At 38.6% G+C, this 576,716-nt stretch overlaps 1 protein-coding gene across 1 annotated transcript; it reads right to left on the bottom strand.

Annotated features, from left to right (window-relative positions):
* Nucleotides 1-286,476: 286,476 nt before the first annotated feature.
* On the bottom strand, nt 286,477-571,995 carry KCTD16 (potassium channel tetramerization domain containing 16). The gene is made up of 3 exons (XM_059060602.2): nt 571,799-571,995; nt 570,290-571,429; nt 286,477-296,058 (listed from the first exon to the last, which is right to left on the bottom strand). Exons 2-3 carry the CDS (start codon nt 571,119-571,121, stop codon nt 295,604-295,606), a joined length of 1,287 nt encoding a protein of 428 aa, XP_058916585.1. The 5' UTR covers nt 571,122-571,429; nt 571,799-571,995; the 3' UTR covers nt 286,477-295,603.
* Between the last annotated feature and the right edge of the window lie 4,721 nt (nt 571,996-576,716).

Genomic DNA, 576,716 nt, shown 5'->3' with positions numbered 1-576,716 from the left:
TATATTTCCAGGAATGGAGACTTCCTCCTCGAGATTACCTATTCCATTCTCAAACAGTTATAATCATGAGATCATTATTCATCATGATGGAGGTGAAATCTTTCTCCCTCTAACTGGCTATAGTTTTTCGTTTTAAAATGACAAGAAATGAGTCTTATTTTTCTTAAATTAATATGATACTCTAGTTTTAGATTGTGAATAAAGGAAGAAGCATTAAAAAAAAGTAGAAATCAATTTTTAAGTCAAATATTCAACATCCTTGAGTATATTCTATGATATGTCTATATTTCCTCCCAAATCCTCACTCTTGTATGCCCACAGCAGTAACAATAAACATAAACTTATTCATGTCACTCTTCTCCATAAAATCCTTCAAAGGACTTTACCTTATCTTAGGATAATGTCTAAACTTTTTACATGGTTTATAAAGGTACACACACTCTGGCCTCATGTTACCTTTCTATCCTTCTTGATTCTTACACTCACCTGAAAATCAATGATCCATTTATACTAAATGTATTTCAATACTTGGAAATATGACACTTTCTCTCTTTTCCTTTTACCTCCTGAGATGCTCATTATTCTCTGTCAAAAACATTCTTTCACATCTCTTGCTCTGCATAACGAATTCTAATCCCATATCAAACACCTCTCACAAAGCCTTCCCTGACCATCCAAATTTGATTTGATGCCTCTCCCACAAGGTCTCATGGTATCCTGTAGTCCCATTAACATACCCCTTCATATACCATATCAATACATTACTCACAAGAACTGTAAACTACATGAAAGCAGCAGCTGTAGTAACTCATTCATTATTTCAGCCCTTGACTCTGTTATAATGCCTGAAAAACAGTTGACACTTGGTAAATACTTGTTGGATATGGAAATAAATAAATGATCAAATATGAATAATAAATATAAGTCAGCACAAGGCCACTTATCCAAGAACAACAGAATTATTTTTAGTATATTCCATCTAATAAAGCTGAGAATAACCTAGTGTATTTTGGAAAGTTTCCAACAACCAAAAATGATAACAGAAAAAAACATGTCTACCTAATTAAACTATGAGGTTATTGTGGTTAAGCTCTGTATTTTTTTGGTTAATTTTAACAGTTCTTGGCACAGGGGTAGTTGTTCGGTTATATCTTTGCTGGTGGACTTCTTTAAGTCTTGTTTTCTTATTAAATTGTGGGACATGTTTTTATAAAATGATACATTTTCATGACAATTTTTTTTCTTTAACAATAATTGTTAAAAGGTCTATACAGAAACAATTATTATTCTCAACACTAGACGATGTAATGACTCCAAATCAACGTTTTTCTTCCTTTGAAATGGGGTGATGAAAAAGAAGATTGTTTCTAACTCTCATATCTAGGGTGGACCATTAAGTCACTATATGTTACCTCTTATAGGATAGGATCATGAAAAGGAATTGACAAGGGGAGTAAATAAATGACTAAGAGATGGACAATTTGCCTTGTAAATCATAAGCACATGTCCGGCTTTCCTTACTACCTACCCAGTGTGTACCTACAAAACAGTGAGCCAGGAGAAAAGACTGGAGCTGGATTTTATGTAATCAATGGCATAAGTTACTGCCTGGCCCCATTACACAAGAGCTGTTTCAACCTTGAATGTGGCCTTTTGTTTGAATCTATCGCCATATGTTCCCAAATTGCTGTGCAAAGACTGACTGTTCCACAGTCTCCTATTAATATTTTGCCTGGGCATAATGTTCACTTTTAATTGTCTAAAATGTTCCAAATTCCCAAGCAATTTTTAAAGTAATTGTTAAATTTTGCAAGTAGAATCTGCTATTCTATGACTGAATTGCACAGTCGAAATATATGAACACATAGTGATCTGATTTAGGATGCCATAGTAAGACAGAGATGACAATTGTCACTTTACAGTTGAAGGAGTTGAGACTGAAATCCAGAAAGAAAACTTCAAAAGATTATTTTCTTTCCACTGCCATACTATTCATATTAAGCTCATTAGTCTTGAAATAACACAGCAGATGATGTTTTAGGGAATTTAAATCACTTGAACAATTCTAATTCCAGAGTTTCTAGAAAGGATAGCATATGTCCCTAGTAAAAATTTTAATATTAATGGCTTCAATTCTTCCTTTGTTTTCTTCAAGGACACAACCAGTGTGATTCCAGAACTCAAAGGGTAGGGAGGAACCAAACTGGAGAGTAGGTCTTCATCCCCCTCCTCCCCACACCAGCCTGCCTGTCCCCCTTCATGCTATTCTTCTCCAAAAAGTAGCACCCAGTACACCCAGTAGTCTATGACAAAGGTGATCTATGTGATCTAGGACAATCATACCGCAGCATGCTATGAGAAGCAACAGCAGATAACAAAAAGCATTCTCTATCTCTTGCACACGCACACACACACACACGAGTGCACACACACACATTAGTCATTTTCACAATATCCTTTTGGCAAAACATGAGATCAGAGGACATATGAGACCTCAAATTGACATCATCTTAATCTTGCATTGTCCAATTACAGTGTTGAAAATATTGTTTCCATGTTAGTCTCCCTCTGTAGACTTTCCTCATGGAATACAAACTTTGGTTATTACTTATGTTTCTACTGTCTCCTGGGGACAGAAAGGCACAGTGATTAAAAACATGAACTTTGGAATCAGACACACTTGGATATGAACCCTGGCTATACTACTTAATAGTCGTGTGATTGCAATTTTCCACAGTTGCAAAAGGGACTGAATACACTTGTGAATGCTACAGGATATGTTTATATTTTCTCTATCCTAAATAAGAAGGTACAAATTCAGCCTATGTATAAGCTAAGACTTAGAGATTTGTACTGTATTACCCAAGATCAGACATCTTATAAGTAAAAGATCTTAGGTTTATACCCAGAGTTCAGAGATTTATACCCAGAGTATAGATTTATACTCTGACTTTCTAGCCCATGTTCTTGATTGATCTGCCATACTTACACCATGGTCCTACTTGTACTGGGAAAGTGAGTGAATCTCTTACAATAAATGAAAAGCCCTACCTATGTATTTGCTTCATAACGTGGCATATTTGCTTAAGGTAAGCACATTCTATTGTCAAATGCTAACCATGTGACCTTGGGCATACTTAAATTCTGTTTCCTCAAATGTGAAATGGGCATCATGATAACACTAATAACTGTTCTATAAGGTTAAAAGGATTAAATAAGTTATTAAACCTAAAGTATTCAATACTTAGAACCTAACTATCATATCGTAAGCTAGCATTATATGCATAAATTTATTCTTATTAATGTTTTGTTATTATTAGTATTATTGTTACTTAAAGCATATAATGAGTGACAGAGATCCAACTTTAAGTGACTTCAGCAAATAGTGATACAGTTCTTCCTCATGTAATTAGAGGCCTTGATATGGGCAGCTCTGGGCTGTGGTTCTGTGGCCCAATGATACCCACAGAGGACAGAGTTCTTTCTTTTTCCTCCCCTATGCTTAGCATATTGCTCTTTTATCCTCATAGTCTCGGAAGAGCTGCCAGAGATCCAAGATGCATGCTTACATTCAATTCAGAAAGAAAAGAGAAAGGGACCAAAGAAGTAGTGAGAGCAATGACTATCCCTTTCATCAGAAAAGTGAACTTTTTTGAGTGACTCGAAATAGTGGTGATGGGCTGGGGGCTGGGAGGGGGTGAGTTTATATAACAGGATTATCATCACAACAGCATAAATAATAGTGAGATAAACTTTTTTAACATTTAAATGGTTAAATAATCCATGACAATAATCCTAGCATGGAACATTATGGATTTGTAAAATGCAATGTTCACAAAGTCTGTATAATATGGAAAATGCTTGTGATATAATAGTCACTGAAAAAAAAAGATAAAAATTGCATACAAAGAATGGATATAATTATGTAAAAATATGCATTTTTTTAAAGCCCTGAAGAAAAGACATTAAAATGTAAACAGTGAAAAAAACTTGGGTGTGATTACACAACGTAATTTTGTGCCTAAATCATTCATTGACTCTTTTTTTTAAGGATATATTCTTTTAAAAACAATTGGTTTAACTCTAAAATTCTGAGTCTGTTCCTTTGAGAACATTCAATTTAACAATGAAATTGTCAAATATAGTCTGACATTGCTTTTAGAAAATTATAAGGTACTTTTAACTTAAAAAAAAAAAAAGTGAACTTTTTCTCAAAGGCCATCCCTGCACTCCAAAAAGGCATGTTATGTTTCCTTATGTTTCCTTAATGAAACTACAGCGTATGGCCTCCAAGGCAGGCCGGGAGGGTGCTTTTTTAACTCTCTGAGCTTTTATGTTAGAGATGGCTAAAAGAATGGGTTTGGGAATGGATGTCAGGTTGCTGAATCACAACTGCCCACTGTGTTCACACAGAGGAGTTAAGAAGCCCTGAAATATGAATTAAGCTGATGGTGAAAGTATCATCAATATTCATTCAATATTAAGTTTTTATTTCAAAAGCACTGAATGTAATTCATGGCAATTCTATTTAACTAAAGTAAAGACAACGTTCTGATTTGTAGCAGCACATTCAAGCAATAGTGAACATTTCAACTGTCCTGTATCCTGGGAATTTATTTACAGAGATGAGCTCCAAAGTCAGCGTTGGAAGTTGGAATTACAATATGTAGAGTCCTGCAAACGGGTTCCCATTGATACATGGACACTGACTCTGAGAAACTTATCAAGAAACCCTGAAAGGTCATAAAGACAAAACTCAATCCAGTAATAATCTCGCCTAACTTGTTTACACAATAATATAACTTGCTACACCAACAGTAATGTAATAAATAAAAACACACATTAAAATAATTTTTGGTAGACTTAGATTGAGTGTTTATATGACCATTTCCAGTGGAAATACTCTTTGATTTGTGGATTTAAGAATTTCATTTGTCTTGAGGATGTGGGGAGGGGGGAAGGGTAGGCTGTGACAAAGTGAGACAGTGGCATGGACATATATACACTACCAAATGTAGAATAGATAGCTAGTGGGAAGAAGCTGCATAGCATAGGGAGATCAGCTCGCTGCTTTGTGACCACCTAGAGGGGTGGGATAGGGAGGGTGGGAGGGAAGGAGACGCAAGAGGGAAGAGATATGGGAACATGTGTATATGTATAACTGATTCACTTTGTTATAAAGCAGAAACTAACACACCATTGTAAAGCAATTATATTCCAATAAAGATGTTGAAAGAAAGAAAGAAAAGAAGGAAGGAAGGGAGGGAGGGAGGGAGGGAGGGAAGGAGGGAGGGAGGGAGGGAGGGAGGGAGGGAGGGAGGGAGGAAGGGAGGAAGGAAGGAAGGAAGGAAGGAAGGAAGGAAGGAAGGAAGGAAGGAAGGAAGGAAGGAAGGAAGGAAGGAAGGAAGGAAGGAAAAAGAACGTCATTGTTTTGGTGGCTCTGACATAGCCTGCCCCCAAGACATCCCCCTGGCCCAGCCTGTTCACACTCCAGGTCCAGCTGGCTTGCCAAAGCCAGTCAACACAAGCAATCTACACAGGTGATGTTCCTACATAAGGCCACACATTTAAGACTGGGAGAGGTAAATCTTTTGAATAATCCACAGAAATAAACACAGAATTTCAAACAAATGAGAAGGCAGTATATTTTGTTCTAAATGAAAGAATAAGATAAAACCCCAGAGGAATAAAACCTAATGAAACAGACAAGTACATTACTTTATCAAGTAATGTACTTGATAAAATGTTCAAAACAACGGTCATTAATATGTTCAACAAACTCTAGAGAAGAATGGAAAAACACAGTGAGAACTTCAACAAAGAGTTAGAAAATATAAGAAAGAACCAGTAAGAGCTGAAGAATACAATAACTGAAAGGAAAAATACACTAGAAGGAATCAAGAGCAAATTAGATAATAGAGAAGAACAGGTCAATGTTCTGGAAGAAAGAATGATAGAATTCACCCAATAAGAACAGCAATAAGAAAAAAGAATTTTAAAAAATTAGGATAGTCTAAGGGACCTCTGAGACAACATCAAGCATACTAACATCTGCATTATAGGGGTACCAGAAAGAAAAAAGATAAAGCAGGCAATAACTTATTTGAACAAATAATGGTTGTCCCTAACCTAGGGAAAGAAACAGACATTCAGGTCCAGAAAGCATAGAAGTGTCCCAAACAGGATGAACCTAATGAGATCCACAAGAAGATAAATCAAAATTAAAATGGCAAAAGATAGAGATAATTTTAAAGATATCAAGAGAAAAACAAAGAGTTACATACAACGAACCCCATAAGACTATCAGCAGAAACTATGCAGGCAAGAAGGGAGTAGCATGATATATTCACAGTGCTGGAAAAAAAACAATTACAACCAAGAATACTCTAGCTTAACAAGGTTATCAATAAGAATTGAAGGAGAGAGAAAGAGTTTCCCAGACAAGCAAAAACTAAATGAGTTCTCACCACTAAATAAATCATCCTTAAAAGAAATGTTAAAGGGTCTTCTTTAAGCAGAAATAAAAAGGTGATAACTAGAAATAAGAAAACATATATATATATATATATATATATATATATGAAAAATATCTCACTAGTAAAAGTAAATATATACTAAAGGCAGTGGGGCAGTCATTTAAAAACTTAGTATAAAGATTAAAATACAAAAGTAGTAAAATCAACTGTAACTACAATAAATAGTTAAGGGATACACAAAATAAAATGACAAAAATATGATGTCAAAAACTTAAACTGTTGGGAGAGGGGGTGTAAAAATGTAATGATTTAGAGTGTCTTTGAACTTAAGTGACTATCAGCTTAAAATAACTGATACACACACACACAAACACACCTACCTCACAGTAACTACAAATTTAAAACTAAAATTTAAAATAAGTGTACAAAAAAATAAAGAAAAAGTAACCCAAATATAACATCAAAGAAAATCATCAAACCACAAGGCAAAAGAACAAGAAAAGAAGGATGAAAGAACTACAAAAGAAACTAGTAAACCATTTTTTTAAAAGTCAGTAAATGCATACTTATCAATAATCATTTCAAATGTCAATGAACTAAGTGCTTCAATCAAAAGACAATCAAAAGGTTGGCTGCAGCTTCCCTGGTGGTGCAGTGGTTGAGAGTCCGCCTGCCGATTCAGGGGACACGGGTTCGTGCCCCGGTCCGGGAAGATCCCACATGCCGCGGAGCGGGTGGGCCTGTGAGCCATGGCCGCTGAGCCTGTGCGTCCGGAGCCTGTGCTCCACAGTGGGAGAGGCCACAATAGTGAGAGGCCTGAGTACCAAAAAAAAAAAAAAAAAAATCTACAAACAATAAATGCTGGAGAGGGTGTGAAGGAAAGGGAACCCTCTTGCACTGTTGGTGGAAATGTAAATTGATACAGCCACTATGGAAAACAGTATGGAGGTTCCTTCAAAAACTAAAAAGAGACCTACCATATGACCCAGCAATCCCATTACTGGGTATATACCCTGAGAAAACCATAATTGAAAAAGAGTCATGTACCACAATGTTCACTGCAGCTCTATTTACAATAGCTAGGACATGGAAGCAACCTAACTGTCTATCGATAGATTAATGGGTAAAGAAGATGTGGCACATATATACAATGGAATAATACTCAGCCATAAAAAGAAATGGAAGTGAGTTATTTGTAGTGAGGTGTGTGGACTTAGAGTCTGTCATACAGAGTGAAGTAAGTCAGAAAGAGAAAAACAAATACTCTATACTAACACATATATGTGGAATCTAAAAGGAAAAAAAAAGGTTCTGAAGAACCTAGGAGCAGGACAGAAATAAAGATGCAGATGTAGAGAATGGACTTGAGGACACAGGAAGGGTGAAGGGTAAGCTGGGCCAACATGAGATAGTGGCATGTACATACATACACTACCAAATGTAAAATAGATAGCTACCGGGAAGCAGTACAGGAAGATTTGTTCAGGGCTTTGTGACCACCTAGAGGGGTGGGATAGGGAGAATTGGAGGGAGGTGCAAGAGGGAAGAGTTATGGGAATATATGTATATGTATAGCTGATTCACTTTATTATAAACACACCATTGTAAAGCTATTATACTACAATAAAGATGTTAAAAAGAAGATACACTGAATCTTTACAATAAATTTGTGTTCAGTAAAAACTACAGAACAAAACAATTTTCTTATGTAGTGACTTCCTTTCTGTTGCTTATAATCAAAGAACTCTGGCTTATTAGAAGTAGTATTGGAGAAGTCTTCAGAGTTTAATGTCAAGCATCCCACCATTATGAGTTGTCAGTACTCATTTCTCAGGAATTAAGGGTACCCAACCCCCATCTGTCTAGTTCCAAGTTTATGTGTGAACTATTTGATATGTGATAGCATTTGGACTTATTCCCAATGACCCAAGAGTCTCTTAGCAACTAATTCTATACCTTTCATTTAATTTGCCTTTGGATGAGTGGTTTAAGCTCCTCAGTCTGGTCCAGATTTTGCATGTACATAATGTAACTCTGGCAGTGGGTGTAGGCATTGCTTTCACATATCTTCAAGGATAAATGGACAGGTTTAGTGTGTCACATAGGCATTTTTCAATCATAGTCTATAAGTAAACCCAGGTATAATTTCCCTGTCTTCAAAGTCTCCAGATAAAACACTCTTACAAGCAGTGATTAAATGTGGACCAAGTAATAACAAGCTCTCAGAATCACTCTTAGCTGTCTACCTGAAGGATGGAATTTTAAATTATATGAGCTGTTCTGGGCTCTAGACATGGCGAGTGGGGATGGCCAATTAAGGGGTAATTAGCACAGGCACTAGCCAAACTCCATGTATGTACTGAGAGAGTGTTCAAGGAAAATGGAGAAAAGTTCTTATCCTTTGTCTTACTTTCCCCAGCAGAGTTTGTTGATACTTAATTACATCTATTTACTGCTTTTTAAAAACCTTTTTTCAGTATATAAATGTTCCATTTTTCCATATACACATATGGCTGCCTACAAAGTAGAAAGTGTAAGAAAGAAAATACAATTTCTCATCAAAAAGTCTTTCGGCAACTCCATATAGTGTATGTTCTCCATTGTGCAGGAAAACAGTTCATCTTTTAGATGAGGCACAAAGACCTGTTATATTTGGCTTTGAACAACAGGCACAATCTGTTAGTACCATCTCTTCCTGTGAGGGAGAAAAATCATCCCAGCAAAGTCTCAGATTCTATTTAGGGACCTGTCCTATATGTCTTCCAAATATTATGTCTGCCCATGGCGACTGTGGCTTTTAAAAAATATTTGCTCACCTTTCTCTTTTACATCATATGTGGGAAAGGAGAACATTCTCTATTGTCTTTGGATCTTATTACTTTCAATCCAGGTTAGAATAATAGCACATGATCCATTTGAAATATCTGATGCAGGTCAGTATAGTTGTTGGTACTCATTATAATCCAATTAATAGGGTTAGTGGGACCTGGCTGTATCTATGCCAGTCCATTTAATGTAATTCATATAGACTAGGTAAACACAAAGGGATCCAAACATTGAAGGCAGTAGTTTTAATAATTCACAGACAAAGCTTCCAGTTAAAGAAAACCTGATTTTATTTGACATCTACATTTCTCAAACATAAGAAAACTTGCCTAGTCCTACCTACACTTCATATTCCCTCTGTATATAACTGATTTACAGAGAAAACATGAGTTTTTAGTGACTCAACTGTAGTATTTTAACACAAAAACCCTATTGAGACTTCCTCCTTAAAAGTCTACTATATTCGGCATGTTCTAAGACGATGTGTAAAGCTAACAAATTTTAAAAATTTGGACAAATGACTAAATCTACAGTTTTTGTAAATAAACTTATAATAATATTGCTAAAGCGATGTGCCTATAGAACAGATGTTGATATCTTCATGTTCCAAATATGTTAAGTTAATCCACCTACCTAGTACTAAATGTCTAATCAATGCTTTTTTAGGGGTTATATTTTTAGAGAAGTTTTCTACCTTCAACAGAGAGAAACTTTTGACTTGCTGTAATTAGAGTTTATATCATTCCACAAGCTTAAAGTGACTCACTGAAAATATTACTTTGATTAGTTACTGTTATCAAGGTCATATTTTATTATCAAGGTACTGTTTGTTTATTTTGGACAAGAGTAATATTCTTCAGATAGACTGTCTAGATGGCTACCTTTATTACTTTATTTCTGTTCCTTTGCTTGAAAATAACCCCAAAATTTTTATACACAATTGGGAAAAGGTCTAAAATATTTGAACATTTTGGTAATCTGAGCATTGTTTTCTGGTTAATTTTGATACAACAAAAGCCTAATATAACTGATATATCAAATTGACTAACCCAGTTACAAGCAAATCCATCAAATAGGACAAATGAATGGCAAAGTCAATGACAGTATATTTACTTATTAGAACACTATGTATTGATGGATATGAATGTATAAAACACACAGACTATGTATCATTTACTACTCTAAGTGTTTTTAAACTCATTTAATCCTTAATATAAACCAAAAAAAAAAAGTTTCTGAAGAACCTAGGGGCAAGACAGGAATAAAGATGTAGATGTAGAGAATGGACTTGAGGACACGAGGAGGAGGAAGGGTAAGCTGGGACGAACTGAGAGAGTGGCATGGACATATATATACTACCAAATGTAAAATAGATAGCTAGTGGGAAGCAGCTGCACAGCACAGGGAGATCAGCTCAGTGCTTTGTGACCACCTAGAGGGGTGGGATAGGGAGGGTGGGAGGGAGACACAAGAGGGAGGAGATATGGGGATATATGTATATGTATAGCTGATTCACTTTGTTATACAGCAGAAACTAACACACCATTGTAAAGCAATTATATTCCAATAAAGGTGTTAAAAACAAAGAAAATCATATTGTTTTAATATATACCCATTTTTAAGAAGTCCTATATTTCATTAAATAAATTTTAAAATTATCTTCTAAGTAGAAGGTATTATACTAAAATGAAGATAAAAGGGTGTGTAAGGGTGTATAAGTCTATGTCCCCAAGAGATTTGTAATCTATTAAAAATAGTAACAAATAAAAATAAGTAAATAAAATAAACCTATGAAGCACTCTCTTATCCCAATTTTATAGATTAGGATACTGAAAGAGAGGTTAATAAACTCGTCCAAATCTCACAACAGGTAAATGTGTGGAGACAGGTGCTGAACCCAGAAAATGTGACTCCCAAGTTTGCACTCTTATATTCTCATTGTTCATGTTTTATCACAGAAAATGTCTGTGTAATACAAACCAGAGCATTGCATTTGCTCATAACATGCATCATGGTCGCAGAAGGACTATTTCTAGGAGTCTCTAGAAGCAAATGAACAGGATTAAGTCTTTTGCTTTGCTGTAAACATGATTTTCTATAGAATAGGGAATGCCTTTAAATTAAGAAAAAAACAACAACAACTAAATAGCCTAGAAGGTAGAATCCAAACATGTTGGAGATATTCTAATATCTCTTCCGTATCAGTAAGAACTGAAGGCATGCTTAGCTTCTGGAGTGTTATCTACATATAAAAAATGAGTAGATTAGGGGCTTCCCTGGTGGCGCAGTGGTTGAGAGTCCACCAGCTGATGCGGGGGATACGGGTTCGTGCCCCGGTCCGGGAAGATCCCACATGCCACGGAGCGGCTGGTCCCGTGAGCCATGGCCACTGAGCCTGCGCGTCCAGAGCCTGTGCTCCGGGCAACGGGAGAGGCTACAACAGTGAGAGGCCCAAGTACCGCAAAAAAAAAAAAAAAAACCAGTAGATTAAGTATCTCTACTACTCATTCCTAAGGCACACACCTGCTATAAAATACCTGTAACTATAGAACGCTTACTATTTTAGCACAATGATGTCAGAAACTTCTTTGGTGAATTAATTCAGTCTGAGAAGGAGTGAGTGGGGAAGATACCTCTGTTCAACAGCAAGACAAATGTTTGGTTCCTTAAAAACAAAACAAAACAAAAAAACCTCTGGCTTCTAAATCTTTCCAACTACCTTTCCTTCGTTGAATGTACAATAGTCTGCAGAGAAGGTGAGCTGTTTTCTTTGTTGGAACTGTCCTTATCCTTTCAGAAAATCACTATAACCAGTCAATTCACAGTACAGCTACGAAATAGTCTAATGGAAAATGTGTGAAACTATACTTTTCATTTAATTAGAAGTAGTGTTTTCTTTAAAATGACAGTTGAAAGAGATTAAAGTAGTAATATCATGTAATAAATTAGATCTTAAATGGAAATATTTGTCTCTTTTCCTCCCTATTCCCACGTTATCAATAAATGTCCCTGACCCGAAATCCCAATGGTTCTAAATGGTTCCATGGATTTCTAAAAGTATTCTTTGCCTCCCTAAAACCTCCAGAGTGAAGGAAGCCCATCTCTTGAGAAGTTCTGCCACACTGTTGAAATACTTTTCTTCCCTGTTATTTCTGAGTTGTTCTTACACCAAAAATTTCAGTAATATTAGGAAAACCCCCTTTATTTCAGTGGAAAAACCTGACATTTTGGTGTCATTTTAAAAAAAAATTAACACGAATTGTTCTTTTCCTTAACTTTTTACATCTACTGATTTTTTGTATCCTTTTATATTATTCAATTTAGTTTAATTGCAATATAAATCCCAGTGAACATATATGAAATATATATGATCCAGCAAAATGCATTTCCCAGAATGATTCTTTTCAACCAGATGGGAATATGTGAAATCTTCTTAAGCATATTTAATGCATATTTATGAAGGTATTTAACAAAGATTCAGTTCACACTTTTTCTTATCTACAGAAAACATTAATAAATTTTTGTCAACACATTCATTCCTCAGTAAGTATCTATCAGCAATTATATAAACATCTATATAAAATGATGCTGAGTATTTTACCTTAATTTATTAGAGTATTCATATACTCTAGAAAACTGTTTCCAATTTATTTCTATTTTCTCTGTGTTAAAATTGACTTTTCAAAAAATAAATAACATTCAAATTCTTTCTCTGTAGTCACAACGATCTCTCTAGATTATAAGCTTTATGAAAACAGGGGCCAACCACTTCTTACTAAAAATTTTGTTCCAAATTTCCAAATTTTTATATTCAAGGATCTAGCAGTTTTTCAATCTAACACGCTATATTTGGTAATTTGTGAAGTAGTCTCTATAGCTAATAGAATAGAGAAACTATCACTGGGACTGCTAGTGAGATGATGCTGCTAGTCATAAGATGATCAGAGGCAATGTAAGTGGTAATTAAGTGAGAATGACTTGGATTCCGACAGATTTGGGCTTAAATCTCACCTCTCATCACTTACTAGCTGTGTTTCTGGGAAAGTTGGTAAATCTCTGTGATCTTCAGTTTCCTCATCTATAAAATGTAAATGATAACAGCACCTACTTCATAGGGTTTTAATGAGAATCAACTGACATGATGCTTGTACAAAACTTATCACAGCACCTGGTACACTTAGTCAATGCTAATTAACATAGTTTTTAACTGCTACTGTTATTACTACATTAGCCTTTTGCATTATCAACTACAATGTAATTTGTGGTGCTGAATGCCTTAAATATTTACTTATCTATTTATTTATATGTAAAATCATCCTTTTTATTAACATAATAAGAACTTGTACACTATAGAAGTGTTGAAAATAAACACAAGAAAAATTGTTAAAAATAATAACAATCATAATACAAACTTATATTGATACCATGCCAAGATCTCTGTTGATAACATCTTCAGCTCATATCTTTCTGGGTTTCTTACATGAGCATGCTCACATACACATGTAACGTTTATAATCTGAAGTAACATCATACTGTACATACTGTTCTACAACCTCCTTTTTTATTAATTAATTTCAACCTTTCCATTTTAGTAAATTTTTACAGCTTTGATATCTAGATCACATTCTATATTTCCCAACTGATCCCAAATAATCTTTATAGCTTATCTACACCAGTATCTAATCCAAGACAATACCTTGCATCTAGTTGTTTTGTCCCCAACCATTCTTCCAATGAAGTACAAATCTTTTTTTCCTTTTTAAAATGACATGGACTCATTGCAGAGAACAAATAACAATACGATTTTTCCCCATCATTTTCTCATTATTAAAGGAGCCCGACTTAGTTAGTAGTCATGGTCTCAAAATTTTAGGTAATAGAGAGAGAAGACAGCCCTGCCTTCATCTACCATTTTTAAACAACATAGTTTAACTGCTTTCCATCTCTTTTTAAAATGTTATCACAGATAAAATTTATTCAGTAAATCTTAGATGATTCTATTGGGTATAGAGTATGTCCAGAATACTGCAATGAGATAGGGTTTTTTTTTTTCCCCCAGCCCTGACTCAGCTAGAAAAATTCTCCCTATTTTATAAATGCTAGTACCTCAGTATTTTATTTCAATCTTTCTCATATTAATGTGTGGAGCAAAGGAATAAACTTATTGTTGTGCAAGTGTCTTGTTTCATCTTAGATTTCCAAATAAGCCAAGACCAGACATTTGATAACCCTTGGTGTGCCTTAAAAATCCTAAATTATCTAGATGTTTAGGTACAAAATGCTAATGATAATTCTCTATCCCAGTCTATAGGCATATCCATGGAGGCTTAAGACTAATCTTCAGCTAAGATTGTACCAGTCCTTAAGAAAAGTATTCTAATACCTAAGACAATTGAGAACACAGAAATGCAAAGTAACTATGAAAATATATATCCACACAGAGGACGAGATAATGTCCCTTAAAGGGGGAAGGGCAAACAATTTTTTTCCTGTTTCCCTGAGGGTTTTTTTCCCCCTTTTTGTTTTACTAATATAAAGGGGAGAAAACTCAGTGATTAGTATCAAGATGCTGGATGGTTGATTACATGATTCCTCATGAGATGCTGTAATTCTCTAGAGCAAGAACCTTCAACAGTTCAACAGCAACAACAGAGGCTGACTGATGTGCAGAAGACCAGAGGAGAATGAAAGAGGTGTTCAGGAGGAAAATATACCACTGTTCTGGGGATCTAGTAATAAGTAAGTATTAAATGGGACATCACGACCACCTCTTAGAGTATCTGACAGTTAACAAGCCCAAGATCCCACCCCCCACAAATGTGTTTACATCATTCCTAATTCTACTGAACATAATCAAGCCTAAATTAATGAATAAGAATATAGAAAAATAATAAATGGAACAAAGAGGTAGCTGCATAAATCTCTGTAGCAAAATCATATCTTTTTGACCCAGAAATTCTATTGCCAATTATACACTTAACAGAAATGCATAAGTATGTTCACCAAAAGACACTGGGCAAAAATCTTCATAACAGCATTATTTGGAATCAAATACTTTTCAAATTTCAAACTGGAAACTACCCAAATGACATTCAACAGTGGAATAGATGTTTTTAAACAATGATGATATATTTAAATAGTGAAATACGCTAAAGCCATGAGGATAAACAAATGATAACTACACAAAATATTACTGAAAGTTTTGAACATAATATTGAGTAAAAGTACTCAGACACAAAAGACTACATACTACTATTTGTTTCCATTATATAAACTACAAAACAAGAAAAGGTCCATCTATCTTATTAAAAGACAGAATATTTTACCCTACAGGGAGAGATTATAAAGAATATATACACACTCATGTACATAATTCAAAAACTTATTTTGCATCCCTTACAGCTCCAAGTTTTTGTCATCTACATAAAAAGCAGGGTTCACTTTAATTTAAATTTAAATTTTTATTTATTTCTAGTTACTTTTTTTCACATCTTTATTGGAGTATAAAAGCTCTACAATGTTGTGCTAGTTTCTGCTGTACAACAAAGTGAATCAGCTATATGTATACATATATCCCCATATGCCCTCCCTCTTGAGCCTCCCTCCCACCCTCCCTATCCCACCCCTCTAGGCCATCACAAAGCATGGAGCTGATCTCCCTGTGCTATGCAGCAGCTTCCCATTGGCTATCTATTTTACATTTGGTAGTGTATATATGTCTCTGCTACTCTCTCACTTCATCCCAGTTTCCCCTTCCCCCCGTGCCCTCAAGTCTGTTTTCTATGTCTGCATCTTTATTCCTCTTCTGCCCCTAATTTCATCAGTACCGCTTTTTAAAATTCCATATATATGCGTTAGCATACGGTATTTGTTTTTCTCTTTCTGAGTTACTTCACCCTGTATGACAGGCTCTAGGTCCATCCACCTCACTACAAATAGCTCAATTTTGTTTCCTTTTATGGCTGAGTAATATTCCTTTGTATATATGTGCCACATCTTCTTTATCCATTCATCTGTTGATGGACGTTTAGGTTGCTTCCATGTCCTGGCTATCATAAATAGAGCTGCAATGAACACTGTGGTACATGACTCTTTCTGAATTATGGTTTTCTCTGGGTATATGCCCCGTAGTGGGATTGCTGGATCGTATGGTAGTTCTATTTGTAGTTTTTTTTAAGGAACTCCATACTGTTCTCCATAGTGTGTATCAATTTACATTCCCACCAACAGTGCAAGAGGGTTCCCTTTTCTGCACACCCATTCCAGCATTTATTGTTTGTAGACTTTTTGATGATGGCCACTCTGACCAGTGTGAGGTGATACCTCAAAGTAGTTTTTTTTTTTTTTTTTTTTTTTTTTTTGCGGTATGCGGGCCTCTCACTGTTGTGGCCTCTCCTGTTGCGGAGCACAGGCTCCGGACGCGCAGGCCTAGAGGCCATGGCTCACGGGCTCAGTTGCTCCGCGGCATGTGGGATCTTCCCGGACCAGGGCACGAACCCGTGTCTCCCGCATCGGCAGGCGGATTCTCAACCACTGCGCCACCAGGGAAGCCCTCAAAGTAGTTTTGATTTGCATTTCCCTAATGATTAGTGATGTTGAGAATCCTTTCATGTGTTTGTTGGCAATCTGTATATCTTCTTTGGAGAAATGTCTATTTAGGTCTTCTGCCTATTTTTGGATTGGGTTGTTTGATTTTTTGATATTGAGCTTCATGAGCTGCTTGCAAATTTTGGAGATTAATCCTTTGTCAGTTGCTTCAGTTGCAAATATTTTCTCCCATTCTGAGGGTTGTCTTTTCATCTTGCTTATCTTTTCCTTTGTCCACTCTAACCACTGTTATTCGACATAGTTTTGGAAGTTTTACCACAGCAATCAGAGAAGAAAAAGAAATAAAAGGAATCCAAATCGGAAAAGAAGTAAAACTATCACTCTTTGCAGATGAATGATACTATACATAGAGAATCCTAAAGATGCCACCAGAAAACTACTAGAGCTAATCAATGAATTTGGTAAAGTAGCAGGATACTAAATTAATGCACAGAAATCTCTTGCATTCCTATACATTAATGATGAAAAATCTGAAAGAGAAATTAAGGAAACACTCCCATTTACCATTGTAACAAAAATAAAATACCTAGGAATAAACCTACCTAGGGAGACAAAAGCCCTGTATGCAGAAAACTACAAGACACTGATGAAAGAAATTAGAGATGATACAAATAGATGGAGAGATATACCATGTTCTTGGATTGGAAGAATCAACATTGTGAAAAGTACTCTACTACCCAAAGCAATCTACAGATTTAATGCAACCCCTATCAAACTACCAATGGCATTTTTCCAAGAACTAGAACAAAAAGTTTCACAATTTGTGTGGAAGCACAAAAGACCCCGAATACCAAAGCAATGTTGAGAAAGAAAAACAGACCTGGAGGAATCAGGCTCCCTGACTTCTGACTATACTACAAAGCTACAGTAATCAAGACAATATACTGGCACAAAAACAGGAATATAGATCAATGGAACAGGATAGAAAGCCCAGAGATAAACCCACACACATATGGTCACCTTATTTTTGATAAAGGAGACAAGAATATACAATGGAGAAAAGACAGCCTCTTCAATAAGTGGTGCTTCGAAAACTGTACAGCTACATGTAAAAGAATGAAATTAGAACACCTCCTAACACCATGCAGGAAAATAAACTTCAAATGGATTAAAGACTTAAATGTAAGGCCAGACACTATAAAACTCTTAGAGGAAAACATAGGCAGAACAGTCTGACGTAAATCACAGCAAGATCCTTTTTGACCCACCTCCTAGAGAAATGGAAATAAAAACAAAAATAAACAAATGGGACCTAATGAAACTTAAAAGCTTTTGCACTAGTATGTCTTTACTGAGGCAGTCCTACCTACCCAATACATCCTTCTCTTCCTTCTTCCGGCCCCATACCTACTAACTCAAAGGGGTTAGTCTTTCTCTTCAGGGAAAAAAAACAAAAAACTTCACCAGCCTACTTTGCTCAACTTTAGTCCTTCTACTTTCCCTTTCCTACGTTTTTGTATAATAAAATCACATTCAAAACTCCAGTATATACAATGGGCAGGGGTAGAATCCAGAGTTTTCTTCTTGGCTTTTCTATCATTTCCCAGGGGATTTAGAACCTCTGATGAAGGGGAGTAGACTCTTTCTGTAAAAGTCTCTGCTGCTACCATGCATCCCCTCTCCTGTAGGGCAGAAACAGCCATAGACAATATGTTATCTATTGGGTGTGACTGTGCTCAGGTAAAATTTTATTTACAGATTTGACCTGCTGCTTATAGTTTGATGTAGATGATGGTAACAAGGATGATTATGATGATACTGAAGCAGTTAACTAAAACTTCTGGGCATTTACCATATGCCAGGTATTGTACTGAATATTATTTAATTTTAAAATGTTATAAGACAGCAATATTTATTGACATTTTATAGATAGGAAAACTAAGCCTCAGAAAGTCAAATACCTTCCCCAATGTCTTCCAGCTAGAATGTATCTGATTGAAGTATTTTTCTCTTCTTCTTCCTTCCTTACTGAATAAAGAAGGGTCCTAAGACCCTTTCCAGATTCAATCTATGTCATTCTTTGACAATTACTGTAGAAATGAGTTTATAGGAAATAACCTCTTGATCCTTACTTTAGTAAGTACTTACCCTATTATCTCACTCCGTCATCATTATTGAGGCTGTGAGAGCCTTTACAAATGTACAGAGCCCCACATGGGGAATACATCTAAAATTCCAGAAACTTCATTTGCTGATGCTGATTTTAGTAAATGGTAAGCTGAACTTTTTTATGATCTCTGAAGCAGAATGAACCAGTTAATGGATTTACTTGCATGGAGAAAGCCACTGAATCTCTAAGGAGATAGGACCTGGTACATCATTGTCCAGGTCTGAAGGCCATGTGACTTGAAAAGTGCTTTTAAAAATCACTCTTTTCAAATATGCCAGATGTGAAGAGACAAAGCCTCCCTGAGTTTTGGGGGAGTTTTTGTTTGTTTGTTTGTTTGTTTGCAATGAGACTAGTAATAAAAGGAATGTTTAGTGATTGTAACACTTCTTGACACTGACTGATTAAGAGACAGTGTCTGACTTGGCTTTCTTCAGGTAATGTCGAGAGAGAGTAAACATAATGATTCCCAGTGCTCAGGGCTCACTCAGAGTGATGAATCCAGCCAATCAAAGCCACATCTGAGGCTGGCTGCATCTCTGTAACACCCCAACTCAAGCCTACTTTATTATCTACCTCTATTTCTCTCCTGAAGTAGTGGGCTTTGCCAAAAGTCAGCTTTCAGATTTACTGAAGTATATGAAAATGATTCAGAGGAAGAAATTGTGAAGGAATAGAAAAGAGAGGAAATTATGTACATAGAATGTTAGCCAATAACTGATTGAGCACAAGCATAATTAAGTCCATTCCTAAACTGAAAGTTCAGATTCTCCAGAAAAAAATAGTAGTTTTCTAGATTCATGAGAAGGATGCCAGAAACAGTGTTAATTAATTCCTCTTCCTTAATCTCATTATGATTATTAAAAGTTCCCTGAACAAGTGCTATCTTTCCCTCCTATAGCTATGATACACACAATATACTACTTTGGATTATTGTTATTTGTGGACTTGTCTATTTCTCAGTAATAAAGTGAGCCAGCAAGTCTTGGTGATTAAGTATATGGGCTTTGAGGTCAGAGTTGGTTTAAGTACTGGTTTAGTCTCTTACTAACTATACGATTTTGGGAAAAGTCACTTGCCCTCCCTGATCTCCAGTCTCCTTCCTATAAAGTGGGGATGACAACAGCACCTACACTGTAGGATTTGTAGGGAGATTAAATGAAATCTGCATGTCAAATGTTTTAGCACAGTACCTGGGATATACAGGGTAAGCAATCGGTAAATATTAGTTATTATTGGCATTACTGTGAAATCGGGACTTTATGTAAAAATAATCATCCTAGCATATGCTCAGCAAATTATTTATCTGTGTATATTCTGCATTTCATGGGGCACATACACCACATAGCCACATAGGGCAGGAGCTATAGGAATATTTCCAATATGGTAGGTTTCCCAACTCTTCTTTAAAATTGATGCTCTATCACTGTGTGAACCCTTTTTCCTAACTTCTCTGTAATCCTCTTGAAAATCAAGCCCATCTACTCATCTACATAATAGATAGGTAGGTATGGATGTGATAACTGTCCAAGATAAACAAAGCCAGATATTAGTTAAAGCCTTGAAAACAGATTTTATTCAATAACTACTGGCAGTAGAGGAAAGAGCTGATCATAATTTGATTTGATTTGCACTGAGGTGACTGGGTATTTTAAAGGGAGAATGAAGATGTAGGGAGGGGAAGTGAGTGGGGACTTAAGTGAAAAATTGCAAAGGGTTAGTAAGTATACATGTGATTAGGCCAGTGGGTCTGCTTGCTGGCATTTATGGAGGGTAGGATGCTATCCTTCCACAGAGATTGGGAGACAGAGGTCATATCCTTCCTGATGATTAATTTCAAAGGAATGGATTTCAGGTCTTCTAGAAAGACACTTCTGAGTGGTAGAGGATATATACATGTCTCAAAGGGAGAGAAAAAGAATTCCCAATTATAAGCCCTTTTCAGTAAATGCTGTAAGAAACGGAGGTCAGGGGCCTACCATAAGACGTTGGCTAGAACGAACAGTAAATTCTTTTTCCAGCCGTGAGCTTTTCCAGACAGAAACTCACGAGGAGGCTGGTTGTCCCAGGGACATGGTCTTAGACTGCTGGAAGCCATATTAAGCCTGGGAAAGTCTCTTAGTGCAGGAGGTGAATAGAATGTTCATGCCAAGAGATTTCTCAGTTCTCACAACTACCCTGGTATATAGGGCTCCTCACTCCATTCCAGTGGATGTCATTTCGAATGAGAAGACATTATTTTGGACCCAAATAAAAACAGGAACCAGAGACCAAGGCTATGACTACAAGTTGAATTAGTCCATCCAATTCAAAATAGGCACTTTGTTTTTCTAATTTATATAGTGATCTTATATTAAGCTGGGCTAAAAGACTTGAATGGTTTCTGCTTAGCTGATTGATTGATTTACTTATCCATCAGTTATTTATTAAGAGCTTACCACAAGTAGTGAAAATAAAGGTATAGTTTCTGCCTTCACAGAGCTTAAAATATGGTAAAGAATATAGTCAGCATGTTATGTAAAATAAAGCATGAAACCTGTGACAGGGCAGGTGCAGGCTGCTCTGGAATCTAATACTAGAGAAACACAATTCAATGGAGGATAATATCTTGGATGCGGTAGAGTTCCCTTTCCATATTACTTTTCCTCACATGCAGGCAGCTAGGCAGATCTGTTCTCATTTCCTTAAGGACAGGATGATGCTACAGAAAGCAGAGGAAGAGTTAAATTTTCCTGCCTTTTGTGTCAAATATTCATACCCTGAGGAAAGAGAAAGGACTCATTGTCCATTAAAAAAAAAAAAGATTCAAAAGAAATCTTCATGGGAGAGAGCAAAGGCCTCCTCCTGCCAGATGAGAAAATGATTCCTTAGATGTAGGAATCTGAGTCCCAGAGAAAGATACCCCATAAACTAATTCATAGGACAAAATCCCTGGTGGATGTGTTGGATCTGAGAGCAGTTTCTTGCTTCCTAAGTAGAGCCCAACTAGATCCAAGAGAGAGGACATGACTCTTCATTGGTTCTAGACAGCCATAATGTTAGAAAGAGTCACAGTGACTCCCTGAATTTCACTGTGATGCTGACAAACAGATTCTTGTGCCCAAGAATAGCATGCACATAAAGAAAAGAGTAGCTGAACCAAAAGGGAACAGTCAGATGATAATGAGAGACATCTCCTTGGTTACCTATAAAGATGATTGGTCCAGGGCCAGATGGCATGATGGATTACTCAATGAATATCTGTGTAGACAGATAACATTAACATATCAGTTGAATACTGCCCTGCTACACTGATGCCTTGGCAATATACAGTGTAACAAAGTGATTTAATGCACAAGCTCTAAATTCAGAGTGTTTGGGTTTGCAACCTAACCAAATGAAAACTATTTAACTCTCTGTAATTTATATTTCAATACTAATATTTACTCCCAAGGTTGTTATGAGACTTAAATATGTGTTCAGTGACGATGATGATGATGATGATGATGAAAAAGAAGAAGAAAACCCCTTCAAATAAAGGGGGAAGGTCCACATTGACTGAAACTAATTTTTTACTTCCATTTCAGACTGCAGACTACAAATAGAAAATAAACTGAATTATGTGAAGAAATGCATATTTCTAATATACTTATTTGTGGACTAAGATTTACTATTGGTCCACCAGCCTAGAGGTATAGGGAGGTGGTGTCAGGGAAAAAAAAAAAATCTCTCTAATTTCTTTCATAGTGCTGGTCTTAGTACACCAATGGCTTTCTGAGTATCACAGATGATGCACTGTCTTTCTGAGGGATCCCACACAGCACTTAGCAGCCAATGAAATCAATAAAGACTTCTGGGTTAATTGATTTTAGTATTAAAGGTATCTGTCAGTTCTGTACTCCACTTGGGGTTTTCATAGTACTAAAAGGAGCATGAATTTCAGTAATCCTTCTGCTGGGTTTCTGTATAAAATGAAACAATTGAAACTGTACCAAAAAGAGAAAGAAGGATGGTGACGTTTTCTTGAGTTATTAATTAGGCAAGACTTTGGACTAAAGAAACCCAAGGGGGAGGAAAGACAAGTCTTTCTAGATGCATTCAAAAATTGGGTTTCACGGCAGTAAAGAAGGGAAATATGAATTGTACTGGTGTGTGTGTGTATGTCATTCTATAAATCAAAGCTACCTAAAATAAGTATTTATGTCATATGTTATATGTCAAACAAATAAGAGTGGGTTTGGACGATTTATCATCAGTTAGTGGCCAGAGACATAGAAGACAGTATTGACATGCTGTCTATTATTATGTATTATTTATATGTCTTCTTTCAATAACAGACACAATCCCTTAGCAGATGGGGCTGCAGCTTTTCTGAATATTCAGAGTTCAAATGATAAAACCATGAGGAATCAAATAAGAAAGTTAAGGTAGATTATGGCAGCCTGACATATTCTATCAGGAATACATAATATCATATTCACATACAGGGAAAGGAAATATCACTTATTAAAAACATTTTTAATGTTAACTAATCTAAAACACTTGAGCATTTATTTTTGAATAATAAAATGTTTGAGTATCTATCATTTTTAATAAGATTTTATAACCAAAAGACTAATTTTGATTATACAATAAGTTAAGCTTTTTTTGAAAAACTAATACAGCATTCTTCTAATTTGCATAAATGGCTATAGGTGATAGAGATAGAAAAGATAATAAACTAGTTCTATAAGAGGAGACTCTGAACCTCACACAAATAATACATCACATGTTAATTAATAAGATATTGTATTTGACCATCATAGTCAAGGTTATACCTGATAATCAGAGGTAAGGGTAAGATGAAAATTACTTTGGAAGAAGACAGAAAAAATGAAAGAAATTTAAAATGCTTTTGAAAAAAATAGCAATTTATTAATAGTAGAATCCTAATAACTACATATGAAGTAGGTACCATAGTAAAATATAAAATGCCAGAAATATTTATGTAAATGTCCTTAAGAATAAAGGATCCATTGGGAAAAATTGAATATGAGTATTTCTGTTTAAAATAAAAGCTAAAATTTGTAGAACTCTCCTCAGGTGCCAAACCCCATACAATTGTCTGACAGGATTAAAACATGGAGAAAGTTTCTTTAGATTATCAACTAAATATGTTTTGAAGAATATACTATAAAGTTTATTACACTGAAAATTACATTTTAGATAATATTATTTTAGTAAGTGATTTTGAATAAATCCATGTCATTAATTGAGAATTAATAAATGGTTCTCAAATAAATAAATAAATGAATAGGAGAATGAATGCAATCAGAGAAATAAGTACATAAATAACAGGGTAAATAGGTATCCCTAACAGGAAGATTTCTACAATAAATAAATGACAAAAATCACCTTTTACATTTGTGTGGTTGACAGGACAGAAATGTTAACCTCCATCTTCCTAACAAAAAATTGAGATCCAGATAGATAAGGAGGCCTCCTCAAAGTCACACTGTTAACAGCCAGGACTGGATCTTAAACCTGTATCTTCTAATTTTAGATTTAACTTTCTCTCTACATTTGTATAGCACTTTATAGTTTACAAAGCATGCCCACATAAGTCCCTCACTTGCACTTCATGGCAATGCTGTGAAGAAAACAAATGAGAAATAACAGGCAAAATTCTGAAAACACGGTCTAGTTTGAGGACTGACCTCCTGAGTAGACAGAGCCAGTAGTGCCAGTGAGGTTATCTGTGGGAATAGTGGGGATCCAGACCATTTAAAGAATGGGGCTAGACTGTGATGGGCCCTGAAATCCAAGAAGAAGGGCTTACATTACTCTTGTTTCTATATCAAAAAAAATATTTCTTTTTTTACTCTAGATTTATGCATTAGTTAGACCTAAATGCTGCAGACTATTCCAACCCTAATATTTTCAAAGATTTGATGGCTTTGTAAAAGAAGAGGTGAGCAAAGACCATCTTACAAGTGGTCAAGACATAAGTTGACAATCAAATCCAAAGCTCATTGAATTTCCCAGGTATTTTTTGTTTTTTTTGTTTGTTTGTTTCCTGTTGTGCCGTTGCAGCTTGTGGGATTTTAGTGCCAGAACGAGGGATTGAACCTGGGCCCTTGGCAGTGAGAGCTCAGAGTCCTAGCCAGTGGACCTCCAGGAAATTTCCTGAATTTCTCAGGTATTTTGAGAAGACAGCCAAGCAAAAGAAGGAATGATGTGCTAATGTCTAAATATAAGTTATAATTCAACCTGCATTTAATTACAATATTTCAAAAGATAAAACTGGAGATTTGAATAGAATTTAATCATATACTTATGTTGTTCAATTTGATTTTCATAAACCACCTGAGAGGGGTACAGAATAAGCATTAAAAATTCTAATTAATAGATGGCATACACAGACATTAACTGCCTTTCCGGGTGTCATATAATCCTAGTCTACTAACTAACTCTAAATTTACTAAGTCTTTCAATCACTCTTCAGCTTCCCATTGTGAGCTCTCAGAGTCAGAAAAGTCGTTTGCTTTCACCACCCCTCCAAATTAGATCACTGGCTGCAAGTGGTCCCTGGGTTACCCCCAGGTCCAGCCTGGAAATACTGCCAAATCCTTTTGTATTTGACGGCTTCTGGTCAGAGGCAATTTTCCAGATGTCATGACAATGATCCATTTATAATCTTTGCATTTAGATCTTTATGGTTTGCCCCTGGTCCACTTATATTTTGACTAACAGTTTCAAATTTGGGGGTCATCCAAAAAATTGCTACTTGATTCTTCAGCCTTTGAATTTATCTGCCTCCAATGAAATATCTTTATGAATTCTCTATTTTCTATAGTCCCTAGACTCTGTCTTTGGGCCATACGCCTCTAGTCAGTAAGAGACACCACCAATTTCCTAATGGACATAAAGTGGCCTACCTAGTCTTCAACTACTGACTCTTAGTTCAAAAGGGGCTTTTTAGAGCAGGGCCACCATCTGGAGGAAATGAACTGCAACTACTCTACTACAAACTTGCACCCCTCCAGAGACCTCGTTCTCCTGGCTTATTTCTCACAGTCTTCTATTCTTACATCTATAATTAAAGATCTCATTAGCTAGAAAAAACATACTGGGTAGCCTGATTTTGCACTTTCCTCAACTGAGCCTCAAACCCTGGGCTAGACTGGGAGAGACCATCCATCACAGAGGCTGCTCTTAACAGAGCTGTACTAAGCATTTCCTGCTTGAAATACATCCTTCTTTATTATGTTTAGTTTTTCTGTCCTTTGGAAAATGTGATCATGGTATTTCTCAGTAATTCAACTTTATTGCTAACCTGAAACAACAATGTTAACATGAGAGAAAAAGAAGTAGGGTGGTTGGAGGGAAGGCAATTCAAGTTTTAATCAACTAAACAAACCCTTTTCGACAACCTGGAGAGAATGATCAAATCCCATTCACCATGTTATACAGTAAGACACAATTTAATCACGTATATAAACATATGCATGTAATTACCATAACATTGCCAGCTACAAGTCAATAGGCATGCAAGGTGCCACACGTGGATGAATGGCACAATCTCCTCCCTGGAGCTAAAAAATACAACATTAAAATCTAGTCAAGGGTGAAATATCTTCTACATTGGTATAATATTTCTCTGGCTTTCCCCAAGCAACAAAATTGGTATTTCAAAATCAGACACACTCTCAAGTCTGAGTTACCCAAAGTGTTAAAATGTATGTTAGAAAGATAATAAGAGGTCAAAAGGGCCTGAGACAACGTCAGGTATTCTAGACTCTGAGGCTTCTGTTGTCAGGCAAGGGAGCAGATAATACTACAAGTCAGCAAGGCCCATTTGCTTTTTTTTTTTTGAGGTCTCTGATCCAATACGTCCTCAATCTTGAGTCTAGCTTGAATCTCTCAGTCTCAGGTGAAGCTGCCTTACACATTTACTCCTTCTTTCTCCCTGCAGTCAGTTGGCAATTCTGTCATCACTTTGTGATTGTTTTAAAAAACAGGTCTCTAGGGCTTCCCTGGTGGCACAGTGGTTAAGAGTCCGCCTGCCAATGCAGAGGACATGGGTTCATACCCCGGCCCGGGAAGATCCCACATGCCGCGGAGCGGCTGGGCCCGTGAGCCATGGCCGCTGAGCCTGCGCTCCACAACGGGAGAGGCCACGACAGTGAGAGGCCCACATACCGCAAAAAAAAAAAAAAAAAAAAAAAAAAAACAGGTCTCTAGCAGGGACCTCTACCTCAGCTATCCTTCCGCAAACTGCCATGCTGTTCAGTGATGTTCAACTAACCATTGAACAATTCTAACTTCTCTAGCTTGTAAATATTTACTGCTTAACAAGCACTCTCAACCATATATTCGCTAAGAAATAGAGAAATAAAGAACTATGGCTTTCTCCAAGGAGATGTGAGATTGTAGAATTTGTTGGGTTGCCATTAAGAATTAAATGGAAGACATCAATTCAACTATACACAGATTATTCAGCATCAATGCCTAGAATGTATCTGGGTGCCACTGCAATTTACAATATGTACACTCGAGAGGTAGAAGGGGAACATTAAAGAAAATCTTCTTGATATAGTTTACAAATACAAAAATAAGACTATCTTAGGAAAAGAGAACATATGTCATGAGTGCGTCCACGTTCATCTGTATTTCCAGGTCAGACATCACTAATTGATTACTGCACACTTCTGAGCCTAGGTTGAGCCTAAGTCAGTCTGTCAACAGAGTGCTCCAGGCAACCACTGCCAATTAAAGAGTGTTAGTGTATGAGATAAAGCCTATTTCCCATCCTTACAGTGAGACTGTATTTTTTCCAAATACCATGTAACAGAGATATTCTAAACCCTTTACTAGTCAGTCTGATTAAACACTAAATGTATGTTTGTTTGATAAATACATGAATTCAAAATTCCACCCCCTCCAAATATTTACACACTATAATGTTTACATCAGTGTAAACATTACTTATCGAAATTTCAGTGAATAATTCTCACTCTTACTTTACCTCTTTCTTCACTGGACACACCATTATTACTATTGGAGTCATCCTTCTCCTCACACTGGGTTTTTTTTTTTTATTTTTCACTTCCAAACTGTTTTGTTGCAGATGAATTTTAAGTATCTGAAAGGATGATACACCTTCAAACAAAGTCTTCCAAATAACAGTCCATAAACCACTTGCGTTAGACTTACTTCGGCAGTGTTTTAAAAAGAGAGATCCCACTACAGACCCTAGCAGACCAAAATCTTGGGGTGGGGGAAGGGAGGAAAGGGACTGTGGAAGTATGTGTGAATATGGGGGAAGGTAGGAGTATGTAGTTGTAAAATGTGATTCTGACATGCAGTAGGATTTGCCCATTCTATGCCACTGATGCGTGGTACAATATTTTTTTAAAAAAACAGATTGATTTTAATGCTTTTCAAAAAGGTGTGTGCCTGTTCACCACATTTTTAATTCAACTCAAACTATTTTCCTACCCTCACAGCCTCACACACATATTCATTGGTCTACTCTTTGTAGACATCTGATTTTATGATCTCTAGCTTAAATCATATACCTCATTGTCCTTTTGGCAATCATCTGAGAGTCTTGCTTGACTTAAGTTGAGAAATGGCAATTTTAAGGGTCAAAATTGAAGTCACTAGATAATATTATGTTTCCTTATTTCACTTTGGCTATTTCAAACTTATGCTATATTCAAAGTTGGGACAAACCTAATCTTCCACACTAAAAAAACCAAGGTTCATATATAAGCTGTTGACTGAGCCATCAGCCCTTTAAAGACATACTCATGATTTTAGGTGTGTCTTGGACATATTTTATCTTCTTCACATTTACCCTCTGCAGAATTTAATCAGTCAAAAAAAGAGGGAAGCGATTCCTGAATTATAATTTCAAGAGGGAGAAAGACATTTGTTGTACAGAGTCTGGGCCATTTATTGTAACTTCAGGGTATTCGTTGGAGATAGGTTTGAAAAAAATTCTAATCTAAGGGGTTGTAATTTTCCCATGATTCTTAATAAACAGTTCTTAATGATAGGCTTAATTTCACCAGAGAACTATCAATTAACATTAGTTAACCAAACAGACACTTGTTGGGTACTCAGTATATATTAGGAATTATTCTGGGTGACTGAAAAAGAACCACTGAACAATGTATACTCCCTAACTCTCATAGTGTTGACTTCATAGGCTCAAAACTAAGAAAAATGTTCTTTTCATAACACACCACAGACCCTCAAGCTATAGTTTCAATGGTGTCTCCTCTAGTATCATGGGTACCCGATGTGTGATGGTAAATATCTGCAGTGGATAAACATTGTAGCCTTCCTGGTATTAGTTATGTCTATACTAGATCCCTGTATTATTCCCACTTAAAAAAATACCTAAAGAGGAAAGTGAGTAAGGAAGGATAAGAGGAAGGGATTTGCCTGGTGAAAATCTCAGGCACCAGAGAAGTTTTGCATAATCGCTTTTAGTAAGAGTCTATGTTAATTTTAGAGTGGTTGATTTCCAGCATAATAAGATCTGTCAAATGCAAGCCATCTCATTGTCCCCACAATGTGAAGAGACATTCATATTATCTGGTATATAGCAGATAGATATTGCTATTACAGGGAAAAGAGAAAAGGTGACAGGGATGCCTCATTTCTTGGTATGCTCTGGTCACATTTCATTTTAATGTGATTAGAGGCCATTTGACACTTTAATCAGGGTGATATCTCACACGCCTGGAACATTTAGCCTGGGACAGGAGACTGAACATTGATATTTGCTTTCTCCCCATGTTCAGTGCATCACTGTCACTCCAAGCTGGTAGGTACCAATAGGTGTGTGGAGAAGAAATATGGCTAAAACGTTTTAGTGAGTTCAGCTTGGTCAGAGACCAGATGACAGACGTAGTGAGTCTTTTATAAATGTACTTCTTAATAATTAAGCCAATTCCACTTCATTTCATGCTCTTGTTAGCTATTGGCTGCTTCCCTGTATTGAAGCAAGTCCCCCTAACTGAAATCTAGGTGACATATGCTATTTAAGATGCTAATTCTTTTTTGCTCATACTGAGGTCAAGTTTGGCCAAAACTTGACCTCAGTATATTACCAGCCTGATCCCCAGGCTGGTAATTTTTCTATAATGTCACATTTAATAATTATTACTGTACTTAGAGATGAATATTTTTATCCCCATGAATATTTTTATTCCCATTTCACAGATGAGAAAACTGAGATTCAGACACATTGAATTACTTGCTTGAAATTATATAGCTATAATATATAGCTATATAAATAAATATGTAAATATATAAATATATATATATAAATATATAAATTATATAGCTATAAGCAGTATGGGAACTGAATATTTCCTCATGTGTTCTACATCACTGGAAAAATTTAAGCAGCAATAAGAAAACTTCTGCAGATGCCCTTGACGAGAGCACCAAGCATCTGAATCTACATACACTGTCTTCCTGCCTATAGACATAATATTCATAGTCCTCTCCAAAGCTAATCCTCCACTTGCACACTATATTCTAGTTCCTCTCACCTACTACAGAACAACTCTCTTGAAACTGACCATCCTTACATCATCAATGTTTTGCTCACTATTGCAACATTCTCAACAGTGTGCACACATGCTATTATTCCCCCCCACTTAGCAACCCTCCTTTTTATCATGTTTCTCTTACCAGCTTCCAGCCCATTTCTTTGCTGTCTTCTTTTGCAAAACTCTTCTGAAAACATGTCTATATGCATTATTCTTGATTATTCTCTTCCCATTCTCTCTTAAAACAATTCCAATCAGGCTTTACTGAAACTGTTCATATCAAGGTCACAGGTGATCTCCATGTTGCTAAATTTTATAATCTATTCTCAGTCTTCACCTTACTTGACTTAGTAGCAGCATTTCACACAGTTAGTTATTCTATGTCCTTGATACATTTTCTTCCTTTGGATTCCAGAGCAACACAGTTCCTTGGTTTTCCTCTTATTCTACCGATCCTTCCTTCATAGATTCATCTGACGGTTCCCTCTCTTCATAATATTAAAGTGTCCCGAGTTTGGTCATTGACCCTTTTCTTTACACTCACTCCCTTGGTGAACCCAAATGATATTATGACTTCACATAGAATCTCACTGCTGATGAATCTCAAATTTGGATTTCTTGGCCATGCCTCTGTCACAAATTCTGCATTGGCAAATCCAACTACCTATTCACCACCTGCACTTGGGTGTCTAATAAACATTTCCATTTAACACAATCAAAACCGTATCACTGGCCACTATCAGTCATGACCTTTCTTTGGTTCACTGATTGTCACAAACACTTAGGATAGAGCACCTAGTAGACATTCAAAAAATGTATTGTGTGAATGAAATAAATACTGCCTAGCACAGTTACTGGTACAAAAGGTGTATTTCAATACATGCTTTTTGGGTGAATGAAAGATTGAATCAAAGAATGAAATAATGGCAGGGCATGATTTGAATCCTAGCTTGTTGCTTCTCCCTCAGACCTAATTTTAATCTACTTAAGGAGAAAAAAATACTTATGAAATAAAAATTATTCAGGTGTGTCCTGTTCAGAGAGGGATTTCTGACCATGACATCTAAATGAGCCAAACTTCTCCCACTCCTAATGCCCAGTCACTCTCTATGGCAACTGCAGAATTTCCTCACAGCGGTTATTACTCTCTGTAGTCATCTTGTTCACTTAGTTATTTACTTGATTATCTTTGTCTGTCTGTTCACCACTGCCTAGACGAAATGCCTAGCCCACGGCATATACTCAATATTTGTCAAATGAATGAATCAATGTGCTAAAAAATGTTATCTTTAAGAGTCAAGTTGGATAATTTTGAGAAGAAAAGAGAAACAAGAGCTGCAGTTGATAAAGTCTTCAGAGAATAGGCATAGTCTGACCCAGAGATGAAACTGTCTGTATTTGTACAGAAAACAGTTTTTAACACCATGTACAATGGCTAGTGATTATTTTGTCACCTCACACACCCCCAAGCCCTTCCCTATTTAGCTCCTACAGAGATCTACTAAGGGCTTTGGATTCCATCCTTGTGACCAAAATTACCCCTAATCATCATGCAGGAGCTCATGTATATAATAATTGGAGATCCCACCAAAACATTAAAAGGATGGCGCCATCCCCCCTACCCCCACCAAAAAACCAATCACACTCATTGATGTCTTTCAGAGAATGGAGTCTTTTCTTTTTAACATCTTTATTTGAGTATAAATGCTTTACAATGGTGTGTTAGTTTCTGCTGTATAACAAAGTGAATCAGCTCTATGTATACATATATCCCCATATCCCCTCCTTCTTGCGTCTCCCTCCCACCCTTCCTATCCCACCCCTCTAGGTGGTCACAAAGCACCGAGCTGATCTCCCTGTGCTATGTGGCTGCTTCCCACTAGCTATCTATTTTACGTTTGGTAGCGTATATATGTCAGTGTTACTCTCTCACTTCGTCCCAGCCTTACACTTACCTGCCCCTGTGTCCTCAAGTCCATTCTCTACGGCTGCATCTTTTTTTCTGTCCTGCCCCTAGGTTCATCAGAACCATTTTTATTTTTTTAGATTCCATATATACGTGTTAGCATATGGTATTTGTTTTTCTCTTTCTGACTTACTTCAGTCTGTATGACAGACTCTAGGTCCATCCACCTCACTACAAATAACTCAATTTCATTTCTTTTTATGGCTGAGTAATATTCCTGTCCAAGTGTGGAGTCTTTATCTTCATCTTTCCTTTCCCTTCATGCATTTCTTTTCAGACCTTTAGTCATTGATTTGGTTTGGACAGATACATCTCTCACTTTCTTCTTAATGTCTGGCTTCAAGTGAGTGATAAGAGGAGTGTGTGATTTTTGTTGTTGTTCTTTACTTTTGTTTTGATAAGTTAGCTTACAATTTGTTTACTTTTTCTTTTTTTCCCTTTTTGTGTCTCTAAATTTTCTTTGAGAGCTGTATTCTTTCTCTCATCCTGCTTAACATCTAGTGATAGTTCTTGCTTGAGAACTGAGTCTGGTGCCTCCTGTAGGAATAGCCTGCCCATTAGAACCATTGGCAAAGAAATACTCTTTCAAAATGTTTGGCAAGAAGTATCCAATAAATGCTGACACATTCTTAAGAGCCAAGTTAAAGAGAGTTTTGGAGAACACTGGCATGTAGCTGAAAGTAATTTCTACAGTGCAAAATAGGCCCATTCTACCTATAGGTGTTATAGGTGATACCATCTATGGTATCAAGGTAGTTACAGTGCAGTGAATAAGAGCAAGGTCTCAAAACCAGAACCTGAGCCATTTCTGTTACCAGCTTTATGGCCTTGGGAAAATTATTTGCCTTCTCTGAGGCTTGGTTTCTCTGTAGGTTCTTATTTGTACAGTAAGAACAACTGTACCTACTTCATAGGGTTGTGGTACAGATTTATGGAGCAAAATAGCACTCCAAAAATAGAATCTATTGTTGTATACATTAATAAATATATGTATATATTTGTGTGTATTCATATAGTATATATATAATTATATATGAAGTTTGTTTTATTGTCCTCTTAGCATTCATTCTGTCTTTCCTTTCTATGTAAGACATGTTTTTTGCTTGGGGATTACTTAAGAAATAATATGATCTTGGGTACCCTCTCACAATTTTTCACTTCAGTAGTGAACAAATAATCTAAAATAATCCAGTGGCTATGGTTATCAACTCAGGTCTGTACTGTCCCAATATGTATAAATCTCACAGCGTTTTCTAGGATTATTGGTAAAGTATTCCCAATATACCCAAGGTCCAGGCATAATGCCATAGGAGATAGTGGAGATTGGGAAACACTTGATGAAGATTGTATGTCCAAACTAAGAGCACCTAAATTAAAAAGTTCTCAACACAGGATGGCCAACTCAAAGAAAATTCAGGTCAGATTCTGGGCTACCCTGGTATATACCATGCCTTTTGTGAATTGGAGTGTGAATTTGTACATTTGTGTGATTATAAACGTGTACCCATTTGGATCAATGAACTCTCCCTGGGATTAGATTGTTATTTGGAAAGCCCCAGAAGAGGATAAATGGCTACCTGATGTGGTCTCATATCCCAGGACCTTGGAAGGTGTGTAAGTGTTGTGATTGTTCTGTAAATCAGAGAGGAAAACCACCGTAAGAACCACATCCTGGTCCTCTTCTGCCCTCCTCACTTAGCTTTTCCTACGACAAAGGCATTCTCTGGCTCCTGAGCCCAGGTACTTAGCAATCTGAAAAGTGCTCTTCATGGGCCTCATAACCCAGGGTAGGGTAGCTGATTGCAATATGTATCAAGAGCTTAAGTGTAAGATGGCTTTGAGATATATTTAAAATTTATTGAATATCCTAACTGGCCTACAATTTAATTTCCTTTTTAGAAGTTCCTTTATTTCAATTAATTCCTTATCTCATCCATTCATACATTCATATTTTCAGCAAACCTTGTTGGCTGTACCTTGTGAACACATCCAGAATTTGACTCCTTTTCATCACCTTCATTCATCATCTTCTATCACCTACAAGTCTTCTAACTGTGGCAGACTATATAGTAGCCACTAGCCACATGTGGTTACTGAATACTTGAAATAAAGCTACTCCCAAGTGAGATATTCTGCAAGTATAAAATACACACTGGACTTCAAAGACCTAATGTGAAAATAATGTAACATAGCTCATCAGGTTAAGTAAAGTATGTTATTAATATTAAATTCACATAGTTCTTTTGACCTTTTATGTGGATACTAGAAAACTTAGAATTACACATGTGGCTCGATTTTGTGGTTTGCCTTACATTTCTATTGGAATTTCTCCTGCTTCCACCCTTGCTTCCTTTTATTCTGTTTTCAAACAGGAAACCTGGGCTTCCCTGGTGGCGCAGTGGTTGAGAATCCGCCTGCCGATGCAGGAGACACGGGTTCGTGCCCTGGTCCGGGAAGATCCCACATGCCGCGGAGCAACTGAGCCCGTGAGCCATGGCCGCTGAGCCTGCGCGTCCGGAGCCTGTGCTCCGCAACGGGAGAGGCCACAACAGTGAGAGGCCCGCATACCGCAAAAAAAAAAAAAAAAAAAAAAAAAAAACAGGAAACCTACTGAAATGTTATTTAAACTGTCGCACTCCTATTCTCAGAGATGGATTTACCTCTTACTAAGAATAAAAGACAAAGCCTTTACCATTAGCTACAGGGCTCTGTATAGTCTGACTCCTGTTTCCTCTCTGACCTCATCTCCCACTTCTCTCCTCCTGCTTCCCAACATTCCAGCAACACTGGTCTTTTGGCTTGTCGCTGAATTTCATGGCTATTGCCTCTGTCTGAAATGTTCTTTCCCCAGAGAATTACATGGCTCGTTGTCTCACTTCCTTCACTATCTATCTTTTCAAAGCCTCCTTCACTCTATTCCCAAATTATTTAGAATATATCAATCATTCATTCCTGCCTACTTTTTCTCTTTACCACTTATAACTAATTAACATTATGTGTGTGTGTGTGTGTGTGTGTGTGTGTGTGTGTGTGTGTGTGTGTATTTCATCTGACTTCTTGTATGTCTCTACCCCCAACAATGTAAGCTCTTCCAAGGCTGGCAAATGCATCTAATTTGTTTATAACTGTACTTTCACAGTCCAGAAGAGTCTGAACAGTGCCTGCTGCAGAGTTAATATTCAATAAATACTTGCTGAGGAAGGATTTGTTCCAACTTCTTACTATAGCCTCAAGGCCCTCTATGAACTCAGTTATGCTTACCTCACCACTGTGAATTCTCACCTATCATTTTCTTTTTGAATATCCCATTGCGCTAGCTTTATATTCCTTAAATGGGTCAAGTCCTCCTTGTCTCAAGACTTTATTTGCTTCTTCTACTACCTGGAATATTCTTACCCTTAGATCTGACTGTAATTTTTATATTTCTGGAAACTACTTCTGGAGCATGTTATCGCAAGAGAATATCTGACCTCTTTCCTGGTTTTATTTCTCTTTTTACACTTCGTCACTGCGTGAAACTGCTTCATACCTACATCTTTGCCTGGCTCTCTGTTTATTCACTGTCTTTTCACTTGAATGTGAGCTCATGCTGGGAGAAATTTGTCTAGTTCACCATCTCATTTTCAACACCTATATCAGTGCCTGACACATAGTAGTACTCATTAAGTATTTGTTGAATAAATACAAAAAAATTGGGGTCCAGGAGACATTAGTGCTGATGATTCAAAGTAAACAACACACGAGGCTAGTTTTGTGGGGAAGACTGAACAGTTAGCAATTAAATTAGCATATGTTAAGTTCAAAGACAGAGGTAAGCACAAGAAAGTTCTGCTTTTTGAAATGGTAACTTGAAAGTAATGCTGCAAAATTGGGAGAAAATGTGACCTTATGATTTTCTTCCCCACACACTTGTACCTTCCACCCTACTGTGCCTCCTTAAAGAGTCCTCTCTCACCCTGCACTGCACACTCATAGTCTTAAGGATGTTACAGGTAGAAAAAGTGATGCTCTCACCATACCTCCTAACAATCTCCAGTACTGCTCTCCAGTGAATGAATTAGGGAATTAAAAGCTGTGATTAAGATACTGGCAACCAAAGACTCCATGGCTGCTCTTGATGAGAGCCAGGCTTCAGGGTTGTCAGAAGGGAAACATTTCATGGCATCACCCTCGGGGGAAAGCCACAGTACAAAGACAACATTCTCTCATTCACAAAGGACACAGAGAACTTCCTCATCTCCAGCACAGACTCGTTCCCACCAAACATTCACCCATTCTTTGATCAATCCTGGTATGATGCAGGGTCTTGATAGCTAGTCATGGAACAAATGAACCAATAAAATGACCAGAGAAGTAGAGTAAGGTGGAACCCATGTCTGTACCTTGCTCAGCTCCCTAAAAGTCCAGTGACAATGGCCATGTTGCTTATTTTTGTTAGACTCATTCTCAGCATCTATAAAATGGAGTCAGTGATGCTGTTCTCATAGGGTTGCTATAAATGCAATAAACGCAAACACTTGTTATAGTTAGGGGTACATTCTAGGCACTAAATGAGGCTATTATTTCCAGGTTCCTTTACAGAGGTCACATTGTCAAACCTCTCCTGAGGTCTCTGGATATAAGGGCCCTCTCTTTCCCACATAGAGTCCAGTACCATATTCCACCAGTGTCAGTGAGTAGAATGAGTCTAGCAGAATTAGTCCAGTCATTACTTTTTATTATTCCTCAGGGAGGAAAGGCATTTCCCCTGAAACACATGGTCACAGACCTAAATGAGACATTAAAGATCCCTTAGTCCAATTCCATTATTTTATGGATGAAAAATGAGTCTCTTGGGTGGAAAAGGAATATGGAAGTACATATTTTTTCAAGGGTCTTAGCAGACCAATATAGAAAAGAAAAGAAGGTGGGCCAGGAGAAAAGGGCTTTATGATTAAAACTACTCTGAGTTCAACGTCGGGATTTTCAGCATTTCTAAATATGCCTATAGTTAAGCAATAAAATATTTTAATTTGTAAAGGAACTATCAAGTGAGTCAGCTCAACTTCCCTAATGAAATATTATGAGAAGCATCTATAAACAGATAGTATAGCTGGCAGAGGCAAAATACCACCTGAATATACAGAATGCTAGACCCATGGTGTGATCCACTGGGTAATAAACACACACATAACAAACTTCTTGTTTAGAGCAAGGGATTGAGATGGAAAGAAGATGTGTTGTGGGAAAGTATCGTATGTTACAAGCATTCATAGAAACATGCACATTTATCCTCTGAATGACGGTGGCTTTTTCCGTGTACTCAATTCCACCACTAAAACAGACATTCGTGATTGACTAATAGTGTAGCTATATGGTTTCCTGAAATGCAGAGTCAATGGTAGTAGTTTCAATATCTTTGATACTTATGAGTATTACTCTGCAGTAAATTCTCAATGAACTGTGAACATAGTTTGGTGACTGGCTTATCTGGAACAACAGGAGGTACCCACTTTTGCTTCCACTTGGCTTTGAAAGTCTAAAAGGAAAATTCAGCACTGCTGTCTGTGCCATACCATACCTCCAAAAAACTTGTAAGCTGACAGTGGAAATCAGTCTTTTCCCCAACAGCCGACAAATAGGTGATCAGAATTTCACAGGTATAAGGGTATTTTGGAACAAGAAGAGAGTTATATGTTTCCCTACATTTTTTTATGTCTTCCAAACCTCCAACTTTAAGGAAAAACAATTAAATATTGCTTTGCACTAGGGGGATAGCAGCCAAAGATGCACACTCAGATTGCTCTTCAAGAAAGGACTTGCTACCCAGCTCTGGGGACTCTAGTTAGCTGCTGGCTTCCAGTTGTTAAGTCCTCTGGGTCTGCTTCAGCTTTTCAGCCATGTATGACCTAAGCTGGTGACTGGCAAAGCCATGGTTCAAGCGCCAAGCCATTTCTGTCCAACATAGGAATCCTCTAATGGGTAACCTTCCTCTGAAGCATCCCCTTCCACTGTCAGGTCTCCCTCCCCAATCCCATCTTCTCCCCTTTCCTTTCTCAGGTTTTTCTCCTGAACACATTTTTTGCGCCCCTAACTCAGTCTCAAGAGTTTATTTCCCAGGAGTCTCAAAGACATATCTGGAAACAACTTGCGTCCAGGAAAGAAAAACCTGGGACAGATAGAACAGATATCTAAGCCAAAGTTCTTAAAAAAAATTAGTTACAAGGAAAATCTACCACCAATAAAAACAATAGAAAATAATTTAAATACTTCTAAGCCCTGCCAAAAGTTTATAGGATTTATGGAATAGTGGAAATAAACAGAAAATGCATAGAATGAGATAGATTGTAAATAATGAATGGTCCTCTAACGTCCTTTTAGGCAGCACAGAGCACCTAGCTGCTTCTCTCCAGCCAGAGCCAAAGGCCACACTAAGGACTCTCACTGCTCACAGCCACATTTAACTTGTACACCGACTCTCCTCTGCATAGGTGTGTCAGCCTCCAATAATAGCAATAAGGGGAATAGATGGAAAACTTTATGCATCATAGAAAGATGGTTTTTTAAGCATTATGTAAATTGGTGTGTATTTGAAATATGCTAATGCACACAACGTCACATTGATAAAATAACAGATAGCATTTTCATTTTGGGGAGAGATACAATGTGATTCTGTCCTATCCTTGATGGAATCCTCTGGGAACCAGTTGGGTTGTCAGAGGTCTCCATATTAAAATAAAAATATATATAATTTGGAATGTAATGGACCATGAGACATCTTTTAAAATACTATGACTTAGCAGTATTCCAACTATGGCTGTTCGCTACTGCTAACTTTGCCCTGAGATAAAGAAATCCATGGGCACTTTAGCTCCACCAAGAGTTCCTGATAATTCCTAACTCTGTGATAGGAGATCTCAGTTAAATGTGTTGCTCTTTTTGGAACTGTAATGAAAACTGAAGGCCCCAGTGTCTTCAAACTAAAATTAATTTTTTCCTGTATAGAGTTATATTAATTCAACTCATTGCTGATTTTGATGAAACCAAAGTAGACTAAAATTTTTCATCCAAATGCATCACCTTCAAACTTGAATACAGAAATCTGCCCTAATAATTGTTATAAGATGGATCATTTGGTAGGTGCTCACTATGTTCTAGGTAGTCTGGAAAGTTTTATATGAAGTATCTCAATTAATTCTCATACCACTGCTATCAAATAGTTTTTATTGTCCCCGTTTGATAAGGAGGAAACTTGCACAAAATTATACAGTTAGCAAGTAGTGAAGCGAGGATGTGAACCTAATAATGTTAAATTTCATAGCCCTGAGTTTAGAAGGGTTAATAATGCAACTGCAAACAGTGATCCATGCAAGGTGTACCTAACAGTAAAGCAGCATGTGCTACGAGCTGAGAAAAAAGAAACAATTTGCTCTTATGGACAGAAACCCTGCTTAATCTCTCTCTGTTTTGTTTTTTTGCGGTACGCGGGCCTCTCACTGTTGTGGCCTCTCCCGTTGCGGAGCACAGGCTCCGGACGCGCAGGCTCGGCGGCCATGGCTCACGGGCCCAGCCGCTCCGCGGCATGTGGGATCTTCCCGGACCGGGGCACGAACCCGTGTCCCCTGAATCGGCAGGCGGACTCTCAACCACTGCGCCACCAGGGAAGCCCCTAATCTCATTTTTTAAACTCCGCAACATCAAGCATAATGCTTGGCACTCACTGGCTTCTGAAAGATTTAACATCCAGTATTGAACTGAGGTTGGGGCACCAATATATATGTAAAGTAGAGAAAATAAAAGAAAAATGTTGTGTATATTATCCTGATATTATTCCAGTATTTCTAAAAAAATTCAAAGTGACTACCTGACTATAACATAAGAGGTAAAAGAATGAGCAGCAAGAGCATGTGAATTTGGCCTGAACTCACATTTTGGTTCTGTTCTTTATTAGCTGAGCAAGTTACTTAATCTCTGGGAGCCCCAGTTACCAAAAAACAAGTTGTATAGTAATAGCCTTTTAGGGTCTTTGTAATGGTTGAATGAGATAATGCTTAAAAAGTATTTAAAATATCATCTATCTAGGGCTTCCCTGGTGGCGCAGTGGTTGAGTCCGCCTGCTGATGCAGGGGACGCGGGTTCGTGTCCCAGTCTGGGAGGATCCCACATGCCGCGTATCGGCTGGGCCCATGAGACATGGCCGCTGAGCCTGCGCGTCCAGAGCCTGTGCTCCGCAACGGGAGAGGCCACAACAGTGAGAGGCCCGCATACGGCAAACAAACAAACAAAATATATACCATCTATCTAGAATTGGCTCTTTTTTTGTTTATACCTTTACTGGAGTATAATTGCTTTACCATGTTGTCTTAGTTTCTGCTGTACAACAAAGTGAATCAGCCATATGTACACATATATCCCCATATCCCCTCCCTCTTGAGCCTCCCTCCCACCCTCTCTATCCCACCCCTCCAGATCCTCACAAAGCATCAAGCTGATCTCCCTGTGCTATGCAGCAGCTTCCAACTAGCCATCCGTTTTACATTTGGTAGTGTATATATGTCCATGCCACTCTCTCACTTGGTTCTTGATAGTAGTAATTATTTTCCTCCCTAACCTTGGCCATGAGTACGTTATAGCAATATATCAATAACTTTCACATTAAACTTACTGCTTTAGTTGTAGTTCAATTATTTTGGTTATGGAATCCATTGACCCAAATGGAGTATGGTATTGTGATCAATAACTTAGCAATCAAAAGTTGCAAATGAATTTTCTGAATCACAGGGACTTTTTTGTTATTAATCTTCTTCCACAGGCAAAATGACAGAGGTAAGACAACCACATGAGTAAATTTAGAGGCCACTTCCTAAAACTAATTCTTCATATTCATAAAATATTTTACATGATCTTTCTTCATTTTGATTTTATAAAAATGCTGTGAAGCAGATAACATTATCCCTGTTTTAACCAATAAGAAGGCTGCAAAGTAGAAAAGTAAGATCCATTGCTCAAAGTCCCCAAACTAGCCAGAGTAGAGCTGAATATTTGGAGATATACATATATATACAATTATATATATAGTTTCTTCTTCTGTGAATTACCTATTTCTTTTCCATGCCTACTTTTTATTGGTATTCAACTTTCAATTACTAATTTGAGAAAGCTGTTCATATATTAATAGCATTAATTATTTATCCAATTTACTGTTTCATGTATTTTTTTTCCAGTTTGTCATGTCTTTTAACTTTACTATTTTTCTACATATAAAAGCTTTAAACTTTTATGAGGTGAGATTGATCTTTTTCATTATAGTTTCCAGCCCTGGTAAAATACTTTAAAAGTCCTCCTTTATCTCAAGAGTACAGAAGTAATTATCTAACTTTTTCTCTAATCCATCTGGAAAAATCCAAAAGAGCTTAACATCTCATCAATATTGGAATGATTGATATGTCTGGGTGAGTGGGGTATGGGTCATTTTTCACTTTCTTCTTCAGATTGTTGTGGTTTATCTATATCAGTACTCTTCCTACCTCTTTAAATCTGTCTAAACCACCTACATAAAGAAAGGAAATTTACTGGCTCTGGATCTGGTTAGTTCAGGGGTAGTTCCTCTTCAGGAGAAAATGATTCAGGACTCATTGTGATCAGAACCAAGTTGATATTTTTGGCTTTTTCCCCCTTGGACTTGGCGTTTAGTCACTCTGCTTCTTCTGCTTCATTCACAGATACAATCATACCTTACGGTGAAAAGATATTGTCTGGATCCAGCAAGTGGAGTGCTGTCATAGTTCCTTCTAAAGTAAACTTTCATTTTCCTGGAACCCTCAGCTTCTTATTAGCTTGCTGGCACCAATTAGGTCATGTGTCCATCCCTGATATAATCACAATGGCCTTAGATTGTGGAGTGCCTCAAGCAAGTCAAGACCCAATCCCAAAGCTTAGAGTGAGGTCAATATCACAAAAACTATTCTAAGAGTGGGGTAAATTTCTTAAGAGAGAAACACATACTATTTGGCGGGAGAAATTAATAGATGCCAGTGTTGCAACAAACAAATGCCCTCTATAAAGCTATCTTCTATTTCTTTCTTTTCCTTTTTTTTTTTTTTTTTTGGTAGAAAAGGAGTAAATGCTAAAAGAAAATAAAAACATTAATGAAGTAGTTTTTGTTTTTGTTTTTTTTCTCTCACCCAATCAGTGTCTTCCCAAAGTAAAGAGAGTAGTTATTTCTGGAAGTGCAAATTCTAACTCATTGAAACTGCCATCCCTGGCTTTGCTGTAAGACTGAACATTTTAACTATGTGGTCCTCAGAAATGTCTTTCATCAGCTTAATTAGCCCTAAAGGAAGCACTTGTTTCAAATTAGGAGAAACAACGTTTCTGAAAAGGAGATAACAACATCAACTTGTTTAAGGCCTAGGGCTTTTAAAGCTGATTTTTAAATGAGACTGACTAGACCAGAACTATTTTTTGCTCACTTGGCTTTCCAGATCTCACAAACATGTGGATCTTCATCACCTCAAACCATAGCTACCACCCTCATCATCCAGGAGGAAATTAGTTCTGCGGTAATTGGTTGGCTACTATTAGAAGAGCAAAGTTGTGATAATACTGCAATCATAACTGTGATCCTAATGAATAACTATTTGGGTTTTGTGCTTCCTTATGGTTTACAGGAGACCTAAACTAGTTTCTATAATCAGTATTTCCATGCAAATATTCATGTATGTTCGAAAAAAAATAATTGAGACAGAGTGGAAAAAGGGAGAGGTAAAGTAACAAAGTCAGCGGGCTAAAAAGAGAAAGTGTGACTTTTTACTATTTGATCGATTCAAATTATTTTGATAATACTTCTTCCTGAAGAGTTAACAGTATCCATCCAATTGAATCAACAAGTGAAATTGTGAATAGCTTTGTTTCACCTTTCCAGCTTCCATTGCTATTACCCTAGTTTTCTGAAAATAAGCCTATTCTTTTTTATATTTGTGCTTTGATTTATGCTTATCTCTTTACCACAGTTTACTTATTTTCACCATGACTTCCAGGTTCTTCAAACACTTTGGGAAAATATGTAAATTATTCATAAATAACTGCATATGTGTAGTGGACATATGCTGTTTGTCTGGCCAATCAACTTTTATTTGAGAACTCTCAGTAATGCTGTCAACCCCAGATATTGGATCAACTTCCAGCCACAGGAAGGAACATGTGACTGTGGTAGTTAATCAGTGCCCCATACTTATGGCAAAGAGATTAGCCCAAGGGTGAGTTGACATAGGCAAAAGCACTGGAGGAAAGTGTCTCTCTTTAAGATCATGAGTTGTAATGGTGATCCCTTCCCCACAATATAGAAGGACACTACCAGAGAATGAAGCTTAATAAAGCCAGTACTCATGAAGGGAAGCAGAGCTGAGTGATAGAAAAAAGAGAAAGAACCAAGACCAAAGTTTTGGCACTCAAAGATTCATAAGGGCCTAAAACTATTTTCCTGGATCTTCTAAGTGTACGAGCCAGTTATTCCCTTTTTTTGCTTCAGCCAGTAAGAGTTGGGTTTCTGTCGCTAATTGGTTACGATCAATACCACATCTCCGTGAAACTTATCTTTTTCTTATCTTTTACAGCTTCATATTAAGCTGCCCTTAATTGCTGCTTAATAGCCATCTGTTGAATTTAAGCTAATGGCAGTTCTAAATCAAGAGAAGTATATGAAAAAGAATGTGGCAAGAGCCAACAATGAGGATGAGGATAATGGTGGTGATGAGGACCAGGATGGTGACATCAAAGTTTTGAGGATGTAGAATTCATTAGCAATGTTGGAAGAGCCTGTCTTCAGGTGCTAAGCTCTTCCTCTAAGTCCTTATCCATAATTTTCTTGTGTTGCTAGTGTAATTGAAAAAAAAAAAAAAAAAAATTGTTGGGTTCATGTATGCAGAGAGATTTTCTAGTGGAGATATTTTCTTTTAATATACTTGTTTAGAGGAGAGGTTTTCTTTTAATACTCTTGTTTAGAGGCATGTCCAGTGTATCCAGATAGAGTCAGTTGCTTGTGATGTGGCTTAATGATTGAAAATCAATCCTCCCTGATCATTAAAGACCTTCCCTACCCCAAATCTTACCACAACAGAATGGCAAGACCATTATTTTCTGACTCTCCCTGTTAATTAAGAGATTCAAAACAGCAGTACAGAATATGTATGTTATCTGTCTCACCATAGCTACACAGGCCCAGTCTATACTCAATTATATATGTACCTCGAGGCAGTGCAAAAAACATTTTAGAGGCGTGGGCCATTGTAAGAATAATCATCTTTATAGCAGCATAAAATACTGCAGGGGCAGAAATATGTGGTGATTAGAAGCACTGCTCATATGTTAGGAACTTGGGTTTAAGATTTGTCTACACTCCCCAGTAACAGATTAACCACGAGTAAGGAAACATAGCCCACCCAAGCTTTGTTCCTAACCTGTAGAATGAGGATGATAATAGCATCTCACCCAAAGGATGGTTGTGAGAATTACATGAGAAAATGCTAGAAAGGCCCAGGATACTAATGTCTCCTTAAGTGCCTGAGTATATAAATACGTACAGGCACATGTTTTTGAATTAGGGCCTAGTGAGAGCTAGAGAAGGATAGCAAAAACCATAAGTTCTCAGTTCACTAACAGTGAAGCTGAGGCTTAGAGTAAAAAAGGTCATGGCCCAAGATAGTACCACCTGATGATGTCAGAAAAGTAGGGCAGGGTTCAGTCTTTTAATTCCCAATATAATGAGCTCTCCACTGAACTGGAGGCCTTTCCTCCAGAGCCTAGAACATAAACCTAACATCCTCCTAAGTACCAGATGTAGGTTGGAAATCCACATACTCACTTATGCATACACACTCACATTCTCATACACATGTAAGCTAGTCTTAAAACTAACTTTTCAGGCTTCCCTAGTGGCACAGTGGTTGAGAGTCCACCTGCCAATGCAGGGGATATGGGTTCGTGCCCTGGTCCAGGAAGACCCCACATGCAGCCATGGCCACTGAGCCTGAGCGTCCGGAGCCTGTGCTCCGCAACGGGAGAGGCCACAACCGTGAGAGGCCTGCGTACCGCAAAAAAAAAAAAAAAAAAAAAAAAACCACTAATTTTTCTGCTTTGCCATCATAGACTTCCTGTTTTTCAGATTTCTCTTAAATGTAACCATTACTCCTCTGTTTTGTGTTCTGCCTATAGAATCCTCCCCCTCCCTCCCTCTCTCCCTTTCAACCCGCATGTGTATTTGTGTATTATTTTAGTTCAATTCATATTCTAGTTATGCATACACTGAACACAGGAGTACCACAACTGCCACGGAGATATGATTAAGTTTCCAGTGGCCTTGCCATGTAGGCTTGATACAAGTGGAATTGTGCAGGCTCTCCCAAAATGCTTTTCAAAGCACTGCTCTCCACCACAACTCAGCTCCTACAAAGCATGACTTCTGAGTTTGTTGCCACATAGAGAGGCCACGTGGAACATTAAAAACATAGACCATAAGCATCTACTTTCAGAATACCATTGTTCAACTTTCAGGAAGCAGCACAACAGCTTCAATAGAGACTTGGTTGCCCTCCACAAATTTGATGTTCAGTTAATGAAATTTGCTTTTTGGTGGTAAACATTTTTATTCTCTTGAACCAAATGCCTTATCTGAGCCTAGAAAAAGCTTTTACAATTCCTTCAAAATGTTCTGCAAGTATGAGGCAACTCTATTTTTTTTCCTTTCCAAAGAAATTGGCTTTGATTTCCTTCTGATTTTTTATGTCTTCCTTAAAAAGCCCAAGCTGCTAAATCAATAATATAGGCCTACATTTTCTGTCCTAAACAATTACTTACAGAATGTAGGAACACTTGTAATTTAACATGCCACTTAGGCAGTACAGGAATTGAGCTGCTTGCCTTTTAACTCAATAGAATGGGGATGAAAGAAGTCACTGTGGACAAGAGAAAAATCAGCTCATAAGGTACCAGTAGTCTCAACATCATTGCTTTAGGAACCAGAAGAAGCTTCTAGGTTTGAAGCATATGTATAGAAAGCACAATATTATAAGTTCAGGTATATTAATAGACAGAATATCAAACCATGCAGCACTGAACCATGTGAAAATGTGTCAACACAAATAAATAGAACTGTAATTGTGAAATTGTTGGTTATCATTAAAAACCCATGATATAGATCATTTGATATGGGTATCCTTCATCACATTATGTAGGCAACCACTCACTACATTTATGTACAAGGTTCTAATTTGCACTGAACAAAAATATCTCATCTACCATTGCTTTGGTGGGTGGTTGATAGGACAGGATTTTGGAAATAAAACAGAAATAAATATTAAGGAAAGAAGGATAAAAATGAATGCCAGAAGGTTCTTGATAGCAGATCTGTCCTAAATGTGAATGAAGTCTTGCAAGATCATAGCACTGAGCTTGAAAACAGACCTCATCCCATCAACTATGATAGGCTGATTTAGCTCTCTGAAGCAATATATTGAAAGAGATTCTGGGGCTGTTATAGGTTTGATATAATCTAGTATTTAAAATTTTTGTTACAGCTGTGGAAAGGGGAAGAAGATAGAGTGTCCTATAAGCCACAATATCAAATTTTGTCCTGAATACTTCTCTTTCATTAAAACTTTCTCTATTAGCTGATACTCAGTAACCACTCAGGGTTTAACAAACTTATAAACCAAGAACTGTTCCCTGTTATTCTCTCCCACCTGAAATGTCTTTTCCCTATTCGCCTCTGAGTCTTCACTTACTTGAGTCTTTCCAGGGTCCACAGTAAGCAGACTGTGTGTTCCACCAAACAATGAGCCTCTGATTCTATGATGGCCGGACTACTTCACTAAACTCAAGTGTTTCTCAAACACCATCTTCCCACAGAGGCCTACCTGACTTCCCTATTTCAAGTTGCATCATTCAATCTACTCTTTTTAAAACCTAATTCCTTCATACTCTACAACTAACTTCTTTATTAAGACTATTGGTAACTGCCAGTATCCCAAAGCTGAAATGTAAACTCTACTAGAATAGGAATCTTTGTATCACCATAGAGGACAAATACTCCATAAGTATTTGTTAAATGAACAACTTTTCACAGGTAACATTTTCCACCCAACTGCTATATTAGCATCATGAAATTGAAGGCTCTTTTGTATTTCTTTTGTATTTTCCTGGGACACAAGGCCAAGCACTGGGAAGAGGCACTTCACCAAACATTAATAATTGATTTGACTTAACTTTAATAAGCCATTTATCATGCTGTGCACTGCTACTGCAGTAAGAGGAAATATGTTTCAGCACTTAATGTGTACTAGGCACCATGCCAAATGATTTACAGACATCATCTCATTTAATCCTCACAAAAACTCTATGAGACGGTAATGCTTATTATCCCCATTCCCACAAATGAGGAGAGTAAGGATAAAGGGGCTACATCATTTCTCCTAAGTCAATTTAGCTAGTAAGGGCTTCCCTGGTGGCGCAGTGGTTGAGAGTCCACCTGCCGATGCAGGGGACACATGTTCATGCCCCAGTCCGGGAGGATCCCACATGCCGCAGAGTGGCTGGGCCCGTGAGCCATGGCCGCTGGGCCTGCGCGTCCAGAGCCTGTGCTCCGCAATGGGAGAAGCCACAACAGTGAGAGGCCCGCGAACCAAAAAATATACATATATATATATAGCTAGTAAGTGACAAAATGTGGGTTGCTTTGAGACCATCTGACCTCATAGGCCCAGGATTTAAGCAGTATATGGATAAAGTATGGATTTGGGAAGGTAGTTTAAGACTACCAAGTTGGAAGAAAGTTTCTAATTCTGGTTTGACTTGAAGTTGAGTGATTCACTTTCTTTCTCTCTTGCCTAGGTTTTCCTACCTAATACTGGGTAAGACTACCTCATACTAATCATTGCTGCCCATGCTAAGAAAGCTGATGATCTATCAATCAATAACTAACATTTGCCTGCAAAACTTTTGGGATGGCTACAAAAAGCCTCCTCTACGTTTCTAAGGGAAATATTACTTTGGGCTATGAATAAACTGGTGCTGCAGGAAGACTGGACAGCAGTTAGCAGAAAAACAGCTCATAAAAAGTCACAAACTATTAACTCAGTGGGAAACAGAGTTCAAAGTGGAGGGATCCAGAGCAGGAGGGTGGTGCAGCCAGTGCCTTCTGAGAGATGACAACCATGGTACCAAAGTGGAGGAAGGTAGCTATATTCAACTCAGCTGGATGAGCTGCGAGCTCACAAAAGCCAGTAATATATCTGAACCCAGTTGCTTCAGTGGTATGGTATTGAAATAGCAAAGATATCCTTAGATGTCCTCTACAAATATTAAAGAGAAAACAAACGTCAGCTACTAAACATTAACTTCCAAAGCAGGGAATTAATTAGCACATTGATGAATTCAAGTCCTATTTCTCTTTCTATCACCCAGAACCACTTGAACACACCAAATCTTTCGTTTGGCTAAAGCCTGATTCACTGCAAAGAACAGAGGCTTACTCAGATACTCAATGAAAAGAGGTGTATTATAAGGAATAAGACCTCATACAAAGACCACCAGACAGGAACCACCATCCAACAAAACATTACTGGAAGTAGAAAGCTGACAAGAAGAAAAGGAAATTAGGGCTGGATCTCATACTCTCAAATGTTCTGCCTCTCTACATACATTAGATACATTTACTTCTGCTAACCAACATCTCCTTAATCTTAATATTTCCTATTATTTTCATTGTTTTCTTCCAAAACTTCTACTAGATAGAATATTGTATCTCCTCATTCCATCACATATGTGTCTAAATGAAAATCAAAATGAAATATCACTTCACATCTGTTAGGGTGACTATTATTAAAAAACTAAAGACAAGCGTTGGCAAGGTTGTGGAGAAATTGGAACCCGTGTGCGCTATTGGCGGGAATGTAAAACAGTGCCGCAAACAGTCAGGAGGTTCCTCAAAAAATTAAAAGTTGACTTACATTATGATTCAGCATTCCACCTTCTCAGTGTAAATCCAAAAGAATTGAAATTAAGATCTCAAAGAGACATCTGCTCATTGCAGTAGTAGTTACAATAGCCATGATATGGGAACAACCCAAGTGTCTATCAATAGAAGAATTTTTTAAATGTGTGTCTGTGTGTGTGTATGTAATGCAATACTATTCAGCCTTAAAAGATAAGGAAATTCTGACAACATGGATGAACCTGGAGGACATTAGACTAAGTGAAATAAGCCAGTTACAGAAGGACATATGCTGCATGATTGGACTTAGAGGAGCTATTTAAAATACTCAAAGAGGCAGAAAATACAACAGTGGTTTCCAGGGCCTCAGATGTGTGGGGAATGGGGAGCTATTATTCAATGGATGCAAAGTTTCAGTTATGATGGATAAATAAATTCTAGTGATCTGCTGTACATAATAGTTGACCCTATGGTATTGTACACTTCAAAATTAAGAAAGTAGATCTCATGTTAAGTGCCCTTACAAAACAACATCCAAAAACAACAATACAACAACAAATAAGAACAACAAAAAAGGAACACACAAGGCAACACTGGGAGGTGTCTGTTACCTTGATTGTGGTGATAGTATCACAGATGTTTGCATATGTCCAAACTTGTCAAGTCGTACACATAAATATGTGTAGTTCTTTGTATATCAATTAACTACACCTTAATAAAGCTATTAAAGTTATAGTTGTGGTTTATTATATCAAAAGATAGATAAACACAGATATAGTATTTTAGGAACATACTGAATTATTTTTTTGGTCCAGGAAATCAAGGAAGTCTTCCCCCAGGATGTGAAGTGTAAGCGGTAGGTTTCATTAACTACTTAACAAATATTTTTTCAGTACCTATTACATGCCTGAAATTAAGGAATGATACTGAACAAGACAGATAAGTCCTCTCAGAAAGCTTACAATTTAGTTGGAGAGAAAAGCAATAAACAGTAAGAAAATAAAATAAAGTAATTTCAGATAGTGATCAACACTTTTAAGCCAATGAAGAGACTGACTAGTGGTGGAGGGGTAATTTCAACTTGAACTGAGTAAAGAATGATGCACAGGAGCCAATCAAGTAAAGATCCTGGATAAGAATATTTCTGTAAAGGTAAGAACTTTTGCAACCCTGAGGACATAGAACTAAGCTGGGAACAGATCATGCAGATTTTTACAGCAGTATGGATTTTATCCTATAAAATAAAGGAGTATATATTTTATTCTAATTGCAATGGGAAGCCATTGGAGGGTTTAAAATGGATATAATTCACCTAATTTTAAAGTTAAGTTGTAGTAAGCCCACACAAAAAAAGAACTTGTTGGAAAGGATGAGCCAAAATAGCCATGATATTCAAACAATATCATGATATTCAAAACCAAAAGAATAGCCATGATATACAAAGCCACAGATAAAAGAGAGGGGTGGATGAATCACAGGAGCAAAGAAGAAAGTGGCAAAACAAAAAGCTTAATCAGTACAGGGACCAAGTTGTGGTGCCTTGAAGGACATGTATAATATTTGGGTCCTTGGCAGAGTGAGAAGCAACATCATTGGTTTCACCTTTCAAAGAGATTGCTCTGGAGGCAGTGAAGAGAAAGGAATGTAGGAGAGCCGTAAACAGAGGGCAGCGAGAGCAGTCAAATGGCTCTTAGACGTCCAGCTCAGAGAAGATAATGCCGCAGCCTAACGTTACGGCATGGAGATGGGAACTATGGGAGGTCTAGAGAGACATTTGGGAGCTGTAATCTATAAGACTGGGTGACAGATTAACCACGGGTTATAATGACCAGATATTCTGACTTGAATGACTGTGTGGTTGTTGGTACTATTGACTCAAAGAGGGAGCTCAAAAGGAATGAATGCAATGGGGAAGATGAAGAGTTCAGCTTTACTTAAGCAGCAGCTTAGGCACTTGCAACACATCTTAGTTGAAACGTCCAGTTAATTGTTGGATAAAAAGGCTGAATGTCAAGAGAGAATTAGAGATACAGATTTGGGGCCATCAGCATAGAATTGTTAAAAGAAACAGTGGGAGCGTCTGAGGTCACCTTCTTCCTAAGGAATGCCATTGCCCCAAACTAACATTTTTATAAATATAAGAGATCTTAGAAGTCTTTTAGGTCAACTCTATTTCTCAAATGGTCTATCCAGAGAGAGAAAGTGATTTGTAAGGACCATGTAGTGCGAAGTTGGGGGTGGGTGGAGAGTGAGAGAGAGATGGAAAAGAAAAGGGGTGGAGTGTCAAAATTCATTTCTCCCAAATACAGTCAAACATCTTTATACACATCTAATTATATTGCAACATTAGCGCCCCATAAAATAAAATAGCATATTAGCTTACTTTACTTATATGTAAAAATTATCTGATTTCCAAAAGATCACATTACACCTATGGATTGGTAAAGGAATACTATGTGATTATGACTAATTACAATCTCTAAACGTTCTAGTTATTGTTATGCTATTAATTAGATTAATGAAGCATTAATTTAGATAGAAAATATTATATTAGTAAGATTTTAATTTTAGAAATCAATATCTCATTAACAAGTTATTGCTGTATCTATAGGCATCACTAGATTAATCTCCTCCTATAAAAGAAGCAAGACATATTATGAGGTGTTTTTACTTTTAACTTATTTGAAAGGAATATATTTTCATTCTGTAGGAAGTATAGAATTACTCTGGTTCTGTGCTTCCCTTTGGCTCTAACAAGTCTACGACACAATCCTTTTCTTTGTCTTTATGATAATAGAAATATGTGAGCCTTTTAATAATTAAAATTTAGCATAATACAAAAAAAAAAAAAAAGTTTCCAAAACAGTGCACATTTTCCCGTCTCTGTTATTCATGGAACATGAAGGAATTAAAAAATATTTTCTGTGAATAAGTCCAGGATGCAAACCTATGACTGAATATGCCATCTCATTTCCTTCTAAGCTATGAAAAAATCAGGATTACGGTCCAGTCTTAGAAACTTCAAAAATTACATCAGGAAAAGAGCCTAGGGATCACTGAAAGAACCTTATGTTCCTAACTGCATCCTTGACTCTCTCTTCTGCCCTAACTATATTCCAGTTACATTGATCTCTATTGTTTCTTGAGCAGGGCAAGTTTTTTCCTAAATCACAGTTCCCTCTGCCTGGCATGCTCTTTCCCTAGAGCTTACCATGGCTAGACTATTTTCACCTTGAAGGAACTGATTTGAACATCACCTTCTCAAAGACGTTCCCTGCCCACCATGTCTAATGTAGATCCTTTCTCCCCTTATTTGCTCTCTAACCCATTTTCTTATTTTACAGTAGCTATCACCTTGTAGTATAAAATTATTTATGTATTTTTAAACATATTGTCCCCTGTCTCTCCCACCACAATGGAAGCTCCATGGGAGCAAAGACTTTGTCTTGCTCACAACTGTATCTCAGTGCCTTGTACAGAGTAGGGCTCCACAAATATTTTTGAATAAGTAGATCTAGCATATCTCCTCCAATTTATAGTTTGGGAGCATGTGTCCCACTAACCAATGATAATGCTGAGGCAAGAACCCCAATGTTTTCATTTGAAGTCAAGAATCCTTTGTATCTCACACATTACTTTTTTCTATCTCATCTGAAAGAGTCCTCTTCAAGGCATTTAAAGATTTTTGAAATTGTATAAATGTTAACAGTATGATAGTTAACATGGATTGAACACCATTTAGGTGTTAAACACTAAGTGATTTATATGCTTAAGCACATTTAACATTTGTAATAACTTTAGGCTAGTAAGTCTTATTCTCAGATTTAGAGAGAGAGAGAGAGAAATGGAAATAGAAAGAGACTCAGACGGATCTAAGTTATATGCCCGTGTTCACACAGCTGGGTTTTTTTTTTTTAATGATTTCAAACACAATATCATAATTTTTTACTATGTTATGTGTGTACATTTTAATAATTTATTGGGCATTCTGGGAAAAAGAAATCCCCTAAGAAAAGCAAACACGAGGACAAATAAATATCACAGCAAATCAGACCAGCTAGATTTGTATTCTTTGCAAGCTACAATGTGATGACAACATCGGCAAGAGATTTCACTAGGTCATATCATATTGATCACTGGACCACTAGGCTGTTGGAAAGGTCTATGGCCTGAGGCTTACTGATAGATTGTCCGTCACTGTAACTTCTCAAGCGCCTAATGGAGAAGTATCAGCATTTGGGCCCCAAGGATAAAAAGATTAATAAAACTCACAACCCATATTTCAAGTATATTTTCACCCTAAAATAAAATGAATCCAAACCCTGCATTAATCAAATCGATTTTTCTGTGTGTTAACATCAGAATTTACAGATTTTCTTTCAAGGTGCTCACAAGTTCCTAAATGTCACAATAAAGAATAGACTTAAATAGATTATTTAATTGAGAGAAAAAGAGAGAGAATTTCTCTTTAAGCTCCTTTTTGAACAATGGATTTGTTGATTATTTTCAGGGTTGCACAATGTTTAAAAAATAGAAATATTCTTCTTCTCCAAGACTGAAGTGGGAAAAGTGGGAATCCATTGAGTCCAGTGTTATTTGTAATTGAACTACAGCAGCAAGGATTATTATAAATATTTATATTGCCATTGATTTAAAACTTTGTTGGGTTCTTTATAGTGTTTAAAAACAAATAAGAGGATGGTGGGATGAACTGGGAGATTGGGATTGACATATATACACTAATATGTATAAAATAAATAATAATAAAAAAATAAGAGGAATACATGAATGTCAAATGTTTTTAATATCTTAGCTTCCGGTTTCAAAGAGCCTAAACATCTTAGATGGCATCCCTAAACACAGTCCATTTCCTTAGTCCTTAAAGAGAACTGAACAGTTTTTATTTTCCCATAATACCTTTTCATTCTTATTCCAAAATCATTCATTTGTGACTTCCTGTTGATGGTATATTTGCCTGAATCCATTTAAACTTGTCCTAATCTCTCTGTTCTAATCTATTAGGAAGAGAGTTTCCTGTTGAATTAGGTGTAGGAAGGATGGCCGTGTAGTAGAGAGGAGGGCAGTAGTTACAGTCTTCCCAGGTGACCCTGGAAGAGACGTTAACGTTTGTGGTTCCTCAATTTCCTCATGTATAAGAACACAGACATTGAAATAATGATCTCAGAAATGACTTTCTCCCTCAGGCAGCCTTAACCTTGAACCTAAGGTTCTCATTCCATGCAAGGTCTGTGAATGCTATTCAAAAGGTCATGAAAACACTGAAATATATTCCAAATCCATGTGTATGTGCATTATAATTTTTTTCCCTTGGTTAAGAGGCAAAGGTTTTATTTCATTGGATTCCAAAAACAACTTCCCTGTTCCAATTTTAAGAGCCACAGTCTGCTCTGTAGCTCTCCCTATGAGAGTCTATATTTTATAGTGGTTAAGAAAACATATTTTGGATTGAAACTCCTAGATTTCATTCCTACTCTCAAAATACTAATTTTCTGACCGTGCACAAGTTACTTAATTTATTCATCGGTTTCTCATCAATAACAATGGCTAATAATAGAACATTCCTTATAAGATTCCTTTTAAGACTTAAGTGAGATGATGTAAGCAAAATACTTGATGCTATTTTTTTTTATGTTTTAAAATACAATGTCCATACAGATCAGATCATGTGTTTACCTTTCTAATATGTAAGTAGAAAATAATAGAGTTCAATAAATATTTTTGGAATGAATGAATGAATGAAGGCTTTTGAGTAGGCCAGTAAATTAACCTTGGTCAAAACCAGTGATGAACTACTTTGTGTCAAACTGTGCTGAACAGTTAAAGGGAAAAACTGAAAATGCTCAGTCATTTAATCTTTATGTCATTTCTCCCCCTAGTACCAGGGCTCTCATCTAACCTTATAATGTAAACAAGCAGCCTACTCAGATCATTTTTGTTTTATTTTTTTGCACTCAGAATATGTTTTCCCCCAAATCACTAACCCAAATGTACTATCTAGGTAATGATTTTTAAACAGTTTAAATTATTATCTCCAACACATACTCTATCTTGAAGGTTTTTTCCTTAATTTCCTCAATCAGAATGTTCACTCAAGGTGCTACACAGATGCATTAATACCTATTTAAAAAAGCACGTATAAAAACAGTGGGGGTTTTCTGTCATTGTTCTTGTAGACTAATTGTAATACTGTCTTTACTATTTCATTTATTAGTAGTAAGTGTCAGCAGACATCTGTTGATGTTGGAGTTTTAGGCAGCTTGTTCTGTAACAGCTGGAGATCTGAAAGAATGATCTCTGAATACTAAATTCACCTTTGAAGTGCATATTGTACTCAACCAATCTAAGGCATTTCTGACACGTCTTAATTATTCCAGAATTGAGACATGGTTTTGGTACATTAGAAATAGCCACACTCAAGGTGGCCTTAGTCCTAGTAACTGCTCCCTCTCCAATTAGCAGGGAGATTTCTGAACAACCTTTAAAATCCCCAGGACTTGGTCTGCTCATTTGTAAAATTAAGCGTGGGAGGAGTTGGCAGGATGATCCCTATGTTGCTGGCCAAATAATCCTGTGACCCTAGCTCTGTAAAGGGAGTTAATAATGTGAGTATTTTTTTTAAAAGAAACCTCATTGAGTTGTTCTTAAACCAACCTGGAAAGTTGAACACATTTTTTTTTTCATTTATGGATGAACTTGGAAAAAATAGCATAACAATGGCAAATGTCACCTTAAATACTTATCCAAACAAAGCCTCATGTTATCCAAATAAGAAAAGGATGCCAAGGGTTTGTACTCAACCATTTTATATCTAGCTTGATTCACATTTATATCCCTTCATTGAACATTTGATGAACGCTCACTATGCAGCATTCATAGGACGCAGAAATAAGTCTCACATAGTCCAAGCCCTTATGAATCCACAATGCCATGGATTTAAGATAAGACTGACAGGCTGACAAACGCAAGATGGTGAAACAGGAAGCCCCAGACCCACCTTCCCCCTACAGAGACATCAATTCACTTAACCATTCAGAGAACAATTTCTTTTGTGAGAAGTGCAGAGAATAGCTAAGAGGCTCCTGTACCCCAGGTGAGTATGAAACCAGCATTACTGTAGCCAGAAGGAAAATCTGTGGTACCCACTCACCATAGACACCCCACCCAGATCTGCAAGCATAATTGAAAACAAACAAACAAACAAACACCCAGATCTTTGGTTCTCTCCAGGGAGGGGAAGAGAAGACTGAAACGTATGTGCGATGGTCTGGCTTCTCAGGGGGGTTCTGAAGGACTAGTCTGTATCTTACCTAAATCTAAACACTGACAGGAAAAGATGCCAGATTGGGGGCTGCAGAAGACAGAGGAGAAACTTTTGAGTAGAACACCCTCACTTACCACACTTCATATCCATGGCTAAATGTGGAATAAGATGGGAAAAACCTCAAACTCCCAGCTTCTCCCTTGGGAGGGAAAGAGTTGAAACATACACCCAACATTCCAGCTTTTCAGAGGAGTGCCCAAAGGACTGGCTTTTACCTCACCTGTTTTGGAGTGCTGACTAGACCGGGTATACTCTGGTTGCCTGGAGGCTTCTGAGAACAAAACAGAGCAGGACACCTTATGGCTACTCCAAAAGACCCCTGCTGCTGCTCCAAATAACCCATGGAATATCAGAGGATGATACAGATAGAGACCAGTGGACTCTCCCTGAGGTTTAAAAAAAAAAAAAAAAAAAGCATGGAGGCTGAATCCAGTGTTCTGGGTTTTCAGGAGGCTACATGACAGACAGGTTTCTTTCTCACCTGTTAGAACACTGATGGGGCCTGGCATAATCATGAATCATGGGGGCCACTGAGAAAAAAGAGAGCTGGGGAAAAAAGAGAGCTCCAGAGAAAATGCAATACCACAGAAGACACCACAGAGAACCAGAAATCATGAGCTCCTCAAAAAAGAAACTGGCAAATCTCTCTGAGAATTAACATACACAAATCTAGAGAAAATATATCAACAGAAAAGGTTTGCAGGTCCCCAAAATCTCTAGCCAGGCTAAATAGTGAAGGTCTTTCCCTATAAAAAGCCAGTCGGTAATGACTTTGATAGGTGGCTGTTTTTTCAAAAGTGTGGACCCCAACAAAATGTTAAGAAGCATGTGAAGAAATAGGAAAACATGACACAGTCAAAGGAATGAAATAAATCTCCAGAAAGCAACCCTAAAGAAATGGCAGTATATGAATTTTCTGACAAATAATTCAAAAAAACTAGAGAGATGCTCAGTGAGCTCAGAAAAACAATACATGAACAAAATGAGAATATCAACAAAGAGAAATGTATTTAAAAATACAGAAATATTGGGGCTGAGAATACAAGAACTGAGTTGAAAAATTCACTAAAGGGGTTCAACAACAGAACTGATCAACCAAAAGAAAGAATCAACAAACTCAGACAGGTCATTTATATTATCCATTAGAGGAACAAAAAGAAAGAAAAAAAAGAAAAAGGAATGAGAAACCCTAAGGGACTTATGGGACACCATTAAAAAGACTAATATATGCATTATGAGAATTACATGTGGAGAACAGAGCAACAGGAAAAAAATTATTTGAAGAAATAGCCGAAAACTTCCCAAATCTGGGGAAGGAAATGAAGTCAGATTCAAGAAACCCAAAAACATACAACTAGAATGTCCCCAAAGAAGTCTACTTAGAGACATATTATAATCAAATTGTCAAAAGTCAAAGAGAGAATTATGAAAGCAGCATCATAAAGGATGCATCATACATCATAAAGGATGTATGTATCATAAAGGATGCATCATATATCATAAAGGAGCCCCATAAGACTATCAATAGATGTTTCAGCAGAAACCTTGCAGGCCAGAAGGGAATGGGATGATATATTAAAAGTGCTGAAAGAAAAGGACTGTCAACCAAGGATACTGTATCTGGCAAAATTGTCTTTCAAAAAAAATGAAAGACTTTCCCAGATAAACAAAAGCTGAGTGAATTTATCACTATTAGATTTGCCTTATAAAAAATGCTACAGGAATTCCTTCAAGGATGCTAGAGAGAGCAACACAGAAGCATATGAAAGAATAAAGCTCAAATATAAATGTAAATATATAGACAAACACAAAATAATGTACTACAGTAATGGAGGTGAAAACCACTTTTAATTCTAGCATCTAAGATAGAAGTTGAAAAAAAAGTATAAAAAACTATAATTATAAAAATTGTTAAAAGAATACAAAATATAAATGTTATTTGTCATATCAATAACATAAATTAGGGAGGAGAAGGAAAAACAGCAGAGTTTCTGTATGCCACTGAAGTTATTAGCTGAAAATAAATTGCTATAACTGTAAGATGTTTTAGGTGAGCCTCACAGTAACCACAAATACCTGTAGAAGATACATAAAAGGTCATGAGAAAGAATTAAAACATGACACTAATAATAAATCAATAAAACACAAAGAAAGACAGCAAGAATGGAAAAAAGGGCAAAAAGGTTATTAGAAAACAATAAACAAAATGGCAATAGTAATTCCTTGTCTATCAGTAATTACTTTACATGTGAATGGTTTTAATTTCCCAATCAGAAAACACAGACTGGCTGCATCAGTAAAACAAACAAAAACAAAAAAAGGTTCCAACTGTATGCTGTTTAAAAAAGTCTCACTTTAGACCTAAGGGCACACAAAGAATGCAAAAACGTATTCAATGCCAAGGGTAACCTTAAGAGAGCAGGGGTGGCCATGATTATCCTAGCCAAAACAGACTTTTTAAACAAATGAGGAAGGATAGTATATAATGACAAAAGGGTCAATTCATAGGGAAGATATAACATATAACATATATCTATATATAACACTGGGCTTGCATGTGTGTGTGGAAGAGGGACACAATAATGCTGTGTAAATTAATAGTTGTGGTCTCAGGTGAGTAAGACGATCACAACTTGAAAGCCTATGAAATGGAAGAGGGATATTATGAAAACCTCCTTGGAATCCTGCCTTGCGTTCTCGTTTTCAGCACAAACTCCCACTCCCCTCTGCCTCCGCAGATGCCCTCCAGTGACCCCTGAATCTCTGGGGTCCTGAACCCCTCAGTCCTCAGAATATCTGTAGCACTTAATGTTCTAATATCTCATAAACACTATCTGTTACCATCTGTTATCTTGAGTTATTAACTCTCTCTTATATGCCTGTTGTGCTTATTAAACTAGTCTAAGTTCTTTGAGGATAGGTATTCATGTCTGGCATGAGATTTACTCAGTTGCTGAGAGATTTTCAATAATATTCATTCTACTCATACAATACTTATTTTAATTCACATCGGATTATTCTCTGTTCTTTAATTAATTGCTGGCTTGCACACCTCCGTGGCTATGTTCATGGTGTTCCCTCATCATAGAAACTGCCCTCCTCTCTCCGTGTCTGCCTGAAAGATTTTTAATGAGCCTTCAAACTCAGCTCAAACGTTGCATCTTCTCTGTAACTCTCCGTGACTTCCCTACCTTGCACTCTCGTCTCTGCTCTGAAGTTCTGTGTAACTTCATCACAGTGCCTTTTAGTTATTTCTTTGCGTGCATGTGTCCTTCACTAGACAGTCAGCGCTGTGAGAGCAAGGTGTGACCCTTTACATTCCATGCCTCATATACAGTAAGTGCTCAATGAATGTTTATTGAATTGAAAGGGAGTAGAAAGGTACAGAGGCTCTGATAGAGATAATAAGCTAGTCATGCTTTAGACCAGCACTTTGCCTCTCTGTGACGAGATTCTCTATATTCTCAGCAATGAATTTAAAGCTTGAAAGCATTCTGATTTGGGAAACTTTCAGGGGCAAGAGTAAGCGTCCTACTTTTCACAGTTTCTTTTTGGTGTGGTAAGTCTTGATCTGAACTGATAGAGTATCAGGCAGATATTTGTTAAAATCGCCATCAAAATTTGCACCAATGCCAAGATGATTCTTGAAAACCCTGCCGTTTTAAATTAACCACTTCCTTCCATTATTAGAGATCATGGAAAACTAAAGGCAAACAAAGCAATACTTAAAATACACCCAGAAGATCTGGATACCCAAAAACACACGAACTGAGCTGCCAGCAGTTGTCCTAATAACTGTCATTTCACCAAGATGTATTTATGAGACATCTGCGAATTGCTAAGTGCTGCCAAAAGTCTTTCAGAAAGAAACACTGTGTAGTCAGGTGTCTCCTGGGAGGGACTACGCCAGGAGCAATACTGCTCAAGCCGTTAGTGTGCGGTGATCAGATGCTGTGAACCCTCTTTGAGAGGTTCGTGGGGCAGTCGCTCAGCAACTAGCACAGAGTCCTCATTGTCATTACTGGAAATGCCAGGCAGGGAAGGAAGTGGGTCAGGGTGTACCTCATACTCCTTGAGATGACATCATGGCAGTTTCCGGCCTTTGTCAGTCAACGACCATTTTAATTTCCCTTATTCTGTGATGAGCCGTATGTTATATGACTGTAAGTGGCACCTTTACAAAGCAGAAAGCTTTCTCTACTTCACTCTCATTAACCTGCTATGAGAAATAATGACTGTTACTTTGGTCTGCATCTTGGCACTGTCCCCCAACTGAGTGTTCTGAACAAGAATCGGGTCAGCAGCCATTTCAGCCACTTCGCCTCTTTGTCTTTACCCCCAAACAAAATGCAGCAAGATGACACTGAATTCCATTACTGCAGAGAAAACAGATTCTGAAAGACGCGTCGACTCCTGGACCTGGGGCGGTCCTCTTATGATGTTTAATTCTTTGAAATATAATAAAATTTTCCCCCACAAACTTTTCCTAAAGAGTTTATCTTAAAAGTAAGTATTTTATCCAGAGGCTTTTCCAAAACTAATTGGTAGCCAAAAGATAATATGATCCCTTTTCAGGAAGGTGCAGCATCTCAGAATTTTAGGGCTGAAGGCAACTCAGAAATAACCTTAATCAATTATTTCATTTCGAACATGAGGAAGGCCAATTTGACAGGCTAAAGGGCTTTCCCACTACCATACCATTAGTTAGTGGCAGGACTCAGTCTAGAACTTGAGCCTCCCCTGCTCCTAACTCTGAGCAGAGAGTACATGTTTAATTAGGTTTTTGTGCCAAAGGGGAGAAAACTGTTTTACTGAACTACTAAATCAGTAGAATCATAATGTGCATCTGATTTTAATCTGCAATGCAAACAAAATAAACACATACAACCAAGAATGAATAAACCCTCTAATTTCCAAAGGAAAGCAGTTAATGTCAGAATAAATCCCTTGGCCTAACGGCAAGGGTCGGGTTCAGAATATTGGTATGGTGCACATGTTTTGATCAATTAAATGATTCATTAGATTCAGTCAGTTTGTTATCTACATGATGCCAAAAACAACCACTCAACTCGGTAAAACTGAACAAATCAGTGAGAAAACAATTCCAAATTGCTCTATTCAAAAGAACTGAATATAACATGTAACTTAATGTGCATATTGCCAGAAATTAAAAGAGCAAAGAAGAAATGGGAACATAACATCAGAGTCCTACCCTAGGAAACCATAGATACAGAAAGGAAAGCAAACCATCTGGAGATGTGTTTAGACACTTTTTAGAGTGCATGCCTTTGCCCACACCCCCTTAATTGTCCCTATCCAAAAATGTGGGCTCTTGGCATGGATGCTTATATAACTTGACCCACTCCCCTAATGATAGTTGACTGTATCAGAGCAGGTCACCTGAACCAAGCTGGGACAACCAGTACCATCCACTAGGAGTTTGGAATTGGGGCAAGAAGAGTCAGTCTCTCTGTGTGAATGAAACCCTAAAAGGTAACAAAAGAAGACATGGACTCCATGTAGCCTGAGCAGCAGAGACAGCTGGTTGACTGAGAAGCTGGCAAGGTACAGACAGAGTTGATGACTGCAATCGGTGTTGCAAGAAAAATACACAGTATCATGTGATAGAACATAATGGAGTGAGGATTGTCACAAGAGTGGATGATCAGAGACCGCATCTCTGAGGTGGTGATTTGTAACCTGAGACCTAATGGATGCGGAGCCAGCCATGCAAGGAGCTGCGTGAAAAGTATTTTACATAAAGTGAATAGCATCTGCAAAGGCCACAAGGGGGGAAGCTTAGCACTTTTAAGGACAAGCAAGACACCAGTGTGACTGGAGCAGAGTGACTGAGGGGGATGGAGGGTGAGTTTGCAAACAGCTTTAGGTTAGGGTAACTATCTGCTCCTATTTGTCCAGAATAGTCTGAGTGCACCTGTTGCCCAAACATAATTATTCAGAGCATTCCTTTTACTCTCAAGATGTCCCATCTAGGACAAGGAATTATATAGTCACCCTATTATTTCCTACCAAGAGGTAAGAATTCATATTTTCTTCCTAACACAAGGAGAAACCACTGAAGGCTGTGCGCTGAGAAGTGTCAAGGTAAGATCTATATTTCTGAGAGATAACTGTAGTAAAGAATACAAATTATATATCAGGAAGCAGAAACTATGGATAACTGGGCTTTTTTGGTCTGGCATGGTATTGGTTTCTGTTTTTTCTGGTGTCCTTCGTGCACTTGAGCAGGAGTTCCTGGATAGGTTTGTGAAAAGACATACTGAGGAGTCTGAAATAGTATATGAGTGTAGCTGCTACCAGGGACAGAGGAGAACACCAAACATTCAGGCCACACCAATACAAAATTGAAAGTGTTCGGGTGCCTGGATGACCTAAGCAGTTGTCTCCACTCTCCTCTTTGTAGGCACTTCCTCAGAACAATCATGTAAGAACATTCACTCACTTCTATTCAATGATGTCACTTAAAAATAATTCCTCTGAAGAAAATGCAAGCACAATCCCGAAGCCAAACCAGAGATGAAAGAAAAGATTGGGTGAGCAGCCAGGAAAGAATTCCACATGTTGCTGCTGAGTTCTGAATAAGATCAAAGATAATTTTTTTTTTTTTTTTTTTTTTTTTTTTTTTTGGTGGTATGCGGGCCTCTCACTGCCGCGGCCTCTCCCATTGCGGAGCGCAGGCTCAGCGGCCATGGCTCACGGGCCCAGCCGCTCCGCGGCACGTGGGATCCTCCAGGACCGGGGCACGAACCCGTGTCCCCCGCATCGGCAGGCGGACTCCCAACCACTGCGCCACCAGGGAAGCCCCAAAGATAATTTTGAAACACCTGAAATAGGGGTGCCTTAAACAGGAACCTTGCCTGGGAATCATCAGTCCCCAGAAATAAACATAGTCATGAGGCAAGAAAGATTAACAATTTAAAAAATATTGCTGACTTTCAATAGTACCAGAAAGCACGAATTAAGACAAAGTTGGCTACCTCTTTAAAATGAAAGACTCCTCTCTATGCCACCCAGTGGTCTTGGATGCTTATGAAGAGTGATGAAGAGTTGCTTGGGCAAATGAGAATTACTCAGAGCTCTGTAGGGTTATCTTTAAAGAAGCAAGAAGGTCAAATCAAGTTTGATGGCTATTTACACAGGAAGTAAATGTCTATTATTGTGGTGGTTTGTAAAGGTCTCCTCATATTATGGTGTCCCAAATCATGGTCTATTTTCCTAAATCCAATTTATAGATTTGAGCTATTTTAAAGACACATTCTTTCCCTAGTCCAATCTCTCCACTTTTATATTCCTTACACCCTGCCCTTCAACAAAAGAGACAATATATAATTTCCTCAAACATAGCTAAAAGCCTATTTACTTCATCAGGAACACTTTTCCTTTAAAAAGTAGCATATTCCTAAGGGATGACGGGAAAGCAAGGGAAATAGTAGAATTTCCATGGTTTAAGCATCATTAAAAGTGCATACTAATATATATATATTTATTATATATATATATATATTTATATATATGTTTTTTCAACCTAAAAAATGGTGACCTAGAATTGTGATAGTATATAAATATCATTCAATTCAATTCAATAAGTGTATACTAAGATTCCTTTTGCATGCATTGCATAAGGCTAGGCTCCCTGAGGAACATGGCAGGAACCTAAAAAATGTCCTGTGGTCTTGAGATTATGGTATATTTGGGGAAAGTGTCTGCAAGAAAGAGGGGAGCGAGCAGATGTACATGAGCCAGAGAAAGAGCCCCCAAAAGAAACACAGAAATTGAAGCAGTGTTTGTCAGAGTGATCCAAAGACCACCTGCATGAGAATCAGTAGGGGTGCCTGAACACATGTAGATCCTCAGGTAGCGTCAGGAACCTCATAAATCAGATTCTCTGGGGATGGGGCCAAGAATGCAAATAACATTCTATCAGTCTCCTGATAAAATCCCTCCAAACAAAATGAGAATAAAATCCAAACACTTTATCAAGACCCACAACGTCCTACACGATCTGTCACCTGCTTGCTTCTCCTCCCTCACCTCCTACCCTGTCCTCTGGGCCCCCTCCACTTTCCTAAAGGCACACATCTCACTCTCTCATTAGTCACCAGTTATACTATATTCTTTCCAGTCCTCAAATAACAAACTTTCCCTACACTGTCCTCTGACTTACTCATCTTGTTTCCTCTTTGGAAAGTTTTCTATCATCACCTTAGCTAGTGCAGTCACCTCAGCACTTTGTATACTCTGTATTCCATAGACTTATATTATTTTCTTTATAGTACTGTGTTAGTTTTCTATTGCTGTGGTAACAAGTTACCACACACCTAGTGGCTTCAAACATCACAAAGGGATTATTTTACAATTCTGTAGGTCAGAAGTCCAATACATGTCTTTCTGGGCTAAGATCAGTGTGCAAGCTAGGTTGCCTTTCTTTCTGAAGGCATTAGGAGAGAATCCATTTTCTTCCTTTTTCCAGTTCCCAGACATCATCCACAATCCTTGGCTCATGGCCCCTTTCCTTCATCTTCAAAGCCAGCAATGGTATAGCTCTCTAATCCTTCTTCTGTGCTCAGAGCTCCCTCCGATTGTAGCCAGGACAGGTTCTCAGCTTTAAAATACTCATTTTATTATATTGGGGCCACCAGATTAATGCAGGATAATCTCTCCATTTTAAGGTCCTTAGCTTAATGACATCAGCAAAGTCCACTTTGCCATGTAGGGTAACATATTGACAGATCCTAGGCTTTAGGACATGGATGTTGTTGGTGGCTGTTATTCTGCCTCCCACAAATACTTAAACACTATCTGAAATTACCTTATTTGTTTCCTTATGAACTTACTGTATTATCCTGCTGAAACTAAAACTCATCCCAAATACTGAGTGCCTGGAAACTAGGCTAGCATATAGTAGCTATGCAATAAATATTGAGTGAATAAAGATTGAAAGAATGATGGACTTTCATACCAAATTCCTGAATGATTATCATTTTATTTTATGTATGCTCTTTTATTACTTAATCACTGTGCCAGAAGTTGAAGTTATACTTATCAAGGCTACCCAGTTAGTCTAATTTTCAATAATTCCAAACCTCTGACATAGTCTCATCTATACTAAATGGATGGCGCTTATAGTCTATTTGTATTGTATTCTAGAAGTGCCTCGCCTTTCTTGGAAAGTGCCTATAATGGAGAAATGCTTCATGTCTAACAAAAATCTCTTTTATTGCCACTGAAACTGCTTTCTTCTACTGTGGCTTTGAAGAACAGAGAACATACTGTTCTCTCAATACACTTCAAGAGATGCAAAATCAAATGGTTATAGAGGGATGTACAGGTGAAAGAAATGAGTGAGGGTAGAAGGGTGAAAGACAATATAGAGTGGTGAAGTCTGTGTGCTCTATAAAATGCATGCTGAGTTGAAAGGAGAAGGATTCTGTGTTACTGTAACTTGTTACTTTTCAAGTGAAAAAAATCTGAATGTTCATGTGAGACATACTGATGCCTAAAATAATGTGCAGGTAAGAATTCTTCTGCTTCAAGCTATTAAGGAATAGCACATCTCATTAACAACAACTAAAAATCCAAACACACAAACAAACATGCACACAAATGCATGCATAGACACAACAATCTGTTTGAAGGTACAGTAAAAAATGCCAAGACAACCAGGAATTGTGAGATCAATATTTCAGAAAACGGAAGTTCATTGAGGTGAGGTGTAAATCCTGAAAATCACTTTTCTGCTCGGAGAATTTACCATTTTTGCAGAAAGTGAGAGTCTGAGAAGCCAAAAAGCAGGAGGCAGCAAATGCACACAGGTGGACAAGTCATCAGTGTTTGGGCAGGACTGGGAAAACAAAAATTAAAGTTTAAGGCTGTCAAGGCTATAAGTATGAGAGGAAATAAGATTCCTGAGAGGAGGAAGGGTAGAGACATAAGCCTAAAACTCATATGTTTTTCCTTTGAAACGTTTGCCAGTCCTTAAGCTGTGTCTTACTTTATGTCTAACACAAAATCATTTTACTGCCACTGAAGCTTCTTTCCTCTACTAAGTCTGAAGAACAGAGAATATCCTATGCTCCTACTTGATTTCAGGAGAAAGAAATCAAATGTTTACAGACAGAGACCATGCAGCTGATAAAAATGAATGAAGCTAATTGTGTGCAAGACAATAGGGAGTGGTGGGGTCTGCAGTGAGATGGAAAGCGCATGCTGCATCTAAAGAAGGCAGTCACTGAGCACCAAACAATTTTTGCTTTTTAGGAACAAGAATTCTGTATGTTCAAAATAGTACACAGTTTTTAGCAGTTCTGAGTAAACAAAATTGGAGTTGAGGATCCCAAGGAGGAGGGGTCATGATAAGAACTCCAGGCTTTCAGTTGGAACCCCTGGAGAATACCCTTTAAAAGAACATTTATCTTTACACTGATATTTTTAAAAGAACATTTATCTTTACACTAATATTTAAAGAAACTCTCTCCCTGATTGTATTGACTGTATAAGCCCTATTCTAGCTAACTGCCAATGAAGAGGGTAAATAAATTTCTTGAAGAGTATAATATCATCCAAAACCTCTAGAATTTTGCCTATGAATATTTAATCAAAAATTACCAAGTGTCTCAAGAAAAGTGACTAAGACAAAAAAGGCAATAAAACAAGCCTAAATGTAACCCAGATATTTGAGATATCAAGCAGACACTTTAAAATAACTATGATTACTCTGTACAAGAAAATAGGTAACAAGATGGAGAATTTCACCAGAGAACTAACTGTACTCTTAAAAAAAATCAAATGAATATTCCAAAACTGAAAAATATAATAGACATTATTAGTGAACCAGAAAGTATTCAGGAAAAAATTAGTAGATGCACAGACATACACACACACACACACACACACACACACACATATATATATAAGGGCTTAAGACATATATGGAAAAGGTCTAACATAGGTGTAACTGGAGTCTCAGAGAGGAAAAAGAATGAGATACCACATATTTGAAATCAAATGGATGAGAATTTTCTAAAATGATTAAAAACAAAAATCAACCCACAGCTTTAAGAAGCTCAGCAAATTCTAGGCAGGGTAAATACACTAAAGCCTTATCTAAGCTCATGATAGTCCAACTGTAAAAAACAAAACAAAAAGGAAATTTTAAGCACAGAGAGGAAAAAGAACATTAGCTTCAAAGTGTCAACAATAAAACTAACTGCTTGTTATTTAACAGAAATAATGCAAAAATAAGACAATGGAATGGCATTTTTAACCTGCTAAAGGGAAATAAATGAACAACAACAACAACAAAATCACTGACTTGGAATTCTGTGCCCGGTAAAACGTGCTTCAAAAACAAGCGCTGAATAAAGACATTTCCAGAAAAACCTATAACTGAGGAAATCTGTCACTAGCAGACCCAGATGCACACACAATGACGTCATGCTGTGCTTCCATCATCCTTTTTGTTGACTTCTTCTTTTGGTGGTTCATTGCTGATAGTGACCCCAGGTATATTCAAGCTTATATTTTTATAATTATCAGTTGAGTGAATAAAAAAGGATCTCTTCCAGAAGTTCAAACTAGAATTGGGTCAGTTTTTAACAAATCACTAAGTCCCAGGAGTCCCAGTTATGATTATGTAGGCCTTGTTCACACAGAACATCTAGCTAGGAGTGAGTCAAGTTGGCCCACCCAAATCACACAGAAGATATGATGCTCCAAATGAAACAGAAGTTCTGTTATTCACAGACTGGGGAATGATAGAAAAGCAAAGAAAGTAGGGGACCATGCTCCTGACTTGTGACACATTTACAGATTCCTCTAGGGCTCCATACTTTCTCTTGTGTAAATCAGCAGCTCTAGAAAGGTTTGATGGGTTTGTTAAACCTGGGAGCTTCAAATCATGTCTCAGATGCAAATTCAAGGGAGACAGCACAACTTACTCTTTGTTAGTTCTGGAAGGTCTGCATTTGGCCATCTCCTGATATATAGTGACCTGTGACTTTTGGAAACCCACATTCAGCTGGCTCCTTCCTTCCTTTCTTTCCCTCTCTCCTTCTCTGCCTAATCCCCTTCTTTTCTCTTGCTTTTGTTTATGTTTTCCAGCTTTCTATCCTGCATTTATTTGTCCAAGGTGGCTCCTCTTGAACCCAAGGTTTCCTCCTAAAAAACTTATAAGAAAAATTCATCTTTTTTTCCTTTACTATCTTTTGGTATTTTGTCCTGAATGTACAACCTTCTTGGATTTTTAAATGACTATAAAAACTTCCATTAATCTCCCCCACAAAGGCACATGCCTGATTCATTATCAAGATTATCCTAGCAACCTCCTCTTCACCTTCAACACCCAGATCAAACTTCTGTTCTAAAGAACAGAAGACAAGGCTTTTCTGAATGACGTAAGCAATAAGGTATACATGTACAACTTTCATTTCACTTATCGTATGGCATTGCAATTATGGGATAATATTTCCCTCCCTAACACCTTTTGATCACCTCAATGGTAAGGAGCATCATATTATTTAGCACAGCCTCAGTACCTGCCCAGCCTGGATACTTGCTCAACACATGTTTGCTGAGATGAATGGAAAGAAGAATGAATAGAAGATTCTGAACTAACTCTGTGAAGCAAGTTCTTATTTCTCTAAATCATTTTGACACTTCTTTCTTTCCCTTCAACTCCCCCTCTCCCTTAAGAATTGCTTTATGTGTTTTCTGGGATGTAAAAATTTATGCAATAGCATAATATGATAGCAAAGTCTTTATTTTCCTATCAGATTTTTAGACCATTTAAAAAGTAATTATATGAACTCACAGTGTTATTAGTTATGTTCATTGAATTGGCACTTCCATTATGAATCCATTTTTAATTACATTCGACACATTTCATCAATATTTCTTCTGAGAGCGGCAGAATGTATAATGGCACTTGCAGAGACACATAACAGCCTACATGGAAAACTCTATACCTGTACAGTTACGCCAGCCAGGATTGGAGATTCGATAAGGCCTCTGAAGAACCTCATCACCTTAAATGTGGTCAACACTAGAAAATAAAATAGAGGAAAGCAAGGGCACATTGCCTTGGTCATGCAGGTTGTTTGTATCATTCAAGACCCGTTCGGTTACAAGCATTAGAACTCTAACTCAAGAGGCTTTGGAAGAATGAAGGGGATTTGTTGATTCATGCACATGAAAAGGCAAGGGGGACATCTTGCCATAATAGAAGCTTAACTAAAACATATCTTGACTTATACCAGTACTCTAGTCTAGGAGTTAGCAAACTGTTTTCCATAAAGATTCAGATAATAAACATTTTAGGCATTGAGAGCCTCATCAGGTCTCCCTTGCATATTTTGGGGGGTTTTTGGTTTGTTTGTTTTTAACAACACTTTAAAATGTAAAAACCATTTTGAGCTCGTAAGTCATACAGAAACAGACCCTGGGATGAATCTGGCTCACATCCTGTAGTTTGTCTATCCCTAATAATCCATAGTCCATATTCAAAATTTTGTTAATTATTACAACAGTATCCTTTATAACCTTTTTTTCCCCATGCATAGAGCCCAATTCAGGATAATTTGTTGTATTTAGTTGTCATAAATAATTCAGGATAATGTATTGCATGCATTTAGTTGTCATGTTTCTTTTAAAATAAACAGCACCACAGGTTTCTTTCTTTTTTTACCTTCATATTTTTTAAAAGTACATGTCAGTTTCTTTGTTGAGTATCTCTCAATTTGGATTTCTCTAATGCTTCTTCACAATTAGATTAAAGATACGAATTTTTTTTATAGGAATGCCACTTAGGAAGCATTCCCAGTGCCTTATGACAGAAGGCACTTGATGTCAATTTGTCTCAACATTAGGAATATTAAATGTTATCTTTGCCATTTAAGGTGGTGTCTGCCAGATGTCTTCACTGTCAGGTGATACCTTTTCCCTCTGTAATCAAAAAAGTAATTTGTGGGAGCTATTTTGACACTATGCAAATATCCTGTTCCTGATCAAACTTACACCTACAAATTTTAGTTTCCATTGATGATTTTTCAACTTGCATACATAGTAGTTGTAATTCCACTATAAGAAAGAGCTTTATTTATTTATTTATTTATTTATTTGAGCATAAAATCAGGGAATTCCTACTTTAATTAATGGGTTATAATTCATTGCTATCATTATTTATTTTGACATTTAAAGTATTCAAGATTTGATCACTGGGAGCCCATTCAAGCTGGTTCCTGTGTCCTTCTAACATATGATTTCCTTACTTTTTGATAAAATAAGACATTCCTGACTCTTCTTGTCCCAGTCCTGGAATCAGCCATTTCTCCAAGAAAATTTCTTGGTTCTTTACAGTGCAGAGTGGCATATAACATACATGACAAGGACACCCTTTGTGGTATCAGTGAAGGTGATATGGGAATAGTAACAAGCCATCTTTAACCCTCCCAGCATTGGTGGTATCAGAAAAGAAGCCTGATGAGGAGTGTGAACTCCCACCCACCAGCCAGCAGTACTGAGACATGACCCTACTCAGGGTGTCTAGGACCTTGAGTGTGGAACTTGGGCTTCCAACCCTACCTGGTGGTTGGATAACCACCAATCCAACCAGGCCATTATCTACTTGGCCCACTGCATAGTGTCAGTGTTAAAGCAGAAGGTTTAAACTAAATTAATAGTCTCATAACATAATACCCAAATGTTTGAAATTCAATGAAAAATCACATATACTACAAAGAACTAGAAAAATCCCAAAGACCATAAAACATATGCCAACAGTGATGACAAGAATGTTAGAATTGAGTGACATGGATTTTAAAGTAGCCAACTGAAAAATGCCCCAGAGGGCAATTATGAACATGCTTGAAAGTAATGGAGAATCAGAAAGTCTCAGAAAAGATGCAGAACATACTAAAAAGAATGAAATAAAAATTTTAGAGCTTAAAAATAAAATAACCAAAATATAAAACTTATACATGAGTTCAACAGCAGAAGACAGAGAGGACAGAAGGAAAAATCAGTAAACTTCAGGATGAAACAATAGATATTATCCAATTAAAACAATAACAGGCTGAAAATCTATGAAAAGAACCTCAGAGACCTACAGACCTATAACGAAAGATCTAATGTTTGTGTCACTGGAGACCTCAGAAGGAGAGGAGAGAGAGGGTGGGGCTGAAAAACTATTCAAAGAAATAATGGCTGAAAATTCTCAAATGGGGCAAATCAGATACAGAAATAAAAAGGTGAGCAAATCCACAGTGCATACTCAATAAGGGACCATTTGATGAGTAAACATCTACTCATATTCAAAGGGATTTAACAAAATCTGAGTACATCTGTTAGTACCCATCTAATATAGTGGACCCATGTTAGGTCAGTAGCTTCACTGGTTGCCTAGATCAGATGTCAACAGTCTGTGGCCAGGAGGGGGGGGGTGTCTCATGATTCAAAGTGTACAGATTTAGGTATAAGGGATCCCCTGAGGCTTTGTTGGTCAGGGACTATATGCTATAATAGCTCTCAGGACACCATGTCTATTTCACATGTTTAATACTCAACTGTCATAAATTAGAAATCAGAGTTTTCTGACAGTCCCTGTCCTAAAGCTGAACAAAGTTTAACATGTTACTCATAATATCCCTTCTGACTGAGAAGCCCTGGATGACATTGTGCAACTCTTGGATGACTCTCCTTGTAGTTTTAATTAACAGATTGATACCCAATGTGATAGGCCTCACATTAATGAAAAGACTGATGTCCAAGGAGATAAGGGCAATGATGCATACAAGCTATTCAGTGAGAATGGAAAGAATGTAGGTAAAAAAAAAAAAAAAAAACGATGGCAGAAATTGCAAAATAAGTAACATTTATAATGCTAGTTAAGAACATCAGTCATTTCTTAGTTTCAAAATTTTTCACTCTCTGTGTATATTCTTGTACCATTTCCAAGATGGGTGGTTATCAATGTAGAAAGAATAACTGAGATATTATTAATGGCATTCTGTTCCAGCGCCTCCTTGGGAGCAGGAAGAGGGCAGGGAGGCATTGCATTAATAATGTGGGAGAAGAAATGGGAAAGAGGAAGGAGGTAAAGCCTGTTCCCTGGGGTAGCCTTCCATCTCCTGTACCTGCTGTCTGCATCTAGGACACGGGAAATCCATAGGAATCTCCTGATAATGCCATTACTCTCAGGCACTCTATGGACATTATTATTATGGGGAAAAATTACTCTCCTTGGGGGAGTTATTTTTGTCCATTCATTGAGCGTGACTAACAGAAAAGTTACAGAAAGAATATCATCAGCTAAACTGAAGCCGCTCAATTCTCCTTGGCCATTAGACAGACATCTTTTTTTTTTTTGGCACAAAATAATCTGCTAATAGATGGAAAGTACATTACTCTTTGAAGGGAGGATATGCCTTTCAGGTATGTCTTTCAGATTTTCCCATTATAAAAACATAATGTAGCACTCTGTACAAAGTAGCTGCTAAAAATTAATACTAAAAAAAAATGAACATGTCAAGAGCTAAGACCCACATTAGAAATTCTAAGAAATTTGCTTCAGTCACAACATAGGATTATAGCTTCTATTTCATCATATTTGTGATCTTGACCATCATTATGTAACCAAAGGAGGTAGTTAATATTATTTTCCCCATTTTACATATGAGTACACTAGGCCATACAGGTCATAAGCTGTGGAGCCAGGATCTGAATTTGATTCCACTGTCCAAGTTCTTAAACACTATGCAGGAACATAGGCTTCATGATCAAACAAAGTTTTTTAAAGTCACTACTTGGGACCAAGATGGCTTTGAATACCAAAATAAGGAGTGGGTGCTTTATTCTCCAAGCGTTTGGGAATCACTGATGGTATTCAGCAAAGATGTGACAGCATTAGACTGATGCTCTAAAAGGATTAATGTGAGTGCAGTATACAGAATACACTGAAGGGAGAAAGAAGAGATATTCAAAAAACAGTACGAAATCTACCATTTAATGAGCACCTTTTAAGTTCCAGGCACATGCTATCTAATTTAATGAAAGATATAAGGGTCTGGCATAGAGCAAAGGCAGTGGGATTCAGGCTAAGTGGATAAGCATACAGAATATACAGTAAGTAAAATCAGCAGGATTAGCAATTGATTAGCAATGAGAATCAGCATCTGACACCCAGAAACTTCTCAAATAGATTTGCAACAGTTCATTTCTCCTACCTATAACATGAAGAAAGGGTGATAGTGGCAAGATTCAAAGGCACTGGGGAAAGAGGACACCGTGCTGTGAACTAATCAGCCCTATTTGCTGACAAAAGCTGTCATGAAATGAAACTAGTGTTGTGGGTCAGCCTTGGCCAGGTTCGATCTGCTTTAATCACAGTCTAGGATTATAGCTTCTATTTCATCAATCAGTAAACAGCATTTATTGGGAATTCACAATGTGTATAGCCCTAAACCTCCTGTATATCTCTTCTAATAAAATACTCAGAAAGTGGTAAGTAGCACATATTTATTGTGAAATATATATATATATTTAATAATTTATACAGCTCCACAAGAATATCTATAGAAAACTTCAGAGCTCACCTCAAATTCCCTCAAAGAGATTCTTTTTTCTTGGCTCTGCACATGAATTTTGCAGCATGGGGGCTTTGAACAAAAATGTTCAAAATTCCAAAACTTCATGAATAACTTTGATGTAAAAGATTTTTGAAGCTCACTGAGCTGAACATATTAGAAGATGTCATTTACTATTTCCATTTTAGGGTTGATCCTAATTTACTAGAAATGCTGGCACAATGTCAGTCAGTCTCTAGAAGTTAAGCTAAATTCTCCTCTGATGGTTTCTGTTGCCCACAAGATCCCCAGTACCAGCTCTTTCCAGCGTAGTACAACTTCTCCCTTCCACAATTTTTTCTAAGGGCTGAAAATGTAGAAAGCAAGATGTATTTCAAGTGGAAAATTCAAATGTGAACTAAGTTCTAAAAGAAGAGGTGTCTTAGATGAAAGATAAGGGATTGGACTGGGAATGGGAAGAAGTGAGTCACTGGGTTTGATAGAGAGGAGAATGACAGAAAAATGGCACAAAAAAGGAAATTTTCTATTTAGTAACTATGAATTATTATTTATTAACTATTCTCCAGAGGTGAACACTTAACGCTTATATATTACTTCCAGGGCCTCCATGACCTGTTATTTGGAAGACCTCAAAAAGCTGGTTCTACAACACAATGGCCTTTCCAAGGTTATAGGAGCTAGTTTTACGTGGGCCAAAGATCAGGTGAGAAAATGCACAATATGTACAGAATATAAAAATGCTTAATAAATGAGTCTGACACTTAACAGAATTTAAATGTCCTATGTATCGTCTATCACCTTTCATGAGGGAAAGTTGCAGGTGTGCTAAGTACTGGATATACAAACTCAAATAAGAAAAGTCATTTCTTTCAAGGGGCTTATGGTTTTATGTATGGATAGTAAGTTGTAGAATGGACAAATAAATAAATCTCTTTAACTTAGTATTATATAGAGGTATGTGCTAGAGGAGCACACAGAAAGGATATAATATAACATTCAGGAGATCAGGGATGCTTCCCAGAAAAGATGAAATTCAGTCTGAGTCCAACCAAAGTGCTCAAAGAACTGGGGAGAGTCATGCAAGATAGAAGGAGCTTCCCAATTTTGATAACTATTGATATCCTGGAACAAAATAAACCCAGCTATGCAAAGGCTTTCTAAACTCTAAAAATGACGCTCATTTTGATGGCTTTCAGATCCCCCAAGCTTCAAGAGAATTCAAGCATGCTCCTAAAAATACTTGTGTCACACAAAGAGGATCTCCTTACTACCCAATTTAAAGGAAACATACCTCCATCACAGTCACTTTCTATTAACCTTTCCCATTTAATTTTCTTTACAGCTCATATCACTTTCTGTAGGTCTTTTAGTTATTTACTGTCTAACTACACCCACTTGAACGCAAGTCCAAGGGAGCAAGGACCTTGCATAACTTGTTCACCCCTCTAATCCTAGTGTCTGGAACAGTTCTGGTCATACAGAAGTTGCTCAATAGATGCTGGTCAGATGAATGAATGGTTGCCTTCTGCACCAACTGGAACAAAGGTTAAGAGCATCTGGTGTACTTGTGCCCTGGCATTTCTAGCAGTATATAAATAGACCACATTTCTTGATTTTAGGGAAAACTGAGTCTTAACATCAAATTATCTATTCTGTCACATTAGAACTTTATTGCAGTGTGAGTATTTGACAAAATAGAATCACTGTCACTGTGTTAAACAGTTTTATGATAGCAATGAATGAGTCCTGTGCAAATATCATTAAGTCCCAATTGATGAGTTTTATAGAGACACATCTTATATGCTTACCTATCTTATATTAGAACAGATAATATAAAGAAAAATAATTCAGTTTTGTTGAGGAGTTATTATGTGTCAAACTTTTAGGTAAAAGAATAATTACAACATGATTTAAGGGCTTTTGTAAAGCAAACCTACATCTTTTTGGAAGACCCAATAAAATTAAAAAGGTTTTCCATTTGTAGACCTGCCTCATGGTACAAGAATGGATTTGAAACCCAGTGAAATAATATTCAATTTTCAATTGCCCAAAGGTGTTACCATCTTCCTACATACTATTTCAGTGGTAATCATAGTGATAAACCATAGTTGATGATTAAAATGTATCAAGGCTCACAGCACGTCAGGCCCTGTGTATAGGGAGCATTCCTATTATCCTCATCACTACTTCATTGGTGCGTAGGTGCTACCATTATCTCCATTTTGTTGTGAGAAGACTGAGGCATAGAGAATTTTGTCCTGAAAAGTCATGGAGCTATCAAGTGTCAGGACCTGTAAATATTCCATCATAAAGCTAAAGTTTCTGGATACTAACACCTAATATACTTGCATTTTTCTTTTCAAATGAAAAATCTACTCATCTAATTCTTACCGAGTTGCTTTATAATTCATATTAATTTTTGTTATTATTAGCAGCTTGTCTGTTTATCTACTTTATTATAGATTTAAGTGTATGAAGAATCAATTCTAAATTCATTTGCTATTGAGCTGGAATCTCACTCTCATTTTTGAGGTTCCTGCGGGGAGCTCTGAAGACACAGTGAACATGAAAATGATAGACACCAAAGAGCCCTGATTGTATCTCAAAGCAATTAAAGATCAGAAGTCCTACTCACAACTCTTCTCTTGATGACTTTTCTTAATCAGCAGTTGCTATCCTACTCATATTATGTCATGAGTGAGTTATCAGATAGTGTGATGTTTTCTTCTAGCTGTGAACGCATCCTCACAGATAAGGTGAAAATGTTTTGTTAACCCACTTAACACTTTCTCTCATTTGCCCTCCTCCCAGGCTCCAGTGATACTTCATACAAATAATGACTTAAAGTGATAGTGAGATCAATTATCTCCAACTGATCTAGCTTTGAGCTCAAACCTGTTTGTTAAAGAGACCATTTGTATGCAGTACAAAGCTCAAAAACATCAGCCTTACACAGACCTTGGTTCAATGGTGGCCCTGCCTTGTACCATCTGTATGTCCTAGAGCATGTTGGTTATTCATTTTGGCCCTCAGTTTCTTCTTCTATTTTAAATACATACATACAATTTATACCTATTTCTGAAGGGTTTTTTTTAATTTTTAATGAAAAAATTTTTTAAATTAAAGATCATGAAAGTACAGTGTTGGCAGACACAGCCAAGAATAACCTCAGAATGAATCATTACAGTAAAATTTCCATCATCTCTGACCCTGGAGTTAGTCCACATGAACCATTTAGGGTAGGAGGAAAGAAAGTTGAGGGCCCAATAAATTTAGGTCTTTTCCTGGCAGACTCTAATCCCTCCTTTATTCACCATAGTGGCTTCCGCTATAAGATTTAGTCTCCTTGCTCCTATCTCCTGTGGTTGAGGCACAAATCTGACTAGAGGACAAAATCAGAGACCAAGACCAAAGAGAGCTCTTTTCCTTGGGCTGTGAACAATTCACTAATTAATTCATCCATTCTTGGCATTAAGGAGCGAGGAAACTCACACGTACCCAATGTTGATGAGGGATAAATGGCCAAATCTAAGATCTACGTACTGTTGCCAGCAGCTCCTTGACTAGTGAGTCATTAATAAGGAATGGAGCCAAATTTGAGCATCAAGATTCCTAGAATCTCCAGTGTTTTTCCATGGGTATAGCTTATTCATAAACCACCCAGTAAGAATTTGTATATTGTTTCCTTAGGGGATAAGAACTTGATAATATTTTTTTCTTTCAGTGGTATTAGAAGATAAACTATTCACTTGTATGCATTTCTTTATTTTAAAAAATAACTTAGAACAAATCTTAATAAGATCTTATTTGGGGAAAAGGAAAATAAAAAATCTCCCTATGGGCATAGCCCATGGAAAAACAAACTGGAAAAAAATTAGTAAAACATTTTAAATCAGCTTTCCTTAAATGTCTCAAATAATTCAATTCAAAAAATACATGTTCATTTCTTTTAATCATCACTTTTCTTTCAAAAAATATTAGCCAACAGTGTTATCTCCACTGAAACAGGGAGCATTATCTGGTTTTGCAGCCTATATTGAATTTAGTAGAGCCAATGAACTAGAAAGAGGTTAGTGACTGGGCCATATTTACATATGTAAATATGAGAACATCTTTGGGTTCTCTAACAGTGTAGCCACAAAATCTCCATCTCTGCTTCCAGAACCAAAATACTACATGGAAATGTGATTGAAATTCAAAGGCACGAGTGACAGATAGGGAGACCAGATGACCGTGATGAGGGCAAGGGGATAAGGGTCTTGCTTGCAAATCAACACCAAGTTTTGAGTAGTGACAATTCTTTCTCTTCAAAGCCAGATTAATTCTGTTAGCTGCTTACACTCCAGTGGCTGCTTTTTAATGGGCCAAATAACTCATTTTAAAATTTATGGTTTATCCATTTTTAGTCCAAGTAATCATCTAGGATATAAACGTGCTTCCATAAAATATATGCATACAACCATACACAAACACCCTTGAATTAATACAAACCATGGAGAACATGCAATCCATACACATTAATTATTCTAAGTTCACTAACTCGTGTTACTGAAGCCTTTACCTGCTCTTGAAAGCCTTCTTTGTCTCGCTCAAGCCGTACCCACCCCCTCTGCATTCTCATAGCAATTTCACTTGGAATTTCAATGTCTGAAGAATTATTAAAAACATGATGATGCAAAGACTTAACCTTACTCATCCTAACCTGGTGCCTGTCTGTCAAAATGCCTCATTCTGTCCCATGTCACACACAACTTCAGTCAGAAATTCCACTAAAACATTAAGTTCCACTAAAACACTTAATTTTAATAGGTTGATCTATTACACAATTTGACTCAATCTTCTTTGTACCCCTAATTTTTTTTTTTTTTTTTTTTTTTGGCGTTACGCGGGCCTCTCACTGTTGTGGCCTCTCCCTTTGCGGAGCACAGGCTCCAGACATGCAGGCCCAGTGGCCATGGCTCACAGGCCCAGCCGCTCTGCGGCATGTGGGATCCTCCTGGACTGGGGCACAAACCCGCATCCCCTGCATCAGCAGGTGGGCTCGCAACCACTGCGCCACCAGGGAAGCCCTGTACCCCTAATTTTTAGCACACTGTGTGACATATACCAGAAGTTTAAGCTCTGTTGGTTGAACGGAAAAACAAATGTTAGCCTTAGGAATTTTGAATAATTTAGATACGTCACATATAGATTTATTCAAAATTAAGCTACAGACACATTAAATCACCAATTTAATATATAGATATAGCAATTTAGTATGTTAAGTACAAAGCCAAAATGATAAATAAAATTCTACTAGAAAGTCACCTCACTACCTCTACACTCCTAGCCCCAGGACCTTGCCACATACTCTTGCTTTGTCTTAAAGGAGTTTCCTCCTCCTCCAGTCATCTATGATCTGACTCAAAGCCCACCTCTTCCACAACATTTTCTCTGCTTGGTCTAGCTTTTGTTGTGCCTTTTCTTTACAGGAATCTTTTTTCATAAAAGCAGGGAGGGTCATCATATACTTATGGATCTTTTCTGTTCAAAACATGCTAGGGTTTGTCTACTTCTTTATTCTCCAACCTAGGAGAAGAAGTTTAAATAACCACATCAGAAAACAAAAGGGGTGGAAGCAAGGAAGGATGAGAAGGAGGACGAACACAGGTAATATAACCTTTCTTTTGTTTTTTATGAAGGCACCTTGCAGCTATTTAATAAAAGCATCCCCTTGCAGTGATAAACTACTTGCAAATTATATCAACCCTAAATTGCTTCTCAAAGTTTCTAGCTGCTGATGGCAGCAATATTTTATGGAGATTTAAACAAGGTGATTTAGCAAAGGAGCAACAACTCACACTTGTACAGCCCTGAAATGATTGTTGTGGTGGCAGAAAGAGACCGAGAAATGAGGTGAACGTCCCAAATACATGATTTGTCACTTTGTGTACTTGTGTTACCTGAGTTAGCTATGACACAAACATTAGATACTCAAAGATATTAACCTTCATTAGATATTAACCTGTTTGGGGGAAACCTGCTTAGGGAAACATTTGCCTGTATTATTTTAGGCTAAAGAAAAAAAAATACTTCTATGCAGATAGCTTCTGACCATAGTCTTCAGGGGGCTTTTGCTGTTTTGTTAGTTTATTTAACGCCATGTAAAAATACTCCAGAGACAAAGGAGAGGTAAATACTCTCCTTTATTACAAAAGAGAGAAGTGAATACTTGAGTCTCAATTTGTCTCCATCTGTCTCCTCCCTCTCTCTCTCTCTCTCTCTCTCTCTCTCTCTCTCTCTCTCTCTCACACACACACACACACACACACACACACACACACACACACACACACACAGAGCTTCTTTTTCCAGAGTGACAGCCTAAAATAATTTTAAATGTTTGGTTCTACTGAACCAAAGTTGAATTGCAATCACGTGACATTTTTGTTTTAAAATGAGATGAGGTCACTGTGTCAGTAAAATATAAGAAGTATTAGACTTAGGAATCGGCTAACACAGATACTTTTCTGGACTCTTGTCTTTTGGGCACAGTTCTTCCCATTTAAATAAGTAGTCAGCTATGTCTCAAGTGCAGGGATTGAGCTGCAGTGGCTTGATTCAGACCATTGCAAGAATATATGCCCATCTCTTTAAAAGTCTTTATCAACAAAACATTCCCAACACTTTGGATTTCCTGGAAGCCCTTCAAGAGTAAGTGGCTGCTTTCATCAGAAGCTGCCTAACTCATGTATGGAAGAGGTGGCTTTTCCTGCTTGGGCATCTGGTGTGAAGACACATAATTCCCTAGGGAATGCACCTGTCTGATACAGTACAGATCCCCACAGAGCAGTTTTATAATCTAAAGCAACAATTCAGTTTGTGAAGAGGGCTGTTCTGACTAATAGAGCTTTGCAGAAATGAAGTAGAAACCTCAGAGATGTCCAAAATTCACAGATGTAGGTACTAAGTTGCTTAGTTTCACTGACCACTTGCACTTCATTCATTCATTCATTCATTCAATTAATAAATATTTTAGAGTGCCCATCACTAGTGCTATTCATTTTGTCAGACACTCTAGCAATGCAGTGGGTATCAAAAGGACAAAATCTCTGCTCATAAGCTTATATTCTGGGAAAGGAAGGAAATGTGCAAATCCGATTCTTTTACATTATTATAAGTGCTATAAAGAATACACATAGGGTATGAGGTACTATGAAACATGGGGTGAAGAGAGGCTATGTTAGGTTGACTGATCCAAGATGTTCTTTAGGGGATCTGAAGTGGCTACATTTCAGCAGGGACCTCAAGAATGACAAAGTACCAGATATCCAGATATGCAAATAAAGCAGGAAGGGGTTTAGGACTCAGCCAGGTTGAGGCAAGAACATGTGCACAAATTTGAGGATCTTGTAATATACTGCTGCACTTGATTTGCTACTATTTTGCTAAGGACTTTGGGCCCTTTTTCATGAGGGTTATTAGACTTGGACTGTGGTGTGGTTTTTTTTGGGGGGGTGTCAGAATTATGCTGAACTCATAAAACATATACAGAAATGTTTCTTCTCCTGTTTTCTCAAAAAAAATGAGTAAGACTGGTATTACTTTTTCTTAAAAGTTTGAAAGAATTCACTAGTGAAGTCCTCTGGGCCTCAAATTTACTTGGTAGGAAGGTTTGATTTTTGTTTTTGTTATTTATGAATTCAATATCTTTAATAGATAAAGGTCTACTGGTGTTTTTTGGTATGTCCTGGCATCTATTTTTTAAAATTATGTTTTTCAAAGAATTTTTCCATGTCATCTAAATTTTCAGTTACTTTCATGAATTTCTTCATAATATCCCCCATCCTTTCATTATCTGTATAATAAAGCAATAAATTTCCCTCTAACTGCATAGGATATATTTTGATTGTGTTTTCTTCGATTTATTTTGTGATTAATGAGTTATTTTAAGGATCTTGTCAAATTGCTAAATAATTGAGTTTTCTATATAACTTATTATTATTGATTTCTAATTTATTATTGTTGTGACCAAAGACATATTCTGTACAACTTCAATTATTTACAATTTGTTGAGACCTGACTTGTGGCCCACCATATAATCTTTCTTGGTGACTCTTCCATATACACTTGAAAAAAATTTGTATTCTGCAGTTTGGGGGCCATGTTTGTAAGTATCAAATAGGTGTAATTATTGATAGTGTTGGACTGATTCATGCTGCTCTACTGGCCTCAACTGCTCTGGTTCATTTTTTTCACTCTTTTTTTCTCCAAATAATTCCACTTGGATAATCTTCGAGCTTCTTTATCCTTTTCAGTTATGTCCGGTCTTCTGTTAAGATCTTCACATTCATTTTTCATTTTTTCTAACAATTACTTTCTTTCTACTATTTCCATTTGGTACTTTTTAATAGATTATTCCTCTGCTGAAATTCTCAATCTGTTCACACAATTCGTCCACATTTTCCACTCTACTTTTTAACACAGTTACCCTAGTTATTTTAAAGTCCTCATCTGTCTCTAATTCCAATTATCTGAATCATTTTTCCATCTATTGACACTTTCCTTTCTTGACCATGTTTCATATTTTCTTGCTTCTTTATGTGTGTTATGCTTTTAAAAAAAAAACTAATGCTGGATACCATGTGTAGAAGAACAATAGAAAGTGAAGTAAGCAATATTACTCCTAGACAAAAAGGCATGGTTCTTCTTTGGAGGTTGCTAATCTATGATTGACCTGAATGTGATTTTTATTGCAGATTTACTAAGATTCAGTTCACCCTTGGCTTCAAATGTTTATTCAGGAAGAATCAGGATTTTCCCTTTAGCAGGGCTTGAGATGCTAAGTGGTAATGAGTCTTCAGAAATTTTCACACATAACAGCCTATCTGCCATCTCACCCCACCCCCAGATTTAGGAACCTCAAAAAACCTGTCTCCACATTCTTGTTCTGTCCTTGGCCTTTAGCAACAACTACATTGCACATGATGAAGGAGTAGAGTGCCTTGAAGGGTCATCTTTAAACCCCCTCAAAAGAAAGAGGAAAGAATTCAGCAGAGAACATTTTAGTGAGTCTAGGCAGTTGACTAGAGATTTTTTTTTTCAGTGTCTATGTCTTCCCATTATGGACAAATGGAAATAAGAAAGACATTTCACACTTTCCAAAGTCATGCCCAAAGATTTTTTAACATCTAACATACTAGGTGCTTTGTGATCAGTAGACATTCTGCATTTCTTTGTTTATTTCCGTTGAGTGCTAATGTAATTTGAACTAAAAAAAGTTAGTAGATAAAAAGTTAACTGTTGTCAGAGCTCATCAATTTACACTATAGCCAATTTAGAGGGGTATGAACAAAGAGTGCATCCAGCAATTACAGCACAGGTGAACACACACATCCTGCATGCTTCCCTGTATAAGGGCCTTTCTCATATTTTAAAATAAGTATAAACAAAGTATCAAGAGTTCCCTAGGGGCAGAAGCTGGGCAACACCCATTAGCAGTGTATTCCACTACAAGCATTCTTCATTTTGATATTGAGATCCAGGTGAGTAGGTTAATTGAAACGAGTATGCTTATGTGAACGTCAGTGAAGTCTGACAATTTTGTAACTAACTCTTTTATCTTTTGCATTTGGGGAACACATAATTCGCTATTCTTCCTCTGTCAGTTCTTGAGAGATACATGAAACCCACCTTGAATTCTCTAATAATACTGTAACAAAAATGTACCACTGTCATTTCCCTTTGAAGAGTAGCTATTACAATTTAAAGTGCATAAGAATCATAAGGTGATGATGCTAAAATGCAGAGACCTCAGTTTCTATCCCAAGAGATTCTGATCTGGAAGGTTACAGGTGAGGCTCACGATCTGAATGTAAAGATTGAGCCCGGCTCTATTTGAAGCACTGCCTTATGTTTAAGTCCCGAATTTACATTTGTACATAGTCCCAGTGACTTATTACATCCTGATAAGGGCACGCCCAGTCCCTTATCTCTCTAGTTTCCACATACATTACTCTCCCCTCATTGCTTCACCTTCAGCTACACTGTCACTCACTTTCTATAAAACTACACATTCATTTCTGTCTTAATATATGCTGTTTCCTCTGTCTGGAACCCCCATATTTTTGTCCAATCAACTCCTTAACCTTGGGTCTCAGCTTAAACACTCCCCTAGTGCATAAATTAGGTAGGTCTCATTTCTATGAACCACCTTTCCATCCCAGTTAGACATTTCTTTTAAAATGTTTATATCTTTACAGCTATTTACACAGTTGTATGTGTTTATTTATATATATATATATATATATTTTTTTTTTTTTTTTTTTTTTTTTTTTTTTCAGTACGCGGGCCTCTCACTGTTGTGGCCTCTCCCGTTGTGGGGCACAGGCTCCGGACGCGCAGGCTCAGCAGCCATGGCTCACGGGCCCAGCCGCTCTGCGGCATGTGGGATCTTCCCGGACCGAGGCACGAACCCGTGTCCCCTGCACCGGCAGGCGGATTCTCAACCACTGCGCCACTAGGGAAGCCCTGTGTTAATTTTTTAAAAACATTAAATCACTGCCTTTCCCACTAAACATATAAGCTTAGCGTGGACACTGGTCTTGCTAGTTATATTCACCAAGGTTACACAGTGACTATCCCAGTGAGAGGCACAAAATAAGCCCTCCATAAATACTCATATACTGTCTGAATTCTAATGGATGGAAAAAGAAGCAATGTCAACCTTTACACCTATGTCCTTCTACCTTGCTTGTTCTTTTGTCTAGGCATCATCCCTTCTCTTTTTGGGGGGACAGATCTTCCCAATTTCATTCCACCCACCTGGTTACTTTAGGTGTCATCCTGTTAATTAATGCTAATAATCTCTACTGACCATAATTGGTTGATCCAAGCACAGACAATTACAATTCTTGTACAAAAGTTTTGGAAATAAAGTCAAGAAAGAGAAGCAGTCTCTCTGGGTGATGAAACTATTATATAAAACATTCAGGAGCTCTCAGGAGCCATTGTATAGACATAGCCATTGGAGAAGTAGAGAAAGCCAGTCTCTAGAGAGAGAAGGATGAAGTAGACATGCAGAGAGATATGCGGGCAGATAATCCTGTTTATGCTCTAGTTTCTGATTATTCCTGAGGCCCAACCACTTTCCTGTCTTTGGGCCTTCTGAGATAGTTATGTAGAGCCAAAGTCTGACACAGGCCTCAACAGGCAAAAATCAAAGTGTCTGCAGGGCTGCATTTCTTTCTGCTGGCCCTATGAGAGAATCCAATTCTTGCTCTTTCTAGCTTCTAGGGGCTGTCCACATTCCTTGACTCATGGCTACCTCCTCCATCTTCAAAGGCAGAATGTCACATCTCTCTCTAAACTCAGCTAAGAAAGTATCTCTGCTCTTGAGTATTCAAGGGATTAAGCAGGGTTCATCTGGATAATCCAAAATGGTCCCATTTCAAAGTCCTTAATCTTAATCACATCTGCAAAGTTCCTTGTGCCAGGAAAGGGAACATATTCACAGTTTCTGTGGGTAAGGACATAGACATCATTGAGGGACAATTATTTTTCCTACCACACTCAACGTCCTTGAAACAAATTTCCTTGTGTGTATAAACTAGGTCAGCCTGAATTTCTATAATAAAAGGAGTCCCCTCCATGAACTCTCTTGTATTTTTTTTCAAAATTAGTGGCAATGAAATTCCTAGGTTATAAACCCAGAACTTTCTTTAATGTCTTCTCTTCGTAGCATACATATCCAGTTATCCTGCACAATGTATCCCTAAAACTGACTCACTAAACCTTTTTTTCTTTTTTTTTTTTTTTTTTTTTGCCAATGTCCTAGTTTAGAGTTTTAATTCCTTTTTACCTGCACTACGATAGCCTCCAACTTGGATTCCCTGCCTGTATCTTCTTTCTTTTCCCAGCAACTCTTCCCACTGCTAATAGTGTTTGTCTTTTACTAATAATCATGTAATCACATAATGCTACAAATTCCCTAACAAAAAGCATTTGATGACTCTTAAAGTCTTTAAATTAAGTCCAGACTTTCATAAAATGACCTAATTTAAACCATGGTGTATTAACTTTTGTTTCACTTTTTTCTTCTCCCACCCATCCTATATTCTGAGTGACCTTAAATATTTAATGAATATCCGTGGCATGAAATGCTTGCTTTATCCATTTTTCATTTATGCCTGCACTATATCAGGTACTACAAATGGCAGAAAGATATGAAAATACAGACTACGGAAATATAATAAAAAGTTATTTGGAAGGAATTTGAAAAGTGGGAGAGAGATACACCAACAAGGAGATTGGCAGGGCTTTCTATATTAGAGGAAGTCTTGATGATGGGACACATTAAAATACCTTTTATTAAAATGCATTCATTCATTAATTCAAATATTTTAGAATATTTACTATCATTCCATGTTTCTAGAAAACAGCAGTGTAAAAACCAGACAAAATTCTTAACTCAATGCATCTACAGTCTAGTGGACAAATAGACAATTAACAAATAAAAATGTTTTTTAAATATACAATTTTAGATAGACTTATTGCAATGAAGAAAATAAAGCAGGGTAAGGGATTAGACAGCAGGGATTGGGGCAGGAAGCTCTTAAGATTGGGTCATAGGAACAGTCTCTGAAGAAGTGACATTTAAGATCAGATCTGGATGATAAGAAACACCCCACTACATGAAAACCTTAGGGGAGAAAATTCAAAGGCAGAGCTGTGTAAGTCATGTTTTGGAAAGAAACAGTGTATTTGAGAAAGAGAAAACAGGACAATGTGGCTGGAACAGAGAAAACAAAGAGAAAGTAGTAAAAAATGAAATAAGAGAAGGAAGGAAGCACAAATCTAAAATGGCCTTGTTCATCGTGAAATGGAATTTGAATTGTATCCTAAGTGCAAAAGGAAAACACTGCAGGATTTTAATCAGGAAATTTGCAATCCAATTTGTGTTTTAATAAACTCACCTTGTCTGCATGAAGGGAATGGATTTTAGGGATGCAAGAAAGGACAAAGAGACCAGAGTAGAGGCTATAGCAAGAGTCCAGGCAAGAGAGAAGGGTGGCTGAGACAAGGAAAGGGGAAAGAATTGTGGTTAGAAATAACTGGATTTGAGACTGCTGAAGAGGCAAAAAAAATTTCTTCTGCCATTCTAGATTTTTATGACTGGCCTAAGAATTAAATTGACATAAGATGGTTAACAGGAGAAAATCACGCAAACGTTTAATAACTTGTACATGGGAGGAACCCAGGAAAACTGAGTTAACTTGCCAAAATGCTCACCTTAAATACCATCTTCGGCTAAAGACATAAAAGGATGTTGGGGATAGTGGTCTGGGATTTCAAAGGAAAGGAAGACAATTCACATAGAAAAGCAAAATTTGGTAAACAAATGTTTGCTGGACCATACAGAGACAATAGGACACAGAGTGGACTCTCATCTCCAGGCCCTGCCTGTGTTTTCCCTCACCACACCTAGTCCATATTCTTGGCAGGTCTCTCTGGTGGTAGCTCTATTCCGGGAGCACTCTGTGTAAATTCTTTAGGCAGTTGGGAGAAGGTCAAAGGTTCTTCCTGAGTCTTTTGGGCCTTGATTGTTTTCAGCTTGAAATAATCGGCATGCCAAAGACACACGTTTTGGTGTGGCAAATTTCGCTCCCCTATACATGTTGAGGATTGAAGTGACAGGTCTTAAGGAATGGAGTATAAAGACATAAGATAAGAGGCCTGAGGATGGAGCCTAGGGTGGCACTCCAGGGTGGCTTAAAACTTTGGACCTAAGAAAAAAGTCTGCAGAGGAGATTAGTAAGAAAGACAGTAAGGTAACCAAAAGAGTAAGAGAGTGTGGTGTCCCAGAAGCCAGGTGAAGAAAGTGTTTAAAGCCAAAGGGATCTGTCCTGTCAAAGGAGGCTGATACAACAAGGAAGAGGAGCTTAGAGGTCATTGTTCACCTTCATAGGAGCCACTGTCTTATCAGGACAAAAGCCCTATTGGAGAAGGTTTAGGAGAAAAGAGGAGGAGAAGATATGGAGCCAACAGGAATAGCCTACTCTTTCAAGGAGTCTTCCTGTGAAAGGCAATAAAAAATTAAGTAGTGGGTGATAGTGGACATAGGTTCAAGTGTGTCTATTTTTAACTAATATTAAGATGTTTGCATGCCTGTGGGGTTTCTGATAAGCTGTATTACAATGGGGTTGACTCTACTACAAATGTTGGTAATGTCTTAGATAACACTTTTCTGCAAAGTCTATTATTAGAGTAGGCAGCACACATTGTAATTAATATGTTGAGCCTAAATAGGAATTATGACCCTGCTATTGGTAAATGAATGAACTTAGACTAGTTAGTGAAGGTCTCTGAGGCATTATTTCCTCATCCACATCATAAGGATGATAATAATTTTTTTTGAGGAGGAGAAAATATAATTTTATATATATATATGGCATCTATTACAGTTCCTGAGACATAGTAAGCACTCAGTCATTGAGAAGAGTTGTCATTATTTCTACTTAGTGCTTGACCATTAATCCCTTCTACAATCAGAAATAGGGCCTATTAGGATTTCAGTGGCCTGAAAAGAAACACTTTCTGTCTTGACTTCCTTCCCCATTATGCATATCTTGCTCCCAGGCAGACCCTAATGCCTTTTCCCATTTCAAAGCACCAAAGGGGTTATATAGCCAAAGGGATAGAACAACTGTGTGCCAAGCTCCACATAGAAACCAAGTGAGTTAATGTCATTTTAAACATGGTTTTCTTATGTGTAAATTAGCTTGCAAATCTGCAAGCTCCCTACCACTAATTACTAGATTAGCTAGAGTTAACCTGCAGGGGAACAGCAGTGAGGAAGACAAACATGCACTCTTATGTGAATGTGCATTTGCATAGTTCATGCCACTCTAGGCTTGCAGAAGACAGCCCTCTGCTTCTCCTAGTTGAATCTAGTATGACATCTACAGTTTTGCACAATATTAGATAACAAATTAGCCCTAAGCTGCAGTTAATCACAATCTAGAGTCAACCCAAGGGAACAGAGAACTAAACAAATAAATTTCTTACTATTTACCTCTCCTCTTAACCCAGGCAAGTTGGGCAAGATAATTTCCTAACTCAAGAAATGCTCGTTGAAATTGCAGCAAAGCAGCTTCAGGAAGAAAGTTGGGACATTCACGGTTTCAAATATATAGTCATCTGAAACAGATATCTGACTTCAAACCTCAATTCCCCCTAACTTCTTGCACTGAATAAATTTAGCCATAATAATCGTGTATGCAAGGAAGGGAGAGACACCTGATCCAAACAGGTTAAGCAAATATATTGGCACACTTAAAGAAAAAGTTGAGGGATCGAAGGACTGCAGGCCTGACTGGGATCCAAGAGCCCAAAGCATGTAATCAGCAACTGGTCTCTCTCTCTCTCAGTTCTGCTTTCCTTTCTGTACATCATCTTTAGTGCTGGCAGTTCCAGAAGAAAAAGAGATTCTTTCTTTCTTAACAGCTTGAAAGCATCCTTAGAATTGAATCACATGCCCAATATGAACCAATCACAGTGGGTCATGTTGTTATAAAGCTGATTGGCCAGGCCTGGGTCACGTGTGCAACACTGAGTACAGGATGGAGTCATTTTCACCTAAACTACACCAACAGAGAATGCTGGTGATTTCATTCCCCCAGGGAAAATCAGCGTGTTGTTATTACCCAAAGGAAATAAGAATGAGTTGAAGCTAGAAAGGAAAATATAACAGATGCTCACTATTGTAAATGCTTCAATCAATCAATGGTTCAGTTTTTATTTTGTAAAAATATAAATAACTATTATTAAAATACTATCTACCTAATGAGATTACGAACATATGCATAAAGGATAAAGAACTGTGTTTTATTATCAAAGCTTTCTCAAAGCTATTATTCATATGTGCTGGTATTGGCCCTAACAACTGATTTACCATTCCATTACTGTAATTACAAATACATTATGTGTTATAAATTAATTATGTTTTCCTGTTTAGCAAGAAGTTCTTCACTCATAGGAAGAGAAGACATTTCCAAAGCCACACATTATATTACAAGCATGGTTAAAGTTAGCTTTCCAGTCACCCAAGCTCAGATATGCTCATCTCTAGTCAAATGAGCAAAGAGAATTTGGTTAAATTTAAGGAGGTCAAACACCAGGACCCATCACCTATAAAACCTCTGATGAGATACCCCACATAAGGGTCAAGTACAGATACAGTTTATTTGTGAGGTATTATTTGCAATCTGTGCCCAGATCATCACTTGAGAAAAGTTTCCTAATTCCTTGCTGTTTGTGTGTGCTTAAAACAATTCCACCATTTATAATACCCGACAGAGGTAAAGAGTAATATTTCCACAAAACTTTCCTTGAAAATAATATACAAATTTCAATTACAGTTAGATAGTTTAAAAATCACAAGAGACTTTCATCCTCACTATAACAATCCAAACAAACCCAATAATTAATAAAATCACAGTTAGCACACAACAAAAAAATCCATCAGAGAGTTCAGGATGCAAAGAATTCTAAAAAAAAAACTTATTCCATCCACAGAGCTAAAACTCCCAGCTCCGGGTCTCTTCCCTCCACCGTCACGGAACTGCCCCAGAGCCCGAGGGGAGGGCGACCTCACTGAGGCTGCCGGCTCTGGAGGGGCCCCGGAGGCCGAAGCCGCGACAGTCGTGGGGACGGCGGGGTTGTGTAACTTACCTCTCGGAGGGAGGAGAGATGGCTGAAGAGTAAAATGCGGAGATCACCTTCCTCTCCACAGATACATCAGAAATACATCTACACGTGGAACTGCTCCTATAGAACAGCCACTGAACGCTGGCAGAAGACCTCAGACCTCCCAAAAGGCAAGAAGTTCCCGACGTACCTGGGTAGAGCAAAAGAAAAAAGAATAAACACAGACAAAAGAATAGGGACGGAACTGCACCTGTGGGAGGGAGCTGTGAAGGAGGAAAGGTTCCCAAACACTAGAAGCCCCTTCGTGGGTGGAGACTGCGGGTGGCGGAGGGGGAAACTTCGGAGCCACGGAGGAGAGTGCAGCAACAGGGTGCGGAGGGCAAAGCGGAGAGATTCCGCACAGGATCGGTGCCGACCAGCACTCACCAGCCCTAGAGGCTTGTATGCTCACCAGCCGGGTCGGATGGGGGCTGGGAGCTGAGGCTCGGGCTTCAGTCGGATCCCAGGGAGAGGACTGGGGTTGGCGGCGTGAACACAGCCTGAAGGGGGCTAGTGTGCCACAGATAGGTGGGAGGGAGTACGGGAAAAAGTGACCTGCCGAAGACTCAAGAGACTTTTTCTTCCCTCTTTGTTTCCTGGTACGCGAGGAGAGGCGATTAAGAGCACCGCTTACAGGAGCTCCAGAGATGGTCACGAGCTGCGGCTAACAGCGCGGAACCCAGAGACGGGCATGAGACGCTAAGGCTGCTGCTGCCGCCACCAAGAAGCCTGTGTGCGACCACAGATCACTCTCCACACCTCCCCTCCCAGGAGCCTGTGCAGCCCTCCACTGACAGGGTCCCGGGATCCAGGGACAACTTCCCAGGGAGAGCGCACGGCACGCCTCAGGCTAGTACAATGTCACATTGGCCTCTGCCGCCGCAGGCTCACCCCGCATCCGTACCACTCCCTGCCCCCGGCATGAGCCAGAGCCCCCGAATCAGCTGCTCCTTTAACCCCATCCTGTCTGAGCGAAGAGCAGACGCCCTCCAGCGACCTATTGCAGGGGCAGGGCCAAATCCAAAGCTTAACCCCAGGAGCTGTGCGAACAAAGAAGAGGAAAGGAAATCTCTCCCAGCAGCCTCGGCAGCAGCGGATTAAAGCTCCACAATCAACTTGATGTACCCTGCATCTGTGGAATACCTGAATTGACAACGAATCATCCCAAATTGAGGAGGTGGACTTTGGAAGCAAGATATATTATTTTTTTCCCCATTTTCTCTTTTTGTGAGTGTGTGTGCTGATACTTCTGTGTGACATTTTGTCTGTATACCTTTGTTTTCACCATTGGTCCTAGGGTTCTGACCATTCCGGTTTTTTTTTTTAAGTTTTTAAATTTTTTCTTCTTAATAATTATTTTTTATTTTAATAACTTTATTTTATTTTATCCTACTTTATTTTATCCCCTTTCTTTCCTTCCTTCCTTCCTTCCATCTTTCTTTTTCTTTCTTTCTTTCCCTCCCTCCCTCCCTACCTTCTTTTCTTTCTTTCTTTTTTTTCTCCCTTTTATTTTGAGCCATTAAGATTAAAGGCTCTTGGTGCTCCAGCCAGGCATCAGGGCTGCACCTCTGAGGTGGAAGAACCAACGTAAGGACACTGGTCCACAAGAGACCTCCCAGCTCCACGTAATATCAAACAGCAAAAATCTCCCAGAGATCTCCATCTCAACACCAAGACACAGCTTCACTCAACGACCAGCAAGCTACAGTGCTGGACACCCTATGCCACAAAACTAGCAAGACAGGAACACAACCCCACCAATTAGCAGAGAGGCTGCCTAAAATCATAATATGGCTACAGACACCCCAAAACACACCAAAAGACGTGTACCTCCCCACCAGAAAGACAAGATCCAGCCTCATCCACCAGAACACAAGCACTAGTCCCCTCAACCAGGAAACATACTCAACCCACTGAACCAACCTTAGTTACTGGGGACAGACAACAAAAACGACAGGAACTACGAACATGCAGCCTGCAAAAAAGAGACCCCAAACACAATAAGATAAGCAAACTGTAAAGACAAAGAAACACACAGCAGATGAAGGAGCAAGATAAAAACCCACCAGACCTAACAAGCAAAGAGGAAATAGGTTGTGTACCTGAAAAAAAATTCTGAATAATGATAGGAAAGATGATCCAAAATCTTGGAAATAGAATAGAGAAAATGCAAGAAACATTTAACAACGACCTAGAAGATCTAAAGAGGAAGCAAGCAACGATGAACAACACAATAAATAAAATTTAAAATACTCTAGATGGGATCAATAGCAGAATAACTGAGGCAGAAGATTGGATAAGTGACCTGGAAGATAAAATAGTGGAAATAACTACTGCAGAGCAGAACAAAGAAAAAAGAATGAAAAGTATTCAGCACAGTCTCAGACACCTCTGGGACAACATTAAACAAACCAACACTCAAATTATAGGGGTCCCAGAAGAAGAAGAGAAAAAGAAAGGGACTGAGAAAATATTTGAAGAGATTAGAGTTGAAAACTTCCCTGATATGGTAAAGGAAATAGTTAATCAAGTCCAGGAATCACAGAGAGTCCCAAACAGGATAAATCCAAGGAGAAACATGCCACAACACATATGAATCAAACTATGAAAAAATAAACACAAAGAAAACATATTAAAACCAGCAAGGGAAAAACAACAAATAACACAAAAGGGAATCCTCATAAGGTTAACAGCTGATCTTTCAGCAGAAACTCTGCAAGCCAGAAGGGAATGCCAGGACATATTTCAAGTGATGAAGGAGAAAACCTACAACAAAGATTACTCTACCCAGCAAGGATCTCATTTAGATTTGATGGAGGAATTAAAACCTTTACAGACAAGCAAAAGCTGAGAGAGTTCAGCACCACCAAACCAGCTTTACCACAAATGCTAAAGGAACTTCTCTAGGCAAGAAACACAAGAGAAGGAAAACACCTACAAAAACAAACACGAAACAATTAAGTAAATGGTAATAGGAACATACATATCGATAATTACCTTAAATGTAAATGGATTAAATGCTCCCACCAAAAGACAAACACTGGCTGAATGGATACAAAAACAAGACCCATATATAAGCTGTCTACAAGATATCCACTTCAGACCTAGGGACACATACAGACTAAAAGTGAGGAGATGGAAAAATATATTAAATCCAAATGGAAATCACAAGAAAGCTGGAGTAGAAATTCTCATATCAGACAAAATAGACTTTAAAATAAAGACTATTACAAGAGAAAAAGAAGGACACTACATAATGATCAAGGGATAGATCCATGAAGAAGATATAATAATTGTAAACATTTATGCATCCAATATAGGAGCACCACAATACATAAGGCAAATACTAACAGCCATAAAAGGGGAAATTGACAGTAACACAATCATAGTAGGGGACTTTAACACCCCACTTTCACCAATGGACAGATCATCCAAAATGAAAATAAATAAGGAAACACAAGTTTTAAATGATACATTAAACAAGATGAACTTAATTGATATTTATAGGACATTCCATCCAAAACAACAGAACACACTTTTTTCTCAAGTGCTCATGGAACATTCTCCAGGATAGATCATATCTTGGGTCACAACTCTAGCCTTGGTAAATTTAAGAAAATTGAAACTGTATCAAGTATCTTTTCTGAGCACAATGCTATGAGACCAGGTATCAATTGTAGGAAAAGATCTGTAAAAAATACAAACACTTGGAGGCTAAACAATACACTACTGAATAACAAAGTGATCACTGAAGAAATCAAAGAGCAAATCAAAAAATACCTAGAAACAAATGAAAATGGAGACACGATGACCCAAAACCTATGGGATGCAGCAAACACAGTTCTAAGAGGGAAGTTTATAGCAATACAATCCTACCTTAAGAAACAGGAAATATCTCGAAGAAACAACCTAACCTTGCACCTAAAGCAATTAGAGAAAGAAGAACAAAAAAACCCCCAAATTTAGGAGAAGGAAAGAAATCATAAAGATCAGATCAGAAATAAAGGAAAAAGAAATGAAGGAAACGATAGCAAAGATCAATAAAACTAAAACCTGGTTCTTTGAGAAGATAAACAAAATTGATAAACCATTGACCAGACTCATCAAGAATAAAAGGGAGAAGACTCAAATCAAGAGAATCAGAAATAAAAAAGGAGAAGTAACAACTGACACTGCAGAAATACAAAAGATTATGAGAGATTACTACAAGCAACTGTATGCCAATAAAATGGACAACCTGGAAGAAATGGACAAATTCTTAGAAATGCACAACCTGCCGAGACTGAACCAGGAAGAAATAGAAAATATGAACAGACCTATCACAAGCACAGAAATTGAAAGTGTGATTAAAACTCTTCCAACAAACAAAAGCCCAGGACCAGATGGCTTCACAGGCAAACTCTATCAAACATTTAGAGAACAGCTAACACCTATCCTTCTCAAACTCTTCCAAATATAGCACAGGGAGGAATACTCCCAAACTCATTCTACGAGGCCACCATTACCCTGATACCAAAACCAGACAAAGATGTCACAAAGAAAGAAAACTACAGGCAAATATCACTGATGAACATAGATGCAAAAATCCTCAACAAAAATACTAGCAAACAGAATCCAACAGCACATTAAAAGGATCATACACCATGATCAAGTGGGGTTTATTCCAGGAATGCAAGGATTCTTCAATATACACAAATCATTCAACGTGATACACCACATCAATAAACTGAAGGAGGAAAACCATATGATCATCTCAATAGATGCAGAGAAAGCTTTTGACAAAATTCAACACCCATTTACGATAAAAACCCTCCAGAAAGTAGGCATACAGGGAACTTTCCTCAACATAATAAAGGCCGTATATGATAAACCCACAGCCAACATCGTCCTCAATGATGAAAAACTAAACCATTTCCACTAAGATCAGGAACAAGACAAGGTTGCCCACTCTCACCACTACTATTCAACATAGTTTTGGAAGTTCTAGCCACAGCAACCAGAGAAGAAAAAGAAATAAAAGGAATTCTAATTGGAAAAGAAGTAAAGCTGTCAGTGTTTGCAGATGACATGATACTATACATAGAGAATCCTAAAGATGCTACCAGAAAAGTACTACAGCTAATCAATGAATTTGGTAAAGTAGCAGGATACAAAATTAATGCACAGAAATCTCTGGCATTCTTATACACTAATGATGAAAAATCTGAGAGTGAAATTAAAAAACACTCCCATTTACTATGGCAACAAAAAGAATAAAATATCTAGGAATAAAACTACCTAAGGAGACAAAAGACTTGTATGCAAAAAACTATAAGACACTGATGAAAGAAATTAAAGATGATACAAATAGATGGAGAGATATACCATGTTCTTGGATTGGAAGAATCAACTTTGTGAAAATGACTCTACTACCCAAAGCAATCTACAGATTCAATGCAATCCCTATCAAACTACCACTGGCATTTTTCACAGAACTAGAACAAAAAATTTCACAATTTGTATGGAAACACAAAAGACCTCGCATAGCCAAAGCAACATTGAGAACAAAAAAATGGAGCTGGAGTAATCAGACTCCCTGACTTCAGACTATACTACAAAGCTATAGTAATCAAGACAATATGGCACTGGCACAAAAACAGAAATATAGATCAATGGAACAGGATAGAAAGCCCAGAGATAAACTCACACACATATGGTCACCTTATCTTTGATAAAGGAGGCAAGAATATACAATGGAGAAAAGACCGCCTGTTCAAAAAGTGGTGCTGGGAAAACTGGACAGGTACATGAAAAGTATGAAATTAGAACACTCTCTAACACCATACACAAAAATAAACTCAAAATGGGTTAAAGACCTAAATGTAAGGCCAGACACTATCAAACTCTTAGAGGAAAACATAGGCAGAACACTCTATGACATAAATCACAGCAAGATCCTTTTTGACCCATCTCCTAGAGAAATGGAAATAAAAACAAAAACAAATGTAACCAAATGAAAGTTAAAACCTTTTACACAGCAAAGGATACCATAGACAAGACCAAAAGACAACCCTCAGAATGGGAGAAAATATTTGCAAATGAAGCAACTAACAAAGGATTAATATCCAAAATTTATAAGAAACTCAGGCAGCTCAATAACAAAAAAAAACAAACAACTCAATCCAAAAATGGGCATAAGACCTAAATAGACATTTCTCCAAAGAAGATATACAGATTGCCAACAAACACATGAAAGAATGCTCAATGTCACTAATAATTAGAGAAATGCAAATCAAAACTGCAATGATGTATGACCTCACACCAGTCAGAATGGCCATCATCAAATAATCTACAAACAATAAATGCTGGAGAGGGTGTGGAGAAAAGGGAACACTCTTGTACTGTTGGTGGGAATGTAAATTGATACAGCCACTATGGAGAACAGTATGGAGGTTCCTTAAAAAACTACAAATATAACTACCATCCAACCCAGTAATCCCACTACTGGGCATATACCCTGAGAAAACCATAATTCCAAGAGAGTCATGTACCACAATGTTCATTGCAGCTCTATTTACGATAGCCAGGACATGGAAGCAACCTAAGTGTCCATCAACAGATGAATGGATAAAGAAGATGTGGCACATATATACAATGGAATATTACTCAGCCATAAAAAGAAATGAAATTGAGTTATTTGTAGTGAGGTGGATGCACCTGGTGTCAGTCATGCAGAGTGAAGTAAGTCAAAAGGAGAAAAACAAATACCGTATGCTAACACATATATATGAAATCTAAGGAAAAAAAATGTCATGAAGAGCCTAGGGGTAGGATGGGAATAAAACACAGACCTACTAGAGCATGGACCTGAGATTATGTGGAGGGGGAAGGGTAAGCTGTGACGAAGTGAGAGAGTGGTATGGACATATATACACTAACAAACATAGGGTGGATAGCTAGTGGGAAGCAGCTGCATGGCACAGGGAGATCAGCTAGGTGGTTTGTGACCACCTAGAGGGGTGGGATAGGGAGGGTGGGAGGGAGTGAGAGTCAAGAGGGAAGAACAAATGTATATGTATAACTGATTCACTTTGTTGTAAAGCAGAAACTAACACACCACTGTAAAGCAATTATACTCCAATAAAGATGTTTTAAAAAAAAAGAACTGCTTCCCAAATTGCCCACAAAAGGCAATATAACTTCAGTGTTAGAAAACTGTTTAACAAGAGGCAATCTTACCTGTTTTGAAAATGTTTCCTGGTTCTAAACACTTAAATGTAAAGTCAGTCATCTCAAACCATGTTGGAACTGGGTAAAATATAAAAAAATAATTGAAAATAAAATTTAAAAAAACAAGTCATGTACCAAAATGTTCATTGCAGCTCCATTTACAATAGCCAGGACATGGAAGCAACCTAAATGTCCATCAAGAGATGAAAGGATAAAGAAGATGTGGCACATATATACAATGGAATATTACTCAGCCATAAAAAGAAACGAAATTGAGTTATTTGTAGTGAGGTGGATGGACCTAGAGTCTGTCATACAGAGTGAAGTAAGTCAGAAGCAGAAAAATAAATACCGTATGCTAACACATATATATGTAATCTAAGAAAAAAATAATGTCATGAAGAGCCTAGGGGTAGGACGGAAATAAAACACAGACCTACTAGAGCATGGACTTGAGGATATGGGGAAGGGGAAGGGGAAGCTGTGACAAAGTGAGAGAGTGGCATGGACATATACACACTAACAAATGTAGGGTGGAGAGCTAGTGGGAAGCAGCCGCATGGCACAGGGAGATCAGCTAGGTGGTTTGTGACCACCTGGAGGGGTGGTATAGGGAGGGTGGGAGGGAGGGAGATGCAAGAGGGAAGAGATATGGGAACATATGTATATGTATAACTGATTCACTTTGTTGTAAAGCAGAAACTAACACAGCATTGTAAAGCAATTATACTCCAATAAAGATGTTAAGAAAAAAACTAATTCCAGAATGTAACAATTCTTTCAGAGAGAAGAGATAGATAGAAACTATTAAAAAATATGAAAAAATAAACATTAGAAGTGAAAAATTTGACATTAGAAATGGATAATTCATTTGGCAGGCCTAAGAGCAGGCTGAACACAGCAGAAAAAAAGGCAGAACTTGAAGACTGGTCAACAGAAATATCCAAATGGAAATACCAAAAAATGGGGAAGAGGGGTTAAAAATCAGATGTTTATGGGACAATATCAGTTGGTCTAATACCTATATATTTAAACAATATATATATTTTTGGTATATATAGACCATATATATATATAGTCATATATATATATAGTCATATATATATAGGTCTATATAATTAGAGTTCCAGAAGAAGAGAGAGAAAGGGGTAAACTGTTTGTACAGATAATGACCAAGGACTTTCTAAAATGGACAAAAGACATCAACTTACAGACACAAGAAGCTCAGTGAGAATGAAGCAGAATAAATGCAATGAATCTCACATCTCAAATTACCATGGCCAACTGATAGAAACCATAGACAATGAGCAAATCATAAAAGCAGAAAGAGGAAAAAAAAACGTAAAAAATTTTAAAGGTCAGCAAATCAAATCCAAAATAATTAAATGATGTTTATCCCACGAATTCAAGTTTAGTTCAACATTTGAAAATTACTCAATGTATTTTACTACAATAAAGAATAAAGGATACGAATCATGCAAAAATTTTTTGATAAAATTCAGCAGACACACAAAAATTCTCAGTAAGTTAAAAGTCAATGGAAACTTGCTCACCTGAAAGAGGGCATCTAAAAAAATCCTGAAACTTAACATCATATATAACAGTAAAATGCTGAACACTTTTCTTGTAAAATAGGAACAAGGCTAGAATGACTGTTCTAATGATTTCTAGGCATATTTTACAGTGCATTTCTAGGCATTTCTAGGCATCTTGCACAGTGCAATAATAAGTCCACAGGTTAAAAAGAAACAAATCTTTGTTTGTAGATAACATGATTGAATATGTAGAAAGACTGAATGGAATTTCTAAGAAATAAAACTAATAAATTAGTTTAGCAAAAACAGAATATACATAGTCAATATACAAAAATCACATGTATTTCTATGTATTAGCAAAAAATAATTCAAAATTTTTAAAAAGTACCATTTACCATAGCACCTAAAACATAAAATACCTAGGAACAAACATAACAACAAATGTATAAGACTGGTAAAAGTTATTCAAAATTCTGCAAAAAATTAAATAAGACCTAAATAAATGATGACAAATAGAATATTCCTGAATCGGAAGACTCAGTATTATTAAGATACCTATTCTTTCTAAATTGATCTACATACAATTAGTATCTAAATTCCAACAGCCCTTTGAGGAAGAAATTGACAGGTTGATTCTAAAATGTATACGGAAATGCAAAGGATCTAGATGAGCTAAAACACTTAAAAACACACACACACTCACTCAAAACGAGAAAGACAGATGGAGAAATTAACATTATTTTATTTAATGACTTACTACAAAGCTTTAGTAATAAACAGTGTTGACTGGCCTAAAGACAGACAAATCCATGAATGGAATATTTTATAAGTAGAGAGACACTGAATGGTCAAAATAATCTCTAAAAAGGTGCCAAGTCAAAATTTTTTTGCTTTTGCTCTGAATAATTTTAAATTTACAGAAAAGTTACAAAGACAGTGTGAAGAATTCATATATATTCCTTACTTGGTTGCCCCTATTGTTAACATCTTACATAACCATGGCATATCTGTCAAAATTTTAAAATAAAAGTTAAAAAAAAATATTTGCAATTATTATTAACTAAACTCAAATCTTTCTTCAGATTTCATTTGTTTTTACACTACTGTCCTTTATTTTGTAGTTTCAGGATCCAGGTCAGGAAGCCAAATTGTGTTTAGTAATTATGTCTCCTTATATTCCTCTGGTTTGTGACAGTTTCTCCCTTTTGTTATTGATGACCTTGATATTTTGGAAGAGTACTGATCAAATATGCTGTACAATGTCCCTCAATGTGGGTTTGTCTGTTGTTTTGAAAGTATATCACATGTAAAGTACTTTTCTCATGTCATCACATCTGGGGTACATGCTATCAACATAACTTATCACCAGTAATATTAACTTTGATTACCTGGCCAAGACAGTATTGCCAGGCTTTTCCAGTGTTGTTTCTCCATTCTACACTATTCATTGGAAGCAAATCACCAAGTCCAGCCCATTGTTTAAGGGCAGGAAGGAGATTAAGCTCTACCAACTGGAGGGGGAGGTATCTACATAAATTATTTGGAATTCTTCTGTATGAAAAACCTTATTTATTTTTTATTTTGTGTAGTGGTTTTGTTATTAAATTGTTCCAGCTTTGGCCATTAGGATCTTTTTCTCTTGATTCTTTTTCTCAAGATTTGCTCTTGTGTATCTTCAACAAGCTCCCATCCTTTTGACTTTTGAGCACGTTCTTACATTGAAGCACTACGAGAAGCACCAGGTTCATTGTGTACTTTCTTTTCTTCAGCACTAGAATCAACAATTTCTCCAAGAGACCCAGGTACCTATTATTGGAGAATGGTGCTAGAATCAAAGATCTGGGCACTGAATATCTTCATTGCTACTTGGAATGTCACTACTTTTAGGCTTTCTTGGTCGACAGGACTAAGCCATTTATGTATGTATACTAATGCATGTATATATATGTATCTATCATTGTTTCTGGTTCTCTCCATCTGTATTAAGATAAATTAACTATATGTTAACAATAATATCTCCTACTCTAAATCCAGAACCATATAACTCACTCACCTTCCCTCTTGCTCATCTGTAACTTTGCTCTCCAACAATGAGAAGTCTATCTTTTACCACCATCCATATTCATTTAATTATTTTTTGACCTCAGTATACAAATAAGGCATTTTCAGAATTGTTTAACCTGTATTTCCCATGATAAACAACTTCACTGACTAGAGTACAGTGTTCATGTTCAGTAAGTTTATTCTTTAGCCTTACGGTTCCTAGTTAAAAATCTATTTTCCAAAGTTACCTAAGTCAACCCCTATTTCCTCATCCCTTTCCATGAAGTCACGTCATACATATGCAATATAGACTATTCTTTTGTCACAGCCAACATTTCATCCTGGGATTTTCTCTAACTTCCTGGCTGATTTTTAATTTAATTTGCATACATTAAAGTCTACTCTGTGGGATGTAAATTTCAGTGGGTTTTGACAAATTCATAGTCATGTATTCACCTTACCATACAGAATAGATCCATCACCCTAAAAATTCTTCTTTGTTTTCCTTTTGTTGTCAACCACTCTCCCCTCCACCAACTCTTGGCAACCACAGATTTATTTTCTGTTCTCGTAGTTTTCCTTTTCTAGAATATCTTATGAAGGCACTCATTTGATATGTATCCTTTGGGTCTTTCACTTAGCAAAATGTACTTAAGATTCATCTATGTTTGTGTATGAATCAGTAGTTCATTCCTTTTTAATGCTAAATAGAATTCCCATTGTATGATACGTATCCATTCACCTACTGAAGGACATTTTGGTTGCCTCCAGTTTGGAGCAATTATGAATAAATCTCCTATAAACATACACACCTCGTATCTGCATGAACAAAATTTACAGTTCAAATGGGTAAATATCTAGGCATGTGGTTTCTGAGTCATCTAGTAAGAACATTTTCTTTATAAGAAAATTGCAAAATATCTTTCAAAGTGACTGTACCATTTTGCATTCCAACCAGCAATATATTAGAATTCCTATATTTTCACCAGTGTTTGGTATTGTTTTTTAAACAAATATAATTCCATGACTCTGATTTAAGTAAGCTGTATTGACTAAGATAAGTTAGGAAAAATGCCAGTCTAAATTAGTGTCAGGGGCTTCCCTGGTGGCGCAGTGGTTGAGAGTCCGCCTGCCAATGCAGGGGACGCGGGTTCGAGCCCTGGTCTGGGAAGATCCCACATGCCGCGGAGCGGCTGGGCCCGTGAGCCATGGCCGCTGAGCCTGCGCATCTGGAGCCTGTGCTCCGCAACGAGAGGCCGCGATAGTGAGAGGCCCGTGCACCGTGATGAAGAGTGGCCCCCACTCGCCGCAGCTGGAGAAAGCCCTCGCACAGAAACGAACACCCAACACAGCCAAAAAAATAAATTTTAAAAAATATATATTTAAATGAGTGTCAGGAAACGTGCCTTACAAATGTTTTAAGAAATTAGATCTCATTAAGAGGAAGTAAAACGATATAGGACAGAAATGTCAAAAATGTTTCACCTCATGTGATGACTTTGATCAATTGCTAGAGGAATGCTTGGAGCTTCCCATTACGAAGGATTCTGAGACTATATTGGGTCTCAGTGAAAAAGTACACTGTGAGCAATTGGCAATGCCTATGTTATAAGCAGACAACAAGGCACTGGAGTACAAAAAAAACATTTTGTTTCTAAGGTCTGGACTAACTCTCTGCTATCTAATGAAGGTCCTCCAGCACAACCTACTGTGGTAAGTAGAATAATAGCCTCTAAAGATGTCCATATCTTTACCCCAGGGTCTGTGAACATGTTATGTTATATAGCAAGGGGAATAAAAATTGAGGATGGAATTAAGATTGCTAATCTGAACTTGAAAGAGGGAGATTATTCTGGATTACTGATATAGCCCACCAGGGTCCTTAAATGTGGAAGAGGAAAGCAAAAGGGTCAGTGTCAGTTTGGTGGCATGTGGGAAAAACTTGACTGGATATTGCTGACTTTGAAGATGTAGGAGGTCATGGGCTAAGGAATGTGGCAGCCTCTAGGAGCTGGAAAAGGCTAGAAAATGGGTTCCCTAGAGCCTCCAGAAAGGAATTCATCCCCCATAAATACCTTGTTTTCATCCCATTGGGATGCACATCAGAATTCTGACTTACAGAACTGTGAGATTATAGATTCTTGCTGTTTTAGTCCACTAAGTTTGTATCAACTTGTTACAGTGGCCATAAAACACAGATTCACCTACCTTAATGATTAGAAAGCAGAGGTTGAACATTACAGTGTTAACTTTTTATCATAAAAACAAAAAAAATTAAAGAGTTTAAAGTCTTTCAAATATTTAGGCAGATGAGAGAGTTTCTCAGCAATTAATTCACTTCTTAGACAATTGTGGAAAAGTAAATTTAAGACTTATTCTGATTCTTTTGACACTATTTCAGAACTGGTGTGGTAGAAGAAAATGAGATTTTCTTATACTATCAAATCAAGTCATCTAGGGCAACTGAAAACTTCTAGAGGCATTCTGTCAGAGTGGGCTGCAAGAACAAGGACCAAAGATCATTTGAGGGACGCTGGGAAGATGAAAACATCATCATCTTTATCATGTCATAACTGCTCCTCTGTTGATGGAAGAAATCTATGTTTGGGGACTCAGTCTCTGCTTCTGTATCCAGCTATCAGAATGAGAACAGCGTGTGGTTATGATTCAGCCAACCCTGCCATTCTTTTGATAACCTCTGCATTTTATTTACAACTCTGGACTGTGCCAACACATTATGAGTGCTGCTATTATTTTCTGATGGGCTCTGTGTGTTCATGGGTTCTACTGGCCTCATATTCATGATAAATTCTCCCTCCCTCACCTCTCAATCCACACCTCCTCATGTTTCCCCTCCGGATGGCATTGGAGGTGATGGTAGAAGGAGGATCATGCTGTGAGCACATCTTTCTTTTCTCATAGCTATGAGCTGGATCCTTTTTATTAAATTCAAAATTGTACCTAGGGGAACAAAGGCAGCATCATGGATGGATGAAGGAGGTGCTGCTTTCTTCACATGTAATAGAAAATAAAGTCCACGAAGCATGCACACTAGTAAAATGGCATCTTTACAGAAACATTAAAAAAAAAAAAACGGAATAGCCTCAAAATCATAACTGGAGACTATGTCCAAAAAAAAAGTTATTAAATAGATTCCTAAAAGTTAAAAGAAATGGATAGAAAAGAATGAGATTATTTTTTCCTCCAACATGGCTAAAAGAGTCCTTTTAACCACCAACAGAGCCAATCAAGAATAACAGAAACATTAATGTACCCCTAAACCAGAACTCAGGGCAGCACAGGGGAAAGCATCAGGGAAGCTGCATTCCCTTCTGGGAGGCAGGAAAGAGTAAGAGGGCCTGAGGGCCAGAGAAGCATCCCACAGAGCTGTTAAAAGATACTTTCGGAAGAAAAATCATCTTCTTTTGATCTTACAGTTCATATCCAAAGAGATACACTTCCAGCTATTGAAACTTTTTGATGTTTTGTTTGTTTCTTTGATTTTGCCAAAAGTATTCAAGGAAAATCTTTTTTTTTAACGTCTTTATTGGAGTACAATTGCTTTACAATGCTGTGTTAGTTTCTGCTGTATAACAAAGTGAATCAGCTATACGTATACATATATTCCCATATCCCCTCCCTCTTGCGTCTTCCTCTCATCCTCCCTATCCCACCCCTCTAGGTGGTCACAAAGCACCGAGCTGATCTCCCTGTGCTATGTGGCTGCTTCCCACTAGCTATCTATTTTACATTTGGTAGTGTATATAAGTCCATGCCACTCTCTCACTTCATCCCAGCTTACCCTTCCCCCTCCCCATGTCCTCAAGTCCATTCTCTACATCAGCGCCTTTATTCCTGTCCGGCCCCTAGTTTCTTCAGAACCAGTTTTTTTTAGATTCCATATATATGTGTTAGCATACAGTATTTGTTTTTCTCTTTCTGACTTACTTCACTCTGTATGATAGTCTCTAGGTCCATCCACCTCACTGCAAATAACTCAATTTCGTTTCTTTTTATGGCTGAGTAATATTCCATTGTATATATGTGCCACACCTTCTTTACCCATTCATCTGTCAATGGACACTTAGGTTACTTCCATGTCCTGGCTATTGTAAATAGAGCTGCAATGAACATTGATTCATGGAAAATCTTTACCCTAATTATTTACGTGGCTTTCTTACTGCTGTTTTACATCCCTGATAAAGAAATGACAGGCATTATAACGACACCATGAAATTTACATTACTGCCAAAATATCTAGATATAGCACTTGTTACACAGTAAGTGCTCAATATTTAGAAGCTTCGACTATATCTTTGTTACATCTTCCAAAAATCAGAACACCTAGTCATTTTTGGTTGAAGTTATGAATGGGATATTATAAGGGCCTTAAAATGTAATGGGAAGGGGGAGACTTCCTTGTGTCTCACAGAAAGATAAAATAGGACATATCAGACAAGAAATATTTGCTTGCAAAAAAGTATTATCTGATGTTTAACAACATATAAGTAAAACCGTATCAATCTCATCTTTCTCTGGTTCTGTCAGTTTAGTCAAGTCACATGGAATAGGCTTGCAAGAGAAAATTACAATGATTCCAACTGGACTTACTGGTTACTGTTTACTGGCAGAACGAACTTTGGCCAATGGCTTAAGCTGTCTGAGCCTATGTTTCCTCATCTGTAATATTTCTTCTGAAAATTAGTAAGAGGCACTTAATAGTTATTGAATGACTCAATGAATGAATGAATGAATGAATGAATAAAAGAATGCATTTAGATATCAAGGTCTTCCTCCCAAAATTACTCCACCCATAACCTTCCCCATCTCAGTTGATAACCATTCTGTACATCATACTTCAAAACAGATCTGTCAGTAAACATGAGGATCTACCAGAACTTGACCTCTTTCATCATCTTCATTGCTGTCATCTAGTCTGAGCCATCTCTTGGATTTTGGTAATAATCTACTAATAGATTTTCCTGTTAACACCTTTGTAATCCTATAGTCTAATCTCAGAGTGATTTGTTTAAAATAAAAGATAAACTAAGGCCCTCCTCTGTTTAAAACCCTATTTCAATCAAAATAAAAGAACTAAATTCTTACAAACCCTACATACTCTGGCTCCCTGTTACGTCTTTTATCTCCTCCTGATCTGACCCCCTCCTCACTTGGCTTCTGGAACAGAGGCCACTTTGCTGATGCAAGAACTTGCTGGGCATGCTTCTGCCTCAGGGTCTTTGCACTGGCTGTCCCTCTACATGGAATGTTCTTCCCTATCTTTATGTTTACAGCTCCTTCATCACCACTCTTTCAAGTCTTTGTTAATATCTCACCTTTTCAGTGAGCTTGCACTGACCATACTGCCAATATTGCAGCCAACTTCTACCCCATATTTTCCTGCTTAACTTGTTTTTACCCTTTTTAATAGCCTTATCACCAAGCAATATACTATCTTGCTTATTTATATTATGTTTATTGTTTGTTGTCCATTTCCCCCTGCTAGAATGCAAGCTCTCAGAGGGTTTGTTTATTTGATGCATTCCAAGAGCCTAGAATATAAGGAGTGCTCAATAAATAATTGTTGAATGAATACTAATTATTATTATTATTATTAATACTATCACATAGTACTCATACACAATGGTCTCCTGCTCTCTATCTTGCTAAAGGACAACAATGACAGAAAGAAAGTGCTTAGGGTACGGGAAAATTTTTGGCACCTGTAGGAAATGGAGATTGATTTTCTCCTTCCTGGCATGTGAGAATAAAGCAGTTGTCTTCTGACCCATATCTGTGGGGATTTAAAAACACAGCACCAAACAATAAGCCAGGAAGAATCCAGCTAATGGAATCAAATCACATATCAGTATCAAAATCATCTCCAGGAAAAGAAAAAACAAGGAGGAAAACATCAAACTTTTGGCATCAGGGGAGAAATCTAATAAAGAAAAACCAGTGAAAACTTCAGGGCAAAACAAGAACCAGAACAACTCTAATTTTTTTTCTCCAAGTTAAAAAATATTTTATAGTATTTCTTTCTATAGACCCTGATATCTGATAACATGCATGCTTGATGGAGAAAGACCATTGTACAAAGATCTTGGGGGCAAAGATAAATTCGAGCCCTGAAATTTCACTGAGATGAGAATTATCCAAAAGTTTTGTTTCTAATGATCTTGTGATCAAAAGAGTGATGACCAGCATAGTTCTTGGATCAGATTCCCTGGATTCCCTGTGTAACTTTAGGAAATCACACTTTTAAGTTTCCTTATTGGTCGTATGGGGATAGAGTTCTCGCAAAGATAAAATTAAGTAATGTTCATGAAGCTCTTAGTACAGTGTTTACACAGCAAATTTTCAGTTCTAGCATGTGCAATACTCTCTCACGTTTTGTAAAGGCAAGGCTCAGAGTCTTAAGCAACATGCTGTCAGAACAGTGCATTCTTTGGTCTCAAGGAGCCATTCTGCAAAGCAAGTGGCAAGGGGAATGCGCTTAGTAATCGGACACTGTGGCCGGGGGCAAGTTATAAAAACATAATGAGATCGATCTCTTCCAAATTAAATGGTGATAAGAACATCCACATCATAGGAGTTTACAGTGCAGATAATACACACGGGGGTAGTGCTTAGTATACAAGAGATGCTTAATAAACGGTGTTTATTTTTATTATTACAATTATGTCCACTGAAGGACTATATCCTGTGACTCCCTTCCTCTCTGTTTCTAAATATAGATCTCCCATATTCATTGCTTTCATTTTTGTGAGTTGTTGCTGAGCCTCTACTAGTTCTGATTTGCTGTCAGCACTTCTCTCTTTGCTGGTCAGGTCAAGAGTTTTAGCCAGAACACTTTGCCTTTCTTCTTGCTTCTTTCACCAATGCCAACACTGCTGGCAGATCCCACAGCTTTTGCCCTAACTCCAGTTTTCACCTCATGGTCCACTCAGAGGGCATTTCTGCTCCTACTTACAAGTATTCCTAATCAGAGAAATCCTAAATATCAGGAAGCATAGGTAGAACTGGATCTACTTTATTTTATGATTGATCATTAGTATTCCCAACTAACATTTGTTATGTTTACCCTCCCAGCATCCATTTCCTTTTATTTTGGTAATGAGATGCTAGCATACCAGTTTTCTTTCAAGGATCCACATTTCTTCCACTCTTAAACTTGTGATGTGGGTGGACATTTCCATACCACCTGTGTCAAGACAGAATATGTGACTGCTTGAATATCCACATGAAAAAGCTTGAGAAGAGTACAAAGCAGATGGAGACAGAGCTGAGAGATTGTGTCCAAGACATTGTTTGAGTCCCTAGATGAAGCCATACCTGAAGCTGAACCACCCCTGTTTGTTAGTTATATCCACCAATATGTTCCTTGATAAATTAATCCATGATTTCTGTCATTTTCAAGTGTACCCTAATTCTCCAACTCTGTATAATTCCTCTTTCTCTGTTTGCTGTGATATTTATGCTTTTATGAGGTCCTAATAGGCCTCTTTGAGAATCTGATGGAAGCTATGAACCCCTCCTTCACTGAAAAGGTATATAATAGAGAAACACAAATGTTGCAAATATTTTTATTTTGTTCAGGACTGCCTGGAAACCCAGATGCAGAACCTTACTGCCATTAAGTATGAGGAGAAAAGAAAAGAGCATAATATAGCTTTTGAGAGTGAGATAATTATTCCTTAATTATTTGGTGTTAGATGGGTTAAGAAGAGATGAATTGTTTGGAGGGTGGGTGTGGTTAATGCCTTTTACAAAACCTATCAGAGCTGTATACTTGAGTCAAAGGTAGAAAAACAGAGGGAAAGCTCTGAGATTGCAATCTGTTCTGCAATGGGCCAATTAAAATATGTAAAACATATATCAGGTGCAGTATTAATTTTTGTTATTCTTGCTTTCATTTAATTTTTATGGATAACAACTTACACATACAAAATACACAATAGTATATGAACCCTCATATACCTAGTATTTAAATCATGGCCAATATTATTTCCCCTATATCACCACCCACTTCCTTCCTCCTGTTTTTTATTCTTTATTTCCTAATTGAGGTGAAATTCAAATAGCACAAAATTGACCATTTGAAAGTGAACAATTCAGTGGCATTTAGTGCATTCATAACATTGTTCAACCACCACCTCTATCTAGTTCTGAAACATTTTCATCACCCCAAAAGGAATTATGTGCCCACTGAGCAGCTGATCCTGTTTCCCACTCCTCCCAACCACTGGCAACCACCAATTTGTGTTCTGTCTCTTTGGATTTACCTATTCTAGATATTTCATTAAAATGGAATCACACAATACGTGTTCTTTTATGTCTGACTTTTTTCATGTAGCATAATTTTTTAAAGTTCACCATATTGTACCATGTATCAGTACTTCATTCATTTTTATGCCTGAATAATATTCTGTTCTGTGGATTTACCACAATTTGTCTATTCATTCATCATTTATGGACATATGAACTGTTTCTACCTTTTGACTATTGTGAATATTGCTACTGTGAACATGTGTGTACATGTACTTTTTTGAACACCTGTTTTTAATTATTTTGGGTATAAAGCCAGGAGTGGGATTCCTGAGTTGCATGGTAATTCTGTTTAACTTTTTGAAGAACTACCAAACTGTTTTCCATAGTGGATGAACCATTTTACAATTCCATTAGCAATGTATTAAGGATCCAATTTCTTTACATCCTCAACCAACACTTGTTATTTTCTGTGTGTGTGTGTGTGTGTGTGTGTGTGTGTGTGTGTGTGTGTTTATTATAGCTGTCCTAGTGGGTGAAAAGTGGTACCTCATTGTGATTTTGATTTGTACTTCCCTAATGATTAATGATGTTGAACATCTTTTCATGTGTTAGTTTGCCATTTCTACATATTCTTTGAAGAAATATCTATTCAAGTTCTTTGTCTACTTTTAATTGGATTGTTTGTCTTTCTGTTATTGAATTTTAAGTGTTCTTTACATAGTCTGGATCCTAAAAACTTATCAGACAGATGATTTGCAAATACTTTCTCCCATTCTGTAGGTTGTCTTTTCACTTTGTTGATAATGTCCTTTACTGCAAATGTTTTTAAATTTTTATATTTTTATAAAGTCCAATCTCACTATTTTAATTATATTTTATACAATATTTTATGTAATATTCTCACATTTATGATGTTATGATCCAAGTACCCCAAAATTCTTTTGTTCCTCATGCTTTTCATGACATATATAAGAATCTGTTGCCAAGTCCAAGTTGACAATGATTTATCCCTATGTTTTCTTATTCTAATAGTCTTATGGTTTTATCTCTTACATTTAGGTCATTGATGTATTTTGTAGTTACTATTTTGAGCACTTAGGTAGCAGGAACGTCACATGAATTATCTCATTTAATCCTCACAAGAATCCTCAAAGTACCTTCAAGTTCTTTTATTATCTCTATTTTATAGACAAAGCAACTATGGCTTAGAGAGTTTAAGAATTGTAGCATTATTTACAATAACCAAGACATGGAAGTAACCTAAATGTCCATCGACAGAGGAATGGATAAATAAGATGTGGTACATATACACAATGGAATATTACTTAGCCAAAAAAAAAAAAAAAAAAACAATGAAATAAGGCCATTTGCAGCAACATGCATAGACCTAGACATTATCATATCAAGTGAAGTAAGTCAGAGAAAGACAAATACCATATGATATCACTTATATGTGGAATCTAACAAAAAAATGACACAAATGAACTTGTTTACAAAACAGAAAAACTTATTTACAAAACAGAAACAGACTCAAAGACTCAAAATCAAACTTATGGTTACCAAAGGGGAATCATGAGGGGAAGTGATAAATTAGGAGATTAGAATTAACATACACACACTACTAAACATAAAATAGATAACTAATAAGGACCTACTGTATAGCACAGGGAACTCTGCTAAATATTCTGTAATAACCTGTATGGTAAAGGAATCTGAAAAAGAATGAATACATGTATATGTATAACTGAATCATTTTGCTGTACACCTGAAACACAACATTGTAAGTCAACTATACTCCAATAAAAATTTTTTTAAAAAAAGAAAAGAAAGAAAGAAATGTACCCAAGCTCACACAGCTAGTAAGTAGGGGCCAGTAGTTGAACATAAAGCTGTTTAACTCCACAGCCTTTCCAAAACAGTTGGAAAGGGGAAACACTGGAGAGGAAAGTTTTTAGTCAGTTATTGCTCACTCTTCAATGTGTTCTGTGCTCCCTTCATGTTTTAAATACTGAACTAAGCAATAAGGATACACAGATGGCCTGGAGAACTTCCTAGTCTAGAAGTAAAGGTCAGGGAAAGAAGAAGAAATGCAAGATATATTCTAGCATTTATAATGATGTAGATCCTGGTACTCTGAAATTCACACCCTGGACCTGTTCCCTGCAGTCTCTAATTGTATGGGAATTCTCTGTTTGGACCCTTTAATCATTATCCATCCTTCTTTCTCTTCTTTATGCCCTGAGAGATGACCTTTATGAACCAAATCACCTGGGATCTTTTGCCCTTTCGATTACACTTGGGTTTGACAGAATATCAGAGGTTGGGACTGGGATATTTCTTCCCCTGTGTTCTTTTCTTGCTCCAGCACTATGTTAAGGCAGTTGCCACACCTCTTTATGACCTCAGCACCTTTGGGTGGCCTGTGGTCCACACTCCAGCTCTCATAGGCACTGATAATGTTATTTCCTGCCCCTGCCCCTTCAGGTCTAGAGATGGTAAAAGGAAAGGGTAATAACGAACACAGTGTGGTTTATCCTATGATGCAGGTAAAACGAAGTTGGTGAGATGAGAGAAAACCAAACCGTCATTTCTGTCATTGTTTCTATGGGTACTGATGTTCTGAATCTTAAATAACAAACATTGCAAGTGAGCTTTTGGAAGTAAATCTGTTTGTTGGATCAAGGTTCCTCTATTATCTGCCTTTCTGCCTTTCCTTCTCTCTGCAACCTGCAGAAAAGTGTACACTGCACCTTCTCCAACAAGAAGTTGCCTTCAGAGAATGAGCTTAAAATATGTCACTATTTTATGGAGTTAGAAAAAATTCAAGCACAGTTGTTAACTTTGGGACATTAGCTGGTTCTAAAATTAATAGACCTAGAAGGAAACATGATAAACACCACTAAAATATGGGAATAGAGAAAACCTTTATAACTATGAATCAAACATCCAGAAGACATAAAGGAAAAAAATGATAAGCCAAATAAATATAGCAAAGAAAATAAAATATCACAAATAAAGGAGAAAAATATATGACAAACCAGGGAGGGGAAAACTGAAATTTATAGTATAGATAAATGATCAATCTCTAATATATTAAAAATCCTAGCTGAAAATCAAGGAAGAATAACAACATGATTTTTTTAGAAAGGGCAAGAGACATGTAAAGACTTCATAGAAAAAGATGTTCCACCTATTTATAACAATAGAAATGCAAATTAAAATCCACTAAATGGTGAATTAGTGAAGATGGTGGAAGAATAAGACATGGAGATCACCTTCCTCCCCACAAATACATCAGAAATACATCTACATGTGGAACAACTCCTACAGAACACCTACTGAACGCTGGCAGAAGACCAAAGACCTTCCAAAAGGCAAGAAACTCCCCCACGTACCTGGATAGGGCAAAAGAAAAAAGAAAAAACAGACACAAAAGAATAGGGATGGAACTGGCACCAGTGGGAGGGAGCTGTGAAGGAGGAAAGGTTTCCACACACTAGGAAGCTCCTTTGTGGGTGAAGACTGCAGGTGGCAGAGAGGGGAAGCTTCGGAGCCATGGAGGACTGCGCAGTAACAGGGCGCGGAGGGCAAAGCAGAGAGATTCCTGCACAGAAGAACAGTGCCGACCAGCACTCACCAACCAGAGAGGCTTGTCTGCTCACCCGCTGGGACGGGTGGGGGCTGGGAGCTGAGGCTCGGGCTTTGGTTGGATCCCAGGGAGAGGACTGGGGTTGGCTGCATGAACACAGCCTGAAGGGGGCTACTGCACCACAGATAGGTGGGAGGGAGTCTGGGAAAAAGTATGGACCTGCCGAAGATGCAAGACACTTTTTCTTCCCTCTTTGTTTCCTGGTACGTAAGGAGAGGCGATTAAGAGCGCCGCTTAAAGGAGCTCCAGAGATGGTCACGAGCCGCGGCTAACAGAGCGGACCCCAAAGACGGGCATGAGACGCTAAGGCTGCTGCTGCCACTACCAAGAAGCCTGTGTGCGAACACAGGTCACTCTCCACACCTCCCCTCCCGGGAGCCTGTGCAGCCCGCCACTGCCAAGGTCCCGTGATCCAGGGACAACTTTCCCAGGAGAACACACAGCACGCCTCAGCATGGTGCAAAGTCACACCAGCCTCTGCCACTGCAGGCTCGCCCCGCATTTGTACCCCTCCCTCCCCCCGGCCTAAGTGAGCCCAAGGTACTGAATCAGCTGCTCCTTTAACCCCCTCCAGTCTGAGCAATGAACAGACACACTCAGACGACCTACACACAGAGGCGGGGCCAAATCCAAAACTGAACCCCATGAGCTGTGCGAACAAAGAAGAGATGGGAAATTTCTCCCAGCAGCCTCAGGAGCAGCGGATTAAATCTCCACAATCATCTTATGAACCCTGCATCTGTGGAATACCTGAATAGACAATGAATCATCCCAAACTGAGGAGGTGGACTTTGGGAGCAATGATATGTATTTTTTCCCTTTTTCTCTTTTTGTGAGTGTGTTTGTGCATGCTTCTGTGTGTGATTTTGTCTGTATAGCTTTACTTTTACCATTTGTCCTAGAGTTCTGTCTCTCCTTTTTTTTTTTTTAGTATAGTTTTTAGCACTTCTTATCATAGGGGAATTTTTTGATTTCGTTGCTCTCTTCTTTCTTTCTTTAATATTTTTATTACTTTTTATAAATTTATTAATAATTTTGTTCAGTTTAATAACATTATTTAATTTTATTTAATCTTCTTCCTTCTTTCTTCCTTTTTTTTTTCTCTCTTTTATTCTGAGCCGTGTGGATGACAGGCTCTTGGTGCTCCAGCCAGGCGTCAGAGCTGTGCCTCTGAGGTGGGAGAGCCCCGTTCAAGACACTGGTCCACAAGACACCTCCCAGCTCAATGTAATATCAAAGGGCAAAAATCTCCCAGAGATCTCCATCTCAACACCAAGACACAGCTCCACTCGATGACCAGCAAGCTACAGTGCTGGACACCCTATGCCACAAAACTAGCAAGACAGGAACACAACATCATCCTTTAGTAGAGAGACTGACTAAAATCATACTAAGGCCACAGACACCCAAAAACACAACACCAGATGTGGACCTACCCGCCAGAAAGACAAGATCCAGCCTCATCCACCATAACACAGGCACTATTCCCCTCCACCAGGAAGCCTACACAACCCACCGCACCAACCTTAGCCACTGGGGACAGACGCCAAAAACAATGGGAACTACGAACCTGCAGCCTGTGAAAAGGAGACCCCCAAACACAGTAAGTTAAGCAAAATGAGAAGACAAAGAAACACACAGCAGATGAAGGAGCAAGGCAAAAACCCACCAGACCTAACAAATGAAGAGGAAATAGGCAGTCTACCTGAAAAACAATTCAGAATAATCATAGTAAACAGGATACAAAATCTTGGAAATAGAATGGAGGAAATACAAGAAACATTTAACAAGGACCTAGAAGAACTACAAGGCAACAAACTGTGATGAACAACATAATTGATGAAATTAAAAATTCCCTAGAAGTGATCAACAGCAGAATAACTGAGGCAGAAAAACAGATAAGTGATGTGGAAGATAAAACACTGGAAATAACTACGGCTGAGCACAAGAAAGAAAAAAGAATGAAAACAATTGAGGACAGTCTCAGAGACCTCTTGGACAACATTAAACACACCAACATTTGAATTATAGGGGTCCCAGAAGAAGAAGAGAAAAAGAAAGGGACTGAGAAAATATTTGAAGAGATTATAGTTGAAAACTTCCCTAATATGGGAAAGGAAATAGTTAATCAAGTCCAGGAAGCACAGAGAGTCCCAAACAGGATAAATCCAAGGAGAAACATGCCAAGACACATATTAATAAAACTATGAAAAATTAAATAAAAAGAAAAAATATTAAAAGCAGAAAGGGAAATGCAACAAATAACACACAAGGGAATCCCCATAAGGTTAACAGATGATCTTTCATCAGAAACTCTGCAAGCCAGAGGGAGTGGCAGGACATATTTAAAGTGATAAAGGAGAAAAACCTACAACAAAGATTACTCTACCCAGCAAGGATCTCATTCAGATTTGACGGAGAAATTAAAACCTTTACAAACAAGCAAAAGCTAACAAAATTCAGCAACACCAAACAAGCTTAACAACAAATGCTAAAGAAACTTCTCTAGGCAGGAAACACAACAGAAGGAAAAGACCTACAATAACAAACCCAAAATAATTGAGAAAATGTTAATAGGAACATACATATTGATAATTACCTTAAATCTAAATGGATTAAATGCTTCAACCAAAAGACATAGACTTGCTGAATGGAAACAAAAACAAGACCTGTATATATACCGTCTACAGGAGACCCACTTCAGACCTAGGGACACATACAGACTGAAAGTGAGGGGATGGAAAAAGATATTCCATGCAAATGGAAATCAAAAGTAAGCTGGAGTAGCAATTCTCATATCAGACAAAATAGACATTAAAACAAAGACTATTATAAGAGACAAAGAAGGACACTACATAATGATCAATAGATCAATCCAAGAAGAAGATATAAAAATTGTAAAAATTTATGCACCCAATATAGGAACACCTCAAAACATAAGGCAAATACTAACAGACATAAAGCGGGAAATTGACAGTAACACAATCATAGTAGGGGACTTTAACACCCCACTTTCACCAATGGACAGATCATCCAGAATGAAAATAAATAAGGAAACACAAGCTCTAAATGATACATTAAACAAGATGGAGTTAACAGTTATTTATAGGACACTCCATCCAAAATCAACACAATACACATTCTTCTCAAGTGCTCATGGAACATTCTCCAGGAGAGACCATATCTTGGGTCACAAATCAAGCCTTGGTGAATGTAAGAAAATTGAAATTGTATCAAGTATCTTTTCCGACTGCAACATTATGAGACTAGATATCAATTACAGGAAAAAATCAATTAAAAAATACACATGGAGGCTAAACAATACACTACTTAATAACTAAGAGATCACTGAAGAAATCAAAGAGGAAATCAAAAACCACTTAGAAACAAATGACAAAGAAAACACAACAGCCCAAAATCTATGGGATGCAGCGAAAGCAGTTCTAAGAGGAAAGTTTATACCAATACAACTTTACCTTAAAAAACAAGAAACATCTCAGATAAACAACCTAACCTTACACCTAAAGCAATTAGAGAAAGAAGAACCAAAAAAAGAACCCAAAGTTAGCAGAAGGAAAGAAATCATAAAGATCAGATCAGAAATAAAGGAAAAAGAAATGAAGGAAATGATAGCAAAGATCAATAAAACTAAACGCTGATTCTTTCAGAAGATAAAAAAATTGATAAACCATTAGCCAGACTCATCAAGAAAAAAAGGGAGAAGACTCAAATCAATGGAATGAGAAATGAAAAAGGAGAAGTAACAAATGACACTGCAGAAATACAAAGGATCATGAGAGATTACTACAAGCAGCTATATGCCAATAAAATGGACAACCTGGGGCTTCCCGGATGGTGCAGTGGTTGATAGTCTGCCTGCTGATGCAGGGGACCCGGGTTCGCACCCCGGTCTGGGAAGATCCCACATGCCGCGGAACAGCTAGGCCCGTGAGCCATGGCTGCTGAGCCTGCACGTCTGGAGACTGTGCTCCACAACATGAGAGGCCACAGCAGTGAGAGGCCCGCGTACTGCAAAAATTTTTTTTTTAATTTTTAAATAAAATAAAATAAGGACAACCTGGAAGAAATGGACAAATTCTTAGAAATGCACAACCTTCCAAGACTGAACTGGGAAGAAATAGAAAAAATGAAGAGACCAATCACAAGCACTCAAATTGAAACTGTGATTAAAAATCCTCCAACAAACAAACGCCCTGGAACAGATGGCTTCACAGGCAAATTCTACCAAACATTTAGAGAAGAGCTAACACCTATCCTCAAACTCTTCCAAAATATAGCAGAGGAAGAAACACTCCCCAACTCATACTACGAGGCCACCATCACCCAGATACCAAAACCAGACAAAGATGTCACAAAGAAAGAAAACTACAGGCCAATAACACTGATGAACATAGATGCAAAAACCCTCAATAAAAGACTAGCAAACAGGGCTTCCCTGGTGGTGCACTGGTTGAGAATCTGCCTGCCAATGCAGAGGACACGGGTTTGAGCCCTGGTCTGGGAAGGTCCCACATGTCGCGGAGTAACTGGGCTCGTGAGCCACGACTGCTGAGCCTGTGCATCTTGAGCCTGTGCTCCGCAACAAGAGAGGCCATGACAGTGAGAGGCCCGCGCACTGCAATGAAGAGTGTTCCTCGCTCACCACACCTAGACAAAGCCCTCGCACAGAAATGAGGACCCAACACAGCCAAAAATGAATAAATAAATAAATAAATTTATATTAAAAAATAATACTAGCAAACAGTATCCAATGACACATTAAAAGGATCATACACCATGATCAAGTAGGGTTTATTCCAGGAACGCAAGGATTCTTCAATACACACAAATCAATCAATGTGATACACCATATTAACAAACAGAGGAGAAAAACCATATGATCATCTCAACAGATGCAGAGAAAGCTTTCGACAAAATTCAATACCCATTTATGATAAAAAACCCTGCAGAAAGCAGGCATAGAGGGAACTTTCCTCAACATAATAAAGGCCATATATGACAACCCACAGCCAACATCATCCTCAATGGTGAAAAACTGAAACCATTTCCACTAAGATCAGGAACAAGACAAGGTTGCCCACTCTCATCACTATTATTCAACATAGTTTTAGAAGTTTTAGCCACAGCAATCAGAGAAGAAAAAGAAATAAAAGGAATCCAAATCGGAAAAGAAGAAGTAAAGCTGTCACTGTTTGCAGATGATATAATACTAAACATAGAGAATCCTAAAGATGCTACCAGAAAATTACTAGAGCTAATCAATGAATCTGGTAAAGTAGCAGGATACGAAAATAATGCACAGAAATCACTGGCACTCCTATACAATAATGATGAGAAATCTGAAAGAGAAATTAAGGAAACACTCTCATTTATCACTGCAACAAAAAGAACAAAATACCTAGGAATAAACCTATCTAAGGAGCCAAAAGACCTGTATGCAGAAAACTATAAGACACTGATGAAAGAAATGAAAGGAGATACAAAAGATGGAGAGATATACCATGTTCTTGGATTGGAAGAATCAACACTGGGAAAATGACTATATTACCCAAAGCAATCTACAGATTCAATGCAATCCCTATCAAACTACCTCTGGCATTTTTCACCGAACTAGAACAAAAAATTTCACAAATTTGTATGGAAACACAAAAGACCCTGTATAGCTAAAGCAATCTTGAGAATGAAAAATGGAGCTGGAGGAATCAGGCTCCCTGACTTCAGACTATACTACAAAGCTACAGTAATCAAGACAGTATGGTATTGGCACTAAAACAGAAATATAGATCAATGAAAGAGGGTAGAAAGCCCAAAGATAAACCCATGAACATGTGGACACCTTATCTTTGATAAAGGAGGCAAGGATATACAGTGGAGTAAAGACAGCCTCTTCAATAAGTGGTGCTGGGAAAACTGGACAGCTACATGTAAAAGAATGAAATTGGAACACTCCATAACACCATACACATAAATAAACTCAAAATGGAATACAGACCTAAATGTAAGGCCAGACACTATCAAAGTCTTAGAGGAAAACATAGGCAGAACACTCTAGGACATAAATCACAGCAAGATCCTTTTTGACCCACCTCCTAGAGAAATGGAAATAAAAACAAAAATTAACGAATGGGACCTAATGAAACTTAAAAGCTTTTGCAAAGCAATGGAAACCATAAACAAGACCAAAAGACAACCCTCAGAATGGGAGAAAATATTTGCAAATGAAGCAACTGACAAAGGATTAATATCCAAAATTCACATGCAGCTCATGCAGCTCAATATCAAAAAAACAACCCAATCCAAAAGTGGGCAGAAGACCTAAATAGACATTTCTCCAAAGAAGATATACAGATAGCCAACAAACACATGAAAGTATGCTCAACATCATTAATCATTAGAGAAATGAAAATAAAAACTACAATGCGAAAAAAATCGAAAAAAAATCAAAACTACATCTCACACTGGTCAGAATGGCCATCATCAAAAAATCTACAAACAATAAATGCCTGAGAGGGTGTAGAGAAAAGGGAACCCTCTGGCACTGTTGGTGGGAATGTAAATTGATACAGCCACTATGGAGAACAGTATGGAGGTTCCTTAAAAAACTAAAAATAGAACTACCATCCAACCCAGCAATCCCACTACTGGGCATATACCCTGAGAAAACCATCATTCAAAAAGAGTCATGTACCACAGTGTTCATTGCAGCTCTATTTACAATAGCCAGGATGGAAGCAATCAAAGTGTCCTTCAACAGATGAATGGATAAAGAAGATGTGGCACATATATACAATAGAATATTACTCAGCCATAAAAAGAAACGAAATTGTGTTATTTGTAGTGAGGTGGATGGACCTAGAGACTGTCATACAGAGTGAAATAAGTCAGAAAGAGAAAAACTAATACTGTATGCTAAGACATATATATGGAAGCTAAGAAAAAAAAAATGGTCATAAAGAACCTAGGGGCAGGACAGGAATAAAACACAGACCTACTAGAGAATGGACTTGAGGATACCTGGTGGGGGAAGGGTAAGCTGGGACGAAGTGAGAGAGTGGCATGGACTTATATATACTACCAAACGTAAAATAGGTAGCTAGTGGGTAGAAGCCACATAGCACAGGGAGATCAGCTCGGTGCTTTGTGAGCACCTAGAGGGGTGGGAGTCAGGGAGATGCAAGAGTGAAGAGATATGGGGACATATGTATGTGTATAACGGATTCACTTTGTTATAAAGCAGAAACAAACATACCTTTGTAAAACAATTATATTCCAATAAAGATGTTCAAAAAAATAAAATAAAATAAAATTCACTAAAATACTTTTTTTTACCAAAAAGTGTGGCAGAAATCCATAATCATAACAATATACTGTTATTGGCAAGTGAATGAAAGATGTTTAGACCGTTTGTAAAAATGACCACAATGATTCCCCTCCCTATAACTACACCTCTTTGCTATGTGACTCTGCAACTCCTCCCATCAAGATGTCGTTTCATTTGTGGGCTGCCCTTGTGACAGTGACTGAGTTTGACAAATAGAATACAGGAGAAGGAACATCAAGTCAGGTCTCTCCTAGGCATCAAGCAGTTTTCACTTGCTCTCTTTGTCCACTGCCCTGTAACCACATGAACATGCCTGGGTTAACTTTCTGCATGAGAGACACTTGGTTTCGTCATCTCCCTTCAACCCAAACAAGAGCCTACCAATCTCAAAAGCTGACCTGCAGTTGATCTCAGAAACATGACAGAGCCCAGTCTAGAGAACAGAAGGTCTATTTAGTTATGCCTAGCCTAAATTACCCACCTGCATAATTACAAACTAATTAAATTAAATGGTGGTTGTCTTAAGCTAGTGGCTTTGGGGTAGTATTTTATGCAGCACAAACTGATACAAGGAAATAGGCATGCTCAGACATAGCTGGTAAGAGTATAAAGCTTCCCTAGGAAAGGAAATCTGGCACTATCTAACAAAATTACACATGCATTTACCCTTTAACCAGCAATACCACTTCTACAAATCTATCCTAAAGGTATACTTGCAAAAATATAATATGAATTATGCCTATAAAGAAGGTTATTTATTAGGCTGCATTTTGTTTAGGTAAAGAGAGGAAATAATATGTATGTATATAGGCTTCTGCTGGAAAAAAGAATCAGTGAAAAGATAAATCAAAAACTATTAAAAATGTTACCTATAGGGGGTGGGAGAGCTGGCATGATAGCAACAGAGAAGGAAGTGAGTGCCTGAGAGTACCATTTCATATAGAGTTTACTCTTGAACTGTGAAAATATTTTATATATTAATAAAGGAACCAAAATAGTCAATAACAAAAATAGCCTAGTAACACAATAGAGAAATCATTTGGGTCCCTTCAAAATCCAATTCTTGACCTGAATGTACAAAGTGAGATATACACTAAGGACCAAAAAAATCTGCAAAAAGATAAAATTCATTTAGTACTTTTAAGTGTAATCTGGAAATGTTTTACAGACGTAGTTGGAAAATATGAATCAATGATTATGTTAATATAGTTAGAAATCATGGATTTTCAAAATAAGAAAAATGAGACAGAGATAGAAGAGTAAAATCAAAGAAATTGAGTAAAAACTTAAAATCAATATGATTTTATGATTTTTTCACAAATTCATGTTTTTATGTTAAATATATTTATTTGTACATATTTAACTTGGTTCATTAAAAGAGCCTACAGGCAAAGTCATTCTAGGACCGGATTTTGTTTTCTAAGCACCATTCCTATTAGAATTTGAGTTCCTTGGATAAATAGTTATTTCCAGGTCTAAAGAAGGGAAGGACCTAGATATACCTGGGACATCTTTTGCCTGAAAGCAAGAAAATTTTCAGAGACTAATTGGGTTGTATTAAAAGGATAAAGTTGATACCTGGCAGGCAGTAACTCAACTGAGACAATTTGGGTATTAAAAATAAAACTCTAACTTATTGGAACACATTAATATGTTAAAATTCTTGATTCTATAATTATAACTAAAAAGAGGAGCCAAAACCAAAACAAACAAACAAAACTCCTTATTTTCCACCAACCATTACTCTAAAAAATTATATTTAAAGGGAAACAATTGTTTATCCTGCCTTTACAAAGGATACATGAATTCAGGGTAACAAAAACAGTCCTAGTGTTTTGAGACAGAGATTTTTTTCACAGATGAATTATAGTGAATAAATGTAGAAAGAATTACAGAATTAGAAAAACAATGCCTAATAAAATAATCAAATTAAGAAGAAAGCATTGATGAATATTGAAAGAATTAAATAAAATGTTACTGGAAAATTGCATACTCACAAGATGTAAAGTATCAACCATAATATTTCCACACACAAAGTGTGGGGAATGGGAGTTTACAATGGAGGAATCTAGCCTTCTCTACCTGAACCCAGTGATCAATCATATAATCACTATTAATTAGTAGGAAAACCATGTGTTACATGCCTCCTAACATGATGCATTATAAAATAAATAGTGTAGCCTATAGTATTCTTGCCAAAAATTTTTTTATCTGAATTTAGTCAAACCTTTAGATCTAACATTTACAGGAAAAATAAAAACAAGATAATGAGACAACAAGGAAATAATCAGGCAAATCCAGAAAGTGGGACATTTCTAAAGGATAACAGGCTCAAATTCTTCAAGAAGTCAATGTGGCTGGTGGGGCAGGGTGAGAGGGCTGTCAGGAGTTGGGGGGGAGGAAAAGGCTTGGAGAGAGTGTTCTAGATCACAATTTTAAGAGGTATATTATCAACCAAATAAAATGTGTCATCAATGATTACATCCTGGTTGGAACAATTCAGCTGAAGAAGTCATTTTTGAGATAATTTTGAAAATATGAGTTTATTAAGAATCATGTATTTAGACTGCATAGGAAAAATCTTTATTTTTCAAGATGCATATGGTGAATTTAGACATCAAATGTTGTAAATTCTATAAATTATCTTTAAAAAACTTCAGTAAGTATATATTTATATACATATATACATGTAAACGCATATCCATATGCATATATGAAAAAATTGTTAAATCTAGTAGACAAATATATGGTAATAAATTTGTTCTTCTATTTCCCTAACATTTAACAATGTTTATAATAAAGATATATATATATATATATATATATATATATAACAATGAGGTAATAATGAGTGGGGAAAAAATAAGAGGGTTGTCATCTAGCACTAATCCCATGATGTCCTGTGCTAGTAATAAAATTTTACTTCTAAGGAGGTCCTACTATAGTTTAATGGTATGGAATAAGATTTAGTTTAACCCTAGCTCTATGAGCTTAGATGAATTAAGTAAAATTTCTGATATATAGTTTCTCAGTTTTGAAATCTCTTCATATAATTCATTAGGATTAAATGAGATAATACTATGTGCTTAGCAGATGGCAAGCATTCAATTAATTTTAGCTATAATCATTATCATCATCATGATTCTGCCAACTGTACCTTATTCCACTAGATATACTATTTTAAATATCAAATATATAAATTAATCCTGCTGACATTTGCAAAGGTGGATGAACTTGCCAAATAGCTAAATTTAGCTCTAATTCTCTAGGCCAGTGTTTCTCAATGTTTATATTCTGCATAAACCTAATTTTAGGAGATATTACTGTTGATAGATGCATCACAAATCAAAACAATTCTACTGCAAACAAACAGAGATCACAAACAAAAAATTATATGTTCAAATAATATGAGAAAATATTATCTCTAGCCCTTCTCTGAGATTCATATTTCATGTTAGTATATTAGAAGCTCTTAGAAGTCTGTAATAAAGAAACCTGTACATTTGTGTTTATCTGCATTTTAATCAGTGTTTTTAAACTTAGGAAGCATTGAATTGTTTGCATGCTGCTCGCTTATTAATATCATGGAGGAAAGTATTCTGTGAACACCAGTTTGGGAAATGGATCCATGTTAGCATCTGCATGAGGAATGTAGAGTCAGCTGTGAATGAGAGTTTCTGAGGGTTTCATTTTCTGGGTGTTCATACCTACAGAGCTCTGGTATCTTTAGCTCCTAGCATTCACTAACTGTTTTCCAAGATCAGCTATGAACTTGGATCCACAGAAGTGTCTATATTGCTGCTCTCATTGCTTTTGTTTTGTTTTTTTAAATTGTGTTTAAAATACATATCATGAGGTCTACCCTCTTAACAAATTCTGACGTGCACAACACTGTAATGTTAACTACAGACACAATGTTGTAGGGCAGATCTCTAGAACTTATTCATCTAGCTTAACTGAAACTTTATACCCACTAAACAAAAACTTCCCATTTTCCTTTTCCTCTAGCCCCAGGAAACAACCATTCCACTCTCTACTTCTATGTGTTTGTCTATTTTAGATAACTCCTATAAGTGGAACCATGTAGTATTTGCACTTCTGTAATTGGCTTATTTCACTTACATAATATCCTCCAGGTTCAGCTATGTGGCTGCAAATGGCAGAATTTCCTTCTCTTTCATGGCTGAATAATATTCCATTGTGTGCATAAACCACATGTTCTTTACCCATTCTCCCACTGATGGGCATTTAGATTGTTTCCATACTCTTATTTTTAAGCAATTCAATATCCAAACCAGCTTCATTTCCTTCATTAATGCTTATTTTATACATACGTGTATTTATTCATTCGTTTATCACTCTTTATCTGAATATCCATCATGAGAAAGACACTAAGCTAACAGTTCTGACAGAGGTTTAAAAGATGCACTATTCACCCTCCTTGCCCTGAAGAAGTTTGCAATCAAGTTATTTTTGTCCAATTGATGCCCTATAAGTGTAATTTTAATTTAAATGTCATTTTTCCTCTCCCACTATACATGAATGCATACAAAGAAAAAAAGAAAATCTAAACTCATTCCAAGAAATGACTTTAATATTGAAGTATAATCAATAGTTAATTATCCTGGCAGAATGATTCATTCTAGTTTTGTTATTGTTGTTGTTTTTTAATGAGCAGGTACTTTGTTTAATGTCTGTGTAACTGGGTCTGGGAATTTTTCCACCCAAATTTATGAGCATTTTCACAACATGTGATAACATCCTAAATGTACTGTTTAACAAAACAAAAGGAAAATGTATCTCCTCGCTGAATTCCAAGCTCAAAAAATAAATCCTTGAATCCATTTGCTTTCAACCAACAAGCCATAATACCTCACAGCTCAAAAGAGAAGAGGGAAAATAGTTATTTTTAAGTCTTCCCTAACATTAAATAGCATTTTTCCACTGATATATGACATAGCCTATGGGGAAGATTGAGAAAGAAATTTAGGGATTCAAAAACTTAGGCAATTTTTTAGATTTCACACATAAGCAATATCATACAGTATTTGTCTTTCTCTGTCTGACTTATTTCACTTAGCATAAAAACCTTCAAGTCCATCCATGTTGCTGCAAATGGCAAAATTTCATTCTTTTTTATGGCAGAGTAGTATTCTATTGATTGTGTGTGTGTGTGTGTGTGTGTGTGTGTGTATATATATATATATATATATATATATATATACACACCACATCATCTTTATCCATTCATCATGAATATAACAAAAAAGCAGATGGGTATATAGAGAACAAACTAGTGGTTACCAGTGGGGAGAGGGAATGGGGGAGGGGCAATGTAGAGGCAGGGAATTAAGAGGTACAAACTAATAGGTATAAAATAACTATAAGGATATATTATATAACATGGGGAATATAGCCAATATTTTATAATAACTATGTATAGTTATACTCCATTTGTGGAGTATAACATTTAAGAATTGTGAATTGTACATCAACTATATCTCAATAATTTTTTTAAAAAACCTTAGGTAAACCCTTATATGTCACTTCAGAGAAGTCACTTCCTCTCTCTGTATTTTTCAGTCTGTCATAAAATTGATAAAAATCTAAAATTATATTGATAAAAATTGCAGTTCAACTGCATTTTCTGTGGAGACATTTGCTACAATAGTCTAAATCTTCCATTGGTCTCACAATAAAGATATTAAGATAAGAGAGTTATTCTGCATTCAGTCTAATTCTATTGGTGCAGAATTCTACTTACAGTAGCTACTTAATGAATTCTCTCTGAATGAAGCATTTCACTGAAGAGAGAGGATTCTTGATTTTTAATTGAAATTTAAAAGCTTCATCCTGGAGTTAAAAGATGATAGTAAAAGCTGGTTGTAAAACAAAATCATAATTGATTTCAAGATAAATAGCTTCTCATCAGCCAAATGTTTCTTGTAATGTTGGAATGTAGAAACTCATCATCAAACAATTTAATTTTCATTAGAATACAGTGTACATCAGGTAGTCAAGCCCTAAGCATTTGAATAATATGCATCTAGCCTGCATGAATTTTTATGAATATTATACCTGTAGAAAATGTTTGGAATAAATTGGAGATTTTTTATTTTCCAATTAAGAGAGAGAATGTTCAAGGTGTGGGGAGACTTGGGCGGAGGAAAATTGGTATACAAATATGAAAAAGCTCTTCCTCAAGTAAAAAAAAAATATTTCTGAGTTTTCTGTGTCTAGGAATCCTCAGTTCCCTTCTGTAATAATCGCACAGTATAAAACCAGAGTGAAACACCTGTTCTGGCAAATACAAGCTTTGCATGCAAACTGGGTCATAAATGCCTTAGCCTTCATCAGAGGAGAGGAACATGCATCCATTGAAATCGTACTACATGCCACACAGTTGACTCTGTTTTACCCCTGTCCGGTTTACAGAACAGTTCTGTGCATATCTTATATATGGAATTATAAGGATAAATAACATTGCATTTTCCTTTCTTCCCTCAGGGTCTTATTCTTAGCAAAAAATACACATTTTTAAAAAATATTAGTAATACTTATGCTTCCTTTTAAAGTTGGTAGAATTTCCTGAATAGAGTTGAAGGAACTACCAAGATACTGTGGGAAACGGACTAGGATATGTGTTTGAGAAATGGTGAAGTCCAATATCATACCATCAAAAAATGAATTTAGAATAAACCTTTTAAAGGTTCATTATAGTCTAAATATCTTTGGAATAAATCTAACAATCATCATATACTATGAAAAAATACATGTAAGTAAATTTCACATACTATGAAAAATACTTTCCACCTCCCATGAAGTGGACACAAATTGGGATGGCTGACTGACAAAATTTCCAAAACTGTCACAACCTTATCCCTCACAGCTATTTCCATGAATACACTCAAACTGGTTATAGGGGAAGGTGCTAACCCAAACTGATAGACTCATAGTACACTCTTCCTTCCTTCATCACAGTTATTGGTACAATGTGTGGGCATGTGATCTAAACAAAGCCAATTGGACACTGCCCAGAATTTTTCAAAATCTAGCTGGGATTAAGGAAATTCTCCCTAAAGAGGTGGGAACATGAAGTGATGGACATTGCTGGGTGAAAACCCATCTACAGTAGAAGAGATTAAAAAGCTAAAGTTCAGAGATCAGCAAAGAAAGGAGAGGTCGGGAGTGGGGAGATGTTGATCAATTCCTCTTATCCTTGATGTCAGTTCTCTCCTCTACAAACCTACACGAATTCACATTTGACTTCTATCACTTCCAAATGATAGCATCCTATCTAATATGCTCAGCAGTTTAGAACTGTCTGTCAACACTGGCTAAATCAAGTATAGGTTTGAAGCGTTTAAAAAGATTTTTTTTTTCATAAAAACCTGGAATTTGATTCATTGTCAATAGCAATTAAAGTCACAGGGAAATCTACCATCACAGTTAATTTTTAAAATTCAAACTATAACTCCCATTATTATCTATGTATTTTTGATTTTTTGGTACACTAATCATCTCAATCCTCCATGCAATCAAGGTTTTTTTACTTTTGTTCCCTCTGATCTATATACTTACGTGATTAGACAATTAATAATAATATGACAAATTAATTATATTATACCATTATTAGCAGCTAGTTTAACAAGTATTAACTAAAAGCCAGATACTATGCTCTGTTTTGATTGCCTCAATACTCTTATAAGTCAGTTATTATTAAAATCCCATATTATAAATAAATTGAGGCATAGAAAATGTACTCAAAGTTGCACAGCTAGTAAATGTAAAAGAGCTGGGGTTAAAACCCAGGAAATTTACCTCCTTTAAAGAGGGTATATTCAAACCTAAAGCAGTGTTTGCAAGACTGATGAGTTCTGAAGTCACAAAATAGTGGAAAATTCTATTTGTATCAAATGAGGTAGGGAGAAGAATAAAGGCAGTTCACTATCATCATGTCCAGGCTGTGTCCCCATCCCCACCGGCATTGTCAAAGTGATGTTGTGGGCTTTTGTTTATAATTTCTCTCATCCCCTACACAGCTTCTTAGTTTTCATAGTATCCCTAGTGCCTGGCATAGAGTTTAGGACACAATCCTCACTTAATAAAAACTACATGTATGAAAGAGTAGAGTCATTAGGTGAATGAATCGATCATCTGGGGGAAAACGAGAGTGGAGAACAAGAAGTGTGCAATGAAAAATGAATTAAAGGATCTGTGAAATCTGTGAAGGGCATTGCAGAAAATTAAATCCCTCCAAAAGAACTCAGAATCATATTGTACTCCATCCCCCCCACCACAAGGCCACTATCCTATTTTCCCTCCTCTTTGGAATGTTGAAGAGCTTCAAGGATATCTTATTCCTACCTCCCCCTCCTTTTTTGCCCCCAGCACTTCCTTAGCTAGGAATGACTATATAGACGTAGTGTGCCTATTTTAGACATTGCTCTCCAGCTTCCCAGCTACAGGCTTCTGAAGACCTGCTTGTTTCTTGCACATTTAATAAAGCCCACAGGCAAGTGGGAAAACAGCATAGAAAAGAGGTCAGACCACGATCCATCTTTTTTTCCCATTTAGCAGTGTGCTTTAACTGTGATAGCTAAGCGATGAGTAAAACCTTAAAGTGCAGGGTTCTTTTCTATGTCCCTTCTTTAGCTACTTTGCCAAGAAGACATGAGTGTTACACTGAGGATCTGTTCATTGCTGGACTTCTCTCCTGTTCTTCACTTGTCATTGTTGGAACTGGGGACAGAGTATTTGGGATTGGAAGGGGGTGGGAAAAGCAGAGAAACTATCTAGTCCATCACTAATTTCTCAAGTGCTTACTTATTCTGAATTTTAACACAGAAGGGAATTATGTGTAAGCTGAATTAACCACTGACTTCTCTGCTTTCTGAAGATTGTTCTAATTAAAACAAGTGATTTTAACCTCCTAGGTCATATGACACATTGGTTCTCTATGCTCTCAATCTAGTCTGCATATGTGTTTTGTTTTCCTAGTATTGTCTTTAAAAATATTGTCAACATTTTTAAACAGAGTTTTTTTCCCCACTAAGATCAGATACACAGTAAAAATGTCCCCTTACCACTCTTTTTAAACATCATACTCAACGTTCCAGCTATTGCAATAAGAAAATAAAAGGAAATAAAAGGCATACAGATTGAGAAGGAAGAAATAAATCTGTCTTTGCAGACGATGTCTATGTAGAAAATTTGAAGGAATCAACAACAACAAAAACTCCTGTAACTAATAAGCAGTTATAGCAAGGTTGCAGGATACATGGTTAACATACAAAAGTTAATCATTTTTCAATACACCAGTACTGAACAAGTGGAATTTGAAACACACAATTGCATTTACCTTAGCATCCAAAAAAAATGAAATGCTTAGGTATAGATGTAACAAAATATGTACAAGATCTATATGAGAAAAACTATAAAAATGGACGAATTAAATCAAAGAATAACTAAATAAATGGAGAGATATTCCATGTTAATGGATAGGAAGACTCAATATTGCCAAGATGTTAGTCTTCCCAACTTGATCTGAAGATTCAATGAAATTCCAACCAAAATCCCAGGAAATTACTTGGTGGACATTGACAAACTAATTCTAAACTTTATATGGAGAGGCAAAAGGCCCAGAATAGTCAACAAAACATTGAAGGAGAAGAAGGAAGTTGGAAAACTAACACTACCTAACTTCAAGACTTACTATAAGCTATAGTAATCAAGACAATGTGGAAATAAGAGACAAATAGATCAGTGAAACAGAATAGAGTCCAGAAATAGACCTTCATAAATACAGTCAACTAATCTTTGACAAAAATGTAAAGGCAATAAAATGTAGCAAAGATATTCTTTTTATCAAATGGTGCTGAAACAACTAGATATCTACATGCAAAATAAAAACAATCTAGACACAGACCTTATATCCTTTATAAAAATTAATTCAAAATTGACTGCAGACCTAAAACTACATAACAACAAAAAAACAAACAAAAAACCCTAGACAATAACATAGGAGAAAACTTAAATGACTGTGAATATGGCAATGGTTTTTTAGATATAACGTGAAAGACACCATCCATGAGAGAAGTGATTAATAAGATGGATGTCATTAAAATAAAAAACTCTTACTCTGAAAAAGACAATGTCAAGAGAATGAGAAGACATGTCAGACTTGAAAAAAATGTTTGCAAAAGATACATCTGATAAAGGACTATTATCCAAGATATACGAAGTACTCATAAAACTTAGTAAACAACTCAATTAAAAAATGAGCCAAAGACCTTAACAGACACACCTCACCAAAGAAGAAATATAGATGGCAGATAAGTGTATAAGAAGATGCTCCACATACATGTCATCAGGAAAATGCAAATTAAAACAATGAGATACCACTGTACACCTATTAGGATGTCCAAAAACCAAAGCACAACACCGAATGCTAGGGAGGGTACGGAGCAAAAGGAATTTTCATTCATTGCTGATGGAAATGCATAATGATACAGCCACTTTGGAAGACAATTTGGTAGTTTCTCACAAAAGTAAACATACCATTCCCATACAACTCAACATCATTGCACTCCTTGGTATTTACCCAAAGACTTTGAAAACTTATATCCATATAAAAACCTGTACACGATTTTACAGAAACTGTATTCACAAGTGCCAAAATTTGGAAGCAATAAAGATGTCCTTCAGGAGGTTAATCAACTGCAGTACATCCAAACAATGGAATATTATTCAGTACTAAATATTTTGAGTTATCAAGCCATGAAAAGACATGGAAGAAACTTAACTGCATATTACTAAGCGAAAGAACCAATCTCAAAAGGCTACATACTAAATGATTTCAATTATATAACGTTCTGGAAAAGGCAAAATCATGCAGTCAGTAAAAAGATTAGTGGTTGCCAGGGGTTAGGGAGAGTGGAGTAATGAATAGGCAGAGCATGGAGTATTTTTAGGGCAGTGAAAATACTCTGTAGGATACCATAATGATGGATAAAGGCCATTATACATTTGTCCAAAATAGAATGTACAACACCAAGAGTGAACTATGATGTAAACTGTGGACTTTGGGTGATTTTGATGTATCTATGTATATTCATCAGTTGTAACAAATATACCAATCTGGTAGGTGATGTCAATAATGGGAGAGCTATGGGTACAGGGACAGGAGGTATACGAGAAATCACTGCAACTTCCCCTCAATTTTTTGTGAACTAAAACTCCTCTGAAAAATTATCTTAATAAAAAAAAACTGGGAAGTTTCACATACAACATTCTAATTCTTTTCAAAAATCAATCATTTTTCTCTTGATAAAGCCTACCAGTCCTTGGGAAACTAGGCTCAGAGTCACCTGCCATTTGTCATCGAGCTTATAAGGATTTTTTTTTTCACATAGTAGAGAAATCTCTCTGTCTCGCTCCCTCTCTCATCTTCTCTGTGTCTCTTAAAAGTAGGACTACAAAGGAAAGATTAAGACGGCAAAATGACTTCTTATGCCTACCTTACTTCCCTCACACATTATCTGTTGGTCCCTATGGATTATAGAGTTTATGAGCCTTAGTTATGGCTTAGTTATGGATGGTAAAATGATGCCTATTCATGGAAAAAATATTATAGGAGTCACAATGATACTGATAATAGAAAACATTTAATAGAGCACTTACTCTTTACTAAGTGCTTTATATACAACGTGTAATAAATATTATTATAACCTTCCTTTTACAAGTGAGGAAAATAGAGGTTAGAAATGTTATGTAATTTCTCAAGGATGCTTACAACTAGTTCGTAGTTGATTTAGGAATCTAAACCCGGATTTTTTGATATCCAAGGCCATACTCTGAACAAATATGTATATAGTACTAGCTCCATAAAATATAAAGTGTTCGACTTAAGCTGGAGACTAGTTCTCTTTATAATTTTATATTAATGATTCCTAGGACTCCTCTCAGTAAGATTTCTACATGAGCATTGAGAGTGATAGTTATCCAAGATCAGCATACATGAAAAACATAAAACATAAGAAATAAATGCTCAAGAAGTTTCCAATGTTAACTCTTTTGCATGATTATTTACTGGTTTGGTTAATTCGTGTGTGTTTGAGTGGGTTGTCAACAACATCAACCTGAATTCTAAATGGCTTTTTCCAGGGCTATTGGTTCTGGGATATAACTTGATAACTTGATATGTGGTAGGATTTCTTGGGCCAGATTCCAACGGCTGAGTCTTTGAACACTAAAGGTTTAGACAACTAGGCAGAGAGTGTGAAAATACATTTCTCTGTATCACTTGGGGCCTTAGGAAGAAGCAGATAGTACACACAAATGGGTAATCTAAGGAGAGTCTTACATGTAGGCAGAATACTAGGAAACCATGAGGCATCATTATCATTCCTAAGATAAAACAGCAAAGTAAGGAAGCAGTTACCAGAACCTGGAGATCGAGAGAGCTCTGTGGAGAGGGTCACCCAAAGCACTATAGCTTTGGTTAAAGGAAGCAGTCAGCATTGGTGATGTTATAAGAATGGACCCAGGTAAATAAATACCATCACCGCACTCTTCTTCAGGCCTCCATTCTCCTACCAGTTCTTGGCACAGGCCAGAGAACCCACTGATGTAATCTAACAAGTCAACTCTCCTAAGGCACACACAAGGTGGAAAAGGGCAGAGAGTATATCTGGAGTGGAGGAAGAAATTCAACACACAAATCCTGGCTGAAATGACTAGGTTTTTCAGGCTGACAGACATCTTTTCAAACATAAATCAGGGCAAACCATTAAGCAACTTACATTTTACTGGGTAAGACTCTGAAATAATGAAAAACACTGTATAGAATTTTAATATAGGAATATGCTTAGAGGTCTAGTTTTACACCTTTTCTGAAGCATGAGTCACTGCTAACAATACCCCAAACAGTGGTCTCATCCATCCTCGGTTTGAGCATCTGAAATGATAAAGAACTCACTTATCCCTGAATCAGATAAGACTCCTTAAGTTGGAAGAGATTGAAATCCAAGTCTGACCATTGACATAACCGGAATTTCAAGTTTGGCGTTCATGCAGATCTGGATCCGGGGGCTCAGATAATATCATCAGGTACTGTTATTATTGCTACCTTATGAGGCACAGAGAGGTTAACTTGCCCTAGGTTATTCAGTTAATATAATAGAATATGTACAAGCAATTTTGCTTCCCATTTTTGTACTATGATCCACTAAAAAATCAGAAGGCACTGTAATGGTATATAAACCTTCAAGGGAAATTTTTTCAACCATACTAGTAAGCAAAGAAATAAAAATTCTTCCAATATAAGACCACTTTCAGCGTCAAATTGGCATGTTTCAATCAAAAGAATATCCAAAATTAGTCAGCAAGAAATGTAAACTCTCTTCTGCTGCTGGTGGAAGTTGTGTAAGAATTCTGCAAAACAATTTGGCATTATGTAACCAGAGTCTCAGAAACATATTCTTTGGAAACACACAGCCTATGGATGTATTCAAATCTATAACTGCAATAACATAAAATGCTATGAAAAATAACAAATATCAGAAAAAATCTAAACACTGAGCACTTAGAAACTGATTAAATTTTGAGACATCCACCCTGTGGAATACAAAGCAACCATTAAAAATGTTGACACACTTTGCTGTATACCTGAAACTAACACAACATCGTAAATCTAGTACACTTCAATAAAATTTTAAAAAATAGACAAAGGACCTGAATAGACATTTTTCCAGAGAAAACATCCAAATGGCCAACAGATACATAAAGGATGCTCAACATCATTAATCATCAGGGAAATGCAAATCAAAACCACAATGAGCAATTACCCCACACCTGTTAGAGTGGCCTTTATCAAAAAGACAAGAGATACCAACTGATGGCAAGGATGTGGAGAAAAGGGAACCCTCCATGCACTGTTAGTGGGAATGTAAACTGGTGTAGCCACTATGGAAAATGGTATGGAAGTTCCTTAAAAATTTTAAATACAACTACATTCCTCTTCTTGGTATATATCTGAAGGAGACAAAATCACTATCTTGAAGAGATATCTGCACTCCCATGTTCACTGCAGCATTATTTACAATAGCCAAGACAACATGGAAACAACCTAAGTGTCTGTCAACAGAAGAACAGATAAAGAAAATGTGATACACATCTATATCTATATACAATGGAATGTTATTCAGCCATAAAAAGAAGAAAACCTGTTATTTGCAACAACATGGATAAATCTTGAGGGCATTACGCTAAGTGAAATAAGTCAGACGAAGAAAGACAAATAACGTATGGTCTCATTTATATATGGAATCTAAAAAAGCCAAACTCATAGAAACAGAGTAGAATTGTGGTTGCCAAGGACTGAGGGATGTGGGAAATGGGGACATGTTGGTCAAAAAATATAAACTTCCACTTATAAGATGAGTAAGTTCTGGGGATATAAGGTACAGCGTGGTGACTATAGTTAACAATACCATATTGTTAAAAGTTGCCAAGAGAGTAGATCTTAAAGGATTTCAACACACATGCAGAAAAAGGTAGTTATGTGAGGTCTTGGAAGTGTTAAACTAACCTAATTGCAGTAATCATTTTCCAATATATACATGTATCAAATCATCACACTGTATAACTTAAACTTCCACAATGTTACAGTCAATTAGGTCACAACAAAAGCTGGAAAAAATGTTAATGCCCTTAAAAAATAAATAAAATTAAAATGCTGATATACAATAATTAATAATACACAAATATGCTTATTTTATTTCACTGAATGAGCTAAAAATAAATAAATAAAAAGTAAGTTGAGAGAAATTGGAATTTCTCTCCAGAGAATTTCCAAGGGGCTCACTAACCCTCGTACAGATTCTCAGCAGAATTAATTTACACAGCAGACTCCCTTAAGAATTCAATTCACAGAAATTTGATGCCTACAAATCTTTCTAGGAACATATCTAGGACAGAGGGTGAGTATACCTGAACTAAGTGAGAGCTCTCAGTGCCTGCACCCCACCTTGACAATGGCCATGATTTATCAGCTTGTGTTATGCTCTGGTGGAAAGAGCATCAGTGATAAAGGAATATCCATTCTCTACCTTGATTCAGCAGGTGTGTGTGAGAGAAAATCTCCATTAGGTCTTCACAGCTTCCTCATTTCGTGTCCTTTCAGAAAAAGACATGTGGAGGCCTAAAGTAAATGACTTCTGTCTTCACTCCCATGAGATATTCCTCAATTTCTCTCTGAATTTAGTTGAAAAATAAAGTCTCAACCATATTCAAGGAGACTTTCCCTCTGCTTTGTACTAGTCAAGCCATACAACTTGAAGCACTGTATTTTTGGATACAAAGTAACACCATGTTCATCTTAGAATATGTAAAAAGTAAGACAAACTTTTAAAAAATGGAAGAAGAGAAAATAATCCATAATCCTACCACTAGTAGTATCAATATCACTTTTAACATTTTGTGTATATATTTCTAGAATTTTCCTATGGAAATATACACCCTTTTTATATCCATGAAATCACACTCTGCATCTTGTGCTATAAGGCTTTTACACTTACTGAAACAACATAAATATCTTTGCCTATCACTGTATACCCTAAAGCAGGATATTTACCATCCAGATGTGAATTTATTGGTAAAAAAGAAAAGCTAAGCGTTCTCAAGTGAAGAGAGCAAGAAAGCAAGAACCTTTAATGCTGCTAGTGTGTGCTGATGTTCTGATTGCCAGTAAAAACAATTAGGGATGAGGAGGGAACAAGAAGGAATCTGATGTTTATTATTAACAAGACCTCTTACTAAGTATTTTACATTCATGAACTCATCCCAGTCGTCACCCCTGGAGGCAGGAATGTTTATTCTCCATTTGCCATGTGAAGAAATTGAAACTCTGAAAGATTATGTGCCTTACCCAAGGTTGCGTTGCTATAACATAGGAGCCAGGACAAAACCTGCTGTGTCTGACGACCATCACCTTCCTACAGAATAGGAGAACCAGGACGCAAACTCAATTATGTTGATTCCAAAACTGTCATGCTATTTCCACTTTACCACTGCCTCCCGGAATTTCTTTACAAAGTTCATTTCTTTTTTTTGGACAAATACCTACTGAATGCTTACTATCTTTCAGTCACTGGGTTAAGAACTGTGCATGCAAAGCTAAACTAGCCAGAAAAAGTCCCTCTCTGATGAAGCTGATGTGCCAGAGAGGAAGACAAGAAATGGACAAGTAAACAAACAAATAACTAACACTAACAAACAGGCCCTTCCACCCAAATACTCCCACAGAAAATGAGGTTCACAGTTTGGGCTTTTCTAGACAGGGTCTGTGAGTCAAACAGCTGTGCCCTAGAAACACTAGGCATTAGGTCAGTTCAGATTTGGGGGCTTTCTTCCAGAAAGATCCTTAACTCTTTCACCTAGGGCATGATAGTGACTAATAATATTCACCCCCAACAGAGCACCTATCATGAAAGGCTTTCTTCCAAATCAATGGTCATGAGACTTTTGGATCAAAAGACAGGAGAACACAATAGCCTGTATTGTCATGGTATATTACACACCACCTCAGAGCATGAATTATGGAGTCAGAGAACCTGGGTTCAAAACTTCCACCAGTTACTGTATGAGAGGGATTGGGCAAGCTCTTCAAGTATTCTCAGCCTTGATTTTTTCCTATTTATGAAATGGGAAGAACAACAAGAACAAAAATATTGTAATAATACTTATCTCACAGGTCACTGTGAGCATTGAATGAGTTCAAACGTGGAGAACTTTGAACAGGGCCAGGTACGTAGTAAGTGCTTTGTAAGTGCTATTGCTATAGCATCATGATATGATGCCCCAGGACCCAGGGCACTGGACATACACCTTGATGAGATGAGCACATCTTGGCATCATATGGGCCTTATCACTCACTGCCTGGGTGATACTGAACATTCCCCTAAATTTATTTTTCTCCTACCTTAAAAATGTGGACTTTAACAGTACCTACTTTTGGATACTGTTTTGAAAATAATATGAAAAAAGGACTGAGCACTGAGCTTAGCATATGGTATGAGCCAACAAAATGTAACTATGATTAAAGTTATAGTCACAGAACATATTAGAAAGTCACTTTCCCACCCACTTCTCCAAGCTGGTCCTCTTAAGGGAACATCCGGGCCTCTAGCCTTTAATTCACTGAAACCTCCTGTGGTCAGGAGAAAAATCTCATTTTCTGTCAGGTGAGACACTTACTATAAGTAAGGCTAAAATAAGAAGTTAAGGCATGAGAATAGTGTGTGTGTGTGTGTGTGTGTGTGCGTGCACACACACACACGTTAAAGAAATGGATTAGCCTTGTAGTCTGAGAATGTATTTTTCTGCTTGCAGACTTTCCTTACACTGTGCTTTCTATTGTCATGCCATTTAAAAATGTCTCTGAGTATATTACAGTATCAGAATTTTTTTCCTCTTTTGATTATCTGGAACTATTACGCAAAATAAGAAAAACAAATGAGTTTTGCCAGGAGATTTAATGTGTTGCTTTTCAGAAGTCCCCTTAACACCATGTTACAGTAAACCTGTGAGCCATTTTGCCAGTGATTCTCAGCCTGGACTGTTGCTTTCTTTGCTGTCCTTTAATGCCAGGAATGCATTTTCCCTTAGAGTGTCAGAGAGTCTCTGATAATTGAGCAAAGTCTATCTCTTGTTTTGCCTTTTTCATAAACCCCACATTCAGGCACTGATGTGCTAGAGAACTGAATTTTACATGGAGGAATTAGACACACTGGCTCCCATGATATTTTCTTCTCACTACAATATTCATCTGCACTTTTAACAAGGTTTCCTAAGTGCCTACTTACGTACACTGCATTAGGAATTCAGCATTGACCAAGACAGGTGAGTCCTTACCTGAATGACTGCACATTTCAGTGGGGGATACTGACAATTCACAAATACACAAATAAATGTGAAAATGCTATCCTGAAAATTAAAAACTATAGGGAGTGAACAGAGTTGAAGTTTGCAGGAGAGAAATATCAGGAAAGACCTCTCGGCAGAGGTAACACCTGAGCTCTACTAAGATTTGGAGGCTAGAAAGACACAGTAAAGTCCAGAGGAAAATGAGCCAAGAGAAAGTAGGAAGTGAAACATCCTTGAGGTGGAAATAAATCTGGCACATTAAGGCACAAAAAGAACTGTGCAGCTGGAGCATAGGGATGGGGAGCAATGGGCAGGATAGGAAATCAGAGAAGCAGGCCAGTAGCCCTGCTCGCTTAAAGCTTGGAAGGAACTCTGGTTCGTGGTGTCTTGTTTTTGTTAATAGTAAAGTAGTTGGAGGCGAGAGGGAGGACAACTACTATGGTGAGGGTACATGTTTGTCCTAGACAATGCAGTACCACCTTCTGTGACTATATGACACAAGCATACATCAATCTCGATTGGAGTCCTCGCTCACAGTCTCACACTGTAATCCTCAAAGGCAGGATACAGGAAACTTACACTAAAATGGGGTTCTTATAAGCCTTGGGTTCCTCATCTGCAAAACGGAGCTAATAATAAGAGCAAATCAATACAAGCATATGATATCCAGGACCAAGCTGCAACATTAAAACACATTAAACCCAAAGAGATATCTGCACTCCCGTATTCATTTCAGCCTCATTCACTACAGACAAGATATGGGAGAAGCCAAGTGTCCAATGATAGATGGATGAATGAATAAAGAAAAAATGCGGTATATACATACAATGGAATATTATTCAGCCTCAAAAAAGAAGGAAATTCTGCCATATGCAACAACATGGATGAACCTGGAGGACACTATGCTGAGTGAAATAAGCCAGTCCCAGAAGGACAAACACTGCATGGTTCCACTTATATGAGAAACCTAATGTAGTCAAATTCATAGAAGCAGAGAATACAACAGTGGTTGCCAGAAGGTGGGAGGTGGGTGATGTGGGGAGTTGTTCAATGGCTATAAAGTTTCAGCTATGCTAGATGAGTATGTTCTGGAGAGATGTGCCATACAACATAGTGCCTATCTATACTTACCAATATAGTATCGAGCATGTCAGTATTTGTTAAGCAGGTAGTTCTCATGTAAAGTGCTTTTACCACACACAAAAAAAAAGGGACACAAGGAAACTCTGAGAATTGATGGATATCTTTATTACCTTGATTATGGTGATGGTATCATGACTGTTTGCATATGTCCAAACTCATCAAATTGTGTACATTAAATATTTGGAGTTCTTTGTATATCAGTTATACCTCAATAAAGCTGTTAAAAAGGCAGCTAGACTCTTTTAAAAAAGGTGCATTTCTGGGATAATGTGGTGTTAATCTATATTTTAGTTTCTGCATTTACACAGCAGCTGGGGAACTGCCTTCCTAGAAATCCAACCTTGTGTTCATGGCCATGCATGACTCCACAAAACATTTTCAAGGCATAAATCATTTTCTCTTTACCTTTGTTACGCTTCATAATGATGCTAGTGGCTGAAAGGTTACCAATTTCCTAGCTGTTTGTAGTCAGCAGGGTTAATTTTTTCAACTGGCCAGAAAATGTCAAGCCCATCAGTAGCGTTATTCACTTCATTAGCTGATGTAGTGTAATGTTGGGGGGTGAAGAAAAGGCACTTTTGAAGAATACCTTGGAATAAGATCAAGGTTATTATTCAAAAGGGAACATCTCTACTTAAATTACCATCATCACTACAGCTGATTATCTTTTCTTGGAAAATGACCCCATATGTCTGTATGTCAAATGACTGTATATGTTATTTCCCAGAGAGCCCGAAACCATGCTTAAAATAATCCTTTATAACCATTATTATATAATCATTCTAACAGCAAATATTTATTAAGCTCTTAATATGTGCAAGGCTCTGAGATGAGCATTTTAAATCAATTGCCTCAGAGAATACTCATGACATTCTCATGAGGAAGGAACTATTGCTCTCATTTTGCAAATGCGGAAATGGATGTCTCCAAACCTCTAACTGGGGGAGAGCCACCACGCCTCTGAGGCCTCACCAGTTGAGATGTTAGGTGTGAGTACAGACACCAGCCTCGGCTGGCTCTCGGTCATGGCTTGAAGTCAAGGGTAGTGCTATTTCAAGGTTTCAACAACAGTGAGAACATATGCTAACATTTTCAGCTTCATTCCCAGCTCTGCACCAGCTTTGCATCCAGCCTTTCTTGTTTCACGCAAATCTACTTTACTGGAAAGTTAACCATCGAGAGAAGAAATACAGCATTGTCCTGGGTGCTCCCTACCCAGATCCCACATCATCTAGTCCATGGCTACCTCTTGGAACACATTTCCTGAAACCTTCCTCTCCATGCAGCTAGCTCCAGCCACCATGGACTCTGTCTCCAGCATGTGTTACAGTGCTAGCACATAGTGGGTACTCAGTAAAATCATGTTAAATGCATTATTCTATCCTAGAGTGGGAAACATTAACCTGGGATGTCGTTCTCTAATTAAAAGTGTGTATTTTTTAAAATTTTTTGTGCTGTTTACTGTCCTCTTTTTAACATCTTTATTGGAGTGTAATTGCTTTACAATGTTGTGTCAGTTTCTGCTGTATAACAAAGTGAATCAGCTATATACATAGGTATATCCCCAAAACCCTCTCCCTCTTGCGTCTCCCTCCCACACTCCCTATCCCACCCCTCTAGGTGTTCACAAAGCACCGAGCTGATCTCCCTGTGCTATGTGGCTGCTTCCCACTAGCTATCTATTTTACATTTGGTAGTGGATATATGTCCATGCCACTCTCTCACTTCGTCCCAGCTTACCCTTCCCCCCTCCTGTGTCCTCAAGTCCATTCTCTACATCTGTGTCTTTATTCCTGTCCTGGCCCTAGGTTCATCAGAACCTTTTTTTTTTTAGATTCCATATATATGAAAACACAGTTTTTAGATCTTTATTTTCATTCCTACTTGAACACCACATCTAGGGCATAGAAATTAATTGAAAGACAAAGCCAGGTGCAAAATTTGCTCACTGACTAAAGTAGAGATTGTCACCGGACACGCTAAATGAGAACTCATTTTTTGCATAATGTGACAGCAAAGAAAGTGATAATACTGACCTAAAATCAATAAGAAATAGACCTGCAAGTAAGAAATCCTCTAATTCAACATGATGCAAACTTACAACTGCCTCAAAAAAAGTCAAATAGTGTCGTTACTATTTTAAATAAGATTGCCAGTATACTATCACAGGGGTAAATCATTCTTTTAGCATAATTCCCAGGAGAAAAGTAACCAAAAATAAAATAATAATAATGTTAGAGAATAGTATCATTTTCACAGTTCTTTAAATGGGTTAGAGGAATACTCCAGCAACATTTGTCCCATTTTTTTGCTAATTATTTCTTCCCTGCTGATGTAATGGTAAGCCCTAAGCCGTTAAAAAAAAATGTTGTTGTGTTTTTCAATCAGTGTTATTTATAGCCCAGTAAATCTAATAACCCAGAGCTGATACTGAAATGTTCGTCCCAACAGAGCAAAAGTGAATTCCCTGCTTTCATATTCCTGTGCTGTGATCAGGGGCAGGTCACTCCTAAGTGCCTAGAGATGGCAAAGCTCACAGGATGGGATGAACGCCAAAGGTTGAGTGCTCAAGGGAATGCGGGAAGAGAAACTGTCCATTTTACAATCTTCTCAAAAGTTAGCTTTTGGAAAACAGATGGGGGAAAAGTGCTTCTGGCTAGATCTATGAATGATCCACATTAAAAATGAAAGGGGGTGGCCAGAAAAAAACTGCAAGAAAAAAAGCAAACCCTCGTCCACTGACATGGTGCCTTGTGTTTGGTATTAGGAGTCCAGCAGACCTGCCGTCTGGATGCTCTCTGCCACTTACGAAGTGTGAGGCTTAGGAACATAGATTAAACTCTCTTGGTCCCAGCTTTCACCCCTGTAAAGTGAAATAATAACAATTCCTATCTCAGAAGCATTTCTAGTGATGATCAAAACAGACTATTTAGGAAGAAAGTTCTTTGTAGAATAAAATGTCAAACAACTGCTCTTTGAAGCAGTTTCCAAGGCACTGAAGAGTGACTGGAATTGATCCATTTTCATTGAAACCCCAGCTTGTGAGCTGAAAGACTTCAGGCAAGTGACTCTTGCTCTCGGAACCTTAGTTTTCTAATCTGTCAAATGGGAGTATAACAGTACCCCTGTGAGCCAGCTGCTTTCTATTGCTACCTCACAGTCACCCTCCGTACTTGCCCAGGCTGCTCTCAGCCCTGGGAGATGATCTCTGTGAAAGCAGATCAGCAGGCTGCCTTGCTTCTAATTTCCAGCTGGATGTGGCTAATAGGAAGCACAGATGAGCAGAAGATTCAGGGAGAGTGAGATACTGGTATTTATAACTCTGGATTCCTTCCTATTATGTCTCAATGGCTTGCCTGCTGCTCTATCCAAGCCATCAAGTCTGTTAAGTGGTCCTCTCCTGTAACCACAGCTACTGTCTGAACTCTGCTAAATACTCCTTTCCCTTGTCCCCTCTCTCCAGACCTAGAGGTGGCAACACACAACAGTGTCCGCAATAGCTAGGGTGCTTCACCATCCCCTGTTATCTTCTCTTAATTATGATCACAACTTTATAGTCACTTTATTAAAATTTCTTTAGCCCACATAAATGTCTTATTTGTTTCCTTCCAAGACCAAAACCACAGCTGATACAATAGGAAGAGCCTGTGGAAACCAGCACTGCTGACGCAATTCTAAGATGAGGTTGCCCATATATTTGAGGAGGGCACAGATACCTTCCTTCTAAGAGGTAAATGAAACAGCAGTATTCCATGTGATGCAGTGGCATTATAATTAAATGAGTAATCACTGAAGATGGCTTGGCATGAAGTGCCAATGGAAGACAAGGGATGAAGAGATTATATAAATTTGGCATTTAGTTTCTATGGTAACAATATTGATCAGGATGTTTGGGGAGCTAGTTAGTTGCTTCTGACAGCCTAAAGAGCTAACGGACCCCCAGAGAAAGAGTAAATTGGAGTCTTTAACTCCCCAGCTCATAACTCAAGTGGAAAATCAGAAAGCCTTTATGATAACTTTGCAGTAGCGCTTTTTCTCCTGTAGCCATAGGGCTAATATGTCTGTGATGGAAACCAGAGTCTGATAGTAAGTAATGCTGCATTGAGATACCAATTAGATGCTCAGCTCCACCAGATCTTTTATGTAATGGGTCTGATGGAGAAGGGTGAGACCCTGATAACGAGAAGGCTAAATGTGGACAGAACACAGATGAGGCTGAGGACTCTGTCCCTAAATCTCCCTGACAGAGAGAGGTACCTCTCTGTACAAAACAATAAAAGGTAAACCTTAGCATATCCAAGGCAGAGAATTCAAGGCCCCATCTAGGAGGAAATAGCTTATATGTCAAAAGAGCTGTAAAAACATTGCCAATTTATATCCAGAGGAGTAAGTTGGGGTAGGATGCATGAGAGTAGACACTAATGGTATTTGACCAAAGATGCCAAGATATACAACTGCATTTAAGTCACATTTTTTGATACATTCACCTCACTGGGAATAGAATGAAACGTTTTCTTGGTTGTCTAATTAAACTTGGATTCAGGAATGGCCTAAGGCCAATGAAGTTGTTATGTCACAATTTTCCTGGCAAACGTATAGGGGAAGGAGTCAGAAGGCTCAGGAAGATGGGAACGGTAGACCAGGCCTCATATATATATAACCTCTTCAGCCATGTCCTAACCATCACTACTCCAGGAGACCCATAGGACACTCCTTTCACCAAAATCTTTAAAATGCATCCATAAAGGGGCATTGGCTTTCTTTTAAAACAGTATGTTGGCCGTTCTTTCATGCTAGAGATGACTAGAAGAGTTACAAAGAAAATTGCTTTCCTGACCTCAGTGGAAATAATGGGATTCTGGAGTAGTAGAGGGTAGGGGGAATACTAACTATTATAAGCTACACAGAGAACAGAGTGGTGCAGTGTTTTGATGTACAGGGATAAAATGACAGTGGTTAGTGGGCTACTTGTCATCAGGCATTAAATAGCTTTGAGTTCCACTTGACATATATGAGTAAGCAAATCCCAGGTATTGGTGGTGTGGTGAGAAATCTAATTCAAATTTTGGGGCTGATTATGACCTCTTACACAGTGTTTAGACCCAGGCTAATTTATAAATCCAAACCCCCTTCCATCTGAGGACAATCTCAACAAGTGGCCTTCGGTGTATATTATAAATATTCATCCAAGCATTCCTTGAGGGAATCTGTAGACATTTACAAACTTTATGAGAGTTATTAGGTAATGACTTCATACTGAAGTTAGCTTCCTGAGACCCAAAACACTACTGTGATCTACCAGTCATAACATCAGTCAGGTGATGGATGAATTCTTGACCCAAGACCATCTCCCAGTAGGTCCAGTGGGACAACTGACCCATGTTGTTTCTTCCTCTAATCTTAGAACATATAGTGGAAAGAGATGGAACAGAACTCCCAGTTTTGTTCTTTGACCCACTGAGTGAGAGCTATCATGTTAAGAAGGACTCAGTGGAAGCCCCTGGAAATGTTCCCCACTCCAATGTATGCTGATATACTTTTACCCATGGCCAGGGGTGGGGATTGCAGACAGGAGATTTGGTTCACCATCAAAGATGGTGAATGCAGAAGTGGGTATCACTACCTCATCTGCATTTAATCCACATATTTGGCCAGAGCTAATTCTAATAAGATAATATTTAAAGTTACAAGCATGTGCAGATATCACACCATTAAAATCATAGCAAAAGTAACAATTATGTAATTGATGTGACATTTTCACCTATCACCTAGGAGCCATAACTTGGGTCAATATAGAAAGGAAATAAAATCATCCAATTGAATAGAAGCTTATATTGTGGAAGGAAAGGAGGGAGGCTTATAAACATCTATTTCTAATCTGTGTTCAAAGAATATGAACTCATACTCCCCTTGCAATGCTTAGCCCAGCAAACATTACAGAAAGACCTTCCCTAAATGGATCATCCTTCCCATGATCCGATTAAGTTTTTAATATTAAATATAAAACCTAAGGAGGAGAGCAATAATTTTAGACAGATTAACTGACACAATCTAATTCTACAGAATTTTTTCATTCCACCCAATGAGAGACCTAGGAACTCTGATATTTGAGATCTATCAATATTACATAGGTGACCCACCCAAATTTGTAGAGTTTCATCCATAATCTAGAGCTAATCACTATTTCCTCCTTTTGCCCATGGACATTTCTTAGCACATTTCCTCTGATACAAAATAGCAATTAGATACTATTTTATTCTCCTCTTGGTTTCCAAATCAACAGAGTGGATTAATGACTTCTTCAAATAATATTTGGGATCAGTGAAGACTTTTCCCTTCCTGACCTCCATTTTCCTAGAGGACTCTGTCTCAGCGTATTGCTGCCTCAGTCTTCACACATGAGTCTAAGGGACTCAGAACAGATGACTTATTTTCTGGTGAAGTCTTGATTTCCAGTAAGTTCACTAGGAATGGAGCCTGGAATCATTTGGAATGTCTCTGAAAGCACATGTCCTGTTAGATAATCCATGACAAGTCTCAGATGTGCCAAGAGTGAAAAAAGGATGGCCTCTTAGCTAGAAGGGAAATACAAAATAAACAAACAAAACACTCAGAGTCCCCAAACTAAATCTTGTAAGGTTAAAAATGAATATAAGTTTGAGGTATCAGGGAATTCTTCCCAGTAGCTAAAGAGCACAAGCTTTTGAAATCATAGGTAACTGTTAAAAAGAGGTTTGGACAAAATCCTTAAGGTAAGCATAACATCAAATGCTTCATTTATGACTTTCTGTAGTATCCAAACAGTTTTTAAAACCTATGACCTGAGTCCCATTAGAAATTAGGAGAGGGGAGAAAGAAGTCATTTATATAAGGAGAAAAGTAGGACCCTACTGGGGTAGAAACAATGCTGTTCTTCTTGACTAATGTATCTATCACCATTGCCAGGCATGGTGCTCGACAAAGAGTAGGTATTTAATACATGTTGCTTGAATGAATGAATGCAGAGAAGAAAAATATGGTAGGCTGAAGATTTTTGGAAGAAAATTCCTATGTACATGATTCATCATTTCCCCATAAGCTGAGCTTCAAGCCATCATGAGGTACTTCCCCTGGAAAAATACAGCTCATCCAGAACACTTTCTTTTTTTCCTTATAACTCAAAAGGAAATAAAAAGCAGGTGTGCAAGATTAATTATTTTTTTTCATTATCTGTCTTAAAACAACTGTGCTCCATAGCATCTTCCCCAGGATTTCATCCAGGAGGTGGTTTGTTTAATATATCATTATACTGTCCAGAAGATAATCTTAGGGAAATAAATATATCTTACTGAGTGTTCCAATTATATTCCTTGGTATCTTCAAATAAGTTTCTCCATCCTCTTTCCTGTCTTCTTTCCCTTAATTTTTTTGCCCCTTCTTTCTTCTCCAATCCCAGTTATATTGACCCATTTTGTTCCCTTCTCTGCTTCTGTATTTGTGATAAAACATTTCCTGTCTCTTCTGCTTCTTTAAGTATTATTCACGTCTCCTTGATGTAACAATTTAATTACTTTCTAGAAAAAAACTGTGTCTAATCTTAATTTTCCCTCCTTCCTCATAATTGGATAACTGCACATTTGGTAGCTTAATCAGTTAATTATGCATGTGCAAAAAATGCCTTAATATGTTAAAGACACTGCTTTATTTCATTGTTAGCAAAAGGGATTAATTTTGGGGTTTAGAGGATTTGTGAGTAGATTACTTTATAGTTTCCACATCCTATTAATGGCACCTGAGGCCAAAGGGACTTCTGTTCTTAATGAAAGAATGGCTTCTAATAGACAGACTTTGGAACCTAAGGAGAATTGAATGGAGCATATTTCTTAGAACTAAAAAACCTGTGCTTTTACTGGCATGGGGGCATTGTGGTTGTTGTTGAATTGATTTTCCAAAGCAGCCACAGCTTTTTTTTTTTTTTTTGCGGTACGCGGGCCTCTCACTGTTGTGGCCTCTCCCGTTGCGGAGCACAGGCTCCGGAAGCACAGGCTCAGCGGCCATGGCTCACGGGCCCAGCCGCTCCACGGCATGTGGGATCCTCCCGGACCGGGAGACAAACCCATGTCCCCTGCATCGGCAGGCGGACTCTCAACCACTGCGCCACCAGGGAAGCCCAGCCACAGCTTTTGTGAAAATGGTAGACAGTGTATAGAAAGTGACATATCTAAAGAAGGTCAAAACACTTGCTCAGGTCCTAATTTTTAAGGATTCCTTATTAAAGTTTCATGATTAACCACCCTGGGCTCTAGAAGTTAATTGATTTTTTTTTTCCTATCCACCATGAGTAAAACACATTATCAGAAATTTTTAAAGAGATCCTCCCAACACTAATCCCAGGCCTAAGGAAAAGTTCCCGTAGGGAATGGGCTTGAAGGGAACCACTGGCTACTTCACCCTTCCTTGCAGTAAGTGCATGTAAAAGTGAATTCAGATTTTGAGTACCAGGCAGCTCTGAGGAATAGCTGATGCCCCACTATGGTTATAAAAAATATCTGCCCTGACTCTATTCCACTCCTTGCTTCTTGAAGATGCTGAAGAGGATAATGGGTCAGTTGCCAACTCTGCAACTCCTCCAAATGACAAGAAGCGAAATTTTTCTTTTTTTTTTTTAAGCATAGTGAAGTTTACTAAACCTTAAACACTCTTGAGCTAGTGCCTGTGTCATATTTGTCTTTGTGTCTCCAACACTGACTGAAGATAACCAATGATCAATATCAATTGATCAATTGATATTGACCGATGACCAATGATCAATAAATGACAAAAGAAGAGAAGATTGAAAAACAGGCAGGAAGAAATAAAAAAATGTAGCAGACAGGATGGACCCAGGGTCCAATGAAGTGATAACGTAATTACAGAAGAACACTTAAACACAACAAGAATAACTTTTACTGTCTTCTTCAAAGGCAGATGGACCCCTACCCAAAAACATGGTTACCATATCAAGACACGATGCCACACAGAAACACACACACACACACACACACACACACACACACAAGAGGGTAAGCAAATGTTTGTTGTTTAACATAAATTAAGTCTCTGGAGTGAGCAGGGAAGGCCTCTCAAGCAGATTCAAATTGGCTTCAGAGAACAAGAGCAGGAGATGTCTCAGAGTGTGGGCCCCAGTAACAAGTCAGAAATTAAGATGGCAAATTTACAACTACCAAGCAAACTTGACATTCACACCAAACCCTGGGTGGAGTCCATCTGCCTCTGCAGGTGACCATGAAGACAATCACTATAGATTAATACACAGGAGTGCCAAAGAAGAAATTACAAGGCACTGTTTAGATAATAACTCTTGCAAGAATTCAAAGAAGTTAATACTCGACATGACCTGAAATCATTAGGACAGGCACCGGAGAAAATAACATAAGTCAGATGCATTTATTCCAAAAACATCTATTGAGTCAAGCCCTGTGCCAAGCATGATGGAGAGAAAGTTAATATTTGGTACAGGTTTCCTTCTGAAGTCCAGTGGTAGACTAAAAAATACACAAATAACTGTAATAGAATAATATATACTTTGTATGATGATAATAATAAGGACCTGTATAATAAGTACCGGGGAAGTAGTATGAAGGTGGTGTATGGAAGCCTGGTTGAGTTACTGATTAAAGAAAGGAAACAACTGAGGAGAGAATCTAGCAGAGACTCCATATTCATGACACAGGCTGGCTTTTGTAGGGAAAAATAAGTCTACTGAGCCCAGTGGTCACTCTGTTCATTTGGGCCACCCCTCACCAAAAACCCCCTTTGAGCTCCTGGGAAAGAGCTACATCTAAGAATACACAAAAGGAAAGTTTAATCTTTCACTCTCTGTAACCAAAATGTTATGTAAGGGCACATTAGAACCCTGACAACTGCCAGATCCTCTGCTTATGGAATAACTACTACCTTATTGGAAATATCCTTCAATTTAACAAGTATTTTAAATGCTCTCTCTTAGAACCTCTAAAACTGAAACTCTAACATGTGTATGTGTGTATGTCCCTGTCCTCCAACTCACTCAAGTGTTCTTTTACTCTAAAGGTGATCAAAAGAAAACCAGTTCTGAAATACTCTAAAAATTTCGCACTACTGTGATCTAAACTGTTTCAGGTTCAGAGATGGTTGCTGATCATAATTTCAGGATTCTGCTCACTAACCACTCGATAATCTTACCAAATAATCATGTATTACTAAAAAATACAAAGTCTTGGCTGAATGGATACAAAAAAGAGACCTGTATATATGCTGTCTACAAGAGACCCACTTCAGACCTAGGGACACATACAGACTGAAAGTAAGCAGATGAAAAAAGATATTCCATACGAATGGAAATCAAAAGAAAGCTGGAGTAGCAATTCTTATATCAGACAAAATAGACTTCAAAACAAAGACTATTACAAGACACAAAGAAGGACACTACATAATGATCAAGGGATCAATCCAAGAACATATAACAATTGTAAACATTTATGCACCCAACATAGGAGCACCTCAATACATAAGGCAAATACTAACAGATATAAAATGGGAAATTGACAGTAATACAATCATAGTAGGGACTTTAAAACTCCATTTTCACTAATGGACAGATCATCCAAAATGAAAATAAATAAGGAAACACAAGCTCTAAATGATACATTAAACAGGATGGACTTAACTGATATTTATAGGCCATTCCATCAAGAAACAACAACATACACTTTCTTTTCAAGTGCTCATGATCTATCCTGGAGAATGCCCCATATCTTGGGTCCCAAATCAAGCCTTGGTAAAGTTTAAAAAATTGAAATTGTATCAAGTATCTTTTCTGACAAAAACGCTATGAGACTAGATATCAATTACTGGAAAAAATCTGTAAAAAAATACAAACACATGGAGGCTAAACAATACACTACTTAATAACCAAGAGATCACTGAAGAAATCAAAAACAAAATCAAAAAATACCTGGAAACAAATGACAATGAAAACACGACGACCCAAAACCTATGGGATGGGGCTTCCCTGGTGGCGCAGTGGTTGAGAGTCCGCCTGCCGATGCAGGGTACTTGGGTTCGTGCCCTGGTCCGGGAGGATCCCACGTGCTGCGGAGCGGCTGGGCCCGTGGGCCATGGCCGCTGGGCCTGCGCATCCGGAGCCTGTGCTCCACAACGGGAGAGGCCACAGCAGTGAGAGGCCCGCGTACCACAAAAAAAAAAAAAAAAAAACCTATGGGATGCAGCAAAAGCAGTTCTAAGAGGAACGTTTATAGCAATACAATCTGACCTTAAGAAACATCTCAAATAAACAACCTAACCGTACACCTAAAGCAATTAGAGAAAGAAAAACAAAAAAACCGCCTGAGTTAGCAGAAGGAAAGAAATCATAAAGATCAGATCAGAAATAAATGAAAAAGAAATGAAGGAAATGATAGCAAAGATCAATAAAACTAAAAGCTGATTCTTTGAGAAGATAAACAAAATTGATAAACCGTTAGCCAGACTCATCACGAAAAAAAAGGGAGAAGACTCAAATCAACAGAATTAGAAATGAAAAAGGAGAAGTAACAACAAGACACTGCAGAAATACAAAGGATCATGAGAGATTACTACAAGCAACTATATGCCAATAAAATGGACAACCTGGAAGAAATGGACAAATTCTTAGAAATGCACAACCTACTGAGACTGAACCAGGAAGAAATAAAAAATATGAACAGACCAATCACAACCACTGAAATTTAAACTGTGATTTAAAATCGTCCAACAAACATAAGCACAAGCCCAGATGGCTTCACAGGCAAATTTTATCAAACATTTAGAGAAGAGCTAACACCTATCCTTCTCAAACTCTTCCAAAATACAACAGAGGAAGGAACACTCCCAAACTCATTCTACGAGGCCACCATCGCCCTGATACCAAAAGCAGACAAAGTTGTCACAAGAAAGAAAACTACAGGTCAATATCACTGATGAACATACTATATGATTATGACATTATACATAGAGAATCCTAAAGATGCTACCAGAAAACTACGAGAGCTAATCAATGAATTTGGTAAAGTAGCAGAATACAAAATTAATGCACAGAAATCTCTGGCATTCCTACACACTAATGATGAATAATCTGAAAGTCAAATTAAGAAAACACTCCCATTTACCCCTGTAACAAAAAGAATAGAATATCTTGGAATAAACCTACCTAAGGAGACAAAAGACATGCATGCAGAAAACTATAAGACACTGATGAAAGAAATGAAAGATGATACAAATAGATGGAGAGATATACCATGTTCTTGGATTGGAAGAATCAACATTGTGAAAATGACTATATTACCCAAAGCAATCTACAGATTCAATGCAATCCCTATCAAACTACCACTGGCATTTTTCACAGAACTAGAACAAAAAATTTCACAAATTTTTGGAGACACAAAAGACACTGAATAGCCAAAGCAATCTTGAGAAAGAAAAACGGAGTCGGTGGAATCAGGCTCCCTAATTTCAGACTATACTACAAAGCTACAGTAGTCAAGACAATATGGTAGTGGCACAAAAACAGAAATATAGATCAATGGAACAGGATAGAAAGCCCAGAGATAAGCCCACACACATATGGTCACCTTACCTTTGATAAAGCAGGCAAGAATATACAATGGAGAAAAGACAGCCTCTTCAATAAGTGGTGCTGGGAAACTGGACAGCTACATGTAAAAGGATGAAATTAGAACACTCCCTAACACCATACACAAAAATAAACTCAAAATGGATTAAAGACCTAGATGTAAAGCCAGACACTATCAAACTCTTAAAGGAAAACACAGGCAGAACACTCTAGGACATAAATCACAGCAAGATCCTTTTTGACCCACCTCCTAGAGAAATGGAAATAAAAACAAAAATAAACAAATGGGACCTAATGAAACAAAAGATTTTGCACAGCAGAGTAAACCATAAACAAGTTGAACAGACAACCCTTGAGTGGGAGAAAATATTTTCAAACAAAGCAATTGACAAAGGATTAACCTCTAAAATAAACAAGCAGTTCAAGAAGCTCAATATCAAAAAAACAAACAACCTAATCCCAAAATGGGCAGAAGACCTAAATAGACATTTCTCCCAGGAAGATATACAGATTGCCAACAGACACATGAAAGGATGCTCAACATCACTAATCATAAGAGAAATGCAAATTAAAACTACAATGAGGTATCACTTCACACCGGTTAGAATGGCCAACATCAAAAAATCTACAAACAATAAATGCTGGAGAGGGTGTAGAGAAAAGAGAACCCTCTTACACTGTTGGTGGGAATGTAAATTGATACAGCCACTATGGAGAAGAGTATGGAGGTTCCTTGAAAACCTAAGAATAGAACTACCATACGCACCCAGCAATCTCACTACTAGGCATAAACCCTGAGAAAACCATAATTCAAAAAGAGTCATGTACCAAAATGTTCATTGAAGCTCTATTTACAATAGCCAGGACAGGGAAGCAACCTAAGTGTCCATCAACAGATGAATGGATAAAGAAGATGTGGCACATATATACAATGGAATATTACTCAGCCATAAAAAGAAATGAAACTGAGTTATTTGTAGTGAGGTGCATGGACCTAGAGACTGTCATACAAAGTGAAGTAAGTCAGAAGGAGAAAAACAAATACCGTATGCTAACACATATATATGGAATCTAAGAAAAAAAATGTCATGAAGAGAATAGGGGTAGGACAGGAATAAAACACAGACCTACTAGAGCATGGACTTGATATAGGGAGGGGTAAAGGTAAGCTGTGACGAAATGAGGGAGTGGCATGGACATATATACACTACCAAATGTAGGGTGGAGAGCTAGTGGGAAGCAGCCGCATGGCACAGGGAGATCAGCTAGGTGGTTTGTGACCACCTGGAGGGGTGGGATAGGGAGGGTGGGAGGGAGGGAGACGCAAGAGGGAAGAGATATGGGAACATATGTATATGTATAACTGACTCACTTTGTTGTAAAGCAGAAACTAACACAGCATTGTAAAGCAATTATACTCCATTAAAGATGTTAAAAAAAAATACAGGAAGAGATGTTTAACTAAAGAGGATATACAGATGGCAAATAAACAAACACATGAAAAAATGATCAACTATTATTAGCCATTAGAGAAATGCAAATTAAAACTAAAGTGGTATGTTAATGCACACCTGTCAGAAAAACTAAAATAAAAAATAGTGATAATACCAAATGCTAGCAAGTATGCAGAGAAACTGAATCACTCATACGTTACTGGTGAGAGAATGAAATGGTAAAGCCACTCTGGAAAATTGTTTAAGTTCCTTTTAAAACTAAAAATGAATGTATCATACAACCTAACTTTTGGATGTATATCCCCAAGGAATGAAAATATATTTTCACACAGACACTTGTACACAAATATTTGTACCAGGTTTATTTGTGATGAAAACCTAGAAACTACCTAAATGAACCTCAAGAAATTATAGTGAGTGAAAAAAGCCAACTTGAAAAGGATATGTATGTAATGATTCCATTTATATAACATTTGTGAAATAACACAATTATAGAGATAGACAACAGATTAGTTATTGCCAAGAGTTAATGGGGGAGGAGGGGTGATTTTGTCCAAAAAGGGGTAGAATGAGAGTCTCATGTTGATGGTAAAGTTAAGTATCTTAAGTACCTATTATAGTGGTGGTTACATAAAACTACTCATGAAGTAAAATTGCATAGAGCTATATGTACACATACCACACTGGAGTGCAAATGTAACTGATAAAAATCTGAATAAGCTCTATGACTTGTACCAAGGTCACACTCCTGGCTTTGATACTGTACTACGGTCATACATGATGCTAACATTGAGGGAGACTCGGTGAAGAGTCACAGAAACTCCCTGTATATTTCTTTGAAACTTCCTATGAATCCATAATTATTTCAAAATAAAGAGTTCTTTGTTTAAAATTGGAACTTTCAGTCCAGACATGATGGTATAGACCCATTTTTACCCTGCTCCTCCCCACTAAGTACAACTAGAAACCCTGAAACTGGATTAAGAGACAAAGGAGGAAGAAATCTCAACAGTGTTAAGAAGGTGAGCTGGTTTGTGACCTCAGGACTGGAGAAACAGCACAGTGGCAGGGCTTCCTGGCTCCCCCACCCAGCTGAAAGCCACATAGACCTGGTGTTTCTCAGTCCCTGACTTAGCAACCAAAGGCAGCTCATGTAAGCTCATTCCTCCCCTGGGTGGAAGAGAGTCCCTTGATAACATCAGGCAAGCCTAACACAAATGGCATGAAGAATCCATTAGAAGTCTCACCAAAAATAAGCATGCACGGAAAGCAGTCTCTTTATCTGTCTGGTGCAAGACTCCCTCTTTTGCCAAAAGATGCCCAAGTGGCAAGAGGAATGAGCAAGAGAGATACAGCTCAGGCTGAGGAGCCAACTTGCCCCTGTGGTCCCAAAATGCTCCTCCACTTCCCAGAGACAGCCGAGTAGGCAGATGGGACAGGAAACAAGGACCAGTCACAGCAAGTAGCCTGGTCTAGGAAGCTGCTTTGTTCTGTGGCCAAGGCTTTCATACCCCACCAGAGATGCGGGGGCAATGGCCAGAGCTGAAAGCAGGATCCAGGTACATCAAGTCTCCAAATCTGGGAATCCTCAATAGTAAAACAAAAACAAAAACAAAAACAGACAAAGCAAAACAGAAAAAACAGACAAACAAAAGAAACACCCCACCCAAAACAACAAAAGTAACAGTAACAAAAACAATACAATAGGGCTTCCCTGGTGGCGCAGTGGTTGAGAGTCCACCTGCTGATGCAGGGGACACAGGTTCGTGTCCCGGTCTGGGAAGATCCCACATGCCGTAGAGCAGCTAGGCCCATGAGCCATGGCCGCTGAGCTTGTGCATCTGGAGCCTGTGCTCCGCAATGGGAGAGGCCACAACACTGAGAGGCCTGTGTACCTTAAAAATAATAATAATAATAATACAATTAGAAAATGGGGAAAAGAAATGAACAGCTATTTAACTGTAGAGGACATAGAGATGGCAAATAAACACATGAAAAGATGCTCAGCAACATTAGCCATCAGGGGCATGCATATCAAACCCTAATGAGATATAAATGTACGGCTACCAGAATGGCTAAATTTTTTTTTAAAAAGTGACAATACCGGGCTTCCCTGGTGGCGCAGTGGTTGAGAATCCGCCTGCTGATGCAGGAGACACGGGTTCGTGCCCTGGTCCGGGAAGATCCCACATGCCGCGGAGCAACTAAGCCCGTGAGCCATGGCCGCTAGGCCTGCGTGTCCGGAGCCTGTGCTCCGCAACGGGAGAGGCCACAACAGTGAGAGGCCCGCATACCGCAAAAAAAAAAAAAAAAAAAAAGTGACAATACCAAAAGCTGACAAGGCTATAGGGAAACAGTCACTTATACACTGCTGGTAGAAGGTAAAATGTGCAACCACTCTGGAAAACAGTTTGTTTTGTTCTTATAAAACAGAGCATACAGCTACCATAGGATCTAGCAATTGCATGCATGCCAGAAGAAATAACACCTATATTTTCAGAAAAGGTAAACCTATATTTACCTTTTAGGTTTATCCAAGAGAAATAAAACTTATATTTTCAGAAAAGGTAAACATGAATGCAGCTTTATTCATAATAGCCACAAACTGTAATCAGTCCATATATCCTTCAACAGATCAACAGTTAAATTATGGTATACCCAAGCCACAGCAATCATATTAGAAAAAGAAATAAAAGGGATACAATTGGACAGGAAGAGGTAAAATTGTCAATATATGTAGATGACATGATTCTATATACAGAAAACCCTAAAGATTCCACACAAAATCTACTAGAACTGATAAATTCAGCAAGGTAGCAGGATACAAGATTCAGAAATCTGTTGCATTTCTTTACACTATCAATGAAATACCAGAAAGGGAAAGTAAAAAAAAACAAATCACATCCAGGACTTCCGTGGTGGCGCATTGGTTAAGAATCCTCCTGCCAATGCAGGGGACATGGGTTCAAGCCCTGGTCCAGGAAGATCCCACATGCCACCGAGCAACTAAGCCCATGTACCACAACTACTGAGCCTGTGCTCTAGAGCCCGCGAGCCACAACTACTAAGCCCACGTGCCACAACTACTGAAGCCCACATGCCTAGAGCCCATGCTCCGCAACGAGAAGCCACCACAATGAGAAACACACGCACCACAACAAACAGTAGCCCCTGCTTGCCACAACTAGAGAAAGCCCATGCACAGCAACGAAGACCCAATGTAGCCAAAATTAAATAAATAAATAAATTTATAAAATCACATCCAAAAAAAAAAAAATACTTACAAATAAAACTGACCAAGACGTGAAAGACTTAAACGCTGAGAACTATAAAACATTGATAAAGGAAACTGAAGATGATGCAAAGAAATGGAAAGATACCCCATGATCTTGGACTGGAAGAATTAATATTATTAAAATGGCCATACTATCCAAAGCAATCTACAGATTTACTGTGATCCCTATCAAATTACCCATGACATTTTTCACAGAACTAGAACAAAGAATCCTAAAATTTATATGAAAGCATAAAAGACCAAGACCTGCCAAATCAATCCTGAGGAAAAAGAGCAAAGCTGGAGGCATAACCCTTACAGACTTCAGACAATACTACAAAGCTACAGTCATCAAAACACAGTGGTATTCACACAAAAACAGACATATGGATCAATGGAACAGAATAGAGGGCCTGGGAATAAATAAAAACACCTATAGTCAATTATTCTATGACAAAGGAGGCAAAAATATACAATGGAGAAAAGAGAGTCTCTTCAGCAAGTGGTGTTGGGAAAGCTGGACAGTCACATGTAAATCAATAAAGTTAGAACACTCCCTCACACCATACACAAAGATAAACTCAAAATGTTTTAAAGACTTAAATATAAAACAGACACCATAAAACTCTTAGAAGAGAACATAGGTAAAACATCCTCTGACATAAATCATAGCATGTTTTCTCCCAAGGTGATAGAAATAAAAGCAAAAATAAACAAATGGGACCTGATCAAACTTATAAGCTTTTGCACAGCAAAGGAAACCATCAACAAAAGAAAAAGACAACCTATGGGATGGGAGAAAATATTTGCAAATGATGCAAACAACAAGGGCTTAATTTCTAAAAGATACAAACAACTCATACAACTCAACATCAAAAAAGAAAAAAAAACAAACAACCCAATCAAAAAATGGCAGAAGACCTAAAGAGACATTTCTCCAAGGAAGACAGACAGATGGCCAACAGACCCATGAAAAGATGCTCAACATTGTTAATTATTAGAGAAATGCAAATCAAAACTACGATGAGATATCACCTCACTCCAGTCAGAATGGCCATCATCAAAAAGTCTACAAATAATGCTGGAGAGGGTGTGAAGAAAAAGAAACCCTCCTACACTGTTGGTTTGAATGTAAATTAGTATAGCCACTACAGAGAACAGTATGGAGGTTCCTTTAAAAACTAAAAACAGAGTTACCATATGATCCTGCAATCCCACTCGTGGGCATATATCCAGAGAAAACCATAATTCAAAAAACTACACGCACCGCTATGGTCACAGGAGCACTATTTACAATGGCCAAGACACGGAAGCAACTTAAATGTCCATTGACAGACGAATGGATAAAGAAGATGTAGTGTGTATACACACACACACACACACACACACACACACACACACACACACACAATGGAATATTACTCAGTCATAAGAAAGGATGAAATAATGCCATTTGCAGCAATGTGGATGGAGTAGAGAATATCATACTAAGTAAGCCAAATAATATATGATACCACGTATATGTGGAATCTGAGAAAAAAGATACAAAAAAGACTTTAAAAAGGCAACATTATGAAATCAGGAATGTGGAATCCCCCCCCAAAATTTCCCTTTACTGTCATTTTAGTGGTGTTTCAGGAGGGAATTAAATACACTCATTTGTTAAATTCATTAGAGTAATCAAAATAACCATCAATTTATTTTCATAAAATAAAATTTATTGTGTTATTTTTAAAAACTACAGTCAATCTACAAGTATCTAAATAAAAATGTCCATTTAAAAAGTTGATGCAAGGCCCATCATTAAAGTAAAATTGAAATGAACTCATACGGGAATTTTCAAATATGCTGCTTTTGTCCCAATCTCTCGTAAGCTCTGCAAAGCAATATGATCCTGAATGGCAGGATGGATTGTGAGTGGCTTTCTTTTCATTTTTCTACTCCCAGCTATTTGAGTAATAATACATCTGTGCAACAAACAGACCCACAGACACTAGATGCAGTTACAGTCCTCTCTAAACAGGATGGAAAGGTCATAAAGGTGAAGAATGTTTTTTTCCTCTATTTGATATATAAATTTTAGAAGTAAGATTTTTGAAGTTTAGTATGGTCTGGCAAGAAAGCTGATTGTTATTTGGTCTATTTGAAATAGTAAGATGAGAGAAAATCTAAACATGACATCTGTATCAGAAGGCTGCTTTTATCCTGCTCAGAAGTCCTTATATCATGATCCTGCCTCTCTCATCTCTTTCTTCTTCCCTCTCTTACCTTCTCTCCCACCCTTTTCTTTCTGTGTCTCTCTGGCTTCACCTTACCCCAGTCTCCTTGCTTATTCTCTTCTAACCACCGTGCCCATTCTATAAATCCCTGAAGATGCTGCTGCATTCTCACCTCAGGGTATTTGCATTTGCCGTTTCCTCAACCTGGTTACCTCTTCCATCAGTCATCAGTAGTCTGTTCCCTTCCTACAAATCTCCAAGCAAAGTCATCTGATCAGACAGACTTCCCCTAAGGACACTCAATAAAGGAGCACTAGTTCTCCCCAGGCAACATCATCTCCCTGACTCTGTTTTTTCTTCACAACAGCTGTTAATATCAGGCAGCCTATACATTTGTTTGTTTCCCCACTAGAATATATGCTCCTTGAGGTCAGGGACTGTGTTCACTGCTATTTCCCAGCACATGGAACAGTGCCAGGCACAGAGTTGGCATTAGTAAGTTTGTGTTTAATAAACTTTGTGTAAATAACATTCCCTTCTCCTTGCCGGAACTGTTATGGATGCAAGTGGTTTTATCATTAGGTTGTATGCAGGGCATGGAATTAGTGGGAAAGGGCTTGGGATTTTAGCATCATCTTGTAACTTGCAAGATGTTTGTACAAACCTGTCTGTCTGAATCAGGGGTGGCTTCTGTCACTGATTCACCCGCTTGTGTGGTATGGAGGACATCAGACATGAGTAAACTTTGCAAAGACTCTTGGTTTCTACATTACAAATTTTAAATTTACAAAGTGGTGTTATTTTAATTTGCATTATCCTAGACCCATGGACACAACTGGAGGGGATATGCTGAGGGCTGCGTAGGTGGCTACATCCATAACAAAACCAAGGTTTGGGCAATATTCCTTTGTACTGTTTGATGATCATTTTGGATTTTTCTCTCTTGCACTTTATCACAAAGTAAAAAGTGTCCTGTTTATGATTCTTAACTCCTCATACCACCTATATTCAATCTGCATCACCCTTTAGACTTTTGTGATTCACATAATTTTCTCCTCCTTTCTCTCCCCTTCTAGAAAACTAAAAAAGAAGAGAAAACTCTTTTCCCTGGCACCATTTGCCTTCACTCACTACTTAACATTTTTTCTCCCTTTCAAGGCCTACCAGCTCAGGAAAGATAGAGCTGCAGCTGTTATATCGGCTTTCTCATCTCTGCTCCCTGATATTTACTATATTCCAGTTTCTTCTTCCTGCTAATGTTACTACTCTGTTCTCTGCTTTTTTTCTGCAGGAAACTTCATTTTGTCTTCTGCAGCCTCCTACTCCAGGAGATTTTTGTGAATATCATTGAGATTATCAGATGTACAAGATGTGAAAGATGAAGACATTCCATTGATGTTCTCTTGGCTAATATACATGTGTCCCCTGGGGAAGATTTTTCTTATCAAATTTCTTAACTTGTGCCTTCAAAGGACAAATGGAATGAGTTGAAACAATTATTCAGAAACTCCAGACCTTAGGAGCAACAGCTGCTTCCGATAATGAAGTAGGATTTTGTTCCAAACGATGTCACCACTAATCATATTCCTAGATAAGTTCCTGACTCTCTACTTGACCTCAGTGGAAAAAGACAGTACATAGGACACTAGAGTTGGGAACAAAGAAGAGTTAACCTAGGGACTTAACAAATCAATCGAAGTTGCTTTTGGATTTCAGCCTCTGAATAGAACAGTGGTGATCTATCACATGGAGCAATTCATTTCTCTAATAACTGTAAAGCCAAATGACAGCCATGTGTCTAGCCTGCCTTATCTTGGGTATTTTCTTAAGCTCCAGGTATACAGGTAAGTCCAAAAAAAGTAAAGTAACAAGAGAAAACGTGGAGCAATTCTAACCTGGGTTATTTAGATATTCCAGAAAAAGTGTTTTGGGGGCCTGGAATGGTTTGCTTTCTCTACTTCCTGGGACTAGAAACAACCAGTGCTTAAGGCTAGATCTCAGCCAGCATTCTGCTGCAGCAAAGAGCAGACCTGTGCAGATGACTGTACACAATGCTTTCTTAATCGTTAGACCCGAGGTCCTCAGCAAGAAAGCTTCAGCCTGGAATCACGTGCTCACTCATCAGCCACTTGCTAATATAATTCATGCATCTGCATTCAAAGAAACGGTCACCAACTGCCAAATTAATACCATCTACGCTGGTTTGCTGAAGCTCAGCCTTCAACATCCACGAGAAAGACAATCCTGGGTTGCCAAGTGGGCAACAGGCTTTTAAAAAGATGTACATGTCAGAGGATCAGAGAAAGAATTTTAAAATGACAAGTTTCCTAAAGACAATCCTCTAAGAAAAAGGAGGTCAGGCCCACCCAAGAGTCAAGAAAAAGCCTGTGAAAAGTTTAGTCAAGCTGAGGGGCATTTAAGGCCGTCTTGCTCAATAGAGAGCAAGGAGAAGAGAGGGATGGGATGAGGTTATGCAGACAGGTAGGGGCACTGCTGAGTACCACCGTGGTGGGAGAGAGATAAACTACTCCGAGCATGGCCGGAAGCCACTGAAGGTATTGAGCGGGACAGAGTTATCCATTTATACAGATACAATATTTGTTATAAAGGAAATTTACATTTATCACCAAATTACAATGTATAGCACATGTGTTTTTCTAATTTAAGCCTCATAATCTTGATGTTACGTTGAAAAGAAAAGCCTAGGTAACTTTAATTCTATGTTGATTATTTAGCTATATGGCCATTTAAATAGCATCTTCATTTTAAAGTTGAAAGAATGGAGGCTCGGCAAGATTAAGCGACTAGCCCCAAGTTACTAAGTGGCACCTCATTTCCCCGAATTCTTAATATTGAAGAACTCTGATGATTTGCATTTTCAGTCAACATCCAGTTCCTTGGGGATCTCCTCCAATCTCCTGACTTTAAATGCCATCTGTATAGGGACGACTTCAAACTTTTATCTCTAGCTCAGACCCTTCCATCATAGCTGGGTGATGGCATTTAATGTAGGTGTAGCCACTGAGATACAGAGCAAAATCTTTCAGTGGGGTTTCTGAAAAATAATTTCCACTCTGATAAAAAGAGAGAGATATATGAAGACAACTTTCTAGCCCACCACATTCTTTCTTTAACATTGCTGGATAAGGATGTGATGATCACTGTTAATGTGATCCTTACCAGAACAGAGGATGATGGAGGAGAAAGATCAGGACATGCTGGGTCTTTGATGATTACTGAGCCATAAAGCACTCCAGGATCATTGTTCTGCAGAATGTTTATCATGTAAGAAAATATTAAATACCAATTGTTTGTCTCTTTTTTCTTGGTTAGTCCATCACTTTGTAGCTGAAAGCAACCTAGACACTAGCCAACATAGTGATTAATCAGAGCCTGTGATCTGGCCAATACAACTTTCTCACTATTCAGCATGATTATTGTATAATTTATTTACTGAGGCACATCCCAGAAAGTCCAAGTGCCTACAATACCCAAAGCCCTCTGTGGAGAAAATAACCTCCAGGTGATTTTTTTTCTGCATTCATTCAATGAACATTGAGCATGTGTTACATGCCAGGAACTATTCTAGACTTTGAGGATACAGCAGCAGTGAACTAAACAGGAAAACATCCTTGCCTTATGGATTTTACATTCTAGTACGGGAAGACGATCATGCATGGTTTGGGTTTCTAGAGCTCGTCCATACACCATTCTCTTTCTGGCAATTTACTGCTACTCTTAGCAGGAAGGGCCGTGTGACAGGTTCTGATCAAGGTCTGGCTAATGTCTGGTGAGCAGAACTGACACTCCTTTCGAATGAAAACATTTCACTTTCAGTGCAAGAGACACTCTGTTCCCATGTCTTCCATGCTTGAAGAAATATGTATGGAGATGGAGGCAACACAAGTGGTCTGGATTTCAAAGTCACCTCATAGAGGACAGTTGTCCTAGAGTCAGACCCTCAGTGCACTTTGCACAAGAAAGAAACAAGTTTTATTATGTTTGGCCGCTGAGATTTTGTGGTTGATTTTCATTGTCTACCTTAATACACTGTAGATAATGCATTTGACTATAAATCTTTTTAAATACTATAATTTCCCCATATAAACACAGCTTATATGAGCATTTAAAAGTTTTTTCAGCTATGTTTAGAATTTATTCCCTCTCAACAGCATGCACCATTTTAATTTCAGTGTGTGATACACAGACACACATATATAGAACCAAAGTAAGCAAAGTCAGATTCTTATTCCTATCAGTCACTGGTCACAATTTCCCTCTAAATACATTCTCTCCTGTCCTGAATATCACAAGGTAAGAATGATAAGAATTCTTACATTTTTTTCAAAACAGTTCAGGGGACTGGGAGAGAGATACAAAAAAAAAAAAAAAAAAAAAAAGCTAGACTAAATTGGTTGTTATTTAGATTAGAAATTGGAATCAGATGAAAGAGTGAATTTTGTCCATTTGCTGTAGAATGGTGATTGACTCTCCACAATGTTGTTGTTTTCTGTGCTTTTTAATATGACTCTGAATGTCCCAGGAAACTAACTGCCCATCTGCCATCCCAGGAGATTACTCTGTTGTGAACAGTGTTCTTTTTCAGCTGTTTTCTGAGGTATTTGCTCTATAATTTTTTCACTCCTAATCATTTACCACTGTAGTCTTTCTGCAAGATTTCAAGTACAAAATTCATCATATCATAACATGTTTTTAAAAGGATTAGATTAACTCTTATAATACACATTTATATCACTATAACCAGGATTTCCTCCTATTTCCATGAAGTCTCTAGGGAAAGGCCCCTTCATTGTAAAAACTGGATAAATTTTTCATAAATGCTCTTCTGGAGTTTCTTGCATAAGATGTCTCTTTGGGAGACTATGGGCTGTGGCTTCATGAACACAGAGAACATGCCTGCATCACCCACTGCTGTATCTCCAGGACTGAGCTTAGTGTTGTACACAGTAGGTATTCAACAAAACATTATATACTAGCCCATCTTAACTCCCATTAATTGATTATTTGCATAAAACCACTATAAACACACATAGCAGTGCTCATTTTAAATGAATTTAAAAGATGAATTAACATATCAATTCAGTTATCTCTCTGAGTTGGAGGTCTATTGCCATTAGCTTGATTTTATGGCATCCTGGCCCCACTTTCCAAACGTAGTACCATTTTTTTTTTTTTTTTTTTTTTTTTTTGCGGTACGCGGGCCTCTCACTGTTGTGGCCTCTCCCGTTGCGGAGCACAGGCTCCGGACGCGCAGGCTCAGCAGCCATGGCTCACGGGCCCAGCCGCTCCACGGCATGTGGGATCCTCCCCCCTGCATCGGCAGGCGGACTCTCAACCACTGCGCCACCAGGGAAGACCCCATTTTTTAAAAAATAATAAAAATTTGAATAAGAATCATGTTACACACCCCCGGAAAGATTATGATATAAACTAAAAGCCATCATAAATGATAACAGAAAACCCAGATTTATCTATATAGCTTGAGTTATTTATGCCTTCACGCCTTTTTAAAAATTATTTCTTCCTTATTGCTGAAGTTGCAATGAGAGAAAAGTGAGAGCGAGAGAGACAGAGGGAGAGGGAGAAGGAGAGACAGGGAGAGAAAGAGTGACAAAGATTGCTGACAATCAATGAATCTGGGTGAAGAGCGGGTGTTTTAGGTGTTCGGTGTACCACTATAGTAGTCAGAATAATGGACCCTAAAGATGTCCATGCCCTGATCCCCAGGACCTGTGAGTAAAGAGCAAAAGGACTTTATAGATGTGATTAAGTTAAGCATCTTGAAGTGAGGAAATGATCGTGGTTTATCCACATCAGTCCAATGTAATCACAAGCATCCTTATGAAGTAACAAGTGAGGCAAAAGAATCAGAGAAGGAGATATGACAACAGAATCAAGAGTCAGTGCCAGAGACAGAAGCCACACTGTGTTGGAAGATGGAGGAGGCCATGAGCCAAAGAATGAAGGTGACCTTTAAAAGTTGAAAAAAGGCAAGAAAACAGATTATCTCCTAGAGTATCTCAGTGGAACGCAGCTCTGTTGACTTATGTTTGATTTCTATATTCCAGAACTTTAAGATAATAAACCTGTCAAACCAGTAACAAATTTCATTAATTTGTTATAGCTGCAGTAGTGGTTACATTACTATTTCAGATTGCTAGAGATTTAAAAATTGTCAGATTGTAAAGTTGGAAAAAATTATTGAACTTAACATTAGCCAATGTAACATAATCATTTTAGGACAAATTTTCCAATACTTTTTCCTTAATGATACATAATTTACATGATATCACAAGATTATAAGAATAAAATTTGATGAGTTGTAATAAAAGTATAGAATTGTGTAATATTTCTATAAAGATATACATTTCCATCACCCCAGAAATCTTCCTTGTGATTCTTTACAGTTAATCTCCCCAGCTACTTAAGATTTTTTTTTTTGTCATTTTAGATTTTCCCTATTTTATATATGTTTTTATATAAATGAAACATACTCTTTTCTGTCTGATATTTTTCATTCAACAAAATTATTTTGAGATCCACCCACATAAGCAGTTTGGATTTTTTTTTTCTTACCAGTTCTGTATTATATAAATATATCAATTTGTTTTCTCCAATCACCTTTTGGTAAGCAATTTGGTTGTTTGGGGTATTTAGCTATTATGAATAAAGCTGCTAAAAAAGCAGTCTCACAGAAGATTTGTGTGTGTGTGTGGGCAGAGGCTTACATTGCTCTTAGATACATAACTAGCCTAGAAGTTAAATTGTTGGGCATAACATAGGAGAGTATTTAACTTCATAAGAAACTACTAAACTGATTCCAATTGGATGTTCCATTTTTACATTCCCATCAGCAGACACTTCAAGAAAATTCTTTAAAATTGTATTTACTAGATAAATTTGACATGTAACATTGTGTAACCTTAAGGCATACAGCATGTTACCTGACACATTTATAAGCTGTAATATAATTTCCATTATTTATGTTACATAACTTTTAGTACAATATTACCTATATTCATGATACTGTACAGTAGATCTCTATGGCTTATTTATTACTCATTACAAATTTGTAACCTTAAACATGATCAGTCTTATCCTGTTCCCTTATCCCCTGGTAACCATTTTACTCTCTGGTTTTGTTTGGTTTTTAACAAATTTGATTTTTTTATATTTCACATATAAGTGGTACTATATAGTACTTGTCTCTCTCACTTTCATAATGTGCTCAAGCACCATCCACGTTGTTGAAAATGGCAGGATATCCTCCTTTTTCATAGCTGAATAATGTTCCATTTTGAATATATGCCACATCTTTTTTTTAATCTGTCATCCACTGATAGGCATTTGGGTTGAATCCGTATCTTGGCTATTTTAAAAATGCTGTGATAAACACAGCAGTGTATATAGTTTGTCAAAAATCTGTTTTAGGGCTTCCCTGGTGGCGCAGTGGTTGAGAATCCGCCTGCCGATGCAGGAGACACGGGTTCGTGCCCTGGTCCGGGAAGATCCCACATGCCGCGGAGCAACTAAGCCCGTGAGCCATGGCCGCTGGGCCTGTGCGTCCGGAGCCTGTGCTCCGCAACGGGAGAGGCCACAACAGTGAGAGACCCGCATACCGCAAAAAAAAAAAAAAAAAAAAAAAAAAAAAAAAAAAAAAAAAAAAAATCTGTTTTAAGACAGCCCATGCAGCTCAATATCATAAAAACAAACAACCCAATCAAAATATAGGCAGAAGACCTAAAAAGATATTTCTCCAAAGAAGACATACAGATGGCCAAGAGGCATGTGAAAAGATGCTCAACATCACTAATTATTAGAGAAATGCAAATCAAAACTACAATGAGGTACCACCTCACACTGGTTAGAATGGCCATCATTAAAAAGTCTACAAATAACAAATGCTGGAGAGGGTGTGGAGAAAAGGGAACCTTCTGACACTGTTGGTGGGAATGTAAGTTGGTGCAGCCACTGTGGAAAATAGTATGGAAGCTCCTCAGAAAACTGAAAATAGAATTAGCATATGATCCAGCAATCCTACTCCTGGGCATATATCCAGACAAAACTATAATTCAAAAAGATACATGCACCCCTATGTTCATAGCAGCACTATTCACAATAGCCCAGACATGGAAACAGCCTAAATGTCCATCAACAGATGACTGGATAAAGAAGATGTGGTACATATATACAATGGAATATTACCCAGCCATAGAAATGAATGAAATAATGCCATTTGCAGCAACGTGGATGGACCTAGAGATTATCATACTGAGTGAAGTAAGTCAGACAGATAAAGACAAGTATCACATGATATTGCTCATATGAGGAAGATTTTTAAAAGGTACAAATGAACTTACCTACAGAACAGGAATAGAGTTACAGATGTAGAAAACAAACTTATGGTTACCAAGGGGTAAGGGGAGGGGGAGGGTTAAATTGGGAGACTGGGACTGACATATACACACTACTGTATATAAAATAGGTAAGTAATAAGGACCTACTATATAGCACAGGGAACTCTACTCAATACTCTGTAATGGCCTATATGGGAAAATAATCTTAAAAAGAGTGGATATATGTATATCTTATATGCATAACTGATTAACTTTGCTGTACACCTGAAACTACCACAACATTGTAAATCAACCATACTCTAATAAAAATTAATTTTAAAAAAAGAAAGGATACATTCACCCCAATGATCATTGCAGCACTGTTTACAGTAGCCAAGACATGGAAGCAACCTAAATGTCCATCGACAGATGAATGGATAAAGAAGATGTGATACATATATACAATGGAATATTACCCAGCCATTAAAAAGAATTAAATAATGCCATTTGCAGCAATGTGGCTGGACTTGGAGATTATCATACTAAGTGAAGTAAGTCAGACAGAGAAAGCCAAATATCATATGATATAGCTTATATGCAGAATCTTTAAAAAAAAAATGATACATTTGTAAAATGAACTTATTTACAAAACAGATACAGACTCACAGACTTAGAGAACGAACTTATGGTTACCAGGGATAAAGGGTGGGGTATAGGAATAGACTGGGAGTTTGGGACTGACATGTACACACTGCTATATTTAAAATAGACAACCAACAAGGACCTACTGCGTAGCACACGGAACTCTGCTCAATATTCTGTAATAACCTAAATGAGAAAATAATTTGAAAAAGAATAGATACATGTATATGTATAACTGAATCACTTTGCTGTACACCCAGGACTAACAGAACATTGTTAATCAACTATACTGCAATATGATAAAATAATTTTTTTAATTCTGTTTTTATTTCCTTTGGGTATATACATAGAAGTGGAATTGCTAGATTCTACAGTAGATCTATTTTTAATTTTTTTTTCCATAGTGGTTGGACTAATTTCTATTCCCACCAACAGTGTATAAAGTTTCCCTTTTTATTGTATCCTAACCAGCACCTGTACTCTCTTGTCTTCTTGATGATAGCCACTCTAACAGGTATGAGGTGATATCTTATTGTAGTTTTTGTTTGCATTTCCCTGATGATTAGTAAAGTTGAGCATCTTCTCATATGCCTACTAGCTATTTTGATGTCCTCTTTGGGAATATGTCTATTTAGTTCTTCTGCCTATTTTTTAATAGGGTTATTTGTTTTTTCTTGGTTATTAAGTTGTATAAGATCCTTATATATTTTAATAATTTCTATTGACCTACCTTCAAGTTCACTGACCCTTCCTTCTGTATTTTATCATATAATCTATATTTAAACCCAGTCACTGTATTCTTTAATTTCATGTTTAGTTTTTTTACTTCTAGGATTCTTGCTTGGTTCACTTTTAGAATGTTCATATCTTTGGAAATTTATGTGTCTTACTTTCACAGTGATTCCTTTTACATATTTTAATTGTAATTTTAATGTCTTAGCCCATATATTGGAATTAGTAGGCAATCTGTGGGTTTGCTTCTGTTGACTATTTCTCCTTATAATTATATTTTGTTGACGTGTCTGGTAGTAGTTGATACTGAACATTATAAATGATACACTGTAGATACTCTGGATTATTTGTGCTCCTCTGAAGAGTGTGGAGTTTTGTTCCCACAGATACATAGTTAAAAGATGCATCACCTTTATCCATGGCAGATTGGTCACTGAAGGTCTATTTTGGATTTTCCCTTAATCCTAGGGCATAGACCTTAGTTCTGTTATGTGGTTGTTACACCTAAGGCATGATGCTATTGGGATTTTACTCAAAAGCCCCAACTGTTCACTAAGCTATTAAAGCTTGATAAGGAGTGAACCCCCAACTCTTCCCAACACCAGAAAACTGTTAAATTCTAATTTTTTTTAGCCTTCCAGCTTTTAATTTTCTGGGAGCCTCACCCCATGCATGTACACTTTAGGAGTATATTAATATTGGGGAGAAAATATATATGCAGATTTTTGAAGCTTCCACCCCTGTGACTTTCCTCTTTTACTGGATTCCTGTTTCAATTTCCAGCCATTCTCGCAACTAGGGAAAAAAATAATTTAAATGTGGATTGAAACTGTCATATTTTCTTTTTTTCAAACATTTTATTCCCTAAAATTTCTGCCAATGTTTTATCATTCTTCTGTGCTTTCAAATAACTATCATATATATCTTGTTTAACATTTATAATTGTTAATAGCAGAAATATTAGTTTAATGAAGTCTACACGATGATTATTCAAAGTAAGAAGTCCTTAGGGAAACTTTGAAAAGAAATGCCTGAAATATAAAACTGAAGCAAAAATAAGTAAAAATAAAAGAGACACATCACAAATGAATAGATTCTGAATCTAATAAAGTCTTTCTATCCACCTACAAGCTTACAGGAAAAAGAAAAATGAGATAAGCCAAACCATGAGGGAACTGGTAAATTCATAATGTACAACACACTGTACAGTACAAGTGATCTGATTTCTCCAACAGATCAATGGCATAAAAATGAAATGGGGGGGACCTTCAAGATGGCAAAGGAGTAAGACATGGAGATCACCTTCCTCCCCACAAATACATCAAAAATACATCTACATATGGAACAACTCCTACAGAACAGCTACTGAACGAATGCTGGCAGAAGACCTCAGACTTCCCAAAAGGCAAGAAACTCCCCCACGTACGTGGGTGGGGCAAAAGAAAAAAGAATAAACAGACAAAAGAATAGGGACGGGACCTGCACATCTGGGAAGGAGCAGTGAAGCAGGAAAAGTTTCCACACACTAGGAAGCCCCTTCACTGGTGAAGACAGGGGTGGTGAGGGGGAATCTTTGGAGACATGGAGGGGAGTGCGGCAACAGGGGTGCAGAAGGCAAAGTGGAGAGATTCCTGCACAGAGGATCGGTGCCGACCAGCACTCACCAGCCTGACAGGCTTGTCTGCTCACCCAGCAGGGCGGGTGGGGGCTGGGAGCTGAGGCTCTGGCTTCGGAGGTGAGATTCCAGGGAGAGGACTGGGGTTGGCTGCAAGAACACAGCCTGAAGGGGCTAGTGCACCACAGCTAGCTGGGAGGGAGTCCAGGAAAAACTCTGGACCTGCCTAAGAGGCAAGAGAAAATTGTTTCAGGGTGTGTGAGAAGAGTGGATTCCTTCCCTGTCTGCCCACAGAAGGCAGAGAACTGCCTAAACGAGCTCCAAAGATGGGCGCTAGCTGTGGATGCTTGGACACCAGAGACAGACATGAACTGCTAATGCTGCTGCTGAAGCCACCAAGAAGCCTGTGTGCAAGCACAGGTCACTATCCACACACCCCCAGGAGCTTGCGCAGGCCGCCACTGCCAGGGTCCCGTGACATAGGGACAACATCCCTGGGAGAACACACAGTGTGCCTCACGCTGTTGCAACATCATGCTGGCCTCTGCAGTCACAGGGTCACCCCGCATTCCAATTAAAACTACCGTACCCCTTCCTCCCCCAGGCCTGAGTGAGCCAGAGCCCCCTCATCAGCCGCTGCTTTAACCCCATCCTGTCTCGGTGGGAACAGAAGCCTGAGGGCGACCTACACGCAGAGGTGGGGCCAAAACCATAGCTAAACCCCAGGAGCTGTGGGAACAAAGAAGAGAAAGGGAAATTTCTTGCAGCAGCCTCAGCAGCAGCAGATTAAATGCCCACAGTAAGCCTAAGGTACCCTGCATCTGTGGAATACCTGAACAGACAACAAATCAACCCAAAATTGAGGTGGTGGAATTTGGAAGCAACTGTAGACTTGGGGTTTGCTGTCTGCAACTGACTTGTTTCTGATTTTTATGTTTATCTTACTAGAGTTTTTAGCACTTGTTATCATTGGTGGATTTGTTTATTGGTTTCATTGCTTTTTTTAAATTACTTTTTTTTATCATAATACTATTTTTTTATTTCAATTACTTTATTTTATTAAAAAATTTTTATTTCTTCTGTATTTCTCCCTTTTCTTCTGAGCTATGTGGCTGACAGGGTCTTGGTAATCCAGTCAGGTGTCAGGCCAGAGCCTCTGAGGTGGGAGAGATGAGTTCAGGAAATTGGACCACCAGAGACCTCCCAGCCCCACATAATATCACTGGTGAGAGCTCTCCCAGAGATCTCTATCTCAACACTAACACCCAGCTCCACCCAATGGCCAGCAAGCTCCAAGGCTGAAAGCCCCATGCCAAACAACTAGCAAAACAGGAACACAAACCCACCCATTAGCAGACAGGCTGCCTAAAATCATACTAAGTTCACAGACACCCCAAAACACACCACCAGACGCAGCCGTGCCCACCAGAAAGACGAGATCCTGTCCCACCTACCAGAACACAGGCACCAGTACCCAGTCCCCTCCATCAGAGAGCCTACAGAAGCCACTGAAGCAATTTAACCCACTGGGGGCAGACATGCAAAACAATGGGAAAGACAAACCTGCAGCCTGCAGAAAGGAGACCCCAAACACAGTAAGTTAAGCAAAATGAGAAGACAGAGCAATATGCAGCAGATGAAGGAGCAAGGTAAAAACCCACCAGACCAAACAAATGAAGAGGAAATAGGCAGTCTACCTGAAAAAGAATTCAGAGTAATGATAGTAAATATGATCCAAAATCTTGAAATAGAATGGAGAAAATACAAGAAACATTTAACAAGGACCTACAGTAACTAAAGATCAAACAAATAATGATGAACAACACAATAAATGAAATTTAAAATTCTCTAGAAGCAATCAAAAGCAGAATAATTGAGGCAGAACAATGGATAAGTGACCTGGAAGATAAAACAGTGGAAATAACTACCACAGAGCAGAATAAAGAAAAAAGAATGAAAAGAATTGAGGACAGTCTCAGAGACCTCGGGGACAAAATTAAATGCACCAAACATTTAAATTATAGAGGTCACAGAAGAAGAATGGAAGAAGAAAGGGTCTGAGAAAATACTTGAAGAGATTAAAGTTGAAAACTTCCCCAATATGGGAAAGGAAATAGTCAATCAAGTCCAGGAAGCACAGAGAGTCCCATACAGGATAAATCCAAGGAGAAACATGACAAGAGACATATTAATCAAACTATCAAAAATTAAATGCAAAGAAAAAGTATTAAAAGCAGCAAGGGAAAAGCAACAAATAACAAACAAGGGAATCCCCATAAGGTTAACAGCGTGTCTTTCAGCAGAAACTCTGCAAGAAGAAGGGTGTGGCAGGACATATTTAAAGTAATGAACGGAAAAAAACCTACGAACATGATTACCCTACCAAGCAAGGATCTCATTTAGATTCAACAGAGAAATTAAAACCTTTACAGACAAGCAAAAGTTAAAAGAATTCACCACGACCAAACCAGCTTTACAACAAATGCTAAAGGAATTTTTCTAGGCAGGAAACACAAGAGAAGGAAAAGATCTACAATAACTAACCCGGAACAATTAAGAAAATGGTAATAGGAACATACATATTATTAACTGTAAATGGATTAAATGCTCCAACCAAAAGTCAGAGACTGGCTGAATGGATACAAAAACAAGAGCTGTATATGTGCTGTCTACAAGAGACCCACTTCAGACACAGGGACACATACAGACTGAAAGTGAGGGGATGGAAAAAGATATTCCATGCAAATGGAAATCAAAAGAAAGCCGGAGTAGTAATTCTCATATCAGACAAAATAAACTTTAAAATACAGACTACTACAAGAGACAAAGAAGGACACTACATAATGATCAAGGGATCAATCCAAGAAAAAGATATAACAATTGTAAATATTTATGCACCTAACATAGAAGCACCCCAATACATAAGGTAAATACTAACAGCCATAAAAGGAGAAATCAACAGTAACACAATGATAGTAGGGGACTTTAACACCTAATTTGCACCAACAGACAGATCATCGAAAATGAAAATAAATAAGGAAACACAAGCTTTAAGTGACACAATATACCAGATAGATTTAATTGATATTTATAGGACATTCCATCAAGAAACAACAATATACACTTTCTTTTCAAGTGTTCATGATCTATCCTGGAGAATGCCCCATATCTTGGGTCACAAATCAAGCCTCGGTAAATTTAAGAAAACTGAAATCGTATCAAGTATCTTTTCTGACCCCAACGCTATGAGACTAGATATCAATTACAGGAAAAAAAAAAACTGTAAAAAATGCAAACACATGGAAGCTAAACAGTACACTACTAAATAACCAAGAGATCACTGAAGAAATCAAAAAGGGAATCAAAAAATACCTAGAAAAAATGACAATGAAAACACAAAGACCCAAAACGTATGGAATGCAGCAAAAGCAGTTCTAAGACGGAAGTTTATAGCAATACAATCTTACCTCAAGAAACAAGAAACATCTCGAATAAACAACCTAACTTTACACCTACATAAATTAGAGAAAGAAGAACAAAAAAAAACCCCAAATAGCAGAAGGAAAGAAATCATACAGATCAGATCAGAAATAAATGAAAAAGAAATGAAGGAAATGATAGCAAAGGTCAATAAAACTAAAAGCTGGTTCTTTGAGAAGATAAACAAAATTGATAAACCACTAGCCAGATTATCATGAGAAAAAGCGAGAAGACTCAAATCAATAGAATTAGAAATGAAAAAGGAGAAGTAACAACTGACCCTGCACAAATACAAAGGATGATGAGGGATTATTACAAGCAACTATATGCAAATAAAATGGGCAATCTGGAAGAAATGGACAAATTCTTAGAAAAGTACAACTTTCTGAGACTGAACCAGGAAGAAACAGAAAACATGAACATACCAATCACAAGTACTCAGATTGAAATTGTGATTAAAAATCTTCCATCAAACAAAAGAACAGGACCAGACGGCTTCACAGGCAATTTCTATCAAACATTCAGAGTAGAGCTAACACCTATCCTTCTCAAACTCTTCCAAAATATAGCAGAAGGATGAACACTCCCAAACTCATTCAATGAGGCCACCAACACCCTGATACCAAAACCAGAGAAAGATATCACAAAAAGAAAACTACAGACCAATATCAATGATGAACACAGATGCAAAAATCCTCAACAAAATACTAGCAAACAGAATACAACAGCACATTAAAGGACCATAAAACATGATCAAGTGGGGTTTATCGCAGGAATGCAAGGATTCTTCAATATACACAAATCAAACAATGTGATACAAAATATTAACAAATTGAAGGATAAAAACCATACGATCATCTCAATAGATGCAGAAAAAGCTTTGACAAAATTCAACACCCATTTACGATAAAAACTCTCCAGACAGTAGGCACAGAGGGAACTCACCTCAACATAATAAAGGCCATATATGACAAACCCACAACCAACATTGTTCTCAATGGTGAAAAACTGAAACAGTTTCCACTAAAATAAGGAACAAGACAAGGTTGCCCACTCTCACCACTATTATTCAACATAGTTTTGGAAGTTTTAGCCACAGGAATCAGAGAAGAAAAAGAAATAAAAGGAATCCAAATCGGAAAAGAAGAAGTAAAGCTATCACTGTTTGCAGATGACATGATACTATACATAGAGAATCCTAAAGATGCTGTGAGAAAACTACTAGAAGTAATCAATGAATCTGGTAAAGTAGCAAGATAAAAAATTACTGCACAGAACTCTCTTGCATTCCTATACACTAATGATGAGAAATCTGAAAGAGAAATTAAGGAAACACTCTCATTTATCACTGCAACAAAAAGAACAAACTACCTAGGAATAAACCTATCTAAGGAGCCAAAAGACCTGTATGCAGAAAACTATAAGACACTGATAAAGAAATGAAAGAAGATACAAATAGATGGAGAGATATACCATGTTCTTGGATTGGAAGAATCAACACTGGGAAAATGACTATATTATCCAAAGCAATCTACAGATTCAATGCAATCCCTATCAAACTACCTCTGGCATTTTTCACAGAACTAGAACAAAAAATTTCATAAATTTTTGGAAACACAAAAGACACTGAATAGCCAAAGCAATCTTGAGAAAGAAAAACGGAGTCGGTGGAATCAGGCTCCTTAATTTCAGACTATACTACAAAGCTACAGTAGTCAAGACAATATGGTAGTGGCACAAACACAGAAATATAGATCAATGGAACAGGATAGAAAGCCCAGAGATAAGCCCACACACATATGGTCACCTTACCTTTGATAAAGGAGGCAAGAATATACAATGGAGAAAAGACAGCCTCTTCAATAAGTGGTGCTGGGAAACTGGACAGCTACATGTAAAAGGATGAAATTGGAACACTCCCTAACACCATACACAAAAATAAACTCAAAATGGATTAAAGACCTAGATGTAAGACCAGACACTATCAAACTCTTAGAGGAAAACATAGGCAGAACACTCTAGGACATAAATCACAGCAAGATCCTTTTTGACCCACCTCCTAGAGAAATGGAAATAAAAACAAAAATAAACAAATGGGACCTAATGAAACATAAAAGATTTTGCACAGCAGAGTAAACCATAAACAAGTTGAACAGACAACCCTTGAGTGGGAGAAAATATTTTCAAACAAAGCAATTGACAAAGGATTAACCTCTAAAATATACAAGCAGTTCAAGAAGCTCAATATCAAAAAAACAAACAACCTAATCCCAAAATGGGCAGAAGACCTAAATAGACATTTCTCCCAGGAAGATATACAGATTGCCAACAGACACTTGAAAGGATGCTCAACATCACTAATCATAAGAGAAATGCAAATTAAAACTACAATGAGGTATCACTTCACACCGGTTAGAATAGCCAACATCAAAAAATCTACAAACAATAAATGCTGGAGAGGGTGTGGAGAAAAGGGAACCCTCTTGCACTGTTGGTGGGAATGTAAATTGATACAGCCACTATGGAGAAGAGTATGGAGGTTCCTTGAAAACCTAAGAATAGAACTACCATAGGCACCCAGCAATCTCACTAGTGGGTATATACCCTGAGAAAACCATCATTCAAAAAGAGTCATGTACCACAATGTTCACTGCAACTCTATTTACCATAGCCAGGACATGGAAGCAACCTAGGTGTCCATCGACAGATGAATGGATAAAGAAGATGTGGCACACATATACAATGGAATATTACTCAGCCATAAAAAGAAATGAAATTATTTGTAGTGAGGTGGATGGATCTAGAGGCTGTCATACAGAGTGAAGTAAGTCAGAAAGAGAAAAACAAATACCATATGCTAACACATATATATAGAATCTAAAAAAAGAAAATGGTTCTGACAAACCTAGGGGCAGGACAGGAATAAAGATGCAGATGTAGAGAATGGACTTGAAGACACAGGGAGGGGGAAGGGTAAGCTGGGACAAAGTGAGAGAGTGGCATGGACATATACACACTACCAAATGTAAAATAGATAGCTAGTGGGAAGCAGCCACATAGCACAGGGAGATCAGCTCAGTGCTTTGTGAACACCTAGAGGAGTGGGATAGGGAGGGTGGGAGAGAGAATCAAGAGGGAGGGGTTATGGGGATATATGTATACATATAGCTCATTGACTTTGTTATTCAGCAGAAACTGACACAACATTGTGAACCAATTATACTCCAATAAAGATGTTAAATAAATAAAATAAAATGACCAATAACAACAAGAAAAAATTGTTCCTAATAACAAAAAAAAAAAAAAAAAGGAATGAGGGCTTATAGCATAAAAGAGACCAAGTACCCATAACAACCAAATATTATAACTGGTCCTGGTTTATAGTCTGATTTTTTAAAGTAACTATAAAAGAACATTTTTGAGATAATTAGAGAAATTTGAACATTGACTAGGAATTAGATGATATTAGTAAATTATAGTTACCTTTCTATGTAACAATAGCATAGTGGTGATGTTAGCATAACTTTCTCAGAAATGTGTCCTGAAATATTTAGTAGTAAAATGATATCACATCTGAAACATGTTTTAAAATTTAACAGGGAGTAGAAACATGAAACAGCATTGAAAAAAGGTTGATGTTTTGTGATATACAGTTTTGTTATTTTTTTGTTTATTGCATTACTGTTTTAGGTATCCTTGACATTATTTATTAAACATAGTTCAAAATAATATCTGCATAAGAGTGGATTCAAGATGTTTACTTAAGCCAGGAAGGGAAAAGGTGTAGTATGTATGTCACTACTCCTGTGTTCTGTGCCTATGGAAGACACTGTGAAATGATGAAGACACTTTTCCTAATAAACAATGTTAGTTTTCTCAGCCAAGCCCTCTGGACAGCTAGAAAACAGTGAATTGATGCTAGCATGAACAATAAAACATCCCTGCAAATGTCCCTTCATTCCATTTTATTTTTTCTCTTTCTCTAAGAACCAACATTTTCTCTGATTTTTCCATGAAGTGTTTAATATGAACACCTAAGAGTCTACTGGATTGGAGAAGGATGTGGAAGATGGTACTAGAGTTCCCTGATACTCATTTCACACTCTGGACCCACAGATACCTCTTGTATTGAGCTGGTGGAGAAATGAATTGCAACTTGTATTTCTGAGTGACTGTACAGAGGACAGCTGACCCGAGGAGTTCTTTGGAACCACAGAAGACTTTGGATCAACAAGAGACAGTATTTTGTTGTATTAAATCTCTGATATTTGAAGGATTTGTTGTTATTATTGACCTGCCTTTAAGCCCAGACTAACTCAATAAGGGGGTAGAAATGTCAATTTTATATATGAGATGATCAAAAACGGGGTGTTTTAAAATTGTACACTATATTTTTACTGATAATAATAATAGCCATTTATTGGTACTTTTATGTGTTAGGAATTCTTAGTGTTATAGAAGAATTATGTTATATTCACTACATGAATTACATTCATAAAAAACTTAAAAGGAGGGTTTTGCATTTTACATGCAAGAAAATTGAGGTTCAAAGTTAATAAATAATTTTCCCATGATCATGTAGCTAAGAGACAAGGAAGCCAGAATTTCAAACGAAGTCTGTATAATTTGAAGCCTGTGCTCTAAACCACTATACTGTAGGCTCTTTGAGGGTAGATATGGGACCTTATATTTTTACTGAATCCTCTAGTGAACTCGGTAAAAAATAGTAAGTCCACATTTTATTCAGCATGAGTTGAATACAATGAATAAATACATTCCGATGCAGGAAGTGAAGAGGACAATTTGAGGAAATAGATTGGGTGAGGGAACTCCACTAATAACAAGTTTGCTCTCTTCCATATTTTAAAATCATTCATAACATGTTGGAAGTTGCTGGTGTACTAGTACATTGCCAAGTATACCTTGCTTTTAAAGGGCTTATAGTTTAAACAAGCAATAGGTGTGTGAAGGTGAGAAGGGAATTGGGAATCTTATTACTTATGCTGCTTACAAATATTTGTTGAGTATTACAGGTATTATAGTAAGAGAGTCATGGCTAATATTTATGGAGTACTTTATAATGAACCAGGCAAGGTTTTCACATACTACCTCATTTAAAAGCCAAGTAGAGCTACGATAACAGTACTACTGTCATCCACATTTTACAGATGAGGAACGTGAGACTCAGGGAGGTTAAATGACTTGCCCAAGTTTACAGATGATGTAAGTGGTCTCAACACTGACCTAAGTCCAGATTTCAATTTCTTAACTACTATACACTCTGTCTTCACTGGTGTCCTTCCTGCTTCTCTCTGCCATCTAAATCAATGGCAAAATGTTCTGTTAAAAAGACAAAGATTTCTGGTAGAAGTTGGATTCTGGTAAAAACCATGAAAGTTCTTGATTTTTTCATTTTTAGAAAGTTATCTTTTTCTGAAAAAGTCAGTCCTTGGCATTTCCTCTTTGGCCAAATCCATGGCTTCTTCTAAAAATTCTGAAAACTATGTCTGGGTTTCCAGAAACATCTCCATGGAGATGAGCAAATTTTAATAATTAAGGTTCCCATAAGATGTAGAGAATTTGGGGCTCCTCTTACAATTAGCTCAGCAAGACCAAGACCTATATAAACACTGACAGTACCTTTCCAATCAACTTGAGCTTTGGCCAAAACCTTTCTTCAGCATCTGTTGTCCAATTCTGACCTTTAAAAAGATCAGTTGGAGGCAGGAATAAAAGACTTAAATATAATACCTATGAATCATAGCATCTTAAACTTAGAAAACACTGTACATTATCATCTAGTCCAACTCTTTAATTTCACAAATGACAAACCTGAGAGGATGGATTTTGTGACCAAAATCTCAATGGCAAATTAACATTTTTTTTTCTGAAACAGTCCAGTGCTCTTTCTACCTTATCATCAGGGAGGGATGGGGAGATGGGCTGTTTAAAGAAGGCAAGGTAAGAAGGTGATTATCTATATGAGGTCATTCTTATCAGAGGACTGAACAACAGGTAGTAAGCTTCAGTTTAAGCATCGGAGGAGTTCAATTAGGAAAAAAAACTCCAGTTATTCAGGGTAAAAATATTCTGCAGATGTCATGTATAGCATGGTGAATATATTTAATAATACTGTATTGTATACTTGAAATTTGCTAAGAGAGTTGATCTTAAGTGTTCTCATCACACACACAAAATCGTAACTATGTGAGGTGATGGACATGTTAATTAGCTTGACTGTGGTAATAATTTCATAATGTACGCATATATCAAAACATCATGTTACTAGAGATTATCATACTAAGTAAGTCAGAAAGAGAAAGACAAATACCATACGTTATCACTTACATGTAGAATCTAAAATATGACACAAATGAACCTATCTATGAAACAGAAACAGAATCACGGACATAGAGAATAGACTGGTGGTTGCCAAGGGGGAGGGGGGTGAGGGAGGGAGGAACTGGGAGTTTGGGATTAGCAGGTGCAGACTATTACACAAAGAATGGACAGACAACAAGGTCCTACTGTATAGCATAGGGAACTATATTCAATATCTGATAAACCATAATGGAAAGGAATATGAAAAAGAATATACATATAATATATATATGACTGAGTCACTTTGCTGTACAGCAGTAATTAGCAAAACTCTGTATATCAACTATACTTCAGTTAAAAAATAATAAAACTATACAACTTCATCAATTCTAAAAACAAAACAAAAAAATCATGTTATATATGTTAAATATATACAGTTTTTATATATTAGGTATATCTCAACAAAGCCCATAGGAAAAAAGAAAATAGAGGTACAATGAGGCACACACATACACAAAAACCCTTCTATTAGAAGTAGTTAAATAGAGGAATAGATAAGGAAAAAAGTTAGTTTCCTTCTCTATAAGCCTAAAAAATTCAAGTGGTTTTCACCAACGTAAAATGACATCTTTATAATCTCCTCCATAGTCAATCAACATTCATTCCTTTCTTCATAAATATTTATGTAATGCTCTTGACCTCCCTAATTGCTTTTCAGTTTAAAGAAGCAAACAACACAGAACAGATACCTGTCCTCATGAAACATTTTAACAGGGGAGAAAGGTTCTTTAAAAGTACACAAATCAACAAGATAAATGCACATTGTGATGTTATGAAGGACAAAATAAGGCAATGGGAAAGTATATGGGGAGGGTCCAACATATAAAGGGTCTTCAAGGAAAGTCTCTTGGGTTGGGATCTAAAAGACATAAACATGGTAACTAGGGAAAGAGAGCAAAGGATTCCAGCTAGAAGGAACAGCAACTGCCAGCAGAGGCAACTTGTATCCATAAACAATATGGTTTCAGGGGCAGCTAAGCAAGAAAATAATTTTCCCCTGGACTGACCAAATCTTGGCATCCTCACCCCAGTCTTTCGATTTCCCTAACGTTATCTGCTTAAGTTTCTAAATTTTCTTTCTTCCCCCTGAATTTCTTTAGTGCTTTTATATAGATGACCATCTGGCCCAACTTAAAACCTCTAAGCAGACTCTAATCTTTTAATAATCACCAGAGATATCCTCTGTAAACATTTAATTTCAGTACTACACTGATCAATCTGATTTCTGACAGAGGCAAACAGCCAATCTCTCTGTGTGCATAGACAGATGGAAAATAAATGTCTAATATCCTACCCAACAGAGAGTCTCCTCAGTAATTCCCTGACCACCATACCCATGTGACAACAAGAATAAGGACTTCGTGATTTCTGTGCTGTGTTGACAGAACACACTGATTATCATAGTTAGTATGTATTGTCAGTATGTCAGCTTTGCTTTTTCAATCTGACAGGCATTTACTACTATGTATGGGCCTGTTCTAGGTACCACACAGATTAACAGATCAAAACTAAACATATGGTTCCTTTTTTCCTTCAAGATTATATTTTTCTTCTCTGAGGCTGGAGAATGGGCTTCATATTCACGGCTATTCACGGCAACCTCTATTTTTCTTCTTTACCATATATATTAATTGTAATATAATATCCTTGTGCATAATTATTTAATATTCTGCACTAAATGTTAAGTTCTTCAGGGAATAGGGGGCAGGTTTGTCCTGTTCATCATTGTATTAAGCATCTTTCACAGTGGGTAACCCATAATAAGTGTCAATCAAACCTTCTTGTATATATAAATAAAGAAATTAATTTAAGTGCATTCACAAGCTAGAAGGGTACTAGTCTGTTTGGATTTGGGAGAGGCAAGACATAAACTCATGAAATGCTTAGGAGGTGAGGCAGTATTCACTCATTCAGCAAATATTTGAATAACCATTATGTGCTTGGCATTATGCTGGGGATAGATTATTGAGTAAAATCAGGAAAAGTCTTCAGTTTTACTGAGCTGAATTTCTGGTTGTGGGTCCAGATGCTAGTCAAAGAATCACACAAAATGGAAAAGTAGAACTCAGACAAATGCCATGAAGTTGCTGTATAGTGATTCATTTAGATTTTAGGAGCTCTAAGCAAGGGATTGCCAAGAGAAAAGTAAGGACAATTGACCACAGTCAGGTAAGTATAGCTTTGATTTGCCCCATTACTGTTAATATCTTCCTCTCTGTCCATGGCCACAGGCAACATAGAACCTGTAAGCACATTTCAGCCAATGTGACACTCTTTTCAGGCCCTACAGCCCACCCTCCTTTGGAATCTTTCTTCCTGACTGGTATCACGCTCCCTCACTCCTGTAATCTACCTCTTCATTTGGTCCCTTTGCATAGGTGTCACATTTGGACAGTTAGCTTGGTTTGCTTGCACCCTACATCTAGGTACCTCCTCCAGTATTAATCCATCCCAGCAACCAATTTGTAGCTTAAAATCCCAATCCCCTGGTTTTTGTTTGTGCTGTAGGGGAATTATGCCTTGTACCTGTATATGCTCTCTATATGTATATGCTCTTCCACCCACTTTCCCCCCATTCTTCCCAGCTTCTCCAAATCCAACCCAAATGCTTCAGAGCTCTATTTCAAGTCTGATGTCCTTGAGGAGGTTTCTGATACTCCATTACCTCTGTACTTTGCAGTTTTCTGTTACTTTACTCAGAAGTAAAAGTAAATCACTTCATGCCACTTCCTGCTCAAAACTCTAGTAAGTTTCCTTTTCTACTGAAACTAAAACTCAAACACCTCACTATGCCCTGCAAGGCCCTGCTTGAACTGCCTGTACAGTCCTCTCTGATGACACTCAGTATTTGTTCATTACCCCCACTTACTGATCATCTGCACACTGGCTTTCTTCGAGTTCCTAAAACATGTCAACCTCATTCCCACCCAACAGCCCTGGAACTTGCTATTCCCTTTTCCTGCAGAACCTTCTTGATATTCAAGAACATTACCTGCCTGGCTACTTCCTGCCAGACTACAATTACCTGCTCTGAGAGATCGTCCCTGGGCATCCACTTTCAAGTTACTTCTGCCTCACCCTTGTCAATCTCTATTAAATTATCCTAATTTATCTTCTCCATGGCTCTTACCACTCTCTCAAGATATCTTGTTTACTTATGTAAGTATAAATGGATACTCTAATAAGTACCTAACCAGCTGATCCTGATTACTTGAGGAGTATGAATGCATTTCTATTGCCCCTGGCCACTTACTCCTTCTTTGAACATAAGCATCCATTGGTACTTCAACTTCTTTCTTCTGAGGTCTCTTCAATATTCCCTGAAGCCCTTCTAGACAGAATTTAAATCATCAGCCCCTCCCCCGTGTTTTCATGCACAATTTTTCCATGGAGCATATTTATATACTATGTTCCTCAACAAATTCAAGGACTACAGGCCACTCAATGCCCCTTCAATCTACTATCAAAGCAGCTAGCCAACTTTTCATTTGTTGGATTTTTTAGAAGGAATCAGACTCAAGGATACTGTGTTTCCCAAACTGAAGAAATACCATGTTAAACCCTGACTGTTCTCCTTAAAGTATCTCTCTCTTAAGATGAAGAAGGAAGTAAGCCTACCCTTTCCATCCTTAGGGAAGCAGTTACACTCAGATAATCCCAAATGCTCTCAACAAAAATCCTCTTCTTTTATCTTCAACTGTTGACTTTTAGTTATGTTCATTGCAGGTGAGGATTTTAATAGATATGGAAGTAGATTTCAATACCACTTTTGAAATGCATATATGTATAATGACTTGCATTTCACTTTGGAGTATGGTATTTATTGTCATGGTGCTTCATCCAAAATTTCCATTTCAACATCTTTATGAAGTATCTGTATCCAGAACTGCATTCACAATCTTAAAAATGACTATGGCACAGGAACCTACAAATCGGAATGGAAACTAGCTGAAAACAACTGGTACAGCTGTACTATTTTATAACAGATTAACATCAGCCCTCTCTGTCTATTCCCACTAGAATCGACACCCTACGGAAACAAGGCACTTGTCTATCTTGTTCATCACTGTGGATCCTTAGAGCCAAAAACAATATCTGTCACAGAGTACCTGCTCAGTAAATTCAGCTGAATGAATTAAATGACTAAACATTTACTATATGCCAGACAACACTGATACAAGCTTTGTATTAAAATACACACCTCAAAGATAGTTATTGTTCTTCGTTAGATAAAAGAACTGAGGTTCAAAATGTCTAAGCTGGGATTCATATCTAGGCAGTCTTACTCAGAACACTCAACTTTCTCTATTAGACTATATTAGGTGCAAAGCTAATAGGTGCAGTATACTGCCAGCCCTTGAGGGATGGAACTGAGACTGACATTTCTTATATTCCAATGAAAAGAATAACACAGGGTACAGACAACTATGGTACAATGGAGAATACATGTGCAACGAGAAATACATGTGCTGTAGAATTTCAGGATAAGGCACTATCAAATTTACTGGGCAAGATGCACTTTCAGAAAAGATTCTTAAAGTTGAAGCTTTCTCAGATTTCTCTGAAAAGATGTCTTTATTTTCAATAGCTATAGATGGGGAGCAAAAACATTCTAAGAGAATGAAAGGGTAGGGATGGAGTAAGAACAAAAAGCAGAGAATCAAGAGAAAATATAAAGCAAAATCCATCAAACTTGGTAGCTGATCAGACATTGTAGATAAAGAGAAAGAGGAATTGACTATTGATATAATGATTTAAGAGCTCCAAATTGACATCAGGAAGACAAAGGAAATGTTACCACCATTAAGAGAAATAGGAGCTTGGTGATGCTTTGGAACAGAAGCTAAAGGGAATATGACAAGAGTCTGGAGGATCAGATGCATAAATAAAAGGACTAGCTAGAATCTGGGGAGCCCACACCAGAGAGTGAGTTTCACAAATGTGTAATGGTCCCAAATAGCATCTTTCAAGAGATGGATCTCTGTTCCAGAGAATGAAGGAATCAGTTAATTATGCTCTTTCCCCAGAAGGATAATAGGTGGTAATAGAGCCAAAATAATCTTTGTGGTACCCAATAGGTCTTTACCATTTCTGGGCCCTTCACTATAATGTTTGGCAGATATACGCAGACCATGTTTGACTTCTTGGTATCTGGTTGCCTCAAGGTTATACATAATTTTGGCCTTTTATATGTGGCTACAGGAGATGCTCCCTATAAGATGGGTTGAGAATTGCCATCCTGCCTGTGGACAATGTGAAATAGACATAGGCAATTCTCAAGCTATATTTATATCTATAGCTATAGGTATGTTTATACCTATACCTATTATTCTTTACCCAAAATACTTAACAGGAATTTATTCCCCAGAATGTTTGACTCATTTAAATATGTCAAAACATAGAATAGTTTCTGCATCACCAAGGACAAAATAAAAGAAATATTTCTAGATTGCATTTTAGGATTCACCTCAGGATTTCTAGTTCCAAAAATAAAATGATACTTGTGCTGGGTTCTCAGCTCAAAGCTTAACTGTTCAAATGGGAGCGGCTACCTTTCACCAAGTTAAGAAGAGATTTCAGCATACTTACAGTTTATTTGAAGGATATAAGTAGAAACTTTGGAAATTTTCCTGTCATTCTTGGCCTGTTCTTTGGCAATCTGCAACATTTGTCTAGTGTCTCAACTTATGTGTATAAAAACAAGAACAGGGTTTCCCTGGTGGTGCAGTAGTTAAGAATCCATCTGCCAATGCAGGGGACATGGGTTCAAGCCCTGGTCCAAGAAGATCCCACATGCTGCGGAGCAACTAAGCCTGTGCACCACAGGTACTGAGCCTGCACTCAAGAGACCATGAGCCACAACTACTTAGCCCACGTGCCACAACTACTGAAGCCACATGCCTAGAGCCCATGCTCCGGAACAAGAGAAGCCAGTGCAATGAGAAGCTCGCGCACCGCAACGAAGAGTAGCCCCCACTTACCGCAACTAGAGGAAAGCCTGGATGCAGCAACGAAGACCCAATGCAGCCAAAAATAAATAAATAAATAAAATAATAAAATAAATAAATTTAAAAACAAGAACATAAGGAGTAATAGTGGAAACTAATGTTGACAGACCCCTACCTTACTTTGCCATATCAGAAAAATGAAGTGGAGCCACCAGAAAATGCAAGTTCCAGCTCCATGTCTGTAAGGTGAGAACGAGAGTTTTCTCATTTTCTGCCTACTTCCTGAGAATAGAAAGGTTATAGTGAATGCAGAACTTCTCAATCAGCAAAATAATTTCATCCACTCATTTTCCTTTTTATTTGTTCCTTCAAATATTTACTGAGTATACATTTGTGTTAGATATCGCACTACTCTTTGGTATACATTGCTGGGAAAAACAGAAATCTTCCCTGCTCTTACAGAGTTTTCTTACTTTATATGTACAATGAGGATAATAATAGTTGCTCCATCTTACGGTTGCTAGAATTTAATGATTTTTTAAAGCACTCCATGCAGCAGCTGGCACACCTAGAATCCTCTATAAATTATGGCTTAAATGTTTCACTTGGAGATGCTCTTTTTGCCATGCAGCTGCTAGAAGATAGACTATCACTTCTCCTTGCTTTCTAGATGAAGCTTGTCACTGAGGGCTACTCAGCAATTTCTAAATAATTCAGATGGCTAGAGGCAGGCCCAGACACAGGTACAGGTACTTACTGCAACCTTCTTGATTTCAGTTCATTCCTATGCAGGATTCTCAGGCCCTGGTGCCCCCATGAATGACTCAATGTATGGGGAAGGTATATCCCCCTCAAATGTTCCTGCCAGCTTCATGGGGGTGCGTGGTACCTGCAGCAGCTGGGAGTGGTGGCAAACGAGTCAAATTCCACCTCAGGGAAACTTGCTAAGGAAACATGGCTGCTCCACTTCCAGAAGAAGCAGCTAACTTTCCACCAGCAAATCTCCAGGAACTTGGATGGAAAAGGGAAATGTGGTCAGCAGCACCCTTCCCGACCAGCCTACTGAAGAGGCAGTGGATGGAACCCCTGTGCTGCCAGCCCTCTGGTTGTCTAGGGCCCTTGTGCTGGTGTGTGACAGGCCACCTCAGAGGGCCAATTAGCAAAGCCACCAGGTCTGGTTTGGGAAGGATCACTGCGGTAAGCCTGCAGGAGTGTCAGGGGCTGCTTCCACAGGGTCTCACTGCGTGCACCACACTCTGTCAGCTCCTGCTAGTTGAAAGGAATTGGAGCAGGTGCTACATTAATATTTATCATTCCTCCTTTAAACAGCATTTGATCCAAGAGTGTGAAATACCAGGCACAGAAACTTTCCCATGAGCCAGGTCTCTGGCGTCCTACTTCTCTCCATGACTCCTGCTGCCTGAAATCTGGAGGCTAGAATTTCCAGTTAATTAGTTCAGGACTTGCCCATTCTGAACCATCACAGTGATATTGATGAAATGCCCATTTTCTTATAGGTCTATTTGGAGTTATTTTCTGCTGGTTCTTATCAAGGATACTACCTTAAACTTTAAAGGGTGTGTATTAGTTTCCTAGGACTGCTATAACAAAGTACCACAAACTGGGAGGCTTAAAACAGGGGAAATGTATTCCTTCACAGGCCTGGAAGCTAGAAGTCCAAAATCAAGGTGTCCACAGGGTCGGTTTCTTCCGGGGGCTATGGGGAGAATGTGTTTCATGCCTCTGCCCTGGCTTCTGGTAGTTCCCAGAAATCCTTTGTTTTACTTGGCTTGTGGCATCATAAGTCCAATCTCTGCCTCCATCTTTACAGGGACTTCTTTGTGTGTCTCCTCTGTCTCCAAATCTCTCTCTCTCCTTATAAGGACACCCGTTATTGGATTTAGGGCCCACCCTAATCAAGTATGACCTCACCTTACATCTGCAAAGACCCTATTTCGAAATAAAGTCATATTCACAGGTACCAGGGTTAGGACTTCAACAGTTTGTTTTGGGGGAAACCATTCAACCCACAACAGGGTAGGATGAAGGACTAGCCACAGTTCTCTTCCATATTTAGACAAGTTTCTTTGAAATGTTTCCTGGTCTTCCATACAATAAGTATGTGGTGGAGCTAGAGCCAAAATTCAGTCATGCTATCTACTCTGTGACCAGAGAAAGTCATAGGAAAATGGTACAGTCAATTTTCATTATTCATGGCAGTTAAGTTCTATAAAGTAGTCAAACACAGAATTTGCAAATATTAAAACCACTGCTCCTAGATGAAATATAGGGTTAGGTTCCTGTGAGCTTCTGGTCACAACATTTTTGTCAACTGATCAATACATAGCCTTGTTTTTTTAAAAAAAAAAAAAAAAAATTATTATTTATTTATTTTTGGCTGGGTTGGGTCTTCGTTTCTGTGTGAGGGCTTTCTCCAGTTGCGGCAAGCGGGGCCACTCTTCATCGCAGTGCACGGGCCTCTCACTATCATGGCCTCTCTTGTTGCGGAGCACAGGCTCCAGACGCGCAGGCTCAGTAGTTGTGGCCCACGGGCCTAGTTGCTCTGCGGCATGTGGGATCTTCCCAGACCAGGGCTCAAACCCATGTCCCCTGCAACGGCAGGCATATTCTCAACCACTGCGCCACGAGGGAAGCCCCATAGCCTTGTTTTTTGTGTTTAAAGACACTTTATTTCATGTGTAATGTTAATTCATTAGCCTTGAACTCACAGCCAGCAGCACTATATCTCATGTCTGAACAAAGCTTTTCTAACACGCGCATTTTCTCCATAAGTCACATCACAGCCTACTTGTACTTAGGGACACTAGACAGCACTATGCTTGGAGTCCATTTTAAACAGCAAAGTCACCAGTGGAAAGCTCAAAAAAGTGAAAAACACAGAACTCAATAGACTCAAAAGGAGATTGACTTACAGTATGAGAGTAAAACAAAAAGGCAGAGAATAACTGAGTTCAGCCTCAATTGGGAATGTGTGTCAAGCAATTTAAAACCTTTGCTGCTCTTCGTGTGTCTGTGTATGACTGTGAAAGCACCATGGCTATTGATTTTAGCTTGTAAGTAAATTATAGAAAATAGGAAAATTTACAAATATGGAAACTGCAAATAATGAGGATTGTTTATTGCAGCCAGTCCCAGTAGGTTTCATAGAGGAGGGTACACAAATCAGCTGCAGATGCCAAAATAAATGAATTGATTTCAGGATTTCAAACAAATTAAGTAGCCAAATTCATAAATATGGAATCTATGGATAATGAGGATAGACTGTATATTGCAGCCATTTCTAGCAGGTTTTGTGCTGGAAGTGCACCCTCTCATCTGCAGATGCCAAAATGGATGGAGGCTCACTATCAGAGAGCACCACAGTATTACTGCATGTCTTGGTGGGCGCCAGGGTAGATGGATCCAGACCAAGCCTTGGAAGACCCATCCCCATCAATAACAATGTTGAATAAACCCTAGATGATACAATCTACATCAGGAAAAAGGACAGGGGAAAGAGACCTTGAATTTGACTGACTTTACCAATAAATATAAAAGTAATGGAATTACCTAGATTAATCAGAATTATCTTTTTATGCTGACAGGTAATAACAATGGATACCCAATATGTACAAATGTGTGCCTAATACCTAGTCTATGCCCTGCCATATAATAGGTGTCTAGAAGAAATATCTTTGACTGTAGGTGTCAGTGAGCATGTCCTTGAGAAAATGATATTTAAGCTCATACCTGAGGATGAGCTAGCCTCACAGTTTAGAAGGAAGTGGTATTCCCAGCGGATTGACCAATGTTTGTGAAGTCTAGGAACTAGGGAGAACAAAGTGAGATAAAAGAACAGAAAGTTTAGAGCGACTGCAGTGTAGTATGCAAGGAGGAGAACAGTTCAAAATGGGTCATAGCAGCAAATATCAAAAATGTCGGTGTCAGCAACATTAAGCAGTTTGGCATCAGAAGTGTTTCCTGTATAATGGAGTGAAATATCAACTTCTTCAAAATCCAGCTACTTAAAAGAAGGGCAGCTTGATGTAAGGTAGCAATTCTTCCATGAACACCAAAGTCCCCAAGACCCTGCTAAGACACCCATGAGCTCAAAACAGTGTTCCTGATAATACTAAGATATTATTTGCCTTTTTCACTGGATTGACATTTGTACTGAAGGTACAAAAACAATGGTGAGAAAATTACTCATGCCTTTGTACAAATCAAGTCACTGGCACCAGACTGTCCTAGTAGTTAACTGTTATATGCTTCACCATCACACACTCAAAAAAAAAAGGCCAATTTCCCACAAAGAATATTCTTGTGGAAGCAGTATAAATTATTAAATTTTTATATTTTTATCTTGAGTACACGTCTTGTCAATATTGTATGTGATTAAATGATGAAATGGGAAGTATGCATGAGACATTACTGCCGCATAACAACGTATGATGATTGTCTTGAGGAATAATGTTTGTGTGAGTGTTTAACTGTAAGTTGAACTAGTTGGACTTTTTTCCATGAAATGTAAACTCTGGTTGTTCAGACTTGGAAATCTGACATAAGAATATTTTCTTGAGAATTTCTTGAGAAAAATGAAGTAAGCCTGGAACTTTAAGGAAAACAACTAATATTTGTTGTTAAAGATAAGACCTGAATGGAAAATGAGAGTTCTGAAAACCTTGTGTCTGCAACCATAAACCTGACAGCTTCCCAATACATAAGAACTCTTCCTATAACATTATGGTGCCATTAACAGATGTGATTTTTTTGGTACTATATAATAAAATGTGACACTATTTGAAAAATCCTCATAACTCAGTGAATCAATATTTTTCAAGTAACCATGGCATGAAGTCATAAAATATTACATTTGTAAAATATTCATTCAGAATGCAGGAAGGCCATTGTATCACAATGTAACAGAGTACAAAATTTCATTGAAAAGTGTTCAGGTTGCATATCACAACAGATCTCTGAGGAACTATCACTTGTTGAGTGTTGGTATAGTACCAAAGAAAAATATCCACAATTATCTACAAAGGTGATTAAAATATGCCTTCTTTTCCAACCATGTATCTCTGGTGGTCAAATTTTTTTCACACTCTTCAACCAAAACGTCATCTTGCAAAAAATTAAATGCAAAAGAAAATATGAGAATCCAGTTCTCTTCTATTAATCCAAACATTAAAGAGATGTTTTAAAGTGTTTAAGAATGTAACTGTTCTCATTAATTTTTTTGTTTTGAAAAATGATTTTTTTAATTAAAATATATATTGGTATTATGATATAATTGGTTTATTAATGTTATTTTAAATGTAGTAAATAGTATATTAAAATCTCCTCAGTTTTAATAAAGATGTTTAAAAAAAATTTCCTCAGTTTTAAATTCTAATATGGTAAACCACAGATATAAACCCCATGGACAAAAGATCTTTGGGGTCCTCAATAATTGGGATCCTAAGGCAAAACATTTTAGAACCACTGATATAAGGGAAAGAAAATGGGCTTGATAAAGTCAATGGCGTGGACTTCCCTTCTCCTGCATCAGTAATTAACAGTGTGCTCCTAGGTAAGTAACTGAGCTCTCCAATGCCAGGTGCTTCTTGCATAAAATAAGAGTAATAATAATCATAAGTGCTGATAGGGTCACTATAAGGATAAAGTGTACTCATATATGAGGAGGCACTTCGTACCCTCCAAAGCACTATGCAAATGTTATTTCCTTACTATTACTCATGACATTAACACTTTGTATTAAGATGTGACAAATCATGTTAATAACAATTACCTTTCTGTGATAAAAAATGAAAACATGGATCAGCTAAATCATAATGCAAAACATTTTTATCTCATCCCTAGCACAGGTCCATTTGATTGGTTTTCATTATTTTTTAAAGTCTTTAGAAATCTCAGAAATTCTGATTACAGGTAAGACCAATCTGGAAAATGGTTCGTAAATAATTATTTTGGAGTGCATGTGGATATTGCAGCAAAACTCAGGAAAAGACTCACAATGATCTGAAAGTCACGTACTAGTGTGGCTGCATGAACCATCTATGAGATCCAAACTAAAACACAAAGATAAGATACTCTGATCACTTACTTCCTGCTGATATGGTAAAAAAAAAACATTAGTGTCTGAAGAAACTTTAGCAGTGCTTTTATCCAACATCTCATCTAAAGCAAGAATCTCTTCCAAAAACCTCTGACAATTTATCCAGTGTCTACTTAAATACTTCTAGCAGTTGGAGATACAACACCTGATAAGGCAGTTCATTTTACACATTACAATTTTTTCAATGTGCATATGTAATTAAAGAAAAAGCTAATGATCCTCCTGAATTTCTAACAAGTTCCCAAGTGATACTGGTGTTGCTACTCAGGGACCACACTTTGAGAACAAAAGTCCTAGGTAGGGGTCTCACCACAATTCCTCACTCAGCTTACATGATAACATGTTGTGAGTTACATGCAACTGAATTGCAACATAGCCCATTCATAGTTTTGAGACTGTTTGGATGGTGAACTCTGAATAACTGTTTGTTAATAGGAGAGCAGTAGTGTGAATAATCCACTACCATGGATAATCCAAAAGCCATTTCAGCTTGGTTTTGGAAGGTGTTCAAGTCAGATTTTAATTTTGCAAGAGCACTGGATTTGCCCTCATAAATAGTTTTTTTTTGCTGAGGCCAATGTTAAAACTGAGTGACTGTTTCCTCGGTAAACACATGCTTTCTGCAGTGGGGCAGGCAAGCCAGCCAGCCTGGCATGCTGGCCATGGAGACAAACCTGACACTCATAATTCACAAAGCAGACAAAGGATAACTGAGAGCTGAGTCCATATAAGACATTTTAAAAATCATAGTTCATAAAAATATTCATGAAGTTTGGGAAGATTTGGGGAAAACTCATCAATTCTTCTTTCTATACAGATTAAACTCATGTAGCTTATGGAATTCAAACTATTTCCCTTGTACCCTGTGTTCAACCCGTACACACACGCGCGTGCACACACACACACTTGTGTGAGTGTATATGTTTATGATTTTGCCTTTAGGGGGTCATAAAAGAAAAATACTTCTCAAAAGCTCACAAATCACATTGCTACAACTGATAGGCATGTCAACGTTTATGGTTAGAGGTAGTCATAATCTATAAAAGTGATTTCTGAACTTTAGCTTGTGGATAGGCTGAAACAGAACAACCTGAGAACCTAAACAAAATACAGATTCCTTCCCCTCCACCCCACAGCTGAAACTCTGTGTTCCTAGGTGTCTTTATATAGACCTAACTCCCTGCACACACAGCCCACCACGTCACACCTCAGGTGTGCTCTGTGCACTGCTCACCTCTTTCCTCAGGTGTGTCCCTTGGATGCTGGGGTGGTGGATGCTGCTGGGAATCATGAGGGATTTAATGCCCCATGGGGAGAACCATGGACCAATGGGAGCCTGTGGGGAGCAGATCAATGTCTTCCTTCTTGCCTTGCATGAACTGTCCTGAGAAGCAACCTGTGAACTTCTCTGAAGACAGCCCTCCAAGATGGAGCTCAGTCCCACTTCAAACCAAGTGGTTGCTAACTTGGTCACATGGCTTATATTGGCTCATTGGTTCCCACACCTTCCCTGCCTCACACCCCTTCTCCTTCAGTCAGGCTCCCTGGAGTTGCATCCCCTTCATAAAGTGGTACCACAAAAGCCTTTTCTCAGGCTCTGCCTTCTGAAAACTCAGGCTAAGACAATATGGAACTTCCTAGCTCCGAGGTACATACAAAGGGCAGTGCTGCTTTTAGCTCCTGTAGGGGGTGGAGGAAAAGGGGAAGAAAAAAGCTAAGAAATGGAATAACTAGAGGATTTTGTTTTGACTTCTTTACAACTATTTCCAGAAAAAGCACGCCTGTGCTCTGAGCCATTCAACACAAACACTGCCACAGCTTTGTAAACAAGGATGGGCACAGGTGGAAACAGGCAAATACTGAATGGCCTGTTTTTTCTTATAGGGAAGTTCTCCCTCTTGGTCTGCCTCCAGGCCTGAACAGAACTCACTGTCTTGAGAATCCAGTCTATTGAGGCTATCCCTTGTAAATGCCCTGCCAATGAAAAGAGGGACATGAGCCTCTTGAAACCAACCTCAGAACTAAAATGACCCTTTCAGGCCTCACTCCAGGTGGAATTTAAAAACCATGGCTATTTCCCCAGAAATGAAGCAGTCTGGGGAAGGTGTGGCTCAGGTCCAGAGCTAGAAATGAGCAGGTGTGCTGCAAGAGACAGGTTCCCAGAACCTTCTCCAGGCAAACAAAATTAACATGTGTTTCCTTTCTTCTCTATCCTAGGAAAATCTGTCCAACAGACCCAGAAAAACAGAACAGATAAAGGAAAGGAGAATAGCTATTTCAGAAATCCTTAGAAAGCTTGCATCTATATATGCTGAGTGAAATGTAGAGCTGAAACATGTCTAAATAATACAAGCTCCAAAAATATTGACCTGGAATAAGTATTTAGATATGAAAGCACTAGGTAAGCGCAGTTTCGATTGCATGTTCCTACACTTACCGCATTTGCATGTGTAAATTCACCAGAGTTCTCCATAGTCATAATGATCTTATGTGAGCTATAGATCAGATAAATGGAGAAATTCTAATATGGCCATGCCAGGGATAGAATAATAATGGAGACCCTTTGTGTGTCTGGGTGTGTGTGTACCCAAAGTCCATACTTATTTTTCCAAATGAACGTTTACTGGGTTTAAAAATGGATGGTGGGCTATTACGATATTACATTTCAGAAAACACATATTAAGTTTGGATAACATGGCAAGTACTATGCTGGGATTAGTTTACAATAATAAAAAACATACATAAAACATAATCCCAACATAATACATAAAACATACATAAAATATAATCCCTCCCATTTTACAATGAAGAAATAAAGGCTCTGAGAGGGTAAGTGATACAGTCTTGTTCACAAGGTTAATGGGATAACTACTTAAACTTTTGTTCCTTTTGATTCTAAGTTTACAGCTCTTTCCTCCACCAACATGCTCCCACTGAATCCCAGACTCTGGATTCTATGTTCAGTGCCTCCAAAAGTGCATAACCCTGCAACCCTGCTCTGCCTTCCGCTCAGGATTGCCCTGAGGCTTTAAAATGGAAACCCACAGAGGTGATGACCAAGTACCCATCCTTCTCCTTAGGAAGTGTCATATTTGAGCCTGCCCGTCCATGCCCTTCTGGTTATAGTTGATTCATCTGTAGGTTAGCAACTAACTCAAGTCAAACTAACCAGTTCCATTTCCTACAATGTCTGTACCTTGAACCAGACAGAGTCAGACTCTTTTCTTTCTGGAGATTGAAGACATACAGATAGAAAACTCAAAAGCTACAGACACTATTCTTTGCTCCTTGAGGAGACAGCTAGGCTTCAGTAAGAGAGAATGAAACTGACTTTGGAAAGAAGCAGTGCTGAGAGTCAGGGGGAAAGACTTGGCAGCATTTGAGTTCCGGGATCCATTTGTTCTGGTAGTCCAGTTGTCTTATCTGCCTTTTCTCGTGTATTTATTCAACCCTTTCTCAAATTCTGTGAATTAATAAATTTCCTTCTTGGACTGAATTTAATTCAAGTTTCATTCCCCTCACACATAACCAAAAATAACTTAACCTAATACAATATCCAGTGAGAAAATAGACCAAAAAGCACCAAGTCATTTATGAATGTACATACTTATTTTATTGGGACTCGTTTTTGTGACCACATTGGACCCTCACTTGCTATCTGACTCATCCGGTCTCCACCTCGTCTATCCAGTGGAGGCCACACGCCTTGCCTGTGTCTGTTCACACCATCTGACAGCCACAGGACAGCTGTTCCTGCTCCCTCAACAACCTACTCAAGCTGCATTTTCAGGGCCATCGTGTTGGGTTGAGGAAAGATGTCTGTTTTGGCTCTGATGACAGGATACATACCAACTGCTGCTATTCCTGCCTGGCAACTTCCTAGGAGGTCCAGATATAAACTTTGGAACAAGAAGGTTTCTCTCCTATCCTTTCAAAACTGCTAAAGCCTAGAAAAGGACAGCTCTGTGGATGGGGGCTGGGGAAGGGGTCATCTTGTGTTAGATCCCTTAGATTCAAGCTTGAAATAAGGATTTGGAAGGTCATGAGTTATGGAGAGAGGGCTTTATGAGAGGTCTCATTGATTCCCATAGTCAGGACCCTTAGATGCCATTCCAACCTTGCCGCCCTTTAGAATAATTAAGCCCACCTTGTTCCTGATGACTAAGTGTTAGCCTCTGATACTCTGGAATCCTATTATCGCCACTGCTACCAGGAATCTCGGTTCTGTACCAGAATCTTGTATTGTCAGTCCCCCCCCCCGATACAGATAGCCCCCACTGAGCTTCTCAAGGACCACATGCTGCAGGCACTGTCTTCCCCAATGTGTCCTGCAACACTCTGGTAAATGGAGTGTTCTCAGGGTCCTCCCCAGGATATCACTGGTGGGTTTTCTGTTCTCATACAGAAGACTCATTCTAGCATGCCATTCTCTCATCTCTTCCGACATGTTTCTCCACTGTCTGCCATGGCAGTTCTGCATCTCTATGCCATTTACTGTGGGATGCCACTTTAACCAAGCTTCTAAGGCTTATCCTGGAAATGTGTTAGGACCAGCTCTGAGAGTCCTAAGAGGGTGTAAAAATCCTGTGAGGTGGGAGAGTGCTCCTGCATCAACAAGCTCTCCATAATCCAGTTCAATATTCTCCCCACCTTAACACTGCACCCTCAGAATCCAACTAGGCCTCTTCTGTACCTTCAGTTAATATACGACAGCCAAATCGTGTGGCCCCTTTGGCATATAATTCCTTCCACACCTTAGCAGATTCAGCATTTCTTACCATTTGCCTCTAGTAATTGGCCTGGTAACCAGGAGAGGAGGAAGACAAGGCAGATCCTAAAGACAAGCATTATCTTGTAAGGCACTTGTCTCATTTGAGATTTCTCTATAGCCTCAAGCTAAAGGCAGGGGTTGGCAGGCAGGGTGAGTTCTATTTTCCAACAAGGGGAAGTGCAACACTTCTGCAGGCACAGAGGGATCAAGGGCACCTGGAAGTGCAAGTTGCTCAAGAACGTCTACCGAGGTATCTTTAGTCCAATCTCAGGACTACACTCCGCTATGGGCCCTGACTTGTCATAGGAGACTTGCCCAAGCTGAGAACTTCATCTTTCTACAAAGTTCTTTTGATCTCCCAGTCAGTCCTCAGCTCTGCTGCCCTCCAGCTGCAGGTGATAAAGGTCTCTTCAAATGCTGCCAAGGAGGACTTCCGACCCTCATGCTTTACTTGTAAATGGGTACTGATTCTCCTGGGCTTACCCTTTTCCCTCTTGAGGTATCAGCGGTGGTCCGCACAATATGATCATTATAATTAGTATCTTCCTGCATCTTTCAAATGCTTGAGATACTGCATGAGATGGTGTGCTCCTCCCTCTTATATATTGTCTAGTCCACGAAGAGTCAAAGTCTTAGCATAACAAGTGCACTGTAGCTTCATGTAGGTGTTGCTGCTACTCCACCTGCCATCAGTGACAGTGTCCTCATCTCTAACTGGTGGTGAGTGATCCAACTCCAAACTCACACCCAGCAAGCTGCTTCCTAGGACCACTCCTGCTATCAACTCTCATAGGCAGGTTCCCCAGAAGCAGAAACTGAAATAGGAATTCAGGGGCCATATTAAGAGAGTACCCACTGGGTTTCCTTCTTTTTGAGATCACACAACTTTGTGTTGTTGCTTCTCTGTATTTATCTACTTAATTGCCCCCTTCTCTACCATTCTCTTCTTATTCTCTCTCTCAATCTCAAAGCAAACTTTCTCTATTCCTATGTGCAAATAGCCAAGAATGAACCAAAAAAAAAAAGTTTAAACCTCTTCTCTTCAAATAACAAGTGGTCTTTTAAGTATCTCTAATTTCTAATTTTAAATTCTAGATTGAGAAAAAGTCTGATTTACCTAGCCATGGTTATGAGCCAATCAGCTATGGCCATGGGAGATTGAGAAGGTAATGTGACACCTCAACCTATTCTTGCAAGTGCCAGGAACTTAACAAGAGAAGAGAATGATAGGTTAAGCAGGCACTCCAAACTTTTCTATTACAGCCTCTTTCTCTAGAAATAAACAAGCCAGTTAATTGACATAAGGGTTAGCAAAACTTAGGATGAAATATCCCAATATTTTCTGGCAAAATGTTCCTCTGGTTTCAACAAGACATGTGAGAGATAGCTCAGCATTGTAAAGACCAGTAGAATGGAAGCTTCCTGAGAGAAAGAATTTTTTATTTTCCCAGCACATATAAAATTACCTAGGTCATAGTAAGTTGTCGGTTAATTTCTTAAGTGAACAAGAAAAGCCTGATGTTAGAAAGACCTGTTTTACTGTCCTAGGTCTGTGCATTGAATTCTGGTTCAGTTTTCTTGTCTATGAAATAAGGATAATAATACCACCTATCTTACAGGGTTATTTTGAGGGTGAAGCAAATATTGACGTTATTGCATTGACCACAGCTCCAAGCACATAGCAATTGTTCAGTAAATGAGAGCTATTATTAACAGAAAGTCACGCCAGGACACAATAATGGCTACCGAAAAAAAAGAAAGCTTACTTGGCAATGGCTTCTGCAATGAAAATGAACCATAAAATGCAGAGCAATAATACATTCCGAGGGAAAAACACATTTTCCTTTTTTGGTGAATTGAGACAATAATACAGATAAGTAACCAGAGCAGAACCAAAGGTAGTCATCCCTGCAAAAGCAGATCCTTCCAATTGGTCACAAAAAAAAAAAAAAAAAAAAAAAAAAATTAACTACAAGGAACAGCAGCAAGAGCAGCAATATCAATAAAACCATTATCATAAAACTCTCTTCTGGGCTTCCCTGGTGGCGCAGTGGTTGAGAATCCACCTGCCGATGTAGGGGACGCGGGTTTGTGCCCCGGTCTGGGACGATCCCACATGCCGCGGAGCGGCTAGGCCCGTGAGCCATGGCCGCTGAGCCTGCACGTCCGGAGCCCTCGCTCCGCAAAGGGAGAGGCCACAACAGTGAGAGGCCTGCGTACCGCAAAAAAAAAAAAAACTCTCTTCTGACAGTGCCACCTCTAGAGAACCAGTGGTCTCTGCCTTACCTTCTCCACAAAAACGGTTACATGTTCACGGAGGAGTGATTGGATGAAAGGAAATGTACTCTGGATGCTACATCTATACTGTGCAAGTAAAAGGCCTTTAGGATACAGGAAAGAGAGTCTACATTTGAGCTAATCACTGCTGTAATGAAGGCTGTGTCTAACTCTTTCACCTGCTTCTTTTTCCCTCTTCTCCCCGCCCCTTGCAAACAGCACAGATGGGGAGGAGAGAAGCAGATGATTCAAACTGGTACATTATGTGGGCACAAACAAGTTAGGGAAAAACATCTCTTTGCATGGTGAGAAAAATTCCACTCCTTTCTTGGGAAGTATTGGAAACCATGGTAACCAATATAAATGTAGCCAGTGCATTGTGCATTCTCAGTCTGAAACAATAAAAAACAAACTTAATCTGTTTTTTTTTAAAAGTTAAAAATAAATGTAACTTTGACAACAGACTTCAACAAGCTTCTTATTTCCTCTGATGAAAATGTTTGCAAAACGGGCATTTCGAAAGAGAAAGAGCTATTTAGATTTAGTTTGTCTAAATATATACATACATATATATGTATACACACGTGTATATATAGCACACATATATTATATAGTATATAGTAATGCATATAATTATTGTTGTGCTATATATTATACATTTTATATTATACATTATTATATAATATAAAATAGTATTCTATTACACATCACATAGTATATGTGCATGTATATGCATAGTATATATGTACATCCCCAGGACTGTGTTCATGAAACAAAGTATTATTAAATAATAATCACATAATTATATATTAATAAATATGAATGGGTTAATAAGTATATTTAATGTAAAATCCATATCATTCAATAATACCATGTTTCTGGAAAAAACTTGGCACTGAGAATATGGTAATTAATGGACAAATATAATCCTTGTCCTCTTGGGACATATAGTCTGGTGGGGAATCAAAGATATTAGTCACATAACCAAAGAAATGAACATAACTACAAACAGCTCTAAGTTCAATGAAGTGAAAACATACGGTAAAATGAATAAGTATGACAAGGGATCTAATTTAGGTGGGGGGATAGGAAAGTTGTCTAGAAAAATAAGGAACTAGCTTTGACAGCATGAAAAACAATTGTGTGCATTGTTTTGAAAACAGTTGTAAAATATGTCAAGGTGCAGAAAAAGATATTCAATTAGTAGAAGAGTGAGAAGAGAGACTGCTCCCTGACTGGCCCTCATTAGAGAAAGCAAGCTGAGGGATCAATTATTTCTATTAGAGGAAGGAGAAAAGTTATACCAGGTCTCTGCTGCAGCATGGAAAACTCTACTTAAGTACTTGGAAAATATCATCAGAATCATTTGACAATGGAACAAGTTGTTGATGGAAGCAACTTCTCTGGGGGAAGCCAGAGGTGGTGAAAGGAGGAAAAGTTACTTGAAGAAATACTTTTTTCTCACAACATAAAAAATCTATTTTTTTCCTCAGGAAAAAAATACTGAAAATACTGAAATACTGCCCCCAAATGCCAGGTAGAGCCATGAGCCAATTAATTAAATTGCTCTGCCACCTTGCTTTTTTCCATATCTTGGTTTTAGATCTCAAAGCCCCAAATAAACTTTAACCAAAATTCCTCTCTTACGAGGAGGTATTATTAATTGCATTTTTTGAACCATAAATGAAACAAATGATTTGTGTGGGTCATTCAATATAGTTGTTGGCTGGTCCAGAAACTGAGCTTATATATTTGAACTCTGATTTGTAGGTATTAGCAAAGATTGAATTCCATGCCCTATACTGGGAACTAAAAACTTAGTGCTGGAGTGAGAAATAAAATAAAGCAAAAACAGCAACTAAACCATACACTTGAGAAATTATCTTCACATTATGTGGAGATTTTCACATCCTGAAACAGCCTGTTTCCTACCTTTAATAAGTTTGAGTTTGCTGTGCTCAGCATAATTGGACACAGCTGCCTGCATTTTCTGCCAGGGTTTGAGAAAAAATGGAGTTATTATTAGAGCCTGTTATAGCAACCTGCCTGCCCAATGTAAATCTTAAGATTCAAATGTTTATTGGTTGTGAATTTTCCATTGTAAGGGCACCTAGGAAGTGTTTTCTCTAAGGGTCTGGAAAAATGGGCTGGAAAGCTCCCAGTATCCAAGAAGAAAATTAATTGTTTGACCCATCCATAATGTCAGAGTCAAAAATAGAGACATCAGACCACACAAAATTGGGTGGTCCTCTAAATGAATAACTGCAGGCAGCAAATTCCAGAACTTGCAATTGAAGGTCATGATGCTTTAAGCCAGAGGTCTTTGTAAAAGCATGACTTCTATAAAGGAGTGGATATGAAATCAGTCTTGGTTTGAGTTTCCCCAGAAGCACATGGTGAAATAAGAATTTGAGTATAAGTAGTTTATTTGGAAGACAGAGAACACCAGCAGCAAAGACAATGGTGTCAAAGGGAAGACATGACAGAGAATAAAGGTGCATCATTTAGCCAGTTACCACGATGAGCAAATGGAGCTTAACCTCATGGGAAAACTCTGGAAGATTTCATTAAAGATGCTTCATAACTATCCTACCCAAAAGGCAAGGGAGCTGGGCTATTTATACAGCGACTCCTGAGGCTGCTCCCAGGCATATTAATTCATTGGCATTCCTGTCCTGCCATGTGTAGAAGTGGTGCCAGCTTCAGTGACTTTGGAGAAAGCCCATGAGCAAAAGACACACAGATATTGGCAATGGAAGTCAGCTAAAATGTACTAGAAGCTTAGAAAGGGGATTGGAGGCACTAACAGAGAACACCTCAACATTATTTTAAGTATGGCTATTCCATACAATGAAAACTTGGAGGCTAAAATGCCAACGCCACTAAATTGGTAATAACGTCCAGGAGTACTAAGTGGAGGGGGATCCTAAGGCAGATGGATAAGGATACTATAACCCACTAAAGATGCCTGCCATAGGCAAGGTAGGAGAATCAGCACATAAGCCATGCATGTTCCATCCTTGATCGACATTAGGAGTCAGTGAACTTTTTTTGTAAGGGACCAAAGTAATACTTCGGTAAATATTTTAGGCATTGCAGGTCACATATACAGTCTCTGTCACACACTATCTTTGTTAGTTGTGTGTGTGCGTTTCTTTAACAATTCTTTTAAAATGTAAAAGCCTTTCTTGGCTTGTGTGCTATACAAACACAAGCAGCTGGCTGGATTTGTCCTGGAGGTCATAGTTTGCCAACCTTCTACCTACAGATTAATAATTTCTAAACTTCTCCTGTATGAGGACCCTTTTTTATTTTTTAAAAAATATTTTTAACAGCCAGGCTACTACAAAATAATCTGTGTGTTTTACATTACGTTTCTTGAAATTTATATTTTAAATATGATTGTGAAGGTCTTAGAAACTTTAGCTGCTCTCCCATCCTGCCTGGGAGGTTCTTGGCACACAGACTAAAATCCACTTATGTAGTTCAAATGCCTAAGTTTAGAAAAGAGGAAACTGAGGCCTAGAGAGAAAAAAAGACTTGTCCAATATCAAATGCTTAGTGGTTCATCAACCAAATATCGTTTAGTGGGTGCTAAGGTCCTTATTAACTCAGAACACATAAAACTATAGCAGAAAATCCAAACTCCATTATTACATAAAGTACAAATTGGGTCCTTCTAGGAGCCTAGAGGAAAGAGGGATTAAATGCAGGATGAAAGAATAAGGAAAGGCTTCATGAATAAAGACTCTCCCAGGAAAGGAAAAATCACTTTTGTTTTATATTAATTCAACAAATATGAATTGAGCCCCTAAATTGTGTCAGGTACCATGTGGATGGAGGACATAGCATTCCAGGGTACAGGTACCATAAAAGAAATGGAAATGAATGCAGTGTGTTTCTGCTTTAGGTGCAGATTCATTAACATCCAGCAAAATGCTTTGCACATAGTCCTCAATTAATTTTTCAATGAATGAATGGTTCAAATAGCAGTTTTGGCTCAGAGAATGTACCACAACTGCAGTAACTCATATGCATGAGGAATAGCATCCTTTGCATCTTTTATGTGTCCAAGCTTTGTAAATCTGTTAAGTTTTTAGTGATGCCTAGGACCTGGAGGAGCAAACTCGTATTCTTAGTTCGTAATATGATACACAAAGAACACAACCAAGTAAATCTATCCTGACTCAGGAGGAAAGTCTGAGCTATCATTAATCATCCTTCACTTTCTGAAGGTCTGGCCACTCCTCAGCAAATCTAAGGGTAAACTTACATAGTTGAGAAAGCTAGCCAATGCACACAGTTATGCGGAGAAAACCTCAGTACATCGGCAGCAGCAATTCATAACCAGTTGCAAAATAATCAGGGAAGGAGTGACAAGATTGCCAAGACTTGTTGGGCAAGTAGCCAAGAACAAACACGCAACCCACTGAGCTCAGCAGAATATAAACAAGAGACCCATATTCCTGTGGCCTTCCTGGAAACAAGGAGCTGTCCAACAGGCCAATCTCTTTCAATACTTCTATCAGCTTAACACGCAGCACCCTCCAGTGTGGGGTATGTAACACATGACACATTTAATTGCTTCAACTGAATAGTTCTGGAGCATTATTATCAGAAAGCAAGTGGCCTCGGGATATGGGAGTGTTTAATAATGATTAAATCTCATTATTATGGTTATTTTAGTGACATACGTACAACAACAATCATTTGTTATGCTCACAGGCTCTGGAATCAAGGATATAGGCAAGGCACAATGGGGTTGCCTAATCTCTGCTCCACAGTGTGCAGGCCCTTAGTTGGGGACACTAGAATGGCTGGGAGTGACACAAACACTCAGGACAGGAATCCTCTGAAGGATTCATCATTTACATGTCTGACAGCACAGCTGGGACATCCTGGTTACCAGAGGATAAGCAGGGGAGGGATAAATTGGGGGATTGGGATTGACATATACACACTACTATATGTAAAATAGATAACTAATAAGGACCTACTGTATAGCACAGGGAACTCTACTCAATACTCTGTAATGACCTATATGGGAAAAGAATCTAAAAAAGAGTGGATATATGTATATGTATAACGGATTCACTTTGCCGTACACCTGAAACTAACACAAGATTGTAAAGCAACTACACTCCAATTAAAAAATTTAAAACTATATTATACAGCAACTATACTTCAGTTTAAAAAAAGAAAACAAAGGAAAGTTGTGTTTGTATGTGTGTGTTAAAAAATATATAATATATGGCATAAGTGGATGCCCAGTAAACGGTAGCTGAAAATCTAGACACTTAAAGAAGTGAACAATGGTAATAAAGAGAAAAGTGTTCAATTTCAAAAAAACAAAAAAAAACTAGCATCAGCTGGGACAGTTAACTAGAGGCACCTCCACATGGCTTCTGTAGATGGCTTGGGTTTCCTCACAGTTTGACAGCATCAAGTTAGTTAGATAACTTTCCTCTCAGTTCAGTGGTCTGTTAACAGACGTTCCAGGTAACAGGGTAGAAGCCGCATGGCCATTTATGGCTCAGTCTTGGAAGCCACATAATATCACTTTCACCAAATTCCCCAGATTCAATGGGAGAAGATATAAACCCACACCTTTCCATGAGAGGACTGTCAAAGAACTTGTAGTCATGTTTTAAAACAACTACATCCATTATTATTATCTGATTTTTATAAAATGGACTCAAATACTAAAAGACAGCAGAACATAGTGGCTAAATGAGTTCTGGGTTCAAATACCGACTCTTCTCACTTCTTGGTTGTGGGTGCATTATTTTACCTTTATCTGCCTCAGTTTTCTTCCTCTATAAAGTAGAGGTAATAATTACTATACCTAATTCATGAGGTGGTTGCAAGGATTAAACGAGTCAATAAAGTTATTAGCGTCTGAAACAAAGAAACTCTCAGTAAATGTTAGCCATTATTATGCATGGATTCATTTATGGAATATCAGCATAGTGGACAACTCTTCCCACTGTGGCTGTGACAGTATCTACGGATACAAAGATGAATAATAGATCCCCAATACTCATGAGCTCCTACTCAAATTAGAGAGGGGACTCATTAAAAACAATACAGAAACATCTAATATACATAAATCCAAAATAATATTGTGTAAGGGGGAAACATTGATTGTGGAGTCAGAGACTAGAATTCTTGACCAGAATCTGACACTTTCTAGCTGTGTCACCTTCTTAATCCACTCAACTTTTCCAACCCTTATCTTTTCTTATCTATTAAGTGAGATGAGTACAGCATTTTCAACCCATCTCATAGGGTATCATACAGATTAGTGAAATAGAATTATAAAATTGCTTCACAGACTCTAATATAAGTCACCATCATTGACCAGGCAATGGATGCTGAACACTACATGTTGGGATTTAATCACCAAGGAACAGTTCTGCAGAGGGGCTCCCATATCCTGTCCACAAACTAATTTCACATAAGAGGATCTATAGCATGGCAACATTTAAAATCCCATAGTTCAGTATGTCTATTAGTTAAAAATATTTTTTAGCTAAATATTTACAAACTATGTCTCTCTTCTGTCACAGACCAGAGATTTAAACTAAGTTCCAAGTTGGATAATTTGCTATGTAGAAGGGGTTGTTACAAGAAACATCGCTGAGTAACATCAAGTGAGTCACGTGAGAGACGGCAAGTCTAGTTTTTTATTTGTGATCAGTCATAAGAGATAAGTAAATCCCAGAATGTGGTTCCCTGAGAGTGATGAAAAATAAAAATATTTTAAGTTTACATCTTTGTACTATAAAGATGTAAACTTGCAACATTGCTGTCCTGGAATGGAAAAGAATGGGACTTGAAAGGAATATACTGTTATTTTGCAAGCAGGTATTTTTGCATCATGAAACGTTTACATGACATGTGACTATGAATAGAGCTTTCAGAATGTTTGCTCAAAGTAGGAATTGGTCTTGGATGGGCCTGTGCATGTTTCTACTTATGAGAAGGCAATGGCAGCAAGTTCAAGTCCTTACTGTATATGATACAAGAGTACTATATGGGATGGCTTTTAGCAGGGAGGGAAGAGACTCAAGGTGGAGATGACAAGATGAGTAAAAGGATTAAAAAAAAACACACACACACAAAACCAATTTCAAAAAAATAAAAAATGATGACAGTATTTGTTTGCTGATGGATATAGGAAGAAAAAGGGAGGAGAGTCCCAGATTCTGAGCATCTAGACTAAGAGTCTTGGAGGCAGTGTCTACCAGGTGGTTGAGGAAAACATTGGGATCTCAGGAAGAAGTGCTAGAAAAAGTTATAAATTAAATTGTCATCAGCCTAGTGATGAGGACTGAAGTGTCAAGACTGGATGAATTCACCAAGGAGGACACTATGGGAGGAAAGAGTTCATGGAAGTACAAGAGATCTTTAAGAGAAGGAAAGATCAAAACAGCTACTAAAGCTGCAGAAGAATTAATCACAGAGTACGGAAGAGAAGCAGGGAAAACCTAGGATACCAAGGGTGGAAAAGATTTCTAAGATATTGAAGGGATGACTAATAATATCCTAGGTGATAAAGAGAAGAAACAGAGTAAGGAAATAGTTAAAGACCCCTAGATGTATTATTTTCAAAAGAATTATTTTAGTAGGAAAAGCTGGAAGTTGAGGCATATGTGTGTGAAAATAAAGAGGATGCATCATATGTAGACTACATTCTCAAAGGAGGGATTTAGATAAATTTTCCATCTGAGGAAAAGGAGTGAGTAGAGATTACTGAAGTTTCAAGTGAAAGAAAACATAACTGATGAATCAAACACTGAGAGAACCAGAAATGGTAATTGATGGTGATCTCTTAATTAGAAACAAAAAAGAAAGAAAAGAGGAAAGATAGTATAATCTGGGATATAGAGAAAGGGATGTTGGGGAAATTCATACTGAATTATCTTGGTCTTCTCAGTAACGTGTTCTGAGGTCCTAAAGTGATTAGGAATGGTCTAGAACACATGCTATGTATACTATCACAGCTACAGATTAACAAAGGATTACAGATTTTTGTAAAAACATGTTGTGTATGTAGCATGTGTGGTGTGTATAGTATATAAAATATAATGTAATATAACAAATATGTATATTACAACATATTATAAAATATCTTAAAATACATCACAGACAAGCACTAGTACCTTGTTCCCCACTTTTATGAATATTTCATATGAAATTTTTAATAGAGAAAATTTCCCATTAGGAATGAAATATGAAAAATAGAAGGAATCAAAGAATGTTTGCTAAGAAATCTTCAGGAAGGAATGGAATGAAGGTAGAAAGAAAAACTATTGATTACTTCGTTCATGATAGAGAAGGCTTTCTGGAGAAGAACTGAAGGACTTCTACACTAAATTCCACTTCCACTTTCTAAATGAGAAATGAGGAAAGGTAGGATTGCACAACAATGATGGGCTGGTTAAGATGCCAGATTTCCTCCCAGAGAACAGGACTTCAACAGGACAAAAAAAAAAAAAAAAAAAAAATCAGCTGAGTTTCTCCCAGTGAAGCAAACAGAGGAAAAACTCCTAAATATAAATTGCAGGTTAGAAAAAGAGAATCACCTTGAAAACAGAAATCACAGGGATTCCTCTCCGACATAGCAAACAAACAGAAGAGCATTTTAACTGTGAAAGTAGAGCTAAGCATTTACTTTTAAAAAAAATCTTCTAAAATCAGTAAAGATTATATAAAGTTTTTAAAAATATTGAGATAAAAACAGCAGATTAGATACGTCCCATAAATTAATGATTTACATGATAAATTTGAGATGATGATAGATGATGCCACAAAATATTAATATGATGGGAGAGATCAGAGAAAAGGTAAATGTAAAACAAAAATCTCAAGAAGGAGATGGAGAATAGAAGGATAAGATAAAGCTAATAATAAAAAATAATAAAAGAAAACTTTGCTGAGTTGAGGAAGGACACAAATTTGCAAAAGGAACGGGCTCTTTATGTACCATAAAGTACTATAAGTATAAAGTATCATGAGTATTAGATAAAATGCATATAAATCAAAAAATCTTTTGTGATCACTTAATTTCAAGGACAAAAAAAAAAAAAAAACTCACATATAAGTAGCCAAGAAAAAAAAGCAGCTACTCATACAGCCCCAAAACACTCTTCTTGAAAAATAAATTACTTAAAAATGTATAGCAGCCTTCCAGAGATAAATCAAAATGAATATCTCCAAAAGGAATGGTTATTATATGAGACTGCACTGTGTGTAATAAAACTAAATTAAACAAGATAACATTGAAATAATTTTTGTCAAGCTAAAGTAATTTTAGGCCCTGGCACATCATTTAACAGCTTATAACTAACCAATAATAATTTGGGGTTAAAATCCAAACAAGGGCTTCCCTGGTGGTGCAGTGCTTGAGAATCCACCTGCCAATGCAGGGGACATGGCTTCGTGTCCCGGTCCGGGAAGATCCCACATGCCGCAGAGCGGCTGGGCCCGTGAGCCATGGCCGCTGAGCCTGCGCCTCCAGAGCCTGTGCTCCGCAACGGGAGAGGCCACAACAGTGAGAGGCCCGCATACCACACACACACACAAAATCCAAACAAACATTGCAGTTATATGAACAAACACTGAGAAGACAGCAGGTGGAAGGGAGAAGTAAAAATTGGACTAAAGTTCCTATCTCACACAGTCAACAATTTTTTATTTCAGTACAGATTTTGATAAATTTAAAAATTCAAATGTATTTTTTAATTTAGAAGTAACCACAATTAGAATAAAATATGATATAACCTATTCCACAAATTTGGGGTTTAAATATAGTCACATGCCTTGTTTTTCTAGTTAATTGCTCTAGCCAACAAATGCCCCATTGTCAGGAGGTTTGGTAGCTCCCTTTTGAGACTCTTCTCTCTCCAGTAATCTACAGACCCTAGGGACTTACTCACAGCCAAGAGGACTAGTCTGAAGGACATAACTAATAAAGAACGCCCTGGGGTGAGATGTGTTGGCCACAGCTATTCCTATTCCTCCTCACTTCCACAAGGCGTTGCTATTGAGGAGCCGTTGTTCACAATCGGAAGAGTACTCTGGCCCACCACTGGGAGAACTATTCATGGATTCTGATCACTGCACCAGCTGTCCTGATTCTTCAATGAGTATGATCAAGGCAGGACTGGGCAGGAGTACTCCTGGCTTGGGCTCCTAGGATTACAGCTCTTAGCACTCAGCTCTCTGGGTTTTTATAACCACCTCCCAGAAAACCATCCCCACCCTGCTTGGGAGTGACGATAGAGAAGTTTCCAGGCCACCTTCTCCTGGACTCAAAAACACATCCCTCTTCCTGGAGAAAATTATTTTAACTGTTTTAAAGGTCCTTTTAACATCTAGTTTCCTTGGACAAATGAGCTTCTCAAGTAACCTCCTATGGAAGATCCCCTCAGCAACTCCAGAGAGCCTTAAAAATCTGAGGGAGCCACCTTGAAAGACTTAATGTTGGTGTACTTCTAAGGGTAACTCTCCAAGTGACATGAGAAGATGCTTTGTTCCACCCTTCAAAGAAAGAAACACATATATGTACATTTGATATATGTCCTACTTTAGATGTATATGCCTCTCAAATTAATATAATAAAAGAAAAAAGTGTGCGTGTGTGCATTTGAGTGTCACATAACAAAAGATACAGGAGAAAAGGCATCATCAAAAAATAAAAATCTTCAAGTAAGATGATTGTAATAAGGCTATACTTATCTGCTATCTGAATGAATGTAAATGAATTAAATCCCCTACTAAAAGTAAAGGGCTTACAGGTAGGGCAACTAGGATCCAAATAAAAGAACTTACAAAGACATATCAAGGGGAAAAATGTGGGCTGGCAAAATAATCAAAGGATGATTTAAATCAAGGTAAAATTTTTAAAAGAAGTCATTTATATTGACAAAAGTTAAATATAGGGTAAAGAAATTAAAGATGTGAGTCATGAACCTTCGAGTAGGGAATATAGAATTGAAATACAGTAATCAAAACTGTCAAAATTATAGAAAAAATTGTCAGAAACACAAATAAAGTGGGAAATTTTAACATACCATCATCAGCTTTTGACAGAAGAAAAAATAATATGTGTAAACAATATATAGAAGTTTCAAACATAATACATGATTATGTATAGAACAGCTTTTTACAGACCAAGAATCCACCTTATTTTCCAAAGATTATGGAACATTTACCAAAATTGGTTACATTCTGTGGCATAATAAGAACTACATAAATTCTCAAAGGTAGAAATTGTATACCACTTTCTCTAATAACAACCCAATAAAGGTAGAATTAAACAATATAGTTTTGAAATGTATAAAAGAAAACTTTTTTAAAAAGAAAAATCAAAACTATAATTATGAGCTACTTATAAAATAATGACAGTAAGATTACTATAATATAGGAAATGGCTAAAAGAAAAATTCATAACTTTGAAACAAATCAATATTTTAAAAGAAATGAAAGGAAATAAACTAAACTTTTAACCTCAAGATTTAGAAAAGGAACACTAAAACTCATTTGAGGAAAACTATACAAAAATTGTTAATTAAAAATTAACTAATCATAAAAATACATTCAAACAAAAAAAAAGCATAGAATTGATACATGAGTCTAAGATGTGGTTTTTGGGTGGGTGCAAGATCTCAGGTCTGGTGAAATCAATAAAAGAGCATGAAGAAAACAGAGGAAAATGTGGCAACACATATTGAGTATTTGGATCTTTAGGATTAAAAAAAAACATGAAAAATTTAAAGAAAATAGGACAAGTCCTAAACAAAACTAGCAAAACCTGCCTAAAAAGAAAAAAAAAATAGATGAACTGAAAAGAATGACAACATTGGGAATAACAGAAAAAGATGTTGAATAATTGCTTGTAAAATTAGTAACTTGCTTAAATGGCTTTATAAGTGACAACAATTGAATATTTAAGACAGGGATAACTCCACTTCCATCAGCTCTCCAATACACCATGGGGGCAAATATAAAACTTCTCATTTCACTTTTTTATTTCATTCATAAAAGACATTACAACAAAATCTTACTGATATATTGAACTAGATTTAAAATATTTAATAAAATGTTTGTAAACTAAAACTACTACTACATTAAAATAATAAAACAATAAGATACAAGGTCAGTCAGCCTGGTTAAAACTTGAGTTCATCATTAATATTAGCTTTGTGAACTTATGACTTAACCTTAAGGAGGCTCCATTTCCTCAAATGTAAAATATTAACAGTACTGACTTAATAGAATTGTGGTGAGGATTTCAAAAGCTAATACATATGTGCAAAGAATTTAGTAAAATTTATTGAATCTATGTGAGTAAACACTCAATAGATATAATCTTTTCTTATTGTTAGCTTTCAAACATATTTACCTGAAGAATGCAAAAAAGATTTAGTACTAAATGTGTACTAATACATTTCATCACATTAATAAGTCAAAGAATAAAAATTATATGACCATCTTGATATATTCTAAAACAGCATTGATAAAATTTAAAGTGTTCTTCATAAAACACTGGGTCCCCAAAATGAGAGATTTACAAGAGGCATTTTATAAACTGAAAATTTATTCATGAAATAGAAAAAGGAAAAATGCTTCTTAACTACCTTTTGCTTGAAAACAAGTCATTAAGTGAGCATTCCAATACTTCTAAGAAATCATCTAAAAGCAACAAAGAGAATGTGCACATTCGATTCTCAGCTAAATAAAGTGACAGCTAAGTCTCAAATCTCAAGATGTGTCAAAGAACAGCTACAACCATGGAGAGAAAGCAGGAAATCATGCACGGAATATGTGGAACAAGTTACTGGCCTCCAATAGCCAAAGTTTTGAAGAACACTCCTGAAGGTAAGAGGAGACACATTGTACAGTGCCTGAATCCTTGGTCTACACCTGTCCAAAGGGGCACATGGTATGGTATCAGAGGTTTCCCCACTTGAGGCTCCAATCAACCAGCCAGAGGAAGCAGCACATACACAGAAACTCATCACATGAACAAATGACATGTTCAGAAACCAGTCTACATCTTTGGAAGCAGAGAAGGTAGATGTTTCATTTTGAGCCACCTCCCCTCTCCTTGGTCGAAATTAAACTACTCTCAATTGTGAATCATTGCTAGAGAGAGATAGAGAGCAAACTGACCAAACACTATTGGCTCCCAAAGCACCAGACCCAAATTTTAGAGGGAAGTTCTACCAAATATTTGCTGTTTGTTTGTTTGCAGTACGAGGGCCTCTCAATGTTGTGGCCTCTCCCGTTGCGGAGCACAGGCTCCGGACACGCAGGCTCAGCGGCCATGGCTCATGGGCCCAGCCACTCCACGGCATGTGGGATCTTCTCGGACCGGGGCACGAACCCGTGTCCCCTGCATTGGCAGGCGGACTCTCAGCCCCTGCGCCACCAGGGAAGCCCCTACCAAATATTTGGAAAAAAATAATTTAAATGGTATTTAAAATTTTCCAGGACATAGAAAAATAAGACAAGTCTCTAAATAATTTTAATTAAATGAACATAACCTTGATACCAAAAGTTCAAAAATAGACAATCATTAGAGAAATGCAAATGAAAACTACAATGAGGTATCACCTCACACCAGTCAGAATGGCCATTGACAAAAAATCTACAAACAATAAATGCTGGAGAGGGTATGGAGAAAAGGGAACCCTCTTGCACTGTTGGTGGGAATGTAAATTGATACAGCCACTATAGAGAACAGTATGGAGGTTCCTTAAAAAACTAAAAATAGAACTACCATATGACCCAGCAATCCCACTACTAAGCATATACTCTGAGAAAACCATAATTCAAAAAGAGTCATGTACCACAATGTTCATTGCAGCACTATTTACAATAGCTAGGACATGGAAGCAACCTAAGTGTCCATCAACAGAAGAATGGATAAAGAACATGTGGCACATATATACAATGGACTATTATTACTCAGCCCTAAAAATAAACGAAATTGAGTTATTTCTAGTGAGGTGGGTGGACCTAGAGACTGTCATACAGAGTGAAGTAAGTCAGAAAGAGAAAAACAAATACCGTATGCTAACACATATATATGCGAAATCTAAAAAAAAAACGGTTCTGAAGAACCTAGAGGCAGGACAGGAATAAAGATGCAGACATCGGGAATGGACTTGAGGACACAAGGAGGGGGAAGGGTAAGATGGGACGAAGTGATAGAGTAGCACTGACATCTATACACTAACAGATGTAAGATAGATAGTTAGTGGGAAGCAGCCGCACAGCACAGGGAGATCAGCTCGGTGCTTGTGTCCACCTAGTGTCCACCTAGAGGGTGGAAGGGAGATGTAAGAGGGAGGGGATATGGAGATATATGTATACATATAGCTGATTCACTTTGTTATACAGCAGAAACTAACAGAACTTTGTAAAGTAATTATACTCCAATAAAGATGTTAAAAAAAAAAAATCCCCAGAAAAAAAAAAAAAAAATAGACAGGGTCAGTCTATAAACCAATCTATTTATAAATGTCATCTTAAAACCTTAATATATTAGCTGACAGAATTCTGCAATATATTAAAATAATTATGCACCATCAGTAAGTGGACTTTACTCCAGGAATGCAGGTGTAGTTAAACCTCAAGGCATTTATTAAAATATGCAACATATCTAAAAAGAAAATTTATGTTTATCTTCATAGAGGCTGAAATATTCATTTATAAAATTCAAAATAGAGGTTTTTTTTAAAGATAGGAACAAATTGCTACTTCCTAACATCATAAAATATGTGCCTCTCAACCCCAAAATCAGCATCTCACATGATGAAAAATTACTTGAGGCATTCTCAGTTAAAATCAGGAAAAAGACAAAGGTGTCCATAGCCACCATTATTATTTAACATTGTTCTGGAGGATTAAAACTGCAATTAGGAAACACACACACACAAAAAAAAAAAAAAAACAGAAAGGAGTTAAAATTACCATTATGTGTAGAGGATACTATTGCAAACAATGAGACTATAAGAAAATTAACTGGAAAACAACTACAAGGTAAGAGAATTGAATAAAGAGACAGTATATACAAGTAATACAAGGAATCGATAGTCTTCATATACTATACAAACAACAAGTTAGAAGTTATAATGGAGAAATAAATCCAATGTGAGATTGCAACTCTTCCCTCCCTTTAAAAACAACAACAACAACAAAATACTTAGGAATGAACTACATAAAAGTGTGCAGGACCTATATGAAGCAAATTTAAAGAGTCTTAAAAGATATGAAAGAGGACTTAAACTAGTTTAAAGGGATGTCATGTTCTTGGATACAAAGTTTCAACCCATCAAGATTCAATTCTTTCTAAAGTAAACTATAAATTTAACCAAACCCTAAAACAGAGCAAAATTCACTGAATTTGGTGAGAGGAAACTAGAAAAAAATAATTCTAACATTCAAATGGAACAATAAAGAGCCAAGAATACACAGGAAAATTTTGAAAAAGAAAAGTAATAAGGGAGACCAGCTCTACAGTATATAAAATCAAATCTTTTTTTTGTTTCTTTTTTTATATTCCCATATCTCTTCCCTCTTGCGTCTCCCTCCCTCCCACCCACCCTATCCCACCCCTCTAGAGGGTCACAAAGTACCGAGCTGATCTCCCTGTGCTATGCGGCTGCTTCCCACTAGCTATCTATTTTACATTTGGTAGTGTATATATGTCCATGCCACTCTCTCACTTTGTCACAGCTTACCCTTCCCCCTCCCCATATCCTCAGGTCCATGCTCTAGTCAGTCTGTGTTTTATTCCCATCCTACCACTAATCTCTTCATGACTTTTTTTTCTTAGATTCCATATAGATGTGTTAGCATACAGTATCTGTTTTTCTCCTTCTGATTTACTTCACTCTGTATGACAGACTCCAGGTCTATCACCTCATTACAAATAACTCAGTTTCATTTCTTTTTATGGCTCAGTAATATTCCATTGTATATATGTACCACATCTTCCTTATTCATTCATCTGTTGATGGACACTTAGCTTGCTTCCATGTCCTGGCTATTGTAAATAGAGCTGCAATGAACATTTTGGTACATGACTCTTTTTGAATTATGGTTTTCTCAGGGTATATGCCCAGTAGTGGGATTGCAGGGTCGTATGGTAGTTCTATTTGTAGTTTTTTTAAGGAACCTCCATACTGTTCTCCATAGTGGCTGTATCAATTTACATTCCCACCAGCAGTGCAAGAGTGTTCCCTTTTCTCCACACCCTCTCCAGCATTTATTGTTTCTAGAGTTTTTGATGATGGCCACTCTGACTGGTGTGAGATGATATCTCATTGTAGTTTTGATTTGCATTTCTCTAATGATTAATGATGCTGAGCATTCTTTCATGTGTTTGTTGGCAATCTGTATATCTTCTTTGGAGAAATGTCTATTTAGGTCTTCTGCCCATTTTTGGATTGGGTTGTTTGGTTTTTTTTGTTATTGAGCTGCCTGAGTTGCTTATAAAATTTGGATATTAATCCTTTGTCAGTTGCTTCATTTGCAAATATTTTCTCCCATTCTTAGGGTTGTCTTTTGGTCTTGTTTATGGTTTCCTTAGCTGTGCAAAAGCTTTTAAGTTTCATTAGGTCCCATTTGTTTATTTTTTTTTTATTTCCATTTCTCTAGGAGGTGGGTCAAAAAGGATCTTGCTGTGATTTATGTCATAGAGTGTTCTGCCTATGTTTTCCTCTAAGAGTTTGATAGTGTCTGGCCTTACACTTAGGTCTTTAATCCATTTTGAGTTTATTTTTGTGTATGGTGTTAGGGAGTGTTCTAATTTCGTATTTTTAAATGTACCTGTCCAGTTTTCCCAGCACTACTTATTGAAGAGGCTGTCTTTTCTCCATTGTATATTCTTGCCTCCTTTATCAAAGATAAGGTGACCATAGGTGCGTGAGCTTATCTCTGGGCTTTATATCCTGTTCCATTGATCTACATTTCTGTTTTTGTGCCAGTACCATACTGTCTTGATTACTGTAGCTTTGTAGTATAGTCTGAAGTCAGGGAGCCTGATTCCTCCAGCTCCATTTTTCATTCTCAAGATTGCTTTGGCTATTCGGGGTCTTTTGTGTTTCCATACAAATTGTGAACTTTTTTGTTCTAGTTCTGTGAAAAATGCCAGTGGTAGTCTGATAGGGATTGCATTGCATCTGTAGATTGCTTTGGGTAGTAGAGTCATTTTCACAATGTTGATTCTTCCAATCCAAGAATGAGGTATATTTCTCCACCTATTTGTATCATCTTTAATTTCTTTCATCAGTGTCTTATAGTTTTCTGCATACAGGTCTTTTGTCTCCTTAGATAGGTTTATTCTTTTTGTTGCCATGGTAAATGGGAGTGTTTTCTTAATTTCACTCGCAGATTTTTCATCATTAGTGTATAAGAATGCCAGAGATTTCTGTGCATTAATTTTGTATCCTGCTACTTTACCAAATTCATTGATTAGCTCTAGTAGTTTTCTGGTAGCATCCTTAGGATTCTCTATGTATAGTATCATGTCATCTGCAAACAGTGACACCTTTACTTCTTTTCCGATTTGGATTCCTTTTATTTTTTTTTCTTCTCTGGTTGCTGTGGCTAGAACTTCCAAAACTATGTTGAATACAAGTGGTGAGAGTGGGCAACCTTGTCTTGTTCCTGATCTTAGTGGAAATGGTTTCAGTTTTTCACCATTGAGAACGATGCTGGCTGTGGGTTTGTCATATACGGCCTTTATTATATTGAGGAAAGTTCCCTCTATGCCTACTTTCTGCAGGGTTTTTATCATAAACCGGTGTTGAATTTTGTCGAAAGCTTTCTCTGCATCTATTGAGATGATCGTATGGTTTTTCTTCTTCAGTTTGTTGATATGGTGTATCACGTTGATTGATTTGCATATATTGAAGAATCCTTGCATTCCTGGAATAAACCCCACTTGATCATGGTGTATGATCCTTTTAATGTGCTGTTGGATTCTGTTTGCTAGTATTTAAAATCAACTCTTAAAAGTAAAATAATCAAAGCACTATAGTACTGATAAATGACTAGAGAGAGAAAGTTTTATAGCACTCTATGTTCAAGGTATTAGTTACTGAAGAAATGTTCACTGAAATTCCCAGATACTAGTTGAACAATTAATAATTATTCAGATAAAGTTAATGTGCAAGGTTGGCAAGGGTTTAGAGAAACAAGAAATCTCATATGCTATGTAAAATTGATACAAACTAATTTCTTACTACCTAACAGTTTAAATAAATTTATACAGTTGAATCTCTTGTACTTCTATTTGTACAAACAAAACCAAAAAAAAAAAAAAAAAACCCACAGTGTTTAAGAACTAAATAGATATGTACTCAAATGTACTAGAATACTCATCACACCATTATTTAAAATGGTGACAGGCTGATCCAATCAAAATAATCAACATTAGGAAATAGGTAAAATAAATTCTAATACTTACATAAAATAGATTATTTTGTAGTCACATTTGTGTAAGCTACTGAATATGAAAAATAAAAAGAAATTCAGTTGAAAATGTGCAAAGAAATGAACAAGCAATCTGTATGTAGGAAACTGCATATGGATAACCAAAACATAAAGACTTTCTCAAATTTACTGGCTTTAGAATAATATGTCAGATTACATCCATCAGATTTCAAAAAGTTTCAAAATTTGTATTACATCTAGATTTAACATGGGGAAATGATATCCTCAAGCACTACTTATGGGAGGCTTAACTGATACAGGTGTTCAAAAAAATTATCTGATATCACTTGTACAAATTCAATCTGCATATGCCTTTTTGACTGAGAAATGACACTCCTGGAACAGAGCCAAGAGATATTTTTACTAAATTCCATAAGGGAACATGTTTAAGGATACTCCTCACAGCATTGTTTATAACTATAAAAGGTCTACCAACAGAGGAATGGAAAAATAAAGTGTGACGGATGATCACTATGGATAATATAAAGCAGTTAAAGGCAGTTAGAAATAACATATATAGAGATAGATAAATCTTAAAGTATAGTGAATGAAAAAAACTAGAAAGGAGTCTGGTCTTAAGTAAATTATATTTCAAAAATTTGGAAAACATACAAAATTTTTATTTTATTTTACAACATTTGTTTTATAGGACTATTCACATGTCTAGGGCCATATATCAGACATATAAAGAGAGAGTGTCTATATGAATTGAGGGAGGAGTGGGATAGAATGTGAATGCAGGGCTTCCCTGGTGGCACAGTGGTTAAGAATCAGCCTGCCAGTGCAGGGGACACGGGTTTGAGCCCTGGTCCAGGAAGATCCCACAACCCACGGAGCAACTAAGCCCACGAGCCACAACTACTGATCCTGCACCCTAGAGCCCACAAGCCACAACTACCGAAGCCCATGCACCTAGAGCCTGTGCTCCGCAACAAGAGAAGCCACTGCAATCAGAAGCCCTCGCACTGCAACGAAGAGCAGCACCCCACTCGCCACAACTAGAGAAAGCCCACATGCAGCAATGAAGACCCAACACAGCCAAAAATAATAAAAATATTTTTTGAAGAAAGAATGAATGCAGATCAGTAATGACAGGCCCTGCTAATTCTGAAAATGATGATGTGCCCTGAATTCTCTGCACCAGAGGCTTAAACAAAATTGGAGAAGTCATGATGCAGAAGATGATTTAATCCCCTTAGAACATGTGTATAATTTAAATAATTTTAAAAATCAAAATACAAAACACTATATATGCATTATCTCAATTTTGTTTAAAATATATTAAGAATGAACAGAACAAAAGGGTAACAGCATGTTTACAATGATAACTGAGTTGTGAGTACTTTTCATTCCTTTTTTCTTTCTACTTTTCAGATTTTTTGCTGTCTACTTAAAACCCTTGATTACTTTTATAATGAAAATAAACAGTAACTGTTAAGGAAAAGAAAAACAAAACAAAAAACATGAATGAGCAAAAAGTGAACAGAAAAGAATGCCTCATTTCAAATCCTAGCTCTCTAGTCTATTAGTTCTGTGATCAGGGACTTACATTTTTAAACCTCAGTCTTTGCATCTGAAAAATGGGTGCAGCAATGTACTCATTACACCTCAGGATTGTTTTAAGGATTATACAAGGTAGCACAAGTGCAACTATTTATAACCCCAAAATCTAAGGGTGTACAGGTCCACAATTCTTTATCTGAAACAGCTGGGACTGGACATGCTTCAGAACTCAGAATTTTTCTGTTTTAAAGACACAATAGTGTAGAAATATATGTTACATGCCATCCTAAGTAGGGTCAAGGGAATCATCTTGTAATTATATTTTTCTTCAGTAAAATATTAATCTCACTGAGACAAAGTACGTAAATAGTCCCAGGTCAATTCAGGTTAAGGTGTTGTTGACAAATTAGTTCAAGCTACATCAGGTTTTGCCACCAAGTAAATTACAAAACCATTTGATTTCACAACATTTTTTGGTATTAGATAAGCATATGAGACATAATCTTATTGTCTTGTCTCTGTGAAATTAGAACAGACTCAGTATTTTTACATAAATTTATCTAGCTAGAAACCTAGATGTTTCAACAAAATTGAAAATAGAGTTTATTTCAAAATTGGAAGTTGGCAAGTAGATTGGGCAAAACTTGGAGGTGAAAAATATAGCAGGTGATAAAGGGAACATTGCTGAGAGGGAGGAATTAGACCCTTGATAAGAAAGACTTGATGGCCTTAAGGTTGAGACCAAGTTAATTGGGGGTGAAGAGAAATAAGATTGTGCTGAGGGGGGATTTTCAGAGTTCCAAGCCTTGGCTGGGTGTAAAAATCAAGGAAGTTGATTCTAGGCTTGCCACTCTAACCACTGTTCCCCAGCTCTCCCAGCCATGCTTAATTGTGCATTTATCCTCCCAGAAGTGAATCCTGGCTTCTCCGTTGAGCAATGTTGTCAACTGTTGCAGCTGCCAAGGCAACAGATGGTGTGAGCGTGTGTCACCAGCAGTTTCCAAGTGTAAAAATATAGTCATTTAGATGTTTTCTGTGTACACCCATTTCCTCATTAATCTTCTAAGTGCAGCTGCAACTGGATAATTTCCATGTGAAACATAGTGGCACTCTGGCCACCTTCATTCACATACTTTTGGACCACCTGCCATCTCCCCAGTATTATGCTACAACAGGAGGTGAGCGAACAAGACAGGACAAAGTCCCTTTCGTATTTTTCTCTTATTATTTAGTGATTCTAAAGCAAGTGTTTTATCTCACCAACTATACTTAAAGCTTTTTAAGAAAGGGCGCTATACTTATGTTTTTTTATCCCAGAGAACACAGGGCATCGCTTATCACAAAAGAGTTAAGGAATGTTTCTAGGGTGATGGTGGAAAAAAGGAAATGTTGGTAAAAAAGTACAAACTTTCAGCTCCAAGTTGAAAAAAGTGCAAGAATCTAATGTATAATATGGTGACTATAGTTGATAACACCGTATTGTGTAACTGAAAACTGATAAGAAAGTAAAGCTTAAATGTTCTCACATTTTATATATATATATATATATATATATATATATATATATATATATATGTATAGTGATGGATGTGTTAATTAACTAGATAGGAGAGGAATGCTTTCACAATGTAGACATATATCAAATCATCACAATGTATATTTTAAATATCTTACAATTTTATTTGTCAATTATACCTCAATAAAGCTGAAAAAAATAATTCTTAAGTTGATTTAAAGTCAAAACTAATTTGTAAGAAATGCCTACATTCCCTCCAAAAATAGAAATAGGCACACACACAAACAAGACAGAAACAAAAACAAAAGCTGAAAGAATGACTCTACAAACTGTAAAGCCAAATATAAATGGTTACTGAATTGTTTACTACTTTTGTTTTGTAATCACTATTAGGAAGAACAAGTGAAAGCTGTAAATCTATTCATTACTTCTTACCTTAAGGCTAACAAGAGTCTCAAATTAGAATCTATGCCACAAATGCCTCCCTTCTCCAATTTACCTGAGAAGTTCTGACCAAATTAATCTCCCTCAAGTACATACCCAATTTCTCCAGGTTAAAACAATAAAGAGTTTCTACTACCTATATAAAAATATTTTTTAAATCACTGTCCTAGCAATTTTTCATTATCTCAAGCCATACTGCCCTCTGATTACAGGAGAGATAGCCATCTCTCATTACTCTTCTGGTTGATCCCTAGGCACCATTTACCAGGCAGTTGTTCACTCCTCTACTGACAGCTGCCATTCCTTTCTGTGCACATAGCCTTGGAACATGCTATTGCTTCTGCCTATGACAGTTCCTGACGTCTTGGAGGTCTCTACTCCACCAGCTCCGTGAGTAAGCAAGTGACCCAGGCCTGGCCAATCATACAACACCTTCTGCCTAGCAATAAGCATTGGTTCAGTGACCCATGAAGGACCTTCCCAGGGACTTTTTGTTTTGAGGTACACTTGATTTACAATATTATATTAGTTACAGGTGTACAGCATAGTAATTCAATATTTTTATACATTATATTCCATTTATACTTATTATAAAATAATGACTATACTTCCCTGTGCTGTACTATATATCCTTATTGTATCCTTAAGAGATACATAGTATCTCTTAATCCCCTACCCCTCTCTTGCCCCTCCCCTCCTTTCCTCTCCCCACTGGTAATCACTAGTTTGTTCTTTATATCTGTGAGTCTGTTTCTGTTTTGTTAAATACATTCATTTGTTTCATTTTTTAGATTCCACATAAGTGATACCACAGAGGATTTGTCCTTCTTTGTCTGACTTATTGCATTATGCATAATACTCTCTAGGCCCATTCATGTTGTTGCAAATGGTAGAATTTCATTATTTTTTATGTCTGAGTAATATTTCATTATATACATATATATGTATACATATATGTATACATATATATATACCAAATCTTCTTTATCCATTCATCTGTTAATGAACACAGTTTACTTCTATACCTTGGCTCTTTTAAATAGTGCTATGAACATCAGGGTACATTTATCTTATCAAATTAGTGTTCTGGGTTTTTTTTTAATATATACCCAGGAATGAAACTGCTAGATCATTTAGCAGTTCTATTTTTAGTTTTCTGAGGAAACTTCATATTGTTTTCCATAGTGGCTGCACCAATTTACATTCCCACCAGCAGTGTACTAAGGTTCCCTTTTCTCCATATTCTCATCAACATTTGTTATTTGTGTCCTTTTTGATGATGGCCATACTGACAGGTGTGAGGTGATAACTCATAATGGTTTTGATTTGGCTTTCCCTGATGATTAGTGATGTTGAACATCTTTTCATGGGCCTGTTGGCCAACTGTGTATCTTTTTTGGAGAAATGTCTATTTAGGTCTTCTGCCCATTTTTATTTAGGTTTTTTTTTTTTTTTTTTTAATTGGGTTGTGTGAGCTGTTTATATATTTTGGATATTAACGCCTTACTGGTCATGTCATTTGCAAATAGTTTCCTCCCATTCAGCAGGTTGTCTTATTGTTTTGTTGATGGTTTCCTTTGTTGTGCAAAGGCTTTTAAGTTTAATTAGGTCACATTTGTTTATTTTTGCTTTTGTTTCTTTTGTCTTAGGAGACTGATCCTAAGAAGCAATGCTACAATTTATGTCAAAGAGTGTTCTGCCTATGTTCTCTTCTGGTTTCAGGTCTTATATTTAGGTGCCTTGTCCATTTTGAGATTATTTTTATGCTAGGTGTGAGAAAAAAATGTTCTAATCTCATTCTTTTATATGTAGCTGTCCAGTTTTCCCAGCACCGCTTATTGAAGAGACTGTCTTTTCTCCATTGGATGTTTTTGCTCCTTTGTCACAGGCAAATTGACCATAGGTATCCGGTTTTATTTCTGTTCCATTGATCCATGAGTCTGTTTTTGTGCCAGTATCATGTTGTTTTGATTACTATAGCTTGGTAGTACAGTCTGAAGTCAGGGGATGTGGTACTTCCAGCTTTGTTCTTTTTTCACAACATTGCTTTGACAATTGGGGTCTTTTGTGGTTCCATACAAATTTTAAGATTATTTGTTCTAATTCTGTTAAAAATGTCATGGGTATTCTGATAGGAATTGCATTAGATCTATACATTGCTCTGAGTAGTATGGACATTTTAACACTATCAATTCTTCCAATCCATAAGCATGGGGTATCTTTCCATTTCTTTGTATCATCTTCAACTTCCTTCAACAACATTTTATAGTTTTCAGAGTATAGGTCTTTTACCTCCTTGGTCAACTTTATTCCTAAGTATTTTACTCTTTTTGATGTAATTTTTTTCAATGTAAAAAAAATTTTTGGCCATGCCATGTGGCATGTGGGATTTAAGTTCCCTGACCAGGGATCAAACCCATGCCCCTTGCATTGGGAGCATGGAGTCTTAACCCGTGGACCTCCAGGGAAGTTCCTGATGTAATTTTTAAATGGGATGTTTTTTCTTGCTTTCTCTGATAGTTTGTTATTAGTGTGTAGAAAAGCAACAGATTTGTGTATTAATCTTATATCCTGCAAATTTACTGAATTCATTTATTAGTTCTAATATTTTTTTGGGTGGGGACTTCAGGGTTTTCTATATATAGTATCATACCATCTGCAAATAGTGACAGTTCTACCTCTTCCCTTCCAATTTGGATGCCTTTTCTTCCCCAGAGTCTTCTGTTGGAAACTTTGGGGAAAAAAGACACACACTTCTCACAGAAGTACTATCTGTAAGGCCCATGTAAGCCTGGAGCTGTCATTCGCCTTTTTTTTTTTTTTTTTTTTTTACAAAGTCACCCTGAAATTAAGGATTTTTTTCTTAAATATTCCTTACCCGCTTGAGAAGGAAGTTTTTATGGGAAAGTAAAGAGATGAAGCAAAGCAGTGTCATGACCATACTACCTAGACCCTAGATTGTCTGATGCTAGATCCTTGATCTACCCAGTTAAGTGAGCCAAACAACTTTTTTAATGGTTTATTAATTAATTCTAATTAGATTTATTTCATGAGTACCAAAAGATTCCCACTAATACAGTGATCTTTATTGACTTGAATTTGAACCTTGAGATGAAAACAATTTGGAAAGCACAGGCTTTCCAAAGCATGAAAACCCAAACCCTAGCCTATTTGCAATAAAAATAACAGTAATAAAAATAACTAATACTTCTTGGACTTCCCTGGTGGTCCAGTGGTTAAGACTCTGTGCTCCCAATGCAGGGGGCCCGGGCTCTATCCCTGGCCAGGGAACTAGATTCTGCATGCCACAATGAAGACCTGGCGCAGCCAAATAAATAAATATTTTTTAAATGACTAATACTTCTTGATCTCATATTATATGCCAGGCATCAAGCTAGCCCCATTACATCACTGTCATGTAACCCTACACAGTATTAGGGATGTCCCCACTTGGAAAGTGGGGAATCTGAGGCTCAGAAGTTGAAAAATTTCCAAAACTTACAGAGAAAGGAAGTGCTGGAGCCTGACTATGAACTCAAGCAATATAATTTTCTCTATATTGTTTTGTGGCCACTGCAGAAGAGAAATATCCACTGCCTCTTAATCTTTCTCTTTCTGAGCAATTAGATGACACTGAGAGCCCCTTTATTAAAAAATAATAATAACTACAGCATTCCCTCCATTCCCTCTTGCCTTTAATTTTAAATATTTTAATCAATCCATTATGAGTGATTATGACTGCTTAAAAAAAAAAAACTCCATTTGAAGAAATAAGGGAATATGAAAAGGAAAAAGAGAAAAGGCAACATGGGTATCTTCGAGTCCAATCATCCAGTTTAGCCTGACTACTAACAGCTTAATGAATTGTGTTTTGTTGGTGGTGCTAGAAAAATTAGACCATTAGACACACAAATCTAAGATTAGAATTCTCACAATTGCTGAGTCATCCTATATCATGAATCTAAAAGAACCACCTAAAACTATTTGCCTAGTTCAGCAACTCGTATAATTTGTTTACTGTTTTTTATCCCCTACTTCAGTTACAATAGATTAGGAGATAAAATAAGTGTGCTATGTAAATGTGACAAGAAAATATCCCAAATAGTATTTGACAATTAAGAACTCTGATATCATTTTTTTCCACTACTAATTGTTCTTTCTTTTCAATATAGGCACTATATTGCTAGATACTGTTATCCCTGACAGCATGGATCATATTCACCACTGTAACAGTGGTTATGACAGTAGCTGGCACAGAGGAGTCATTCACTATATATACGAAGAAAAAAAAGACTAAGTGATATCACACTAATGATAGCCATGAGCTGTCCAGCCAAATCATCCTTCCTCTGATATGGCCATTAAGAGACAGTTTGTGCCATTTGTTTTCTTTGTCAATTTCAGAGATTAAAAACACACTGAAATATCCATTAATTGCCATTTTTAGCTTTTTATTTAAAGATCATTTTTTCTTGAAGTATAGCTGATGTACAATATTATGAGTTACAAGTGTACAATATAGTGATTCACAATTTTTAAAGATTATATTCCATTTATAGTTATTATAAAATACTGGCTATGTTCCCTCTGCTGTACAATATATCCTTGGAGCTTATTTTATACATAATAGTTTGCACCTCTTAATACCCTATCTTTATATTGCCTCTCCTCCCTTTCCTCTCCCCACGGTAACCACTAGTTTGTTCTCTGTATCTGTGAGTCTGCTTCTTTATTATATTTACTACTTTGTTGTATTTTCTTAGATTTCACATATAAGTGATATCATACAGTATGTGTCTTCCTCTGTCTGACTTATTTCACTTAGCGTAACACACTCCAAGTCCATCCATGTTATTGCAAATGACAAAATTTACTGTTTTGTGGCTCAGTAGTACTCCATTGTGTGTGTGTATACACACGTATATATACACATACACACATACATCTTCTTTATCCATTCATCTATTAATGGACAGATTACTTCTATTATCTTGGCTATTGTAAATAATGCTACTATAAATATTGGGGTGCATGTATCTTTTCAAATTAGCATTATGGGTTTTTTTCAGACATATACCCAGGAGTGAAATTGATAGGTCATACAGTAGTTCTATTTTTAGTTTTTTGAGGAAACTCCATACTGTTTTCCATAGCAGCTGCACCGATTTACATTCCCACCAACAGTGTAGGAGGGTTCCCTTTTCTCCACATCCTCACCACATTCATTATTTGTGTTCTTTTTGATGATAGTCATTCTGCTAGGTGTGAGATGGTACCTCATTGTGGTTTTGATTTGCATTTCTCTGATGATTAGCAATGTTGAGCATCTTTTTATGTGACTGTTGGCCATCTGCATTTCCTCTTTGGAAAAATATTTATTCAGGTTTTCTGACCATTTTTAAATTGGGCTGTTGGGTTTTTTTGATGTTGAATTGTATGAGCTGTTTATATATTTTGGATATTAACCCCTTATTGGTCATATCATTTTTGCTGTGTAAAAGCTTTTAATTAGATCCCATCTTTTTGCTTTATGGGACAGACCTAAAAAACTATTGTTATGATTTATGTCAGAGTGTTCTGCCTATGCTTTCCTCTAGGAGTTTTTGGTTCCTGGTCTTACATTTAGGTCTTTCATTCAAATGGTCTAATCTCATTCTTTCAGTTTTCCCAGCTGTCCAGTTTCCTCAGCACCACTTATTGAAGAAATTGTCTTTTCCTCACTCTATATTCTTGCTTCCTTTGTCATAGATTAATTTACCATAAGTGTGTGGGTTTATTTATGGGCTCCCTATTCTGTTCCATTAATCCCTGTGTCTGTTTTTTGTGCCAGTACTATACTGTCTTGATTACTGTAGCTTTATAGTACAGTCTGAAGTCAGAGAGTGTGATTGCTCCAGCTCTGTTCTTCTTTCTTAAGATTGTTTTGGTTATTTGGGGTCTTTTGTGTTTCCATACAAATTTTAAAATGTTTTGTTCTAGTTCTGTGAAAAATGCCCATGGTATTTTGATAAGGATTGCATTGAATCTGTATATACTATGGTCATTTGGGGTAGTATGGTCATTTTAACAATATTCTTTCAATTCAAGAACACGGCGTATCTTTCCATCTGTTTGTGTCATCTTCAATTTCTTTTATCAGAGTCTTACAGTTTTCCGAATATAGGTCTTTTACCTTCTTGGGTAGGTTTATTTCTAGGTATTTTATTCTTTTTGATGGGGTGGTAAATGGGATTGTTTCCTTAATTTCTCTTTCTAATGGTTCACTGTTAGTGTATAGAAATGCAACAAGGATATGGGGAGGGGGAAGGGTAAGCTGTGACGATGTGAGAGAGTGGCAGGGACATATACACACTACCAAATGTAAATTAGATAGCTAGTGGGAAGCTGCAGCATAGCACAGGGAGTTCACCTCTGTGCTTTGTGACCACCTAGAGGGGTGGGATAGGGAGGGTGGGAGGGAGGGTGACACAAGAGGGAAGAGTTATGGGAACATACGTATATGTATAACTGATTCACTTTGTTGTAAAGGAGAAACTAACACACTATTGTAAAACAGTTATACTCAAATAAAGATGTTTAAAAAATTTTTTTAAAAAAGAAATGCAACAGATTTCAGAATATTAATTCTGTATCCTGCAACTTTACTGAATCTACTGGTGAGCTCTAGTAGTTTTCTGGTGGTATCTTTAGAATTTTCTATGTATAATATCATGTCACCTGCAACAGTGTCAGTTTTACTTCTTCCTTCCCAATTCTAATTCCTTTTAGATTCATATACCGTTGGAAGAAAGAATACGAAAAGATGTCGTATAACTTTCACTCAGTTTCCCTCCCAATGGTAACATCTTACATAACTATTGTATAATACTGCAAGCAGGAAATTGATGTTTACAAAATCCATCAAGTTTATTCAGATTTTTCCAGCTTCACATCTCATTGTGTGTATGTGTGTGTATTTAGTTCAATGTAACTTTATCTTACATATAGATTCATGTGGTCATTACTTCACTCAAGAGACAGACCATCCTATCAAACGGATCCTTGGTCCTACCTTTTTACAGATACTTTCTCCTCCCCCATTCTCCTCCCCCGTTCTATCATTGTGCCCAATTCCTGGCTGCCCCTACTATGTTCTTCATTTCTACAATTTTATTATTTAAAGTATGCTATACAAATGGTGGACCATGCAGTAGGTAATTTTTTGAGACTGACTTTTCTCTCAGCATAACTCCCTTGAGATTAATCCAAGTTGTTATATAGTAGTTTTTTGGTTTTTGTTTTTTTGCTGTGTTCCATGATGTAGATATACCACCGTTTAACTATTCATCCACTGAAAAACATGAGTTGTTTTCAGTTTTTGGCTATTACAAATAAAGCTGCTATGAAGATTCATGTACAGGTTTCTGCAGGAACTAAGTTTTCATTTCTCTGAAATAAATGCCTAAGAAAGTACTTGCTGGGTCATATGACAAGCAAATGTTTAGTTTTGTAAGAAACTACCATATTCTTTCAGAGTGGCTATACCACTGTACATTTCAAGTAGCAGTGTACATGTGTTAAAATTTATCCATACCTTCATCAGCATTTAGTGTTCCCAATATATATTTTTAAATTTTATCCATTCTGATAGATATGTAGTATCATCTCATTGTGGTTTTTATTTGTATTTCCCTAATGACTAATGATGTTAAATGTCTTTTAATTGCTTATTTGCAAGCTGCGTATCTTCTTCAGTGAAATGTCCATTAGTGTCCTTTGCCTGTTTTCAAATTGGATTTTTTTAATTGTTTAGTTTGAGAGTTCTTTACCTAATCTAGATATGTCCTCTGTTAGATAGGTGATTCGTAAGTATTTTCTCCCAGTCTATAAATGTTCTTTTAAGTCTCTTAACAGGGCTTTTTGTGGAGCAAATTATTAATTTTGATGGAGACCAATTTAATCAGTGTTTCTTTTTTATTGAATTTTTGTATGTCTAAGAACTAGACCTAAATCCTGAAGATTTTCTCTATGCTTCTAAAAGTTTTAGGTTCACATTTATGTCCATGGTCCATTTTCAGTCTTTGTATGAGTTTTGAGGTTTAGTCAGAGGTTCTTTTTTTTTTTTTTTTCCTTCCCTTTCTCTAGGTATCCAATTGCTCCAACACCATTTGTTGAAAAGACTATCCTTTCTCCATTGAACTGTTTCTGCACATTTGTCAAAACTCAGTTTGGCATATTTGTGCAGGCCTATTTCCGGGTCACTCCGTTGACCTGTGTCTATCTCTCTGCCAATGCCACACTGTCTTGATTACTCTAGATGTGTAGCAAGACCTACCATAGGGTAGAGTGGTTCTCCCACTTTATTCTTTATCATAATTACTTTAGCTATTATTCTAGGTCCTATTTCTTTCCATATACATTTTTGAATAAGTTGGTCTATTTCTACAGAAAATTTTGCTGAGATTTTGATAGGAATTAGATTAAACCAATAGATAAATTTGGGGAGAACTGACAACCTCACTATCTTGAGGCTTTAATTACTTTTAAATAATGTACTGTGTATCTGTTATCTATAATAAGAGGCTTTTTGATTTCCCCAAACTCTAGAAGAATGAAACTGTCATTACTACATCAAGATTAATATCTCCAAAACAGAGCAGTATGAAGAAAATCAACTTTGTTACAGCCAGCCAATCAAAAACTTGCTGAACTCAGGTCATGGGAATGTTTGACCAAACCATTCCTATTATGAAAAAGCACACTAATTAAATACCTCACCTTTTAAAAAGCAGCATAAGAGGTTTCTCTTGAAGGCAGAAAGAGCTAAGGGTCAACATATCATTTATATTTCTAAAACCCTGTATCTTAAGGTGGTTAAAAGAAGGAGAAAGCTACTAATATGGAAACATTTATATTTTAGCAGGAAAAATATTAATTTTTCCTGCCTCTTGTTTTTCCCAATAAAAGGCAAAAGATTTTTAAGTAACTTTTTTTTTCAATAACCTAGGGAGAAAATGCTTTAAAATATCTCTATTAGCATGTATACACACTGATATTTTTCACACATTTGTCAATGAAACACCACATAATGCATTCAACTGTTTTCTCTCATTTTGGAATCAAGGAAAAAACTGAAATTGAGTCAGATAACTAGGGGATAAAATAATACGAGTATATTAATATAAACGAAATATTATACTGTTAAGTAAACCACTGAAAGTATTAAGTAGTTGTTGAAACAATCAATGTAAGTGGCGACATAAGGAAATTAGGTTTGATATGGTTTGGATAGATGCTACAAGCAAAATATTGAAGGGCCACAATCACAGTTACCACATACAATTTTCCCAGATCTTGTCCTTTGACAAGAGTTCAGGGATCCATATTTCAATATCTTCTGGAATAGAAAGGTTTGTTTACTCATACTAGCACTTTAAATCCTCAGATTCAACAACCCAGAGTATTATTATATGCACATGAATCTACTTCTGACTCCTAATTTCCTATTTCAGTTACTGAAATCACTATCCAAATGCTTGCCCCAGCCAGAAAACTTTGCATCATCTTTCACCACCCGCATTCAAAGATTGACTAAGCCACACAGATTCAAATTCAGGGTCATGATCTATTAGCCCATGACCCACCTTTTCCTGGAAATGTGTTTTTGGTTTTTGTGTGTGTGGTTTTTTTTTGACCCACAGGGTGTTAGCCCACACAGTCTTCCGCAGTTTAAAATCCAAGAGGTTTTGCATAGAAATCTGGGTGTCTGACTTCTCTTGAAGAAAAATCAGATTTGACAGCACTGGGTCTGCACTTCCATGGGAGAATATTTAGCTGCAGGTGAGCATGGCAGCCCTCTTTAGATAAGACAAGAATGTGCCATTTTTCACAGCTCCCTCTCTTCTCCCTATAATCTCATATCTAAACTGCTTCATACATTTATATTGTCTACCTGGACAGTGTAGGCATTTGAGCTTGAGGCCCCTGTCAAAATGTACTGATTTTCTTCTGTTTCTTCCTCATTGCCACAATCTCTAAATAATCTCCCATCTGCGGTAGTTCCCCCATTCTGCACATCCTTCACACACCACCAGAATTCTGCTACTATATACTTCCATCAAGACTCACCTCTTCTGTAAAGTCTTTCCCAGGCAAATGTGATTGTTTCTTTGTGTTCCTAAAACACTTTTAATATGCTTTTTGACCTGTTAAAATGGCACCAAAAAAATAAAATACCTAGGAATAAACCTGACTAAGGAGGTCTATGCTGAGAACTATAAAACATTAATAAAGGAAATTAAAGAGAATTCAAAGGAATGAAAAGCTATCCCATACTCTTGTGTTGGTAGAATTAATGTTGTTAAAATGGCAATACTACCCAAATCAATCTACAGATTTAATGTGATCCCTATCAAAAAACCCATGACATTTTTCACAGAACTAGAACAAATAATCCAAAAATTTATATGGAACCATAAAAGAATGAGAATTGCCAAAGCAATCCTGTGTGGGGTGGGGGGGAGCGGTTAAAAGAAGCAGGAGGCATAACTCTCACAGACTCAGAAAATACTACAAAGCTACAGTAATCCAAACAGTGTGGTATGGGTAAAAAAACAGACATACAGATCAATGGCACAAAATAGAGAAGCCAGAAATAAACCCACACACCTATGGTCAATTAATCTTCAACAAAGGAGGCAAGAATATAAAATGGGAAAAAGACAGTCTCTTCAGCAAGTGGTGCTAGGAAAGCTGGATAGCTGCATGTAAAATAAATGAAGTTAGAACACACCCTCACACCATGCACAAAAATAAACTCAAAATGGCTTAAAGACTTAAACGTAAGACATGACACCATGAAACTCCTAGAAGAGAGCATAGGCAAAACATTCTCTGACATAAATCGTACCAATTTTTTCTTAGGTCAGTCTTCCAGGGCAATAGAAATAAAAACAAAAATAAACAAATGGGACTTAAACTTACAAGTTTTTGCAAAACAAAGTAAACCATTAAAAAAAAAAAAAGACAACCTATGGAATGGGAGAAAATATTTGCAAATGCTGCAGTAGACAAGGGCTTAATCTCCAAAATATACGAACAGCTCATACAACTCAACAACAAAAAAACCCAATTGAAAAATGGGCAAAAGACATTAACATACATTTCTCCAAAGAAGACATACAGATGGCCATTAGGCACACTTTATGCTCAACATCACTAATTATTAGAGAAATGCAAATCAAAACTGCAATGAAGTACCACCTCACACTGGTCAGAATGGCCAACATTAAAAAGTCTATAAATAAATACTGGAGAGGGTGTGGAAAAAGGGAACCCACCTACACTGTTGGTGGGAATGTAAGTTGGTGCAGCCACTATGTAAAAAGTGTGGAGGTTCCTCAGAAAACCAAAAGTGGAATTACCCTATGATCTAGCAATCCCATTCCTGGGCATATACCAGGACAAAACTGTAATTTAAAAAGATACATGGGGACTTCCCTGGTGGTCCAATGGTTAAGACTCCACGCTCCCACTTCCAGGGGCAGGGGTTCGACCCCTGGTCAGGGAAGTTCCACCTGCCATGAGGTACAGCCGAAAAGAAAAAAAAATACATGCACCCTTATGTTCATAGCGGCACTATTCACAATATTCCATACATGGAAACAACCTAAATGTCCATCGACAGATGAATGAAGAAGATGTGCTACATATATACAACAATACTACTCAGCCATAAAAGAACAAAATAATGCCATTTGCAGCAACATGGATGCAACTAGAGATTATCATACTAAGTGAAATAAATGAGAAAGAGAAATAACATATGATATCACTTATATGTGGAATCTAAAATATGGCACAACTGAACCTATCTACAAAAGAGAAATAGACACACAGACATAAAGAACAGACCTGTGGCTGCCAAGTGGGAGGGGTGTGGGGGAGGGATGGATCGGGAGTTTGGGATTAGCAGATGCACACTATTATATATAGGATGGATAAACAACAAGCACAGGGAACTATATTCAATATCCTGTGATAAACCATAATGGAAAATAATATAAAAAAGAATGTCAGTATGTGTATAACTGAGTCACTTTTCTGTACAGCAGAGACTGGCACAACATTGTAAATCAACTATACTTCAATTTTTAAAAAAGGGAAAAAAATGCTTTTTGTTTCCTTATGAAAAAAGCTTTTCCCATTCAAGTTTACAAAAATATTTTGTTTTCTCCTAGAAATTTTAAAGTTTTAACTTTGACATTTAGGTCTCTGATCCACCTCAGTTTTATTTTTTAATTGTATATTTTTCAATTATGGAGTAAAAGTTTGGTTTCACTTATTTTGATCAGTATATGAGGTAAAATTTATAACCAAAAAGATACCCATTTTAAGGATACAGACTGATGAGTTCTGATTATTTTGTGCTGATGTAAACACCATTATAACCAAGTAAAGAACATTTCCATTATCCCTAAAATTTCCTTTGCAGGCAATCCTGCCCATCAGCTATTTAATATATTTGATCCTGTGTGCCAGCTATTCATAGTGAAAATGGAAATATACCACTTACTGAATCATTGTCAGAAGCAGGACACTCCTAAAATATTATATTCCTATCTTTATTACAGTATTTATCACACTGTTTAACAATTATTGTTTTACTTTCCGCCTATTTCATTACCAATGGACCTCCTGAGGGGATGAACAGTACACTAGAACCCCTAATATAATTTTTGATGCATTACTGGTGCTGAATAAGTGTCTAAATGTCTACGATTACATAAAGGATGAAAAGATCTACTCTTCCAAAACTGTCCTCAGTTGTCCATGGCTAGATTTGATTAATATTCTCATCATTTCTCATTAAAATAGAATAATTTATCAATAGTCCATTAAAGAGGGGGCAACCTTTACTAAGCAAAATGTGTAAATTCCCACAGTACAAATTCACCCAGTCTCTCACACCAGTCCAAAGGGCAGGTTAGAAACAGAAACAGACTCATAGACATAGAGAACAGACTTGTGGTTGCCAAGGGGAAGGGGCGAAGGGAGAGGGATGGACTGGGAGTTTGAGGGTGGTAGATGTAAACTATTTAGAATGGATAAACAATTAGGTCCTTATGTATAGCACAGGGAACTATATTCAACATCTTGTGATAAAACAAAGGCACTAAATTACTGACTCCTGAAGTAGTTTTTTTGTGTATATTCCAAAAGCTCTTCAAAAATATCTCCCCACCAGACATAAAAAAAAATACTCCCCAAACATTCCCGCCTAACTTCAGTAATCTACCCTAACTTTCCAGCTGTCATGTCCTTGGGCCTGATTTTAGGACTTTGGATTTCCTGCTCCCTAATCAATACTTTGGGTTTGGGTAGTGTATTCTGTCACATATACTGGTCTATATAACCCTAAGATTTAGTTACCGGTCAAAGAGGTTGCTTACTAAAGAGATCTATACAAAAATGAGGACTATGTCCTGGCAAAATTTACACATCTTTTCAATATATTCTCCTCTGGTTCACCTCTGGCACCCCAAACTTTCACTGTACTGCCTAGGTTAACTCCTTGTCTTCCTCTTGCTACATCCATAGACCCAAATCCTGGAGATTTCCAAATCACCAAATGCAAACCTCGGACTTCATCAGAGACACCTTATTGTGGATTCCACTGCAGATCAAATATCCCCTTTCCACTCCCTCCTACCTCACTGAACCACCACGTATTTACATGACATAGACACACCTGGATAATTCATTGAGAAAATCAGCCAAAATATTTTTCTTTTGTTGGCTTAATGTAGGTTATCAACAAACAGCTGACTGACTCTTCACTTTCTATTCAGCTGGTTTCTCCCTGAGTACGTAGACCCAGCCTTTGATCATTTATTTGCTATGCAATGATTTTGAAAAATGCCTTGCTATTTAATTCTGACCTGCATGTTCCTCTCAGGTGTGCCAAGAGAAGGGCTTAACTGGAACTGGGCCTGGGATTTAGAAAGAGCTACTTTGGCAGAAGAAGATAAATGTAGGCAGGTGGTTGGCAGAGAGTGATGCTACCCAGCTGGCTGTGTTTGAATGGAAAGGTGGGTAGGTCTGGCTGTCATCGCCAGGGCTTGTTGGCTCTTGGCCGAAAAAAATGGGTAGAATTTTTAATACCAGAAAATGCCAATCCAAGATGTGAAATAAAGACATAGATACTTGTGTGGGAGCCAGACATGGACTCCACCAAATTCAGTAGGCTGTGGAGCAGGTCCAGGTGGTCTGGAAGGAAAGAAACGCAGGCAGAGCTCTACCCATGAAGAGCATTTAGGGGGTATTATCTTGATGAGTGGGGAAGTGGGTAGATTACATCATGGCACACTGCAAAGCACACAGGACTTTAACAAACCTCAGTTCAAGCATCACCTTGACCAGCTTCAGCTTGGTCAGGGTATTTTATTTCTTTTAATAGCATTTTCTTCAACTATTGAATGACAGGGTAAAGAACACTAGTTCTTAAGGTTGTGGAAAAAATTCACTGATACACTGTATACAAATGTTTTGTGAATGATATGATGTTTGCAAACAAATGTTAGGTGTTATTTGGCATGAGCATAAGTAATTGCCTTTTAAAATAGAAGTTCTAGAAGAAATAGACAATTTAACAATGATTGCTAGAGATTTCAATATCTCATTTTCTGTAATAGATAGAACTACTAGACAGAAGATCAGCAAGGAAACAGAAGTCTTGAATAACACTACAAACTAGACAGCTATAGAGCACACCACCCAACAAAAATGAAATACACATTCTTAAGTGCACATGGAACAGTCTACAGTATAGACCACATGTTAGGCCATAAACTAAGTTAAAAAGTCTCAGTAAGTTTGAAATCATAGAAAGTATGCTCTCCAACCACAATGGAATAAAACTGGCCATCAATAACAGAAGAATATTTGGAAAATTCACAACCAAATGATATGTAAATAATATATTCCTAAATAACCAGTGTACCAAAAAAATTAAAATGGAAATTAGAAAGTACTTTCATATGAATGCCAATCAAAACTTAAATGATTCTAATGAAGCAATGCTCAAAGAGAAATTTATAGCTGTAAAAAAAACACATTAAAAAATGGGACATCTCCACATGACACTTTATAGAAAACCCTAGTCTCCAAAAAAAAAAAAAAATTAGAATAAATGAATTCAGTAAAATTGAAGGATACAAGATTAATATACAGAAATCTGTTGCTTTTCTATATATTAATAATGAACTATCAGGAAGAGAAAGCAAGAAAACAATCCTGTTTAAAATCACATTAAAAAGAATAAAATACCTAGGAATAAAGTTAACCAAGGATGTAAAAGACCTATGCTCTGAAAACTATAAAATATTAATGAAGGAAACTGAAGATGATATGGTATATATATATATATATATATATATATATATATATATACACACACACAATGGAATGTTACTCAGCCATTAAAAAAAGAAAGAAAAAAAAAGAATGAAATTTTGCCATTTGCTACAATGTGGATGGACCTAGAGAGTATTAGGCTTAGTGAAGTAAGTCAGAGAAATATAAATACTCTACATTATCACTTATATGTGGAATCTAAAAATTAAACAAATGAATGTATTTAAGACAACAGAAACAGACTCACAGATATAGAGAACAAACTAGAGGTTATCAGTGGGGAGAGGGAAGGGGTAAAATGGGGTAGGAGATTAAGAGATTACAAATTACTATGTATAAAAAGATAAACAACAGGGATATATTGTTATATTGTACAGCACAGGGAAATATAGCCAATATTTTGTAATAACTATGAATGGAGAACAATCTATAAAAATATGGAATTACTATGTTTTACATCTGAAATATATTGTAAATCAACTATACTTCAATAAAAGAGAAAAATAGGGAGGGAGGCTGGGAGGGAGGGAGGGGAAGAAAGGAAGGAAGAAAGAGACATCTTGGCTACTGTGAATAATGTTACAATGAACATGGTAGTGCATGCGTATATCTCTTCAAAATAGCCAAGATGTGGAAGCCAACTAAATGTTTGCTACATTGACTGATGGATGGATAAAGTTTATTTTAATGCAGAATCAAACAGATTCTATATTTGTAAGAAAGAAAATATATTCTGAAAAAAGGGATGGAAAATTGTTAAAGATGCATAGTGAAAAAGTGCTCTCTTAGTATACCGAAGATTTAATAAAGGAAGACTAAAAATATTCATTGTCCTAAGAAAAACCTGTTTTCAGCTAAACTGGAGTTGGTCAAAATCACATGCTCTTAAGACATATTAATCTTTTGAAAAATAATGACACTATGGATTAAAAAGGATTTATTGCAAAGTTACAAAGGAAAACATGTTTTTACAACATCAAAATATTTAGCCAATTCATTAAACTATTTTGTCAGTGAGGTTGTTGGATACTATTCATAGAAAATGGCCAGGTGAGCAAGGGCAACGCTGAACCCTATTCCAGCACCAAAGCAATGTTGATTGTACAATATTTTAATAAAATTGCAGAGTACAGAACCATGCCTGGGTGCTTATGCTATCATTAGTAAAACCAGGTGCTAATTAATCAATATTTATGCCACAATGACTGTAAAAGGTGTGGTAATTGGAAGTAGAGTTAGAAATAAACAGCAAACACATACAAAATATCCAGTACACAGTTGGCAGTCACCAAATGTCTAATGAATGGAATTAAATCCAGTCAATAAGACATAATATATACACATTTATATATGTCTTCAGACATAAATGTATATATGTCAATGATAAAAGATATAAAAATAAATATATATTTTTTTTAATACAGGAATTTGAGTTAGACCAGAAAAGCTTATCCAGTACAAGTGGGATTCACGCTGATCTTGAAGAACTCAGGCTCTTTAAACAGGTAAATAGAAATAAAGAAGACAGAGGAATAATGTGAACCAATACCCACTGGGGAATTAGCATTGCATGGTGAGGGTGCAACAGCGACTTAAAACTCTTTTCACTCTACAACAAGAGAGGCCTCAAGTTGGCCTTGAGTAGAAGAACATATGAGCCTTCAGGACTCAACCCTTCTAAGATGCAACTAGAGGCAGGCTAGGAAGCCACTCCTGGTCCTTTCCCCTTAGCCATCCCCTCTATTCTGGAACCCTGGGTATTAGAGTCATCCTCAGAATTCTCACTCAGAGAGGAGGAGGCCCCCACAAAAGTGAGCCTTATAAAAAAAAAAAGTCCAAGAACCCTAGAACCTTATCCACTGCAGTCTTAGCATTTTACAAGTCCTGGAGATTACCTAGAATAAACAGATAAAGCTGATCTACAATAACTTGGGAAATGTCACTCTCCTAATAAAGTCCAAAGACTGCAGGGGGAAATGCTATGTGTCATCTCAAGCTCCTTACAAAGGGTTGTATATTAACAGCAAATCACCAACTACCTCACCCTCCCATGCACATCAAGAACAATGGCTTTTGGTGTCAGTCTTTTCCAGAATTCTATATTCCGTATGATATTCATGGAAAACATCTCTAATCATTTCCCGACACTCAGATTTTTATTGAGAGAATAGTGAAATTCCTGCCTTTGAAGACAGCTTGAAGACTCCAAGCTGTCTAATTTCCAGAGAAAATTAGAGTCCAGGTTCCCTCCAGGGCCATGAAAAGCTTTAGGCAGCAAAGATAAGGAGGATTAGCCAGACGTCTTAAAACAATTAGCAGCAGTAATGAAATGAACAAAAGGAAGGTTTATAAGCGTATGTCTGGGCATTCACATTATTAGTCCAAAGTAATTTTCAAACTCCTCAAGATGACAGGTAAGTTGGGAGAGAATCCTCCAAGGCATTACCTTACCTATGTGGTTTACTTCATTCTGTGTTATCATCAAAGCCTCTACTACCTCAACACAGGTTAACTCATGTATCCTGAAGGAGCACCTCCTAAGCCCTTCCTAAACAGTAAGAACCCTGCTGGGGATTTCAGATATGAAGGCTGATAGGACTCAGTGTCTATGTTCCAACAGCTCACCGTGTATCATGGGAGTCAAATAAGTCAGTGCTGGGCTAGGAAGCAGAGTGGTAAGGGCCTCCATTTCAGTGGGTGACTTGAGAGCACAGACAAGCCGGACCAGGACGAAAGCGTGACACAATGAAGACGTGGAGAAGGAAGGGATATCCAAGCTGAGACTTACAGATTGCAGGTAAGGTAGCCAAAGAAAAGATGGAGAGAAAAGGGAGGAAGAACTAAATCAGGCAGAAGAGATAGCATGTGAAAGTGCAGGTGTTGACGGTGAACCTCCTGCATTTTGGAAGATGTGCGAGTTCTGAAAGGCTACATTGTAACTGCAAAGAGAGGGGTGGGAGACAAAAAGCCTGGAGGGTAATGGAGCCATTTATGGAGGAAGGGAATATGAGAGAAGGAGAAAGTTGGGAGGAAGATCTGCGTTGTAGTGATTATGAAGTGTTCGGTATCGACAGACATCATTTAACAAAACGATTTGAATATAAAACATCTTTCCTGAGGCCAAACTTAATATTCAATTTGTTCTATAAACAACGTTTTAATTTCCTTGGGGCTATTAGTTTCGACTTCATAAAAGTATTAAATTCACTGAAAAGTGTAAGTACAGCATGGACTTGTTATTGTAAATCTCCTGTTTTGCTTATATTGGCAAGCTGTTTTACAACCATGTTGACTTTTAAGAAATAATTATGAACTGTTCCTCATGGGGTTTGTTAATTGAATTATTGAGTGGTGCTGTACACAAAGGTCAAAAGCAGGATTTTCTACGCACAATACACACTAATTTCCATTGCTTAGACAGAATTATTTAGGTGTCTATTACGGCAACGGGGATCTACCAAGGAACTACAACTTTTAAATGAAAAATAGTCATTCAGGCCAATAGATCCACAAGGGAAATTGATATTCTTCTCTACATTTCCCAAAGGCACAAAAGCACAGAGGAAAGGTAATTGTTTTGAAACCATGCGACATGTTGAGAATGTGGGACAAAACCCACATTCTCAGAGTTTATACGGTGTTGTTATTATTGTAGTTTTGGTGCATTGATTTCAATAAGAAATGAAAAAGTTACACAACCCATATGATAAAGCTTTGTTTGGAGTTCAGTGAAGACACAACTGCCTCCTAGCTACAGAGACCACATGTTCCACTGTGTCAAGAACAGCTATGCATCATGTATAAAACCAAGGTCAAATGTGCAGGTTTCATGCTAATCATTACCTCCCAAGAGATCATTCTGTACAGTTTTTAGAGGGAAATTCATCTGTTTTGGTTTTTTTTTTTTTTTTAACAAAAATGTCAAGCTGCACGTTTTTGAGTTTATCTTAAATTTGTCTGAATAAAGCAATCCCTCCAACATATTTCCAGCATTTTGCAACATCAGATGTTGCTTCCAGCTGCAAGAAAATGTATCCTTTATGCTCCTTTATGCTCTAAGCAATTTAGAATGTTTACATCTATAGCAACAGTAGCTCCAGGTGGAGTCCAACACCCAAGAGGTGGTTGTTTCTATGCCCTACTGGACTATATCAAAGACAGCATTGTCACATAGGTAATGACTAGCTTTGCATGTGGGGCCCAACATTTCAACAGAGACTTTATTATTCATACCAATCTGGCTTTAGTTCACCTTCCATACACACTCCAGATTAAACTTTCTTCTTTATCATTATAGAACTAGATGAATAAGTGGCACAACTGCTCTTCAAGTGGTTTATTATCAGTTCTGATAAGGTTTGGGATGAACAGAAAAATAACTATGGAGTAGACAAATGCACCCAGGTTTACACCCATCGTGAAATTCAAGACTAGCTATGCTTTCTCTGAAAATCCATGGGTCTCCCCACTCCACTGAATGGGGAATTATTACATAATGAGCTGATACAATTTATCATGGCAGAAAAATGCAAAACAGACAGGAATCAAACCAAAGCAAATGCATAGAAACCTGGCATGTGACAAGAGCCTAATGAAGACCTTATATTGTTCAATTCAATTTCCAGCCCATCCTCCCAGAAGATAATATGAAGATCTGTAAATGTTTTCCCAACAATCCCATATCAGACATTTCTGATGCAAAACAAGCCTGTATAAGTAAATCTGTTGATGATGATGAAGACATCAACACGTTACTGCTGTGCCATTCACGTGGGGTTTACAATCAACCTTTTCTATTACTATAAGGCCCATGGTATCCATCTCAGGACTAGCACCAGGCCTACACAGTGTGAAGAGACTCTGCCACTTCTGAATGAGCTCTGCCCAGGCCTATGTTCATGAAGTTGTTGGCATGAATAACAACTGACTGTACCTCCCATTTGCCATAGCCCAGCTGTATAGCTTAGTGAAGCTGAGGGCATAGGCATGAACATTTTTCCTCCTATACAATCTGCTGTAGACATTTTTTAATGCGAACACATTTAAATCGATATAATCATTTTTGCCAGCTGCAAATATTCAATTGTATGTATATATCATAATTCAGAACCTTCCAATCTGTATGTCATGAATGGGCTTCAGATATGCCTCCAGATATTGATCTACTTGGTTTGAGGTAGAACCAGGGGCTGCTCAAAATACAGCTGTATTGGGCTTCCCTGATGGCGCAGTGGTTGCGAGTCCGCCTGCCGATGCAGCGGACGCGGGTTCGTGCCCCGGTCCGGGAAGATCCCACATGCCGCGGAGCAACTAAGCCCGTGAGCCATGGCCACTGAGCCTGCGCATCCGGAGCCTGTGTTCCACAACGGTAAGAAGCCCAAGTACCACCAAAAAAAAAAAAAAAAAGAAAAATACAGTTGTATTAGAGTAATTTTCTGATGGCACTCCTCAGGCTTAAGTTTTGTGAAGACAGCCATTAACTTCCACTCTTTTTAGATAGTTATGTTCTTTCCAAACGTTATTAGAAGCAAATCATTGTAAACATTGTTAGGCACATATATCTTCTCAGTTGAGGGATCTGATAACAGAAATTTAGACCCTTGTATTTTCAGGTTTTTAAAGGCTGCAAGAAAAAGACATGCATTGAGTTTTATTGCAGAGATATGTGGAAACGTAGAGAAATAGTGGTTGTATCTCCATCAGCTGCATTGTCTTCCTTCCTAGGCCTATGAAATTCTCAGTGCAGCAAGCATCACAAAGAACAGTCAAGTTCATTTGACACCACTTGGGATAACAATTAGAATGGAAGTGACCTGTTTCACTAGGCTTACTGGTATTTATACATCCGAAAATAGTAAAAGCTATTCTGTCAAACTAAGACAAAGGAAGCTGGCTTCCCTAATGTTCAGCTCGAATATGGTTGCTTTGAGCCAGTATTTGATCCAAGGTACTAGAGGGGGTTTCATTTAAATTTCCCATTGCTCTGTGTGTGTTCTGCATGTAGATGTGCAAGAGGAAGAGAAAAACAGACAGGTAAGCAAACAAAGAAGACAGATAATCAACATTTTCTAATGAATTTGGCTGAAGTTTAAAAAGATTAAGTTAGAAACATTCTTCCAAAAGTAGGTATTACTAGCCCCATTTTACAACAAAAGATAAATGAGTCTCAGAATAACAAAACCAGAAAGATTTCAAAGCAATCATTGTCTCAAAATCTCATGTTCCTTTTTTTAAGCCAGTACTACCCTCCAGAAATACACTATTAGCATAGTCTGCTTACATGCCAATTTAGGAATGTATGATAAAAAAAAATGCATTTTGATGTAGATGAATCTTGATCTTTATAAACCAGAACAATTTGTTAAGTTCTCCATATTCAGTGTGATGAAGGTGCAATATCCACATTAGTAGGGGACAATCACAACTGATTGCCAAGACAGACCTCTATGAAAAATGATTACCTTAATGATTACCCACTGACCAGTCTAAGTTCTGGGAAGATATTTGCCAAGAATGTCCCCAAGACGCATATATAGCTCAGCACCATGTACTATACAGCCTGGTTCTTTTGTAGGGCTTATCATTCTTACACAATCAGACTACAGGAAGATTGCCAATATACAGACATAGAATCAACTGGGTCAATGACATCTTGATGTTAAATTCTGTGGAAACTGATTAATAAACTATGAAGTTGTAGTAAGTTATTGGGAATGATTAAAATATAATTTTATGTATCATTGGTTTGAATAAAATAGATGCTACTTCTGAAAGGAATCCATCATATACATTCCACCTGAAAAAATCAGAGCTTTGCCTCCAATGTTAAATACATTCATTTGAAAAATAGATCTTAGATGAGCAAAACATGCAGAATAGACATGCATCGATACTCATTTTATCCTGTATATAGTTAGCCATTTGTTTTCTGAATCAACAAAATAGTCCAGATCTGAACTTGTTCTATTATTAAATTCTTAAGGTCATTTTCTTCCACAGATATTGCTTTAGGTCATACCCTGGGCATACAACAAGGATGCAACAGTGAGCAAGATGTATATGGCCTCTGCCTTCAAAGAGCATGAAGTCTAGAGAGAGAGAGAAACAGGTAAAAAGGCAATTACTACACATTGTAATAGGAAGGCTGGTTGGAGAACAGCAAGCATGGTGGTCCCTAACCTAGACTTAGGAGGAGTAACATCTAATCTGATCTGACAAAAGACTTAGGTGACTGATGATCTGTAGGGAGAACAGTATGTGAAAAGATCAGGTGGTTAGAGAAGGTATATGTTCAGGGAACTGCAAATATCCAGACGTAGCTAAAACACAGTCTACATGGGAAATAGTATAAGAGGTTGGAGAATTAAGGTGTAAACAGATTGCAAACCCTAAACAAATTAAAGAATTTGAACTTTATTCTGAGTGCATTGGAGGGTGGAGTAGCTGTCATGGTCCGAACATGGGTTGGAAAAGAATTTCCGGACACAAGGCAAAATGGAAAGAAGATAGAATTTATTAGAGGCAAGGGTCACTGCCAGAATAGCAGGCCAACTTCCTAGTAGTCTGGGAGAGTTGAGCCCAAACATGTGCTACTGATCAGTTTTTATAGCCAGAAGACAAAAGGAATGGTCCAAGGTGAAAATTTCATTTACTGATTGGTCGAGGCACATATACCTTCCTTCTATAGGGAGGGAATGGGACAGGCCAGATGCCTTTCCTTATTTGGGACAGGTCCCCTTGGCCAGGTGGGCATCGCCAGGTGGGCTCAGAAATTTCGTAACCATCGCAACAGGGTGGGGAGGGCGATTAAGAGTCCAGTAGGCGGTGTAACGCTGACACTTCTTCAGGCAGGGTCACCCTTTTTTCCTTGAGGCACCCTTGTCCTTGGAGAACCAAGGTAGCCAGATAAAAAATGAGGCCCAGTTAAATTTGAATTTAAAATAAACAATGAATAGTTATAGCATGTCTCAAATATTGCCTAGAATATGTCACACTAAAAAAAAAAAAAAAATGGTTTATCTGAAATCCAAATTTAATTGGGTGTCCTGTATTTTTATTTGCTTACTCCAGCAAACTTAATAGGAAGTCACTAAAAAAGTTTAACCAGAGGAGTGACGTGATATAATCTGAGCCTTAGGAAGATACCACAGAGTGTGATACAGAAAACAAATTTCTTTTTTTTTTAAATCTATGACAGTATTTTTGAGCAGCCACCTTATATACTAAACAAAACTTTAGATAAAACAACAGTTTCATGATACCAGGTGAAACTGAGAGCAATGTCTCTTGAGCACCAAGCTCCCTGTTTTTGCCAAGTAATTCCACCTATATTGATACTGAAGAGGTAACCGAGTGACTATGGAGGAGAGTAACGCTGACTGTGGAGCCAGAACACCTGGATTCAGCCTTTGGCTTTCTCCAGGCATAACTATGCAACACTGACCATGATATTCAACCTCTATGTCCCAGGGTGTGTGAAGTGGGAATATAATAGCACTTCATGCAAATTATGACCAAATGACAATCAAATACAAGTAAAGCCTGACACAGGAAGAAATGCCATGAAAGCATCAACTCTTGCTGTATTCATTGACATTTTTTTCTACAAGCAGAAACATTTTAGCTTAGATAAACTTACCTAAAATAAATGGAAAAGCGATTTTGCTTACCATGAATATAAGGTAATTTAAAAACTAAATACAGCTGCAACAACAACAACCAGTCATACTGGACTTACTCTTTTATAAAACAGCAATGAAACATTTTAAAAATCTAACTGCTGCATTTTACAGAAGGGAAAGAGATTTGTCCCAAGGTCTCGGGGTGGCTTAAACACACAGCTGGGAATTTATGCTCTAACAAATACAGAGATTTCTCTAATATACTTATGGTTGCCCTATCATATGCCTCTAGCATACACCCTCATCGAGTTGTGTAGCCTTGAACCTCCAATGATTCTAAAAATCTTGTAGCTCCAGTCTCACCACTTGGTTTCCCATCTCTGAACCTTTCTTAATTGTTGCCCATCTTTCTTTCCTCTCACCTTTCCAAAGTCCTTTTTCCCTCTGCTCTTAAGGGTGGGTGAACTGGATGAGAAGCAGAGTTCTCGAACTTTCTACGGTCATGGAAGATAGGCGCCCAATGGAGAAGTTTCAGAAGAAGCTTCTACCACACACACACACACACACACACTCTACTACATCTATAAATCCTTATATCTCTCGCAGGACCCCAGGGTCCAATACCTCTCTTAGCATTGGGTCCCTTCTCTTTTCACTTCCTTTAGCTCCTCTCTTCTTTACTCCCTCTTTTGTTCCTCTTTAGTTGTTTCTATTTGTGAACCTCTGGAGGTAAGGAAAGTAGGAAGTAGACTCCATCAGCAGGCTTAATGCAAAAACAGACAAATATTTCAATTGCTAAAAATCAAAATATTTGCTCATGTGCCACCTAAAATTATCCTGCCTGACACATTTCGGAAACCTCTGCCATAAAGAATTCTGTTCTGAAATACAGGGAAAAAAAGAATCAAACACAAACAAGGAGCAAACAGCTGAAGCCCCAATCATCTGACACTGAGAAAACAACACCTGTCCCAGAAGCCAACACTGATAACCAAGGACAAAGCTTTTATTTTTCCCTGGCAAGTCTTTACACATGGAGTGATGATTTATGAGCTTGCAGAATAAACAATGCCCTAATAATGCAAACCGCACATGCCCAGCACCATTTGCCTTCCCACGTCTATTTGTCAGATTTTACAAGTCAAGGCGGCCCTCATAACGATTTTGATAAAACAATGTGATTCATACCTGGATGGCTGCGGAGAACATTTAAAAGACAAAATCCATTTAGTACCGATTAGCCTTAGAACATTATGCAATCTGTCACAGTGCCAGATATTAGCGAGAACATTTTTCTCTTTCCTTTGCAACACTTTATCAATCACCCTTGCTCCTGACAAACCTTTAGGAGGAGAACATTTATCAGGGTGTATTAGAAGACTCTAAAAATAAAAGCTGAAACTCGTGTTTTACAAGGAGAATACCGGCTGATTGTAAAAACTTGAGAAAAGCCTCTTTATGGGCCATGTCACTCCAGGCAACAGGAGAAGGTGAGCTTGCAGAGATGCACTGGGAGTGCTCTCGAGTAGAGGGAAGGACCCTTCTGGAGGCTTGTTAAAACTTGTAAAGTGCAGAGTTGAAGGAGTTACACAATACAGTGATTAACACCTGGCTTCCAACAAGACAAGGGAAATGCATCGATAATTCGGGGCTTTTCAAACTTTCAAACGTCCCAGAATTCAGATTACCCAGGAGTCAAACAAGTAACAAAAGCCTTATATGAGGAATGATAATATTTAGTGCTTACACAATATTGTGCTATTCATCTTGAAAACGGGGCGGGAAGCGCATTTCACAGTGACGAGCAGCAATCTGCAAGTCCTACAGCTCAGTCCGTGTTTCTACCTGGCAAGTCCTTTAATTCCACCAAGGCCTTTATTCCACTTTTGGAAAAACCGTCTTCCGGCGTGGCCTCCAGGAGCGTAAAACAAAGTTTCTCAGTGCTAACAGCATATTAAAATTACTTGGGAAGCTTTAAAAAGGAAGCACTAAAACGCACCCCCAAAGCTAGCTAAATACCTTCTGGTGGTGTTGGTTCCCAAACCGGCCCCCCCAATACACAAAGGACAAGGACAGACCTAAGAGAGAAGCAGGCCACTCCAGACTCTGATAGGTGGCAGTTTTAAGAAGCAAAGCAACTTACATACGAGGCTTGCTGTGGACGCCGCGAGACGAGTCGATCTCCACACCTACCCACCAGCGTCTTCAAAGTTTATAAAGATTGCTTAAGTGGTTTCAGGCCTGGATAACCTCCAGGTGGTTTCAGTACCTCAGTGCTCTCTCTAGGCTGCCTCCTTGAAAAAGGCTTCAGCTGTGGGAACGGTGGGCGGGGCTTACATTCCAAGGACGGGGGGTGAGTAGCCTCTGATTGCTGGGGTCAGCCTCAAGGGGCAATCAGCAGTCCCAACCTCTCTAGGGCCTCCCCCAACATTTTACCCCTTGAGACCAGCTCTTACCGTTTTACACGCCCCCCGGAACGGTCAGCAAGGGGTTTCATTAGCACAGTGGTGTCTCCTTTGGTGCCTGTTTGGCTGCATCGGAGGCAGATGCCACAGCAAGAGTATAGGCACATGTAAGAGAAAATACAGATTATAATAATAATTCCCAAAATAAGTAACTTTTTTTTTTTTCCACCAAGAGGCCCGTGATCCCAACCATTGACTTACTAAGTCCCCTAAGCTGGAAGTCTGATCACTTAGGGTATTCACTTGTGTCCTCATGTAATTTAATAAAGATGATACATTAGCAGCCTTATCAAGTATAAACACACAACACTCTGGATAATGGATAATGGCACGGGTGAATCCCTGCAAGGAAGTAATAATGTCTAAGGCCAACTATGGTATTGTATTTATAGTAAGAATACAAATTTGTCTTCATCCCAGTTTCCAGCACAGATCTCCTAAAATTCTTGGAATTTCCTAATTGATGGGGGGGGGGGGAAGGAAGGTGTCTTTCATTATGTTAATGAGATGACTATTGAATCCTGCCTAAGGGTGAGGTGCTGGTTGCCAGGGAAACCGACCACTGGATGAGAGGTCTGGAAGCTTCAGTTCCACCCTCTTGACCTCCAGGGAGGGAAAGAGGGGCTTGAGGTTGATTTAATCACTAATGGGCAAGGATTTCGTCAATCATGCCTATGTAATGAAGCTTTTATAACAGCCAAAAAGAATGGGGTTTGGAGAGGTTAGTGAACACATGGAGATTTGGGGAGAGTGACAGACCTGGAGAGAGCATGGAAGCCCTGGACTCTTCCCACATACCTTGCCCTAGACATCTCTTCCATCTGGCTGTTTTTGAGTTGTAACCTTTTATAATAAACCGGTAAATCTCGTCAGTGAAGTGTTTTCCTGAGCTCTGTGAGCTGCTCTAGCAAATTAATTGAACTTAAAGAGGGGGTCTTGGGAACCTCTCATCTACAGCCAGTGGTCAGAAGTACAGGTAACAACGTGTACTTGCAACTGGCATCTGAAGTCCAAGGAGGAGGCTGGGAATCTCCCATCTATAGCTGGCCTGTCAGAAGCACAAGCACAGGTTACAACGTGGACTTGTGACTGGCATCTGAAGTCTGAGGTTGGGAGGATTAGGGGTGGCAGTCTTGTAAGACTGAACCCTCAACCTGTGGAATCTGATGCTGTCTCTGGGTAGATAGTAACAGAATTGAGTTGAATTGGAGGAGAGCCAGCTGGTGTCTGAAAACTGTTTATTAGTGTTGGATATCCCTTACTCTTATTGGATCATCCTATTTTGGAAGACAGCTTTTCTTATTAGAGACATTTCGGTGCTCAGTAAAGACAGGATTGCCAGCTATCATTTAAGGCTTGTTGGGTGAATTTAGTAAGGGCTTCTATAGGTGTTGTAATGTCCTGCAGGCCAATGTAGAGGACAAAGCAGCCAAATGATCATACCAGTGGAAAATAGAAGGTGCCCACCTAGGCTTGAGGAGAGGAAGGCTGGTCATTTTAGTTATGGTGGGGTGGATTCTCCCCTGTGGCCAGGGAAACCCAGAGTGCAAGCTGTTCAACCGCTCAGGTAGAAGCCAGGACCAAAGATCTGTGCCACACAACCATTGGGTCCCATGTAGGACTACCCAGTAAATACCTGGGCGACACAACCAGCCAGTGCCAAACCAGTCACTAGCCTTTAGTGTGACACAATGACTACACAGTTCCAGTGATATCCATCATTCCATATCCCTAGTGCAATTGGGTTTGTTCTGTTTAGAGTAATTTTTTTTCTTCCCGATTTAGGTGTGCCAGATACTAAAATGTCCATAACATGGAGTGAGCCACATGAACCGACCTCAAATCTGAGTGTAACTACCCGTGGCTCTGAAGGTGATATTTTTAGGACCCGTCCAGTCAGCAGTTTGATGGGCTGCCCATGTAGTTTCACTGACAGAAAAAGAATACCCATGCCCAGTGTTATAGACATTGTGTGCCACAGGCCAGGTTTTTGGATCAATATTAGTAATATCAGATGAATTAACAGTACTAGTCTTAAGTTTTTCTTCCTTAGTGTATTGTTTTATGGCCTTCTAATCTTCTGCCTGGAATGGTGATATTCACCATGGCAATCCTGAAGCACTGGGAAGTTTTAAAATCCAAATCCTCAGGTCACATTCAACACCGATTACATCACAATCTGTGGGGATAAACCCAAGCACAGTGTTTTGTAAAGCTCCCCAAACGATTCTCATGTACAGCCAAATCAGTGGACCAGTGGTCGAGACCACTGAATCTCAACCTTTATTGTGCATATGGATGATTCAGGGATCTTATTTTTATATAGATTCTTATACAGTACATGGAAGCCGCACTTCCAGCAAACTCCCAAGTGATGTTTCTGTTACTCCTCTGCGGACTGCATTTTGGGTAGCAAGAGAGATCCTAGAGGAACAAATGCAAACTACTTACGTATCCATTTAAAGCCCCCTGTATTCATCACACACAAAAAATTTACATGCTTGGCCTAGAGAGCTACAAATTTGTATCTCATGAAGAGCTATCTAAGACCTATAAGCTCTTACTTAGCACATTCTCACGTACTTTTCTACATCCTTCCTCTTAGAAATACAGAAAATGGGAAAATGAAGGATGACTATTACAAGTGCAATTTGAAACCATCATTTGGTGTCCAGTCATACATCCTGCCTGGATCCATCCACCATTTCCCTAGAGGGAAATAGCAAAATGTTCTATGTCACTCAAATTGGAAGCTAGGAGCAACCCAGTCTAGAGAGTTGAGCCCCAAGAGCTGTAGACTATACGAACCACGCTGTGAATCTCCCCTTATAAATGGCCTGAGCGTCTGACTGAGCTTAGAAGCTGTCCCAACTCATATATTGACTGTAGTAACAGCAGAATTCGGTGTCAGAAAATCCTTAAAGTATACAACCATGGTGGGAAGTAGCTGAGAACAGCCAGATCTTCAATATTCTTAGTAGATATTTCTTGTAATTATCTCCCTCTTTTGATTTTCACAGTAATCATCCTTGTCCAGACTTCTTTTTGTTTTAAATCCTAAGACTACTCTATCAATTTCCTAACTGGCCTCCCTATTCCATTCTCTTCTCTACTCCATCTCATACCCCAAATTTCTATGCAAGTAATGTTACTAGAAGACAGCTTTCATTATCATGCCATATTTAGAAATCATTAATGGTCCCCACTGCAAGTAAAGTAATCATTGTTGGATGACTCCAGTGGATGAACCTCTGAGAAACCCACAAGCATGTTCTAAGAGTGTAACCAGGTACTAAGCTTCCAATGCACAGAGGACTCAATGTTGGATTAAAACTATACCGGTGGACTTCCCTGGTGGCGCAGTGGTTGAGAGTCCGCCTGCCGATGCAGGGTACACGGGTTCGTGCCCCAGTCCGGGAAGATCCCACATGCCGCGGAGCGGCTAGTCCCATGAGCCACGGCCGCTGAGCCTGTGCTCCTCAACAGGAGAAGCCACAACAGTGAGAGGCCCGTGTACTGCATAAAAAAAAACTATACCGGCTACTGAGAGGCCTAGAATCTGTGAAACCCCAGTAGGAACAAGCACAGTGAGCACCCAGATCCTGGTTTCTAATACTATTCCCAGTGAAATAAATTAGGTCTCCTAAGAAATGGCTAATTCTCAGGCCAGGGCAGGGAAAATGCAAGATGAGCCTAGAGCATCTCTTAGCACCTCTTAGTGTGTAAAAGTAAAGAAGTACTCAAAAATCAAAGGATGGGAGCTTCTCAAAGGGCCACAAGAGCCAATCTAAAAGCTGCCAATGGCCAGAGATGGAACAATTGAGCAACAAAATAAATCATGAACACAGTATCATATTTACAACACAAAATATAAAATAAATACACATGAATTCATGCTGATATAAATGAATGAATGGATGGATAGATAGATAGGAAGATACAATTGGAGAAGAAGCAAATCTTCCTTACAGAAGAGTTCCAAATAATTTATGTATAAATACAAGGTAGTGAAGCTTATTGCCTCTTTCCTACTTCTTTGAGTGTGGCTGGCCTTAGTGACTTGCTTCTGAAGAATAGACTATAAGATGGGAAAAAGCAACTTTACAGTGCAGAACCTGGAGAACATCACCTTGGCCAGAGAATCAAGATTAACACCACCAGTAATAATGTAACCAAGCAGGATCCTATGAGGCCTTCCCAGGACATACCCCTGCCTCCCCATGTCCTCCGCCTGCCTTTTGTCTGTAGAAGAAATTTAGTCAAAGAATAAATTTAATCAGAGAAGTGAGAAAATGCAGAAAGAAAGGAAAACAGTCAAGCAAAACAAAATAATAACAGTTTAGCCATTAAACAAATTCAAGAACCTTGAGTTCCTCCTCAAGGGCTATAGAGAATATTCTGAGACATGTCCTTTGAGCTGTTTTGCAGATACTGAGACCCCCTCCAGGTGGAAGAAGTTAACTGTATGCTGCCCACAAGCATGTAGGCCCCAGATGGGTTGGAACTAGAAAGTTGATGATGTTGACTCCCAATTACCTCACCACCAACCAATCAGAAAAATGTCCATGAACTGATCACGCACCCCACAACCCCCTCCCTCAACCTGTTTTTAAAAACCTTTCCCTGAAAGCCTTCAGGGAGTTTGGGCCTTTTAAGCACTAGCTGCCTGGACTCCTTGCTTGGTGGCCTGCAATAAATGCTGCACTTTCCTTCACCACACCTGGTGTCAGTAGATTAGCTTTACTACATGCAGGTGAGGAGACACAATTTTGGTTCAGTAAAAATAAGTCTTGTTCACAGCACTTACCCTGAGATGATGTAATGAGAAAAGCGCTTCATCTCTGTGGTCTTCTCAAAAACTCACAACTTCAGTCTAACCAGGAGAAAAATATCTGACAAACCCAAACAGAGGGACACTGTACAAAATACCTGACCAGTAGTCCTTAAAACTGTGAAGGTCATTAATAACAAGCAAAGACTGAGAAACCTTCACAGACCAGAGGAGATTAAGTGGTGTCTTGGATGGAAACCAAAACCAGAAAATGGACATTAGAGGGAAAACATGTGAAATCTGAATAAAGTGTGAGTTTGGTCAATAGCAATGTAACCATGTTGCTGTCTTAGCTGTGACAAATGTCCTGTATGATGATGTAAGGTGTTAACATTAGGGAAAACTGGGTGAGGGGTATACGGGATCTATCTGTACCATCTTTGCAACTTTTCTTTAAATTTAAAACTATTTTAAAATCGAGAGTTTACTTCTTTAAGAAAATACCAGCCATGTCAGAGACAACACTCTTCACCTTAATTAACCTCCTCCCCACCTGGACTCTGACCCTGAAGCAGCTAATAAATATGGAAGGAGATGGACCCAAAAGGAGAACAAGTTTTATAGTTACAGAGCCTGGCACATAAAAGTTACCCAAATTTTTATTAAAGAAAAAAAAAAACAGAATTAAAGATGGTGCAAAGAGTTGTGGAAATAAGATGTAGAGTTGGAATAGACAGCCTTAAACTGATGTCACTGAGAAGATAAGATGGAAGGATAAAAAACTATACCACAGAGAGAAAGTGACTTGTGCCATCAGTTCTCTGTGAAAATTGAGAGACATTTATTCTAACTGGAGGGTCCAGACCCATTATCTTAATACAGTCTCACAAGAGTATCTGGACAGATGTGAGTATTTCTATTTCATAGTTGAGGAGACTCAGACACAGGAAGGTTAAAAGCCTTACTGGATGTCTTCTTGTGTCCTTGAAGAAAGATGTTAGCAGACAGCAATGAAGGTAAATTTGTTCTAGGCCCACAACTTACTGATGAAACGTAAATGACATACAATCTCCCATCTCTAACACCTAAGGATTTATTAATTAGCAAGTGTAGAAGCTGCCAGATTGTGTTGCTCTAAATGACAATGGGCAGGATCTATGAGTTAACTTAGCAGAGTGTTAAACCAATCTGGCTTTTGAAGTTTGGAAATTCTTTAACAAATTGAATAAATGTGAATAGGATTACCTAACAAAACAATCTGAATGCCCAGACTTACAACCATCTGCTGAGCCAAAATTCCCAAACCTTCTCTAGATCACAACTCAAACTCAAGCGTTAATTTTACTGTCTTCTTTCGTACTGAGCATCTCACTAGTAGGCTGTTGGGATTTCTCACAAGTGTGATACACCTCTTTGGGAGGAGGGAGAAGGGCAGTGCACAGGTGGCAGGAAAGCTCCCTCTAACGTGGTGAGTATCAATTCTACTGCTCCACAAACCAGTGGAGGATCTCCACATTGTCCCTATACCTCTCCAGAAGCCATCTCCTTGGCAAGGACTTGTAGAGATGATGCCAAGCAAAAGGTCTCATGCAATTGTGGTCACCAGCTTTGAAAACTCTTCAGGTTCGCTGGCACTCCAGTTCAATCTATTTTTAAAAATCTCTTTTGAGACCAGGTACACTTCCCAAATGGAAGAGCCCTGAGTTCTAAAATTAAACACTGTCTGTACTGGCTTGGGTCTTCTCCTCTATGGGTTAAAATGTTGCCCTCTTTTTTGTTGTAATTTTTGTCTAGAATCCCATCATCATCATCATCTTCTTCATCATCACCACCACCACTGCAATCAATCACAGCAATATTTTACCAAGCTTTTGCTCTGTGTGAGATGTTATACTAGTCAGTCTATGTGCATTATCTCCTTCAGTCTTAAAAAAATCTCCCTATGGGGCAAGTACTCCTATTATTAACCCCATTTTTTTTTTTTTTTTTTTTTTTTTGGTATGCGGGCCTCTCACTGTTGTGGCCTCTCCCGTTGCGGAGCGCAGGCTCAGCGGCCACGGCTCACGGGCCCAGCTGCTCCGCGGCATGTGGGATCTTCCCGGAGCGGGGCACGAACCCGTGTCCCCTGCATCGGCAGGCGGACTCTCAACCACTGCACCACCAGGGAAGCCCATATTAACCCCAGTTTTTGCAGAGGGAGAAAATAAGGATGCCACTGGGAAATAACAGGACCCTGATTCAAACCCAGCTTCAGAGGCTTTGCTCTAACCATTTGGTTAATGTGCCTTCAGAGTTTAGGAGAAAACTTGTATGTTCTGTTCCTCATCTACATTAGGTTAGGTTAGATTAGATTCCCTCTCAGGGTCTTTCTAACTTTGACATCAGAATGTAAACTCCACAAGGGCAGATTTTGTCTTCTTTTTTCTTTTCATTTTCACTGTTGTGTCCCCAGAGCTGGACAAATGCCTGGCACAGAATGGGCACTCAATAACTTTTTACTGAGCAAACAATTAATAACACTCTGTGGAAGGAGTAAAATATATTGGAAAATCTTGAAACTTGGAGTCACACGAACTTTATACTTACCAAGTAAATTAATTTTAGGCCGATTACAAGATGTCTCTGACCTAAGAAAACAAACATAGCAATTCTTCCTCTTGAGGACTAATGAGAAAACCTACACAAAACCCCAGAGTTGGCACATTATGAGACTTCAGTATTGCCACCTGCCAACAGAATTTTCATTTCATTGCCTGTTTCTGTCTTCTGATCAGTTTTCTCATTAGAAATCATGTAAATGAATTCAAATTAGCCCCCCAATAAATCTGGTTCCATCATTCATTGGTCAAACCCCTTCTGTGAATACTCAGCAGATACATTTGGATTCTAGTTTTATAAACAAAAGTAGCCTCGCCAGAATCATCAGTAGAATCTGCCTGAATGCAGATGATAAGCCAGAGTGATGACTGCTCAGTGGAGAGCAAATATGAGTCGGCTTTCATTTTAGGCAAGTAGGGACAAGGGCATTCATGAGAAACTGAAGTTATTGGTTTGGAGGAAAGAGACATTACAACAAAAGTGATCATTATGGTTGACATGCTTCTACTGTAAAGTACTGCAGAGAGTAGGCTCTTTTATTCCTCAAAAACGAAGCACCATGTGCTAGTTGGAATTGTCTGTAGACATCTGAGTGTGTGTGTACGTTCCAGTCCAAGCTTTTGGCAAACGAAGAAAAAGTTTCGGCACAGATCACAAGACCAATGTTCTCCAAGGAGGGAAAAGAAAGCTAGAGTTTCCACAAAGCTCTTTTGTATTGCCAAGTACATCCAAAACTATTTGCCTTCTCCTGCTCCAAGAATTTTCTGTGTTCTTCTCAGCACCGGCACAGTAGACCTGGAAACCAATTTCCCTGGGGCCAGGAGCTGGCACTGAAGTTGATCAGTGTAATCCAGGTTGCATATCACCAGGCAGTTTGTTGACTCCCAACAGATGTTGCAAAAGGCAGTCCAGATTTGCCATCCTTTCCCTGGCAGCTTTCCTGTTTGGTCTTCTGAGGTCTGATGCTTCCTTGCGGTACATGATATCTGCAGAGCGGATGTGTTAGAGAGGGCTATTTTTCTAAGCTAACTCTACTCTACTGTTTGCCGATTAAATCCCAGAATGTTCTCTGTATAGGCTTCTCACCAAGAGGAGGGAACAGAACTTATTCAAAGCTGCCTATCATCTGACAATTTGAAATTATGCATTTGCCTTTCCTGGAAAGAAATAATAAAAGTATTTTATTTCACACTGAAAGTTGTTCAACTATGATATACAAGAAGGGGCACAAAATATGATTTATCTATGGCTGAAAATACTGAAGTTGGTCTGAACTACATTTAAAGGTGACTTCGAGTGCCTATAAAACACACTAGCTATGCTATGTACAAAAAAAAAAAAAAATGGTAAATGTCACTGCTTTATCCAAATACTAGTTGGATGTTCTTTTTCTGTGTTGCCTTCTGATCTTTTTGCTGATATACTAGCTCCAGAAATGCCAATATATAATTTCTCTGGAAGGCATACAGTGGAGAATATTTCCCATAGATGTTCTCTCGCTTCCCACCCAAAGCATTTTCATGGATACAAGGCAAACTTCAGAAGAATTCAAGAAGCAGTATCTTTACCATTTCACTGACTAGCCTGGACAATTTCAGTTGTAATGAACAAAGGTTTTTATAGGTTATGTTGAGGAAGGGGGGTTACTGTAAGGATAAGCACAGACTGGAGCAGAAGAGTGGACTGGTCCAAATCCAAGCCAGCTTGCAGGGCTGCCTCCTGCCCTGTCTCCTCCTCTACGGCTCCATAGCCTCTACCTCATGATAACCCACCTAATCCCTGTATGATGCCTCCATCTTCTCCCTCTACTGGATCTCTCCTCTGTTCTCTACCTGGAGCCAAATTATAAGTAGATTTACCTTATGCATATTCATCTTTCAGTTCTTCCCACATACACACAAAAGTGAGCATAAGGTGGGTGTCCTAAAACTGCTGTTCTCTCCATCACTTTCAGTCTCCAGGTGCCTCCTGTACCACGATCATCTCATGGCACCAAGTGTAATTCTAGTATTTAGAGATACATATTTTCAGTAAAACATGGCCTCTAAATGCAAGCCAACTGCTTCATCTGGTACTCTATTGAAGAAGCAATAGTCTATTCCAAAATGACAGAAAAATCATATTATATTGAACTTACCAAGAAATAGTATACTGGTCCCAAAGTGGCACCTCTGTAAGGGATTTCAAGGGTAAATTTGACTGCCTGTAACACCAACTGCCTTTAGGTACGAGGCTCCAATCCACGACTGCACTGTACATCTTTTATGCATTCTTGTAACGCTGAGCCCTAATGCACTCCCACACATTTTTGCCTTCCAAATAACATCTCAGTCTCACGGTTCTCATTTCCAAATTCTGAAGGAGAATCTGATTGTCTTACCTCACTTTTTATTTCAGAAAATCATTCAAATTTTACTGACCAGCATCAAGATTGCTTGTCCATAGATTACATGTTTATCTCCAGTCCATTTTCCTGGAGCACAGAAAGAGCCTCGTGGATATGGCTGCCTAATATCAGGAATTATAGACAGGACAATTTTCTATAAAAACCTGTATGAAAAGGCACATATGATATCATCAGCCAAAATATTTTAGTTTTTAGAAGTTTTTAATAAGCCTCCCCAGTAAAGTAGCAATAAGATTACCTTTAAAGGTAAGTGAGGGCTTCCCTGGTGGCGCAGTGGTTGAGAGTCCGCCTGCCAATGCAGGGGACAGGGGTTCGTGCCCTGGTCCTGGAAGATCCCACATGCCGCGGAGCGGCTGGGCCCGTGAGCCATGGCTGCTGAGCCTGTGCGTCCGGAGCCTGTGCTCCGCAACGGGAGAGGCCACAATAGTGAGAGGCCCGCGTACCGAAAAAGAAAGGTAAGTGAATGTTTATTTCATAGAAAGACAAGCAGCTCAAATCATCATGTTCAGTGGTTCCATGGCATTAGCATCTACAAAGAAAAAGCAGCTCAGGGAAATAGTGAAATGGTCTTCACACTTATAAACAAAGTAATTTATGCAATAACTACTTAATTAGCAAGCCAACACTAGATGCCACAGGGGATATAGGATATATTAGACAAGGAACATGCCTACAAGGATTTTCTTTTCTTTTATCTTCTTTCCTTTTCATTTTCATAATTTTCAGAGAATGATAAAATGTGTATTAGAGATCAACACTAAAACAAAATAGGACCTGAGAGCTGTGAAAACAGAGAGAGATATGGATCAGTTGCTTTGGGACACTGGAACTAGGGAGCTATGATTTCCAGCTAGGGAGAACCATACTAGCTAAAGAAAAGGAGAAGGAAGAGATTCCAGGCTAAGGCAGTAATAGAACAGTTAATACTGGGGCACTGAGTGAGTAAAAGAGAACTGGTAAAATGAGTTTGGATTGAAAGTATTTGAAATTTTGAAAGGCAGAAGAGGCAAGGTTTTATACCTTATCCAAAAGTCCAGGGGAGGCCAGAACCTGGAAGTGGTGGGATCAGCTGCACGGTAATAAATCTGGAAGGAATGAGAAAGACAGATTTGAGAGGGCAGAAAGTGGAGGTGGGCAAAGAAGTTAAGAACTTACTGCAAATTTACTTCTAAGGAACTAATCCAACAGAAACAAACTCAAGTGTACAAAATATTTATTGTATTTCTATAATAGAGAGAAAAAAATGAGTTATTTTGACATAAGTACAGGTGTCTTTAATATGTTAAGTAAAAAGAAGGAAGTTGCAAAACAACATGTATAAAGTCATCATAATTTTATTTTTAAAAAGCAACAAAGAATACAGTAAAGTGTGAGGTTCTGGAGTTAGCAAGGCAAGGTTAGAATTGTAGTGTAATCAGTTATCAGATAGTATAACAGGGGCTGCTGAGAAAATGTATGTGAAGCGCATAACACACCACTGGCTCATAATAATTCCTCAGTAAATATTAGCTAATTTGTGTTTGTGATGCATATGTTGATATGGATGTATTATATTGATAGATAAAGGTATATATAAATATATTTTATGGGCATAATAAAATCAGGAAATTGGGCTTCCCTAGTGGCGCAATGGTTGAGAGTCTGCCTGCCGATGCAGGGGACACGGGTTCGTGCCCCGGTCCGGGAAGATGCCACATGCTGTGAAGCGGCTGGGCCCCTGAGCCATGGCCGCTGAGCCTGCGCGTCCGGAGCCTGTGCTCCGCAACGGGGGAGGCCACAACAGTGAGAGGCCTGTGTACGGCAAAAAAATAAAAATAAAATAAAAATAAAATCAGGAAATAACCATTGTTAACAGTTGGGCAGTAAGGTTAGAGAAAAAGAAACTTTCAATTTTTACTTTATTCACTTTTATTTTATTTGATTTGTTACCTAAAAAGCATGCATTATTCTTATAATTAAAAAGAAGTTGCACACTTACTTTGAAGAAAAAAGATTATATGATCTGAACTTGAACTTCAGTGGAAGACAAAAGGATACATAAAAATATCTCTAAATTGACTCAAGAGAAAGCACTTACCTATTGAATGGAAACTAAAGGCAAAGAAGAGGAAGAAATTAAAGATGACACAGATGCTTGGAAGCTTGATTCCTGAAAGAACAGCACTGCTTCCTAACAGCAGAGCGGAGGAAGAGTTGGGAAGCAAAGGCACATCCGATCTGTTCTCTATTAACTGATAATTTTGTAACGATTACACAACCATCCATTCTCTTTGTGAAAACTTCTCCCAGCAAGATTTTCACTCCTGCTGCTGATGAACCTGGATTAGAGGGGGGAAAGGTTTCTAAGGTTAGTTTCTCTTTTCTTTTTTAATCTTCAGCAGCTTTCAGTGTTGTCAGCATTCCAGATTTTGGCCATTGGAATAGGTGTGTAGTCGTACCTCATTGTTTTGATTTGTAGTTCTGTAATGACATACGATGTTGAAGAACATTTCATATGTTTATTTGCCATCTATATATCGTCTTCGGTGAGGTGATTATTCAGGTCTTTTGCTCTTGTTTAAGCAGGTTGTTTATTTTCTTATTGTGGAATTTTAAGAGTTCATCATATATTTTGGATGATAGTCCTTTATAAGTTGTTACACTGGAATAAACAATAATACAGATACAGAATGAGGATCTAATTCTCCTACTGCAGTAGATTACGATACAGCTGACCTATGAAGCTATAGACCTTACAATGTGATAGATTAGAATACAGTTGATATAGAGAGCAGTAATCCTTATACTAGAGTAGTCTACAAAATAGTCAATCTATAGAGCTATAATCTTTGCACTGGACATTACAACAAATATGAAAGAGTTAGACATTATGTGAAAAAATATAAGCAGGCCTTGTAAAGATAGTAGGATCCATATACAAGAACTGAAAAAGTTAAAAGTGTATTACTCAGGGTTCTCTGGAGAAACAGAACCCATAGGATATATATATAAGAGAAGATTTATTATGGGGACTGGCTCATGCAATTATAGAGGCCAAGAAGTCCCATGATCTGCTATCTGCCAGCTGGAGAACCAGGAAAGCCAGAGGTGTAATTCAGTCTGAGTCCAATGGCCTGAGAATCAGGGGAATAATGGTTAAAACCCTGATCTCAGTCCAGAATCCTGTGAACCAGGAGCACCCATGCCCAAGGGCAGAAGACGCATGTCTCAGCTCAAGCTGAGAGAGGTAATTAACCCTTTCTCCACCTTTTTGTTCTATTTGAGCTCTCATTGGATTGGATGAAGCCCACTCACTTTGGAGAGCGTCATCTGATTCACTCAGCTCAGAGATTCAAATGCTAAACTCTTCCAGAAACACCCTCACGGGTACATACACCCAGCCCGGTCAAGCTGACACATAATATTAACTATTACACAAAATAAATTAGAATTCTATCAACTCAGACTGGGGACGTGGGGGAAGGAACGGAGATTGGAAATATGGCAAGGTGTGATGGTCAAGAAGATTTCTAATAGAAGGTGAATTACTACTTAAATCTTAAGAGAGGTCTTCATGTGTCTCTTCTGGCTGTGGTGTGTGAATGAAAACTAAGAATGGAATTAATGTAAGAAGGGTCAAATCTAGGCTGCCCTGGCTCGTGGTCCACTGCATCTTTCCTGGCAAATTAGACAACATTGGGCCCAAGCAGTAACCCTTGACCCCTTCATACTTTTATTCCACTGCTGCTCCTTGGTCCCTAGATTCCAGTTTCTTGGTTTCTATAGTTTGAAGCTAATTTTGACCAATAAAATTCTGCTGCCTTTTCAGAGTCTACTGCTGTAACTGCCTGAGACAGTCTAGCCTGGATAGGCAAATTGCAAGAACCATTGCATTGGGAGGTCCAAATAATTGAGGTTACCACCTGCCCCAGTGTTCTGACCTGTGGGAAGGTTAGTGCTAGCATTAGATTTATCCCTGTTAGGGTAATCCCTGCAGTGACAGTAAAGTCCACCTATAGAAGCAGGAGCATCTGAAATAAACTTAGGTTAGTCCATCCCTGGTGAGCTAGGCCTCCTGTTCTAGCCAAACCAGCAAAAGGAAGAGCAGCTGCAAAGAGTAGTGAGCTAACACCCCTCCTCCACACCAGACTGAGCACATTAGGAAAGACAGATTATTAGCAGCATGAACATATACTCCAGAAAAGCAAGAAAGCAGTTATCTTGTTTGGTGTGACCATGACTTTGTGATGCCTTGAGCAGATCAAACCATTCAAACAATCACACTTTTGTGCAAGGCACAGCTATAGTTCATTCAAAGATCAGAATATGGGTCTTCCCAAATGCCAGTTGGCAAACAGGTCTCATCCTCTAAGAACCACTAGAGTGGAGAATAGACAATTATCTTTTGATGTGAATAATCCCCTTTTGAACCCAAGGGCACCCCTCTCTAGAACAGCTCTAGAGAACAGAACATCCTATCCCCCTGAATGCTGGTTTAATAAACGCTAACACAAGCTCAAGTAAAACCAAGATACTCAAGGGCAAAGGTAAGCATAGATTGATAGAGCAGTCATGAGAGGGCAAATGCAACAACTGACAAAAAAATAGAGATGTGAAAATAAAATAACTAATTTTTTGAGCTCTTAGTATATGCTAGGCACTGTGCAAAATGCTTTACATAAAGCACATCATTTAATTCGAAAATAATTGTGCAGAGCAAGTGATAATATTATGTTCCTTGTACAGAGGCAGAAAAGAGAGCTCAGAGAGTTTAAGTAATTTAACTGAAGTCACACAGAATCTTGGTTTTGTACTCTGTCGAATTAGTTACCCTGGACCTACATTTCCCAGAATTCCTTTCCATATATGACTTCAGCTTAGGGTTGTCCTCGAGAAACAGTAGCTGTAATTTTGGTAACTGAGTGAATCAAGCAGCTATTTTACTTTGGTTAGAGAGAGATGCAGAGGGTTCCTGTTTGTCCACTCTGAGTTCAGGTCTTCCTCCTAACTGGTGCCCAACAGCAACTCCAGGCCTATCATCAGATGCTTCACTGAAATCTCACAGAAGCAATACCCACAAAAAGCCAAGGATCTTTCATAGTCTTCTATGAAAGATCAGTCCTCTCCAGCATCTGGACATGCCTAGCTTCCTGTGGGCCCCAATTTACCCACCTGACCCCCACTGGTTCACCTGTACCAGTTACTTTTCTCTGATCCTTTTTGGACCTTTTGTTCCCCAGATCCATGCACCACTGGGTAAAGTATACTTCCTATTCCCTAATACAGTGGTTCCATGTCTATAATTAAGCAGTAATTACACAAAGTTAGCAAGTGGTGGAGCCAGGATTCTAATATGGAGTTATATGGTTGGGCTTCAGAATCACCCACTGTTAGGTACCCTGAAGCTCTCTAAGGCAATATTAGAACTTACTTGTTAGAATTCTTCTTTACTGAGAAGGAAAAAATTAGTATTTGTAGCAATTTTCTCCCAGGGATATCTAGTTACACACAAAGCTTCCTGATGTTTCCTATAAACCAAAGGGTAAGAACAATATGTTGGTAAGTAAAGATATAAAATGTATATCCATTGGTGAACTGCATCTTACAATTAAAACTTCCTGAATGGAAATGCTGTGCCCAGAGAAGAGCTAAAATATATGATTCTACTCATATAAATCAAGTTTCATTTACCCCAAAGGATTCATGAAGGTCTCATGCCTCTATTTATAATGTCTAATGCTCTTATGCACAAAGAATTCTACTGTGCATTTTGAACTCCTAAGAGTACTGGAGCCTGGTAGGTACTGGTAGGCAGAAGTGATGCAAGATTTGCTCATCATTTGCAGAAGGCCTACATTCTCTCCCATTCACAACCATTTTTATGACTGTCGAAGCCAATTTTTCTGAAGATACTGTACTTCTTATATCCATCGCCCTCTTTCCTGGGTCTGGATCATAAAGAGCTATCCTTAAGTCAAGTCTTTCTGTGTTCCAGGAATATACCCTGCCTGGCAATTGTGTTCTTAAGCACACATTTTTGGTAATTTTTTTCATCCCTAAAAATATCAAAGCCATAAACATTATTTTTTTTAAAAGACAGAAATAGCAAACTGTACTACCTCTTCACTCAAGCATAGGTGTTATTAGAGTAAATATATAATAAAAAACAAGAAAAAGCACTGGGGATATGACGCAATATAGCATTCAGTCACACACTTGTTTAAATCTGGAAATATTTTGATTTGAGAAGTTTTTGGACCCTCACTCATCTTCCTAGGGTCTGAGTTCTTTTGTTGAGGATGTCTGGCCAGCTATATATAGTCAGAATCATCCAAATGAACAACTGATGGAGATAGAATTTTTGCATCCATAACATAAAGCCAATCTGGGGGACCTGGACAAGAGTAATTAGTGTAAAGCTTGCTGTTCTAGGCGTTAAGAGAAACCTTTAAGGTCCATCACTGGAAATTTCATGTTTTTAATTATAACAACAACTATCACTTATGGAGTTCCCAGTCATTTGCTAGACACTAAGCTGGGTGCTGTAAATTAGAATTGTATACGGCTTGAATATTGAAAAACTTGAAAAATGGATATGTGCTCAGCTTAACAAAATAGCCATAAGAATATTTTCCCATCGCCTCCTTCCAACAAGGATGTGACTATCCCAGAAGATAGACATTGCCATGGTTATTTTCTCCACTTTACAGATGAGGAAACTGATACTGATGCTCAGAGACATTTACCTGGCTATCTCTCAGGGCACCAAAGCTCAGGAACAGACATTTGTCTGAGGGCCTGCTTCTCTGACTACATATTCTACACTCTTTCCGTACTTCTCTCCTGTGTATTTAGAAATGCTCTTATTAATTTGGGTTCTCAAATACTTAGGCATCAGACAAGACACATTATTTGAAAACTAAAATTTGCAAATTGTTGTCAGCTTCAATTAATACCTTATGTCCTGTTGATGATGCTAACATTCAAAGCCAAGAGAAAAGGATAGCTCTTAAGCTTAAGAAATCCCTAAAAGAAAATAGTTAGACACAAGTTTAAACACACAAACTCTACAACAATAATAAACATATTAAGGAATTATCTATGCAAACAATATCAGGTTTTCTTTGCTTTTCAAAAGTCCCTTCCTTAATTGCCTGGTATGGTCCACTATGGTTAACCATCCCATTTAGATTAGCTGCTCCAGTGAAAATCATGAAAGCCACTGCACTAGATTATATGTTAATAACTATGTAAATATTCCCTCAGACAAACAATAAAATTCTCATGGAGATATAAGATAGAAATTTTATAAAACAAAATATGGAGAAAATGAAGATCATTTAACTTCAATGTGGTGAAGCAATATTTTCTATCATTTAAATATCTGATCAGGGACTTGTAAAGGTATACCATAGAAGAAGTTATTAGTCATATATCAACAATAAAATAAAAAGCACAGACTAAACATTACAGCATTCTGTAAAAAAATATAATGACGAAGAGCTTTGAAATAGAGAAGTTGTAACAGATCAGTGAACTATGATATTTTTGACTGCAAATATGTCTGTATCCCCAGACATATGGTTAATATTTTATAAATATTTGAAAAATAAAATAAATGGGATTTATAAAGATAAAGAAGTTGTGACATTTGGGAGATGGGGAGACATTTAAGGTTCAAAAGCTACATTTCACCATATAAATTAAGTAGAGCATTAGAAATATCTCAGTTCCTTATTTGGGTCATCAGAAAGCAGGATACCATGTTGGGTAAAAAATAGATTTAAACTTTGGCGTCTTAAAGACCTGGATTCGAATCCTAGCACCACCACTTACTATATGTAAGATTTTAAACAAGTTACTATGTCTTTACTTCATCATGTGTAAAATGAGAAAATATGACCACCCAGCACTGGCATCCTCAATATCTAAGAATCGTGTTTCCTGCCCTAGGAAACCCATGGGCTTAATTTTTTGGAAAAGCAATTACACAGGACTACTTCATTATTCCTGGAAATTAAGTTTGATTAAAAGTAGGCAAAGCATATTATATCACTTTGTGGCTGTCATACCAATAACCAACCAGAAGCCACTTGGCTTTGAAAGTATAAATGACATAAGTGATAAAAAAAACACTTTTTCTAGCTGCACTGAGTAGTAGTTTATAGATCATTTCAGTTTATTTTTCATCACAACCATCCCCAATACAACAATGTCTCATTAAAGCAGATCCCATTCCAACCTGAAGTTTGGCATGACCTGGGTCTTGACCTTATCCAGTGTAATTTTATTGTAAAATTCCAGAAGGAACTTATAAAGTAATTTTTTTTTTCACCTAGAAAATAGTCCCACAGCAGAGACAGCTCCCAGAGATATTATAGGCTTATTACTGAAAACAGAATTGATTCCCAAGGCATACAGCCACACCACTAACATCATATACAAAATAATCATCGAAAACAATAGGCAACTGAGCTAAGGACATTTAGACAAGCTAGGGAAAAGGATTCCTATAAATTTAGCAACACATCTTCCCGCTTCTATTAGATCTATTGGCGAGAAAGAGTGTTCCCTGCAGTATCCCAGAAAACAGTGGCTATAAACAAAGAAATAGGGCAGATTGAAATTGGACTCCGGAGAAATTCATTTAACGACGCTTTGAGTTATTTTCAGTAAATTGGTAAATGTGTGAGTTCAATCAATCCTTAACAGGGGACCTGATCAAATAAGGAAATATCAGTTTCTTGACTTTCATTAGTAACTCACAGGAAAGCTCTTTAATAGAACATATCACTTCCAAGTCTTTGTCTTACTGACAGATCTTCCTTCTGTCTTTTCCTTATCATACACTATCAGTTAGCCCTTGTTGAGCCAGATTCCCCTTGGACCTAAGCTACTCCCTGAAGAGAAAAAGGGCAGCCTGGGATGCTGCCAAGCAGGCAGCCAGGTGGTCCAGCTGATTCCAGGCTACTGATGATTACAGTAACCAGACTGCCTGAGATTCCTGTGGCTGCCTTAACAACTCAGTAGAACTACAGAATGCCTTAGTAAAGCTCAGATGGGTAATGCACTGTGTACACAGCTCATGTGAGGAATTTCTAGAGTTAGGCTGCCTGGGTTTGGATCCCAATTCTACTTATTAGCTGCTTGAAGTTGAATTAATTTTGTAACCTAGAGCATGCCTGCATTTTCTCATCTATAAAATGAGAAGTTATAACACTATCACATGGGTTGTGAGAATTAGAGGAGATGATATTTTCTATGGCTTAGTGCCTGGTACATTGTAAGGGCTCAACAAGGTTAAGATGCTTATAGAAGTAGTCGTAGTGGTGGTGGAAGTGGTGGTCATGGTGGAGGTCATGACAGCAGTACTGGTGATGATGGTAGGAACAGTTAGTAGGAATACATTATTGAAGTGCTGTAATGTAGCATTAACTACAACGAAAAGAGTAGTGATCTAGTCAGTTAGATGAGGATCCAAAGCCCCATTCATTCAACCTTTTAAAAACACTTCCCTGATGGTCTGGTGATTAAGACTCTGTGCTTCCACTGCAGGGCGCACGGGTTTCAATCTCTGGTTAGGGAACTAAGATCCCACATGCTGTGATATGGCAAAAAAAAAAGAACAAAAAACACAACCCACAACAAAACAAAACAAAAACAACAACAACAAACCCCACTAAGCATTCTAAGCCTTCAATAGCCTCAGACTTAGTATAGTGGTCCTTAGTACTCCTCTTAGAAGATTATGAAGGCTCAATTAACTTATTATTTTTTTTTTAGCCATGCCACGTGGCTTGTGGGATCTTAATTCCCCGACCAGGGATTGAACCTGAGCCCCAGCAGTGAAAGCACCGAGACCTAACCACTGAACTGCCAGGGAATTCCCTTAATTAACTTATTGATTGTCTTTTTTATGCCACATATTTTAAATGTATTATCTAATTTAATCCTTACTATGATCCTGCAAGATATAATATTATCTCTACTTTATGAACAAAGAAACTGAGGGTCAGAGAGGTAAAGTGATTTTCCTAGGGTCACAGTAGTAAGGTATGGTAGGTAATCTGACTTCAAACCCCAAATTCTTTCCCCCAAGCTTCTACTCACAATCCTTAAGGTACGTAAGAGTGTCTAGGTACAGAGCTTGCTCAAAGAGGTTACCAAATAAATACAATCCCTCTTCTCTAACCCTATATTACTTTCACTCTGCAGGCCCATGGAGGACTTAGGGGACATCCAGATATGCCCAACCAGCTCACTGTTATGAGTTGGGACTTTTTTGCTGCATGTGGCAGAATCCATTTCAAGCTACCTTTGTCTCTGACATGTTACTTCTTAAAACTCTGTTATATTTATATTGGCTTATTTTATTTTATATTTACTTTTTGTCTTCCTCCCAAAGTAAAATATAAGCACCATGAGGGCAGAGACTTGTCTCTTGCTCTCATCCATTCCCCGACCACCTAGCACAGTACATGACACACAATAGGTGCTTAATAACTAACTCTTGGTTGAATGAGTGAATGCATTTTTGCAAGATTATTTGTAGACCGATGGCCATCCTTTTTCCAGGTAACCTACAAGCAACGCTCTAGCTTGACAGAATGTGCATCCTCAATTTAAACAGCTTTGTTGACAACCACCACCAACAAGAAAGGCAATGGGGAAAGTCTGTAATGTGCCTATAAAATATCAGTTTAAGTAAAAACGTTCCGCCTTGGTCCTGGCTCTTTAAAAATAAGAGCATGCTTTCTTCTCTCTAGTATGTTAGACTTTATTGCCCATCTAACACTGCACACCAGGCAGTTTTTCATATTCATTTTTTAAGGTCAATAAGCAGGACAGAATTATATAAACGAGTCCTACTCCAAATTCGCTCATTGTTCTTTCCTACTACTAACACAACTGGTTTTCAGTCTTTGGCCTTACAGGGAAAAAACAATTCCTCTCCCATCAATAAACCTGGGCTGTGTATTTATACAGAATATCTAATGTCTTATGGACACTTTCTCCCTGTGGATCCATTTTGACTCCCAGCAGCCAGTTTACTGTATATTTCACTCAACTTGATAGAGTGCAAGTAGGTGGGTATTTTCAGATGATTTGTCAATATCAACTGATGTTTTCTTGTCACAGATAAACAGCCTCTGCCATGAATCAATACTGTGTCGGCAATGCTTTCATAATCCCCCCTAATGTGTGTGTGGCGTACTGACAGCAGATATATTACCCTGAATGTCTGCAAATGTGAAACAGCTTAGCTTTTTGTGTGCCACACTCCGTGCTTCTTTACAATGTAGGGCATTTGTTTCCGTGGTGGCCGCAGAACATGACCGGGGCTGGTCTGCATGCACAACAGCAGACAGCTCTGGTCCATCTCATTGCAGCTGTAAGTTTCCATTGAACCAATTAGCTGAAATCCATCTAGGCTGTGTGGCTTTGATTACACAGCTGTGCCCAAAACAAAGCTCTGATGTTTTCGTTCACATCGGAGTTATGCAGTGTCCTGAACCACAGCCCTCCGAATCAGCACTCTGTATATATCCCAACACAACTGGTAACATGTGAGTCGGGCCAAGATGTCCCCAGCTCAGACTTCTGGGTCAAACAGATTCTCTAAAGGGCTCCCAATCCCAGAGGCATCAGGATGACATCATTAATCCAAACAGAGATGTCAACAGCAGGTGAGTCCAACCTGAAACCTTGACTGATGTCTTCAACAATCTCTATATTGGACAGTATTGGGCTTTGCAGTTAGACTAACCTTGTTTCTAGTCCTTTCATTCCCTATTTATGACCCTGAGCAAATCACTCAGGCTCTGTTTCCTTATTTTAGAGTGAGAATCATAATAATATAACCTGGTTGTTAAGAAAGCTTAATGAGATACTATGTGTAAAACTTAGCCTACGGCCTGGCATTAAATATGTTCTCAAAACCTAAAAATTATTATTAGAAAAAAATGAGCAAGATAAAGAAATGAGAAGGCAAGATTTCAATGAATGGTCTGTCTCATTGCAAGATGGAACTGATGATGTTGCCCTGACATGGAAATGAACAGCAAACCATTTATATGACTTGACTTTATGGGATAAATGTCACCCCCATTTTACTTTATACAGATGTGAGAATTTTTAATGTGCTTGAGGATAAGACAAAGAATAAAACCCTTCCAGAGTCCTATGCATGAAGGCTTGTCTTAGTAGAAATTCCTAGCTGATTGTCACTTGATACATGGTAATAATGTCTACTTACTTCACTCTGATTTTTTGTTAATAAATACACGAAAAAAAAAAAGAAATCCAGGCAAACAATAAACTCTATTTTTGCAAAGGTTTATGTTCCTTCAATACCACATTTTTACCAAAACTATAAATGTATTCTTAGAAAGGCACGCAAATGTAGTCTTACTTTTCTCAAGAACACTGTGAGATAAGGAGACCAGGTAGCAATGTTCCCATTTCTCAGGTGAGAGGAGCAGTTCTTAGAAAAGTGACTTGCCTGAAATCATGTACATGATAATGCCCTAACACCCAGGCCAGGGCAGGTTCTGCTTCCGGTTCCAAGCCTTGGAGGGACCTACATAACAAAAACACACACAAAATAAATGTAAGGATGCATAGATACCTCAGCACTCAGAATCCAGCACACAGACTGGGACCCTGGGACCCTAAATCCTAAACATCCACCCTCCTGATTAATACTGTTCAGGCCAAAGAAACATTTCTCCACCTGTCTTGCCTTATTCCCCCTAAAAAGGCAATTATGTCAAAAAGCAGTGAACGTTTGTGGTTGCCTGAGGTTGACATTGGAGACAGGGCCTCAGAGAGAGTAGTGTAGGATGTGAGGCGCAGAAGTGCTCAGGTAAGAGGAAAGGCAAATTAATTAACTTGTCAAATCCTTTCTTTCCAATAGTATGAAAGCAATAGATTCCTGAACAACAAAGTAGTCTCTCCCAGAGTGCCTCTGTTTTCTCACTTCTATTTGCTTCACAATTCAGAGTTCCAGAGGTATTTAGGAATTAGTGCAGTGCGCTCCTCAGGGTGGCTGGGAGTATTTGCAATATTAAACAATGAGTATTACTCTGAAATTCCCATAGCATGCTGCCATTCTTCCCATGTAATTAGGTGATTGAATGTGTAGGGGTTCGGAATGAGTCTCCCCATGATGTGCCACTCAGGAAGAACCTTTGACCTTCCCCCTAACTGCCTAAAAGAATTTAGATGGAGGACCTGGTCCAGGAAGGGAACTATCACCATAGACAGCTAGAGCATAATATTGTACAAACTAGGTGTGATAGATGGGGAGAGACCTAGCATGGCCTGTTTGATCAAAGTCCGCCCTGTGTTGTTTAGGGATGGCCCAGAAAACATTTGTTTATCAAGCATTTACTCTTTTATTCTTCCTCTGAATTGCCTTCCTTTCCTTTGAAGTACAGGCCCCTAACCCTTTCTCCTGAGTCCAGAATGACATTTATACCTCATTTTACCTGTCTTTGCAATTTCTCATGTTAAGGTGGATTTCCAGTATGTATGTAATTAAATTTGATTTTCTCCTCTTAATGTGTCTTATGTCATTTTAGTTATTTGACCAGCCAAAAGAACAAGAAAAGAAGGGGGGTAGTTTCCCAAATATTAGTATGATAAATAGTTTAACATAAAATTATTTAATGAGGTAATTACATTTTCATAATGTAATGAAAATTAAATTACAAGTTTTTAAATTTAAAAAACTATATTTTTAAGTGTTCATATTCATTATTAATAATTTGAGCTTTCCCTTTTACTTTTTACAAATTTGCAGAATTTAGAAAACATTTTGAAAACACATGGAAAATATTTTGTGTGTTTTGTAACTTATTATTGATACATTTTCTATGATCTGCTTTTTTGGGAAAATGTAGTCATATTGTGGACATTTTGAATACAATTATATTTTTAATCTTTAAATAGTTACTCTTGCAAAACCAAATTATTTGGAAAGATCTTGATCTTAACAGCCCTTAGTGCTTTGGCTGAAATAAATCAAGAAAAAAAATTGAGGGAATGGGTATTAATAATTTGTTAGTTATGCATGTCTTTATTGCTATGGCAGGCATATTAATAAAAAACACCCAGATATATGCAATAAGAACTAAATTCAGTCGTGTTTGATATTTTGCAGACTTTCAGTCATATAAAAGCCGAAGCTTTACACGTTTTGATTTTGTCATTATGAAAGTGAAGTGATAGAATATATTTTATTGAACAGTTTTTAAGCTTGATTTATTGTCTTTGAATATTTATACATATGGATGCTGCCGTCCAAGTGTACTCTTGCCCCAGGCCCTACATTTTTAGGGTTGGGCCTGAATGCACATTTACTAACTACCTGAAGGAGGCTCAAGCCCTCATATTTGAATCCAAGTCCAGGTCATATTTCTAGCATTCACCACTAAACATATGTACCTCCCACGTTCCAGGCCCGCTGATGCTAGTTGCTTTTTACATCATTACACATCCAAAAGTCACAGCCACTTTAGAGTCTAGGCAGGGATCCAAGGAGTGACAGATTTCTCCCAAGGCCATTCTCACCTGGGTGGCAAAAGCAAGGGGTCTCTCCTTTGTAAAGGACCAAGAGCCCAGACCCAGGGCATGTTGCTTCCTTCAGGTACAGTAACTAAAGTCACTGAAGGTTCTGGAAAAAGGACACCCCCCCACACCCGACCACACACACACACACACACACACACACACACACACACACACACGCACCTCGCCCTCTAAATTATACATTTGCACCTTATTCTCTGTCTTCCTTTAAACCAAATAATGTCGCTTGTTCTCTTAAATTCAAACCTTGTCAAACCCCAATCTTCAAACTCAGGTCAACATTTTTCTTTACCATTGCCTTTGGACCCTCTGTCTCCCTACTAACAACCACTGAGATGCTAGCCTGGATTTAGATTTAGAACTCCCAGCTTTCAGTGGAGGCCCTGCTGCTTCCTAGTCCTTTGACCTAAGGCCAGTTCCTAACCTGTAGTGGTCAGGCTTCTGGCCAAGCCTGGAGCAACTCTGTAAAAACCAAAGGATGTGATAATACATCCCTCTTAAATTCTATCTAAATCCAGATCAGACCTCCCTGAGAGGTCCTTTTCTGATACAAATGCAAATTAGCTTCCATTCCCCTAGGGATCTGCTCTCTGAGGGACAGCTAATCTGATAAACGCAGTGTTAATATGTGCTAATATATTCATGCATTTATTGCTCCCAAGTAATATTTGCATTTTAGCAAGAGCCTTGGATGCCTTGACAGGAGGTGTGATTCGGGCCTGACAGGTGTTGGTGGAAGAGGGGGTGCTGGCAGGATGGGGTGCTAGTGGGTTACAGGAGTCTTAAACCCCCTGTTACAAGGGGTTGCCTCTAAGCACAACTAATGCCCCAGAGTCCCAGAGTGTCTCCCACACTTGTGTTTCTCCAAAATTTACCGCTAACACTGAATTATTCATCCTCTCAGACTGGGATCATTTACTCTAAAAGTTGAGAATCCCTGGAGAGCATTTCAAGAGCCTGATAACCAAGGAGAAAGGCAACTGTGGAGCTCCTGGCGGAGGTGCTTATCTCAGCAGCATTATTAGTGGCTCCATTTACCCCCAACCCGCCTGCCCCGAGGACAGGAGAGCTCCCTGCTTGGTAAATGGGGCACTCAAGCCGGGGCAAGCCTGATTTCTGTCTCCAGGTCAGAGTATCAAGTCCTGAGCCTCCCTTGATTCTGCCAGAAAAGAGAAATTGGGGTGGGGAGGGGGGGTTATTCCAAAGGAACTTTGTAAGTTTGCTTCATAATTGGTATTTAATACTGATGAGTGAATTTCATTTCTAAGCAGCTGTTTCTTACAAATAAAAGGGCAGTTTTTGAACAGGGAAGTGTCAAAATAATAATAATGATTAAAAATAAGGCTCAGCATTTATTAAATGTCTACTGCTCTTCTGAGGCTGTGTGCATTAAATCAATGAATCATCACACAAAAACCCATGAATCATCTCTGTTTCACAGGTTAAGGAAACAGGATCTATGGAAAGGTGAAAAATGAAAGTGATCAGGACACTTAAGTTGAAATCCTGGCCCTACTACTTTCTGCTGTGTGACATCGAGCAGGTAACCTCTCTGAGTCTCAAAAGTAATATGGAGATACCAATATTTACTTCATTGAGCTAAGAAGGGGACTAAATGAAAGAAAGTTACAAAGGTATCTAATAAATGATATATTCACAATAAATGTTCATTCTTTACATATAAGGGGAAAAGAGTTCTAAGGCTATTAAATAACTTGTCCCTGAGTAAGTTCTGTGTGTCTCAAAGAGAATCTAGGTTCCCTGAGCCTTCACACTGTTCCCTTTCCAGGCTTCTCACTGTCTGCTTAGCGTGGTTTCAGCTAAGTGGCTCTTTCCCCAGATTCTTCCATCTGGTCTCACAAGGAGCTTGGGTGGTAGCTGCCGAACTGTTTCTTAGGAGTAATGAACTTGCTGGTTTCCCACAAGACTTCCTTAGCTGGTATTTATTCTACTAATTTTGGTGTACATTAAGTATGTGCGCGCTCCCACTCTACAAGACAGAACCAATCCATCTGAATAATGTGAGTTTTGTGCCTCAAATCATGATGGAATGAACTAAACCATTGTCTGAACTCAATCAAGAAAACATCCCTAGGGAGGAAGAAAATTTGTCAAGGGCTGTTCATCTATACACCTGTTGGGAAGCCTGAGCTGAAACTAACACCTTCCCCCCCTCACCCCAACCCCACACACTTATCCACTCATATCAGCATCTCAACCTTGGCACTATTGACATTTCAGACCGGTTAATTCTTTGTCGTGGGGGCTGTCTCATGCATTGTAGGATGTTAAGCAGTATCCCCCGCCTCTACCCACTAGATGCCTGCAGCAAGCTTTTGCCTGTCCAACAACCACAACCTTCTCTAGACATCGTGAAGGTCCCCTGGAGGGCGCGGGTGAAATTGGCCTCAAGTGAGAACCACTAGCTTACATGATTTCCAAGAGCCTTCTGAGCACTAGTTTTTCTCAATGTCCACCTCCCCACTGTCACCCAGAGCAGAGGGGTACTTGGAGCAGGAGATGGATGAGACCTTATATGGCCAATTGTTTCTTCTTTCCCAGATTTCTGCCCTGAGACCTGGGATGGCTCTGAGTATTCAAAAGATGGTTCTTGGCTTTTATATGAGATGAGCAAGTCCCGGGGGGCCAGGGGTGTGATACTTCCAAACAGAGCTTCCTTATAGGATGACCTGTGGGTCCCAGTCAAAGCTTATCTCCCTTTTCCTATATCCCTTTTCTCAGACTAACACGTAACTCTATAGCAAAAGAAGGGAGGTGGTGGAGACTGTGAGCTTAAATGAAGGTGACTCCCTTTCATTTACTGAATAGAGTTTAGTATATGGGAAAGCTTGAAAGGGAAATTAGTAAGACAAACCAACGAACCCCTGCTCCAAACAAATGTGAAGTTAGCAAAAGCTCATTGATTTAACTAAAATATAAGAACCACTTTAAAAACAAACCCCTCCTGAATAAGCACTACATTTTACCAGAACTTACCTGTGTAGGACGGAGTTGCAGTGGTCTTTCCCTTTCTAGTTCACACATTTTGATCTCCGGGGGTGGGGAGGGCAGTTAATTTTAATAAGTATGCATTACATGGGTTTAGAAGGAAAAAGAGACATTTTAAAACAAACAAAAAGATCAGGGAAACATATATCAACATGATAATAGAAATTGTCACTTTATTTTCCAAATGTTCTAAAATATACAGCATCACTTTATAATGTTTATTAAACTACTTTATTCAAGCATATTTCTTGATCATCCAAGTCAAGAAATAGAACATTATTGACCTTCCAGTAGCCCTCGTCCTGCGTTCCCTATCACTACCCACCTGTTCCTCCTTGATGGGAACCACTACCATGATTTCTAACAAAAGAGCGTAGTTTTGTTTGAAATATTGCATAAGTGATTTCAGTCAGTATTTTTGTTTGTATCCAATCTATTATGGAAAGGTATTTAGGCTATTTCCAGTGTGGAATTTTTGCTGATATTTAACAGATAATGCTGAAACAGCACATAACACACTGACCAGCTTAAACCGGTTTAGCCTCTTCAAATAGGTTGTTGATTAATCAAACCTGGAATTATTTTACGGAGACAGCACCGCCATTGCACGTATTCAGGACAGGAGCCCTTGTCGACAGGTGACCCGGGAACGGAAAATCTTCAGTCTGCAGCGCTTACAGAATACATACGTTGCCCCCAGAGAGCATTATGAAGCGGGAAGTCCTTCAAGGAAAAGCTGGCTTCCAGCAGCACATGTAGCTTATTATGGACTGATTTGAGACTAGCCAATCAGCTTCCAAGTTTGAAATTTCCCCAACCCCTTAAATTTCACCCCAGCCCTGGACTGGGAAACAGATTTGAGCTGTGTCTTCTATCTCCTTTCTGGTTGACCTCACAATAAAGCTCTTTCTTTTCTCAAAATCGGGTTCGATAGTGCTGACTTCTGGGGGCATTGGGCAGAAAACCCTTGCTTGGAAACAATGCTAAAAAGATTTCCAAAGTAGCTGTACTACTCTATTCTCTTACCAGTAATGTATGAGAGTACCCACTGCTCTACATTCTTGCCAACATTTAGTATAGTCAGTCTTTTCAGTATTAACATTATAAAATACTATTATTAATGAAAAAAATCTTTCCTAAAATTCATTTACATAAAATATCAGAATATGTTATAAACCAGAAATGAAAGCTGCAGTTGGCACTTACATTCCCATCCCTATAAAGTTAATATATTACACCTAAATAATTGTATATCAATGTATTAATATATTATTATATAGTTTGGCATTTATTCATGTTTTATAACTAATTTATATTCTTAATAAATATTTTACCTATATGAATTATATATAACTATATATATTTACTTATATGAATTATATATATATTATATATATATATATATATACAGTACATACATATATATAAAGAAAGTGGAAGACAGGGTAAAAGGTTAACTATGATTATAGCTGATGGTTACAATTATGGTTAACTTGTATTGTTCTTTTTGTTTATATTTAGATGCTAAACTTTTACATTGAAAAATTTTTATACAGTGTAAGAAATTTTTAAAATTTAATAATAAACATTTCTTCATTTAAGCACTTTCTGGTGGTATTTTTATTGCCCACATGGCAACCTCTACATCACCTAATTTCATGGCTGCACTGGGGACAATCCACCTCTCATACATCCCTTCACCCTCAACATCTCCTTCTTACCTCTGAGGCTATCTCCACACATTCTACCATACCTTATAGACCAATGCTTCTCGAACTGTAATGTGCCTGTGACACCTGGGTTCTGCTGAAATTCAGATTCTGATCCAGTAGGGGTGTGGGGGGGTGGTCCTGAGATTCTCTAGTTCTAACAGGTCCCCAGGTGATGCCAGTGCTTATCCTCAGGACAGATGCAAGCCTCCAGACCTCCCTTCCCTTCCCCTCCCAGATACTGTTTCATTCCAAGTCCTTGCTGCCTATTTTCTGCCTCTTTTCTAGGTTACTCTGAGAAATTCCAATAAGATAACCAGGGCAGAAACAGCAGTAGTGTCAGAGGGAGGGAACGATCTTAAGGAAGGAAAAGTTCATGAAGTTAGGTTAAGGAAGTTGGTCCATGAGAAACATCCTGAGGTCTTGTAGCTACGGGAGATATAATTGTTTGACCTCTTGTCATTTTGTTCTATTTCCCATGGTTTTTGCAGAAACATCCTCAGAGCTCAGCACTTGTGTTGATGTCTTTCAGCGCTTCCTATACGGTTCCTTGCATCTGGGTCTGTGTGTTTCAGAGGCCTCTTTTGTTTGGATGATTTCACTATCTTGGAACTAAGAAAATGGGATCTATACTGCCTAAATGTCATAAACCAGAAAATAATCAATTTCCCCATTCAAACAAGAAGACACCCCTTGTTTATTTTGTCTTTGGTTGACATTTACTTATTAATAAAAGAGGACTACAAAATATGGGAAACAACTGCACTGAGCATATTTTTATGTTATCTTGTTAACTTTTATTCTGCTATATTTCCAGCATCTCCTCAAAGACTCATAAATATCAATACAAGGTACTCAATAGCTATATAGACCCATGTGACAGACTTAAGAGGAAAACGAGAGGAAAATCCTGACCTTTTGCTCCTACTTTTGGAAACTTCAGGTGAACAAGCATATTCATGGAGAACTTCAAGGTTCCAGATGACAGACAGTGTGCACTTAATCCCATTATGAACATAGAAACTGGGCTTTGGAAAGGGACCTGCAGGTAGCAGCTCCCTGAAGAGTAGATCAAGATACTTACCATGCTACTCATTGACTTTTGCAGAATAAAACCCTCCCTTATGCCTCAGGTACACAGACCTGGCAGTTATTAACATCTCTGTTTCCCTCCTCATACACTGTCACATCTGTCAATGTCAGGTAGCAGAGATAGTAGAGTCTATCTCCTTATTTTTAAAAACATCTGACAGTTTATTATTTGTAGGTACTAAGGGACACATTTTCTCAGGGACAAAGGAGAGGAAGAACAATTTGCTGTCAACTGTGGCAACCCCATCTCCAACTCCTGTTAGTTGACTATTTGTCCCGCTTGCCAATCCCTTCCCATCTATCCACAGTGAAAAGAAAATGGAAATTCACACTGGGCTTGCTGAAACAAAACCTGAAGCCCTGGGTAATGCAGGAGGTGAGTCACTGGGTGTCCACTTCACCCCCTGGGAGGTCCATTGTCAGAGGGAAGGCTGACAGACAGCTCAGCCATTCACAAGAACTTTGGAACAACAAATTTTTTGTTTTAACATCTTTATTGGAGTATAATTGCTTTACAATGGTGTGTTAGTTTCTGCTGTATCACAAAGTGAATCAGCTATACATATACATATATCCCCATATCCCCTCCCTTTTGCGTCTCCCTCCCACCCTCCCTATCTCGCCCATCTAGGTGGTCACAAAGCACCCAGCTGATCTCCCTGTGCTATGTAGCTGCTTCCCACTAGCTATCTGTTTTACGTTTGGTAGTGTGTATATGTCCATGCCACTCTCTCACTTAGTCCCAGCTTACCCTTCCCCCTCCCCATGTCCTCAAGTTCATTCTCTACATCTGTGTCTTTATTCCTGTCCTGCCCCTAGGTTTGTCAGAACTATTTTTTTTTCTTTTTAGATTCCATATATGTGTTAGCATACAGTATTTGTTTTTCTCTTTCTGATTTACTTCACTCTGTATGACAGTCTCTAGGTCCATCCACCTCACTAGAAATAACTCAATTTCGTTTATTTTTAGGGCTGAGTAATATTCCATTGTGTGTATGTGCCACATCTTCTTTATCCATTCATCTGTCGGTGGACACTTAGGTTGCTTCCATGTCCTGGCTATTGTAAATAGTGCTGCAATGAACATTGTGGTACATGACTCTTGCTGAATTATGGTTTTCTCAGGGTATATGCCCAGTAATGGGATTGCTGGGTCATATGGTAGTTCTATTTGTCGTTTTTTAAGGAACCTCCATACTGTTCTCCATAGTGGCTGTATCAATTTACATTCCCACCAACAGTGCAAGAGTGTTCCCTTTTCTCCACACCCTCTCCAGCATTTACTGTTTGTAGATTTTTTGATGATGGCCATTCTGACTGGTGTGAGATGATACCTCATTGTAGTTTTGATTTGCAATTCTCTAATGATTAGTGATGTTGAGCATCCTTTCATGTGTTTGTTGGCAACCTGATATCTTCTTTGAAGAAATGTCTATTTAGCTCTTCTGCCCATTTTTGGATTGGGTTGTTTGTTTTTTTGATATTGAGCTGCATGAGCTGCTTGTGAATTTTGGAGATTAATCCTTTGTCAGTTGCTTCATTTGCAAATATTTTCTCCTGTTCTGAGGGTTGTCTTCTCATCGCAATTATGGTTTCCTTTGCTGTGCAAAAGCTTTTAAATTTCTTTAGGTCCCATTTGTTTATTTTTGTTTTTATTTCCATTTCTCTAGGAGATGGGTCAAAAAGGATCTTGCTGTGATTTATGTCATAGAGTGTTCTGCCTATGTTTTCCTCTAAGAGTTTTAGAATGGCCTTACATTTAGGTCTTTAATCCATTTTGAGTTTATTTTTGTGTATGGTGTTATGGAGTGTTCTAATTTCATTCTTTTACATGTAGCTGTCCAGTTTTCCCAAAACCACTTATTGAAGAGGATGTCTTTTCTCCATTTTATATTCTTGCCTCTTTTATCAAAGATAAGGTGACCATATGTGTGTGGGTTTATCTCTGCACTTTCTATCCTGTTCCACTGATTTATATTTCTATTTTTGTTCCAGTACCATACTGTCTTGATTATTGTAACTTTGTAGTACAGTCTGAAGCTAGGGAACCTGATTCCTCCAGCTCCTTTTTTCTTTCTCAAGATTGCTTTGGCTGTTTGGGGGTCTTCTGTGTTTCCACACAAATTGTGAAATTTTTGGAACAACAAAACTTGAAAGGATAGACCAGCATCCAACTTACCTCCTTATCCTTTGTTCTCTCTTAAGTAGGCCAGCTGTTTTCATTCAAAGACAAGCTGAAATGGTCAACTTGTGGGCACCACCAAAGCCTCCTCCCCCTCCTCTTACCCATGCCCTCACATCAGAGACCAGCTAGGGCCTAGGTAAAAATCAGTAGAGAGGAGGAATGGCAAATGGTACCTAGAAGTGTTTCCTCCAAGTTCTTCATTTACAGTTCAGATGAGGAAGCTGAGGCCTGGAGAGAAGTGTGGGAGTGGGGGTGAGGGTTTTTAATAAGGGGTACTGTGGTTTATTCAACATGTTTGTTCTGTGTATCAGACATCCAAAGAGCAAACAGAATAAAAAGAGAAAAACAGAAATGCAGAGGTATGGAAGTAGAGAGGCCAGGAGAGATGGAGAGAAGAAAAGTTTTATTTGTGTGAAGGGTGCATGGAGTTTGTGATTTTTCTGTCTTGGAGGTGGTAGATTTCATTGCTTTACATCCACCAGGGATTTCCTAGGCTCGGACCACACTTTTGAGCCCAGACCTAGTTACAGACGAACAGCAAACCCATTTTAATGGTGATCTTCAAGTACACGGGGTGTTTTGTCTCTTGGTACCATATCAGGGCCGGGGGGATACAGTGAGCAAGAAGGAAGGAGAAAACAAGCTAGAGTTTGGTGCCCAGACTTTCTTTCTGGCGCTTTCATGACAAGCTTGCTGAGACTAAGCAATGTGGGGTGCTCTCTGGGATTCTGAGCATTTGGAAAACCTGCCCTTCTGGGCCTCTGCTACTGACACATTGTTATTTGTGAGCCTTGCAAGGTGAGTCTGGCTTACTTAAAGCTGATGGTGTTCTGCCTGGCTAGGGGCTGTCACCAGCCCCACTACTGGGATAAACACCTATAGTGACTTGTCTCAGTGGTAGCTGCCATCAGGGCAGAGATTGACATGGCTCTGGGTGTTTGGCAGGCCTGGGAAGGAACGCTGCCTTTGGGTTGAAATTAGAGGGGAGGAGAAGTGTTGTCTGAGAAGGTGGTGTTTTTCCCTATTTCACTGACCTCATTTCAAAAGCTATGATCCTTCTGATGAAGTCATGTTCAACTCAGTTTGTCAGACGGACAAGTTTTTGGACAGCGACTGTAAGCCTTTGCTGGCTCTTTGTAACTTCAAAGCTGAGATGGATGAAGTCTCCCAAAGACTCCCCAGGTCTCCCCAGAGAGCTCAAGGTGGAGTCTTTCTCCTGACTCACCACCACTATACTCCTGACACACCTTTTCCACGCAGGCTCCAAGCTAAATAGAGAGAGCAGGCTCCTGGTGTCCTTATCACAGAGGCTCTTGGGAGTGTTCTCGGGATGCTTGACTTGGGGAGAACCTAGCTGCTGTACGAGGCAGAACTCATCCTTTAAAGCTGTAGCCAAGTTTTCATCTTGATGTAGCTCCTTCGCTGTCTATATTATTCTGGAACACTGGAGGCAACGTCTTTCTCTGTGACCTGCACCTGATGAAGTTTCAGCTCTACAAAAGCAGTTTCTGGGGTTGCGGAAGTCAATGACTTCACAATTTCTCAACACAGCAGTCTTCTCGCTAATTTTTTTGGAGGAAGCTCCCAGCCTCCCACATAAGAATTCATAGGAAAACTCGCCTCCAAACCCCTCCACCACTTTGGTCCATTTAAGCTCTTAACCCTGTGGCGGGTGGAGGGACAGCCCAGCCCAGGGTCGGTGTCACGTTAGCGACTATCTCTAAAGGTAAATTTGGGAGGCCCAAGCAGGCTCAGTGTCTGTCCCTCGGCAATTTCAGGGGCGACTGAGCCTAAGGAAGGATTCCTGTTTGCTGCATCTTTGCTTTTCTCTTGCTTGGCCTTCAGTATCTCATGTGACTCTTTACTTTGGGTCTGTGCTAGTAGGATGTTATGAATTTAGAAGGGTTTTTCAGATCAATGTCGTTACTCTTGCCAGTCGTCTAGATAAGACTTGTTTAGGAGGAAGTGTCCTAGCCTGGGTCCATAGATGGGGTTCTAGGCCCAGGACCATCACACCTTCAACACATCCCTTCCCCTCTCTGGGGCTCAGCTTTCTCCCCTGTACAAGGTGGAGACTGGGCTAAATTAGCTTTTCTGAAAACGCACACCTTAGAACTAGAAGCATCCTTAGTGAGAGAAGTCTGGGAGATTCTGGGTTAAATAGAGGCTTTAAATGTAATAAAAAAGCACTTAAAAACTACAAAGAGGGGTGTGTAAAAAGGTTATATTTCCCAAACTCTACTTCATCCAATTCCCTTCATTTTTTCAGCACAGATCATGGGACAAGTGTTCTGCTGAATATACTTCACAGCAGCAAAAGGCTAGATTATTTCTAAAGCACCACTCCAAGCTGTAGAATTCCCTTTTTTCCCTGTATAATTTTTCCCTCTTGATTAAAAAACATACTGAATGTTTAGCTCTATAGGCAATGCTGTAAAAGGCTAAAGAGGAAAAAGAAGAAATATATTCAGACTATTGAAGCCAAGCTCCTCTTTAAGATCTGCATTTTGGATAATAGTAATGTGAATGGGTAGGGATTATTAAGCATTTATTTAGTGTACTAGATACTGTGCTAAATGCTTTAATTGGATTATCTAATTTAATTCTCACAGGAACCTCATGAGGTGTCTATTATTTTTATGCCCTATTTTCAGATGAGGAAACTGCAGTTCAAAGAGGCTTGATAAACAGTGTAAGGCCACCCAATTAAGAAGAGGCAGTGGCAAGGCTTCAGATCACTGCAATCTCATTCTAAGAATTTTAAATAACCAACTTATTAAGTCTCCTTTTTTGTACCCCAATCCAGCAAGCTGCCATAACAAACCAGAAATAAACTAATTGCAATGGTAATTACCTTCCATCTAAAATTCTTGAGCTAGCATGAAATAATGTTGAATCATCAGTCTCTCATGAATACTGAGAACAGATATCTCTAACAACTAAATGTTACCAAATGATTTATTATGATTGGTGCTAAATTACAATGTATATGAAATGGAGTCATTTATGGAAACACATAAAAAATAGTTACCTATTTCTGTAATTATATTCACACAAGAATCTGAAATATAGTTTCTGGTCTGCCTTTTAAAATATATCCACAGAATGACTTTTGTAGTTTTCACCACACAATTTTACAATACTGATACTGCACCTGTATAATTTACCATACTATAAGAACTAAACAGAATATGAAAGCGGTTAATAGCAAATTAAACTTTTTATATCCATCAATGATTCCAAAGAAAATAGTTTGTTTCCATTGGCAGTGAGAATAGATGGTAGTAATTAGCATTGTAGATATTGCATACATAAATATGTATGTATATATTTATATGTTGCTCAGGGCCATTGTTCCATCATAGGCAGTTGCCTTTGGGGTGGACCAGTGAGTGCCAAAATGATGTGCAATTCCATTGGGACAATTAGTAGTACTATCTTTTATCATGTTTCTCTTGCAAAACAAATAGGTAAGAAAGAAATACAACAGGCCAAAATCTACAGTGTTACATACCAAGGTAAAAACAGTTACTGAGTTATTAGAGTCACAGTAGTTTATGTATATTTGCTATTCACAGACCACAGACTTTTTGCTGGATAACCGAGCTGCTGGGAATTGACGACATGTAGACATGCATTCATGTGAGTCCATAATTAATGATGTTTATACTGTAATAAGCACATTCATTTTAACACCATTTAGTAAACAGATTAAAGTTTGAGCTAAATCTGCTATCACAATTACACACAAAAAGAACCTGTAAACAATTTGACATTACACTTATGTACAAGCGAACTGCATTGGAAAGGAGAAGAGGTAATTTCAGGGGGTGTCACTTGGTATGCATCAATGTGCAACAAACTGACCCAAGTCATCAAGCACTTGAATGAGGTCAGGAAAAAGTAACATGAGCAAGGCCCCAGTAGATCACCACTCAGGGTTAGTACCAGTGAAATTCAGACTCCTTTATCTATGGTGACATCACATTCAAAGCATCTGAGATGGATATAAGAGGAGCTTGAGGATCCCTGGCAAACTGTACTTGGAGATCACAGGTAGCATAATTAACAGGGTCTTTATAAGTGCCGATCGAGAGCGATGCCGATACTATTTAAACATGTTGATTTAATTTGGACAAATTATTTTGTTTGTTAGATTCTACCCTGTGCTCTGCTGGTTCTGAAAGATGTGGGGAACAGGAATTCAACTGTGATCATTTGTTCAATTCCTTCAGCCAACACAAAGATTCTTGATGTTACAAACTAAGTTCCTATCAGAGAAACAAGTGAGATGCCATCACTAATCTAAGTGGTGACCCACTTACAGGAGATCCCATTAACAGCTTTCAGTGGGACTCTGAAATGGGGCCCCCTATGTTTCTGTTTTGGTGTTTTAAGTACAGTACCACTCCGATAATTCCTGAATCCATTTCCTTAGATCAGAAACAGGGTAATGAGGGGTTCTGGCACACCCACTTCTCCACCCCTCATGTTTACACACACACACAAATTAATCTGTCCTTTTCTAAACTAAGCAGAATATTTTAAGCAAAATTATCCTGATTCAACATTCTCCTTTAGAATAAAAATGAATGAAAGAAAATGATAGGAGAACTTGAAGCCAAGGTTGATGTTAAACCTCCTCCTCTGCTCTAAAATTTGGGGGAAAAACAAACATTCCTTCTTCAAGTGTCCTTAAACCTAATTAAAACATGAAATTGCTACAAAATTGATTTTCTTTCTTATGCTTTTAAGACCACATCTGCAGGGAGATTTGGGGAATAAAAAAAAGGAACGACCATACTTGATAGGTTTGCAAATGTTTCTGACTGTCTGAGCAAACCTGACAGGTCCCTGGGAGGAGGAGTGTGTGCTTGGACCATCAGCTAAGATCTTGCCTGGGAGCCAGGCTGAGTTTCTGAAGGTATGGGCTGTATGCATACAAACTGATCCCAAGGAGCACCAGGGAAGTCCTGTTTGCATAGGTTGACTTAAAACAATTTTCATATTCTCCAAAATATGCAAAGCACATGCCTATGAATGAAAACATAACTTACTGTATCCTTAAGAGTGCTCAAATTTCAGTCATTTGGTCATATGCATATAGGATGCCAAAACAGATAAGTAACATTTTCTTTCATTTAACTTTATGTTGTTCCTTCTTTGAGCAACTATTTTGGTATCTGTATAAAAAGGCTTAAAGGGTTACTTGCAGGAGTCTAGGAAATGTTTGGTTATTATTACAATGTGCCCTTGAGCTTTAGTATATGTTTATAATATGCATATTAATTATTTACTATAGTTTTAAAATAATTAAACAGATAACTAGCTCCACCTACAAATACATAAGGCCACAGGGGCCCCCCCATGAATGATGAAGTAAAATCGATGAGAAGATAGTAAATTAACCAATAGGTAGGTGAAGTACCATTGATATGGTAACCATTGGATTTGTGCTATCATAGAGCTACATTTTCTTATTCTTTTCTTCCTAAACATCATGATGTTCATTTGGTGGTGTGTGTGTGTGTGTGTGTGTGTGTGTGTGTGTGTGTGTGTGTTTTAATGAGCAAGTTTGAAAACACATACAGCAGTTTGAAATTCCAACAAATGGTTCAAATAAGAAAGCCAGTTTTTCCAAGTTTGGCTTTTCCTTAAATGTACTTTTATTTGGCTTTGCATCCATAGATGTTAAACCTAGGTATTCTAACCATATTCTCTGTACCATAGATATATACATATACTCATAGTGGAAGAGACTTTTGGAAATTAGAACTATTTTAGACTATCTAGAAAATCAAAAATAAATTATAAGTCCCTCAAACCCAAAATTCCAAACAGTTTCAAACTAAGATTTGTTTATGTGTGTATACAAATGTATAGATATAGATATATATACATTTAGATAGATGTACACTCATATATACATATATACACAAAATTTATACATAAACACACAACACACAAGTATACACACACTCCTCACACACACACTCACATATTTCAGTGCAGTTTCTTTTCTCTAGAGGCCTCTCTTTTCTCCAACTTAGATTAGTAATGATGAGATGCTAGGGGCAGTCAATCATATTTGGATTTCTGACCTGTCATGAACAAAAACTGAAATTGTTTAAAAAGCCAAAAAGTAAAAATGGCAGATATGTGCATGTACATGCACACACACACACATATACAGACACATTTTACTTTTCGTGAAATTTGCCCCAGTCACCTGCGAACAGCACAGCCAGCAGCTTCGGGCGCTATCCTTCTGACATGGAAGCTATCTTACCACTGTGGGTTTCATAGGGCTCAGTACTCACTAGATACCTGTTCTACAACAAAGCCCCCTGATAGGGCTTTTACCATTAAGTACAGTCTGTGGTACCCCCCAAATCTTTTTTTTTCCTTGATCTCCTAGGGATATGCATGTCCAATGGAACTTGCAACTCAAAAGAGTGAACAACTTGCAGGAAGGATGTCAGGCTGGAATCATCCTGGCTACCTTTTGCTTAGAGCAGAAGAAACTATAAAAAGGTGAAATCCAGAAAACAGAGAAGAAGAGCTTATGTCATGAGGTGGTGAAGCTGTCAGCCTTGGGAGTCTAATAAACTCCCAAGACAGATGAAAATCTGTCTCTGTCGTTGTCAAGCTAGGTGCTGCTTTACCTTTCTGAGTCTCACTGACCTCATCTGTGAAAAAGAGGAGAGTAACAAGATCTACCTCATTATGTTATTCTAGGATTAAATAAGGCATAGAAAACACCTAGTAGAGTTTCTAGCGCATGACAAGTTCGTAGTCTACATTATTTATAACTTAATATTTAAACCATAAATCTAGAATGTTGATCAGAGCTACATACAAAAATAATGTTAGCCTAGGATGCAAACTTGATCTGAATTCAAGTTCTATATCCCAAGTTCAATTCCCTAGTAGATTATAATGCTCATCATGGTGACTGTACACGGTATGCACTAAACAAATACCTGCTGAATGAATGCATGAACAAATGAATAAATGAATGTCTGACTTCAACTCTCTGGGTCTTCAGTTTCCCTTGTACGAAATGGAGGTAGAATGATTGGACCTTTATTCTATCACTGTGAGGTTGGTGTGATAAATTAAAAGAAAAATGCCAAATTATTTAAGATACAAACCTGTTTTGTGTTCTAATGAGGTCAGTCAGTACAAGCAAATGAAATAACGAGGCTCAGTGGCCAAGGCCTTGCTTGGACTTGTCATATCTCTGAAAACATGGGCATAAGGGTCATCTGTATGAGTCTGACAATCATATTTTCCAAGATCTAAATATCATCTTTAGTGAGGATGTGCGACCCAAAGAAACAAAGTACACAACGAGCAGTTAAAGATGTTGGAATTGTTGGCCTGTTCTAAGCACTCTTGCTCCCGCTTTCCTGTTTCCTTTCTGAGAGCACCTTGCTCTCTACTGTTGATCAGCTTGAAAAGCATCCTTAACAGGGTCACATGAACTCAGAATGCTCCCAAAGTGCTTCACAACAAACGCATTTAGCTGTTTTAAGGTTGATAACTTCACTGAAGTATCACTTTTCTGAGGCAGAAAAAGATTTAAGTCGAAGACAGAGTTAGACCATAGGCCTGCTTCATCACTACTGGAACGCTGGAAAAAATGACATATCTCTCTCTAAATCTCAGCATTCACATCTGTATAAAGAGATAATAAATAAACCCAACACAGACTTCAGGTGGTACAAATTATTATCATTCATTTCATCCTATCCCTTGGCCCAGAAGTCTTTCTCTACATGGTTAAGAATGCCTTGGAAAATTTGAGCCAACCCTTAACTCAGGGTTTCTCAACCTCAGCACTATTGACATTTGGGGTTGGATAACTCTTTGTTGTGAGGTCTGTCTTGTACATTGTGGGATGTTTAGCAGCATCCCTGGTTTTTACTCACTGGATGCCAGTAGCACCTCTCAAGTCACGACAATCAAAAATATCCCCAGGCATTGCCAAAAGTCCCCTGGGGTGCAAAATCACGCCTGGATAAGAGTCACTGCCTTAAATGCACATAACCCACACAAATCAGAGCCTTTCCTGACAGTGTTTCTGTCTCTCACATGTAAGAAAAACCACTGACCACTGGCTGTAGTCGAGAAAAACTGCTAGTGATCAATGTGAATTCTATGCATATTTTAGCTTTCAAGGCTTCCTTTTTCTTTCCTTTTTTTCCCTTTTCTTTTCTTTTCTTTGAGTATGATGTCACTAGTGACTATATAAATGAAAAGAGTTTGATTTTCATCCAGAAATCTGTAACGTTTGAATTTTGTATCAGGAGACCAGCTTTACTCAACCATCTCAAGTACTGACAAACAACTGTGCTGAATTAAAAGCTGTTAAACTTTGTGACCAAAGACTTTTTCCCTAAACTTGGATAGCATTACCATGGGCACTAGCCACCGACCCAACATTGACCTAAAAATTGCACATGTATGTGTACGCACAGACACATACACACACAGACACAATTATAAAGCTGTTCTTCTCCACTACTTAGTTGCGCATCAATCCTCTTCCATTTGTGGTGAATGGAGCCAACATCAGCAATAAGAGAGTCTGTAGTTATGTTGATTTTTATTGTGCAAGTGCAGGTAAATTAGCTAAAGGTCAATTCTAAGAATAAACTGACAAGATGGAAGAGATTGCTGGAGAGAGGAGACTTAATCCTCCGGTTGGCATCTAAGTGCTTTTAGAAGGCTGATTAACAGGAAAATCACCTCCTCCCTCCCCCCAGGAAAAACCCCTTGATAGTCACTGGACTGGGACACATTTTTCTTCAGGCTTCTCAAAGTAAATTCCTTAAATAAAGCAAGGATGACAGTCTAGGAACTAAAAATTCTTTATCAAATAAACAACACAATTTGTTCACAAACAAGAAGAACATTTTTTTAAAGGTTAGGAAGCTGAGGAATAAAGAGAAATAATACTTCCCTTGGGAAGTAAAGGAGGGAAAAGAACTGAATCAAATTTAAGATTTTTAAAAACTTCTTGGCCAAATAATCTTAATTAGTGGAAAAAAGTGCATTTGTTTCATTAAGCACTCTTCACTTTCCTTTGATAATAGTTTTTACTTAAATATTAACTAATATCATGACAAGCATGAATTTAAGCCATCTATTCTCTATTTCCTGTTGCATGTGGGAATCTGGTACATCTCCAGTTACTGTGTTACATGGATAGGGCTAACTGGGTCATTGAAACCTCCAACATTTTTTTCTTTCTGAATAATCATAGTACGGCCATCTCTCCTAGTCAGAGTGACTGGAAAATTTGAGAATTTCATGTCATTACAAATGGAATTTTGAAAACACTCCTTATTTCTTTTTAAAAAATTTATTCTCCCCCATGGGTTTTGCTTGAAGTTTTTAGTTAATGTTGGGGTTCAGGGTCTTCAACTCTGAGAACTTCCTAGTCCTGCTTAAATCAAACTGGACAAACTTAGCAATACAATGACTCAGGATTTCATCCGTGAAGTAGAGCTAAATTCACTAAACATTCCATATTTATTTTGGTGGCTTGAATGTGTAGTTATTGGAACCTCCTTTGGGGCCATACACATCCTTAAATTATGGATCACTCTAAGGTTCCTCTCACTCAGACTGTAAAAGGGCCTAGAAATGAACAACTTTCTTTGGAAAAGTTCATTATTTTTGTTCCTTCTTGGGTATCATTAGGACACATCTCACTCAGAGATGTGCTCCCATCTACCCAGTCATAAAACTATATTGATGTAGGTTTTCAGTTTGGAAAAAAAAAGGCACAAACATCAAACATACACAAAATGAAGAAAATGTTATGATGGACAGGCAGATGAAAGGGCAAACAAATTATGGAAATCTGCTCTGCCCTAGTCCTAGAATGTTCTTCTTTGTGTCTTTTTTCTTAAGATAATGAATTATGCATGCTTTGACTCATTTGTAGTGGAAAAAAAGTGAGAGGAAATGCCACTAGGAAGTGAGAGAAATGTTGACCTCTGCATAGTCCCTAAATAGCAGAGTTTCTCAAAGGAAGGTCCATAGACCATCTCATCAAAACCATTAAGGATGATAGCCCAAAATGCAGATTCCTTGGCCTTGCTTGAAGTTTCTGAATCAGACTTTCTGGGGTTAGGGTCAAGGAATCTGCATTTTTACGCAAGTGCTGCAAATGATTTAATGCATGCTGAGTATTGGAAACACTGCCAAAACTTTTGCAGTGGAGGTCACTAGGGGAAGAATCTCCATTCCAATGTATATGGCAAGATGAGAAAAACAGACATTCCAAACAAATAAGCTTTGTGCTTGCATCACAAAGCTGTGATTATTAAAGTTTAACAAACACTCTTTTCTTTCAGCAGGGGTGGAGAGCAATAACCATTTCTTCTAAAATCAGAATGATGAAGGCAATATAAATCAAACCCATTTCAGCAGGTTTCATTTGGTCTAATTTCTCTGCAGATATTAATCATTGTACAGTCCTGTTCAAACGACATCTAACTCCATATTACCTCAGAATACAGAATGCTCACTCTGATTCTTTCCCTCGTGTGTTATTTTGACAATATAAAGGAAAATAAATAAATTGGAACAGTGGGCCATCAGGATTGCAAGATGCCAACAATACCAAGACATTAAGAGAGAAATGGCCCATGCTAACGTATAACCCAGCATGCAGATTGGCAAAAACATTTATCTGCCACAGAGTCATCAGGGAAAAAATAACTCCCATCATTTTTCCTTTGAAAATTGCAATGTCACGTGAAGGTGACAAACGATTCTTCCTAAAAGCTCATAGAGTCTTAAATCTAGGAAATATCATCCAGAAGAGCAAGACTAGTCAAGTTGCACGTCATGATAGCTAGTGGCAGAAAATACCAGCACTTAAGTGTTCTGGATTGAGACACTATAAATAAAAAGTTGGAAATTTGAAACTGTAACAGAGAAAAATATATGAGAATCAAAGTTTGTTTCCCATTTTGGGAGTTGGGGTCAAGTAATTTTGCAAAACACCATATATGCCTTTTCTTTGTCTCACTGGAGCATGTTTTGCTTGGCACAAAGGATGATCAGAAAGGAATCTAAATCGAAAGGAATCCAAATCTAAAGGAATCAGAAAGGATAATCAGAGAAGCAAAAGTAATCCCGAAGTACAAGCAATGGGGAACTAAGAGGACCCAAAATGAACAATACACACCTGGTCTGTGCCTATAGATAAAGGTGCCCCGGAATCAAACAAGGCCAATGGAAAAGTGAAAAATTCCTTGTTAGCTCCCTTTTAATAGATGTAACCCCTGCAAATGAATCACTTGGGGGTAGACATAGCTATGGAGGAATAAAGAACAAAGGGAACACTTAAGGTTTGTGAATTGTTCCCCTTTTATTATAATTCATCATGCATGTATTTCCAGGAAGATAACTGTGCCTACAGTTACAAAGGATAACATCACTGCAACTTCTGGAAACCACTTCATTTTGTTGTTTTATGGCTATATCTCAGTGCAATTTTTTTCTTAGCAGGCGGAGGGAGAGCACACTACCACAATGATCCAACAGTTTTATTTTCCTGTCTTCCCCCTTTCCTGCTAAACACAGATCACTCCCTTTTTGACAGTAGGTAGGGGGACTTTATTTTAAATATAGTTCTGCCTTCAGAAGACCCATATACCATAGAGAATGACCTCCCCCAAGCTCAATGGAATTTAGCATTGCAGAATTTTCTAGGAGGCTACCTGAGTAGGGGCTCCGCACATATGATTCGTTATTCATTTGACCTATTTGATGCTACTAGGCTCTTCATATCAGCCCTTGTCATAACCAATATTCAAGAAGTGAACCATATATATTGTTCTGTCCGGAAACGAACTAAAAGTGCTTCAAACTATTTTAAGTTCAGGAAAATGGGCCTGATTCATGGTGCAGGGCCACTACAGCATTGCATCTTCTAACTCACTTACCCAGAACTCATCTCCAATGTTGCAGGCCACTCAGACCTCACTTGAACTCCACCTGAACTGGGACTGAAGATGCGCATGGACTCGGTGCCTCTGCAGAGCCTTTTACTGATCAGGTCTACTGTCATCTCCACACACCAACAACCACACAAATGAACACCATGTTGTTGTTTCAGCTACTTGGACTATTTGGTGTGAGTGTCAGTCTAGAGCTGACTCAGATTTAAAATGTTACTGTTGTTTTAAACAGACTTGCCACCACTGGTTTTGTTCACTGGGGGTATAAAGACAGCCTAAACAGAAACAAATTCATGACAGGTCAAAGAACAGAGAAATAATGTCATGAACATTTTCTTCTGCAGTGTTTACTTTCCTATTTAAAGTATGTAGTAGGAGTAGTGTGTTGACTGCCATCTTACTAGTTCTCTAATTCTTACTAGTGTGTTTCTATCTTGAAGGCATGACGATCAGGTCTGAAATGTAAGAAAGTTGGGACTTCGGCCATTTTAGTTAGACCCCCAACTCTTTGACAGAACTTCCAGTAGGACCAAAGAATCCTTTGACCAAAGTGAGTTTGGGGATATTTTCACCAAATTTAGCTTCTTGGCCCATTAAGTTCTATGGTCCTTTGCAGAATCTTCTATTATTAAAATGATATTTTGATGTAGTATAAAGAAACACTGAAAAGAATGAAGACATACTGGTAGGCTGTACAAAGCTATGTTGTAGTTAAGATTAAACATCTGCTAAGATACTACTGCAAAAAAGAACACCACTTAAATTCATAATTATAATTCTCTTGACAACTCAGCTCCCCAAATGATCTTTCTTTTCCACTTCAGCAAAACCGTAAAGTCCATTTGAACCATTAGGACAAGAAAACATTGGCTGAGTCTGTTGCCCAGGTGTAAGAATTAATAAAAATTCAGAAAGATATCCATATACTAATGGGCAATAATAACAGGAATCAAGATAGACCTCTTACATGATAAATGTGCATCAGTGAAAGATTTCAAAAAGAAGCAATTGGTCATTATGTTTCCCTCCTACAAACATCATCCAGTTGCCTTTATTACCTGTGATATATATACACATACACACACACACACACAGTAAAAAAAAAAATTAGTAGTGCTTGGCACACAATTAATGATGGACAAATTATATTTTCAGTTCCCACTGAAATGCACGAGGAATGCTGAAAGTAAAAACTTCCCCTTTAATCTTCACTTACCACAAGTCTATGAAAAAACTATTGGTACGTTAATAGAATACAGAGTCACATGGATGGATGGCTGTTAACAGTGTCTTTTTGGCTGTGTCTATATAGGTGAAGGATATAATCAAGAAAGACAGTTTAGAAAGCCAAAGTCTTAATTTCAGAGCTTCAGTTATCTAGTTGGGTTGTTCACAGATATCACAGAAACGACAGCCAAATCCTAGTATGGACACAGCCAAATCCCAGATCCCAAAGGTAAACAAAACTGGATATAAGGAAGTAACAGTGAAGCACTGCAATTTGAACAAGTTATGAGACATTACTAGGAGGGGTGTGGAATACAATTTCCTCTTAAAACAAAAGGCTGGACCCTCATCCAAGTGCTGTGTGTTTTTCTTACTTCCACAGCTGCACGGGAATGCAGAGAACTTAATGTGGATTATGTGAAAAGGCCACACCATGAAAACATGGCCGGTAAGGACTCTGAAAACACTGCGAGAAGGAAGCTAATTCAGCTCAACGTAGAGAAGGCTGAACATGGGGTTGTTTTGCGGTCATTTGTGTGGATTCGGGGTGTTTTGGGTTTTTTTAAAAAGCACAAAGAATATGTGACTAGCTCTTCTCACCTTCTCCTAGTGCAGAGAAAGAGCAACGCAGTAAAATGGAGCCTGAGGGTGTTAATTTTGAAATAAGGAAGGTAATTTGTTGATGATGAAGGTTCTCTGATGTTAGGAAGTGTTGCCAAGAGAGGTTGGGAAATCTTCCCAGAAGGGTTTTAAGATAAGAGCAGAGGCTTCTGTGTCTGAAGGACTCTAAGAGGGTGCTGCTGGGAGTAGAAGCACACCTCTTAGGATGCCCAGGCCCTGGGCTCATGTGCACTGTGTGTATACACACACTTTGTTGGGCTTGTGTTGCACAAATACTCATGCATACGGAGTCAATATAAACTGGCACATAATCGATTTGAGTGAAAAGTCATATAAATCTGCCATTCCCCCCTTACCCCATAAACAAAAGGGATAAGGAAAATTTAAAAATCCAGACCTATGGCAATGGGTCAGATCTCTACCATATTCTCATTCAAAGGAGGGAGGTAGAAGAGGAGAGCAAAACCCAGTATGGGATAAATGATTCCCAAGGCCTCTCAGCTATACTTATGTATCTGGCTCTCATTATAGATAAGATACTCAGCACATGGGACCAAGTTAACAAACAAATAAAGAAAAATAAGAAGTGAGAGAGATTTTCTTATACTTCCACATCTGGAAAGAAATCTACCCTGTGGATTGACATGTTAAGGTGAACTAGGTAAATAGGCAGTAGTATATCAGTGGGCGACTGTATTCTAACAAACGTGTATAGTTAGTTATTGTTTTTCTTTTCAAATATGAATTTCTTTTAGGAGGTTTACTTCAAAATGGTGACACGATCTGTTTCTTCTCCCACCTCCCCCGCCCTCCACTATAGATGATACTTCCGTAAAAGTTCAGATTGCCATGGATGTTTTCGCTCAGGGAACCTCTCTGGAATTTTGATCTTTAGGAAATCCTGGATGCATTTCTCCAGCTCTTCCTCAATTGAGAGCTTTTCCTTAACAGGTTTTTTTTTGCTGCTCATATTCGACTCCCTGGAGCCTGAAGTCAGAGTCCGGAGCAGATCACTTTTCCGTCGCATCTCTGACTGCTGGATCAGTTGGACGGGGCCCTTCTTGATGGGACGGTCCAGAGTCTGGATGTTGGTCTGGCGTGTCACGGGCCCACAGATGACTGTCTCCTGGGGAGAGCTGGCCTCAGACTGGCTGTCGCAGCTGGAGGTGGAGAGGTCATTGCAAGAGGTGCCACTCTCTCCTTCTTTGTCACCCTTGCCATTCTTGCAGCAGCAATCACAGTGCGAGGATGACCACCTAGATGGCTCACCTGCAAGGAAGCACAGGACCCAAGGGATGAATGCCAGGCAGCTTAGTGTGGAGTAACAACACAGCATGTGAACACACACACACACACACACACACACACACACACACACAAGCATCCACAACCATGTCTTTAGAAGAAATGGGATGGCACACGGAATGGGCTGCAACAGGTGTACCCAGCAGCCAAGTTCATCGAGCGAAGCAAGTTAATGATGGCGTGCTGCATGACAAGAAATATAGTATAATGCTTCAGCCTGTAGGCATTGGAGTCAGCCAGTTACTCAGCTATACCATCACTAACCTTGCTACGTCGGCATATCCCTTAAAGTCTCAAAGCTTCAGTTTCCTTATCTGTGAGATGAGGATAATAATTTCCCTACTTACAACAGTTGTAGGGTAGATTTAGACAAGGCAAGTGAAATTCTTAATGCAATGTGTAGCATGCAGTAAGCGCTCAATAAATGCTAGCTGATTTTACTGTGGCTGATGTTAAACCCTAATCCAATGCCCCATGTTATTGCAGTCAGGTAAAGAGGGGGAATCTAGAAGAGTGGAATGACAGCTACCAGTCAGGGAGGGCTTAGTTTGTGCTGGCCCCCATGTAAGCTCTGTGCACGTATCAATTCATCGGGTCCTCATGATAATTCGAAGAAATCAGTAGCTCCACTCCCAGTTTCCATACAAGGAAACTAAGACCCTGGGAATTTAAGAAACTTGTCGTAGTTTGTACTATCTGTAAATGGCAGGGCTGGGATTTGAATACAGGTCTCCTAAATAGTATAACCAAGGCTGTCTGTAAAATTCCTGCTTCTCTTTCAAAACAATTTTCAAGGTTTCATTCCTCTCTGAAGTCCTTGTTTACCTATCCTCAGAAGTAGTTGTTAAATTTTTCCTCTGAGTTATGGTCTACTCTTGTAAATGCATCTATTATTACACATATCATATTTTGTTAGAGTTCTTTTCTACCTTAGGCATCTCAGCTACTATATCATGAGCACCCTGAGGTGGACATGCTGAAATGTTCCTTGTTGTCATCCCAGAAAACAGCTCAAGTCACAGTGTAGAAATTCATTAAAATACTATCCTAATAATAACGTTTAAATACCTGGATCCAGCCATACCTGAAGCTAGACCTGTCAATGAGCTTTCACTTATCTGATCCACTACAATATATTTAAGCCAGTGTGAATTCCTCTCTCCCTATTTCCCTAAGTCTTGATTCATAGCATTGTGTTGAGCTATTTGGAGGCAGAGCCATTTTTCAGATACTCAGTTGGTGGCTCCCTAAACTAGGAAATCCATAATTATGGCACAAAACAATTTCCTAAACGTAAGTCACTGCTCCCAGCCTTCCACCCTCTGAACAGCTACAGTCTTCTTGGAGTCATGAACTTAATATTGTTTACTGATCATATGTTATACACTGGGTACTTCATATAGTTCATTGCACTTACGCCATAAAAAAAAGGGAAATCAATCCCCTTTATGATGCTAATATTGAGGACAAGGATAATGTGGTATGTGTATACGTTTTAAAGGAGACCTAGTTTTGATTTGCACTATATCTTATACTCATAAATAATAAGTCACATGATAATAAGATCTCACTTTATTGTCATTTCTAATGTGGTCAAAGTAGAGGAACCCTAGAATGGAAACTATTAGGAATGTTATATCCTGCCATCTTTTACAATGCCTGTCCTCTACATAGCTAAATGATTTAAATATTTATAGAAATTTATACATTTTTCCCCTGAGATAGTAAAAAAAAAAAAAGTCTGTAAATCACAATTCCAAAAGTCTCTCTCATGTATACCTGCTCTTTTGAACCACTTTTTAAAATGTGACTGAGTATTCATGTCCTTATATACCCATTAAATGAAATACAACAATCCCATTAGCTAAAAGGAATCACCACAGCAGTAATGTCCTAGTTATCTCAGGCTATTACAAATAAATCTCTTCCGTGCAACAGAGAAACTGTTCAACATATGCCACCGGGTAACAGAAAATACCAGCAATAGAAAATGGTTTCTGTCTGCCAGCCCAGATTCTGAGGTGAATGTTTTTTCTCCTTCAGAAGGCAGACTTTGCCTCTGCCTCTCCAAACCTGACCATCCCTATACTAATATGACTTGATAGAAAAATGGCTCCAGCTAATTGGGTCAAGGAAAAGTAATCACCTCAACCCAGAGTTGATCTAGTTTGATTTTTTTTTTTTTTTTTGAGAACAGTTCAGAAATTGAACTTAGCCTTAAAAAAAAGAAAGAAGAGGAATAGGAGAAAGACAGAAAGGAGAAGAAGATGTGCTGGAGAACTCCTATTACCTTAAAACAAGATGACAAAATATTTTGGCCATAAAACCTGCTGTACCGGTTGAAATACAAACCTGTGTTTCTCTGCCCAACAGTTACCTTCCCGTGAAAGTCATTCCATCCAGTGGACTTGGAGGGAAACCTGAGGCTTTTCTAAAAGGCATTTTAACAAAAAAAACACCATCATGTGAGGGAGTCCTGTGTATTCATGTGGAAAACTGCACGCAGCCCTCCAAGACCTGTCCAAGCCAAGAAACTGGCACAGATGCATTATTTCCTCCCTGGACTGACAGGATGATCACGGATTTAAATGTCAGCTGGGATCTACCAGCTTCCAGGCAAACAGAAGTATTACTTTCCACTTACTCTAAGCGCTATCACTATTAAAGGGAAATTAAACAAATTAATTTTAGTGGAGCTTGTTATACTACCACATTTCAATATTTTATGAGCACATCTGAATGTTTTACTATTTTGGAAAGATAATTCATAAGATGGCTTCTGAAGTCTAAATATTAGGTTGAAATCAAGCAAGAATATGGGATTAACACCATCTAGCTGGAGGTGCTTCGTGAAGAGTCATTATGAAATTTGAAAAATAATCAAACGTGAGAAGAGAACCACCCTGTTTCTTTTTTGGAAGCACTGTCTGGCTGATCACCCCCTTCCCAAGAATTTAACCACAGCAGACAGAAGATATAAACCAGAACACAGAAAACTCTTTCACCCTTGCAGTCCCACTGACATGTACTCACCTGTTCCGGAAAGTGTAAATGCATCTATGAAAGGTATGTTCTGTAACTCTAGGTATTCTAGAATCCCCCCAATTACAGCAAAATATGATCTCCTAAATGCCTTGGTACTTCAGATTGCAACATACTTTTGCTCTCAATTTGCTGAGGCTTCAATGCTGGCTGGAATAAATCTCTCCATTTGAGGAGAACATAGGTTACAATTGATTAGTTAGATATAGGGAGAAAGCCATATCATTCCCAGAAAAGTCTGATTTATTGATATTAAAAAAGCAAAACCTCTACTGCTTTTCGAGGGGTGTATTAACTAGTTGCTGGTCAAAGAGCCTAATAGCTCTTCCTTATTTTTAAATAAACCATTGCTGAATTTGTTGGATTTCATTTTTGCTGCCTGGCACATAACAGAGGTTTGATAAATGTTTGACTATTAAATGAATGAGCCAGACACATGTGTTGAATTATATCAAGTTGAAAATGTAGCAGACAGATGTCAGGCTCCAGAGTCAGGCCCTGAAATATGTCAGCTTGGATCAATTACTTTACCTCTCTGAACCTCAGTTTCCTCGTCTGAAAAATAAGGCCAGTAATAGTATCTTCCTCATAAGGGTTTTAGGAAAATTAAATGAGATAGTTAATGAAGGTAAAGATGTTTCATGGTTTGTGGCACCCAATACGCATTTCAATCAGTGTACACGTTCCACATTTGTTCTACCAGAAGCCAGACACTGATCTACATAAACAAAAAAGATCAGGAGCTTGTTAGATATGATGATTATGTTTCCACTAAAACGCTATAAAGCCAATTCTTAGGTCTGGCTGGAGCATGATGTTGGGAAGAACACTGATGCTATAATTGGACTCATCAGGAAAATGCACGCTGAGCATTTCATAATGTCTGTCTCTATTTGGCAGTGGAGAGGAACATAGTATATGACCAGGGGATCATTTTGGAAGGAAGGTTCCTTCAAAGTGCAGTGCTTAGAATTTCACAAATGGATGAGGCTTCCAGGATAAAAATTTACTTTAGGACGCATCAAATAAATTTAAACCCAGAGCTCAGGGAAATTTGTAGTTTGGATTAAACGGTGAGGGGCAGGAAACTCAATAGCCTCAAGTCCTTAAACACTGAATCTTTCAACATTTTACAACTTGGAAAAATTGAGGACCAGTCAAGAAAATTATATGATTAGACTCGGTCCCTTTCCACTGTAGCCCTAAGTCCTTACTGACAAAGAAGGAATAAAAGAGGAAAGACAACAGAATCTTTCTCCCCTATGAAAAATTCAAACCGAACTGAGTGAGGCACGACTTAGCAAACTCACAAAGTGCTTATGCGTTTTTAAAAGAAGCAGCTCTGCAATCTACCCACACTTCAAATTCTCCACCTGCTAATGGTTGTGAACACAATGCACATCATTTACAGCAACAGCTGGGAAAACTGCTTTCCCCTGTCTTCTCTGTCAATGATGTAGGAACCTGCCAGTCTGGGAGCTAGGTGGTCAGATTTAATTTATCAAGGCTGCTGAAACACTTTCTCGGTGTCCCAGTTGAAAAGTCAATAATGCCCAAATTGATGTTTCTATAATTCTGCTAACCTTGGAAAAGATATTGCATAGTGGAGATTGGGAATAGGCAGACTGTGCAAGCATCTGAGAAAAATACACCTTCCAGCTTGACAATCATTATTTCTTGCTTGTGGCTGACCTTTTCCACTCATGGACATTTGGCCTTGAAGGGACCCAGCTGGGGATCCTCATTAAGACATGGCAAGTTTGGTCAAGAGCAGACAGTTAAACCACCCATGCATCTGCCAGGGCCACTCAGGAAAACAGATGTTCCACCTGTTAACTGAACAGGGAGAATTTAATATAAGGAATTGATTAAACAGATGTTGGAGGAGTCAAAGGTAGTGACTGCAACAGGCAGATACCACCCTTAGGGCTGGCTAGACAAATAAAAGAGAGGGGGTTACTAGAACCTAGATGTTGCCAAAAGGCATCCTATGGGAGGTGAGACCCAGGCCTGTGAGAACGGCACCACGCCTGCTGGTCCTGGTATCTCTGAAGGAGCCTGGCTCTGGGGATTACAGGAAAAAAAAAAAAAAGAGAACCGGAACCAACTGCTTCTGGGGTAAATAAAAGCTGAGTTGATTCTGATGAGCAGGAAGCAAATAAGGAGTCCTTCTTCTCCCCGTTATTACCGTCTTCCTCTAGCGCCCCCTACAGACAGACTCTAACAGGAAGCCAGCTTGGCCAATGAAAAGGGTGGTTAGCTGAAACCCAGCCTCAGCGTCAGACAGCACAGTAGAGAGGGGTGGCTTTGAAGCTGAGAGACAACAGCTTAATAATGGCACACAGACCCCGCCAGGGATGCAACAGAAAAGAAAGACACAGCTCTCGACCTGCTGGACCATGAGTGCAAATGGAGGAGTTAGGGAATGGAAGTAAAAACCATCATCTCGGGCTTCCCTGGTGGCGCAGCGGTTGAGAGTCCGCCTGCCGATGCAGGGGACACGGGTTCGAGCCCTGGTCTGGGAGGATCCCACATGCCGCGGAGCAACTGGGCCCGTGAGCCACAACTACTGAGCTTGCGTGTCTGGAGCCTGTGCTCCGCAATGAGAGGCCGCAACAGTGAGAGGCCCACGCACAGCGATGAAGAGTGGCCCCTGCTCGCCGCAACTGGAGAAAGCCCTCGCATAGAAACGAAGACCCAACACAGCAAAAATAAATAAATAAATACATTTATTTTTTAAAAAAAATCTCAGTTCAGTTCTTGCCTAGCTGCCCTTTCTTATACCTTATTAAGCATTTTGCCTCTGATCATCCCTCTACCAGCAACTTATTCTTCTGATTTTCACCTGTTCAGCACTTTTTTGTCCATCCCTTTCTCAGAGCGCCTTACCTATTCATCCCCCAACCCAATTTAAGCCAGTCCTAACTTCCAACCTGTTTCTATCACACCACCACAATGTGTAACTATGGATGTGTTTCTATGTTGGTTTAATATCCGTTTTCCTGTGTTAAAGCCTGGGTTTGTTCTCTTCTGAATTCTAATGCACACTCCAGGGCACATAAACACCAGGCTATCAGGGCAGCAGGAAATATCTGCATGAAAATGAACGGGAGAGGAAATGGATGATGTATACAGAAAGTAATTTTTGGTTTACAGTGTTTGTGAGAGGCAGTAAATCTTCCTCCAAAAGAAAAAAAAAAAAAAAAGACAGAAAAAACTGACCTGCAAAATGGAAAATATTTAGGCACATCACTAGACATTTATATGCATGGGACAAAAACATAAAACAGACTAATCAACAGAGATAATGGCAAAATCCATCCAGAACTGAATAACTGTATATACAGATTTTCTAATTGATCATCACTCATAATTATTTATTAATATCCAAAAAATCCCTAAAGGCATTATACAACTTAAGTAAAAATTAACTTTCTTAACCACTCAACTATGGTCTCTAGTCACATAATTTTCCACTTTGGTGATGCTCAGACACCCTCCTAGCTCAGGCTTTTCACCTGTGAGGTGTCCTTCTAAATAAAGCAATGTGATGATGTGTATAAGGCTGTAATCCTGAACTTTTTCTGGCCTACTGCCTTGCTCTTTCAAGTGCTCCTTGATGACACTTTTTTTTTTTTTTTTTTCCGCTACGCGGTCCTCTCACTGTTGTGGCCTCTCCCATTGCGGAGCGCAGGCTCCGGACGCGCAGGCTCAGCGGCCATGGCTCAGGGGCCCAGCTGCTCCGCGGCATGTGAGATCTTCCCGGACCGGGGCACGAACCCATGTCCCCTGCATTGGCAGGCGGACTCGCAACCACTGCGCCACCAGGGAAGCCCGACACATTTATTTCACATTCTCCAGGGCCTTTTGTCCTTCTCTGGCTTTCCTCCTCTTCATTGTATTTCCTCCTTTTAAGTCTCAGCATTTTTCAGCTAAGATCTTACTGAATTACTCCTGTCCCCAAAGTCTTTACTTGCCTATTTCATAGGGAGTTCTGTGGCCCATCTGATCTCTCTTCCCACCCAGTCTTCTTCATCCTGACCACTTGCTTTTATGTTTTTCTTCACCAATTTTCATAAACTTGAACAAGTCCCCCAAATAATAAGTTCTGCTACAACTCCTCTCAATCAATATCTCAGAGTATTTTATCTCTTAGAATGAAATGTATATGAAATTATTACAGGGTTTGCATGTCCCCCTTTTCCAGTAAAACCACCCTTCTTTTCCTTTAGGGAACTGCCTCTTCCCTATCACATCCTGAAGGGGCTATCAACCATGGTGCCATGTCTGGCCATAAAGGGAGGCCACATGGACCAAATGTGAACTTCCCATCTCCCAACTGTAGTGGGTGATTCAGGCATGGTCAAGTGACCCACGCTGGGTGAATCGGAGTCCCCACTATGACTGTTCTACTTGAACTTATGGATAGTATCTGCCTTATGATGTGGGATGTACCAAACCAGGAGGATGTGAGTTCACTGGCTATTTTCCTTACCAGTTCGAGAGAATATTCATACATGAAGAAGCCAAGCAGGACAGGCAAAGCTGAGAAATAGTCAAGAGACAGAGCCCTACATCTAGTGGTATCACAAGTTGGCCCCATTGCCAGCCTTATAATTTTACAAGCCAAGAAGAAATTCTCTGTTGGCTTAATCTAGTGAAAGTTAATTTTACGTTACTTACGATAAAAGTCTTGAACACTATATCAAATTCATATTAACACCTTTAATTTCCGTCTAGTTTACCTCTGTCTTCTTCTGAACACTTGTACAATTCTAGCACTAACATTGGCCAGTGCTTTAGGGCACAAGTACTATTTGTTTTATAAGCTACTTTGTTGTTGACTTGTTTCTTTTCTGGAATCGTAGCCTCTTTGCTACACTAGCCCCAACAAATTTGACTAACTCTCAAGAGACATACTAAGGCAATACTGCCACCTGTTGTACATAGTTATTCCAACAATAAATAAGACAATAGCTGTACCTCCAAAACCAGAAACATAGCATAATAATAGATATCATTTATTGAGGACTTCTATGTGCCTAGCATTGTGCTTAGCACTTTACATAATCTAATCTTCACAGTAACTCTACAGGTGGATTGTTACTATCTCCTTTTTATGGAAGACAAAACTGTAGCTCAAAGTGGTTAATTATCTGACTCAAAGTTATAGAGTTTACATGTGGCAGATTAAGAACCCTGATCTTAGACTTCCAGCCCCCAGAACTGTAAGAAATAATAAATTTCTGGTTTTGATAAGAAAAAACAAGAATTCAAGTCTAGGTCTCTTTTAACGCAAAGCCTCTGCTCTTTTTGGTGGGCATATTATTCAATATCACGAGAATTTTCTACTAGAGATATTTAAAAATACTAATAGGCCAAAAGGGTTAAAGTGTGGACTTGAAGACATGATAGCCCCAGTGATTCCATCCCTTTGGTAACTTTTCAAAGTAACCAACTGATCGAACAACTTGACAATCTGGGTTTTCATAGGTTTTTAAAAAATCATTATATTTCTATAAGAAATCTCAGCTCTCTTCCCCAAGTTCACTGGAAAGAACTGAAAATGACTAAATGAAGGATGAGGAGCTCTGGAACATTCCTGATGAGTGGGATATGTCACGCCCCTCCATCAGTCTTCTGTTCTACCCAGGCTGCCCTGGTAGCAATCAACAGTGTTTGAAGTATGCATTTAATTAGCACAGAAAAAAAAAGCTCTTTGCCATTTAATTAAGATTTAATATTTGCTAGTACTGTTTAATGAATTTTCAACAACCAACCAATATACGACACCTCCTCAAAGTGGGGAAAATCAAAACACAATAATATATGGCTTATTGGTAAATGCAAACATAAATTTCTATTGATTCTCCTGGTAAAAGAAAAAATAGCCAAATTAACCCAGAGCAGGGGTCCAAGAGCCAGAGTAGCCTGGGAATTTTTTGAGAATCACAGATAAAATAACTGTCTTAGAACACTTACAAGTCATAAACTGCTTTGAAGTCGGAGTTAACCAGAAAACTTCAGATGGTGAGAAAGCCATGAGAAAGCCAATTAGGATGTAGTGCAGAACTCACTGTAGACAGAATCACAGAGTGAGAGACCTGGAAGGGACCTTAGAGGCCACTGAGCACCCTTGTTTTACAATGAGGGGAGAGAAAGAGTCCTAACAATAGTGTCAAAGCCCAGCTCCAGGTCTGGAGCCTGTCTGGGACCTTGCCAGGGACAGAGCTGGGAGGGTGTAGAACCATGTAGGCAAAATCAGACCCAAGTGGAGAGGTTTTCGTATCTGAAGAGTCTATCACCTGGGGGGAAAAAGGCTCTCAGGAAGAGTTCATTATTGAGTACAGTGAAGATAAACACAGGGCAGAGCAATTTGGAGAAAGCAGATTCCTCTAATATGACCACATGCCTAATGGAGAGAGACAGACAGAAAGTCAGACAGACACTAAGTGATGATAACACTGACCTATGCTTGCACCTACCCTATACCATACACAGTGCTGGACACTTTACCTGTATCACCTCATTGAATCTTCAGAACCAGTGACAAGAGGTAAATAATTACAGTGACGAATTCCCACCTCCTTGGGGGAAAGAGGAGGTGCCTGGGGACCAAACTTCCCCAGGCGCTACGGAGGCTGACGTTTCCTCATAGAGATTTACTCAGAATGAGCATCTAAAAGGCCTGCTTTTATTTTATTTTTAAAACTTTATTTATTTATTTATTTTTATTTTTGGCTGTGTTGGGTCTTCGTTGGTGCACACGGGCTTTCTCTAGTTGTGGCGAGCGGGGGCTTCTCATTGTGGTGGCTTCTCTGGTCGTGGAGCATGGGCTCTAGGTGCACAGGTTCAGTAGTTGTGGCGCACAGGCTTAGCTGCTCCGCGGCACGTGGGATCTTCCTGGACCAGGGCTTGAACCTGTGTCCCCTGCATTGACAGGCAGATTCATAACCACTGCGCCACCAGGGAAGCCCCTAAAAGGACTGCTTTTAAACTGCGTACACCCTTGATGGAAGAATGAGTCTAACACCTCTGTGTGAATGAGTTTAGCACGATGCTTGGACCTGACAGAGGAAGCCTGGGAACTCACATGAGTAACTCCCGGCAAATGACATTAATGAATTATGAGCTCCGACCACATGTCAGAGGTGGTCTCAGTGCTTTACAAATATTTTTATTTTATTCTAGCAATAACACTCTAATGCAGAGTTTCTCAACCTCGGTACTACTGATGTTTGGGCTGAATAATTCTTCGTTGCGGGGGCCGTCCTGTGCATTGTAGGTTGTGAGGCAGCATCCCTGGTTTCTCCCCTCTAGTTGTCAGTAGCACCTTTGACACTCAGGCACGACAACTACAATCACCTTTAGTTGAGAACCACTGCTCTGTGGTTAATATGATTCCCATTTCATTAACGAGGAAACCGAATTTCATAATTGTTGACTAATTTGCCCATGAGTCACAAAGCTAATAAAAGATGACACCAGGATTTGATATTTGGTAGATCTGACTCCAAGACTAACTCCTGTTCCATAAGCAGCATATTGTGATGCTTCAGTGAAATGATATCTTTTTGAAAGGAGCTTATTGGGCAGAAACCTAACCATTCCATTCACTATAAGTTCCAAAAGAAGGCCAGTGAAAGGAAATGAAGGAAATGGAGTTGCCCTTTCACTTTTTGTAAAATGAAAAGAGCACCTTATTCTCACCAGGCTGTCTTCAGATGATAACAGAAAAGAAAGATTTACAGAATTTAGCAGCTCCAACTGAACATGGATCTCTGCCAATTGGCCACTGATTAATTACTCTTCTTTTAATTAGGATTTCAAAATGGGACAAAGATGGCTTTAATCTAGGATTTTCCCATATAGCCAGAGTCTATATTCCTATCATGTAATAATAATAGACAACATTAAATTGAGTGTTTACTACATGCCAGGTGGTATTCTGCACTTTCCCTGCAGAATCTCATTTGAGATTTATAACATCCTTATGAAGTAAGCTCTATTGTCATTCACATTTTACAGAAGAGTGAACTGAGGCACACAGAGGTTAAGTAACTAAAAGGCTTTAAGAGATGAGCTGTGATGCAGACTCAGGCAGTCTGATCCCACAATTTCCATAATGAGGCAGGTAGTAAAGCCTAGTGGTTCAGAAACTGGGCTTTGGCGTCAAAGAAACAGGAATAGGCCACAACTCTGCTGGTGACTAGCAGTTTTTGTCATCTGAAAATGTTGGAAATAACAATACTGCTCCAGTAGGAGGGTGAGAATTTGTCTCTACCATGATAACAGTGCCTAGAATATATTCAATACACATTGAATAATTTTTTAAAAAAGACAATTACTTTGATACCCAAATTGACAATGTTCTTATCAGTCACAGTTGTAAAATATTTAAAAGGTAGTTTCAATAAAGATACTTTATATGTAATCTGTTTTTCTGCTTTTCTTTCAATAGACAGTCTACCCATAGCCCATCTTCATATTACCTAACCAACATCTCTACTTTCTACTCTCATGGGCTATTTACCAAAGAATTGATTCCATTCACATAAATTATAATATTTAGGAAAGCACTGCTGATGAACAGAATGATTAATAGAAAAGTTTTCCTCCCCTTGGCTCTGGAGCAAAGATTGCCATACATGACCAGCAGTGGCTCTAAGGGCAACAAGAATTCCTAAAAGAGGGGGCAAATTATGTACTGTGATGATAGTTCACTATTACTCCTTTATATATGATTTGCCTTTTTTGTTAAATCATATTAATTACAAACAAATGCACAACTTCATAAGATTGCCCAACTCACCCTTCTCATAGGGAGAAATATCTTTCTTTGTGGATCCCACTATTACCTTTATGGTTAATTCACTTAAAACAGATATTCAAGCGGTTTGACAGATGTATCCAATAAGCAATGAATGCAATGATTTCCAAACCAAAGGGGATGGAAAATATGATCTCTGTGATAACCATGGGGAAGTCAGATTGTGAGATTCTTGAATACTACATAGCTTGGCCCCTGGTTATTAAATATATTATTCCCTTTGCATTAATAATTAGACCCTTAGTAACACACTCAATTGTTAACATTTGGAAAATACTGTAGATAGGAAAGAGCTTTTAAAAAAGATAACCAAAAGAGTGGTATAAGAAAAAGGTCCAATTTCATTCTCCTGCATGTGGTTATAAAGTTTTCTCAACACCATTTATTGAAGAGACTATCCTTTCCCCATGGTGTGTTTTTTTTGGCTCCCTTGTCAAATTAGTTGACCATACATATGACGGTTCATTTTTGGGCTCTGGATTCTGTTGCATTGGTCTGTGTCTATTTTTATGCAAGTGCCATACTGTCATACTGTTGTTTTTTTTTTTGTTTTTTTTTTTTTTTTTTTTTTTTGGTGGTACGTGGGCCTCTCACCACTGCGGCCTCTCCCCTTGCAGAGCACAGGCTCCGGACGCGCAGGCTCAGCGGCCATGACTCATGGGCCCAGCCACTCCACGGCATGTGGGATCCTCCCGGACCAGGGCACGAACCTGCGTCCCCCGCACCGGCAGGCGGACTGCCAACCACTGCGCCACCAGGGAAGCCCTGTCGTACTGTTTTGATTACTATCAGTTTTTAATATAATTTGAGTTCAGGGACTGTGATGTCTTGATGCCTCCAGCTTTGTTTATTTATTTATTTATTTTTTAAACCAGGATTGCTTTGGTTATTCAGGGTCTTTTGTGGTTCTGTATAAATTTTAGGATTTTTTTTTTCTATTTCTGTGAAAAATGCCATTGGGATTTTGATAGAGGCTGCATTAAATCAAAATGGATTAAAGTATTAAACATAGGATCTGAAACTGTAAATCTCCTAGAAGAAAACATAGGGTAAAAGTTCCTTGACAATTGGTCTTGTCAATGACTTTTTTGGGTGTGTAACCAAAAGCACAAGCAACAAAAGCAAAAACGTAAGTGGGACTACATCAAACTAAAAAGACTTTGTACAGCAAAACAACCAACCAACAAAATTAAATGGTAACGTACAGAATGGGAGAAAATATTTGAAAATCATATATCTGATAAGTGGTTAATATCCAAAAAAAATATTTAAAAACTCATATAACTTAACAGGTAAAACAAAACAAAAAAACAACAACCAAACACTCTGATTTTAAAATGGGCAGAGGAACTGAAAAGACATTTTTTCCCCAAAGAAGACATACAAATGGCCAACAGATATATGAAAAGGTGTCAAGAAAAGGAAGAGACCAAGGGCAGAAGGGTGTGGGATGAAGATAATTAGTTAAATTTGAGAATTCTTATGGGCCTGTAGAAATTCTAAGTTGATAAATCTTGCTCTCTCCCCACATCAACACTACTTCAAATTTCCTTTTTCCATGCTTCTCTTCTAATTCTATACAATAATTCTATGTGACATACATGCAACCATAGTTATAAGGGGTGGTATGGTACAAAAGAAAAAAACTGACCTTAGCAAATGAATATAGGCTATCTTCAATTTTTTTCATAAAAATAATTTATTTTACTCTTCAGGCTAATCTTATCTTTCTTTAAATTGTAAGTTCCTGGAAAGTAAGTTCCCATTTGAAATAGTTCCTGGCTGAAAATTATGCTTGTTTCATTTTGACAAAGATTTGAGAAGAGGCATGACTTAATAGGTGAGAAGAAATGAAAAAACCTAGTATTTGTATAACACTTGATAGATTATAGAACCATTTCCATTTTTTATACCTCATTTGAGCCTCTCATTTATTCACACAGCACTCAACTAGTATTTGACTGCACTCATAGGCAATGGGTACACAGCTGGTCACTGGTATTTTACATTCTAGTAAGGAAGATAAACACTAAACAAGTAAAAGATAAAATTTCAGGTAGTGATGAGGGCTTTGAAGAAAATAAAACAGGATAATATGATGGAGTGAGTTGGGTGAGAGAGCTGTAATCAACAGACAGAATGGTCAGATGGCATCTCCAGAGAAGTTGATGTTTGAGCGGGAACCTGTTGTCCAAAAGAAGTCGGTCTCTGAAGATCATGTAGAAGTCATTATAAGCAAAAGAAACATCACATGCAAAGGTCCTGAAGTAGGAATAAGAAAGAATATGCAAGGAACAGAAAGAAGACATGCATGGCTTGAATATGGTGAGAGAGGAAGAACTGCAGAAAATGAGGTTGAAGAGAGAGACAGTGGCCAAAATGAAAAGAACTACAAAGGCTACACTCAGGAGTTATGTAGGGCAATGAGAAGGATGGTTTAAACAGAGGAATTACATGATCTAATTTATCTTTGTTACAAGCTTACTTACGCTGCTCTCTAGAGAAGAGATTATAGGTGAGTAAGAATGGAGGTAGGAAAGCCAGTTAGGATGTTATTACAGAGTCCAGACATGACTCATGGGGGTGACTTCTAGGAGCGGAGATGGAGAGCAGGGACTCTATGAGACACATGTCCTTAATTCCTGTCTTACAGATGAGGAAAATGCGGCTCAGAAAGCAAAGGATTTGTCTAGGCTGGGTATTAGAGTGGAGAATTTTTCTGTTTATAACTGCAGTTCTTCCCCCATTATGCCATGGTTGTATCAATGGTTAAGGCATCCCAATATACAGATCATTCAAATCTTCAACAATCAATCAGTTTTTGATAGATGTCTCCAGCTTTATCCTGTACATCAGAACACTTGGTTAGTCCTGCTGATCTGCACCTGCTGGGGTTGTTTGGTTGACTTCACAAACTGGAAGCCTGGAGTTTAATTTCACCATCAGGAATCATTATATTGTTTGTAAACAATGACAGACTATGATAAATATGCATTCCAGTTAATTACTGCCTTCCCATGTGCCTTCTTCACTTTCTCATTTCCATCATCCTGTCACATCTTAATACCTGATTGTGCATCCTCTACAACAGGGAGAGAGAAAATAGCTGCAAACACATTGAAATGCAAGAAGACAGCCCTGCATCCTGTCAGGTTCTTGGGAACAGAAGCCAAACCTGAAGTTCAAACACTGTTGAAAATTAACAGGTTTTCAGTGTGTTCAGCTTTATAGCATCCCTTTGGTTTGTACATTAGGTTTTTATTCAAGGGGCAGTTTCTAATAGATTTCCATGACAGCCCCACCCCTGAAGCTGAATTAAACAGTAAACCAAGTTCCATTAGGAACTGAGACATTCGGCTTTTTAAAATTCTCTCTTTCTCTCTTTCTTTCTTTTTTGACAGCAGGACCAAGGACTAGTTAGTAAACATTCTAGGATGGGGTTTCTTTAGCTACAGAACAGCAGCCTCTGCAGCAGAATTCTTGGAACAGAGAAAGAAATCTCCATATGGTTTATTTAATACCAACAATTCACATATGGTACAGTACAGGTGTTATATAAATCAAGGAGCAGTACATGAGAAAGGCAGTTTTACACGATGGTGATGAGCTTGGGCTGTGACATCAACAAATCTCAGTGTCATTGCACTTCTACGTATCGCTTGTGTGACTTAAGCAAGTTGCTGAACCTTATTTTGCTCACCTGTAAAATGGGAGCAATAGCAGCCCTTGAGCTAAGATGCCTTGGTTGCATGGGCAGGCGGTATGCTGCACCAGTCATGGTACAAGACCCATGCCCCAGCCCTGATATGGTCCCAACAAGTTATAAGGCCTTGGCCAAATTATTAAAATTCCTATATTTCTCTCAACCCTAATTTTGATAGTATTATTACCCTACTTACAGCTTGCTAGGTTCTCTCTGTCAAATAAAAATATTCATGAAGATATTTTGCAAAATAATAATAATATCATGGCATTTAACTTTGAGGTAGAATTTGTATCTTTGGTACTGTTATCATTCTTATTTTCAGCCTTCAGTTTGGTCTCATTGACACTGGAATACTCTCCTTCACAGGAAAAAAGGGACTCTTGATCTGGTATTTGATTCTCTCTTTTTTTTTTTTTTGTGGTACGCGGGCCTCTCACTGCTGCGGCCTCTCCCATTGCGGAGCGCAGGCTGCGGGCGCGCAGGCTCAGCGGCCATGGCTCACGGGCCCAGCCGCTCCGCGGCATGTGGGATCCTCCCGGACCGGGGCACGAACCCGTGTCCCCTGCATCGGCAGGCGGACTCCCAACCACTGCGCCACCAGGGAAGCCCCTGATTCTCTCTTTAAACTGGTCTCCTTCCATGCTCTTTACTCATTCCTTAGTGTTTGTGTATGAGGCTTCTTGCCTCATTGACTTTACTCAGATTGTCCCTTCTGCCTAAATATCTTTCCTGTCTCCTCTTCCCTTTGTCTGAGTAACTAATCAAGGAAGAGTCAGCTTAGTTGCACCTTTTCCAGAAAGTCTCCTGATTTATACCAAGCCCAACCCAATGCCTCTAGAGGTCGAGTTATTGACCCCTCATCTGCCCTTTCACCTGGGGCACCTCTCTCCTGCCCTTACAGTGCCGTGTTGTACTCTGTGAGTGGCTCCCACATCAGACTCTGGGTTCCTTACCAGCAGGGACCATGTTTATTCATTTTCTAACCCCATAGAAAAGCAGAGTATTTGGCACATAAGGGCCACTTCGCTCCGGTCATTGGAGTGAACAAATAGACGAATCATCTTTTAATCAACTAGGCTATCTGATGACAGATTCACTAAGTACTCATTACATTTAAATGCACATATCCCAGTGATTACTGCCTTTCCATCACAAGTTTGTACTTCATCTGAGCAAGCTTCATTATTTCCTTAACTACCTCACTTGAAGCTTAAACTGCTTTCCATCTATGGCTATATGCATACTTTGTTTAGAAAATTTCTGCACTCCCCCTCCTCTCAGGTCTTCAAACACCACTTTTGAATAAAAACAGTCTGTATAGCATAAGGTGTAAAAGAATATTGTGGGAAAGACAATTTCTAAGTGTTTATCTTTTCAAATACTCATCTGTCCAGTCATTACAAGAGGTTATTTGTTTATTTTTCCATTCACCAGGAAAAAAGACATGTGGTATAGTATCACAGAAAGTGTTGCCAAAATAAATTCAAAAGCCGCGATCTACCCAACTCTCGATTTATCGGTCAAAAATACATTCACTAGTCAAATAAGTCACTGAATCGTGCATTAAGGAAAATGCAGAGTAAACCTGAGACCACGGCAGTGTATCTTCCTCAGCTGAATGAGAAATAGGCAAGAGAAGTTTGAGAGTCAAATTGTATTGTAACGTGCCCCTAGTGAGTCTAGCCTGGGATACACTGGGCGTGTGCGCGTATATGTGTGTGTTTGTGTGTGTGAGGGGCGGGGGAAGGGAATGAATGGACAGTAAAAAAGCGATAGAGCAAGTCAGAGAGAAAAAAGAAGTACACACTGAGTTGAGAGGCAGGTTACGTTTTCAGTCGTAGCAAATTTTAGTTAAAAGAAAAGCATACATGTATTTTAAGTTAAAATGTAAGCGTTACAGGTCAAAAAGTCATACACTACTCTGATGCTCTCCCTATTGTCCTAAACCCCAGCACAGTTATACTTTTTTGTTTGTGCATATGACAGAAGTATATAAAGAATTAAAAATAGTGAAAATATATAAAGAATTTAAAATAGCCTATGCATACAAAGAATTATACATGCCTTTTTAGATATACCTAGAGAAAAGGGTTAAATTCCAAAAGAATCTTCTTTTTCCTATAATTTGAAGATAATGTGTGTATACCTAATATTTATTTCTATGAGTAGAGGATCCTGGAAGTTTGGCACAATTTTAAAATGGCATAATATGAGACATGGCAATGGCTTGCAGATTATCTGTGAATCAAGTTTGTATTTATAGTATTTCTAATGCTGTACACAAATTTCCCTTCTTTGACACTGTAGCAGGAGAATCAGGCGCTGACACAGGGCACGAAGACAATTATGCTTCGAGAACTGCACCTATGTTCAGACATGCCCAGACTGATGCACTCCCATTTGTGCAAGTCCCTTTATTAAAAAGCAAAAGCTATCAAAGATTCTACTCCAATGCTTAAATATTCTCTGAATATTGCTAGTCCTACCTAGAAACATCCCTTCCTCTTCCTTCCCCGCACTACAAACCCTTTAAGCTGCTGCAATCCCTGGCTCCCTCATTCAACCATCAAGGTCAACCCATCCTCCAAACCTACCTCTCTCCATTCCACTACTGGCTCAGCTAATAATCCTGCCCTCACCCCACTGCTTAGTCAGCGGGATCCCAGTCTTGTCCCACAGCCCCACACCAAATTCCATCACTGGAGTCCTCATTGGACTTCCTTCTCTGACTCTTCCCCTCTACATTGCCCTGGTCCACAAATTACCTGCCACCACAGTCTCTACCACAGCAGGAGAATGCTCTATTCTCCAGGAAAGATAGGTACAGTTGCAGAAGTTGAATGTACTTCCTTCTTCTCATATGTTGCTGAGGTACCATACTCAGCAACCCACGAGGCCTGGAGATAGATTCTGGTTAACGGGAAGGAGTCTCCTGCTTTGGAAGGGAAGGGGTCATGTAGAAGCAAAAGAAAGTTGAGGGAGACTCTCCCACTTGTACCTCTCCCATCTGCTCCAGACTCAGGGCTGTGCACCCTCCTCAATGCTGCCATGCTGAAGGAAAGGAGGAAGGGCCTGCTATGAGTCACAGGGAAAAGCTGGAGGTGGGGCCACTCAGACAGCAGGCAGTCTGTGACCTCGTACGATCAATGCTTGTAGCAGTCATCTCAAACTTAAGGCTCCTGATATGCTCAAGAACGTAAGCTCCCTGAGACCAAGAGGTTGTTGTCTCTTTTATCTACCGCTGTATCTGCAATGCCTACAAGAATACTTGCACGTGCTAGATACCAACCCCCAAAATTTCAATTGAGTGAATCAACGTGTTGCCCTGGCTTTGGCCATTATATTTATATCACCATATTCCTATTCCAGGAAAGCTTAGGTGGAGTAATCTTCTACAGCTCTAAATTTCCTCAAAGATTTTACCAGATATTTACTGATACTTTATTAGTATCATTACTTTCTTCCTTATTAGAAAAACATGTCAAGAAAAACTAATAACTTTTACCTAGAGTCCTTAGTGAGGACAAAGATCTGTGTGTACCTTTTGCAGAATGACAGATTCTGTATTACTGCACCAAAGAAATATACAACACTTTTAAAGGTTGCATGAGAAATATGTTCAAACGTTCTGCCTGCCTGCCAGCCACGTACCCGTGCTCCTGAAGGACAGAGACAGTGGTCCTGAGCACCAAGCATGCCTCAAATGAGGTAACAGAGCTCTGAGTGGATGATTTTATTACAGGTCATATTTGCTCAGGTGCACTATGAAAGAGAATGAGAACACTTCACCCCCAGCTTGGATGCAGATGCCTGGTTGTGAACAAAATCCCTCAGATGATGAGATGCAGAGTCTCCATCATCTCAGATATTTGAAAAGAAAAAGGAGGAAATCTCAAGCAGAAGGTGGAAACTGCTGCAGTGCCTTCAGAATGTGGTTACTCCAAAACATGGTGTTATGGTGTTGAGGTCTATAAGAAAATGGTAGCACAATCACTCCCAGGATGGACCATTTTTGGTGGCTTGAAACTTCAAGTCTATTGTTTTTTGTTTGTTTGTTAATTTACTTGTTATTATGAACATCTCTCCATCAGGACCATAAAAGCCCAAGCCCAGTGCTCTCTTAAAAGGACTTAAAACATGGCTTAGGGCTTCCCTGGCGGCGCAGTGGTTGAGAGTCTGCCTGCCGATGCAGGGGACGCAGGTTCGCGCCCTGGTCTGGGAAGATCCCACGTGCCACGGAGCGGCTGGGCCTGTGAGCCGTGGCCACTGGGCCTGCACGTCCGGAGGCTACAACGGTGAGAGGCCCGCGTACCGCAAAAACAAAACAAAACAAAACAAAACAAACATGGCTTAACCCAGAAAAAAGATATGACCCAGGCAAAGAAACCCCTGGTAAGGGGAAGAAGGCATCTCATACCACCAGGTTAGTGAAAAGAGAATGAGCTTTGACGGGAGCTTCCTTCTCAGAGTTGATTTATCAATGAGGGATCTTTATATATGAAATCCCAAGACTTCCCATAGAAATTATAATGACTTTAAAAAGCTTCTGACATCTAATTAGGGACCTAACCACAAACTTTAGCATTATTTCTATGAGGAAATATCACATAGATTCAATGTTTATATAATTGCAGAAATGTGACCCATTCATAATTTGGGCACCTCCTGAAAAAGTTGGCTGAGAGAAGAATCAATATTCCCTGAATATTATCAGGGGCAGAAGATAGAGTAGTATCAATAATAATTAATATTAATAACAAGGACACACTCTCTTAGAAAACACAAAGTTGATTTGCACCATGTTCATGTGATGAAAACAAAGTATAAAGTTGATATGGGTACTTCTGGTTTTATGAATGCTTTGATTTTATGGAAGATAAGGGTAAAGTTTTCTAACTTTATTTTTTTAAAAGGTAATTTTTACTGAAAGAAAATAAGGTAGAGACTGGTTGGATGGGTAACTTCCTCAATTCTAACTTATGCAGCAAAATAATGCATAGCATAAGGATTTAAGATAAGCATAGAGCTGACATATACATGTATGTGCTTAGGGTCTATTGATTCACCATTGATTTCCCCAGCATGGCTATAATACCAGTTAGAACAATGGTGTGTCAATTTCTTATCAAAAGAAACCTGAGCGTTCAATCCTCCATGTCTTATCCCCATCTGCTAAATTTACTGAGTCTGACTGGGTTCAATAGTACACTGAATATCTTTTCCATTAGGTCATACTGAAGTCAGAGGGGGCCACCTCTGAGACCTTAGAGAAATTAACTCTTGCAAAGGGTTGGTACATTTAAAAATCTCAGCCCCAGTTTAACGCCAGCCTAAAACCAGTAGAGTAGGTAGCTACTATAGGGTATGATATTAGAATTTTGATGTAAGCACCCCTCCTCTTCTGCCCAAAATGCCTCTTTAACTGGCCTGTAAAGAATTCTACCATGATGAAAATGATAACACCAACAACAATTACTCAAGGCTTAATAGTTAGTGGATTTTCTACAGCTATAATCACACTTATCATTAACCTGTGAAATAAAGGATTCTTTCTTCCATTTGCCAAATTAATAAACTGTGATTCACATTAATTAAGGGCCTTTCCCAAGGTTCTACATTTAGTGTGGCCTCAAATTGGGTGCTTCTGACACTAAATTCCATCATTGTTTCTCTTAAGGCATTTTTGCTTCAACAGTCTCCTATGAAAATCCACACACACAGTAAAGACGTAGTGAAGTGGTGAGGAGAGACTGACAACTTAGGGTGAAACAGCTTCTTTCCAACATCAAGGTGAGAGGAGAACTAAAGGAATGGGATATATTTCAAGTCCCTTTTTTTTTTTTTTTTTTTTTTTTTTGTGGTACGCGGGCCTCTCACTGTTGCGGGCTCTCCCGTTGCGGAGCACAGGCTCCGGACGCTCAGGTTCAGCGGCCATGGCTCACGGGCCCAGATGCTCCGCGGCACGTGGGATCTTCCCGGACCGGGGCACGAACCCGTGTCCCCTGCATCGGCAGGCGGATTCTCAACCACTGCGCCACCAGGGAAGCCCTCAAGTCCCTTTTGATGGTGAGGGGGAAATGTGGTCAGACTAGGAAGTCAAAGCATGCTGGCTGGGGGACTTCAGTGAGAGACTCTGAAGCATCTTAGGCTGCCCTGGAGCCTGCCTGAACATCAACTTAGAGGAGGAGCAGGGACATGAGCCCCACGGGGCAGAAAGTGTGAGGATACAGAGAGAAATAGCTGTCCCTGAACAATCTGTCTAGGGTGAGTTCTAATTATGGATCATCTTGCTAATGATGCAAAAAGGTACAGCTAGCTCTATCTTCAGGGAAGAAAGGGCCTACAGGACCAAATTCATTCCTTTAAATCCTTCTCCACTTCCTCCCAGGTACCTCTGCACTGGTGTCCATCTCTGGCAGCACTGGACTGAATGATTTTTAAGAGCCAATTCCCCCATCTCAGGTATGATTAGTGAGATATGTTGAGGGTAGCCTGTACCATTCTCAAATAATAGACTCTGAAGCTTGGAACTTGAGAGAAAAGCAGCCAGATTCTCCACTAATGTAGGCACTTAAAGAAGGTCCAGTTTTCTTTCCTGTTCTCTTGGGGTGCTGCTTGCTTTTCTTGGTTTTTTCCCCTCACTCAGCTTTCACATTCAGCTTTACTGTCACAGTGATGGGAGATGATATTTCATTTAGGTCTAGTTTTGTCACCTGATTTGGCAAATGACTAAGGTCAACTGGCCATTTTCAAATGCTCAAAGTGGACATCCCAAAGTAAACCTCATATTTTTAAACGTGGATACTCTGCTTTCCTGTAGCAATGCTCTCTTCTTTCTCTTTCTATTTTCCTCTTTATTTCTCTTCTTCTCTCTCCTTCTCTCTCTCTCTCTCATTGTATTAACACTTATTACATACATCTTCTGGGTGATTCACTCCCTTTCTCCCTTCCTTGGTTTCTTTGGAACAAAGATTATTATGTGTCACTGGATAAAATGCCACCCTTAAGTCTGTACTGTATTTAGGTCTCATTCTTTTCCTTGATTCGCCAACCTTGTTCCTTGAGATGGGTACTTTTACATGGCATGTTCAAGCTCAGATGATCTCAGAATTTACCACGTGATCAATCTCAGGGTTATGTTAGATCCAATGTTCCTCAATATCAAAGTACCTCTTGGAGGGTAAAAGGACTAATGTTTCTAAATGTGGAAGGGATGCATCTTTCCACGCACTCTGGCCAATGGGGAAATATTTAGAACCAGCTAAAGGCTTAGATGGGAGATGAGAGAGGTGTCCATTTGCAGTACCAAAGAGAACAGACCAAGAGAAATTAATATGCTGCAACTAATACCAGTTTCCCCCTAAGTATTATATCTTTCGCTCTCTCCCTCCCTCCTGAAGATTCTCATTGTTAAGGGAGATGTCTGAGGTCCTTCTCACAGCTAATGAGTTAAGTGTGCTCAGGAGAAGTTTCTCGGAATACCTGCTTCTAAGCCAGGGTGTAGAAGTGATAAAACCCTAGTTCCAAATTGCCTCGGGAAGTGCAGTGCATTCATGTTCCAAGTACAAAGCCCCTCAAACTCACTTTGAAAGTTTGCTTAGAGTCTAAATAAATCAAATTGAAAGACTTAATTATGAAATCCCAGAGCTGGTCATGAGGATAATAAAGTGCCTGGGTTTCTGTTTCAATAGATGTGTTAATATTTTAGCAGCTCCTAACTGCCTGTGTTCTATTACACAATTCATGATTAAAGTTTGATTTTAATAGAGCTTCCAAAAAGAGAGATTTGTGTTTCAATGCCTTGTTACTGCACTGGTTTGTCCTTTCTAACATGTAATTAATGTCGCCCTCTTAGCCATTATCTCCTGGTGAGGCAGAACCAGCACAGACAAAGCTGAGCCCTATGGGGCAACCAATCCATGCAACACAAAAACAGACACAGAATCACCAGTTGGCCTTTCCTGTGTCCTCATGTGCCATTTATCCCAAGTATAGGATTGGAGAGTAAAAATAATTTTAACAAATTAACTATCCAGTCAAAAAAATATTCTCTCTCTCCTTTAATTGGGAATCATAACTTGGAGACCTCTGCAGCATTGAGAAGTGAAAGGAAGTAGGTTAAGTTGCTTTGAGAGACTCTTTAGCTTCTCTGTTCAGATGAAAAATATGAAAAGTGATAGACTCTACAAATCCCTCAATAAAGTCTTGAAAAAGGCAATCTCTCCTACCACAGAAGAAAACTTTCTAGCTACACCTAACTTCTTTAAATGTATATGTATGAAGATATTCATCGTTAGAAAATTGGAAAGATCACATAAAAACACTGAAACAAACATCAAACCACCTGTGTGCAATTTCATCAAAAAGAGGTAACTATTTTTACTATGTTGGTTTGAATCCTTTCAGGCTTTATATCATCATCTTTCCACAACTGTAAAGATGAATCTAAGAAAATCTTTTTAACTGCTTCAAGATGGTTCATTGGTTGTACCAAAAGTTTATCTTATTCCAAACAAAGATGAGTTATTTGGTATCTACTGGGACCTAATGTGATACAATAAAAGCCATTAGGAAGAAGTGGTTTCTCATTTTTCCTAAGGGTACAAGCATTAAGGAAAGGAGATTTGATTAAGAGAATATGGAGACAAATCAAAATCTTTAATCCAGGGATTAGCATTTTGGAATCATGATTTAACCTAAAACAGGAAGCCTCCTTAGAGCTGTCATTTAAAAAATATGTTTGCTCTTGTCTCTGATGCTGTTTTAATGCAACTGCTGATAAGAATCCACTCTTCACAATACCAGAGCAAGACCAAGCATATTTTAAAGTGGCAGGTCTAATTTCCAACTTTAGCCCCAGTATTATAAATATAAATCATCACTCAGAGAAGTAAACACCCTATAGAGGTCCTGGTCAGCAACTCATCCTTCTCAATAAATGTCCCAAAGACCAGAACTTAGTCTCATGGAGATCATCAGAGAGAGCTGAAGCCTCACCTCCAAGCAAGAAATGGTTCATAATATCACACAGCCAGATCCAACACTGAGCATAGTATTAAGAAAGAAAACCTAAATTTACAAGAATCAGCCATCTCCCTTACTTTTTGTTAAAACCAGGTACCTGTAATAATCTTTAGATCTGCTACCATCAAGCATGGTGATGATCAGGTGAATAGTTATTTTAGAGGCAAAGGGTAATTTGAGGCAAAGAAAACAGTATATGCAAAGAGACAGGGTAATGAATTTTAGTACTATAAGTAATTTGATATGACTGATGTGTGGATCGTATGTGGGCTTGTCAGGCAACATCAACATGGTGAGATAGAGAAATAGACAAATGCTGGATTGTCAAGGGCCTTCTAGTCAATGGTTCTTAAATATTGGGATCATCTGGGGGAGCTTTAAAAAATATAAATGCCTGATTCCATCTGTAGAGCTTCTAATTTAATTGGTCTTGAGTACAATCTGGGCATCAGGATTATTATAAACACCCTAAGTAATTCCAGTACCAAGCAAAGTTTGAGAACCACTCTTCTAGGCCATTTTAAGATGCATGGACTTCATCTAAGGATAATAAAAATATATAAAATCATTATGTTTAAAGCACAGAAGTATCATATTTAGATTTATGTTTCCAAAAGATTGTTCTGTAGGATTTGGGAGAAATGGAAGAGGCGGCAGCACTTTAAAACACTTGAATACCCACATGAAAAGAGGAATTGAAGAATCAGCATACATAGGCAATTAATTTATAACAAAGGGACTTCCCTGGTGGTGCAGTGGTTAAGAATCCACCTGCCAATGCAGGGGACACGGGTTCAAGCCCTGGTCCGGGAAGATCCCACATGCCATGGAGCAACTAAGCCCGTGTGCCACAACTACTGAGCTGCACTCTAGAGCCTGCGAGCCACAACTACTGAGCCCACATTCCACAACTGCTGAAGCCCGCATGCCTAGAGCCTGTGCTCCACAACAAGAGAAGCCACTGCATTGAGAAGTTCACGCACCGGAACGAAGAGTAGTCCCCGCTCATCACAACTAGAGAGAGCCCGCGTGCAGCAAAGAAGACCCAACGCAGCCAAAAAAAAAAAAAAAAAAAATTTATAACGAAGACACCAAGAATATACAATGGGGAAAAGATAGTCTCTTTAATAAATGGTGTTAGGAAAACTGGACAGCCACATGTAAAAGAGTGAAACTGGATCCCTATCTTACACCATATACAAAATTCAACTCAAAATGGACTAAAGACTTAAATTTAAAACCAGAAACCATAAAACTCCTAGAATAAAACACAGGGGGTAAACTTCTTCACATAAGTTTTGACAATGAGTTTTTGGATTTGACACCAAAAGCAAAGGCAACAAAAGCAAAAATAAATAAGTGGGACTACACCAAACTAAAAAGCTTCTGAATAGCAAAAGAAACCATCAACAAAATGAAAAGGCAACCTATGTAATGGAATAAAATATTTACAAATCATATATTTGATAAGGGGTTAATATCCAAAATATATAAAGAACTTATACAAATTAATAGCAAAAAAAAATGATTTAAAAATGGACAGAGGATCTGAATAGACATTTTACCAGAGAAGATATATAAATGGCCAACAGGTACATGAAAAGGTGCTCAACACCACTAATAATCAGGGAAATGCAAATCAACAATGAGATATTATTACTTTGCATTTGTTAGAATGGCTATCAAAAGATAAGAGACAAGAGATAACAAGTGTTGGTGAAGATGTGGAGAAAAGGGAACACCTGTGCACTATTGATGTGAATGTACATTGGAACAGCTACTAGAGAAAAAAGTATGGACTTTCCAAAAAAACATTAAAAATATAAGTACCATAGATCTAGCAATCCCATTTTTGGATATATAGCAAAAGGAAATAAAATCAGGATCTCAAATAAATATCTACACTCCCAAGTTCACTGTAGCATTACTCACAAGAGTTAAGATATGGAAACAACCTATGTATCCACCAACACATAAATGTATGAAGAAAATGTTATATATGATATACAACATATACACACACACACTGGAATATTATTCAGCCATGAAAAAGAAGGAAATTTTGTCCCTTGCAAAAACATGGATGGACCTTGAAGATAAGCCAGACAGCCAAAGACAAATAGTGCATGGTATCACTTATATGTGGAACCTAAAAGAAACTCAAACGCAACAAACAGAGCAGAAAAATGGTTGCCTGGGGCTGGGGGTGAGGTAAATAGGGAGTGGTTGGTAAAAGGGTACATACTTTCAGCTATAAGATGAATAAGGTCTGAGGATCTAACATAAGATAGTGACTATGGTTGATAATGCTGTATTATGTAATTGAAATTTGCTAACAGAGTAGAACTTAAATGTTCTTACAATAAATAAATAAATAAATAAATAAATAAATAAGGTGATGGATGTATTAATTAACTAGATGGGAGGAATCCTTTCACAATGTATATGTATATCAAATCATCATGATGTATACTTTAAGAATCTTACAAATTTATTAGTTACACCTCAAAAAGCTGAAAAATAAAACAGAATTTAAGAAAGAGAACAAAAAAGTAGCAAACGCAAAACCCATGAACAACATTTACAACAAAACTAGCTGCCAAATTAACTCCACAGCTAACAGATGCAAGCAGGAGAGGACATACCACCTATTGCCATAAGGCCTGTAGGATAACAGCATCTGTGTGGAAAGAAGCAATAAAGTGGGACTAAAAAGAGTTGAAAACAGGAGAACCCCAAAATAGCCAACAGACATACACTGGAAAGCTTAGAAAGCCAATTTGAGAGCAGCAGCATAAACTGGGAGTTTTCCTTCCCTAGTACTGGGGGAGGGCCCATAATAGGGACTGAACTGACTGGAGCAGGCTAGCCATAAACCTAATTACCAACCTACCAGGACTCCTTTCTAAGATAGGTCCTATACGGAAAAGAAACTGCTGGGAGTAGAATAAAAATTGAACAAGATACAAGAGAAATAAATGAAAAATACAGTGTAGGCCAAAATGAGAAGAATGTAGCCAGGAAATCTGAGAAAGCAGCAACCAGGTTTTTAACATTATATTAAAACAACAGAAGGGAGAGCTCTGTAAAATTAGAACATCCCTGAACTTCACCTCATTCTAAAAGGTCAGGAAAGATAATTTCCCACAAAAATAAGCAACATAAAATTGTTGAGCTCAAATTCTATACAACAGAATAAGAAAAGTGAGAACAGGTGGCAGAGTAACAATTAAAAAAAAAACCAATTATAAGTAGAAAAAAATAGCAAAATAACATACCTACAGACAATGAATACCTGTCAGAAAAACATGCATGTAAAGAAGATTAAAACTACAATCCATTATTTCAAAATGAGCTCAAATACATTAAGAAATTAATACAAAATATTGAAGAATAACACAAACTGGAATCAGAAAAGACACAATTTAGATGACAGTGTTTATAAAAGAATAATAATAAAAGAATACTTTAGGAAATAAAGACAGCTAGAAGGAACACAAGGGTGCAAAAACACAACAAATGTCTTAACAGAAATAAAAGGTGAAAAAAGGATACTTATAAAAATAAAAAAATAAGAGATCAAAAGGATTCTAAATGAAGTGACCAATACTGAACATAAGCAAAAAATGTTTTCAACGAATAGATGATAGGCATTGCTAAAGAAGAAAACTGAAGCAAGGGAACAGAGAATATGTTAAGAACTATAAATCAAGAAAATTCAATTATTTCATGTATGTATATTTGACTTTAAGGAAAATAAAAGAAACATCTGATTTATTAGGGAAAGAATATTAAATTATCATCAGACTTTTTGATAGAAATACTTCACACCAAAAGAAAATGGAATATCATATTTAGAGTGTTCAAAGAAAGAAGGTATAAGCCAAGATTTTATACCTAGCAAAACTATCTTACAGGTATAAGTGGCACAAACCGTTATCAACTGTAATTACTAAGGGAATATTCTCTTGAGAATTTTCTGGAAAATCTATAATACAACAATGTTTAGCTAACCAAAATGACTAAAAAGGTGCCAAGATAAGGACTTGTGGTTAACAATAAATACATATCTATTTGAAGTAGTAGTTTACTGCTAAGTCAATTTAACCAAGCTATAGTTGTGTTTTCCAGAATTCCTTTCCCTGTATATTCCTAGATTAGAGTTGTCTATAACAGAAATTTACATAAAATTTGGAAAGCAGAAGTAGAACTGTAGCCATTATTCTGTGAATGTCAGTATGGGACTCCAAGTACTATTACAGCTTGCCCATGTAGTCGCTATCTGCTAGTTCACCTTGTTATTATCTGGCATCAGCTAGGTCCTAACCCCCTTCAATTCCTATCAAATATCTTCCTTCACCTTCTCTGAGTCCTCAGTCAAGCCTGTGTGCAACTCTATGGCAAAGGGCACTAATTTCTTCTGCAATCACTACACTGTTGGGGTTGTAGGTGGTGAGAAACAAACATGAGACAGATTCTCTTTGTGGGTTTCACTTTTTGCTTGCTTTTTTCTGTTTCATGTGCAGTGTTTCTTCACTGCTTACCTACATCAGCTTCAGACCCAACACCAGACTCAGAGGAAACGGCCTTCAACAGACTTCTTCACTAGCTCTCACAACTATGTAAAACCTAACCCCCAAGACCCATCCCTTACTCCATATCATTCAAAATAGTCTGCTTCCCTGATCAAACTGATATACTTGTAGAATTAATATTAAATGACATCTAGGAGAAAGAGAGAATAGTGTGCATTGATTATATACCATGATTTCTGATGTGGAGGAAAGGAAAACATATACTAGAGAAGAGCTTAAGTAAAAACATTGAAGTTTTTAATCTGAATTGTAAGTATCAATATGAATTTATAAGATATGTGTACAGGACTACTCCAGTACCAATGAACACTTTTAGCACCAGATTGTGATTGTGAAATACCATTTCTCACTAAAATAAACCAAACCTTCTTGGAGAAAGTTAATTCCAGGTCAGAGGTAGAAAATATAGCAGATGAGCCTGGAATACCTCATCATACCTGATGGCAAGGAAGTCATCAATGACTACTAAAGTCATGTCAAAAAGACTCAGAAGACAAACTGAAGAAACTCCCACAGGCCAAAGATAGAACAATTTGAGCTTTGTAATGATAATAAATGCAATAAATTTAAACTGATTATATAAGTTTAAACCCGTGATTTGATGATGATAATAAAAATATAGTAACATCACATATGGAGGATGACAGGGAACCAATTCATTATCTTGACACCAGAATAGATGTACCAGTAGGAAAGAAGAGAGAAAAAATACTTGAAGAAATAATGTCTAAAACGTTTCCAAATTTAATTTAAAACATTAATTTACACATCCAAGAACTTCAGTAAACTCCAAATAGGATAAATAGAGATTCACATCAAGGCACATCATAATAAAAGTGTTGAAAGACAATGACAGAATGTTAAAAGCAGCATGAGAAAAATAATTCACCATGTGCAAAAACTCCAATACGGTTAACAACTGACTTCTCATCAGAAACAATGGAGGTCAGAATGCAGTGGGGTGGCATTGTCAAAGTATGGAAAGTAAAAAACTATCAACCAAGAATACTATATCCAGCAAAACCATATTTTTAAAATGAAGGCTAATTAAAGACAATCTCAGGCAAACAAAAGCTGAAAGAATCTGTTGCTAACAGATCTTCCTTACCAGAAAAACTAAAGAAAATTCTTCATGGTAAAAAGCAAGTGATACCAGATGGTAACTGGAATCCGCATGATAAAACAAAGAGTAACATTAAAGGTAATTATACAGGTAATTTCAAAAGATAGTATAATTACATATTTCATTTTGTTTGTTCTCTTGACTGATTTACAAACAATTACATAAAACAATGTGATATAATTGTAACATGGAGCCTATATCATACAAAATTAATATATTTGACAATAGCACACAGAGAAGACTGGTCAGAACAAAGCTGTATTGGAGTAAGAAAATGAAACCAGATGGCAACTCAAATCCAAAGGAAGGAATAAAGAGAACTAGAAAGGGCAAATAAAAAAGTTAACATAACAAGCTCAATAAATATATACTCTCTTTTCTTCTCTTAGCTTCTTTTAAAGATATAAAATTATGCAAAGTGAAATTATTCCAACGTATTTTTGGTCTGCAACATATATAAACATAAAATGTATAATAGTAAATGCACAAAAATGTTGGAAAGATGGGAGGAAATGGAGCCATATAAAAGTAACACTTCTATATTTCCCTGAAGCTATGAATAAATTTGAAATAAGGCTTAGAGCAACCACTATGAAAAGAAGTAAAAAATTCAAAAAGGAATTAAAATGGTACACTAAAAATTATACTTATGACAAAAGGGGTAAGAAAAGAGAATAATAATTTTAAAAAATACTCAAGACATATAGAAAACAAAAAGCAAAACAGCAGATATAAATCCAAACATATCAATAATGTTATGTGTTAATGGTTTACACAATGCAATCAAAAGGCAAGGATTGTGAAATGGGATATAAAATAAGATCCAACTATATGTTTTGTGCAGGAAACATACTTTAGATGCAAAGATACAAATAGTAAAAGTTTGTAAAAGATATGCCAAGTAAACAAAAACCATAAAAGACCTGAGCTGGCTAGACTAATGAAAGAAAATAGATTTTATAATAATATGAGAATATTATTCTCACATACAATATATAATGAGATTGTATATTAATTTTATATAATATATAATATGAGAACTCTTTAAAAATATAATTTTCAAATAATAATAGGAAAATAGACTTTAACAGAAACAAAAATTATTGGAAATGAAGAGAGACATTTCATAGTGACAAAAGGATAAGTCCGTCACGAAAATATAACAATTATAAACATACAGTTGGCCCTCCATATTCATGGTTCTGCATCTGATTCAACCAAATGCAGACCAAATATGTATATTTTAAAAAGCCACAGTATTCAGGAAGATCCAAAACGCAAAACTTGAATCTGTAACATACTGGCAACTATTTACATAGCATTTACATTGTATTTACACCTATTTATATAGCATTAACATTGCACCAGGTATAAATAATCTAGAGGGGGGGAGCTTCAAGATGGCAAAAGAGTAAGATGTGGAGATCAACTTCCTCCCCACAAATACATCAGAAATACATCTATATGTGGAACACCTCCTACAGAACACTTACTGAATGCTGGCAGAAGACCTCAGACCCCATGTACCTGGGTAGGGCAAAAGAAAAAAGAAAAAACAGAGCCAAAAGAAGAGGGACAGGATCTGCATCAGTGCGAGGGAGCTGTGAAGGAGAAAAGGTTTCCACACACTAGGAAGCCTCTCCGCGGGCAGAGATGGGGGTGGGGGAAGCTTCAGAGCCACGGAGGAGAGCACAGCAACAGGGGTGTAGAGGGCAAAGTGGAGAGATTCCCACACAGAGGATCAGTGCCAAACAGGACTCACCAGCCTGAGAGGTTTGTCTGTTCACCCACTGGGGCAGGTGGGGGCTGGGAGTTGAGGCTTGGGCTTCAGTCAGATCTCAGGAAGAGGACTGGGGTTGGCTGCGTGAACACAGCCTGAAGGGGCTAGTGAGCCACAGCTAGCTGGGAGGGAGTCCAGGAAAAGGTCTGGAGCTGCTGAAGAGGCAAGAGACTTTTTCTTGCTTCTTTGTTTCCTGGTGTGCGAGGAGAGGGGACTAAGAGTGCCACGTAAAGGAGCTCCAGAGACGGGTGCGAGCTGCAGCTTTAAGCCTGGACTCCAGAGACGGGCATGAGATGCTAAGGGTGCTGCTGCAGCCACCAAGAAGCCTGTGTGCAAGCACAGGTCACTCTCCACACCTCCCCTCCTGGGAGCCTGTGCAGCCCACCACTGCCAGGGTTCTGGGATCCAGGGACAACTTCCCAGGAGAACACATAGCACGCCTCAGGCTGGTGCAACGTCACGCAGGCCTCCTGCCACCGCAGGCTCCCCCCACATCGGTACCCCTCCCTCCCCGCAGCCTGAGTGAGCCAGAGCCCCAGAAGCAGCTGCTCATTTAACCCCGTCCTGTCTGAGCGAAGAAGAGATGCCCTCAGGCGACCTACATGCAGAGGCGGGTCCAAATCCAAAGCTGAACCCCAGGAGCTGTGCAAACAAAGAAGAGAAAGGGAAATCTCTCCCAGCAGCCTCAGGAGCAGCAGATTAATTCTCCACAATCAACTTGATGTACCCTGCATCTGTGGAATACCTGAATAGACAACAAATCATCCCAAATTGAGGAGGTGGACTTTGGGAGCAATGATACGTATATATTTTTTCCCTTTATCTCTTTTTGTTAGTGTGTATGCGTATGCTTCTGTGTGTGATTTTGTCTGTATAGCTTTGCCTTTACCATTTGTCCTGGGTTCTGTTTTTTGTTTTTTTTCACTATAGTTTTCAGCGCTTGTTATCATTGGTGAACTTGGTTTTTGGTTTGATTGTTCCCTTCTTTCTTTCTTTCTTTTTAATTACTTAAATTTTTTTTTAATAATTATTTTTGTTTTTTATTTTAATAACTTTTATTTTACTTTATCTTATATTTTTCTTTCTTTCTTTTCTCCCTTTATTCTGAGCCACAGGGATGACAGGCTCTTGATGCTCCAGCCAGGCATCAGGGCTGTGCCTCTGAGGTGGGAGAGCCAAGTTCAGAACATTGGGCCACCAGAGACCACCCAGCTCCACATAATATCAAACGGTGAAAATCTCCCAGAGATCTCCATCTCAACACCAAGACCCAGCTTCACTCAACGACCAGCAAGCTACAGTGCTGGACACCCTATGCCCAACAACTAGCAAGACAGGACTACAGCCCCATCCATTAGCAGAGAGGCTGCTAAAATCATAATAAGGTCACAGACATCCCAAAACACACCACCAGACATGGACCTGCCCACCAGAAAGACAAGATCCAGCCTCACTGACCAGAACGCAGGCACTAGTGCCCTCAACCAGGAAGCCTACACAACCCACTGAACCAACCAAGGTTACTGCACAGACACCAAAAACAACAGGAACTACGATCCTGCAGCCTGCGAAAAGGATACCACAAACACAGTAAGATAAGCAAAATGAGAACATGGAGGAATATGCAGCAGATGAAGGAGCAAGGTAAAAACCACCAGATCTAACAAATGAAGAGGAAATAGGCAGTCTACCTGAAAATAATTCAGAAAAATGATAGTAAAGATGATCCAAAATCTTGGAAATAGAATGGAGAAAATACAAGAAATGTTTAACAAGGACCTAGAAGAACTAAGAGTAACAAAAAATCATGAACAACACAATAAATGAAATTAAAAATTCTCTAGCAGGGATCAGTAGCAGAATAACTGAGAAAGAACGGATAAGTGACCTGGAAGATAAAATAGTGGAAATAACTACTGCAGAGCAGAATAAAGAAAAAAGAATGAAAAGTATTGAGTACAGTCTCAGACACCTCTGGGACAATGTTAAATGAATCAACATTTGAATTATAGGGGTCCCAGAAGAAGAAGAGAAAAAGAAGGGGACTGAGAAAATATTTGAAGACATTATAGTTGAAAACATCCCTAATTGGGAAAAGAAATAGTTAATGAAGTCCAGGAAGCACATAGTCCCATACAGGATGAAACCAAGGAGAAACACCCCAAGACATATGTTAATCAAACTATCAAAAATTAAATACAAAGAGAAAATATTAAAAGCAGCAAGGGAAAAACAACAAACAACATACAAGGGAATCCCCACAAGGTTAACAGCTGATCTTTTAGCAGAAACTCTGCAAGACAGAGGGTGTGGCAGGACATATTTAAAGTGATGAAGGGGAAAAACCTACAACCAAGATTATTCTATCTAGCAAGGATCTCATTCAGATTTGACAGAGAAATTAATAGCTTTACAGACAAGCAAAAGCTAAGACAATTCAGAACAATGAAACCAGTTTTACAACAAATGCTAAAGGAACTTCTCAGGAAACACAAGAGAAGGAAAAGACCTACAATAACAAACCCAAAACAATTATGAAAATGGTAATAAGAACATACATATCGATAATTACCTTAAATGTAAATGGATTAAATGCCCCAACCAAAAGACACAGACTGGCTGAATGGATACAAAAACAAGACACATATATATGCTGTCTACAAGAGACCCACTTCAGACCTAGGGACACATACAGACTGAAAGTGAGGGGACGGAGAAAGATATTCCATGCAAAAGGAAATCAAAAGAAAGCTGGAGTAGCAATTCTCATATCAGGCAAAACAGACTTTAAAATAAAGATTATTACAAGAGACAAAGAAGCACACTACATAATGATGAAGGGATCAATACAAGAAGAAGATACAACAATTGTAAATATTTATGCACGCAACATAGGAGGGCCTCAATACATAAGGCAAATACTAACAGCCATAAAAGGGGAAATCCACAGTAACACAATCATAGTAGGGGACTTTAACACCCCCCTGTCACCAATGGACAGATCATCCAAAATGAAAATAAATAAGGAAACACAAGCTTTAAATGATACATTATACAAGATGGACTTAATTGATATTTATAGGACATTCCATCCAAAAACAACAAAATACACTTTCTTCTCAAGTGCTCATGGAACATTCTCCAAGATAGATCACATCTTGGGTCACAAATCAAGCCTTGGTAAATTTAAGAAAACTGAAATCATATCAAGTATCTTTTCTGACCACAGTGCTATGAGACTAGATATCAATTACAGGAAACAATCTGTAAAAAATACAAATACATGGAGGCTAAACAATACACTATTAAATAACCAAGAGATCATTGAAGAAATCAAAGAGGGAATTAAAAAATACCTAGAAACAAATGACAATGAAAACACGACTACCCAAAACCTATGGGACACAGCAAAAGCAGTTCTAAGAGGGAGTTTATCACAATACAATCCTACCTTAAGAAACAAGAACATCTCAAATAAACAATCTAGCCTTACACCTAAAGCAATTAGAGAAAGAAGAACAAAAAAACCACACAGTTAGCAGAAGGAAAGAAATCATAAAGATTAGATCAGAAAGAACGAAAAAAGAAATGAAGGAAACAATAGGAAAGATCAATAAAACTAAAAGCTGGTTCTTTGAGAAGATAAACAAAATTGATAAACCATTAGCCAGACTCATCAAGAAAAAAGGGAGAAGACTCAAATCAATAAAATTAGAAATGAAAAAGGGTAAGTAACAACTGACACTGCAGAAATACAAAGGATCATGAGAGATTACTACAAGCAACTATATGTCAATTAAATGGATAACCTGGAAGAAATGGACAAATTCTTAGAAATGTACAACCTTCCGAGACTGAACCAGGGAGAAATATAAAATATAAAAAGACCAATCACAAGCACTGAAATTGAAACTGTGATTAAAAATCTTCCAACAAACAAAAGCCCAGGACCAGATGGCTTCACAGGATAATTCTATCAAACATTTAGAGAAGAGCTAACACCTATCCTTCTCAAATTCTTCCAAAATACAGCAGAGGAAGGAACACTCCCAAACTCATTCTACGAGGCCACCATCGCCCTGATACCAAAAGCAGACAAAGATGTCACAAAGAAAGAAAACTACAGGCCAATATCACTGATGAACATAGATGCAAAAATCCTCAACAAAATATTAGCAAACAGAATCCAACAGCACATTAAAAGGATCATACACCATGATCAAGTGGGGTTTATCCCAGGAACGCAAGGATTCTTCAATATACGCAAATCAATCAACATGATACACCATATCAACAAACTGAAGGAGAAAACCATATGATCATCTCAATAGATGCAGAGAAAGCTTTCAAAAAAATTCAACACCCATTTATGATAAAACCCCTCCAGAACATAGGTATAGAGAGAACTTACCTCAACATAATAAATGTCATATATGACAAACCCACAGCCAACATCGTCCTCAATGGTGAAAAACTGAAACCATTTCCACTAAGATCAGGAAAAAGACATGGTTGCCCACTCTCACTACTATTATTCAACATAGTTTTGAAAGTTTTAGCCATAGCAATCAGAGAAGAAAAAGAAATAAAAGGAATCCAAATAGGAAAAGAAGAAGTAAAGCTGTCACTGTTTGCAGATAACTTGATACTATACATAGAGAATCCTAAGGATGCTACCAGAAAACTACTAGAGCTAATCGATGAATTTGGTAAAGGAGCAGGATACAAAATTAATGCACAGAAATCTCTTGCATTTCTATACACTAATGATGAAAAATCTGACAGTGAAATTAAGAAAGCACTTCCATTTACCCCTGCAACAAAATAAATAATATACCTAGGAATAAACCTAACTAAGGATCCAAAAGACCTGTATGCAGAAACTTATAAGACACTGATGAAAGAAATAAAAAATGATACAAACAGATGGAGAGATATACCATGTTCTTGGATTGGAAGAATCAACATTGTGAAAAGGACTATAATACCCAAAGCAATCTACAGATTTAATGCAATCCCTATGAAACTTCCACTGGCATTTTTCAGACCTAGAACAAAAAATTTCACAATTTGTATGGAAACACAAAAGACCCTGAATAGCCAAAGCAATCTTGAGAAAGAAAAACGGAGCTGGAGGAATCAGGCTCCCTGACTTCAGACTATACTACAAAGCTACAGTAATCAAGACAGTATGGTACTGGCATAGAAACAGAAATATAGATCAATGGAACAGGATAGAAAGCCCAGAGAGAAACCCATGCACATATGGTCACCTTATCTTTGATAAAGGAGGCAAGAATATAAAATGGAGAAAAGACAGCCTCTTCAGTAAGTTGTGCTGGGAAAACTGGACAGCTACATGTAAAAGAATGAAATTAGAACACTCTCTAACACCATACACAAAAATAAACTGAAAGTGGGTTAAAGACCTAAATGAAAGGCCAGACACTATCAAACTCTTAGAGGAAAACATAGGTAGAATGTTTTCTATGACATAAACCACAGCAAGATCCTTTTTGACCCACCTTCTAGAGAAATGGAAATAAAAACAAAAATAAACAAATGGGACCTAATGAAACTTAAAAGCGTTTGCACAACAAAGGAAACCATGAACACGGTGAAAATACAATCCTCAGAATGGGAGAAAATATTTGCAAATGAAGCAACTGACAAAGGATTAATCTCTGAAATTTACAAGCAGCTCATGCAGCTCAATATCAAAAAAACAAAGAACCCAATCCAAAAATGAGCAGAAGACCTAAATAGACATTTCTCCAAAGAAGATATACAGACTGCCAACAGACACATGAAAGAATGCTCAACGTCACTAGTCATTAGAGAAATGCAAATCAAAACTACAATGTGATATCATCACACACCAGTCAGAATGGCCATTATCAAAAAATCTACAAGCAATAAACGCTTGAGAGGGTTTAGAGAAAAGCGAACCCTAATACACTGTTGGTGGGAATGTAAATTGATACAGCCACTATGGAGAACAGTATAGAGGTTCCTTATAAAACTACAAATAGAACTACCATACGACCCAGCAACCCCACTACTGGGCATATACCCTGAGAAAACCATCATTCAAATAGAGTCATGTACCACAATGTTCATTTCAGTTGTATTTACAGTAGCCAGGATGGAAGCAATCTAAGTGTCCATCGACAGATGAATGGATAAAGAAGATGTGGCACATATATACAATGGAATATTACTCAGCCATAAAAAGAAAAGAAATTGAGTTATTTGTAGTGAGGTGGATGGACCTAGAGTCTGTCATACAGAATGAAGTAAGTCAGAAAGAGAAAAACAAATACTGTATGCTAACACACATATATGGAATCTAAAAAAAAAAAAAAAAAAAAAAAAGGTCATGAAGAACCCCTAGGGGCAAGATGGGAATAAGGACACAGACCTACTAGAAAATGGACTTGAGGACACAGGGAGGGGGAAGGATAAGCTGGGACAAAGTGAGAGTATGGTAGTGTATATATGGACATATATATACTACCAAATGTGAAATAGATAGCTAGTGGGAAGCAGTTGCATAGCACAGGGAGATCAGCTCGGTGCTTTGGGACCACCTAGAGGAGTGGGATAGGGAGGGTGGGCGGGAGGGAGACGCAAGAGGGAAGAGATATGGGAACATGTGTATATGTATAACTGATTCACTTTGTTATAAAGCAGAAAGTAACACACCATTTTAAAGCAATTATACTTCCATAAAAATGTTAATAAATAAATACATAAATAATGTAGAGATGATTTCAAGTATTTAGGAGGATGTACATAGGTTATATGCAAATCAACACCATTTTATATAAGGGACTTGAGCATCCTCAGAATTTGGTATCCACATGAGGGTTCTGGAACCAATTCCCCCTTGGATACCAATGGCGGACTGTATATGCAACGAACAGCATATCCCCAAAACACATGAAGCAAAACCTGACAGACTAGAAAGAGAAAAGAAAAAAATGGACGACAACTCAACATAGTAGTTGGAGACTTCAATATCCACCTTCAAAAATTGTTAAAACAAACTAGGAAGAATAAATAAATAGAAAACTTTAAAAACTTAAGAGCTTAAATCTAAAAATCTATAGAATATTTCATTCAACAACAGCAGAATATACATTATTCTCAATTGCAGAAGGAACATGCCCTAGGATAAACATATGCTAGGTCATAAAATGTCTTGAAAAATACAAAAGGATTGAAGTCATGCAACGCTTGTTTTCAATCATAATGGAATTTAATTAGAAATCAGTCTGTGAATATTAAATAAAACATTCTTAAGAAAGCAATTCATTAAAGAAATCACAAGGGAAATTCAAAAATACATTTGGATGAGTGAAAATAAAAATACAACATAACAGAAATTATGGCATTTAGTTATATCACTCCTCAGAGACAGAAATTTATAGGTAAATGTCTACATTAAAAAAAGAAGATCACAAATCAGTAACCTAAGATTTTACTTAAGAAACTAGAAAAAGAAGAGCAAACAATGCCCAGGAAAATTCAAAAAAAGGAAATAACAAAGACTAGAGCAAAAATAAATAAAATACAGAATAGAAAGAATAGAGAAAAATCAACAAAACCAAGAGCTTGTTCTTTGAAAAGATCAAGAAAATTAACAAATATTTAGTTCTACTAAACAAAAACAGTAGAGAAGTAGAGAAGATTCAAGTTAGTAAAATCAGGAATGAAAGAAGAAATGTCACTACCAACATTACAGAAATAAAAGAGGATTATAAGAAATTACCATGAACAACTATATGTCCACAAATTAGATAATTTACACGAAATGGATAAATTCCTAGAAAGACACTAATTACTGAAACTGAGTCAAGAAGCAAGAGAAAATCTGAATAGTTTTATACCAAGTAAAGAGATGTAATCATCAGTTAAAAAATTTCCTACAAAGAACAGCCCAGGCTAAGATGCCTTTACTGAAAAATTTTACTACACATTCACAGAAGTAATACCGATCCTTTGAAAACTCTTCCAAAAAATAGGAGAGAACACTGCCTAATACAACCTAGGAGGCCAATATTACCCTGATATCAGACAAAGATATCACAAGAAAGAAAATAACATAAAAATATCTTTTATGAATATAGACACAAAAACCTCAAGAAATTACTAGCAAACCCAATCCAGCAACATGTAAAGAAGCATTATACATAGCAACCAATGCAGATATATTCCAGGAATGTAAGAATGATTTAATATTCAAACATCAATTAATGTAATAAATTATTTTATAGAATGAAGGCTAAAAAACATATCATCATCTCAGTAGATACAGAAAAAGCATTTGACAAAATCTAATACCTTTTTTGATAGGAATTTTCAACAAATTAGAAAAGAACAGAGCTTTCTCAATCTGATAAAGGACATCTACAGAAAACCTACAGCTAGCATCATCCTTAACAGTGAAAGAATAAATGCTTTCTCCTTAAGATTAGGAAAATGACAAGGATGTCAACCCCCACTACTTTATTCAATATGTACTAGAGTTTCTAGCCAGAGCAATAAGACAAGAAAAAGAAATAAAAGGTATCCAGATTGGAGAGGAAAAAATATTGTAAAAATATATTTATTTGAAGATGACATGATCTTGTATAAAAAACATTCAAAGAAATTTAGGGAAAAAAAACCTATTAGACCTAATAAAAAAGTTCAGCAATGTGTCAGAATACAAGATCAATACAGCAAAAAAATCTATCAAATTCGCATATAGTAGCAATGAGTAATCCAATAACAAAAGTAAGAAAACAATTTCCTCTACAATAGCATCAATAAGAACAAAACATGAAGGTACACATTTAACAACAGAAATGCAAGGCTTGCAAACTAAAAAGAAGAAAAAAATTGTTGAAAGAACGTAAAGAATATCTAAATAACCTTCTTTAATGAAATGCTGAAATGTTCATGGATGAAAGACTATTATTAAAATGACAATACTCCAAAAATAAATCTGTATATCCAAAACTATCCCTATCAAAATCCCAGATGTGTTTTTTTCCAGAAATTGGCAAGCTGATCTTAAAATTCATATGGAAATGGATGGGACTCAGAATAACAAAAACAACCTTGAAAAGAAGAACAAAGTCAAAGGATTCATACATCCTGATTTCAAAAATTAAAAGAAAGCTACCATAATCAAAACAGTGTGATACTATAATGACAGACATATAAATTAATGGAATAAAATTGAGAGTCCATAAATAAAACCTTACATTTATATTTACTGATTTTTCAATGAATACTAAGACAACCAATGTGAAAAGAAGTCTTTCGAACAAATGGTACGGGGGCAATTGGATATCCACATGCAAAACTATGAAGTTGGACTCCTATCTCACACAATAAACAAAAAGTAACTCAAAAACAAAATCACAAACTTAAATGTAAGAGCTAAAAATACAAAACTCTTAGAAAAAAAATTGAGTGATAAATCTTTTTAACCTTGCATTAGCCACTGGTTTCTTAGATGTGACACTAAAAGCACAATCAACAACAACAGTAAAGTGACCTACATCAAAATTATCAACTATGTACTATAAATGATACTACTGAGAAAGTGAAAAAGATAATCCATAGAATGGGATAAAATAGTTGCAATTAATGTATCTGATAAGGTTCTTGTACCTAGAATGTAAACACTCTCACAACTCAACAAAGAAAAGGTAAATAACCCAATTGAAAAATGGACAAAAGACAAAAATAGACATTCCTCCATAAAAGATCTACACTTAGTTAATAAACACATTGAAAAACTACTAAACATTATTAGTCATTAGGGAAATATAAATCAAAACTAGAATGATATATTATTTCACACACAAAAGGATGGCTATAATCAGAAAGTCAGATAATAATAAGTTTTGACAAGGATGTGGAGAAATTGGAAACTTTATATTTCAGAGGTGGAAATGTAAAATGGTGCTGCCACTTTGGAAAACAGTTTAGCAGTTTCTTAAAAAGTTGAATATAGAGTTACTATATAACACAATAATTCCACTCAGAAGTATTACCCAAGAGAAATTAAAACATGTCCACACAAACATATGTACATGAATGCTTATAGCAGCATTACTTGTTATAGAGAAAAAAGTGAAAACAACTCAAATATCCATTAACTGATAAATGAACAAATGAAATACAGCATATCCATACAACAGAATATTATTCATTATTAAAGAGAAATGAAGTACTGATACATGCACCAACATGAAAGAACCTTAAAAACATTAGGCTAAGTGAAAGAAATCAAGTACAAGATAACATATATTGTATGATTCCATTTACACGAAATGTTCAGAACAGGCAAATCTACAGATTAGTGGTTGCCTAAGGCTTGAGGGTGAGCTGGGGTGGCATATGAAATAACTCCTAATAAGTACAGGCTTTCTTTTGAGAGGAGACAAAATATTGTAAAATTAGATTGTGGTGATGCTTTCATAACCACATGAATATATTTTTAAAACTTTGTATTGTACATTTTAAATGGATGACTTTTATGATATGTGAGTTTTATATAAATAAAGGGTTAAAAATAAATAACTAAAAATTAAATAATAGAATCAGCATGTCACCATTTTATAAATCACAATGACTTAATAGATATAGGTATTAAATATCAATGGCCACTAATCACAAAATGAAAGACAACCAGATATATGTCATCATAATCTAGCCAAGGAATCTACTCTGAGTCAGATCCAATCTCTAGACGCAGCTACTATTTTGCAGAAAATACAAAGGGCAGAGGAGCATATTGAATTATTTGATGTGTTTACATTCAGCCAAATCTAAACTCCGAGAAGCTCCACAGTTCAAACAGCCTGAGTTTTTTTTTTTTTTTTTTGTACCCTTCATTTTCTTTTTTTCTTTTTAATTTTTAAAAACTTTTCATTGGAGTATAGTTGATTTACAATGTTGTGCTAGTTTCAGGTGTACAACAAAGTGAGTCAGTTATACATATATCCACTTTCTTTTTTTATTTTTAGCTTCTTTTCCATTGTAAGCCATTGCAGAATATTTTTCATATACCCAGAGAAAACCATAACTCAAAAAGACACATGCACCCCAATGTTCATTGCAGCACTATTTACAATAGACAGGTCATGGAAGCAACCTAAATGTCCATCAACAGATGAATGGATAAAGAAGATGTGGTACATATATCCAATGGAATATTACTCAGCCATAAAAAGGAACGAAATTGGGTCATTTGTAGAGACGTGGATGGACCTAGAGACTGTCATACAGAGTGAAGTAAGTCAGAAAGAGAAAAACAAGTATCAGATATTAATGCCTATATGTGGAATCTAGAAAAATGGTACAGATGAATCTGTCTGCAAGGCAGAAATAGAGACACAGATGTAGAGAACAAACATATGGACACCAAGGGGGGAAAGGGGAAGGGGATGTTTGGGGAGATTGGGATTGACATATATGTGCTAATATGTATAAAATAGATAATGAAAACCTGCTGTATAGCACAGGGAACTCTACTTCATTGTACAGTAGAAACTAACACAACATTGTAAAACACCTATACCCCAATTAAAAATTGAAGAAAAAGAAGCCTGAGTTTTTAATAGTTTAATTGTAATGCAAAGAAAGATGGAGAAATAATTATAAAAATGTCAAGGAAATGTTTAGTATAAAAGTGAGGGTGGTTTTAACTTTAGTATAAAAGTTACAGGGGGGAACAAAGGGATTGTGTTTGGACTGGGGCTCATGGAAGGGGCTTCTAGAGTGCCTGGCAGTGTTCTATTTCTCTCACCTGGTTGTGGTTACAAAAATGTTTGCTTTAGAATAATTCATTGTCATATGTTTTGTTTTGGATAGTTTTCTACACCCATGATTTTTTTTTAAAAAAATATTTCATTAATTAAATAAATAACTCTGTAAGTAGTGTGGAAAGTAGATTTTGTATTTCAGCAAAATGAGATTAAAACTAAAGAGAACATATAGGAAGCTAATGCAAGAGCAGGGGATGTTGGGTTATGTATGAAGCTGTCTAAGAGGCAAATTAATAGGATTTGGTGACTGACTGGATGAAGTACGTGAGGAAGAGTGGAAGATGATGACTTAGGGGTAAGCATGAGATAAAGAACCGAGGAAGAGGAACCCTCTTTCTCCCCCTGACAGCCTCTGATGATTGATTTCCCCTGCCCAGCAAGCCATTCTAACTAGTTCTAGGAACAGAAACCATATTTTCTTGCTGATCCTCATTCTTGGACCATGGGGTTCAAATGACTGTCTCCAACTGTGATCCAGAGAGTGCCCGGTGACCCAGGTCTGGGTAATCAAAGCATAATATGCCATCCCACAGTGATTAGTGCAAGCATGGGCACATGACCCAAGCTAGATTTGTTGGAACTAAGGGGGTGAGACCATCTCTTGTTCTCCTAGACTAGGAGGTATAAAGCTTTAGATGTAGTAGTGCTGTGGTTACCGTGAAATGAGAACCTGCCCAGGAGTGAGGCCAGCACAGTGGAAAACAGAGCAAAGAGATGGACAAACAGAGTTCACATATATGCTCACACAGGGTGTTAATGACATAGATTTAGTTCTTAGATTCTAGTCAAGTCTGAAGATAGGCTATTCCTGTACTTTTCAGTTATGGATGAGCCATTATATTCCAAATACTCCTATTTTTTAGAGCAGATTGAGTTGGATTTCTGTCAATTGAAAATGAAATATCTTGACTAATATAGGGCTCAAACATTAAACTGTTTCCAGAGTTTTCAATTATGTAACTGCTCTAGCCCAGCACTGGCCAATAGATATATAATGTGAACCACGTAAGTCATTTTAAATTTTCTAGTAGTAGCATTAAAAAAAGGTAAAAAGAAATGGGGGGATTTAATTTTAAGAGTAAGTTTTATTTAACCATATATATATATGTATATATATATCATTTCCACATGTAACCAATAGTTCAAAAATTCCTATTATAATGATTTACATTCTTTCTTTTTGCATGAAGTCTTTGAAGTCTATTGTGTATTCTACTCTTACATCACATTTCAGTAAAGACTGGCCTCATTTCAAATGCTTGACAGCCACACGTGGTTGGTACCTATCTTAACTGGCAACAAAAACTGTGCAACATTCCCTATCTTTTCCCAACAGTCTCTCTGCCTTTTCCTGAGTCCCATTCATAGTATTTTACAATTGTCAGATACCTTAAATGTCATGTGCCACCCTCTCATTTTATAGATGAAGAAGGTAATAATAGCCCAGGCTGTTGAAAACAAGCTAGTTGCAGAGCTGGAATTCATAAAATGCAATAAGAAAAACTGCCATCAGTATTGAATGTTTATTATGTGTAAGTGTTGATATTGGTGGGGTAGGTTTGTTGGTCAGTTTTTGTGTTTGTGTTTGGCTATCCAGTATTAACTCCTTCCTATCTGAGAAAATTAATAATATTAAGAGACAACTCTGGTGAGCTTACTATATGTCAGATATTGTTCTAAGAATTTTACACATATCAATGCATTCAATCCTCAGGATAATTCTAATGAGGTACGTATCTTAACCATCTTCACTGTACCCATGAAGCACACATGGATTAAGGATTGGGGCTAAGACTTGAACCCAGGGCATCTAGATCCCAAATCCATGCTATTAATCACTCCATTATTCTTCCTTCATGGTCTTGTTTTGAGGCAGCATCATGTTTTCCATCATAGAGGACAAATGAGGCAGTTACTCCTTTTCCTTGTCCCTGGCAGCCTGGGTATCACAGTACTTAATTCAGCCTGGACCAACTGATTACTACCCTCAGAAATTCGAATCTTGGTGAAATGGTACAAATACGAATAATGTATAAGTATTCACAGTGGAGACCAAGGGCACCCTAGCCAGATTGTGCCTGCGGCCAGCATTCCAAGGAGCCCAATTCTTGCCTGTTTTCTAGAACTGAATCGATAGCCTCCTATTAATCTGAGAAGTCCTGATACATTTACAAAAATTTGTCCTTCTGCTTAAAACAGCCAGACTCCATTTTTATTAACTATAATCAAGAATGTTGATCGATAGCAGTAGGAAATGTTATTATAACCATTTTATGCAGGAAGAACCTAAATCTTCAAAAAGTTAAATATTTTCCCCAGTATTTCCTAGGAAGTAATGGGCTGAGTGGAATTTGGACCCAGACCTCTAGTCTCTTAACTACTTGCTATCCTGGGATTAGAATCGAGGTCTCCTGACCCCAAGATCAGTTTTCTTTCCATGATACCTGTTCCCTAGGCCAAAAACAATAGCCTTTTAAAGGGAGGACAAAGAGATAAAGTGCAGTTTTTCATACAGTCCCTGAAAATTAAATCCTAAGGGGAGAATGTTCCACACTATGGCAGAGCAGTGCAGGAGATAGTTAAGGAACCAGATAATTGTAATTGGTGGTTGGCAGTCATCTCCATTTGCCGCCACGCTAGGTCTGCCTCTTCTAAAGAGTAAACACTCATTAAAGTCCCATAGGACTTTAGCTTTAGAACAGCAGAGAAGAAGAGAAGAGTCCAGACATGGACTGCTTCTACTTTGGAGTCACATCCGCACAACAGGTCACTAAGTTAAAACCAAAGTTGTTTCCCTGGAAAACTAGATAGAGCAGCTCTATAAATATGCTCCTACAAATACAGCTCCTCTTTGCCCTTTGGGTGTGTGGATGGCTGAAAGCAGTGTGCCAGACAGTGGAGTCAAAATAAAACTACACACACACATACACACACACACACACACACACACACACACGACAAGGTACTCATGAGTACCACACAACAAAATCACTTCCCTTGATGCTGGCAAAAGTGTAGAGAAAAGGGAAGTCTCAGATACTATTAACAGAAGTGTAAGTCAACTCAGCTGGCTTAAAAGACAATTGGTAATATTTATCAAACAAATACATAGATCCTGTGTCCTAGTAATCCCATTTCTGGTAGTATAGAAAGCGTATATGTGCAAGGATATTTATTGCAGAATTTTGTTTGTAATAGCCTAATAATGGTAATCATGTAAATATTCATTAAAAGAGGACTGATAACTACAGTGTGTTCACATTTTGAAATATAAAGCAAACGTTAAAAGAATGAGATAGTCTCTATGTGAGAACGTGAAATGACATTCCTGATACATTGGTCTGGTGAAAAGCAAGTGGAGGAATAAGATAGCAGATAAATTAGATCAACAGACAGAGAAATACACTGATCTGAAATGACATTGCTATAAGCTGTTTCCATACATTAATTCATTTAAACCTCACAACAAACCTATGAAGGTGATACTACTGTTATATTTGATTTATAGACAAGGATACATAGCAAATTACAGAGAGGTAAAGTACATTAACCAAGGTCTTATCTGTTTGGCAGAATGAAGAGGGTAAAAGACCAACTATCAGTTTTTCCTTTATACAATTGCATACGGTGTTATTTTTCTTCAATAAACTACCAATTTTATGAAGCTAAAAAAAGTAAGAATGAAAGAAAAAACAATAGCATGAACATCTTTTTAAGAGACCCAAAAAACTGTGAACCCACAGATTCTCTGTTGCTCACCTCTGGCCCCCTCCCCACCTACACCCCACAACACATTTCTCAGCTCCCCTCTTCATGTGCTTCCCTTTTCCACTTTGAAATGACACAGCGAACTCTGCTCCTCTTATTTCCCCAGAGACGGTCCATCCAGCTAATAGCCTTCATCTTTAGGGAATATGTGTTGATACTCCGACTAAAGGCACCTTTGCTCTGTTGCCTCTCACAGCGTGTGCTATATTAAAAATGCAGAATGAAGTGTTTTATGTGACCTACTGAATAGTAACTACCACTATATCCAACCGTGTTATGACATGTATTTCAGATACTAATTAGGCCAATATTCTAATCACTTCAACTAGAATGAAGGAATCGGCTTTGGGTGATGCCTGCAAAACATTATCAGCTCCTTGTATCAAATCCAAAAGGGTGTCATGTAGAGCATTACATGAAAACTGATTGAAAAACAGGGGTGTAAGTAAATGAGATGAAGCATGAGGCCAAGAGAGCTTAATCTTCCCTCCCTCTAGCCTTTTAAGAGGATTACCATAATTCACATCAATAGTGTTTCATGAGCTACACATTCCTCCCTCGTTTAACATCCATGTACTGAATATTATGTTTATGAATATTGTTTCCTCTGCGAAATGTAATTAATTTAACTATTAATCCCTGCATCAACCATAAAAACATGACTACTAACATCAAGTAAAGGGAAATCACTTCTCAGATGGAGAGTGGATTTCGGGTTTTAAAATAAGAGACAAAGATTGCCCAGAAAGGTAAAGTTGCCCACATGGTCAGCTCACTCTTCAAGGTTAATTACGTCCCAACAGTTAACAATTCTTTAAAAGCCCCAGAGATAAGCCAACTGTCACAGGTGAGTAATTTCCCAGCTCAACAAACTGGCTCAGTGGATAGTTTTGTTTCATTGAAGAAAGCAATTAGCTTTTAGTGTGCTGGAAAGTGGGAAACAATTTCACAGGTTAGTAGAGCTGAGGGCTCTGTCTACTGGAGATGTCCGTGGGTGGCAAGACCCACTTCCCACGTGCTTTCTGGGCCAGCATCATCAGCAGATGATAACACGGAACACGGCGGGGGGTGGGGGGTGGGGGCAGCAGCTTCCGCTGACAGGCTCTTAACCAAGAGAAGGCATTATCTGAAAAACCTGGTAACAGCGACTACAATGACAAATAATTTACACTGCCACATTGTTTTTCATAAGCAAAGGGGCGTGACATCATATTTAGAAAAAGAAAGACCAAGTTTTAAGGACTTCAAACATCATCATTATTGTAGACATGTTAACTCTACCAGGCACATAATGAAAGAATGGGGGAATTTAATAAAGCAGAAGGAAGAGGAACTTATCATGGTCTACTTGGGTAGTCAGAAAAGCTGACTGCTATGTAATACACTAGTTTTCTATTTATTTTTAAATGTCAAATAAGTAATAATTACAGAGGTAGAAAATAAGTGGTCTACAAATTTGATTTGGCTGGTAGACTTATTTTACTTCACTGACATTTTAAAATTAAAAAAAAAAAAAACCTGAGGAGCTTAAAGATGGCGGAAGAGTAAGACGCGGAAATCACCTTCCTCCTCACAGATACATCAGAAATACATCTACACGTGGAACTTCTCCTATAGAACACCCACCGAATGCTGGCAGAAGACCTCAGACCTCCCAAAAGGCAAAAAACTCCCCACGTACCTGGGTAGGGCAAAAGAAAAAGGAAAAACAGAGACAAAGAATATGGACGGGACCTGCACCTCTGGGAGGGAGCCGTGAAGGAGGAAAGGTTTCCACACACTAGGATCCCCTTCGCGGGCGGAGACTGCGGGTGGCGGAGGGGGGAAGCTTCGGAGCCGCCGAGGAGAGCGCAGCAACAGGGTGCGGAGGGCAAAACGGGGAGATTCCCGCACAGAGGATCGGTGCCGACCAGCACTCACCAGCCCGAGAGGCTTGTCTGCTCACCCGCCGGGGCGGGCAGAGGCTGGGAGCTGAGGCTCGGGCTTCAGTCGGATCCCAGAGAGAGGACTGGGGTTGGCGGCGTGAACACAGCCTGAAGGGGGCTAGTGCGCCACGGCTAGCCGGGAGGGAGTCCGGTTGAAGTCTGGAGCTGCCAAAGAGGCAAGAGACCTTTTCTTCCCTCTTTGCTTCCTGGGCGCGAAGAGAGGGGATTAAGCGCGCCGCTTAAAGGAGCTCCAGAAACGGGAGTGGAGCTGCCGAAGAGACAAGAGACTTTTTCTTGCCTCTTTGCTTCCTTGGGCGCGAGGAGAGGGGATTAAAAGCACCGTGTAAAGGAGCTCCAGAAACGGGTGCGAGCCGCGGCTGTCGGCACAGACAGTTAGAGACGGGTGTGGGACGCTAAGGTTGCTGCTGCTGCCACCAAGAGGCCTGTGTGCGAGCGCAGGTCACTCTCCACACCGGCCCTTCCGGGAGCCTGTGCAGCCTGCCACTGCCGGGGTCCCACGATTCAGGGACAGCTTCCCCGGGAGAACGCGCGGCGCACCTCGGGCTGGTGAGCATCACGCCGGCCTCTGCCGCCGCGGGCTCGCCCAGCATCCTTGCCCCTCCTCCCCCCCTGGCCTGTGCCAGAGCCCCCGAATCAGCTGCTCCTTTAACCCCGTCCTGTCTGAGCGAAGGGCAGACGCCCTCGGACGACCTACACACAGAGGCAGGGCCAAGTCCAAAGCTGAACCCCAGGAGCTGTGCGAACAAAGAGGAGAGGGGGAGGTCTCTCCCAGCAGCCTCAGAAGCAGCGGATTTAAGCTCCAGAACCAACTTGAAGTGCCCTGCATCTGTGGAAAACCTGAATAGACAACGAATCATCCCAAGTTGAGGAGGTGGACTTTGGGAGCAAGATATACTATTATTTTCCCCGTTTTTCCTTTTGTGAGTGTGTATGTGTGTGCTGCTGTGTAAGATTTTGTCTGTATAGCTTTGCTTTCACCATTTTTCCTAGGGTTAGACCGACCCACTTTTCTTTGTTTTTTTTTAATAGAAATTTTTCTTCATAATAATTATTTTTTATTTTAATAAATATACTTTATCCTACTTTATTTTGTCTTCTCCCTTTCTTTCTTCCCTTCTTCCTTCCTTTCTTCCCTCCTTCCCTCCTTTCTTCCTTCCTTCCTCCCTTTCTTCCTCTCCTACTTCCTTCTTTCCTTTCTTGCTTTCTTCCTTCCTTCATTTCTTCCTTCCTTCATTTCTTCCTTCCTTCCTCCCTTCCTTCCTTTTCTTTCCTTTCTATTTTTTCTCCCTTTTATTTTGAGCCGTGTGGATTAAAGGCTCTTGGCGCTCCAGCCAAGCACCAGGGCTGTGTCTCTGAGGTGGGAGAACCAACCTCAGGACACTGGTCCACAAGAGACCTCCCAGCTCCACGCAATATCAAACGGCGAAAATCTCCCAGAGATCTCCATCTCAACACCAAGACCCAGCTTCACTCAAGGACCAGCAATGAACAGTGCTGGACACCCTATCCCCAACAAAGAGCAAGACAGGTCTACAGCCCCATCCATTAGCAGAGAGGCTGCCTAAAATCATAATAAGGCTGCCAACAAAATTGATAAACCATTAGACAGACTCATCAAGAATAAAAGGGAGAAGACTCAAATCAATAGAATTAGAAATGAAAAAGGAGATGTAACAACTGACACTGCAGAAATACAAAAGATTATTAGAGATTACTACAAGCAACTGTATGCCAATAAAATGGACAACCTGGAAGAAATGGACAAATTCTTAGAAATGCACAACCTGCCGAGACTGAACCAGGAAGAAATAGAAAATATGAACAGACCAATCACAAGCACTGAAATTGAAACTGTGATTAAAAATCTTCCAACAAACAAAAGCCCAGGACCAGATGGCTTCACAGGCGAATTCTATCAAACATTTAGAGAAGAGCTAACACCTATCCTCAAACTCTTCCAAAAGATAGCAGAGGGAGGAACACTCCCAAACTCATTCTATGAGGCCACCATCAGCCTGATACCAAAACCAGACAAAGACGTCACAAAGAAAGAAAACTACAGGCCAATATCACTGATTAACATAGATGCAAAAATCCTCAACAAAATATTAGCAAACAGAATCCAACAGCACATTAAAAGGATCATACACCATGATCAAGTGGGGTTTATTCCAGGAATACAAGGATTCTTCAATATACGCAAATCAATCAACGTGATACACCATATCAACAAACTGAAGGAGAAAAACCATATGATCATCTCAATAGATGCAGAGAAAGCTTTCAAAAAAATTCAACACCCATTTATGATAAAAACCCTACAGAAAGTATGCATACAGGGAACTTTCCTCAACATAATAAAGGCCGTATATGACAAACCCACAGCCAGCATCGTTCTCAATGGTGAAAAACTGAAACCATTTCCACTAAGATCAGGAACAAGACAAGGTTGCCCACTCTCACCACTCTTATTCAACCTAGTTTTGGAAGTTCTAGCCACAGCAATCAGAGAAAAAAAAGAAATAAAAGGAATCCAAATAGGAAAAGAAGTAAAGCTGTCACTGTTTGCAGATGACATGATACTATACATAGAGAATCCTAAGGATGCTACCAGAAAACTACTAGAGCTAATCAATGAATTTGGTAAAGTAGCAGGATACAAAATTAATGCACAGAAATCTCTGGCATTCTTATACACTAATGATGAAAAATCTGAGAGTGAAATTAAGAAAACACTCCCATTTACCATTGCAACAAAAACAATAAAATATCTGGGAATAAACCTACCTAAGGAGACAAAAGACTTGTATGCAGAAAACTATAAGACACTGATGAAAGAAATTAAAGATGATACAAATAGGTGGAGAAATATACCATATTCTTGGATTGGAAGAATCAACATTGTGAAAATGACTCTACTACCCAAAGCAATCTACAGATTCAATGCGATCCCTATCAAATTACCACTGGCATTTTTTACAGAACTAGAACAAAAAATTTCACAATTTGTATGGAAACAAAAAAGACCCCGAATAGCCAAAGCAATCTTGAGAACGAAAAATGGAGCTGGAGGAATCAGGCTCCCTGACTTCAGACTATACTACAAAGCTACAGTAATCAAGACAGTATGGTACTGGCACAAAAACAGAAATATAGATGAATGGAACAGGATAGAAAGCCCAGAGATAAACCCACACACATATGATCACCTTATCTTTGATAAAGGAGGGAAGAATATACAGTGGAGAAAAGACAGCCTCTTCAATAAGTGGTGCTGGGAAAACTGGACAGCTACATGTAAAAGTATGAAATTAGAACAGTCCCTAACACCACACACAAAAATAAACTCAAAATGGGTTAAAGACTTAGAGGAAAACATAGGCAGAACACTCTATGACATAAATCACAGCAAGATCCTTTTTGACCCATCTCCTAGAGAAATGGAAATAAAAACAAAAATAAACAAATGGGACCTAATGAAACTTAAAAGCTTTTGCACAGCAAAGAATACCGTAAACAAGACCAAAAAACAACCCTCAGAATGGGAGAAAATATTTGCAAGTGAAGCAACTGACAAAGGATTAATCTCCAAAATTTATAAGCAACTCATGCAGCTCAATAACAAAAAAACAAACAACCCAATCCAAAAATGAGCAGAAGAACTAAATAGACATTTCTCCAAAGAAGATATACGGATTGCCAACAAACACATGAAAGAATACTCAACATCATTAATCATTAGAGAAATGCAAATCAAAACTACAATGAGATATCATCTCACACCGGTCAGATTGGCCATCATCAAAAACTCTAGAAACAATAAGTGCTGGAGAGAGTGTAGAGAAAAGGGAACCCTCTTGCATTGCTGGTGGGAATGTAAATTGATACAGCCACTTTGGAGAACAGTATGGGGGTTCCTTAAAAAACTAAAAATAGAACTACCATACGACCCAGCAATCCCACTACTGGGCATATACCCTCAGAAAACCATAATTCAAAAAGAGTCATGTACCAAAATGTTCATTGCAGCTCTATTTACGATAGCCAGGACATAGAAGCACCCTAAGTGTCCATCAACAGATGAATGGATAAAGAAGATGTGGCACATATATACAATGGAATATTACTCAGCCATCAAAAGAAATGAAACTGAGTTATTTGTAATGAGGTGGATAGACCTGGAGTCTGTCATACAGAGTGAAGTAAGTCAGAAGGAGAAAAACAAATACCATATGCTAACACATATATATATGGAATCCAAGAAAAAAAAATGTCATGAAGAGATTAGTGGTAGGACAGGAATCAAACACAGACCTACTAGAGCATGGACTTGAGGATATGGGGAGGGGGAAGGGTAAGCTGTGACGAAGTGAGAGAGTGGCAGGGACATATATACACTACCAAATGTAAATTAGATAGCTAGTGGGAAGCTACCGCATAGCACAGGGAGATCACCTCTGTGCTCTGTGACCACCTGGGGGGGGATAGGGAGGGTGGGAGAGAGGGTGACACAAGAGAGAAGAGATATGGGAACATATGTATAACTGATTCACTTTGTTGTAAAGGAAAAACTAACACTATTGTAAAACAGGTATACTCTAATACAGATGTTTAAAAAAAAGCACACACAAAAAAACCCTGAGACAATGTTTAAAAATTAAGAGATATTACATAAAAATCTAGAGTCCCAACTTTTCTTGAACTCAAAAAATCTGGTCCCCCTAGATCATTCTTTTTTTTTTTTTTTTTTTTTTTTTTGCGGTATGCGGACCTCTCACTGTTGTGGCCTCTCCCTTTGTGGAGCACAGGGTCCGGACGCGCAGGCTCAGCGGCCATGGCTCACGGGCCCAGCTGCTCCGCGGCATGTGGGATCTTCCCGACCGGGGCATGAACCCATGTCCCCTGCATCAGCAGGCGGACTCTCAACCACTGCGTCACCAGGGAAGCCCCCCTAGATCATTATGTTCTCATGCAGCAGTTGGCTTGGGAGGAGTAATGGCTGCTCCTCTAAATGGCCAAGTTCAGAGCAGTGCAGACTCCCCATCGCTTCTCAATGCCAAGGATGGACATCGCTTGTCCTTTATCACTGCACTTGACCTATAATTTTCTAATAGCAGAAAAACATTTCTCTGTTCCCAGGTCCCTATTTAAACTGTAAAAACAGACAAGTGACCAAAAGAGCCAAGTAATTTCTTCTTTTTACTCCTGCCAGCTACACTCATTTTCATGACTAGTCTGGCATTCGAGTTTGCGATACCTGCTAGAGCTTGTAAGAAGCTATGAGAACAGGCTTTCAAAGTCAGGCAGACTCGAGAACAAACCCTGGTTCTCCCACTTAATATGTTTGGCCTTGAATAAATCATCTGATCTTGCTACAAATCTTTTCTTCCAGGAGTAAAATGGGAATAATTATGGCAATAATGTCTATCTCCTATGGCAATAATGTCTATCTCCTATGTCAACTATGAAGACTAACTGTATGTATGTATGTGTGTGTATGTATATACATATATTGGTAGCTAGCACATAATGAGAACATAAAAAGTGATAGGAAAAGAAAACTGAGGTAATTCAAGAAAAATTTGGCTTGACTTAGAAGATAATACATATAATAATAAAATTAGATTAGCAGACGAAAGCAATTTGGATAAACTGAAGTCTTATCAGTAACCTATTTTTTCCCCTAATATCAAGGAGATTTATACACACACACACACACACACACAATCAGGCTTTGTTTTAGTCTTTGCCACTGGAGTATGAATCTGATCCAATACAAAACATTCTCTCTGTCCCAGGTGGACCACTGACAAATTATAGTCATGATACAAAAAGTTTGTTCCAAGGAATCACTTCAGTAAGTCCTGATAACACAAGTACGCTGGAAAAGGGTAATTAAAATGTTAAATAAAGACAATTTCCAATTCCACTGGTTACTGGCTGGGCGACTTTGAGCAATTTACTTCTCTGAATCCGTAATTTCAGCCATAAAATGGGTATAACAATTGCTTCTTAAAGGAATTGTTGTGAGGCTTAGCACAACAGCTATAAAGCACTCATCAACATTCCCAGCACATAAAAGGAGTGAACACATGTGATTCCATTTACCTTTATTCTAGTGATTCATTTGAAAAGCATCCTACACACAGTTTAAAAAGAAAAAAAGAGACGATTTTTGTTTTATTTTTAAAAGAAAACCAGAGCAGTTTCAAACATTGATGAAATGGCACTAAGGTGACCTAAATGTCCATATCATCAAAAAGCATCTATTTGCAAGGTGCATTAGAATAACAGAAAAAGAAGGAAGTCACCACATCATCTATTTCATTTTTACTGAATTATAGAACGTTCATGGCTGCTTTTTCAGGATTAGAAAATGAGCAGCTTAAAATGATCAACACACTGAAAAAACATCGTGTAGGAAATTTAGTTGGGATTCCTAAGACATATGGTTTGGTGCTAACATTTTCCACTGCTTCGTATGTTATGGTATGCAACACTCTGCCAAACGTTTCTGAGCCCAGGCAATTTTCCTGTGATTCACTAAAGCAGGAATAATTCAAGTTAATGAGCACTTATGATCTATTTTATACGAGGTATTGTGTCAGAACAAAAACATGATCTTTGCCTCACACTAGTGCCATGTTTCTCAAAGTGGGACCTCGGGACCACTTGCGTGAGAATCACCAGGAGACTGGTGCATATTTCTTGGCCCCTCTCACATACTCAGAGATCCCAGATTTTGTGCTCTGGACCTGGCAATGTTCATTCTAACACGCCAGGTGATTTGTATGCCCACTAGGTTGAAGAGCCACTCATCTACTTGCACAAACTGAGTTAAAGAGTTGAACTTGATTCCATTAGTAAACGGTGTGCCGGTGAATTAGTTAACTGTACACTAGAACGTGAAGTGCATTATAACTGACAGCAACCTTAAGGGGCCATCAGTCTAACCACCTCCTTGTACTTGTGAAAAAACTAAAGCAAGTCTCCTCACCTCTAAAGTGACTGACTACTTAACTCAATTGTTATCCTACTTAAGTGAAACAACCAGTCATTTAAAAGAGAAATCCTTGAAGTTTTCCTACTGAATGAGCTAAACATGTAGGATATATAGGCAGGTGGGCTGCTACTTAGTTTTGACAGAGGTGACTTGATTAAAATACATAATATTTTTTTCTAATTTCACAATTTATAATTACAAATGTTTTGACATGATGTTAAAGTTTTTATTTCATTTAATATCAGTGGTCCTGGAAGGCTACTTTGGGGCTATATGTTTGGTCTTTAGGAGGACTATGAAACCCCTGAAATTTTATGCGAAAAAAGGGGATATTTATGTGTTTTGGTAGGAGATCCATGACTGTAGTTAGATTCTCAAGGAGCTATGTATCAAAAAACAGCTTCAAACCACTATAAAGTGTTAACTGGGGAAGCAATATACAAAAATCTCATTCCAGAGATGTTGCCAGTAAAGACAGAGAGACCCTCGGCTTGGTTGCATGGATGGGAGTCTGGACCAGTTTCCTCATACTCTTCCCCAGGAGGAAAATGCCTCATCTCTCACATGGAAAAATCCTAGCAAACCAATTCCCACTGAAGCACTCATGACAGCTGATGGTTTAACATGTTACCTGTCTCGTTGCTTGAAATCTTTCTCACTGAACCCATTCTCATAGTGAATTGATCAGAATTGGCACTTATGATGAAACACTTTGCCATCCCTGATTTAATTCAATCTCTCCCATTTTAGAGATGAGAAATCTGAGGTCCAGAGAAGTGAAATAACTTGCCTGAGGCCACAGAGCAAGCTGGTATCACAGCCTGGCATAGTAGCCAAGCCTGTGGCTCCTAGTAAAATGCATCTGCCACAGCCAAACTGACAAACACAGAGACCTCGTTCTCTCTCACTCTGCCTGACCTAGCCCCACCCCTTTCCTAAGCATTCTATCCTGGGTGTTCTCTGCCATTTTGGTTTGTCAGCAATTCCTATTCCAAATGTTTCATCTTTTTGTTTTCAGGAAACAGTGAGTTATGTCCATGGAATATAAAATAAAGCTAACTAGTAACTGGAAGATAAGCTTATTTGCAAAGTAAGAAGGGAAAATGAGGTCTCTTGTGTTGCTGCTTTGCTTTGTTTTAAAAAAATGACCACACAAGGAACTTGCACAGGGACCATGTCCTCTGAGATATTGTGTAGACTAGCTGAGCTAGTACATTTCATATTGTATTTACTGGGTTTTTTTCTTTTCCCACTGCTATCATTTTAGTCATCTTACAACCTCATGCATCTGTTATTCTATAAAAGCTACACCTATAGGCTCTCTCCTCAACACATTTCCTTCTTTTCTCTTGTCTATTTCTCCTCATTTTTCTCTTTTCTCTTTTTTCTTTTTTCTTTCATTTTTGGCTTTCATCTCTGGATGTTAAAGGTATTTGTGAATATGTCTTAGTTCCCTGACAGGCCATATATTCCTTGAGGACAGTGTATATCTCTGTATCTCTGTCTACCTTACTCATCTTTGTATTCCTCATTTCAGTTCCCTTCAATTGTTGTTCAGGAAGAGTTTGCTATCACTTCCCATCCCCACTCCCACCTTTCCTTATAATACTTCTTTCCTTGAGGAATATCCTCTCTCCAACTCAAAACATGTTTCTCATGGTAACTATCAATCATGGTACCCTGCCACCAACCAAAGATGGGTGCATGACTCAGATCTGGCCAATCATAGCCTACCATCCCCCCAGTGCAACATGACTGGTTAAAGGGAGGTATGTGACTCACTGCTGGGCCAGAGTCCATCACAAGGTTGTTTAAGCTGAGCTGTCAAATTTTGAGTCCTTCAAATAAAGTGGTGTGAGTTCAGTGCCTGAGGCCATGTTCCCTTGTGCTTAGGGAGGAACATCCTGTTGCTAAAGAGAATAAAAGCAACTTATAGAGGGAAACAGAAGCCATAGGGAACCCAGCTTTCTTCTCTTCTATGTATTCTGTAAGCTACACCAGTATCCTTCCAATAAACTCTACCTCTTGTTTGAGCTTGCTCACGTTTCAACCAAATACACTCATAATGCCTTGCCCCAAAGAAGTGCTCAATAACACTGTCAACCAAATACACTCATAATGCCTTGCCCCAAAGAAGTGCTCAATAACACTGTCAACCAAATACACTCATAATGCCTTGCCCCAAAGAAGTGCTCAATAAAGATTTACTACAGAATTTTTCCTCCAAATCAGTCTATTCCATTTTTCTCATCTCTGCTTCCTCATATTTTACCTTCCTTCCTGCCCAACTCCTGTCTTCTTTTCTGTTTTCTCCTTCAGGAGAAGCTCTTTTACTGCCACCTGCTGCAGACGTTTTCATGCAAGGTGTCAGTGGCAGGTAGCAGAAAGCAGCAGAATACCCAATCCTGAAAGGACATTTCAGGAAAAAAGAAATATTATTCTTGTCAACTAGTTTTGGCAGAAAATAAAAGTTGGGAGAGGGGAGGGAAAAGACATTGTGTTCATCTTAAGAACACCCAAAACAATCATTTAGGGAATAACATCTGCTCTTTGCACTGGCTCCATCTCTTCCTCCAGACCCCAACTGTTGCTAATTCCACTTTCTGCTGTGCTTGTGTCACTGGTTGTGCCCTTTCCAAGTCCGTAAGCACCTTGGGAGATTATTTCCCTATGGAAAACAACCACTTTCAGCTTCAGCCTCCTAGACTTGCTATTTCCCATGCGGTATCCCAACAATGAAGTAGTAAGGCTTGAAAACAATATTGCTTATTATTCACAGAATACATGAAGAATGGCTTGCCTTGAAATTTCAAGAAAGGTAATCCTTGCAAAATGCCAATTTGATTTAAGTCATTTACTCAGGTGAACATGGTTCCTGGAACACCCTGCCAAAACCACACAAGAATTAAAGGTCTTAAGATGGATGAGGGAGCAAGATCTAATTGGTATTTTAATAAATGTATTCTGACTTGGTAATCTACCTAGATTTATCAACACAAAATGCCCCTGTCTAAATAAAATTATCAAGTTACGGTATAAAAAAATGACAAATGCCTTGTAACTGGCTTTTATACAAGTGCTGGCATGCAGACGATAAGCAGGATATTGGTGCCTACAATTGTTTTCAAAATTCCGAGTAGCAGATAAGTGACAGCAAGGGATGGCTGACCACCATTTTATCTATTTCAAATGGTCTTGAGTCAGAACTGGTGGAAATGCAAGCTCTGAGGAAGTTGTACGTGGACTAATGAGCTTGGGAGGATACTGCCAATTAACTCAGCATCCTTCCAGGTAGTCTAAGGAAAAGCAAAGACCCATTATACCTAGAAAAGGAGCAAGCACAGCCTTAATGCTGCCACATATCAAGGACTAGGAACATACCATATGGAGGTATATATTTGTCTTTGTAACCTACTTTTTTGACTTAGCATTACACTATAGGTATCTTCCCTTGTTATTAGATATTTTTCTTAAACATGTCATCATTTAAAATAGCAACATATTCTTCTATAGAATACCACAGCCTACTTAATATATCTCCTATTGTTGGGTATTAGATTGTTTTCTTCCTCCCGCCCCGTTATATAAGCTTCTTCATCATTCATTTCATAGACAATGATGATGGGTGAATTTCACTTTTGATGTTGTTCAGTAGCATCATTCATTTCTCCAACCAGACATCCAAATCAGACACACAGGGCTGTACTACTTGGACACAGAGCTGAGACGGACCTGTGCCACGCAATAAGCATAAACAGCACTTGCCGAAAATTTTCAGTACAGCCTGTCGTATTTTTCACGGAAATAGGGGAGCATAAATACTTCCATTTGTGGATCTGTTTGAAATTTTTAAAATGTGGATGTTCTAACTTTCAAGCTTCCTGAGTGAACAGGAGGGAGGATGAGTGCATGGCACACCAGTCAGATTCCCAAATCAACACACAATCAAACAGAACATTTAGATGGAAATCAACAGCTCAGAGAGCCTGGTCTTGGCTTCTCTTTCACAAAGGCCAGACCACAGCCGTGATGATTATCAGCTCAGCAAAGCTAATGGCACTTTCAGATTTTACATACTAAGCAGCCCGGAGTTTAGCCAGGCAATTTGTTTCTAATCTCACATTATCTGCTTTTTCACTCAGAAAGCAGAGATTTTTGATGACATTTACGAGTCAGAGAATGTGATAAGCAGATGAGGGACATTGACTGAAATTCTACCAGGGGACCCACTCCAGGTTTTTGATCAAAGTTCCACCGCACATATAGATAAATGTTTTCCTGCCCAGGGCTTTTATGGCGAACCTAGTATCTCAGGTGCCTTTAAGTACAAATGAGGTAAGATGACTCAAACCCTACTCAAACTTATTCTGGAAGGCTTCAGACCCTCCTCATCAGAGTCTCCCCCAGTTTCTTCCTGGGGATCCCCAGAGTTGACTCTGACGTGCTCAAGTCTACTTATGTTTCTCATGTTTATCATTTCTTCAACCAATGTCCGTGCTCCGTATGGATGTTCCCAAAGTTGCCAGTCCTAGATCTGCAAAAGTAAGTGTAACGCCCACTCAGTGATAGTGACCTTTTCTCTGTCTCTCTGCCACACCCTCTCACTTAAGCCTTTGAAAACAAATTCCTTCAGCCCTGGCTCACTCTCTTACCCTACTGGCATTCCAACCCAGTCCAAGGAGTAAGCTGTAGTACTCATGACATGTCATTCTATCTTGTTCCAGACCCTAGGCACCCATGCAAAAATACTTCATACTCCTTTAGCTAACATACAGAAGCCCCCTTATAAGCCAACCCATGCAAATAGATGCCTGCCTGACTCCCCAGGCCAACAGACTCACACACAGCCCAGGTATGAATACAAGTTTGGGCTCAGAGGAACACCCTCTTCAAACATATCATAAGTCACCTCCTTGCAGGGAGAAGCAGGGCTTGGGAGAATCATTTGATTTCACTTTGAGATCAAATGATTTGTCTGATTTTAAGAACCAGTCAGGAAACATCCACATTAAGTTATTCAGAGTTAAAGGACAAATAATTTCTTCATGTATATTCTGAACAAGGTTTTCCAACTAAAAATAAGTGGCTAAGGCAAGCTTAGACTTGCCCTTGTGGGCTGCCACACCACAGCTGGGAAAGGGTCTGAGAAACCAGAATAACAAAGTAGAGCTTAAAACCACCAAGGAAAAGAAGGAGCAGGGAGAGTTGCTGGAGATGCTGGAATAGAACAGAGGCCAAAGCAGATTACACAAATCTCATTTCCTCTGCCCAAATTCTTTCCATGGGTTTTGAGATGACTTACATTAAGCATGAAATTCACATTCAGAGGGCAATCCAAATCAACGCCATGAATGAAGTTATTGTGAGGGTTACCAGTGAGCACAAGACAGCTATTTTCCCCCAGTCTCTCTCCTTTGATAGGGTCCCCAAGAACATAGCCCTCCAGGATATATTAAGGCTGCTATAGGCAAGGTGTTTTCTCTTTGTATTTTTATCAGCCTTCAGGCACAGACATCAGCCACATATATGCATCTTTATAGGATACATCAGGTTCTTAAAGTGCAGCCCCTTCCCAAGGTGGAAATTGAAGTTTACTCCCCTTCCTGAGAACACCCAAATATGGATTGAGTTCTCAGTCCTCACGAGAAAACCGCAGCTGCCCTGTTTTAACCATGGTATCTGGAAAAGGAACAGAGACACAGACACACACAGACACACAGACACACACACACACACAGACACACATACACACACTAAGAAGAACTTCAGAGCCATCTTTGATTCCCTTCTCCCTTACCCCCAGATCCAATCAGTCACCAAGTCTTGTCAAGACCACTTCCTGAATATCACCATAATCTGCCTCTTTCCTCTCTATTTCCATAACTATTACTTTAGTTTAAGCTATGTTATCTTTCACTAAATTACTGCAGCAGCCTCTTAACCAACCATGCCCTCTCCAGCCCATCCTCCACTTTGAAGCCAGATATTGAAGAACACATCTAGCAAGATATAGTTCTACTTAAAACCCTTCAGAGGCTCCTCAAAACCTATAGGATAGGTCTGAGCTGCTTAGAATAGCATACCAGATCATGATCTGGCCTCTATCCTCCACCCAAGCCATAGTTCTGACCACTTCTCATCTCTTGCTGCTCACTTCAGCCAGATCAGTCAGGTACTATAATTCCCAGAAACACCACGTTCTCTGCCACCACCAAGTCCACCAAGTCTGTGCATATATGGTGCCTTTTGACTGCAATGGCCTTGTCACCTGTTTCACTTCACTTAGTCCTATTTATAACTCAGCTTGAACTCAGTCCGTTCCCCGACTGCTTCCCCACTGGCCCACCCTGGGGTGGCTGGGTACCGAGAGCATTAGGCAGACTCTATTTCAGTTTCATGTTGACATGTATATATATGTCTTCCCTACTAGACTGTGAACTCCTAAGGCAAAGACTGTGTTATATTTAATACTGTATCTCCAGAGGTTAGGTCAGGGCCTGGGAGATTATACTAGATAGCTTGGGCTACTATAACAAAATACCACAGTCTGGGTAGCTAAAAAAGCAGAGACTTACTTCTTACAGTTCTGGAGGTTGACAAGTCCAAGATCAAGGTGCCAACAAGCTAGATTTCATCCCAAGGCCTCCTCCCTTGGCTTGTAGGCAGCTGCCAGTTTGCTTTGTGGTCACATGACCTCTTCTTTGTACATGGGGAGAGAAAAAGCAAGCTCCCTGGTGTCTCTTCTTACAAGGGCACCAATCCCATCACGAGAGCCCCCCCTCATGACCTCATCTAACCCTAATTACCTCCCAAAGCCCCACTTCCAAATCAAATTGGAGGTTAGAGGTTCCACATATGAATTTCAAGGGGCACAAACATTTAGTCCATAACAGAGAAAAACGTAGTGTTCCATAAAATGTCATAATTGAGTTAACAAATGAAATCTTTGACTTAATGTGTCCATTTCTTTCAGACAATTAGGTACAATTATCTACCCATCCACTAGACCAGTGATTCTCTTTTGGAGGAGGGGGACAATTTCGCTCCCACAAAGGACATTTAGCAATATCTGCAGACACTTTTGATTGTCACACCTGGGGTAGAGGGTGTACTGGCATCTGGTGAGTAGAGGCCAGGGATGCTGCCAATTATCCTATAATGCATAGGACAGCCCCTCACAACAAAGATTTATCTGAACCAAAATTGTTTTGCATCACATGGTTTCCTTTAGGCCTAAGGCATGAAATAACAGAGATGTGTATTTAGGTATCATGGACATAGCAGCTGCCAGTCAAACATTGTTCTGCAGCAACATTTACAGTCCCCACTGTCAAAAATTTAATAGCTAACAGCAGTAAAGAAGTTTTACATTTTACAAAACATTTCAAAAACATGTTTTCAAGTTTGATCCCCTTAATAACATAAGGAATGGGACTGTCTAGAATACTTGGTCCCATTTTCGAAGAGGTACTTACCCAAAGTTAAACAGTCAAGAGTTTTGTCCATGGACCAGGATTTTTTCCACTGTCCCTCAAAGCTTACTGTAGGCCTATTTCTATAGACATGGTTTCTGTTGAAAGTGACAGAAAACGCAACCCCAAATATCTTAAACAACAAGGAAATTTATTGGCTCATAAAATTGATAAGTGCAAAGGAAGGTCTAACTTTAGGAGTGGCTCAAACAATGCCACCAGGTTCAAGTCCCTCCCTATCTTTTGGCTCTGCTTTGCTTCCAATGACTTCACCCTCAAGCTCCATTGATGGCAATATGGTTGCCAACAGCTTGAGACCAACACTCAGGTAAGACCAGCTAAATAGGAATGTGTGCCTCTGTCTCTCAGCAGTGTATCTCAGTATAACTGGGTCACATGTCTATCCCTGAATCAGTTACTATGGGCACAAGGATATAATGCTTTGATTGGCAAGGCCCAAGTCATTTTCCCACTCTTGTGGCTGGTGGCAAAGTGACTTTAACCCAAAACCCACTGACAAAGAGTTGGAGAGGGAATGATATCCCAGAGGAAAATTGGAGTGTAAGTAAATGTTGGTCAGCAAAACCCATAAATGTCGACTTCACTGTGATAAATAAAACTTTCCAAAGTTAATTGACTTTGTAAAAGTCTTTTTTTTTTAACATCTTTACCGGAGTGTAATTGCTTTATAATGGTATGTTAGTTTCTGCTTTATAACAAAGTAAATCAGTTATATGTATACATATATCCCCATATCCCCTCCCTCTTGAGTCTCCCTCCCTCTCACCCTCCCTATCCCACCGCTCTAGGTGGTCACAAACCACCTAGCTGATCTCCCTTTGCCATGTGGCTGCTTCCCACTAGCTATCTATTTTATGTTTGGTAGTGTATATATGTCCATGCCACTCTCTCAAGTCTTTTATGTTGGGGGTTATGTACCAGCAAAATTCTGATATTTATTCATTTATTTTTGTAAAAATCATGTACTATATGCTTACTTTAATGCCTAGAGATTCAATGATTAGAAAACATCATCTCTGCCCAATTTAAGCCCATAATCTGAAGATTTGAGTTGGATAACTTTCTACCTTCACACCATTCCTGGCTCCAGCTTTCCCACTGCAAAAATAACATGAAACAGTTTGCAGGGACACACAGGCCATGTATTCCCAGTACACTATGCAGGATAGAAATGTCATCAGTCGTCATGACAACCCATTTGGGTTCTGAGGCTATGTAGCATTTTTCATACTATCAATCAGAAGACAGATTTATTTTGCAATACTGCACAGCATTGACCCCATGGAGAGGAAAATGTGGATGAAATAACTAGACGGACATTGAAGGAGCAATGGTTTATAATGCTTCTAACACCTTAAAAATTTGGAAGCAGAGCTAAGTTTTCTACAGTTTGACTTCTATAACTAGTAATTGGATGGATTGCTTTTAAACCCACCAAAAAGTCAAAGAGGTGTGGAATGTTTTTCAACCACATTTACCCATTGGGGACACACATTAAATGTTAAGGACAGAATGGACCTACAAGGTCATCTAGGACGATCCCTTTAGCTCAAGGATGATGACTGTGAGATCCACAGAGGAAAAGTAGAGGGTCCAAGGTTCCACAAACCTACTGACAGATCTAAAACCCAGCTCTCCAGATTTCTACATCGATGCTCATTCTATAACACCAACTAGTTAAACCACTGAACACCTGTCCATTCAAAAGAGTACCTACACATTTTGTAAATTATAAACTGCATATTCATTCCAAAGCCTATGACATCATTTCAGCTCACAGTTCTCTATCCTGACCATGCCCCGAAGATGGGATGACTCACCAGTATTATTATCATAAATACCACAATTCCTGATAACTGATGCATTTGCTTTAATTCTTCTTATATTCCCTTATTTCTTCCCCTTCAAGGGGGTCTTGTAGACTTGTCAGGGGAAGTTGATAACACTCTTGACATCAAACCCTGATAATACATTCCTAAAAAAATACATTTCCCCCCAAATCAATAAAAGATATACTAGGCTAGTTCATAAATGAATGAATTATGTGTAATCTTCAACTTCTTCATATAAAAAAAGGGGATAGAGTTTGCATTAGTTTGTGAGGACTGTCATAACAAAGTACCACAGACTGGGTGGCTTAAACAACAGAAATCTATTTCCTCACAATTCTAGAGGCTAAAGTCTAAGATCAAGATGTCAACATGATTGTTTCTTTTTTTTTTTTTTTTTTTTTTTTGTGGTATGCGGGCCTCTCACTGCTGTGGCCTCTCCCATTGCAGAGCACAGGCTCTGGACGCGCAGGCTCAGCGGCCATGGCTCACGGGCTTAGTTGCTCCGCGGCATGTGGGATCTTCCCGGACCGGGGCACGAACCCGTGTCTCCTGCATCGGCAGGCGGATTCTCAACCACTGCGCCACCAGGGAAGCCCAACATGATTGTTTCTTGAGGTCTCTCTCCTTGGCTTGTGGGTGGCTGTCTTTTCCCTCCATCTTTTCATAAACTTTCTTCTGTGCGTGTCTGTGTCCCAATCTCCTCTTCCTATAAAGACACTAGTTAATTGGATAAAGGCAAACTCATATGACCTCATGTAACCTTAATTACCTCTTTAAAGGCTATCTCTAAATACAGTCACATTCTGAGGTAGCTTGACATATGAATTTGGGGGGGCAGACAAAGAGCCCTAAAACTCAGTCTATAGTGAAACTGTATTCATATGTCCTTAGAACAAAGTTTCAAATAATCAGACTTTTACAAATTAGCACAAGATAACTTCTTTGGTGTTCATAGGCATGACCAACATATTGGAAGGGAAAAAATATCAGAAATGCCATTTTCCCAGCAGTATATTGCCTAGTACCCAATGGTGGGAGCATAAAGAGCTGTGAGGATAATCATGTAAGATCAGGTTGGAGGCACAGGCCGGGGCCACAGCATGTAAGCCTGGGACACCAGGATAAGCAGCATGGATTAATTCTGAGTGCATGGAAAGCTCTGACAGGGAGTGATGTAGTAGATATATCTCCACCTCCAAGGTCTTCTTCACCAAAATAGTGCCTTTGCTTTACCCAGTCATCATTGTTGAACTGATAAGTGAACGAGGGTGAAAAATTTGAGAAATAATGTAGCAAAAGAGCCAAGCATTTGTTTTTAATGTATTATTCAGAAACAAGAGGAAGCTTTTGTAGTTGTACATAAATATATTTGTGTATATTCACTCCAAGAACAATCTGACTAAAGCAAGGGTGCTGAAACCGTACAGTGGAGCTAGGCCTTCCTTGCAAATTCCAAGTTACAGTCGCCAAGATGGTGTTCCAGTGAGGATTCTCTCCACCAGTGGGGTGCAGAGCCAGGGATTGTTTACAAAGATTATTCAAATACCAGCCCTTCTGATCCTGGCTTTGGGCTTTATCCCAGCTAGTCAATGTGCAGAAGAGCAATGGTAAGAAAATGTAGCTAAGATCTTAATATCTTCTCTTAAACACACCTGATTACTGAAGGCCCCAAACTTCTACTTTACGTTAAACATGAATTTAATGAGTTTGTAATGAATTTCTAAAGAAGCCCTAAGTGAAACTGCTTTCTGCCTTATCTATTCTAGGGTTTGCAGCTCAAAATTCGGTTGGTGGAATAGAAAACAAACAAACAAAAAAGAACAACATCGGAGAAACAGGATGAAGAGTCTGGAAACTCTGATAGCCCTGCACATGTCATTTTTCCAGCTGTCTTTCTACTTCCCACCTGCTCCCATCAAAGGCACGAACTTTACAGTGAAATGCCTATTGGAGGGCCCTTGGTTGCCTTTGCCAAAAGCTTTCCTCCTGTTTACTCACCTAACTGCAGGGCCAAGGCAACCACGTTTTGCCTTTAAAGATCATCTAAAAATCCTACTTGTGTGCCCTGCATGAAACAGCTGAATAGTGTTTGATGATAAAGAGTAACTGGTCACTTGGAAGTGGATAAGGAATGAGATCATGTCAGCCTCCAAATCCTAGGAAGCATCAAACTGCAGAATGACCAGTGAGCTTCTCTGCCATATAACTGCATAGAGAGGTATGTGGCAGATAAAGAAAAGATCCTAGGAGACGCTTGCATGGATTGGCACATTGCTGGCTTAGCTGGAATCTCTCCTATCTAAACCCTTTGTCTTTTTCTACTTCTAATAGCTTTCACCCTCCATCCCCATCAAACCATACTTGCCCTCTACTGGTTGTTGCCTAATGAACGCTGTTGGCCAGGCTTTGTGAAACAGGTGTTGCTTGATTATTTGCACCAATGTGATGTATGTGTTATTATGAAATGAGATGAACCATAACTAGTGCATCTGGACCAGAGGATAATAAGGAGGGAAAGAAATCTTGCCTTTTGACAACTAGGGGAGAAAACAGTCACTTATAAATGAAGATTTTTTTTAGAACGGATCATTGGTAAGGCATTTAAAGAGGTCCTACCATGGAGTTGATTTTTAAATCCTTTCCTCAGTTAAAATGATTAATAACTATCTGACCTTTGACGACTTTTTTTTTTCCTTCTTGGCATATTGTAACAAAAAAATGTCCTTCCATGACAATAAATTTGAGATGAAGTAAGGAACTAACCAACTGTGCTTCATGATGGGAAAACATCAATCACTGCCTCTCAGCCACTGCTTAGGGCTAAAATAACCTCTGTCCAAACTAAAACACTGTGTGCTTGGTGTGGGTTTCCTTTTATTAGCCTGAAATAGCTTTGGGAATTCTCAGGGTACTACATAGTTATCTAAGTAATTCCCACTGTGGTCAGGCACAAGGGCTACGATAGTCACATCATTTGTTAATGCAAGTCGCCTTGTTTGTAGGGTACTTACAGTATTGTTACGAGCAACCAGCTCCAATATTTCACCAGAACTAAACAGAGTATCAACCCTTTTCCTACTTTTCAGCAAATCCATCCTATAAATAGAATTAAGATCAGCTTTGTTTTTCATCCACTCCCTTGGAAACTCAAAATTAACTGGGGCTGACAGTGGTGCTCAGTACCACCAATGGCTTCCAAGTGGCTACTGAGGAGACAGAAGACTCACAGCAAGAGCAGACAGCCCTATTGTCCTGGGTCTTTCCAGTCATTTGGCTGGAGATGCCCACTGGTCCCTGTGCCATCCCAATCAATGGTGCGAAAAAACAGAGCTGTTTGCCTACCGAAGCCCAGAGAAACCACCGTCATCAGGGAAGCAGCTCCCAGCAGATGAGATGCTTGCTAGAATGCTTGGCCCAGGAGCTACAAGTTCAGAGCTACCTGGTGAGCTATGAAAACGAGAGTATCTAAGTTCCCACCTTAGCAGGATGACGCTTTGTGTGCATTACATAGAAAGGAAACTAAGACAGGAGTCCAAAGAAGAATCTTCAGGCACAAGGAAGGCTTATTTTGAGGAAAGAGTTACTGGCGGATCTCCATCTCTGCTTAAGACAGACGAGAGGAATGAGATTCATACTGTGACAGCAGGGATTAAGGAATCCTGGAAAGTAATTTTCTAAACATCACAGGGTCCTAGCAAAGTCTTTTCAGCTCATGACATTCTCATTGGCCTGAATTCACCCCAATCTCCAGCAAAATGGGGTCTGCAGGAAACCATGCTTAAGCTTTCTGTTGCTTTTCACCATAATTTCCATACTGCATGTTACAGAAAAAGTACCAAAACCAAGTGGGTTTTATTTAACATGGAATATGGATTTCCAGAGACGATTATAGTAAGATGGTTTAAAGCTTAGCCTTTGGAGTTAGAAAGTCCTAGGTTTAAATCCTGACTTTGGTATTTTATATCTGTGATAGTGGACAAATTACTAAACCTCAGTTTCCTCGGAGGAAAATAATAGTGCAAAGTACTTAAGAGAGCACCTGTTACCCCAAGTTACTTCATCAATATCAACTAAGTATTATTATTACTATTACTACTCATTTCTGAACTCTATTCATGATCCAGGAAAGATCTGGCTTAATGTGTTCCTGTCATAGAATGGAAGCCACATGCCTGAATTCCCTGACAGTGCTGTGTGCTCTGGACGCAGTACAGCCTCAAAACACCCTGCATCCAGCTGTGTAGATGGGATCCAGGGACTGGAAAGATACCCCTACCTCTGTCTCAAGTGAAAGTTTCCCCACTAACATAAGGACAACCAAGTAAACCTGTCACCTCTCTACCACAGCAAGATTCATAACAGAACACTCCCAATATGTCATGAAGCCAAATTCCCTGTTCTGGCTTCTCAACAAAGAATAAGATCCAATGGGTTTGCCTACTCGATTTCCTCTATAATATACATTTCTGCTTTTCTCTTTCCAAAACATGTCCAGCTCTGCCAACTCAGATGGATCACAGTCTTAGTGTTCTTGTGACACAAAGAGGAAATAAGAGACCATGCACAAATGATGGTTGAGGGATATCCCCCATTATCAGAATATTGACCAACCAGTTCATACATATCTTCTCCAGACTGACAGGGGGAAGTATTCATTGACTATGAAGGATAGTCAGATAATTGACAATCCAGATTATGGGGAAAGGCAGAACACAGCTGTGAACATGATGAAAATAATACCAATATTCACTGATACTTATTGTATGCTCATGACTACTGGTGGGGGTAGGATGGCGGGCTTCTGCCCATTTTGCTCTCCATTTCCATATCAGTCCATAAGGAGTAGCATTTTTTCCCTTCTTCCAGTGGGTGAGGGGTTGTTACATTGAAATTTTCTAAATTCTTTTTTCCATCTTCTTTCTTTCCCCAGAAAGAAGTGTTGTTATTAAATGGATCCACAAGAGCCTAAGACAAGTTTCGGGCTCTGTTTCTTAGTGGTGAGTGAGAGTGCTGTTTGTTACAGATTGGGTTCTACTCTCTGCCCCTTCAGGGTACACCCCATGCAGTAAGGTCCTTGGGGGGATGCACAGGGTCTATCTCCCAGGCCTAGCTGCCTGCCTTGCATACTGTGAGATCACAGCATGTGCACATGGTGGAGTCAGTGGCCCTGAGTTTAGCAACTCAGAATCAGTGTGCAATTTAAGGAAGTCTCATTTACCCTCATTTCCAGAACTACAACTTGTACTTTGGTACCACTTACCAGAGAGTCCTGTATTAAGGGAGTGGTGAAGGGAGGACTGAGCAATATGTGTGGGAGGTGGGCTGAATAATGGTCCCCAAAGCTGTCTACATTCTCATTCCCAGAATCTAAGAATGTGTTACTTTACACAGTATAGTTCCTAGGGTTACTGTAACAAGTTACCACAAACTGGTAATTTATTCTCTCACAGTTCTGGAGGCCAGAAGTACAAAATCAAGGTGTCAGCAGGGTGATTCCTTCTTGGAGGCTCAGAGGGAGAATCTGTTCTCTGCCTCTCTCTCTTAGCTTCCAGTGCTTGCTGACAATACAATCCTTGGCCCTTTGTTGGCTTGTACACACATCACTCCAGTCTCTGCCTCTGTTGTCATATGGTGTTCTCCTTGTAAGTCATTTCAGTCTCTGTGTGTTCACATGGTGTTCTGTTCTGTGAGTCTGTGTCCAAATTCCCCTTGTCATATGAAGACAAGAGTCATTGGATTAGGGTCCACCCTCATCCAGCATGACCTCATTTTAACTTGCAAAGACACTATTTCCAAATAAGGGCACATGTGGTTATACCAAAGATTAGAACTTCAACATATCTTTTTTTTTTTTTAATTTGTTTATTTTTGGCTGCATTGGGTCTTCGTTGCTGCACGTGGGCTTTCTCTAGTTGCAGTGAGCGGGGGGCTACTCTGTTGCAGTGCGTGGGCTTCTCATTGCTGTGGCTTCTCTTGTTTTGGAGCATGGGCTCTAGGCACGCGGGCTTCAGTAGTTGTAGCTCGCGGGGTCAATAGTTGTGGCTTGAGGGCTCTAAAGCACAGGCTCAGTAGTTGTGGCGCACGGGCTTAGTTGCTCCATGGCATGTGAGATCTTCCCAGACCAGGGCTCAAACCTGTGTCCTCTGCATTGGCAGGCGGATTCTTAACCACTGCGCCACCAGGGAAGCCCAACGTATCTTTTTAAGAGACACAATTTAACCTATAGTACCTGGTAAAGAAAGACTTTACAGATGAGATTAAGGATATTGAAATGGGCAGAGTATCCTGGATTATCCAGGTGTGCCCAATGTAATCACAAGAGTCCATAACAAAGGAAGACAGGAGGGTCAGAGATCAGAGAGGAGAAGACTATTTGACCACAAAGGCAGAGATGAGAGTGATATAGCCACAAGCCAAGGAATGCTGGCAGCCCCCAAAACTGGAAGATGCAAAGAAAGTATTCTCCCCTGAAGTCTCCTGAAAGAATTAGCTCTGGGATACCTTAATTTTAACCCCTTAAGACTCATTTCAGACTCTGACCTCCAGAACTGTAATAGAATAAATTTTAAGCCACTACATTGGTGGTAATTTGTTGCAGCAGGAATAGGAACTAAATATACCAGGTGATTTTAAAAATTAGTTTTCCATTAATACTTTGGGCCCTAGTTGCCTTATAAAAGCAAAAATGAGTTACCGGTAGAATTTGAACACCAAAATTATGCCACCAACCTGTAACAACTTGGTTACACCATTCAGGTAAACTCTCTTGAGGGATTATCTCATGAACTCTTCAAAACAACCTTTTGCAGTAGGTACTATGATAATTCCTAATAAAAAAAGGCTGAGAAAATTGAAGTCAAGGAACATTAACTAACTTAGAGATGGTAAGTAGTGGAGTCAGATTTTTTTTTTTTTTTTTGCGGTATGCGGGCCTCTCACTGTTGTGGACTCTCCCGTTGCGGAGCACAGGCTCCGGACGCACAGGCCTAACGGCCATGGCTCACGGGCTTAGTTGCTCTGCGGCATGTGGGATCCTCCCGGACCAGGGCACGAACCCGTGTCTCCTGCATCGGCAGGCGGATTCTCAACCACTGCGCCACCAGGGAAGCCCAGTGGAGTCAGATTTTGAATTCAGACCAAAGGGTTCTCTAAGACATATTTTTTCTTTATCGCTAAGTCATACTCTTCTCCCACCCATATGTAGTCAGATGGATGACCTAATTGGACACAGGACATAAAACTTGGTCTACAAATATGGCAAAAGTACCACATTGTCATTTGTCTTCATGCAAAAATAACAGCCACTGTTTACCTGTCCACCTAAGGGGAGGGAGCAAAAGAGAGGCCAAGTAAACATCTTCCTGCCTCAAATGCTATTGTGAGATAAACAATCAATGCAGCAAAGCCTCATCTAAAGCCAATGCCAGTATCCAATTTGCCAAAGAAGAACAGCCTTGGGCATTGCACATGCCAGGAGATTCTGGCTGTGCACAAGCTGACCTGTCCTGCTCTTTTGAAAACTGAATATGAGAAAATCATCCGCTCCTCTCCATTTCTGTGGGCTATTTCTGAGACACTGGAAGGTTGTCCAGCATAGACTGCAAACTCTATGAGGGCACCATGCCTGATGTCTCACTTCTGCTCCCTGGGCCTAACACAGTCCCTAGGATAGACATGCTCCATAAATACTTGATAAACGAAGAAGTGGGGAGTCAGATATGTTTGGATCCAAACATCAGTTCTATCATCTATCAGCTGTGTTAACTTGAGTCATTCGCTTCACTTCTCTGAGCTTGTGTCCACATCTGTGAGACACAGATGTAAACCCTAGGCAGCAATGACTTTGTATTATGGAGCGTTCCGGAACTCCGCAAGATGTGCAGCATAGAAGTTATTTCTTAGTAAGTGCCCATGGTTGAGTCAATATATGAAAGGATAGACAGATGGTAAAAGTAAGCTAAACACATCTTTGTTGCCCCAAAGTGACGCTAATACTGCAAACAACCATCTGTTTGCAAGTGCCCAGGAAGCCCCATTTTTCAATGCTGGTGGTAGACTCAAGATGGCCATAAATTCCCCAGGCGCCACCAGCTAGGTCAGAGTTCTGTGGAAACAAATTAGAAGTACACTTGGAATGATTTTACCTCTTTTTCACATGCATTGCTTTGTGTGTCTGCTTTTGTGTCCATGCATTCTGTACATGTTTCAGTGGAACATAAGCAACCTAATCCTACACCATGAAGAACAAAGGAGACAATGCTAGTTTGCAGTGTTTCCCTCGCCTCTGGGCATGGTCTCTCTTCTTTTGTTTCTTATCAGTACTGCTGTTAAGAATTTCATATGAGTGGTGCTATAACCCCCCATTACGACATGAAAATCAATATATGACATAAGAGTTTAAGTGAACCCCTCTTTTGGCAGGAATGTGAGTGTGATGTGGAGGTCAGAGCAGCAATCAGAACCCAGGCTGCCACTAACCACCCTGGTCAAGGTATTTTGCCTCTCTGAAGTTGAGCTCTTTCATCTTTAGAAGGAGAGATGCACATTGATCTTTACCTTGGCCTACAAGGTGTCATGATATGGTTCCTACCAACCTTTCCAAACTCTGGCCAACCATTCTTCTCTTCTCTTACTCTTCTCCAATCACACTGCTCTTTTCTCTGACCCGAAGTACATAAAGCTTTTCCCACAGCTCATGGCCTCTGCACTGGTTGTTCCCTCCACCTGGAAAACTCTCCCTGCAAATTTTCATCACACTGGCTCCTTCTTTTCCACAGGTCTCAGCTCAAGTGCCTCCAACTGGCTAAGTCTTTTCTGATTGTTCAATCTAAAGTTGTCATCCAATTACTGTCATATGATCTTGTTTTGTTTTCTTTATAGTATTTATGAATATCTCATATTTTCTTGATATTTATTTATTTGTCCTTTCTTTAGACAGTAAGATCTGCCTAGGGAGGGACCTTATCTGCCTTGCCCATCACTGAATCCCCAGCACCCAAAATAATGCTTGGCAATATAGAGGGTGTTGAATGAATGATTTCCAAGTTTCCCCCCAGGGGTCCTGTTCCATATCATATTCATATCATATCCATCCCACATTGCTATTCCAAGTAGTAAAACTAGACAAGCATGCTGATGTGTTACACAAGGGTTCACATGGTGGGAGGTTCCCTGCAGCTGTGCCCTGGACAAGAGGTTCTGATACAAGTACTGTGGTTTGGACCTCTACCTGACTGGCTGCTAGAGTGTTCTAGTTGGCTACTGCCTTCCTCCCTCTTGGGCTTTAGATCCCTTCCTTGTACCAAACCAGTAGGGATATCACACCTATGTGAGTCAACTGTGTGAACACCTCTCAAAGGCCCCCCACTACTTTCCCTTCTTCACTGCAAGGCACCTACCCCCCAAGAATTCTATCCCAATTTAGCCAAACTATCTTTACCCACTTGAAACAGAACTCAGAGACACTCTTCCTGCTAAAAGCCAAGGGTGAAGTTGTATCATGCACAGAAAACAATCACAGCATTTAGAAAGTAAAAATATTGAAAATGAAGAGGCACTGACATCATAGCTATGTCTAGTTTATGGCTATGGCCTTATGAATGGGAAAAATGGGAGCAGCGCAAGTGAAAGGAAATGGATTTGGACTCTAATTTACAGATCCTCAAAGGAGACGTTCTAGCATCCCAAATTCCTTGGTTCCTGTCTCTACCACCAGAGGTAGAATCAATCTTAGATCTTTTCTCATGTGGAGATTTAGAAAGTATGCAACTGCAGTACATTTTTGGTACTAGAAGGAAGGCAGAGGATGAGAAAACAAAATGAGTATAAGAATGTCATAATAATTGTTGCTATATTCATGAGAAACTCATTTCTATGTATGAAGTGCTGTTAGTTTATCTGATTTATCAATCAGACTAGTGAAGACTACAATGAATGTATTTCATGGACTGGACTGGCTATCAATGAAATCTATCTTCAACATTTCGATAAAATTTCTAGCATGAGGAAAATGTTCATATATTTTCATTATCTATTCAAATGATTGCACTTCAACAATTGTACCCTAGTAATTGACATGGCAGCCCCCCAAAAGGTAAAACATGCCCACTTTGCTCACTGAAAACTCATTCTATTTACAAATGATCAGAAAGAACAAATTACAAAAGCCAGAGAAGCCTAGTTACTGTCTATAAAAAACAAGAAAAGGGATGTTCTGATTTTGCACTAATACTAGATTCCACATACACACACAGAGACAAAAAATTCCAGGAGAAAAAATTCCCAGTTAATAGTGAGCTGCTTATAACTGAGGGAAGGGAGAAAACAGCAGTAACTTAGATAACTTGAGGGCACAACATAATTTTATGTGAATCATCTCCTAATTTAGATAACTCTGATAAAGCAGTACATCTAGGTCGTGAGTGTCCCTAAGGCTCAGTATGCACAGCACCGGTATCGCTTTAATCTTCAGATTCTCCCTAGCGCCAGGCATCACACTCCACACATAGTAGGAGTTCAGTCAGTGCTGTTTCAAGAGAATATTAATCAGCACACTGCTCCTCTACGTGAGCAGACTTGCTGCCATTTCTCTCGGGTACCTACGGTAGAGATGCCGGCTGGAGACTTTAAACGACAGGAACCAAGTGAGAATCTCATATTTTACTCTTCCAGCAAAGGTTTTTTAAAAAGTTATGGTATATAGGACATAAATGCAAGGAATTACTGAAATACATCACCAGAAACAGCATGGTTTTTGTATTGCAGGTCTTTCCTAAATCTTGAAGAAATAAAAATATTTTGAAAAAAATAGCACAAATACATAGCTAAAACAAGGAAACTGTACTGGAGTCTCTCTTTGGGGTGAATCTCTATAAACATGTGCATTGTATGTGTGTGTGCGTGTGTGTGAGTGTGTGTGCACGCGCGCAATGTATTCAAAAGTATTTATACCAGGAGCTTACTTGTATTAACTACTCTAAACCTTTTTATAGAAGGAGGCATTTTCACATCGGGTCAAGCTTCGAAACTTGTGAACACATTTTAAAAACAACTTGAAGATACAAGATAACTAATACTTTCAGAGCTTATGCTGAAAGGTCGTAGTGGGGAATTAGCCATGAAGTAAAGAAAATTCTCACTTTCTCTTGACAATCTGCCTGGTACTCTGGCTATGTAAATTAGCATGAGCTCAAAATCATGTCGGGCTAAAATAAATCAGACTGGACATAAACATAAGAAGACTGAGGAAAAACAGGATTTAATAAAAATGTTAAAGTGTATATAATAATAGGTGTAGGCAGCTCTTCTCTTTATTATTGGATATGTTCCAATATAAATATAAAAAACAGTAGTAAATATATTACCTAATACTTTGTAAAACCATCGATTGGCAAAATACCTACTCATTATTGGAAAAAGAAAAAAAGCTGAGCAAAATCCAGCTGATGCGTTTTGCTGTGGGATTTCCATTTCAAGCGTGACACCCAGTCCGCAAGTTCACCACATAGCTCTTTGGATTCAGGTAGTAAGAGCACAAAATAATCAAAACCATGGTTTCATGGTTCAGCTATTTTGATTACTTTTGCATCAAATGAGCTTACCTACAGGGTTTTGTAACCAGTTGCTAGACTGAGCACTGGGCTTTAAGGCCTTATGTAACATGTTCTAGCCACATGGTCATTTTACCTTCTTGAATCATCTCGGTGGGAATCTGAGACATAGAACATGTCTCAGAACATGTCCCTAATACCATGAGTACAGATTCTTTTTCATAAACTGTTTTCTCTGTGTTTCCACCAATTCCAAAATAATATAAGACAAATACTTCTGTAAAGTGAATCCAACAATGCTAAAAATAAAAGTACATAAATAACAAACAAAGTACTGGACTGGGAGATGTTAGAAGTCAGTTTCCATCTCAGAAATTGGAAAGCAGGCTGATTTTTCTCTAACACATAGGATCATGGATCAGCATGAAAACTATCTTAAGCCTGTTGGAAAGAAACAGAGCAATGGTTGGATTTTTTTTTTTTTTTTTTTTTTTTTTTTTGTGTGTGGTATACGGGCCTCTCACTATTGTGGCCTCTCCCGTTGCGGAGCACAGGGTCCAGATGAACAGGTTCAGTGGCCATGGCTCACGGGCCCAGCCTCTCCGCGGCATGTGGGATCTTTCCGGACCGGGTCACGAACCCGTGTCCCCTGCATCGGCAGGCAGACTCTCAACCACTGCGCCACCAGGGAAGCCCAATGGTTGGATTTTTTGATTTACAATGTTAGGTTTGATCAGAAGGCCTGATGGGGATCTGAGAAGTGACTAAAATATATTATTTGGGCAAGTCATCAGTAAACAATCTCAGAAAACTTCTGTGCTTATCTCTTTAATGGAGCCTCTGACCCTCAATTATCAATTATGCAAGAAAATATCAGTTAAGTTTTCATTTAGTCCACAAAGAACTTTACTGCACCTCTTCAAAATCAAGATCTAGGTATGTCATCTGAATTTTATTTAACTACCTAAACACAAATGTCATTGGATGTAAATCATGAATTTTGGCCAAGGAGCTCAGGTGATAAGTATTCGACACCAAAATAAGGTACTGAATCAAATTGTGTGTTTCAAAAGGTGAGGCCAAGACCAGCTTTATGACTCTTGACTACTCACTTCCATCAGGGGAACAAAGGTGTTGAGAGCTGAAAAATAAAGAGAGGACTTAACACTGGGATTTCTTGGATAGAGCAGCTTCCATGTGGCTACCTCCTTCCCTTAAAGGTAAAGGAGGGGTAGGGGTGCTGCAAGGAGACTACCTAGAGTTCTTAACAATCCCTGGAGTTTGAGAGGCAAAGGGGACTGGGGTCTGACTTCCCATTACCTCCTCCTGTTTCCTTCCCCTTTCTCCCCTCCCCCACCCCAGAAATCTAGAACAGGGTTGGCAAACATTTTTTGCAAAGGGACTGTAAATATTTTAGGTTTTGAGATCCATGTAATCTGTATTACGTTGTAGTGCAAAAGCAATCATGGATTATACATAAAAGAATGGATGTGACTGTGTTCCAACAAAACTTTATTTAAAAAAAAGGGCAGCAGGCCAGACCTGGCTCATGGGCCATAGTTTACTGCCACCTTGTCTAGATGCTGACAGACATCTCAGGTGGCAGAGCCTGGAGAGTGGCTGCTGTGTTGCGGTCAGTCTACTTGACCACAGCTAGATTAGCACCATGTTGGGAAGAGAAAGCCAACCTAGAACTGCTTGAATTCTGTCTAAATGGACTACCCAGGAGGGCACTAAGACTCCACCAGGGAGATTACTGTGAAGGGAATTGCCAGAATATACGGTTGTAAGCAGGGAAAAGAAGTACTGAGTAGGGAGGGTGTGAATGAGGAAGAACAAAGAAGCCTGCAAGGGGTTCCCCCTGCAGCCAGCCCAGCTGGGGTGGAGAGAAGACTGCATTAAGGCCTATTTGCCCTTAAAGTGTCCATGAGACTTTTATTGCTTCAGAATGCCTGGAAAAGGCCTCCAGGAGCTTTCCACTCAAGGCAGGGAAGACCCTCTTTCTGTGAATTAATTTTAAAGGAAGCTTGGAAAATGAAAATAAACTTGCATTTTGATTACATTCCATGTTATTTGATTCAATATATCAGCTCCAGAAACTGCCTCTCCCCATCCCATACATGAAAAAATAAATAGATAATTGAAGCAACTATCTGGGTTTTCAACCCAATTAAGTAATATTCCCATACCCACTTTAGTTTAAATCACCGGTTCTCAAACTTTAGCAAACATCAGAATCAGCCGGGAGCCTTCTTAAAACACAGATTTCTGGGCCCCATACCCAGATATTCTGAGTCAGTAGGACTGGGTGGGGTCTGAGAATGTGCATTTCTAATGAATTCCCAGGTGATGCTGATGTTTCTGGTCCAGGACCACACTTTGAGAACCAGTGGTTCAAGCCAAGCCTGGTTTCCAGCTCTGAGCTGTCCTCTCATGAAGAACAGGAAGTTCTAGTGTTAGCCCAACACTTTACTTGTTCACATGGGTCATTAGTCAACCCCGTTGTTTTCGGAGAACAGCTATGTCTACAAAATGATTCGTTTGTGTTGCCAACACCATCCATCTCTTCTGTTACCATGGGCAATTTTTCTCAAGGAATCCGGATTTTCTGGCCTTGCCTTTTCTTTGCTCACATATGACATGAAGGTAGTTACCTACCAATAGCAAGCATTTTATATAATGTCACCAATCTATCCAGTGCGCAAAAGGATATTGAAGGGAGTTTGCTGACATAGTGTCTGACATTGTCATGATCCATGAGTGGCAGAAAACAGACACCCAGTGAGCAGGCAGATTTCCATCTGGCAAGTAGATGGCTGTAAGGAGCACCAATGTGAAATGAGAGATAGTAATGGAAACTAGAAAGTCGATGGGAAAATTAGCCTTCCTCATTTCTCATCTGCACAACGGGGGGAGCTGCCAATCACAGTCTCCAGAGAGACAGAGAGGCTTATCTGGGTTCCTGACCACGTGCAAAGCCATGTTCTCCTAAGTTAAAAAAAAAAAAAACCAAAAAACTCATGGGGGAAAAAAAATAGAATCAGTCTGTTAGAAAGCTTTAAACAAATGTGGGGCTGTTAAACAAGCTGTCACAAATTGGCACAGAGAATGTAGAAAATCAATGTGAAATGAAAGCTGCCTCTCCCAACAAAATAAAGCGGGCAATTAACTCTTCCTGTTCCTGCTGCAGCCTTCAAGCCATTTAAACTGCAGAATGCAGGTTGCTAGGGAATGGGCTGATGCTTTAAATATGCAGCCTACTCTCTCCTATAGCATGGGTGGGTATGTGGGTGAAAAATAGGTACGCAGGTGGCAAGGAAGAATCAACTTGGCTTTTATATATACATACCTAAATACATCTATATATTTTATATATAGATATATTTTATACACACACACATATACATACATAAATATGTATGTCTATATGTACATGTATGTATATATGTATGTATACACACACATTAATCATTTGAGACCAAGAACAGATACTTGAATCCTCAAAATTATATGTGTTGCCTAGGTTGAGTAGGAATGACACAGGAATAAGAAAGCATCTCACAAATGTCTTAATAATATTCACATAGAGAAACATACAAATTCACCACTTTAAAAAACAAATTAGAGAATATACCAATTCAAACCACCTGTATGTTTTGCTGTTCAACTCTATCTCTGTTTTTAATGATCTACAAATGATAACACATAAAAGGAGGTAACTAAAACAACTACGAAAGTATTGAAAATGTACTTCTTAAAAGGCTAGGATATTGATATAGTTCACTAATTAATGTTATAAGAATATTGCTCTGAATCAGAATATAAAGCAAATACAACAAAGATGAGCTATAATTCTATCAACAGAATTCAAAAGGGTCATTCGTTATAGTACCAACGTATTTGTAAAAGTGCAAAGTTTATTTGAACATCAATTAGTATGCTTATGTGTAAGCATAGGACCAGTCAAGACAATTGCTGCTGCAGTAACAAACAACCCCTAAAACTCAGTGGCTCCTACCCAACAAAGGTATACTCTTTCCTCATACTATATCCAGTGTTGCTCAGCAGGGGGGCTCTGTTAATCATAGTGATTCAGGGGCCCACACGGATGGAAGCTCTTTATGAATGTGTGTTTCCAGGAACATCAAGGAGGAGGAGAGGGAACACAGAAAACCACAGTCTGTTCTTAAATTTTCTGTCCAGAAGTGACAAGTTACTTTTCAGTCTCATTGACCAAAGTTTTAAAAAGTTCATAACCTAACTTTAAAAGGAGTTGAGGAATGAAATTTCCTGTGTTCTCAGAAAAAGTAGAACCAGGAACATGTGATAAGCAGCACCAGGACAAACACAATCATCCCCACTTCCTGCCCGGATACTGCAATGAACTCTTGGCCAGTCTATCTGTTTCCACATAGATTCACCTTGAATCTATTCACACAACATCCAGAGACTGAAGCCCTTTTAAAACAACATAAATCCAGTAGCCCCTATCAGTTTCATGCTTTAATACCCTTTAGTGGCTCTCAGTGGATTTACAATAAGATTGAGCACCTCAACCATGGATTATAAGGCTTTGCAGGATCTAACCCCTACCCACATATATGACCGTACCCTTCTATCCACTATTTGACACAGTCAAAGCACTTTCACCACCCACCTCACTCACAGACACATTCGTTTTCTTTACCTGTGGTGAATTCATGAAGCTTGGTCTATGTGTTATTCCCTCTGCACCCTTCTTCCGTGTTCATGACTTGGCTCTACTCCTACTCATTACTTCAACATCAAGCTTTCACTCTCCAGCCTCTCCCTCTCACAGGCCTTATAGTTTTTACGCCATAGCAATTCACATGCTTTTACCTATAAATTTATAATTATATAGTTATTTATGTGTTTATTTAATATCTTCCTCCATCTATAAATTCCATAAAGGAAAAGATGATGTGGTTTTGTTTTCACTAACTATACACAGCACTCAGTACACTACCTGCCATTCACTAGGCACTCAACTACCACATGAATAAGTAACTTCCACACAATTTTACCCCTAATGACTAATAAAGATCAACAAGTCAGTTGAAACATGTGTAGCAGAAAGCCATTAATCGGGGACTTAAAGTGAAATCCCAATGTTAGAATTGAACATGGCTTTACGTCTTTGTCTACACTTCAGAGTTTGTAAAGAAGATGTACATCCAGTATGACAATGATCCTTCCGATCTACCATAGGTAGGTCAGTTAGCGGAGTGACCATTTTCCAGTGAGAAAATAGAAGCTGGGAGAAATGAAGAAACTCTCCCAGTATCATACTGCTAGTAAGGGGCAGAGCCAGAAGGTGAATGAGACACTCCTGACTGTACATCTGCTTCACTTTCCACATGCCATCCTGTCTCTTAATTCAAGAAGGTCAGCCTTAGAAGTCTTCATGTGGGGATTGTGTTAATGAAAGGTAAATTATTAATATAACCCCTGGGCCAGATTCTGAATAGATAAGCAGAGGATGATGTTCAGTTTCACTATGCATTTCAGAATCTCTGCCCAAAGGAAATGATTGGGCAAATGAAGAACTTCATTGAGGATTCAGCTTTATAATACATTTCTCCCTGATACCACTAAGGACCTTGAAAGCTCCAACTTCAGATCATGCCATGGCATGTTTCTAAGGAGTCTTTCCAAAATACCTGTGGTATTTGGTAGGGGTCACCTATTACGCTATGACCACATTTATTCAAGAAGTATATTTTGAGCACCTACTATATCCCAGAGGTTATGCATAATACAATACACCAGATCAGCTGGGAATGGAGTCAGGAGGCTTATGCTTTAATGAGCGTAAGGATTATAGTGTAAGTACAGGGTAGGTCTGGGTGGAATCCCATGGGAGAAGATGGAGGGAGAAAATGAGCAGTAATTGTTGAGTGTAGAGGGTAAGAGGAAGATCATAAAGGCACCAGCCACCTTGGAACAAAAGGAAAAAACGCCAAAGGAGAGAAAGAAGAAGAAAAAAAGAGAACTAGAACACAGAAGATAAATGTCACAATTACGTCCTAGTCATGACTGATCAACTCAATCCTGGTTTGAGAAAAACACTCCTATAGCCTGTTTGAGCTTTTCTTTTGAGTTTATTTAATGATTTAATGACCTAATTTTTAGCCACTGTAAAATGAGCTGCACTTTCAGCTGCCGTGCACAGACCCTTCCAACACTAACTGGAGCTAGACTCTCTTGTCCTCTCTCCCTTCTCCCTGTGGGTTCCAACTCCAACCTTTCCCTTTTTCTTTTGAACATGTCACCATTTCCAGCTTCTGCCACATGGGGCCCCAAATACATGCTTCTCCTTGTTCTCAAAAAGGAGATTTAATAATTAGTGTTAGGTAGTGCTGCGTTAGAAACAAGGAAATCCACCTGGCTGGGCAGATAGCCATGATAACTTAACACACACAGAAAAAAGTATTAAATAGTTAGATTGGCTATGATTCCATTCACATCTATATGAAAGAGCCACATAAAACATTAAATGTGTGTAGCCACTTGCTTCAGAGATAAATGATAAGACTCATTAGTCATGACAAAAGAATTTTTAAAATATGAGATTATGTAATGAATATCCTCAAGAGGTTCTATAGAAGATGATACACATTCACAGATAATCTACATTCTGGAATACAATTTTAATTAGGTCACTGTTCCAGCAATCACCAAGGCCTTTAGAAGAAAGAGAAACTAACTTTTCTTTCTCTCAAGCAGGGAAAGGATCAAATCACTTCTGAACTTAAAACTTTCATAACCAACAGAAAGGGCAGCTTGATACAATCAAGAGATTTTTATAAGCATATCTATACATCACACCCTGTACATATTTCTTACAATTTTTCTGGTTGTTTCTTACTTGATGATTTCTGCCTTTGGCAATCATTTATTTCTAATGACTTGTTTGCAGAGCAGAAATGTCCAATTACCCTGGGACCCTCTTAGTCTGCTGCAATAGGCAACCCCAGAGGTAACATGCCTGTTGGGAAGGAGGAAAGGAAGCTATGCTCAGAGGCTAACTTCCCATAGCTCTCAGAGGTCCTCCATGACTTCCTGTATAGAATACCCACCTACATCTACTATTCCTCATCACTCTTACCTAGCTTTCTTCATCTCTACAGCATTTACTATCCTTCAAACACTCATGTATAAACACACACATTCACACGCATATATATGCGTATACTCTTATCTATTTTATTTACCAGAATGAAAATTTCATGAGAACTATGTCTTTGTTTAGGTCACTGTGTCTTGAACAGTACACCCCAAACATTGTGGGTATTCAATAACTATTTGTTGAATAAATAAATACTTCCCCCATGCTGCTGCTTCTCAGTGTGGCTGGGAAGAAGAGATGGAGTAAGAGGCTAAATAAATAGCTGAGAAACAATTCCATTCTACTCCAAATCATGAAGGCTGAAAATGTAAACCTACCTAAGGTTTTCATGGAGAGCTGAGACCGCATAAATTAGTTCTAGGGTTGAAATGAAAGTTTTCTTCTGCACTAAGTGCTGGATATTCTATGGTATCCAACTCTCAAATAAGACTAAAGTTGGGGATAACAATCTCAAGAAAGGGTATTAAATTAAATTAAATCCAAAATAATATTCACAGTGAATTAATAAAGGAAAAGGTAAAGATTAGTAATGAAAAGAAAGCAATGATACATAAGAAGTTCATTTATTGTAAAGGCTTGCTCTAGAGTTGAAATGTGGCTTATTTTCTTTTCCTGATTAAAAATAAATAATGTGTTCTATGTAATATTTGACCTAAAAAAAGTAATAACAATAAATGAAGAGTAGAAATGCTAGCCTTGCTGCTTACTAGCAATGCATTCTTAGGTGAGTTATTAAACCTCTCTGACACCAGGATTGCTTATTGGTTAAATAAAGGGAGAGGGGTCACTAATCAATTCCTAATGTATAGGGTCATTGCTAAAGTACCTATTGCTTATAGGCTGGGCTGAAGAGTTGTTTGTTTTTTTAAAAATTTTTATTGGGGTATAGTTGCTTTACAATGTTGTGTTAGTTTCTACTGTAGAGCAAAATGAATCAGCTACACATATACATATATCCCCTTGTTTTTCTATTTCCTTCCCATTTAGGTCCCCACAGAGCACCGAGTAGAGTTCCCTGTGCCATACAGTAGGTTCTCATTAGTTATCTATTTTACTATCAATAGTATATATATATGTCAATCCCCATCTCCCAATTCATCCCACCCCCTTCCCCCCTTGGTGTCCATACATTTGTTCTCTATGTCTGTGTCTCTATTTCTGCTTTGCCAATAAGTTCATCCATACCATTTTTCTAGATTCCACATATATGCGTTAATATACGATATTTGTTTTTCTCTTTCTGACTTACTTCACTCTGTATGACAGACTCTTGGGCTGAAGAGTTGTGTCCACCTGGTGGCAAAGCTATTTCTGGGTCATGTTTCAAGAAGTAAAGAAATCTCCTTTTAAGCTACACCTACATAGGCATTCATGTGACTGACAGAAATTCTCACACTCCTAAACTCTTTAATACCTCAGCTCTCACCACAGACCTCCATGCCTAGTCCAGGGCTCAGATGTAATTCCAAAACCTGTGGGTTGGATGATATCCTTTCTGATAAAGCAAAGGGGTACCCAATTCTTTCTTTAAACTTTGAATAAATAAGAAGCACCATTACTCATTAAAACAGTAGATTATTACCATGGGATATTTGTTCTACAATAGACGAAGGAGTTCAGACTTAGATTCAGAAAAACGGAGCTTGAACCCTAACTTCACTATTAAGTATGTGACCTCAAACCAATGATTTTCTCTCAGTGAACCTGTTGCTTCACCTGTAACATGGAGATAACAAAATAGCACCCTCATGAGGTTGTTGAGAAAACTGATAGGGATACTACATGTGAAAGTGCTTTGTAACAGTAAAGGACTCTACAAATGTAAGCTATTTTAATTGAGATGAGCCTGGTATTGTCTTTTGTGATAACAATCATACCCCTTTACAGCTTATCAAGTACTCTCCTGTGCATTAATTCATTCAAATCAATGTAGTCTGAGTTCCTGTGATTAGTTCTAATTCTTTGAGGAATGGCAGGAGGTTTTTTGTTGTTGTTATTTTTCCCCCAAATAAAGCTTCAAAAGCACTTTGAAAGTGTCTACTTTTATTCCTTTCTTCCTTCATCCACTATGTAATAACTGAACATTCTTATAAGCACTGCATTAAGCTAAAAATCTGGAAGACATTAAAAATGGAGATATCTTCCTTTTGTAAACACACATATTCATTCATTTAGTAAATGTATATTGAGCATTTCCAATGGACTACAGAGTCATATGAGCAAACACAGAATCAAAGTAAGAAGTCACATAAATGAAAGAGAACAAATGTGATCACAGTACCATAGCCCTACCACAGAGGGGTCAATAACTACCTAAGAACAATAAGAAGTACTACATCAATCTCAAATCACCAATCACTAGTCTTTTTACAATGCTTAGAAATCTCCAGAAATAAATGCTCAAGAAATTCCTCTTGCCACTAACTTCATGAAGGTATTTGGGGTTGACTGGGATTGGTTACAATGGAGCTGGAGTGCTTCAGTGGTGGAACTGCCATTCAGAATATGTGCAGTGCCCATCCTACACACACTGAATTCAGAGGGCCTTTTAGAATCAGCTGAGAGGGAAAGTCAACAGTTATTCAGCTCTGCAGAAGAGAAGAGATTTAAAAATATTTGCCTTGCACTTAACTGAGCTTTTCTGCCAATCCAGTAGACATACCCATTTTATCATTTTCTGTCTGTACACATTTCTAGGGTTCTATCTCTCAGTGCCAGCTAGATGATGTGAAAACCTTATAAGAACAATATTTAGAATCCCAAACAGTGATTACTAGGTAGCTCAGCCTCATTCTCCACCAATACTATTTTTAATGAAGAGCAGATGGCATGTGAACATTTTTAAACGCAACCTGGATGCCTTTTTAAAATAAATGTCACTATGAGTCCCTATTAGCCCACATAGGAAGTGGTGGACATCCCACCTTGGGGAAACCACTTCCCCTTGGGGGAAACCTGTCCCTAACCCCCCCCCACCAAATGCACCACACATACCCTTACATGATTTGAATGAGAGCAACATTTCAGTGCAATATGAGTACTACTCATGGAACAGCTGAATGGTCCAGAGATTTATATGCTTGCAAACTTGGGACTGGGGTGAGGAGTTGATTCAGTCTCTTCTGGGTGGCTGGACAATTAATACATGAACCTGAGACCTTATGGTGGTCATATTTTCTATTGTAAGAATGGGAAGCAGTGGAAATCATTTTATAGTGATGGAGTGGCATGAAGCAGATGTCTGGAGGAAAAAATAGAGACTTAATATGGAAGAAACAGGACTAGATTTGGTCCACTCAACCCATTGTCAGTGAAGGTGGAATAATATCCCAAACAAGAACAGGGAGCTGCACACAGAAGAAGCAGAAGTGGATGTAAAGGAAACAAACAAACAAACAAAATAACTAAATCCGTATGGCTTAACTCCAAGCATATTAATGAAGACTCTTCAAAACGAAATGTAGAAAAGTAACAAATACATAGTCATGTACCTGATTACATTTATGTTTCAATGATTTGTTGACATAATGCAATATATTGCCTTCACTAAAGTCATCAGTACCTATGGGTAAATGAAAATATTTTTCTGAATTTGTGTGCCTTCTATTTTATTGAAAGGTTATGGCCTCAATCAACATTTCCCTTTAGTGACAGCTATAATCAAGGCAAATGGTTTTAAGCCCATGTATTATTATTTCACAATGAACTGTGAAGGGAGTCATGATTCATGAGCTTGCTGATTGTTTGTTTCCAGCTGCAGACAACATCCCCTTTAGCCAAAACACAAACTATCATGCCCCACTTATTCGAATGTCAGACTTTCAGCAATTCAAAATGGAATGAGCTTTTAAATAGCCGACATAGACAAGAAAATGTCTGCACTTTGTTCCATGAAAGAGTCCATGCAACAGTTATATTGACTCTCACTTAAAATGTCACCTTATTTTACACATCTGATTACTTACCCATCCAAAAGCTTTAAAGAGTAGTCAAGTGACCATCATTAGAAAGCATAAACTGGAAGCCAGAAATACAGCCCTTTGAAAAATTGGCCACAGTTACTATAAAAATCCATTAGTTTAGTAGCATTCAGTCTCCACACTAAATAAATAACACTGCAAATAATAGTAATGCCCACAGAATTACTGGATGTTTGTAAAACCCAACTTCAGTCATTAGAAAAAGGATAAATTATGTTCAATATATTTTGTGTTAAGATGATAGCAAAGTGGGAAATATACATTGGAAGATGTACATTCCGAGTGGAATTTTAAAGTTACTTGGAAAATAGACCTATGTTGAAAACGTCATTGTGAGGTATTAGTATGTTCAGAAGTAATGCAGCTAGTGCTGCTGTTTCCAACAGATGTTTGATGGAGACAAGAGAGGAAGGATTTCAAGCATGGGCTGGCCCATCTCCTTTCCCACCCTCTTCCTCAGCCTCCAGTTCTGAAGCCTTACCTTTGCCTCCTTACCAGTTTTTCATGCCTGCAAGGATGCTGAAAAGGGCCTAAAATTTGTATGTCCATTACAAGGAAATGATGGATATCCATCGTGCAAAGGTTTGAAATGAGCCAGCAGGTGCTACCTGTTCATGGGGGATCATGAGAGAAGGCTGTGAACCGTATAAACTCTCCATCCTAAGCCCTCTCCCATTTTATTGGCTACTACTCTGCTTGAAAATCAAACCCTGGGAGGAAAAAGTATTATCTCTTCCATTGCAGAAGGACTAATACTTCACTAGGAGAAATCATCTTTTCATAACTGTCAATTCATAGCTGCCACACTTACTATTTTTGTTTCTCTGATCAAAGAGATGTCTACAACTCACTATTTTTAATGAACAGATTTTTACATATTTATCATAATACCGGTTCGTAACCCAGTGTTTCACACCCTTCAGAACTGCTGCTAAGCTTCATGCTCAGGTGGTCTTGAAGGCAGATGATATAACTGGAACCAAATATAAGATGGGCAAGACAACCCAAGGGTGGTCACCATAACAAATTTGGAAATTTCTAATGTGTGACTCTCATTCAACTCTATGATGAAAAACTACCAGCCACCATTCGCTTGGCAAGCACTGATCCTGGAGCCTCATGGGTTATTGTAAAACAAAAACAAAAACAAAATCTCCTGAGAAAATATTGCAGTTTCAGGAAAACAGTGTTTTCAGCTGCTGCAATCATTCTAATTACTTTAGAATGTTTCTTTTTTTTTCCCCTTCACCCTCTAGGGCCTTTTTGCCTTCAAATCAGCTACAGAAACAAAGCAATTTAGCACAGTAAAAAAGTTTATTAACACATGATGCAGTTCAATGGCATGAGAAAAAGCTAGGGAGAAAACAAGTAATCTATCCCACGAAAAAAGGTAGATCTGAATATTTCAAATAAAAGAAGCTGAGCTGGAGAGTGAATAACTTAACAAAATGTGAGACGAAAGGTCATGACAGCAGCTCTGACTGCAGAGAAATCTCAGCTCCATGAGATGGAAGATGGCAGTTTAATTCCTCAACTTGCACAGCAAGTGCAGTTTACAGTTAAGGTAGGCAATTTTCTAAATCCTCATTTATCATTTAGGAGAGTCTCCAGGTTCTCATCATCTGTGATTTCTTCTGCTTTTCGCAAACCTATTTGTGAGACACCAGGGAAGGTGAAATGGCTCCACTGACATACGGAAAGTGAATTTGAAGGGTTCTGCTTCTCTGCAGAGGTAATAGGAAGGAAGGGTGAGGGTAGCAGTGAATTGGCAAAGCCATTTTATCAGATGATGGTGGGAAGACAATCTGATGCTGCCAACCAGAGAATTTTGGGTGCTTACAGTAGAAAAGAATAGTGCGCAAGATATGCACGAGTTGGACAGAGCCATGTGAGAACTGAGCGGTAACTTTATTATAAGAGTCTTATTTTCTTGAACCAAGTAGACTTCACCTTGAACAACATGAACATGGAGGGTCTTGCACTGGATACAGAGATGCTTTGTCTCCCCATGAATAAATATGTATCCATTCACCACTTGGCTATCACGTATCCGCTATACGTTGGGCATGGTGTTAGCAGCTGGATATGTGGATATGAATAAAATAAATTTCCAATTTTCTTGGAGCTCATAGTATAATATGGGAGAAAGGCTACATATCTACTCAGTATTCATTCATTCAATACAGGTGTATTGAGCAACCACCTACAGTAAGCTCAGTAAGAGGAGCCTAACTATGATGTCAAAGGAGAGGGGCACGGGATACAGGGAGCCTTCCCAGAGTTGCTGATGTCTGTGCTGGGTTTTAAAGGTGAATTCTGTATTATGGTGAACGGTATTCTAGGCAGAGGACACCACACTCACAAATGCATGTATGCATGAAACTGGCACACTGCTGGGGCATAGAATTTGTATGTGAAGAAAATGAGAAAAATTAAATATATAGACAACTTATATGACACAGTACATATAAGTGTTGAAAACACTTGGATAGTTGGTTTACTCTTTTATCTACACTTTCTTTGGTTTGAATACAACTTCCTTGGCATATTTCTGAAGGCAGTGATGCAGTGATGAGGATCTGAAGCTATAACCCCTGATCCACTCTAGCTAAAATTCTCAGTATCAGACACTAACCATAGGGGAAAAAGCACGGGTAATCTTATTTGGTGCAATTTGTAGGCACTATCTTTGTGGAACTTTAAAAGGAAGAGTGAATAATCCTACATTGGTATCTTCTGTCATGCCTCTACAAAGAAATCTATCTGAAAAATTGTCAACAGTATTATCTTTGAAAATAAAATAACAGTATTTAGGACTGTAGCATGTCCCAAGTCCCCCTAATGAACTCCTGGTCTCTAATCGCTCATGATGATGTCCTTAAAGATACCCTCCAACAGTATCTTCCAAAGCCTCCCTCAGTAATGTGCTCTGTTCTCTCATGGTCCTTATGGTCACAAAGCTTACTTTCTGAACACTTAAATTCCTCTTATTACAATTCCAAACCCATCTCAGATTAAGTCCCTCTTCTTCCAAGACATGAAAAATCTCTTTATTTATTAATTCCCCAGTTCTCATCCGAAGTCCAACCCAATGTGTGAACACAGCCTAAAAGAAAAAAGAGCCTCCTTCCTGTGACTGTCTTGTCACCAGTGGAAATGCCTGTGGAGTGCAGCCACAGAGCAGTCATAAAAATGGGAAAAACTAATGGGTAGGAGAGAAAACATAGGTAGGGGTAAAAGTCATATAACTGTCTTGAACATTTCATGTTAAACTGAATCTACTTTAGAGGACAAAACATACTAAGGGCAGAAAGTTCTTCTGGCAATACCCAAAGTGTGTAGCCCTCTCTCCCTGGGTGGTAAATGAATATTCACTTGAAGCCAGGCACCTAAGCGAAAGCCCGCAATTAATATAGCAAAATCCCATTTCATAGACGCTTGCATCTTTTTGTATGATGAATGTTAGTTTAGGATCAGTGCACTGTAAAAAGTCACTTAAGACAAAGCAATCATGTGTCTATACGCAGTGAAGTGGAGAGAACAGGCCAAATAATACATTGGTCCAGCTCAATCTATGCCTGAGACATTAGCTGTTTACTTGCATAATTTAAAAACACAAGTCTGTTCCGTGGCCTTGACCAGTGCTACACCTCATGAAGTTAAGCTGCCATCTATGACACATGTGGGATGATTCTTTCTAATGCACTTAAAACATCTTATTTAATTTATACATGAAAGCAACGAAGGCTTAGAAATGACACAGCCAATAAAGTCGGATTCTGAAGCTGTTAAAAAGAAAAAAAACTGCAAAACAACTGTAGCATATCTGCACACATCTGAAACGAAATAACTATTTCTCTAACTTCACTACAGAAATTAAAACCACTCTGTGATGAGCTAGATACAAATTTTCAGCAGAATAAGAGCTTATAAAGGCTCAGATGTGTTATCAAAGACATTTTTTTAAAAACGATTGACTTAAATCCTATAAACCACTTACTGATCTGACAAAGCAAAGAACTAGATTTGGTGTATGTATTCTCTACTTGACTGCATACTGATTTATCCACATACACAACAGTCTCATTTCACTCCTGTGTCTGGAATTCTTAGCTGTAAGTTCTTGCATTACTTTTCACTACAGTTTTTTCCTACAGCTCTAACATACCTCTCCCCCACCTCCACACCAGCCTCATGGCTAGTAGCATCCCCTTCTCTGGAGAAAAAGAGAAGGCAAGAGAGGAGGGAAGGGCGTGTCCTTTGAAATTCATGAAAACATTCTTAAAAGTCCAAACTATACTTGGAAAAATCTGGAGAGCTGCTGAGTGTTCAAGTTCTTTTTATTTTTTTAAAGTTTAATGCCCCCCTCTGCAACAGATTCTTGTTAATTATCTGTATGTATGGGAGAGGATACACAGCACACACATGCACACCACACATACACACCACACACACCATACACACAACACACACCATACGTGCCATACACACACACACAACACACACATGCACAACACACCACACACACCACACGCTCCCCTGCATGTAATGAAAGTAAGTAAGAAAAACAAAGTCTGTATAGAAAGAGATGGGAAAGATAATTACCCAGTGAGCTGCACAAAACCGTGGCATTGTGGAACGAGAGATAGAGGTTTGTGTAATTATTTTTCTCATCCCTATGTGCCTATTCATTCCTGAGTCTCGGGACTTACTGGACCTGAGATAACACTCTTAGCACAATAGCCTGCAAAAGACTTGTCAGTAGTATGTTTTATTAGTACTATGAAAGGTCTGAGTGATTTTTGGATAATCTTCCTAGATGTCTAAACCTAGGGGAGGCTTCTCCTCTCCCTTCTTCAACTTGCAGAAAATTAAATGTGTGTGGCAGCTTGGGTGAGTTTATGGAAGAAAGTATTAAACTAAAGGTCATAAATTGATGAAAGGTAGATTGGCTCTGGCTCCAATGCTGTAAAATCAGTAATATCACATACAGTTCCTAACTGAATATTCTGTTAAAAATCAGATCTGGCTACACTAGATCTGGGTTTATAGTACAGTTAAAATATATACAATTGCTGCCTGGTAGCAATCAGCTAGAGTTGAGCATAAGTTGTGCCCTTTAGCCAGGATAGAAATTCACCAGTTTACCACAGGCCTCACCATTCCTTATACTCTGACATCCAGCCACTTCACTCATGTGTGGTATATACAGGATCTCCAATAACACTTAATTTGACGATGTTATGGTTAACATGATCAAGGAACCCCAAGGGAAAGTAAAAAGAGAGAAAGTTCAACAGGGGCTTTCTCCTTTAACAGAGAAAGGCTCCATGAAGGATGGCCAAAGCATCTCATGGGAGAGCTAAGATTACAGGCCTGTTGGGAAGGTGAGGTAGGAAACAAGTTGAATAAAGTAGAGCAACCACTCCCCAAACTCCACCACCTCACCTAATGTTATCCCAAATCTGAATGGGCAGGTATATGCATCCAAGCCTCCAATAAAGGATACTCTGCTGGATTTATTCTGTGAGCTGAAGTGGCTAACAGAAATACTGCTCAATTATGGATGTCATAAGGAGCATAGCACCGTGGTCACACCAAAGCATTGATTACCTCTCATCTTTACTTTGTTAGTGACAAAAGCCAATGAGATGATGATTTCCAGTTTATAAATTTCAATATATCACCTTAACACACAACTCAGCCTTTTCATAAGCTTCTATTAGAACGCTAAACAGACCAAGAATATTGTAAGATTTTTTAACTGAAAAAGTATGGCTCATAAGAGGGGTTCATATTCTACTATATAATGTATTTCACTTAAAAATATAACTATGATACATGATTCCTCTTTCAAGAATCCCTGGCTGCTCTGTAAACCAGGGCCCTTAACTCATCTCCCCCTGTCCTTTTCCCTGTATAAACAAGAACCCTCTCCTTTTTTTCCTCTCACTCCTTTATTACACAGAATAACCCTCCTTTTCTGCATGAACTTGGGTGCCAGTTTCACGCCTGGAACCCAGAGGCTCATTTCTCCTCTGTGGAGGTCTTATCAAATCATTTTCTCTGCAAAACCAATCTCTCACTATAAAAGAATAACTAAACCAACTACCAAAATTACAACATTTTATGAATATCATTGCACATGTATTCAGTATATTCCTTTTTGATAAAGAGTGTACCTTCTATATATACAGTATAAAATGAATACGCTTGAAAATATGTATCTATAATGAGTTAGCTGTCAACCAGTAGAAAGCTAAATCATAAATGAAAAGAAGAGTATGGGGGTCCAGACGTCCCAAGAGAAGGAAAAAGAATTTATAATAAGAGAAGAAAAAAGTAGAAATGAGTCAGAATGAAGAAGATTTAGCCAACAGAAAAGACTTAACGTGGCAGTCCTAGAGAACTCACCCTAGAAAGAGACTCTTGGGGATTGACTTCTCCATATCCAGATGGGAACACTGAGGTGAAGTTCTCTGTAGTAAAACACACAAATACAATTGCTGAAAAAAGAATTTTCTGTCTCTCACACAACAGGAGAGGCTACCCCATAAGCCCTTCTGGTACTCAGGTTTCACCCATCTCATGGTTCCACCATCACTTAGGATGTTCTTAGGCAAAGAATCCCATGAACTGGGAAGAAATGACACTTCAGGAAGTGAATGAAGAGATTCTAAATGAAGGCCATTCCTGAGAAGACCATAGTTGGCCCATCTGAACGTAGACAATGTTCTTGTCAAGAACACAGCAGGGCTTCCTTGGTGGCACAGTGGTTGAGAATCTGCCTGCTAATGCAGGGGACACAGGTTCGAGCCCTGGTCTGGAAGGATCCCACATGCCGCGGAGCAACTAGGTCCGTGAGCCACAACTACTGAGCCTGTGCGTCTGGAGCCTGTGCTCCGCAACAAGAGAGGCCGCGATAGTGAGAGGCCCATGCACCGTGATGAAGAGTGGACCCCCACTTGCCACAACTAGAGAAAGCCCTCGCGCAGAAACGAAGACCCAACACAGCAAAAATAAATAAATAGACTCCTACCCACAACATCTTCTTTATAAAAAAATTTAAAAAAAGAACAAAGCAGCTCTGAATTTTGCTGCGCAACTGACTTAGGTATTGCAGTTAAATGCATTACTGCTGGGGAGCATCACATAAAGCAGTGTGGACCAGAAGACAAGAGCAGGTCCCGAAGTGAAAACCCCTGAGAAGGAGGCTTCCCATATTTTGTACTGGGTAGAAACTAAGACAGTAGAATCAAAATAAACCTGTCTCCAGGAAAATCATAGCACAGAAAAGAGATTGTGGTGACAAAGGCTACAGGCATATCATTCACATTAGCTTAGTAGAACTTTATAAGGAAAAAAATAGCTATTTTTATTTATTGGGAGAACATCAAGACCACAAGACTGGCCACAGGCTATTGAAAGAAATTAAGAGTCAAAGGGATTGTCATCCCAGACTCCTCTGCTTGCCTTTCTACCACACACAGGCACATTCCATTTTCATTAAAAAGAAATGAAAAACTAAAGGTTCTAGTGTGAAATCTCATTTCAGCAAAAGAAGTTAGATCTATAAAGAAATCTGAATTCGTTTACCTTCTCCCTTCCACTTAGTCTATACTGCAACATTATAAGGTGATGCTATTTTATCTTGTGACTCTTCCTACCATTTCAAATATTAACCTTGTTATCCAATCTCACTCTCCTAAATTGCTAAAAATGTTAGATTTTAACATCTTCAGAAGTTGAAGTTATAATCTCTACTACATTCCAGAGAACTTAGAAGAATGCATCAGATATCATTCATTGCTGTCTCTTCCAAAGCGTGAGGATGGTACAGGTCCTAATTGAGATGATGCTTCCAATCTCAATCATTTCTTTTTTTTGTGTGTTACGTGGGCCTCTCACTGTTGTGGCCTCTCCCGTTGAGGAGCACAGGCTCCGGACGCACAGGCTCAGCGGCCATGGCTCACGGGCCCAGCCACTCCGCGGCATGTGGGATCTTCCCGGACCGGGGCACGAACCCATGTCCCCTGCATCGGCAGGCAGATTCCCAACCACTGCGCCACCAGGGAAGCCCTCAATCATTTCTTACTGGAATTCTAGCATTTTGGTTTTGAAATATTTGTCATGTTATAGGCTGAATAATGCTCCTCCCCACAAGATGTCCACATCCCAATCTCCAAAACCTGTGAATATGTTACTTTATGTGGCAAAAGACACTTTGCCCATATGATTAAGTAAAGATCTTGAGATGGGGAGACTCTCCTAGATTATCCATGGGGCCCTAAATGTAATCATAAAGGTCCATATATGGAGGAAGAAAGAGGGAGAACACAATGTAATGACTAAAATATAGACTGAAGGGGGATTCAAGATGGCAGAAGAGTAGGAGGACATGGAGTTCATCTCTCTCCACAGATGCATCAGGAATACATCAATAGATGTAACAATTCTCACAGAACACCAGCTGAAAACTAGCAGAAGACCTTGGACACCGGAAGGACTACAAAGATCCCTGCATAACTGGGTAGGACAGAAAAAAGAAGGGAGAAGGAGGAGGAGAGGAAGTGGGACAGGACCTGCACCCTGGGGCAGGGGAGCTGAAGCAGAGGAGAGATTCCCGAATTCAGGGAAAGCCCTCTCCGACTGGTAAATCAATTGGGACAGAAGGGGAGCATTTGAGGCTGTTGGAAGAGGGTGAAGCGGCCAATGGGTGGTAGACAGGACAGAATGAGAAATACACAGATGGTCCATACCGTGCTCCAATGTGCCCTGGACTGGGACGTGTGTTCACAGGTGTGCAAGGGGGCTGGGAGATGATGCGTGGGGATTGGGAGCTGGTGCGTGGAGATTGGGAGCTGGTGCGTGGGGACTGGAGAACAGGCCTGGAGTGAGAATTGCTGTTGGCTGTGGGGAGACAGACTGAGGTGACAGGAGCAAGGAAATCCGCAGCAGGGAATACCTATGGAAGAAGACTGGACTGCCATGGAAGCAGGGCACCATTGCTGAGTCACATGCAGGGGGAGGAGCCACTATTGTGGCCCTTCCCTCCCCACACACTGGTGCCTGCCAATGAACAATAAAAGAAGCCCCCTCAGGACTGGCCCTCAAGTGCCAGCTGCAGGGAAAAAAAAAAAAAAGCCCTCTCAGGCCTGGCCCTCATGCACCTGCTACTGGGCACCAGAAAAGGCCCTCACTAGGGCCATATCTCTTGCACCCATGGCTGCCGGCTTCCCTGCATATTTGGTGCCACTGGGGCTCCCGTGTTACAAGCAATCATACTACTTCTGCACCCTCTCCTCAGTGGGGCAGACCCAAGAGCTCCAAGGCAGCCTCAGGACCAGACTCCTGTGGGTGCACCATATGCAGGGGTGGGGATAAAACCAAAGCTGAACCCCAGGGATGGGGCGACTAAGGAAGAATACTGAAAATCTTTCTGTCAGCTGTACGAGCTGCAGATTAAATCCCCGCAATCAGCTAGGTAGACCCTGTGTTTATGGAATATGTGAGTAGACAATGAGTGTTCCCACAAATGAAAACGGTCTAGCTCTGGCAGCTGTGGACTTTGGGGGCAGCACACACAGGAATTGGACCAGATCAGAGTCTGAGTGGTCCCCATAGGGCCCACAGCAGGTCCAGAGATCAGCCCAGAGGCAGAGGAAAGGCTCTTGGGGAGCCGGAGGTGGGCTGTGTCTCATGGCATGTGCAAGGACACTTACAGATGAGACCCCAGGGAAACATAATTATTACTATTAATTTTATTATGTTTTAATTCATTCTGTTGTTGGTTCTGGTTTTTTTTTTTTTTTTAGTCCTTTTTTCTTTTTTTTGTTTGTTGTTGTTTTAGTATTTTATTTTTTTAGTCTTTTGGGATCTTCATGTTCTATAACATATTTTTTATTTTATTTTTTAAATATTTCTATTTTTACTTTGTTTTTCTGTTGTTCTGTGTTCTTTTCCCTTACTTTTCTTCATCTTCTTTTTCTTTAATATATTTAAAATATATTTCCATTTCTACTTTGTTTTTCTGTTGTCCTGTTTTTTCCCTTTTTATGTTATTTTGTTTTTTTAATCATTTTTATCAGTTTGTTCTGTTTCCTTGCTTTACTCTTCAGTTGGCACTCTGCTTTCGTTTTGTTTTGTGATTCTGTGTTTTTGACAGTTTCCTTTTTAACTGTTTGATTTCATTCTTAGTTTCCTTTGTTTGTCTGGTTGTTCTCTTGCTTTTTGATTTATTGGGTTCTGTTTCTTTTGTGTGTGTTTGTGTGTTTCCTTGTTTCTGTTTTTGTTTGTTTGATTTTGATTTACTTTTTACCATTTGTCTGGGGTTTTGTTAGTCTTTTCTTTTTCTTTTCTTTTTTTTTTAATCCCCTTTATTGCTGGGATGAGCAACTGGCGGGGTCTTGGTTCCTTGACCAGAAGTCAGGCCTGAGGGTCTGGGGTGGGAGCACCAAGGTCAGGATGCTGGACCACTACAGAATTCCTGGCCCAAGGGAAGATTAATTGCTCTCACAGAGACTTCTATCTGAATCCAAGACCTGGCTCCACCTAGCTGCCAGCAGCTCCCGGCACTGGATGCCTCACACCAAGCAAACAAGACAGGAATACAAACCCACCCATAAGCACACAGACTACCTAAAGTCATACTAAGCTAACACCCAAACACACCACCTGACATGGCCCTGCTCATCAGAAGGAAAAGACTCAGCTCCACACACCAGAACGCAGGCACTAGTCCCTCCAATCAGGAAGCCTATGCAAGCTGCAGGACCAACCTCACCACCGGGGGCAAAGAGCAGAAGCAAGAGGAACTACAACCCAGAAGCCTAGGGAAAGGAGACCTGAAATACTATAAATTAGACAAAATGAGAAGACAGAGAAATATCTTGCAGGCAAAGGAGCAAGATAAAAACCCACAAGACCAAATAAATGAAGAGGAAATAGGCAAACTACCTGAAAAAGAATTCAGAGTAATGATAATAAAGATGATCCAAAGTCTCAGAAATAGAATAGAGAAAATACAAGAAACGTTTAACAAGGACCTAGAAGAACTAAAGAGTAAACAAACAGTAATGAACAACACAATAACTAAAATTAAAAACATTCTAGAAGGAATCAATAGCAGATTAACTGAGGCAGAAGAATGGATAAGTGAGCTGGAAGATAGAATGATGGAAATAAATGCCACAGGGTAGAATAAAGAAAAAAGAATGAACAGAATGGAGGACAGTCTCAGAGACCTCTGGGACAACATTAACTGCACCAACATTCGAATTACAGGTATCCCAGAAGAAGAAGAAAAAAAGAAAGAGTCTGAGAAAATATTTGAAGAGATTATAGTCGAAAACTTCCTCCACATGGGAAAGGAATTAGTCAATCAAGTCCAGGAAGTACAGAGAGTCCCATACAGGACAAACCCAAGAAGAAACACACCGAGACATGTATTAATCAAACTAACAAAAATTAAACACAAGGAAAAAATATTAAAAGCAGCAAGGGAAAAGCAACAAGTAACATGCAAGGGAATCCCCATAAGGTGAACAGCTAATCCTTCAGCAGAAACTCTACAGGCCAGAAGGGAGTGGCAAGATATATTTAAAGTGATGAAAGGGAAAAACCTACAACCAAGATTACTTTACCCAGAAAGGATCCCATTCAGATTTGATGGAGAAATCAAAAGCTTTACAGACAAGCAAAAGTTAAGAGAATTCAGCACCACCAAACCAACTTTACAGCAAATGCTAAAGGAACTTCTCTAGGAGTAAACACAAGGGAAGGAAAAGACCTACAAAAACAAACCCAAAACAATTAAGAAAATGGTAATAGGAACATACATATAATCACCTTAAATGTAAATGCATTAAATGCCCCAACCAGAAGACACAGACTGGCTGAATGCATACAAAAACAAGGCATGTATATATACTGTCTACAAGAGACCCACTTCAGACCTAGGGACACATACAGACTGAAAGTGAGGGGATGGGAAAAGATATTCCATGCAAATAAACATAAAAGGAAAGCTGGAGTAGCAATACTCATATCAAACAAAATAGACTTTAAAATAGAGACTATTACAAGAGACAAGGAAGGACACTACATAATGATCAAGGGATCAATCCAAAAAGAAGATATAACAACTGTAAATATCTATGCACCCAACATAGGAGCACCTCAATACATAAAGTAAATGCTAATAGCCATAAAAGGGGAAATTGACAGTAACACAATAATTGTAGGGGACTTTTAACACCCCACTTTCACCAATGGACAGATCATCCAAAATAAAAATAAATAAGGAAACATAAGCTTTAAATTACACATTAGACCAGAGGGACTTAATTGATATTTATACGACATTCCATCCAAAAACAACAGAATAAACTTTCTTCTCAAGTGCACACAGAACATTCTCCAGGATAGATTGCAACTTGGGTCACAAATCAAGCCTTGGTACATTTAAGAAAACTGAAATAGTATCAAGTATCTTTTCTGACTGCAATGCTATGAGACTAGATATCAATTACAGGAAAAAAAAACCTGTACAAAATACAAATACATGGAGGCTAAACAGTATGCTTCTAAACAACCAAGAAGTCACTGAAGAAATCAAACTGGAAATTAAAAAATACACAGAAACAAATGACAATGAAAACACAAGGGCCCAAAACCTATGGGATGCAGCAAAAGCAGTTCTAAGAGAAAAGTTTATAGCAATACAATCCTACCTCATGAAACAAGAAACATCTCAAATAAACAACCTAACCTTACACCTAAAGCAATTAGAGAAAGAAGAAAAAAAAAAACCCCAAAGTTATCAGAAGGAAATAAATCATAAAAATCAGAAAAAAAATGAAAAATAAATGAAGGAAACAGCACCAAAAATCAATAAAACTAAAATCTGGTTTTTGAGAAGATAAACAAAACTGATAAACCAATAGCCAGACTCATCAGGTAAAAAAAGAGAGAAGACTCAAAGCAACATAATTAGAAATGAAAAAGAAGTAACAATGGACACGGCAGAAATACAAAGGATCATGAGAGGCTACTACAAGCAACTATATGCCAATAAAATGGACAACCTGGAAGAAATGGACAAATTTTTAGAAGAGTACAACCTTCCAAGACTGAACCAGGAAGAAACAGAAAATATGAATAGACCAATCACAAGCACTGAAATTTAAACTGTGATTTAAAATCTTCCAACAAACAAATGCCCAGGGCCAGATGGCTTCACAGGTGAATTTTATCAAACATTTAGAGAAGAGCTAACACCTATCCTTCTCAAACTCTTCTAAAATATAGCAGAGGGAGGAACACTCCCAAATTCATTCTACGAGGCCACCATCGCCCTGATACCAAAATCAGACAAAGATGTCACACAAAAAAAGAAAATTACAGGTCAATAAAACTGATGGACATAGATGCAAAAATCCTCAACAACATACTAGGAAACAGAATCCAACAGCATATTAAAAGGATCATACACCATGATCAAGTGGGGTTTTCCCAGGAATGCAAGGATTCTTCAATATACAGAAATCAATCAATATGATACACCATATTAACAAACTGAAGGAGAAAAACCATACAATAATCTCAATAGATGCAGAAAAAACTTTTGACAAAATTCAACATCGATTTATGATAAAAACTCTCCAGAAAGTGGGGATAGAGGGAAACTACCTCAGCATAATACAAGCCATATATGATAAACCCACAGACAACATCTTTCTCAATGGTGCAAAACTGAAAGCACTTCTTCTAAGATCAGAACAAGACAAGGGTGCTCACTCTCACCATTATTATTCAACATAGTTTTGGAAGTTTTAGCCACAGCAATCAGAGAAGGAAAAGAAATAAAAGGAATCCAAATTGGAAAAGAAGAAGTAAAACTGTCACTGTTTGCAGATGACATGATACTATACACAGAGAATCCTAAAGATGCTACCAGAAAAATACTAGAGCTAATCTATGAATTTGGTAAAGTAGCAGGATACAAAATTACTGCACAGAATTCTCTTGTATTCCTGTACACTAATGATGAAAAATCTGAAAGAGAAATTAAGGAAACACTCCCATTTACCACTGCAACAAAAAGAATAAAACACCGAGGTATAAACCTACCTAAGGAGACAAAAGACCTGTATGCAGAAAGCTATAAGACACTGATGAAAGAAATTAAAGATGATACAAACAGATGGAGAGATATACCATGTTCTTTGATTGGAAGAATCAACACTGTGAAAAGGACTACACTACAGCAAGCTACAGATTCAATGCAATCCCTATCAAATTACCAATGGCATTTTTCACAGAACTAGAACAAAAAATTTCACAATTTGTATGGACACACAAAAGACCCCGAATAGCCAAAGCTCTTGAGAAAGAAAAAATGAAGCTGGAGGAATCAGGCTCCCTGACTTTAGACTATACGACAAAGCTACAGTAATCAAGACAGTACGGTACTGGCACAAACCAGAAATATAGATGAATGAAACAGGATAGAAAACCCAGAGATAAGCCCATGCACATATGGTCACCTTATCTTTGATAAAGGAGGCAAGAATATACAGTGGAGAAAAGACAGCCTCTTCAATAAGTGGTGCTGGGAAAACTGGACAGCTACTTGTAAAAGAATGAAATCAGAACACTCCCTAACACCATACACAAAAATAAACTCAAAATTCATTAAAGACCTACATGTAAGGCCAGACACTATCAAACTCTTAGAGGAAAACATAGGCAGAACACTCTATGGCATAAATCACAGCAAGAGGGTTTCCCTGGTGGCACAGTGGTTGAGAGTCCGCCTGCTGATGCAGGGGACACAGGTTTGTGCCCTGGTCCGGGAAGATCCCACATGCCGCGGAGAGGCTGGGCCCGTGAGCCATGGCTGCTGAGCCTGTGCGTCCGGAGCCTGTGCTCCACGACGGGAGAGGCCACAGCAGTGAGAGGCCCATGTACCGCAAAAAAAAAAAAAAAAAAAAAAAGCACAGCAAGATCCTTTTGGACCCACTTCCTAGAGAAATGCAAATAAAAACAAAAATAAACAAATGGGACCTAATGAAACTTAAAAGCTTTTGCACAGCAAAGGAAACCATAAACAAGACCAAAAGACAACCCTCAGAATGGGAGAAAATATTTGCAAATGAAGCAACTGACAAAGGAATAATCTCCAAAATTTACAAGCAGCTCAATATCAAAAAAACAAACAACCCAATCCAAAAATGGGCAGAAGACCTAAACAGACATTTCTCCAAAGAAGATATATAGATTGCCAACAAACACATGAAGGAACCATCAATTTCTCATAAATTTCTATTCTCTACTCCCATTATTAGTAGTAAATTTGGAGCAGGCTGCCTGATCATTTCTTCCCCAGACTAATGTAATACACTTCTAGCTGGTTTGAGTGACTTTAAACTGTGTTCACACAATTCCCCTCATGAAAGGCAAACAAAAATAAAGTCATCGCCCTCCTTCTTACAGATCTTCACAGGCTCTGCATTCTGGGCCATGAGCTCTCCAAAGAGCCTGAAACAGGTTTTTTTTTTTTTTTAAGTGATCATCTGGATTTTAATAAATCAGAAGTAATCATTGAGAAATTATTTTGGTAATAAGCTCTAAATTATTTGGAATGTTATATATCATTTTGCTTTGTGATAGGTTCTGTTGAACATGAAGTATTACAAGGCATTTCACAGGACATGTCCATGTTTCACCATTTTTTGTGGGGGAGTGAATTTTTTTTTTTAACATCTTTATTGGAGTATAATTGCTTTACAATGGTGTGTTAGTTTCTGCTTTATAACAAAGTGAATCAGTTATACATATACACATGTTTCCATATCTCTTCCCTCTTGCGTCTCCTTCCCTCCCACCCTCCTCATCCCACTCCTCTAGGTGGTCACAAAGCACTGAGCTGATCTCCCTGTGCTATGCGGCTGCTTCCCACTAGCTATCTATTCTACGTTTGGTAGTGTATATATGTCCATGCCACTCTCTCACTTTGTCACAGCCCACCCTTCTGCCTCCCCACATCCTCAAGTCCATTCTCTAGTAGGTCTGCATCTCCATTCCCATCTTACCCCTAGGTTCTTCATGACCTTTTTTTTTTTTCTTGGATTCCATATATATATGTGTTAGCATATGGTATTTGTTTTTCTCTTTCTGACTTACTTCACTCTGTATGACAGACTCTAGGTCCATCCACCTCACTACAAATAACTCAATTTCGTTTCTTTTTATGGCTGAGTAATATTCCATTGTATATATGTGCCACATCTTCTTTATCCATTCATCTGTCGATGGGCACTTAGGTTGCTTCCATCTCCTGGCTATTGTAAATAGAGCTGCAATGAACCTTTTGGTACATGACTCTTTTGTTATTATGGTTTTTTCAGGGTATATGCCCAGTAGTGGGACTGCTGGGTCATATGGTAGTTCTATTTGTAGTTTTTTAAGGAACCTCCATACTGTTCTCCATAGTGGCTGTATCAATTTACATTCCCACCAACAGTGCAAGAGGGTTCCCTTTTCTCCACACCCTCTCCAGCATTTATTGTTTCTAGATTTTTTGATGATGGCCACTCTGACCGGTGTGAGATGATATCTCATTGTAGTTTTGATTTGCATTTCTCTAATGATAATGATGTTAAGCATTCTTTCATGTGTTTGTTGGCAATCTGTATATCTTCTTTGGAGAAATGTCTATTTAGGTCTTGTGCCCATTTTTGGATTGGGTTGTTTGTTTTTTTGTTATTGAGCTGCCTGAGTTGCTTATAAATTTTGGATATTAATCCTTTGTCAGTTGCTTCATTTGCAAATATTTTCTCCCATTCTGAGGGTTGTTTTTTGGTCTTGTTTACGGTATTCTTTGCTGTTCAAAAGCTTTTAAGTTTCATTAGGTCCCATTTGTTTATTTTTGTTTTTATTTCCATTTCTCTAGGAGATGGGTCAAAAAGGATCTTGCTGTGATTTATGTCATAGAGTGTTCTGCCTATGTTTTCCTCTAAGAGTTTGATAGTGTCTGGCCTTACATGTAGGTCTTTAACCCATTTTGAGTTTATTTTTGTGTATGGTGCTAGGGAGTGTTCTAATCTCATGCTTTTACATGTACCTGTCCAGTTTTCCCAGCACCACTTATTGAAGAGGCTGTCTTTTCTCCACTGTATATTCTTGCCTCCTTTATCAAAGATAAGGTGCCCATATGTGCGTGGGTTTATCTCTGGGCTTTCTATCCTGTTCCATTGATCTATATTTCTGTTTTTGTGCCAGTACCATACTGTCTTGATTACTGTAGCTTTGTAGTATAGTCTGAAGTCAGGGAGCCTGATTCCTCCAGCTCCATTTTTCATTCTCAAGATTGCTTTGGTAGATTTTTATGACCTAGTACTTCCAATCTTTCTGTCTTCTTTTTCTTACTATTCTCCGACCAGACTCCTTGGATCCAATTATGACAATAACACAGAACTTCTTCTCCCATCCTATCACCAAGCCTTTAAAGATGCAGTTCCTTCACCTGGCATGCCCACCTATCTATCCAGTAATACCTCTTCACCCTTCAGGATTTGTCACAGAGGTTGCCTCTGGGTCACCTGAGTTCGATGTCTCAGTCCCTAAACTCTGATGGTACTTTATAACATACCAAGGGTACAGCTGTAGGCTAGAGCATTTGCCATTAGAATGTAATTAACCACTATGGAATCTGCAGCCCCGCTTCTATGCAATCTGTGGACTCCTAGAAAATACCACATTCTATTTATTTCTGTATCCCCCAGCACATGGCATAGTGACTGGCACAAATAGGCAATTAATACATGGTTGCCAAATAACTTCACAAATGAATGAATAGTTAACTTTTATTGGAGCCTTACTCTATAGTAGGCATAGTGTGAATATTTTCCAACTGAATCTCAAAAAAATCTTATAAGATAGATAATACTATTGTTCACATTTCATAGATAAGGAAACTAAAGCACACAGGGGTTAAATAAATTTCCCAAATTTACCCACTTAGAAATTGCAGAGAAACTGAGGCAATCTGACTGTAGGACATTAGCTTCTATGCTGGAATGAATGAATGAGAGCACTAGGAACCTCCTGACTCTTCCTGTTAGTATCCAACAAGTAAGTCTCCAGCCTAATCCTTAACCTGTCCGTGAGACAGACATATCCAATCCATCGTCCTTTATTCCCTCTTGCTTTGATAATGGGGTGAGAAAGTGAGGAGGGATGTTATTAAACAGAACATAGGTGAGAACCCATGACAGCTAGAGGGAAGAGAGGAAGGGGAGGTTTGGAGTTATTAAGTAGAGTGTTAATTATTCATTAACAGTAATTTGTGGCTCTTGCCTAGCCCACACTGTTAGTTTCCCTGGAGTCCATGAACATCAATGCTATGGAAGCTCAACTAAAGAGAATGTTTTTAATTGCAGCAGAGTTCATTAACCATTTCAACTTGGTGACATATATAGAATCAGGAGCTTCCGGTTGCTGTGGTGTCTAGGAAGGAGGAACATTCAGAACCCTTCCCTGATACATATGCAGGAGACACAGATGATAGATCTTCATCTTATGAGAGAGAGAGAAACAGAGGGCTTGAGAGGCTGTCATTTGGGCAAAGTTACACAGCAGTTTAGTGTTTGACTCTCAAATTTCCAAACAGTCCTGAACTACATGCCTCTCAGTCACAGGAGAAATGACCAAACAGGGACAATTTCCATTATGCCTTATCACTGAAATCACTATTTCAGACTTATGGTTGAAAAAAAGTGTATTTCCAAAAATATCTCAAAAGCCTAAAATCACTGTACAATATAGAGAATTCAGGTAAAGGGAAGAGTAAATATGAGGTTAGCATGCCCATCTTGTCAAAGCAGAATGAGGCAGAAATTTTCATTTACTACTGGCAAAAACCACTCCAATCTGTCTTAGATCCCAAAGGGACAACTTAGAAGTTCCTATCACTAAACAAAAGGGAGAGAAAGGGCAGGGCTGGTCAGAACCTGAGACTCAACTCCAATAGAATCTTTGCATCTTTGTTTCTCAAATGATAGCATTCATGAGGAAATGGACTGGCCCCATGATTAGGACTGTGATGGATGGCTGATGGAATAATGGAATCCTCTATAGCTTTTCAGCAACATTTGTATTTTCTTGAAAAGATGTTTGTTTCTGAAGTTTAACAGAGGTAATGTCAGTAATCAAGGCAGCCAATCCAAGATATTAGCCATCTCACCTTCCATCTTTATTGCCTAATAAATACAATTTATATTCCCATGAATAAGAAACTGTGTAATACCTTGTCTCCAAATAGATGCCTAAGGATTAATAGCAGATTCTTTCCTTTATAAACAACTGTTCCTACAAGCTACAGAATTCCAAGCCTCTGAAATATGGGAAAGGCAAATATGGGGAAAGGACAGTAGAAAGAGTATTATTTCTAATAGGACTCAGGCACATGCATGCAGGTTCCCCAGCTTAGGGAGTTTTTAAAACTCCCTACACCAAATGTATCAAACACCCTTTAAACAAAGTTTTACTAGGGTGGATATGTGGAATTGTAACTAAGGGGGCTGCAGGAAGAGCAACTGCCTACCCTGAACACATTCTCCACAAGTGGCTTTTCAACTATTAAAAAAGTTTAAATATGTAAGGTTATAATGGCTTTTAAGATTATGGTGATAAAGCGTAAGAGGGAGTAGTATAAAAGCAAAAGCACAAGACTGGCAGAAAAGAAGTCCAGGATTGGAACCCTTCTCTGTATTTGTTCTCCATCAAATATCCACGCAAGGCCTGGGGTTTAATTCCTTGTCTGCCTCTGACCATCTGCGTCAGGATGAGTACATCTGAGAGGGAGTGAGGAGTCAAGGATGGTATCTGTGAGACCTTGGAGAGATCATTTACCTTCTCTATGTCAGAGGTTTCTTATCTGTAAAATGATGAGGATGATCATGGCCCTTTGGGCTCCAAAATTCCATGAAGACTACTAGTCTATCAAATGGAGCCACAGTAAATTGTGCCATCACAAAAGAAATAAAAGACTCTCTGGGTGTACAGCCTGCTTGCAGGTAAAGCAATTTGGAAGCCATAGTCACTCTCTTAGGCCAACAGGAATTGCATTCATTTTTCCATCAGTCTGGGTAGAACTAGAAAAAGAAAATTTGAAGGCAGCCATATTTGACAGGAATGATCTAAAACTTCACTGTCAGGGGCTCTATCCCTTCTGCCGTGGCTCCTAGCAGCCTTAGCACTAACCTCTCCTCTGTCCTCATTTTATTCCGCGGGGGACCAGGATCTTTTTCTCTCTTTTCTTCTCCTAATGTCTGCTTTGGAACTAATCTGGTGAACCGAAGAGAAGTCACACTATGGCAGACATTCCCAAATATCCATCACCCACAAACTGCCTTCATATTGCCTCCCCTTCTTTGTACTCCCTATATATAATAATAATATTTTCCTTTCGACAGACACACTATTTTTACTTACTACTAACTTTAGCCTTGTTAGAAATCATGCACTTAACATGCCATGTATGTTTTCTTACAGTTCATATTAAAATATATGATTATTAAAACCATATGTTCATCTGTGAATCACCTAAAGTCATTTCACGTACCCCCAGTGACATGCCTTTGACACCTGCAAAATGCTTTATTAGAGTATGAATGACAAACACCTTTTACCAGGGGTATTAGGTTTAGATTGAATGAAAAATCCCTAACATCTTTTAAGCTACTTGCTATTTTCTTATAACAACGTGCATTTCAGAAGTGTCAGGGAACGGATGCCAAAGGTAAGAAAACATTTCACAGGACATTAATCTTAAACCAAAGGAATGGGAAGATCCCTTAATTGTAATTCCATACATCTTGGAGGCTGGGAGAATTTCTCCATGCCCCTGAAATAATCATATAATAATAGCGTGGTAATAATAACAGGAATGACTGCTACATACTGCGCGTTGACTGTTGCCGGGCTTCAGAGAGCTGCCCTATCTTCCCTTTATTTGTATGCCCGCCTGCATCACTGGCTGCCATATTGTACAGAGGACCTGGGAGACCTTTTTCATGCCTGCCCTTATTTCATCTTTAAAGACAAACAGCAGGGGGGAAAACAGCCAAACCAAGCTTGATGCACCATGTCTCTCAGGCTTCAGCGCAAAACCCCATTTCATGCTTCACAGCCTTGACTGTGACACGGCGCTCAGGTTGCCAAGCAGGGTGGGAGTTGGGCCCCAGATGAGCTCCCGCCACAGACTGACTGCGGCTAAATGGGCCCCTGTGGGCAGCACGGCCACTTCCTGCAGGTGCAGAGCTGCTGTCTGGTTCCTCTGTCTCTCAGAGGAGCAAGCAGAGAGAGGGTAATATGAGCTACGTATCCAGCACAATGGTTCCTGGGACTCACTGTATCTTCCAGGATGATGGGGCAGTTCTCAGTTCCAGCTGGCTGAAGTGTAACATCTCATCTGATGAACAACTTGGGTTTAGGCCTCTTACAAACAGACCAGGGTTCAAATCCTGGCTCTGCTGATGACTGATTGGTATTATTTTGAACCAGACTCTCTAAGCCTTAATTTCCTCATTTGTAACTGAGAGATGCAAGAGTCTCTACTTCCTAGGACCCCTTGATGATTTTGGTGGAGTGACTGTAAAGCACGGTGCCTAGTGCACAGTGACTTGGTTTCCTATGACCTACCAGAAACATAGTGACTGAAAACAACAGCCATGTATCATCTCACAGTTTGCACAGGTCAGAAGTCCAGGGTCAGAAGTCCAGGCACAGTGAGGCTCAACTAGGTTCTCTACTGAGGGTCTCACAAAGCCAAAATCAAAGTGTTGTCTGCACTGAGTTCTTACCTGGAGGCGCTGGGAGAGAATTCACTCCCAAGCCCATTCAGGTGGTTGGTAGAATTCAGGTCCTTGAGAATGTAGGTCTGAGGTCCCCATTTCCTTGCTGCCTGTCAGCTGGGGCCATCCTCTGCTCCATCTAGAGCATCTAGAAATCAGCCCTGCCCAGTACCCCCCAACCCTGCCTTTCTCCTCTATTTTTTTTTTTTTTTTTTTTTTTTTCCGGTATGTGGGCCTCTCACAGCTGTGGCCTCTCCCGTTGCGGAGCACAGGCCCCGGACGCACAGGCTCAGCCGCTCGGCGGCATGTGGGATCTTCCTGGACCGGGGCACGAACCCATGTCCCCTGAATCGGCAGGCAGAGTCTCAACCACTGTGCCACCAGGGAAGCCCCTCTCCTCTATTTTTAAGGGCTCATGTAATCGGGCCCTCCTGGATAATCCAGAATAATCTCCCTATTTCAAGGTCAAGTAATTAATTTTAATGCTACCTGCAACTTCCCTTTGCCATGTAACTAACATATTTGTGAGTGTAACACCAGGGGCAAATGTTACGGGGGCCAAAAATCTGCCTACCGTCATCATTGTATATTAATTATTGTTCATAGGTCAGCTCTACAAAGGAGCACAGTTTATTTACCATGACTGCCTACAATGCATAGAGATTAAAAACCATAGTCATAATCCCTCACTTTAATCTTTGCAATAGCTCCTGAGTAGGGGAGGTAGCATTGTTATTCCCATTCTACAGATGTTAGAATGTATTCGAAGGGTTTAATATCTGGAGATTTGAAAAGATTCCGGGGGTATGGTAAAACAAACAAACAAACAAACATTACTTTCCTCAGTGGGAATTTATGGCAAGGAACATTGGGGCCATAAGTTGTGGCCTCCTTAGGGGCACACAAGGTTACTCTGGGTCTCAGATATTGAGATGCATGGCAGTGGCCAATGTAGAAAGCCAGCTCTCCCGGTTGTGAGTGATGGAAATCCCCTTGACACAACATAAACAAAAAAGGAAAAAAACGGGTTTGCAGATTTACTATTAGAATACAAAGGATTCTCACATAACCCATAACCAAAGACTAGAACCAGGCACAAGAAAGCCTCAGAAATACAAGCAGCCACTCCTGCGATGTCACTCATCTTTGCACAGATGCTTCATTCTTTACTTTTGGCAAAGCTGCCTCCTTGCACCATCCCACACCCACCCTTCCCCCAGATCCAGAGTTTACGTGTCTGCAGTTCAAATGACCAACTTGACGAGGTCTTCTAAGTTCGAATTCTAAATTCATGGGGGGTCGTTTAAGCCAGTTGTCCATCTCTGTTCTAATCAGCTACAACCAGAGGGCCAGTCATGCAGGACAGACATGGCTGCCAGGCCCAAATATGTGTGTGAATGTATGAAGCAGAGGACACCTCTCAGAGAGGCAGAGACCATGAGCTGGGTAGATAATGCCAAAGGGCATTTCTCAGCATTCTTCTCAATATAGCCAGAACTCAAAGGATCCACTTGTTCTATGTATTTTTCTGAGCAATCTCACTTCCTACAGTGAGGATCTGACTGGATCTGATTGTCACCATCCATGTGATCAGGCTAGAAACTTGTGCTGAGTAGCTTTGGGTGACAGGCCTCCTTATAGCCAGCCCACATATGGCCACATATGATTGGTTTGCACCTCCGCTCAGTCTGTTTTGAGTAGGGCAGCAGGATTGGTTTCCTTCCAGACACAGTGTAGACTCCTGAGAGACCTCCTTCTGGACTATAGGCACAGCTGCATAGACTGCCCACAAATAGAGCTGGATCTTTATCCCAGGTGTTAGGACTCCAAATTCCTTATTCCTCCAATTCACTCTCTTAGAAAAGTTATGGGAATTCATGGAAACATCTCACAACCACATGATCCATTTAAAGCAAATAATGATAGTAAAGGATGTCCGGGGACATACTTACATTGCTTAAGTAAGTAATGTCTGGCACAAAAACCAGTAGTCTGGCCATTTAATATGCTTACACTCCTCTTTGGGACCTGCAGCTCAACAAGACTCCGACAGTGAGTTTTCTGAACACTGGTGATTTCAAGCAGGCAAATCTTTGACAGGGTACTTGGAATTGTAGATGTTAGCATTATTTCAGTCATGAGCCAGCTTTCCATGACTAAGTTCAACAGTAGCTAACCTTCACTGAGCATTTTTAGTATCAGGTATATGTGTTTGTATGTGTATGTTCCAAGTAGGTAAAAGATGCATATGTAAAAATAAATATATTAATTAAACAGTAAAAAGTGTACCTCCTCCCATCCTAATCCCATAAGCCCAAAGGCAAACTCTGTTACCAGTTTCTTGGTACGCTGAGAAACTCCACTGTTCTGTCTAATTGCTATTCATATCCCACTGCCTTTTACTTTACCTGCAACACAAGGATTTTTCAGGAAAATAACAGACTAACCTCAAGCAACTAATAAAGAGTACTGATCCTTATTGGTTTTGTTCCTAAAGATGCATGCAATTATGTTACCTGAATTTCAAATGGGAATAGGAAACAAGTACAAAAAGAAACATTCTGGCAACATGGGCTTAACTGGTTTACAACTGTCTTTTTCTTTTAAACTAACTTGAGAACAAAAAAAGCTCCCTATTGATCTAATGAGAAGTAGTGATTAAATGAATAAATAAGTACTAAATAAATAAATTGGATATTTGTAGAATACAAGACAGTTTAGAAGCCTGGCCTGAGTAAATGAATGATCCTTCTCTAACCCACCCGCTCCAGTAGCAAATAAATTAGTGGCTAGAGCAAATCAGAATGCTCGCCAATGGTAATCTTTGAAAGATTTCCTTTTCTAGAAAGGACATCTCCCAACAAGGAAGTGTAGGTATAAAAAAGAGTTGTCCTAGAAATTATTAAAAAATAGCAAACAGAAATGCTCTTAGGACTGATAAGCTCACTGCTGAGTTTGTGGTCATGACAATTTGTCATCAATGAAACAGCCAACAGAGACATTAAAAAAAAAAAGTTTAGTTCTGTTTCGAATTAACTTGCACCGCATTTTGAAAGCAACCACTAATGATAACCACTAAAAGAGCCATACGTAGGATTTGTTCTTTGGAAATCATTCTATTGTCCATATTGCTTCAAGTAAAATAAATAAATAAATGAATGAATAAAAATAGTATGGAATTTGTCTTGATATGACTGCAGGGCTTCTGATAGCTAGCTAGCATCACTTATCAAAGGAAAGATTCATCTGTTTATCTCATTGTTTTACTTGGAACAATTCCTTTCCCAAAGTAATTCCAAAGCAATTACTCGATGGTTTTCACTTTATTGGTTACTACCTTTACTCAAAGACTAGCAATTACTACATAATTACAGTACATGGTTATCTGAGCAGTCTTAACTGTGCCTACCAAGGATAAATTATACAGTCAGTGTAGCTCTAATTATGTATCCTATAGAGCATAAATATGTAATGACTGTGTAGTTACATATTAATAAGTCTCTCTTTATTTTTCAGAGCCTAGGACAATAAAAGGCCATTTGATCTACTTCCATGAGGTTACCTCTGGAGTCAAGCGCATTGGAAGCCAACGGACTACAATGTGCATTTAGCCCTTACCACCAGTCCTCAACCTCATCCAAGTACATCTACCAGGGCAGAGAGAAAATAGAAAAAATGAGAAGTAAAAATTTTTTTCGAACCCTCCTTTTTAGCATGTGTCTTTTTTGATGGAAACTCAGCAGCTGTGGCTTAGATTCAAGAATTGCAGGTGGAGAAGCTTGAAAGTGCCATCACAGCCTTACCTACACATAATCACTGCATGCAAAAATGCTCCAATTCAAAGGCAGGAAAGAGGCTTGAAAATGTGGTTTTGAACCATGAATGTGGTGTTTATTGTCTTAGGATATTATTTTGGTTCTTAGGCTACAGTATTGGTTCCAAAAGTGACTGTAGGGAATCATGTATCTGAAACCAAAGGGTTTAGAAGGGCAATCCTCTAATGGACATTTAAAAAAAATTTTCTGTTTAATCATAAAACCAAATTTCAAAAAAAGTTTTGAAATAAGCATGTTACCACCAAACTACATAAAGCTCATCAAACTGCATTACATCTGGGCTACAACACAAAACTCAATTGTACAAACAATGGAAGGGAACGGATGGCAAGAAAGAGATTCAGGGAAGCAGAAGACAAAAGACAAGAAATAGCTCTCCCAGGGACCTCCCTGGTGGTCCAATGGTTAAGACTCTGCACTTCCACTGCAGGAAGCCTGAGTTTGATCCCTGGTCTGGGAACTAAGATCCCCACATGCACAGAGCAGCCAAAAGAAAAAAGAAAAAGAAACAGCTCTCCCAGCCATTGTCATGCTGAGGGATGGATCCTGACATGCACAGGTGAGGTGTGAACAAAATGAGGATAGACAACTTAGCAACATGCCCTCCTGCCCTGGGCCACACACCCTCTCCTGCAGCCATCGTCCTCTGAAAAATTGCTCCTTTCCAACGTGCCCCTGATGTTCCTGGAGCAGAGATCATGCTGACTTGCCAATTATTCCTCTCATAGGGAAGAGCCTGTCACAAAGGAGCAGGAAGAGACAAGGGCAGAGAACAAACTCACATCCCCAGATAGACAGCCGAGGCCACTACTACTTGGGTCACTACAGAAGAAAGGCTCTGATAAGTATTAGAGCTATCCTCCTTGAACAATGGCCTTGAGGTCTGGATTCAGGTTAGTCCACAATAAACAGTTTTTTAACTGAATAATAATAAATGAGTGAATGAGGAGCTCTATAGAAGTTTTCAGTTGGGAGCAATGTAAATCAAAGAAACTGAAAGGAATTAAGAAAAGAGAGAAGACTTCTAAAGAAACTATTACTAAGCACCCAACACTCTACATACACCCTCTCCTTTAAAATTTATTTTATTGAAGTATAGTTGATTTACGATGTTGTGTTAGTTTCTGCTGTACAGCAAAGTGATTCAGGTATACATATTCTTTTTCATATTCCTTTTCATTATGATTTATCACAGGATATTGAATATAATTCCCTGTGCTATACAGTAAGACCTTGTTGTTCATCCATTCTTTGTATAAGAGTTTGCATTTGCTAACCCCAACTCCCACTCCATCTCTTTCCCAACCCCCTCCCTTTTGGCAACCACAAGTCTGTTCTGTATGTCTGTGAGTCTGTTTCTGTTTTGTAGATAGACTCATTTGTGTTATATTTTAAATTGCACATATAAGTGATATCATACAGTATTTGTCTTTTTCTTTCTGATTTACTTCACTTAGTATGATAATCTCTAGATCCATTCATGTTGCTACAAATCATACACATTCTTCTTTAATCTTTGCAAGAACTCTGTGTGGTGGATATTATTATTCTTGTTTAACTGATAAGGAAGCTGAGGACAGCACTGATGAAGTTCCAGTATCACATGCTAAGTGAGTGGCAGGGCTTGGATTTGTACTCAATTCTGCCAGACTCAAATATCCCATGCTCACTCAACTGTGATGCCCACATCTAGTAACACCTGAGAGTACTAAGGACCAAATTTAATAAGTACTTACCAGTGCCAGGTGCCTTACACACATCATTTTATTCAATTCTATGAAGTAAATCTGTTAAAGAATCGGTGATCATTCTATTTTCATTCCCAATACACAGATGAGGAAACTTGTGCCTTAAGGAAGTGAACTCTCGTTCCCAAGATGATATATTAAGTACTAAAGCTGGGATCAAACCCAGATCAAATAGCAAAGCGTGTGCTCTTAATCACCACCCTCTACCACTCTTATTCCACAGACCCAAAAAGAAGAGGTGGTGTTCTGCCCCAAGGAGGTTTATAATCTAGCATGGCTCTGGCCGTCCCACAAGAATCATACCTTGCCATAGGAATTCATTACTGAATTACATGCAAGTGGTAAATGAACACATTTTTCTTTCCTTGTCTGGATCACCTTTATTTCCCCCCCCACCCCGCCATACTAGGGGATTCACCTCCACACTCCCATAGCACCCTGAATATGGGCTTGTCTTCTTTCCCTACTGGGCCCTGATAGATTTTTAGGTCTAAAAGTGTAATTCTTATTTCTGTACCTACAGGACCTGGCTGGGAGCAGGTGCTCAACTGCTTTGGAGTGATGAATGAGTAAATGAATGAATGAATGAACAGACATAGAATTCTAGACTGGAAGGGCCTTTGGGAAAATTTATTTCAACTACCTTATTTTACAGAGTTCTTCTGGATTCAGAAAAGTGTTAAGTGACTTGACCAAGAGTAATTTCTATATAAATATGTTAACATACATACACACACACACACCGCAAGCAAGAGTAAAGTGTATAAAATGTAGCTCTCTTGGGACCAATCTTTATGCATATTTTGAATTTTTTACAGATTTTTTAGCTATATAGGCCACAGATTGTGATAAGAACACACCCTAATTTGGCAAGTGTTTTGTATCCATAATGAGATTTCTAAATGTTATCTGTTTTTAGTATATAAAGATATCCTAAGTAAAATATTTAATGTAATTGTGGCACTTGTCACATAGACTTTCCTCCTTCTATACCCCAAAGGATTACATAGCCTGAGGTGGAAGTCAGCAAGGAAGAGGTTCTGTATATTTGTGTATTTTTCCTAAAAGCACTTTTTAAGTATAAAATTTATGCCTCAGCAGTGAGGAATTCCTGAAATTGAAAGAGAGACTTGAAATGGACACAGTACATCTGATTAGAGACCTGGTAACTCACCAGGTCAACCCAGGACCGGATACATTTGAAAATGAAAGGGGATGTCATTAATAATTAGGTCTGATACAGATGGCCAACAGGCACATGCCAACAGGCAATTAGCTCAACACTGCTAATTACTAGAGAAATGCAAGTCAAAACCACAATGAGGTATCATCACCTCACACCAGCCAGAATGGCTGTCATCAAAAAGTCTATAAATAATGAAGACTGGAGAGGATGTAGAGAAAAGGGAACCCTCCTACACTGTTAGTGGTAATGTGAATTGGTGCAGCCACTATGGAAAACAATATGGAGGTTCCTTAAAAAACTAAAAATAGAACTACCATATGATCCAGCAATCCCACTCTTGGGCATATATCCAGAGAAAACTCTAATTCAAAAAATACATACACCCCAATGTTCATAGCAGCACTATTTACAATAGCCAGGACACGGAAGCAACCTAAATGTCTATTGACAGATGAACAGGTAAAGAAGATATACACACACAATGGAATACTACTCAGCCATAAAGAAGAATGAAATATTGCCATGTGCAGCAACATGGATGGACCTAGAGAATATTATACTTAGTTAAGTAAGTCAGACAGAGAAAGACAAATATATCATTTATATGTAGAGTCTAAAAAATAATACAAATGAATCCATATACAAAACAGAAACAGGCTCACAGACACAGCAAACAAACGTATGGTTACCAAACTGTAGAGGGAGGTGGGTAGGGATAAATTAGGAGTATGGGATTAACAGATACAAACTACTATACATAAAATAAATAAGCAACAAGGATTTACTGTACAGCACAGGGAACTATATCAATATATTGTAATAAACTATAATGGAAAATAATCTGAATATGTATATATATATGAATCACTTTGCTGTATACCTGAAACTAACACAATATTGTAAATCAACCATGCTTCGATAAAATAATAATTATTAGGTCTGTCATGGCCCAAGCATCTTAAGACAGATAGTCACCCTATCTGTCATCATCTGAACACATTTACAGAGCAATGTTAAATAAGTTTTCAATGAAGGTGAGAGGCATGGTTGGAAAACAAGTCATGGGGAAAACATTCTTGGTATGGGAAATGACAGAGACAGAAGGTTTGTAATCTGTCACCTTTGAGGGATATGAGAATCTGACAGAAATCATAGACTTCCTGTAGACAATGTACGTACACACAAACTTTTGCCCAAATTTTGGAAGGTTCATAAATTCCTTGAAGTCCATCCATAGTTTCCTGGACTGTCGAATAATACCTTCAGATTAAGAACCCTGGTTCCAGAACAGGATTTCTAAAACTTGGCACTACAGACATTTTGTGCTGAATAATCCTTTGTCATTGGGGGCTGTCCTATGCAATGAAGGACACATACAAGGATCCCCAGCCTCTACCCTCTAGATGCTGTTAGCACCCCACCCCCAATTATGACAACCAAAAATGTCTCCAGGCATTGCCAAATGTCCCATGGGGTGCAATATTGCCCCTAGTTGAGTTCACTCTTCTAGAGGTATGAGCATGAAAGCCTCACATAAAGGATAAAAATTAGACATAACTACTAATATACAACACATAACAAAGGAGAGTTTAATAAAATGTGAAGCAGTGCAATATAAAAATTGCCAAACTCCCCTTTGAATCTGCCTGTGCTCTTAATCCACAACAGAGATAACCATTCTCTTTACAAAGGAGAGCTAATGACACCTACTTAGGAGAATCTGGCTCCACTGAAGAGCTCCTGGGCCCTACCACCTCACGCCACTGCCTGACAGGTGTCGAGAGGAAATGATTCTGCAGGAAACATTCTGAAGTGTTTGTAATGAGGAGAACTTGTAACCCAAACTGTGAGAAACATTCTGGGAGGCTGTTCCAATTATAATCAGTCCTACAGAGACAGGGCATATTAAGCACCTGGAGAAGAGTAGTTTCCAATTCAGTAAGTTCATTTATGCCTATTTATTAGCATGCACTGCATCCTCAGCATCTTCTCTCATTTGGAGACATGTGATCTCAAAGATCCATTTAGCCATAAAGTTTCGTGATTCTATTAGTCTGTGTACTGTATATGTGTGTGTGTGTGTGTGTGTGTGTGTGTGTGTGTGTGTGTGTGTGTGTGTGAGAGAGAGAGAGAGAGAGAGAGGTGGTATATATATACACACACACACATATAAAATATATATTATATCTCGATATACATATATATCATATATATGATATATATGTCACTTTCTGAACCTTCTGAGCCTCAGTTTCCTCTGTATACTGAGGGTGGATAACCACACAGCAAGTCCAAAATGTGGGTCTACAGATTAGCACTTGGTACCCACATAATATGCCCCTAAGAAAGTTAATAGGGCTAACAGGGAGGGGGCAGGGGCTTGAAGTGTCATTTGCCTCAAGGCCCCATATTTACAAAAGGCCTCGAGTGTTAACTTTTTGTGCTATCACCAATCAAGCTTATATATACAGCCATTCTATTTTGAACATGTGTTAAAATTAATTCGCTTAATAGAAACATTAAAAGTCACAAATTTGGCCCCCTCTTGTGGAATTTCTTCAATTTGAATATACCAGGAGCTTCAAAAAGTAGAAGCAGCTTAAATCCCTCGCTACCTATGAGTTTCTGCTTATTATGAAAATAAATGCCTGTGTCCATCCCCTATAGCTTCTATCTCCGTAGTTCTGTGGTGGATCCTGGGAATCTGCATCTTAACAAGTACCCTGGGTGATTCTGAGCTCCTAGGTGGCAGCAGACTTTAACAAGCAGGGATTTAGCTAAAGAGAGGATAAGGAAACAGGTATCTTTCCCAGGATATTAGACAAAGAGGCATGCACAGAATTATGGGTGACCTGAGAAGTTAAAGCTAAAACATTTTCCTTTGCTTCCTTCTTATTCTTGTTATCCACCACTTGCTGCTTATTCTTCAAGGCCCAACTCAAATACCACCTCCTCTGTGAAATCTTTAAGACAATCCCCTGTTCCATTAGTTATTGCAACATCCATTGAGTTGTAAGCTACCAGAGAGACAGAGAACACCTTGGTTATATCTTATTTATACAGTGCCTGGCACCAGACATATTTAGTACATTTGACGGCTATAGTATTTTATTTCATCATTTTCTCCCTATTATAATTTGTCCCAGAAGATTTCAAATTTCAAGAAAAGGCCATAGCTTCTGATCCTACAATGGACATAATTACATTCTGGAGCAAAACCTGAAATGAGAGGGAACTGTCAGCATGGTCAGGTGAGGGCCCTCTTCCGGGTTGCAGACTTCTTTTGTATCCTCACATGGCAGAAGAACTAAGAGTTTCTCTGAAGACTCATAAAAGCACTAATCCCATTCCTGAGGGTTATATCCTCATAACCTAATCACTTTCCAAAGGCCCCACCTATCACCTTCAGAGGTTAGGGTTTCAGCATGTGAACTTTCAGGGACATAAACATTCAGACCATATCAATGCATGTTTCACTGAGTAAAACTGTGGGAGATTCTAACCATGTTAAGTTGTGCGGGAATTATAGAAGTATAAGACATAGTCCCTGCCTTAAAATTTTTGCTATCTTCTTAGGAAAAGTACATTCATGTATGAAACAAGAGAGCAATAAACTCAGAAAAATTGAGAATTTAATTGTGTTCTACAAGCTCCTGAGAGGGAGGTCAACAAAGGCTAAAATTTCTCCTTTCAATGTCTCAGAAGCTACAGAGATATTTCTCCCAAATGGACTGACCTTACTAGACTTAAGCTGATTTAGAAAAATAGAAAGGATTTTAATAGAGAGAACAGACAGGAAGGGGACTCTGGGCAAGGGGAAATTGCTAGAGGGCGCAGAAAAAGGCAAAAATCAGCATGGTGTGTTACTAATACATGCCTGAGACTGGTCTGAACAAATCTGGGGTAAAAGAAAGGAAGGAGCAGAGTAGAGAATGATTATAAAGGACCAACTGTCAGAAACTACAGAAAAATAGTAGGTTAAAAAAGAAAGAAAAAGAAATGACATGTAGGAGGACACATTAATATGAGAAATGTAAGCGATATTGGATTGTATCACCACTCACCATTTTATGGAAAGAAAACAAGGACCACAGAAGGTGAGAGAAACACCATGTCAGTGGGTCTTCTGGCTAGCCCACCATGCTTTTACTACCCGTCTTTTCCCAATGGGTAACACTCCTCCAGAAGCTTCACATTTCCTAACAGAAAAACTGAGTTTGAGAGTTAGGTTGGAGATTTGATATTCCTTAAATGTAAGTGGCCATCTTCCGAAAATTGCTTCTATAAGCCTATGAACTGAACAGCAAGAACATAAATTGGGGGATTTATTTTTCTATTTCAATGTTGTTTATATATTTCTTTTGATCTGCAAAGTTAAGGCCATGTGGACAGGAGCTAACCAGACAACTATATCTCAAATAATATGCTCAATATTGTTGTCATCTGAAAGTGCCAATCTATAGAATTGGCAGAGGGCAGGCCATAAACGTGGCAGTCATAGGTTTGTTTTGACTCCAGAACTTTCTACATGTGTAACATTGGGCAACTCACTTTATCTCTATAAAATTAGGTTCCCTCATCTATAAAATTAGGTTGATAAAATCCTGGGAATGTTGTGGGGACCAAACAGGATAAGGCAGGCAAAGTACTTAAAGATCCAAGAGCACGTTGAGTCTTCAGTAAATATTAGGTATTATTGGCTATAATACTTTCAAATACATGGTGCTTTAAAAGAAAATTTGGAAGTTATACCCTAGAGTAGCAGAGTATGCACTGATTTGTAAGCCTTATATTAAATTCACTTAATATAATTCACTGTGCTTTCTGGTTCACAGGTGAAGTTAATTTTTATATTAACCAAGAGATAGACTGAGCACATATTTCACACCCAGCAGAGAAGGAATCCTCATAAATGACTTCATTCTATTTCAATGAGCGTACTCCAAATTTTGCAATCATAATATCTAGAACTAAGATATTTTAATTTCAACATATATTAAAGCTTTGTGTTTTACAGTTTATTATTTTTTTATGTGTGATTAAATATGGCAGGTAATTTTACATCGTTTAGGGGCTCTAAGAATTTTAACTGGTCATAGGTGGTGGGCCAGTAGAGAGGGGCTAAGGGTGAACTCTAGGGGGATCATAAAGTCCCTGAAAGTGTATGCACATCTTGGATGCTTGAAAGGGTCCAGAGCTATTATCAGATTCTCAAGAGTTCATGATAATAAAAGCTTACGATCTACTGAACAATATCAATGAGAGAATGATAAAATCAAATATTTCACACATATATAATAGACTAATCAATAGCAGTTCTTACAATTGGTGTGGTACAGGGTGCAGTAGTTAGTGAGTGATGCTGACCTAAATCATCCTCTTTTTAGTTCTGATTCCAAGGAGCCATGGCATAGCTTTCTACTGGGTTGGCCAAAAACTTCATTTGGGTTTAAAAACCCAAACGAACTTTTTGGCCAACCCAAAAGAATGTTGCAAAGGCCTCTCAAACACTGGCTAGCTTCTGTTTTTCAATGTAAAAGACATTGATAAAAAGTCTATGACATATTGTGATAAAAGCAAGTTACAGAATTATTTCTTTTAGTTGCAGGATGGTGTTCATGGTACATATCTTTATATATACTAAATAAATTTAGTATTTCTAAGCAGACATCCTATAGTACATGTTTTTATAAAATAAAATTAAATTGTGTATATATATGTGTGCATGTGTGTGTGTACTATGTACATAATTTAAAGGGCTTAGTAAATATATTCCAATGGTTAATAATGGTTATCTTTAGGTAGTAAAAATAATATATGAGGTATTCATCTTTACTATATTTTCTCAATTATAAGTTGCTTTTCTCCATATTTTAGTATTTATGAAATCAGAATTCACTATATAATCAAAATATGTATCTAATTAAGTATTTCTTTGCTCCCTCTTGCCAAAAACAGGAAACCTCTTATTAATATATGATAAGTCTTATAATTGGGGGAGAGTTCAAGTCAAGAAGATACAGCATGTATATATCTCTGAATTAATTAAGTTTTTTCAAGAGGCAAATATCTGTTTTATGACTTTTTTCTCTAAAACAACTACTGGGAGTTTAGGTTTTTTGAGCACAAGCCACCTGTTCTCCTTGCTTGGCCCTGAAATAAACCTTTCTCTGCTCCACAAAATGAAATGAAATAAAATAAAACAAAATAAACTACCAGAGTACATAAGTTTTAAGCCCCTTACTTTTATTCCATGTTACTATTCAAATAAACTAGGTCACAGGAATGTTTATCTGCCTATAGAAATTCAGTATTTGCATATATTTGCATACTGCTCAGTATCATTAAATGTTAGTTCCTTAAACCTAGGAAAGTGCTCCAGTGGTAAAATAGCATTACCAAGAAATGCTGTAGCTAGAGGACTCTTGCTCTGCCCTCTCATACAGTACATAATAATATGTCCATATTTAGAGTTCTAACCATCTGTGAGGCACCGGTCTGTGCCCTTTACATGCGTGATCTTATTTAATTTTTACAATAATGACACAAAATAAGCTCAATATACTAAACCCAATTTAAAGTGAAGAAACCAAGGCTTAGAGATTGCAAATTATGCTGAGTTGCATAGCTAGTGTGAAACAGGGGCAGAAATCCTACAGATCTCTGCCTGCCTCTAAAGCTTCATTTTTAACTATTGTACTGCTTCATTTACACCTCTTCTAGCTTCACCCTCTTGACCAAAGAAACAGTATAAATGCACCTGGAAATTATTGTTTGTGTTCAACTGTGATTAAGCCAGAGCGTTCCCCAAACAGGGGGCATGAGCAATAACACAGGGCAGACCAGCATCAGGAGTTCATTCAACGATTTCTCAAAAGCAAAGTGCTTACTGGGCTCTATACTTCCCCAGAATGTATCAGGGTCTGAATATTGCCCACTGGGGCAGACACTATTTTCAAGGGTTCCTTCACATCTGGCAGAAGCAGGTGGCAAACATTAGCCCTGGTCTACATTTAATTAAGATTTTATCAGGTCTGTTCTTATTTAGATTACCAAGGTTTGTACAGTTTAAAAGGCATGTTACCATCTTAAAAGCTAAGTGGAATGAACAAAGTCTAATTAAATGTGATTTGCTGGTTGACTCAGTATTTATAAGTAGACAGTGAACTGGCTTCAGAAGTGAGTTGTTGGTATCAGCAGAGCAGAGGATATTCAGAGAGGTTAAAAATAAATGGCTGGAAGATGAAACAAAAACCCATTAGTGCCAAGTAAGATGATTTATTTCTATAAATCACTCCAATGTTCAGATTTCACGTGTTAAAATAATTCAAAAATAATTTTGCACCACCTTTTGATCTGAAATCTTAGCGAGTGCTGCCATTGAAGCAGATGAAAAATTAAGGGTCTCCATTTCTTTGGAACAGGGCACAACCAAATTGCTCTATCATAAATTTTAACATCCACAACTCAGTGCTTTGTGGGGACTGTGCTCAATTTGTTAGGTTTTGCTACCATGGAAACCGAAGAGCAATTAGCTATAGGACAGAAAACCTGGAATGAAAGCCTTAAGGACAGAAAGGACAATCAAAAGAATTTTTCAAGTAGCTCAATTTCAGGGGCAAGAAAAAGAGAGTATATGTGTGTCACAGGTGTTTCGGGTGTGAGGTTATCAGCTGACACCACTGATTCCCTTATATTTGTTTAGCTATCATCCTCTGCCTGTATTTCTCCTCTTGGTACCCAGTGTGAACATTCAAGTTCGCTATCATCTGCACTCCCTTCACATTTTTATCCTGATGGCCCTCCTCCTCTCCTTGATATCAGTCCCTAAACTAGATGGAATCAAGGTTATTGACATTATTGTATTTTTAAGAGTAGACATGATTATATTATGCTCCTGCTTTCAAACATTTGGCTCCTTATTACCTGCAAAATCAAGTTCAAATCCATTAGCCTGGCACAGACATACCTTTGCATTTGGCCTTACCCTCCCTTTCCAGAGTCATTGCTCACCACCCTTTATCAAGACACTTCCTTCTCTCTCGCTACAAGGAATACCTCCCCATTCTCCAAACAGGATTTGCACTTGCATGTCTTCAGATCATTGTTCGTGTTATTCTTGCGGCCTAGAATGTTCTTTTCCCAACGTCTCCTTCTGTGTCTGGTGAAGGCTTATTGTCCAAGGCCCAAGTCCAATGTCAGCTCCTTGGAAAAGCTTCCTGGGGAAGAATTACATGGTCCCTTTCTTTATCCAAATAGTACATTAATCACATCACAGCTACTGTGTTGGTTACATCATACTGTACTGTTTGTCAGCCAAGCTGAGCAATGCCTCTGTTCACTAAAGAGTAGACGCCTTGAAGGAGGGGACCCATGACTGACCCAACAATATACAGCACTGCACTTTGCACAGGATGATCAAAACGTGCTTATAAAAGAGTCAAAGAGGGAGAGATGAGGACAGAGACAGAGAACAAAGATAAGGATCACAAGACTCCAGAAAACATTTTGAATGGCAGTAATGTGACTTGCTGATCATAAGCATTTTCACCCATGATCCACCAGACACGCACACTCTATTCCACTTTGTAACTTTTTTTTTTTTTTTTTTTTTTTTGCGGTACGTGGGCCTCTCACTGTTTTGGCCTCTCCCGTTGCAGAGCACAGGCTCCAGACGTGCAGTCTCAGCGACCATGGCTCACGGGCCCAGCAGCTCCGTGGCATGTGGGATCCTCCCAGACCGGGGCACGAACCCGCGTCCCCTGCATCGTCAGGCAGACTCTCAACCATGGCGCCACCAGGGAAGCCCCTGTAACCTATTTTTAAAGTTTATTTTACTTCAGTGGTGTCCAGACTCTATTTTTTTTAATTGAAATACAATTGCCTTGCTTCTTATCAATAAGTTTTCCTTACGTACCTGAATCTAGGGATAGTCTTATTTAGCATGGAACACTTATACAAGCTTCATGCCACTCTAATAAGCAAATAAAATATCTGAGGGTCTTAGCACAAAGCAGCCTCGTGTAACAGAGGGGACCAATAATAACTGCAGTCTGTGGAAACATCAAGACGGTTTTAAAGAAAAGAAAAAGAAAAGAAAAAGAGAGAAAACTGAACCATCCATGCTGGTTTACCTTAAAAGAGAAATAGCATAATCTGATTAAGATATTAATTGCCTAATGCTGCAAGTAATGTTTCCTTTTCTGGACATGCATACCCACAGCTCTGAGTACCAAGATTCAACAGCCCCCCATCAAGTGGCTGCAATTCAGAAGTCCTCATTTACTGGGAGTTTACTGCAGCAATGAGGGACAGCACGGGACTAAAAACTGTACTGCTTACCAAGGAATTTGGGGAAAGTCACTAACTTCGTATAACTCAAGAGTTCTGCAAAAAATCTGTATGTCAGCGTGTTATAAAACTGGGAAGCCTGCAGACCCGTCTTCACCTCTCCCACGGGATTTCTATCAGCTGCCTGCGTCTGGGTTACTCTCCCTTCTATCCTCCAGACAGTGCACTTGTAAAAGGAAATAGTGGGGCTGATAGATATTGGTCAGGGCTGCTAGAGAAAGGGTCTGCCTTCTCTGAATAGGGTTGTCAACCAAAATAAACATCAAAAATACAAAAACATCATAAATCAATATTTTTCAAGCTCTAGGAATCTACAGAAAATGTACTTTGAGATCCAAGAATTCTCTAGGAAATTTTTTTAATTCAGTTTTTTAACATCAGTTAAGTTTTTTGAAATAATACAGCATGTTCTAAATTATTTAGAATACCACCCCTTTGCAACTATCCTGGGCCATGTGAGTGATCATGGAAAAAGCAGATGCTATAGAGCTTCTCACACTGGGAAAAAAGGCAGTTTATTTGGCTTCTTCAAGGTCTCAAATTTGAGAGACAATTCAATGAAGGATAATAGGTTGAAGTAACAAGATGAGGATGAGTAGAGTATTCGGGAAAAAAACCTCTGAATTGGAAGTCAAATATTTGGGCTGGGCCATTGAGCATCTTGGTGATTTGGGTCAGGGCATTGCAGCTTCCTAGCATTCTTTTTTCTTCTCCTCTATAAAAATGGGGATGGGAATAGTGATGATAAAGACTATGATAGTCATAGTAATACTGATAGAACCAGCCACACCTCAAGTATCAAATGTGTTCCTGCACATGCAAGTGCTTTGAAGTGCTATGAAAAGAGAACACTAGAAAAAGAAACATAGATAGGCCACTGGGAGATGCTACAGGGAGAAGAGGCAGTGAACAGATTAGCAAGGGAGGGGTGGGAAGGGGACAAATGGAGATGGTGGAGAGACCAAGAGTTACAGGCATTGGAACACGGATAAAGAAATGACTTCAGAGCAAGGAATTTTCTTCTCTTTCCAGAGAAAGCAGAAAAGATTTAGATGTGGAAAGTAGGTTAGGCAGTAAATATCTCCTGTGCCACCTGTGGACACCTGGAGTGTGAGAAGCTGAAAGGCCATGGCCAGAACCACTGGGCCATGGGTCAGCTCTGCCATCAGCTGTATGGCAGGAAAGACATGGCTCCACTGGGAAAGAGAGGAATGGGAACTTCCTGGCCAGTCTAAAGCCTAGCCGTGCTCCCAGGCAGAACCGGAGGAGAGGCTCATCCAAAGCAGATGCCTCCAGCCCAGGTGTGGGTCTGGGAAGGGGCAGACGTTCAGCAGGAAGAGACACATTCATTCAGCACATTCAGGGCACTCCTGAGAAAACTCACGCCACATTGAAAGGCTGCCTTTCCCTCTACCTGCCGTCCTTTTCCTTCAGCTCCTAGCAAGTCTGGCTCCTCCTCAACCATCCCTCTCTAGTCCCTCTCTCTTAAGTTCGGCCCATCACATCACCTGTGTATTCCCTCCCAGCACTTTTCACAGTCTGAATAGACATCGGTTCTGCGTTTACTTTTTTACAGTCAGTCTCTTGCACTACCGCTGTGCTTTCTAATACGACAGCCACTAGCCCTGTGTGGCTATTTATATTTAAATATAACAAGTTAAATAATTCTAAAAATTCAGCTCCTCAGTTGCACTATCCATGTATTAAGTGCTCAATAGCCACATGAGGTCAGTGGACAGCAAAGCAGCCCCTAATCTAATCTGATCACATTACCTGTCCATCATCACAGAAACTTCTGTTGGAGAGCACTGATCCAGAACGTAAGCTTCATAGGAGCAGCGCCCTTACCTATTTTGTTCACTGCTGTGTTCTCCTTGTTCAAGACAGTGCCCAGCATACGCGGAGGCTCAGGAAATATCTTCCAAACAAAGGAGTGAAAGAATGAGGTAATTCCCTGGCAGTTCAGTGGTTAGGACTCCATGCTTCCATTACAGGGGGCATGGGTTCGATCGAATGAGAGCCCCAAACTCTTACATCAATCCTAGGTAAGAATAGAACATAAATAATATAGTTGAGGAAAATGGGCTTGCAGACTGAAATCACCCAGGAATTTTCAACATCTAATTTGCATGCAGCCTATAAAAATTAATGTGTGACATGTGTGTTATATTGCATTTTCTGCTAATTAAACTTCTTAACATAATATAACTCTGCGACCAGTCCCATACTGCAGCTATTCCCAGGAACTCTCTGAAAGGAAGGTGAGGTAATAACATACTACTGAAAATTTTCTATGAAATGACTTAACATAAGAAATGGCATAAAACCAATTCACGAATCCCATGGTTACAGAAATGTGTGCTGTTAATGGGTGACAAAGAATGAGAGAAAGGTACTTACATTTCCTATGGGGCTAGGCAAGCTCAGCTTGTTTCTTTAACAAATATATGAGCATATGCTACAGGAAAGTGAGAATACCCTGTTCCCTAAAATCCAAACTCTATGTCCTACTGTGGCTGAGAAATACAAGCTCAGAGCTGCAGGGGTACCTTCTCACAATGCACTGAATCAACCAGTTACTAGTGGGTGAACTGATGCAAGCTGTTCTGCTTCATGAAATTAAAGATCAATAATATGAATACTCTTTTTTAACAGTTTTTTAAACCAATTTTATTTATTTACTTTTAAAAAATTTTTATTGGAGTATAGTTGCTTTACAATGTTGTTAGTTTCTACTGTATAGCAAAGTGAATCAGCTATATGTATACATATATCCCCTCTTTTCTGGATTTCCTTCCCATTTAGGTCACCACAGAGCACTGAGTAGAGTTCCCTGTGCTATACAGTAGGTTCTCATTAGTTATCTATTTTATACATAGTATCAGTAGTGTATATATGTCAATCTCAATATCCCAATTCATCCCACCCCACCCCTTTCCCACTCGGCATCCATACGTTTGTTCTCTACGTCTGTCTGTCTCTATTTCTGCTTTGGAAATAAGATCATCTATACCAATTTTTTCAGATTCCACATATATGCATTAATATACAATATTTGTTTTTCTCTTTCTGACTTACTTCACTCTGTATGACAGTCTCACTCTTCTGCAGGTGTTTTTTGCTTGTAATGAAACTAATCCACTCTGTCTAACATGGAGTCTTGTTCGTTGCGGATATTCAAATCTCTGTTGAGGAAATTGATCTTTTGCTATGCCCTCCATTCAAGACAGTAGGGGTCCATGAGATGGGCTAAGGGCGGGCATGAGAAGGAATGCCATTTCACAGTCCATCGCCTAATCCTGATACCAAGCAGGAACCTGTGGAGCTCCTGGGCACAAAAGCCTTTCTGTGTCCCCCATTTCTTGATTATAGGAAATAGGCTTCATTCAGCCTCCACGAACTTCCCTGAGTTCCAAGGGGCAGTTCAAACAGTTGCTAATTAGGGGAGGGAGGCGATGCAGAGACAAGGGAGGAGCAGGCAAAAGAAACAATAGTGCAGCCTTGGGGCAGGGTCCTGATTCACCCCTCAAGGGATATGTATATATAACAATATCTTTGAGCTGTATTGCGGATACTGAAACCGCCACCAGGTAGGAGAAGTTAACGGTATGCTGCCCACAAGAATATAGATCCCAGACCAGCTGGAACCAGGAGGATGATGATGCTGACTCCTACTTACCTCACTACCTACCAGTCAGGAGAACGTCCATGACCTGATCATGTCCTCTTTGAACCATTACTATAAAACTCCTCACTACCCCCTCCAGGCCGGGACACACAGTTTTGAGGGCATTAGCCCGCTGTGGCCCCCTTGGCCTGGCCAAGCAACAAAGCTATTCTTTTCTATTTCATCGAAACTCTGTCTCCAAGAATTAACTTGGTGTCGGGGTACAGATCCCAGATTCGGCTTCAATCCCTAAAAGAATGTCCTTTGATGTGTGTTTCTGATTTGGAAAATACGATTTCTCCCCAAGTGAGCAAGGTAGGATAGTGTCCTGTTATCACTCTATCTCCATCTCTATCCCTCAACCAGAGGAAAAAAAGAGAGTTCCCTGTTCCTGGTAGCCATTTATGAAGCCAGCTTGTCGCATAGCTAGAGAAATTTGGACACATCCAGGCTGGGCGATTCATGCCCCAGGGCAGCCTCATTCATCTCCCAAGGTTCTCGTCAAACTCCTCTCTCTAGTTCTGCCTTGCAGATCCTGATTTGCAAGCATGACCATAGTATCCCACCTGCCTTGCTTCTAGTAGATGAACAGAATGCATGAGAATTACCCAAAGCCTCCTCCTCCTTCATTTAATCTTTGGTGCTGCACTTCTTGCCCAATAGCTTAGTTCTTTTGGGATTTTTTATAAAAGGCATCAGTGAAAGCATTATCTTACGAACTGTTGAGTGGTGGATAAGCATTGACCAGAGGCCCAGGAGACATGCATTGCATCCTCACAGTGGCTTAGAAACATGTTTTAATTATATTCATCCCACTCTGCATTTTATCTGTACCTCAAACACCTAGCACAGTATTTGGTATAGAACACTCATATGACAAATATTTGTGGAAGGAAGGAAGGGAAGGAGGGAGAAGGGGAGGGACAGAAAGGAAAGCAGGCAAAAGTGCTTCCCATCTTTGGGAGTGTCAGCTAAAATATGGCATTTATCGAAGTTCTCGAGGGCTCTGGACCACACTTAACAACACCATATAGTTATTAAGTACTTTCTGCCAGTACCACATCAGGCATTATAGAGAAATAAAAACACAGAGAAATAGAATCACTCTGCAGCAAGCTTGGCACACTATATGTATTCCATAAATGTTGAGAGATTGAGTGCGCCACCAAGAGCTTGGGTGAGGACAAGAGTAGGAGGGGAGAGGTGGTGAGGAAGGAAATGCAATACGCTGGGGAAGTAGGGGGAAAGGAGAGAAGGTAGCAACTGAACAATAACTGTGCAGAGAGATCATGTAAAGCTAATGTCAGAGACTGCAAAGAGCAGTGGTTTTGGAGACAGGCAATCCAGGCTTTCATTTTGACCTCAGCACTTATTAACTGTGTGAGCTCTCCAAGCTTCAGTTTCCTCATTGGTAAAATGAGAATAAAAGTAGCACATGCCTTTAGGGTTCTTGAGAGGAGTAAATGAGGTAAGGCACATAATGTACTATGCAGAGAACCTAGTCCTGAGGAAGTGCTCCATAAATGGTAGATGATGAAGTGGAGCCTAAGTGATGCTAATCTAGGTGGCTCACCCTTCTTCTGTGTATGTGTCAAAGTATTCCTCTGGAACAATTCTCATCTGAAGACCCAGGGGATGGATAAATGGAGATGATCTCTCTTCAATGCAGAGCACTGTGCTAGCATCACTCTTGCTAACCACCAGGAAATTGGTCTATACTTTTTAAGCGCCTCTTTGCCCAGATTCCAGGGGCCCTAAAAAAAAGTGAGGGGAAGGAGACTCATCTCAATGCATCTTAGAGAGCAACGTTTGGGCCTTCCACCATCAGAAACCAAGCCTGCCTTTTCGGCTCATTTTCTATCACTCCTATACCTGAGCCACCAACTTCACTTGAAGTAGATAGTTTTCATCCTATGTTTCCCCGTATGCCTGCATATTCCAATGAAGAAGTCGGGGTTAATGTCATGCTACTCCAACTGCTTTAACTTTACATGGGGAGGTCAGGATTGCTCTCTCTAAGAAGATGGCATTTGAGCAGAGAGCTGAATGATGAAGAGAAGGCCAAGTCTTGCCAAGATTTGGGGGAAGGACATTTCTAGGAAGCAAATTGTTAATGTCTACAAATGTCTAATATGGCATACAAGTATTTAAAAACTTCATGAGAAAAATCCAGACACCAAATATATAAAAAATATAAACAATGTACATAAAAGAAACTGTAAATATTAAGTAAGTGCTGGAAGAAATAGTTCATGCTTCCTACTAATCATGGAATTTCAAATTAAGGCAACTTTGCTGTACTATTTTACAGCTAACAGATTAATAAAACAACAAAAAATTCTTAAAATCATAGCACACTACTGGGAAAATTCTGGTGAAATTAGTATGTTCACACACCTTGAGATATAAAAAGTGTGTACTACCTGTTTTAGAAAACAACATGAAAATAATTAGAAGCTCTAAATTTTTTTATAGCCTTTGCCCCAATAATTCCACTCTATGACCCTTATCCTGGAGAAGTTTGCCTGCAGCAAACAATGCAAAGATGTTAATTATAGCTTTGGTTATAATCACAAATACTTGAAATTGAAATGTCCAAAATTAGACTACAAGTAATTGAATTATGATACACCAATCTATGCAATATTATGTAGTAGTCACTAAGACAGTAATTATGAAGACAATGAAGTAACTTGGGAACATGGTTGTAAACATTATCTGAATAAAGCAAAATGTAAAAGTATATACACAATAATGATTACCAACACATATTAATATGAATACCGACACCCAGCCACACAGACTTCTTTCCTTTCTTGAGTTTCACATAACTTTGAATTCCCCAGATCTCAGTAACTTTCCACAGTTTTCCAAATATAAGAGACATGCATGATTGTGTGTGGGTTTGTGTGTGGGTCAATGTGTGTATCGGTGATACTAATCTAGGTGGCTCACCCTTCTTCTGTGGATGTGTCAAAGTATTCCTCTGGAACAACTGAGGCAGCTTTCAAAGGGAAGAAGGGAGCATATGAATGAAAGTGGATTCATAACATGTGAACAAGCACTTTCTTTCTTGTAACTCTTGCAGAACAGTTTGTCTTTTTCATCTTGAAGAAATCATAGAAACAGGCTTACCAAAAACCTGGCAACTTCTTTCATTTAAACAGGTGGGAAATTCCCAGAGCTTTAAATTAATGCCCTGGATGTAACCAGAGCCTAGCAGTGATGACCAGCCAAGCATGGGGCCAGAGGCAAAGAGACTTCTGAAGTATTTTCAGGCGGATAGAAAGAAAAGATGGCATTAGGGGAATCCACAGTGACAGCTTGCTTACTAATTCACAGCATGAAAATGCAGATGCTCTTCTTGGCTTCCAAGTTGCCTCGTTCTTTCACATCACGTTCCAGTCATGGAATAGCAGACTTTGTGGACCGAGGTGCAGGCCTGCGTACACCTTCATGATTTGCTCACGTCCATACTGCTGTTACAGGTGTCAGAGAATGAGGTCAGTGGCTGTGCTAGGAGCCTGCTCCGTCAGCATCCCAGCTTCTCCAGCACCAGCAAAAGAGAAGAAGAATTAGAACTTCTCAGAAACAGATGTTGTAGCAGCTCTGCTTTTGCAAGGGCCAGTGCACAAGACAGCCTGTCTTCCCAGATTCTGTCAGTGTGGGGATGCCACGTGGTCTCACAGGAAGGTTCTTTCAGCTAGACGGATGGCATTGGACAAGTGGCACCTCCGCTCTGTGCCTCTGCTGGTCCTACTGGAAAACAAGGGCAAACCCTGTCCGACACAGGTAGTGAAGCATTTTACCATTGCAGCTTTTACTTAATGATGGATTTTCAGGTTCTTAAAAATCGATGGCTCCCATTTTCTAAGAAACATCTCCATTTTCTCAGCATGACCCTTCATGATCTGGGCCCTGTTTGCCTCTCAACATTCATTTCCCACCGTGCCTTCACCCTCCCACTCTGTCATGCTGATCATATCAAAGAGCCGTTCCGACTTTTGTGTTTATTTATTGGTTTTCTTTCTGAGCAGATTCTTCTCATTCTTCATGACTCAGCCAGATTGCCACTTCTTCCGTGGAGCCTTCCCTGGACTCGGCCCTTGTTCCTCGCCCTCACATCCAAACCAAAGTCAGTCTCATCATAGAGGTCTTTGTTTCAGCCCTTTCCCATGCCGCAGCATCATCGTGCGTGTGTGTGTGTGTGTATGTGTGTGTCTTCTTCACTAGAACCTGAGCTCCTTCAGGGCCAGGCCTGCCTTACTCATTTCTCTAACCTCTAGACCTTTCTTATAGTAGTTTTCCAATAAACGATTGTTGGACAAACAAATAAAAGTAATTTTCATATGTAGAGCCCTCCAGGGTCCTCTCAATGGCATTATTCCCCTGCCTTCCACCCATGCTGGCTATAAGCTATTTACTTTCTATAGGTCTGGACCACATTTTTTCAAAGTCTTTAGCAGTATGATGGACATACTAAGGGCTTAATAAAGATTAGTAGTAGTATAATAACTTCTGTTGAATGTGACCTGCTTCATCATGGGAATTAGTTCTGGGGTGAACACTCTGGAGAGTGCAGAAGATTCACAACTGCACAAGACTGGCAAAATGTACAGCATCAGAAGAGTAATTAAGAAGACAGTTTCCGGAATTGTACTGCCAGATTCCTTTTGTTACATTCCCTTCAATACCATGTGAAATTGGGTAAGTTATTTGACCTTTCTAAAACTTGGTTTTCTATAAAACAGGGATAATATTAACTTCCATAGCATTCCCATTAAGATTAAATAAAATTAAGGAGGTAAAATGTTTATCAACATGATACACACTTGGCAAATGAAAGCTATTATTGTTGTTGTTAATGCTGTCACAGGGTAAGTTAATAATAAAATAGTTTTTGCCATAATAATAATAATATTTAACATTTTAATGATCTATAATTGTATATATTTAGATTAGGTATCATCACCCATTTGTCATTTAATCATTAAGTCTACTCTAAGGTAGGTTTTCTTTAAAAAGCATTATCACCGCACCTTCTCAGAGAAGGAAACAGAGTCAAGTGATTTGTCAAGGTCACCCAGCTTGAGCCCTGAAACCAAGTGCTGACGTGTCTCCTCCACTGGGACACCACCCTAAATGTGGTCCAAGAGTTTGGACTTTGAAGATGGATCAGAGGAAGCTTTAAAGTGACTCTATCACTTCAACTCTGAAAGGGGATTTGTAAATCCAGTCCCATTTTGGATAAACCCTTCATAACCACACTTCAAAGAACAGGAAGTCTGCTGTCTAAACTAGTTTCCTTCAACCTCTACGGGATTCCTTTTTATGCCAGTGGCTTTCTAAGGCAAATAGATTCTTGTTTCGTGCTGAATTGTATATTTCAGTAAACTGATAAAAAGTGTATAGCTTGAGGTCCCTTAAGCCAAGAACAGACTGTTGGGTGAAGATAACCCCCCAAATTTACACTCCCTAAATTGCAGAGTGAAGTCCATATATAATACAAAGGGGAGATGGAGGAATAAGGTGGAGCCAGATGTGGCAGACTGATGGCACTGATGGACCCAATTCTTCACCTCCCTTGAGTCTGGACTCAGCCATGTGACATGCTTGGGCCACTGGGACATTAGCAAACACGATGTGAGCAGAGGCGTGAAAATCACGTGCACATTGGGGTGTGTTTCCCTTTTGCTCCTCTGCCTTTGCCAAGAATGCATCCAGAGGAGACTGCAGGAGGATGAGACACTGAAGCAGAACTGAGTCGCCCCCAGTCATCATCCCAGCCTGAACAATCGGAGACCAGCCAACATCCCGCTGACCCTATAGACACCCAGAGGCTCACAGAAAGAATGCAGCCGAGAAATGCAGAGCCATCAGGTCACCTGCAGCTGCCCACACGCAAACGAGATGAGTGAGCCCAGCCAACACCAGAACAATCACCTAGCCAACCTGCATACTCTTACATGAAATAAAGCCTTATATTTTTAAGCCACTGAGATTTAGAGTAGCTTCTTTTGCAGCATTATTATGGCAATACCTAACCAATATACCAGGGACCAAGTGTAGAACAGAAGAGAAGAAAAGCTGCATTACAGTAGCAAATATCTGTTATTTTTCAAGATTTTTTGACCGGGGAGTCATAAGTAGATGCTCCTTCGGCACAACTGCCCAGTGATTTCAACACTATGGAATAGTCACTGAAATCTTCTAATATTAAGGACGTTATCCTGGACGTCCTAAAGTACATAAGGCAATTATTTTAAAAAACTGAGCTGGTTAGGAAAAAAGTGCAAATAGCATTATAACACATTTACTGACAGGTTTTCCAGTAACATGAGCAAACAGAGATCTGGCCCTTTCTTTGAGGAATGTCAAGCGTTAGTATTTTAGTGTCCCCCACTGCTTGCTGGGCATATTAGTTTATCTCGAAAGGAATTCTCCAATTTCTTGCCCAACTATTTAGAATTCTGAGAGATATACACAGGACAGACATTAAGGGTCTTGTGAGTCAATGAGTAGCTTTTAACTTAACTCCCTATTTTCAGTATAGTATTTCAGCATTGCCCTCTGCTGGGTTTGTTGTCTCTGAGTCCAAAGCCTCTCATTTATCTGAAGAACACCCTCCCTGTTCCTAGCAGGGTGAGGAGGGTAGGTTACTTGGCTGCACAAGGTGGGTGATTTATTGGGTAGCCTAACCCTACGCAGGCTTTCAGAGGATGCCTCTGTTTCCAGCCCTTTCCCTTTGGATGTCCTTAGCAACCCGGAATCCTCAGTCCCCCTGGGCCAACTTGCCAGAGTCACAGACTCAGCCTCTTCTTGTCTTTCCCTCCATGTAGCTTCAGCTGCCTCCTCTCCACTATGTCAGTTATCTCTTGCCCATCCACCTTCTAACTTCCAACATGTTGTTGACATTTCTCATCTGGTGCCATCTTCTGGACCATTCTCTTTGTCCTTGTAGTTTTATGCATTTTATTCCTCTTTTGTCATGTTAGGGGTGTTTAATAGGGATCAGAAGGGGGGAAAACCTGTGTATTCAATCTGCTGTCTTTTACCAAAAGGCCTTCTCCTTTACTTGTTTAATATACACGAACTTCCTCTAAGAATTCAAGCATCTTCTTCTAGTCGTGGTGGTCAGTAGGTCACAATTACGTATGCTCTGAGGATAGGAATTATTCTGTAACCTCAAAAGGCATACAGGAGCTTTCTTACTTGCTTCCTAAATAGAACATAAGGGGCAGGAAAATTTCAGTTTGAAAATAAAAGTTGAATTCAACTACACCAAAGCATTCCTCTTCTTTTTTCCAGAAAGCTCTGGGACTCTCCTACAGCTCCTTAAGGATAGAGAGTACTCCTAGGATGTTGTTAGGATTTTCTCACTCTTAATGATATAAAATTCTCAGACTCCTAATGATATGATATCATTATTGGTGAGTGACAGTAACATCGTATCTTCAATTAGAGACCTCAAAGTCTTCAAGTCTGTAAAGAAATGGACAGACCCTCCACTCCTCCCCCTACTTGAAAGGATATATCCCATCTAGGGTAATACATTGTTTGCCAGGTGACAACTCTCATTCATTCTGCTCCTCGGTGAGTATATACTCCCTGCTTTCCAACCTATGCTACAGTCTCCTGTGTGAATTAGATGAAGACTTGAAGTCTTTTTGCATATTTAAGTAGCAATCGTCACATTACAGAGGGCTGATAAAGACCAACGCATCGAAAGGATACTGCTGTGTGTTACCAAAACAACTAGTCCAGCCATGGTGCTGTTCTCTGTGGTCTGATTACTGTAAAAGTTTGAGGAGTTTTTTTTAGTTTAAAGCAAGAGTAATGACAAGACCGTGCCAGGGTTATAATCAATACCTCAAGCAAATGAAACAGCCCCATGAACTCCATGAGGATTCAATAAACTTCTGGTAACCAATGAAGACTCTCTATGCAATGTTCATTGTACAAACAGTGAGTCCTCTCTATGCAGTATCCAAAGTTGAAACCCTTAGATGTGACTCCATGCTTTTGCTTATGTTTTCCTTTCTTCCTAGAATGCCTTTTACTCTTCTTTGCACAGAAAAGTTCTCTGGCTATTTTAATACCTTAGTTAAGTTCCACCTACCAAGGCAAATCCTCTCTAATTTTCCTCACTTTGCGTTCCTACAACACTTCATTCATTCCTTTGTTATTGAACTTCCCCTAGTTTATTCCTACATTTTCTGTTCCTGTGTCTGTCTATCCCAGATCACAAGCCAGGGAGCAAAACATGAAAAGGAAGAGTCACAGAGAGGCTAAAAAGTATAGGCTTCTGGATCACACCAGCCCTTGAATGGAATCCAGGTTGGCCTCTTACTGCTTACTTGGGATGTGAGCCTCAATTACCTCATCTGCAAAATAAAGATAATAAGATATATAAGGGGCTGGTTACAAATAAGTGTTACAAAGTATTTTAAGTGTTCAGCACTTCGCCCAAAATACCATAAGCTAGCATCAGGAAACATTATCTAATAGTGTTATTTTGTTCTTAAACGCAGGGATAATGTGTTAGTCATTTGTGCAGCTACTATAGCATATACAATGCCTGGTGCACAGAAACTCTAAGTAAATGTTAAATGAATAAATGAAGGGATAAATGAGCAATCCTGTAAGAATCAGAATGTTTTTATAATCCAAGTAGATAAAGTTGTAGATGTCTTTTTTAAAGGTGACTGAACTATCTGTGTGGATTTTCCATATTATTCTAATAAGCTGAATATCTTACAAATGGTGACTTTATTTTTCACTCTTGATGTTCAGCCTACTTCTGTGGACTTGATGGATTTAGAATGGAAGCAACTATAGCTTTGCTGGTAGTTTTGAAGCCATGTAGTATAACACATAGGAGAGACACTAAAGCCATTCATGAAAACTTCAACCTCACATCGTTCCATTTCTTTGGACTTCAAATGCCCTCATCTCTAAAATGGAATGACTACGAATTACACCTGGCCCTTCCAAGGGTTGGTGGATTGAACATATGATATATGTGAAAGTATTTTGCCAACTGGTGAGACCTATGCAAATACTTCTGTCTGTGTGTTTGTTTATTTGATTGATTGTTTATTTGTAGAAGCTTATTTCTTGGCACCACCTGAAAATTCCTATCCAACTTCACTAATATCCACATTCCTCCAAATATATCTAACAGATTGATTCAAGGCCACCAACAAAATCTGTTCCTGTTTTTTGTGCATAAGAGAGCTTTGCGATTTTCCGTAGTAAAACCCAAGAGGGCCAATAAAATGTTTTCATTGATTGCAGTGTCAGTTTTAGATGCTGCAATGGTTCCAAACAAGAGTCATCTTTTAGCACTCTGTTGTGGATTTGCTTTTTATGGTCCTGGGATCTAGTGGGTAAATATAGTCTCTGCATTAACACTAACCTGAAGAGACAAACCACTCAAGAGGACCATTTCATCTTTATGCTTTTCCAACCCTGGAGCCATAAATCCTATCAGCCTGCAGAGAGGAGGCATCCTAAAGATTACAGTGGCACAGAGGTGCTCTTTGAGTGAACCAAGCTAATAAAAATTAAAGTTCAAAGTCACTGGGTAATCTAAGACATTCATTACACCCGCCCTGAGCCAGTTAGGGCTGATCAGCCAAATGGATGTCAGCCTGAGGAACAGCCAGGAGAAAGTAAATACCTCTCAGATTCCCCTCACCTCTCCCCAGGGTGTCAGCATTGTAGACTGCACACAATATTTCAAGTAAATGTGCCTTGGAAAGCACTGGAGGTCTTAAAAAACTTTTCTGAGTCTCCAGGCTGGAATATAGATGGATGGCATATTTACAGTTCATTCACTAAAAAACTAGATGCAGATTAAAATTACTATGGCAAGCAATCTGAACTAAGAATGATTGGCATCCATGAATCAGACAATAAGAAATGAGATGCTGGTTAAAAAAAGAAGGAAAGTAAAAAATGGGGGCAACAGCAAAGCTTCTCCCAGCCAGAAGACTCAGGAAGATGAAAATTCTTTTCACAATGAAACAAGGCAGAATGATCCTAAAATACAGGCTGGCAAAGCCCACAGTAGGTCTTCAGCTGTCCAGAGTAGCCGGGAGTAGCAGGACACACACTTGAGGCTGGATGATGGAGGGCCTTGCTGGTCAGGCTGGAGAGTTTAGAGTCTCTCTGTTAGGCTGTTAGGATCCACAATTAGTTTTCACGTTCATCATGGGATGACAGGAAGAAATGGACGTTGCAGCACTTAGTCTGGCAGGAGTGCACACTCCCTGCCTGGGGCAAAGAACAAAAGATTCTCCCCTTCCATCTTTTTCCCCATCCACACACTCAAATCACCAGTCAGCAAGTCTGCTGGCCCCAGGGGATGGTGCCCCCTGAAAGAAATGGGACATAGATGGATCCTGGAACTATCCTTTCTTCCTCTTCCTGGGCCTCTAAATAAGATGAATGCAGAGATGGTGTGTAATTAATTGCCTGGTGAATTCACAACTGCATCCACACCTTTCCATGAATTATCAAACTTGTCTGAGTGTCACATTAACATGTGACTTTAATATTACCACTGGCATAACTCCGACAGTGTTAACACAGGATAAAATATGAGTAGAACTTTGCATTCGTCATTTCTTCCTCCTGCAAAAATTTACTGAGTGCTGGGCTAGGTGCTTTGGGGATCAAGAGATAAAAAGCACCATCCTACACTCAATTTTCTCACCTTCTAGGTGGGGAGAGAGAAAAGTAAACTAATTTTTTCAGACACTGCTGTCCTGATAAAGTGTGAAACTAATTTTTTGTAGAGTTAATCCACCAATATTAAACATCACATGCCCTGTGACCCTGAAATCTCACTGTTTGGGATGTATGCTGAAGACATACTCACAGTTCACTAGGGATCTTCACTGCAGTGTTTGTAAAGACAAGAAGCGGCAAACAATCAAAGTGTTCATAACTGGGAGCCTGGGTAATTATAATTTATAAAACATCCATAAAAGAGAATTACTCGGCAGCTGTTTAAAAGAATGAGGCAGGCCTGCATACATTCATAGAAATATATCCAAAACAGAGTAAATAAAAAGCAGAGTAAAAAAGATTGCCTAAAATATGGTCTTCTATGTGATTTCTTTAAAATCCATGTTTATGTTTAGTTTCATGTGCATCAGTAATATGCAAAATTTATGTTTTAGGGAAAGAAACCCAAGAAACTGTTAACTGATTATATGTAGAAAGAGGGATTGAGGTATGTATATAAAACAAAAAATTATTTCAAAATACAGTGTAGCAACTGTACACAGCTCTATAGTGGATACCATGAAAACACAAAGAAGGGTTCTTGAATTCTAATGGGAAAGAGTCAGGGACACCCAATAAAGCTATCTGAAAAAGGTAAAAGTGGGAGAGAGGGCCAGCGTTATGCTTGGAGGAGCAGGCAGAAAGGCACAAAGGTATTCTAGAAGAGGATCTTTGGAGAACCACTGAACTTTCAAAGCAAGTAGGTGTACATCTCTCAGAGCAAGGAGAGAGGCTCAATTGGAAACAATTTCCAAATTCCATAAATCACTAGAACATGTGCTCTTAGGGTCAGGTCACCAGTGTTACACAGTTTTAGAAACCATGACATACTTCTGTCAGAGGAAACACTATCACGCACAGACCCAAAGGCCAAAACTGCCACCAAGCTTCCTGCTCTAAATAGTTTCGCTTCCATAAATAAGCTCAAAATGGATGGTTTAATAACCTCTTCCCTCAAAACTCCTAAACTTCCTGAAAACTTCCTGTGAACTCCTAAATGATATTGAATTTAAACATACCCTAAACACTTCAAAAATGTCAGGGCTGACCATAACAATATATTGAAACTATGGGAACGGGAAAGCTTTTGATTCTAAGTACAATTTATCTATTTTATAGAATCTATTACTGAGGTTAAAGATTCTTTGAAAATTTTTTATTGGAGTATAGTTGATTTACAATGTTAAGTTTCTGCTGTACAGCACAGTGAATCAGTTATACATCTACATATATCCACTCTTTTTTAGATTCTTTTCCCATATAGGCCATTACAGAGTATTGAGTACAGTTCCCTGTGCTACACAGTAGGTCCTTATTAGTTATCTATTTTACATACAGTAGTGTGTATATGTCAATCCCAATCTCCAATTTCTCCTTCCCCCACTCCCCTGGTAACCATGTTTGTTTTTTACATCTGTGACTCTCTGTTTTGTAAATAAGTTCATTTGTACCACTTTTCAAAGTTAAAGATTTAAAAAAATATTTTATTAAAGCCTGTTTTCTGAAATTCTTTCTTGGGATAATGTATTTTCCAAAAGATAAAGAGTTAGGCCCTGGAGGCAAATGAAGAGAATTGGATTTTTTACTTTCTTCTTTTGAGTGAATCTAAACTGATTTTCAAACCAGGTAAAAGTCTGGCTTAGAAACATCTATAGAAATCTCCTAGCCATCGTCTATGGTCAAGAAGAGAACAGTGGAGGTACTGAAGTTAGGAAGCACAATTAGTTATAAGGTCCAATTTGATCTGTGACACAAGTGTTTCCATTTCCAATTTAATATTTTGAGTCATATATATTGAGTGGAGTTTCATAAGCTAGATGGTAAAATACCTCAACTCATCACAAATTTACACTTGACAGAAAAGACAATAAGCATTCGAAAAACTTAGATGTATTTGCTCTTCTATTGGATAATTATTTTCTATTTTTCTCCTGCCAGTCTCTGACACTCATAATCTCTGATCACATTGACATTCTATATTTATTTACTGTTACTCTCTCAAAGTTGATTACTTTATAGACTTTATCATCATAGATGTGGGCATCCATCTTAAAGAGGATGTTTTTGAAGGAAGGTATCCCATGGTAACTGATGGGATAAAATAGTCACATATTTAAACCACTTGGTGTCTTTCTTTTTTTTTTTTGGTGTCTTTCTTTTAACAACTGCAAAACATTTTATAAAACAGAATTGACTTCATGGATTGCCTTAGGTCTATGACAGAACAGGACATTTAACCATATTATTATTATTATTATTATTATTTTTGTGGTACGCAGGCCTCTCACTGCTGTGGCCTCTCCCGTTGCGGAGCACAGGCTCCGGACGCGCAGGCTCAGCGACCATGGCTCACAGGCCCAGCTGCTCCGCGGCATGTGGGATCTTCCCGGATCAGGACACGAACCCGTGTCCCCTGCATCGGCAGGCAGACTCTCAACCACTGCGCCACCAGGGAAGCCCTAACCATATTATTAAAATAACCATATTAAAAACAAATTTTGTTGAGTCTCTTATTATTGTCATTAAATACCATTCTGAAAGGTCTGTCTATAAAAATGAAATGGAATACACATAAAATCATTTGTATATTGTGGAGCCTCTACACAAATTCTTTTGTTATCGAACAAGCATCTATTGAATGCCTACTGTGTCCCAAGCCTTGTTCTAGACATTGGAGCTGTGACAACGAACCAGTCATAGTTCCTAAGTTCCTGGTCTTTACAGCAAAGGGGAGAGGGGAAACAGGCAAGTCAAGAGGCAGCTATGACACAGTGTGCCAAGGGTTTTCATAGGGAAGGTACTTGGTGCTCTGGAAGCTCCTGGGCAAGGAGCTTCCTCAGGATGTATTGCCCATGAATGCCTCCTGAAGCCTGGCATGCTCAAGTTGAGACTTGAAGGAGAACAACAAAGAGCTAGGCTGAAAGGGAAGAGAGAATGAGAAAAGAAGGAAGAGAAGAGTGCTTCAGTCAAAGTTAAGAGTTTATTCCAGGGTCCAGAAGTGGGAGAGCAAATGACATGCAATTCAGTGGGCTGTAGCATGGAGTCTAAGATGGGAGGAAGAGGACGTGGGGAAGGAACATGAGGAGATGGAAACAGAGGGCACAAAAGGCCTTTGAATGCTGTTGAAGGGCTTAGACCATATCCTGAGGGCAATGAGGAGTCAGTGCAGAACCTAGATCTCCCACTGCACACAGGGAGGTTCACCTGGGACCAAAGAGGCTAGAGGAGTCCACCAGAGACATCTCAACAGGAGATGGTGGAAGTCTGGACCACTGTAATGGGAGGGGTGAAAAGAACTGTGTGTGTGTGAGTGTCTGTGTGTGTGTGGGGGGGGTGCGCGCATGTGCGCATCTAATATAATCGCCATCATTTTTCACCCAAGTAGTCAAAGGGAAGCAATCTGGTCTATAAATGCTGCAAATACACCCATGGATAGCACATAAAAGCAGTCTTTTGGGCAAGTGCATTGAAAGTCCAATTAATTGGTCACTGCTGGGAAATTCAATCACTGGATAGCTTCATAGGTGGAAATTAAACAAACACATTGACTCTCAGGCTGCTCAGGGAATACCAGCTGGAGTCTGGGGTCCTATTTAGTTACATAGTGGCAAATGTAGGAGACAGAGGGCAGTTGAGAGAGACGATAGTCCTGTCTCATGGGACCACTTCTGTATAAAGCATTCCCAAACTTCAACCCATGGGAAGAGACTGACTTTGGAAGCAGGTAAGAAACAAAAGTCACATAGAACTTGTTTGTCACTAATGTGGAGAAGCAAATTAGAGCATTAACCTAATATCGTGAATCCCTAAACACAGCACTTTTGTTTCAACAGTGTTGAGGCCTTACATACTATTTTACATGAGGACATAATTATAAACTGTGAGTGAAGCATCCCTACAACTTGCAGTTGCAGGTGTAACTCCTACAGGATCTGTTAGCAGGTACAGGACAGACTGAAGGACGGTACTGTAGGCAAAAGAATAAATGTCTGGTTACTAAAAGCTTTGTGTGGAGTGTGAGGTCTAGAGATAGATGACAATTCTCATTGTTCTAAACTCTATTCAGGAGAAAACAAAATTTATTAGTAACAGAAAGTAAAGAATAAGGCAAAATGCAGACATGCTGAGGCTCTGTCTGCCCTGGTCATCTGGGAGACAAGGAATGTCAAATAAAGAGGCTTTTAGTTACTTTAAAAAATAGGCAAAATGGCAGTCATACAAAGCCTAAAGAAGAAACTAAATGGACATAAGTTCAGAAAAGAAAGAAGTAATCATGATGTGAAAATCCGACTAACATGGCTGCTTTGCCCACAACAGAGCCTGAGAAAAAGGTGACAGAAAGGTTCTTGGTCACCACAGTGACTATGGTGGATGATAATCAGTTTTATGGTTGCGACACAATTTACCACACTGACCCATAGCCTGGACCAGTGGTTCTCAAAGTAGGGTCCCAGAAAAGTGCTCAAAGTGCTCTAAAATGTGAACCCTTTCTTCATTTCATCAGCAAATGGCACATTCTTCCAAATACTTTTGTTTTTATGTATATCTAAAGAATAACCTACTAATAATCTACTGTGGGAAATAATTAGGGATTAATAAAATTAACCCACGATTAGTATTTAGGGGCTGGAGGTTACAAATTACATTGCAAATTGCAAAGCCCCTGTTCTGCACATGTACCTACAGAGAGCTGGAACTGCCACAACTTTAAAGTGAAACACTGCACTGTCAGTATGCTAAAATATTTACTGAGTGCTTACTATGTGCCAACTACAGTGCTTACCTGGGTGATATAATAGTAAGCAAGAATGGCATAGTCTCTGCCTTCATAGAGTATATGATCTGTTGGGAGAGTATATCAGTGTTATCTAAGTTGATCATGATATGTTCTGCCCATAGATGTGTCATGATCGGTAGTCCTGAGCCATCAGTGGAATGCAGGACAGTGATTCCTAAAACTGTCTGACCATCAGAATCCATGGGCCCCTTTATAAACATTCAAATTCAAGGGCCCTGCCATAAACCTACTAAGTCTGAATCTCTTGGCAGAGGTTCTGGGAATACCTATATTTAACAAACTACTCAGGTACTTAACAACATTAAATTTTGAGAAGCACTGGGAGAAAACTCACCATGGTTAGAGAAAATATATGAGTATTTTCAGTCCCTAAGTGTATCTAACAATAATGTTTTGCTCACCAGTCTCTCATCTCCCCTCATGATGCTGATGCAAGACTGCTCTGATACCAAACTTAGTTCTCTAGTCATGCTAACATAGACACAGAGCCTTAATTTCTGCCTTTGTTGCTTGTGCTTTATCTGTCATATCCATATTCTAAAAGTTTTATAGTTTCAGGTCTTAAGTAATCTGTGTGAGTTAATTTTTGTGAATGATGTAAGATAAGGACCCAACTTCATTCTTTCGCATGTGGATATCCAATTTTCTTGACACTAGTAAATGAAGAAATTACACTTTCTCCACTGTGTATTCTAGGCACCCTTGTTGAACATTAACTGATTGAATATGCATGGTTTACTTCTGGGCTCTCTGTTCTGTTCCATTGGTCTATATTTCTGTTCTTATACCAGTTCAATACTGTTTTAATTACTTCAGCTTTTTTTTTTTACAGTATGCGGGCCTCTCACTGTTGTGGCCTCTCCTGTTGCAGAGCACAGGCTCCGGATGCACAGGCTCAGTGGCCATGGCTCACGGGCCTAGCTGCTCCGTGGCATGTGGGATCTTCCCAGACCAGGGCATGAATGCGTGTCCCCTGCATCAGCAGGCGGACTCTCAACCACTGTGCCACCAGGGAAGCCCAATTACTTCAGCTTTGTAACATAGTTTGAAATCAGGAAGTGTAATGTCTCCAGCTATGTTCTTGCTCAAGATTGCTTTGGCTATTTGGGGTCTTTTGTGATTCCATTTGATCTTTAGGAACTTTAGTTTTTTTCTATTTCTGTAAAAAATTGGCACTGGGATTTCTGATAAGAAATGCCTTGAATCTGTAGCTTGTTTTGGGTAGTAGAAACATTTTAACAGTATTGTCTTCCAATCCATGAACATGGGATGTCTTTCCATTTCTTTGTCTTATTTTTTTCATCAATTTTCTTTTTTTTTTTTTTTTTTTTTTTTGTGGTACGCGGGCCTCTCACTGTTGTGGCCTCTCCTGTTGCAGAGCACAGGCTCCGGATGCACAGGCTCAGTGGCCATGGCTCACGGGCCCAGCCGCTCCATGGCATGTGGGATCTTCCCGGACCAGGGCACGAACCCATGTCCCCTGCATCGGCAGGTGGACTCTCAACCACTGCGCCACCAGGGAAGCCCCATCAATGTTTTATAATTTTCAGTATACAAGTATTTCATCTCTTTGTTAAGTTTATTCCTAAGTATTTTATTCTATTTGACGCTATTCTAAATGAGATTGTTTCCTTAATTTCCTTTTTGAATAGTTCATTGTTAATATGCAAAAACACATCTGATTTTTGTATCCTGTAAATTTATTTAATTCATTTATTAGTTCTAACAGTTTTTTTGTGAAGTCTTTAGGGTTTTCTACATATGATACTGTTGGGGAAGCTGGATATCCACATGTGAAAGAAAAAAAAAATTGTTCCCTTACTTTACACCACACACAAAAATCAACTTAATTATATTAAAGACTTAAATATAGAATCTGAAAGTGTAAAACTTCTAGAAGAAAACAGGGGAAAAATTCATGAATTTTGTCTTGGCAATGATTCCTTGGATATGACACTGAAAACACAGGCAACTAAAACTAAAATAGACATGGGACTACATCAAGCTAAAAAACTTCTGCACAGCACAAGAAACAACACAGTGAAAAGGTAACCTATAGAATGGGAAAAATAAATTTCCAAACCATGTATTTGATAAAGGGTCAACATCCAAATATATACGAAACTCCTATAACTCTAGCAATAAAATAAAACAAAAACAAATAATATGATTTAAAAAGTGGACAGGGCTTCCCTGGTGGTGCAGTGGTTGAGAGTCTGACTGCCAATGCAGGGGACACGGGCTCGTGCCCCGGTCCAGGAAGATCCCACATGCCGCGGAACATCTGGGCCTGTGACCCATGGCCACTTAGCCTGCACATCCGGAGCCTGTGCTCCGCAACGGGAGAGGTCACAACAGTGAGAGGCCCGCATATCGCAAAAAAAAAAAAAAAGAAAAAAACCAACATAAATAGTGGACAAAGGACTTGAATAGACATTTCCCCAAAGAAGGCATACAAATGGCCAATAGGCAAATGAAAAGATGCTCCACATTGCTAATCATCAGGAAAATGCAAATCAAAACCACAATGAGATATCTCCTCACTCCTATATGAATGGCTGTTATCAAAAACAAAACAATTAACAGGTGTTGTCAAGGATGTGGTGAAAAGGGAACTTTTGTGCACTGTTGGTGGGAATGTAAATTCATGCAGCTACTGTGGAAAGCAGTAAGGAGGTTCCTCAAAATATTTTTTAAAATAACTGCCATATGGTCCAGAAATCCCACTTTGGGGTATTTATTCAAAAGAATTGAAATCAGGATCTCAAAGAGATACCTGCCCTCTCATATTCACTGCAGTGTCATTCACAGTAGCCAAGATATGGAAACAATCTCAATGTCCAGCAATGAATGAATGGATAAAGAAAATGCATATACATACAATGAAATATTATTTGGCCTTAAGGCGGAAACCCTGTGACATCATGGATAAACCTGGAGGACATTATGCTAAGTGAAATAAACCAGTCACAAAAGGACAAACACTGCATGATTCTACTTATATGAGGTATCTAAAATAGTCAAACTATATATAGAGAGAGTAGAATGGTGGTTGCCAGGGACTGGGGGCCGAGGGAAATGCAGAGTTGTTGTTCAACGGGTATATAGTTTCAGTTACACAATGAATAAGTTCTAGAGATCAGCTGTACAACATCGTGCCTGTAGTTAACAATATTGCATTATGCATTTAAAATTTGTTAAGAGGATTGATCTCCTGTAGTATTCTTACCAGAATAAATAAAAATAAACATCTTTTAATAACAAAAATGAAAACAAAATAAAAGTAGGACAAGGAGTGTTTTGCCCAGAGAACTAGTCAGACACCTCCTTTCTGTCTATTGCCAAGCTAGTTTTATGGCCCAGCTTCCTATGAATGGGCTACAAAGAATAAAATTGACAAGGACATGATTATTTCTGAGGAGTAAAGATACTTCATTCATTTAGTTAATAAATGCTATTGAGTGGGTTGTGAGCTAGCACTGTGCTAGGCTTTGGATTTAAATTATAAGCAAAACCAGACATCATCCTTGCTCTCACACTGGAAAGACAACCATATGAATAAATATATAATTACACACTAACAAAAGTCCTAGCTATAAAAGGTATACAATTTTAGGAGCACAATTCTTGGAGGCTATATTTAAAAAAGAAGCTTTACTAGACTGTGGGGTCAGAGAAGTCCTACCTGATTAATTTATTCTTAAACTGAAACCAGAAGGATGAGCAAAAAGCAAGTGGTTAAAGGAGAAAAGTGGGGAAGGTAATGCAGATAGAGAGAGTGCTGAGTGCAAAGGCTCAGAAATAGGACAGAAAAGGATCCTTTGATGTACCAAAAGAAGATGAGACAGACCTGAAAGACTAGGCCAAAACTCCTAAGTGAAATACATTAGTCATTTCAGATCCACTGTTCAGATATAGTCTCTAAAAATAGGAACCTATGACTAGGGGTCTATAAATAAGCCTATTCATAAAGCCTTCATGTTTGTTACCATCATTATCATCATCAGTGTCATCATCATCATCATCATTAACAATTTTTGAGCACTTGCTATAGGCCATACACTCTGCTAAGCAGTATCTATAGCTTATCTCATTGAATCTTCACAACGACCCATGAGGTACGGGCTGCTGTTATCCTCATTTCATGTGTAAGGTACACTGAAGTTAAGTGATTTGCCCACATCCACATAACTACTAAGCAATACAGCTAAGATTTTAACAGAGTTGCTCTGATTCCCAAGTCCATGCTTTACAGTATGTGTGGTGGCCATGAAAATGTACCTCATAGAACTTCAAACACAGGAAGCAAAACTGACCAAGGTTCTCAGCTGCCACACTCTGAAATCCATCACTGTGCACTACAGACTGAAGGCTTGTGTACCCCCCAAATTCATATTTTGAAACCTAATCCCCAGAATGATGGTATATGGAGTGGGACCGTTGGGAGGTAATTAGGTCATGAGGGTGGTGCTCTCATGAATAGGATTAGTACCCTTATAAGAGAGATCCTGGAGAGCTCTCTCACTTCTTCTACCAGGTGAGGACACAGCAAGAAGATGGCCATCTATGGACCAGGGAGTGGGTCCTCACCAAACACCAAATCTGTCAGTACCTTGATCTTGGACTTGCCAGCCTCCAGAACTGTGATAAATAAATAGCCATCTAGGCTATGGTAATTTGTTATAGCAGCCTGAACAGACTAAGATGCTGTGTTTGTGCACTGAGTCAACACTTTCATAGGCTGTTCCCAGCCCAGGACTGAGAGCAGCAGGCATATGAGGGCAGGCCAATTTCTAGGGGACATGGCGCTTTAGCTCGAGGACTCCCTGACAGCCTTGCAAAAACTAGGACACGTCTAACCTACTCTTTCTTCCTCTAACTGTTCTCCCAGCCTTTTCCAGCCTCCTCCCCATTTCCTTTCTGGGGGATGTTTCCCTAATGAAATTCCTGTACATTCTTGCCTTTTATGGCATCTGTTACTTGGAGGACCCTGACTAAGATGGTATTCAATAAAACATTTATACAACCAAAAAAGGCTACTAGAAAGCAAAATGTCTCAAGGCTTTTCAGCACTCCAATTGGTCCACCATTACAGTTGGTTAAAGCACAGTACAAAGGTTACAGATTTTAATCCACTTATTTTCAATCTATTCTGTACTATCAATCTCAGTCTCTCTGGGACAGTCTTAGTTTGCACCTGTTGTTGACATAATAGCCCCTTCCTTTCCCTCTCAAAATGTTATCCAACGAAATGATGATGTCTGGGATTCACTTCAAAATAATAGTAGAGGTGGGAGAAGTCGGGATGTGAATGAGGCAGGATTGGCCAATGGATTGATGGTGTTGGAGCATGCTGACGGTTTCAAAGGAATTTATTATATTATTGTGTTTACTTTTATGTAGGTTCAGAATTCTCCATTATTAAATGATAAGGGGGAGAACTATTCTGCTTCATATAATACATTATATCATTACTCTACCTCTAACCCAGGCCAGCTACCAATCTGCTCCTCTGGTCACAAAGAAGACTCAAGAACACATGCAAGATTCAGTGCAAACCCATTCCCATTCTTGGAAACTCAGGAGTTCAGAATGTTTTTAAACATTTTCAAGTCTTTTTGTTGTTGCTGCAAGTGACAGAAATCCAACTCACAATGGCTTAAGCAAAAAATAGAACATTTTGGGTGCATAATGTTAAAAAAAAATAGTAGGTAACTTTAGGCTTGGGTGGATTCAGGGACTTAAATTCTGTCACCAGGAATTAGTCTCATGCCCCTCTTCCCTCTTTTTTCCTATGATGGTAGACTTGCCTTTCATGGTGGCAAGATGAGTGTCAGTTTCTCCAAGTTGATGCCCCATGTCCTCAGTACACATCTTTCTCAATTGCTCTAGAAATCCTAGGATGAGCTCTGTTTGGACCAACTTATATCACACACCATCTTTAAGCCAATCACAATCCCCAGGAGAATGGAATATTCTGATTAGTCAGTCCTGGGTTGATTGTCCAACTATGGATCTTGACGGTTGTTCCCACACAGACTAAGGGAAATGATTATTCCACATCAGGATGCACTTATCAGAAAAGAGAAATGGATGCTGGGCAGAAGCCAGTACAGGTGTCCACCAAGTACCTTCTTTTCTTCCTAGGTATCAACTGCTTAATCATCATGAAAGTGAGTAGCAGACTTTTTTTCTTAGCTAAGGCAGCATGACTTTAAGTTTACTCAAAAACGCAGGCTAATAAAAACTTCTCCTTACAGAATTATTCATATCCCTTGAGATTCATTATAAGTGATACAATTGCACAAGATTTATATTGCTCTTACTCTTCCTCCTTCTTTATCAGCAAAGACTTTGTTTTGATTTACCTGAATTTAAAAAAAATAAAATGAGATTGGATTTTTACCCCATTAATTAGATACAATGCGCAGCTAATTACGTAGCATGGACAGAGTTAAGAGCAGAATAAAGGGGAGGTTTTTCAATACATGTATTATTCTTTTTTCCTCTGAGAAGACATGCTTGAAACTGAATTTTAAACACTTCAGCAATGGTGAAACAAATTAATGATGGCTCAGACACAGAGGTGTTGCATGTTATTCATGACCTTGAAATTATTAATGTCAACACTGAGCCATTATTACCACCAGAGTAATTAACACATCTTATCTAATAGAAAAAGGCCATCAAATCAAACTAAGAAGTAATTAAGTTACATAACTACACTGCTGAGACAGAAAGATGCAGGTAGCTCACCTAGGCAGTTCTGAATAGCTAAGCATGGTGATTTCTTTTTTCGGTACGTGGGCCTCTCACTGTTGTGGCCTCTCCCATTGCGGAGCACAGGCTCCGGACGCGCAGGCTCAGCGGCCATTGCTCACGGGCCCAGCCGCTCCGCGGCACGTGGGATCTTCCCAGACCGGGGCACGAACCCGTGTCCCCTGCATCGGCAGGCGGACTCTCAACCACTGCGCCACCAGGGAAGCCCATGGTGATTTCTTATTTACTGTCTAGTTTACCATTGCTAAGTCACTTCACTGTGTCATGCCTCAATTTCTATGTATCACGAGGAGATTAGAACAAAGTCATTACCAACCTCTAGCGTTCATATGAATTACTTAGGGAGCTTCTGAAAAATCTGTCTTCCCTGGTCTCCCTTGAAGACATTAATTCACACGGTCTAGAGTGGACACCGGGAATATATACAGTCTTACCCCCAGGTGATTTTTTTTTTTTTTTTTTTTTCTGTACGCGAGCCTCTCCCGTGGCGGAGCATAGGCTCCGGACGCGCAGGCTCAGCAGCCATGGCTCACGGGCCCAGCCGCTCCGCGGCATGTGGGATCTTCCTGGACTGGGGCATGAACCCGTGTCCCCTGCTTCGGCAGGCGGACTCTCAACCACTGCGCTACCAGGGAAGCCCCCGCCAGGTGATTTTAAAGTCGGTGATCCACAACTCACATTTTGAGGAATTCTAGAAAAAAAGATTTTCAGAAGCCCCTTCCAATCTTAATGATCAGTCATGAGATCACTGGCTTTCCCAGACATGGTAGAGAGGTTTTGTCAGGAATTGGCATTTGTTTACATATGGAATGCCCATGATCCCCATTATCTGCTTATGATCTGACCCTTCTCTTCCTTGAAACTAGAGTGAAAAAAGTAAAAAGCAGATGAAGATAAAAATGGCCATTTTCAACTTTTAAGAATTGTCACTCAGCTCTGAAATTATTCCCAACCATATCAGCTCTGAAATTATTCCAAACCATAATACTTATGTCCTATCCTAGATAGTAAATGAGCCACACAGAAGAAATCATAAATGTGAGGAACAATTTATAATTTTAATGAAACTAAGAAAACTCTTCCTCCAAATGCCTTTTCCCTTTAGCCCTCTGATTGCATAGAGTGGGGACTACTCAGAGAGAATGCACATGGTCTTAAACTTTAAAAGTTTACATTTGCTTTAAATTAGAAGCTACTGGTATCCCAAGATTTACTGAAGTTCTGAAAATGGTTTTCAAGAATGTAGCCGGGTTTTATTTATCAGATTGTGAGACTTAATCAATATTTAGCTCATCTGTACTGCCCAGGCTAATAGGTCATTGCGCTCAGTGCAGCACAGACACAGTATAAAAACAAAGCAAAGGGTGGGGAGAGAAGCTCTTGGTCAATTTAAAGGTATAAATGTTTAGTTCTACCAGTGAAATAGACAAATATCATCATAAAACATTTATACATTTACTTATACATTCATATGTAAAATCACCAACAAAAAACAGTAATTTTGAAAAACTCTTTCACTCTTATCAAGTCACACCTGCACCTTTGACATTGATGTCTAAGTGACCATCAGAGCTGCTTCTTGAGTCAAGCAACACAGTTGTCCAAAGCAGTGTTGTCACTGCCATAAGAGCTGTTTGAGACGGAGTTCTGTTTGGGTCAGCAATATAATGAAGTCCCTGGCAGTCTTTGCTTAAGCCATGACATGACATTCTCGTAACACTGGCAGTGAAGCTGAAGAGGAGTTCCAGAGGAGAGGGTACAAGAAGAGTCTAGAAGTCAGGCTTGTTCAGGGACTTAGAAGACTTCGCGAAGTGCACACGGTTTAAGCAGGCCAGCTCCGGCCAAACATTATCAAATGCACAGTCTTGGTGGAACATCGTCACAACAGAGCTATTGGAGCTAACCTTTAACGTATTGGAACAGTTTTACCACCTTAGGGAACCCACGTGGAACTGGAAATAAAAATTCAATCTTAACTTGTAGTATCTATGACTCAGGGACGCGCAGGAGCACACTTGGGGTTTGGTGACAGAGAAGAGACCTACCACCACTAGCTGTGTGAAGCTGCGTAAGTTATTTTCTATGCCTTGGTTCCTTCATCTCTAAAATGAAGATAAATTATCAACTTACGAGTCAGAATCAAAGGGCGTATTGTATGCAACACTTACAGCCCAGTGACTGGGCACAAAACAAGTGTGTAATTAAAAGTAGATACTATTATTATTTTAAAAATTCATTTATTCATTCCAATAAATATTGATTAAGCACCCACCACATATCAGGAACTGTCCTATATCACAATATTTCCACACTTTAATTACTCGAACATCATTTTATTTTAGTCATTGCTATTAGCTTAGATTTTCTTTTAAATTGACTTACTTCAGCACCCACTTTGCCTCCCTCTAAACATGAACTCTGTGAAATCACATGTTTTATGTGCTGGTTTTCTTTTTTCTAGTCAACATAAACATATCACAATTAAAAATTTGTAAATGTTTATCCATGAACCATCTAAAATCATCAGTAGTGGGCACAGCTCACTTTGGAGATGATCAAGACAGTGTCTCTGTCCTCTAAGAGCTTTTTTCCTTTGCCAAGCAATTCTGCACCTACATATAGGACAGGCGTACGCACTTGCTAAGAAGCATTTAGGAGCCGGCTGTCAGGCAGGGCCAATGAGATGCATGGCCTGATGGAAAGGTGACCGCGGGGAAATAGTTCTGAATGTGAGTGGGACTCACAAAACTGATGGGCAAGCCTAAGATTGCCCTTAATGAATCTGAAAGTGGCAGGGTAATACAATTACCTTCCTCTAACAGACAGTATCTGCTGTGGCACCCCGAGAATCACATTATGCACGCAGACCGGTCTCTGCTGAGAATACATTACCCCTAATGAAATAAACCCATACATTCTTTCAGCATCACCTGGCTGTCACACAGACTTCCCCTTATTGTATTATACGATAGTCCCACTGGCAACGTACTGTGAACAAGGTGCCATCAACATCAACCAAGTGAGATCAAAGTCTGAAGTAATATATACAGAAAACCTTCCTCTTAGTCCCTCGCTGCAAAGGGAAAGTACTAACAAAAGCTCGAGCAGGCAACTCAGGGCTGTGCCTTTGATCTCTCTTTCAAGGCTGGAAAGAGATTTGCAGGAATGGCCACGCAAGGAGCCTCCTTCTTCAATCTCTCCAACCCAGGGTTGAAGGAAAGCATTGCAGTCAGGAGAATGGGTCACAGCCAAAGGGCATCCATGCCTTCCCATCTCAGCATGCTGGGAGACCGAGACTTCCCCCCAGACTATGTGTTCACTCACTCAGCAAATAGTTGTGGAGCATTATTATTTGCCAAGCATGGAGGTAGACTCTGGGGACATACAGATGAATGAAACCCCACCTCTGCCCTCCTGGATTTCATGCTGTAGTAGGAGCAACACACAAGCCAAAACGTAGTTGTAAATCTGGGTGATGGGTGCTAAAATAGAAATATCATGTACAGTGGGGACAGGGTAATGGAGTCAGGTGAAGGAGCCCCTCAGTTCTGCCCTAGGAGATAAGAAGTCCAGGAAGGGATCAGAGAGAAGAAGGCACTAGTGGGGATTTGAAGGGATTTCCTTAGTGGGAAAGGGAAGGAAAACGTGAGAGTATACACTCCAAGAAGGAATAAGAGCAGAGAGACTGACTCCACAAATAGCATGGCAGGATCAAGCATGATAGGTTGTTTGGCTAAATGGAGAGTCAGGGGCTGGATCATATATGACCTTATAGCCATACTAATAAGTTTGGGCTTTCTCTGGAAAGAAAATAAAAAGGTAGTTCTTAATACTAGATTTATGCTGTTGATTTCTTCAGTTCTGTTTCATTTTTCTAGTGTTGGCCCAGTCTCATGGGAGTGGCTCTAGAATTTTTCCTTCCTGGGGAATTCACTGTACTCTTTAATGTTCCTGTTTTTGAAGTCCTGGTTGCCAAGACTAATTGAAATTGGAGAGGTATATGAACTTACATACAAAAGATGCAAAAAGTGAAAAAGAAATGGGCCAACAGGCTTTGGTAAGCACACACCCTTAGAGGTGTAGGGCATGGAAAAAAACAAGATTCCCCTCAATGAGCAACTTCTGCAGATGCCTCTCAGCATGTTCGATAACTCCATTGTAAAGAAGTTCTCCTAACTGAACTTGACTTTCCCAATGTAACTACAGGCTCTATTTCCCTCTGCAAAATATTCAGGCGATGCCCAGGGAACTGCTGAGTGCTTAAAGCTATAAGCCCCAGGCATTTCTGGCCTCACACATTGATTGTATTGTTTGCTTACCAAGAATCAGTGGCTTCTGTCCCCAGACTGGTTAAAGCCAGTTTTATACTTGTAATGACCTAGTTTCGTTTAAAATTAACACAAGTTAGTAAAATATAAGAACAAAAAGAACTGCTTGTATGAAAACTAAATTGTTTTGGGAAGCCTCCATAAGGGAGAATCTCTTTAAATTAAAAAAAAAAAAGAAAAAAAAATAGCCTGTGAAGAATTTACCACAACAATTATGGGTGTGGTTTAATTAAGAAAAGCAAATGGTGTAGCCATCCTTAAGAAATGGCCTTGGGCTTCCCTGGTGGCGCAGTGGTTGAGAGTCCGCCTGCCAATGCGGGGGGCACGGGTGCCCCCATCCAGGAGGACACAACAGTGAGAGGCCCGCATGCCACAAAAAAAAAAAGAAAAAAAAAAAGAAATGGCCTTAGTGTTAAATCAATGGTTAGGGAATTAATGTATAAATGATGTACACTTTATGTTAAAATAAAATATTAAGGTGTGCATAGTTCATCTTTTATGATTTAAAAAGTTAAATAAATGATCAACCCTGATCCATCAGGTTTAATACAGTAACTGGAGCACAAATTCACACTTTTAATATAATAATTAGGTTCTAGCTTTGCTATTGGCTACCTGTGTGGTGTTGTACGGACCTTTAACCTTTTATTCCTCAGTTTCCTTATGTACTAAACTGGGAAATAATATTACCTACCTCACAAAACTATTCTGAGAGATACATCTGCTAATGAGTCTAAAAGCTTAGCTTGGCACATAGTACTTAATAAATGTATTATTTTGGCTTTAATTATCATCGCTATATTTGGGATGAGGTTGCAGGGAACTTCCATTTCTACTTTATGTACTTCTCCACTGTTTACATTTTTACAACAGCAGTATATAATTTATGCTTAGTAAAAATAAAGATATTTATGTTTTGGAAATAAGTCAGGAAAAAAGGTCTTTTTAACATAGACGAATAAAAACCTTCAAAGTCCATTAGGAAAATTGTTTCAAAAGGAGGAACAATAGGGGGATATAACAGATTTGCTGTTTTCACACAGTTGGATTAGTTCAGGGATGATGGTCCACAGCGGAACTGACTGGAAGAAAGGTTCAGGAGAGGATGTGTAGATGAGACCCTAATGTTCCCAAATCAACCACAGGATGGTAGGGGCAGCACACTGGCCTTCACGAAACATTTGTCAGGACACCATGGAATATCACAGTGTGGAAGTGCTTGTGTCTTGAAAATACTTGTGAATATTAGAAACCCAGAAGGACAATGCAAAATGCAGAACAACTAGTCTAATAAATAATAATGATTAGACCTTTCCATTAGTCACAAAGCCCATCACGGTCTTTAGAACACACCCCTGCTGGCACACCTCTGCAATTTACCACAAACCTACTGAAGCTTTAGTAGCACAGAAATCTAGGCAGGAAGGTGAGGCTGAAGGATGAATGGATACAGACAAAGAGGTATAGTTTGGTCCTTTTAATTAGCCCACCAGCATTTCAGCATGAAGTTTCCAAGGTTTAAATGTTCTATTTTTCAGTGTGTGTGTGTGTGTGTGTGTGTGTGTGTGTGTGTGTACGTGGGCACTCATGCATATGTGTTAAGAACAGTTTGGCAAATAAATATAACAAAAAAGCTATGTGTATTTAAAAAATAGCTTCTCTATTTTTAAGAGAAGGGCAACTAAGTGAAGAACAAAGCCAGATGCCTTTCATCATAATTCCATCCTCTAGTCCTTCCTGTCTCTACCCTCTTGTCCCCAGAGAACAAGGCCTAAGTGTCTAACCCACTAGCTGGATTGCAAACCAAGATCTGGGCACAGGGCACCTCTGAGTCTCTGGTCCCATCTTTCACAACAGTTTTGTTATTGGGCTGCCTCACCTACCTCTCCTAAACCAGAGTAGAAGGTACACTTTTGTAGTCCGTTACCAAACACGTAGACTCCAATAACAGCAGATGACACAGTCAAAAACATGTGCTAGAAATTTCCTGTGCCTGGGCTTTCATTACTCCCAAGACAGTTATGCTTTGTCTCAATTCGCTGTGGTTGAGCGCTCCCTGATGTTCCAAAGAATTCATGTCTCCCAGTCACAAAAAAAGAACAACAAAGTACTTCCATTACCACCCAAATACTTTGGGGTCCAACTACAATATCTGTATGAACCATTTGCATTGATTAACAAACCTGCTAAATGCCAAATCTCTTTTGTTCCCAGTGAAATGAAATTGAAAGGGAAATTACTGAAACAATTCCAGTCTCTCGTGAGATTCTTGTAAATGGGTATTTAACTACATGGTGCCTGATATTAGACTTTCTAAGTCAAAATCCACTATTTACCTCTGTATAATTTTAAGCAAATGAACTGATCTCTTTAAACCTCATTTTCTGGTCTGTAAAATGCAGAAATTGTAATAGCATCTATCTCAATTGGTTACTGTGAAGACAAAATAAGATACTACATACCAAACACTAATTCCAGAGCCCTTTCAATATGACCATAATTGACCATGCCAGGCATAGTGTAGGCTTAATCGACGTTTATTACTACTATTACTACTACTACAATCACTACTGAGAGACAAAAATACTTCTGGAGGCTCAGAATATTCCAGACTGACTACCTGCATGGATCAGTTTTATCACATAGATTTTCATCTTGCCACTATAAGGATGTCGTAATCATAAAGAAAGCAGCCATCACTCCCTGGTTCCCAAACAGGGGAGGTGAGTATTGCTTATAAAACTTAACTACATCTTGGGTGCCATTAAATTAAAGTAAAAGCATTCATAAATGTGAAGCAGTTACTCCTGTTTACATAAGTTTTAAAAAAACCAACAGTACCACAGTTTCTAAATTCTGATCTACCCTCTGATAACAAAACCTTATGGTGGGTTTAGTGTTTTTCATCTCCCATCACAGGTGACACTCTAAGGCGCATTCATGCAATGAGGGCCCCAAGACCATCAAAGTAAAACTTTAGCTCATCTATAGCTTAAGACACTGCAAACAGGCTGTGTTTGGCAGAAAATCTCTGTTGGCAAAAGTTGAGATTTTATGAATGGTTACGTCTAGCAGCAGATGGATGCTATATGAAACTGACCCATTAATGCTCATGTGCTGTTTAATTTCAGTATATTTGATATTTCTGCTTTTTGCTTTCTACTGATCTTTCATCTCATCACAGCCATATAAAACAAAACCCTAAACATTCCCACTGACTTTCACCACCAATTCAAAATGGTTTGGTCAGCTTTCCTCAGTGCCCTAAAAATACCCTGCATACAGGCTATGACTATACTGCCATAATTTTCATACCTTTTTTTCTGCACTCCTCTTTCACTTCTCCAACCTTCCACTATCATTACCACTCTTACCTTTGCTACCTACAGTGTTTTTTTGTTTGTTTTTTGGGGGTTTTCTTTTTGGTTTTTTTGGTACAGATAGTTTTATTACAGGGTCATGCAAGGAGAACAGGTGGCTCATGACACCAGAAAACCCCAAACTCCCCCAAAAGGTTTCAGAAAAGCATTTTTAAAGGCCAGGAGAGGGAAGGGGTTCACAGGGTATGTGATCATCTCGTGCACAATTCTCTGGTTGATGGTGAGGTAACAGGGCAGTTAACATTATCAATCCACCAGTGCCAGAAGGTCCGGGGGGCTACTGCTCATGACATCAAGTAGTTAATTTCTTCCACTTGGTGGTGTTTTAGCAACAGAAAAACTCAGGAAATATGCATGAGATGCTATTATCCTGGTACTTTAAAGAAGAGATACAGCAGAGGATATGGGGGAGGGATCGGTCCCAGGAAGGCCCCATAGGGTCCTGCTCAGATTACATGACTATCACCAACTACTGAGATTTCTGAAATTGAAACCAAATTTATTTCTACTGGCAATTACCTATTGTTACTACATGAAGTTTTTTTTTTTTTTTGCAGTACTTGGGCCTCTCACCGCTGTGGCCTCTCCCGTTGCGGAGCATCGATCGGCTCCAGACGCACAGGCTCAGCGACCATGGGTCACGGGCCCAGCTGCTCCGCGGCACGCGGGATCCTCCCAGACCGGGGCACGAACCCGTGTCCCCCGCATTGGCAGGCGACTCTCAACCACTGCGCCACCAGGGAAGCCCCCTACATGAAGTATTTTGATCACTGGAATATCCCCACTGAAAAAGTACATTTATAAAATACTTCACGAAAAATTAGCAAATATATTGAGGGCATTTGCATTATTTCATCTATACCACATAATACAAGATTAAATAGTCTGGGATTATCTAGACATTGATGTATTTTTCTTAGTTGTCACACTTCTGTAAAACAATATTTAGGATATTTTTGCGTAAAAAATTAAAATATCAGATTAGCAATGCCCACTTTTCTTTTCCTACCTCAAAAAACATGAGATAGTCTTTTTTGTTGGAGTGGAAATGCTTTCTTTGTATTAAAATTATTTCATACACTTTAGAATAGTTTCAGATTTACAGAAAAATTTAGATAGTACAGAGTTCCCATATGCCCTCTACCCAGTTTCCTCTATTATTAACATTTACATTACTATGGCATTATTTGTCACTATTTATTAGAGATAGTCTTATATACTAAACTGTACACAAACTGCCAGATCTTTCTTTTCATTTCCATTATAAATTTTATCTTAACTTTAGTGGATAGCAATATCTTGGGCTAAAGCTTGAACCTGTATGTACTTGTTTTATTTTTATTATTTATTTATTTAACATCTTTATTGGAGTATAATTGCTTTACAGTGGTGTGTTAGTTTCTGCTTTATAACAAAGTGAATCAGCTATACATATACATATATCCCCATATCTCCTCCCTGTTGTGTCTCCCTCCTACCCTCCCTATCCCACCCCTCTAGGTGGACACAAAGCACTGAGCTAATCTCCCTGTGCCATGTGGCTCCTTCTCATTAGCTATCTATTTTACATTTGGTAGTGTATATATGTCCATGCCACTCTCTCACTTCGTCCCAGATTACCGTTCCCCCTCCCCATGTCCTCAAGTCCATTCTCTATGTCTGTGTCTTTATTCCTGTCCTGCACCTAGGTTCTTCAGAACTATATATATATATTTTTAGATTCCATGTATATGCATTGGCATACGGTATTTGTTTTTCTCTTTCTGACTTACTTCACTCTGTATGACAGACTCTAGGTCCATCCACCTCACTACAAAAAACTCAATGTTGTTTCTTTTTATGGCTGAGTAATGTTCCATTGTATGTATGTGCCACATCTTCTTTATCCATTCATCTGTCGATGGACACTTAGGTTGCTTCCATGTCCTGGCTATCGTAAATAGAGCTGCAATGAACATTGTGGTACATGACTCTTTTTGAATTATGGTTTTCTCAGGGTATATGCCCAGTAGTGGGATTGCTGGGTCATGTGGTAGTTCTATTTTTAGTTTTTTAAGGAACCTCCATCCTGTTCTCCATAGTGGCTGTATCAATTTACATTCCCACCAGCAGTGCAAAAGGGTTCCCTTTTCTCCACACCATCTCCAGCATTTATTGTTTGTAGATTTTTGATGATGGCCATTCTGACTGGTGTGAGGTGATACCTCATTGTGGTTTTGATTTGCATTTCTCTAATGATTAGTGATGTTGAGCATCCTTTCACGTGTTTGTTGGCAATCTGTATATCTTCTTTGGAGAAATGTCGGTTTAGGCCTTCTGCCCATTTTGGATTTGGCTGTTTGTTTTTTTGATATTGAGCTGCATGAGCTGCTTGTATATCTTGGAGATTAATCCTTTGTCAGTTGTTTCACTTGCAAATATCTTCTCCCATTCTGACGGTTGTCTTTTCACCTTGTTTATGTTTTCCTTTGCAGTGCAAAAGCTTTTAAGTTTCATTGGGTCCCATTTGTTTATTTTTATTTCCATTTCTCTAGGAGGTGTGTCAAAAGGGATCTTGCTGTGATTTATGTCATAGAGTGTTCTGACTATGTTTTCCTCTAAGAGTTTGATAGTGTCTGGCCTTACATTTAGGTCTTTAATCCATTTTCAGTTTATTTTTGTGTATGGTGTGAGGGAGTGTTCTAATTTTATTCTTTTACATGTAGCTGTCCAGTTTTCCCAGCACCACTTATTGAAGAGGCTGTCTTTTCTCCACTGTATATTCTTGCCTCCTTTATCAACAATAAGGTGACCATATGTGTGCGGGTTTATCTCTGGGCTTCCTATCCTGTTCCATTGATCTATATTTCTGTTTTTGTGCCACTACCATACTGTGTTGATTACTGTAGCTTTGAAGTATAGTTTGACATCAGGGAGCCTGATTCCTCCAACACCGTTTTTCTTTCCCAAGATTGCTTTGGTTATTTGGGGTCTTTTGTGTGTCCATACAAATTGTGAAATTTTTTGTTCTAGTTCTGTGAAAAATGCTATTGGTAGTTTGATAGGGATTGCACTGAGTCTGTAGATTGCTTTGCGTAGTAGAGTCATTTTCACAATGTTGATTCTTCCAATCCAAGAACATGGTATATCTCTCCATCTGTTTGTATGATCTTTAATTTTTTTCATCAGTATCTTATAGTTTTCTGCATACAGGTCTTTTGTCTCCTTAGGTAGATTTTTGCCTAGGTATTTTATTCTTTTTGTTGCAAGAGTAAATGGGAGTGTTTCCTTAATTTCTCTTTCAGATTTTTCACCATTAGTGTATAGGAATGCAAAAGATTTCTGTACAATAATTTTGTATCCTGCTACTATACCAAATTCATTGATTAGCTCTAGTAGTTTTCTGGTAGCATCTTTAGGAGTCTCTATGTATAGTATCATGTCATCTGCAAACAGTGACAGCTTTACTTCTTTTCCGATTTCGATTCCTTTTATTTCCTTTTCTTCTCTGATTGCTGTGGCTAAAACTTCCAAAACCATGTTGAATAATAGTGGTGAGTGTGGACAACTTTGTCTTGTTCCTGATCTTAGAGGAAATGATTTCAGTTTTTCACCATTGAGAATGTGTTTGCTGTGGGTTTGTCATATATGGCCTTTATTATGTTGAGGTATGTTCCCTCTATGCCTACTTTCTGGAGGGTTTTTATCATAAATGGGTGTTGAATTTTGTCAAAAGCTTTTTCTGCATCTATTGAGATGATCATGTGGTTTTTATCCTTCAATTTGTTAATATGGTTTATCACATTGATTGATTTGCATATATTAAAGAATCCTTGCATTCCTGGGATAAACCCGACTTGATCATGGTGTATGATCTTTTTAATGTGCTGTTGGATTCTGTTTGCTAGTATTTTGTTGAAGATTTTTGCATCTATGTTCATCAGTGATACTGGCCTGTAGTTTTCTTTCTTTGTGACATCTCTGTCTGGTTTTGGTATCTCTGTCTGATGGTGGCCTTGTCACTACCTACAGTTTTTGACTTAAGGCCATGGGTGGAAGTATAGTTATTAAAAACTTCCTTTAAAGGCTGTTTAAGGGATATAAATGGGACAGCTTTTCTTAAGAATCCAAAGGAGTTTCTTCTGCCTTGTCACTTCCCATTACAGAGTTTCACTGTCGTGTTTTACAGTGAGCTTCAACAGCATTTCAAACTCCATGAGAAGTCCTAGGGAAAGAGATAAACAGGAAGCCTTCACTCCCCTTTCCAATGGAAGTTCCTCCAGCACTTTGCCCACAAGCACCGTCTTACACTCTCCCTTTGTGGAAGACACCTCATTTGAAGGAGAACAAAATCAGGACAGAGAATATTTTCTTCTTCTCTTCTTCTATGTGCTCATTCTGAAAAAATCAGACTGTAAATGTTATTCCATTTTGAGGACATATCAGTACAGTGAACAAACTGAACTTAGCACCTAAAATAGTCTTGGCTTCCTTCTGCAGGTAGAAATGGCTCCAGATTTTCTACGTGAAAGGGGCTTAGGACAGCAATCTGATTGAAAGGGTTAGGAGACTCATGCTGAAGTTACATTGGAGGTAACTTTCATTTCTACTTCAGGTGAATATGCTTAATCAGGGTGATGAATGCTAAGGATGGTGGACATTACCAGTGGGGCTGACATAGTCCAGCAGCCCTTGGCTCAGCCCCTGTGCACACAGCAGAAAGACATAGGGAAGCAGAAGCCCCAATTCCCACCCCTGTTAACAGAGACAACCAAGTGCAATGCATTTCCCTCTCCTGTGCTTTGGGATGATTTGGTACAGTCTTAACTATAAGGGAGTAGATTGAATATGTTTTTGTGAACCATCTAGTAAAGTGCTTGGCATCTAATAGACTCTTTATAAATATTTGTTGAATGGAGTTGAATCAGAGAGTCTTGGCAGAAATCTGTGGCAAGTGGCTTTAACAATATGTATGTTTAGTAGCTTTAAAAGGTATATAAGCAATGCATTTTCATGGAAGAAAGAACTGAAAATGCTTCTTAATTGAAAAAAGAAAATAGAAAACACCTTTTAAGATTTGAAAGGCCTTTCTTCCAGATTTTGTTAACATTTTTGAGTATGATTAGAGGTGATTTTATTTTCTTCTTAATATCTGTATTTTTCTGTCTTAAAAAATACAGTTAAATATGTATTACATGTATGGTTTTCTTGAAGCTTATAATTTTAAAAACATCTTTCTGCTACTTTTGGTATATATCCTGCTGGTCTCCATATACCTGTATTTATATTTATACTTATAGTTGTATCTTTCACTATCAATATTTAGAAAATAAGCTGCTCTGTATGAGATAAGAGACCATAAACTGCTTTCCATTTCACTAAATAAAATTCTACTACATAATTTTAATGGCTTTAGAATATTCCTTGGAGATTTCATTGTTAATTATTATTGGACAATTCTTGGATAACTGGGTCCCAATTATAAATAATACTATGATGAACATCTCTATATATCTATACCTATATCTATACCTAAACATCTTTGCATGCATCTCTAATTATGTTTTCAGCATACTTCCTAGAAGTAGAATGTCTAGATCAAAAGGTAGGAAAATTTTAAAGAACGATAATAATTTTTTTTTGAAACAATTTTTTTAACATCTTTATTGGAGTATAATTGCTTTACAATGGTGTGTTAGTTTCTGCTTTACAACAAAGTGAATCAGTTATACATATACATATGTTCCCATATCTCTTCCCTCTTGCGTCTCCCTCCCTCCCACCCTCCCTATCCCGCCCCTCTAGGTGGTCACAAACCACCTAGCTGATCTTCCTGTGCTATGAGACTGCTTCCCACTAGCTATCCACCCTACATTTAGTAGTGTATATATGTCCATGCCACTCTCTTACTTCGTCACAGCTTACCCTTCCCCCTCCCCATATCCTCAAGGCCATGCTCTAGTAGGTCTGTGTGAAACAACTTTTTTATTGGAATGTAGTTGATTTACAATGTTACGTTAGTTTCATGTATACAGCAAAGTGACTCAGATATATATATACGTATACATATGTATACTTTTATATACACTTTTGCAGATTCTTTTCCATTATAAGTTATTATAAGATATTGAATATAGTTCCCTGTGCTATACAGTAGGTCCTTGTTGTTTATCTGTTTTACATATAGTAGTGTGTATCTGTTAATCCCAAACTCTTTTTCTGAGTGTGTACTATGTGCCAGGTAGTATTGACTAAGTAGGAACTCATGTAATCTTTATGACAATCCTTGACTTGGAAACTACTATTGTCTCCACTTTACAGATGGGGAGACTGAGTCTCAGAAAGAACCGGCATTTCAAGAGCCTTAGGCAAATCTCAGAAGACCCGGCCTGCCCGCATCTAAACCAATCAATGGCAAGGGAGGTAGAATTACCGTGACTGACTTGGGGTGGGAAAGATGAACCTCCATCGGACATGAGGAAATCAATCACAATGCACCCTATGCTATTATTATTATTATTATCAGTATTATTACTTTTAACATCTTTACTGGAGTAGAATTGCTTTACAATGGTGTGTTAATTTCTGATTTATAACAAAGTGAATCAGTTATACATATACATTTAGATGACCACGATGCCACTGCTGCAGCCTTGTGAGGAAGAATGTGCAATAGCACTGTGGGAAGTGTATTCTCCCACTTCCCAGAGCTGCCCCATGGGAATAAGCATTAGGTAGAAGGCAGGAGCAAGAGTAGGAGGAAAAAAACAAAACAAAACCCTGAGGTCTTTTAGTGCATTTAAGTTTTGGTAATTTGCAATTTTTTACCAAGCAATTTAGTATGTACCCTCATAGCCACATACAGTGGGCAACAGAAAAAAATACAGCCAATTCTAACTCTACGGCACTAAGTTTCTGGAACTGCTCTCTATGTTAAAGATATCAGCCTTGAACAGACTTGAACATCCAGTTTTAACCATTAGGATGAGAAGTTTTTAAAAGACAAAACTTTCATTTCTGCTGGCTTAAGAGAAAGCATATTGGGGAAAGAAGAAAAAAATTTCATAAAAGACCAGAAAAAGATTTCACAAATTATTTCTTAAATATACATGATGACACCATGCAGAACTGAAAATAAATTAAACTGCACTGTATACAAATTTTCCTGTCCTCCTCTCTCCTCCCACCCTTCTTCTGCTTCCATGCTACTCAGTAAGTTCCCAAGGAAATAAATTCTCCCAAATAACAGTGTTGCCGCATTTTCCCACTAATCACATCCCCAAATGGTCCATTTCTTTTAAGATTTCCTTTGGAGTTTCTCAAACTTAGAGCCAGTGTGTGAGTTCTTCAACAAGCCACACTTTGTGGATTGGTTCAGCAGATGTGTTGCCTCCAGGACATGCCTCTGAGGTCTCTTCTGCCATCTGGATCCAGACCTCAGAGGATTAGGAACTAATATTTTGACCCAAAACAGTAAGAGAAGTTTATCTGGTCTCAGGACTCTGTCATCAGGATTACAAATTGACCTGGCCCGTTTCCCAATCTAACAAGGCTTGGAAGACTTGAAGATTACCAATGAAGTCTTCCTTCAAACTATGCCAAGAATGTGTCAACCCACATCACATGTCCTGGGTTTTACAAGCAATTGGCTTGACTATGAACCACTGCTATCTTTTCTGCCTAGAAAAAAAAAGAATCTGGGGAGATTATGAATGTCATGTCCAGTCAAGAGGATGTTACTCTGGGTGGGTATCTTTCCTCCTGGAGTCATAGGATGCATTGATCAAGAGTTTCCAATGTAGGTATTCGAAGAGTACATAAAGTGCTTTGGGCAGTTTGGCACAGAACTGTCCATTAAAGACAGCAATGAAGGAGAAGGTATTGATTCCTCCTAACGTTTCACCTCCTCTCACGAATAAGTGGCTTGTTTCAGAGAGGAGGCAGTGTGAAATGTGTTGAGAAATGTGGCAGTTCATCACAGCAGCTAGAGGTGAGTATCAGCAACAGATAAGCCAGTGTGTTGGCCCCAAGCCCAGCATTTACAATCCCTGTGATCGTACTGATATGACTCCCTCTGGTTCCCAGTCCTCTCTTCTGTGGAAAAGGGACAAATGAAACCTATCTCAAAGGCCTGGGATGAGAATTCAATGAGACCCCATGTGAAAACTGCCCAATGCTAAGCAGTGCTCAATACTGGCTAATTCTCTTCCCTGTGAAAAAACAAAAGGGGTGACAAGGGAAGGGGGAGCTGTCACACTTTGTCCTTTTTTGCTTTCACTATTTTTTTTCTTTATCATAAGTTTCTTTCTTCCACCCAACTCCATCCCACAATTTGAGGAGGGAGACAGGTTTATATCTCTTTGTGTCTCATTAGGTTTTTCTGTTGATTTGAGTGGACCTCAGTATGACAGATATGTAGATGATAGATAGATAGATAGACAGATAGGGTATACATATATGAATATCAACATTGAGATGTATACCTCCACAAATGATAAGTCAAGGCATTGTCAGTGAGACCAGTGGAAGATGGGATTTGCCAAGACCCCAGACCCCCACCAAATGGAACTTGGGTTTCCCATAGAGGTGATGTCAGCCTGGAATATCTGGACTCTCTAGCAATTGAAGCAGCTCAGTCATAAAAAGCAACACCTGCCCACCAGCCTCTGACAGGCTAAATTTTGCTTGTTCAAATTAGAATCTGCCCACTGAGCCAACAGAAATAAAGCCAAGGGATAGCAAATTTCCTCAGGATATATGCTTACCTGACTGGTTGGCGGTAGCCATTTTCAGTGCTGTGTGTGAAAGTGTCACTGGGGACCATCTTGGGTGTGGGACCAGAATGTGAGCATATATTTTAAGTGTACTGACATGGGGGTGGGATGCTATGATAGAAAGATAAAGGTCCGTGTCCCGGGTAAGCAGAATAAAGGCAATTAAAATATCAGAGAGCCTAACGTATTCTTCTAACTATTACTAATGCTGCCCTGCTTCCCCACCTAAACCTGTATCTTATATTATTCCCTTCAGACTAATAGGTACACAGCAGTGAGCCCAAGAGATAGGAAGAGTCTGTTGAAGAACCTGAGCCAGGCGGACCATCTGTTGGCATGATTAACGCGCTGGTTAACATTCCGCTGTTCTTTCAGAGCATGGCAGTTGCATCCGACACATCACCTTTGTTCAGCTACCGTATGGCTGGGCCAGGATCGGCAATGCACCTCCATCCTTAACAACACTCGGGGGCTCTTGGCAGCAACAGCAATCATGACCAGGGGCCGTTCCATGAGCTCACCTTAACATAAATTAGTTCTTAAAACGGAAAGGCTATTTCATCCAAATCAATTCAGCCTGCATATACAGAGTGCTGGAAGCAGCATTATACATTAGTGTTGAGACATCACAGAGAAATGGGTTCCAATGCTGCCTCTACCATTTGCAAACAGTAGAATCTTGGGGAAGCTATTCAACCTCTCTAAGCTTTCCAGGCTGTATTTTTAAAATGCTGCCTATTAAATGAAATAATGTATACTAAGCACACAGCTTGGCTCATAGTAAATGTTTAATAAATGACAATTATTACTCTAAAGTCACTGAATGGATACTGGGGGCAGATCTACAGGAAGACAAGACACTGCCCTAGTCCTTAAGGAGTTTAGTGGAGGATGATGATGAAATAAACACTTAAAACTATAATAATGCAGCTGAGAGCAAGGCCAGGCCCTAATAGAGTTATGAAGACTAGGTGATGGTAACTCAAGAAGAAGGGATTCATTCCAACTCAGGAGACTGAACAGGTTTCTATGGAGAAGATCACACTTGATCTAGGATTTCAAAGATGGATAGAATTTAAAGAGATGGTTATGAGAGGAAAAGGCATCTTAGACAGAGAAAACTGCGCAAGCAAAACATGAGACGTAATGATGGAACTATAGCAAGTAGACCTGTGAGGCTGGAGTGCGGTTATGGATAAGGCCAGAGAGGTGGGCTGTTGTCTAGTTAGGAACCTCTGGATACCACACTAAGGAACTGGGCTTTATTCTGCAAACAGTAGAAAGGCATCAACCGTTTCAGGGTAAAGGAATGATCTGCCTGGACGAGATCAGATGGGACAGAATTTGTCTTTGGCTCTGGTATGTGTTAAGAATAACTGTGTAACTGAAAAGGTTTGCCTACAGCACAGCAAGGAAATTCCCACAAGGGAGGAACTCTGACCTCCATAAATAGCAGTTGGAACATCCAGTGCTATTTGGGGGCCTTTAGAAAGGTTTGTTAGCAAACAGGCGAGACCTTGAGGGAAAGAGGAGTTGCAGGTGAGCTTCATTAATGCTAACAGTTGTCCCTACACCACCAGGCAATCCCAAGGCAGGTCCCTGCAAATCAAGTCAAACAGAGAATTGAGGGTGTAATGTGAGTAGTTTGGGCCAAGGGAAAGTCACTTCGTCCTAATAGGTTTATATCTGCTGAGGAGTTTGTAAAGGCCACTGCCCAGTAAAGCCAGTCCCAGTAGCAATCACTGGCATAAAGTGGGCTGTGAAGTGACTCCACCCTGAACAAAGCTGGAACAAAGCTCCAGCCGTGGCAGTCAACTGTGGGGAAACGGAGAGGGCAGGATAAGGCTTGCCATGGCTGGGCTGTTGGTTGGGGACTGTCAGGATGGCTCTGGTTGGATCTGCTATCACAGCAGCCACAGCTACATAAACACAAACTGCTATGACTTCCCCCTTCCCTATGCTCCAACCATGTACAGGCTAGAGAATATTCAGAATGATTTAGGATCGAGCTGAGCTGCTGCATTCTCTGATCCAGGCCTAGAAAAGTGCAATACTTATAAACTCCTAGCAAGGGGGGTGCGGTTATAGTTATGTAAATCTCCGTAGAATCGTCACCTGCTGTTGATATAGGCAACGATAATGGTTATAGTGATGGCAGCAGATTTCTTGGGGAATCTGCTCAGGTCCACTTCTCAAAGAACTTACACTGACCACCTGTATTCATTTGTTAGGGCCGCCATAACCAAACACCACCACAGACTAGATGGCTTAAGCAACAGGAACTTATTGTCTCACAGTGCTGGAGGCTAGAAGTGCAAGATTAAAGTGTCAGTTAATTTAGTTTCCCCTGAGGCCTCATTCTTTAGCTTGCAGGCGATCACTTTCTCACTATGTCCTCACATGGTTTCCTTGACGCTCATATGTACCTGGCTTCTCTCTATACGAGCAAATCTCCTTTTCTTGTACAGACACCAGTAGGATCAAATGAAGGCACCCCCTACCAACCTTGTTTTACCGTATTTACCTCTTTAAAGGGACTATCTCCAAGGAGAGTCACATTCTGAGGCACTGGGGCTTAGGGCTTCAACATATGGATTTGAGGGAGGACACTGCGACAGGAAGGAAGGGAGCAGGGCACAACAATTAAAAGAATGAAGAGGGGGACACAGCCATTGAGAAAAACAGGATATGACAAAAACTGGTTTGGACAAACTAGGCCCAAGATAGTGGAAAATCTGACTTCCAGTAGACCTTGAGCCTCATTATACTCTCACTGTAATACGTCAGATAAATGACACACCCACCAGCTCCATGACAGGTGCCATGACATTTCTAGGGCCAACCATGAAGGGCCAGAAAGTGGGCTGTGGCCCAGTTCCTGGAAGTCCCTGCCCATTCCCCAATAAGGTAAGAATATTCCTCCCACTTGTTAGCATATTAAATTACTCAGCCCATAAAAACAAACCACCCCAATACGCCAGGGCTGCTCTCACTTTCTGAGACGATCCAAATTCTGCCTATGGAGTGTGTACCTCTGAATAAACGTGCTTTTTCTTTTCTTTGGCTTGCTCTTGCATTCTTTCCTGCATGAAGCCAAGGACCCTCACTCAGTGGGCCATTCCAGGAACTCGCCTGAGACCTGGGACATGACCATTCTCCCACACTCCTTTCTCCTGCAACAACACCATTTATCCCATAACACCACCTATTCTGGTAGGTCCTCCTACCAAACAAATCTCACCCTGTCTCAGGGTATAGTTTGTTAAAACCAGGCAAACATTTGCCCCAAACCAGATACAACAGAATCTTCCTCCTAGGAGTTTGGGGGTGCCCTCATTTGATCCGACTGGTGTCCCTACAAGAAAAGGAGATTTGCTCCTACAGAGAGAAGCCAGGTACATATGAGCATCAGGGAAAGACCATGTGAGGACATAGTGAGAAAATGACCACCTGCAAGCTAAAGAATGAGGCCTCAGGGGAAACTAAATTAACTGACACCTTAATCTTGGTCAGTTTGATCTCTTGCTCTACAGAGCTCTAAATGCAGAGTTGCCTACATGCTGGGTGAATGAGACAGAGCAGGTGACCAGGAATTAACAATGAGGTCCACTAGCCCAGAAAAGAACTCAGGGGAAAAAATAAATAAATAAATTTGATATTCTCAGTGGCGTTGAGGTTCTGTTCCAGTACTTCCAGAGGATCTTTGGCCATTTTTATTTGAAATCCATTCATTATGATTAAAGGAGGCAACCACAAGATTGGGGGTGACGGGGATGATGGTGATGTCAAACAAGACTATACTAGATTAAAGTGCTGAACGGTTGCTCTTTACCATCAGGATAATCAGATTAATCACTCGCCTTTTCTCTAGTTGATGATCCCCCAGGATGAAGATATCAAAACACCTCTATGTAGACCCTTCTAGCATTTCGCCACCCTATTATGCAAGATCCTGTCCTTCCTAGTAGTCAATAGCATCTCCATTGCTTTCATTTAAGCTCACTTATTCCAGCTAATGTCTTTACTCATAGATACAGAGGAAACAGCTTTACATTATTCTCAACATGAAAATACATCCCATCCTCTTCTCTGCAATCAATTCAAATTCCTTTAGCCTTTCCTCAAAAGAAACAATGTCTGTTCTTTTAAGCTCTGGGTGCTTCTTGGCTTTTTCATATCCCTTTTAAGGGTCCCTGACCACATCTGGGCTCCCCTATAATGAGGGTCAGACCAAAGCTGAGGACAGTGAAAAAATGACTTCAAGACACCATGTGACAGGTTTTTCATGTTGCATTTCAGGATTATGCAGCCCTTTTCCTTCCCCCACAACAATAATACACTAGCTATTCACATTCAACTTCTATCTAACTGACACCCTGGCCTTTTTTTTTTCTAGCTAAACTAAGTCAGTTTTTATCCTCACATAATTTGCTTTGTTCCTTTAAAAAAGTTTTTACTAGAAGGCATTTCATTTAAGTCTTTCATTTGCTCTTTTATTTTTCTTTTGTGGAAACAGAAAATTTAGACCAAAAAAAAAAAAAAAAAGAGAGAGAGAGGGGTTAGATTATATAGCCTAGGAGTGGTAAACTGATAACTATTGGCCAAATATTTCCCATAGATGAATTTTCTGTGAGAGGATATTTTTAAGTGTGTTAAGGCTGCAATGCCTTTAGGCCAGGTGGACATGCTCTCTCCAATTGCCAGAGACCTTATCTCTACCTTCTGTATTATGTTCTTTGCCCAGGCCTCTAACGGTTGAATTTAAACTCCCAAAACCAACCAACTCATATGAAAAGAATGTGGAGTGGAGAAAGTACTTCCCATTGTCACAGAGCTATTTAGTGGAAAGCCTGAACCTCAACCTGGAGCTTCATTTTTATCACTCAGCCTAGTCTTTCCGTCAGCATGTTTGTTTTTTGGCTCATTATAATGGCCAGGGAAAAAAATTAAGTGATGAAGAGTTTTAGGTATCTCAACTGGTATTGTTGATGCCAACCAAACAGGTGCAGATCACTCTGAAATAAAGAGAATAAAAAGCTCAATCACGTTTGAAACTTATTTTTGACAAGAGGCTGAACCTTGGACCATTCCCATTACCCTTGCCACACAAAGGCCCAGACTTCTATTTCCATCTCTGAATCATCCCTCCCTACCTGGAAGCCCTAGAGAATCTTAAAATGCTAACTGGGTTTTTAACATATCGTAAGGGATTTAACAGACATCTCAGGGGCCTGTAGAGCACTGCTTTGCTACTACTCTACAGGAAGAATCACTTCCAAGACTAGGTAACAGTCAGTTGAAGCTTAGAGGGCTTGCACCTGAAATATAATTCCAACGACATTTGCAGAAGGAAAAAAAAAAAAAAAAAAAAGGGTAAACTAGAGAAAGCCAGCTACCCTTCTGTGGAAAGAAATTTGCTCTTCTTCTTAGGTCTGTTCTTTTTGACATGTCTGTCAAGTTTGCTAATGACCAGCAACCACATGCCCTGTGAAAGGAGGCACTAATGCTCTAACTATGCCAAGTATATAACAACACTAAACAAAACAGCGGAGAGGAACGACCAGATGATGATCGATAGTGGTAATTAGGTTTCCCCTCTGCACATATAGAAATGATTTCCATATTCCACAACATCCTGCTTCTCCTTCTATAGACTGCACTTCTTTTCCACTGGTTATAACCAACCCAAAGGGATCCAAATTAAAAGAGAAGAACAATGAAGAAGGAAGAGGTGAGCAGGTTTCTTAATCATTCTGTCTGTATCGAATTATGAAAAACATTCTGACCTTCATATACAACTGTGGCATAATCTCTCATGTTATTTGAGGACAAGGTTCTATGCACCAGAGCAACTGCTTTCGCTGAATATGAGAATCTCAGACCCCAAATCAGAAAAACAGGTTTTACAATTAAGTTATTCTTTCCTTGATACTGTATTTGAAGTATGATAATAAGTATTCCGAAAGCTAGAATCATTTGGGCTGATCCTAACCAGAAAGAAAAAATAGTGGGTGAAGATTTAAGAATTTGTTAACAGGTCCAGAAATAGCCTGGGAGTAAGTGAAGCTGCAAGCCACCAAAACGTTTATACTCTTTTTTTTTTTTTTTTTTTTTGCCATGGCTCACGGGCCCAGCCGCTCCGCGGCATGTGGGATCTTCCCGGACCGGGGCACGAACCCGTGTCCCCTGCATCGACAGGCGGGCTCCCAACCACTGCGCCACCAGGGAAGCCCAACGTTTATACTCTTAAGTGCACGGTTCTTCTCTACCAAGGACGGAACCCAAAGTCATGGTTGAGGGCCATCATCTACTCCCTGCCACGAAATCCTCCTTTGTTTCTGTCTTTCATCTTTCATTTCATTCAAAAATATTTATTATGCACTCACTGTGACAGCATACATTCTTGTTTTGAACTCATTTCTCTGTCTTTCTTTTATTCCTTTTTTCCCTTTTTAACTTTTGTTTTTCCCCGGAAGCCTGCCCAGAGTCTCTCAAAATCATGTCACTGCAATGATACTATTAGGGTCCCAGCACTTGACCTCTGTGCTACCCTAAATCTGCCTATCTCTTCATTTTGTATAGTGATGAGTGTGCTTTCGGGTCAGAAAACCTAGGTTGGAAGCTCTTCTGTCTTTAGCTACTTGCTCTTGGACAAGTTATTTAAACTATATGTGTTCCAATTTCCTCATTTTTAATATGGGATAGCAATAAAACCTACCCCATAGTGAATGTGTAAAAATTAAATGAGAAAATGTCCTCAGAGTACTTGGAGGAGTGACAACCACAGAGTAAGTATTCAATAATGAAACCTGTGATTATTATTAGAGACAACAATAATAAAATAAATTAAATGAAAGATGAAATAAAATAATGACTTTGAGATTTATGTTTTCATCTCCATGAATCCTAAAAATATCTAAATCTTCAAAAGCTACTATGTTGAAGATCCAAAAAAGACAGTTTTTGATGGGCAAACTTCCGGACATTTGGCTATCAAGGGACACAAGATAATTTTCATTCATGGAGTAATTTATAAAGCAGTAATTTCCATGTTGTTAATAATGAGAGAGCTTTACTAAAAACACGCTCGTCACTGGGTCAGGCCTACACTGTGCAAGTACATTTTCCTAAGTAAAGATGGATTCCAAATCTATTAATACGGTGAGTATTTTCCAAGCATCTACTATCTACACAGAATTATTCTAGAAACAAAGAAAGAAAGGCAAAACATAACTTATGCTTAATATCTCTCCAAGGAACTTAGAGTTTTGCTGAGGAGTCAAGACATGTACTCTTGTCTAGCTTAAGAATTCATCATCTCTTTTCTTACCTACTTAAACAGCCCACACCTGATCTTACCTCTGGCCTTACTGCCTTTCAGTTCAATCTCCGTGGGGCTTTTTTGTTTTTTTTGTGTGTGTGTGGTACGCGGGCCTCTCACTGTTGTGGCCTCTCCCGTTGAGGAGCACAGGCTCCGGACGCGCATGCTCAGCGGCCACGGCTCACGGGCCCAACTGCTCCGCGGTATGTGGGATTTTCCCGGACCGGGGCACGAACCCGCGTCCCCTGCATCGGCAGGCGGACTCTCAACCACTGCGCCACCAGGGAAGCCCTCCGTGGGGCTTTGAAGGAATTATTTCTCTACCTAAAATGCTTCCTTCAGAAAAAAATCCACCTCCTCTACGTCACTTTCAAGGTCCTTCACCATCTAAGTGATTCTATCTTCCTTGCTCATCTTGCCTCATCCTCCTTACCATATACTCTGGTCAAATTCCCCACCATTTTCTGACTATGGTTTGTCCTTACTCTGTGGCTACTGGGTATTCCACTTGGCCTATCTTTCTTCTGTTTCCTAGCAAACTTATGCTTAGTATTTAAGATGCAGTACCTAATAGTATGAAATCCTTTGGGAGAATTCTCCTGTTTCACTCAGCCACATGGCGTATTAATTACGAGCTTAGATGGCTGTACTATTCACCAGTGTTAGGTCTTCACTAGTGGGATATATCTCCTTCATCTCATATCCCCTATAATAACCGTGATGTCTGCCATCAGACATGAGCATGGGTTAAAAGATCAGTAAATATTTATTGCAGGATTGAATATAGAAAGTCAATTATTACTTACATATTACATATATATAATACACTACATTGCAAAATACCTTGTGGATTACAACATGCTTCCTGCTACATCATCTGAGTGAAATATTACAAAGATATTTAACAGTACAAGCTGTAAAAGGTGGGTATTCAAAATTAGCAGCAGCATTCAGGATAGGATGCAATGATTTGAGGAAAGAGATACAGAGTAAGGATTGGAAGGGTGACAGTGAAGCAGAGATATTCTGTGATGCCAGACATAAAATATCCAGATCTATCTGGTGAAGGAGTAACTGGCAATATCAGGAGCCCAAGAGACTTACTTCCTTACACTTTCCAAGTCAGTCCATATCTTCTTTGATTCAATGCTCTTCCATTTGAGGGGCTGAAAAAACTGTCTGGCACTAATACAAGCACATGCTCAGGTCATATCTGAGTGTGGCCGAGTGGTTTCATTATATGCGACCACAGCAAGCAGGCTTGACTGGTTTAGAACACTGCAGTTATATTGATCATGAAAGAATCTATGTTGATTTCTAGGATAGCCAGCCATGAATGATTACCGACCCGTTTTTCTGGGCTGCAATCCCTTTATTTATCCATGTACAATGAAACTTAATTTTGTGCTGACAGTACCAGCATTATAGATTTCTTATTTTTCTGTGAGACACATAAATACCTGTCCTTGTATTTTTTGTTATTGTTAAAAATCAAATTTTAATTTTTGTATTACGCTTAGTTGTAAATACCTTTCCTTTCCATGTAATTTCTTTTTCCCAAAACCTCTGTCTCTTTCTTTTTATTATTCTAATCCCAGCATATGCACATGATCCAAAATAGTAGGCCAAGGGGCATGGCTGTAAAAAATAAAAGTTTACCACTTCTCAATATTTGTAAGGTTGAAAAACAAATGGGGCACTTTTATTTTTCAGCAGAGGATTCTAGTGAATCAGATAACCCACGACTGACATGTGAATGCTTTGGTCTTAGAAAATGAATTTGTTGGAATGAGGACATTCATATTTTATTACAACATACCTCTCCGTAAAGATATTGATATATCCTAACAGCATGTTAGGGAGGCCATATAATGTAGTTGTCAGGACCAGCTATGTGACTTTACACAAGCGACTAGCCTCTCTAATCCTCTTACCTAATCAATTAAATGAGAATAATAGTGTAATAAAAACATCAGCGTCAGAGGCTTATATAAGAATTGCGTGATATAATTTATGTGAAATGCTTAGCATACCAAACTTTTGCTATCATTTTTATCACCTTTCCCTGAACTCAATATAAAACAAAATGAACCTTTTTCATTCCAATATGCAGAGAGAACTGCCCCAATCCCTCCCGTAAAAAAAGTACTTTCAAGCAGGCACAGTCTTGGATGAATAAAAATATGAAAACTCTGCTCTGTTTGCCTGGTACTCCTTCCCCACACCTCCTGTACCTTCTGTTTCCTGTACTCTGGAGTCCTTGGTCTCATAAATGCTATCAAGAGAAATGGGCCCATACCTCTCCTCCAAGTAATCTTCTTGCTAAACCATAGGCAGAAATGGTATTCTCCTTCTACCTGTTATACAGGAAACAAATAAAAGCCACTCGCCTTACCCTCACATGCCCACTGCTTTCCAATGAACCAAGATCTAGCTTCAAAGGACAGAGTTTGGCTTTCAAAGGAAGCCAGGAGAGGTCCCAAGGAGATTCACTCAGGTAAACTTCTCTCTGTTTAAGGTCTAACTGTCCTAAAGCGATATAAAAGATCTGAGTGAAGAAGTCTTCCCACTTTTTAAAAAAGGTAATATAATGTACCTGACATAAATGGACCTGGATTTTCTACCCAGCCTCTAGTTTCATTGATAGGAATAGCCCTCAAAGGCAGCAATATTCTCCCCAAAGTTCAGGGCACTAGCTGACTTGTTTCTGCAATTGTGTCTGTCTGAGCACTTTCTTTCAGACACAACACAAAAAATAAAGCGATAAAACTAATGGTGGATGTAACTAATTCTCCTTTCAAACCTAGAGGGCAGCTGGTAGTTAGGCAAGTGGCAAAAGAAAAATGAAAACCAAATGGAGTACCCATTTATACGTGCAACATTAAAATACAGCATATAATTTTGAAAGCAAAGATGAATTTAGGTCTGCATGATCACCCATCACCCATGGGCAGAGGAAACTAAAACCAGGGTGAGAAAGGCAGAAAACAGACAGTACACTTAAGATCAGGGGGACCTCTTCCTTATCTGAAGTTTTGCCAAACTATTTTCATGTGGATCATAATGTGTTATTCTAACAGAACAAGGCTGTCAGCAAAGCAGGGGTGGATCCTCCTGATGAATGGCAAAGTGGTCTTGCTTCCATTCTTGGCCCTCTTTGGGAAAGGGACTAAAAAGGTTGAAGGTTTCTGCCAAAGTATTAGTGATCCATTGCCTAGGATCTCTAGGCAACACCGAAGAGCTCAGTGACAAGGGAAAGAAAAATGCATTACTCCATTTTATGTATGCATAACATTCTCTTTTATGCCTTGCTTCTTAGGAGAATTCTGCCTTAACCCTCTCCATTCCTGAGACTTCATTGTGCTGATCAGAATATTGGGTAAAAAGGAAAACTAAAAGAACACTGGAGAGACTAAACTGATCTACATAATAAAGAGGAAGGTCAGGAAAAAGGACTTAAGAGAAAGGCCAGAGTTGGGAAGAGACCGAAGTACAATGGAGAGCATTCGTGACAATAAGAGAATATTAGAAAAGGGAAGAAGAATTTTTAGATATTTTTCAGTGTCATACAGAACAACTGCCCTGTGTCTGCTTTGAGAGACTCATCAAATAAAATTTTTATGCTTGTTTGGATATTAGACTGGTATTGCAGCTGGGCATTAAAAATGCTAACACAGTAGCAAACAAACTTTCAAGGAATTATGTCCCAGAAGGCATCTTGAGACTGGATGCACTTGTAGGCACCATACTAAGCACTTACCAACATGATCTCATTTCACCATCACAACAACTGGGTACCTATACCCAGGGTTGTATGTCCAATAGTCATCACCATCTCTTCACTTTCCTCCTTACTGGCAGAGCTGGCCTCCCACTCTAGAGGCTGAACATAGCTTTTACAGACACACAATTCCCAAGCCTTCTTTGCTTCTAGACATGGTAAGTGATCTAAACCTGGCCAATGTGATCCAAAGAAAAGTAAGCTAGGGTGGAATGGGGAGATCTTGAAAAGGTTTTACTCCATATTAAAGGAGACTCACTAACATAACACTAACATAAAATTCTTCTTCAACACACATGGTATACCTACGCTAACACATGTATGTGGAATCTAAAAAAAAAAAAAAAAGGGTTCTGAAGAACCTAGGGGCAGGACAGGAATAAAGACGCAGATGTAGAGAATGGACTTGAGGACACAGGGAGGGGGAAGGGTAAGCTGGGATGAAGTGAGAGAGTGGCATGGACATATATACACTACCAAATGTAAAATCGATAGCTAGTGGGAAGCAGCTGCATAGCACAGGGAGATCAGCTCGGTGCTTTGTGACCACCTAGAGGGGTGGGATAGGGAGGGTGGGAGGGAGACGCAAGAGGGAGGGGATATGGGGATATATGTATATGTATAGCTGATTCACTTTGTTATAAAGCAGAAACTAACATACCATTGTAAGGCAATTATACTCCAATAAAGATGTTAAAAAAAAAAAAAACAGGGCTTCCCCGGTGGCGCAGTGGTTGAGAATCCGCCTGCCGATGCAGGAGACACGGGTTCGTGCCCCGGTCCGGGAAGATCCCACATGCCGCGGAGCAACTAAGCCCGTGAGCCATGGCCGCTAGGCCTGCGCGTCCGGAGCCTGTGCTCCGCAACGGGAGAGGCCACAACAGTGAGAGGCCCGCATACCGCAAAAAAAAAAATAAAAAAATAAAAATAAAAATAAAAAAAAAATAAAAATAAAAAAAAACATACGTGGTACAACTGGATATATCTGAATCTCTGCAGTCACCTTGGGACCATAACCAGAGTCATCTCTGATGTGATCAGCTGAAATACGGAAAGCACCTGGGTCTTCAATTGCACCACTAAACCAGTCCTGAACTTCCCAGGTCTCTCCGCTTCCTCGCAGAGGTAATAAACCCCTTATTGTTTAAGCCTCTTTAGGTTGCATTTTTCTCTTTCTTGCAGCTAAAAGCATTCTTACTAATGTAGCCTTTAAATCTAAAAGGTGTACACTTGTGGTGGTATAGTTCTACACCTCATGCATCAATACAAGTATTACTAAAATGTTTTAGTGGAGGAGAAAAAGAAGAGAATGTCACTTAAAAGCGATACGAGGGGGAGCTAGAATGAAAGGAAATACTGATCTGACACTTCCACCAGCATCTCCCAGGCAAATTCCCACAACCTCATCTTTAATCTTATCAGATTTAAAGCATCTCTTGAGTTCAGGTGATCTGAAACGACGTAAAACTACAGAAATCATGTCCCCAATCATCTGTCTTTCTCTGACTCTTGAATACATGGATACAGAATCAATCATTCACGTACATAGATTTTATTCTAATTTAACTATAAGGAAGACAATTCATTTAGAGTTCTTGCCCTGACACAAAAGGTGGGAAAGAGAGTAGGGAGGGAGGACAACCATAGAAAAGTGGAAAATATTCCATTAGCTTATTTTTCTTGATCTTCACTTCTCAAAACATTTGCTTCCAAAGGCCGTTCCTTTTCCATTTCTAGGTAGATTTGTTTTGTTTTTCTGCCAAGCAAGCCCAATGCTCCAGAGGATGATGAATTCTCCAGCTGGTTAGTTACAGCAGTTTACAAGTCAGGCACTTAGCATGCAATGAAATTCTCCAAAGAATTGTTGAATTTTCTGAAGGATTTCTACAGCAAAGACATAGCTTTAAAGTTTGCTTGTTTTTATTATGTCTACAGAACACTTTTACTTTTCTAATCCACTGGTCCCTTGGAGAACTTAAAAACAAGGGGAAGGCATTACTTGTAGAAGAATGTTTTCATTGCCAAATACTCTCTTTGAATGGGAACTGCCAACATGTCTACCTGTGACAAGAAACCATTTCTTACACAATCTCTCTGCTCTAGTAGTTTACATAAATTTGTTTGTTCAATTATTTAGTCATTCATCCATTCAGGTAACACACACTCATCAAGCACTGTGCCAAACACTTTTGGTGGCTCTCCAGATCTCCTGGGGTCCCTTTTGCCATTTCTAAGTTCATTCTACTTTGGTGTACTTTTTTGCCTCCAATTCCTTAGCTGCAAAGGTTCTTTGGAGAATTTCCCATAGACAACTGGAGCTGCCTTGCACATAAGAGCAGAGGGACTGAAGTGTCTATGAGTTTTTGTAGCCGTATTAGTTTCCAATGGCTGCTATAACAAATTGCCACAAACTTAGTGGTGTAAAACAATGCAAATTTATTACCTTACAGTTTTGTAGCCAGTACACAGTTCTCACTGGGTGTTGCCAGTTTGTGTTTCCTTCTGGGGGGAAATCCATTTCCTTACCTTTTCCAGCTTCTTGAAGCCTCCCACATTAATTGGCTCATTGCCCCTCTTCCTCCATTTTCAACGTCAATAATATCACTTTTCTCTGTCCCTTCTTCTGTCATACACCTCTCTCTGATCTTAGCTGGGAAAGGATTTTTAAGGATTCCTGTGACCAGACTGGGCCTTTCTGGATAACCCAGGATAATCAATCTTCCTATCTGAAAGTCCATAGCCCTAATCACATCTGCAGAATTCCCTTTGCCGTGGAAGGTAATATATTCACAGGTTCCAGGAATTAGGGCATGAAAATCTTTGGGGACCATTATTCTGCCCACCATGGTACCCCATGATTCACTTAGTCAATGAGTGGCAGGTACAATGATTGACACCTCTATCTCAGATTGGGAATGCTCTGAGGGATGATTTGCTCTCCAGAGTCCCCTGAAGCATCAGGTCACCTCTACTGGAGTTTGCCTGATCCTACCATTCCTTGGCTTCTCCTACTTTCTTGTTCTGTTTTCTCCAATCCTTTATCAGTTTCTCCTGGGAGAACTTCCCTAATTAATTATTTGAGCACAAATTATCATCTTGGAGTTTGCCTCTAAAGAATTCTACCTAAGACAAGCGCCTGATATGTGCTAAGAAGTATGCTAGGCACTGGAACAAGACAACGGGGGCTGGTCAGGAGACTTATAAACTAACAATAATAACAATAATAATATCTTTAAATCTATCATTTATTGAACCCTTACTATATGTCTGTCACTTTGTTTATCACTTCCTTGGATAGTATCAGTTCATTTGCATAAATTTATATGATAGGTGCCATTCTCCATTATGCTCCACTTATATGTAAGCTCCACCAAGTCAAACACCATCCCTATCCCGAGGAGTTTACATAGTGCCTCCCATATAGTAAATGCTCAACAAATGATAGTTGAATGAGGGACTGAACAGTACAGATAAAGAAACTGAGGTGTGGAGAGGTTAAGTTAGCATATGTACACTGTAAATAATGAAGCAGATTAGAACCCAGTTCTGCCAACTCCAAAGCCCACACTCTAACTGTGCTATTTTGCCACCTAAATTTACCTGTTCAATCCAAAAAGAACACAGGGTTGAAGACACTACATAGGACAAATTAGGAAAGGTTTCCTTTGTTCTCTCCAAGTCCCTAACCTGAAGTGAAAGTATTTATAAAAGGATTCCTCCACAACTAATGGCCTTAAGACTCTGATGAGGAACAAGCATATTTATGAGAAATTCTATGAATTGTAAATAGATGTGCAAAATTTGAGTCAGATAATCTGATAACATAGCAAGTAAAGAAAAATCTCCCCAATAAGAAAAAATAAAGTTCATGTGCAAACATGCCCACACATACCCAGAGAATTAAGTATCTGGGATTGTGAGTGTTGTTAAACATCTCTATGCATCTTAGAAAAGATACACCTTAGACATTTAGTCAAAAAGCAAGCTGCATCCAATTATCAAATAATTGATAAACTGGACTTCATTAAAATTAAAAATTTCTACTCTGCAAAAGACAATGTTACAAAATGAGAAGACAAGCCACAGACTGGCAGAAAATATCTCTAAAAGACACATCTGATGAAGAACTGTTATCCAAAATATACAAAGAACTTGTAAAACTCAACAATAAGAAAACAAACAATTCAATTAAAAAAATCATCCACAGACACTTCACAAAAGAAGATATACAGATGGCAAGTAAGGATATGAAAAGATGCTCCAGGTCATATGTTATCAGGGATATGCAAATTAAAACCACAATGAGACACCACTACCCACCTATTAGAATGGCTAAAATCCAGAACACTGACAATACCACATGCTGAGAAGGACATGGACCAACAGGAACCCTCATTCATGGCTGGTGGGAATGCAAAATGGTAGCTACTTTGGAAGACAGTTTAGTGGTTTCTTACAAAACTAAACATATTCTTACCATACGAGCCAGCAATTATGCTCCTTCATATTTATCCAAAGAAGTTGAAAACTTACGTCCACACAAAAACTTGCACACAGATGTTCAGAGCTTTATTCATAACTGCCAAAACTTAGAAACAACCAAGATGTCCTTCAGTAGGTGAAAAGATAAATAAACTGTGGTACATTCAGACAATAGAATATCATTCAGCACTAAAAAGTAATGAGCTATCAAACCACAAAAAAACATGGAAGAAAATTAAATACATATTTCTAAGTGTAAGAAGTCAATCTGAAAAGGCTACATACTGCAGGATCCCAACTATACAACATTCTAGAAAGGCAAAATTATGGAGATAGTAAAAAGATCACTAGTTGTCACAGGTTATGGGGAGGGATGAATAGGTGTAACACAGAGGATTTTAGGGCACTGAAAATGCTCTGTATGATACCATAATAATGGACACATCTCATTATATATTTGTCCAGTCCACAGAATGTAAGACACCAAAGACTGAACCCTGATATAAAGTATGGACTTTGGGTGATCATGATGTAGATTCATCAGTTGTAACAAATATAACACTCCAGTGGGGGATGTTGATAATAGGAAAGTTATACATGTGTGAGGGCTGGGGATATATGGGAAGTCTCTGTACTTCAGCTCAATTTTGCTATGGACCTTAAACTGCTCTAAAATAATAAAGTCTTAATTTTAAAAAAGCAAGTTGCACTGAATTACAGAGTTATCAGCCTATCTTCGATGGTTATCAATTGAAAATAAGTCAATAGCTATTTAAAAATTCATGATAATCTGTTCCAGGTTATTCTGTCATTACTTTCATTTTAGTGTCAGCAAAAGAAAAGTAAGATATGACATATTGGTATTCATTCAAAAAACACAGCAGTTTTAATTTAAGAGGATACAGGTTTATATGCTAGTTAAATTACTAGACAATCTTCTAAGAAACATTCAACATTATATGCAAAATGTAATTGGCTTCTCATTTAATTACATAAAAACTGACTAATGAAATGGATATTTTGTTTTATTAAACTATGCTTTTGTGGTAAGTTCATCATCGAAATTGGCATGGACGTAAAGGTAATCAGTATTCCAGATGCAGTCTACTAAGTAGGCTACCATCTTTCTTGCTGCATATGAATGCTTTTGAAAGGCTTTATAGATGGATCAAGTTTCAGCCAAAATTTTAAGATACTTCAAAATAAAATTTCAGCAATGGTTGGGGTCAGACACAGGCATCACAAGAATAAAGCATCAGTGCATTTTTATAAGAGCAGACCTTTATAAACAAAGATTTAAATTTCTAGAAAAGCCACAATAAAAAATTATGGAAACAATAAACATGGACCATTGGAGAAATGTTAAAGAGCAGACATCAGTATGGCTCCTTATGGCTTCGTAACGGGAACAAATTAGGGGAGCAGCTAATTGTGGAGATTTGGGGGTTACTGTATCATGGTAACAATTTTTTTTTTTTTTTTTTTGCGGTACACGGGCTCATGGTAACAATTTTTAAAAGCTTGAAAGAATTAGTATAAGACTATAAAATTAGACACTCTGGAAAAAAGCCACAGACTATCTGATAGAGAGAGGAAAACCTTGGAGAAAAGGCCATGAAATGAAAGAAAAAAAAGGAACTCAAGTGATCAGAGAGTAGCCTTAGCAGAAACAAGAGTTGGATTTGGATGCTGTGAGAGCTGTAGGAAGTGAGGCCAGTAAAGAGAAATAGCCAAGCTTCTAATGAGTTCAGTAACACACTATGCATGGAACTTGGCCTTCAATGTCACCAAGCTTCTGTACAAACAGGCAAAGGAATTTTATGACTTGAGCTTCACAATCTGAGGCCAACCTGGGCCCTTGGTCACTGCTGAACACTGGCCCTTCCTGGGCAGCACAGTCTCTTCTAAAATATGTGCCGCCTAGGAGTCCAGCTTGCCCTTTGAATCCTGACTCCACAGAGGGTAAACGTTGGGCAGAAATTACTGGTTACTCCTGAGGAGTGGAAAGCTGAGAACTTTCTATTGAATCTGAATCTTCCTGCCTAACTCTCAGCCTCTTTTCTCGTTCTGCTCTTTCCATTGATGAACTACTTTGTTCATTTTATTTCACCTCTTCCCTCTGTAATGGTAGCTTTCAAATCCCTAGCTTCACACTGAAATACCAAACCAGCATCTAAATCTTAACAAGATTTTTATATTAGCTCAAGCACAGTATCATCAAAATCGAACTCTTGCTCTTTTCCACCCAAAACAGCACTTCCAGGGCTCATCTCTATCTATTTCTTCTATTTCACCCTTGTGAGGTCCAAGCCAAGTCTTCATCTTAAATCCTAATGGCCAGCCACCTTTGACAAGGCCTCCCCATCTCATAGCTGGGCTATAACAGATTTCTAAATGAGTGTGACTCTCTAACACATCCTATGTAGAACAACCAGACCCAATTTTCTAAAAGAATTATTTCATCAAACCAAGCTCTGCTCAGTAGTATTCTGGATTATCCAGGCTTCCAATTCTAATTCATTACCGCAGCAAGGACAACCTTACCATATCCCAAAATACCACTGCCCTGAATTGGGCTTGCAAGACACTGCCAACATCCCTCGTAAACCCTGTCCTCACTGAGCTTACAGTGCAAGTGCTCCTAACCACTGCTGTGTCAAATATCCTGTCAGCAATCTGATAAAGAGCCCACAAACTCTTTCTCATAATAAAGTTTTTAAATTCATAAAATAAAATATATAAGATTATAAAGGAAACCAATTATATTAAAAATAGCTACGATATTCCTTTAAATCTATATGGAAACATATGAGCTCCTTCACTGATGGGTCAAATAGCTAGATTTAGCAGCAGCCTAATAATTTCCCTAAGTTTGAAGAAGTGATCTCAAACAATTTCAAGAATCTGAAATAACTGCTATGATACAGAAATATTTATAATATCTACCAATGCCAAAGTCAGAGATGCTGCTAATATTATACTGCTTGGTGACAGTCATTCATAATTAAGTATTAAATTTAAGATGTAAAAATATAGATTAATTTTTTTCCCAACCAAGTTCCCAGACCCTCTGAGCTTTACCTCATTTTAATAGTCCCTAGTCTAATGATTTTTAGGTACATCTCGCTGGATCCCCTACAAATGGAAAAAACTTTCCTCTCTAAAAAAGTGTATCTTATTTTTCAAACATGTCATGCTCAATGCATTTCAATTAAAATATTCAGCAAGCAACTATTTACCATATATAAGGCATGATATTAAATATATAAAACCTGTCTTTAAAGGTCTGTTACTTTCTGGTTTTAGACTTAACATCTTTCTTCTTTAAAAAATCTCATTGACCACCCTAGCTCTTGATGTTCTGAATTATTTTAATGTCCTATATTGTTATATCTTTGTATTCCACATTAAAAATACTTTTGAACCAACATGGTTCTAAATAAATTAATAAAAGCCCTTTAAAATCATTGTGGGGGCTGCCCCGGTGGCGCAGTGGTTGAGTATCCGCCGGCCGATGCAGGGGACGCGGGTTCGTGCCCCGGTCCGGGAAGATCCCACATGCCGCAGAGCGGCTGGGCCCATGAGCCATGGCCGCTGAGCCTGCGCGTCCGGAGCCTGTGCTCCGCAACGGGAGAGGCCACAACAGTGAGAGGCCCGTGTACCGCAAAAAAAAAAAAAAAAAAAAAATCGTTGTGGTTCTGTCTGAACAGATAGACAATTGCTTGACATGAGGTCACAGTTCAAGGGAAACTGCGTGCAATAATTCGAACACTTCAAGGATGACTTCTAGGGACATTAGCTGAAATTACTGAAGGTGAAAATTACACTTAACAGACATCAAGAGAAAATAAAAACAACTTTTTTGGAAGCAAATGTCTTGGTAATGTACATAACCAAAAGAGAAGATTTCACATCTGTCTATAAAGTATATCATTAATGGATGCTCAGAGGGAAAGATCTTACTGATATAAAAGAGCAAGAGATCCTTGAAAAAGAAGTTATTATGGAAACTGCTTTTCTGTGGATATTTACTATTCCAGTAATTGAGCAGCATTCAGGCACACTGACTTGATGATAAACACGTTTAAGATGGATAAAGTAAAGAATACTTATGATTATAAGAGGAAAATTTCAGTACAAACAATAATAATAATCTTAATGGATATATTTTAGTATATTTCATCCATATAGTTCACGCAGAAAATGTTCCCAAAAGGAAAATTTATGAGAAAGGTTTTTATTGTTTGGTTTTATATGCTTAATAAATGTTCATTAAAAGTTTCCACTTGGATTTTCTTTTCATTTCATTTATTTTTGATAGCTCTCTTTATGGTATAAAATGCATTTCTAGAAACAAAAGTACAATTTACAATTTTTTGCCAATTGGCAACAGTGCCCAGTATTAAGGATATTTTAATGTGTCACCAGAATCTGGTAACCAGTTAGGTCTTAATAAAGGGGTTGCCTCATCTGACCCTCATTGAAACATGTATTATTACCCTCAAGTTACAGACAAAGAGACTGACACTCCAGGTAGCTACGGGTAGCTACGTGGATTTTTCCTTTCCTAACATCTTTGGCTCAAGAACATAATGCAGAGGAGAAAAGCACCAAGATAGAATCAGTAGAGGGAATGTATGTGGCATTTTCCAGTCTTGGACAATAGGTATCCCTCTCCTATCAGATAGTGTTTCTTAGGCAGAGAAGGGAAGGGTGACATGAAACCCGTGATAAGTAAACTCCATAGACAGGTAAAAAAATATTAATGACAGGCACCTCACAGCCTTAAAACTCAGTCCTCTTAAATCCTTAGCAGATAGGCATTGGAGCTGAACCCTGAGATTTGCTCTCATGGGATGTAGGAACATTAGATATCCTAGGGTGAAATGTAGCAAGATGCAGGTTCGGGCACATCCTAGTTCCCATAGGAAACTGGAGGAAGGGACAAGCAATAAATAAAAAGTTTCTTCATCTTCTACAGCACTCTGATTTACTATCACTGTTATTTTTAAAGTAACCAGTAGTGATACCATGAATAAAGGGGGAAAAATGCATCAATGAAATGCCTTTTCGAAGACTCCATTTTCAAGCTGCCCACATAACAAAGACACTCTCTAAAGACATGATGTGACTCACTGGAGAAGTAAAGGAGAAATTAATTATTTGATTTATTGACTACTTTAAAGACATTCCTTTTTTCTTCACCTGGATTCAAAGGCAGATAGCAAACATGTTCAAATCCGAAGCACATGATATACCCACAAATAACCAGGGTCCGCTGACCATCTGAGAACCAATCAGGCATCATCGTAACCACCATTGCACAATGCTGTCCAGACTATCAAACGATGTTTTCAAATCTGGTCCGGCGGGAGCTCACAGCAACCTGGTGAGCCCTATTTAGTTAATTTTTGCTGTTATCTCCATTTGTAAATTTGTAAACTGGGTTTAACAAATTTAAGTAACTTGTCCAACTTTTCACAACTAGAAATTGGCACCATCAGAACTTAAAGCACTCTTTTCTATCTCCAAGCCCAGTATTCTTTCTCCAGAGCAATGTTTATGAAAGTCTAATTCAAGGATCATTTGCAAAGGATCACTAGGGATAGCCTTAAAAGGGTAAATCCTGAAGCCTCACCCCAGGCTGCCTGTGCCAGAATCTGTATAGTGAGGAGCTATTCATCTGTACCTTCAATAAGTCCCTGGAGTGATTTTATACCAGCTAAAGTTTAAGAAGTACTGCTCTAGATCTTCATATGGTGCTTTTGTCTTAATAGTGTCAAAGATTATTAAAGTATAACCTAAGAGTTGATCTAGCAATTGAAAGCATAGAATCTGACATCAAGCTGCATAGATTGGAATCCTGGCTCTGTCACTTATGAGTTGTTAACTTTGGGCAGATTACTTAATCTCTCTGTTGCCTTAGTTTTTCTCAGCTGTAAAACGGGGTTGAGGTAAGGTGTGGTGGCCATGAGAAGACACCTACAGACTTCCAGCCACAGGGAGTATAACTGATCAATCGACCAAGGGCCCTGGTCCCTGTGCTCTGAAATCCACAGCAGTATTTGTACCAGTGCCCCACTTCACACAGGCTTCTCCCTGCCAGATGCTTTCAGCCAGTTAAAGATGGCTATGCCAACTACTTTACATGTCAGATTTTGAATAAAATGTTAAAGTATTTGTTCCCTTATCTTTCTTTTTCTTCTTATCCCCAAAGTGTTGAGGACTAATTTTACGCTCTCAGATTTTCTCAGGTGCTGAACAGTCACCCTGCCATTTGCAATAGGCTAAGAGACTTGCCTAAATCTCTGATCTTTCTTGGTTCTCAGGAAATTTTTCTTTTGTGATACAGCTGCAGTAGCAATTACATATGACTCCTTATGGAGACCTTCTTCACACCATCCTACCAACTGTCCTCTGGTGGGGAGAGACTCAGTGTTTTGGGAAGCAATTTTGTCTCCAAGTGTATCTATCACCTCCACGTCTCTGGTGGCAGCTGAACAGTGGTGGTTTATGTGAGGTGCTTCTGTGATGGCATATTTCAGACGATTCCTCAGGGATTCTGGCCCTGACACTCAACCCTGAATGCTGAGCAAACCAGTTTATGGTGAGAGCTATGGAAGAGGAGAGAGGAGCATTCATAACTTTAGAAATACCTACCCTCTTCTTCTTCTAAATTCCTTTCTTCAAGCAATGTTCTGTTGTTAATTCTTAGCAATATTTTTCCTCAGCTATAAAGATGTTGACATTAAAAAGTATATCTGATATAATTTTTAACTTAAAAAGCAATCTTTTTTAAAATTGAAATCTGTTTCTTATTTTTTTAGTAAGTAACAAAATATAGCAGGTAGCAATTAGTAGAAAAAAAAAAAAAAAAGAAACATGGCCTGTCTTTTGTATATGCCATTCAATATTACTGGAGAATTGCATTTACTATACCTGTCAGTGCTAAAATCAGGGACAATAAAAACTCAGCATAATTCACTTACTCTCCTGGATTCAAGGGAATTGTTACTGCTAGAGATTTAGAAAACCAGTCTTTGAGCTTTCCTTCTCACACAAAATAGGCTACTAAGCCACACTGTGAAGTGGGAAATGTTTCTTTTCATAGCTTTGCATCCTTCTTTTAACATCGCCTACAGAATGGATAGCTCTTGCTTTGCCTTTTTATAATCAATGCCTTCTTCTTATGTTTACAGAACCTCAAATTTCCTGGGGGACTTACCCTTTCCTCACTTGTAGTCCCTGTTCTATAAAGGGCTATGCCTACTTCCTAGGTCTGGACAACGAGAATAACAGTCGATGGTTCAGAGATGGGAATAAAGCCCAAACCAGGCCAATCGATGAGAACCTCCAACTTCCAATTATGATTTTAAAAAAGATACTCTATTTGATGGAGTTACTCTGAGGAAAAATTATAAGTCTGAAGTCACTAGTGACCTAGTTACTAGTTACTAGCCACATCATGGGAAGAATCTGTCCGAGAATGAAGCCAACAGAAACTGGGACTTCCCTGGTGGTCCAGTGGTTAAGACTCCATGCTTCCACTGCAGGGGGTACAGGTTCAATGCCTGGTTAGGGAATTAAGATTCCACATGCCACGTAGGGAGCGGCTCCAGAAAAAAAAAAAAAAAAAAGCTATACAAGCCATGAAAATGAGGAAGACAGATCCCTGGCTACATAATTTGAGTAACTGAACGTAGCCATTTATGAAGCCATATTACTCCTGGATTTTTAAATACATTTCTTTCCTAGTTTAAGTCAAACAGTGTTGGATTTCTGTGATCACAACCAAAAGAGTACTTACTGATAAAATCTAATACCTACTGATTTGTCTCCCATGTAAACAAAGTTCTTATTTATCCTTCATTTGTTAAGGGACATATATTTTCATGCCCTACAAAGACACGGTGTTCATAAAGCCAGCCTCTTTTCCATTCCATCAAGGAAATATAGTTCTCCATTTTTGTTTTTGTTTTCTCTTAGTTATGATCTATGCTAATGATTATCTATTGAACTGATTAGAGTTAAGGCAAAATTGGCTGAAAATAGTTGGCTGTTGCACTTGTATCAGTTACATGTGTTAAAAGTACTATGTAATACAGAACTTCAGGCATAATAATGGAACTGATTAAGAAGGTATTTTTGACCAAAATGACAGAGAAAGTACAGGGAGGAATCTTCTGAGTTGTTCAGTGTGGAGTAAAATATGGTTTATGAGGTGATGGTTCCAGCTACAATGCAGTAAGCTCATTCTATACTTTCTCTTATTACAATAAAATTAATGGATAGCATGCGTAAGGCTCCTATCTGATAACACTTAAAGTAAATAATAGAACTAGGAGTGTGACCAACATGGTACAGACATTCCTGGGTTCTTCCCTCCCATACCTTTGAGCTTGAACTCCACAAAGTCCTGAATCCCAAGACTGTGCAGCAGATGCAATCAGGAGACACATCAAGAGAAATTTGCTTCTTCTCTCTTCATGGCCAGAAAACCAGGAAGACGTCCCCATGTGGGATGGATATGTGGGGGGAAGACTGGTTTAATTTAATATTTTTTACTCTCCTGTGCTGGTCCCAGGCAACGCTCAGTCATGAGATAATACTCCTATGCAGATTTTTGGATGATTGGAAAGGATATATTTCTCTGTGACCAGAGGAACTGGAAAATGGGGTCTCTGTGATCTCAAGTGTCCTTCCCTTCCTTCCCTCTCCTTTCTCTGTCACCAAGTCAGTCACAGGACTGGCTACATAAAGATAAGATAAGCAGAGTTCTGAATAAGAAAAATTACCAGAGATAATGAGGGACATTACAAAATGATTAAGAAAGGGTTAATTCATGAAGAAAATATAAAAATCCTAAATGTATCTGCCCCTAATAACATATTCAAAATATGTGAAGCAAAAAATGAATGCAACAAAAAGGACAAGTAGGCAAATCCATAATTATACTTGGAGACTTCAACACTCATCTCTCAGTAATCAAAGATCAAATAGAAAGAAAATCAAGAAGGATAAAGAAGTCCTGAACCACACTATCAATCAACTTGACCTAATTAACATTCATAAAGCACTCCACTTAACAAGAGCATTATACATGTTCTTTTCAAGTCCACATGGAATACTCAATGAGAGAGACAATATACTGGGTCATAAAAACAAACTTTAATAACTTTTTTAATTGAAAAAATGGAAGGTATTATTCTCTGATCATAACAAAATCAAACCAAAAATCAATAACAGAAAGATATCTGAAAAATCTCCAAATATTTGAAAGTTAAAAACACACTTCCAAATAATCTATGTGTCAAAGAGTAAGTCTCAAGGAAGTTAGAAAATATTCTGAATTGGATTCTCTTTGTGGGTGGCCAAGATGGCGGAGTAGAAAGACTCTGAGCTCATCTCTTTTCATGACCACACCAAAATCACAACTATCTGTAGAACAACCATCAATGAAAAGGACTGGAACCTACCAGAAAATATTTTGAATTGAATAAAAATAAACGTATATCATATTAAAAATTATGAGATGAATCTAAAATGGTGCTAGAAGACAACTTATATCATTTAATGTTTCTATTAGAAATGAAGAACACTCTCAAATGGATAATTGAAGTTTCTAGCCTAAGACACTAGAAAAAGAACATATGGAACTTAAGCAAGTAGAATGAAGTAAATAACGAAAATAAAATAGAAAAAGAGGGGCTTCCCTGGTGGCATAGTGGTTAGGAATCCGCCTGCCGATGCAGGAGACACGGGTTCGGGCCCTGGTCCGGGAAGATCCCATATGCCGCAGAGCATCTAAGCCCGTGTGCCACAACTACTGAGACTACGCAACTAGAGCCCATGCTCTGCAACAAGAGAAGCCACCGCAATGAGAAGCCCGAGCACCACAACAAAGGGTAGCTCCCACTCGCTGCAACTAGAGAAAGCCCACATGCAGCAACGAAGACCCAACACAGCCAAAAATAAATAAAATAAAATAAATTTAAAATAGAAAAAGGAAAAATAGAAAACAGAAAAAAAATCAATAAAACCAAAAGCAGCTTCTTGGAAAAGATCAACAAAATTGGTAGAATTCTGTCCAGATTGACAAAGAAAAAAGCAGGAAGGCACAAACTATCAATATCAGAATATATCACTACAGATTCCACAGACATTAAAATAATTATAGGGGAATTTTAAGAATGACTTTATGGCCATAAATTCAACAACTTAGATAATGTGGACCAATTGAAAGACACACTACCAAACTCACCCGAGAAGAAAGAAATAATTTGAATAGCTCCTCTGTATCTATTTTAAAACTTTAATTCATAATTTTAAACTTCTAACAAAGAAAACTCCATGCCCAGATGGTTTCTCTGGTGAATTTTACCACGCAGGTAAGAAGATAATAATAATACCAATTCCTCACAATTTCTTCCAAAAAACAGAAAAGAAGGGAATACTACTCAACTCATTTTATGATGCCAGCAGGACTCTGACAACAAAGCCAGACAAGGACAATATAAGAAATGAAAACTACAGACCAATATCCTTCATAAACACAGATATAAAAGACCTCAACGAAATATCAGAAGTCAAATCCAGCAATATATAAAAAGAAGCTCAGACTAAGACAAAGTAGGGTTTATCTCAGAAATGCAAGGCTGATTCATTATGAGAAAATAAATCAATGTAATCCATCATATTAACAGACTAAGGAAGAAAATGACATCAATCATGCCAATAGATAAAGAAAATGTTTTGGTGGAATTCCATATTAAATCACAGTAAAAACTCTTAGCAAACTAGAAATAAAAAGGATCTTCCTTAACCTGATTAAGGATCTCTATAAAAACATGAGGCTAACATCATAATTAATGATCAAAGAATCAATGCTTTCCCCCTAAAATGGGCAACAAGGTAAGGATATCCACTTTCACCATTCCTATCCAACACTGTATAAAAGCCCTAGTCATTGAAATAAGGCACAATAGAAGAAATGAAATACATACAGATTGAAAAAAGAGTGAAGTTGTCTCTACTCACAAGCAACATCACTCGTCTGTATAGAAAATTTCAGGGCATCTACAGAAAGCTCCTGGACCTAATAAGTGAGTTCAACATGTTTGCAGGATTCAAGGTCAATACATTAAAATAAATCACATTTCTTTACAGTAAGCAATGAACAACTGAAAATCAAAATTTGAACAGATATTTCAAAAGTTTCAAATAGACATTTTTCCAAAGAAGACACACAGATGGCCAACAGGTACATGAAAAGATGCATCAGTAATAATCGGGGAAATGAAAATCAAAAGCACAGTAAGATACCACCTCATACCTGCCAAAATGGCTATTATCAAGAAGACAACAAATAACAAATGATGGCAAGGATGTGAAGAAAAAGGAACCCTTGTGCACTGCTGGTGGGAATGTAAATTGGTGTAGCCACTATGGAAAGAAATATGGAAGTTCCTCAAAAAATTAAAGACAGAAATACCATATGACTCAGCAATTCCACTTCTGGGTATTTATCTCAAGAAAACAAAAACACTAAATTGAAAAAATATATGCACCCCCATGTTCATTGCAGAATTATTTATAATAGCCAAGATATGGAAGCAACCTAAGTACCCATTGATGGATGAACAGATAAAGAAGATACTCATAGCCATATGCAATGGAATACTACTCAGCCATAAAAAAGAATAAAATAGTGCCATTTGTGACAACATGGATGGACCTTGAGGGAATTATGCTAAGTCAGATAGAGAAAGACAAATACCAGATGAGCTCTCTTATATATGGACTCTGTTTTTCAAAAAGCTTATAGATACAGAGGATTGGTGGCTGCTAGAGGCAGGGGGTGAGGGGTAGCAGAAATGGATCAAAAGGTTTTAACAATGATGTTCATAAATGCTCAAAACAAAACTATTAGCATTTAAACACTATTGATATTGAAATAATCATACTTATAGGGTTCTGTTATGCACATACATTGGGCATGCTTGGAAAGAGGGAGAGAAGGAGGGAAGGAAGGAAGGAAGGAAGGGAGGGAGGGAGGAAGGAAAAGCAAGCACATAAGTGGGCAAGCTTGTCAGATAATTCAAAAAAAAAAAAGAAAGAAAAAGAAAACCAAAATACTCCAAAACATGAAATACTTAGGGATAAATGTAACAAAATATTATGTGCTAAATCTGTTGCTGAAAACTCAAAAACACAGATGTAGAAAAGTAAAGAAGAATGTAAATAAGTGAGGGATATACCATGTGTGTTGATTGGAAACCTCAATATTTTAAGAGTTTAATTTTCCTCAAATCTCCTCCAAATTGATCTATGAATATAACACAACTGTAATAAAAATTCTAGCAGGATTTTTGTTGTTGCTGTTAGAGATATTGACCAAGTGGTTCTAAATTTTAATGAAATGCAAAGGAACTAAAGTGGCCAAAACAATTTTGAAAAATAAGAAGAAAACTGGAGGACTCATTTAATTTTTCAGATACTTATTATAAAGTTACAAAACAAGACAGTGTGGTATTAATGAAAGGACAGTTAAATAGTTCAATGGAATAGAAGAGAGACTTCAGATACGGACAATAGGAACTGGTTTTTCTTTTCTTTTTTTTTTTTTTTTTTTTTTTGCGGTACGCAGGCCTCACTGTTCTGGCCTCTCCCGTTGCGGAGCACAGGCTCCGGACACACAGGCTCAGCGGCCATGGCTCATGGGCCCAGCTGCTCTGCGGCATGTGGGATCTTCCCGGACTGGGGCACGAACCCGTGTCCCCTGCATTGGCAGGCGGGCTCTCAACCACTGCACCACCAAGGAACCCCCAGGAACTGGTTTTTGACAACAGTGCAAAAGCAAGTCAATGGAGAAAGAATAGCCTTTTCAACAAATGGTGCCAGACAATGGAACATCCAAAAGCAAAAAAAAAAAAAGATAATGGTAATCTCTACTTATACCTCATACATTCAGTAAAATTTAACTCAAAATGGACCCTACACTTAAATGGAAAATATGAAACTATTAAACTTAGAAGACAACACAGAAGATCTTTGAAACCTTGGGTTAGGCAAAGAGTTTTTAGATACATCAAATCACAACCCATAAAATTAAAAATTGATAAATTTGACTTTATCAAAATTAAAAACTTTTACAAAAAACTTCTGCAAAAAAAAAAACAAATGAAAAGACTAACTACATACTGGGAAAAAATAGCCACAAATCATATATCCAACAAAGTACTAATATCCTGAGTACATACATATATATATATATATATATATATATACACACACACACACATATATAGTGTTCACATACACGCACACATAAACCTCAGAACTCAACAGAAAAGCAACAAATAACTCAATTAAAAACTAGATTAAATATTTTAACAGATATTTCCGCAAAGAAGATATATATATGGCAAATAAGCACATGAAACAATGCTCAACCTCTTTAGCCATTAGGTAAATGCAAATTAAAACCACAATGAGATACCACTACAAACGTACTAAAACGGCTAAAATCTAAACACTAACCATTACAGGTACTGGCAAAGTTGTAGATAACTGGAACTCTTATTCTGGTGGAATTGTAAAATGGTATAATTACACTGATAAATAGTTCAGCAGTTTCTTATAATGTTAAGTACATACATATACCCAGCAATTCCTACTTCTGGTTGTTTAACCACCTACTTCTAGTTATTTACGCTTGAGAAACAGCATCTTATGTTCACACAAAACTTGTAAACAAATATTTATAGCAGCATTATTTTTAATCACTGAAAGTTAGAAACAACCCACTTGTCCTTCAGGGGGTGAATGGATAAACAAACAAGGGCTGTAGTCATACAATGGAACGATATTCAGAAATAAAAAGAAACAGACTTCTAACGCAGTCAACAACATTAATGAATCCTAAACATATTATGTAAATGAAAGTAGCCAGGCTTAAAAGATGAAATACTGTATGTTTCCATTTATATGATACCCTGGAAACAGCATGACCAATTCAGAGGTCAGAAGTTGCCAGAGGTTAGTGATGGAGGAAGGCCTGGACTACAAACGGGCAGCATGTAATTTTTTGGAGTGATGGAACCGTTCTGTATCCTGATTGTGTTGGTGAATTTGTCAAAATTCACAGAACAATATACCAAAAAGGAAAAAAAGTAAATTTTACTGTACGTAAATTTTGAAAAGTAAAATGTTAAAAAATCTGGTTTATCATGCTGGCTCTGCCATTATCTTGCTAAGTGATCACAGATACTTACATCATCTCTTTGAGATGCAAGTTTCTTAGATGGAATAGGAGGGTATTGGTCTAAGTTCTTTTCCAAGTTTAGCCATCTGTGATTGAAACTGTACAATGCAAATACCTGTCTACTCTCTAATTAATCTTAGTATGCAATCTACAAAGGGAAGTCATTCTGCAGTTTATGAGGTTTTGTTTCTTTTTTCTCAGTAAGGCTTCCACTCAGCCCAAAGGAGCCTTATCATCACAATCAGCAGCAGCAGCAGCAGCAGCAGCATCAACTTTGAGCTATGTACACTGCCTGAATTCACAAAATAATTCAATAATTCCAGACGATGAAGCCCACCAAATAACACAAAGAACTATACAATTGCAAATTATTATTTCTGCCCTACAGCAAACTTTCCAAAGAGAAAGAAAACCCTTAGGGGAAAAATATAGAGTGAGTTTTTCAGCCTCAGGGAAGGATATAGAATCTATGGATATACAGCAACACTGAATAAATGATATTAACTCCATCACTCAGAGCTCTGCTTCACACCCTGTCATTTGCTCTGTGGACTTCACACCCTGTCATTTGCACTGTGGATTAAACACAGGATATGACTGTCATCATTATGTAATTTCTTGCAACATTGCTATTTTTTAATTACACAGATTATGAAACAGAATATCAATAGGAAACAAGACCCCTCCTTCCAGGAAACCAGAACCTATTAATCAAAAAGGAACATTTCCAGGTCTCTGCCAGATACAGAGGGCTAAGAGAAAGGGGCAAATTCCTTGAAAAATGAGGATCATAGCAATTCCATTTCTAAGTACCTATCCTAAATAAACCACATGCAAAAATATTCCCTGCAGCATTATTTACAATAGTGGAAAATTATAAGTAATCTAAATGTCTACCATTAAGAGATTGGCTAAATAATCTGTGATATAATCGTATAATTCTAAAAGCAAATAAATGAATTAAAGATACATACGTCAAAATTGATAATTCCCTAAGAAATATTGAGAGACAGAAATAATATTGTAGAACAATGTCATTTCCTTTTTCAAAAAGACACACACAACAGTTCTGTACATCATCTATAGATATATATTAGAATTATTTTGAAGAGTACACACCAAATTCATAACAAAGTTGACTCTCTGGAGAAGAGGCTGGTACTGGGTTTAAAACAAAAGAGCTTTTAAGAAAAAATGTATTCACGTATTTTTTTGTATAATTAAAAATTACTTTCAAACAAAGGATGCAATGAACACTACCAAAGAGAGCTAGTTCATCAGGAAATTCTCCCAAGGCCACTTTAGAAAGATCCTAAAGACACATCACCTAGCGAAACAATGTTAGATAGAATGCTCAGCCTTGCAAGAAAGGCTTTGCTCACGACCCAAGCTATTTTAATCTAGGAGCCGCATTTTAGGAATTAGGAGTCCATGCTACATTGTTCAACCACACAGAACCGAAATGATCTCCAACATTACATTTTCAAGTCTTTTGAGCAGATCATTATTTAATTTCACTCCCACCAACCACCTGACTCGCAGCGTACATCCTTTATCACCTAATGGCCCCAAAGCACAAAATGACACGTTTATTTTTAAATTTAGAGTGAATGAAAACTAATTTTGTTTGTGAACACCATGATACCCTTTGGGATAATTAGGAGGACCCTGTGGTATCACAAAAGCAGAATTGGGAAAGCATTGGCTTGTATCGTTGCCATGGGAATATGCCTTCTATAACCATCCAGTTCTAGAGAGAGCAGGAGACAGGGGAGAAATCTCATAAGGGCCGTAAACAGGGCAAGGCAGAGTCACTAAGTAAATAATACCAGTGGGTCAGAAGCTTTGCCTTCCCCTGTCTGTCCAGGCAACATGACATGAGAGGAAGGAAAACAGAGAATCTGAACTGGTTATCAGATTGCACTGAGTCCACTCTGCTCAGATCCATTTTGCAGAATTACATGCAGATGGAGGAGGAGGAACTGGGGGGGGGTGGGACGGTTACTCTCTGCAGTTGTCCAAACCTGTCACTGACCAACTGTGTGATTACAATGCAGGGGGCCCGGAGCTCCGCTTTCCTTTCTGCTGTTAAGAGTATCAGCCCTTCATGGAGGTGTATTATGTTTCCCAATTTTAATTTTAGCATCTACACTTTGGCAATTTGCATTTAAATGTGTTGTCAGAGAACTTCCAGAAATCTTTAATAGGAAGACCGATTTGCATTTTAATATGCTGCTAAAGAATTTGAAAATATCTTTTTTTAGTGTGAATACATATTACCAGAGGAATGGCCACAGTTAAAGAAATTATAATTTAAACAGAGTTGGCTTTCAGAAGCACTGTGGTTTTGTTGGACTTTGTTAAAAGTTCCTTGTAAAACAGAGTAGGAAAGAAAAAGGAAACCTTCTGATTGATGAGACTTTAAAGGTAGAATTGACACCTTCAAAAGTACAGAAATCCAAGCAGAGAAGTGAGTACACAGGGTTGAGGTAGGTTAGTTAAAAGAAAGGAAGGTCGTCTGAAAGAAGAAACTGGAAGATAGCATTTTCCTTGCTGTCCCCTGCCAGTGCCTCCCAACCCTTTCTTCTCGTCTGAAGTCCAAAGGCCGAATTCAGACATGTCAAGTCCTGACAACACGTAGAGCAAATGTTTCTGCCCACCCTTCTCAGTTACTATTTCAGAAGCACAATCATTATCCTGGACTGTGGAGAAATACTGATGAGGTCACGACCTCACATTCAGAATAATAAAAAATATTATACATCCCATTCCTTTTGCCTCCTCATCCACAATAACTCTGGGTTACCTTGTCTTAGCAACCTCGACACACTTTTCCAACTGTTAATTGCTGCACTGTTATAGTAACCTTCAACCTTCCCAAGCTACCTGTCTCCTACACATCTTGCTCCCTGAAGACTTCTTACCATAAATGCCACACACTCTGAGCTGGATTGAAGAAGGAGAAAAGGGAGAGAAGGAGGAAGGGACAGAGAAGAAAAAGAAGTAAAAAGAGGATGATGAGAAGGATAAGGAGAAAGAGAAAAGAAGGAGAAAAAGAAGGAAAAATCAGAAATTCTATCTTCTGAAAAACCTTTCAACCTTTCTCCTTAAAATGCCCACGTGGCTTTAAATAACTAATGTCTCCTTTTATTGAATGAAATTCCCTTTAGAAGCCCCCAGATGAGTTTATTTTGCAAATGGTACCTTTGTATTGTTAAAAAATAAGACAACCGGCCCAATAATGGGATTGCTTATGCTAAGCCCCGCATCAAATGGAGACTTAATTAAGTTTTTGGCTCTGCCAGAAATAGAATCTCAAAACAGCCAATTAGGAAAAAGCCAATGAGTACTAGTTAGGTCATCTACTTGTTAGACCCCTGCCATCCACTAAAGGAAAGTGACCTTGACATAAACAACCTGCTTTTTTGTCTAGTGTAACTTCCTGCTCCTTTCTGGCTCTAAAGTCATTTTGCACTGCTCCTCAGAGCTCCTTCCTATTGGCTAGATTGGATGTTTCCGATTGGACTGATTTTTGCTCAAACTTAAAAATTTTTAATATGCCTCAGTTTATCTTTTCACAGGTCTGGTGACAAAAGAGGGAACCCAAGGAGACCCTCGACAGCCCCCAGGAGCAATAAGCAACAACAGCAAAGGTACCTGCAGAGCCCCTTGAGTCACAACTTTCTCGCTGCCTCTAGGTAAGGTCCCTCGGATGCTCCATCCACAGCTTATGTGTTGGGAGCTTTCAGACTTTGAGCATTTCTTTTCCTACCTGGGTCCCCAAACTGGCGGGAGTTGGGCTGGATCTGATGTAAAAATCAGACTGTTTCCAGCGACAGACTGGATCCGAATTAGAAACAGGGTAGGTCTGACTTAAGCTGGACTGTGCCCAGAGTGAGGCCTTAGGTGAACAGAATTTTGTCTGAAAGCTGAACAAGCACGTCAAGCTTACCAAAGACAATGGTGAATTACAGTGGTCACAAGCCATTCCAAAGACACAGAGCTCTAAATCTAGAACATAGGAATTTCTTGATTTCCATCTTAAAGATCCTCTTCCTTATATAAAAAAGCAAATCGAGGATAATGTAGTGGGATGGGTGGGTCAGCCTCCATATCATTCAGATTGCAAATCTAATCTTTTAAAAATTTAAAACAACTGAATTTGTTTACAAATCAAATTTTTACAAGACCAGAAATGTGGCTCTAGAAACATCCAAAGCCCACATACCCTTTTGTGAGTCCTCACACCTCCCCTATTCATCTCACAAGGCTTGCAGATATTGTAAAACATCTTGACTTATGGAACAAAGTCCTTCTTGGTGAAACTTGCATTCTTTCTCTGTGCCTTTTGAGATGTTAAGTATTCTACCTGGTCTTCTCTAGGAACCAAGGTAATTTTTATCAAGGGAAAAGAACAGGAAAGGCTATTTTGCAAACTAGGCCTATGAAACATCTTAAAAGTTTCTTTCACAAATATTAGTAAAAAGCTTTAGCCCTCTGAGCAAGTAACCTCAACTTATTCCATGTGGCAGAAACACAATTTGAATCCAACTGTTCTTTTACAAACTAGTGAGCTTTGCATTATCATACTCATCTCATGGCTAAAATCTTAAAATGAAAAGCTGTAAGATCTCTTTTTGTGTCTATCTCTATGTTTATGTATATCTATGTATGTATGTTATAGATGTGTGATGTTATTCTATCTTCAGATGGTATTACCAAAACTAGTTTGCAAAGAGTTTTATTTAATTGGCTTAAAGACAAACAAGCATTATATAAATCAAGTCTACTCACAGAAATATAGAAATTAACCCAAATTTTTTCCAAGTTCATGTGATCTAGGATAATCTTCAGTAAATAAAAGCCAGTTTAGGTTTGTTGATTTAATTAAAGCAGGCATGTCTTTAGTTATCAACATTAAATATAATAGTTTTATTCTACCTAAGTTTAAAAAAGTTGAAAAGTTAAATAAGCTTATGTTATCTCTGTTACATAATCTGTCAGCAAGAAAGATAACTTAAGATGATAATTAGCTGTTTAATGTCTTGTGAGATTTTCATGACTAATCTAAACCTAATTGTGAAGAACAAACGAATTGGGGCTTCCCTGGTGGCGCAGTGGTTAAGAATCCACCTGCCAATGTGGGGACATGGGTTTGATCCCTGGCCCGGGAGGATCCCACATGCCACGGAGCAGCTGGGCCTGTGCACCACAACTACTGAGCCTGTGCTCCAGAGCCCATGCTCTGCAATAAGAGAAGCCACAACAATGAGAAGCCCATGCACTTCAAGGAAGAGTAGCCCCCTCCTCGCTGCAACTAGAGAAAGCCCGTGCGCAGCAGCGAGGACCCAATGCAGCCAAAAATAAAAAACAAACAAACAAATAAATAAATAAATTTATATTTAAAAAGAACAAATGAATTAAATAGATGTAAGTAAAAGCTTGTAAATAAACTTTTCAACAATAATTATGCTTTACAGTATGTCTACTTTAAGTAGTTTCCAAAGTCTTTTGGGTAACTTGAAACCTTAAAGTTATATTTAGCTAAATTAAATAATTGATATTCATTAAATATCTAGATCATTTTCAAATAAGATAAAATCCTGAAATATTAACTACTGAACAAAGTTTATCCACTTTGTCTTCCTTTTACAGAGGAACTAAAGATATTTAGGTTTATTAGTAAACATGGCTTGTGAAACACTGGAAAATTTACTATGAAGAAGAATGTACTTCTAGAAATTATGAAATACATTTGTAAATTTGTCAATCCACAGAATTCGATTGTAACAAACAATCCACAATTGCTTACCTCTCAGTTTTCACTAGGAATTTAGGATTCTACAGGTTAAGAATTCTAATCAATATATGTAATTATATCTACTTTGAAATAATTAATCACATGTAATTGAATGAACTGATGAGGATGATTATAAGTTTTATAACTTTTCATTTGAAACATTGATAGTTCTTTAATGGTTTATATTTCCAGATTTAAGGAAACCCTTTTTCTTAAGCTATCTATGACTTACAGCAATTTGATAAAGTATACCTTTGTAAACAAAGATGAAACAGTTACTTTTTTCACTACCTGATCCACCAGAATTCAGAAACTCTTGAGTATTTTTTTTCATGGCAATATAGTTAGATATCTGCATAAGTTCAATAAGAATCTGTTCTCCTTGTAATGAGACACAACTGGAAATGGCTATATTGCCAAGGCTTTAGGTGGAATGTCATATTTGAGAATATGTGTAGAATCAGATATGACCAGACAGCTTTAAAGAACTAAGGTTGGCTTTATGGAGTCAAAAAAGTCCCTTGAAAAAATAGGCCTGGTACCTTGCTTACAGGGTTATTAGCAGCCTTAATAGGTAAGAAAGATCACTTCCTGGCAGGCTCAGGAACCTCAATATATTTAGGGGACCTTGGGAAGAGAGGAATTCATCCACATCTACAGGTATTGCAGGTGAAGTCTGGTGGCAAGTCTGATGCCAGGTCCTTGGCTTGACTTCCTAGCTTTGAGAGGCTTTTAAGAGTTCAATCTTAGATTCATAATGAAAAGCAACAACAAAACAGACTTAAAAAGAGCCTATATAGTCCATCATTATTCTTGCTGCACTTATGTAAATAGTCAGGCCAAATTTAATGCAAACCAATTAGTTTTATTGTGATTATCTTTGGTAAAAATGGGGGTGATTACAGAGAAAAAATTATGTTTGCATCTTCATAGATATTTGATTCTAATCCTGTTAATTATCTTTGAGGTTTTATTATACACCTAAAGGTTTTGCTATATACCTGTAAAGTGGACTGAATCCTAAATTCTTCTTGTTTCCTCAAATACCTAGCTAACTCTCCAAACCAAAGTTTCCAATTTTCTCCCACCCTTCTGATTTGAAATCACTAAGAACAAAAACTACTTTGAACTTCCTTGGAAGGGGCCGTACCAGGTCCTTCTCATTATTCAGATGGCAACCAAATTTCAGATACTTGAATCTTGGGTCCATATCTCCTAATTAAAAAGGGCTCCATCAGACTCTTAGAACTGCACAACAGCTAAAGATCCAAAATTAAAATTGACTAGGGAGGTTCCTCCCCAAAAGCAGTTAACATCTCAAAATAAACAGCTTTTCCAAGATCACAGACCACAAATCTTCATCTCCAAAATGAAACCTTCATTCCTTTTCTTTTCTGCTACTTACGGTTTTTTTCCTCTGTTAATGCACAGGAAGACACTGTTCCTTAACTCTGGCAAATATCTTCTGCAAAAGCAATAGCTGCCCAGCAAAAATCCCTAGACTCTCTGACCAAAGTTCTTGATAATAGGATAGCCCTTGATGATGTTTCAACTGAGAATAGAGGTGTTTATGCTATGGCCAATTCCACTTGCTGCACTTGGATTAACACTTCCAGGGAAGTTGAGACTTCATTACATGAGCTCACTGAACAAGCCAGATGGCTTGAGAAAGTTACTCCTTCAACAGGGTCTTTTTCTGACTTATTTTGATTCTGACTGGTTTGGACCTTGGGGACCATGGCTCCAAAGTGCACTCCAGACCTTGGGAATTATCCTGGTTATAATAATCATAGTAGTCTCTCTGCTGTGCTGTATTTTCTGAAAAGACTTAAATGCATGTTCATAGCCACTAGCCACCAAGCACATAATCAGTCTCCTCAAGAAGAGAACATTGGAAAAGGAACAAAGAGAAGGACCAAAGTAAAGAACGTGAACCTAAAGTCATGATCTGTGAATACCGCACGGAGATTTGGCAAAAACTGCAAGAACTCCAGAGTGGTAGCTGGGAGTAGAGCTAATGCCTTAAATTTCTGATGGAGTCTCTCAGTTAGGCTGACAGTCTGATCTAAAGGGGGAATTGTTAAAAAGAAGACAACAGGCCCCAAATGGAACTGCTTAAGCTAAGCCCCATGTTACCAAACTAAGACTCAATTACAGTTTTAGCTCTCCCAGAAATGGAATCTTAAACCCATCAATCAGAAATTGCTGGATCAGCACTAGTTAAGTAATCTGCTTGACAGACCCCTGCCATCCCCTGAAGAAAAGTGACCTTGCAATAACCAATCCACTTTTTTGTCTAGTGTAACTTCTTTTTTCCCACTTCCTTCTGGCTATAAAAGTCTTTCATTCTGTATAGCTCCTCAGAACTCCTTTCTATCTGCTAGATTGGATACTGCCTGATTCACATTGATTTTTGCTCAGATAAACTCTTAAAATATGCCTCAGTTTATCTTTTAACAGTTCAGAGAGATACCTGTTAACAAGTAGAAAAGTAAACTCTCAAAGTCATGTTAGCTGAAATGGATCACTACAGATTTGTCACTTGAGGGAAAGAATGGAATCTAATTTGACAAACTGCCTCTTTATTTTGCCTCCTCCACTGGCCAGGCTCATTGTCTGTGGGAAGCTTGTGTGGAGAATCAAGGGTACATGAGAAGGACAGCAATGACCCATTAAAAACAATGTGCAGTGATGGAAAGCAGGATGAAATATCCAGAAACAGATACAGCCATGGCTTCAGGATGGAAACTCTAGGAAGCACCCATTCATTTGTTCAATTAATATTTGTTGCATGCTTTCTGCATGTCAGGTAGAAGATCCTCACACAGCACATGTGTTAAGACAAGACAGGATAATTGAGAGCAGCTAGCATTTTAAAGTGCTTCCTGTGGACCAGCCCTGCCCTAAACGCCTTCCATTTATTAACTTACTTAACCCTCACAGTAACCTTCTTAGGCAGGAACAATTATCTACAGTTAATAAGCAAGGAAGCTGGGACACAGAAGATGTAAAGAAGGTATTCAATGTCATGCAGCTCATATGTGATGTAGCTTCAATTCAAACCAGGCCTCCTGACCAGAGCCCACACTTTTGCCACTAAGTCAATCTTATCCTTCTCTGAGGATCCACCATCTTTGGCAAATGCTTAAAATCTCTCCTTGGGAGTGATGACGAGTTTCATGAATCATCCACATTTTCTTGCATGGCTCACCTTGTGACCAGAGAAACAGATTTTACGACGAGTGCATGCAAAGTATGTATGTCAAGAAACACAAATCAGTGGATTAAAATTCTATAGGGGAAATTCATACTTAATAAGGAGGAGATGGACTAAAATATCTTTGTTGTGGAACAGGGAATATAAGTCAGCAAAGAGATTAAATAAAGAATTGATTCAATCACTTCTTCCCAGAGATAAGCACAACATCCAACTGCTGGCTGTTAAATAGAAACAACAACTAGAAATCTTGAGTGCTCAGCTGGGATTATGCTTTGTGCACATTGCCTGTTAAGCATGACACTGAAGCTGAAATTTTACACACTAGGTGGGCAATTATAATAAATTCATTTTTGTGTTAAAGATTTTTTTCACCAAGAGGGAAAAAAAACATACTGAGGTGGGGAATGGTGTCAGGTCAAAGCCTTGATATTCTTTTATTAAGATTTTTTTTTTAAAGCCTATTACATTCTCAGGCTTTTGAAGCGATTGTGCAGTTTTTGATAAAACATTACCCAAGTGAGTTATTTATAAAGCTGCAGGAAACTGCAAACTCGGGTGAACAAATCTTTTTGATGTCCTCATCTCCCGCAGAGCTGTTTTGGTGCCACCCTCTGTTCCCTTCTGCAGATATTCTGGGCTCTCTTTGGCTATGGCTACCCATTTGCCTCAAAAGGCAGCCCAGCTTCCAAAGAGAAAGAAGCAAACGATGGGAAGAAGGTATCCAATCAAGATGTCCCTCTGAGCCCTCAGTACCCCACCTGCCCTGCCCAGTCTGCCAGACTGGTGAGGAGAGATTAGACAGTAGCAAAAGAAGTTTAAGACAATGGACCCATATACATATATGTATACATATACAGTTGTTTTCTAAACGGAGCCTAAACTGTTAATGTCTGTCCGTCCCCAAAGGTTCCTCCCAACACTTTAGAGTCAACTCATTAAAAAAAAAAAATCTATTTCACAGTCCCAGGAACGCACATGGATTCCTTTTTTTCTTTTCTTTTTTTTTCCTTTTAAAAAAATAATGTCACTATCATCAGACCACGCAAAAGAATCCGAATCTGCACCATTGTAGTTTTCCTTTTTCTGATATGAAGCCCTTTTTGAGGTCATGTAACTCTTTTGCATTCTGTAGGAAAAACACTCGAAGCACTGGTATCAGACAAATCTAGCTTTGAAGTCTACTCCCATCATTGTGTGGACTTAACACTTCTGAACTTGTTTCTTCAATGTCACAATACAGATAACAACAGCTACAATTTAGAGTCTTTGTGAGAACTGGAATTATTATAGTAAATCATAGCACCTAATACATCTTGGCTATTTAGGAACAGTAGCTATTATGATGATGGCACATTCATTCAACAATATTAAAGAGTCTTCTAGGAACCAACAACTGTTTCCAGCACAGAGGATAACTTCATGGATTCCCAGTCTTTGTGGAAACTAGAGTCTTTAAATGATTAGTATTTACACTAATGATGACTGGAGCTGGTGGCAATGGACAGGAGTTTGTTTCAAGATCAAGGGTTACCTTCTTAGTTGCATTGTTTCCTGACAAAGTGCTATAACAAGATCGTACAGTCCCATACCCTCACCTCATAACATCAAAATCAAGTGGTGGTATAGTCATTGTCTATCTGAATAGAGAACTCCTTAGCGTGGGGGGAAAGGAAACTATCCGTGGAACAGCACATTATCATATTGGTGTGGAGTGGTTATTGTTCTGCTTGTTGTTGTTGTTTAAACCATCTTGTCTGCTTGTGATTAAGGTAATAATGTTACTCCGTGCTGATGTTCTGCTTTGGAAAAAAAATGTAAATAGACACTTCTGATACCTATAGCATTCTTTTTTTTTTTTTTTTTTGCAGTATGCGGGCCTCTCACTGTTGTGGCCTCTCCCGTTGCGGAGCACAGGCTCCGGACGCGCATGCTCAGTGGCCATGGCTCACGGGCCCAGCCGCTCAGCGGTATGTGGGATCTTCCCGGACCGGGGCACGAACCCGTGTCCCCTGCATCGGCAGGCGGACTCTCAACCACTGCGTCACCAGTGAAGCCCTAGCATTCTTATAAGTAGATAATTATCTCCCTATACCTGTTGGTTTGGTATAGCAATAGATTCAAAGCCATCTTCTCTCACTGAAAATTAGAACACAATTCAGTCTGCTATGTTTTTATTCCTCCATAGTAGGAAGATAAGTTTGCAAAGAGCTGGAAATTGTACATCTCTGGCAAGTAAGAAAAGCAGGGATTTAAATACACGATTTCCAAAAGGAAACTTCACTCATCTCACTATAAATGACTGAAATTGTATGAAATTGTATTTAGTAAAGATGTGTCTTAAGTTACTTGGTAAATATGGTCCTCAATATTAAATGTATATGAATTTTGAGCAAATTAAACTTTTAAGTATACAAGGAAAAGTTTGATATTTAAAGTCATTCTATTGTTGTTTTTAATAAATAAAACCATAACCCTTTTCTTTTATGTAAATTTAGATTTACATAAGTATTAATATTTTGAGAGTCAAAATCATATTTATAAAAGTTAAAAAAAAACCTCACATATTACATGTATTTGTTCCTAAATTGTGATATTGTTTTTAATTTTCATCGTTAACTTAAGTATTTTCCAGGATCATATTCCAACAATAAGCATGCATAATTTTTATAATGAGAAAAAGATTATAAAAATAAATAAAAGTAATATATACACATTTATTTTTCTAAATTACTTTAATTTAAATTAATTTCATTTGAATATTTTCTAATAAGTGTGAATCTTCAACGTAGGCTCAGAAACAAGTTTGGGAATCACTGGTCTGATCCAGCTTCTTAAATGTCAGTCATTTGTACATTAATTTCATGGGTTTTGTCAAAATCTATGTATGACTTTCAGCATATACATTTTAAATCTTATACTTTTTACTTCAAAAGATTAATTGAAAACAAAATTTTATATCCCAATCCTAACTGGTAAATGATCATAATTTGCCATGAAGAAAGCATAGAAGTAAATATAACTAACGTAACATTAAATTCCAGCCAAATATCATTTCTTGTTCAAAGGCTCTGATCTTGAGGTCTGTTCCTTTCCATTTTAAAAAAAGAAAGATAAGCAGGGGTTTGAGGGCGTTAAAGATAATCTAACACCTAACGGAGAGTTTCTCTTTGTAATAATTAGAAATGGTAAAGTATTCATGTATTCTATTACTATTTGTTATGTAGAAATGCTAAAGTAAAATTGAAAAGTGAATTGCTATGAAAGTGTGAATCTATATTATTTAATCTTGATTCCTTTGCCACCTACAAACATCTCCTGCATGATTATGTCTCTCATGCTTTGAGAACATTGGTCTAAGCCAGCTTGGGCAAAAGAAGTAACAGTGCCTTATAAAAGACCTCTAGAATGAGAGTTCACAATTCTTCTCATATTCATTACAGTGCCTGTCAAGGTGGCCATATATCCCAGTTCAGAAGGTGTCCAGTCCAACTTTACACTGTTGCCCCAGCATAATCATTAATTGCATTCCCTTTGACACTCCAATGTGTCATGATTTGGGACAATCCATTATTGCTCATTCAACTGCCCATCATTTTTTGAGCACCTACTCCGGAACTTCCTCTGTGAGAACGGCTGGAAATACAAAGGTGAGTAACATAGTTTGCAGCCCTCAAAGAGCTCACAAACAGAAGATCAAGGCAAAGGATGACTTATAATGTCAATACAAAGTGATAAGGTCTGTGCCATGTGCTTTGGGATCACAGGGGAGGATGATAGATAAATCAAAGGAACACTGCAGTTTCCTCAGTGTAAAGGGCAAGAAGACCAGCTAATTAGTAATGAAACAATGGATGAATCAGCTCCAGAGAGGCAAGGAGGTCTTTCCTTTATAAAACAATGTTTTACTTTGTGTTCCTGAGTGTTCAGGGAACTGGTGTGGTAAGGATTAAAGTGGGAAGAACACATACAGTTTCCTACTTATATTCTTTCAGTGGGTGTAAGGCATGAGAAAACCTGCGCTGCCTGGTTGAATCTTATGTAAAGACAGATAAAAATGTTTGCTGAGGAAGGATATTCTCCAAAATTCACTAGTTTCAAAACATGAACCGTATCATGCTACCGCCTTGCTTAAAACCCTTCACAGGGCTTCCCTGGTGGCACAGTGGTTGAGAGTCCGCCTGCCGATGCGGGGGACACGGGTTCGTGCCCTGGTCCGGGAGGATCCCACGTGCCGCGGAGAGGCTGGGCCCGTGAGCCATGGCCACTGAGCCTGCGTGTCCGGAGCCTGTGCTCCGCAACGGGAGAGCCCACAACAGTGAGAGGCCCGTGTACCAAAAAAAAACCCCACCACCACCAACAAAAAAACCCTTCACGGTTTGATCATTGCTCTCAGAATAAAATCCGCTCTACTTCCCAAGGCCCACAAGCTCTGCCCTTCCTCTGCAGCCACATATCCTGCTCTTCTCACTCTTGCTCACTAAGCTTTGGCCATCTTCCCATATGCCAAATGCTTTCCCACTTGAGCTCTTGTCTTTACTTCAGCTGTTCCCACTACCTGGAGCATTCTTCCTCCTGTACTTTAAAAGTCTGACTCATTCTCATGCTTCAGGCCTCAGTTCAAATGCCAACCACTTAGAGAGGCCTTCCCTGATCCATCCATTCCCACCCACTTCATCCAGCTCACCATGTTTGCCATCTTCAGAGCACCGACTCAGTGTATCTGTTTCTCGTTTATTGTCTCTTTCTCACGAAGGGAGAAACATGATTGTAGCGTTCCTTGTGTCTAGCATAGTGAGCAGCAACAAAATAAGTGTTTAATAAATAAACATTTGTTAGCTTGATTAATAGACAAGTTTGGGGGCATAAAAGGAAACATGGTCAAGTACTTATTTAATCAAAGTAATTCATTTTAAGATCTTAAAAAACAGTCATGTTCTATCCTCACTCAGCTTTGAGAACAGAAAAGCTAGGAAAGAGGAGGGCTGAAGTCTGGATTTCCAGATATGTGGGTTTTTGGTGAGGCTGAGAAAAGGCCAACTAGCAGGAGCCTCCCTGTAAAGACTGAAGAAGATTATTCAGCCCTTCAGTAGTACCTGCCAAGGGATGAAATGAGTCTGCATCTGCAGTGAGGCTGAAAGGTATTTTTACACTTTGAATATCCATTTCCAGATTATACAAAGGACTTCCCAGGTGACCTTCAGTAAGCCATTTAGGTAAGTTTCTGTGTTAGTTAAATGAACTATCTCTATGGAGAGAAGTGAGGAGGCCTGTTAATTTACATTTGTAAAACACTTTGAAATCTCTGGATGAATGAATTTCTGCAGAGAGGTACAAAGGATGAGGTAGTATGTTGGGTCAAATTTTACCCTTTTACAGAAGCAGAGAGGGAGTAGGCAGGCTTGAGGATACCTAAGGGCAGCCTCCAGCATATTATTTTTCAAATTAATCTTGTAAGAAAACTCCCTCCTTTCAAGACATCAAGTGTTTTAATCACACATATAAGTTATTATCCTAGCAATTATTTTCCTTCACCATTTCTGTCCTAAAATCCCAGCTTTGTGTAAAGGGAATCTTTAGGGGGATTTGCTTGTGACGTTTTCCCTCTAGAATGCTTTCTTTAGTTTGTTCATTTTTACCCTTCAGTGATGTCAGGTCATAAGCATGACAGTCTTTGTTGCTGAGCTGACTGGGATGCAAATGAGGTCATTTCATCAATTCTTGACAGATGTTTACAAGGTACAGTCAGAGATTAGAGTAAGTTTAGGAAAGAGAAAAGAGAGAGAATTTCAAAGAAAGCTGCCAGTCTATGAGTTAATTATATCCGTTTATAAAAATGGTATTAATAGTTACTTAAGAAATACTACCAATAGGATAGTACATTTTCTGAGGATAATGATCTCTTTCAGCCAGGTAAATACAGACTCAAAGATAAGACATGAATTATGAAACTGTCAAGACAAAAGCTAAGCTTAAAAAAGAAAAAGAAACTGACAACAACATTTTCAACATGTCACACCAAATATATACTTGTGATTGTGCCCACATGAATATATAGCTTCCTTATGTTTTTCTTGATCTTATAGTTTTGTTTTCTTTGGGTGGGAGGTGGGCAATAAACAGGTGTATTAGTTACTCTCAGGAGTAGCAAGGACTTACCTGCCTTCTACACCTTGCTCTCCCTAGAAGAGGACTGAGTTCCTTGCCCCTTTCAATGGATCCAGACAAGGTACTTGTCCAGGGGAAATGTTCCTGCGTAATGCTACAGATCTTGGTGTTCCTTCTCTATACATCATATCTCTTCGGGATTTTTAAAAACTTTACCTCTGAAAGCTCTTCTTCTTCAGGAGATAGCTGGACCCCTTCTAGCTGCTTAGACGCCAGCACAGCTGAGATTTTTCCAGGTCAAGTCCTGCATGCTGTCAATGAGCACACTCCAGCTGATCATTGGGTGCATCTTGGACAGTATCTATGATTCCAGTTATGTGAATACTACACATGGAGCCACAGGCACTGCCCACATCCAGCCTTAGCACTCAGGATTTCTTCTTATCTCCTGATACATGAACCCTGTGAATGAAATGGAGCCACTGGGTGCTCCAATTTCCCCTTTTTGTACCAAAGTTTTCTCAGCTTTTGAACTATTTATCTTAATGGATGCCTATCACTCCACACTGGCTGGAAAGATGGAAGGCAGAGTCCCTAGGGACTGAATTGTAAACTCCTGCCCCACCTTCAGATTCATCACCTTGAAAAGACAATATTGAACATGATGACATGAGGGAAAACGGTTGAACTACTAAATTCCTGTGGTCAAGGCATCCTAAACAAAGAGTAAGGTACTATAAGGAAAATGTTTGGTTTTTCAAAATAAGTGATGACTTTATTTTCTCTAGCTTTTGGTAGGACACCTATTTGTTTTGTTTGATTGGCAAAGAGCCTGATCATCTTGAATTGAAAGAAAGGATCATCAGCACCATCATCTACTCAGCCAACATCAACTATTTATTGAGCATCCACTGAGTGCAAAGCATGTTACAGTATACATGCCAAGGAAACATATTTTTCACTATAAAGGAAGGCAATCTTTAAAGGATGAATCCAAAGAAATTAAAACACCCATTTTCAGTCACTTAACAGAGCACAATGCAAACTGGCAGGTGTGGGGTATATAGAGCATTCTACAAACAGGCACATTTTTGAATCCAGCTACTGGTTCTGTGAATTGTCTCAGAACCCCCTACATTTAGAAACAGCATCAAAATCCTTCAGTGACTATAGAAGAGGAAACAATGCATCATTTTAAATTTTTTTATTTTTCCAGCCACACTGCACGGCATGAGAGACCTTAATTCTCTGACCAGGGATTGAACCCATGCCCCCTGCAATGGAAGTGTGAAGTCATAACCACTGGACTGCCAGGTAAGTCCCTGACACATCATTTTTTAGAAGAGCATCTCAATTTGATATTGATCAGGCAGCATCTATGTTCATGTCTAACCTGCTAATCCATTGACCGTTCTCAAAAGGATATACTTAGAACTTTCTACAGCTCACCAAAAGTTTTCAGAAAGGAGAGAGAGCAGGGCTTTGAGACATACAGACTTGGATTTGAGTCCAGCTTCACTGCTTACTTAGAGTCATCTCTCTGTGGGTAAGTGACTAACCTTGCTTCCAATTCCTCATCTCTAAAATGAGTATAGTAGCATGGAATTCATAGAGTTGGGCAGAGAAAATGAGCCAAGTGTAAAAAGGCATAGTAGTAGAAAGCCTGAAAGTAGTAAGTATTTAAGAAACATGAGTAATTTCCCTACTTCTTTCCCTTTGAATTAAAGTGTGTCAGTGAATGAAGGACACTAGGACTTTTAGTAACTGTGATTACTTTCTCCTATGAACTTGTGCAAATCCACTTAAGATCTATTTTAATTTCATGGCAACTGTATACAATCAGATATTATCTCTTGTGTTATTTAATATTTTAATCACACCGTACACTGGTTATACCTTTTTATGTAGGTACTTACTGAAGGTCCAGGGTTTTAGAACACTATATTCATAGAGCTGTTTTTCCCATTTCATTGGGCATGATGTCTTGATTAACAAATTTTAGCATTCCTAGGAAACAGCACTGAGTCTTACACATTGAAAATATTCTATGTTTGGGGGGATCTTCAAGATGGCAGAGGAGTTAGACATGGAGATCACCTTCCTCCCCACAACTACATCAAAAATACATCTACATGTGGAACAACTCCTACAGAACACCTATTGAATGCTGGCAGAAGACCTCAGACCTCCCAAACCGCAAGAAACTCCCCATGTACCTGGGTAGGGCAAAAGAAAAAAGAATAAACAGAGACAAAAGAATAGGGATGGGACCTGCACCAGTGGGAGGGAGCTGTGAAGGAGGAAAGGTTTCCACATGCTAGCAAGCCCCTTCACTGGCAGAGACGGCGGGTGGTGGGGGGAAGCTTCGGAGCCACAGAGGAGAGCGCAGCAACAGGGTTGCAGAGGGCAAAGCAGAGAGATTCCTGCATGTAGGATTGGTGCCAACCAGCACTCACCAGTCTGAGAGGATGGTCTGCTCACCCACTGGGGAGGGTGGGGGCTGGGAGTTGAGGCCCCAGCTTTGGAGGTCAGATCACAGGGAGAGGACTGGGGTTGGCTGCGTGAACACCACCTGAAGGGGGCTAGTACACCACAGTTAGCTGGGAGGGATTTCGGGAAAAAGTCTGGAACTGCCTAAGAGGCAAGAGACCACTGTTTCGGGGTGCGCAAGGTGAGGGAATTCAGAGCACCACCTAAACGAGCTCCAGACATGGGCACGAGCCATGGCTATCAGCGCAGACACCAGAGACGGGCATGAAACGCTAATGCTGCTGCTATAGCCACCAAGAAGCCTGTGAAAAAGCACAGGTCACTATCCACACCTCCCCTCATGGGAGCCTGTGCAGCCTGCCACTGCCAGTGTCCCGTGATCCAGGGACAACTTCCCCAGGAGAACACAAGGCATGCCTCAGGTTGATGCAATGTCATGATGGCCTCTGCAGCCGCAGGCTCACCCCGAATTCGATACCCCTCCCTCTCACCAGCCTGAGTGAGCCAAAGACCCCTAATCAGCTGCTCCTTTAACCCCCTCCTGTCTGGGTGAAGAACAGACACCAGAGGGCAACCTACATGCAGAGGCAGGGCCACATCCAAAGCTGAACACCAGGAGCTGTGCGAACAAAGAAGAGAAAGGGAAATCTCTCCATGCAGCCACAGCAGCAGCAGATTAAATCTCCACAATCAACTTGATGTACCCTGCACCTGTGGAATACCTGAATAGACAATGAATAATCCCAAAATTGAGGCAGTGGACTTTGGGATTGGGAGCAACTGCAGACTTGGGGTTTGCTTTCTGCATCTAATTTGTTTCTGGTTTTATGTTTATCTTAGTTTAGTATTCAGAGCTTATTATCACTGGTAGATTTGTTTATTGATTTGGTTGCTGTCTTCATTTTTCTTTTGTATATATATATATATATATATATATATATATATATATATATACACATATTTTTTTTTCCTTTTTCTCTTTTTGTGTGTATGTGTATGCTACTTTGTGTGATTCTGTCTGTATAGGTTTGATTTCACCATCTCTCCTGGCATTCTGTCTGTTCGTGTTTTTGTTTGTTGTTGTTTTTTTAGTATAGTTTTTAGCACTTACTATCATTGGTGGATTTGTCTATTCGTTTGGTTGCTCTCTACTTGCTTTTTTAAAATTACTTTTAAATTTTTTTATTTTAATAATTTTTTAATTTAATAACTTTATTTATTTATTTTTCTTTCTTTTTTTTTTCTCCCTTATCTTCTGAGCCATGTGGCTGACAGGGTCTTGGTGCTCTGGCCAGCTGTCATGCCTGAGCCTCTGAGGTGGGAGAGCCAAGTTCAGGACACTGGTCCACCAGAAACCTCCTGGCCCCAAGTAATATCAATTGGTGACAGCTCTCCCAGAGATCTGTCTCAACACTAAAACCCAGCTCCACTCAACAACCAGCAAGCTCTAGTGCTGGACACCCCATGCCAAACAACTAGCAAGACAGGAACACAACCCCACCCATTAGCAGAGAGGTTGCCTAAAATCATAATAAGTTCACAGACACCTCAAAACATGCCACCGGAAGTGATCATGCCCACCAGAAAGACAAGATCCAGCCACATCCACCAGAAGACAGGCACCAATCCTCTCCACCAGGAAGCCTACACAACCCACTAAACCAACCTTACCCACTGGAGGCAGAAACCAAAAACAGTGGGAACTACACACCTGCAGCCAACAAAAAGGAGACCCCAAACACAGTAAGTTAAGCAAAATGAGAAGACAGAGAGATACACAGCAGATGAAGAAGCAAGGTAAAAATGCACCAGCCCAAATGAAGAGGAAATAGGCAGTCTACCTGAAAAAGAATTCAGAGTAATAATAGTAAAGATGATCCAAAATCTTGGAAATAGAATGGAGAAAACATAAGAAACGTTTAGCAAGGACCTAGAAGAACTAAAGAGCAAACAAACGATGATGAACAACCCAATAAATGCAATTAAAAATTCTCTAGAAGGAATCAATAGCAGAATAACTAAGGCAGAAGAACAGATAAGTGACCTGAAAGATAAAATGGTGGAAATAACTACTGCAGAGAAAAATAAAGAAAAAAGGATTTAGGATAGTCTCAGAGATCTCTGGGTCAACATTAAATGCACCAACATTCAAATTATAGGGGTCCCAGAAGAAGAAGAGAAAAAGAAAGAGTCTGAGAAAATATTTGAAAAGATTATAGTTGAAAACTTCGCTAATATTGGAAGGAAATAGACAAGTCCAGGAAGCTGAGAGTCCCATACAGGAAAAATCCAAGGAGAAACATGCCAAGACACATATAAATCAAACTATCAAAAATTAAATACAAAGAAAAAATATTAAAAGCAGCAAGGGAAAAGCAACAAATAACATATAAGGGAATCCCCATAAGGTTAACACCTGATTTTTCAGCAGAAACTCTGCAGGCCAGAAGGGTGTGGCAGGACATATTTAAAGTGATGACAGGGAAAAACCTACAACCAAGATAACTCTACCCAGCAAGGATCTCATTCCGATTCAATGGAGATATTAAAACGTTTACAGACAAGCAAAAGCTAAGACAATTCAGCACTACCAAACCAGCTTTACAACAAATGCTACAGGAAACTCTCTAGGCAGGAAACACAAGAGAAGGAGAAGACCTACAATAACAAACACAAAACAATTAGGAAAATGGTAATAGGAACATTCAGATCGATAATTACCTTAAATGTAAATGGATTAAATGCTCCAACCAAAAGACACAGACTGGCAGAATGGATACAAAAACAAGACCCATACATATGCTGTCTACAAGGGACCCACTTCAGACCTAGGGACACATACAGACTGAAAGTGAGGGGATGGAAAAAGATGTTCCACACAAATGGAAATCAAAAGTAAGCTAGAGGGCTTCCCTGGTGGCGCAGTGGTTGAGAGTCTGCCTGCCGATGCAGGGAATACGGGTTCGTGCCCCGGTTTGGGAAGATCCCACATGCCATGGAGAGGCTAGGCCCATGAGCCATGGCCACTGAGCCTGCGCGTCCAGAGCCTGTGCTCCACAACGGGAGAGGCCACAACAGTGGGAGGCCCGCGTACCGCAAAAAGAAAAAAAGAGTAAGCTAGAGTAGCAAGTCTCATATCTGAAAAAATATACTTTAAATAAAGACTATTAAAACAGATAAAGAAGGACACAACATAATGATCAATGGATCAATCCAAGAAGAAGATATACAATTGTAAATATTTATGTGCCCAAATAGGAACACCTCAATACATAAGGCAAAGGCTAACACCCATAAAAGGGGATATGAACAGTAACACAACAATAGTAGGGGATTTTAACGACCCATTTTCACCACTGGACAGGTCATACAAAGTGAAAATAAATAAAGAAACACAAGCTTTAAATGACACATTAAACAAGGTGGACTTAATTGATATTTATAGGACATTCTATCCAAAAACAACAGAATACACTTTCTTCTCAAGTGCTCATGGAACATTCTCCAGGACAGATCATATCTTGGGTCACAAATCAAGCCTTGGTAAATTTAAGAAAATTGAAATCGTATCAACTATCTTTTCTGACCACAACGCTATGCAACTAGATATCAATTATAGGAAAATATCTGTAAAAAGTACAAACACATGGAGGCTAAATAATAGGCTACTAAATAACCAAGAGATCACTGAAGAAATCAGAGAGGAAATCAAAAAATACCTACAAACAAATGACAATGAAAACACGACAACCCAAAACCTATGGGATGCAGCAAAAGCAGTTCTAAGAGGGAAGTTTATAGCAATACCATCCTACTTCAAGAAACATCTTAGGGCTTCCCTGGTGGTGCAGTGGGTGAGAGCCCACCTGCCGATGCAGAGGACACAGGTTTGTGCCTCTGTCCAGGAAGATTCCACATGCCGTGGAGCAGCTAGGCCCGTGAGCCAAGGCCACTAAGCCTGCGCATCCGGAGCCTGTGCTCCACAACGGGAGAGACCACAACAGTGAGAGGCCGAAGTACCACAAAAAAAAAAAAAAAGAAACATCTTAAATAAACAACCTAACCTTACACCTAAAGCAATTAGAGAAAGAAGAACAAAAAACACCCCAAATTAGCAGAAGGAAAGAAATCTTAAAGATCAGATCTGAAATAAATGACAAAGAAATGAAGGAAACGGTAGCAAGGATCAATAAAACTAAAAGCTGGTTCTTTGAGAAGATAAACAAAATTGATAAACCATGACCCAGACTCCTCAGGAAAAAAGGAAAACTCAAATCAATAGAATTAGAAATGAAAAAGGAGAAGAAACAACTGACTCTGCAGAAGTACAAAGGATCATGAGAGATTACTAAAAGCAACTATATGCCAATAAAATAGACAACATGGAAGAAATGGACAAATACTAAGAAAAGCACAGCCTGCCAAGACTGAACCAGGAAGAAACAGAAAATATGAACAGACTAATCATAAGCACTGAAATAGAGACGGTGATTAAAAATCTTCCAACAACCAAAAGCTCATGAGCAGATGGCTTCACAGGTGACTTCTATCAAACATTTAGAGAAGAGCTAACACCTTTCCTTCTCAAACTCTTCCAAAATATAACAGAGGGAGGAAGAAACCCAAACTCATTCTACAAGGCCACAATCACACTGTTACCAGAACCAGACAAAGATGTCACAAAATGAAAACTACAGGCCAATATCAGTGATGAACACAGATGCAAAAATCCTCAACAAAATACTAGCAAACAGAATCCAACAATACATTAAGAGGATCATTCACCATGACCAAGTGGGGTTTATCCCAGGAATGCAAGGATTCTTCAATATACTCAAAAATAAATGTAATAAACAATACTAACAAACTGAAGGATAAAAATCATAAGATCATCTCAATAAATGCAGAAAAAGCTTTTGACAAAATTCAACACCCATTTATGACAAACACTCTCCAGAAAGTGGACATAGAGGGAACTTACCTCAACATAATAAAGTCCATATATGACAAACCCACAGCAAATATCATTTTCAATGGTGAAAAACTGAAAGCATTTCCTCTAAGATCAGGAACAAGACAAGGATGTCTATTCTCACCACTATTATTCAACATAGTTTTGGAAGGTCTAGCCACAGCAAACAGAGAAGAAAAAGAAATAAAAGGAATACAAATTGGAAAAGAAGAAGTAAAACTGTCACTGCTTTCAGATGACATGATACTATACACAGAGAATCTTAAAGATGCCACCAGAAAGCTACTAGAGCTAATCAATGAATTTGGTAAAGTTGCTCGATAGAAAATTAATGCACAGAATTCTCTTGTATTCCTGTACACTAATGATGAAAACTCTGAAAGAGAAATTAAGGAAACACTCCCATTTACCACTGCAACAAAAAGAATAAAATACCTAGGAATAAACCTACCTAGGGAGACAAAAGACCTGTATGCAGAAAACTATAAGACACTGTTGAAATTAAAGATGATACAAACAGATGGGGAGATATACATTTTCTTGGATTGGAAGAATCAATATAGTGAAAATGACTATACTACCCAAAGCAATCTACAGATTCAATGCAATCCCTATCAAATTACCAATGGCATTTTTTATAGAACTAGAACAAAAAATCTTAAAATTTATATGGAGACACAAAAGACCCCGAATAGCCAAAGCAGTCTTGAGGGAAAGAACCTGAGCTGGAGGAAAAAGGCTCCCTGACTTCAGACTATACTACAAAGCTACAGTAATCAAGATAATATGGTACTGGCACAGAAACAGAAATATAGATCAATGGAACAGGACAGAAAGCCCAGAGATAAATCCACACACCTATGGTCAACTAATCTATGATAAAGGAGGCAAGTACATACAATGGAGAAAAGACAGTCTCTTCAATAAGTGGTGCTGGGAAAACTGAACAGCTACATGCAAAAGAATAAAATTAGAACACTCCCTAACACCTTGCACAAAAATAAACTTAAAATAGATTAGAGACCTAAATGTAAGAACGGACATTATAAAACTCTTAGAGGAAAACACAGGAAGAACAGTCTTTGACATAAATCACAGCAAGATCTTTTTTGATCCACCTCCTAGAGTAATGGAAATAAAAACAAAAATAAACAAATGGGGCCTAATGAAACTTAAAAGTTTTTGCAAAGCAAAGGAAACTACAAACAAGATGAAAAGACAGCCCTCACAATAGGAGAAAATATTTGCAAACGAATCAAGGGACAAAGGATTAATCTCCAAAATATATAAACAGCTCATGCACGTCAATATTAAAAAAACAAACAACCCAATCAAAAAATGGGCAGAAGAGTTAAATAGACATTTCTCCAAAGAAGACATACAGATGGCCAAAATGCACAAGAAAAGCTGCTGAACATCACTAATTATTAGAGAAATGCAAATCAAAACTACAATGAGGTATCACCTCACACCAGTCAGAATGGGCATCATCAGAAAATCTACAAATAACAAATGCTGGAGAGGGTGTGGAGAAAAGGGAACCCTCTTGTACTGTTGGTGGGAATGTAAATTGATACAGCCACTATGGAGAACAGTATGGAGGTTCCTTAAAAAACTAAAAATAGAATTACCATATGACTCAGCAATCCCACTACTGGGCATATACCCAGAGAAAACCATAATTCAAAAAGACACATGCGGGCTTCCCTGGTGGCGCAGTGGTTGAGAATCCGCCTGCCGATGCAGGGGACACGGGTTCGTGCCCCGGTCCGGGAAGATCCCACATGCCGCGGAGCGGCTGGGCCCGTGAGCCATGGCCGCTGAGCCTGCGCGTCCGGAGCCTGTGCTCCGCAATGTGAGAGGCCCGCATACCGCAAAAAAAAAAAAAAAAAAAAAAAAAAAAAAAAAAAAAAAAAAAAAAAGACACATGCACCCCAATGTTCATTGCAGCACTATTTACAATAGCCAGGTCATGGAAGCAACCTAAATGCCCATCGACAGATGAATGGATAGAGAAGTTGTGGTACAAATATACAATGGAACATTGCTCAGCCATAAAAAGGAACGAATCTGGGTCATTTGTAGAGATGTGGATGGATCTAGAGACTGTCATACAGAGTAAAGTAAGTCAGAAAGAGAAAACAAATATCGTATATTAACGGATATATGTGGAACCTAGCAAAATGGTACAGGTGAACTGGTTTGCAGGGCAGAAGTAGAGACACAGATGTAGAGAACAAACATATGGACATCAGGCGGGGAAAGTGGTGGAGGGGTGGTGGTGGTGGTGTGCTGAATTGGGAGATTGGGATTGACATGTATACACTGATGTGTATAAAATGGATAACTAATAAGAAGTTGCTGTATAAAAAAGTAAATAAAATTCAAAAAAAAAAAAGAGTCATGTACCACAATGTTCATTGCAGCTCTATTTACAATAGCCAGGACATGGAATTAACCTAAGTGTCCATAGACAGATGACTGGATAAAGAAGATGTGTTTTCACCAGTCAGATTGGCCATCATCAAAAACTCTAGAAACAATAAATGCTGGAGAGGGTGTGGAGAAAAGGGAACACTCTTGCACTGCTGGTGGGAATGTAAATTGATACAGCCACTATGGAGAATAGTATGGAGGTTCATTAAAAAACTAAAAATAGAACTACCATACGACCCAGCAATCCCACTACTGGGCATATACCCTCAGAAAACCATAATTCAAAAAGAGTCTTGTACCAAAATGTTCATTGCAGCTCTATTTACAATAGCCAGGACATGGAAGCAACCTAAGTGTCCATCAACAGATGAATGGATAAAGAAGATGTGGCACATATATACAATGGAATATTACTCAGCCATAAAAACAAATGAAACTGTGTTATTTGTAATGAGGTGGATAGACTTGGAGTCTGTCATACAGAGTGAAGTAAGTCAGAAGGAGAAAAACAAATACCGTATGCTAACACATATATATGGAATCTAAGAAAAAAAATGTCATGAAGAGATTAGTGATAGGACAGGAATAAAACACAGACATACTAGAGCATGGACTTGAGGATATGGGGAGGGGGAAGGGTAAGATGTGACAAAGTGAGAGAGTGGCAGGGACATATATACACTACCAAACGTAAATTAGATAGCTAGTGGGAAGCTGCCGCATAGCACAGGGAGATCACCTCTGTGCTTTGTGACCACCTAGAGGGGTGGGATAGGGAGGGTGGGAGGGAGGGTGATGCAAGAGGGAAGAGTTATGGGAACATATGTATATGTATAACTGATTCACTTTGTTGTAAAGGAGAAACTAACACACTATTGTAAAACAGTTATACTCCAATAAAGATGCTAAAAAAAATTAAATAAAATTTAAAAAAAATTTTTTTTAAAGTTGTGTTATATATATATATATATATATATATATATATATATATATATGTATATACACAATGGAATATTACTCAGCCATAAAAGGAACGAAATTGAATTATTTGTAGTGAGGTGGATGGACCTAGAGATTGTCATACCGAGTGAAGTAAGTCAGAAAGAGAAAAACAAATACCATATGCTAACACATATATATAGAATCTTAAAAAAAAAAAAAAAAAAGGGTTCTGAAGAACCTAGGGGCAGGACAGGAATAAAGATATAGACATAGAGAATGGACTTGAGGACACCTGAAGGGGGAAGGGTAAGCTGGGACTAAGTGACAGAGTAGCATGGACATATATACACTACCAAATGTAAAATAGATAGCTAGTGCGAAGCAGACACACAGCACATGGAGATCAGCTCGGTGCTTTGTGTCCACCTAGAGGGGTGGGATAGGGAGGGTTGGAGGGAGACATAAGAGAGAAGGTGTATGGGGATATATGTATACATAGAGCTGATTCACTCTGTTATACAGCAGAAACTAAGACACCATTGTAAAGCAATTAAACTCCAATAAAGATGTTTGAAAAAGAAAATATTCTATGTTTGATACATAAAAGAATGAATAGTCTTAAATAGTATAAATGTTGGTGAAATTGACACATTGGTGTATAGCTCAATGAATTAACAGAGATGTACATACAGTCAAGGCAAAAATGTGGTTACAGATTATCTAAACAGCCCCAAGAAATCTAGGTCTTACAGAGCTCTTCCAGATTGGTGGGGCTGACAGATGATGCTGTGGCATCCCAGGTGAAACTAGTGGTCTCAAATACTGCACAATTCATCATGATAAGCTGACTTGTAAGAGTCTAACAAGAAACTATGCCTAAACTTCTGCTGATTACTCCATGGGACAAAGAAAAGAGAAATGGTTTTTTGAAACAATTTTAGGATTTGGAAACTTGAAACAAATATATTTGTCTTAGTGATTCACTAGCCATAGGCGTCCTCAGTTGAATTGGTCTTACCTGGCAGATAAAAAATGCTTAGTCTTATGATTCATGAACATTTACAAAAACGTTTTTCCTATAGTTCTCTGAAATTGAGGCTCCTCTGCTGTGGTGATGGCAGGAATGTTTTAGAATAAAAACAATTCCTTGAATTCAATTGTTCAATATTGTACTTTGGGGGAGATCGGTAAATAATACACACACCTCTGCCCTCTAAGAACTTACGATTTGGGAGGGATGCAGATACATATATAAATAACTCAAATAAAAGTAGAATGATAATAAGATACAAAAAAATCTTAGTGATTATGATCTACATACTCCTTTACAAAAGGCAAAATTTTTGCCATACTGGTCACCTTGCATATTCGGATCTCTCCCCGGTCAAAAAGACTGTTAATAGCTTAGAGATTTTAAGATGTCAATAAACACCTTCTCAAGTTCTGTATGGAAGATGCTGATCACACTCATTACCTGAGCTTTTGTTTCACCTAATATATATAATCCCATTGATGGCTCATATTCTTCACATTCAGTAGCATTAAAGTCCTAAAATTCTAGTAAATAATGATTTTCCTTTAGCAACATGATGAATGACCCCAAAACTTCCCATTTTGGTCACCATACCTCTTAGGACTTCTTGTTGCTTTTGTAGTGTCATTAAGAAGGTGTTCCTTTTCGTTTATCCGTAGGGGAAATCAGGCAAACAGACTAGCAGTATTAAAAGACCCTTTGGGGACTTCTTGGAGGTTACAGTTGCTTATCTTCCCTGATACTGTCCTTCCTAATGTAGCACAGGTAATAATGAATGTGTGGATGTAAATTTATTTTCTGTCCCTAAAAACTAACTTATGGATGATTCTGTTTGCAGAACCCTAAAGAGATTTGCCTCTAACTGACACTCTGACAATCTTTCTCTTAGCACAAGACTTTGCAATCTCCCTGATCATTTTTTTTTTTTTTTTCAAATGGGGAAAAAGAGGTCCACAGAAGTCAACTGTTTTGATCGAGATCATAGCACTTAGAGTAATAGAAGAGTTTCTTTGCTTTTAGACTCCATATCATAGGAAGAATGTGATAGAATAGATACATAGAATGTAGAATGTGATGTTCATATCTCTGCAGAGAACCACCATTGCACTTTTTTATTCTGTCTAAATAAGGCTGTACTTATTCCCACAGATAATTCCTGGTCAGTGAAGCACAGAGTTTGAGAAAGGGGGCATCTAGATCTGAAATGCCTGGATTCAAACCCAGACAATAGCAACATAATGACCGTAATCTCATTTTATCCAGTGGAGGTTTGAGAGCATCCCAGTACAACTTGTGGAAGCAAAAAATGGATGAAGTACAGGCCTGGCATATACAGCATTATTATCTCCTTGAGTGATTGTAAATGAGCCAGGAACCTACTTCTAGAGATCTACTTCTGCAAATAATTATCTGGATGACCTCAGGTAAATCACTTAATTTCTCCAAATCTCTATCATCTGTGAAAGAGTCAGACATTCTTTAAGGTTTTTATTTGCTCAGAGTCCTATGATTTGTGTAGGGTGTTCTCCTTGCTAAATGTTGATAGATTTATATGTCCCTCCATTGTCTGAAGCAAAATGAAGTGATTTTAGAATTGAATTCACTCTGAGCTCCAGGAGCTACACTTTTTCCAAAGTCAAAAGTTATTTGGTCTGTTCCTTCAACATCAGAAATTAGTTGGAGCAAGAGTCAACACATTCAAAGAGGAAGAAGTTCTTCTGGTTGGGTTGCCCTCTTACTCTCAAGAAAAGCACTTTCCAGATAATGTGGTGAGTGTTAGTATATGCATTTGCCAACCATATCGGTTTTGTCCAGAGACCTACCCAGGCCTTAGATACACAGGTCTATAGAGAACAAATCGTTACCCTAGAGATGCCCACAATCAACTGCCTACTTCTTCCCTGAGTCCCAGGTGAGATCAATGGTGATTTAGTAAAAACACAGCCGACAACAATCCTTTTTTTAAGCCCTGAATAAAAACCCCAGAGACCTTTACATGAAACAACAGTTTTTTAAAGCTCTAAATATAAAACATACTTCCAGATTTCATTAGCATTTAACTTGGTATCAGTAGATGTATTTTCCCCCTCTTTGAGAGGCATTTAATCTCAGGGTCAAGTACCTTCAAAGAGCCACCATCTCACCATGTAATAAAAGACACATTTTTAGGGGAAGAAAAAGCCTGTTATAAGTTCTTCTCCACTCAACAGATATAACATCTTGAGAAAACTACAAAAAGACGCCCAAATGGTCCTCTTTAAAAAAAAAAAAAGATTCTATTATTTTCTATAGCCACATGTGTGCAACAAGTTCATTTCTAAACCAAAAAAAAAAGGGGAAGAAACACTACAAGTACTGAAATTATACAAAGTTTTTCCCTATTTTTGAAAAAGGAAATAAATTTGATAAATAGACAACCATCTTGATGAAGAAACTTGTATAAAACACCAGTTTTGCGCTAGTGACAATTCTGGGGCTCATGAGCACAGAAAACATCCTAGTCCCTGAAATGGGGTTCATTACATTACTCTCACTATTTTTATAGAGGTTTGAGGATTATCATAATAAAAAAAAATGTTTATTGATCCCCAGATTCCAATATTACGTGACTAGAAGAGAAGTGATATATGACATCTTTCTATAATATATAATTATATATCATGTAAATATGTAATACCTGTAAGTGGTAGGGTACAAGGAGATAATATGCTGACTTGGGGATATCAATGAAAGGGGGTTCAGAGTGGGACATGGCAAGATGACCATGGATCTTCAAGCATAAAATATCCTGGATGGAGCTATGATCCCTTCCCAAATGGATACATCTAAATTAGAATATTCTTAACTCCATTCTCTTTATTAAGAGAATTAGAAATGGCTCCAAGCAGGTCTGGCTTTAAACAATAGGTCATAAAAATTGAGTTCCAATTGGTCATTGACCAAACGAGTTCCTAACAGTAGAGACATCAACTCAAAGTGAGGACAGAAAAGAGGGAGAGAAAAAAGGTGGGGGGAGATGGGGGAGAAAAACAAGACAAAAGAAGGTGAGAAAAAAAAAACCTGCTTTAGGCTGTGACAGCCATTCTATAATCAGAGTTAGAGATAGTTCCAGATGGATGAAACTTCCCTGACACTCAGCCTTTGCCCTGAGACTTGCCTAATGTAGCATGATCGAGTTGCATGTCTTTTCCAGCAAAATGTTCCATTAATGTTTTCTGACATGAGCCTCACTAACACCCTGAAATCCAAAGAACTCAGTAGAATGATTCTTTGTGATCTGGTTGAACCCCACTGAGAGAAAAATTCACCTGTGAGACTGCAGATGCCAATCATCACCCTAGCCTGTACTAATCAAAGGTGAACGCTCTTGCCTCTTTTAGTTTTTCTAGGGAAGTGACATTTCCTATTTATTATTCATCCACTTTAAGTTTTCATGAAAAGCATTAGGCCACCTGTCCAATGTTTGTACCTAAAGAAAACTGACACACTGAAAATTAATAATGGCAGGTTGAAATATTTGTAGATTTTGTAAAAAGGCGGAAAAGAAAAAAAATCAAGATTAACTCTGATTTGGCTTTTGGCAGCTCTCTCCATAATGTTATTTACTAGAAACTATTTATGCAGACTTTTGCCCACCCAAATAAATGGACATTTGGACTTAGAAAGATGACAAATGGGGTAGTGGTCTCTTACATTTTAAAAATAAATTAATGACAGCATTTTTCTAAACAAAGACTTCTTTTTTTTGCTTAAAATATTCAATTTGCAAAAGCTAATTGAATAGATTAGCTTTTCAGGAATAGATTTACTACCTACACTATACTGATAGATTCATAAACTACAAGCTGCCAATGGCACGTTAGTAATATGTAAATCGCATATGTACATGCCACTTTGCATAGAAATTCTTAAAGTCACCTCCAGCTAGAAATTGACTGGATAAATGGTCAGGAAACTCTTGGAGAAAAACCAAATCTTTGGGGATTGGAGAAGAGGTTTAAAATGTCACTTTTCACGGCTGTCTTACTCAAAATTTATCACCATGCCCATTTTAGTTATAAAATAACACTGCAAGGGCTGTCTTTGTTTCTGCTACTTGCAAATCAACTACTCAGTTCTGTTCAAATAATAATAACAATAATAATGCAATAATAGCTATCATTTATTTAGTGTTTTACCAGGCTCTCAGCTAATAATGAACTTGTAATATCTCATAATGTTCACAAGAAGCCTATGATGTTGGTAATATTATTACACATGAGGAAACTCAGGCAAATAGAAATTACATAATTTGTCCAACATCATGCAGCAGTGAACAGTGCAGCTGGGGTGTGAACTTAGGTAGTCTGGCTCCAGAACTCCCTTTTAAATAGTATGCTCCTTCACTACCTACCCACAAGTGTTGATTTAAATATAGATTTGTCACTCAAAACTCTTCAAGCTTCACCTTAATTAACCCTCCCTGATTTCTCTCTTATATCTCAAGACTTCTCCACAGATCACAGAATCTGGCCAAACTGGGAATGGCCACTTTCCCACACACCCTGCACTTTCCCCCTTTCCAACTTTACTAATGGTATTTCCTTAATGCAAAATGCAGTCACTTATGAAGAACAGAAGGAATTGAAACCATTTTAAATTTTATATACAAATTATATAACAATTATAAAGGCTAACATTTATCAAGCACTTGCTATGTGTCAAGAACTGTGTGAGTCCATTTACATAAATGTATCATGAATGCAATTGGGTGAAATGACACGTATAGTTATTGTTACCCCAATGTTCCAGATGAGGAAATCAAGTCTCAGGGAGCTTAAGTATGCTGTCTAAAACAACCTACCTAATAAGTAATAGAGTCTCAACCTAACTCCAAGTCTGCCTGACTCCAGGGAGCAAGGTTTAAACCATACATTCTAGGCTACATCTATCCCTAATTCTAATTTCCATTATAGCTGTTTGAAAATAAGTTCGATATCTTCCTATAAACTGTATACTTCTTGGAACTAAGACTAGATATTGTATCTCTGCCCCACTCCCAACACGCACACAGCACAATGAAGTAAGTAAAGTAGAGGCAAAGTAAGAAAGTGAAGTAAGGAAAGGCAAAGAATTCCAAAGCAAAATGTCAATTGTGCAACTTCTGGGTTACAGAGTCTCTGAGAGGAGTTCATCACCCCCACCCCCTGCAGCACCACCTCAGCTAGGTGTGCATTACTGTTGCCACGGGTAGACTGACATGGCAGCAGACTACTACAGAAAGAGCTCGTGCACCATGGGTCCTCTTCCGTATAGCTATGCCAGAGACATCTCCTTGATGCAAAATCCAGCCTTGGTTCCAAGAAGTATACAGTTCATTAGGAAGATACAGCTGTGCCAGAAATATACGCAGGTGGAAACGGCTCACAACCCCTCACCTTGCTGGGAATGCTGTGGAAAGTGCTGTGGTTTGTGAACACATTGGAACCCACTGTTAATTCAGGCTTCTCAGAGATTATAAAGCCCCAGAGACTGTACAATTAGTTAAAAATTTTTAAAGGTGCATGTTCCCAGTGAGATTGCTTGTATTCCCAGTTACACAGCCACTGGTCAGTCTGATAAATAGGTATGTAAATTAAAGAAAGTTACTTAAAACATATCAGAGCCAGAAGATATTAATAAATATGATTGTGATTCTAAAAATGGGCAAAGACTCGAGTTATCAAAATTCGGGACCACTTCTAATTTTATCTGAACCATTTGGTTATGTGCTGCTTCTTGACAATGATATTGTCATTACGTGACAATATCAGTTCCTATGGTACCATAGAGAACTAGCACAGTGTACGAGAAGAACACCAGACTCAAACTCAAGAGATGTGGATTCAAGGTCAGGTCAGACTGTCACTTAAAAGCAGAGTAAGCGCGAGGAAGTTATCAGGCCCCTGTGAGCCTTATTTTCCTATGTAAAATGGAGATGGCCTGATGTATTGAATTTGTATTCTTAGCACAAACCCCACAAGGAATACTTTGCCATTTGTAAGGTCTATAACATGAAATGTATTCATCAATGGGGGCAAAATTGTAGCCAACATAAAGACATTATGTGATATACATTTTTTATTTGATTATAAGAGAGAATAGGCTTTTTTCTCTCTACCTCCTCCTTTTCTTCCCACTTCCATTTACTTATTTAATATTTTTATATTCACAAATATTTACTGAGTGCCTCAAATGTGCCAGAGGTTGTATTAGGTGCTGGGAATATAGAGACAAACGAATCAGATGAGATACCTTGTGGGGCAGGGGTGGGGGATGACAACCAGTGAATGTGTAAATATATAAATAAATAATTTCAGAGGATGAGAAGTACTATGAAGAAAATGATAATAATTACAAAAGAACTTTTTGAGGCAATAAAACATGGCCTGCAATCGAAATAGTCAAAAAGAGTCTCTAGTATAAAAGAAAAACTGGGAAGAATAATCCAGGAAAAGAGAACAGCAACTGCAAGTCCTAAAACTGAAGTATGTCTCTTGGCATGTTCAAGAGACAGAAATAAGGCCCCTACAGAAGCAGCATAATGAGGCAAGAGGAAGGTATCACGAGGTAGGTTGATCAGGCAATACCTCTAGGAAGCATCTTGGAGACTCTGGTAAAAAAAAAATTTAGATTTTAGTCTCAAGGCGGTAAGAAGCCATTGGAAAGTTTTAATTAGGAGAGCAACTTAATCTGATTTGCATGGTCAGGACCTTTGATAAGACAAAATAAAGAGGCAGAGCCTATTAACATTATAACACTGAATTTTTTGTTAAGAGAAGCAGGCAATATTTAGCTCTAAAAAGGTTCTTCCACTGTGGAGATTAAGAGACATCTCAAACTCAATATTCCAAAATTGGGAACTCTCCAACAATCTTCCCGCTTTCAGGAATGGTCACTATATGCTTCCCGTTTTCAGAACAAAAATCAGAAAGTCATCTTTGACTCATCCAGTTCATCAGCAAAGCCAGAAGCCATTTTTCTCACCTTCTCCATTGCTACTACCAAGGCCCAAGTCGTATCCTATATTGGGCAAGTTCAATAAGCAAAGTGATGTGGGGTTGGGGGAATAACACATAAGTCAGAGGGTGTGAAAAGGGGAGATGAGTAGGAAAAGAAATAGAAACTTGATAGGAGCTAGAGCACTATGATGGGACCTGGTCAAGGTTCAATTACCATTTTGTGATTTTGTTTTATTTGAGTGGATGTGGAGGTAGCATAGAAAATATTCTACATCCAATTCTTCCTAACTTAACACAAACCAAGTACTTAAGACTTTAATAAAAAATCAAAAATGATGAAAGTTCTATATTATCCATATTATTCCATTATATTTTAAACATTTTGAAGAAAGAATTTATTTGAATATTCCCAATATTTTGCTCTTTAAATCAATGTCTAGTGGATGTAACTCAAAGCCAAATTTGGCTTATTTTTATCCTAATGGCTTCTGCAAAATAGTTGCCATTTATTCATTGAGCAAATGGACATAGTCTGATGATTTTTTTTTTTTTTTTTTTTTTTTTTTTTTGTGGTACACGGGCCTCTCACTATTGTGGCCTCTCCCGTTGCGGAGCACAGGCCCGGGACACGCAGGCTCAGCGGCCATGGCTCATGGGCCCAGCTGCTCCACGGCATGTGGGATCTTCCCGGACTGGGGCACGAACCCGTGTTTCCTACATTGGCAGGCGGACTCTCAACCACTGCGCCATCAGGGAAGCCCGGTCTGATGATTTTTTAATGCTACCTGGAATTATATTCAGTGCCTTTTCAATAATGCGCTCCAAGGCATAAACTTACAAATCCTGATTTGTATTGAGATTTCACATTAAATTAGTCTTCTCTGTGAACATGAAAGAAAATGGAGTACTCAACTCACTGATACGAAGCCCAATGAGGGTCATCTCTCTGCCCAAACATCACCTGAACTCTGGGATATAGCATCCTCATTACCACATCATTCCCCTGAACACTTCAATGGCTCCCTCACTGTCCTTGGGATGAAGACCAGAATCTTTAATGTGGCTACAAAGCACTGCAAGGTCCAGACCTTGCATGTCTCTCAACCCCATCTGACAGGCCACTTCTTCCTTGTCTCTACCTTCTAGACCTTCTGGACTTCTTTAAGGTTTCTGAACATGTCATTCTCCCTTTCACCTCAGAACTTTTGCAGATGGTAGTCCTTTGGCCTGGAATACTCTCACTTCCTCCATGCATCTTGCCAACCCCTATACTTCAAGTCTCATAGCAACTGCCACTTCCTTGAGGATGTTTTCCCTAACCTCTCTGACCAGGTCAAATCTTCCATCCTCTCATTATATATTCCTGTAGAAACATAGTCCTCTCCATGAAAGTATCTATCACAGTTGTGATGTCACATTGACTGGTTTGATTCTTTGATTAATTTTTATCTCCCTCACTAGGCTGTAAGCTCCTCAAGGACAAAGCTTGTAGGCATATTTGCTCTGAAATTCCCAGCATCCAGCACAGTACTAAAACCAAGTAGGACCCTGTGGGGCTCCTGGCCATGGAAGCCTGTGTCCCCCATTTCTTGGAAATAGACTTCAGCCTCCATGACCTTCCCTGAGTTCCAAAGGGCAGGTTCAAACAGCTGTTAATCAGAGAAAAGAGGGGATGCAGAGACAAGGGAGGGGCAGTCAAGAAACAATAGTGCAGCCTTGGGACAGGGTCCTGGTTCACCTCAAGGAATATACATAACAATATCTTTGAGCTGTCTACAGAACTAAAGCCCACAACAAATGGAAGATACTAACTACTTGATGAAGCATTCTTCAGAGATCAGGAGACCACCTGAGGCCAGATTAAAGGAACCACAGAAGCTCATCAGGAGATCACCTGAGGCCAGATTAAAGGAATACAGGCCCTTTATCAGCAATCCCGCCCTTGAACCATTGCTATAAAACTCACCAAATTCTCCAAGGTAGAGACACAGTTTTCGAAGGGCATGAGCCTGCTGTGTCTCCCTTTCCCTGGTGAAGCAATAAAACTATGCTTTTCTACTTCACCCCAAACTCTGTGTCTGAGATTCGATTTGGCACTGGTGCACAGAGGTCAAGTTTTCGGCTTCAGTGCCAGGCCCATTTAAGACACTCGGTAATTATTTACTAAATAAGTAAATGGATGAATACATGTTAAGATGAATATATAAGCAAAACAATCACAATTCAGGTTTTTGAGGGTCTCAATCAGCTTTTAACAGAATAATCATCATTATCTTCCCATATCCAGAGCTTTTCTAATCTTATCATTATCCCCATAGTTCACAATCTGATGACGTGCCAAAATAATACAGTAAGTCCCCTACATGCGAATGAGTTCTTAAGTCCAATTTGTTTGTAAGTCCAACAAAGCTAGCCTAGGTACTCAACTAACACAATGGGCTATATAGTACTGTACTGTAATAGGTTTATAATACTTTTCACACAAATAATACACAAAAAACAAACAAAGAAAATAAAGCAAACATTTTTAATAGTACAGTATAGTACCTTGAAAAGTACAGTAGTACAGTACAACAGCTGGTGCTTCTTAGCAGTACCAGCCATATCACCACTGCTTTTATGCTTGCTTCCAGACATCCTGGGATTGAAATAAAGATTCTGTACTACTGTACTCTATACAGTATGTACAGTAAAGTACACAAAAGCACAACCACTTGTAGAGGATGCACTCACATGACAACGTTCGCCAGACACGTGAACTAACTTATGTGATTGGACATGCAAACTCACATTCACATCTTTGAAAGTTTGCAAATTGAAGGTTTGTATGTAGGGGACTTACTGTATTAATAAGGCATAATTTACACATGATTCTGCTTTCAAGGAGCTTCTCTTTTACTTTGACATTTCATTTGATTTGTTGATAAAGAATATGAAATTCAAAATGCCACACAGTTAACAAGACACAAAGTTAAGGCTACAATTCTAACCACACCAAGGCTATTGGCAAATCTGAAAAGGGAAGGTGAAGAAATGGGAATTGGGTCCACTTCTGCAGGCTCATTGGGAAAGATATCTAAAAACAGAGTTATCTCTCCAACCCCAAACAAAAACACAGATTTAATTTATTAAAGGGGTCATTTTGTTAAAATTGAGATAGACTGGGTCACATACCCATCTGACCAGAAAGTATGTTTGATATGGAAGTGTAAAAATGGAAAAGAAGCCAATCAGTCCAATTCCATAGCTTGAACAGCAACCCTCACCACTTTCTCCTTCATGTACCTGTTTTGTGCTTATTCTTTATATTGTGCAATTATCAACTTAACATAGACTGTCCTATCCTCTATTTGTCTATACAATGCAGTTTAGCATTCCATTACTCAACTGGCTCTCAATGTTTCCTTTATATACTTTCAGTCTCACAAGTAAAATAGAAATAGGTAGGAACTATGTCTAAGCACAGTTTGGTGCCCCATACTCAAGGGTCTTACAGATCATTTGACCCAACCAACTCTTTCTAAGGAAGTCACTGGGCACAGGTCAATCCAAAAAAAAGAAAAAAAATGACTAAGAAGCTTAGCAGGAATTTTGAGAGTGTTGTGTTAGAAAGACAAAAATTGAAGCCCTGAGTCCACCAAGAAGAAGGAAACCTGGAAATTCCCTGTGCTTTGATCTGGGTACCTCAAAAGGGCTATATACCATAAATAGATCAATCTTCACAGTAGCAGAAGTCCTGTTTCAAATTATCTCAATCTTTGAATTGAGATGTAATCCAGGACTCCTAGTGGCCCTAGCCTCTTGCTAGAACCAAAAATAAATTTTCTCTGGAGGAAAACCATCTTAGACCTCACTTTACCCTGACATTTTTTCAAATACAATGTCTGGAATTCAATAAAAAAATCAACCAGTCAGAAGAAGAAATAAGACAAAAGGATCACAGACCAAGAGGAAAAAAACAAACAATGTAAATATACTCACATGGGATCCAAGTAATAAAGTCATGAGACACAGAATATATTTAATATGTTCAAAGAATTGATAGACATAATTAGGAATTTTGACAGGGAACTGGAAACTATTAAAAAGAATCAATGGAAAAATATATAACTGAAAATTATAATAATCAAAATTAAGAACCCAATGAAGGTTTTTCATAGTACAGTAAATCCAGTTGAAGAGTGAGTTAGTGAACTAGAACACAGATCAGAAGAAAATATCCAGAATAAAATGTGAAGAAACAAAAGGATTGTTGGGGGGGGGGACCAAATAAATCTGACTGTACTGTAAATGTATGAAATAATCTCACTGAAGAGGATGGAGGGAAATGGTGCTGACCTAAGTAACACCAGAAATACATGGAGTCTGTAAAACTAAAAGCAAAAGAAATTGTACATAAGCACTGTTCTCTAGTTGGTAAAGTTGTGCCCCACACCGTACAGGTTACCAACTCTGAATTTGCTATACATGCACACTGGAATTGAACAATCATGTAAATGGATAGCAGATAGTAGGAGCAAGTTTCTCACTGTTGGAAAGGATGTTTACAGATAAATGAGGGAAGGAAGCAAGAACAATCCATATGTTAACAAATTAGAGTTGAGACATCAGTATGAACCCATATTTAGCTTAATACAGATACAGATGGTTATACTATCTGTATAATAGATAGATAGATAGATAGATAGATAGATAGATAGATAGATAGATAGATATACATACATGGTTAGTAAACACAGGTTTATGTTCTTGCTGTGTCAGATAAGAGAGACTAGAAGCAATGTCACTCTAGTAGCAATGAGCTCATCTGGCAACTAGATTTTGATTTCTAATACCATTATCCAATAAAAGAAACCAGGGCTCCTCAGGGAAGTGGTTGATCCCAGGATTGGGGTAGGAAATATTCAAAGTAACTCTGGAGGATCTTGTAATACTAGAAAATAATGAAGTGCTCAAAAAAACCCCACAAAAACAAAAAAACCCCACAATGATGGAGCTACATCAAAGGAACACAGGAGCCACTGAAAGAGTTCCAAATGGTCAAAGCCAAAACATCTTGAGCAACAAAATAAAGTTTTAATACAAAGTTGCATTATAACTCAAAGTATAAAGGAAATGTCCACAACATAAATAAATGAATAAAGAAACAAATGGGAAAGAAGAGACAAATATCCCATGCAGGAGAGTTCCAAATAATTTAAATAGATATTGTGCCCTTGAGGTGAAATATAACTTTCCACAACTTAAGTGTGAGTGGGCATAAGACTTCTTTCCAAAGAGTACAGGGTGGAAAGGGAAAAAATTAAAAAAGAGTAAATTTATAGTGGAGAAACTTGACAACCACTAACTCAGCCAAAGGATTAGGGTCAACATTAAAAGTGATGTCATGTTGATAGTGTGAACCCTTGATATGACATGATAAAAATAGCACTTTACCTCTGTTGTCTTCCTCCCACAAGCCCACAACCCTAGCCTAATCATCAGAGAAACATCAGCCAAGAGGAACCTAAGGAAATAAGACAACTAAATGGAACGGTAACTTGGATGGAATCCTAGAACAGAAAAAGGACACTAGGTAAAAACTAAGTGAATCTAAATAAATTATGGACTTTAGTTAATAAAGATGTGTCAATATTGGTTTATTAATAAATACTGACTGTATAAAATTATTATAATGTCTGGTGAGATTTAAAATACATGTATAATTAAAAGATGCGACAATAGTAGCACATTAGTTGGGAAGTTGGCAAATGCGTTATTGAGGTGGGGGAAGTATATAATTGTCTATGGTTTGTATTATTTATTCAATAATAATAATGATAATAAAATTGTATTATGGTGAAATGTTTATTACTTTCTACAAGACACACCTGCTAAGAACTATATATTTTTTTATAGACAAGACTACCATGACCCCTGTCTGGAAACTAGAATGCCAGTACATGGTCTCTAGATAAATAAGGAGTTCTTGGTTTTGTAAGTCCAAGGAATGGATCTAGCTTTAATATCTCTTAATACTTACAAGAAGTCTACAAAACATAAAACACATTTCAAAACCCACCTTCCTTTCCAAAAAAACACAAACTCTTTAGATTGCCAGCTCTGCTTCTGAATTTATAAATTTCAACTTACAACTTTTAGAGAAAGTGGGTAAAGTATGGTATACTCATGTACTGTTCCTCTAAAGAACAGAATGGGAACCTTAAATTCTCAACTGCAACATGGTTACCATATTATATCATAGATGTGGCACAGTTAAATGAAGCAAGACATTGAAATGAGATTCCTTTCACGTTTCATAGAACATAGGGATTTGTGGGGCTTTTTTTTCCCTTTGGAGGGGTAAAGATCGAATGTAATATTTCAATCATACCTGAAAGAAAGTTAATATTTCATAGCTACTTAATCCACTCATTCAGAAATAGTAATGCAAATGTTCAAATATTTATGCTTCGTAGGCAAAACATGGCACCCTGAATTATTGTATTGTACTCTCTTATGCCACTGAATTACGATTCATTTCAGATCAGGTAACCAGAAAATCACTGTATTCAGCAGGGGAGCACTAGTAATAAACTCTTTATACTCACAACCCTTTCATTTTTATTCACACACAAGCCTCATCTGCCTTCTTGAATAAAATTAAAATATCCACTAACGTCAGTGATTAAGGAAGGGATTAGTATAAAAAATGTGAGTTTAATTGATCTGATTGCAATTTCCAATCTACATTATGTACAATAATTCAAAGGCGCTTGTAAGAAGAGTGATTCCGCTGTAATATCCTGTTATTCTCAGACATGAGTCCTTCAACGTAAAGTTTCCACACCAACCATAATGAAAATTGTATGTTTTCAACCCCACCCTTTAATGCTCTCGAAAAGCCGTTTTGAGAGCATGAGTAAGGTCAGAGAGGAATTGCATTATTTGGAATGTTTTTTACTCATTTAGTTCCCTTCTTTCTACTCTCACTATCCCCAGGCTATCAAAGCAGAAAATCAGGTTCAGACAAAAGCTTAAGACCATTCAGAGTGAATTTCAGAGTTAAGAAGAGGACCACAGGTACAAGGCATGACTTGAGAGAGGAATCTGTCTTGTTCTACATTGTAGACATTTCAAAGTATGAAGAATAAGATACAAGGATGAGAGTTCATCACCTCCAACTTCCAGCCCCTGTATACATTTCCTCTTTTATCTCCTCACTAGCCTAAACAATCTAGTAGCATTGAGGGACATTTTAAAATCATATACTGTCATCAAGTACCCCTTGATATGAAACACTGAGAAGGACACATCACCTCTCTGGTATCCTTCTCAATAATGTGTAATCTCAACCTCATTATCATCAGACATCAGACATTGAGAGGCATCAGTCAAAGTAACTGATCTATACTCTTCAAAAGTGTCAAGGTTATAAAAGATAGGCAAAGACTGAGGCATTGTGACAGATTGGAAGATACCATAGAGACATTACTAAATGCAACATAGGATCCTGGATGGAATCTTCTAAAAGAAAAAGGACATTATTGGAAAAAATGGTGAAATCCAAATAAGTTCTGTACTTTAGCTAACAGTATTGTACTAAGGTTAACATCATAGTTTTGGTAAATGTTCTATAGTTGTATAAAATATTAACATAAGGAGATGCTGAATGAAGGGTAGACAGGGCTTTGTACTATTTTCTCAACTCTTCTTTCAGACTTAAATTATCTCAAAATTAAAAAAATTAACTGTTAAAAATACAAAGCAAAAAAATTAAAAGCACCATTACTGTGATGAAGGAAAGAGATTCTAATTTAAAGAGATACTTAGGAAGTATCAAAACCACTGACTAACTCCTCAGAAAAATATGAATTATTCATTTGAAACCTTTCTGATGCACAGAGTCAGAAGATGCTATAATATTATGGTTAATAACATGGACTTTAAGATCAGATATATCTTAGTTTAAAACCTCATTTTACCACTTATTAGCTATGCGTCTAATGACATTACCTAATGTCTCTGAAACTCAGTTTTTTCTTACGTAAAATTGGGGCGTGAAAGTACCAACTTCATAGGATTGTTATGAAGATTAATATACATAATGTTCTTAATCTATGTCTAACATATAGAAAGCACTTAATAAGTAGAATCCACTAAGATTATCCCAGAAACTGGCACTATTAACTCTATTCATCTCCAAAGTTTAAGCCTTTCCTTTCATCTGGAAAGATTAATAATTACCCCATTCCATTCAGCCTCATCTAAATCTTATCCATCCTCCAAGTGCCAATGTGATCTCAATGTATTCATAAACCTCTGATAAGTTCTCAACCCCCAATCTTGCTTATGATTTATGTATTATGTAGTTATTATTCACTATCGTTTTATGTGGGAGTCACGTCCCATCATTTAGACTATAAGATCTTCGATGGTAAAGACCATCTTGTTTCTTCTTATATCTTCCTTGGCATCAGTGTTGACTAGGCATTCAAAAAGGCATGGTAGTTCATGAGTATGCTATTTTTAAAGGTTTCTAGGGGAATCTGGTGACAACATGGATTTAATCACTGGGAATTTAGAGACCTGTCAAAACAGAATTTGAAGAGGTAAACATATCCTTAAAAGCTCTTTTAAAAAGAAATAAATGTCTTTCAGAATTCTCTTCACTCCAAATGCAAAACTAAATTAGATTCTTCATTACTGTTTCTGGGGTCTGTCATGTGTTTTTGTCTTGTAAAGAAGACACTTTAAAATAAAGTCTCTCAGGGGTATCCATAGACACAATTCTTTGGCTGTAATCCATTCTCTTAGGAAATTTACCCAAAATTCTTAATAACTTCCACATTCAGTTACCATGACCAAACACGCCAGGAAGAGCACATCATTTCTTTTAACAATTCCCTCATCCAGCATCGTGGTTTCTTAAGTGCTTTTAAGTGCATTGTTTTAATTGATTCTCATAAAAACTTTTAGGGGCTGTCTAGAAAAGTATTATCCCCAGTTTGCAGATAAGGCAACTGAGGCTCAGCCAAAAATCAAACAATTAGTAAGCCACAATTTAAGATTCTCGTCTCATTCAACAAGCATTTATTGAGTGTCTCCCATAGGTTTCCTCTGCCCTGTGGGCTCCCTCAGCCCCATATGCTTGCTCCTATCATAGCACTGTGCTTATCACGAAGGATTGCAATTGTCTACCTACTTGTCTGAATCCTCCCCTGGACCATAAGTCCCTTTCAGGCAAGCATCTGCCTTGCCCTAGTTGTATCCCTAGTACCTAGCCCCCAAAAGGCACTCAGTAAACACGTATGGAATAGATGAGTGGGGATAACTTAAAAAATGATGATGCAGGAAGTGCTAAAAGGGCTCCAATTAATTGTTTTGGATGAATGCAACTTATATCATCCTTTTCCAGATCTCTGTATCTTAAGACCCAATTCTTCTCAACAGACAGCAAGGCTGTTGGGAGATTAAACACTGCACTCCCGAGGAAAGAGCAAAGCCTATCACTGAGATAAGTCAACAAGACCAGGTGATGATGGAGAAGCATGAGATGAAGCCTGGTTACTGTTCCACTCTCCAAACAAAGCTGTTTACCTGGACGAGTTTCAATCCTGACTATGTCACACTCCTTAGGCAACTCTCACTTCCTCCAAAGAAAAGGACAGAAGTAACAACCTTTGACTTAAAGTTACCAAACTAAAGGGAACTAAAGCTCCTAAATGAAAGGAAGAGGAGCTCATTGACTCTGGGGTGGTGAAATACTGAAGTGGATTCCCAAGGGACACTGAGAAGTCAGCCCCTGAAAATCTTCAAGAAGACAATGGAAATCTATGTGAAATATCTGCCTTCCTGAGTCCTTCTCAGCTGTAGCATCCTCTGACCTACTTCTCTCATTATCCTGCATTCTAAACCAACATTATTGCTCCTACCTCCTTTTAGCAATCCATAGCCATCTGGTTGCACAATCCCCACCTTCAGAATCAGAACCACAAAACACTTGCAGAACTTGTGGTTTTTCAGAAAATTGGCAGAGAATTCGTTCTCCATAGTGATGGTATCAATTTCCCCATGTGGGAAAAACGCCAGTTGCTAGTAACAGTATCTGATGCTAAGCAACCAGAGTGGCTCCGGAAGGCACTTCAGTATCTGAAAAGAGCACCACACAGGAATTTGAAGACACAGTTCTGGGCTTGACCCTTCCAAACACTTCCATGTGACCTCAGACAAATCACTCAGTTTCTCTGATGCTCTGTTTTGTTTTTTTATCTCTAAAGCAAGCATGGGCCCTTCCAGAGCCTGTATATTAAGTTCTGCTCTGCTACTGACAACTGTCACTGGGGGTGGATGAGGATGGGGGTGCGTGATTAAGAACACTTGACAACCACAGAACTTTTTCTTCCAGACTAATTAACAGTGTGGCTTGTTTTGGGTTTTTTTTTTTTTTAATTATTATTTTTCTCCTCTTCCAGAAAACTTGGAAAACCAAAGCAACAGGATTAGGGGAGATGATCTGGGTCAACATTGAGGGAAAATAGGTATTAATTAAAATCAAAGACTTTGTCTAGAAAAGGATAAAGAATAAGAGAAACCATTTGTAATCACTAGTAAAACAAAAACCACGAAAGAAAAATGATATGAAGTCATTTATGTTTAACCTGCTCTAAATAAAAATAACCAACAGATAAGCTCACTGTTTGGACCATCTGTATCTGATAAGCATAAGTCTAAATCCTGGCACCATCTGCTCAACTGAAATTTAGTACTGTATCAATATACCAAATTACAATTATGATAGCAAGGACAGCAGCCTCGTGGTGCAGGATCTAAATAGCAACCATTCTTGAATGGGATGAGAAACCAGAGCCAAACCACCGTGGTTAGAAATTATTTTAGTGTTCTATGTTCACCCCAGTTAAGACCCAATAGAGGCATGTGACTGGCAAAGCCAAGCAACCAGACTTTCATAGAAGAAACGTTCAGAGTAGGGGCCCAGAACACCCAAGAACCTTGGATTGATGAGAAGAAACAATGAAGGTGGAGGATCAAAGTAGAGATTCAATAGTATTTCCATCCATCTAGGGCTAGTCACTGGTACCTGGCCACCTGACCTACTAGTCATGGGGCATTTTTCAGTGGGGAACAGGCAAGCCATTAAAACAAAGTTCATTAGTGAGATAGCCATTGCCAATATGATAAATCCTTAAAGTCTGAGACTTTTAAGGTCACCTAAAGCCCTTACTTTACAAATGAGGAAACTGAGGCCCACAAGGTTAAGCAACTTTCCCAGGTCAACACCTAGTTAGTAGCAGAACAAATCTCCTTCCTCTGATGATGCCTCCTAGCATCTAAAACCATTTGCATATACCTTCCTACTTAAAAAAAATAAGTCATGTGCTTTTCAAGCTGCTCACCCTGATGGCTTTTCTAAATTTCCCTGCTACCTTACTATCCTACAAGGAAGTTTCTCTAAGATGGTATCTTTCATAATCTTTATCTCTGTTTCACAAAATATGAGTTGTTCATATTTTATATGATCTCTACATCACTATGGGAGAGGTACATCCATGATTTTTAGATAAACGTAATTAATAACATGATCTCTATCACGCTTTGCTCTGGACATACCAGACCACCCACCAATTTCATAAAATTCCCTACAAAGTTTCATGCCTTTGCACATGTGGCTCCCTCTACCTGGATTGCCCTCCCTCCATTCCAGACCCCCATCTACCAGCCCAAATCATGCTCTACTCCAAAGACCCAACTCAAATGTTCCCTCTTCTTCAGAGCTATCCCTGACTTCATCCAAAAGGCAAAACTGATTTCTCCCTCTACATTTTAATTGTGCCTCAGATACAGCATTTATTCATTATCTGATAATTAGTTGTATCTGTGTTTGTGTCTTCACTAGACTATCAGCACCTCATGGGCAGAGACAGGGTTTTATGTATCTTCAGCATCTAATAGTGCCTGGCATGCAGGAGGACCTGATTAAATGTTTTACTGTTGAGTGATATCAATCCTATAACAGAGTCATTGCTAAGATCTATGCCATTTTTCTTTTTTTAGAATCCATACATTAACAATGACCTTTTGGTATAAAAATTTTCATGGTCAGTAAGTACTGGGTCAGTACTACCCCACAGCATGCAGTACTTTGATGGGGATATTTTGAAATTTGGCGATACAGAGAAAGAATGAGGGTGTTCAAAATATCAAGTTATTTAAACTTTTATGGTGGGTTTTTTGCCTTTCAAAATAAGAATCAGACATTTTAATGTTTCCAAAGGCCTGAAGGTATTTGGAAAGGTATTTATTCCCTTAGGTATAAATTTTCAATAGTGAATCTCAAAAGACCTGTCTGAAGTTTGATAAGAAATAGTCTATTATACTATAATTTTCTATCTAAAAACTAAATAATAATAATAATCTCTCACTTCTGTAACAATAATAACAATAATAAAAGCTAATATTTATTGAGGGCTTATCATGAGCCAGGTAATTTGCTAAGTATTTTATATTCATAATTCCATTTAACCTTCTCAGCAACTCCATAAGGTACATACTACCATCATTCCCATTTTATAGACGAGGAAACTGAGGCATCAAGGGTTTTAAGTAACTGTGTACACAAGGTCAAACAAGAAATAAGTGGTAGAGTAAAGGTTTGACCCAGTCAGACTGACTCTATGGCTCCTGCTCTAAATATAAACCATGGAAACAAAGAGCTCAGCAAATTTACTGAAGAACCTTGGGCTAATGAGGAAACAGAGAACTTCATCCTCTCTTAGCTGTGGTCAGAAAAGCTACACCCTTGTGAAAGGGAGTAGAATTTGCCCCCCAAATATGTCTCTTTGGCAAAAGGATTATTTTAGGCCGATTATCTTCAAGAAATAGCAGACATAAGAAAAGCTCTAAAAACTTAGAAATTACCTTTTTAAAAGATACATTTACATTTATAAGGGAAATCTCCATTTGTAAGGGTGTCTCTCTCTTTACCAGGAAGAGGGTTATCAAATCTCTTCTTGTCAAAGGAGAAAGCAAGGACTTAAATATGCATAAAATCTTATCATTGTATATTGTGCTTTGCCTGATAACTGCCCATAATTGGCTCGAGACACACCCCCCCACACCCCCCCCACACCCCCCCACCCCCCCGCCATCTTTTGTCTTTAGCTGAAGATGGTATTTAAGGTGATGGGTTGGGCCATTTAAGGAGTTACTCAGTTTTCCTGGGTATCTCCCATATATACAGAAGGTATACGTATTATTAAACTTTTGTTTGTTTCCCTCCTGTTAATCTATTTTTTATTATGGAGGGGTCTCAGCCAAGAACCTAGAGAGATACAAGGAAAATGACTTTTCCTCCCCTACACTTGGGAGAGGCACTAGAACCTCCAGAGAAAGGGGAAGCATGAGACTTTTAACCCAGAGGAATAATGGATTGTTAAAAGGTTGAAATCCCTGAATCAGTAGACTAAGATTTGTGCATAAAAATAACATGATCACCCATGCAAAATGATTCCCCCTAAAAGCATACACTGAGAACATTTTATTCCATCAACTGGGTGTGCTTGTGTACTTTCATGGGATAGAAATTGAGCTGGGCTTCAGTGAGGCTAGTGTGCGTACTTCCTGGCAATTATTTATTTATTGCTTATTGGACAGCTTTCAGCTTTTATCCAGAGGAGTCAGAGTTAGTGATGTACTTCTGTTTTCATTAGGAGAGAAAGGAAAAGGCTGAGGTCCCTTTAGGGAGAGACTGGTTTCTTGCCCATCTCAGTAACTCATTTTTGATCATAATAACTTTTATCTTTGGAAAAGGGATGGATTCTGATGTATACGGTTTATATATGTATTAACTTCTTTGTACACTGCTTTATAGATCGGCAAATGTTTTCCTGTAGACATCATCTTCTTTGAGCCATATAACAACCCAGTAAGGTTGGTGGATTTGTTCCCATTTTTCACAGGAAAGCCTGACTCAGTTGTACGCTTTGGCTCACAAAGCGGGTAAGTAGCACAAATAGGATATAAGACACACTCTAGCCTTCTGATTCCACGTCCTGGATCTTCCAAGGAACAGCCATTTATCTTTGTGGTTTGAGGGAAGCTGCTTACAACCTACCTCATTGGTTCAGCACCTCTCATGCTACCTAAATAGCTTGTGATCCCTGGGATAGAGAAGGTATCACGATAAATAGGAGCTATTTGAGCCAAGACAGACTGAGCGGGGGAAAAAAATTGCGTGAAGCTTTTATATATTACATTGCTCACAGGAGAGTGAAATCCTGAACTTTCTCTTGTGGGGTGAGGTTACGGAGCAACAGCTTAAGAGATGGCCACAGTGTCTACCAAACAGGGAGGTTTGAACAATTCACCTTGACTTTTGAATTTGGAACATCCAAAGGAAACATCAAAAACAAAAATAACGCATTTCCTCCCCATTATTGAGACTTGGCTATAATATGGTACCTGTTTGACATCAGATAACTGGGAGTGCAAATGCTTCTGCACAAAATCAACCTACAATAATTGAAGATTATATTCTTTAGAATAGATCATATCCTCCTGCTGTTATTTATTTATTTAAATCTGTTTTTGCCTAACCAGAAAATATTATGATTCTGTTTTAATCCTTGAAGACTTTTGTCTAATAAATACTATGGTTTCCTAGTTGCAAAGCAGATACTGCAGAGATTAAATGATGAGTACTAATTAGCGTTTTAAAATTCTTCCCCTTCTCTCTCCCCTTCCCTAGGATTGACTGCCAGGACAGGAAAGGATTTATCACAACCAGATAAAACCAGCCAGCACAATTCAAACACCTGGGCAATTTTGCCTTATCTTCCTAGGTAAACTGGGTTTCTTTTATGATCTTTATTTGTCCTGTTTATGGAAGATCTAAAGGGTGTAAAACAAGAAAAACCCACTGGAACAATGGATTCCATTTAAAGTGCAAATAATGTAATAGCACAGTCCTTTAAGGATGGGACTAAGACAGATAGAACCTGAAGCCATTGTCACTAAACTCTTTGTTTTTTACAATAAAATAAAATAAAAAGGGGGTGGGATGGGGAAAAGAAGAAAAATTTTAAGGAGGGCTGACATGCAAACTTCACACATCTCTTTGCTTTTTTTTTTCTCTTTCCCAGGCTTGGGGAGAAAGCTCTGATAGATAAGACTCTCTGCTGGCTATAAAATTCAGCTGGAAACAGAGTTGACCTTGATGGTATCAAGCCCTCACAATGTAGATTTCAACATAATAAGATAATGAATTTTAAATGATAGAATAGGAATTTCTCCTGGCATTTAGAAAAGTGACAAAGATCACAACCTTTGTCTCCACCTATGCCTACAAGAACAACAGCAAAGTTAACTTTCACAACTGATGTCACTGTGTTTTATTTAATGGTTGATATGGCTTCCATTATGAGACTGGAGGCCCACTCAGGCTGGAAATATGGTGGGTACCTGCAAAGCACTTATCCAAATTGGGAAGACACAATTCTACAATGATTGAAAAACAATTGCTCTGCCTGAAACAAAGGTTCCATGCTTTCAATCTGGCATGAAAAAATAGTTACAAAATCTCAGGGTATACACATGAATCTATATGTGATATCACTGAGCAACCTGGGGTTCCTTTAACATAATCTGCTGAAGCTTCACTTCCCAAGATAGTAGCCACCAGTCACATGTGGCTATTGAGTACTTGAAATATAGCAAGTGCAACTAAAAGATCTCAAATTTTACATTTTCTTTAGTTTAAATGATTTTAAAATGAAGTCCTGAAAAATATTCAGAAATATATTGAAATAATATTTTTGATATATTGGGTTACATAGAGCATTTTATTCAAATTAATTTTACTCTTTTTACTTTTTGTCATGTGGCTACTAGAAAATTTTAAATTACATACATGGCTCACTTAATGTTTCTATTGAAGAGTATTGCTCTAAAGACTGCAGAATCTACCTTAGGGATAGAATCTACCTTAGACCTAATGGAGGAATCTACTTTAAATTCCACCAAAAGGTGTTTATTTGCCAGAAAGAAAAAGACTGGAAGCTTGGTCTTCTGGCAGCACAGTCACATAACACATGGAGGATGAGAGCCCAGGTTCTAGAAACCCATGGCTTAGATGTGAATCCCAGCTCTACTTTTTACTAGCTTTATGACCTGGGGGAACATGCTTAGCCACTTTGAGCCCATCATTTTGAGTGTTCAGACAGTGGGTCTAATATATTCGGCGAGTAAGTGCCCCAAATACATTAGCTATTACTATTGTTGTTATTAGTAGAAGCTTTGTTACTTGAATTCTATTAGGAATTATCTAAAATCCAAACAATGAATTTAAGAAAAATTGTGATCTTATGGACCATATATACGAATCTGTAACAGAATAATAGTCTATCCTTTGGCAAACCATCAAGTATCAAGAACATTCAAACCTGAGAAAAGCTCCCTCTTCTTAATGTAGATTTAATGATATAGTTGGAAACCTTTTATCTTTTCTTTTTGTGGTACTTCCATTTCTGGAACACCCTTGACACTTGTAGGGAGCAAAGGTACAGCAGAGAATGGGGAGGACCTTGTCAACCTCATGATTCAGCCTAATGCTAATCTTATAGGCAGTATTCATTGATAGTGATTTATATGTGAATTTGCTTATCAGTCTATGTCCTCCACTAGAATATAAGCTTCACAAGAGCAGAAATTATGTTCACTCTGAATCCCTAATATTTAGAAAATATCTGGTAGATAGTAGGTGCTCAATAAATATTTATCAAATAAATGAATGAAGATAAAGACTCAGTAAACCATATAGCTGAAAGGAAGAAATGTATGAGAATGGCCCATAAACATGTACCCCAAATAATACAGTCAGATACCACAAATGTTATACAAGCATCAAACAACAGTGATGTGAATTTAGGTAACACTAAATTAGCAATGAAAACAGAACGGGGCTTCCCTGGTGGCGCAGTGGTTGAGAATCCGCCTGCCGATGCAGGAGACACGGGTTCATGCCCTGGTCCGGGAAGATCCCACATGCCGCGGAGCAACTAAGCCCGTGAGCCATGGCCGCTAGGCCTGCGCGTCCGGAGCCTGTGCTCCGCAATGGGAGAGGCCACAACAGTGAGAGGCCCGCATACCGCAAAAAAAAAAAAAAAAAAAGAAAACAGAACGAAGACACTGATAAGAATGAACTGTGGTTACTAGGTGCCTACAAGTCTCCCCACCACGTAGGATGAAGTCCAGCAGCTTAGTATGTCATATAAGGGCATTCACTATCTACTTTCTATTTAGCTCTCTATACAGAGCCTTTGTCTGCTCCCTGCCCTTACATTCTAACCATGAGGTTCAGGAAACAAGCCATGATGAAACTCATTTCCATGCCTCAGCACCTGTTTGTCCTTCTACCCAGAATGCTATTCCTTGTATTGTCTGCTTAATAAATTCCTCATTCTTTATGACTTTGCTTAAGAACTGCCACCGCAGGGAAGACACTCCTGATCATTCCACACAGAATTAAGTATTTATTTCCTCTTCTACTTTTTCCCAATACCTGTATCACTTCTATATTATAAAAGCAATCCCTATATTCATACATCACATACCTCTTAAATCATGTATAAAGATCTGGTTGCATAAATCAAACCACAGATTTACACATTACATGATAGGCATACCAAAATTAGAAAAAAATGACATTCTTAATTACACCTTTCATTTTAGACAGTATCTTTGAAATATAGTTCTTACAGTTAATACTTTTAAAAAAATTATGATTTCTTTTTCCTTCCGAATTGAAAATTCACTCAACTGGCTTAAATCCAATGATATCCACATGAGGCTAAAGATTTGCCTCTTTCAGCATGCCTAAAGATTTCCATCTTTGTCTCAACTACATTAAATTTATGAAATACATGCTTCTTATCACCAACATTAGCACTCTCACTCGCTATTTTCTACTCATTTTTTATAAGATAATAAGGGCAAGATGCAAGAAAATATTCAAATAATTATCCAAACACTTTCATACTGGCAAAGATGACAATGCAGCTGCAACTGAATTCTGCAATTCCTTACAATACCTTTCACCCTTGTAGCCCCGGGACATGGAACAGTGCAGTGCACTGGTGTTTAGTAGGTGCTTAATAAATCTGTGTTGGTGAATGACAGATTTGGTAGGCAAATGACACAAAGCATTTGACATGCCTCAGTCCCTTTTAATTAACCATAGCATAGAGGAAAGGAAACATACCATGCATAAGCCATTATGTACATTATGTGGGTAAAAGAGATGAGTCTTGCAAGCCAGATTAAAATACCAGTACTGATGCCTCCTAGGTTTGGGATCTTGGACTTATTTACCAACTCTTGGCCTCAATTTTTCTTTCTAAAATGAGGATCACAGATTTGTTATGAAGTTGAAATAACTTAATTCTTGGTGCTATCAATACCCAAACAGATGATCTTTGAAAACTCCCAACTCTTCTCTTCCAGCAGTCACATTTTCCACCCTCCCTCAGCCAGCTTCTTCCAGGGCCATATCCTGAATTATGTCATTATTAATTGCTTGACCCTCTGTAAGTTCAATTTCAAACATCTCACCATCTCCTCCTAGCTTTCTGGCTGATTTTCTTCAGTACTAGATTCTAACAACCTTTGACTCCACAGAGACCTTCAATCCATTGACCCTACACCTCTTTATTGTCCTTCATCTCTTTCATGTCTTTACTGCATTTCTTACCCAACTTAAATTCAACAGTCAATCATTTTAATAACTCTCTTGCTTACATCTTCAACTCTTTTGCCCCCATTTTGCAAAACCTCATACTTGCTGGTTAGGATCAAATCTGAGTCTGCTCCCCCCCCTGCACCCATACAGCGGAACATGGCTGGAGAAAAATGTACAACCATGCTGAATGATCTCACTTTAAATTCATGGCCACTTACTTCAAGTGAGTCCTTAATGCTGCTGATCAATAACTTTCCCTATTTCACTCACCCCCCCCACAGTACTAAAGAACTATTTAAACCATCTATTCTATCTTCAAACCTCACTTACTTCCTTCCCTATCCTCAGTCTTTCAGCTTCTTATTCTACTGAGCAGACAGAAGCAATCCAAAGAGAACATCAACAATCTCCCACCAAAGCATACCAACTGTATCTGTACCCATATACTCTATTACTATTTGTTATATATATACATATACATATATACACACATATAAATATATGTGATTGTATGTACATGTACTATTACTATATCTAGTCTGTATTCATACATCTTATTACCATGAATGAACTGACAAGGCACATAACAAAGAATAAACCCTATATGTATTCAATTCCATTCCTTCTTACTTATCCAAGGATATCACTCTAGCTATCTCTCCTCTCTCTCCTGTATTGTTGAGTTTTCCCTAACCCCTGAATGCTTCCAACCAGCATACAAATATGTTGTTTCTTCTATTATCTTAAAAAAATCTTTTGATCTCAGTTTCTGTTCTACCATCTAATTTTTATATTTCATTTTATAGAAAAGATCTGTACTCTATGGACAAGCAATATATCTCAGCAATTAAAAAGAATTTACAGTCTTAGGAGTTAGACAGACTTGACTGAGTCTGAATCTTGATTTTATTTTTTACTAGCTGTGAACTTGGGTAAGGATCTCCCAAGGTCTCAGTTTTCTCAACTGTGAGATGGAAAAAATCATCCACACCTCCTAGAAAAGGGAACCCTCTTGCACTGTTGGTGAGAATGTAAATTGATACAGCCACTATGGAGAGCAGTACAGAGGTTCCTTAAAAAACTAAAAATAGAACTACCATATGACCCAGATATCTCACTACTGGGCATATAGCCCGAGAAAACCATAATTCAAAAAGAGTCATGTACCACAATGTTCATTACAGCTCTATTTACAATAGCCAGGACATGGAAGCAACTTAAGTGTCCATCGACAGATGAATGGATAAAAAAGGTGTGGCACATATATACAATGGAATATTACTCAGCCATAAAAAGAAACAAAATTGAGTTATTTGTAGTGAGGTGGATGGACCTAGAGTCTGTCATATAGAGTGAAGTAAGTCAGAAAGAGAAAAACAAATACCGTGTGCTAACACATATAAAGGGAATCAAAAAAAAAATTGGTTCTGAAGAACCTTGGGGAAGGACAGGAATAAAGATGCAGACGTAGAGAATGGACTTGAGGACACAGGGAGGGGGAAGGGTAAGCTGGGATGAAGTGAGAGAGTGGCATGGACATATATACACGACCAAATGTAAAATAGACAGCTAGTGGGAAGCAGCCGCATAGCACAGGGAGATCAGCTTGGTGGTTTGTGACCACCTAGAGGGGTGGGATAGGGAGGGTGGGAGGGAGATGCAAGAGGGAGGAGATATGGGGATATATATATATGTACAGCTGATTCACTTTGTTATAAAGCAGAAACTAACACACCATTGTAAAGCAATTATACGTCAATAAAGATGTTAAAATAATAATAATCCATACCTCCTAAGGTTGTTCTAAAAAGAGAACACTGTAATATCTATACAGCACTTTTCATAGTGTCTGCTATGTGATTTGTGTTCAATCAGTGGCATCTATAATTTTAGAGAGCAGTTAAGTAAAGAAAAACAAAACCTAAAAGATATGGGGAAAAGCAAGAGGCTATACTTCCCCATATCTAGGGTTTTAGGATTTTCATCCAGATTCAGAAGGAAAAGGGGTTGTGAGGGTCAACCAGTTTTAGTAACAAGAATCAATTTTTCTTTTTAGTTTTTGTTTGTAATCTTGCTGTTATATATGTCTAGACCTCTAAGGTATAGAAAGCTGCTAGTAACATAAAATAGTTATACCAGTATTATATTCTTAAAGAACTCTCCTCAAATTCAAAACTAGGCGAGCTGGTAAGAGAAGAGCTCATTTTCAGTATACTTCATGATTTAAACAGAGTTTCAGGGTAGTCATAGGTTCATGCTTAAATGTGCCTTTTCTCTGGAGACCAAGAATGCCTGTCAGAGCATCTGGATTCATCTTCCATCAGACTACCTCACTCATTTCCGTTTTGCTAGATTCAAGAACCAGAACTTGCATATATGCCTTTGAATTTTTTTTTAACTTTTAAAGACTTTATTTATTTAGCTTAGGTGTGGAGGAAGACAAGGATAAATCTTTCCTATTCCATTTCAAATGTTTTTTTATGTCTTTTTGTACTGTGAAATCTTGTGCCTTTTCATATCTGTGGTACCTAAGAAATCAAATTCTTAAAAATAATGCTGTGTAGGAGTCTCTGGGAGAAGAGATCATATCCCAGAAGTTTTGTGTGGGTAACTGAGGACAGATCTGCAGATTTCAGCCCAATCTGGTTTAAATTTTTTTTAAGCTGTATCATGGGAAAATCGTGTTCATAAGGCTTGAAATTTGAAGGGGAGAGAGAAAGAGAAATCAGTCCTGTCCAGCACCTTCTGCCATGCCACCCCCTGGGGGAGGCTGTATGTGGGCTTCTCACTTAATCTTGGGAGTCGGTTTCCTTGAAGAGCTGTTTTGGGCAGTTCAAAAAAGATAGGACTGACATCTGGTATTTCGGTAATATTGCATGACAGTCAAAAGAGTGCTGGAATTAGGGTCAGGGCAGCTGGGATTTGAATTCTGCTCATAGCAATTATGAGATCACATAGCAGTAACTTGGGTCTATGGTGTAGGGAGAAATTACTTTCAAGTTCAGCCCCATCACCCAGCCTTGATCTCCATCAGTCCACCCTCACCTTCATTCTTGATATGAGTGAATGAACTTTGCTCAAACTTAATGCTACAGAAATTCTGAAGCATCCACTAACAGTGACCTTGACCAAGGTGAATCTCTTTAAGCCTCAGTTTCTTATTGTAGATGCTTCATGAGGATTACATGAGAAACACCTGACATGATACCTGACATCAAGTTCACATATAAAAGAGCTATGATTACGGTTAGAATCTCAGAATTTAAATATATGCCACTGCATACTTGTCTTTGGTTTCTTTCTGCTCAGGAGGACTTCAGCAGCAAATTGAGACAGTAATTATTTGATTACATTGCATCTGGTTGTTTGGAAGAAAACTTGTTTTCCCATAAAAGGAAGCAAACTACCAAGGCAAATCACAGACTATAAACAATATGAAAATACATCTATGATAAAAAGAAAGTGTTCCTGCTGTTTTTATACAGGAGAATATCGCTGGTATGAGGGATTATTTACAAACACTCCCAAAACAGATTTTTTTTTGTTTACAATTAATTCTTCATGTTAGGATAGAAAGCACCATTTCAACCAGAGATTTTACCACAGTCCCTTAAGCTCTTTGGAGGAAATATACATTAACAAAATAATATACGAACCTCAGCTTTTATTTACAGTATATAAAACAACTCCAGACTACCAGGTAAAAACAGAAAATCTGTTGTATTGACCATTTTCTATGCTTTCTTTCAATAGCAATAACTCCTATTGCTTGTGTTTTTACAGAGAAAAATGTAAAGTGGATAATTAAGTTAACTTTCTCTGTAACATACCAAAGGTAGGGGTAAAATTAATTTATTTTGCTCTTTACCTTTTTTAATAATTGCCTTTCTCCAGTCCATCCCTCATTTTGAGTTGTCCTGAGAACTACACATAAGTCAATGAAAATTTAGAAAGTAGAAAGGAACACACAGCTAAGAACCTGACCAAAAAGATAAAAAGCTAATTTTTCAAAAGACAGAAATTCACCATATGTTTAGTATGTCCGGTTTAGAGTTTTCAAACATCTACACTGGGCCCTAGGTTTCTTGAATTGCCCCAAGGGCCACCGCAAAAAAGGGGGAATAGGGAGGAACATCCTACTCACACCCAATTCCTACTTCAATCAAGAGTGTCACTTTGAAAGATTCTGTGTGGTGACTTCTACCTAGAACTTCATTTAAAGCCTGGAGGCTGTGAGAGGAAAGTGAATCATGAAACCATGAGATCCCTGTACCTCCCAGGATGCTCTGATTTTATAAATCAAGTTGGTACTTTTCCTAGTGTAAAAGATATGCTTCAAGCTCCCATCCAGCGTTACAGTTTACAGGACTCAATAAGGAATTTGTTTTTACCCTTTTAGCCAGTACCTTCAGACCATAGGTGCATGATCATTACACAAGTAAAGGAGACCAAAATAGACCCAACATATCTTTGATTCTATGCTACTCAGTGTTATGTAATAATAATAGTGCTGGTGCTGCAGCCCCATTAAAGCCTGTCTACTTTTTTTTTTTTTTACAAATTTATTTATTTGTTTATTTATTTATTTTTGGCTGTGTTGGGTCTTTGTTGCTGTGCGTGGGCTTTCTCTAGTTGCAGTGAGTGGGGGCTACTCTTCATTGTGATGCGCGGGCTTCTCATTGCAGTGTCTTCTCTTTGTTGCGGAGCACAGGCTCTAGTTGCACAGGCTTCAGTAGTTGTGGCACGCAGGCTTCAGTACTTGTGGATCATGGGCTCCAGAGCACAGGCTCAGTAGCTGTGGAGCACGGGCTTAGCTGTTCTGCGGCATGTGGGATCTTCCTGGACCAGGGCTCGAACCCGTGTCCCCTGCATTGGCAGGCGGATTCTTAACCACTGCACCACCAGGGATGTCCTGCCTGTCTACTTATTTTGACCATGAGTATCCAAATGCTTTGACAACTTTCTGAATGAGCAGATTTAATCTCTCTCTTTGTGGATGGAGTTACCTTTTCTTAAGACATTCTCCAGGTGTTCACTCAAGCTAGGATAAAATCTGCCTTAACAGCAGACATCTAATCAAGCAACAGTCACTTTACATATGTCATATTATTTGCTACTTCGTGTCCTATGAGTTCCACTATACCTGTTATACAACTGAGGTACCTGAGGGTTGGAGAGGGTAAGTGATGTACTGAAGCCAGTTTCCCCACTTCTGTTCACATCTTGTATTCTTTCAGGATTTAATTTGCCCTTTTCTGTTTCTCATATTTGTTTCCACTACACTAGCCAGAGACAGATAGATTATATAATATTTTATGTGTGTGTATATCAATATCTATATGTCTATATATCTATATCTATGTCATCAGTTGCCTTCACCATGAGAGGGAATCCTACTATTATAATTTTACATGGTGGGGTAGGGAGGATAAAGAAAAAATAAGTTAGTGCCTCCTATGCTCCAGACACTGTGCTAGGTGCTGTGGATACATAAGAACAGGACAAATAGAGTTCCTAGCTCCTGCCCCCATGAAGCTTACAGTCTACAGAGAGAGAAAATAAACAAGTAAAGCAAGCAAATATTTACACACGTAAACAGTGCTATGGTGGAAACATGGAGCTCAACGGAGAATGACAAAGACATTGGCTACTTCAGCTGGGATGGTGACAGAAGGCCTTTCCAAGGAAAACCCATTAAAGCCTGACCCAGAAAGGCAAGGAGTAGAAGGAAGAGTTCACAAGTGCAGTGTCTCAAGGTGGGAAACAGACCGGCCTATTGTAATAACTGTCAAAAGGCAGTGTTGACAGTGCTGTGGATAGACCAGTGCCTGCAGTAGGGGCAGGAGAAGTAAGCACACCAAGGGGACTACAGGAATGTGTCATGTGATGAGTCTTCCCTTTCTCTAAGGTCAGAGGGAAACCAGTGAGAAGCAGCTTGACTTTTGTTTGAGGGTGGGCAAGATCAGCTCCATGAGACCCATATTCTCTCAGTTTCTTCTTCTGAATCCAAACATACCTATTTGTAAGATGAGCCAAAAGAGCCTAGAGACAAAATGCCTGGATATTAATGAGACAAACAAACAAGATGGCATGACCTTGGCTTAATCCTTATAAGTACCACCACGAGAGAAGTTTCCATGTTCCCCTTTAAGAGATGAGTGTTCTGAGGTATCAGGAGGTTAAGACACTCTCCCACGAGTACCCTGGTAGGAATGGACGGAAGTAAGGTTTTTTATCCAGATAGGTCTGATGCTGTTACTGTACTCAACCATATTTTCACTGTTGCTTATAGGGTGCACATCCATGGTTAAAAGTAAGTATCAAGTAAACCTGATATTTTCATTCATTTCACATTTCATTCATTTTACATTTCACATTTTATTTCTTTAAATTTTATTTCTTTTAAATTTTACTTCTTTAAAATAAAATTAGGGGCTTCCCTGGTGGCTCAGTAGTTGAGAGTCCGCCTGCTGATGCGGGGGACACGGGTTCGTGCCCCGGTCCAGGAAGATCCCACATGCCGCGGAGCGGCTGGGCCCGTGAGCCATGGCCGCTGAGCCTGCGCGTCTGGAGCCTATGCTCCGCAATGGGAGAGGCCACAACAGTGAGAGGCCCGCATACCGTAAAATAATAAAATAAATAAAAATAAATAAATAAAATTTAAAAAATAGATAAATAAAATTAATATTCTTTAAAATGTGGTGTTATGGGGAATTCCCTGGCAGTCCAGTGGTTAGGACTCTGAGCTTTCATTGCTGAGGCCTGGGTTCAATCCCTGGTTGGGGAGCTAAGATCCCTCAAGCTGTGTGGTGTGGCAAACAAATTAAAAAATAAAAAAATAAAATGTGGTGTTATGAATTTATTTATTCATTCCACAAATGCTTAATGAGCACCTCCTGTGTGTTCAGCACTGGGGTAGTTCCTGAAAAAGAGTTATGTATGAGATTGGCAAGGCAAATCAGTAATCCTTAACGTTAAAATAATAATCATGACACTATTTTGAGAATCATTATAAAAAGAGACTACAGATATAATTATAAAGTATCTTTAAAATTGATTATTGGTCATCTAAGGCTATCATTTGGCTTCTGATTTTGTACATACACTCTCACAAGACAAAGGTTTGATGGAAGGGAGAAATGAAGAGTTTAAAAAGGAAGATATTGGTTCCTGAACGAATCAAAATCATTCACACTGGAAATGATGGAACTAACTAAATTAGAAATGAAATGATGGCTAATGATCTCAAGATTCTCCTAAGCCATCCTGAGATGGAACTTTTATGGTTCCATCAACCAGCTAGTATCTTTAAGTCATCAGATGCATTAAAGATTTCAGCATTTTCTCTTCTCTAAGCATTAAGATAAAATACGGTTAAATTTCCTGACACCTCAAGTTCAGGTTAAAAGTCCCCTCTCTATCCTCAAATCAATTTACACTTACCCATCACACAAGATTGAAATTGCCCATTTACTAGTCTAATCTCTCCCTAAACAATATGCTCCATGAGAACACTGACCATATGCTTCTCATTCACAGGTGAATCCCTGGAACTGCATGCAGTCTCAGGTGCACAGTAGGTGTTCAAAATGTATTCTAGAAGGAATGTATAAGCCAACCATTGCAGAGATGTTTAGGAACCTAACACACACAAAAGCAAAGGCATAGCAACATCCCAGGGCCTGGCAGGTAATTCCATGGCCAGAAGGTAGTGATCAGAATTCTGTACAAGCAACAGAGGTGGGATGGACTCTGCCTATTAAAGGAGGTCGTTCTGATGAAGGGATGGCACCATCTTGGTATAAAACCAGATCACACATCATGCTATGTTTTATTTGTCTGTGTAAAAGGATGCAGATGATGAAAGGCTTGAAGGGCCTTCAGTTTCCAATCCATGAGGCCTGTGCACATTGTGAATCACTTCCCTGGCTGATTGTGGAGAAGTACTAGAAAATCATGATCATGAGGACTTTGTGAATCAGGATCTCAATTGTCTGAATACAGATATGATATTTGCTACCCAACTCATCTGGACAACCCTACAAAAAACAAAAAAGGTACTTTATATAAGACAGGTCCTCAGTGAGTATGAAGCAATCAGATCTTCCCAAATAAATATTTTACATTACTGAGCATCCAAAGACCTGAAAATGGCCTTTAAAATTTTTAAGTATCACACATTATAGCATTAGTCATTACTGCTCCAGACCACAGGAGTATTTATCCAGAAAAGCCAAGCAACTCTGCTATTTTCTAAGGCATGCTTTTCTTATGCAAATAGGAATGAACATAGTGCTATTTCATGGCAGCTTCACAAGATGTACAACTCCACACAGGTATCCCTCTGTTTAAAGAAAAAAAGAGATTTCACCTAGTTGGCTAGAAAGCAAATTAGTGCTAACGGAATCTTATTTTCCATTTGCATTTTCAGTGTAAATGTGCAAGCATGTGCCCTAGGAAAATGTCTCCACCTGACATAACTGAACGCTTAACAATGTAAGAAAATGAGCCGTGATGCCTGGCCAGTGCTCGATGCGTTTCTCATTGTTGGCCGGCTCTTCTTCCGTCAAGGGCTCTGCAACATTTCCCCAAGTCTGGAGTACTCCCTTGGTTTTGATTTTATGCCTCTGCCACACGCTAACAGTCATACACCACATTTCCCTTATCCCAGTCACTAGAATTTCTCTGCTGCTCCACACACAGATAGCTCCTTTCACAGAAAAATCACTGTCACCAGAGCCTAGCTCTCCTTTTCTCTATGTAGTGGCCTAGCAGTGTCAATCCACAGTCTACGGTATTGTCTAAAACACAACAAACAGCAGCCCCAAAGTCTCTTGTGCACCAAGTTATATATAAAGAATGGGTCACCTCCTATTTTCATCAATGTAACTAGTTCACCATCACATTATATCAGATACACTCAGAATAAAAGGTCACTGTAAACGGGGGTGTGGAAATTATTAGAATTTTCTGTTTCAGAATGGGATAGATGAATGAAAGTAGAAAAGTATGAATTTCTTCACATGGGGCAGCTTTTGACTGGGTCATGCAGCAACAGCCCCCATTAGCAGTCTTGTTTCCATTCAAAACCACACAGAACAGCTACTCATGGTGTGAAGAAAAATGTCTTGTTTTCATTTCTGGAGCAATTTAAATCATCTTATTGTTGGAGGCATACTCAGTAACCATTTTCTGTCACCATGAAGGAGAATTCTCTCTAGGCTGAGATTCCTAAAAGGTTATTTTAATTCTGCAGTAACTGAATATATAATTTAAATTATATTCTTAATTTTCAATGCTACCACATATTCTCCCAGGTTCTGAAAAACCACAAGTTGAAAATAAGGTAGGGAGAAAAGCTGTTATTAATGACTTGCATTACGGAATAGCCCGGGGGGAAGAAAAAAGTTACTGCAATTGGAAGCTTTCTGAAGGGTTTACTTTTATGTTTATTCAGATTCAATTAAAATCAATAGCTTGAATTTCCACTTTAAAAGTTACTTCCAGATGTTTTTGTTTGTTTTTTTAACATGCATAAGATCAACAGACTGAACAAAGTATCCAAGAGAACTATTATAAAGAATCAGGTTAGCTTTTTATAGGAAGGACCTGTATCTTGTCATGTCAGTATTCTCAGAGGTCCTTGTAAGTATTTGTTAACATTTCCATATCATTGCCTGGGTGCCAGGTGCTGTCATTAGCACTTTATATATAGCAACCTATTCGATTATTGTAACAACCCTATGAGCCAAGTACCACTGTTACCATCTCCATTTTCCAGGTGAGGAAACTGACGCATGGAAGTCAAGTGATTTTCAGGTGATCAAACAGCTAGAAATTCAAACTCAAGCAGTGTGGGCTCCAACACCCAGGCTCTAAACCACCATGTTATATTGCCTCTGGCATTACATGGTAAGAAGGGAGGGAAGGAGGAAATATTGATAGAATCCTTTAACAGTAAGAAGATTAGGAAGGCAACCGGGTCAGCCTAACAGCACACTTTGCATTCTAGCAGAGCTCTTCTCCTATTGAGGTTATTCTCAATTTTGCAGCACTTTTCTGAATGCCAAGTCCCTCCTAGGGTTGTTCCTTAAATGCTGCCCACCCACCCTCTCCCAGCTTCAATTTGCTCCTGTTTAGGTGAGTCAACTAAAAGGAAACCACAGGAGACTTCGCTGCTGGTAAAGTGTTTTTCTCAGTTCCCCAGAGCTAGAATGTTTGTGCAGGTGCTAAGAGCAGAGCATCTTTCTGGGAGAATTCCAAGTGGTATGTAAAGTGCTTAACCCTGAGAGGGAAGACAGTAGAAGCAAGAAGAACTACAATTCTGCAGCCTGTGGAAGGAAAACCACATTCACAGAAAGATAGACAAAATGAAAAGGCAGAGGACTTTGTACCACATGAAGGAACAAGATAAAACCTCAGAAAAACAACTAAATGAAGCGGAGATAGGCAAACTTCCAGAAAAAGAATTCAGAATAATGATAGTGAAGATGATCCAGGACCTCAGAAAAAGAATGGAGGCAAAGATGAAGAAGATGCAAGAAATGTTTAACAAAGACCTAGAAGAATTACAGAACAAACACCTAGAAGAATTAAAGAACAAACAAACAGAGATGAACAATACAATAACTGAAATGAAAAATACACAAGAAGGAATAAATAGCAGAATAACAGGCAGAAGAACGGAGAAGTGACCTGGAAGACAGAATGGTGCTATTCACTGTGACAGAACAGAATAAAGAAAAAAGAATGAAAAGAAATAAAGACAGCCTGAGAGACCTCTGGGACAACATTAAATGCAACAACATTCACATTATAGGGGTCCCAGAAGGAGAAAAGAGACACAAAGGACCCAAAAAAATATTGGATGAGATTATAGTCAAAAAATTCCCTAACATGGGAAAGGAAATAGCCACCCAAGTCCAGGAAGTGCAGAGAGTCCCAGGCAGGATAAAACCAAGAAGAAACATGCTGAGACACACAGTAATCAAACTGACAAAAATTAAAGACAAAGAAAAATTATTAAAAGCAACAAGGGAAAAACGACAAATAACATACAAGGGAATGCCCATAAGGTTAACAGCTGATTTCTCAGCAGAAACTCTACAAGCCAGAAGGAAGTGGCACGATATATTTAAAGTGATGAAAGGGAAGAAACTATAACCAAGATTACTCTACCCAGCAAGGATCTCATTCAGATTCGATGGAGAAATCAAAAGCTTTACAGACAAGCAAAAGCTAAAAGAATTCAGCACCACCAAACCAGCTCTACAACAAATGCTAAAGGAACGTCTCTAAGTGGGAAACACAAGAGAAGAAAAGGACCTACAAAAACAAACCCATAAAAATTGAGAAAATGGTAAGAGGAACATACATATAAATAATTACCTTAAATGTGAATGGATTAAATGCTCCAACCAAAAGACACAAGCTCGCAGAATGGATACAAAAACAATACCCATATATATGCTGTCTACAAGAGACCCATTTCAGACCTAGGGACACATACAGACTGAAAGTGAGGGGATGGAAAAAGATATTCCATGAAAATGAAAATCAAAAGAAACCTGGAGTAGCAATACTCAGATAAAATAGACTTTAAAATGAAGAATATTACAAGAGACAAGGAAGGACACTACATAATGATCAAGGGATCAAACCAAGAAGAAGATATAACAATTATAAATAAATACGCACCCAACATAGTGGCACCTCAATACATAAGGCAACTGCTAACAGCTATGAAAGAGGAAATCAACACTAACACAACAATAAGGGGGACTTTAACACCTCACTTACACCAATGGACAGATCATCCAGACAGAAAATTAATAAGGAAACACAAGCTTTAAATGACACAAGAGACCAGATATTTATAGGACATTCCATCCAGAACAGCAGATTACTCTTTCTTCTCAAGTGTACATGGAACATCCTCCAGGATAGATCACATCTTGGGTCACAAATCAAGCCTCGGTAAATTTAAGAAAATTGAAATCATATCAAGCATCTTTTCTGACCACAACACTATGAGATTAGAAATCAATTACAGGGGAAAAAACATAAAAAACATGAAGGCTAAACAATATGTTACTAAATAACCAAGAGATCACCAAAGAAATCAAAGAGGAACTAAAAAAATACCTAGAGACAAATTAGAATGAAAACACGACACGATCCAAAACCAATGGGATGCGGCAAAAGCAGTTCTAAGAGGGAAGTTTATAGCAATACAAGCCTACCTCAAGAAACAAGAAAAATCTCAAATAACAATCCAACTTTACACCTAAAAGAACTAGAGAAAGGAGAACAAACAAAACCCAAAGTCAGCAGAAGGAAAGAAATCATAAACATCAGAGCAGAAATAAATGAAATAGAAACGAAGAAAACAATAGCAAAGATCAATAAAACTAAAAGCTGGTTCTTTGAGAAGATAAACAAAACTGATAAACCATTAGCCAGACTCATCAAGAAAAAGAGGGAGAGGGCTCAAATCAATAAAATTAGAGATGAAAAAGAAGTTACAACAGGCACCACAGAAATACAAAGCATCATAAGAGACTACTACAAGCAACTCTATGCCAATAAAATGGACAATCTGGAAAAATGGACAAATTCTTAGAAAGGTATAACCTTCCAAGACTGAACCAGGAAGAAATAGAAAATATGAACAGACCAATCACAAGTAATGAAATTGAAACTGTGATTAAAAATCTTCCAACCAACAGAAGTCCAGGACCAGATGGCTTCACAGGTGAATTCTATCAAACATTTAGAGAAGAGTTAACACCCATCCTTCTCAAACTCTTCCAAAAAACTGCAGAAGAAGGAACACTCCCAAACTCATTCTATGAGGCCACCATCACCCTGATACAAAAACCAGAAAGAGATACTACAGAAAAAAAAAAATTACAGACCAATATCACTGATGAATATAGATGCAAAAATCCTCAACAAAATACTAGCAAACAGAATCCAACAACACATTAAAAGGATCATACACCATGATAAAGTGGAATTTATCCCAGAGATGCAAGGATTCTTCAATATATGTAAATCAATCAATGTGATATACCATATTAACAAACTGAAGAAGAAAAACCATATGATCATCTCAATAGATGCATAAAAAGCTTTTGAAGAAATTCAACACCCATTTATGATAAAAACTCTCTAGAAAGTAGCCAGAGAGGGAACCTACCTCAACACAATAAAGGCCATATACAACAAACCCACAGCAAACATCATTCTCAATGGTGAAAAACTGAAACCATTTCCTCTAAGATCAGGAACAAGACAAGGATATCCACTCTCACCACTATCATTCAACATAGTTTTGGAAGTCCTAGCCACGGCAAAGAGAGAAGAAAAAGAAATAAAAGGAAAACAAATTGGAAAAGAAGAAGTAAAACTGTCGCTGTTTTCAGATGACATGATACTATACAGAGAATCCTAAAGATGCCACCAGAAAACTATTAGAGCTAATCAATGAATTTGGTTAAGTTGCAGGGTACAAAATTAATGCACAAAAGTCTTTTGCATTAGGCCACAGATAAACCCATGCACCTATGGTCAACTAATCTATGACAAAGGAGGCAAGGATATACAATGGAGAAAAGACAGTCTCTTCAATTAGTGGTGCTGAGAAAACTGGACAGCTACATGTAAAAGAATGAAATTAGAATACTCCCTAACACCAAACACAAAAATAAACTCAAAATGCATTAGAGACCTAAATGTAAGACCAGACATTATAAAACTCTTAGAGGAAAACAGAGGAAGAACAGGCTTTGACATAAATCACAGCAAGATCTTTTTTGATCTACCTCCTAGAGTAATGGAAATAAAAACAAGAATAAACAAATGGGACCTAATGAAACTTAAAAGCTTTGTAAAGCAAAGGAAACTACAAACAAGATGAAAAGACAACCCTCATAATGGGAGAAAATATTTGCAAATGAATCAACAGACAAAGGATTAATTTCCAAAATATATAAACAGTTCATGCAGCTCAATATTTAAAAAACAAAGAACCCAATCCAAAAATGGGCAGAAGACCTAAATAAACATTTCTCCAAATAAGACATACAGATGGCCAAGAAGCACATGAAAAGCTGCTCAACATCACTAATTATTAGAGAAATGCAAATCAAAACTACAATGAGGTGTCACCTCACACCAGTTAGAATGAGCATCATCAGAAAAATCTACAAACAACAAATGCTGGAGATGGTGTGGAGAAAAGGGAACCCTCTTGCACTGTTGGTGGAAATGTAAACTGATACAGCCACTATGGAGAACAGTATGGAGGTTCCTTAAAAAACTAAAAATAGAATTACCATATGACCCAGCAATCCCATTACTGGGCATATACCTTGAGAAAACCATAATTCAAAAAGACACATGCACCCCAATGTTCACTGCAGCACTATTTACAGTAGCCAGGTCATGGAAGCAAGGCCCATGACAGACAAATGGATAAATAAGATGTGGCAGATATATATAATGGAATATTACTCAGCCATAAAAAGGAACGAGGGCTTCCCTGGTGGTGCAGTGATTGAGAGTCTGCCTGCTGATGCAGGGGACACGGGTTCGTGCCCTGGTCTGGGAAGATCCCACATGCTGCGGAGTGGCTGGGCCTGTGATCCATGGCCGCTAAGCCTGCGTGTCTGGAGCCTATTCTCCGCAATGAGAGAGGCCACAACAGTGAGAGGTCCGCGTACCACACACACAAAAAAAGGAACGAAATTGTGTCATTTGTAGAGACGTGGATGGATCTAGAGACTGTCAGAGTGAAGTAAGTCAGAAAGAGAAAAACAAATATTGTATATTAATGCATATATGTGGACCCTAGCAAAATGGTACAGATGAACCGGTTTGCAGGGCGGGAATTGAGACACAGATGTAGAGAACAAAGTATAGACACCACGAGGGGAAAGTGGCTGGGGGGGGTGGGGGGATGGGATAAATTGGGAGATTGGGATTGACATGTATACAATGATGTGTATAAAATGGATAACTAATAAGAACCTGCTGTATAAAAAAATAAATAAAATAAAATTCAAAAATTCAAAAAATAAAAATTAAAGTGCTTAGCCCAGCACCTGAAGAACTCAGTGGACGTTAGGAAATGCCATCATTATTACCAATCACACCAGAGCAATCACACCGTCATTGCTCTCCAGTTCTTCTGTTAAGAGATAAGGTAATGGTATATGCAAGACAGTGGCACCTATGACCATAACAAAAGTCTGCAGTGGGCATTTAGTTTCCTTCTTTGAGAAATATTTATGGAGTACCTACATTTTTGCCAGATTCTGTGCCAGGTATATCATGATGAAAGTGACCGACACAGTTCCTACCTTCACAGAGCTTGCAGTCTAATGTTACAGAAACAGTTAAATAAGCAAGTAGAATACAGTATTATTTGTGCCACAGTAATGGAAAATACGATCCTATGGAGCAAAGATAAGAGGTGCCTAATCTAGATATGGTGGGCTAGAAAGGCTTCCCATAAAAGGAACCTCTAGATTGGGACCTGAAGTATGTAATCAAAGCAGGTGAAGGCACAGTTCCAGGCAGAGTGAACATTATGTATGAAACTGAAGAAGCAAGTGTATAACAGCATTGAGGAGCTAAAAGAAATGGGGTAGAGCTGAGGTTAAAAATGTAATGGGTGGGAGGGCAACAGAAGAGGCTAAGGACAGAAGCAGAGGTCATTCCACCAAGAGCTGTGATTCATGTTAAAGAGTGACATGGTCAGGCTCACATTTTAGAAATCTCACCATTTTTGCAGCAGGAAGAGGAGACCCAAAGGGAACAACGCCAGATGTGGGTGGGAAGGACAGTTTCAGCTTCTTTGCAATAATCTAGAAAAGCAATGCCAGTGGGCTGGGTAGCATCAGTGGAGATGGGAAGAAATGGATGGATTTGAGACGGATGAAGAAAAAGAACCAATAGGACTTGGAGATTGGAGAAATGGTTAGGGAGAAAGAAGAGCCGCTCAGGTTTTATTCTTCCCTGGGGAACTGGGCAACTGATGAATCCATTTCCTGAGATAAGGAACACAAGGAGAGAAGAGGTTTGAGAATGTACACGATGAGTTCAGTGGAGCTTCCGCACAGTTGAAAGAATCTCAGAATACAAAATTAAAACAGCCAGGAGGCAAACTTTCCCACTCAGAATGATTCTTCCTCCCAGCCAACAGGAGCCAGTGCACATCTTGGTAGGTTCACTGCACCCCTGATGGTAGCCCGGCCTAATGACAAGAACAGCAGTGGAATACTAGATAATTTTTGGATGACTAGAAGGAAAAACTGGAGCCTCTTTTATTGCCTGCTGTATTGTCAGAATCAACTTGAACAATGGAGAGAACAGATCCCAATTGCTATTTGTCCATATGATGATCATGAAAAAACTAACAGGGCTTCCTTGGTGGCGCAGTGGTTAAGAATCCTCCTGCCAATGCAGGGGACACAGGTTCGAGCCATGATCCGGGAAGATCCCACATGCCGTGAAGCAACTAAGCCCGTGTGCCACAACTACTGAGCCTGCGCTCTAGAGCCTGTGAGCCACAACTACTGAGCCCATGCACCACAACCGCTGAAGCCTGTGCACCTAGAGCCCGTGCTCCACAAGAGAAGCCACGGCAATGAGAAGCCCGTGCACTGCAACGAAGAGTAGCCCCCAGTCGCCACAACTAGAGAAAGCCCACAGGCGGCAACAAAGACCCCCAACACAGCCAAAAATACATAAATTAAATAAATAAATTTTTTTTTAATGGAAAATTTTATTTTTAAAAAAGAAAAACTAACAATAAGGAGAGGTCCCTCCCTTGCCTCCAAAGCAGATAGCATTTCAATCTGTCAAAGCAAATTAAAAATGGACCTGCCAACGCTTGTGAAGATTTCTTGCAAGAAATTCTGAACCTGAATCTGATCAAGCCTGAGAATCTGGTGTTTAGCTCTAACAAATTTACAGAAAATACAGGGGTAAGAAAAAAAATGTGTCAATGACATCACAGAGATCACAGAGATGGATGAGTGAAACCCAGAGTGCCAGACATTCACCATGACAAATAACTTGGTTTCTTCAAACAAATAGATTGAAAAAGAAAAGAAAGAGGGAGAGAGAGAAAAAGTGAGCAAGGGAAAAGGAGGGAGGGAGGGAGAAATTAAAAGAGATGTAAGGTTTTTGCCACTTTGTCGTGTATGCCATATGCAATATTTTCTTAATTTTGAAAGAGAAAATAAATAGCAATAAAAGATAATGGATGGACCTCATCTGACTCTTGATTCAAACAAGAGCGTGACAACTTTAAAAAAAATATTGTGAGACAATCAAAGAAGTTTGAACACCAACTAGATATTAGAAGATATTAAAGAATTATTAATTTTGCATGTGATAATGGTATTGTTACGTACCTTAAAATTCATTTTATTTTAGAAACATATGGTACAGTGTTTGTGGATGAATGAAATGACTGACTTCTAAAATGTGTTTCAAAAGAATCCAGTGCAGACAGAGGAGAAAGTAGGTAGGAATATATATGAACCAAGATTAGTCTTGTAACGATCACTGTAATTTTTGGAGCTGGGTTTCTCTACATTTGGATGTGTTTGAAAGTTTCCATACTAACATGTTTTAGCTGACTTGCCAAGAAACGCAGTGTTTGAGGAAAGCTAGAGCAAAGACCAAAGAAAAAGAGCAATAGTCAGCTATGATGCAGAGACTGAGCATCGCCTCTGCGTTTCTGAAGAACTGTTTTCTGTGCGTCGGACTGGCACTCTCTTCTATGCCCAGTCACTCCTCTCCATGGTTTGTGTTTGGAGGTGTTCCAAATGGAGCTCTGTGGCACATTCTCAGCTATTTCTATCTCTAATTCCTTTGGTGAGATCTAAACCTCGTTAGGCTATCAAAATCATTTGGTCTTCTCTTTCCAACCGTATACATACGTTTTCAATAGATTGAGGCACTTGGGGGCAATCACAGAGATCTCCCCCTTTCTGCCTACATACTGACACTTCTCTTGCTGCCACATTCATTCAGGATGCCAGAGATCTAGGAAGAGACGATTCAAATCATCTCCTACAAGGAATTGGGCTCAGGTAATATACCTTGTTTGGCATGAAAGTGAAAACGGCATAATAGGATATGTTACTAACATGCTTATATCCCTGTTACGTTGAGCCCAACGGTCAGAGAACAGCATCTTAAAGAGATAAGAAAAAATGATACCCACTACCTCTTTCTTTTATCATCATCATCACCATCCAATATCTGCCCAAGCAGGGTCTAAACCAACTTCATGATGAAGCCTTATACTTAGATTATGCTATATATTTAAATTATAAATTAAGAAGGCTCAAGTCTTAAGAACACTCCCTTTGAGAGACAAAGTCACTGGATCCACAGTTATTAAAAGGTTTCTTATGTATAAAAACCTCTTTAAAAAGTAACACCATGCCTTGAAAATATTCTAAATAAAATGACAGAACAATTTTTACTGACTTCTTGATTATGGCATAGAGAGAGAACTTGAAAGCAGGAATGACTAAAGGAAGAGGAAGAGAGAACATCTTAGATGGAAAAGACAGAAAAACATCACAGAAAGAGGAGAGGCAGGTGTGGTAAAGACCAGACCCTCACAGTTTGGACTTCATTGTTCTGTGGCTTCATTTTGAATGTACCAACATCATATTTCCATGGGCAATAAAAATTGAAGCTATCATTGGTAACTTTTGAGGAAACAGGAAAAAAAGAGCTAGAATCATTTCAAGATAGATGCTTTTCCACCTGTTTTCCTTTAAAAACAGACCCTCTTATGGAAGCTTTTAAAATCAACTGGGTAAGTTATTCACAATGGCCAGAACCACCATTTCTTCCCAATACAAGGTCATGCAGCAGAACTCTAAGTGAGAAATCATTTCCTGATCTACTTTTCTCCAACACTCCATCTCAATCAACCACCCTGAAGATATATACTATGTATATAAAGCAATTTAGAAACGTTTGTGGAAACAACCCTTTAAATTTAAGAAAACCAAGTAAAAAGAAAAAAGGTGAAAATGCACCTACAAGCAGTAATCTGTTGAAAAGGCAATGAATTGGTGTCTCCGTAATTCACAGAACTCACAGTTTATGTTTTTGGATCTTATGAACTAAACTCCCTATTTGTGGTCACGTTATCACAGTTCTATTAGAGGCAAATGTCTTTGAATCTGAATGGTTTCAGGCATTTGTCTGAAGTAACTCACTCATGAGCAGGATTAAGGAAATGTACTTAATTTTCTCCAACCAAGAGCAAGCTTCCCTAGGGCACTAGAAGAGGGCTAATAAGAGGTTCATTTATTTCCACGCACCTGTGATTTTGTTCCTAAGTGGTGTGAACCACTATTGAGTTCAATATCAGGACTTCTCGTTTCCAAATTACTTAGCTCTCATTTCATCTAGAGGTGAATCAAGAAGGCATCCTCTGATGTTTATGATATTGCCTTCCATATAACACTTGGAGAGAAAACAGAGGTAATTATTTACCTAGCTGGGTGAGAAAGGTGAAAAAGTACCCTCTCGTTTTTTTTAATTAAAATACTTTGTGAGGCAATCCTAGGACAGCCATTTCTTTACTTCCTATATCACTCACATTTTTTCAGTTGCTGATAAGTGAATCATAATCCACAGTATCTCACATATTTTGGTGTGTAAGCAACGTAGACAAACACCTTTCTTGCTGCCCTTTTGAACACACACAAACATGGGTTGACTTTAATTGTTCGTAGTTCTGCAGTAACGAAACACTCAGTCAAAACTGCCTGATGTTGACCATCAATTCTAGGTCCACATGAAGACTGAATGAGGCAAGAATCTAGCCTGTTAATAATTGACAGATTTCCCAATTTCCCCTTGGAAAATCTGGAAGAAAATTAGGCAAACAGAGGAAGAAGGGGTCTTTCCCCACGACTGTCAACCACCATATGCAATGTGTTAATTTCTTGCTGTTCATTTTTTACTGTGATCTGGATCCAGACAAAGTGACTCTGCATTATCCTTGGTTATTAGAAGAGTCTAATTGCTTGGAGTTAATTACTTGGACCTAAGGATTTTGTCATTACATATCTATATCTTTATCTACAGATATCTTTATAACATAGGAGGAAGTTGAGTTCCCTTGCAAAGAGCATCTTTTCTGTTAGTTGGTTGGTTTTTTTGAGGTTGGGGGAGGTGCTCACCAGAGACACATACTGCCCCTTCGGATCTGGCTGGCAGGTGGTGGCTTCTGGGCTCCACACCCGGTGGCTTGGTGCTCACAGTTGGTTGATTGGCAGGGCTCGGAGCATCTTTGCATACAAGCAACTCCCTGCTTTAGAGCATCTCCTGTAGTTTTGTCCCATTAACCTGAGCACAACAGCTTGATGAATTTGGTTATAGAGGCACAGTTGGCAGCTTCTAATTAAATAATTATGCCTAAGCAGCTGCACGGAAGCTGTCATGCACCTTAGAAAGGCAGCAGCCAGTTTTATTGATCCTAAGACAGAGGAAGAGTTAACACTTAGCTCTGGTTGTTAGGTACAAAGGGCAAGTATATCATATGCAGTATATGTGCTGTGCAATATGAAGTTGCTATACGTTTGTGCTAGCCTGTCCATGGAGTGACGGAGAGCAAACTTTGGCAACCTCTCAGCAACCCAACAAAGAAGGAAGTGATTATATGATCAGAGAACAGAGTCTGTCGAGAGCAATCTAAAAAGGACATAGTGTTATATGGATGAGTCTTTGATGAACACAGAAATGTCACTGAGCTAGTAGGCAAAAACACTCAGGTTCTGGGCATCATTTAGATGAGCAAGTGATTAGAATCAAGTGTAGTCTTTTTGAGGGGCTATGGTTGGTAGGTTTTCTTTTATTTGACTGAAGCTTCTTAAGAGGCCGTTTTCAAATATTAGAAATTGGAGAACAAGGTAAATATCACACACCTAGATTTAAACTCTATGATGCATTTTTTCCCCCAAAGTTAGAAGATATTTATTCTACAGAATCACAGATAATGTCACATTCCTTTGTAGAAAGCGAAAAAGCTAAAGCCTTATCTCTATACTAGTGGAAAATTCACCAGAAGGAAGAAAGCAGAATCTGGCAACTAAGTTCCAACATAGAGGAAGGTACAGATTACAGACAAAGGCCAAAGGTAAGGATATTGGACCAAATAATGCTTGTTCCAACATATCAGAACGCCACTGAACTGCTGGCTGATTTCATTTTTCTACACAAGCTGTTCTTTCTATACAATCCATTTGTCTTCACTTCCCAAAACCAAATGTGTGATAACCCAGTAGAGAGCAACTCGGCTTCCCACAGGCCTTGTCACCAAGCTTCCCAGCACCATCTCCAAATGAATAAACACAACTGCAGGCAAAACCAGTCCAGGAAATTCAGTCGTATCTTTATGTAAAGACATTTAGATATTTTAATCCTCAAAATTTATGGATTTACCTTAAAATAAGAATGGAGAAAAACTGGAAACATATTTCTTATGGAATTCACTTCACCCAACTCCCAGACCTGTTGAAAATCAGCAGTTCATCAAGCACTAAACTTTACAGATTGATTGATTGTTCTCCTTCCAGAGATCAATGGCTTCTATTTAGAATAATGCCATTTCTTAAAATAAGGCATTCTGTACAGTCACTTAAACAAATGGACTGACCTCTAAAAACCTCTTACTTTAAAGGCACAATTTAAAGGTACAATTGTTTCCTTTCTTTTTTCCCTTCTAGTTTCCTTTTATGTCACCAATTCCATCACCTCAGCTATCTGAAGATGACTGCATGTGACTGACAATTCTCAAGGATTCATTCCTTTTGGATGACTCCTAAATGAAGCTCAATTAAGTCTGCACTGCAACTTATATCTCAGTACAGATTGCTAAGGAATCAAATCACAAATCTGTAAAGCCTAGAAAAGCAAATTTCAGGCTTGGGGTGGGGGGGGAAGCGGGTCTTTTGTCAGTCTATGCTGCCATCTAGCCAAGATCATGTCATTCGGTATAACATCTATTTGTGTTTTCAATGCCCCCATGAAAGCCAGTCTTCAGCAACCAGCTTAAGAGACCCCAAAGTTAGATAAAAGAATAGAGAGCAGCACTTCAGCCACTCTATCAACCTCCTGTGGACCAACAGCTAAGTTCTAATGTTCTTATGTTCACAATTCAATATCTGACAGAGACATACATGCCTGTTTTCATTCCACATATTACCTATACCAATATCATTTGCATCTTGTGATTTTTGAGGCCTTTAAATATTCTGTGCTTTGACTGGGAAAACAAACGTTGTCTTAGGTAAGACATGAAAGCTGACTATAACCTCTAATCTTCTAGCTGTACCTCAAGGGTTAAAAAAAAAAAAAAACCAAAATAGTATTCCTTAGACATAGACTGAACATGCAGACATAGATTTCTGTTAAGAGGATCCATACACATGAAAAAACAAAAAGAACCCGTGGTACTTACGATAGAAGACGTACTCAGTATAACTTGACCAGATCTTGTCATCTGTGTATTGGTTGACGAAAGATGCTGTCACTGAGGAGTTACAGGCCACCATGTGGAATCCACATTCTGACAACATATCAAAAGCCCTTTCCAGATGCCTGAATTTGAGATAAAATCTGGAGGTGTATCTTTCTGGGGCTCTGTCAGGGTCTCTGCTCTCATTCAAAGTTTCTCCAAAGACCTCCTTTGCCAAGGAAATCCTTCCACAAACCAAAATCCGGGGAACTCTCCGAAACTTGGCATCTGCCTGCCCCTCTCTGCCCATGGTGCAGGACCCCCTGTAACCCACAGTAATAAAACCCCACTTACGGTCAGCAGGGAGTAGCGAGGAAGGGGGGCATATTCTCGTGTCACTTCCTTGGGAGGCATCTTCAAAGTCACTATGGCAGAATTCATCTGGGCTTTGCTTGATTTCATCAGGGGTCAGGAGTTTGACCAAGTCTGGGAGCTGGAAGTACTCAGCTTCCCTTCTCAGTCTTCCCCTTTCTGGAAAGTGATCAGGCAGGACCACCTGCCTGTCCCTGAGATAGTCCAGAATATAACGGAACAAGAATCCATCTCTGTCAATGAAAAACCTTCCCTTGGAGTCCTTGGCTAGATCGTTAGCTGTGTCTCTCTTTGGGGAAAACATTTTCCACAGGAGGGAATGAGGGATGCTTATTAATGTGGAATGGCGAGTGAAATAAACTTGACCCCCAACATTCAGCTCCACGACCTCAGGGAAGGAGTTGGGAACAGCAGCCCCTTGTTCTCGAGGATAATAACGACTACAGTTTCCACTCAGAGCCATTGTCCCTTTCTTCTTCTTCTATTTTGATGTGAAGGTGCAGTTCAATGGAGTCAGAGCCTGATCCTTTGCACCAACTTGTAAGGGAGGAAGAGGATGCTAACTTGTTAAAAAACGGCCTTCTCTTACCCAGTTTTTCCCCAAGAAAGCAAAATGTCAAAGACTCCACAGGTGAAGTGATGCTGCAAAAGTAGTTTAAACCCTGGCAGGTGGTAAGCTATTACTTCATGGAATATAATCAACTCATCTGCATCCAATCTTCCCCCACGCTCAGTAGGCAAGGCAGGCCAGGTCCCCAGTTACTGAGAGGTCTGTGTGAAGGAAAAGAGAGAAAATTATTTCCTCAAACCGAGCATGAGTCAGAAAAAAAGAGACCACTGGAGAGAGAAGAGGGAAGGAGAGAAGCAGGAAGGGAGGGAGGGAGGGAGGGAGGGAGAGATTATTTTACATAAGCAGCCCTGGAACTACTGATTTCAGCCATTCTTAACTAAATCGTAGCTTCTCTCAAGCTATTTTGTGTCTACATATTTATCCATATTCCTCTGTCTCCAGCATTTAGTATTAAAAACATTTCTAATTGATTTCTGCATTAAAAAGGAATATGTAATTTTCAACTTCTAAAAGGGGATTTTTTTTTTTTTTCTGGCTGGACAGGAAAAGTAATAAGCCTCGGAACTTACCTTAGTGAGTGCTGGAAACAGTTCTTGTGCAGAAATACCCATTTGCAAAGCAGTCGGAATCCACAACCACACACAGAGTCTGGAGCTTGTCAAATCCCAAAGAGGTAAAGGACAGAGGTATCAATGAAAAGTGCCAGAGAGATGTGCTCTTAGAAAATAATCATATATATGTGTGTGTGTATATATATATATATATATATATATATATATACATATATATATAAAGATTTATATAAATGTATATTTGTGTATATGTATGTATATATTCACTTCCAATATCAAGTTAAAACAAGTCACAAAAAAGTTAAACCGTGAGGAGAGGTTGGATTGAAGAAGCAAAGCAGAGAAAAATATTCATCCAAAGCTTCTCCAGGAAAAAAAAAAAAAAAATCAAACCTTTGGAAAGAATCCTTAAAACAGAAGAGAGTTGCAAGAGGTACTGGGACTTAGAAGCTTTTCAGAAAGCCCAGAAGCAGAAAGAAAGACAGATGTGCCCTGCTGGGGTCCCAGGTAGCCACCCCACCTGCCGGCAAGGGCAAGCGGGCTCCCATGTTCCCAGACAAGTGGGAGCCGGCGGCCGCCGCAGCGCCGAAATGACGGCGGGGGGCTCGGGCTCGGGCTTCTCCGGCGGCGGAGCTGGGTGGTTCCACAGTTCCCAGTGCAGTTCGTATGCTGTTGTTTCAGCAGTGCAGGCAAGAAACCATCCAGGGAAATGACTATTACATCATCTTAAAGGAATATGGCTTGGAGAAAGCGGAGGCAGCTCCGAGTCACGTCCGCCTAGCTGACAGGTCGCCAGGACTGCGCGGGGACGCCGCGCTCCGGCCGTGGGCACGCGACTCCTGGGCGCTCCGGGCTCGGGGCGGGGACGCAGCGCTGCGCAGCCACTCCCCCCCTCCCCGTCCTGTCCGGAAGTCTGGAGTTTCCAAGGGCCTTTGCTTTGCCCTTTCCTCCTGTCTTCAGACCTCCACCGCCACCACCATCCCCCAGAAACAAGCCCCCAGCCCAGTGGTGAGACGAACACAGCGATTTTTCATTTAAAAAAATCAACAAACATGCCTGTCGCACATGCATTGAATTTCTGCGGAAGGGCAAATTGCCCCTCTAAAGCTTGTTTTTATAAAAAAAAAAAAAAAGAAAGGAAGAAAAGCACACCCAACAACCCCCCAATGTTCAAGCTACAAAGTAGTTCTTTTTCCAACCAAAGAGGATGAAACCATGTTCTCTCAGATGCCCTCACCTGTTTTTTCCCTTCTTCTCCATCCCTGTGCGACCCCACCACAGGAAATAAATAAATAAATACATACGTGCATAGGTACAGTCTCTCTGGAATTAATGATGCTCCTTCAAAAGAACCCACGAAGCACTGGTACCTTCAGAAAAGCCAGGGTTTATATCAGTAAGTCATGAGCTTAGCTTCCATGTAAATTGTTACCTGCAACGTTTTTTCTGGGCTGTTCCCTTACAGTGTCTCTTTGGATGTGCCCCGCCCCCTCCCATCTCATCCCAAGAGGACTCTGGTGGAAGACACGCCTGCAAAGAGACATTTTACTCCTGTCCCAGAGGGTTCCCTTAAGTGCATCATTAGAGTTTCAGGAAGGCATTTCCAGGGCAACCTAATCCACTAACAAAGTGCTTCCAGTTGATCCTGCCAGTCAATAATGGCCCAGCCAACAGCTTACAGTAAGTCAGCCATTTACCCTTTTAAACACCAACGTCTTAGGACTCACATTCCTAATGAGAATATAGTACTTCATCTATGAATAATATATGTGAGGCACACTTCACTCCAAACAATTGCTATTTTTAAAAAACGAAAGCCAAAAATGGAGAGGAAAGTATGAATTAGATAGATTTTATGGGATACACGTGTTTATTGCCAACTCTTGCCCCAAGAGTTACCTTGAAGATAGACTCATCGGTAGCATAAAATAATTTCTAATTTAACGCTCTTTTCTTTCACTAAGAACCGGATTACTGAATACATTCAGAGTGTTAGCTAACACTCCAACACCTGATTATATTTGACTTTGTTTCTTTAACGAATGTATTAACCTGTTCTGCCCTCAATCATTGGGATTTTAATGCTGGACCAATCAAGGATGTGTCTGTTATTTGATGCACTCATATCGCCATCTAGTGTTCTCAAACTATCAGTGCACATCTGTATCTGGCAACTTACCTGAGCCAAAAGTTAGATTTTTTTCCCTTTATTTTAAAGTTTTTATACTGGTTTGAGTATTTCCAGAAATGTTCTGTTCACCAAGATGACAAAGTAAACATTTACTTGCCATCTGGTTAAGGGAAAAATAAGTCTGAATCTATACCTATTAAGTACTGGTTTTTGTTGTAGTTAAGAGCAAATTATTTTGTTTGACAGAGTAGGCCAGTACGCCATGACAATAGCTTTGGAGATTAGATATTAAAATATTGGGGGGGCAGTCTGACAGGAAGTGAAGAATGAGAGGAAGAAAAATCATAGTCTTTTAAAGATAAAAGGAACTTGTGAAATGGAATCACCATCTCGTCTTAAAGATACGGAAACTGAGTACCAGAGAGGGAAAGCACTTCCACAGGGTCACACAGCTGTGGAGTAGCAGGGTAGGGGTTAGACCACTGCCTATTCAGAATGATCAATGTCCTGTTTTTAACCTTATGGATTCTAGAATAGGGATGGAGAGGTGGCAAGTAAAAAAAACAAGAAGAATTTCAAGATTATTACACATCTGAAAAAAAAAGAGCAAGTCATTTAAAAGAGCTTTTAGCATTAAGTTGAGTTGAAAGGCTAAAATATTTTTACCATTTAAAAGTAGAGTAATCTGAATTTCAAAAATGAGGAGCTCTGTTTATTTGTCTGGGTTCCATAGGGTAGGCTATTTTTGAGACAAGTCGTGTTTTTTTTGCGGTATGCGGGCCTCATTGTTGTGGCCTCTCCGTCGTGGAGCACAAGCTCCGGACGCGCAGGCTCAGCGGCCATTGCTCACGGGCCCAGACGCTCCGCGGCATGTGGGATCTTCCCGGACTGGGGCACGAACCCGTGTCCCCTGCATTGGCAGGCAGACTCTCAACCACTGCGCCACCAGGGAAGCCCGAGACAAGTCGTTTTTAATGTTTTTGGAGAATGGACTTCTTGGAGAATCTTAGGAAATCTAAGAAATGAATACACAAGCATAAAAGTTCACATTCAGTGTCGGGGCAGAGCTTCTCAGAAAGGTCTGAGTAAAGAGAGGAACCAGGGAGATCACGTGGCCAGGGACTCACATTCCCAGAAATCCTCAAATTTTGACTATGAACCTTCTTTTTGAAATCAGATTACACACACAGAGACACATTCTGAGGATTGAAAAAAATAAAACATAAAACATTCACCTGGCTTCCCTGGTGGCGCAGTGGTTGAGAATCCGCCTGCCGATGCAGGGGATACGGGTTCGTGCCCCGGTACGGGAAGATCCCACGTGCCGCGGAGCGGCTGGGCCCGTGAGCCATGGCCGCTGAGCCTGCGCGTCCGGAGCCTGTGCCCCGCAACGGGAGAGGCCACAACAGTGAGAGGCCCGCGTACCACAAAAAAAAAAAAAAAAAAAAAAACCATTCACCACATGACCTTAACCTTGTGACCACACCACCTGAAATGCACTCTGAATTAGTATTTCTTAATATTTTTTAATGAACACTGTAACTATCCGAGGCTTTACACACTTGTTTTGTGCTAAAAAAAAAAAGTTCATTTATTATAATAAACTGTTAAAAATAAACAACTGTTTTGCCAGCCCTCTTTAGGCATATTTACTTTTTTAATCTTCCTGGAGATTCAAGAAATTGAGAGGTTCTGGACTTCTCATCTTTTGAGAGGTCAGGGGTTTGGGTCAAGATTGGCCCTAAGCCTATTCATGTCGGGTTCTGTAGAGCACAGGTTAACATCTGATCCGTACTCTTTCTTATTCCTTTAGTCTCTGGGATACAAAGACTTGAGAAGTGGGCTTTGAGGAAACAAAGCAATACACCATATAGAGAGATTTACAGTTCTGGAGTAATCGAGTATGTCCCAGGGTGTCTCAGGAAGGCTGTCAGTAATCCTGCCTGTTTGGTGCCTGAACAAGAGGCAAGAAGCCAAGTCTACGCAGTTAGTGTGTTCCCATCTTTCGTGTCAGCAGATAACGCTGCTAGTGTGATTATTCCTTTCTGGCAGCTTTCCACTGAAACACTGTGGGATGCCACACTCAGCCCGAAGGCTGAACATCCAGCAACAGATTTCTCTTAAGGGAAGAGTGAGGAAGAATGTTCCATCCTGTTCCTTGTAATATTCAAGCCCACAGCACATGAAGACACACCATGGGTAATTTGTGGAATTGATAAAACGTGTCAGCTTCTGTTTCCTGTTCCCCACTTTCACACACCCCCAGAGCTGAATGTTGAAGAGTATATTCTCAAAAGGACAATTTTAATTTTGGAATAATGGGATCACTTCCCATATCCTCACCCCCTAACACATCCTTAAGTTTCCTCTCCCCTCAAGCACTGATAGCTTTTATGCTGACTGTCTTTGATATAGGGAGGGAATTGATCTCATAAACTTACTCATACTAAGATGCAGTGCACTCACTGTGTTACATGCTCCCAAGGACTCCTGAATTAGCACCATCATCTTAATAGCTACTGTTTATGGAGGGCCAGCCGTAGTCATTACCTCTCTCCCAGCTCTCCCTGACTGGTGGTGTAACAGCAGACAGGAGACTCAATGTCTCTGGGCCAGGGTAAAACGGAGAAAATGAGAAGACCTGCCTCCCAGGTGTGCTGGGCTGGTAAAATACTATGATCTGCATGTTGGACCCCTAGCACATTCCCTAGCTCTAGCTGAGTGCTTAATAAATAACAGCAGTATCCGTGATAGTGATTGAAGCAGCCATATTTTTTGTTAGAC

Source organism: Kogia breviceps, chromosome 4 (assembly GCF_026419965.1).
Source record: "Kogia breviceps isolate mKogBre1 chromosome 4, mKogBre1 haplotype 1, whole genome shotgun sequence".
Taxonomy (NCBI): domain Eukaryota; kingdom Metazoa; phylum Chordata; class Mammalia; order Artiodactyla; family Physeteridae; genus Kogia; species Kogia breviceps.
The sequence above is the reverse complement of the archived record's forward strand: the minus strand, read 5'-3'. Positions and strand labels throughout refer to the sequence as shown.

Bases quoted from the DNA above. Each gene is read 5' to 3' on its own strand.
- KCTD16 (XM_059060602.2), bottom strand. From the start codon at position 571,121: ATGGCTCTGAGTGGAAACTGTAGTCGTTATTATCCTCGAGAACAAGGG. The intron at 296,059-570,289 runs GTAAGTACCACG...GCTTCCTTGCAG, and splicing joins TACTGAGTACGTCTTCTATC to GTGAGCCATCTAGGTGGTCA.